This window comes from Schistocerca cancellata, chromosome 1 (assembly GCF_023864275.1).
Source record: "Schistocerca cancellata isolate TAMUIC-IGC-003103 chromosome 1, iqSchCanc2.1, whole genome shotgun sequence".
In the NCBI taxonomy this organism is placed as follows: domain Eukaryota; kingdom Metazoa; phylum Arthropoda; class Insecta; order Orthoptera; family Acrididae; genus Schistocerca; species Schistocerca cancellata.
In genome coordinates, this window is record NC_064626.1 from 682,704,875 (window position 1) to 683,281,590 (window position 576,716).

Below are 576,716 nucleotides of genomic sequence, written 5' to 3' on the forward strand. Positions count from 1 at the left end.
TAATTCATGACTAGAGCTAATGTACTTGCGCTGAAAAGTATGAAAATTACTTCTACATTACTTTATGTAGGCTCATGTATATGCCACGGTAGTTTGAAAGAAAAAGATGACTGCTCCTTCTTTTACACTACTCAGCTGCTGTTTTTACGCAATCCTTCAAGAAAATTTACTTCACATGTACTGATGTCAACTATCTATACACTGATCAAGATCTGTTTAATATAAACATTAGAGTTATGCAGAATTTGCACACTTGAGTCCCAATATTCAGAAAAAATATAGGTGTTGTGGCTAACCAGGTATTCTTGTACATTATTTTTGAATATTTGAGGATTTTCAATTTCCTGTTTGATGTGTAACAGCAGCCTGCTGTGGGCTTTTGCACAAACCTCCATTTTGAACCCTATGTAGGGATGCAGAGTCTATTTGTAAGTTATTTTTACTTTTACTATTGTGATTGTGAATTGGTGAGGGCACTCAGAATTCACTCTTGTTATTAACCACAAACACCATTAGGGAGTATACATATTGACATATATGTCTTAGGATCCCTAGGTGCCTGAAAAGACTTCTGAAAGCTCATAGGTTATCAATTTTGTATAGTATTCTTATTGCATACTTCTGTGTAATAAATACCATTTGGACTTGAAGAAGTACCACCATGTTTGAATTTAGCTGTCCCTTTATTAGTTATTGAAAGAGAGGGGGCAGATTCCTTTACTCTTTAAGCACCTTTAATGATCTTTTTATTGGTAACAAACTATCCAAAAGAAAGAATTTCATGATGGCAAGGTGTTTGAGTTTATCAGTTTGAACAAAATATGTACAACAAACTACTTTAAAAAGCACTATAAACAAAACTATTGCACAAATAGTTAATGATTAACTTGTATTACTGTGCACCGTTTATCTTCATTTTTAGTGACACCGTATTTCTGCCATGTCAATAAAATTAGACCTTGTCCTCATACAACGTCTCTCAGCTCATTTTGAGGGACGTTATCCATGCTCTTTGTCTCCTTGCCCTTCCTAGGGCAGCCTTGTTTACCTTGTTATCCCAACAATAGTAAAGTGGATTTCAAGAAACAAACAACCTGCCAAATTACTCAGAGTAAGATGTTTGGCTTGTTTCTATTGACATGACCACCACAAAGTTTTCTGCAAGAAGTAGTTGGTTAACACAGGTACTTCTTACCCTGATGCAGAGGATATACTGAATTATGATTAGATATCAAGTCATTTGCTTAATTTCTCAAGCAGCAGCCCTAGAGAATATGCATGCAGAACTCCTGTTTCATCATGTACTTGGTTCACATTCTTCTCAACTTGTTCTAGTCACTTGTTTCTCTTCTCAAGTAGCACCACTAAAGAACTATGCAAGAAGGACTTCCTGCATCATCATGTATTTTGTTGACATTCTTCTCTGGATGTTCTTTTTCATGCAAATGTTTCTTCTTTTTGTCTCATTTTTTTCTTTTCATCTCTCCATTTTTTAGCGACAATGGACTGTTATCTGAAAGCCATGTGTGTAAGAACTTCCCTTATAATCAACAAGTGATTAACAATGAGTTCTCCCCATTTCAACTTGTGCCTGTGAAACTTGGATACTACATGAATTCCTGCAAGGGAAATTGTGAATTATGTGGAAAATATGGAGAGATTTATGCTAGATCTAAATATTAGGTATTGCAACAGAGCTGGCAATATTCACTTGTTGATCAAAATCAGTGATGTTCTGCAACGGGTTCGTGTGCTGAAATAGGACACATGGACAAAACCAGTCAACAAGTAGATGATAAGAAAGAGGAACAGTCCACAACCAAGAGCTCCAGGCCACTGGTACAAGGACATTAAAAAAAGTCCTTAACTTCAATTGGCAGAAGAAAGCTAAAAAAAAGATACAAATGACACAAACTTTTGACAAACTATTGCTCAACATGATGAGGCTACATCTCATTAGAGACTGGAAATGTTACTAATCAATAAAAGAAAACTTATGAACAGCCTCTTGAGAATGAATTTGTAGATAATTTATACACTAGATGTGAAGCATCCTGATGTTTATCAGAAATGGATGCTAATAAGTGTAATCATTAAACAAGGTACAATAAACTATGATACATGATCTCTTATTGTGTGTGAGTGTGTGTGGGGAGGGGGGGGGGGGCGGGTATGTATTTGAGGGGGGGGGGGGGGAATCCGCTTCTATCTATCAGAGATACATGCATTGTAGATTGCTTCAACTCCTGATGAATATTGGGCAATATGCACTTATATCTGACAGCGGGTTGATTGTTTTGTGGTTGTACTGGGATTCAGAGAGCAAAATAAAAAGGTCAACAATCAAGCATACATTAAACAAGTCCATAGATAATGAAGAACAACACTGCTAACCCGAAGTACAACTCAACTAATCATGATAAGTACAAAATGGACAGTATGTTACCTCATATTCTGGCAGGCTGTAAATTCATATTTTGCTGTAGATTATAGTCATAAATTTTAGATTTTACTTCTTCGCACATTTTCTCTTTTTTGGTGTTGGTTTCATGAAATACTTGTACTGTCATTGAGTAATATTTTAGTACGAAAAACTACATTGTGTATTTGATTGTTCATTTCTGTTCTTAGATACTAAATTGTCAAAGTGTAAGTAAGTCATATCACCTGTTCCCCAAGATTATGTTTATTTTTGCTGAAGTGTACCAATCTTTTGCTAGACAATATCTTTTTTAAATAAATCTGAACATATTTAATCTGAAAATAAACTTAGCTAATAGACACATGGCTTCTATTGAATAAACAATCCAAAATTTATTTTTGTAAATTTTTGGAAGTAATTCTACTCTATCTGTGTTGACATATGTAGTATTGATGTTCACATCTGCCTATTTCCACTGTTGATTGCCGTGACAATGTAGGTAATTAATTCAAGCCCCAGGATAATCCAAAAGTTCTTTTTTGTTTGTACTTTTTATGTTATGAGATGTCTTTTGCATGAAGCAAAGATACAGGTGCTGGAAGCCGAGTGTTCAGAACACTTGAAAGAAACACAACAAATTTTCACTCGAAGCTAAACTTTAGAAAGCTGGGTCCACACAGATATTCAATACTTACATTTAAGGTTAGCAGAGACTGGAACTGTTATCAAAATAACTAATTAACTTTCATTCATCAGACAATATGTTCATAATTACTGAAATTAATTTATTACACAATCAGCGAAACAATAAATCGAAAGGAAAGACACAACTTTGGGATACAAACAGATCAGTACATAATAATACTGAGGACATTGCAATTGCTAGATCCCTATTAGAAGATGAGATTCAATAATTTGATTCCTAATATTTTGGCACAGTCTGTAATTCTACAGTACTCAAGCAGCGATGAAAATGTAAATAAATAAACATAAAAAATGCATTTGGTAAAAATAAAATGAACATTACAAACAAAGCAATGTCCTCAATGACAATGGCAATATAAAAACATCTAAAACATAAAATAAATATATAAGATAAAATATCATTCTACAAAGTTAATGACACTGTCACAGACGAGTGAAGCATGGCGAGAAATAGGGTTTGGGACACACAGCTGCTCGATGTTTGCCCAGAGTGAACAGTCACCCTGGGTAACCAGCCTGCAAGTCGAGCAGCTATTTGGCCCATGCCTATTGTTACTGACAGACACCTTCAACTTCATCTTTGGCTCAATACTGTGGAAAACTTAACTATCATAAACAAATTCTCATAGTGTAATAAAAAAGTACAATGAAAGTGTTGCAGACCAGGACTTTGGCTTAGCAGATATTACATCTTTAAATATTGCACTTCAATGTCATTAGGTTTATGTCAAGAAGATCTGACATTTTTTAAGTACAACATTAATAGAAATGAAAGTCCCAAGATAGTAAAGTAACATTTTAAAATGGAGTTTCAGAACACACAATATATCATTTTTTATAACTCTTACATTTTCCTTAAAAACAACAGATAAGCGTTACTTTAAAAAACTGGGACAGTTTAAAAATTTGGCTTGCACGTAATATACTACTATCACTACTGTTTGAGAACAACAGCAAAGAGCTAAAAGTGGTGGACTAAATGCTACGGTGCATAAGCAGTCTCTTCCTATGCCCGAGGCTATGCCCAAATGGCCAGCAACAAGAAACGGACATAGCTTTACGAGCAAGCGAAAGAACAATTTCCATGACATAACAGAACAAGTGCCATTATTTTTTATCTACAATCCAAACACACTAAATGCACTTTTAAGTAACTCTAAACTAAAATTATTTTTTGTAAAAATAAATAAATATCATAATTATTGTACTGTTTGCTTCAACTATAAAATGTTTCTTCCCTACAAAAGTCAGTTTTTACACAGCTTTTAAGTTTTTTGTGACTGCACAGCAAAGGACTAGTTAGAAAGCGAGCAGGGAAAGAAGCTGCCAGCCCACCTGGAACAACAGATAGTTGGCGGTTGTTGCAAATGCAGGGGAGCAGCTGGTCAAATGACAGCCTCAGCTGTACTTTTGGGTGAACTGCTAGCCCCTGTTTGCAAGTATTCCCTGGTGGGAAAGCAGCTGTCAACACAATGCAGTCAACATTGACAACAATTGCACAACAACACCAACAGCTAGTAGATGTGTAGAGTTGGGTACTCAACACATGACACTATGGGAAGAATGGCTCTGAGCAGTGAATGATGAGAGCAATTGTTGAGCTACTCTACAACACCGAGGACTAACAGCTATGGTTTAAAAATTAGAATAGCTCTTGGCTGACTGACTCTTCCATGTCTTTTTCCAGTTTCAATTCTGTATGACACAAAAGAACTGTAGCCACTAACACCCATCACAAAAATTTCTTGCCATGGGAGCATATTTGGCAGCTGGGCTTTATTTTGGAAGTAAAGTGTGGAAATCAGACCATTGGCTCAGCTGACATTATGAACCAATTTATTACAACTTACTAATCCATTCAGTATAGTGTCTACTGATTTCTTTCCTTTCCTTTATACCAGCACAAATTTACAAACATTCATTCTTGCACAGTGAAAGCACAGTGCAGTTAGCATAATACATTTTAAAGCTAACAAGAATTTACCCAGCATTTGTCATAAACATATGCTCTCTTCAAATTTTGGTCATAACTCACAGTTAAAAATGTCTCACTGCAGAATATCTGTCTGGCGCTAGCATACTGACATTCTGCAGTGAACTGGACTTGGGTTGGTATTGTTTATTATGAATTGTAGGCCAAAAGCACCTGCTCTCAACAGCAGGAACCTGATTAGTATTCTGCAGGAAATTCGACTCCCATAACTTTGTACAAGTGTACCACCAGTTACGATGGATTATGACTAGGTAAGGGATTACAAATCCCTTCATGTGGTTGCTGCCACAATAAGTGTTCTGTCTCCTCTTTGTGTCTCACCGTTTGTGCATTCCTCTGATTTATGAAGGAAATATCAGTGAAAGTGTGCATGAATTTGATAAATATCAGGTCATACTGTACAACAAATATCTTACAATTTATGGTCTAGTATCACTTTACCGGTTTAAAAATGTACGATGTATCCTTCAAAAATGTTTACATACATACATACATACATACATACATATGTATTTAGTACAAACATCTAAAAATTTTTCTTTATACATTTATATTAATAGTATATGTATTATTTATAGTAAGATGTTACTTTATAACACTGAATATTTTGCTTTCATCTATTTTATTCCAAATAAATGCTTGTGCAAACTGCCACAATAAACAACAAGGAACACCCGTAAATCTGTGCACACCTAACACATCGCGTCACCATTCGGGTGACAGTAGGCCTCACCAATAGTGGAAGCATAGAACCGTGCTTTGGAAAAGCGAATTGAGCTTTGCTCATTATTTATACAATGTAGACTATATATTTTTATACCTGTAAGTGCAAAGAGTGTTGACCACGGATAAGCCTTATGCTCATCCCAGCCACCTTTAAGTACACGTTATCCTCAGAGGTGCATCAACAGAAATGTCTCTCAAGTTCAACAAAGTAGCAGTTACTGCATTTACTTTCACATAAAAGCGTATGGCAGTAATGAGCACAACAGGAAAGAAGACCTGTTGATTTGTCATGTAACTGCCCCTATCGTACTTACAATTACAGAATATTCTTATCATTATGTTGTAATATTCAAAAATCCAAGACTTTAACTACAACTGACACTGATATCACTATGCTGAGGTTAGGATGAGAGAAACAGGGCAGCAATGCTAAAAGTTAGTTTCCTAAAAGGCAGTCATTTTGTTACCATGGGAACAGCAACTAGGCAACTTCTGGAGACAGAAAAAAATAAGTATACATTTCTTTATATTTATACATAATTGTCTAGATTTAGGCAGTAGCCATGTTGAGTTCCCACAGGAACAACATTAGGCAGCTATCTTGTTGCCATGGGAACTGAACTGTGGTAAACATTTTGCCTCATTTTCAGTTGGAAAACAAACACACGGCTATCTAGGCAGCAACCTGGAATCGACCAGGGTTGAAGTCCAGATTGACGAAGGAGAAGCCCTGGAATTCATCTTGGTTAATGGCACGTAGTACATCAGGGTTTACTGGAGTTAAGACAGGCTCCTCCTTCGTGAACTCAGCATCAAAGTTGAGTGCATCCTTTTTGCTTTTCTGCAATACAACATAAAACATTTTATCACACTCTGCAATTAAATTTCTGCTATTTTATGGCAAATGAGATCACAAGGTAAGAATTACTACACGAATTGAATCACAATAATTCAATTAATTCATTTATCCATACTCCAAAGAGTCAATAATTTTGTAGAACCCCCAGGGATGTGGAACAATTGGGGATATACTTGGGTTGATTGAAAAGTAATGCACAACACTTTTCTGTGATGTAATTTTTATTACTAAGGAGGAAAAATGTACAATGTCTGCACACACATTCTGGAAAATGAGATGTAGTTAATTTTTTATGTACAAAAGGACTCAGATGCAGTGGAATTCACACTGAAAGAGTCAGGCTGTATGTGGTAGGTGGCATGAGCCATAGCAAAATCTTTAGGTTGTGTATGTTCTTCATCCCAAACCATCTCAGTCCAACTGATTACCAATTTTCAATGTGTTTGGTATTTATGACAACACCACTGAGCATATGAGACATTGAGCAAATGGTTGTGAATTACCACAGAATTCATATGCAAATCTTGGCAGAGATATTCAGTATTTGAAATTACAAGATGGAATGGCTAGCCAGTGCTTACTTTCAGAAGTAGTACAGCCAGTGGCAGCCATTTATCATGTGCTTATGTGGTAAACATCACACTAAAATTATGTCATTTCTCTTTAAATGTGAGCCTGAAATTGCACTAAAATTATGCCATTTCTCCTCATATATGCACTGATGTGCAAATAAAACCAACGAAAATATGTTTTATAGTGCTCTCTCTGTGAAAACTAGAAACCGGTGTCAAGTGCTGAATGATCAACTCAGAGAAGGGACGCAGCTTTATGTTTTTGACTGTGCATCTTTTGATATGATGTCATCCCCGCTGGCACTAAGGGAGCTAGATTTCTCACAGCACCAGGTCAGTATTTTTCTTTGAAAGCATGTGTAAAGTATTGGGCAAGCAACATGGCCAATTCTGCAGATGATCTGCTAACGAGGCCCTCTTTCAGTAGATCTTTGGAAGAGAAAGTATGAGTTAAAGAACTAGGTACACCTACTCCAAATTTAAAACTAACAAGGGGAGAGTGTGGGACAGGGCTCGCCGATTTTTCTCAAACTATATGAGTAGAAGGACGCAGATGCCCCTTTCAAGTGCCTAGAATATTTTTTCTGAGAGGGCCACAGGAAAAGCTACAACACTCTCAAAAAATTTACAAGTATAAGGCATTTTCATGCAATATTTGACACATCTTTGCTGTGGCATGGTGGTCAAATGCATCGATATAATTTGTCAGCTCAGGTTCTATCCTCCTGCTACCATATTTTTTTAAATATTTTATTTTATTCTATATCTAACAGTGTTAAACTGATAATTATAAAATTTAAATATATTTAAACAGTTCTGTTCATTTTAACTGAAGACATTGAAGAATCTAAATAAATTACTCATCAGATCAAATATAATTCCAACTGATTTGTTTTTTTTTTTTTTGGGGGGGGGGGGGGGGGGGACATCCAACAACACCATACCCGACCTGTGACCCCATCCTATAGCAGAGTCAACTTAGAAATCTTCAATGAGAACCCCCATTTTTTGTTACAGATTATGATTCTATGGCAAAAGCTACATATGTTTTGTCTAAAGCAATTTCTTGATTTTGCCACAGATGGTGCTGTAATTGGAGGAACAGAAATGAATGCACAATCGTAATTTACGACATTCTACTCAATGGCCCTTGAATATTCAATGGAATGTGGGACCCCACTTCCATGCTGTGAGGGTAGGACAGGCCAGTATTTCATAACTTCTAATTGGAAACCCCATTAGCGACATTATATTCCTACAACATATTGAACAGTGGACTACTCAAATAATCATGTAGCCAACTACTACGTGTCATAACAGGCAGTACACTGTGACTGGAGCTCATGTATCATGCACACACAGAACAGATAGTGGCTCTAAGCATTGTAATAGTTGCACAGTGTTTACTGTCTGCACACCTACATATCATTTAGAGAAGAGACGTGCAAGTGGACAATAAACACTGCAGCCACAGAAGAAAAAACTGAAAGGATCCTGATTTATGGAGAATGTAGGAGGAATGTTGAGGCTGCTGTTGCCTTGTATGCTGAGCATTTTCTCGAGAAAGCTTGCTTTTGTTTGTTATTTTACAAGGTTGTGAATGCCTTTATGTCTGATGGCAGCATACAGACCGGCAAAAGGAAATGAAGCAAATGTGTTACAGGATAAGCTAATGAAATAGCTATACCAGTGGCAGTGCACTACAACCCATGGATAAATGCTTGGTAATTACACCACGATTCCAGTATGTCTGTAGGTAGTACTGTCACAATAAGACATTGTCATAAGTACATTGGTGTCCAAAATTAAAGCAACAAACCGCTATTTACCAATCCTATTTCTACTTCATGATATAGTCATACAAACTGTCAACAGATGTCCGTACTATCGTGTTTTGCATGCAATATGGCATTCCGGTCAACAGACAACCACACCAACGATGACAGAAGGGCACCTATCAAGCCATTTAGTGTTTGCTGTGTACACCGCTAGAGATGGTGCAGTATGGCATAGAGGTGACACCTACCAGACAGTCTGTGGTGGAGGGCCATAGGAAAAATGGAAGCAGCCAGTTGCAATCCGATGTGGCCTGATGGCTTAATGTGAATCATTCTGTTGCTTCTTGGATGTGATAACAGTTTATAGAGACCAAAATGCAAAACTGCGTCCCGAAGACTAGGGTAGGACTGACCACATGCTGCATCAGGAAGAGAGGCTGTAATGGCACAGCAGTGCCACCTTAGTATTGAACGGCAACTGGCATCTGACCTCGCAGCATCCACAGGACATGTTGTATCAAGGCAAACAATGTACAGAAGGCTTTGACAGAGTGGCCTTTATCGTAGGAGATCTGCTGTACGTGTACCTCTGACACGCCCTCACAGATGGGAACGTCTAGAGTGGAGTTGTCAGCATGCCACCAGGAGGGTCAAACTGAGGGCCAATGTTCTTTTCACAGATAAGTCCCAGTTTGGTCTGGAGAGTGATTCACAGCAGATTCGCATCTGGAGGGAATGTGGAATGTACAGCACAGGTGGCTGATGTTTTCTTGGGTATGAAATTTACGGACACTTGGCATGGCCGCTTGCTCTCCCAATTTGAATCCCATAGATCACATATGGGATGCACTAGGGAGATGGGCTGTATTTCATCAGCATCCACCAACCGCTTTACAAGACTTGCGAGCAGCTCTGCAGGAAGAATGGGCATTATTGGCTTGACATAAGATTGATGATTTCATCCACAGCATGTACCATTGTTATAGGCCTGTACTGGTACCAGAGGTGGTCACACTTCTTACTGAACACATTAGCCTGTTGTCAAAATGTGTGTACAAATTTGTTAAGTTGAGAAAAATGAAGAACATTTTTGTCTGCTGTTACAGATGTTGCAGCCGTTCATATTCTTTATTCTTTACATTGTTTCTACTTTACTAACACTTGTTTATAATGTTTTGTGGCAAAATAAACACTACCTTGCAAAATTTCCATTTATTCCCTTAATTTTGGACACCAGTGTATCATCCTTACCACGTATCAGAGCATCAAGAAGTTCAAGGTGCTGATTTATGACCCCCACATTCTTTACTGAGGTACTATTTTCTGATGAGTCTACATTCACAAACCATGGTTGTGTTAACCGGCATAATATGCATTAGTGGAGTGTAGACAATCCCCAAAGGTTAAGGCAAGTTGACCATAAACACCCTTGGTTGGTTAATGTATGGTGTGGCATCATGGGGAACAAACTCATTGGTCTGTATTTTATCGATGGCACGTCAAATGGATGCAAATATCAAATGTTTTTGGAACAGGAAATACCAGTGCTACTGCAGGATGCTGCCTGGACATTCAACAACATATGTGGTTTCAGCATGATGGTTGCCCAGTGCCTTATGCAATGAAGCTTGGGAGGTTATAGACTGTGTTTACATTGTTGGGTCAATCAGCAGAGGTGGCCCTATTTATTGGCCCACTAGGTCGCTGGATTTGACATCACTGGTATTCTTTCTATGGGGATATTTAAAAGATAAGGTGTACCAACAAGTACCCACCAGAAGTGAGGACATGGTTAACAACATCAGAAATGCCTATGCTGACATTACTGCAAATATACATGTGTCCTGTGTACAGTCATTTGAAAAGCAGATCACTAAGTGTACTGAAGCTGGCGCTAATATGTTTGAACACTTACTCTAAAAATAGAATAGTGTTCACCTTTAGCCTCAGCCACAGTGGTGCATTGAGAAGTCCCATGTTCAATACATTGGAACAATACAGCATTGCGAATAGGATTTCCAATTAGAAGTTATGAAATACTGGCCTGTCCTACCTATGTAGCATGGGGGTGAGTCCCATGTGCTATTGGATTTTCAAGGACCTTTGAGTAGCATGTCATAAATTAAGATTGTGTATCCACTTCTGTTCCTTTGAGTACATCACCTTCTTTGGTGAAATGAAGAAAATGCTTCAGATAAAATGTATGTAGATTTTGTCATAGAATTGTGATCTGCAATAAAAAATGGGTGTTCCCATTGAGGATTTCAAAGTTACTCCCCACAACCCATGCACGGGGTAGGGTGGAGGTTGAGTGTGGTATCATTGGATGTCCCCCTGTGAGATAAACAAATTGGAATCATAACTTTTTTGATCCAATGTGTAGTTTTTGAGATATTTCATTGTCTTCAGTTAAAATGAACACCCTGCATATCAATTCAGTTACAATTACTGCCTTTGTAAGACAAAAGGTGTTAAAAAAAAAAGTGAGCATGTGAGGACATTTACTATGAAAGTGTGTGAAAAGAGTTCGACGTGCAGGTGTGATATTCACAATGCAATTTTTTTTGCTTTCCATGTTTGTTATTCAGGAACAGTGATGCTATGGGTATAGGGAGTGTGAAATATCTAGAATAAAAGTAAATAATTAATAAAAATACGTAGCAGAAATCACAAACATGTAAACAACATATTTAATATTAGTGCACTAGGTAAAGCTAAAATCACATTAATACTAACTCACGCATATCATGATGACATAGTGAAACACAATCTGTTTATTTTTGTAATATTGTAACATACTAGTAAAATTATGCATGAGCCATCAGCGAGTACAGCCAGTATATATGTATATAAGTACAAGAAACAGTCACAGCCTTTGGAACTTACTTGAGCAGGACTAGGGAAGAGGTTGGGGAAGATTAGAAAGATCCCAGGATTAGATGGACCCACCTGTTGTGAGGATGAGTCTTCATTTGTCCTCACAACACTTGGACACATCTCATTCTGGTGTCTGAGTGAGCTATTCTCCATTTCTAACCCCTCCCAGCCTATCCCTATTTCTTTTACAAGCCATGGACCATTAACTCTGAAAGCTAGGATAGTTTTCTGTGCTTTTATATGCATATTAATGATCTTGTCTTCTGAAGGTCATTTGATACACAGTATACTACACTACTGGCCATTAAAATTGCTACACCATGAAGATGACATGCTACAGACGCAAAATTTAAAAGACAGGAAGAAGATGCTGTGATATGCAAATGATTAGCTTTTCAGAGCATTCACAGAAGGTTGGCACCGGTGGCGACACCTACAACATGCTGACATGAGGAAAGTTTCCAACCGATTTCTCATACACAAACAGCAGTTGACCTGTGTTGCCTGGTGAAACATTGTTGTGATGCCTCGTGTAAGGAGGAGAAATGCATACCATCACGTTTTCGACTTTGATAGAAGTCGGATTGTAGCCTATCACGATTGCGGTTTATTGTATTGCGACATTTCTGCTCGTGTTGGTCGAGATCCAATGACTGTTAGCAGAATATGGAATCGGTGGGTTCAGGAGGGTAATACGGAACGCCGTGCTGGATTCTAACGGCCTCGTATCACTAGCAGTCGAGATGACAGGCATCTTATCCGCATGGCTGTAACGGATCGTGCAGCCACGTCTCGATCCCTGAGTCAACAGATGGGGATGTTTGCAAGACAACAACCATCTGCACAAACAGTTTGACAATGTTTGCAGCAGCATTGACTATCAGCTTGGAGACCATGGCTGTGGTTACCCTTGACGCTGCATCACAGACTGGAGCACCTGCGATGGTGTACTCAACGATGAACCTGGTGCACAAATGGCAAAACGTCATTTTTTTGGATGAATCCAGGTTCTGTTTACAGCATCATGATGGTCGTATCCATATTTGGCGACATCATGGTGAACGCACATTGGAAGTGTGTATTTGTCATCGCCATACTGGCGTGTCACCCGGCATGATGGTATGGGGTGCCATTGGTTACACGTCTCTGTCACCTCTTGTTCGCATTGACGGCACTTTGAACAGTGGATGTTACATTTCAGATGTGTTATGACCCATGGCTCTACCCTTCATTCGATCCCTGTGAAACCCTACATTTCAACAGGATAATGCACGACTGCATGTTGCAGGTCCTGTACGGGCCTTTCTGGATACAGAAAATGCTCGACTGCTGCCCTGGCCAGCACATTCTCCAGATCTCTCACCAACTGAAAATGTCTGGTCAATGGTGGCCAAGCAACTGGCTCGTCACAATACACCAGTCACTACTCTTGGTGAACTGTGGTATTGTGTTGAAGCTGCGTGGGTAGCTGTACCTGTACACACCATCCAAGCTCTGTTTGACTCAATGCCCAGGCATACCAAGGCCATTATTATGGCCAGAGGTGGTTGTTCTGGGTACTGGTTTCTCAGGATCTATGCACCCAAATTGCATGAAAATGTAATCACATGTCAGTTCTAGTATAATATATGTGTCCAATGAATACCCGTTTATCATCTGCATTTCTTCTTGGTGAAGCAGTTTTAATGGCCAGAAGTGTATAATTTGTCACACTGTGCATGGTCAGTTCCATTTAACAAAAGGCAATACTTAATCAGGTGATGAAAAACCTGACAGATGGCCTCAATTGCCAGGGGATGGTGGCATTCGCACAACCACTTAGAAGATGGCACAGCTGCTGACCATGACTTTCTGGGAGGAATAGCAACTGGTGATGAATCCTGGATGCATCAAAAATTGAATCAGTCTTTCAGTATGCAAGCATTCTCCTCAGGCATTGGAGTAGTTCAAAGTTGCACCCTCTGAAGTTACTTAAATGTCTTGTGACTGAGTTTCTGTGCATTATGTCTCAACTGAGCCCTCATATCTGTTATTGGTGATCATTAATATGTTAAGAGAAAATCACAGGTAAAATTCCAACAGTGTGGAAAAAGCTGCAACTAATAATTATATACAGGTAATTTTAAACAGTACACAGGCAACTAAAGGGAAGTTGGCATTGAATTTTCACACTACATTGTCACAAATATGCCAAAGTCAGCAGAATGAAGCTCTTATTTTTCCACAGCATGTTTTCACTTTGAAGAAAAATCAAATTTGGGATATTAACTACAATGTTCATTTCTTTGTTTTGTGCCTTTCTATTGTTCAACACTTCTTCTGCATAGTGAGTGTTTATGTTTTAATAGCATTTCTAAGATTAATTAGAGGTGGCTTATGCATTTTTTGAGGGCACCTTCAGTACCTTAACTGCACACAAAAAGGCAAAAAAATTATCTTCAATCTATTTTATTTACTATTTTTATTTTTTTCCCTGGTCCCTGTGACTGTGTGAGCCAAAGCTACTCAGAAATGGAATGAGTCATAACATAATCACAAAAAGACAATACCAACTTCAAAAAACTAAAATAAAATATCAGTAGTAGTGTATACAAATGCACAACACACTACAGCAAAAGTTTCGAAGCTGCTCCAGAAAACTTATTTACATAATAAACAGTGCATGCCACAAGGGAAGCTTTCCATTTTAGATTTGAAAGTCTGTAGTTTATCACATCAGTTTTTCAGGTCTTCTGAAAGCCCATTGAAAACTGAATCAGCAAAATAGTGCACATCATTCTATACAATGCTTAAGGAAGTGTTGCCCAAGTGGCAGTATATTTTCTTCAGTCAAGTGTTCATTAAGTGGAAGTTGCAATTCATTTTGAACAAGTCCCTTTTATTATCCAAATTAGAACTGAGTAACACTCTGAAAAAATTTCACATACTGAAATTACAGATCATTCTGATAACCATTTTGTCCATTCACATGATACCAAAAACAAAGAAAATTTTATGCTCCCCACCCACCGCCTCAGACTGTATGCCCAGGGACCTCAATACGTGGGAATGAAAATTTGTAATAAATTAAAAGGGAACAAGTTGATGCAGATGAATTTAGGTTCACTTAAAAGAAAGCTATATGAGGTACTGACACTGAAGTGTTATTACTCAGTGGATGAATTCATGCGGGACAAACTGGAAATTTGAGCTGGGTACAATGTGTTATCCTTATAGTGTTGTTATTTATTATAGTGCTATTATTTATTAATGTAAAAATCATTGTAATTGTTTTATAAATGTTTGACATGTCTCCTGTAGGCAAACCAAATGGATTGCAAATGTATGTCATGAGATGAATAAAACACTATTCACAATGCACAGTGCATCCAGGGTCTTAGTTTAGTTTGGCCGGGAGGGGGGGCAACTATGTCAGTTTTGTATTGAATGACAAAAAAGTTTTGAACTTAAACAACTAATGGCTCTGGGTACAATTACTACTAGTCAATATCCATGAAATGTTCTGTCTTTCAGTTATTTTCTCAAGGAGAGAGGTTTGTAGTTGCCTTGTAACCTCTGCCCCCCCTCCCCCAGAATGCCCCTCCCTCCTCTCTTTCCTAAGCTATAAATATTTTTTGTGATGCACACATTTTCCCAAAATATGATACACATGCATATGCATCTCATTACTGATTTATCTCGCATTGTAACCCAGAACTAAAAAACTATCTATGAAGATGCTGTATATTACTATGCAGGCACTACAGTGTTTTTAACTGTAGCTGGAAAGAACAATATTTACATTGAGTAACAGAATAGTGAATATTGATGTTGTAGGGAAGTTCTTGTAGAATGTAAATATTTTTGAATTGAAGGAGACCACTCACCAAACAACAGAAGTATTGAGTTTTCAATAGGCACACACAAAAGAAAGAAAACTTGCTAGCTTTTGGAGTTATCCTTTGATGGGCTAGAGTAAAACACACACACACACACACACACACACACACACACACACACACACACACAGACTTCAAACATTCCTATGCCCCTGCATAGTGCCAACTGAACTACCAGTGCATTGATACTTTTCAGCAGCTGGACTGGTTGTGGTGGAGGTAGTGTTGTATAGGGTGAGTAGAGAGAGAGAGAGAGAGAGAGAGAGAGAGAGAGAGAGAGAGAGAGAGGGGGGGGAGGGAGGGAGGTAAGAGGCAAGAGGCAAGGAGAGGGACTGGGGGGGAGGGGTAGGTAGCAGGTCAAAGGGAGGTGGCTGGTTTGCTAGCTAGGAATGCGGGAGGGACAGATGGCAGGTATATGGGCTGACACAATTGTAGTGGCCAGTGAGAAGCAGCACCTGTTGAAGACAATGAGGAAACATGGATTGGAAGGGAGTAACAGGACAGAAGAAAGGGAAACTGTTGGGTGGAGGCTGCAAGGGACAGTGATTTACCTGAGATTGAGGCCTGGATGATTATGGGAGTACAGGATGTGTTGTACGGATAATTTTCATCTGTGTAGTCCAATGAAGCTGGGATGTATCCAGTTAGCTCAGGTTGTAAAGCAACCATTGAAATTGAGAATGTTATGCTTAGCTGCATGTTGTGCCACCAGGTGGTCAACTTTGCTGTTGACTAGTTTGGTGGTGGCCATTCATCTTGATGGACATGTGGTTGGGAGTCATAACATGAAAATCTGTGCAGTGTTTGCTGCAGAGTTTGTATATGACATGGCTAATTTCACAGGTGGTCCAGCATCTGATGGATAGGATAAGCCTATGACAGGACTAGAATAAGGAGGTGCTATGTGGATGGATTGGGCAGGGCTCGCACCTCAGCCTGCCATAGGGATATGATCTCCCTGTGGCATGGGGTTGAGAGTGGGAGTAGCATAGGGATGGACGAGAATGTGTGTAGGTTGGGTGGGCAACAGAACACCACTGTAGGAGGGCTGGGTAGAATCTTGGGTAGGATGACCCTCATCTAAGGGCAGGACAAGAAATAATGGAAGCCCTGGCAAAGGTTCAGTTGCTCCAGTCCAGGGTGATACCAGGTAATGAGGGGGATGCTCCTTTGTAGTTGATTCTTGTGGGAGGTGGAAGGGTTGGGGGTGTGTGAAGATAATGCATGGGAAATCTGTTTGTGGACTAGACCTGTCTGTGAAGGGCTCTGAGAAGCATACTGGGCAAGGGAGTTCTTGTCACTGTGGATACATCCTCCATGGGTGACTAGGCTCTTTTGGGAGGCATCTTTTGGTGTGGAAAGAATGGCAGCTGTCGAAATGCAGGTACTGTTGGTCATTTTTGGTTGGTTTTTGTGTTTAATGTGGACAGAGATGTGGATGGAGCCATTAGGGAGGTGTATGTTAACATTCAGGAAGGTGGCACATTGGGTAGAGGAGGATCATGGGAGGGGATGGGAGAAAAGGTGTTGAGGTTGTGAAGGAATGTGGGTGGGGTATCTTGAAGATATCATCAATGAAACTGAACCAGGCTAGTGTAGGGAGTTTTGGGAGGCTGGGAAGGTTTCCTGTAGATGAATCACAAACATGTTGGCATAGGAGGGTGCCATATGGGTGCCCATAGCTGTGCTGCTGATTTGTTAGTAAACATTCCTTTCAAAGGAAAAGTAGTTGTGGGTCAACATACAGCTGGTAAGGTGTATAAGGAATGAGGTGGTGGGTTTGGAGTCTGAAGGACATGGGGAAAGGTAGTGTTCAATAGTGTCAAGGCAAGAGTATGAGAGATGTTGGGGTATAGGGAGGTGGCATCAACAATGATGAGTAGGGATCCATGAGGTAAAGGGGTGGGGAGATAGATAGTGAAGGAAGTGGTTAGTATTTTTGATGTGGGAGGCTAAGTTCCAGGCAACTGGTTGGAGGTGTTGGTCAACAAGAGCAGAAATTCTTTCAGTGGGAGCACAATAGCCAGCTGCAATGGGGGTTCAGGATCACTGGGTTTTTGTTGGGTTTGGGTATTTAGGGGAGCATGTAGAAGGTGAGTGTGTGGGGTGTTGTTGGTGTGAGGAGATATATCGTCTCAGCTGAGATGTTCTGGGAAGGGCCTAAGGATTTCAGTAAGGACTGGAGGTTATGTTGGACTCCCAGGAGGGGATCACTCTGGCAGGGTTTGTATGGAGCATCACAGCAGTGGTGGAACCTTTGTCTACAGGGAGGATGATTATGTCAGGATCTGCTGTTAGGTTGCTAACCACCCACCCCCAGTCCCTCTTCCTACCTCTCACCTCCCTTTTCATTTATCCACTCCATTTGACACTACCCCAACCAGAACCAGTCCACCTGCCAAAAAATAGCATTAGCATTGTTAGTGGCAGCATGCCTCTTAATTGCTTCACTGTCTTCCTGTAATCTGACCTGGTAGTTATCTCACACACTCAAGCAGTACTCAAGAAAGGGTCACATTAGTGTTCTATACATGGTCTCTTTTATAGATGAGCTACACTATCTCAAAATTCTGCCAATAAACCGAAGTCGGCCCTTCATGCTCATTCTATTTCATAATGCTCTGCAACATTATGCCTAGATATTTAATTGAAGTGACTGTGTCAAGTGGCACACTACTAATGTTGTATTCCAGAGTTACAAGATTGTTTTTCTTACTCATCTGTATTAACTTACATTTTTCTAGAGGAAGCTGCCCTTCATCACACCAACTGGAAATTCTGTCCACATTTACATGTATCCTTCTACAGTCACCTTCCTGTACACTACAATCTCATCAGCAAACAACCTCAAATTGCTGCTCATGCTGTCCATCACATCACTTATGCATTCTGATTATGCCTTTGTTCATTGAGAAGAATGTACTGTGTCCTATTACTTAGGATGTCTTTGAGCCACTCATATCTGGGAACCTAATCCACATGCTTTTACCTTTATGAACAGTCTTCTGCAGTGGGGCACCAAGTCAAACACATTCTGGAAATCTAGGAATATGGAATCTGCCTGTTACCCTCTATCCATGGATTGCAGATATCATATGAGAAAATTACAAGCTGAGTTTTGCATGATTGGTGCTTTTTAAATGCATGCTGATCTGTGGACAGAAGCTTCTCTGTGTCACAAGGAAATTGATTATGTTCAGACTCAGAATATGTTTAAAATTTTTGCACCAGATTGACATTAAGGATATTGGTATGTAATTTTTTAGGTCCATTCTTGTAAATTCTTATATCTCGGAGTCATCTGCACATTTTAGAGGTGCTTGGGACTTTGCTTTAAGTTGTTTCTCTATGCCAGGGATGTCTACTATTATGTCCTCCATTTAGGAGTCTGTTTGACAGTCAAACTATGGCATGTTTGTATGTTTCTCCTGCATCACTGATTTCTTCATGTCAAATTTAAAACTTCAACATTCCTTTTCCTGTCTTCTACTGTCATACCAGCCTGGCCAATGAGTGACTGGATAGAAGCCCTTTGACCTGTTTAACAAGTATTTGTAGGACCAGATTTTCTTGGTTCGGCAAGATCTCTTGCTAAGGTATGACAAAAAAAGTTGTATATTTCATGCATCAATCTTTTTAGAGATGGCAGTTGTCATTTGTACATTCCTTTTTAAACTAAGAGTGCAACAGTTGTTATTTCCTAAGCATATTTTGTTATTGAACCACAGTGGGTCCGTTCTGCCCTTAATCTAGTTATCTGGCACATATTTATCTAGTATGATTTACAATCAGTTTAAACTTTGCTCATAAGTCTACTGTGTGCATCATATTGGAACTAAATGATGTCCACTTATTTTCTAAGCATGATGGGAACCCCTGCTTGCCTGCTTTTTCTGGCAAAAATACTCTCTTAGCCTTCTTCTTGGATTTATTAGCTTTAGTTACCATATTCACTATGATGACATCGTGATCAATTATCCCTGCCTCTGCCTCTATACTGAAACTCTCGGTAGTTAGCCATCAGCCTCCATTGGTGATGCATCAGGAGAATAGCAAATTACATATTTATCTTTTTCTTCTTGCTTTTATAAGTTAACAGTGAGTGCATCCAGTGTGTGGATGCAGATGGAGTTGGTGACAGTTCGCAAGCAGTTGTAGACACTTAAGGCTGCAGTCAGCCATCTGCAGGCTGATGCCTTGATGTGTCGCAGTGGCAGATAATCTGATGTGTCACATGGTAGACCTCAGGTGTCTGTTGTTTTGCCCATGGTCTGTACTGCCGAGGCACCTCCTAGTGCATCTGACGTGGTAGATCTGCCCTCACAGCAGGATGAATGGCAGGTGGTAACACATTTGAGTTGCAATGTGAAGGCTGACCATCTCTCCCCCCCCACCTCCTGCCCCTTCAGTAGGGCCAGAACAGGCACACTGGAAGAGGAGTTTATTAGTTAATGGGAACTCCTATTTTAGGTGCATTATAGAGTCCCTTAGGCAAACAGCATCCCATACCAAAAAGAAGTTCAATGTGTGCTTTCTCTGTCTGTGAGAGGGCCTTGTACAAGATGTGGGGGGTCCCTGCCTATAATTATCAAGAGTGCAAGGTGTAGTCTGTAAGTTGGGACTCATGTGGAGACCAATGATGCTTGGATTTGGTGGCCATCCTCATTTCGTATGGGTGGCTGGTGAAAGTGTTGAAGACTGCTAGCTTCCCTTGCAGGGTACAAGTAGAGCATACAATTTCCAGATTTGTTCCCCGAGTTTGTCAGGATCCTTTGGTTTGAAGCTGAGTGGAAAGTCTCAACAAAGGCTCCATCAATTCTATGATGATCTTGGCTTCAGCTTTTTGGACCTGCTTTATGGTGTGGAGAATTGTAGGACTCCTCTGGATAGCACAGGGGTGCATTACACAAAGGAAGCAGCCACTTGGATGACGTGGTACTTGTGGAATGCAAAGAGGTCTTTTTAGATTAGGTGGGCTTGAGGTCCTCTCATGAATGCCCACTTGTTGACATGCAGAGAGTGAAATCTTATCTCGTACAAAGTGAAGACAGTTTGGCTTTCAAATTTTAACAATAAATTGTAGATGTATTCATATCAAAGATCCTGAATGTTCTGCCCTCATGGAAAGTTGTCATGCTTAAATTATTCTTGGGACCAAGAGCTGGCTAAAATCTGAAGTAGAAAGTTCCAAAATATTCAGCAAGGAATGGAATGTATATAGAAAAGGCAGGTTACCATAGGAGGATGATTTTTTATTGCAGTCGACACAAACATCGCATCTATCAACGTTAAAACTGAGTCTGACTGTGAAGTCATCTGCATGTGAGTAATAGGCCTAGCTGAATTAAAGTTAATTATCAGACTTTTTTACTGGCCAACAGTTTTCATGATAACAGTTGCTAACAAGGGAACCTCCCCATCGCACCCCCCTCAGATTGAGTTATAAGTTGGCACAGTGGATCGGCCTTGAAAAACTGAACACAGATCAGTCGAGAAAACAGGAAGAAGTTGTGTGGAACTATGAAAAAATACGCAAAATATGCAAACTGAGTAGTCCATGTGCAAGATAGTCAACATCAAGGATAGTATGACGTTAGGAACGCCGTGGTCTCATGGTTAGCGTGAGCAGCTACGGAATGAGAGGTCCAAAGTTCAAGTCCCCTTGAGGGAAAAGTTTAATTTTTTATTTTCAGTTTAGGTGACAAACTCAAGTTTTCATCACTTTTTTGGGAGTGATTATCACATCCACAAGAAAACCTAAATCGGGCAAGGTAGAAGAATCTTTTTACCCATTCGCCAAGTGTACGAGTTAGGTGGGTCGACAACATATTCCTGCCATGTGACGCACATGCCGTCACCAGTGTCGTATAGGATATATCAGATGTGTTTTCCTGTGGAGGAATCGGTTGACCTATGACCTTGCAATCAAATGTTTTTGGTTCCCATTGGAGAGGCACGTCCTTTCGTCTACTAATCGCACGGTTTTGCGGTGCGGTCGCAAAACACAGACACTAAACTTATTACAGTGAACAGTAAACTTATTACAGTGAACAGAGATGTCAATGAACGAACAGACAGATCATAACTATGTGAAAATAAAGATAGTAAAATTTTCACTCGAGGGAAGACTTGAACCAAGGATCTCTCGTTCCGCAGCTGCTCACGCTAACCACGAGACCACAGCACTCTTGTATTGATGTTATCCTTGATGTTGCCTATCTTGCACATGGACTACTCAGTTCGTATATTTTGCTTATTTTTTCATAGTTTCACACAACTTCTTCCAGTTATCTCGATTTATATGTGTTCAGTTTTCAAGGCCTATCCACTGTGCAACTTATAACTAAATCTGAGGGGGGTGCGATGGGGAGGTTCCCTTGTAAGAATGTCTACACTCAGTAGCACAGAAATACCCAGATTGTGCAACGTTAGTTGGAGGTGACTTTACCTAGTATAGACTGGGATGTCTATGGATTCATTACAGATGGCACAGTCAGTCAGTCTTGTGAAGTACATTTGAACACATTTTCTGGAAACTGTCTTGAGCAGCTAGTTTGAGAGCCCACATATAATGTAAATATTTTAGACATTGTAGTTATGAACAGACCTGATCTTATTGCCAATGTCAGTATAGAGACAGGGACTAGTCATCACGATGTCATCATAGTGATAATTGTTACTTAAGTTACTAAATCCTTCAAGAAGGGTAGGAGATTGTTCATGCTAGAAAGAGCAGATAAGCAGCTGTTAGGGTCCCACTTAGACAATGAATGAGCATCATTTAGTTCAAATATGATTAACATAGAGGAATTATGGGCAAAGTTGAAACTTGTAGTACTTCGAGATTTCGGAGGAAATTCTAGAATCACTTGGCCTTCCAATGTTTTGAACATCCGATATTTTAGATATGAGTAGGAGAAATAAATCAGCCAACTGCGCATAATTTATTTGTATGTGCAGATCAAAAAGAACAGCCACGAGGAAAAAGATGGACACCGTAGCCAAATGGCTGCAGACAAGTACTTGCCGTATGGTCCAGAGTTTCGTGTACGGGCAATGAAGAACAGGAAAATTTTATGTAGTATTCCGTGTTCTTTAATGTCTGTAAAAAGACAAGTGAACGGTTGAAAGTAGTTTCCTAAGACACTTATGTGTTGGACTTGAATAAGAATAGAGACTTTTAAATTTTTTTGTGTATCGGTTATGATCAAAGTAAGGCACATGTAAGCTATTTTGTGAATTGTAAATGATTCTAATGTTCAAAGAATGAGTTAGCTTGCCACAGTTATTATTTATGAATGTTGAAAATATATTGTGATTGAACTGAAAAGTGTTCTATGAGTACACAAATTATTTCAAGAATAGAAAAGTAGTTAGCAAATTCCCTTAACCAGCAACATATCTTTGGAGAAAAAGCTGATGGGAGACTGATGCAGCGGATTAACCTGAGAAGAGGATCTGGTATGCATAATGGGCGAGTTAACTGAATTGAGAGATGTGGAGAGTCTTGCACCCCAGCACCACACTGTCTCTGGATGTCATTCGGAGAACATTAGAATGTGGCAACCGTGACAGGACCCAAAGAAAATGGGAATTTTATGACAGAAATGGGAAGAAGATATGAGTTGCCATAGCAACCAGACTCAACAAGATATGAGAACTGTTTCCAATAGTAGCATTGAGTCCAATAAACCAGTGGAAGAAAGTTACGAGTGCAATGCAGTAAAAGACTTGAGAAGTGAAGAAAACTGGAGAGAAGACCTCAATTTTTCAACTAAGAAGATCGGGTATGGAAAGTAAGCAGTCTTCACACACATACATCATGCTGACGCCGATGCAGTAACCAGCCACTGACACTGACTGCTCCAGTTGCTGCTCACCAGTGCTGACTCTATGTCCGCTCATTGTTGACAACGCTGAAACCAACATTTGACGCCGCTGGCAGTGCTGTCCACTGGTGCTCATTATACAATCACTCAGAATTCCATGCCGGGTGAGTGTGAAAAAAACATTATTACTCTAATAAGAAGTGTTACAAAATACTGTGGGGTGAACTTTTACTGTGTAATTGGTATAATTGAAATTAGTCTCAGATGCTCACAAGAGCTGAAGTCTATAGAAGCAGGGACAGTATACAACCAGTAGGAGATACATCAGAACCAGCCATGGCTATGAGAATTACTAAAGAAGGGCCTGACTTGTCTGCATTAGTAAATTTAATTAAATCCCAGAATGAAGCTCTAACTAGATTAGATGCTAAGTTGGAAGCACAGAGTGCAATTTCAAATGCTCAAATTGCCTCTTTGATGAATGAAATAAGTACTACTTTAATTGAAAAGCTAGAAGCATAGGGTGAAGCTTTAGATTCTAAGTTTGATGTATTAAATGATAAAGTGGAGAATTTGCAATTAAATTTATAGAATGAATTAAGTAATTCCTTAACTGTCCAGATGAATCAAATGTTTACTGTCCTGAGCCAAAAGCAGGATGACCAATTTCAGAAATTGACCCAGAAATTAGAATTTGACATTGAAGTAAAGTGTAATAATACAGAGTCTGAATTTAGTGAAAAATATGGATCATTTCAGAGTGTGTGTAATGTTACATTTGAAGCGGTAAAACAAAGGCGCGCATACTTTGAAAGATATTGTGGAAAGACAGGACAAGCTGATCCCTATTGTCCAATTGCAAATTACAGGTGTCAACACTTGAGTTGATGACGTAGAATGGAATATCAGGGAAAAATTAGCCAACTTTGACATTATAAATGTAGGTAGTCTGGCGGAACCTTTCGAGATAATTATAGAGCGAGAAATTATCGAGAGTATAATCTCCGGAAACGTTTCAACTGTTGCTTTTTCCAAACTTAATGATAATAGCAATGTTAGAGATTATTCATGGAAAGAATTCAAACTTGCCCAGAACAGATTAGAACATAGAATAACTTTTTTAATGTCATGCTTCCTAGTAAAATGGTAATTGTTTTGTTGTGGGGAGACTTGCACATAAAATTTAATGAGAAATAATGGTCCATAAGTAATCGAGTGAGGTTAATGTGAGATCCATGGGATTCGGGCGGAGTCACATCTGTCCCCCAGGGACGTTAACGTTCTGTGTTAACGGGCGGAGTGACGACCGCTGGCTCCCGAGTTGTTTTCGGTGTTCTTTCCGAAATTACTTTTCCTGCACCGAATTCCCTTCAAATCTCAAACTATACTAGCATTCTTATACTATCCTATGGTCCTATAGCTCCTCCATCCTTATTTTTACTTAAATGACAAGCAATGGCTGCTGCAAATCACTAATATCAAGGCCTTACTGTTTCTTGTAATCTCAAAGGGGTTACGTATGCTTCTGGTCCACGTTATGTAATCAACTGAATAAATTTTGTTGTTATATCAAGTCAAGACTGAAGAATGTATTAGTGGTCTTATAATATGCTCTCTAAATGCAGTTGGATTCCGATTTAACGTATCGACAGTTACATCCATAACAATTAGTGCTCAGTGTAGATGTAAGTCAACTACATGCTCCGCTCTAGTTAGCATTAAATCCTGACATCAACATAGAGTATTTTATACCTTTTGTGAGACGTAATGTAAAGGGGAGGGTTTGTATTGATTTTGAGAGGGGTGGTTAGTGTAGGTAAAAGCATGAATAATACTACGCACACATTACATCATTCAGACAACCCTCACAGACAAGTGTGACCAATTCTTCACCATTTGCAGATACGTCTGCCTGTGTCTGTAGATGTGCATATGGATATGTGTGTGTGCGCGAGTGTATACCTGTCCTTTTTTCCCCCTAAGGTAAGTCTTTCCGTTCCTGGGACTGAAATGACTCCTTACCCTCTCCCTTACAACCCACATCCTTTTGTCTTTCCCTCTTCTTCCCTCTTTCCTGATGAAGCAACATTGGGTTGTGAAATCTTGAAATTTGTGTGTGTGTTTGTGTGTATTTTACTGTGTCTATCTACCAGCGCTTTCTCGTTTGGTAAGTATAGGACTAATAATGACCCCATATCACATATGTACATAAGTATAGAAAAGCTAGGATAATTCCACATCAAGTATGCATCAGTAGGATACATGAGTAAGGAAAGGGGACAAAGCCACAGGAGAAGTTATAAAAGAGGGTCAGTCTGTTAAATATTCTGACAACGTGTAGGATTGTGGGACTGTTATAGCCCAAGTAAGCATAAAATATATTGAATAACGGATATAGGCATGATGTACACTGGAAGTGTAGAAGTTGTTGCGTAAAGGAGGACTCTAGGATATGAAGTGAGGTATTAAAGAGTGAGTATGAAGTGTGAAATAGATTTTTATTTTACCAGATAGTATTTAATTATGGTGTACATAAAGAAGCATACTGGGGCTATGAACTATGAAGCCTACTCAGGAAGGAGAAGGAGGGTGCACCTGCATTTATTGGGTGAAAAGGGCAGATAGGCAGACCCAAGAGAGGCTGACCTAGACTGTGCAGACAGGGGCACCAAGAAGGGGATTGACCTGTACCATAAATCAGGAAGTTAAAAGTAGCATACCTATCAAAATGGGAGGAGTAATAGCATTCATAGGGTCAACCCATAGGTAAGGTATACATACTGTGTCTAAAAGGAAAAGGGCAGTGTTGTGACAAAAGTCACACATTTTGTAGAAATTATTCTGGTAAGTTTGAATTCTCTATTTTACTAGCAGGGTCAGGTTGTATGTTTAAGAGTGTCTGAAAGAACACTTTTATTTGCCCTGAGTTCCTCCAGACTACAAGAAACTGTAGATAATGAAATGGATAAATAGTAAAGAAAGAAAAAGAGAAACAGTACAGAATGGTAATGTAAAGAGCAACCATAATTAAGGGTCAGTGACACCTGGAGTTTACGACTGGAAATGCAGACTGAGTCCTAACGAATCCTAAATATTAGGAAAACTTATCAGAGTACCATTAAATATTCGAGTTTGATGTCAACTTAGTGTAAGAGTAGAATGAAGAAAAAGTTAGTTAAAGTTTACTATAAATAAGTACAAAGAACTATGTTGCAATGTATACTGGTAAAATTTTATGTGATATAAGTTTACCTAATGATTTTATAAAATATGGAATGTTCGATTTAAGGGGGGGGGGGGGGGGGGGGAATATATAGTGCTTTGAGAAATTTGGAGGAAATTCTAGAATCACTCGACCTTCCTATGTTTCAAACAACCGATATTTTAGATATGAGTAGGAGAAACAAATTAGCCGACTACGCATAGTTTATTTGTGTATGCAGGTTAAAAAGAACAGCCACGAGGAAAAAGATGGACATGGTGGCCAAATGGCTGCAGACAAGTACTTGCTGTACGGTCCACAGAGTTTTGTGCACGAGCAAAGAAGAACAAGAAAAATTTATGTAGTATTCTGTGTTCTTTAATGTCTGTGATGATTGTAAAAAGACTAGTGGACAGTTGAAAGTAGTTTCCTAAGGACACTCATGTGTTGGACTCGAATGAGAATAGAGACTTACATTTTTTCATGTCTCAGTTATGGTCAAAGTGAGACACATGTAAGCTATTTTGTGAAGTGTAAATGATTCTAATGTTCAAAGAATGAGATAGCTTGCCAAAGTTATTGTTTATGAAAGTTGAAAATATATTGTGATTGAATTGAAAAGTATTCTACGAGTACAAAAATTATTTCAAGAATGGAAAAGTAGTTAGTAAATTCCCTTAACCAGCAATATATCTTCAGAGAAGAGGCTTTTGGGAGACTGACGTAGCAGATTAACCTGAAAGAGGATCTGGTACACATAATGGGCAAGTTAACTGAATTGAGAGACTAAGTGTAAATTGTACCATGGATAAGTATATGCCAATTAACTGGATTAAGGATCAAAAAGACTCACCGTGGTTTAATAGCAAAGCTCAGAAAATGCTGAGTAATGCTGTTCTCGGTTCCTAGAGTAATTTGAGTGTGACAAATTTCCTGACTTGGTTTAAACGTGTTGGTGACTTGGTACTCCCTATCTCTCCTGCCTACTCCACTCATAACTGCTATTTAGTAGCAGAAAATTCTTCTTTTAAATATATGTAGTTGTTTTAGGCTTCTTAACAGGCTGTTACTATACACTTAACAATTGTGAGAGTGCACTGATCACTGTTGATAGATAACAATTATTGTGTACTACATGAAAGAATGGTAATTTACTAAAAACATTCTTTCCTATAAGTGCCAAAAAAGACTGACATGTCCAGAATGAAAATATTTGGCCAATTTATGGCAGGAACTAGCAAAAAACTTTTAATTTATTTTAAAAATATAGGTTTTTTGATTTTTTTGTCTTATATGTGTGAGCAGATTATTAAAATGGTTTGCATAGCATTTGACTGCAGAGCTCACATGAAAATTATTTTGTAACTTATACTGAAGTAATGTGCATCACAATGATTTGAGATTGAATTTTTTATTTGCCGTATGACTAATTTCTTGTTGGCTTCTGTCTTGGGATCTGTGGACTATGCTTGTTTAACAGTTATCCTGATGTTTTTCCATCTTGGCAGACTACCAGCAGCACTGGAGGGTGAACATTTGACAATGCCAGGCACTTGTGCTGGTGAGCTGTCAATAAAATTGTTAAACAAATGTTGCCCAAAGATCCTGAGTCAACAGGCAGTGCATCAACAAGTTGACATGGAAACCTAAACAACTTTGAATTATATGTATTAAAATATGAAAGTCACTGTCAAGAACTTTCTAAGACATTCGCTTGTCAACTCTCCACAATATTGCTCACTTTACCCAGAACAAATACTCTGATGAGCAAAACATTAGGACCATCTGCTATGCATTGTATTGTATGGAACTGTGGATCTAGAAATGACGTAGAGGCTTCGTCCCCACCGTAGCCCATAGTGGTACACAATCCCACTACAGGCTACAGCAGTCCACTCACTCCACCGCTGCCCCACACTGAACCAAGGGTTATTGTGCGGTTCGGCCCCCGGTGGACCCCCTCTGGGAATGTCTCACACCAGATAAGTGCAACCCAAATGTTTGCATGGTAGAGTAATTATGGTGTATGCGTACATGGAGAAAGTGTTTGCGCAGCAATTGCCAATGTAGTGTAACTGAGGCAGAATAAGGGGAACCACCTAGGCAGATGGAAAACTGCCTCAAAAACCATCCACAGACTGGCCGGCACACTGGACCTCAGCACTAATCCACCAGGCGAATTCGTGCTGGGGACTGGCACGCCTTCCTGCCCGGAAAGCAGTGCATTAGACCGCACAGCTAATTGGGCGGGCACCATCTGCTTAGTAGCATGTTGGTCTACATCTGGAATGAAATATAGCAGTGATTCTGGAATGCAATACAGCAGTGATTCTGTATTGCACAAATTTGACACATCTTTGGTGCATTTTGAAAGGTATATGAGACCAAATGTCCATGCACAGGTCACACATTTCCCATAAATTATGAGCCAGTGGTTTGTAAGCAGGGACCTGGTACCCGATAGTGTTCCAGATGTGTTCAGTTGGGTTCAGATCAGGTCAATTTGATCGCCAGACATCAATGTGAGTTCACGATAATGCTCCTCAAATCACAGCAGCATGATTTGCTGAAAGACACCACTGCCAATGAGGAAGACATCAAGCATCAAGGGATACATGTGGCCCACAGTAATGTTGATATATGTCTTAGAATATACAGTCCACAACCAGATAACAAAATTCCGAACTACATACAGCTTACTAGGCAAATACCAATCAGGTTTTAGTAAACATTGCAGCAAAACATCTACCTTAGTAAAGGTAACAGCTGATCTGAAGCTTGCCATGGATGCACAAGAGGTGACAATTGTGCTTCTTCAACTTCAGCAAATCCTCTGACACTGTCAACTTTGACACTTTACTAGCCAAACTTAGCAGCTTGGATTTCTGGCCAAGTGCAGTGCCATGGTTTTGCTCATACCTGATGTCTTGCTAGGAATATGTCACGTTGGCACCACCAAGTCACAATGGAAGCAGGTAGTCTCAGGCATCCGCCATGTTGCACAGTGGAGGTAGGTAGTATGAGGCATCCCCCAGGGATCAGTATTAAGTCCCATACTCTTTTCATTGTATGTCAATGATGTGTCATCAGTTTTGTCCTATTGTAAATACCACATGTTCACTCATGACTTCCAGTTGCAAAACCAATAAACCTGAAGATAGCTATCGGGAATCTCAATACTGATCTGTTTGCACTATCAAAATTGGCATAAACATAGTGTTAAAGCTTGAACCATCCAAAACCAAAGTGGTAGTGGTTGGTCATTCTAGGAACATTAGCCTGAAATATCAAGAATCACTAACGTCTTTAATACTGAATAGAACAAATCTCAACTTTTGTCCCTCAGCAAAGAGTCTAAAAAGAATGACAGGTGAAAATCTAAATTGGATTGAGCGTGTAACTGCAATGTGCGAGAAGGTATCAGCACCCTTTCATACCTTACAAAAATATGAAAAACTCTTCTTTCTTGACCTGAAAAAATACTTAGGTGAGCACTTATCCTTCCAATTATTGTAATCAATAATTATCCTGCAAGGTCTTTCTCAGAAATGCTCACAGCACCTGGAACTAGGTATGAATGCCTGTGTTTAATGTATCTGTGATGCTCAACTCTTTGATCATATTTCACTATCAGATGCACAGCAGTACTGGTTGTGAGCAGACAAGGGCAGAAATATCCATACCCTCATTCTTCTCTACTGTCTTAACAATGTACACTATCCCTCACATCTCTCCTCAACCACAACACTTGTGTCTGAGCAATATGGCAAAAACAACTGTTCCCATCAGAGCAAAATCCTTTCTGTTCCACTCCATCCTTCAACCATTTTCTCAAAGTCTTCCCCAGTAGCAGGAACTCGACTCTGGAAAAACCTCCAACAGTATATTAGAGAAGTGAATAACAACTCCATCTTCAGAAGATAGTTAGACATATCTACTGAAGCAACAATAATGACTACCATTGTCTCTGTGCGCACTTGTTACCCCTGTACATCCTTCTTTCCAACCAGATCTTTCTCATTAGACCAGTGTTTTTAGCTGGTGAAGTCTCCTTAAATATCATTTCTCCAAAACTCACTATATCAGAAAACATTTATTTTATACATCTATAAATCCTTTTTATATCTGCCACTATCATTACTATTATTATTACTATTATCACTGTTAGTGGTAGCAGCAGGGGCACAAATACTGCCAGTATAAATTTTATTAGTTCAGTATTATTTACACAAATTGTCACCATGACACAAATCATTTTAATACCCTTTGTCATAGTCAAATTGTTATTTCTTGGGTAACTATTTTGTAAAAAAGAGACTGTATGTGTGCAACCCTGGTCCAATCAGATCAGGTTAAATAAATAAATGTGATCCATGGTTGTTGTAGTGCCTTTTATTATTACCACAGGTCCCTTAGAAGCCAAGTGAATGATTCTGCACCTGCCCCGTTTGCCTGGATGATGGTGTGTTTGGACATGACCATCGACCTAGTGTAACAAGAAATGTAATTCAACTGACCAGGTGACACATTTCCAGTCCTGATGATTGCATGCCCACATTAATCATAATTGACAATGTTGTTGGCTCAACATTGGAATATGCAGGAATCGTCTGCTGTGGAGCCCAGTGTTGAAGAACGGGTTCAGAGCAGTGTGCACTGGAGCACTTGTGCCGGCACCAGCATTGTACTCTGCCATTACATTTGCCACAGACTGCAGTCTATTCCAGCTTTGCTGTTTCTAAAGTGCTCATTCTCAGGTGCTGGGCCATAAGACTATCCTGTATCAAATTCACTTACATCAATGGATTTCCCCATCTGTGTTCAGTATTGTCACTACAATGATTCCCCATTCATCTTTGCTCCAACTAAATACTTTCCACACCATGTCACATCCCCACAGAATCTTTCATGGACAAAAGCATTGTTATGGGCAACCACTCATCATAAACAGAAAGCACAGAAGAGTAACAGGTACATAAAATTGTGGCTACTGTAGCTCAGTCATTGTTGCAGTTTTCATCAGAACACACATAATGAGACTTCTCTCTCATGATGATGTGACATAATAGGGTTCAATAGAGATCTCAAGTGGAGTAGGTAGAAAGGATGTGAGTGGACAGTTCCCACATGTTGAGAGATATGAGTAGCAGTCACGCACCTATGACAACAGTGACTCAGGAAGATGGGAGGAGAAAGATGAGAATGAGGTGTTGTACTATAAGACTGAAACATGGCTGCTGCTTGTGTCAATTTTTAAATTTCATTCCTTATTGTGCATGTACATTTTTGGCATTGATCTCTCTCTACAATTTTTAACTCACACACTTCCTTCCTTTACAACCTAATTCCTCTTCTTTTTCTATAATCTTCAAGTTTGTTATCCTTTTTACAAACCCTCTATATATTCCTTCCACATTTCAGCTTTTTGATTCTTTCCTTAGTAACTCTTCATATTCTTATGGCAGAAGAGGTGGAAGATATGACACAGTGAGAATAATTTGACAAATCACTAAAAGACCAAAGTGGAAACAACTTCCCTAGAGTAGATGACATGTCCTCAGATTTGTCAAGTTCCTTAGGAGGGCCAGAGTAACTGTTGTGTGAGTTTGGTGGACATGTGAATGTACTAGCTGTCCAGATTTCAGGTGAGTAAATGTGGAAATGTTGTTGTTGTTGTTATAGCCTTCAGTCTGAAGACTAATTTGGTGTAGCTCTCTATGCTAATCTATCCTGTGTAACTGTCTTCATCTCTGCTAATCACAATCTACATCCATTTGAAGTTGCTTCTTTGGTCTCCATCTACAATTTTTAATCTGCTCACTTCCTTCCACTACAAAACTGACAATTCTTTGATGCCTCAGGATGTGTCCTATAAATTGATCCCTTCTTTTAGTCAAGTTGTGCCATAAGTTTCCTTTCTTTCCCAATTCAGTTCAGCACTTCCTCATTGGTCATTGGATCATCCATCTAATCTTCAGCATTCTTCTATAGCACCACATTTTAAAAGTCTTTATTCTTTCCTTGTCTGAAATGCTTATTGTCCAAGTCTCACTATGATACAAGGCTATACTTGTACTCATGACAAATAGCCCCAGAAAATAATTTGTAACACTTAAATTCCTATTACATATTAACAAAACAAATTCCTCTTTTTCAGGAATGCTTTTCTTGCTATTGACAGTCTGCACTTTATATTCTCTCTGCTTCAGCTGCCATAGGTTATTTTGCTGCCAAAATATCAAAATTCATCCACTACTTTTAGTGTCTCATTTCCTAATCTAATGCCATTAGCAATAACTGATTTAATGTGACTACATTCCATTACCCTTGTTCTACTTTTATCAGTGTTCATCTTATAACCTCTTTTAAGACTCTGTCCATTCTGTTCAACTGCTCTTTCAAGTCCTTTGCTGTCTGATAGGACTATAATGTAATTGCCAAACCTCAAAGTTTTTATTTCTTCTTCCTGACCTTTAATACCCTATCCAATTTTCTCCTTGTTTTTCTTCAAAACATATCGAATGTACATATTGAATATCACTTGGGACAGGCTACAACCCTGTCTCAGTCCTTCTTGACTATGGGCTCTCTCCTCCATGTCCTTCCACTCATATAACTGTGTTTCTGTAAAAGTTGTACATAACCATTTGCTCCCTGTATTTTAACCTTTCTGATTTAAAAATTTCAAATATTGTAGTTCAGCCAACATTGTCAACAGTGTTCTCTAAAAGTACAAATGCTATAAACTTAGATTTGTTATTCTTAAACCTATCTACTAGCAGGGTGTATATGCTGACAAGGAAACAAAATTCCTGGATTTCCCAGTTAAAAATACACTTTCTCCCAGGTGAAAACACACTTTTACCGCATTAAGTGACAGTATATTTTCCCTGCAAAACTTATCAATCCTTTGAATGGTTATGGTTTTATACACAGGCATTGAATCTCCTGGCACTTTATAAAATGAAACTTAGGGAAAAAGACACGTTTTGGAAATGTCTTTGTTGTGCAGCAATATGTATGCTGTGTATTTTCGTATTACGAAAGTATACATTGGAATTCCACCAAACACCACATGTTACTTTCCGAATAATTGAAATCAAGTTTGCGATATGCTTTTGTAAGCCAGTCATAGCTCATGTCACGTGATCTCGCCAGCCGATGATAGCGGATATTCAGAACATAGGACACGTGATGTAGTCAGCCAACAGCAACATCACTGTTAAGCAGCACAAACACACAAACAGGGAAAGTTAATAGTTTAAATTAATATACACAGTGTTGCTACAAGAAAAGCAAAGCTTTACATATAGTATTGGTCTCTAAGGTTAATAAACTGCATGAGATAGTGGATATTCAGAACATAGGACACGTGATGTAGTCAGCCAACAGCAACATCACTGTTAAGCAGCACGAACACACAAACAGGGAAAGTTAATAGTTTACTTAATATACACAGTGTTGCTACATGAAAAGCAAAGCTTTACATATAGTATTGGTCTCTAAGGTTAATAAACTGCATGAGAAGATAAACTTTTGCATATAATGTTGATCTTTTTTGCGCGTGTTACACTTTAAGATATATCACACAAATGTGCCAGTAAAATTTTTAATAATGACATAAATGTCTGATCTTCAGTGTTCGAAATTCTTCTAAATGGCTCGTCATCAAAGTTGATTTTTAAATGAGAGTCAAACGCTATGTGATTTAAGAAGTTCATGGTACATTCTTGCACATAGTTCAACTTACATAAAAGGATATTTACTTTGAAAGTAACATTTTTCAAACCACCATTTGCAATATTTTCCTGCGACCTGTTAGAAATAGGTTCATTTCAGCAATTTCCAGAGAGTGCAGATAACAGGGGACACCGCGCTTGCACAGCTACCACGATGTAGGAAGCCCGTATGTATGTACGTGTAAAACATTGAAAGATCATGCATTATGTCATAAAAGAAACAAGACATCAGAGGATACTCCAAGGGTATCGGTATTTTGTCAACCATACTAAAAAGTGCACTTTTAAAATGCATACTTAAAGTGCACATTCATATGACCAGATTCCCAATGAAGTAGACCTCGACCTGATATTCAGCTTTTCAGTGTGGTTTTCGGGATGTAAATTTTCTTGGAGCACCAGTGCTGTATTAGATCATGTTTGGTTCTTTATTATGGCATAATACTATACGTGCTAGAAGATGAAAATCTGCACTTGAAATGCAGTGAACAGTTGAAACTATTAGTAGTAACACCGTAGAAACTACTGTGGAATTAAACATTTCGTTTCAAATACAATGACTGCCTCTGCAGAAAAGGTTAATAAAAGTCAAATTTCTTTAGCAAACAGACAAAAATAACTTCACTGTTCTGCAAGGCATTTAATGCTTGACTGTCAGAAAGGTGGAAATAAAATAAAAACTGAAACTAATAACATATTTTAGCTTCCGTAATTATGTGAATGTATTTTAATTCACTTGATAGCTCCTGGCCACACATATCCGTTTTGTTTTCATTTGATGTGAGGGTAAACGAAGGAGAAACAGCAAAATCACTAAATGTAAACACGGGTCACGTGGAGACTACCCACTATAACTCAGACTGCTCTGCGCATCGGCCCCGAATCTACAATATTTGCTAACCGGGTCAATACTAAAAAAAAATCGAATTTCCAAAAATATGTTTATCTTGTAGCGCACATCTTTTTGAAAAGTCTGAAACATAAAACATATGTGTTCGAGGAAATGTAAGGCATGTTGTTTGGTCTTAAGTGCGCCAAAGTGCAGTGCCACGTCTATCCAGACAGCATTCTTGTATCGCACGTCATTGTATTTCACTCTGTGGTATTGAAACGTGTATATTTTGTAATGGATACCATCAAACTATATTCAGCACAGTGGAAATTGAAATGTGTGGTGCCTCTCCTGCTCCCAGTCAGCCGGTTTGACAGCCTGCCAAAAAACCTCGCAATTAATAGTGAATGGGATTATTTGAAATCAGGAGAACAAGAACTCTTCAGAAAATTTGCACTCTTTATTGCCTATTAGCTAATAACTTGCTGTTTTGTGTGACATAAAATTAAATATAGGATACATAAAACCAATAAAGACAAGAGACAAGCAAGAAAGTAAACATTTCTTCAATCCTTAGCTCCTAGCATTTTTTTTCTCTCTAATCTTGCTACAGCTTTACAGGGGGTGTTTTCGTTTCTGCAAAAGAATCTATTACCTCATCAAAGTTCATCAAACATTTTGCTACATGAAAAATCGAAATGTCGTTATCTAATACTGAAAAAGCTGTTAATACAAATAATATCCAAGACTGGAGTGGTTTCTCGATCTGATTAAGTCTATTTTGTCACTCTCTCCTAGATAAAACAAAATAGACCTTTCTGATATTGCACCAATTTTGTAACACATGCCAAGTAAATGAAACTGTTTTGGCACTAATGGTCATTTTTATAACACAACAGAATATAATTCACGAAGTACCAATATCAAATGCCTATTAGGCCCACTAAAAGCAAAAAGCTTTATGTTACCAAATAGTTTCACATTTCATTCATACGCACCAGTTTCTTAAGCATGAGATCGAAAAGTAGTATTACGAAATTTTTTTATAAATTTGGAATTGTCTTGTTCTTCCATAATTTGTGTGATGTCCCCGTTTCTTCTCCTTCCTCATTCTAACAAACATTTTTGTCATCACCAATTCTGTAGCTATTCCTGCCATTGTCAAAATTTGTTCGTCGATTAACTTCACTAACCCTGCCAGAATCACAGGTATAGTTATCCCACGATTATTCTCCGTTTAGGCGTTGTTACATGTTCATAAAACAAGTTTTCCGCATTACTGCCACAATAGAACTTAAGCAGCTGCTAACCGGGGACTGTACAACTGGACCTTACCAGTGTACCAGCAGCGATCTGGCCAAAAAATTTCTCAAAATTTCACTTTCTTGGATACACCGAGAAGATAATGCATAATCATGCTCACCTGTTATTCCTGTTAGTCGTTTATTTCCATTCTTGTAGTCTGAATCTATGGATTTTGCTAGTAATTATAACAATGCTGATCATTCGCAAACCCAATCAACCACATAATCAGACAGCGATTGGCATTCATCTGTTCGGCTTTTCTCCACTCAGCTCATATAGTGCTCTGCCAAATTCTTCTCACAGCGTTATATCTCCCACTTCTTCCTCACCTCTGCCTTCTTCTTTTTCTATAATCCTCAAGTCTGTTATCCTTATATAGACCCTCTATATTCTCCTTCCACATTTTAGCTTTCCTCTCTTTCCTTAGTAGCCCTTCATATACTTAAAAAGGCTGCTTCTCTTGTTCCAAATATGTCTTTAATTTTCTTTTAGGCAGCATATATATTTCCCTAGCTGTGCATTTGTCCCCTAGCCATTCCTGCTAGCTGTTTTGTACTTTGTGTCAGTCTCACTTTTTATTTAGATGGCTGTATTCCCTTGCACCTGCTGTATTTGCTGTATTTTATATTTTCTCCTTTCATTAATTAAATTCACTAACTCTTGTGTTATCCAGGGATTTTTATTAGGTTCTGTCTTGTTAGCTATGTGATCTGCTGCTACCTTCCCTATTCCGTCCCTCAAAGATACCCACTCTTCTTCTGAGATATACTTTTCCCCTGTTTCAGTCCTATGTCACCTAACACTCCCTCTAAAACTTCCAACAACCCCTGTTTCCTTCAATTTATCCAAGTCCAATCTCCGTAATTTCCTACCGTCTTGCAACATCTTATGTTTGGTATGTGATGGTACCAAGATAATAGCAGTACTGTGGTGTGACTCAATTTTTGCCTTAGCCAAGAAACAGAAGTGCAAGTAGCTGCTTTCACTAGTGTTATTGCTTCTGTTTGAATAGAATATGCCAGTAACATGATTTGAGCATGTGGTGATTGGTGAATACATCAGATAGGCATTGTAATTGAATCTTTCACCAGGAAAACCATCAACAATGACAAAGCACTCCATTTGTTCCTGATGTGGGTCACTGTTTATTTCCAATTAGTGTTCTGCAGTAGCCCCATCTGCTGTTCTGTTGGATTTTTCAATCTGTTGGAACTTTACTGCAATCTGCTTGTAGCAACATTTGGATTTTACCACATACACAAATGGGATTCTAACTGGAAATGTTTCATTGCTAACAATGAACTAGCTTCCTTTGCTCCTTCTCTCAATAATTAGTGAATTGTGTAACATAATACCTAAGTTGCATTTATTATTTTGCTCGTTAATTAAAATGAAGATAAATGTAATAGTATGAATGTTATATTATGACATGCAAGAGTTTAAAAAATATCACTCACTATCTTTGGTTTAAAGGGTGGCTTCACTCTCCGTGCTTCAAGTGCTTCCCAGTCCATGTCACGGAAAAAGGGATGAACGCGAATAGCAGCTTCTGTGCCTTGCGCAACCACACACCCCAACCGTTTGGCAGGATTCTTGGTCATGAACTGTGAAACAAATTAAAGTCCACTTACAAATAAACATTCTACTCACATATGATACTGACTTATGCAATATCACAGTGTGTGACGTAAATAAAACCAACTCCATTTGTGCACTTTCTTCTGTTTAGCATATTGTAACACACAGGATGGAATATTCCATTGAGTGTATAATGTCAATACTACAAAAGCAAGCATGAAATAGTTGAAATCTGTGAGATCAGATTGATCAAGCATCTGGCACTCCAGCAAGCTTTCACATGACGTCCATTACTGAGTCAGTAATCCATTGAAGGAAATTAGGGATCGTAAAATGTGAAAAAAAATAATCAATGAATATTTCTAAGAATATGAGTTCTACCTTCTTACAGAGCTAGCCAGTAAAGTTAGAAATGACTAAAGATAATATTAACAATCACTTTATTAGTGCAGTGGATATAAGAGAAATCAAATTGCAAAAATAAATTGTATACATAAATTATAAACAGCATGATTTAAATGGTATAAATGTGCCATAATTAGAATTTAAAAATTCTGTGTTTTGTAATTCAAGAATTATTTTACTGAGTAAAAGCAATGTTCAATGCTCCTACTAAAACAACTTAAGGTTATTTTTAAAGGAATTTTGATACCACCGCTGTTTTAAATGACTAGCAAAGCTGTTGAAACGCCATGTGAATAATACAGGTGTATTGTGGCCTCAGACATGCTTATTTTTATCACAGTTACCAGTTCTATTCAAAAGATACTCATTTGCAAAAAGGACAGAGTCATTTATGAAAATGCCAGAAGTGCTCCTTCCCCCCCCCCCCCCCCCCCAACCCCAACAGAATGAAGTGTGGTCTAAATGACTGAAGTTTATTAAAATTGCAGATAGCTGACCAGCTTGCACTTTAGCTTAGTGTACAAAGTGCGCAACAAGCTTTTGAAAGCTTTGCTTCAAGAGCTCACACTAACAGTTCTATTTTAAGTTGCTTTGTAGCCATATTACTGTAACTTTAATATCAGTAACTGATTTCAGTAATGACTTGATATTGTATCAAATACTTGTAGAAGTGGGAAAGAATCAAAATTCATGAACACAATTTTTTTCTTTATTTATTAACATTTTATTTTGTTGATACCAACTAGCAATCAGACACATATTGCTACATAATAAATCTGCAGCAAATTGAATGTCATAGAAATTTCCAGTCTCTGAAAAGATGTCAATAGTCTTACATTATCAACTATGCTCACAGTTAAGCTCTTATTAATAATCACAGTGAAAATTTTGGCAGAGACAGCCCTACATGGCTGTGCAAGGGGCACACTGCATCTGTATGTCAGCTCCAGGGGACGCCAGAGGCTGAGCGCATAATTGATCGCTAACCCAGTTGTTAATTTGTACTCAGAGCTACTATACTACTTATTTTATTATACTTACAAACATGGACAGCAAATCTGTTTTATTTGAGTGACATGTTTCTAAACACTTGTGAGTTTTGTGTTTAACTGAGCACTCCTTTAAGTTTAATTGAAATTGATGACACTGTCAAGGATTTTGTAAATAGTAAAGCCCAGAAAATAGATTTTCTTTACATATTTTTATTATCTTTAAATTTGAATGAGAAATTATATGTTTCAGTGTTGCTATTCTAGCTTTTCTCATCCGTGTCTGTCCTGCCCCCTACCCCCCGTCCCCCCTCTCCCCTTTCTATCTTATCTGCAAACTGAAGATTGCACACAACATGTTTCCTGAAGCAAAACTGATATCACAATAAAGTTTTGAATCCTCATGCTGGATTAGCTTGTCAACCTAACTTCAACATCAGCTAAGGGTGCCAAGGTGGTGCTTGCAACCTAGCAACAGAAGGGCTAGGATTATTCCTAAATTTTGTCATAGTGTGCTGGGGTGCATCTCCCCCATATTACAATCATGCCTGGAAGGGGCTCTTAACATTTATTGATGCTTACATGTAAGAAACTAAACTGATACTGCTGTGTCTGATCAAACACATAATTAATAATTGCTTCTAAGAAGTGTAAAACATTATTTCTCCACATGAGAAGTTGTTATGCAAGACAAGTACTGGTATGTTAAATTGATTTCAAAGTCATGCATTGGTGTAATTTTTTGAATATCTGTTTCTTGAGTCATTGGTGTCCTCACCGCCTCTCATTACATACTAACTATGTACTGTAATTCCATAACTGCATTACAAGATTTAATACATCCATCATATTATTTCTAACTGTGTACAGCTTTAAATCTGTCTTTAAGTACTTAACCATTTCAGCCATTTGTCTATGGAATAAACTACTCTTATACAAACTATCATTGCAATAAAGAGGAGATCAAAGCTTTTTCTATTCCTTTATCATTATCATAGCTACCTTAATATCAAATTCCAACTGCCTTTCTTCTCACAGAATCTCTATCACACTGCCAACAGTCTTTGAGATTTTCTAATACCTGTCTGTCCTGCAGTTAAAATTTTGACAGGTCATGTATACTGACATATGCAACAACTTGAACACTTTCACTATATAAACTGCAACAGAAGAATCTACACTCAAGTCTGTGTGTCCTTGTTGGAAGGTGAATGTAGTCTGGTGCAAATAATAAGAAGTATTAACTGAATAAAGTATATGATACTGAAAAAAAGAGTGACTAACAGTACTTGTGTGATAACTGGGGGAAAACTGATCTTTCTCTATATTCTAAATGGCCTTTTCTTGTACTTGACTTTTTTATTTCAAAGATTAACTGAAAATTAGATTATATGAAACAATTTTACTATTTCAAGAAGGAAGCAGTAACTATTGCTTCAAAAATTATAGACTCATGGCCTCTCAACTCGTAAGACTGAAGAAGTAAGAATGTTATAGTAGGAGGGAGGAGAAGATTAGTGTTTAACATCCCATTGACGACAAGGTCATTAGAGAGAGAGAGCACAGGCTCAGATTGGGGAAGGATGGAGAAGGAAAGTGACTGTGCCCTTTCTAAGGAACCAGCCCAGCATTTACCTCAAGTGATTTAGGGAAATTAAGAAAAACCTAAATCAGGATGGACAGATGTGGATTTTAACAGTCATCCTCTCAAATGCGAGACCAGTGTGCTAACCACTGGCCTACCTCATTCGGTAAGAATGTTACAGCTGCTGCAACTCAAGATAAAGTCAAATAATCAAGTAAAGCAAAATCCCCACCACAGTCAATATATCAGTACATTAACTTGTCTGTCTGCTAAAATATATATGAGAAGGATACATGATGTACTAAAATGGTCAAATTTTGTATGAAAGTGCATCCTAATCAACACATTGCAATACAAGCAAAATAACAATTTGTAACTAAGGAGAAGGGAATAATCTTAATAATATAAGGATGAACTTATAACTGGTGTTTATCTTATGTCTAATACGTACTCCCTTTAATATCGAAACTGCTTCTTTGCTGAGCCACACGGGATATAAAACATCATCATGCAGAATTGACTCAAAAAGATCATCTTCATTATCTGCTTCAAATGGTGGCTGCCCCGCCATCATTTCATACATCAAAACACCAAGAGCCCACCAGTCCACACTGGGTCCATAATCAAGTTCCTGCAGAATCTGTCAAATATATAAAAAGAATTGTGTTCAAATTGTCCATCTACATTGTTAAACTTGTTTTCTCTTCATATTTATTTATCATTTGTTGAAAAAAGTAAAAAAGAACTCTTAAAATTTGTAATCAGAAAACAGTTAAGTTTCTCATTCGTATTTTCCACTGATCTTCTTTTAAATATTCACTAATGTTCCGTTTGTATCACTAGTTTTATTTCAAACATCCATAATTTGTGCATTTTGTGCATATTATGTGTCTACTAAATTTTTTGTTAGTTAATCTCAGAGTTGTCGTTTAACTGTTTTGATCAGAGAATCCTTTCTTTTTTATTTATGTACTTATTTCAATAGAAATGCAATGCTATTTTAAATATTTGAAGGGCTCAGAGAGATATAGTCATAAGCCACAACTTTCACGAAATTGAGTTTTTCATGTTGCGGCATTCTTAACAATGTCTTCTTCACAATAAGTTGAAAAAGTTCGGTGTTACTGCAACAGATGACAGGCTATGACGGAGTGCAGTTCTATGCTGTGCCATTTGGTGGTAGTTTCAGAAGATACACAGTCACAAGCCATGGCAAAATGGCAGGTGGGTCAGGAACGTCTGAAGCGTCTTCGAGTCTTCAACGCATATTTGACACAGACAGTAGTGGAAGTGAAGAGCTTTACCCTTTGGATCCTGACAGTGATGAATCTTGGCATCCATTGACCAGCAGTTCCAGCTCAGATGATGTTTTGTTAAGGAAATAAAATGGTTTATTTCTGGTGATTAATTTCCTGTGGCTTGTGACTTTGTTTCTCTCAACATTGGCAACGCATTTGACAGCCATCCTGTGTGTTAATGATGAAACTTGATGGGCACATTTATATTACTGCTTAATGGTGCAATAATGTAGTTTCAAAGGCAAAAGATGTGTAAAAAATATTTTATCATTAATATGATTTTAGTGAAATTTAATGTTTTATGTGGCTTATGACTATATCTCACGCAAATTCTTAGACTATTTTGCTCTTCATATTATACCTTGAAATAAATAGAATAAATGAAGAATCACCCGAAAAGCCAAAGCCTTCACGGAAAAGAAAGTAACATATTGATCAGTGGAAGAAAAATAAAGCAAAACGTCGACGAAATGCTGGTCAGCAGTATAAACCCACAAGACTGTTCAGGCTGCTACTATAGGAAGTCCCTGTATTTGTTCAAATAAATGCTTCACAAAACTGCTTGCAGAGGAAGAAAACATTTTCCATTCATTTTGGGACATAAGAAACTTTAATGCCCCGAATACTTACCTGATGAGCTGTAAGGAAATGGAACCGAAAAAGCGGAGGTTTGTTCACTATTTAAATACACATGGTTTAAAATTGTGTACATTTATTTCATTTTGTTATATTTGTCATAATTTCTTTCAAAGCTATCCAAGAAAGACTTCCAAGAAAATACCATCCAGGGATGTTACATTTTCTTATAATGTGAGGGTATGCGGAATAGAAGTCATGATCTGCAAGGAAGCTTTCCTAAGGGTTCATGGCTTACAGATACATGCACGAGGAGTGAGGAATTTGCAACATCAAATGAAGCAGGGATTTGCAGTGCCAAAAGAAGATGGAAGAGGTTTGTATGTTACTCTGTGCTATAAGTTAGGGATGTACTTAAACTGAGTACTATACAAATATTTCTATTAGGAAGAGGATATTAGCTCATCTTTTTTTTCTTTCAGGAAAACATGGAATCTACCCATATAAATTTCAAGACGAAGCTGTACAAAGTGTTAGAGAATTTCTCAATGCCATACCGAAATATAACAGTCATTACAGCAGGCAACAGAACCCCAATAAAGTGTATTTGGATTGTGATCTCACAACTGCTTCCTTATTTCGAGATAAATACTCCGAATACTGCAACGAAAAGCAGGTTCCTGCAGTATCTGAAAGTAAATTCAGAGAAATTTTCATATCTGAATTTAACGTAGGCTTCAAACTACCAAAAAGTGACACCTGTTCAAAATGTGATGGATTTCTAATTGCAATAAATAACCCAGAATTATGCGCAGAAGAAGTCACAGAAAGGAGACAACAATATGAACTGCATCTCAAAAAGGCTGACAGAGGACAAAATATGATTGGGTCTTTAACTGCTCTGGCTAAAAAAAATTCGAAAGAGCATCATGTGATAGCAATGGACATGCAGCAAACATTCCCCACACCTAAACTAACAGTAGGTCCAGCATTTTAAAAGAGGAAAATATGGACATACAACTGTGGTATCCATGACTGTGGATTAAATAAGAATTATATGTTTCTGTGGAGCGGGAAAGATGGAGGACGGTGTTCAGATGAGGTTGGGAGCTGCTTATTGAAGTACTTGGAGATAACTAATCCTCAGACAAAACATCTCCACATAATCATAGACAACTGCAAGGGTCAGACAAAGAATTGGATTATTATTGCTTTCGAAAGGTCCCTTGTTGCTACCAAAAGATTTGATTCTGTCCAGCATTACTTCCCTGTGGTAGGTCACACCATGCTACCTTGCGATTGTGATTTTGGTTGCATTGAACGGTATGCAAGAAACAGACGTCCAATAGTGTACACTCCAGATGAATGGGCAGAAGTAATAAAATGTGAGAGTCCAAAACATTTCATTGTAACTAAAATGGAAAGAGAAGACTTCAGAAGTTTGGAAAGCCTGAAGACATTGACCTCAAAACGTACAGAATCCACGCCTGGAGATCCCCACCATTTCAGTGAAGCTACTCAATTTAAGTGAGTCTGAAGATCCCTTCAAGCTAAGTGTAAAGCACTCTTATTCAGACATAGGAGCTTTCATGTTAGTGGATATTCATGTCAAAAAGAAAGGAAGGCTAGTTGAACCAAATCCATATCAGCTGCCAATAAAGTACAGAAAGCCACTACCAATTAATCAGAAAAAGATTGATGATGTACTGTCTCTTATCCCACATATATATGCAGCAAATCAAGATTTCTTTTGGTCATGTACTGGAAATAACGTGTACAATAATGAGGTAGAGGAACTTCCTTGATGTAACTGTATAAATGAAAAAGTAATTTATACATCTCAGATACCTGATATGTATATATTAATGTGTAAAAATTATATATTCTGCTTGCTGTGTAAGAGTAGTTAAAATAAATCCTTACAAATTCATACTTTATGTTTTAAACAATTTTTTGGGAGATACAGTCATAAGCCACCGTTTACTGCATCTTAATTAGAATCTTTCTAAAATTAATATTTTATAGCATTCAGAGAGTTGACTATTTAACAACATGCTTCGCAAGTATTAAGCAAGTGTTTGCAGTAGAAATAAGGTTTTTATTTTGTATTAAACATTTTCAGACCTCTATGGAACTTTAAACTCGCTGTATCTCAAAACTAGTTTGATGTGGCTTATGACTATATCCCTCCGACCCCTTCATTTGTTAAATTCAAATAGATCTGTAGAGCAAAACTTGAAAGGATTCAGTCATGACTATTAATAATTTCATAGCATAAACTGAACAGTTCTTAATTATTTAGCAGCTCTGTAATAATACAGCAGCAGTTCAGATATACAGGTTGTATCAAAAAGAATCATCCAATTTGGCACATCAGTATTTCTGAAACTAATAAACATATACAATGAATTTAGTGTTTTGATGAACACGACACTCACATAGTATTTTTTCTCACCTTTTCATAGGTGTTCAATATACTCCCCTTGAGATGCAAGACATATGTCATGCGGTATTCAAACTGTCCCCACACTGCAGCAAGCATGTCTTGAGTACAGCTTCCACAGCTGCTATTATGCGATGTATCAGTTCATTCATTGTTGTTGGTAACGTAGTCCATAAACAGAGTCTTTTACAAGCCCATACAAGAAATAATCGCATACAGTCACATCTGGTGACCTTGGAGGCCAGTAATGTAAGGCTGAATAATTTGGTCCAGTGTGACCGATCCATCATTCAGTAATCCTTTGATTTAAAAATCACCTTCATGAAGAAGCTGAATTTGGTATGGTCTCATGAGTAAATGTCGATGCAACACATGCCAAATGAACATCGGGGGCATGTTGAGCTGTCGAGCTGTATGGCGAACAGATTTTTGCAGACTCCTTCTGAAACTATGGTGAATGCATTTGACATCTGTATCAGACACTTGGGGACAGCTCGGTGATTTGCCTTTACACAAACAACCTGTTTCTCGGAATTTTTCATGCAGTCATCTAATGCTCTGTGCTGTAGGAGGATCCACACCATACCTAGTACAAAAGTCACACTGAATAGTTATTACTGACCCGCACTCCACAAAATGCTGCTACCTAGCAGGGACCATGTAAAACTTGAGAATTTTCTCTTTCCAACAGTACCTTGTTCATGCACATATCTCAAATAACATAATAGTTATGATTTTTTTTTAAAAATTGGATGATACTTTTTGATACACCCTGCATTATGGATATGTCCAAGGAACATCTGCTTTCCAACAATCAAAGAGTATAAATACAAATAACACAAATATAGTTTAAAATTAGACTAAATTAAATTGTTTCATTACATGGAATAATAATTACACAAGTGAGCAACCAACAGATATTTGTATCATCTCTCCTGTGTTTTGTTTGTTAATTCAGGAAACATATAACAAGTTGTACCTTACCTCTGGAGCTATATAATCTGGTGTCCCACAAAATGTTGTTGTGGTTGCACCATCTTTAATATTTTCTTTGCACATTCCAAAATCAGCAAGTTTGCAATGACCTTCATGGTCAAGAAGGATGTTGTCTAACTTCAGATCCCTGAAAAGGATGTAACCATTAATTAAAAATTTGAAATGAGAACTTCTAACTCTGTTAATGTTATATGTCCAATATACCCAAAAGGTTCGGCTCCAGTAGAAAACTCCAAAAGTTCATGGCAAATATGACTGAATGGCATAGCAGTATAAAGGTCAGCATGGAGTTAGAGGGTACAGTACTAATTTAGTAGATATCAGCTTACAAATAGGAAATAGCAACCATAAATTTAAAATTTACTGAAAAGACTCCTCTAATAACACATACATATCAGCTTCCTCTCAGCATCCTACAGCCTACAAACTTGCAGTGTTACATCATATGATCCACCATCTTCTTTCTATATCCATGTCCCAATAAGACTATGACTAGGAACTCAACAGTAAAAACAATAGCCACAAATAATGAATCTGATTCTAACATTATTGACAAAATTCGCATAAAAAAGTGAAAAAGCATGCCAGGTTCCTACTGTACCCAGTGAATGAGAGATATAGACCAAAGAGGAAATGCTGCAGTTTACCTTCAGATAGGATAAGCAGCTTTTGAAAAGAAAGGGTTTCTCTGTGCTTCTCTATGTCCGCAGGTAGTAGGTAGATATCTCTTTAATTCAAAAGATGAACAATCAGACATTATGAAAAGTGGGGTTTAAAAAAGATCATCCGCTGAGAGCATAATAATTGCTATATTGTATGGACTGGTATGTAAATTTGCACTAGGCTCTGAGAACACCATAGAATTTAGATATTAAAGAAGTCAGATCCAGCCTTTGCTGAACATTGCATAAATGAAAACCACATACATAATAGATGTAGAAGTCTTACATATAGAAGGAAAGGGTGCAAAGCTCAGTTAGAAATTTTAGGAATTAAGAAACAGATATTTGTGTCCCCACGTTTATTATTGAATGAACAAACTCAGTATAGTTAGTCACCCCTTTCAGACGATATTGCAAGTCTTGCATAGAAGGAAAAACTTTCATATGTCCATTCACATAACAGAAACTTCCATACTTATGCATAGCTCTACTCCGATGTATATCTAGTCGTAATTGCTGTACTAGAGGATTTTGTGAGTGCTGTCCTAATGAATTTTGTAAATCCATATGTCAACAGAGATAAATTTTTCAGTTTATGTCAAAAATCAATAGATTTAAAAATGTTGACATGTTTATTTTGTTTGGTTCTCATCGTTTGGCTCACTTATGTACTAGAAAATGGGTTCATAAGCCAAAACCTAGGCCATACAATAATAACAAAGTTCATGAGACAAAGCCAAAAAGTGTTTTCTTTCATTAATACAATGTAAAAAATACTTAACTGTATGTAATGAGCTGTACATAAGTACAAATGTAGGCCCAGAAATTCTAGTAGCTATCCTCAGGAAGAAATGAAATTCAGACAGACTTGTACTCATTATGTAGTGCTAGTTTTACATACCCAGAGCATAAACATTCTGAAGACAGTTTTCCTGGCATTTTCCAAATGAGAGTTAAATATGACAATAAGATTCTTCAGCATCATTTACAAAAATAGTTAATTAAAAGCTGTGAAAATATCATTTAACACATACATCTTTGGGAAACAAATGCAGTGATATTTCGAACCAAAGTCTGGACTTCATCTATCTGATGACATCTACAATAACAAGTTAAAAAAATATTATCTTGGAAATTACATTGCAAATGCTTTGATGAAATGCAAGGAACAAAGTCACAGCAAATTAACAGCAAGCTTCCAGGTGTTCATCTTGTTTCCATTTCTTGCACAGCCATCTTCTTCAGATGTTGCAAGTGTTGCTATTATGTGTACTTGCTGCCTGGTCTGGTTGGAGTCCAGGCAGCAAGTCCACATAATAACAAAACTAACAGCACCTGAAGGATATGGGTGGGTTGGTCATAGAAATATTGTGCTGAACACCTGGAAGGTCACTATTAATCAATAATGCCAAGAAAACCTGAGAGGTCACCACAGCACCATGGAGGTAGATCATTTTTATGTTTAATCTCACTTTGAATCATCAAATTCTTACCCATGAAATCTGATATTTGAGAATGGGAACAATGAGCCAGCATTTTTCTTTCTGAATGTAAAACCGAGATGTTCTTACCATCAGTGGTATATTTCCAATGGAATTCACTAAAGAAAACTATTTTAACAACCATTACTCCACTTGGTTGTCACAGAAAGACAGAAAGAAAGATACATCCCTCAGGGATAGGTTGGATAAGTATACAATTTGGTCTCATATTTGTGTTGTATGATGATGAAAGAAGGGAGATAGTCAAACCCTATTCTGGCACATAGCCTAGTCGTTTCAAATAGCACCAAGATGGCCACTGAACTTAACAGCCACATCTGACAGATGGATCATTATCAACCATGTTACATGCTCTCACTCCATCAGACACTGCGAAGAGGTTTGGAATTTAATTCAGAGCATTGGCACAAGGTATGGTGATTGGTATTGGGTGTACCAACATGGAACATTCAACCTGTCTACAGTGAATGGTGTACCACTCACAACCACAACATATGGCTTAAGAATAATGGTCATAAAAAGATCCTAACCAAATGATGCAAGGTGTTGAGTGCACCAACAGCACAAGGGGGTGTTTAATCCACAGTGTACGTGTTTGTTGTACGATGACTTGAGACCACTCACTCAGGTCACCATGAGCATGAAGGGGGATATTCATTTTAACATAATTGTTGATCAATTGTTGCTTATCTTCATGGTGAGTACACAGTGGACAGTCACATCTACCAACATGATAACATCTGTGTTCACTGATCTGCATGCATACATTCTTGGTTTGACAAACATTCAACTACCCTGTTCTGCATCAACCAGACCACTAAATTACCCAATCTTAATGCCACAGAAATGTCTGGGACTATTTGGAACAGCAAGTGAAACATAACAAACAACATCCCAGCAATTTGGTGGTTCTACAAGATCAAATCATCAATGAGTGGCTTAAGGTGGAGGTAGCACATATGAAGATACTTGTGGACTTTATCCCTCACTGAATTGAAGTGAGCAGAGGTAGTGTTACCTGGTGACATCTCATGGAGGTGACTAGTTTTTTGGCTGGCATGCTTACATATGTTATATCAACATCAATGATGATGTCCTCCAAGCACAGTTAATATTTTCCCCAATTATGGGAAGCCTTGTCTAATAATAGTTACTGGAAAAAAAAAACACACAACAAGGAAATCAGAAATTTTTGTCCCTGAAATGGGATTACGCAACTTACTTTTGCACCTTTTCATTTTCAATCAAGTGGAGAAACAGAAAGGATAAAGGATGGCTCACAGCCATTGGGTCACATTGAGATTTTGCTTTAAGATGCAAGGCAACCCCCGATGAACCATGGACCTTGCTGTTGGTGGGGAGGCTTGCGTGCCTCAGCGATACAGATGGCCGTACCATAGGTGCAACTACAACGGAGGTGTATCTGTTGAGAGGCCAGACAAAAGTGTGGTTCCTGAAGATGAGCAGCAGCCTTTTCAGTAGTTGCAGGGGCAACAGTCTGGGTGATTGACTGATCTGGCCTTGTAACACTAACCAAAACGGCCTTGCTCTGCTGGTACTGCGAACAGCTGAAAGCAAGGGGAAACTACAGCTGTAATTTTTCCCGAGGGCATGCAGCTTTACTGTATGGTTAAATGATGATGGTGCCCTCTTGGGTAAAATATTCCGGAGGTAAAATAGTCCCCCATTTGGATCTTTGGGCGGGGACTGCTCATGAGGACGTTGTTATCAGGAGATAGAAAACTGGCATTCTACGGATCAGAGCGTGGAATGTCAGATCCCTTAATCGAGCAGGTAGGTTAGAAAATTTAAAAAGGGAAATGGATAGGTTAAAGTTAGATATAGTGGGAATTAGTGAAGTTTGGTGGCAGGAGGAACAAGACTTTTGGTCAGGTGAATACAGGGTAATAAATACAAAATCAAATAGGGGTAAAGCAGGAGTAGGTTTAATAATGAATAAAAAAATAGGAGTGCAGGTAAGCTACTACAAACAGCATAGTGAACGCATTATTGTGGCCAAGATAGACACAAAGTCCACGCCTAGTACAGTAGTACAAGTTTATATGCCATAGAGGGTCTATACAAGGGCGATGTACTTGAGGACAATATTATGGAAATGGAAGAGGATGTAGATGAAGATGAAATGGCAGATATGATACTGCGTGAAGAGTTTGACAGAGCACTGAAAGACCTAAGTCGATACAAGGCTCCGGGAGTAGACAACATTCCATTAGAACTACTGACGGCCTTGGGAGAGCCAGTCCTGACAAAACTACCATCTGGTGAGCAAGATGTATGAGACAGGCAAAATACCCTCAGACTTCAAGAAGAATATAATAATTCCAATCCCAAAGAAAGCAGGTGTTGACAGATGTGAAAATTACTGAACTATCTGTTTAATAAGTCACAGCTGTAAAATACTAACACGAATTCTTTACAGATGAATGGAAAAACTGGTAGAAGCCGACCTGGGAGATGATCAGTTTGGATTCCATAGAAATATTGGAACATGTGAGGCAATACTGACCTTACGACTTATCTTAGAGGAAAGATTAAGGAAAGGCAAACCTAAGTTTCTAGCATTTGTAGACTTAGAGAAAGCTTTTGACAATGTGGACTGGAATACTCTCTTTCAAATTCTAAGTGTGGCAGGGGTAAAATACAGGGAGCGAAAGGCTATTTACAATTTGTACAGAAACCAGATGGCAGTTATAAGAGTCGAGGGGCACGAAAGGGAAGCAATGATTGGGAAGGGAGTGAGACAGGGTTGTTGCCTCTCCCTGATGTTATTCAATCTGTATATTGAGCAATCAGTAAAGGAAACAAAAGAAAAATTCAGAGTAGGTATTAAAATCCAGGGAGAAGAAATAAAAACTTTGAGGTGCGCTGATGACATTGTAATTCTGTCAGAGACAGCAAGGGGCCTGGAAGAGCAGTTGAACGGTATGGATAGTGTCTTGAAAGGAGGATATAAGATGAACATCAACAAAAGCAAAACGAGGATAATGGAATGTAGTCAAATTAAGTCGGGTGATGCTGAGGGAATTAGATTAGGAAATGAGACACTTAAAGCAGTAAACGAGTTTTGCTGTTTGTGGAGCAAAGTAACTGATGATGGTCGAAGTAGAGAGGATATAAAATGTAGACTGGCAATGGCAAGGAAAGCGTTTCTGAACAAGAGAAATTTGTTTACATCGAGTATTGATTTAAGCGTCAGGAAGTCGTTTCTGAAAGTAGTTGTATGGAGTGTAGCCATGTATGGAAGTGAAACATGGACGATAAATAGTTTGGACAAGAAGAGAATAGAAGCTTTTGAAATGTGGTGCTACAGAGGAATGCTGAAGATTACATGGGTAGATCACATAACTAATGAGGAGGTATTGAATAGAATTGGGGAGAAGAGGAGTTTGTGGCACAACTTGACAAGACGAAGGGACCGGTTGGTAGGACATGTTCTGAGGCATCAAGGGATCACAAATTTAGCATTGGAGGGCATCGTGGAGGGTAAAAATCGTAGAGGGAGACTAAGAGATGAATACACTAAGCAGATTCAGAAGGATGTAGGTTGCAGTACTGGGAGATGAAGAAGCACAGGATAGAGTAGCATGGAGAGCTGCATCAAACCAGTCTCAGGACTGAAGACCACAACAACAACATGCAAGGCTAGCCTTATCAGCTTTATTTGCTTTGCCAGGGAGGAGGGAGTGTCACCTGAGATGTGCAATCCAATAATTCCCTTCCTACCAGAACTTATTCCCTCAGCCAAGTTTCAGAGGCCTGTGCAGGACCAATGTTTCTGCAGGAGTATGCAGTGCTACCTGTGGAGGCCACAAAAATTATTTGGTCCCAATATCAAGCAGATCGTGGAATGTCATTCTGAAATCAAGGGCAATGTGGAACGAGGTACTGGCAGAATTAAAGCTGTGAGGATGGTTCGTGAGTTGTGCCTGGGTAGCTCAGATGGTAGAGCACTTGCCCGCTAAAGGTAAAGTTCCCGAGTTCGAGTCTCAGTCCTGCACACAGTTTGAATATGCCAGGAAGTTTCATATCAGCGCACATTCTGTTGTAGAGTGAAAAATCTCTTTCTGGAAACATTCCACAGGCTGTGGCTAAGCCATCTCTCTGTAATATCCTTTCTTCCAGGAGTGCTAGTTCTGGTTCACAGAAGAGCTTCTGTGAAGTTTGGAAGGTAGGAGATGAGGTACTGGCAGAATTAAAGCTGTGAGGATGGGTTGTGATTGTGCTTGGGTAGCTTAAATGGTAGAGCCTTGCCCACAAAAGGCAAAGGTCTCAAGTTCGAGTCTCGACTGGCACACAGTTTTATCTTCCAGGAAGTTTAAAATAAACATAATTTGTCTTCAAGATTAACTGATGAGGAGTAAACTGGCAATTAAAAAACAGTGATTACTGTTTGACTTCTGGTTTTCCATACTCTTAATCAACTTCAGAGAGGAGAGGACTGTTTACATATTTGAATACAGCCACACTTTAATGGAAAGGGGTTTTTAGGTTGACAAAACAAAGCTGAGAACAGAGAAGATGACGGAAGTTTCCCTGCTGTGGGGAAACTTATGAGACCACGGCAGGAGTACTGGAAAGCAGGAACAGATCTTGGAGATGATTGCAGGCAAAGACCATGTTGCACACAAAGGAAGGGAGGATGTCAACAGTGAGTACTGGCCCAGCAAAAATGCAAATGGACTCAGAGCAAGGGAGGAAGAAACAGTAACTTAAGGACTATAAAGTACAGTAAAAGAATTAATGTAATAAATAAAATAAGGTCTGGTAGAAGTGGGGAAGTTTGAACAACATACAGAATGGAACTGAAACAGGAAAGGAGGTGGAAGTGAAGAAAAGTCACAGGTAAATTTAGCTTAACTGTTACAACTGTGGTTAAAATATCTGATGCTTTGTGTTGACATTGCAACCAGTCACTCTCTAATATTTTTTTTAAAGAAAGACTTCTTTTCTTCCAGTAGCTAGGTTTTGAGCCACAGCTGTCTCATCATCAGATGACTGTTATTTACAGGATCTTCATTTTATACCAGGTAAAGCTGGTCCGCAGTGTTTTGGCAATATTATGTAATTTCTGAGGAAGTAACTACAGTACTTTAAAGTTATCCATTGCACTCAAAAGTGGAAAACACAGCACTTAGATGCACTTGGTTTAACATTGTACAAATGTTCACCTTTCAACAGCTTGTACACAAGTGGCATTTTCTGTGCTGGTGTGTACTGAATAATTTTAAAGTGCCACACTTGTAACTTCAGGAACTAAATAACATCACCATGATCACTGCAACTGGCTTGGCCAAATAAATAATTAAATCTTTGTAAATGCCCACCATCTGATGATGAGCCTGCTGTGATTCAAAAGCTAGCTAATGAAAGAATGGAAGCCTTTTTTTGCATTAGTGGCCACAGGAATTACACAAAGCATCTGTGTGCAAGACAGTCAGAAACAGGAAGACAGAAATTAATAAAGATTCACATCAGAGGGACTGCACAAAATATTATGTAGACAGCAAAATATTATTTATTAGCATTACCACCTACAAAAATAAAGATCCAGATCTGTCTTGACTGGGAAGTATCAGGGAACATATGAAAAAAAATTATCTTGTTAATTTTCAACACAATCAGCTTACAGAACAGAATGAATTTGTCACTGTGCAGCAGAGTGTGTGCTGATATGGAACTTCCTGACAGATTAAAACTGTGTTCTGGACTGAGACTCAAACTTCGGATGTTTGCCTTTTGCAGGCAAGTGCTCTTCCAGCTGAACAGCCCAAGTGTGACTCACGACCCAACATCACAGCTTTACTTCCATGAGTACCTGATCTCCTACCTTCCAAACCTCACACAAGTTCTCCTGCAAAACTTGCAGGACTAGCATCCTGGAAGGGTATTGTGGAGAGATGGCTTAGCCACAGCTTGGAGGATGTTTCCAGAATGAGTTTTTTACTCTGCAGCAGTGTATGTGCTGATATGAAACATCCTGGCTGATTAAAACTGTGTGCGGACTAAGACTCGAACTTCGGATCTTTGCCTTTCAAGGGCATGTGCTCTGCGAACTAATATACCCAGGCATGACTCACAACATGTCCTTACAGCTTTACTTCCATCAGTATCTTGTCTCTGACATTTCAGACTTCACAGAAGTTCTCCTGCAAAACTTGTGGGACTTGCGCTGCTGGAAGAGAGGACACTGCGGAGACAAAGGTCCTGAGTTTGAGTCTTGGTGCAGCACACAGCTTTAATCTGCCAGGAAGTTTCATATCAGCATGCATCTCATTCCCTCCTACCTTCCCTAGTGCTATCTCTGTCTGCAGAGGTCCATATTCCAAAGTGACAACTTTGTGAATTCTAATAGATTTTCCTCAGGATTTATTTATGAAGAATAATGTTTCTGTTGGCAATTACATGCTAGTTTCTGGTTGCAGTAGTAATTACAACAAAACTTGTTTCTGACATAAAGTACTGGGAAGAAAGCCACAAAAGTGACAATTATCTGTTTATGAAACAAGAGCGATGCCATTGTCAATGACTTCAGATAACACCCCAAAAAATTGAATAACAGACAGAGCAGCAGAAGTAGTAAACGAAATTCTAGCACTTGTCTCCCTCCTCCCACTTATGATCCCTTTCTGAAACTAGTCCAGGAAAACTGAGGCTGATACATTTAGAAGCCGAGTTTACACTTCAGAGCATTCAAGGTAAATGATTCCAACCTTCTGAGGCCATTTTTCTTATCTTGCTTGGACAAAGAAAATGGTCTCAGCTTCTCTAGCTTGTCATTCTTCTAAATCTTTAGCTCACAAGGAAATTAATTTCATTAAAAGTGTTATGTGGTCCAGTGTGGCCCATTGCCAACAACAACAAAAATTGGTGAGATAATCGCATTTGGTGTGGACAGGCAACTTACACAGCCTAATCTGCAAGTGTTAATTACACTTATCAAAACTCCCAATGGAAACAGTTCTAGGCTATGTTTCTTAGTTACGACATGTTTGTCCATTTTGTGCCAGTTGTCAATAGCACAAGCATTTTAATAAACACAGGTCACCACTAAACATCAACAACTGCAGCATAAGCACAGGTGACACGGCATTCATATTGGGAAGAATGGACAAAGTACTGTAAGTAAATAGCATTTTTGTAGTATGGCAACTCAGTTAAAACAATCATTGCCTGCCAAATACTACTTAAAGAATGGACAATAAGAGTCACTTTGTAGTGAGTGAGTCCAAACACAGTGTCTTTGCATCTCCACAACACGCTCTCGATAGGTGCCCAGGTTGTCAGTTTTCAAGCTAACATTAGAGCTGCAGCTACTCTAAGTGATACAGACATATGCCACCTCCTGGATTCATCAGCATTGTCATTAATGCCACATCAATTAATCGGTCACAGTAACCAGCTAATCTCAATAATAAGACTGGTCACTGTCAATGTACCATGCAGTGGTAAAGACTCTGAACTTGCATTAGGAAGGATAACAGTCCAAATTCCTGCCCAGCTGTCCAAATGGTTTTATATGATCTGAAGGCAAATGCTAGGATGGTTCCTTTGAATAGGAAATGACTGATTCCCTTTGCCATTCTACCTCAATTGGGGCTTGTACTCCTTTTACAATGACCTTGCCATTGACAGAACATTACACCTTAATCTTCCTTCCTCCCTTTTGCTGTCATTACAGCTTACAAAACTGTGTTAAGATACCTCCATATCATTGTGGCCAACCAGGTCAGCATTGTTAAAGCTTTCACAATTTTTGGTGTTAAGTTGCTGAGAGAGGTGGTGTCATTTTGGTGATGACCTCTTTCCAGGCTCTTGTTATCTCTGTCAAGAATTTAAACCTCCTTGTCCTTCATACTCCATACTAAGTGATACAAACAATATAGAATCTCTCATGGAAGCAATCAAATCAAAACTAGACTGGCTTAAATGACATGGAGTTACATGATTCGGTATTAACGGAAAACACTTTGGGAAGCTACCCTTCACAGTAAGTACTATCTCACCCCAAACCAGAGGAACTTCTCTCTAAACTCATTGGTAGTGACTACTTCCCAGACTGACCTGGTCAATGCCTACCATTTGATGAATTATCACTCTGTTTAGTAGTGAGTAACACATCCTTTAGCTTATAACATTGTAAATGATTACTATTCTTTATTATTAGCACTCCTTCATTGTTTAAGTATGATTTTAAACAGCTGACTCAACCTGTTTTTCCATGTGTTATTTATTTGGATGACTTCACTGTCTCTGGAACTGTGCAGTAAGAACACCTCATTAATTTTTATATGTTGCTGTAGAAACTGGGAGAATCCAGCCTTTAGTCTAATGTTCAGAAGTGTCAGTTTTTCAAAATATATGTGACATATTTGAAGAAAATAAGGCATAGACCTTCCTGAGCAACATCCACAGCCTTTGACAAACTGCCTGTGTCAAGAAACTCGAAAGAAATTAATTTTTGCTTAGGAAGGATAAATTATTATGATAAGTTCCTACCACCCTTTGTGCCAATAACTCATCCTCTCACTCAACAACAGAAAAAGGCACCCCATTTAGTTGGGCACCAGCTTGTGACAAGGTATAGGTAACATTAAAACAGCAGCTTCATTTGATGTCCTACACAGCAGATTATATTTCTGGCAAGCCATTGATTTTTGCAGCTCGTGCATTTCAATACAGAGTCAGTACCATTCTATCACAATACAATCCTGACTCTTCAAACAACCATAAGCATATTCCTCCAAGACCTTAACCCAGACAAATAACATTGTTCCCACCACAAATATGGCTATAGAAGCAGTTGTCTCTATATAGATACTGTGCAAAGGAAAATTAAAGAAATCTTTGGAGCAAAGAGAAGCACCACGACAGGTATCTGCAGAGGGGAGCAAGGAGTGCTTGCCATCACCTAAAATATAGGGGTATGCTTTATATTTATTACAAAGTTTTCACACATCTCATGCAATAGTGGTCTGTAATTCTACTGAGCCATGGATTTAGGAATATCACCTCTTTGAGAAGTACTAATTTTGTACTTTTATTGATTGTTTTTGTTGCTATCCAACAGGATTTACTTAACTGCTCTGACAATTTTTTATTTCAGATTTCTTATTTTTGGTGGTGAAAACCTAACACTATTTACTTAGGAAAAAAAAAAAATGTTATGAAAATCTGGTTGAATACCCTGAACCTTAACATAACGAGAGAAGCCTCCGCGAAGGATGTGTCATTAATAACACATTCGGGCGTCTCCTGGGCAACGGCTCTAAGCCGGCAGATTCTCTCACACCAGAAGCATCACAGTAGAGCGACATAATGTCTTGAGAAAAACCAGATAGGTTCTTATCAGAACCGGCTTTGACGATCATCTCTGTGAACATAGAAGGTCTTTCGTCTTGCAAAGAGCAATTGCTGAGCGAGCTCTGTCAAAAAACCAAATGTGATGTACTCTGCATGCAAGAAATGCATAGGGACATCCAACACTGATGCCCCAAGGTTCCAGGGATGAAACTAGAAGCAGAAAGACCGCACGCGCTATACGGGAGTGCCGTGTTCACCAAACTGGACCTCCAAGTGAGGATGGTGGATCACACTGAGGAGGAGATATCGAGGGTGGAATTTGGCAAATACATGGTGACCTCACTGTATAAGCCCCCTAATGTAGACTTCCACTTTGAACCACCAGTAAAAATTGGTAAACAGAAAACGGCTTTCATCATCGGCGATTTCAACAGCCATAGTCACGTATGAGAATATGCACAAGAAGACAAAAACGATGAAGCCGTTCTGGCGTGGGCTGAGTCAAACCCCCTGGCACTTATCCATGACAGCAAACTTCCCACATCTTTCAACAGCGGTAGGTGGTGCCGCGGATACAACCCAGATCTCGTATTCGTCGGCGAAGAAATAGCACAACAGTGCTTTAAGTCCATCTGCGCCCCCATCCCAAAGACACAACATCGCCCAATAATGTGCCAAATGTTGCCAATAGTTATACCACAAAGAGTAAAGTTCAGAAGGAGATATAATTTCAGGAAGGCAGACTGGCCCAAATTCACCAGAATACTAGAAGAGAGAGTCCAGACATATAGCCCAGATCCAGAGAACTATGACAGCTTTGTGGACACCATCAAAACCTGCTCCTGAGCGTCTATTCCAAGGGGATGCAGAACAAGTTACACACCAGGACTCACCCAGGAAACAGTAGCCCTACTGGAAGAGTATCAAATGCTCTTCGAAAGAAACCCTCACCAAAGGAAGAGTTATTACCTCCCGGATATCAGAAGTGAGAAGGGAGAAATGGACCAAAATGATCAAGGAAACTAATTTTGGCAGAGATAGTCAAAAGGCCTGGAAACTCATAAAACGCCTAGCCAATGACCTCACCAAACCAAATCTACACGTGAACGTCACAGCAGACCAAATTGCACACCAGCTTCTCACAAATGGGAAACCACCAAGGTACAACAACCTAAAGACAAAAAAGAGGGGCATAGAACGAAAGCCCCCTCAGGAGACCAAAGAACTATCCAAGCCATTTACCTTGGCGGAACTGGAGAAGGCGATCAGTAAGTGCAAAATGCGCAGAGCAGCCGGCTTTGACGATATATGTGTTGAGCAAATAAAGCATTTTGGACATGTAACAAGGAAATGGCTAGTCGATATGATGAACAACTGCATGAAATCCTGCAAAATTCCAAAAACTTGGAGAAAATCGTGACAAGCAGGATTCAGACAGGGAAAATGCTGTGCGTCACAGGTGCTAAAATTAACGCAACACATAGAGAATGGGTTCAAGAACAGAAGATCACCGGAGCTGTCTTCCTAGACCTATCAGCAGCCTACGACACAGTCAACCACTGACTGCTCCTGGGGAAAATATATGCAATGAGTAGGGACTACAGACTAACCTTACTGATTGGAAACCTACTCCAGAATTGAAGATTCTTCGTGGATTTTCAGGGACAGAGAAGCCGGTGGAGGATAAAGAAGAATGGCCTCCCCCAAGGAAGCGTACTGGCTCCAACTCTTTTTAATATATATGCTAATGACCAGCCCCACCCCCAAGGCACTGAAAGCTTCATATATGCAGATGATTGCACCATTACCACTCAAGCAGACAGCTTTGAAACTGATGAACAGAATCTGTCAGAAGCCCTCGAACAGCTTGCCACCTACTATAAGGGGAACCATCTCAAACCCAACCCAGGGAAAACCCAAACCTGCATCTTCCACCTAAAGAACAGACAATCTGCAAGAAGACTACAACTTAACTGGGAAGGAGTGCCCCTGGAACATTGCAAAACACCAAAATACTTAGGTGTCACCTTGGATAGAGCACTCACCTATAAAAAGCACTGCATGAACACTAAACACAAAGTAGCCGTGAGAAACAACATTGTACACAAACTAAAGGGCACTACATGGGGGGCACAGCCTGGAATAGTGAGAACCGCAGCTCTCGCTTTGTGCTATTCAACAGCAGAGTATGCGTGCCCAGAGTGGTACAATTCTAGCCGTGCCAAGCAAGTGGACATACCGCTTAATGAATCCTGCCGCATCATCACAGGCTGTCTGAGACCAACCCCGACTGATAAATTGTACTGCCTGGCAGGCGTGGCCCCACCAGATATTAGAAGGAAAGTAGCAGCCAGGAAAGAAAAGACAAAGGCATTGACCTCACCAGCCAGCCAGCCCGCCGTCGACTAAAATCTAGAAAAAGCTCCCTGCACACAGCAGAAAACATCGTCGGGACACCGCAGCAAGAGAGGCTGGCAATGTGGTGCGAAGAAAACACGCATCTTGGGGAATGGTTAGTCCCAAATGAAGAACTCCCTCCCAGCCATATAGAAGGATGGATGACATGGAAATCTCTTAATAGGCTGTGCTCTGGTGTCACACGATCCAAAGAGAATATGTGCAAATGGGGCCTCTCAAATGAACCGGCACTGTGTGACTGTGGACACACTCAAACCACCACCCACCTCATGCAGTGTGTGCTGTACCCAAGCACCTGCACCATGAAGGATTTGATGAATGCCAGCACGAAAGTGCTGGACGTGGACAGGTTCTGGTCCAAGACTTCATAAAATAAAAAACTACTTGACCCTGCTTATGTATCTGTATACTTTTATACTCTTTTTTTATTTGTTATATATTTGGTATGTATGTGTTAATTATTCTGATTTTATGTACCATGCTTCTGACATGATTAAATAAATAAATAAATCATAATGAAGATGTAATTTCAAGTAACTGAAACAAGATAGTGGCATACATATTCATATTAATAATATAGAAATATGTAACTATGAAATATGCTTACCATTATGCTATCATTAGTAATTTACTTAGAAATACATTTTGTGCCGTTCCTGTCAAATTTAATTTTTGGGACACTGTAACTTCCTCAAATTCACAGAATCAGTTGCATAGAAAAATAGCACCTTTACAATCTTGCTTGCCTCTTGCATGAATTTCTACAGTTATCTATGAGCACCTGAATGAATATTAAGATTACAAATGGAAACCCAGTTCAAAGTAAAGAAGGGAGAGCTGAAAGATGGAAGAACACTATACAAGCGAAGTGAAGCTGAAGACAATATTATAGAAATGGATGAAGAAATATGTGAAGTTGACATGGAAAATATGATACTGTGAGAAGAATTTCACAAAGCACTGAAAGACCTATGGTGAAACAAGACATCTGGAGTAGATGATGTACCCTCGAAATTACTGAGAGTCTTGGAAGAATATACCAAGACAAAATGATTCCGCCAGGTATGCAAGATATGAGACAGCCGATATATCCTAGGACTTCAAGAAGAAAATAAATATTCAAATTTCAAAGAAGGCAGGTGCTGGTATGTGTGAATTTACCAGATTGCTAGATTAATAAATTATGGTTGCAAAATACTGACACACATTTTCTACAGAAGGATGGAAAACCTGGAAGAAGCTGACCTCAGGAAGTTCAGTTTGAGTTCTGGAGAAATGTAGGAACTGAGTTCCTGAGCAATGTACGAACATGTGAAGCAGTGCTAACCCTATGACTTATCTTAGAAGACAGAGTGAAGAGAAACAAACACACATTTCTAGACTTTATGGATCTAGAGAAAGCTTTCGACAGTCTTGACTAGAATACATTATTTGAAATTCTGAGGGTAGTAGGGATAAAATACAGGGATCAAAGGTTTTCTACAACTTGTACAGAAATGAGACTGTAATTGGCACATGTAAAGGAAGCAGTAGTTGAGAAGGAAGTGAGATAGGGTTGTAGCCTGTCCCTGATATTATTCAGTTTAAGTATTGATCAATCTCTAAAGGAAACCAAGGAGAAATTTGGAATGGAATTAAAGTAAAAGGATAAGAAATACAAACTTTGAGATCTGCAAATAACATTGTAGTTTTGTCAGAGATGGCAAAAGACCTGGAAGATCTGTTGAATGGAATGGATAGTGTCTCAAAAAGATGAATATCAACAAAAGGGCAACAAGGGTAATGGAATGTAGCCGAATTAAATCAACCAGTGCTGAAGGAATTAGATTATGGAATTAAACACTAAAATTAGTTGATGAGTTTTGTTATTTGAGCAACAAAATAACTGACTGTGATTGAAGTGTAGAGGTTATAAAATATAGCCTAGCAATAGCAAGAAAAGCTTTTACAAAAAAACAAAATTTGTTAACATGAAATATAAATCAAAGCTTTAGGAAATCTTTTCTGCAAGTGAGTGCAGTATAGCCTTTATAGAAATGACATGTGGACTATATACTACTTAGACAAGAAGAGAACAGAAGGTTTAGAGATTTGTTACTACAGAATAATGCTGAACATAAGGTGGGCAGATCGAATAACTAACCAGGAGCTATTGAATTGTATCAGGGAGAAAAGAAATTTGTTACACAACTTGACTAAAAAATTGATTGGCAAGTAGGGTACATCCTAAGGCATAAAAGAATTATCAATTTGGTAGTGGAGGAAGGAACGGGGTGGGGGCGCTGACAATTTTGGAGGAGACCAAGGTTTTTTTTCAGTAAGCAGAATCAAATGGCTGCACACTACAGTAGTTATGCAAGTATGAAGAGGCCTGCACAGGGCAGACTATTTTGGAGGACTGCTTCAAACCAGACTTCAGACAGATGACCACAACAATAACAACATCATGTTAGTTAAGTAGGATATAATGGAATATTTAAGGAGCGTTGTAAATAAATAAACCAGCTTACTGCTAAATTTAAATTCTAAGCTATATAAAAATGACAATGACTTTCAAAGAATTTTGCCAATTTATGGAATAAATAAACTATTATTCTGTTTCATACCAAATGTTGCACAGTTTTCGGCTCCACTAAGTATAGTTGCATTCACAAGTGGTCTGCAGCTTGTGTAGAGTCTTCACAAGCAGCGAAACAAAAACAGAAACACGAACCTTGCCTTGTTCCATACCTCCCTGGGAAGCTCCTTGTAATAGCAACTGAAATTTCACATTGTGGTACTGGGATAGTTCTTACCCACAGAAGACCTGATGGAATGGAGATTTCCACAGAACATATATTTAAAACACTAAACTCAGCTCAGAAGAGTCATTCACTGCTTGAGAAAAAGCATTATGAATCATTTATGTGGTCAACAAATTTAATTTGTATCTCTACAAAGCACATTTCAAACTGGTAATTGACAATGACCTCTTGTTTATATTATGTGGCCTGTGCACTGGACTTCCAGATAAAACACCACAAAATTCATGAAGTTGAAATCTCCACTGCTCATACATCAATATGAAACACTGCTATACACATGGGTAACCATATATCAGTGCACATGTCAGAATCCAGGAGATAAATGGGTGAAGCCACAAAGCATAAGGGTTGCCTGTAGAAGAGGAAATGATACCGCGAGCTGGTCAAGTTAAACGTGCCTGACTTAGAGTGGACAAGACACAGACTAGGACAAGCCCAAAGTAACCTATGCAACAGCAAAGTTCAAGGTGGAAACCTTGGCCACAATGATGTTAATAGGCCAAGAACAATGAGAGACATAGTCCACAAAGCAACCAGAGAAAAGAACCATGTGCCAAGTGAGGGTGTTAGTAAATAGTTGATAGTGGAGTATCCAACAACACTGCAGTGATGCTATGCCTTCTTAAATGGTCATCTAAGTCCATATCTTCTGGTAGGCGTTCAACTTCTGTGGAGCCCAATAACAGATCCCTTCCCCTGGAAATAGGCACTTGAGGGAAGAAACACAACAGATAGTGTGTGGTGGGGTGGAATGGAGATACAAGTGAAGACCCAGACCCTTTGACTGCCAGCTGCATGAAGAGAGGGTGTCTGGCGGTGTCCATTGGGATATGGCTGGTGATACATGTGCAACTGATCCTTGTGGATGCAGAAGGTATTGCTGGTGCAATGGTGGGGAGTCACAGTCAGCCTCCAGGGATACCAGCTGCGGCTATACTTTGTCTCCAGAGGCAGTGGAGGAGGTGGTGGTGGAAAGCAAGGCCTGGGCTCATGGCCGAAGGTGATGGAGATGACAGCGTTTGAGCCCCTTCAGTATTTGCACCAAGGTAACTTGCCACCCATCTGTCTCCACTACCACTGCCACCATCCAAGCCTAAGTAATCCAATAGGAGTGGTCCACACAGCTTCACTAGGTGCTTAATGCTGGGAGGGATGGGAGCAGGGTGCAAGGTAAGAAAATGAAGTAGGGTTGCTGATTGCCATCTGTGGAGGAGCTTGGTGAGGCTATGAGGCTTGGTGATTGCAAAATGAGGTGAGGGCTGATGTTGTGGCAGAAGATTTGGTGGGTTTTTTCATTTGCTAATTAAAAGTCCAAACAAAATGATCTGCTTCACTATTTGAGGAAGGATGGAATGGACAGCTGCAAATACGTTGTATGAACTGACCTCACAGAAATCTTTGAAAGCAGACGCCATGAATTGCGCCCCATTATTGGGCAAGCATCCCTTCAGTGGCCAAACCCTGGGTCATGGTGGTGAAGGTGGTATCAGTCTTGGTGGATGCCATGTGTGCAGCACATGGGGACTTCTAGTAAGCATCCACAGTGATCAACCACACTTATTCCAAAAACAAGCCTGCAAAATTAAGATGGACACAGTCCCAGGGATGGCGGGGGGTAGGCCAAGGAGTGAAAGACTGTGGGGTGCTACCTGGTGCTGGGCACAGGCGTTGCTATTGATCCCTGACCAGTAAACATGTTGGTGAGCTAATGCCTTCATGCAGGACATCCGCCAATGTCCCTGGTGCAGAAAGCTCAACACACACTGGCCACATTCTCCTGGGATGACCAGCCAATGTGCATCAGTCTCAGTGTCCAAAAGAATGGCATTGTCTACACCTGAAAGTCTGTGAGAACCCTTGGTCAAAATCAAGGTTCGGGCCAGTGGGTAGAAGTGGCAACACATCGGCATTGGAATGCTGTGCTGTGGGCTTCTGTTGGGTGGTGTAATTGTATGCACTGAGAAACAATGCCTGGATGCATTAGGCTATCCACTCCAGGAGGTTGGAGTGCTGATCAAGTAATGCCCTCAACATCTTGCAATCCAGAATTAGAGATAACTTCATCCCAAAAAGGTGGACATGAAATTTTTTAATGGGTCAATATCTTGGACACATATGCTGTATGTACCCAAACCATCCCAATGCCATAGGCAGATGTGTCGGCCGCCACAACCAATGGGTGACAGAGAGAGAATGGCTGAAGCAACGGTAGGATTACACTATGGGTTTCAATTTGGTAAAAGCCCGATCGCAGGCACAGGTCCAGTTGTAAGACACATCCTTTTTATCAACTGTGGGCTATGTGGGTTAAGAACTTAGAATAATAACTGATTTTGTCCCAAAGCTCCTGTAATTCATGTAAGTTTGTCAGGTGGGGTAAGGAATCTATCCCAGCGACATTCCAATCAGTGGACCTGATTCCGTATTTGATCACCCAATGCCCCAAATTCTCCACCTCTTTCTGAAAGAGACCCTGCACTTCTCCAAACAGCAATGCAGGTCTGCACTATGCAGGGTCATAAAAAGGATATGAAGGGTCTGCAAAGCCTCCTGGCAGAGGGACACTGTAACAGTGAGAGCATCCAAGTAGTTCATGCAATCCAGTGTGTGCTGTGTCAGCTGTTCCAAAGACCTTTGGAAAATTGCAGGGGCTGAGTCAATGCCAAATGGGAGTGGCTTGTACTTACATAATCCAAAAGGTGTATTAATGAAAACTGAGCCATGTGTGATGGCTTTGTGGTCAGGATAGCGCCGCTCTAATTACTGACGGTCGTGCATGGCCTAGTCTTCTGATCATAGATGCTGGGCTGACGATCTTTAACTGGAAGACTATTTAAGCGTGTGCATCACATGTTGGTTGCTCTTGAGTCCCTTAAGTTTGACTCCAGGGTGATGCAAGGATATCCTGTGAGGTGGTGGGTCATGTGGTTGCTGGCAGAGTGAGAGAGCATGTGGCAGTGCAATGAGGAGTATTTTGTCCACTGTGATTGAGTGGAGCCAGTGTGGTCACTAAGTATGAGTCTGAGGGGCCAGTCTGCACTGGAATTCACGAACAGTGGTGACCAATTGTTAGTTAGGTTGGTTTGGTGGCTAAATGGCTGTTTCAAGCATTAGTGGGTCCCACAGTCTGGTTGCAGTAGAAGTACAAACACAGTTACATTATTACATACTATTCTGTCACCTGATTGCACTACTGAGCATGTATGTTATGAAACAGCAGGTTGGTATAAGTTTCATTTGCCCATTTAGAAAAGTCTTATCTTCAGTTGGCTATAATTTAGCACACTGTTCATATTTAAAGAACTATTATGTGCTGTTGTTTTACTGTACTTTAGATATTTTGTGCTTTAAATGGTGTTCTTTTCACTCAACCATTATGTAAAGACTAACAGTATGGATGATCACTGAATTGTTTATAATTCCTGTACAATTAAGTGAGCTGACCCTGTTGCTTCTCGTAAAGTAGGGAGGTTTTTGTGAACTAGCTGCTGAATACTGAATGCATGTGGAATACGAGTAACTGGCTTGAACTGTTTGCTCTGTTGTTGATCCAGAATTGTTTCATAAAGTCAAGTGCTCTTGTTTGCATTGGTAAATAGTTACTTCTATCTTGAAATGTTTGGAAATCATTCACATTGTTAATTTGGTTTCAGAGGGAGCAATCATCTATTGGCTTAATTAACTGACAGCTAAATTAAAAGGTTAAAATTAAGTGTGTTTGTGGTGTTTAATACCAAGGGATAATTCTAATACTTGTAATTGCTTTTCATTGCTGTGTGTGTGTGTGTGTGTGTGTGTGTGTGTGTGTGTGTGTGGGAGGGGTTACATATGTTTAATGCCATCATTAAACATCTAAATTAAATGACTTCTTGTCTATGCCTGGTGCTGATAGGTTTATGTTACAGGTATCTCAAACTATTCCAAGTTGAAGGGCCAAGAGGCAGACTATTGTAAAGAGAAAGACCATAAAGTGCACTGAAAGACCTACCATTTGTAAAACTAAAACCAATTTTGTAGAACATAAACCCCCCGTCCTCAAGTTAAGTACTGTTGTTTATCCCTTGGTTGTCAATGGATTCGCAAGGATAGTATCTGTTGTTTAACTGATTGTGTTGAGTGATTTCTTGAGCCAGCCATTTGTTAAATTGTGAGTTATAATTATTTGTTTTAAGGAAGAAAATTCATACTTGAAGATTCTTGGAATTTCTTGTACATGTTGTTTATTGCTAATATCATTTTACTGTCAGCAGTCAGAGTTGTAAAGTCAGCAATGCTCTTTAATGCTGGTTGTCACATTTGTTTAAAGTTTTCTCAACTGACCATCTTTGTTCAGATGCTTAAAAGTTTTGAAGAGACTAATGATAAATCTTTTTTTACGGTATGTTTTGTAAAGTGGTTTGCCACCTTTTCATCCCCCCCACCACCACTCCTACTATTTCAAAAACAATTTTCTGGGATTCCTCACGTAAGGGTTTAAGGGTTACTGGAGGTTAAGCTTAGGCCAGGTTGATTTTGGAGTAGTATTCGCGTCCAGCAAGTTTGGTGAGGAGGTCTTCCAGTTGGGGGATAAGAAAAGTTTCTATCTGCAATTGGGCATTGGTGATAGCTTTGAAATCTCCATACAATCAAAGAGAATAATTGTGCTTCTTGTGAATGAATAGTTGAGTGGCTCATGTGTTAGATTTCTCTGGCTGTTACCCCTAGCTCCTGCTTCACAGAAGCATGTAAGGTAACCGGAATTGATCTGGTGCAGTAACAACTAGGCATGTCATCCAGCCAGAGGGTGATGTGTGTCTGAACCCTGAGGCATCTCTAAATCCAGTGAAATATAGATGCAAATGCAGTGCAGAGATTGACCAGTTCCTAGGAAGTTATTGTGGTTGATATGACCTCGACTTCATTAGAGATAGAAAACCCTAACAACATAAAGGTGTTAAGGCCAAAAATTTGGTAGCAGAGGGGTGGTTGATGACAAATAATGTAATACTGCATAACACACTTGCAGGCTGCAGTGATCAATCATTGACCACGAAGAGGAATAGAACCATCCCAGTAGGCTCCCAAACACCACGAGGGTGGGGACAGCCCGGGAAAGCCTAGCCATGCATGCATTGCCTGATTTATCAAAGAAATGGTGGCTCCTGTATCTGCCTGTACATGGATGTCCTGTTGAGAAATGCAACATGAGAGAAACAATTTCTGTGTGAAGGTGTCACATGGAGGGGCTAGTGACTACAGAGTGTCCTGGTGCACTCATGGGGCAGGATGGGAGTGGGCCCCCCTTTTCATAGTGTGATCTGGACTGTCTGCTCAGTAGTGAGTGGAGCAACACTGCAGGCAAGAAGAGAGCAGCCCAAGTGACCATTGACAAGAGGCGACCGGAGGTTTGGACGCTGTAGAGATGTTAGACAACAATGAATCACAAAGTTGCTGCAGCATGTCAGTGGAACATGTGGTGGCACAATATCTACTAAAACTTGTGGCCTCAGCATGACTTGTTTGTTAGTAGGCTGTGAAATTTCAAATGAGTATGCGTTACCCAGTTTCAACGCCACTGTGCAGACATCCGTATTATCAGCTGCCAGCCAAACCACAACATCATGAATTAAGGTGTCTGCAAACGAAATCTTGCAGCCTTGATTGGCACATGTGAAATCACATTTGCTGCTAAGACTATGCAAGCCAGTGGCCCAGGAGTAGTATGATTGTCTAGGCTGTTTATGATATCTGTGAAACTTTATCCTGGAGGTAACCACATGATATCTCTGGGAGTAATAATTAGTCAACAGAATGCATAACTCCTGAAAGAAGTGCTTGATGGAGGAGCCAGAGAGAGACACTAATTTTCAGACCAGAAAAAGTGTGTCTTTGACACCCATGACAGAAATAACGACTGCTGCAGTGAACCTTGTGACTTGAAACACCATGAAATGATGCCTCAGTTGATGAAAATATGTGTCTCAGTCCTCCATAGCATCAGTGAAAGGAGAAAGTGACAGAGGACATATGAGGGCATCGACTGCAGATGGTGCTGAGACCTGGAGCAATGTGGAGTTTGTATGCCTGAAACTAAAGTGACTTTTGTAATAAGTCTATCTGTAGCTGCTGCTCTTGTATTAGCTGCTGCTGTTGATCCAGCAGGCAAACCAGTTTAGTGTCTATGTTACCAAACAACTTCCTCTTTTGCCTCATTGCCAATGCTATACACACGAGTAGCTGGATATCAGCGCACACTTCAGAACCGAGGAGAGAAGCAGTTGAAGCCACGAGGTGGAAGGGCCACTTGTGCAGGGGAACATGATACCAAGCAGCAGTTGAGCTAAACACAGCTGACTTATGGCAGATAAGATGCAAACTACAACAAGCCTAAAGCAACCTATGCAACAACAAGGTGCAAAGTGAAAACCTTGGCCACAACAATGTCAGTAGGCCAAGAATGAAGAGAGAGACAATCCAAAATGTGACCAGAGAGAAGAACTAACTGCAAGTCATGGTGTTATTGTATATCTGACAGTACAGTAATAATAGTAACCAATAATATCAGACAACCAAACAGAACTGACTGAACCATTCACTGGGTGGCCGTATTTATACCAGCGACGAGGAACACTATCAGCTGGCATACTCACTTGGCGAGACAGATGGCTTGCTTGTTATGTGAGAGCAGCACTCCAGTGATACTGTGTCCTCTGGTCAGTTAGGTCCATCTCCCTCAGCAGGCAGTCAAGTTCCACAGAACCCAATACCAGAAACATGTTACAAATCTAATGTTCACTATATAATCATCAGTGTTTTCTCTTGGGCTTCCTGTAGGTTCTGACCCTACCTTGCAAGTAATACTCAGTTTCTGTTTATATGATGAAATTGGCTCTACTGTCAGCTTCTTTCCAGTGACTTCAGTGGCTTCTAAAACTATCAAAGATGGGCAGCAAAACTACTTACCATAGTATCACCAGGCACAATTCTACACCACTCCTCCCCTATGGTCACCATTCCTGCTGCACAGAGCAGCCAGCACAAAACTAAGCAGCCAGCACAAAACTTCCAGATCCTGACCACACTTCTTAGCTACACAGGGGACAGATTTAATGTCCTGACCACACTCATCTGATTACGAGGGAGCACTGCGAACAAGGACTGGTAGGCTTTAGGAAAAGGGGCAGTGTTCAGAAAAGTCCCCGGATCAGGGGAGACATACTGGACAGGATGAGAACAAAAGACTCAGTTACAGTTGCAAAATACCAAAAAGAAATTTTCTAGACAACAAATGAAGATCATCATATTAATAAAATGCAACATCATCACAAGTTTAATGGGAAGGTAAGTAATGCATCCACTGACTTTCTATAGTTTAGCTTCTGTATAGCTTTCATTGTAAGTGCAAATACAAGTGGGAGAATTCTAGTGGCTTGTATTGAGATCTGCCTATACTATATTTTGGTTGATTGTGTCAGCTTCATTTTGATTTTTTTATAGGCAGCTTCACCTGATGACATGAAGTACAGCTCACAAAAATCAGTTTATTTTTCACCATTATTTATCACAATCATTTCCCATTTTATTTATCATCTTAATTACAAAGTCTGATTAATTATTCCTCTCCTTGGTGACATTTAAAGAAATGTTTAAATATACATAAAGTTTGAAGCATAATTTTCATTATGTGTCATATTTGTCCATATTTATTGCAGTGTCCAAGATGCCCACAACTTACAAAACTGAACAAAACAAGTAATGAAATAGCCACTATTTTATAATTCGGTGTCCTAGAGTGCATGTTGTATATTCTGCATTTAGGTACAGCTTGAAACAAATTTGCAAATATTTACGTAATTCACAATATCAGTTGAAGAAAAGAAAGCTGTAAGGGAAAACGTCTCCAATAGCTGGTAGTGATGGCAACAGTGTTTCTTGGCTCAGGCAGTATTATAAACAAACTCACATGAAAACCAGTTACAAATATCACCAACTTGAATAGTAATAAAATAACTTGACAAACCTGTAGACAACACCATTTTCATGTAGAAACTGTAGAGCCAATGTAACCTCCGCTGCATAAAATCGCGCACGTGGTTCATCGAATTTTCGGGCCCGCTGAATTTGGAACATCAGATCTCCACCATTAACATACTCCATCACAAAGAACAGTCGATCCTGAAAGTTATGTTCCAATAGATGTTGTCAAAAATAAAAGTTCCTCCATTGCTGAAAGTTCATTTTAAGAAATATAAAGTTAACCCTACATAATTAAGAAATACTGTATCAAAATGATGAATATTTTGCAGAATCCACAATTACTGAAAAAGGCTGTGTGTATTCACACCAATGGAAGTTGATGTTTGGGGAGGGAATGGCTCGAGGAGGGGAATCCTGATTTCGTAAGTTTTGGAGCCACCATTTAAGCGACCTTACTGTGCTCAGGAGAATGCTCTGGGTAATCAACATAGCCCTTTGCTACATTGTGGATTTCTTAAATGAACAGCTGACAGAATGTTACATAAAAGTCTGCACAGAAGTTGCAGTAGCATTTTTATATGAGTTGCTGCTTTCATAAGTGAATCTGTCTATAATGGGCTAGGATATGTTTGTGCCAGAACTAGAATAGGATGTGCTAGCTGAGTGCAAGTGACAGGTCTTGTACCTTGGTCTCTCCCACAAATAAGATCTCTGTAGCAGATGTTGGAAGTAGGAATAGCCATAAGGACAATGCAGGATATTTTTGGTTGGGTCTAGAGCAGTTATCACTTAGGACTTCAGAAGGATTTTGAAGAAGAAATTTCTCATTTCAGAGTATGGCAGTGGATATGGATTAGCTATTCTAATCTGAAATCTAAAACGGAAAAGGGAAGCTGTTACTTTACATCTGGTTATGGAGTTAGTTGGGACATTGGATGTGTGGGATTGTTCATAACTGCAGAAGAGCCATTTGAGGTGGCATGGCTCTAGAGGAGACATGTTTTAGTGCAAAAGAGATGTCAGCCACTGAATTAGAGATACATCAAACCCACCAAATAGCTATTGACAACTCATGTTGCTGAGCACAAAATGGTTGACTTCAATAGCTGCTATACAATTCTTATCAGAAGTAGGATCCTGCAACCCTCCCACCAACATACGAGGCATGTTTTTTAAGTAAGGTCCATTTGAACATATGTACACAATGAAAAGTTATTTCAAAAAAGTAAATTTATTTTCAGAAAGTACATACTTCACTCTATTTTTTGACATAGTTGCCAAGTTTGTTGAAACATGTTTCATACCTCTCAACCAATTTTAAAATACCCTCTTCAAAAAAAACTTGCCGCCTGCTCCGATAACCGAGAGTTCACTGCCGTTTTCACATCGATGTCATCATTGTAATGGTTGCCACTGAGGTGTTGTTTGAGGTGGAGGAACAGACAGTAATCGCTTGATGCTATATCAGGACTGTAGGGTGGGTGGTCAAAAACTTCCCAGCCAAAACTGTCCAATAAATTGTGAGTCTGACCTGTAGTGTGAGGTCTTGCATTGTCTTGGAGAAGGACAATTCCCTCTGTCAGCATGCCACGTCTTTTGTTTTGAATCACTCTGCCTAGCTTTCTCAGGGTTAGCAGTATGCTTCTGCATTGACAGTGGTTCCTCGTTGCATGAAGTCGACCAACAAAACACCATGCCTATCCCAAAATACAGACACCAAGATTTTGCTCTGGGACAGAGTCTGTTTGGCCTTCACCTTTACAGGCGAGTATGTGTGCTTCCATTCCATGCTCTGTTGCTTCGATTTGGGCATGATATGCGAAACCCATCTTTCATCTCCAGTACTATCTGACTCAAGAAGCCATCACCTTCTGCGTGATAATGAGTCAAGAATTTCATCGCACACTCAAATCTTTGTTTTTGTGGTTCTCTGTTAGGAGTTTCAGGACCCAACGGGAGCACAGTTTCCTAAACTTTAGGTGTTCAGAAACAATGTTGTAAAGCACTGATCTTGACACATCAGGAAATTTGTTTGAGAGACCTGTTGTTGTGAAGTGCCTGTTCTCACAAATCCTCATTTCAACTGAAGCCACCAAATCATCTGTAATCAAAGAAGGGTGACCGGAGCGGTCCTCATCATGGACGTTGTCATGGCCATCTTTGAATTCTTGTACCCACTTATGCACTTTGCTTTCACTCATAATAGTATCACCGTACACTTCACAAATCTGTTGATGAACTTCTGCAGCAGACAGGGTCCTTGCTGACAAAAACCATATCACTGAGCCAACCTCACACGCAGCGGGCGAGTTGATAGTCTTAAACATTTTGAAAGCACAGAACAGAACTGTCCAGGTTAGCCACAGAGCGGAAACTGAGCACAGTTGTTCCCGAGGCATGCTGGTGCACAACACACATGCTCACTGGAGTATATGCGCGAACTACTAGTGTCTACAACAAAACATGCCTCATATTTCCATGGAGTAAATCTGAAGATACTTCTGCATTTGTTTATCCAGTAACAAATTTCAGTTGCAGTTAACAAACATTAGCATTATATTAAGTCAAATAATTTTTGGAAGCCAAAAAATGCTGCTTCAATCTGGTTGCTTTGATCCCTGGCTTCCAGCAACACATTTTGGAGCTCAGAATATGTTCTAATATTCTACCACAGATGGATTACAATGATATTGAATGGCAGTTTTGTGGATCTCTTCTGCTACCATTCTTGCAGACTAGTATGACCTGTGATTTCTTCCAATTACTGAGCACAGTTTTTAGTTCAAGAAATGTATGGTATATAGTGATTAAAAGATGGATTAATTCATTGTATACTCTGTATAAAATATACTTGAGATTTCATCAAAGTATGGGGCCTTGTGCCCTGGTCAATTTCAGTGGTTTCCACTGTTCCTTGACAGCACTAACACTAACATCTATATCACACACTTTTGCAGTGATGCAAGAATTAAACTAGGGCAGTACTCCTGGACCTTCCTCTGTAAAATAACATAGTAAAATGGAGTTTAGTATTTATGCTTTTGTTTTGATCCCCACAACTTCAGTTTCTGTATAATCCATGACTGACTGGACACCCAGACACTAACTCTGGTGTCATTAATAGCTTTTACATGTTGTTGTTGTTGTTGTTGTGGTCTTCAGTCCTGAAACTGGTTTGATGCAGCTCTCCATGCTACCCTATCCTGTGCAAGCTTCTTCATCTCCCAGTACTTACTGCAACCCACATCCTTCTGAATCTGCTTAGTGTATTCAACTCTTGGTCTCCATCTACAATTTTTGCCCTCCACACTGCCCTCCAATGCTAAATTTGTGATCCCTTGATGCCTCAGAACATGTCCTACTAACCGGTCCCTCCTTTTTGTCAAGTTGTGCCACATACTCCTCTTCTCCCCAATTCTATTCAATACCTCCTCATTAGTTATGTGATCTACCCATCTAATCTTCAGCATTCTTCTGTAGCACCACATTTTGAAAGCTTCTATTCTCTTCTTGTCCAAACTATTTATCGTCCATGTTTCACTTCCATACATGGCTACACTCCATACAAATACTTTCAGAAACGACTTCCTGACACTTAAATCTATACCTGATGTTAACAAATTTCTCTTCTTCAGAAACGCTTTCCTTGCCATTGCCAGTCTACATTTTATATCCTCGATCATCATCAGTTATTTTGCTCCCCAAATAGCAAAACTCCTTTACTACTTTAAGTGTCTCATTTCCTAATCTAATTCCCTTAGCATCACCCGACTTAATTCGACCACATTCCATTATCCTCGTTTTGCTTTTGTTGATGTTCATCTTATATCCTCCTTTCAAGACACTGTCCATTCCGTTCAACTGCTCTTCCAAGTCCTTTGCTGTCTCTGATAGAATTACAATGTCATTGGCAAACCTCAAAGTTTTTATTTCTTCTCCATGGATTTTAATACCTACTCCAAATTTTTCTTTTGTTTCCTCTACCGCTTGCTGAATATACAGATTGAATAGCATCAGGGAGAGGCTACAACCCTGTCTCACTCCCTTCCCAACCACTGCTTCCCTTTCATGCCCCTTGACTCTTATAACTGCCATCTGGTTTCTGTACAAATTGTAAATAGCCTTTCGCTCCCTGTATTTTACCCCTGCCACCTTTAGAATTTGAAAGAGAGTATTCCAGTCAACATTGTCAAAAGCTTTCTCCAAGTCTACAAATGCTAGAAACGTAGGTTTGCCTTTCCTTAATCTTTCTTCTAAGATAAGTCGTAAGGTCAGTATTGCCTCACGTGTTCCAATATTTCTACGGAATCCAAACTGATCTTCCCCGAGGTCGGCTTCTACTAGTTTTTCCATTCGTCTATAAAGAATTCGCGTTAGTATTTTACAGCTGTGGCTTATTAAAATGATAGTTTGGTAATTTTCACATCTGTCAACACCTGCTTTCTTTGGGATTGGAATTATTATATTCTTCTTGAAGTCTGAGGGTATTTCGCCTGTCTCATACATCTTGCTCACCAGATGGTAGAGTTTTGTTAGGACTGGCTCTCCCAAGGCCATCAGTAGTTCTAATGGAATGTTGTCTGCTCCTGGGGCCTTGTTTTGACTCAGGTCTTTCAGTGCTCTGTCAAACTCTTCATGCAGTATCGTATCTCCCATTTCATCTTCACCTACATCCTCTTCCATTTCCATAATATTGTCCTAAAGTACATCACCCTTGTATAGACCCTCTATATACTCCTTCCACTTCTCTGCTTTCCCTTCTTTGCTTAGAACTGGGTTTCCATCTGAGCTCTTGATATTCATACAAGTGGTTCTCTTTTCTCCAAAGGTCTCTTTAATTTTCCTGTAGGCAGTATCTATCTTACCCCTAGTGAGATAAGCCTCTACATCCTTAAATTTGTCCTCTAGCCATCCCTGCTTAGCCATTTTGCACTTGCTGTCAATCTCATTTTTGAGACGTCTGTATTCCTTTTTGCCTGCTTCATTTACTGCATTTTTATATTTTCTCCTTTCATCAATTAAGTTCAATATTTCTTCTGTTACCCAAGGAGTTCTACTAGCCCTTGTCTTTTTACCTACTTGATCCTCTGCTGCCTTCACTACTTCATCCCTCAGAGCTACCCATTCTTCTTCTACTGTACTTCTTTCCCCCATTTCTGTCAATTGTTTCCTTATGCAGGGAGAGCATAATAGAGCTTTTACATATGATACTCATTTCTTTGGGTTCATGACAAGTCTATTGATAATACATGCCCTGAAACAATAGTCACTGAAGGCTTCATGTGTTGTCCTCCTAATAGCCAAGTGTGTTCCATTTAGCAACTCTCCATCTGTAGCTCTGTGCATTGTTTCAGATCTGTTTTGCGATAGTCAATGTTTATCTAGAAGTGTCTCATAGAAGGCTCCTCTCCTCACGAATGAAGGGGTATACCTCTCCAGTGCTTGTTCAACTATCCTTTGCAAATTGAGCCAAATTTCCTCTGCATGCTCCTGCCCAGAGCTAAAAGTTTCAAGTTCCCTCTTGAGATATAACCCTACTGCCTCTTTATCTACTTTATTGATGTAACTAATTTTACTTGTTTTGATTTCATGCTGCACTTTTGTAATAATTGTTGTTATTAATTGTTGTTATCTGCCTCAGGAATACATATACCACATTCACCATGGACATCTTCAAAGAGGCCAGGTTTATTTGTTGTAAATGCATCTAAAATATTTCCATCATATGTTAGTTTTTGAACTATCTATTTTATGTAGTTATCATAAAAATTATTTGATATTCTTTCAGAGGATGTCTTGTCATGGTTACAATCAATGAAGCTGTAATTATCCCAAATGATTGTTATATGAGTAAAATCTATTCCAGTGATGACACTGTGAATTGGCACTGAGTTTTTCTCCAAAAATTTCAGTTACCTTTGGTGACGAATCTGGTGCTTGATGCAAGAATATAATTATAATTTCACATGCATCTTCAATTTCTACATTGGTGGATCTGGGATGATTATTCCATCAATAATTCACATTAGGCTAGCCACCACTAATTCTCATTATGATTATATTTACTCCAGGTATCTCACTGCAATCAGTTTTGAGTTCTGACTAGCTTTCTGTGCTCAGTATTATGAGAGCTTCATTGCTGTTTTGGAGAGCTTCAAACTATGGGACTTGCTTCAGCAGTTGATCACTAGTACATTAACAGTCTTACCTGAAAGGGGCATTTATTTTAACCTTAAACTAAAACTTTGGGATCTTGTACTGCTGTCATTATCTGAATTGGATAGAGAGTAAATTAATCCAAAGAAAAAATCTTATGTGCATTCTACAGCTACCTGGACAGCACACACTAATTTGTAGGGCACCCCTGAGCCACTTAGAGGGACCACATGGCACGAATTTAATAAGGCACAGGCTAGCTTGTCATAGAACCTTCAGAGTTTCTTGAACAATATCCCAAATGGTTCATAACCAGTATTGATCAATTCTGGGGACAATGCTATAGGTTGTGGGATCTGTAGTTCTGTGAGCAAGACTGGTTTTCTCAACTTTCTCCATCATTCTGCATAATAGTCCAAGTATGACCTTGCAGCCCAGATGACAGGCATTAATCACTTCATTGTGCACCACATTCTGCAGCTAGTTGCACACTGTTTTTCCACTGGTGGCTGGAACAGCTTCTTCAGTATGTTGAATGAAGCACCCAGGCACACACTCTGAGTTCAAAAGCAGATACTTCATATTGATCGCTGCCATTTCCCTAAAAGGTACTGTTATTCCACATTTAATACATTCCTAATAAGGCAATTTAGTGCACAATAAGATCACAATGCTATTGAAAACATAAAGGGATAATGTTACACACAGAAAGGCCACAAACCTTGTCTAAAATTGCATAACATGAGTCTTTGTAAGGTTAAGATTTTAACTGTTTGCTGTGAACTGCTTGTTGGTTTATTCCACTATCAAATGAAAAGTTTGAGGAAGGTAGAGTTTAAACTGTTGGTTAGTATGCTTGTGGCATTAGTGAAAATTAAAGATTTAAACTATTCTTCGTTAGTGGGACATTGTGAGAGGCTAGTGTTCAGTGACAGCAGACCATGTGTCATGAAGATGTTGTATATGGAGGTGGCAAAGTAATGGAAAAGTAACTGTTGAGTGTCAGTGGAAGAAGTGACATGTATTGTAAATACAGGGAGGTGGCTGCAGGCAATCGATGGTGGAGACATTAGTCAATTAGGACAGAAAATCTTTCCATGGGTACATAGTAAGCAGCTACACTTGGAAGTCTGAGATGGGTAGGCTTGACAATTTTTTGGGAATCATGTAGAAGATTTATGTAGAGATTATTTGGGGGTAAGAAAGGAAATTGATTCAGATGCTCTGTTGTGACCTCTGTGACCTGTTTGAAACCTATGCCATTTAGCTCACCCCACAACACCAACTTCTCTGAACACAGCCTTTGATCCCACAATTCTCTTGGCCAAAACTTATGCTAGTCCTTGTCCTAGACGTACCACTACCACTGCTCCCAAACCATTTCTTGCCCTCTTCACTACCTCACCCTACCATCAACATTTAATTTCTCTCTGCTTACTAGCTTAAATTACAGATGTATGCATGTCATCCACAGTTTTCTCAGCAGACTCCGTCTTCTATGACTGCTGGCCCAAGCTCCCCCCCCCCCTCCCCCCCCCCTGCTCTCTCTCTCTCTCTCTCTCTCTCTCTCTCTCTCTCTCTTCCTCTTATCTCCATGCGAACATCTCTTCCTCTTATCTCCATGCGAACATGAAACTGCTCATCCTGCACATGAATTGAGAGGTGCTATTTTCCTACATTCTCGCTGTAATGTTTCTTCCTTCCTAACCCTTGTCTTTGCCTTCCTCATGTCATTCAGTTTCCTGCTCCTCTTACTGTTCCACATGTGCTCCCTCCAAGACAACCACTCACTTGAGTTCACTGCAGCTATGTCAGCGTCGCTGTGTGTGTGTGTGTGTGTGTGTGTGTGTGTGTGTGTGGCGTGCGTGCGCACATGCATGTGCCAGTGACAGAGAGAGATTTTTGTTTATTGCCTATACAACGCTCAACACTTCCTCTATTACATGAAGGGCTGTTTAGCACACACAATGTTTCCTTTTTTTCCTTTTTGTGTGTTTCATTTGGGAGTTTCCATTATTGTACTAATAAAAGGAAAGTATTGCTGAATAGAAACAAAATTGACAGTCACTGGGGTAAATAAAAGAATTTAAGAATATGTGCATTGCACTCTTGCAACATATGACCAGCAAAATTTAACTATCATCTAAATGAATTGGTTTCAAGTAGTGAACTCACCGTAGTCTGAAAACAGGAGTGCAGAGCAGTGAGAAATGGATGTTTTGCTGCAAGAGCTAGGATACGTTTTTCAGTCATTGTACAATCAACATCATCATCCTGAATGATGACGTCTTTCTTGAGCACCTTGACAGCATACACTTCATCAGGACAGCCCTTTCTCTCTGCCAGCATCACTTTACCAAAGCTACCTTTTCCAAGCACTTTTATGAAGTGAAAATCATCCAGTCCTAATCTTCGTGGACCACTTCGTGTTGACTCATTGCCTCCAGAACTGTCAGTAGCTGCAGAATGTCACAGACACATCAAAAGGTTTGGATCCATATTTTCAAAAAGAGTGACATTCACTACAGCAGTGTACATCTTTTAAAAAAACAGACACATATATAAAATATTCACAACTGACATACAGAAAAATAATTTTAATCTTGTGTTTATTTTTATGTTTGTAACAAACAACCAAGCATCACCTCAAAATGAAATGAAAAACATTAAATATAAAGAGATAGTAGTACTCCATCAGTGTGTGTTCATACTAGGTAAAGTTCTTTGGTGACTTGATCCTTACAAGGTCCTTTTGTAATTTCTTAAACATAAATATTCAATATAAACAACAAAAAATGAATATGAACACCTTCCTGTCTCCAAAGCATTACAGGTCATTCAAATTATGTCAGATTTAGCTCTTTCATACTCAATCATAGAGCACTGCTGTTCCACCTGGCTAAACAGTGCTCACATTAAAATAATTGACACACAGCTCAACCAAGCAAAGTACATTATCAAAGGATGTATTCATCCCACAAACATGCACTGGCTCATATCCATAAGGAGATCACAGTCATTGCTGAAAGTGTGGACAAGAATAAAAAACAACCCAGAATTGGCAATTCATTCAGAATTTTTACTATCAGAACCACAGTGACTGAGGTCTACAAAACCATTATGGCACATAGCAATCAGTCTGCAGAACAATTATTTCAATATACAAGACTTCTGGAACAATCAATAGCAAAAGTAAGCTTCCTTGCTGCATCATAAAATAATTAAAACTACCTGGCAGTGAACAACAGGTTTTCATCCATCCACATGACACTGGTGCATACTGAACAGGACCAGAACTGACTGAGCCAGATGTGGAGCACTGTTGCAGCAATAAGGATGGAAGCCCTTTCCTCAGTGTGACTGTGGCAAAAGGAGCACACTGTACATCATATACCGAGCGAGGTGGCGTAGTGGTTAGCACACTGGACTCGCATTCGGGAGGACGACGGTTCAGTCCCGTCTCCGGCCATCCTGATTTAGGTTTTCCGTGATTTCCCTAAATCACTTCAGGCAAATGCCGATTTCCTTCCCCATCCTTCCCTCACCCGAGCTTGCGCTCCGTCTCTAATGACCTCGTTGTCGACGGGACGTTAAACACTAATCTCCTCCTCCTCCTGTACATCATATGACATTTGAATGGTCCCTCAAAGCTTTCAAAGGGACAAAGCAAGACTTTCACAACTTCCCAGAGAAGCTTCTGACTAGATTTCAAACTTGGGCTTACAGCTATGAACTCATTATGAACTTGAGATTCTGTGTATCTGCATAGTAATGCATATTTTTGTTGTGAATTTTTTTTTCTGTTGTCATATGATAAATAATAATAGTATGTCAGACAAGACATCCAAGACTATTCTGTTTTTGATATTTATTACCAGCTTCATTTTCTAGATCTTTTCCATGCAAGATCTGCTCCTCATGAAATTTCCTTAGTATCCACCAATCTGTACACTTCATTATTGTTTATCCACTCTGTTCAGCAGTACCCTTGAGAATTTCTGATAGATCAGTAGTAGTGGTGGTACTCTGCTGTAGTTTCCAGTCTCCATTTTATCCCAGTCACTATGAAGAGGGAGAGTAGTGTTAATGCCCATTCGAATCGGAGTTCCTCTTCTTCTTGTAATTTATTTATAATATTTGTCAGATCAATTATTAGTATCTTGTGAATGTATTTCAAAAATTCTGCAATGCTTCCATCTGCTCCTTGAGCTTTGCTATTCGAGTTTTTATGATGCTTTTATTCTCTTCGGTTGTTGGTGGTTTTGAGTCTAGATTTGGTCCTTTGTTTTTCACTTATTCATTTCATGTTTAAGTACACTGTTTTGTATAGTTTGTGGAGTTTTAGGAGAATTACTGAGTTATTAAGAAGTAATAAATTCTTGTTAAGCTCATTCACTAGCATCCAACTTCATTCCGCAAGCCTCATGCACTAGAATTCTTACAGAGGTGACCAAACGACAAGCAGTAGCATCTATTTTGAGATAACAAGTGTACTTTATAATATAGTGAAAGCTTCAACAATGCATTCATTCCACAATCACCTGCTTTTTGAAAAATATGTTCAGAATGGTGACTTTAAGAGTGGCCCGCATAATGTTCTCTTCCATGCTGATCAGATTATGAGTGCTGTAAAACATGAAAGAGACATTCTACCACCTCTTACCACAGACAGCAATAATGCTGAATGTGAGCACGAATAGTGTTCAGTGTATTTTGACCTCCTTGTCTATATCGGTGTCTAACATCAACAAGACAGTATACTTATTTGCATGACAACACCTCATGTGATTTTACCAGTCTATCCATGTAGGGAATGATTCTGATGAATCTGTTAATAATCCAATGCAAGGCCCAATCAGCTGTGCCATGAAGAAGACTCTCAGTTTTCATCCCATGCCATGCACATCCCACGGGATCTCATCTGCTGCTGATCTCAGGCCAAACGTTCTTGTACATTGCCAACAGAACTTCCATGGAGCACATATATGATCAGGTTCTCAGTCTAAAGTACCAACTTTCAAGCTAGAGCAACCTGTGATGAGGTTCATAATCACCAAATTCATACTATGCATTTACAGAATCATTGATGATACTTCCAAGTTCACAGCCTTACTAAGCAATGTATAGGATTATGCTCACATTATTAGTGACCTTCCAACAAAGGCAAATTCGACACTGCAAAACTGGCATTGCTGCACCCACTCATCAAGAGACCAGACCCACTCATCAAGAGACCAGAGCAACTGCTACAACAAATAAATAATGAGGAAAGATTGGGCAGGAGACCATCTCAGCTGTGGAGAAATCTCTGTGCACTGATCAATCTGATTCTCATGCCAGGCAGAACACCCTGGTTAATTAAATTACCACCTTAGATACAGTCCACAATAATTTCACACAAATACAATATTATGGGAAAAAATTACACAGACTAGTCACATTAATGTGACCACCATATATTTTTGACATCAACTTGCAATAATCACTCACAAACAGCAGATGGCAGCACTATCAATGGAAGGTATATTAAGAATGTCACAGGGACATGGAAAACAGTACAATCATTGTTTTAATGTAGAAACAGAGCAATTTATCTGATTTCCAAAAGCGCATGATCGTTGGCTTTCGGAGCCAAGGGAGGCGGCATTTCCAATATGGCTAAGTCTGTAAACTGTTCGTGTGTTGTAGTGGTTAAAGTATACTTGCATGACAAGATGACACTATTCACAACTGGCACCAAGGTATCTGTGGTGTACCACAGGCCACAGATGACAGAGGTGAACGACGGTTGTGGACACATATATGGGTGAATAGATGTGCAACTGCTGAGAAGCTGACTGCCCAGATGGGGCTATCAACAGCATCTCCTCAACGACCATTCAGCAAATGTTGCTACATTTGGGCATTCACGCATGCTGACTGCTGTTCATCGGTGACAAAGGCTGGCATTTGCATGCCAGTACCACAAGTGGACACCAACTGAATGGTGACAGGTAGCACTTTAGATGAATCAAGTTTTATGCTCCATCGAAGAGATAGCCATTGGCATGTACAATGTGAAATGTCTGAAAGCAAAACCCATGCAACCAGGAGTGAGCATTATGATCTGGGGAATGTTTTTGTTCCATTCCCTGGGTGATCTCATCATTCTAGAAGGAAGAATGGATCAATGCATATTCTTGAGGACCATGTCCACTCCTTCATGCAGTTTGTTTTTCTCACCTTGATGGCATCTACTGGCAGGACAGTGGAACATGTCACACAGCTTGCAGCATAGTGCATTGTTTGAAGAGCACTAGAATGAGATTACCTTCCTTCCCTGACCACCAAATTCTCTGGATTTAAACCCAGTCAAGAACGTTTGGAACCACCTCCACTGGGCTCTAAGTGCCATGGATCCTCATCCGAGAAACCTAGCTGGCCACAGCACTGGAGTCAGCATGGCTTCACATCCCTGTTAGTACCTTCCAGAACCTCATTGACCCTCTTCCTGCATGTCTTGCAATGGTCCATACTGCAAAAGGTGTTTATTCAGACTTTTTACAGGTGGTCACATTACTGTGAGTGGACAGTGTATTTCTGGTTGACAGACTTTTTGCAGTCTGACAGCAATGACAATGCCCGGACACAATGCACAACAATGAATGCAACCAGCAACTTTCAGGTATAGCATACTGGCTGCAACCATGAGGAGATACTAGTCCTGAGCAATCATGTACACTCATGAGTGGGACGTCAAGAGTGACCACCCCAGAAGTGATGACTTTCAGCCAGCCATGACTGCCACACACATGGCCGACAACAACATGCCTCATGATAGTGAGGGGGCATGCCCATGATTGTGTTGGTTTCACTCCTGTTTTGGCGACTAGGCATGCGACTGATCAATGTCATGTAACCACCCAAATGCAAGATTTGGACAGCAATAGGCGCCTAGCAGTTATGGCTTTTCCTTGGCATGATCAATTTTGTATGAAATTTTAGACCATTCTGTCACAGCAACTTCCTTGTTGATTGCCTCAGACACAAGTGAAGCTGCAGCTGGCACAGTACTACAGCACACAGATGTGGGCAAAAACAACTGTTACATTTCTTTTCGCAGAAGCTAGCCAAGTCTTAATGTAAGTGGTCAGTTTATAATTGGGAACTGCTAGCCATGTATGAGGTCATGTGACACTTCAAAGAAGAAGGTGGGCCCTAACAAGTTACATGCACCACAAACTGCTGGCAGATTCAATACACAACCCAGAAAAAGACTGTCTCCCACCGCAGTTCAACTACCTCGATTATACTGGTGTTCAGCACCCCAAGAGCATTGTGGCAGATTACCTATCTCAAGTTAATGCACTGCCAGTTAATATCAACTATGAAGATCTCACTGCAGCTCAACAACAGGATCCAAAAATCTGCAAACTTCTACAATGTTCCTCCATGGAAGTCTGGTGTGACATATCACAACACCAACCCTATCCACACGTTCAGCTAACTGTGAGAAAGCCTATTTTTGATAGCTGCTGAAGCTGGGGGTATGCCCTGCTGCTAAGCCTGTTATGGACCGATCTATCAGGTTTGATGTGAAGCGAGACTGCAAACTGTGAACTGAAACCTACATAGCTTTCCAGGACTGCATGAGTGTTCAACATGCACATCTTTTCACAGAAGCTAACCGAGTCTTAGTGTAAGTGATCAGCTTATAACTGGGAACTGCTAGCCATGTACAAGGCCATGTGACACTTGGCCAGTTAGAACATGTCCACTTCGATCTGGTTGGCCCACTATTGGAGTCAGAAGTTACCACGACTGATTGTGTCATTCACGGCAAGAGTATTCATAAAATTGTGGGCATTGCATTCCAGCTGATCAGTGTCCGTTGTTACCAATCAGAGCCACCAGTTCAAGTCCATATTACTCTGCAAGCTATCTAACTTTTGCAGTGTACAGTGCTGCTGCATCAAAGCCTATCATACGCAGAGCAATGGACATGTCAAATGCCGGCATTGAAAAATCAAGGCAGCACTTATGTGCCATGAAGGCCAGTGGACACTGGGTCCTATTTCTTCCACATTCATAGAAGACAGTTAGGCTTCATTCACAGATGTTTCATGTAACAAGCTACTAACCCTACTGTCAGATTCATCTTCCCGGCACAACCACTAGCCACTAAGGAATTATCAACCCCAGCCCATAGGGTGAAACAACACATTACATGAATAGCAACACTGCTCCTCCAACACTGCACCTCATCATAAAATTTTGTGTACAAAGACCAGCATTGCAGCCACTATATTTCAGCGCACATCGAGTACTGAAATGGGGGGACATAGTACTACATGGGAAGCCAACCACCATTTCCATGGATCACCTTAAACCTGGACTGGATTTTGCAAAAGTGCTGCTTAGACAAAAACCAAAAGACAAGAAGAGGGGGCTGGCAATGCACCACCTCATCTGCCACTGCCACAAGTGACCCTTCTGCCAAGACAACTTGAGAACTTTGACATCGACCGGCAATCTTGCTATGACTGCAACCGTCGACCTCCCCCTACCTTAAACAGTATCAATGCAGGAGGTGCACCATCACTGCACTTCTTTGCCAAGAAATAGAATGGTCATGTTCTTCATTGCAGCTGGGCACAGCATGACTGATCATGCGAAACTACATGAAGAACATGTGAGTGGCTGGGCTCTTTGTTGGCCTTGTCCCATCAGTGCTCCACACTGCATGGGAGGGCTCTGAGGGGACCCCACTGTCAATGATGAAATATCACAAAATTAAAACTCTTTGGCAGTGATATTAGTTAGTCCTTCCTGCGGGAGGAATATCTTCATCAGTTGAGTCATCTTCAGCTAACTGTCTATGTATGCAGTCCATCTGACATTCCATTGTTAATATTAAATTTGTATTAATAGTACTCATTGGCATTTAGATTCAATCTGTAAGCCTCCACACTAGAATTCCTAAAAGTTTTTAAGTACAAGCATTGGATAAAACAATAGAAACACTGCAAAAAATGTATGAGTGAACATAAACATAGATGCTAACCAAGCCCATAGACTGTGCTCGTGTGTGATTGTGAGTGCATTGTCGGAGGTAAGTGAACTTGAATGAGGGCAAATTGTTGATGTTGCATGGTAGGTGCTCCAGTAACCAAGGTAGCCAAAATATTTGTTCAAGAGGCACCATATCAAAAATTTATATGGCATACAGGGAAAGTGGAAAAACATCATCCACTGAGTGACAAAGGGAACAGAATTGCACGTTGAGGGATTGTGATGGATTGTCGCTGAAGAGGATTGTGGCAAAAAATAAGAGGATGGTAGCTGCAAAAGTCACTCGTGAACTCTATCAGCAGCAAAACAATACAAAGGGAGCCCCATGACCAGAGGACTGCACGGTGATCTGGAATTCCAAAACCATTCATCAGTGATGTAAATGTCATAGCAGGAGAATGTCATGCCAAAGCCATAAAACATGATATATGGAGCAATGGAAGAAAGCCATTTGGTCAGATGAGTCTTTCACACTGTTTCCAACTTCTAGCTGAGTTTATGTCCAGGAGGAAATGTGGTGGGGGTTTGGTGGCACTTTGGGCAGTCATATCATTGTATTCCAGGGGCCCCATGTTTACTCTGCGAGGTCTCATTACTGCCAAGAATTATGTGACCATAGGGCTGATCAGGCCCATTGCATGGTACAATGTTTATTCCACAATGATGATGCTGTGCTTCAAGACAATAAGGCCCCTGTTCACACAGCTCACGTTGTCCAGAACTAGTTTTATGAGCAAAAGGATTTAGTGTTGCATCTTCCCTATCCACAACAGTCACCAGATCTGAACATTGTTGAGCCTTTGTGATCTACATTGAAGAGAAGGGAGCACAAGTGCTATCTGCCTCCAACATTGTTACCTGAACTTGACACTGTTTTGGAGGAAGAATAGTATATGATTCCCTTGGAAACCATACAGGACCTGTATTTATCCACTCTGAGATGACTGGAAGTTGTTTTGAATGCCAACAGTTTTCCTACACCATATTAGCCATGGTAATTTGTTGTGCTTTCTGTGTTTCCATGTTTTTTGTCCACTTCCCGACTGCATCAGCTGCTTTGTAAGTAAAAGGACTGATACTATTTTTATATCCATACTTGTATCACCTAAAGGAAAGGAAGAATTAGTGACTTCTGATAATGGAAGTGTAAGGTCATTTACATATGTCAGAAACAACAGAAGACCATAAAAAGAACCCTGTGGTAGATTGTGTGTTGTTGCTTAAAATTCCAAGTGACTATTGTTACGTGATCAACACCATTTTCTGCCAAGAAATGAAGATAACAGCCTTGCAAATTTCTGTTTTTACCATTCCCTAATAATTTAACTTTTGCTTTGGTTGGTTGATTTGGAGGGAGGAGACCAAACAGCAAGGTCATTAGTCCCATTGGATTAGGGAAGTATGGGGTTGGCCCTGCCCTTTCAAAGGAACCATCGCGATATCTGCCTGAAGCAATTTAGGGAAATCATGGAAAACCCAAATCAGGATGGCTGGATGTGGGTTTGAACCATTGTCCTCCCGAAAGCAAGTCCATTGTTAAACTGAGTGAGGTGGCACAGTGGTTAGCACAACCACTGCGCCACGTCACTTGGTTTAACTTTTGCATGAGAGTATCATTGTTCACACAATAAAAACTGAAGTTAGCCATAACATATACGTAATATATTCTGGTTTATTGATTTCAGGATAATAACTATCAAGATTAATACAGCCTGTTCAGCTGAGAGTCATTTTGTATATCCAGAGAGTTTTCTGCTGCACTAAGTTTGTTTGAATTCCATTGGACTTGATTTTTAAAATTTTTTTAAAAATCTGGTAGCAGTAATAGGGGCATCAATCCTTTATTATAGTTTTGTCTCCATTTTATTGAGGTTGAAGACAGCATATTTAAATCTGTCCTGGAAAAAACCATTAAGAAAAGATTCATTACATAAATAACCCATTGAGTTATGTACCTTAAAAGAGCACCATGTGATTATTCTGCTACTTATTTCATGACAAACAAGAGAACTGATAACACTGACAGCTATTTTAGAGATGTCTGATGTAGTTGAATGTTATCAAACTTGTTTGGAATGCTGTTTCCATGTACTTTTCATTTATTGCTCTTGTAGTTTTCAAGTTCTTATTCATTATTATGAGAGTAAATATCATCAAATGTAATGACCAGAGAAACCACTAACTTCAATTTGAACTAAGCCTTCACAGTATTTATGTGTCTATAAAACTGTTACTAGTGGTAGTGTTCCTAGTTCCCAGAACTCTTGTTGTAAACTGTACGAGGGAGGTTAGACTATATGAAGTTGAGAGGGACTCAGTTATAGTTCTAGAACAGTACTGTTCTAAGAAGTTTAAATGAAAACTTCCAGTTAACATACCTCCTTCTGTTTAGAAGCTAAAAATTTTAATAAGGCATCAAGTGTTTTTCATGGATAACTCAAAATTATCTGCTGGAGCCATGTGTATTGTGGATTTTTCTATTAAACTGTAGTGACTGCTACATACTCATACTGCAGTTGGCACATGTGCCAATCACTTGCGCCAATCTCAAATGTTCTGCAACACAGTTTGCGTGAGTGCAAAGAAAGAAGAATGTCGTCCACATGCTGGAATTTTTCCCGCTTGGGACACAGTGATATGCCTGCAGCGACTCACCACATTTATGTTTAGCACAGCAGAGCAACTAGTGATGTTTACTCTTTGTTTGAGATGTTCTGTTACTCTTGTTAGAAACAATGCCTGTACCTACCTTAGTAAAGTGGCTTTGAGAGTCAATAATCTGTTGAAGTTGCATCTCATTTCTGACTGAACAGAAATTTGAATGCAGGATACTCTCATACCACGTGGTCTAAGGAAAGGAGTGCCGGTCCCCGGCACGAATCCTCCCAGTGGATTTGTGTCGAGGTTTGGTGTGCCAGCCAGCCTGTGGATGGTTTAAGGCGGTTTTCCATCTGCCTTGGCGAATGTGGGCTGGTTCCCCTTATTCCACCTCAGTTATACTATGTCAGCGATTGCTGCGCAAAAACTGTCTCCATGTTGCGTACACCATAATTACTCTACCACGCAAACATCATTCGGGGCTACACTCATCTGGAGTGAGACGGATTGCTGTGGCCTGTTGTGGGGTTGTGGACCACTGAGGGCAACGGCGGGATAAAGCCTCTCCGTCATTTCTAGGTCCTCGGTTCAGTACACAAAATACAATACATCCTGTCAGTTAGGACCCTGGATAAGAATTTTTGCCATACAGAGTTAACAAACTGTGACAGAATTATCAATGGTATTGCACCTGGCAGGGTGCCTCCTGACCTTTTGGCCCCAGAATCCCATATTGTGGATAACACTAAATTCTCTTTGATTATAAGCCAGCTCAACCATCAAAATGCTACAGAGGTCCAAGACATAATAACAGCACCTCTGATGGAAAAAGTCTATGACAGATTAAAAGCGCAGCTCATATGTCATATAGTGATTTCATAGGGAAATTGCATGCACCAGGTATTGACTCAAGAAGAAATGGGTGACAGGAAGCCCTCACAATACCTTCATCATGTTTGCAACAAAGTAGACATCAGCAACATTCCAGACAACCTCCTGACATGATTTGAAGCAACAATCTGCCAGCCCAGGTAGAAGCCATCATTGCTATGAAATTGGACATGTCACTGGAGGTGGTTGCAGAACTTCTTGACCACATTCAAGATGCAATCATATAGTGCTCGCAGGTTGGTACAATAACTGTTCCTATCAGTGGTACCCCCCCCCCCCCCCCCCCCCCAATGAACCATGGACCTTGCCTTTGGTGGGGAGGCTTGCGTGCCTCAGCGATACAGACAGCCGTACCGTATGTACAACCACAACGGAGGGGTATCTGTTGAGAGGCCAGACAAACGTGTGGTTCCTGAAGAGGGGCAGCAGCCTTTTCAGTAGTTGCAAGGGCAACAGTCTGGTTGATTGCCTGATCTGGCCTTGTAACAATAACCAAAAGGGCCTTGCTGTGCTGGTACTGCGAACGGCTGAAAGCAAGGGGAAACTACGGCCGTAATTTTTCCCGAGGGCATGCAGATTTACTGTATGATTAAATGATGATGGCGTGCTCTTGGGTAAAATATTCTGGAGGTAAAATAGTCCCCCATTCGGATCTCCGGGTGGGGACTACTCAAGAGGATGTCGTTATCAGGAGAAAGAAAACTGGCGTTCTACGGATCGGAGCGTGGAATGTCAGATCCCTTAATCGGGCAGGTAGGTTAGAAAATTTAAAAAGGGAAATGGATAGGTTAAAGTTAGATATAGTGGGAATTAGTGAAAAAAATAGGAGTGCAGGTAAGCTACTACAAACAGCATAGTGAATGCATTATTGTGGCCAAGATAGATACGAAGCCCACACCTACTACAGTAGTACAAGTTTATATGTCAACTAGCGCTGCAGATGACGAAGAAATTGAAGAAATGTATGATGAAATAAAAGAAATTATTCAGATAGTGAAGGGAGACGAAAATTAAATAGTCATTGGTGACTGGAATTCGAGTGTAGGAAAAGGGAGAGAAGGAAACGTAGTAGGTGAATATGGATTGGGGGTAAGAAATGAAAGAGGAAGCCGCCTGGTAGAATTTTGCACAGAGCACAACTTAATCACAGCTAACACTTGGTTTAAGAATCATGATAGAAGGTTGTATACATGGAAGAACCCTGGAGATACTAAAAGGTATCAGATAGATTATATAATGGTAAGACAGAGATTTAGGAACCAGGTTTTAAATTGTAAGACATTTCCAGGGGCAGATGTGGACTCTGACCAGAATCTATTGGTTATGACCTGTAGATTAAAACTGAAGAAACTGCAAAAAGGTGGGAATTTAAGGAGATGGGACCTGGATAAACCGAAAGAAACAGAGGTTGTACAGAGTTTCAGGGAGAGCATAACAGAAAAATTGACAGGAATGGGGGAAAGAAATACAGTAGAAGAAGAATGGGTAGCTTTGAGGGATGAAATAGTGAAGGCAGCAGATGATCAAGTAGGTAAAAAGATGAGGGCTAGTAGAAATCCTTGGGTAACAGAAGAAATATTGAATTTAATTGATGAAAGGAGAAAATATAAAAATGCAGTAAATGAAGCAGGCAAAAAGGAATACAAATGTCTCAAAAATGAGATCGACAGGAAGTGCAAAATGGCTAAGCAGGGATGGCTAGAGGACAAATGTAAGGATGTAGAGGCGTATCTCACGAGGGGTAACATAGATACAGCCTACAGGAAAATTAAAGAGACCTTTGGAGATAAGAGAACCACTTGTATGAACATCAAGAGCTCAGATGCAAACCCAGTTCTAAGCAAAGAAGGGAAAGCAGAAAGGTGGAAGGAATATATAGAGGGTCTACACAAGGGCAATGCACTTGAGGACAATATTATGGAAATGGAAGAGGATGTAGATGAAGATGAAATGGGAGATACGATACTGCGTGAAGAGTTTTACAGAGCACTGAAAGACCTGAGTCAAAACAAGGCCCCCAGAGTAGACAACATTCCATTGGAACTACTGACGGTCTTGGGAGAGCCAGTCCTGACAAAACTCTACCATCTGGTGAGCAAGATGTATGAAACAGGCGAAATACCCTCAGACATCAAGGAGAATATAATAATTCCAATCCCAAAGAAAGCAGGCGTTGACAAATGTGAAAATTACTGAACAATCAGTTTAATAAGCCACAGCTGCAAAATACTAACACAAATTCTTTACAGACGAATGGAAAAACTAGTAGAAGCCGACCTCGGGGAAGATCAGTTTGCATTCCGTAGAAATACTGGAACACGTGAGGCAATACTGACCTTACGACTTATCTTAGAAGAAAGATTAAGGAAAGGCAAACCTACGTTTATAGCATTTGTAGACTTAGAGAAAGCTTTTGACAATGTTGACTGGAATACTCTCTTTCAAATTCTAAAGGTGGCAGGGGTAAAATACAGGGAGCGAAAGGCTATTTACAATTTGTACAGAAACCAGATGGCAGTTATAAGAGTCGAGGGACATGAAAGGGAAGCAGTGGTTGGGAAGGAAGTAAGACAGGGTTGTAGCCTCTCCCCGATGTTATTCAATCTGTATATTGAGCAAGCAGTAAAGGAAACAAAAGAAAAATTTGGAGTAGGTATTAAAATCCATGGAGAAGAAATAAAAACTTTGAGGTTCGCCGATGACATTGTAATTCTGTCAGAGACAGCAATGGACTTGGCAGAGCAGTTGAACGGAATGGATGGTGTCTTGAAGGGAGGATATAAGATGAACATCAACAAAAACAAAACGAAGATAATGGAATGTAGTCGAATTAAGTCAGGTGATGTTGAGGGTATTAGATTACAAAATGAGACACTTAAAGTAGTAAAGGAGTTTTGCTATTTGGGGAGCAAAATAACTGATGATGGTCGAAGTAGAGAGGATATAAAATGTAGACTGGCAATGGCGAGGAAAGCGTTTTTGACGAAGAGAAATTTGTTAACATCGAGTATAGATTTAAATGTCAGGAAGTCATTTCTGAAAGTATTTGTATGGAGTGTAGCCATTTATGGAAGTGAAACATGGACGGTAAATAGTTTGGACAAGAAGAGAATAGAAGCTTTCGAAATGTGGTGCTACAGAAGAATGCTGAAGATTAGATGGGTAGATCACATAACTAATGAGGAAGTATTGAATAGGATTGGGGAGAAGAGAAGTTTGTGGCACAACTTGACCAGAAGAAAGGATCGGTTGGTAGGACATGTTCTGAGGCATCAAGGGATCACCAATTTAGTATTGGAGGGCAGCGGGGAGGGTAAAAATCGTAGGGGGAGACCAAGAGATGAATACACTAAGCAGATTCAGAAGGATGTAGGTTGCAGTAGGTACTGGGAGATGAAGAAGCTTGCACAGGATAGAGTAGCATGGAGAGCTGCATCAAACCAGTCTCGGGACTGATGACCACAACAACAACAACAACATCAGTGGTACATCCATAACCTCTACTGTGTCATGTGCTGATTACGATGCCCTAGCTGACAAGATGGACTTCTTAAGCACACAGATGGTAGCTTTGCTTTCACAAGGTAATACAAGCTGCCATAGAGGATGTAGTTGATGACATTCAAGGAGTTGCTCCACTTCGCATTCCGTGTCCAAGTGTGGCTCCACAGTTTGTTGGTACCACTGCAGATACGGTTAACAGGCAAAAAAGTGTGCAAGCCCATGTACATTCCCAAATGGGAATGGCGGTTGTTAGTAGGCACCACTGACTGCCACAAACCTCCTGGTACCTGTTTATAATGGAATGAGCCTCAGGAAGGAAATATCTAATATATACATGATCTGATCTGAGTATTTTACCACGAAAGTCACTCTGCTGCTGCAGGCCATGCACGGCAGTCAACTTGGCAGCTGATAACAATATAAAGATCCCAACTTACTGTACATGGCATGATGTTGTAGAAAATTTGCATGGAATTTCATGGCAGCAGAAATGGCTGAGGTGATAATAGACACTGACTTCTTTGCCACATTTTGAACTTTTTCCTGATGTATCTAATGCCTGCCCTGTGGACAGCCTTACGTGTTTGACAGCCACTGTATATCACCATGACACTAGAACAAGTAGCATCAGGCTTATGCAAGTAGCAGATGTAGAGTGCTGCATGATTTTCTGGCCTTAACTAGATCACCGGGAGCACCACAACAGGTGTTGCATGGCACTGTCCACCACACCAAAACTACAGATGGACCACCTGCGTCATGTCACCCTTGCAGATTAGCACCCAGCCAACACGAAGTAGCAAAGGCAGAGTTTGGCCTTGTGTTGAAGGAAGGAATTATATGCCTGCCATTCAGTCCATGGGTGTCTGCATTACATGTAGTCCCTAAAAAAGAAGGAGCCTGGCATCCATACACCAATTACTGAGCACTCAATGCAAGGACTATTCCTGACCACTATCTAGTACCATTATAATGTGACTACAACCATGCCCCTCATGGCTCAACAATATTTTGCATCACTAACTGTATGAAGGTCTACACGCAGATCTCTGTCATGCCAGAGGACATTCCCAAGACAGCCATAATTACACCCTTCAGATTGTTCAAGTTGAAGTTGATGACATTCAGGTTGCAGAACACTGCACAGACCAAGCAGTGGTTTATAGAGTTCATCTTGCATGGGCTACCTTTCTGTTTATAACTAAACAATATGCTGGTCTACTTGGAAACCAGAGAACAGCCTCATAGGTACTTATGTGAGGTTTTTAACCAACTGGAGAAGAGAACAGCCTCATAGGTACTTATGTGAGGTTTTTAACCAACTGGAGAAGTATGACATGCTTTTAAACACTGTGAAATGCATTTTTGGCTAGCCTGAATTTGAATTTCCGAGCCACTGCATATCTTTCTCTGGTTCTGCACCACTACCAGGAATTGTAGAGGGCATTTTACAACTGCCAAAGCCTACCATCATAAAAGAGCTATGCAGATACCTCAGGATGCTAAATTCTTACCAGTGTCACTTACCACATACCACCAAGCAACAGGCGTCATTAAATGTGGTACTGTCAGGTGCAATGGTGTGAGGAAACACTCCTGTGCAATAGAATGAGAGTATGAACGTTACGTTCAAAGCGATGAAACATGGCCTTGCTTAGACTGCCCTACTCACTCGTCCAAAACCTGATGCTCCGCTTGCCTTAGTGGTTGAGGCAAGCCAGTTTGCTGTTGGTGTGGTTTTGCACCAATGGGTAAATGGTGCATGGCAGCCACTGGCTTTTTTTTTGTGTAAATGGATGCCTTCACAGTATAGATAGGTAGTTCACGAACGAACGGGTGCAAAGGAATGGTTCACCAAGATGAACGAAAGGACCAAGGAACGAATTCCAAGGAACGATCGATTCATAGTTCACTTCAGTCGCGGCGGTCTACTAATAGTTCCCGGGAATGATGAACGATCGGTTCATAGTTCACTTCGGTCACGGCGGTCTACTTATAGTTCCCAGGAACAAGGAACGATCGATTCATAGTCCACTAGTTCACCTCAGTCGTGGCAGTCACTTCGGCAGTTCTCATTCCAGCCTCGGTCACGTGCTTGTCTCAGTCTTGGTCTCCCTCGGCCGCACTCGTCGTTCTTCACATGACCACCTGTCTCAGTTCCAATGCTGACTGCTCCTAGTTAGTTCAGTATCCAGTTGTTCATTTCATTCTCTGCGCTCGCCCATTTTACATGTGTTCCAAACTGTTCTTGCATTCAGCATCCACGACCGATAATCAAAAACTATTTTATAGTTATGTAAATTACATAAAACTTACGTTGCATGTAATGGGTACGTCTATTCAGGTAACAAAAGAGCATATCAGCTCACTTCATTATATCGATGAACAGCAGAAGACATACTTATAACAAGGTAAGTTTTTTGTTATTCATATATTTTTTGGTTTCATCAAATTGATTTAGCAACTAACTTTCAATAATTTGCTTAATTTTTAGTGTAAGAAAATTCATATAAAACAATTTTCGTGTATCTTTCATATACAAAACATTACATTTAGGAAGGCTTTAATTATTTTTAAGTTTGTTTGTTTCCAATTTGCATTACCTGCTAGTTTGGTTTCTTTGGAAAAAAAAAAAGTGGGTTGTGGGTCATTTTGGCTCAGTAGGAAAAGCGGTGCCTCTCCATTTGAAAAGACATAGATTGCCATAAAATTGTATTTACCTGTTATCTCAAAAACATTTGTTCAGAAGGAGTTTTCAAACCAAAAACTTTATTACTGTGAACTTAATAATAATTATTATTATTATTGCTGCATTAACTTTAATAATGCAACATAAAAACCTAATTTTTACTAAGCGTGTGATGCAAGTATGATGAGAAAGCCACATTTTATTTTATGCTTCCATAAAGTCTACTTTGCCTATGAACTCAGAGACAATGTGAAGTATATATAGGATGTAAACGGTTATTGTTTACAACGTAGCATAGCTATGTAGTGGAAGTCGAAATGAAGAATTTTATGCAACAGCCACCAACAGGTTTACAAGACTACATGTGCTATAGCCCATGCACGTCATGTGAGATTTTCATGTTCTCTTCTCCAGCTCTCTACACATCGTCATCGATTATTTCGCCATTGTTGCTTGCATTAGCTTTTTACTTCTTCACTGCCTAATTATTACATGTTTGTCGGTTTGTTGTATCTGCTCGTAATGGGCAACACATCGTCCATAATTGGCGAGCAGTCTGTACTCGGGGCCAGTTTTCTGTGCGCCACCCTATATTATTTCCCTGCGATCAGCCACAGAACGCTACAGTTGGCTAAACGAGAGGTTCTGCAGAATCACAGAAATTACTTCTAAAAGTGTGTAATAATTCTGTAATGAATAAAAAGTCTATACTCCAGGGGGGAGGCAAGGCCCCCTCTTGGTGCCCTCCATCCTTCAGTCACCTACACTACTAGTTTTCAGTTTTTCGTAAGAACCATATACCAAGCACAAATGAACAGTGAACGAGTAAAAATGAACGGTTCCCAAAAAGAACGATCAGCAGTGAACTAGTTCCCAAGGATAAACGAGTTTGCCCATCTCTACTTCACGGCAGTGCTGGAGCATGTTTGATAGGGAGCTGTTGCCTATCTACCATTCCATCAAGCACTTCAAGTCACAGGTTGAGGCATAGGGTTTCACAGTTTACACTGATCACAAACTGCTGGTACACACATTCCTTAAGAACAGTGACAAGTTCTCACCAATGCAGTACCCCCAACTCAAGTTTATAAGCCAGCTCACTACAGACTTGTGGCACATTTCTGGATTGACCAACATGTTAGCAGACTGCTTATTCAGAGTCTCTGGTATTTCACAACCATTGAACATGGCAGAGCTAGCAGTCACACAGCAACAAAATTATGAACCACAAGCAATATCATGTGACGACAAAACTTCGCTAAAATTGCAAATGGTCAACATTCCAGGTGAAAACGGCGAGGTCTACAGTGACATACGGTATGGAAGATCATGACCGTACGTACCAACCACATTCTGCCAGACAGTGCTCGATAACCTCCATAACCTGTGTCACTCTAGAGTGTGCATGACAGTTACACCAGTGTCACAGAGGTTTGGCATGGACAGAGATTGCTGTCAGTGGACTAGAGCTTGCCCACACCGCCAGTTATACAAAGTTGCACCACATGTGCACTCTCCAGTGGAGGAACTCCTGGACGTCAGTGTGAATTTTGCTCACATTCACCTAGATGCGGCAGAACAACTGCCTTGACAACTGTCACTATCTAATGGTGGTAATGGTTGACAGGTACACGCATTGCCCAGAAGCAGTTCCTACTGACGACATTTTGGCAGAAACGCTTGCAGGAGCTTTCACATCAACATGGCTTGCCAGATTTGGTTGCCCTCTTCATACAACAACCAACAGGGGGAGGCAATTCTAGTCGGAATTGTTCATGCTAGCTAGCCAAGTTCTGCGGATACTCACAACATTAAGACCATGATTCTACAAAGATAACCGTAATTCCTGCATACTCTATGTCAGATGGTGGACTGCATGAAATCCATCAGAGCTATTAGGCAAGGACAGCACCCAACATTTGTGCATAAGAATCTCGACATGTGCACTCAGATTATGCTTTGCATGGATGCTGTCAAACCACCACTGCAACCACCATACACTGGAGCACACTGTGTTCTGCACAGGAGTTTGCATACCATAGACTTTCTTATTAATGGCAGACAAGCTACAGTTTCAATGAATAGGGTTAAGCCACCTACACATTCTAAGAGGCTCCAACTACATTGCCAAAGATTTTGAAAGAGGAGAAGGAAGAGGCTACAATCTGGCCTCCCACTCCACCACCATCTGAACCACTTTAAGATGAACCAAAATACATCATTCACTCAGGAAGATATGTTCATTTTGCTGTCCGGTACAGAGAAGACATACCATGCTCCACTCTCACCAAGGTGGCTCCTGTAACAACTGCTACATGCTGATAATGCTGTCAGCGCATGCGGTAGTCAATTGTGACAATCTCCAATGTTGCTCTGCACCGTTTGTGTGTGAGTGCAAAGATGGAAGACTGTAATTCCGATACTGAGCATTTTGTCGCTTGGGATGTCTGCAGTGAGGTGTCACACTTATTCTTACAATACCAGAGCAACTCCTGATTTTTACTCTTCGTTTGAGACTTTCTGCTACTCTTGTTGAAAACAACACCTTTATTTATCTTAGTAGTGGTTTTGAGAGTTAATAAATCTCTTGAAGTTCCATCTTGGTTTTGATTGAATTGAAGTTTGAATGCAGAATACTCCCATATACAGTTATATATCCTGTCAAAATTCTCATGATATTCTGCATTGTTCCACAAGCTTTAAGCTATGAGGGTGGTTTGAAAAGTTCTTAGTATTACCACAAGAGGTCAGGCTGGAGCAATGAGTTGTCCATGTGATATTCATTGGACTATTGCCTGTAAACATGTGCCATGTCAGTACTCTTGGAAGAGAGCTGTGGCAGTGATGTGGCTCTGTTGTTGTTCCCACATAGTGGTTCGAAAAGATGGAAAAAATCGAGATTCGAGCAGTGATTAAGTACTTCGTAAAGAAAGGTATGAAAGCAAAGTGCGTTCATGCCAATTTACATAATACATTGGGAGACTCTGCTCCTCCATATTCAGCTGTTGCCAAGTGGACAAATGAATTAAAATTTGGTCAGGAGAGCTTAGATGATGATCCATGCAGTGGTCAGACAAGATGTGCCACTACTCCAGAAATCATTGCGCAAAAGTGCACAAAATGGTCATGGAGGATCGCCAATTGAAAGTGCGTGAAATTGCTCACACTTGCCAGATGTCATCTGAAAGGATATATCACATTTTAACTGAAGAATTAGAAATGAAAAAATTACCTGCAAGATGGGTGTCGCGACTCTTGACATTGGATCAACACACTTGTGCCATCACCATGGCTAAATTACATGAACTAAAGTATGAATTGTTGCCACACCCACCTTATTCACCTGATATGGCTCTGTCATACTTCCATCTCTTCCCAAAACTGAAAATTTTTCTTGGTGGATGAAGAGTCACTTCAAAAGAAGTATTGATAGCTGGAGTTGACAACTATTTTGCAGGTCTAGAGGAAACTCATTTTCAAGATGGGATCAAGGCACTGGAACATCAATGGACCAAGTGCATTACTCTACAATGAGACTGTATAGAAAAACAAAAAAAGTTTCAGTGATGTAAATACTTTTTTTATATTCTGTTCCAAGAACTTTTCAAACATCCTCTTACCAATCACTGCAAAATCTAAAACAGTCAATATTTTTAGATTATTATCACTTTTAAAACTAAAGAGCAACTCTTCCATTTTCCTTGTCTAAACGACAAATTATACCCATAAAATTCATCATTCATATTCAGTAGTCAAATGTATACATTATATCTGCATAACTTGTATTAATGGTTCCTTATAAGAAGATTCTTGGTGAGTTGGTTGATGGGAGTAGCTGTTTTGATATAAGACTAAATGTGATCTATGATTTCAGACTGATATTTGCTTGTTTCTAGTTGCTACCAACCATAGTACTCAATACTGTATGCAAAGAGTATCATTACTGAAGATATCGATGTATTTAAATAACTTCAAACTCAATAACATAAAACATTTCTGTGATCTTTAACTCCACATTTTATGCCTGTTTTCATTTAAGAGTATGTAGATGCAGCAAACACAGTGTCATCAAGTCCACACCATCAGCGAACATTCTAGTGGCACAAGAACTGTTTGCTATCCAGCCTTAGCTTCTGGACTAGTAGTTGAACTGTGGGATCTGCTGCCTGAGCCAATTTGTACGAAGTTGAATATTCATCAGTAAATGTTGGTATTCTTGTCACTAATCATTTATCAGTATTTCAGTGTTCTCCTCATTCCCCTCTCATAGTGTTTTCTTCAGTGCTCTATAAATAGTTAAGGGGGGCCATGAGTAAAATCTCCTTCTGTGATTGTATCAAAAGTATGACCCAACAGCTGGCAGCAAGCAGGAATAGGATCTGTGCAAGTTACAGGAGTAATTTTTGTTTTTGGCCACCCACCCACTTGTTACTTGTTACTTGTTATTTGTTTCTTGCTATTTCTTTTTATTTGTCTAGTACATTAGTGTGTGGACTTTTGACTCAGGACAGACACTACTACTGAGACGAGTGTGTTATTTTGTTTGTGGCATCTAATCCAAACTCCTTCAGGCATAGCTTCCATATCACAAGATGGTTTCTCTAATGCATGTTACACAGTTGCAGAGTGAGCAAATCCAGCAGTTGCTGCAAGCCATGGTGCAGCTAACACAGTAACAGAATCTACAAGCAGCACAGCAGCCTCAGCTGCAACCTACATCAGCCATTCTATCATTCCTCAGTTTCAACAAACAGCATGAGAACTGATCATAATACTTAGTTCAACTGATGAATCATAAGGAGGTACATCAGTTGAAAGGTGCAAAGAGCAAAGCATTTTTTTCTTTTTGTAGTTAAGTTTACAGGCTCATAGTGAAATTGTTTCCTGACAAACAACCGAAACAGTTAGAGTTTGAGACTTCAGGTAGCAAGTTAACCACTTACTATGATGAACAAACACTCACGGCTGCTGCAAGGTTCAAGTTTTTCCACCTTTAATGGGCAGCAGGTCAAACTCATAAACAGTGGATCACTGAATTACAAGCTTTAACTAGGCATTGCAAACTTTTGTGTTGTGTACAATCATACAGTGATGTCATGCTTTGTGACACTATAACTAAAGATATTTGTGATGATAGAATTTGTACTGTTATTCTGAAGCAACCTGGTCCTTCTTTAGATAGAGTGTTACAGTTAATTGAGGCTCAGGACACTTATGATTTAGCTAATTGTGAGATGCAAATATCAAATATTAATGACTTGCATAGTGACAGTTTTAGTAGTGCTGCAAAACCTAAACAGTCCGTTGTGTGTGCAGATTGAATGACTCACTGTGTGATGTTATGTTGTAATAAAACTGGTTATGGTGAGATAAATGTACTAACTGATCTTGGATTGTATGAAATGACCAATTCTCAAATTGAAGATTCAAAACCCAAAAATTCACTAACATATAGCTACACAAAGGTGTATAAATGTCAACATATATAAACATCTAATGTAATTACGACAATTAGTATGGACTTCTTAAAAAAATAAGGGATGACAAGCAATTATTTGAACTTTATTTTTTTGAAATGTATGTTTCAAATATGATTTTACAAAAATAGATCAATGTATGATAGTATTTTCTTTGCTACATGTTGTTAGAGGTAAATATTTGTCGTTGGGCAGTTAGTAATATGAGTTTGCCATGCAAGGATGGAGTTCAAGTTATGTGTGTTGTGTTAGCCTGGTGGTTGATGTTGATTTGAATTATAAAGTGAAATGACTAAAAATATATCTGTTCAACAACAGAAAGTCTTTCAGTGTTCATATTATTTAACAAAATGAAGCCAAACATCCTCTAGACAAGTATAAAAAAGTTGCATTTCAGAAAGGACTATGAGCCTACAACTTATAACTGAGAAAAAGAATAACACATGAGTATTATGAAAACTGTTTATTCAAATTCTACCATTGCTACCTCTCTCTGCAGTGTGTCATTATCTCAGGATGCTAACTGCTGTGAAAATGTGACTTGCCACCCAAATTATTAACTTACTTCAAAATTAATAAATTGACAGTGGGCTACAAGAGGGTGGTGACGGTCAGAATGTACAGACATGAACAGTGCCATCCCATGCAGGCAGAATGATGATAGACATAAGAATATGGAAAAGTGCTTTAGTCATCATAAGTGTGCTCAATGCCCAAGTTGCAACGTTATTTGCTATTTTTGCAAAACGAAAGGTCACGTTCAGTCTGTGCATGAAAAAGTTGCATGGATAGCAAAGTCCCAAGCAAAATGCCACTAAACCAGTTTAAATCATTAATGTTGTCACAGCATGGTTAGCCACAGAACAGTGGCTGTAGTAAATGTTGTGAAATGTCGTACAAGTACAAAACTTAGCAAACAGCAGTCAGGTGATTTTCGTGTGTGAAACAAGTCACAATAATACAAACACAGGTTCATTACTAAATATTTGTCCACTTCACCTGTCACACATTGTAGTAGCTCACAACAACAGGCAGGAGGTGATAGTTCTCTCTTAGATGTGGAATGTAGTCAGACAAGGTGTTTGTTACATTGACAGTAACTAAAAAAGATGTCAAATTGCAACTGGAAACTGGTGCTTCAGTTACACTTTTGAACAAACTTACTTACGAACACTTAGGTTCACCAATACCGAGTCCATCTATGCATGTATTGTCAGCTCATAATGGACAGGAAATTTGTTTTAGGAACTTTCAGTATGACAGCTACTTTTCAAGGTATAATGAAGACATATTCAGTGCTTTCTGCCAAATCTTCACAGAATATTTTTTGGCTTAGATTCTTTTGGCATATTTGGATTGTCAACCCACAAGTCAGTGTTGCAAATTTTAACAGATGTGCCTACAGACAAGCTTCAAGCTCTGTGTAACAAATTTAGTGAACTTTTCAGCGAATGTCTCGGTTGTGCGAACAATTTTTTAACTCATGTATCACTCAAACACAATCCACAACCAAAGTTTTGCCCAGCTAGGCAAGTGTTCATTGCCCTTAAGGAACAGGTCACCAAACAATTACGGCAATGATAAGCTGATGGGATCATAAAGCCCATCAGTGCAAGTCAGTGGTCTTCCCCATCAGTCACACTTCGAAAGCCTCCAAGATGTCTTTGACTGTGTGTTGATTTTAAGTCAACTGTGAACTCTCAGACAGTGAGAAACATGTACCTTTTGCCCCACTCAGAGGAAATGATGGACAGATTAGGTCAGGGTCATTACGTTTCCAAGATATACTTGACAGACACTTACCTTCAGTTGCCTTTGGATGATTACTCAAAGAAATTTTTGGTTATTAACACTCATCTCAGGCTATTTGAATTTAAATGCCTGCACTTTATTAGTGCCTCAGCACCAGTGATTTTTCAACACTTTTAATAACAAGTGACTGCCAAGGTACCTACTTGCCTAAATTACCTGGTGGACATTGTCGTGTGTGGACATTCTGTAGAAGAACATTTAGCCAATCTTGAGTGCCTTTGTCAAGAACTGTCATCAGCAGGCCTCAAGTGCACAAGTTGTGGTGTAAGAATGTCCCATTTACATGGACCAAGGAATAGCAGCTGACTTTTGATCGATTGAAACAGTGCTACTTAGTAATGTGTGTCTCATACATTTTGATCCCGTTAAACCAGTAGTGTTAGTGGTTGATCCTTCTTCTAATTGTCTAGGCACCATTCTGTAGCACTATATCAGATCAATAGATCATCCAGTAGCTTTTGCCCACAAACTTCTTACTAAGAATAAGGCAAATTACAGTCAGACTGAAAAAGCATTGGCGATCATTTATGGTGTAACCAAGTTTCATCATTACCTCCAGGGATGGAAGTTCTACTTGGTCATGGATCATAAGCCACTCACTTCACTTTTCCACCCAACCAAGCCTGTTCTACTACACATGGTGCAAAAATTGCAGTAGGGATTTATTGCTGTCACACTACAACTATGAAATCTTGCAGTGCCCTATGGCTCAACATTCGAATGCTGATTTCTTGTCAAGGTTACTAGTCAACAAGGATGATCAGTTCATTCCCACAGACTTTTATCACGTAGCAAAGAGACAGCTGCAGATGTAGATTTAAGCATTGTGGTGAATTACATGCTTACAGTGTGGCCAAGGAGAGTGAAAGACATTGTTCAGATGGAAGTACATTGATACTTTGCTCACCATAAAATCATGTCAGTACAGTTTGGTGTTTTATTGTTACACACTGAGAATGACCAGGCCCTGGTCATCATCCCATGTACCCATCAGCAGGATTTTTTCAGGTTGTTGCATCAGGGACACAGGTGTATTGTGAGGACAAAGCAGCTTCTTGACACCATTGTTTTTGTCTAGGTATGGATGCCCAGATTGAAGTCATGACATCACACTGCACCACTTGCATGAAGCAACAGGCAGCTCCACCTTGAGGATTTTCTGACTGCCCATGCCCCAGCAGTCCATAGAAACACATCCACACTGATTTTGATTGACCTCTCTGGAACACACGATGCCTTATTCTAGTGAATGCCTTCAGTCATTTTTCCCTTTGTGGTTCTGATGAACTCTACAATAATGGCCAGGACTGTCTGATAACCTACTCCAATTTTTTTGCTTTGAGGGCATGCCAGAAGTATTAGTGTCTGATAATGGGCTGCAGCTCACCTCACAGGAATTTGAACAATTTTGCACAACCAGCAGTACTGAACATGTGACAACAGCACCATTCCACCCTCAATCTAATGGTGAAGTTGAACATTTTGCGTGAACATTCGAGGTGCAGATGGGTGAATTCCGTGGAATTCACTCATGGGAACAGGCCTTGCAACTTTTCCTGTCCATCTACCACATGATGCCTTGAGATGGACCTTCCCTGACTGAACTCCAGCATAGCCACCAGCATCACACCCTGCTTCATCTGCTACACCCACCAACAAGGAGTACTGGTCAGTACAAAGATACCCATTTTCAGATTCAGGATGCAGTACTCTTCAGGAACTTCTGGCCTGGACAGCAATGGCAACAGGGGATTGTTCCTTGTGTCCTTGGACACGACATGTTCTATGTTTCTTCCTCTACAGAGCTGCTGCTCAACAGACTCTGGAATGAGCTTCGCCCTATGGAACTCTGTGATCCTGGCACTGTGTTTCATTTTACAGATTCAGCACACAGCCAGGAGCCAGGGTCATGGCCACCTGCCATGGACCAAATGGCATCTCAGCCCAACAAGCTTCCCATGGAGGTGGATGTGCCCTCATCCCTGATACCATCATCACACCAGCCCGTGTCACCATGGGCAACACCTCTGCACCCTGCCACCCTCCTCTCTGAGGTGGGGCCCTCCAGAGTTCGAGACTCTGGCCCTGGATGTAGGGGTGTGCCATCCCTACAGTTTGCCAGAAATTCCCGTGTCGACTCAGGGCAAATGCCAAGGCATGGACAGGAGCCTGGCACCCACTTCAGTCCTGGTTCTTGTCCATCTGCTGTGCCTGCACCCAGACCTCCCCCTCAATGTCGGTTCGCACCGCAACCCCATGCGACACTAGCCAGTAGATTTGGAGGGGAAGAGTGTGATGTTGTAAGCACAGCACACACCACCAGGCAGCACCAAAGGCATTGATAGGTTAACAACCCACTCCAGAGATGGCGCATAGTGCAGCGATTGCTGCACTAAGATGTCATAGCAGTGGCACCACCTGAGGAGTGATATGCGTCAGTGTCACAGCAGAGAGAGCAGTTCCAAGTCAGTTTAACTATCAAGAAGACCACCTTCTACTTGTGTACTTTGTGTCACATCATCTGCTTCTAGCTCATCCACACTAGCCTGTCTTCAGAGAATATTCTAGTGAGACAAGACCTGTTTACGATCCAGCCTTAGCTTCTGGAATAGTAGTTGAACTTCAGGATCTGCTGCCTGAGCTGATTTGTACAAAGTTGAGTATTCATCAGTAAATTTGTGTATGCTTGTCACTAATCATTATCAGTGTTTCAGTGTTCCCCTTGTTCTCCTGTCATAGTGTTTCCCTCAGTGCACTACAAACAGTTGAGGGTGGACACAAGTAAAATCAAAAGTATGATACAGCAAACAGCAACAATGCCTTTTTTATGGTTTAATATGTGTTAAAACAGATGGGTTAAGAAAATGAGAAGGGCAAACCAAGAAAATGAGAAGGGCTAACCAATAACAATTTCCAGAGTCAGAGAAAGGTTTATTTGGTGAGAACAGTTTTATTACTGCTAACTCCATGAGTAGACAATATAATCACTAATGTCACAAAATAAATGTTATACCAAGAAGTCTGTAGTTTCAAGTGATCTGCAGAACATACTATTTTAATGTTCAAAGTAACCATTAATTTTAAACATAAAAGAAAATGAAACTTTCTGGCAAATAGAAATGGTGTGTCAGTCCTGAGACCTGTGCCTTCCGTGGGCTAGTGCACTACTGACTGAACTATCCAAACATGTATCATTACCCATCTTTACAATCTTACTTGCCCCAGTACCCTTTCTTCTTCTACCTTCAAAACTTTGTTTTCCCACACACCTTATGGGACCAACACTCTTGGAAGAAACGTTACTGCAAATAAGTGGCTTTAGTCACGGCCTGGAATGAATTTGACTCTATAGCAGAGTGTGTGCTGGTTTAAAATTTTCTGCTGGCTCAAAGCTGTGTACCACACAAGGACTCCAAATTGGGATCTTCGCCCTTCCTAGCCAAGTGCTCTACTGACTGAGCAACTCAAACACAAAAACACAACTCACAGACTGCCCTCACGGCCTTACTTCTGCCAGTAATTCTTTCCTACCTTCAAAACTTCACTGAAGTACTCCCTCATACCTTCTACAACTAGCATCCTGGAAGAAAGGATATTATGGAGAAATGTTTTAGCTGCGGCCTAGTGGATTGTTTCGAGAATGAACTTGCACTCTGCAGTGAGGACACACTGATTTTAAACTTTGTGACAAATCAAAACTTTATGCCAAAGCAGGACTTGAACTTGGGACCTTGGATAGTTTGCATAGCTCAAACAGTAGACCAACTGCCCATGAAAGGCAAAAGTTACAGCTTCAAGTCCCAGTCTGGTACACAGTTTTGATCTGCCAGGAATTTTCAAATCAGAGCACACTCTGCTGCAGAGTGGAAATTAATTCCAGACAAATGACATTGTTTTTCACAATCCATTTTTTGTTTTTATTATTTTTATTTAAAAGGGAATGCAAAGAAGAAAAGACTGAAAAATACAGAACTCATAATTTTCTCACCTTGATCAGCTAAGTCTCCATCATTTTTGTCTTCTGATTCCTCTTGTTGCTGGTTGCTGCCTCCTCCACTACTGTATGCATCATCATCACTCCTGGAGCTTGCTGTGGTTGTGTTGGTTGTGGACAGGCTCTTCTCAGATGTTGAACTCATACTCATGTTGCATGAACTACCAGTCTGTGCAGTCAAATAAAGAGATGCTGTTTCTAACAACAGTGGGAAATCAGGTACCGAAAATTGAAATATGAGCAACAGAAAAAGCTTCTTGTTCACCCAGCCCTCATTGACAGGATCAATCAAAAACATAGGATATCTGTAAACAGACACATATTTTTATTGTTTCAAGATTTAGGGTATTTATGTATACATAATGAAGTGTGAACTTGAGAATGTAATTCAAAAAGGCTTTGCCAAACAACATATATTATCATTATTCAGATTTTCCATAAAACTGTGCCCAAGAACAAGTTCCAAACTGGATTCACTTTAATTTATTGTATCTGATGATAAAGTGGATGTATTCTGAAAAAACATCATACTTTTGTATAATTAAAAGTGACTGTCTACAAATATTCTCTTATGTTTTCAGTTGGCATTCAACACAGTCATTGATAGATTTAGGTTTATTGTTTACATTAAAAAATTTCAGGATCATCACATGTGTGCAACACAAATACTATAAACATACTAAGCACATTAGAGAAAAATTTCTTACTGCAGCTGAAGATTTATTTTAGTAATAAACTAGGCATTGAAGTGTTCCATATGATGATAGTGACAAGGATTCATCTCTATGGTCTTGAAAATCTGTTACAAATAACACCACTGAATATTTATGCATATTGTATAAATCTGCAAGCACTGCAATGGGAAAGTAACTAGATACAGAAGTGCCTGCACAAATTTGATAGAAGTGCAAGGGAAACTGCTCAGTCTTTCAAATGAATGTTAGTCACTGATGTCCTGCATAGGAACCAATAATTCTTCTGTAATGATGATTGGGTAGCACACATCATAGTCTGTCACTCTTTCGACACCTATGTCTATGCTCTGCAAGCCGCCATCTATTGTGAGGAGGAATGTACTTCTGGTACTATTATGATTTACCCCCTTTCCTGCCACAGTTGTAAATGGTTTATGGGAAGGATAGCTGACAGTAAGCTTCTATATGAGCCAACATTTAACTGATTGTTGTGTCATCATCATTTTGCAAGATATATGTTGGAGGAAGTAATATACTGTCTTACTTACTATTGTAAGAGTCCAGTTTTGCATCCTATCATGCTATTTGCATCCTATCATGTATCAATTCAGCATCAGTTTGGTGGAAGACAAACATGTGTGTATACTGACCCATAGTGGATGTCCCACAAGAAATTGTCAATATTTAGGGATATGGCAGGAATGATTATTTGAAGTAAAACGTCTAGTAAACTAAATCACATACCTCAAGAGCTATTAGCACTTCATCATCTTTGATACTATGGAGCAAACCTCTTTTACTGCAAGCTCTTTGCTTTTCGTTTTTTGAGAGGTGGTACTATGGACCAAAACAAGAAAAAATGACCAGTTAACATGGGCTCAAAGTGTATATCTTAAGTGCTATGAGATCTATGAGCACTTGTTCATCTTCTTTACTGTGGAACGCATCTCTTTTACTCATAGCTCTTAAGGAATGCATTTCAGAGCCATGTTCACGAGACAATTTTTTTCTTGTTTTGGTCCATACTACCTCCGTCCAAAACATGAAAGCAAAAAGCTTGCAGCAGAAGAGGTTTGTTTCACAGTACTGAATATGAAGAAGTGCTCATAGCTTTTAAGGTACACATTTTAGAACCCATGTTTACTATATTGTTTCGCTTCAAGTGACCATTCCTGTCATATCTGTAAATTCCTCCAAGAACACCCTCCATTTTGCAATTTGCCATGAAACTAACAAAAGTGCTTCTGGGATCTTACTTGCATCTAATTAAAACCTACCAATATCTTATTAGAATTTTCTCATTCTGATCTCATAGGACAAATACTCTCTGTGATTAATGTAGCTGACCTATCCCTTATTCAATTACAGTGCATAATTCATCATTGAGCATTTGGAAAGGTTCATCTAAACTAAATAATACCCCTGTGCTACCCAATTAGCTGTTTCCTCTGTGTAGTACATGTGTGGCTTATTGAGGAGGGCCCTAAAATTCTCTACTCATGCAAAAGATTAAGAAATCTGCAGCAAAGTTCATCATAGAATTTTCTAATACTCTGATATAAGTCCTCCACTTGGCTCCAAATCAGAAAATTATGATTGGTAATGAGTAAAACACTGCTAATCACAAGTTACAAATTCATCATGGATGTGAGGCTATTTGTCTTCACTAATTCATCCAGCTGTCTACAGGAACTGCAGATGGACTCTGGACACAGGTGGTAATAATTATTTGGGCTGATATCAGCTATTGGTGGCAGCTGATTATATCCAGAGCATTACCCTAGTAGCTGCTAGCAGCACAGATGGGACCATCCGGCATACTGACCTTTCTTCCCAATCTGTCAGCTATTTCCCTGATGGACTCCATTACCCATATAGGAGCTTCCAATGATGAACATACTCATTGTTTGCACTTGCCAAGACTCTGCAGGAAAATTGGGCAAAGGCTCAACATGCTAGGCATCTGTGCTGTCTCCAATGTGCTCTCAAGAGTGGGCAGGACTTAGTATCAGTTGCTAATATATGAGAGGATAGCTGTGTGGTCAGTAACAACATTCATCTTCTGCCCAAAGATTCTGTGATCTCATTACAGTCCACCATTCACCTTTTATATGATGATGAACTGACTGGGCCAAGCATATCAGGAAGTGCAGCACCATAGGGTTTTATGGAGATATGACACAACTTTTGCCACAGGTGTTGTCAAATATGTAGTATAAACTCCATAGTAACATAGCACAGGAGAGCATATTTATTAGTATCAACAATGTAGAAGGTAACTGGTTGCATCAACAATGCAGGTATATAAGCATAGCAATTAGCATTGTGTGCCAGCAGCTGTTCTGTACTGGTTTTGGTTCTGACTGCTATTCAGGTCTTTTAGTCGACTGTTGTCTCACCCTGACACCCATTCGATTTAATAGTTGGATCTCTCTCTGTAGCATATCTAGTATCATATTTGTAAGAAAGTTGTCTTAAATAGTTCTTTTGTGGCCTGTCAATATGAAACTGTGTGATGAAGAAAATTTCAATTCTGATTGTATCACCTTGCTTCTGTTCTTAACCAGTCGATGAGTCCTGAATCACCAAGTGATAACTACTACAAATCCTCTTGGTGTAGCATCCTTTGAAAGTGGTCTAGATATTTCAAAAGAGAAGGGGATGTTACAGTACCTCAACAATGCAGGAGACAAGGACAGTACTCATATGTTCTTTCTTCATGTTCCTCAAGTCTTTTCATCTGATTCTACTAACCTGTTATTTCACTGCACTAAAATTCTGCATTATCCCTTATTGCTTATATGATTTCACAATCTTCAAAAACTCTAGTTTTACATTCTTTAAGGGGGGTAGGATGTCAAACGGGATGACTTGGAGCAGGAGAGGCATTACAGGACATTTTAATTTCCACTGTCTATACTTTTACAAAAAAATTTATAAAACTTTTGCAGCGTGACCAGGAAGGATTCAGGATTAGCAGTGGAAGTTCGAAAACTCAACAACAATTTTTTTATATCTGAAATTTTGTCAGTTTTTTTCACTTATTATTGGCTGCATTTGTTTCTATAGGTACACTTTTCTTCATCACTAGGAGAGATTCTTTGATGAATTTTGCACAACATACAAACCATAGTTACAGAGTTACAGGTGTACGAAACTCTAGAATTTTTCAAATCTATTAAAAACTGTGGCAAAAATTGAAATAATTAACTATAAAATTTGAGTTTGTTCTAAACATGAAGTTTAAAATGTAACAGCTTATTCATTTTTTCATAAATTAAATAAATTCTAGAGTTTCATACACCTGTAAGTATGGTTTGTATGCTGTGCAAAATTCATCGAAGAGTCTCTCCTCCTTATGAAGAAAAGTGTACGTATAGCAACAAATTCTGCCACCAGTAACTGAAAAAATGATGAAATTTCACATGTAAGAAAAACTATATTTTGTCATGTTTGTGAACTTCCACTGCTATGAGTGTGAATCCTGAATCCTTCCTGGTCATGCTGATAATGTTTTATAAATTTGTTGATAAAAGTATAGACAGTGGAAATTAAAATGTCCTGTGCTGCCTCTCCTGCTCCAAGTCGTCCTGTTTGACATCCTACCCCCCTTAAGAAACCCATTTTTCTATACAGACATTGGATATGATATTATCCTTATCACTAAACCAGCTATTCAGTCACAAGTAAAAAGTATGATAATTTGTTTTATCATCATTTCTTTAACAACGACATAAATGTTGTTATTCATTAAAAAGGGCAGAGAGAGAGGGGGGGGGGGGATGGGGTAAGTTGGAAGTCATTCATGAACTAGCTATTTGTTAATAACCTATCTTAATACCCCTTAAATTATTTTTAAAATGAATGATATTCACTAGCTTCAGGTAGTTTAATACAGTAATATTTGCAACTTTTCCTGTCATTCATCATTATCCAAATATTTAAAGTCAAAATAGATTTAAAATGAAGCTAATACAGTATTTAGATATTAACCTAAAATTTATATTATAAAACAACAATCTGAACTACGCATTGTAAAATTATTCAAATAAGTCAGACACAAAGGGAAAATACTCCTTCTTAAATCACAGCTGAGCAAAAAGAAAACAAATAAGTATGTACAAAGTTGAAGAATTGTCTTTGCAAAGAAGAATGCAACTAAGTTAAGGGTCATGTATTAAAGACACATAACACAGATTGTGACAGAAGTGAAACAATAGAGTTGGCAGATGCAATTTGAATTATTGGGAAGTTATTACACTCCTGCTGAAGAACAGATAGTTGATTAACCAGTGTACAAGTAACTTTGTAACATGTAGTGAAATGAGGCTGAAAAAAAGATAAATCATGGGAAACACCAAATTAAAGAGGTGAATGAAGAATAAAGTTGAGATCAGAAGAAAATTATGAGGGAAAGAGAGACTAAATGAGCTCTCATTCTGGAGACATAACTATCCTCTTTTATTAATTTTACTTACAAACGTTGCTGTATTTTATAATTCTCATCAATTGCTAGGAAACTCAGAACAAATCTAATGATCCTACTACCATACTGGCCAAAGGGTGATAACAGCAGCAATGTGTAACTACGCCTTAGACATGCGTTCGAGCCAAAATTTCTTTTAAGTTCCACATTTACATGAGTCTCCACTATTTTGAGCACAACTTTTATCACACGTTTTATTCAGAGAGATTTTTCACTCTGCAGTGGTGTGTGTACTGATATGGTACTGAAGAGTCATTGGCAGAAGTAAAGGTCTGAGGATGGGTAATGAGTCGTGCTTGGATAGCTCAGTGGGCAGAGTACTTGCCCATAAAAGGCAAAGGTCCTGGGTTCAAGTCCTGGACTGGTGCACAGTTTTAATCTGCCAGGAAGTTTCACAAATTTTATTAGTTGAAAGAGAGAGAAGAGCTCAACATTTGTAATGTTTCCATATTCTGGAATGTTCAATGTTTGTAAATATTGTAGTATTCTCCACCCAAGAGGCAGTCCTGTTCTGTCTTTATATCAGTGTTATTAATAAATGTTCTTTCAGTGCTAAATGTTGCACTTCATTGAGAACCCTGCCTCCAGATTTGGATTTGATTGTTGTTATGACATGACATGGTTTGGTGGAAATGACAGGTACTTGAAAACATCTACATCATCATGACTTCAATTAGGCAATGCTCATCAAAAATCCATCACTGCTTTCTGTAAATGCTGGTCAGGACCAGACAAAGTGGCTGAAAGGATTCAACCGAGTTGCTGAATGCAAGAGGTGGGAAAGCTTGATGTGTTTGACAAATGGATGAGAGAGCCCATCAGGGGACTGAGAACAATGAAGAGGAGCTTGATATCTGGGACAAATTCCAGGCCGAACTGAAGAAAACATTTGATGACAATCAGCAGCAAGTCCGTTTAGTGGAAAAACAACTGAAAGACTGTGACAAACATCATAGGGAAATGACACAGACTTACATAAAGATTTGTTTGGCCATATGCTATCTTGTTAATCCAGTCTTGACAATAGCTAACAAAATCTAACACTTGGTGAAAGGAATTCCACAAGACATGCATCAGACTCTTCTGGTAAAGAATGTCACAATGACGGAGGAATTCTAGTGGTGCCCGCCCATCGAGGAAATGCAAAATAAAAAGTGTCAGATGACTCTCAAATGTGGTACCTATGACAGCTGTGGGAGACCACTGTGATCTCACCTCTCTCATACAGTAGGTACGAAGAGGATAGATACAGTAGTTTATGGCAGCCAGAAATGTCAGTCTGAATACACAAGCAACAGCAGCCATGACACTTTGGGCACATTGGACACTGCACACTGTTCACTACTGCACAGAAAGAAAATGAGTGTTCCATGGTGATTATGCTACAGATGACAACAGTCACAGCAGTCCTAGTCATACTAGTCAACTCCAGATGATAATGTTGACCTGTGGGATGAAGCCCATTGCCACACCCAGGATGAGGTCATCCCGCAACATGCTTCAGCAGTTTTCCATAGCCATGCAGAGGTACCAACTACTTACCTAGTTGCCAAATTCAGGAAAACTAAGCAAGGTGACCGTCTATGGAGGTGAGGCCACCAAAGATGAAAATCCTCCATGGACGATTTACCAAGATGTTAGGGAATCTCATCAATGTCATCATCAGGGCCAACCTGTCCAAGTGTTGACTATTCTTTCTGAAATGATGAATGCTTTTCATCACCAGCTATAGATGGTCTATGTTCCACTATTTGAAAGTGATTGTCTTGAAGGCAACAAATGGAACATATTAACAACCAACAGAATATGTGTTGCAAGAACAAATATCAGTGATAGAACACAGCCCTTAGAATTTGTCATTTTAACAGAAAGTATTCATGTTTTTCTTGGATGAGACTTCTTGCAGGTGTCAAAAGCAGTCATAGACTGTGGAAGATCAGACTGACACAGCTATTCCAACAAGGACGCATAACAAAACTTGATCTGCATGCTTGTTTGCCACTGAAGACATTGTTATCCGCTGTCATCAATGAGATGAGTTCCAGTTATCAATCTAGATGCTCAGGTAAACTGTGAAGCTTTTGTTAATTGCAGAAAGCTACTCAAGGCTCACAAAAAATTATGTACTAGTAATAATCATAAGCATTGTAGGTGGTCAAGAACTTTGGATCACTAATTATCATGAGTAGCCACAACTCATCCCCAAACATATGTGAGTAGGGACAGCCAAACCAATCCTGGCTGAACAGTTCAATGCCATTAATGAAGAATAATGCTCCACTAACTCTGCAGACAATACAGTGGAGGAAGCTACTATCAAACTGCCAACACAATCTGGCCTGACTGAGGAACAATGTTGGTGAGTGTTAACCATTCAGTGTCACTTTTTTATGCTTTCAAATCTTGGGGGGGGGGGGGGGGGGGGGGGGCAAAAGATAAGACCAAGTGTTCCATGGTAAAACACCATATCAATACTGGGGATCAGCTACCAATTATCCAGCACTCATATAGAGTGTCACCGGCTGAACAACGGATAATTCTGGAAGAAGTGGAAAAGGTGGTGCAGGATGACATTCTTGAAACTTCAGAGAGTCCTTGGTTGTCTCTTGTGGTCCATGTGAACAAGAAGGATATCCCATGGCATTTCTGCATCGAACACTGATGACTGAATAAAACCACAAAAAACATGTCTACCGATTGTTGCTTGTTGATGACACCTCAGCTTCTTAAAGGGGCAAAGCATTTTTCAACTGTGGTCATGCAGACAAGCTACTGGCAAATCAAGGTTGATGAGGCTGACTAGGGAAAGACTGCCTTCATAACACCTGACAGCCTCTATGGGTCAGAGTTGTGCCATTTGGACTATCTGGTGCTCCAACAACCTTCAAGCACATCATGGATAACTTGCTTCAACACCTTAAATATATGACCTGTCTTTGCTACCTGGATGATATAATTTTCTTTTTATGACATCTGAATAACATCCAAGCCAGTTGAGTACCATATTGAATTGTGTTCAGACCACAGGTCTCTGCCTGAATATGAAAAACTGCCTCTTCATCTCTGAAGAAATAAAAAGCTTGGGGCATTTAGTTAATGGTCATGGTGTTTGTCCTCCTCCAGAGAAAATAAGAGCAGTCACATATATTTGGCCACCTCAGCACATATGTGACATGAGAAGTTTTCTCAGAATGTGCTTGTATTATTGGTAATCCATAAAGACTTCCATACCAAGGCATGTCCCTTGCAAGAACTATTGCAGCAGGGCACCAAATTCTCTTGGAACAGGGTACAAAAAAATCGTTCCTTGTTCTTAAGGTGGCACTAACATCTTCTTCAGTCCTAACATCACATGATGGGAATGTCAAGATAGAACTTTACACAAATGCTAGCAGTTCTGGGATAGGTGCAGTTCTAATACAAATTCAGGAAGGTGCTGGAAAGATGACAGTTCATGCTTCCAGAGTATTCTACAAGTCTGAGATGAACTACTCTACAAGGTAAAAAAAGTGCCTTGCACTTGTCTGGGCAATCAACAAGTTGCAGCTGTTTATATTTGGCAAACCATTCACTGCAGTGAGGAATCACTATTCTCCTTGCTGGCTGACTTGCCTGACGGATCCATCACATCAACTGGCAAGATGGGCACTGATGCCTCAGTGTATGATGTCACAGTAGAATACAAAAGCAAACATAAAGACACTAATTGCCTTTTAAGGAATCCTTTGGCAGAACACCGCAACATGAATAAATCACAGATGCCGCTGCATCAAATGACATTGCTGCTGAAAAGGTGCAAGATTCAGCATTGCTGAAAACCTTATAAACCTTGAAGTAGGAGGAACCGAACAAAGGAGGATCCATTTCATACACGGATCATTGTATATGAGGATATGAGGACTATGAGCCGAAAAGGTGGAAATGGTTGCTCATGATTCCAGCTCATGTATGGCCAGCTATCCTGAAGTATTTCCATGATCACCTGTGATTCAGGAAGATTCAAACAGGATCATACACAAGTACCACTGGCCAGGGCTTGACCAATCCATTAGACACTTTGTGAGCCACTGTAAAGAATACCAGTGAGGGAAGAGTGTGTCATAATTACTTCCAGGATATCTGATACCAATTCCACCTGCAGCATCACCATTCCACAGGATTACAATTGACCTCTTGGGGAGGTTCGCAAAGTTGACAAATGGTAATCAAAGAGTAATAGTCTGCACTGACTACCTCACCTGCTATGCTGTCACCAAAGCTGTGCCAGCTGCTGAAGCTCTGAAAATTGCAAGGTGCATTGTAGAAGACATGAAGACATCATTTTGAAGCACAGAGCACCCTGTGTGATGGTCTCTGGTTGTGGAAACGTTTCCTGTTTCCAGTTGAGACCAATAAGGGAGTTAATTTCACATTGAAACATCATCCACAGGAGACAATTGGTCTCCCATGACCTCACAGAACACTTTAATAAGACACCAGCAGACAAGATCTGAATGTACAGTTATGTTCAATAGAGGAGTTGGGATACAGCACTGCCCTTTATGACATGCACATGTAACAAAGGAAACAAGACATTACAGACTAGTTGTAAGGCCCAGCAAGGCATACACTGTTCATGTTTCAACCAGTTGATACTCAAGATCATTATACAGGATGTTACAAAAAGGTACAGCCAAACCTTCAGGAAACATTCCTCACACACAAATAAAGAAAACATTTTATGTGGACATGTGTCCGGAAACGCTTAATTTCCATGTTAGAGCTTATTTTAGTTTCATCAGTATGTACTGTACTTCCTCGATTCACCGCCAGTTGGCCCAATTGAAGGAAGGTAATGTTGACTTCATTGCTTGTGTTGACATGCGACTCATTGCTCTACAGTACTAACATCAAGCACATCAGTATGTAGCATCAACAGGTTAGTGTTCATCACGAACATGTTTACAAATGCGGAGTTGGCAGATGCCCACTTGATGTACGGATTAGCATGGGGCAATAGCCATGGCACGGTACATTTGTATCGAGACAGATTTCCAGAATGAAGGTGTCCCAACAGGAAGACATTCGAAGCAATTGATCAGCATCTTAGGGAGCACGGAACATTCCAGCCTATGACTCGCGACTGGGGAAGACCTAGAACGACGAGGACACCTGCAATGGACGAGGCAATTCTTCATGCAGTTGATGATAACCCTAATGTCAGTGTCAGAGAAGTTGCTACTGTACAAGATAACGTTGACCACATCACTGTATGGAGAGTGCTACGGGAGAACCAGTTGTTTCCGTACCATGTACAGCGTGTGCAGGCACTATCAGCAGCTGATTGGCCTCCACGGGTACACTTCTGTGAATGGTTCATCAAACAATGTGTCAATCATCATTTCAGTGCAAATGTTCTCTTTATGGATGAGGCTTCATTCCAATGTGATCAAATTGTAAATTTTCACAATCAACATGTGTGGGCTGACGAGAATCCGCACGCAATTGTGCAATCACGTCATCAACACAGATTTTCTGTGAACGTTTGGGCAGGCATTGTTGGTGGTGTCTTGATTGGGCCCCATGTTCTTCCACCTACGCTCAATGGAACACGTTATCATGATTTCATATGGGATACTCTACCTGTGCTGCTAGAACATGTGCCTTTACAAGTACGACACAACATGTGGTTCATGCACGATGGAGCTCCTGCACATTTCAGTCGAAGTGTTCGTACGCTTCTCAACAACAGATTCGGTGACTGATGGATTGGTAGAGGCGGACCAATTCCATGGCCTCCACACTCTCCTTACCTCAACCCTCTTGACTTTCATTTATGGGGGCATTTGAAAGCTCTTGTCTATGCAACCCCAGTACCAAATATAGAGACTCTTCATGCTCGTATTGTGGACGGCTGTGATACAATATGCCATTCTCCAGGGCTGCATCAGCACATCAGGAATTTCATGCGATGAAGGGTGGATGCATGTATCCTCGCTAACACAGGACATTTTGAACATTTCCTGTAGCAAAGTGTTTGAAGTCACACTGGTACATTCTGTTTCTGTATGTTTCCATTCAATGATTAATGTGATTTGAAGAGAAGTAATAAAATGAGCTCTAACATGGAAAGTAAGCGTTTCCAGACACATGTCCACATAACATATTTTCTTTCTTTGTGTGTGAGGAATGTTTCCTGAAAGTTTGGCTGTACCTTTTTGTAACACTCTGTATGAAACACCTCATCATCAGAATTGCAGAAGAGAAATGGCTGGCATGCATAAAATCCCTGTATGCCTAGGAGGACTGAGGGCACTATAACACCAAGCAATGCTCAGTGACATTCAGCTTGGAAGACTTGGTATGAGTTTTTACACATGTGCAGAAAGTGGAACTATCAAAAATGTTACTAAAATGCTACTTTGAGCCATATTGTATCCTTTGCCACTTGTACAAGGGCATGCTGAAAAGTAATGCCTCTGGATTTTTTTTATGTGAAAAGGGTTAAAGCTTTTTAAATAAAACAAATTTTATTAACGTTCTATATCTTTAGTCTTCATGTCTACACATTTGCAGGCCTCTGCTGCTAGAGGATTCTTAATTGCAGCTGTCAACATGGCAGTGCATAATGTAAGTATGTTGGTGCATGAGAAACAGCATGCTGTAATCAAGCTTAAATTCGCATAGTTCCTCCATGCGTGGAGCACCCTCTCCTTCAGCTTGACAATGCCAGAATGAGTCCTGCAACATTTGCAGCAATCTGATGGCTTGGATTCACTGTCATCAGTTCATCCTCCATACAGTCCTGACTTGGTCCCATCAAATTTTCAGCTGTTTATAAAACTTAAAAAACACCTTCAAGGGCGTCGTGTTGGTAGTGATGAATTGGTGCAAGCAAAGGTGAAGATGTGGCTCCATCAACAAAGTCAAACATGACATATCAACAAACTGGTCTCTTGTTGGGAAAAATGTGTTCATCACCAGGATGACTATGTTGAGAAATAAATATGTAGACATGAAGAACAAAAATGTAGAATGTTAATAACATTTGTTTTATTTAAAAAGCCTTAAGAGCTTTCACTTAAACAGCTTTGAGGCATTATTTCTCAGTTCACCATAACAGAATGATGAGTATATTTCTATGAAAGAATTGGAATACAAATGTTATTCACCAATACCTCTACGTTTAGAAATAAATGGGAATCATTTCATAACTAAAATGTTACCAATAGATTATGAGAAAGGATTAAGAGCTGGGTGAATAGTTATGCATAAGTGCTCTCATATTTCTTTTTCATTGTTTTCATTGCAAGTAGTGATCTATTTATACCTTATGCAAAGATTTCATAGTCTCAGTTCCTGACTTGAGTCAATCCCCATAAGCTCACTTATGCATATTTGAGAACACACACACATATGCAAAACGCAGATAAATAACACACTGTGTTATAAAATAATATAACAGAAGTAAATATTTTTAAACAGTTACATCCTCAAAATGTCTACCTTTGGCCTTGGAGGTGTCAGCTTGTCAGTAGTGATGCCCATGGCAGCCAAAATTTCTGCCATTTGTTTTGTGTCGATGCCACAGTTGTTCGCAACATTCTTTTGACACCTTTTATGAATGTTCATGTTGCATACTAGAAAGAGAAAGGTGTGTGTTAAAACTATAGTACCGTACACAAACACAGACAGAAATAAATCTGATTAATTATACCAATGCCATTTCATAGGCAAGATTTTTAAATTTGAAGTTTGTGATTCATATAATGGTAAGAGCAAAGGTGACCACTCACCATTCATCATATATTAGAGGAATTAAGTGGTAGACAAGCATTTATTTAAATCTACTGTGTACTAAACAGACAGCTGTTTATGTTTCCTGTAATTTTGAAGTCTGTTTAATGTGAACATTCACTTTAACCAGAATTTACATCCTTCAGTCCAAATATTTTTTTAAAGAATAGGCAAATCTAATAAGGTACTATTTTACTTTTATGCCCACATCTGCTGGAAATTTGTTAAAGAATTTTGCAGCAGAATATGGCACTCATTTCTGAATCCTACACAGGCTTGGGAATTACTTTTACTTCTAGCATTGTGTTCGTCACTTTCACAGCTCATCCTCATTCACTCTTATGGTTGACCACATGTACCACTAGGGAATAAATGTGTTAGCACATGAGTGTAATAATTTGAAGGTTGCTAGGGAGGAAGATGTTTGCCTTTGAGCTTTACATAAAATTCATACTGTGCACTTTTGTTACTTCAGCTGTATTGTCACAGAAGAATATGCTATAGGACAGCACTGAATGAAAGTGTGTTAGTAATTTCATCTGGAGAGTAACACAATGAGAGAGGATTCTAACTGCAAAGCAGACACAACTAGGCTTTCTGGTGGACTTAATAACATGCATGTATCACCTCATTTTCTTGCACATCTGCATGCATTGAAATTTTACAAACTGAGTTTCCTTTATGGTGTGCCTGTTGATATCTATTTCTGGTATCTGTAATCTGTTGTTATTTGTTTGGTATCATATAATATGGATTTCTGTAAAATTTAGGCTTGTTTGTTGTGAACCAGATGCAAACCCGTTCCACTATTCTCCTAGCTGTGTTGGGTATGGATGTCTTTGGGCTCCTTACGAGTACAGTTTTATCATTCACAAACATACCAATTTTTGATTAGTTCTCCAATGTATTTGGTAAATGATCCACGTAGGTGAAAAACAGGTGTGAGTATCAAACTTTGTCAGAACACTATTTCAAATGTTCCTTCACTCCATATTTATTTTCAAATTCCCAACCAGCCATCCAAGCTTTGGTGTTAATTGCTCTCCTTAAATTGATTTAGGTGAATGGTAAGATGGTCAGTTTCATTTCCTACATTTGTGTTATTGGGCTCTGCCTCAAATCACTTTGTCAGCATGGGACATTAAACCTTAACATGTGAGGAGAGAAAACACTAAGCAGCAGAAGACTGCCAGTTTCATCCCAAAATTCAATTGGTCTATCTTTTCAGAGCATATTAATGCAAGATTCATTGTGTTGGAGATGTGACTCATGTATGTAACTCGATATGGTGCTATTGATGTCAAATACATTGTCACACCACAGTGGGGTGTAATGGCAAGGCAACATGTAGTAACTACAGGAAAGTTGCCCACAAAGTAGCATCATTGTCTTCAGTGCCTGAACTCTGAGTAAATTGCTCAGATCATCATTTTGTTCAGAGCAGGAATTGGAAACTGGAAATTTACAATGATGAAGCATGAAGTCATTCTACTTCTCCACTCACTGTCCCATATGTGTCACCAAAAAGAGAGATAGGGTGAAAGAAAACTCCTTCTGATTATTGATGCCTATACTGCAGTGGAATGTTAATGGGTTAAGAAAACTTGTAACTGGATGGATAAAAAATCTACTCACCAAGTGGCGGCAGGAGAATACACACATTAAAAAAAGGTTTTATCTATTCAGTTACATCACATCATCAAAACTTGATTTTTTTATCTATCCAATTAAATTATATTTTCAAAAATTGATTATTTTCATTGTTAAGAAAACATGTGAAAGAAGTAAATCTTTTAACACAAGATAGGCCCTAAACCTTGGCAACTCTTTCTTTAAAGACAACAACATCCACAGGAAGAATGATACAGATGGTGAGGGACTAAGGGTGGAGCAGTAGTATTCACCCACAACACATGCCATTCTGTACTTGTTACCCTTACAGCCCAGCATCAAGCAGCAGCTGGTCAGGTTTATAAAACTTGAAGAATAATTGTCTGCTCCCTATATCTCCTACCCCACAGACTTGTGGATAATGAAGTCATTGAGGACCTCATCCCCTCATCCATGTACAGCCCCTCCCTTTTCTCCTCTTTGAGATTTCAATGTACATGATGTGGAATAGAGCTCAACATACTCTTGTCCTAGGGGTCAAGCAGTGGGTAGGTTGTTCTTGCAAAACAATGTCTGCCTCTTTAGTACAGTGAAAGTGACACACTTCAATCTGCAAAAATATCATTCACAGCCATTGACCTGTTGCTTTGCTCTCCTATATTTGCTGATATGGTCCTTTGGGAAGTGGTAGAGGTCTTGCTCTCGAGTGACCATTTTCCCATTTGGGTCACCTGCCATGTTCAAACTAGCACCTGTCACCAGTACACCATAGTGGATGTTATGCAATGCCATCTGTACATTTTAAAGCAACCTGGCTGATTTGAACACCAGCCCGTCATCAATATGGTAGAAAATGTCACTAGTATCCACATAATTGCTGTTGTGTCTGTCCTGAAGTCTGGTGTGAAATCTGAAGATGGTCACCCCATGGGGAACAAGTAGTGCTATTAGGCATCAGGGACATGGCATAGCACTACAAAAGTTCCATCATAATCCATCTGCTGACATTCTTGCAACCTTTTGCACTGTTTGGGTAAAGTCTCTGTGTATTATCAGAAAGCACAAAAAGCAGCCATGAGAGGAATTCTTACATCTATTACCCATTCCACACTATCAGCAAAGATATAGGAATTGATTAGAAGGATCATAGAGACAGGCAATGCATGCATCACAGTGACCACGCAGGACACCGGTGCTCTAATTGCTACATTAGAGACCGTTGGACAAATAATGAGAAAATACTTCGAACAAATTATATCTAATGCCAATCATGATCCCACATTCCAACACAGAGCACAGCTGTATCTTTTGTATGGAGGAATTAGAGCACATGTCATCTATGGCTTGCAAAAACCACCACAACCAGGAAAGGTACATAACGAGATGTTGAACATTTGAATACTGAGTTGAAGAAGTTGTTCCTCATGCTTTTTAACAAAACTGGTCTGAAGGACAATACCAAAAGGCGTGACAGGAAGTAAGAAACCCATGAAGCATCACATGACCCCAAAAAGTTATTACATTGTAGCATTAACAGTTGCACAGGGAAAACATTGGAATGATGATGAACAACCACTTAGTACGGACTTAGAAAACAAAAATCTTCTCATTTTCTTTCAGTGTGTTTGTTGTAGGTACCACTCAACACTCAACAATCTAATGCATGTGGCAGCAGTCAGGCAAGAGACCTTCTTGTGTAGGCAGCGCTTGACAGAAACATTTTTTTCATATTGAAAATGCCTGTGACACTACTGTCTGACAGCTGTATGAATGGGGCTTCAGGGGTTGTCTTTCCATTGCAATGGGACCCTCTCTTTCAGGACAGTATTTTTGATTCAAGGTTGGCAATGCAGTCTCAGACCTATTTACCCTGGAGAATGGTGTCCCTCAACCAAGTATGTCCAGTTTTATACTTTTTGCAATAGCCATAAAGAGTGTAGTGTCTGCAGTCAGGAGATCTTTTATGAGAATCTCACCTTGTTGCTACACCTGAGACCTCCCAAGACAAGAGCTCCAAAGAATGTAAACATCTTAAAGTTCCCTAATGGCAGAGCCTGGGAAGCTGGCAGATCCTCTCTGTTGTTTTACAGAGCCACTGTTTGGCTGCAGCTCAACTGCGTCTGTACTGTATTGGAGCTGCGCAACCATTCTTTCTATCCCTCTGTTAGTATTTGTTTCACATCTCTATATGAGATTCTCCGTTAATCATTTAGATCAACCATTCTTTCTGAAAACCTTGGACTTCCTTCCCCATATTTTTAGATGCGTGCCAACATTTAGTTGTTATTTACACTGATGGGTCTGGGCAGGGCCACACTGTTGGCTGCTCAGTATTTTCCCTTGACATTGTCTTTAGGATTCAACTTCCAGATTAATTTACAGTCTTTGATGGAGAACTCTACATAGTCTTACAAGTGCTAGAGCAGTTGAGATACAATCTACAATTGACAGAATAAATTTCTTATCTGTTCTGATTTTCTAATTGGCCTACAGACCATCAGGAAACAAAGTCAGCAATCAAAGTGAACTAAAACATACAAGATACCTTTCCTGTACTACAATGGCAAAGGAAGGAAATATCATTCTGCTGGGGAAACCAGGCAAATGAGAAATCTAACACAGCAGGCAGGGATGCTTGCAGCAAATGTAATAGAATACTATGTCCTGCTACTAACTCATGGTTGAGGAGGAGAGTTATGAGTAACTGGTTTGAAGGACAATACCAAAAGGCATGGCAGAAATGGGAGAGGAGTTGAAATTGAAGGTAGCAAAGCAAAAGCTGAAATTCTGAACTCCATTTTCAAATGTTCCTTTACAAAGGAAAATCCAGGATAATTGCTCCAATTTAATTCTTGTACCACTGAAAATATGAATAAAGAAGTATTAGTGTCACTGGTGTTGAGAAACAGCTGAAATTATTAAAATCAAAAGAAGCTCCAGGCCCCAATGGAATCCCTGTCAGATTCTATACTGAATTTGCAGCTGTGTTAGTCCCTCTTCTCACTGTAATCTGTCATAGAGCCCTCAAACAAAAAACTGTACCCAGTTCTTGGAAAAAGGCACAGGTCACACATGTCTACAAGAAGGGTAGTAGAAGTGATCCACAAAACTACCGTCCAATATCCTTGATGTCAATGTGTACTAGAATCTTAGAACATATTCTGAGCTCAAACACAATAAGGTATCTTAAACAGAATGACTTTCTCAATGTCCTCCAGCATGGCTTTCAAAAATATCGATCATGTGGAACCCAAATCTGACATTTCTCACACTGGAAGCTTTGGATCAAGGCAACCAAGTAGATTCTGAAAAGCATTTGGCTCAGTACTGCACCTACACTTATTGTCAAAAGAACAATCAATGGGGTGTCAAGCAAAATTTATGACTGGATTGAGGACTTTTTGGTAGGCAGGATACAGCATGTTACCTCGGATGGAGAGTCATCGTCAGGTGTAAAACGAACTTTGGTGTTGAGACCCTTGCTGTTCATGTTGTATGTTAATGACCAGGCAGACAATGTTAACAGTAAAATCAGGCTTTTTGCAGATGATGCAGTTATCTATAATGAAGTACTATCTGAGAGAAGCTACATAAATATTCAGTCAGATCTTGATAAGATTTCAACATGGTGCGGAGACTGGCAACTTGCTCTAAATGTTCAGAAATGTAAAATTGTGTACTTCACAAAATGAAAAAAATGTAGTATCCTATGACTATAATACTGATGACTCACTGCTGGAATCAGCCAACTCCTACAAATACCCGGGTGTAACACTTTGTAGAGATATGAAATAGAATGATCACATAGGTTCAACCATGGGTAAAGCAGGTGGTGGACTTTGGTTTATTGGTAGAATACTGGGGAAGTGCAATCAGTCCACTAAAGAGATTGTGTACAAATCACTTGAGAAACCCATCCTACAATATTGCTCTAGTATGTGGGACCAGTACCAAACAGGACTGACCAGGGGTATTGAACATATACAGAGAAGGGCAGCATGAATAGTCGCAGGTTTGTTTAAACCATGGAAGAGTATCACAGAGATACTTGAAGGAATTGAAATGACAGAGTCTTGAAGACAGACACTGACTATCCCAAGAAAGTCTATAAACAAAGTTTCAAGAATCGGCTTTAAATGATTACTTTAGGGATATACTACAACCTCATATGTGTCACTTACACAGGGATTGTGAGGATAAGATTAGAATAATTGGTGCATGCACAGAGACATTCAAACAATCATTCTTCCCATGCTCCATATGTAAATTGAACAGGAAGAAACCATAATAACTGTTACAATGGGACATACTTCCCTGCCATGCTCCTCACAGTGGTTTGCAGAGTATAGATGTAGTTGTAGATAATTGCTTAAAATCAATGTAGTTGCTTGTCATATTTATAAACTTTGTCTAGCACTTGTATCAATAAAATATCTAGTCCAGTGTGCATCTATTCCTCCCAATTCCAGCTTGATAACCTCCCAGTATCTTTTCCACCTGGCATTCTAGCCAAGAGGCTAAAACCTCACAAAATACCTTATACATTTAATCTAAGGCAATAATACCTAGTAACTGATTTACTCTGATTTATTATTATTCCTGTGCTCCAACCCTTAGGCACTTCTTTGTTTATCCATATTTCCTTTATAAATTCATTAACAGTAATTCCCATCTTCTTTTCCTCAAATTTTAATAATTCAACCTCTAAGCTGTGTTCTCCTACTGCTTTATAATTATTTAAGTTTTTAATTGCATTCTTCACTACTGCTAAGTCTGGTTGTTTGTCTTCCTGCTCTTCTGCTTCTAATTCTACTTCCAATTGCAGATCTGATTCCTCCTCTTTCTCATTCAACGTTTCCTCTCTGTTCCACCACCCTTTCATTTGGGTAAATCTGTAAAATATCCTTTTATTTCTTTATTGGCTCTCATTTCATCCAACTGCTCTATCTTTCTCCTTTCATACTGCCTTTTTATATATATATATATATATATATATATATATATATATATATATATATATATATATATATATATATATATATATAATAGGGAAACATTCCACGTGGGAAAATATATTTAAAAAGAAAGATGATGAGACTTACCCAACAAAAGCGCTGGCAGGTCGATAGACACACAAATAAACACAAACATACACACAAAACTCTAGCTTTCGCAACCAATGGTTGCCTCGTCAGGAAAGAGGGAAGGAGAAGGAAAGACAAAAGGATTGGGCCCTAAGGGAGAGGGCAAGGAGCCACTCCAATCCCGGGAGCGGAAAGACCCACCTCAGGGGGAAAAAAGGACAGGTCCACACTCGCGCACACACACACACACATCCATCCACACATACACAGACACAAGCAGACATTTGTAAAGGCAAAGAGTTTCAACTCTTTGCCTTTACAAATGTCTGCTTGTGTCTGTGTATGTGTGGATGGATGTGTGTGTGTGTGTGCGCGAGTGTGGACCTGTCCTTTTTTCCCCCTGAGGTGGGTCTTTCCGCTCCCGGGATTGGAGTGGCTCCTTGCCCTCTCCCTTAGGGCCCAATCCTTTTGTCTTTCCTTCTCCTTCCCTCTTTCCTGACGAGGCAACCATTGGTTGCGAAAGCTAGAGTTTTGTGTGTATGTTTGTGTTTATTTGTGTGTCTATCGACCTGCCAGCGCTTTTGTTGGGTAAGTCTCATCATCTTTCTTTTTAAATATATATATATATATATATATATATATATATATATATATATATATATATATATATAAAGAAAGATTATGAGACTTACCAAACAAAAGCGCTGGCAGGTCGATAGACACACAAACAAACACAAACATACACACAAAATCTAGCTTTCGCAACCAACGGTTGCCTCGTCAGGAAAGAGGGAAGGAGAAGGAAAGACAAAAGGATATGGGTTTTAAGGGAGAGGGTATGGAGTCATTCCAATCCCGGAAGCGGAAAGACTTACCTTAGGGGGAAAAAAGGACAGGTATACACTCGCACACACACACACATATCCATCCATACATACAAGACACCAATATATATATATATATATATATATTTGTTCTTTTCCTATCTTCTCTGTAGCCTTCCAATGCTAGTCTTGTTTTCCTTTGTGGCATTATTTGTGTTGCAACATTTCTCACATGGATTACCAGTGAGCACTTCTTGTTAAACCATTTGTCTGTACTTTTGTCGTCTACCCTCCCCTGTACTTCTCCTGTGGTTGATTTCAGTATCTCCTATTTAATGTCCACATCCCTTTCCATTCCTGTGTTCTTTCTTGTCTCAAGAATCTCATCTAATTTATTCTTCTATTCTTCCTGCTTTTCTATAATTTGGAGACTTTCTGTACTGTGTTTCACTTTTACCCTACTCTTTTTTGTGCTCACCTCAACGTTCTTTTTATTCGATGGACAATACTTTGAACAGACTGATGGCGTCGCAATGGGTAGTCCCTTGTCACCCATTGTGGCTAATCTTTTTCTGGAAGACTTCGAGGAGAGAGCACTCTAGTCATCGGATTTGAAACCTACATGTTTTTGGCGATATGCGGATGACACCTTCGTTATTTGGCCTCACGGCACTGCATTGCTGAATGTATTTCTTGAGCATCTTAACTCGCTTCATCCCAACATCAAGTACACTATGCAGATGGAGAAAAACAGCGAACTTCCATTCCTGAACATGTTGGTATGGAGAAAAGAAGATGGCACATTAGGTCACGCAGTGTACCGTAAACCAACACACACAGACTTATACTTACAGGCCACCAGTTGTCACCATCCTTCGCAACGAAGTGGTGTACTTAAGATGTTGGTTCACAGAGCACGAGCCATATCACACTCAGACAGCTTATCCAATGAGCTACTCCATCTGCATACCACTTTCCAACAAAATGGATATTCCGAATGGGAGATTTGCTGTGCCTTACACCCGAAGCGGGTTACCCAACAAGAGGAACTGGAAGAAGGCGAAGAACAAAGGGGAATGGTCATCTTGCCATACATCGGCGGTGTCTCTTCAAAAATAGGAAGATTATTGAAGAGGAATAAAGTTAAATGTGTCTTTCATCCTCCGGCAAAACTCAGAGCTCTCTTGGGCTCATCTAAGGACAGCTTTGGCCTAAGAAGACCTGGTGTTTACGAGATTCCTTGTAGCTGTGGCATGTCGTACATTGGACAAACTTGTCGCACTGTAGAAGAGAGATGTACTGAACACCGACGCTATATTCATCTGAAGCAACCAGAGATGTCTGCAGTGGCTGAGCATTGTCTCAGTACAGGCCATTCTATGAATTATCAACACACCAAAATTCTCGCGTTGACGAATTTGTACTGCGACAGTGTTATTAAGGAAGCAGTGTAGCTCGACAAATCTTGTAAGCAGAGACACGGGCTTTCACCTCAGTACAGCTTGGGATCCAGCAGTAGCCATATTGAAGTCGCATCGAGCAGAGAGGAGTACTATTGCTCATATGTCGGATGAGGATTTGCCAGCAACATAAATATTACGTTGACAATTGGAGGATAGTCACGTGCCTTACGCGAATGCGCATTTTGGCTTGCGGCTTCTGACAGAGGTTGCTGGGGCAGCCGATGGCAGCGCAGAGCAGCAGTGGCAGCCTCCGTGCATGCGCCAAAGTCTTTGGTTCTTCTTCTTGTAGGTGGCGTTGCTGTCCTTACAGCTATCGATTGATATCATCGCTATTGGCCATCAAATTCGGCGCCTTCCATGCATGCGCACTTCCTGCCTAAGAATGGCATAAATAGGGGGCTCTAGTCATGCCTTAGCAGTGTGTTCATCACACCTGAAGATGTCGGGCAGTTGCGCTGATGAAATATTGTGGAGTTTTCACTATGACATCGGATGTCTCGCCCGAGAACCATATATACAACACTTCCATCGGGAAAGTCTCAAGGAACATGGTGTCTGTTCTTTCGGACATGTCCAAAAGATCAGACACCATATCCATATAAGTATACAGTTCTGGCAATACTGGCCATGACCTTCTCCTTCTGTGCAGATGCACACATATTTCCCAAACTCTTATGGGACTTGGTAAGAATGTCTTCCACCAGTAATGAGTGTGTTAGTGTGGGACACTAGGAATGTAGTGTGTGGACATACAAGGTGAGAATGTGGGTCTTGCGGGAGGCATGCATGAGATAGTTCCTGCAGTCGCACTATCCTCTGTGCCCTTGGTGGCTCAGATGGATAGAGCATCTGCCATGTAAGCAGGAGATCCCAGATTCGAGTCCCAGCTGGGGCACACACTTTCACCTGTCCCTGTTGATATATATCAATGCCCATCAGCAGCTGAAGGTTTCTTTGATTCTAATATGTGTAAGGAAGGCTGCAGTTGCATAATGACCTCTATAACCCACACTATACATCAGTTTATGTTTCCCTGATGCATTCACTCCCTGTCCTTTCTGTAGTAGTTCTTGTAGTGCTGCTACTTTCACTCTATATTTATCCATTTAGTCTCTAATTTTTTGCAATTTGCCAGGTCTCACATTCCATCTGGTTATAATAATATCCATTTTCCTTCTCATTAGCCTATTTCCTTGCCTGTTCACTGCCCCATAGTCGTATCCTTCAGAGTCCGATGTGTGGTACCCGCAACAATTCCATTTTATGAGATGGCAGTGTTAGTCTCACACCCAGCCCCCAGTAGCTATGCTACTGCCAGCAAAGCTCTCAATTTTGCTGGACATACAAGCCCTCCCACCCAGCACAGAAGATGGCGGTTTTTTAATGTGTCTCAAAGTAGCTGGTTCATCGTATTTAGCCAGTTATTGAACCACCAATGATTATCTGAATCATAAATTTACAGTTCTGACTGTGTATCGAGTGTTTATTTAAATCACACTGTTCCAGCTTGAGTGTCCACCAGTGGACAGTGGTGGGCAAACAGCTGAGGTGCGGGAAGTCAGGTAGCTGGGCTGCAGCATACACAACCACACTACCCCGGCCTTACACCTGTGGACAGTGGTGGATAAGTTGTTTGTGTATTTGAAGAACCTGTGCAATAGGGATACTTGGTGGGTGGCCTACACTAGCTATGCCTGCCCATGAGCAAGCTGACTGGTGTTCTCCAGCCCTGTGCCCCTGGGGCAGTGTTGGAACAGCCTAATTTAAGTTAAATAATTTTAACATTCATGTACAGAACTGTTAACCAACTTTCACTTCTTCATGTAGTAGTTGGCACTTCCCCTATTTTTTTACAGTTCAGTCAACATCATGTAAATGGGAAAAAGCTTTAGATTTTTTAAGCAAATTTTAATTTTATTAAGTATTGTATAAGGTTTTATTAAAGTGTTGGAAAATGGCACATACACATATGCAAATATGCACATTCTAATGGGTAATTTTTACTTGCCATTTAATATACTGGTAAGCAATTGCTGTTGTGTTGTCATTGCCAGACAGTTTTCTGAGTCTCTAGAATGTGCCCATGAGTGTCTGTCCTCAAAAGATTTCACAGTAAGAAAGACCTAGTTCATCTCACTGCATATAGCATTCAAATCCTGCAAGGGTGTTGATAACCATGCAGCTGAATCTTCTAAAACCAATATCACCATCATTTTGCAATATCTCCTTATTTTTAATTAAGATATCTAATGTAATTGGATAAAAAATCTACTCACTAAGTGGCAGAAGGAGAACACGTGTATAAAAGTACTCAAATATGTAGCTTTTTGAGCCATGGAGCTAGTGGCTCCTTCTTCTGGTGGAAGGGTCGAAGGGGAAAAGGACTGGTGAGGTTAGGAAATGGGGAAGTTTGGAAAAGTCACCCAGAACTACAGGTCAGGAGGACTTACCAGATGGGACCTTCTCATCCTATCCAGTAAGTCTCCCTGACCTGGGGTTCTGGGTGACTTTTCTGAACTCTCGCCATTTCCTAAAGCCTTCCAGTCCTTTTCCTTCACCCCTCTTTCTTCCTCTTTTCCCAGAAGAAGGAGCTACTGGATCTGAAAGCTTGGACATTTCAGTACCTTTGTATGGGTGTTCTCCTGCTGCCACTTGGTGAGTAGATTTTTGATCTGTCCTATTATTTTATATTTTCAAAAACTGATTGTTTTCACTGATAATTTTGATTTCTGATAGTTTACACTATACTCCTCTCCCTTGTTCATCTTGTTTGGTTCTAAAAGCAAAGTAGAAGACTTGAATTGTCTGATCACCTGCCACTACCTTATTTTCATATCTCTGTTCTATATTTTCTGAGACCTAAGTATTCTTCATATAATCTGTACATTTTTTCTTGAGGTTTGATCTCCATTATTTTAAAATGACAAATTCATATTTTCTGGTTGTTTCAGCAAGAATGAGTAACTGAATAGTTCTGACTCCATCAAAGGTGTTATCTACCAATAAATCTTCAAAACAAATGCTTTCTGTGCAGAGTAAGTGTAGATGCCCAGTATGCTTAATAAAGCATAGATACAGTGACTGAACTGAGTGAGTGCAGTGGGGCTTCCTCCCATTGCAATACTTCTTACAAAAGCGATTAATGGGATGGTTGGAGTTTGCTGTTCCCATTCCACACATCTCTCTCGATTACAAAAAGTTTAGAGACGGTATACAACCACGCAGATCTTCATGAAACATCATGCATGTACTGACTTTAAATTACCTCCCAAATGACCACACATATTTAACATTCAGATATTCTTATTTCATCTAAATATTTATATAAAAGATTTGGGTCAAAAAACATATGCTTGTACTTGCATTTATTCCCTATAGATACTTCATTATCTTGTAAAATTATATAAGATGTATAAAAACATGATGTTTACCTTCACACTGCAAGCCTTGCCGAATAAGGCCATAGAGGAGGGAACCACAATGATCACAGAACGTGAATCGCTTGTAGTTGTGTACCATAAATCTGTGAGGGATGTTCACACTGAAGCGCTGTCCTTGCGTTCCTGTTGTCTGCAAGAAAATATGATATTCGTACACTACACTGAAAAACAATTGCCGGTATTTGTTTACTTATTTGAGAGCAGAAAAAGGGAGAAGGAAATATACTACACATTTTATAGGGTAATGAAAGCTGTATTAACCCGTAATGATGATGATGATGATGATGATGTTACAAAATAAACACTTTCTTTCTTTCTTTCTTTTTTTCTTTTTGACAGGTCAGCTAGTATCTCATTACAAATCTGGAGATCCAGTGTTGGACTTCCAGTTGGTTGTTATCAGTTATTTCACTTCTGAGAATGAATTGATGTGAAAAATTGCACAGTGGTTCAGAACCCATATTAAAATGTAGCTCCCACTATAAATGGGCTGGGCAAGGCTGTTAAAAGGCCGGAGAAAGGCGAGAGTGTACAACCTCCAATTGGACCATGCCTAGTAAAGTACTGTGCAATTCAAACCAACCATTAGGTTGACGACAGCTTTAATTTATCCAAAACAGAGTCACTCTGAAGCTCAAATTTTTTACTTGTGGTATAAATATTGATGAAGGCAGCAGCTCCTAAACCTTGTTATATAGATTTTCTTCTGTGAGAACCATTTCTTATAACTCTGTATGGAAAAGACAGCAAAAACTGCATATGACAAGACCACTTTTCAACAATGGGATGACAGATGAATTCCAAAGCAGCTAAAGTATTGGATATGTCAGGGTGATAGTGTGCATTCCATGCATTATTATTTGCAGTGTGGTGGTTTATATACAGTTATGCTACACAGCCAAATGCTCAGTTACATCAGATGTTCTCTAGGGCTTATTAGAGTCCTCTGTTTTGTTGCTGTGTAGTTGGAAGTTGGGTGGTACAGATGTTGAAGCTATTATGTAGTAGAAGAACTCTGTATTTGAAATTAGGTGATGGGACTGATACATACATAAGAGCAACATGAAAATCTTGTTTCTGTGTGCTGTGTGTGTGTGTGTGTGTGTGTGTGTGTGTGTGTGTGTGTGTGTGTGTGAAAATTGATGTACTTGGTATTTGCTAATTCCTTTTGTAGCATACAAATTTATTTATCTACAGAGTATTCATGTTGATGTTAATTCCTGTTTGTGGGTTGTTTTCTGATATTTGCTGTATATTCACTTGAAAAATTCTGCTTATTAGTTATCAGTAGCATTTGTTACAGTGTTTTTAACAATTCTGCTTGTCACTGCACTGTTCATCTGTTTATATGTATTGCGTTTTAGCTATTATGCTTTTGCATTTATTTTTCGTTTCTGTTTTTGCTCTGACTATTATACAGGGTGGGGCAAATAATAGTGGCCATGATGAGTGGATATGACGGGGCACATTAACAGAGGAGGAAAAGTCCTAGAGTTACTTTCAACAGGATGGAGCAACTGCCCATACAGCCAAACGAACCTTGGAACACATTTACATGATCTTCACATCTGTCAGTGTTGTTAGCAGCAGTCAGTCTGGACGCAACCCCAGATGGCCACCCAGGTCACCTGATCTGTCAGTGTGTGATTATTTTGTGTGAAGAGCCCTCAAGTCTAATGTGTACTGCTAAAAACCTCATAGTCTTCAAGATCTGCAGCAGAACATTTCTGATGATATTGCAGCAATTTCAGCAGTCCAGCTTTGATCTGTCTTCAACAACTTACTTACCAGGGTCCAAAAGTCTGAAGACATGAATGGTGGTCACTTTCAACATCTACTGTAGTCAGGTTGGTACTGTATTTCCTTTCCTCTAGTGTGTTTTTCATACCTGGAACTCTGTTCTCAGGGCCACTTTTATTTGTTGCACTCTGTATTTGTGTTACTGACTTTAGGGCCAATTTTAATGTTTTCATGAAATGTTATTGATTACATGTGATATGCTATTGTTCAATTCATTATTTTGGTTGTGAGACATTTTGTGTGTGCTCATTTCATATTATTTTGAGTGCAGATAGGATCTTTTTATTTATATATTATAATACCATTTCTACAGATTCACACACTGGTGATTCCACCACGGATGCAACCATTATAAATATTTACTTGTACAGCACACAGTGATATAATGCTTAACAAGACAATCCATATGTATACACCCAACACAGCACTGGTACACCTTGCTTCAAAACGCATATAAAAACAAACTATGCAATGACTATGTGAAAATAATTTCATGTATAATACTTATATTGGAACTTGGGACAGATGGGTTAATGTGGAACTGCTTTTGATAATAATTTATTTTGTAGGTTCAAATTTGAAAACTTATCTTCAAAGTAGAGAGAGTGAGACAACAGAAACCACGTAAATCCATTTTTGAACTGTATTTGTTGATTGTTCATTATTAAGCTCTGTGGGAAATGAATGGATAGTTTTGGTATCAGTGCACTTAACACCTGCTTTTCAGTTACGTCAGTTTTTTTTTTTTTTAATTCATGGTAGATGCCATTATTGTGTCTGATGTTGTCTTCTGCAGCCAATTGCATTGCTATCACAGATAATACACTACATTTGTGACTGTGGTCACCAACATGAAAAAGTATTCTACATAATAAAGCAGTAAATTTTGTCCTCTTCATAGTGTAAAACATTCCCTGTTTAGTTTGTGTCCTAAGTGAAGACTCAGAAACTTAATACTATTGATTCTCTGTAACTACTTGCCATTATATGTCTTTATAAATGTCTCTTTGTCCTTACAGTTAGAGCAAAACTGAAAGACAATTTTCTTGCTTATGGTGGCTGGAGGGCAGTTGACCATAAACCAGCTAAGGACCATGGAAAGGAGATTATTGTCATATATAGTTCTGTCACATGATTGTATCCTTGCACTAGTACTGAACTTGTGTGTTATTTTTATGTTGCACAACTACTCTGTGCTGTTAAGCCTTTATTCATTTCTTATTGATAGTGACAATACTGTAGGGAAAGATAGATAGCTATTTACCATAATGAAGACACATTAAGTTGCGAACAGGCACAGTCAAAAGACACTTACATAAAGCTTTCGGCCACAGCCTTCATCGGCAAAAGAGTAACACTCACCATTCATACCCACAAGCAAGCACACCGCATGCACACATGTCTGCCAACTCTAGCATGGAGCGGGAGACACTAGAGTTGGCAAACATGTGTGCATGAGGTGTGCTTGCTTGTGGGTATGAATGGCGTGTGTTTCTCTTTTGTTGATGAAGGCTGTGGGCGAAAGCTTTATGTTAGTGTCTTTTAATTGTGCCTGTCTGCAACTAAACGTGTCTTCTTTACAATAAGTAGCTATCTGCCTTTCCCTAGAGTGATGATATTCCTACCTGAAATTCCCATTGTCTTATTGTCAATAGTTGTATATGGTTGTACATAACTAATAGCTGCTTGTTTCAGTGACTAGTTATGAATGCTTTTTTTCAGTGGCTATTTTTATGGAAATTAAGTTCCTTGTTTTCTTAAATGAGAATAATGGCTACAAAGCATATGTTGCACTTAGTCCCTCTCATATTGTGTGATAGTTTACATACTTATCTGCTCCACCACCTACGTTTATATACACTACTGGCCATTAAAATTGCTACACCACGAAGACGGATCGTGCAGTCACGTTTTGATCCCTGAGTCAACAGATGGAGATGTTTGCAAGACAACAACCATCTGCACGAACAATTCGACGATGTTTGCAGCAGCATGGACAATCAGCTCAGAGACTATGGCTGCGGTTACTCTTGACGCTGCATCACAGACAGGAGCACCTGCGATGGTGTACTCGACAACGAACCTGGGTGCACAAATGGCAAAACATCATTTTTTCGGATGAATCGAGGTTCTGTTTACAGCATCATTACGGTCGCATCCATGTTTGGCGAAATCGAGGTGAACGCACATTGGACCATGTATTCGTCATCGCCATACTGGCATATCACCCGGCATGATGGTATGGGGTGCCATTGGTTACACGTCTCGGTCACCTCCTGTTCACATTGACAGCATTTTGAACAGTGGACATTACATTTCAGATGTGTTACAACCCGTGGCTCTACCCTTAATTCGACCTCTATGAAACCCTACATTTCAGTAGGATAATGCACGACTGCATGTTGCAAGTCCTGTATAGGCCATTCTGGATACAGAAAATGTTTGACTGCTGCCCTGGCCAGCACATTCTCCAGATCTCTCACCAATTGAAAACGTCTGGTCAATAGTGGCCAAGCAACTGGCTCATCACAATATGCCAGTGACTACTTTTGATGAACTGTGGTATCGTGTTGAAGCTGCATGGGTAGCTGTACCTGTACACGCCATCCAAGCTTTGTTTGACTCAATGCCCAGGCATATCAAGGCCGTTATTACGGCCAGAGGTGGTTGTTCTGGGTACTGATTTCTTAGTATCTATGCACCCAAACTGTGTGAAAATGTAATCACGTGTAAGTTCTAGTATAACATTTGTGTCCAATGAATACCCGTTTATCATCTGTATTTCTTCTTGGTGTAGCAATTTTAATGTCCAGTAGTGTATAAGTTCTCTCATCACATAATATTCAAAATAACTCAAGTACTATTAATCTCATATAAATTTGTCAGAAAGTAACTGTAAAACATTAAGACAAGTAACAGGCACTTTCACAACAATTATATTACTATATTCAATATACTTTATCATTACTTTTTTGTTAGTGATCAGTAAAGTTTACACTAATGACATATATGTATAAGAGCTTGTGTATATATTCAAAAAATACATTTCAGTGTCTCTTGAAGTGTAGAATTTACTGATGATGGTACTGAAATAACCAGAATAAACATTTTATGTTGAAATAAAGCATTAGAATTTAGTTTCACATTGATAAATTTTAGTTATCTATCTTATTTTATTCAGCAACAAATGTGTAGTATATTTTTATGGGATTGAGAAAGCATTTATTGGTTTCAGGGAAGTGTTTATCAATTAAATTATAACCTTGCCACTGTCTATAAAGATGACAGGAAACAGATAATAATAGAAAAATTTAGTTAACACACATATGATAGGAGCATAGAAGACCACTCACTGAACAGCAGAAGAGTTGAGTCATTAATAGGCACCGAAAAGCAGAAAAGTTGAGCCATTGATAGACACACATGCACCTGTGCCCTGACGTGGTGCTAGCTGGATGCAGAATGCCAGGTACTGTGCACCTATACCCAGCTAACAGGAAAGGCATAGGTAGGGGGGTGTGTGTGTGTGTGTGTGTGTGTGTGTGTGTGTGTGTGTGTGTGTGTGTTTTGTGCACGTATCTGTACTTCAATGTAAGAAAAGATGTACTCCAAAAGGTAGCAAGTTTTCTATCTTTTCGTGTGTGCCTGTTGATGACTCAGCACTCCTACTTTTCAGTGAATGCTCAAAGAAGACCATTCACTGAAAGTGTATTTACATTCAACCAGAACTTTCCTGCCACAATTAACTAATACAGGTATTGTTTAATGGATCCCTGTACAGTATCGCCAGTGTGCTGTCAGCTACAACTGACAAGCCTCTGCATATACAGGCAGCCCAGCATGCAGCTGGCACTCCAGAAAGAGTTACGATGGACTGAGAGCCAGCCTAAGCTAATCAACTTACTAAAATGTCTATCATAAAGCATTTGAGTTGAAGAATTATCAGATAGACATTGAATTATCAATGGGAAAGCATCAGTTAGACAGTATTAGACAATAAGATCACATGTGGTGAAGCATAGTGGTGTTCAAATCCAGGTTAATGTTTATCTTATTTACAAGGAAATTTAGTTTAACTGCATGCTCCATGGCTCTTGCTATTTAGTGGAAATATAAAGCACTACTGGCTCTCAAACAGTTGTTTAGCAATAATGATCCTGCTGAAGATGATATGTTCCTTCCTTTACAAAGCCAAAAAGATAGCTTACCATGCCAGTTACTTAGGGACCTATAGCTTAATAAGGAATCTAAAGCATGATTCAACTTGAGATTTTTCACATACACTTGATAGTGACAAAGTTGAAAGTCATGGTTAGTGCCAGAAAAATTGTTGGACAAACAAAGAAAGTCATAGTAAATGCCCAATAAATCCTAGGTTTAACAGAGGATTGAAGTACAACCCCATGATTTGTGATTTAATGAGCATTAAGTTCATGACATGACTTCTCTAATCAAACATACACTTGCAAATACATTGTACTTACCTCATAGCGATTGGGATCTCGCATACCAGGACACTTTGTGACAACTGACTTATGACAACGTTTGTGTACAACACAGGTGCACACTGAAAATAAAATGAAATACATGTCAGATGCTAAATTACGTATTTTTAATAATAATGATAAAAACAATAATAATAATAATAATAATAATAATAATAATAATAATAATGGAAGTTGTGTTGTAATTAAAAAAGTGTGTACCATATTTACCTTGACACTGATAGCCTTGCTTTCCTATGCCCCTGTAACAATAAGTACAATAAATTACTTGGAAGATAATGACCAAAAATTTTATATTCTGAAATACAATTTAAGCTTTGCTCCTTGTTATAGTTTTGTGGGCTGAAAAATTATTTTTTTCCTTTCAAGGTGCATGTCATTAATCTTTGAATTTATCTCCCAGTTTACACATTTCCATTTCTTCCTTCTGCATATCACGTCTCATTTTACTATCTCAACAGACATCTATCAGTTGTTTTTATCATTCATTCATACATCAGGTTTCATAAATCCTGTCATGAATGAGATCCTTGAGGGACGTAGAATAAGTCAAGTTATACAATGCCAGGCAGTAGAAATCACTGTATCCTTCTTCTGTAAAGTACACTAACAATATGTTTAGATTTTTCAAATTTGACTAATTTTGAATCAACTCATTTTGTAAAGGTCAAAATCATTTTGTCCTCCATACTGTATTGGAGCAACCTGAAATTATAATTCAACATTTATTTTGTATCACTAATCATTTTCATCCCATACCTGTTTTCAAATGCAAACTTTCACCGATGATATACACTACTGGCCATTAAAATTGCTACACCATGAGGATGACATGCTACAGATGTGAAATGTAACCAACAGGATGAAGATGCTGTGATATGCAAATGATTAGCTTTTCAGAGCTTTCACACAAGGTTGGCGCCAGTGGTGACACCTACAACGTGCTGACATGGGGAAAGTTTCCAACCGATTTCTCATATACAAACAGCAGTTGACTGGCGTTGCCTGGTGAAATGTTGTTGTGATGCCTTGTGTAAGGAGGAGAAATGCATACCATCACGTTTCTGACTTTGATTGCGGCTTATCGTATCGCGACATTGATGCTCGCGTTTGTCAAGATCCAATGACTGTTAGCAGTCGGTGGGTTCAGGAGGGTAATATGGAACGCCAGGCTGGATTCCAATGGCCTTGTGTCACTAGTAGTCAAGATGACAGGCATCTTATCTGGATGGCTGTAATGGATCATGCAGCCACATCTCGATCCCTGAGTCAACAGGTGGAGACGTTTCCAAGACAACAACCATCTTCACGAACAGTTTGACGACATTTGCAGCGGCATGGACTATCAGTTCGGAGACCATCGCTGCGGGTACCCTTGACACTGCATCACAGACAGGAGTGCCTGCAATGGTGTACTCAATGATGAACCTGGGTGCATGAATGGCAAAACGTCATTTTTTCGAATGAATCGAGGTTCTGTTTACAGCATCATGATGGTCGCATCCATGTTTGGCGACATCGCGGTGAACGCACATTGGATGCATGTATTCATCATCGCCATACTGGCATATCACCTGGCGTGATGGTATGGGGTGCCATTGGTTACACGTCTCGGTCACCTCTTGTTCGCATTGATGGCACTTTGAACAGTGGATGTTACATTTCAGATGTGTTACGACCCGTGGCTCTATCCTTCATTCGATCCCTATGAAACCCTACATTTCAGCAGGATATTGCACGACTGCATGTTGCAGGTCCTGTACGGGCCATTCTGGATACAGAAAATGTTTGACTGCTGCCCTGGCCAGCACATTCTCCAGATCTCTCACCAATTGAAAATGTCTGGTCAATGGTGGCCGAGCAACTGGCTCGTCACAATACGTCAGTCACTACTCTTGATGAACTGTGGTATCGTGTTGAATTGCATGGGCAGCTGTACCTGTACACATCATCCAAGCTCTGTCTGACTCAATGCCCAGACATATCAAGGACATTGTTACGGCCAGAGGTGGTTGTTCTGGGTACTGATTTCTCAGGATCTATGCACCTAAATTGCGTGAAAATGTAATCACATGTCAGTTCTAGTATAATATATTTGTCCAATGAATACCCATTTATCATCTGCATTTCTTCTTGGTGTAGCAATTTTAATGGACAGTAGTGTATTTACCCCGTATTTAAAACCAATTCATGTTAAATGGAAACTGGATTTTTTCCCCACATACCATGTCAAATTTCTTTGTTTTAAATGTAATAATCAGAACAACTAAGAACACACCAAGAAATATGACTTGTGTATCAGAAAAAAATTCCTATTGCAATGCAACACAAAGTGGATTTAAAGATGATGCACACATGTTTATTTATTTACAAATTACAAACGTAACCAAACTGATGATTTTGTCAGACGTCATACATTTGTGTGCAGTGATCTCAGAGCACTAACTTGGAATGTAGTAATGATAATAATGAAATGCTTAACTTTAACAATGATATTGCCATAGTACTGAACATAATATTTCTAATGCTAGTAGCTTTTTCAGTAGTTTCAGATGTTACAGTCTGGATAATTAACTGATCTGGCCTTGTAACATTAGCCAACATAGCCTCGATATACTGGTACTATGAATGGCTGAAAGCAATGGGAAACTAGCTGAAAGCAAGGGGAAACTACAGTTGTGATTTTCTCCAAGGGCATGCAGCTCTTGAGTATGGTTAAATATCAATGGCATCATCTCTAAATTATTATGAGGTAAAATAGTCTCCCATTCAGACCTCTGGGTGGAGACTACTCAGGAGGTTACTATCATAAGAAAAGAGAGATTGGCATTCTATGGATCATGGCCTGGAATGTTAGATCCATTAATTGAACAGGGAGGTTAGACAATTTAAAAAGGGAAATTGATAGTTTGAAGTTCGATATAGGGGGAAATTAACAAGTGCAGTGGCAGGAAGACGAGGACTTCTGGTCATGTGAGTACTGGGTTATAAGTATAAAATCAAATAGGGGTAATGCAGGACTAGGTCTAATAATGAATAAGAAAAAGGAAGAGTGGATAAGCTACCATGAAGACCTTATTGTAGCCAGCCTAGGGCGAAACCAACACCCATCATAGTAGTAGTAGTTTATATACCTACTTCCTCTGAAGATGAAGAGATTGAAAGAATGTATGATGAGATAAAACCAATTATTCAGACAATTACGGGAGAGGAACATTTTATTGTGATGGGAGACTGGAATTAAATAGTGGGAAAAAGAAGAGAAGAAAAATGGTAGAAGAATATAAGCTGGGGAATATGATGAATGAGGAAGCCATCAGTAGAATTTTGTAAAGAGCATAATTTGGTCATCGCTAACACTTGACTTAAGAATCAGGAATAGACCTTGGTCACTGGAAGGTTTCACATGAATTATGTAATGGTGTGGCAAAGACTTCAAAACTAGATTTTAAACTATTAGGCATTTCCAGGGGCAGATGTAAACATTGACCACAAATGACGGAATGATAATTAAGTTAAAACTTAAGAAATTGCAAAAAAAAAGGTTGGAAATTGAGGAGATGGGATCTGGATAAGATGAACAAATCAGTGTTGAGAGTTTCAGAGAGAACTTTAGACAGCATTTGACTGAAACAGTGGAAGGGAATACAAAAGAATACAAATGAGTAGCTTTGAGAGATGGAACAGTGAAGGTGGCAGAGGATCAAATGGACAAAAAGGCAAGGCCTAGTAGAAATCCTTTGATAATACAGGAAATACTGAATTTAATTGACAAAAGGAGAAAATACATAAATGCAGCAAATGAAGCAGATGAAAGAGGATACAGCTGTCTAAAAAATGAGATTGACAGAAAGTGAAAAATGACTAAGGAGGAATAGCTAGAGGACAAATGCAAAGCTCTAGAAGCATCTATAATGGTGGGAAAGATAGCTAATACCTACGCGAAGATTAAAGATCCCGCTTTGGTGAAAAGAGAAGCAGCTGCACGAATTTCAGCAATCGGTGTGAGATGAGGCAAACTGTTGTACTGACACCATGATGACTTAAATTGTGTAATTTGTCAAAAGCTAGTTCATGAAACCCTGCTGGCAAGAATGGTCTTGGTTTTCCCACGGAGAGACGGCAATAAAGCATAATGTCAGAACCTGGTACATCTTCTAACTTTAGCTTAATTGTTGCCGCTGGATCAGTGAGACAGTTGAAAAGTTCTTGAGCTGTTTTTTGTGCCTCTGTGAAGTCTATTACGCTTTAGTTGTTTGTAACAGCAGAAGCACGGGACAGGCAATCTGCTACGACATTGTTGACTCTGGCTATGTGTCTGATGTCAGTAATGAACTCTGCAATAAACACTAGTTGGTTGCACTGACACAATGAACAGTAGTTGTTATTCTGCCCAAATGCATACATCAATGGCTCATGATCAGTGAAAATAGTGAATTCTCTCTCTTCCAGCTCAGGTCAAAAATATTTTACTGTGCCATATATCGTGAGGATATCACGATTGTATGCACTCAACAAACATTGAGCTGCCAAAGGCTTGTGTGAGTCAAATGCCGAAAGTTGCCGAGCACCTTCATTTAAATGTAGCAGTGTGGCTCTGGTCACTGTCTGGCTTGCATCCACTACTAATGCAAGGGTGAGCAAGGAGCACTGTGTCTGCTATGTTGTGTTTTGCCACTTCAAAGGCTGAATCATATCATCAATCCACTGAATTGGTGAAGATCCCTTGACTTTTGGACCAACCAATGGTGCAATAAGTGGTTCTCGTACTTAAGCAGAGTGTGGCAGATACTGATGGTAGAAAATGAACATATCAAGAAACCGACGTAGCTCATGAGCTCTGCAGTATGGCTTCCACTTTTTCTGGTAAGGGAAATGAGCCTTTTGATGAGATTCTGCGACTGCAAAACACACATTTGGCTGTATTTGACACTACCCCATATTTTTTGGGCTGCTCTAAAACTTGTAACAGATGTTGTTTGCGTTGTTATGCAGTTGAAGAAAAAATTAAAACATAATATAGATACACAAAAGAGCATGACAGTCCTTGCAGTACTGGGTCAATAAAATGTTGTGCAGCATTACTCAAGCTGAATGTCATGTATTTGCTTTCAAATAAACCAAAAGTGGTGACAGGTGCTGTTTGTGGAATGTCTTCCTCTGCAACTGGTATCTGTATATAAGCCTTAGCACAGTCCAAAACAGTAAAAACCATTGTAGTTGTAATAGTGCAGTAGAGACGAGGTATATCAATCTGGTACAGTCCGGGCATTGAGAGCACAGTAATCACCACGTGGGAGCCACATGCTGCTTTTCTTAGACGTAAGGTGTAGTGAAGATGACCAATGACTACTAGAGGGTCGTATAATCTCTTCTCTCAGCATAACAGTAGATTCTGTGTTTACGTCAAGCTGGATTTGTCACTTTGGTTGCCCATTACATGCGACGACAGATCACAGCCACCAGTTCAAGGCTGAACTATTCTCTCAATTAGCCAAGTTCTGCGACACAGTGTACCACCAGACTACTAGTTACCATAGGGCCAGTAGTGGTTTAATTGAGTGCTGGTGTTGCACACTCAAGGCAGCGATCATATGCCATGGATCAGACTGGACTATTGTGTTACCAATGATTTTACTGGGTCTCCGGACAGCGTACATATCTGACTTAGACACTTCACCCGCGGAACTAGTGTTCAGCAACGCACTATAACTTCCTGGAGAATTTGGCGAAGCACCACCACCACCACCACCACAGACACTTGGTCAGGATCATAATGACATTATAGTTAAGCTCAGGAAACATGTCATTCCACTTTGCCCTCTCCAAGTTTCAAGACACAGCTTTCCTGCTACCTACGTTCTTCAGGATTTAGTGTCCTGCACTCACGTCAGGCTCTGTGCAGATGGCATTAGACTTGCTCTACAACAGCCGTACGCTGGCCCATACAAGATGTTGCAATGATACTGCTAAATGGAAAATCATCTACAGTGTCAACTGATAAGAGTGAAACAAGGTTATGTTCTGCATGAGGATCCTGCTTACAACTGCCCATGACCGCAACTTCCTGCTCTAGCACTGACACCATTTACCTTTGTTGCAGAACTGCCTCCAGCTGTTGCAGAACCCCCTTCTATTATCAAAGTACCACCACCAACCTGCACGATGAGATAGGGTTGGCATGTGCACTTCCCTGCGCATTACCTGGATGGTGCTTCGCGTTCACCAAGGGTGCTGTTGTAGCCACAAAGTTCACTTTCTGTAGTGCAGCAAAGTGCCGCATGTGTTGTGCGTGAGCATGGTTTTGTTTATATCATAGCTTCCATGCCAGCCACCAGGGGTGCTGGAATTAGCATTGAATATTTCACAGCCATTATGGAGCATACATATTGTTTTGAGAAATAATAGTTCTGTTTTTATTTTCTAGTCAGTTATTACTCTCTTGTAGTTATGCCGAGTAAAAGTAATGTTCTTCTTGGAAATACATTTATCTATGTAAGATTGTGTATTTATCCAATCTGTTTTCACTAATTCTTGTGTACCACCTTATTCCCTCGGAGGATGCAAATAAAGCAATGTTCTGCAAGGTCAAAGTGATAATTTCTTGCACCTCTGGGCTATTAACAAACCGGTCAGCATTGGTACATCAGTAATGGTCAAAAAGACATAAAATGCAGCAAGTGGAAGGTTATATACAGCTTGTACAGAAACCAGAGTGCAGATATAACACTTAAAAGACATGAAAGGGAAGCAGTAGTTGGAGAAAACTTTGCAGAAAGAGTTAAAGTTCATGCAGAAGAAATAAAAACTGTGTAGTTTGCTGATGACATTGTAATTCTGTTAGATTCAGTACAGGCCTTGTAAGAGTAGTTAAACAGAATAGATACTGTCTTGAAATGAGGTTACAAGATGTGTATCAACAGAAGTAAAACATGGGTGATGGAATGTAATCGAATTACATTAAGTGATACCGAGGAACTTAGGAAATGAGACACTAAAAGTACTGATGACACCTGAAGTAGGGAGGATAAACTGTAGAGTTCTGTGAAGTTTTACAAGGATCAAGGAGGAAGAATGACTGTGTCATTGATCATTTAGACAAAACTAGAGGGAATTTTATAATCAGCAGCATGATTGTTGATTTCCATTTCACCTAGCTACTGAATTTTCATAAATCCCATCTCCCTCAATTGATTTTTTTTCTTTTATCAAACATGGAAGCATCAGCTTCTACAAACTAACAGGGTCACCAAGTTTTGTCTGTTTTTTTCCCCTTTTTTTCCTCCCCCCCCCCCCCCCCCCCCCCCCGCCCTGCCCCCCCTCACTGCCCTGCCCTGCATGGTGAGTAGACATATCATTAAGACAGTTCTAATAATACTTACTACGTAGACAACAAAACTCGCTTTTTGTGCTATCTAAAAATATAAAAATTGGCCAGGTGTAAGATTCTCACTCTGAGGGTGCCATAAAAACTTAATTATCCATATAGACAGTTCATCCATTCAAGGTATCGAGGACCTCAATGATTTTTACCTATTATTGACATGATACAAGCAAGGTATTGGTCTCAGGGATTCCAAGACTCTCAAGAATGTTTTAATTTCATGTTTTATGTCAGATAACAAATGGTAAAAGAAACATTTTTGTGTGTGATATAATTACAAAATAATAATTTTCTGATTCTTTATCTTTTACTTGTACTGTGAAACCTTTCTTCTGGACAAATTTCATGATTCTACATCAAGAGGAAGTACGCTATAGGTTTTAATCAGTGAGTTTGCAAGTATCAAAACTTGTGACAAAAATCGCCATATCTTTCAATTACATAGACTTAGAAACTTCACATATTTACACCATCAAAGGACTGTAGTCCTCAGTATGGGACATAAATTTCTATTCAATATGTCTACCCATTGCTGATGAAAAGAGGTCTTAATACACAGAGGGACAGACAGATAGTTGGATAACAAATGACAAAAAAAGTTTTTTTTCATGTGATATAGTTACAAATTAACAAGTTTGGATTTTTTTCCCTTTACTTATACTGTCAAATCTTTCTTCCTGCCAAACTTCTTGGTTCTAGACCCATGGGAAGTACCCGACAGGTTTCAATGAGTGAGTTTGCGAGTATCAAAATATTTGACATTAATTCACATATCTTTTGATTACATTGACTTAGAAGCTTTTTTACATCACCAAGGGATTGTGATCTTAATATGTGACATAAATTTTAACTTGATACATCTCACAATTTATGAGGAAAAGGGTTCTGAATAGTCAGACAGACAGACAGACAGATGGACAGACAACAAGTGATCCTAGAAGGGTTTGCTTTTTTTTTTTTTTTTTTTTTTTTTTTTTTTTTTTTTTTTTTTTTTTTTTTTACTAGTTGAGATACAGAACTGTAAAAACATAAAATGTTCATTCCTAGAACTGCCAAACAATTAAGTGTTACTCTGATTACTCTGAAAGGAAAAATATTTCTTATACCATAAGTTGTACCATTTCAGTAATAGGTAAGTTGAAACTGCATCTAACAAACCATATAAAATCCCGACAGTGTGAACAGAAAGTGGGCTGCCGAAGAAAAGTTGCCATAAATTTGTGTCCATTTACTTGATGGACACGTCTGCGCATTGCACCACGTCGGCGATTGAAGCCTTGTCGTTCTTTGAACTCCCGAGGCTTTTCTGTAAGAGACAACACACATAAGAAGCTTACATATTTGTGTTGTGCTTATAAAATATCACTCATACAGTTTACACTGAGAAATTTTAAAAATATTATTGTCAATTTTAATGATGAATGTGCTCATACTTTAAAGGCATTACACAGCATAACGAGAGGAGTTTCCCACAAGATAATTTGTAAAATAATTGTGACAGTTGTAAATGGTTTTCTGTATAAGAATATTATAAGTACATCTAATGAGATATTATTTTATAATACAGGGTGATTCAAAAAGAATACCACAACTTTAAAAATGTGTATTTAATGAAAGAAACATAATATAACCTTCTGTTATACATCATTACAAAGAGTATTTAAAAAGGTTATTTTTCACTCAAAAACAAGTTCAGAGATGTTCAATGTGGCCCCCTCCAGACACTCGAGCAATATCAACCCGATACTCCAACTCGTTCCACACTCTCTGTAGCATATCAGGCGTAACAGTTTGGATAGTTGCTGTTATTTCTCGTTTCAAATCATCAATGGTGGCTGGGAGAGGTGGCCAAAACACCATATCCTTAACATACCCCCATAAGAAAAAATCGCAGGGGGTAAGATCAGGGCTTCTTGGAGGCCAGTGATGAAGTGCTCTGTCACGGGCTGCCTGGCGGCCGATCCATCGCCTCGGGTAGTTGACGTTCAGGTAGTTACGGACAGATAAGTGCCAATGTGGTGGCGCTCCATCCTGCTGAAATATGAATTGTTGTGCTTCTTGTTCAAGCTGAGGGAACAGCCAATTCTCTAACATCTCCAGATACTGTAGTCCAGTTACAGTAGCACCTTCGAAGAAAAAGGGACCAAAAACTTTATTGGCTGAAATGGCACAGAAAACGTTCACCTTAGGCGAGTCACGTTCATACTGAGTTGTTTCCCACGGATTCTTAGTGCCCCATATACAGACATTGTGACGGTTGACTTTCCCGTTAGTGTGGAAAGTTGCTTCATCACTAAATACAATCTTTGAAACGAAACAATTGCTGACGCCTAGTCAACAGCGCCTCAAGCGAACAAATGTACAACTAAATGAAACTTTATAGCTCCCTTAATTCGCCAACAGATAGTGCTTAGCTCTGCCTTTTGTCGTTGCAGAGTTCTAAATTCCTAAAGTTGTGGTATTCTTTTTGAATCACCCTGTAGAATAACAGAATCTTCAAAAACATTAAGTTATTTCATGGAAAAACTAGATTAGATGTGTATTTATTCCCACTACTTCCAAGAGTACACAAATTATCATCTTCTATTCATGCAGTAGATGATATAATTACAACATATTTGATCAATGGTTTTAATCTTCACTGTGGATTAATTGTACTCATTCAGCTGCCACATTTGACTGAGTCACTGGAGAGCATTGCCCATTCTAGAGTTATTTGTTTCTAAGGGACAATGGTCAACAGTTTGTCCATGCAGACATGCCTAACCATCTCTCATCACTGTGAGGGTGAGAACAATAGTGACTGCAGTTTTGGTTGATCAGCTGCTGTAGCTTGTGGCACTCCTGCCTCATACACTAAATGGTGGAGGTGTATATTTTGCACTGTGAATGTTAACATAACTGTATGTAATAAGTGATTCTCTAACACATATCATCTTTCATTGCAGCCTGAATGGATCGAATCATTGCACAGTCCTCCTAAATTCATGGTCCTCTGATAACATTTACACTTTACACTTATTTTGTGGATGCTAACATTTTGGTCCTTCCAGGCTGAATTGTGATGGATTTGATGACATAATGTCCAGCAGCAGCCATTCATTGGCAGAACAGCAGGGACAAGTTTCAATGGAGCAGCATGTTCGTACAGCCGGCAGAAGCAACATGGCGCACCTATAGGGTAACTACCTTGGTCTGGCTATCCTGCTTCCAGTTGTTCCCACTTATTTTAACAGCTGTTTCTGCTGTTGCCTGCCACTATTAGCTTTCCATCACGGATGAAGTTTTAAGAAAGAAACTTGTTACTACATGCTCGATGACAAAAGAAAGTCTCATGCAGGTGTTACAGTTTACAAATGAATTCCATGTAACAGGTAAATCAGACACTCTGGGTAATAGTGTCAGCCTAGAACAGTTTCCAAAGATTGTTGAGAAGTATTAGAAAATATGGTAAAAAAAAAACTCCTAGAGAGAGACAGAAAGAGAGAGCAATTCGGATGAATCATGCCAATGCAGGTGATAAGGTTTTTTCAGATATTGGATCTACCTTGAGTACATCAAAATATAGCATCAAGCTGCCCACCATAAAAGTGTCACGACTTACTGGTGATGTAATGCAATTCAGACATTTTTCTGACATGTTTGTGAGTCTTGTCGTAAATAATGATGAATTAGAGGACGCTGCTAAGTATCATCATTTACTTAGTTCATTAACTGTAAGTGTTGGTCTTCCAGAGACTAATTTCAATATAGCTTATGATTTGGTTTGCAATAGATACTTGTAAAATAATACTCAGTTGATTGCATCGGCAAATGCAAAGAATGAAATTACAACTAAATCCAGACCATTATCTGCTTACAGGCATTGATAAATATCAATGGAGACAGTAGAAAATGTGTGCCCCAACCGAGATTAAGCATCTACCATGCAAGCAGGAGATCCTGGGTTCATGTACCGGTTGAGGCACACATTTTCAACTGTCCCTGTTGATATTTATCAACACTTGCAATTAGCTAATGGTCTGAATTTGATTGTAATTTCATGCTTCGAGAGCTGCAAGATCACCAATGGTATCTGTTCTTTTGGACATGTCCAAAAGAACAGATACTATCTTCACATTCAAAGAAACCATTAAGCTATTGTCAATGAGAAAGGCATGTGCAAGTGAGCTTTGTGCACTCCTGAATGGATCTTTAAGCACTGTGCAAGCATTGATGGCATTACAGCACAAGGTCTCTTTGCAAGTCTTCATTACGTCACAGCTCCATATAGCATGAACTGAACAGTCTATAAGAACAGAATTTGAAGCCACTCCATGTTCGAACAGCTTTCTGACATTCAAAGAAACATGTGCTTTTCTCAAAAACAAATACAAATCAGTTGAAATTGTCTCAAGGTTACAGTACCACTATGTCATGGTATATCTGATAATAAACAAGAGAATGCCTCCAATGGCAAGCAGTGGAGTATTTGAGATAGATTTACATCACTACTACTGCTGCAAGCATCATTTGCAACAAGCCTAACATGTTGCACAAGTGCAGCAAATTCAATCAAACTGCATGTAGCAAACACAAAGCCATTGTGATGCACAACACTGTGTGCTACAACTGTCTGAAGAGTGCCCACAGGGATTCTCAATGCACATCCATTAGCTGCCCTATTTGTGGAAAATGACACCACGTGTTACTGCATGCGGCATTACAATGTGCACAATACGGCATAAGGAAGAATTTTCCAACTGATATGCAACACGAGCACTATAAGAAACATCAATCAAGTACATCAAGTTACTGTTCATTGAAGGTCAGCCCGGGCAAACGAATGCTTCTTTTGACAGCAAGAATAAAGTTGCAAGAGAGCTTTGGCAAATGGCAGACTTGTTGTACTCTATTAGATTGAGGGTCACAGTCATGCTTCATACTGAAAGCATGTGTACAATGCCTCAAATTTCAAAGGTGATACAGCCGAGTACCACGTCAAGGAATATGCGCAACACTTTCACAAACAAAACAGCGTCTGTGTACAAGTGGGCTCCTGCATAAGCAACTAATGTTGTCTGTCGAATGTTTAGTTTTGCTGGAGAAAATGACAGAGATGAGTAAGTAGAACTTGCCAAATGGACAATTCATTAATTCAGAGTTGTGGTCTCCTGGCAAGATACACATATTGCTAGGAGCTGAATTTTGTATGTACATTCAAAAGTCAAGGGCTGTCTTCAGAGAAGCTGATCATCCTGTTTTTCAAGAGACAGAACTAGATTAGATTGTATCAGGACAGTATCAAATGGTAAAGGATAGTAATTTGTCATGGCAGTCTGTCACATCATGTTTTGTAAACTGATGTTCAAACATTTGAAGAAATTCTGGGGATAGAAGAATTACTTTGAGGAATAACAATGAAAGGAGAGGAAGAGTGCAATGCATTCTTTGTGGAATGCATGAGGAATGATTCCACAGGAAGATTCACTGTCCTCCTTTGATTTTGTGGAGAGCAAAATCAGTTAGGCGATTCTTTCCACAATGCAGTAAATGCTTCTCTCAGGCTGAACAGAGATGAGTGAGACAACAGAAAGTTAAGGGAAGCTACACTGCATCCATGAGGCAATATGAAGACATTTGTGGGGAACTATGTGTCAGAGAGACTGTGGCCTCAGTTGCCTGAGACTACAGTCGTGTGTGAGTTGCGTTTGCATGAGTGCATATATGTGTGTTTGCTGTCTAATTCTGACAAAGGCTTTACTGGCTGAAAGCTATTATTTGTGACTGTCTTTTTGTTGTGCCTATCTGCAACTCAGCATCTCCACTTTATGGTGAGTAGGAACTTTTATTTCGCAACATTGTTACATTCCATCCTGGATTTTTCATTGTTTGACATAATGTTGACAGTATTATTCACATCAATCACATTTAGAAAAATAGAGTTCATTCTGCATATACATATGTGCACTTTTTGGAACAACCTATACTGACAGTATTTTTTCTTTGTTTTTAGAGTTTCTATATTTACATCTGCAACTACAGATGCTCTGTAAACTACTGTTAATGCATGGTAGAGCATACTTTCCATTGTACCAGTTATTAGGGCTTCTTCCCATTCCAGTCACATATGGAGTGTGGAAGGAATAAATGTTTAAATGCCTTTATGGATGCTACAATTAATTATATCTTCTCTGCACGATTCGTATGAGAGCCTACAGTCATCATTTAAAGCTGGTATTGGAAACTTTGTAAGTAGGCTTTCTCAGTACAGTTTGCATCTATCTTCAAGTATCTGCCAGCTCAATTTCTTCAGGTTCTCTGTGACACTCTCCCATTGGCCAAACAAACCTGTAACCATTTGTGTTGCCCTTCTTTATATATTTTCAATATCCCCCATTAGTCCTATTTGGTATGGGTCCCATACATTAGAGCAGTATTCTAGAATGGGTTGCATAAGTGATTTCTAAGCAATTGCTCCACAGGCAATTTGCTTTTTCTCAGTGTTCTACCAATGAACCGAAATCTGCCAGCTGCTTTACCTATGGCTGAGCGTACATGATCATTCTGTTTCATATTCTGACAAATTGTTGCATCCAGATATCTGTTATGAGTTGACTAAATTCAAATTTTGGCTCATGGATACTGTAATCTTAGGATATTATGTAGTTTTCATTCTGTGAAGTGCACAATTTTACATTCCTTAAGCCACCGTCAGCCCATGAAGAATCAGTGCTGAGCATTTAGTCATCATGCCTGTGCAGATACTGAAGTGGCAAGGTAGGAAGTCTTACATATATGATGCCCCTATTCTTTTCTTTTTCCATTTTCCTAGTGTTAACTTGGGCCATAATGGACCCAGCATTTCTGCATTGTTGTCTGGAACAGTTGCACCTACAGAAGGACAAGGAGAAACAGTAGTATCAGCAGCAACAGGAGTAGGTGCAGGCACTGATAAACCAAAATGTGGACTTCCCTCATCCCCTTGTCTTGCCAGTGGGGGAAGGGTGGCGATGGGGGGAGGGGGCGTGCAAGGCACCTGCTGTGCAGTTTCTCACCCCTGCCACCCCCAACACTGCCAGTTTTGATGAGGCAAAGGAAAGGGGGGGGGGGGGGGGAGAATTATCTGCACCAGTTCTTCTGCACAGCCAGGTAAGGAATACGGTCTATCCAGATGATAAGGTGATTTTGTTTTCCAGCAGTGCAGGTTTATATGAAGTTGTCCAAAATTTGAAGCTCTATACTGAGACTGAGAAACTCCCATTTGACAAGCTTTGTTGGTTGCTTACATGTTGTTGTTGTGGTCTTCAGTCATGAGACTGGTTTGATGCAGCTCTCCATGCTACTCTATCCTGTGCAAGATTCTTCATCTCCCAGTACTTACTGCAACCTACATCCTTCTGAATCTGCTTAGTGTATTCATCTCTTGGTCTCCCTCTACGATTTTTACCCTCCACACTGCCTTCCAATGCTAAATTTGTGATCCCATGATGCCTCAGAACATGTCCTACCAACCGATCCCTTCTTCTAGTCAAGTTGTGCCACAAACTCCTCTTCTCCCCAATTCTGTTCAATACCTCCTCATTAGTTATATGATCTGCCCATCTAATCTTCAGCATCCTTCTGTAGCACCACATTTCAAAAGCTTCTATTCTCTTCTTGTCCAAACTATTTATCATCCATGTTTCACTTCCATACATCGCTACACTCCATACAAATACTTTCAGAAATGACTTCCTGACGCTTAAATCAATACTCGATGTAAACAAATTTCTCTTCTTCAGAAACCCTTTCTTTGCCACTGCCAGTCTACATTTTATATCCTCTCTACTTCGATCATCATCAGTTATTTTGCTCCCCAAATAGCAAAACTCCTTTAGTACTTTAAGTACCTCATTTCCTAATCTAATTCCCTCAGAATCACCTGATTTAATTAGACTACATTCCATTATCCTCATTTTGCTTTTGTTGATGTTCATCTTATATCCTCCTTTCAAGACACTGTCCATTCTGTTCAACTGCTCTTCCAAGTCCCTTGCTGTCTCTGACAGAATTACAATATCATCAGCGAACCTCAAAGTTTTTATTTCTTCTCCATGGATTTTAATGCCTACTCCAAATTTGTCTTTTGTTTTTCTTTTTGCTTGCTCAATATACAGATTGAATAACATCGGGGAGAGGATACAGCCCTGTCTCACTCCCTACCCAACCACTGCTTCCCTTTCATGCCCCTCTACTCTTATAACTGCCATCTGGTTTCTGCACAAATTGTAAATAGCCTTTCACTCCCTGTATTTTACACCTGCCACCTTTAGAATTTGAAAGAGAGTATTCCAGTCAACATTGTCAAAAGCTTTCTCCAAGTCTACAAATGCTAGAAATGTAGCTTTGCCTTTCCTTAATCTTTCTTCTAAGATAAGTCATAAGGTCAGTATTGCCTCACGAGTTCCAACATTTCTACGGAATCCAAACTGATCTTCCCCAAGGTCGGCTTCTACCAGTTTTTCCATTCTTCTGTAAAGAATTCGCGTTAGTATTTTGCAGCTGTGGCTTATTAAACTGATAGTTTGGTAATTTTCACATCTGTCAACACCTACTTTCTTTGGGATTGGAATTATTATATTCTTCTTGAAGTCTGAGGGTATTTCGTCTGTCTCATACATCTTGCTCACCAGATGGTAGAGTTTCGTCAGGACTGGCTCTCCCAAGGCCGTCAGTAGTTCTAATGGAATGTTGTCTACTCCCAGGGCCTTGTTTTGACTCAGATCTTTCAGCACTCTGTCAAACTCTTCAAACAGTATCATATCTCCCATTTCATCTTCATCTACATCCTCTTCCATTTCTATAATATTGTCCTCAAGTACATCACCCTTGTATAGACCCTCTATATACTCCTTCCACCTTTCTGCTTTCCCGTCTTTGTTTAAAACTGGGTTTCCATCTGAGGTCTTGATATTCATACAAGTAGTACTCTTTTCCCCAAAGGTCTCTTTAATTTTCCTGTAGGCAGTATCTATCTTGCCCCTAGTAAGTTAAGCCTCTACATCCTTACATTTGTTCTCTAGCCATCCCTGCTTAGCCATTCTGCACTTCCTGTCGATCTCATTTTTGAGACGTTTGTATTCCTTTTTGCCTGTTTCATTTACTGCATTTTTATATTTTCTCCTTTCATCAATTAAATTCAATATTTCTTCTGTTACCCAAGGATTTCTACTAGCCCTTGTCTTTTTACCTACTTGATCCTGTGCTGCCTTCACTACTTCATCCCTCAGAGCTACCCATTCTTCTTCTACTGTATTTCTTTCCCCCATTCCTGTCAATTGTTCCCGTATGCTCTCCCTGAAACTCTGTACAACCTCTGGTTCTTTCAGTTTATCCAGCTCCCATCTCCTTAAATTCCCACCTTTTTGCAGTTTCTTCAGTTTCAATCTACAGTTCATAACCAATAGATTGTGGTCAGAGTCCACATCTGCCCCTGGAAATGTCTTACAGTTTAAAACCTGGTTCCTAAATCTCACTCTTACCATTATATAATCTATCTGATACCTACTAGTATCTCCAGGATTCTTCCATGTATACAACCTTCTTCTATGATTCTTGAACCAAGTGTTAGCTATGATTAACTTGTGCTCTGTGCAAAATTCTACCAGGTGGCTTCCTCTTTCATTTCTTAACCCCAATCCATATTCACTTACTATGTTTCCTACTCTCCCTTTTCCTACTCTCAAATTCCAGTCACCCATGACTATTAAATTTTCATCTCCCTTTACTACCTGAATAATTTCTTTTATCTCATCATACATTTCATCAATTTCTTCATCCTCTGCAGAGCTAGTTGTACTATTGTAGTAGGCATTGGCTTCGTGTCTATCTTGGCCACAATAATACGTTCACTATGCTGTTTGTAGTAGCTTACCCACACTCCTATTTTTTTTATTCATTATTAAACCTACTCCTGCATTGCCTCTATTTGGTTGCTTACATAGTATTTTCAAAATCATGTGGTGGTGGCACAGTTAAGTTTAACCAGCATACTTGGCAGTCGCATGTAGCCCAGACCACAGATCAGCAACACCTCTTGCACAAGTATCTCTTTGAGTGTCCTAAATGTGCTACCTCGTATCCAGAATTGCTAATTTGGGACCCTGATTATCCAGTTAGCTCCTGATACTGAGTTTCAGACTGGGGCATAGATCTTGTCCTATGCCCAAATTGTCAATCAGCATTAGCTTATAGTGGCATGAAGATATGCCCTATCTGATAATTGTCAGGTGGCACAATTAAGTGTGCACAATAAACAGCCCCTATTGCCCCTGCAGGATATCCCAGGTAGCCTCAAATCCTGCTGAGTCACCATTGTTGCCACCATTGATAATTCCGGTGCATTGGCATCACGTGCTGCTCATCCTCACCTGTGTCGAGCTCAGTAGGTTTGCACTGCTAGTAGCATCTTAATTCCTGCCAACAGAATTTTTTGGGTCTTCAGTGTTGTTCTCCTTCTGCTTAATGGGTGAGCCAGTGGTCCTGCCAGTATTTTTATTTGTTGCATATTCACCAAGACAGTTCTTACATGGATACCATCAGACAGGTCATTCAGCAACTGTTTGTGACAGTTGGTGGGCCATGAGTCAATCATTGGAGAGAGTCAGTAATGGGAAACCCTGATGCTGGATTCTCAGGCTGCCTCTGACATCCTACGTGCATAGCCATTACTTTTCCTCAATAGCAGTTGTTATTTTTTTAATTTTGGACAGGTCAATATTATCTCAGTTGCTTTCCTGAAAACTTTCATGTAATTTTATACACTGTATGTCATATTTCAAGCTAACATTTATGAAAAGGAATTACTTTATAAACTATTTAAGTTTTGATGTTACAATCAATAAGTACTAGTTCTTTTTTAAGAAATATTTGAAAGTATGAATTATTTGCACACTTAAAATTTCTATTATTAATTACACAATCCTGAACTGTTTACTATGTTTATTTCTGGATTCATTTATGAAATAATAGTTGAAATTAATAAAGTATTGAAAACTAGTAGGAATTCATTTGTTAAGAAAAATTGTAAACCCTTTGGAATAGTGTTATTTCCGCAGAGTGTAAGAGTCGTATGCTTGACTTTGATGTGATCAGACTTATTTTTGTATAATAAGTGTGAACAATGTAATTTCAGCTTTGTTAATGTGAAAAATCAAAATACTGTATTATATCCTAACATGTGAGAAAATCAATGGAAAATATATTTACATAAAAAATTCTGCAAAATCAATCTTCCAATTTATTTAGTTCAAATCAACCATGAGAACTTGATATTAAATTTTCAGCTTCAAGAATCAGACCCCTAGATAACAAGAACTGGAGCCATCTCAACATGACAAGCTAAGTAAACTTGAAAGTTTTAAATCTAGCTTAAAATCATTTCTTTTGGACAACTCCTTCTACTCCATGGACGAGTTTTTGTTTCAGAAATCATAAAAAAAATAGCACCTCTAAATTTAGTTGCATGTGTAGAACTAAAAATTTCAGTAATATTAATATTAGAACTATTCATGTGTGCATATACACTCCTGGAAATTGAAATAAGAACACCGTGAATTCATTGTCCCAGGAAGGTGAAACTTTATTGACACATTCCTGGGGTCAGATACATCACATGATCACACTGACAGAACCACAGGCACATAGACACAGGCAACAGAGCATGCACAATGTCGGCACTAGTACAGTGTATATCCACCTTTCGCAGCAATGCAGGCTGCTATTCTCCCATGGAGACGATCGTAGAGATGCTGGATGTAGTCCTGTGGAACGGTTTGCCATGCCATTTCCACCTGGCGCCTCAGATGGACCAGCGTTCGTGCTGGACGTGCAGACCGCGTGAGATGACGCTTCATCCAGTCCCAAACATGCTCAATGGGGGACAGATCCAGAGACCTTGCTGGCCAGGGTAGTTGACTTACACCTTCTAGAGCACGTTGGGTGGCACGGGATACATGCGGACGTGCATTGTCCTGTTGGAACAGCAAGTTCCCTTGCCGGTCTAGGAATGGTAGAACGATGGGTTCGATGACGGTTTGGATGTACCGTGCACTATTCAGTGTCCCCTCGACAATCACCAGTGGTGTACGGCCAGTGTAGGAGATCGCTCCCCACACCATGATGCCGGGTGTTGGCCCTGTGTGCCTCAGTCGTATGCAGTCCGGATTGTGGCGCTCACCTGCACGGCGCCAAACACGCATACGACCATCATTGGCACCAAGGCAGAAGCGACTCTCATCGCTGAAAACGACACGTCTCCATTCGTCCCTCCATTCACGCCTGTCGCGACACCACTGGAGGCGGGCTGCACGATGTTGGGGCGTGAGCGGAAGACGGCCTAACGGTGTGTGGGACCGTAGCCCAGCTTCATGGAGACGGTTGCGAATGGTCCTCGCCGATACCCTAGGAGCAACAGTGTCCCTAATTTGCTGGGAAGTGGCGGTGTGGTCCCCTACGGCACTGCGTAGGATCCTACGGTCTTGGCGTGCATCCGCGCGTCGCTGCGGTCCGGTCCCAGGTCGACGGGCACGTGCACCTTCCGCCGACCACTGGCGACAACATCGATGTACTGTGGAGACCTCATGCCCCACGTGTTGAGCAAATCGGCGGTACGTCTACCCGGCCTCCCGCATGCCCACTATACGCCCTCGCTCAAATTCCGTCAACTGCACATACGGTTCACGTCCACGCTGTCGCGGCATGCTACCAGTGTTAAAGACTGCGATGGAGCTCCGTATGCCACGGCAAACTGGCTGACACTGACGGCGGCGGTGCACAAATGCTGCGCAGCTAGCGCCATTCGACGGCCAACACCGCGGTTCCTGGTGTGTCCGCTGTGCCGTGCGTGTGATCATTGCTTGTACAGCCCTCTCGCAGTGTCCGGAGCAAGTATGGTGGGTCTGACACACCGGTGTCAATGTGTTCTTTTTTCCATTTCCAGGAGTGTATATCTTGTAATCTGACTTGTTCCACATCATATCGATAAAATAATCGGGAAAATGATCTACAGAACTAAACTTTGATAAAACCTTGGGCCAGGTGGAAAATTTCAATGTACATGTTTCTCTTAAGCTGTCAGGGATACCTAAATTCTCTCTCCCATGTCCCATATCTTTCATTATACACAACAAGGTAAAGGCAGAGTTGCAGCTTTGGTAGGTTCAAGGTGTCATTTCTCCTATTTCATCAAGTATGTGAGCCACCCCCCTGGCAGTGAGTCAAAGTCCAACAGCACAGTGCGCTTTTCCAACAATTTTAAACTGACTGTCAACAGGCAACATGTCGTGAATTCATATCCCAAACTGCAGCAGGCAGAATTATTTGTGAAGTTGTCGGGAGGGCCAGTATTTTTCCTGCATCAACTTGCATGATTCCTGCCTGTAGTTGCCATTGGGCATGGTTTCTCAGACTTTCCTGGTCCTCGATGCCTCCAATGGGCTTTACCAGTCAACTCACCTGCCCTGTGGAATCTTGTCTGTGCCTGGAATTTGTGAATGATATTTCGGGCAATTGCTTCAGGACATTCCCTGTCTCATCATTACCTTGATCACATGTAGGTAATGGGCCCTACTTGGGAGGAGAATCTACAAAACCTGCAGTCAGTTTTCTAATATCTTCATTGCAAATTGGGAAAGCACAGTTGTTTCTCCCCAAAGGTGAATTTTTTGGAAAGTAGCTTAATAAAGATGGGCTTGTTCCTATGGATGACCCCATCAAAGCCATTGTCAACTTGCCAGTGTCCAGGACTCTGAAGGAGATCCACTCTTTTCTGGATAAGATTTCATATTATGCTCAGTTCATTTCCTGGGCTGCGCACATCTGCAGCCTTTTAATCAGCTTACCAGAAGGGCATTAAGTTTATCTGGTCTGAAGATGTCAACAGAGTTTGTGATGTAGTTCAATGTGGCACTGGTGCCAACCTGTCCCATTGGAACCTGGCTGGCACTGAACAGCCTACTGCTTATAGCTTGAAGATACTTTCCACTGCACAGCATAAATATTCACACGTGGAAAAGGAATTAAAAATTTTCACATTTTCCTATATGGAGCGAGGTTCCTCCTCATCACCGACACCAAGGTATTGGTTTCCTTATTTGTTCCTCATTCCAAGCTGCTGGATAGAAATGCCAATTGACTGCAGAGGTGGGCCCTGTTTCTCAGTAACTATTGTTATGATGTTCATTACCGCCCAGCATGTCAGTGCTGATGTCCTGTCGCGGCTACCAGGTCATTCTCCAAGGGATCCTCCTGCTTGCAGTGGAGGAGCAACGCTGTTGAGTGACATTCCCTGACACTGATTTCTTGCATACTTCAGATGCTGAATGCCTGCACTGGTGTATGACTCATAGAAAAGCGCTGACACAATGTCATGTCCAGTGACTGATCATGACACTGAAATCTGGGACGGGCTTGCAGGGCCTGTGCACAGAATCAGACTGCACCACTACGCCAGTTTTCTCTTTGGCTTGTCTTGAGGCACCCTTGGAAAAAGGTGCACATTGATTTCAAGAGTCAATTTTTGGGCAACATGTGGTTTTTGGTGGTTGATGCATTGTTCAGTTTCCGGTATGTTGCCGAGCTGTCCACATTGTCGACTGCCACTGTTCATGCACTGTCAGTTATTTGTCATTGTCGGATCCCCTAGAACCCTTGTGTCTGATAATGGTACATAATTTGAGTTACAGGAGTTTGAGCATTTTTGCATCTCCTCGGGAGGTATAAGTAGGGGGAAGCAATATATTCGATACCTCATCCAGAAATGCGCCCTCTCGAAACCTGGCGAGCAAGCTACACCGCGATGCAGAGCGCCTCTCTTGCAGAGTATGCCACTTGAGTTTGCTAAACATCTCCGTAACGCTATCACGGTTACCAAATAACCCTGTGATGAAACGCGCCACTCTTCTTTGGATCTTCTCTATCTCCTCCGTCAACCCAATCTGGTACGGATCCCACACTGATGAGCAATACTCAAGTATAGGTCGAACGAGTGTTTTGTAAGCCACCTCCTTTATTAATGGACTACATTTTCTAAGGACTCTCCCAATGAATCTCAACTTGGTATCCGCCTTACCAACAATTAATTTTATATGATCATTCCACTTCAAATCGTTCCGCACGCATACTCCCAGATATTTTACAGAAGTAACTGCTACCAGTGTTTGCTCCGCTATCATATAATCATACAATAAAGGATCCTTCTTTCTATGTATTCGCAGTACATTACATTTGTCTATGTTAAGGGTCAGTTGCCACTCCCTGTACCAAGTGCCTATCTGCTGCAGATCTTCCTGCATTTCGCTACAATTTTCTAATGCTGCAACTTCTCTGTATACTACAGCATCATCCGCGAAAAGCCGCATGGAACTTCCGACACTATCTACTAGGTCATTTATATATATTGTGAAATTCAATCACTTCTTCATAGCCTGTGCCATATGTGTCCTTCCAATCAACACCAGCTTTTCTGAACTGTGCAGATGGGAACTTTCCCTGCAGTACATCCTACATTCCTGTAACCTTCCTGGCCTCAAACTTCATTAGTCAGTCCTCTCCCATTCTGCCCCTTCTCTGTTCCCATTCCAACACTACACAGCCATCATTCCACCACCACACCCAGTCTTTACTTATTTTTCTCCTTTTCCACTACTCCACCCCCCCCCCCCCCCCACATCTCCCCTGCCCTCAGTCTAACCTGCAGCTCTTCACTGTCCGCCACCCCCACCATACTATCCCTCCCCCTCCCCACTCCAGGCTCCTCCTTACGCCCACCCAGTTGCCACTTCCATCATGCACTAGTGCTGCTGCTCACATTTTGGTTTCAGTTGCCCAAGACTGCAGTCGTGTGTGTGTGTGTGTGTGTGTGTGTGTGTGTGTGTGTATTGTTGATGGAGGCCTTAATGGCCAAAAGCTATAATTGTGGGGGTCTTTTTGTTGTGCCTGTGTGTAACTCAGCATCTCCTCTATATAGTGAGTAGCAACTTTCCTTCTCGTAATATTGTTACATTTCATCCTGGATTTTCCATTGTTTGAATGTAATGTAACCTTCATAACTAACCATAAAAACAATTTGAGAGAAAAGTAAACTAATTTGAAAAGAAATAATAAATTTACATGAAGCTGCAAGTTGGTGCATTCGGTGATAGAAAAAAATTGGTACACCTCTTTGCGCTTATTAAGCTATAGTAGTTCAGCTCACCATATTTTTAATTTAATAATGTACACATTTTTGTTGGAAGATTGTGTGTGGATGTTCATGGAGTCATGCAGGTAAATGTGAAGTTGAGCATTTCACAAAACCTACAAAGTGCTACCTTTTGACAGCATGATTAATGAGTCAATGCTTGCATCACCACATGATATACTGTAAACTCTGGATGAAGGGCAGCTAGCAGATTCCAAATTTTTAGATTGTCAAAAAGCATTTGACACAGTGCCCCACTGCACATTGGTAATGAAGGCATGAGCACATGGAACAGATTCCTACATACATGAGTGGCTTGAAGACTTCTTAAGGAACAGAACCCAGTAAGTAGTTCTTGATGTCAATTATTCATCAGAGACAAGGATACCATCAGCAATGCCCCAGGCGAGTGTGACAGGACTGCTCTTATTTTCTGTATACATACATGATCTGGAAACAGGGTGGACAGCAATCTGTGCCTCTTTGCTGATGATGCTGTGGTGTACAGGAAGGTGGTAGTTTTTGAGTGATTGCAGGAGGATACAAGATGACTTAGACAAAATTTCTGGTTGGTGTAACTCTAAACAAAGAAAAATTTAAATTAATGTAGATAAGTAGAAAACACTGATTGACACAGTCACATTTTTTTTAAATATCTGGGTGTAATATTGCATGAAATGGAACAAGCATGTAAGGATTGTAGTAGGGAAGGCAAATGGTCAACTTCGGTTTATTTCGAGAATTTTAGAAAAGTGTGGTTCATCTGTAAAGGAGACCTCATATAGGACACTAGTGTGGCCTATTCTTCAGTACTGCTTGAGTGTTTGGGTCCTGCACCAGGTCAGATTAAAGGAAGAGGATGGCTCTTATATTTGTTACCGATGGGTTTGGACAACATGCAGGTGTTACAGAGATGCTTCCGGAACTCATGTGGAATCCTTGGAGGGCAGTTAATGTTCTTATTGAGGAATCCTGTTGAGAAAGTTTAGAGAATGGACATTTGAAGCAGAAAGATTGTACTGCCACCAATGGACGTTTTGTGTAATGACCATGAAGATAAGATAAGACAAATTAGGGCTCATACAGAGGGATATAGACAGCCATTTTTCCCACACACTATTTTTAAGTAGAACAGGAAATGAAATGACTGTTAGTGGTACAGAATACTGTTCGCTATGTTCCATATAGTGGCTTGTGGAGTATAGATGTAGATGTAGATATCACAAAAATTATGGCATTAAAAATGCTTGGGAATGTGAAGTGGAATAATCACATAGACTCAACTGCAATCATGGGATCTGATTTATTGGTAGGACATTGGGAAGCTGCAGTTTGCCTGTGGGAGAAATTAGTTACAGGACACATGTAACAGCTCACGCAGAGCCCCTGTGTAAATACAAATAAGTTTGCATTCCAAACTTTGGACAGCTTATACCAACATACCTGTTTGAGTCTTCCATTTCAAATCAACTTTAATATGCAGTCGTCCTTGAGGTTCCAAGTCCACCTGACATAGAAAAATGATTGTAATTACTTACTAATCCACACAGCTATACATTTTTTTTACACAATACATGCTATAAATGTGATATGGGCATATTATTCATGCACTCCTTGAAGAAACTTGGTCCCATGGTTTATTGGAGCCCGCTGAATTCATACAAATGAAAGTTAGTAGTAGCAGCAACTGACATATTTCCCTCACTGTTAAATTTACCACGAAGTTTGCTTTTATGTGCAGAAACAGACAAGTAAATTGGATTAACAACACAAGGAACAAAACTCAGAACTGTATACACAATGCAGAATACAAAAATGCCAGGGTACTTACACTGTGTAATGGACCAAGGTAGGTAGTGGCCTGAAGCAAATGAATATTCTCTGAGTGGCCATCTTTATACAGATGGTTGAGGGACCTCACCTGTTCAATACAGAATGTCAAATCAAAACACCTTTCAGCCATCTAAATTTCCAAATAGTTATTTTATTGAGCAACCAGTTTCAGCAGGTGATGACTGAAGTAATCACTATATCAAAAAACTACGGGTACCAGTCATTGAATGTTGCCCCTATTTTGACTGGACTAGAGGTGGAAATCTTCCTACACATTGGTCAGGTGTCCTGAAGATGGTGTAATATATTGTCACTACTGGTTGCTCAATAAAATAACAATTTGGAAATTTAGACAGCTGTAAGGTGTTTTGAATTGATGTTTTATTCTCAAATGAATATTGGTCCAACATTGTACACTGTCTTGTGACTTTTGTCAATCCATTAATCCCATCAGTCACTGTGCCAAGTGTCTTCCAGGAATGTGTGAATACTACTACTACTACTACTACTACTAATAATAATAATAATAATAATAATAATAACTAAACTATACATCATACCCCCAAAATAATTTAAATTTTAAACTGTATGTTATAAATTTGTAAACACTGTCATACTGTAAAAAATGACCCTGGAAAAAATGATAGTGTATACATCAACTTACCAGGAAACCACTTTTATACAGAATTAAATTCATGCTAAAATAGAAAGGCTAAAGTTTGACTCAGACAATGGATCCCATACATTCTGACAATTTTACCATCTTTTATGCAAATGGACATTTATTTTGTTTCTACCACAACTTCACATTACATACAGTTGAAATATACAATAAATGCACATCATAAATGTAAATAGTAATATCATTTACAGCATGAAATAACATAATTCCATGATCAGACACCATGTCACAGTCACACAGTCGGAAATTAACACTCATGCATGGTGAATCCCCAGTCATATTTAGTAAACTGTCTTTATGATATTTTATATATAACTAAATGATGAAAATTAAGCTGCTGGCATGCTCTTCAGTGGAATATTCTCATTGCACAAGAACCAACATTTATCATTGACAGAGTAGAAGCACACAGGGTAGCTTTGTATTGATATAAAGAAATTACATTTTTGTATGATATTCAAGCATGTAAACTATATACAATTATACATACATCTGCAGCTTAATGAGTAAGGGAGTGAGGCAAGACCAAGTACTAGAGTAATTTAAAAAATAACAGCCTGTAGTTTATTTATGAATGATGAGATTTGGTATAAATGCCAAGATGTTTAAAAGCATGGGGTAATGCTCTGTTCAACTAATTTAGGAGTAACGAGAACAACTCACTGAGTAGTAGAGATACTGATTTGTTGACAGGCATGTAAACAAGACTTTCAGATAAATCTTTTTTTGAGCTGCAGTTCACAAATTAGTACAGCTACCTTGTGCCTGGTGTATACTTACCTGGCTTAATGTAGCTGTACTTTGATACCACATTTTAACTAAAATCAGTTTTTAGTGACAATGCCTACACCCATTTAAATGGTTTTATGTTATGAGTCTGAACTCATTGTCATAATCAAGAACACATATTTACTTATGTTTTTATACAAAACTATATGAAGAAAATGCCATTATAAACAAAGATTGAGAGGTAAAGTCACATTTAAAATAATTTTCTGGGTCATGGATAAACAAAATGTAAAGCATATTGAGTACTTGTTTAAGTTTTGACTTTTGTTTTTCCTGAAAATATGTTGTTTAAATACACAGAAGCCCACACATTTCTGATTGTGTGGTATTGTAAAATATCATTTCCTGACTGTGCCTGTGTGCTTATCCTGTTCATTATTGTGGATTACAGCGCCAATTTGTGGCAGATGGGGGCTTTTGCCCATCCTGGAGATGATGGGCTGAATTTTCCATTATCCCATAGGTAATCCTACCAGTAGGATATGGTTAGCTATGCTTATTTATCCCATAATAATCATCCATCTCTTCATAAGATCACAAAGAGAAAGAGACAGGTGGTTAGAAATGATTGTTTAAAACATATGTTTCCATACTTTTTTGGAGCTGGCCACTGGGATCATGCACGGTATACGAGAATTCACATACTAGAAATGGAAAATATTTGTCAGAAAATGTGAAAATTCTTCTAATAGTATGAGCACATGTGCATCAACACAAACTCAGGTTTTACAATTCTCTACCTCTTGACCAGTTTCATGAGCAGACTTACACCCACTGTAGGAAAGGGTGTCTTATAGGGATGACAGTGTCTCCTAATCAGATAGCTGGGTGGGTACTTCCACAGCACATATGTAATGAAATATTTGTGTCAATGGACCTAATGTTTGAAGCAGCAAGATGAGCAGTAGCCAATTCTCATAAAGAGACAGGAAATCGTAGGTAAATGCTGGATGCACATGACAACAAGAAAATAAAATTCGCTCCCTCACAATCATGCATAATTTGCTAGTCAGTTAACATCTTCACTGGCCAGAGAGTTGATGGTAGAATAAATGTTCATGATGATCTAGTTACTGCTGATGGAATGGCCACTGCTTTCAAAAACAAATTACTTACTGGCTTTTACGACACAATTTATAAAGAAGTAACAACCATGGCTACAATGAAGAAAAGCATTAAAGTAGGAAAAAAGAAATTTATGATTCAGGAAAGGTATGAGCTCACTTATTAGTTATCTCTCAACAAAGCAAGATGAATTTGTTAGATATTCTTAAATATGAACTGTCTGTAGTTCTGTTGCCACTATTCCATGAATGCAGTAACATGTGAAAAGGAAAGAAAGCAGTTCTGCTAACAAAACTTGTTATCACTACTTCAGTAGCTTATTCTCCAGATGACCAGCTCACTGGTGGCAATAGTTTGATGTATCATATGAAATGGCCAACTGGTTCTAATGTACCATCATCCACACCATCATGATAAATGTTGTGAAATGAGACTATGACACATACATTGTTTCAGATAATTATGACACTCCATCTATTAAACACCATAAAGGAGAAAGATGTCTATCTGCTGGTGCTGTTAAACAACTACTCCTGATGCTGACAACAGCTCTTCCTACCCAAAATATTGTTTTAAGAAGCAGTCCAAATAAGGAACAGGTTATTGATTTGCTATGCTCCATCAAATACTGAAGTAATCAAGTGCATGGCTCATGAGGAAGCTGATGTTACACTACTTTCATATGCTCTACATATGGTTTTCCAATGTGGTAAGAACAACATCTGAATAGTTAGTGATGATATAGACATGTTTGTTTTAAAACTGTACTTTTATTGGAGACGGACACTTCCTGTAGTCTTTACTGTGAAGACATTTAATGGGCAGACAACTGACATTAAAGCAAGTGCTACTAATCTGGGTGACAAGTGTAAGAATATACTTGCAGTACATGCTTTAACAGAATGTGATTTTGTCTCTTACCCATTCTGGAAATGCAAGGCTGCTGCATGCACCTTGCAGCAGAGACATGAAGATCTTTGCTTGGAATTACTAGGCGAGATTTACATTGATCATCACCAAATAATGAAAGCTGGGTTTCAACTTTTTTCACTTTTGTACAAAAACAGACTATGTTAATCAGTGACTCAATTACCACAGCAATTGTTTACAACCAAAGGAGAAATCGCTTGTAACTGAAAGTTACTTTCGGCAACAGATGAAGTCCTGCACAAAACCTGATCAGTTGCAACTCATTTATTGGAAATCGGCAGAGCAGTTGTTTCCTCCTACATTATGTCTCTATAATTATGATTGGTAAGTGTAAAACTACTCACACATACCCTTAACTGGAATGAGTTCTGTAGGCCCTCCTGAATTGACGGAATCAATAGCATGTAGGTTATCACATGCGAGCGAAGTAACTGCAGTTGTAAATCTTATAATTTGTCTTGCACAACATTTTGTAAATGTTTATCATCAGAGACCCTCCCCCCGTGAACCATGGACCTTGACATTGGTGGGGAGGCTTGCGTGCCTCAGCGATACAGATAGCCGTACCATAGGTGCAACCACAATGGAGGGGTATCTGTTGAGAGGACAGACAAACGTGTGGTTCCTGAAGAGGGGCAGCAGCCTTTTCAGTAGTTGCAGGGGCAAAAGTCTGGATGATTGACTGATCTGGCCTTGTAACAATAACCAAAACGGCCTTGCTGTGCTGGTACTGCGAACAGCTGAAAGCAAGGGGAAACTACAGCCGTAATTTTTCCCGAGGGCATGCAGCTTTACTGTATGGTTAAATGATGATGGCGTCCTCTTGGGTAAAATATTCCGGAGGTAAAATAGTCCCCCATTCAGATCTCCGGGCAGGGACTACTCAAGAGGATGTCGTTATCAGGAGAAAGAAAACTGGTGTTCTACGGATCAGAGCATGGAATGTCAAATCCCTTAATCGGGCAGGTAGGTTAGAAAATTTAAAAAGGGAAATGGATAGGTTAAAGTTAGATATAGTGGGAATTAGTGAAGTTCGGTGGCAGGAGGAACAAGACTTTTAGTCAGGTGAATACAGGGCTATAAACAAAAAATAGGGGTAATGCAGGAGTAGCTTTAATAATGAATAGGAAAATAGGAGTACAGGTAAGCTACTACAGACAGCATAGTGAATGCATTATTGTGGCCAAGATAGACACGAAGCCCACGCCTACTACAGTAGTACAAGTTTATAGCTCTGCAGATGATGAAGAAATGTATGATGAAATCAAAGAAATTATTCAGATAGTGAAGGGAGACGAAAATTTAATAGTGATGGGTGACTGGAATTTGGTAGTAGGAAAAGGGAGAGAAGGAAACGTAATAGGTGAATATGGATTGGGGCTAAGAAGTGAAAGAGGAAGCCACCTGGTAGAATTTTGCACAGAGTACAAGTTAATCATAGCTAACGCTTGGTTCAAGAATCATAGAAGAAGGTTGTATACATGGAAGTATCCTGGAGATACTAGTAGGTATCAGATAGATTATATAATGGTAAGAGAGAGATTTAGGAACCAGGTTTTAAACTGTAAGACATTTCCAGGGGCAGATGTGGACTCTGACCACAATCTATTGGTTATGAACTGTAGATTGAAACTGAAGAAACTGCAAAAAGGTGGGAATTTAAGGAGATGGGACCTGGATAAACTGAAAGAACCAGAGGTTGTACAGAGTTTCAGGGAGAGCATACGGGAACAATTGACAGGAATGGGGGAAAGAAATACAGTAGAAGAAGAATGGGTAGCTCTGAGGGATGAAGTAGTGAAGGCAGCAGAGGATCAAGTAGGTAAAAAGACAAGGGCTAGTAGAAATCCTTGGGTAACAGAAGAAATATTGAATTTAATTGATGAAAGGAGAAAATATAAAAATGCAGTAAATGAAGCAGGCAAAAAGGAATACAAATGTCTCAAAAATGAGATCGACAGGAAGTGCAAAATGGCTAAGCAGGGATGGCTAGAGGACAAATGTAAGGATGTAGAGGCGTATCTCATGAGGGGTAACATAGATACAGCCTACAGGAAAATTAAAGAGACCTTTGGAGATAAGAGAATCACTTGTATGAACATCAAGAGCTCAGATGCAAACCCAGTTCTAAGCAAAGAAGGGAAAGCAGAAAGGTGGAAGGAATATATAGAGGGTCTACACAAGGGCAATGCACTTGAGTACAATATTATGGAAATGGAAGAGGATGTAGATGAAGTTGAAATGGGAGATACGATACTGCGTGAAGAGTTTGACAGAGCACTGAAAGACCTGAGTCGAAACAAGGCCCCCAGAGTAGACAACACTCCATTGGAACTACTGACGGCCTTGGGAGAGCCAGTCCTGACAAAACTCTACCATCTGGTGAGCAAGATGTATGAAACAGGCAAAATACCCTCAGACTTCAAGGAGAATATAATAATTCCAATCCCAAAGAAAGCAGGCGTTGACAGATTTGAAAATTACTGAACTATCAGTTTAATAAGCCACAGCTGCAAAATACTAACACGAATTCTTTACAGACGAATGGAAAAACTAGTAGAAGCCGACCTTGGGGAAGATCAGTTTGGATTCCGTAGAAATACTGGAACACGTGAGGCAATACTGACCCTACGACTTAGCTTAGAAGAAAGATTAAGGAAAGGCAAACCTACGTTTCTAGCATTTGTAGACTTAGAGAAAGCTTTTGACAATGTTGACTGGAATACTCTCTTTCAAATTCTAAAGGTGGCAGGGGTAAAATACAGGGAGCGAAAAGCTATTTACAATTTGTACAGAAACCAGATGGCAGTTATAAGAGTCAAGGGACATGAAATGGAAGCAGTGGTTGGGAAGGAAGTAAGACAGGGTTGTAGCCTCTCCCCGATGTTATTCAATCTGTATATTGAGCAAGCAGTAAAGGAAACAAAAGAAAAATTCGGAGTAGGTATTAAAATCCATGGAGAAGAAATAAAAACTTTGAGGTTCGCCGGTGACATTGTAATTCTGTCAGAGACAGCAATGGACTTGGAAGAGTTGTTGAACGGAATGGATGGTGTCTTGAAGGGAGGATATAAGATGAACATCAACAAAAACAAAACGAGGATAATGGAATGTAGTCGAATTAAGTCGGGTGATGTTGAGGGTATTAGATTACGAAATGAGACACTTAAAGTAGTAAAGGAGTTTTGCTATTTGGGGAGCAAAATAACTGATGATGGTCGAAGAACAGAGGATATAAAATGTAGACTGGCAATGGCAAGGAAAGCGTTTCTGAAGAAGAGAAATTTGTTAACATTGAATACAGATTTAAGTGTCAGGAAGTCATTTCTGAAAGTATTTGTATGGAGTGTGGCCATGTATGGAGGTGAAACATGGACGATAAATAGTTCGGACAAGAAGATAATAGAAGCTTTCGAAATGTGGTGCTACAGAAGAATGCTGAAGATTAGATGGGCAGATCACATAACTAATGAGGAAAGTATTGAATAAGACTGGGGAGAAGATAAGTTTGTGGCACAACTTGACTAGAAGAAGGGATTGGTTGGTAGGACATGTTCTGAGGCATCAAGGGATCACTAATTTAGTATTGGAGGGCTGCGTGGAGGGTAAAAATCGTAGAGGGAGACCAAGAGATGAATACAATAAGCAGATTCAAAAGGATGTAGGTTGCAGTAGGTACGGGAGATAAAGAAGCTTGCACAGGATAGAGTAGCATGGAGAGCTGCATCAAACCAGTCTCAGGACTGAAGACCACAACAACATCATCAGAGACATGTATGAATATTTTCACAAGCCACTCCATCAGCAATGATGAAAATGATGTTGAATATGATATTGACAATTTGATATGTGACACATTAGAGAAAAATTATGGTTGATACTATACTATAACATAATGTGCAAAAAACATAACATTAAACAAAACACAGTGAAGGCAGTATTTTAATGCATTATTTTTTCCTTGTTGAAAAAGTTTTTCATGGTCGAGATATGACATTACTGTAATCATCTGGTATACAAAAATGAAATGTAGTTGTAAATGTAAAATTATAACCGCATAAAATCTTCAAGCTTATTATTTGTTTATTAAAGGTTAATTGATTATTTTTCTGTATTCTTTGGAACATTTCAAAACCCTGAATGAAATTATGTCATAAAAAAAATTGCTCAAGCACGCCAAAGTGGTACCATCAAAATTAGCATCCCTGACTATCCCTTTATCATATAAAAACAGAGAAATGACTTTACATAAAATATTAAGGTATGGGTCTGAAACTGCCCAACTAATGATGAATCTAATGAACTTTAAAAAAGAAAACAACTAACATTATTTACTAGCTAACTGAAAGTACTACTGAGCATTATTCACTAAGGATGATTATGTTTGAAATATTCCTTCATTAATCAGATTACCAGCGCACTCTAAGGATTCTTCAGCATCTTGAACGAACAATACAGATGTTTGCAAATTGGACTGGGTAAAAAAGTTGCTGTTTTGAATGCTTTTTAATGTAATTTCAAACTAAGTCAGGACCTCAAATTCAAGGTTTTCAGTCACTCTTTTGACAGTATTTCATTATTTATTACTTGACTAATGTGACCAGCTGAGGCAGCAATTTGAAAATAAAGTAAAATCAGAATAAAGCCTATTATGTTTGTCTTGGCAACATCCAGTTATTTCCAATTGCTTTCACCACTTATTACACAACTTGACAAAAAAGTGAAGCACCCACAGGACAATGTCTGATGTTAATATATCTTCACGAACATACACAGCATCAGTGAGTATGTAAATACCTACAGCTGCAATTTTGTGAAAGTAAGACAAGTGTCAGATTGCTCTAATGTTGTTCGAGTTTAATGCTGCTACCAGGTCGGGTAGGGCATAGAAGAGGCATGAACAACAGCATTATAGGTTGTGTAATCACTGTGAAGAACATGGAGTTGCCATATTCTCATGTAAGACACTGTGATCAGCACCTGACAGAGTTTGAAAGGGAGGTCATTTCAGATTTGGCTGATAGGTCAAGTCGTGCAATATCCAGAATTGTGGGGCATTTGGATGTGACAGTGGCCCCATGTTGGACTACATGGGAATGTGAGGACAGGCATGCTTGTCGTCAAGATCCCAGTCAATCGTGTCTGATCACCACAACAGAGGATCACCATTTTCTGCACCAAGCACATTGTAACCCCTTCACATCTGTGTCTGTGATCCAAGAACAAGTAATGGACTCCCTGCAATATTTTGTGTCATCCCCCACCACTGACAGAAACTAGCAGCTGCTGGTCTAGGGAAATACTGTCCCATTGTTGACTGCTGATGAACGGCATTGCATTGTGCTCAACAATGACTCATGGTTCTGCACTACCCTGGATGACCATTGTCAGTGAGTATGGCAGTGACCTGGAGGGAATCCCATTCTTTAAATGTTTTGGAGAGGCACAGTCATGTTACTTCTGGTGTCATGATGTGAAGAGTCATTGGGTATGAGTTCAGGTCATGGATGGTAATGAGTGAGGGGATGCTGATGGCACAACAGTACATCACAGACATCCTATGTCCCCATTTCTCTAATATGACAGTATCCTGGCACAATTTTTCAACAGGTCAATTGCCACTCACACATGGCCCACATCTCTATGAACTGTGTGTGATGTTGAGATACTCCTGTGGCCAGAAAGATCCCAAATTCTATCCACCATAAAATGTGGGTAGGACTAGCTCAGATGTCAACACTGTCCCAGTGCCAGGATCCACAATATCATGGATCAGGTAAACAGTTGTGGGCCATCTAGCAGGAGAGGATAAAATGCCTTTTTACACTTCTCCGACCAAGTCAGTGAATCCATCCAGGCTAGAGGGGGTGCAATGTCACACTGATTAGTCAGCTTATACTGCCAAGTTCTCTATAAATATGGCTCAAATTTCTAATCAGTGAATTAAGCCACCTCAACCCACAGAGTTTCATATCATTCCCTCCTCCCCTTCAGGGTGTTTCACTATTTTTTTCAGGCAGTATATTTTCAGTGATAATCTTTATTCCAGACTCTTGTGAAAAAAATTCAACTTATTTTTCTATACCATTTTTGTATGTGAAAGTCTGATAACTTTTTGTTAACAATCACATGAATCACATTTTAGGACTGTGATTGTTTCTTTATAATTACTGACTTTTTTGTGATGAGTCTGTTCTTCCCTGTATACATACTGAATCTAGTTCAGCAGCGGGCACTGAAAGGAGTGCAGTAGTTAACAACCATCATTCTAAATAAAAAATATAATGAAACTGTAGCCATTATCATCATAGTACATATAGATTCAGTAATACTAAAAACCTCCTTAATATATTCTTCATTAAAATGTGAAAATCTAAGGCAAACACAAAACTATTTAGATGATTAAGTTACTTTTACATGATTTCCAGTCAAACAAAAAGGACAGATTGTCACTCGCCATATAGTGGAGATGTTGAGTCGCAGACAGGCACAACAAAAAAGACTGCTAAACAAGTGAGCTTTTGACGAAAAGGCCTTCTAAACCAGACAAAACATGCATACACGTGATGTTTTTGGGAGTTATGCTTGCATGAATATATATATGTGTGTGCCTTTAGAAGAAGGCCTTTTGGCCAAAAGTTCACTTGTTTAGCAGTCTTTTCGTTGTGCCTGTCTGTGACTCAACATCTGTGCTATACGTTGAGTAGCAATCTGTCCTTTCCTTAATATTGTCATTATTCCATTCTGGATTTCCATTGTTTGATTTTAATGATTTCCACTTAAAATACAAATTTAATGTCCTCCAAATGAGAGCATCAAATGGCAAGATATTTATTGAAGTACATACGAAAAAAAGAAAGGTTGCACTGACATGAAGATTATTTATTTAAAACAAATTAGGTATTTAAGGCATTTCACTTGTATTCAGGGGCACCAAGATTCAAATTCCCTTATGATATAAGTCTTCTGCATTTTCCCTCAGTTGTTTAGTATCTTTAAAGTGGCGACAGCCAGTCTTGTTCACCAGAGGTTGCGCTCCATCTCTAATAACCACATGTTGGATAGAACGTTTAACCATAATCTTACTCCCTCCCTTCTAATATCAAGGTAATTCAAAGTGGAGGACTAGTAGACAAGGATTTCTTTTTGAAGGAGAAGCATCCTTACATTCACTTGAAGTGGTTTAGAGAAATTGTAAACTAAACTCCGCCTGAACAGGCCCTGAAGGCCCAACGGTGCTGACCCGCTGTCATGTTATCCTCAGCCCACAGGTGTCACTGGATGCAGATATGGAGAGGCATGGAATGGGGATTTGAAAGCTGTTCCTGCTGAATATAAGTACAGTGTGTTATTAACAGACATTTCTTCAGGGGCTGTCTGTGACTGTGGCTTGTTGGTTATGACTTTTTGTTAATAATATGTTATCTTCACACACAATATATTATTTTCCCACTTCAGTCCAACAAGTTTCAGAACTACAGCTTTTTAATCAAAGACTATGTTGACATTTTTTGGATTTGTATTTGACTCAGTTTATCACTTCATTTGGTCATGAAATGTTCAACTTATGTATCAATGAGAAACTTCCACATTTACATTTACACTTTAAACAATGTAACATGACTGTACTGTCCTCACATTTACTATACATGTGTAGCCCTTTTTTATTCATGGGAATTCATACATTATATTTTATCCACATAAAATAACCGCTTAGTTTTTTTAACAAATGACATTTATTTTACTTGCATACAGGGTAAGATAAAACAGAAATGAGAGAGTGAAAAGAGTGAAATACTATAAGCAAATGTAGCCATGTTGACTGTGGCACAGATACCTTTCTATAGTCAGCAATGGGCTTGCTCACTCACTGTGGTGAAGTGGGTTAATGATGTCATCACACAACCTCCCCCCCCCTCCACCCACAACCCCCCCCCCCCAAAAAAAAAAAAAAACCTGCCTGGTGTCCCTGTTATAGGGAGGAACTTGCTCTTAATTGTCAGCTGGTTCTCACAAAAATGACTGGTGCAAGCAAGGTTGCTCCTCTGTTCTAATGTTCTACATTTGTTACTTCAGCGTCCTCTTCTAGTGCGAAGGGTTCGTGAAACTATCTGCAGGAATGTCAGCCTCCATTGGAGTGTCGTGTTGCGGTTTGAGTGAGGAGTGCACCCTCACTGGTGAGTGCACGCTCACTGGTGTAGGTGGGTTTTAATTGCTCTATTGAGACTGTCTTGTTTGCCATTCTTTTCAATTCTGACATTGTGACTTCCTCTTGTGATTACCCTGTAGGGTCCAGAGTATGACGAAACTAGAGGTGAGCACACTGTACCATCCCTGAGCCACAAGTGGGACATTTTTTCCAAGTCTTTGTGCACAAACACCCTCCAGTCCCCATGTGTGACACAACTGGTATGCTAAATGTTCTTCATACTGATGCTGAGTTGTTGCAGCAACTGTGTGTATAGCTCAGAGACATTTGGAATATAAATGCTGGCAGGATTAATTCTCCTGAAATCCTCAGCTACTCACAGTAGGCCAGATGTGTAGGAGAACATTGTGCATCCTCCTTGACTGTCATTTTAAATCCAATTAGAACTAGGGGGCAGTGCTTCATGCCATTATGATGAGCTGCACATTCGGGCAGTTTTGAGCATGTGAAGAAACTGTTGAGCCATTCCACTACTGGCTGGATGGTAGCTTGTAGAGCAGAGATGGTTGCACCTACACAGTAATTAAAATTCATTGAAAAGTTGGCTTTAAAATTGCTTCCCACAACTTACAATTATATCTTGCAGAAAGTCAGACCTGGAGAACCATATGAGCTCTAGCATCCTTGGACACAAGTCCCCTCACCCTCACAAGATCCACGGTACTTGGGAGGGTGTGTCTATGAATGCAGAACTATAAAATTTTACTACAAAAACTGAAGAAGACATTGTACTGTGCAAGTAAAAGGGCAGTTGATATATATAAATTGTTAAATTGTAGGTAGAGGACTTTGCTATGTATTTTGATAAATTACTGCAGGGCTGAATATGTAAAATATATTACTGGTAAGTTGTCAAGAGTATACTATTTCTTAAGGTGGCTATTGAATTGTGTAACTGCTGTCTATGTTACAACATTTTGGATTTTTCAAAGCATGAGTTCTCCAATGAGCTCTCACTTGACACCATTGAAATCGCAAATGGTGGTGGTTTTGGGTCAGTGGAATGCACGATACATGGTGTCTGGCTCACAGCTGTCTTTGAAGAACCGATTTGTCACAGTATGTTGTGTCACTGTGGTACCAAATGCTGTTAAAATTGTTGCTGCAGATGCAGTATGATGCATCAGAGCCATATGCCGAACACATTGGTCTTCCCTCTCGGTAGTGCCATGTGGCCATCTGGAGCCCAGTCTTATTGTGACAGTACATTCTCATGACCACTGCTGCCAGCATTCATGTACAGTGGCCAATCCTTTCTGCAGTATCACAGAAGTAACATCCAGCTTCTCATAGCCCTATTACATGAAATCATTCAAACTCAGTGAGGTTTTGATAATGGTATATTTGTCACTTTAATGGCATTCTTGACTAAAACTGGCTCAACACATCCACTCCCAAAAGCAACTAATGCTCAAAACCATTACACTGTGTATTTAAAGCAAACTGATTTGCATCTTCAGAGTGACACTAGTAGTGCTGCTCTATTGCAACTGGGGTGAACTTTGAATAAACATCATCTTTCAGATGTAGGAACATGCCTCCCAACTTCTATTTATGTCACACAACACCTTCTTGGTATTGTGATTTTTTCACATCAATGTATAATATTGTAATTTCAGTAGATCTCCCACAATAATTCTGTATTTATTAATTTATATAGTGTGCTAAGATATCTGTTTCACATTATTTATTGCTGCAATGACCAGTTCCCATTAAGAAGGAAAATAAATCAAATAATACATTAGTCTTAGAACTTAATCTGCACACTGTATTATATTGCATAATACCATTTGTGTTTGTGCCGGCTAAAGTTTATTTCAAAAATTAGCAGAATTAGCAGAAAAGGTACACTTTGAGGGGAGGGGGGGATGCTGCTTCCTTAATTACATTAAATAGCTGTTTTTTCTCTTATTGGTATTATTTTAATTTTTGCATGAATAGCCTAAACTGGTATTAAAAAAAAAAAGAGTTACCTACATCGGTAATAGCAGAAGTTTGTTTACAATACACTACAACATCTCATTCATCTTTAAAGTTGTTTACAATATACTACCACATCTCGTTCAACTTTAAAATGAACATAGAAATGTGCCATGTACATAACAGCTCTTTCCAATACCTGTATATAGATAATAAGATAATTCGTAGAAGGGGTAGTTGATGAGGTATGTTTTGTTTTGAATTGGTATGGATTCCATTTTTTGTTGGTTTACTACATAGTTAGTTAAAGACTTTTGTACCAGAGTGCATAACTCCACCCTAAACCCTTGACAAGGAGGCAACAACCTACATGGAAAATATTTTTGTGCCTTGTGTTCTGGAAGTATAAATCACATTTCAGCTGAAACTGATTTTTAGCGTCAGCTGTAGAAATTGTTAAGGATTAAATTTTCTGGGAAATGCAAACAAGTATTCCAAGATTGATTTCTCACAGAAATATAAATATGTAACATAAATTGTGTTCACATATGATGACTTTACTGGAGACCAAAGAACTTCTATGAAGAAATCAAAACAGTTTTCACAAAACCAATTGTGTGAAACCCAGCCTACACTTTTAGTTCACGAGATCCAGAAGAGATGTATCGCTCAGGTTGATGCTATGTTTCTTAACTTCCAGGAAGCCTTTGATGCAGATCTGCACCATCACCTTGTAACTAAAGGATGCACCTGTGAAATATCTGAAGAAATATGCAAGTGCAGTGAAGATTTTCTATAAAACAGAAGTCAGTATGTCATTCTTAACAGCACACATAGTATTCAAGATATCTTGAGATAGTGATTACAATCTATACAACTGACCAGGCACATAATGCCTGTAGATTTAAAGATTATTTGCAGATCATGTGCAAAGATGTAACGTCCTTAGAAACTTGTTACAAAATGTAGATAGGCCTGCTAATGATCAGTGCTTAGTGCACAGATCACAGCTGGCTCTAAACATAAGTAACTTTAACATACGTAAATCAAAGGTCAGTCACTGGAACAATCACAACCATCAAGTATCTTGTGTTTTCTGTACAGGGCAATTTCAGGTGATGTGGTCATGTGAATTTCGCAATGGGAGAGGCAATGGCTAGGCAGAGGCAACTCAAGATTTATTGGAAGAATCCAATATAAGTTAAATTTATAGTTGAAAGTGGTCAACTACAAAACACTCATTTGACAAACCCTTGATTCCTGTTCATCAGTCTGGAACTCTCACCAATGTGGATTAACGGAAGAAATTTGAAGAAGAGCTGCACAGTCCATAATGGGTTTATTTTACTCAGTATGAGAGTGTCATAGAAAAAAAAGGAGGGATAGAGGGAGGGATGGGGGGGAGAGGGGGGGGGGGGAGAGGGAGAGAGAGAGAGACCAACCAGTAGTGGGAGGTATTATAAGAAAGACACTATGTATCCACAGACAACCTAACTCCCAAGTTTTTGAGGGCTCCAAAGAACGTTACATACACTGTTTGATTTAGTGTATGAAAAGCATTTTCTACTTCTGGTACTAGCATGTAATTTGCTTGTCTGAAATTCTGTACTGCAAGTCTTCGTGAAATTAAGATTTAAATTACTTGTTGTGAACCAACTGCAAAACATTTCAGGTCTTTGGTCTGGAAAGGATAAGTTTTTTTTTTCCTTTACTAGCTTTTTACTTGCAGCTTCATCTGTGTACGCATATGTCACATATATTGCACACATTTCCTCCTCCTCCTCCCTCGATCTGTCCATCTCCTCTCTCCCTCTCTCTGAACACCTTTTCTGCCTCAACAGGATAATTCTGAAACTTACTTACAGATTAAAAATGTGTGCCAGACAGGGAGCGAAAGCCAAAATTGCCTATCAAAGGCAATGCTCTTATCAACTGAGCTACCCTGGGACAACTCATGACCATCTCAACTTTACTTCCACCAATACCTCTCTACTATCTTGCAAACTCCACAGAAGTTCCCTGGAATACCTTGTAGGACTTGCACTCTTGGAATATACAATATTGCAGAAAAATGGCATTGTGTCCAGAATTAACCTTTCATTCTGCAGCATAGAGTGTGCTGTTTTAAATATCTTGTCAAATAAAAACTGTGCTGGGCTTTGACTCAGACCCAAAAACATGCTTGTTGCAGGCTTTGTTCTTACTGAGTGAGCTAACCCAGCCTGACTCACAGCTCGCACTCACAGTTTGACTCCTACCATATAGCTTGATATGCCAAAAAGTTTCAAAAACAGCAAATACTTCAGTGCGGAATAAAAGACCCATTCTCGAAAGGATAATTTTTTTGTTTAACTCTGCCAGGAATCACTTTGTGAACACTCATGTGTTTCTGCCTGGAAAATCCATTATGAAAACCAATCTGAGTGGTGATAAACAAGTTCCACTCAGAAAAATGTGTCAGTATACTGTCACAGTCCACTTCCTGAAAGCTTCAGAAAAGACTGGAAGGCCTGAAATGGGTTGGCAATTGAAAGGTGGTTTGTTTTTCTCCAGGTAAATAGATGGGTGTTACTGCAGAATATTTAAGTCTGTTATTAAATATGCTTTGAGTCACTAACTGTGTACAGTATAGTTTAATGATAATTCTATCTACCCTATAACAGGGAGGGGGGGGGGGGGGGGAGCATCACAAAGGAATTAGCTGAATGAGATGGAAATTGGTAGATGTGGTGTAATGTATGGACCAACAAACGATTATAATTTATTCAAGAGAAAGAGCTTCACAAATTGAGCATGTCAATAACATGTTTGTCCATCTCTGGCCCTTATGCAGGCAGTTGTTTGGTTTCAGCATGTTAGATCATCAAAATCTCAAGGTGGTTGGAGATCCATCCCCATAATGTTACAAATGTTCTCAATTGGGAGACATATAGTGACCTTGCCGACCACGGTAGGGTTTGACAAGAATGAAGACATGTAGAAAATCTTAACATGTGCAGATGGGCATTATCTTGCTGAAATGTAAGCTCAACACGGCTTAACATGGAGGACAACACAACAGGCCGTAGAATATTGTTGACATATTGCTTTGTTGTAAGGGTGCTGCAAATGACAACCAAAGAGGTCTGTTGTGAAATGAAATTGCATCCCAGATCATTACTCCTGGTTGTCAAGCCATTTGGTGGGTGACACTCTGGTTGGTATCCCACCACTGTCCAGGCATCTCCAGACACATCTTTGGCCTGGACTCTTGTCTTCAGTGATGAGTCCCACTTTGAACTTAGCCCCGATGACCTGTGACAGCAGTGGGATACCAACCCGACTTTCTCTCTCCATACAAAAGATTGATGGAAGTGTCTATGTTCCACATCTCCTCCTAAACCACTGATAGCCAATAAGTTTGAGGTGCTATAATTTCTGTCACGGCTATTTTCTGGGAACTAGATTTGTTTATTTATTGTTTAATAATGTTCCAGTTTTTTGCTTGATTTTTGAAGAGTTTTATTTTTGTTCATAGTACATTTGTTCCACCTTTTTCAGTTAGAAATTGAGGGTTTTGCAACACTTGTTGTAATAGAGTTTCATCTCTTGACTACAGTTAAGAATTGGGAACAGCTCTGTATTCCAAGCAAAAGACACTTTAATTCTGGAAATAATCCACTCCACGAGTAATTCATTTTTTGTTTAATTTTACTCTTGTTTAGGGCCAACAAAGTTGACAGTGCACTAGAAACATATTTCAGAATATGTTAAATCAACGCTCAGCACTCCTCCTGTTTCTTTTCTCATAAGACTGCAACCAAATTATTGTTGGTGATTCTGAAACACAATACATTACTTCTATGAGCTATATCTTTGGTAAGCACAACACATCTGCTGACACTGCATCCACCTTCTCACTTTCCTTTACGGTTATTAGAAATGTATACTTGTTATTTGTGAGACATGTGATATTGTGATGGAAGATATTAAATGAATTCCCTAGTAGCTGCTTTGGCTTTTACTATTTTCAGCCTTCAGTTCTGTTTTTTTTTTAACGATTTACCAATACACGGTGTAGCAAACACATTGCCAGGATGGGATGCATACAGCTTTGGTCAGACTGGAGGCTTCTGACAATTAGATGTGTAAAAAGGCTCTTACCATAAAATTCCAGACTAAAATTATGCTGAGTTCGATGGGACTGAGAGTGAGGATACAAGTACCATATCCTTGTGCAAAAATTCTTCTCTCTTGAGCAATTTTCAAAGCTCTGAATTAATACATTTCATCAAAAGCTTCATTCAGGGCTTATCACATCAATTTGTACAGCCATCATTGCTGCCTCTGGATCACGAGGGTCCTGGGTTCGATTCCAGGACGGGTTGGGGATTTTCTCTGCCTGGGGACTGTGTGTGTGTGTGTTGTTGTCATTGTCGTCATCGTCATCATCATCATCATCATCATCATCATCATCATTCATGACAGTGGCTGTACTGGACCGTGTAACAATTGGGACTTTGTACAGGTGCTGATGACAATGCACTTGAGCGCCCCACAAACCGAACATCATCATCACTTTGTACAGGGTAGATCATACTTGGATCATTTCAGCAACTAACAAAGAAGGTTGAGAAGACCAGTCTTGTTCATCAAATTTCAACAAAGCTCAAAATTTGCAACATTGCCCCAGAACCAATCATGGTTCTGAGTCAAGTGGAAGGATTGAACCAGAGACTTTGACAGTTCTGTGACAAGCTAGGCTGTGACTTCCTGGAATTGCACCATAGGGTTCAGAACTGTAGTGTACCCCTAAGTGGGTCAGCCATGCACTGCACATCAGAGGCTGCTACCCGGGTGTGGGACACCCACAAGGGTGTTTTAGATTAGGTGAATACATAAGCTGGTTAAAACCAGAAATTGAGAACAGTAAGATTTTTGGGAAAAATCTAACTGTATATCGAAAGGATAGGCTAATAGCATTCGCAGTAGACAAGAAACTCAAATCTACCAAGATATAAATTTAAACGGTATGCAAGATTGTTTGAGCAGGACTCAGTATCAAGCATAATTTTATGACTGGGTTCTTCTATCAATCACCAAATCACTGCCAGGTGTAACTGGAAACTTTGTAGAAAATCTAATTTCAGTGGTATGTAAGGTCATCAATCATGTATTTATCATCAGAGAAGGCTTTAATCATTCAACAATCAATTGGAAAAATTACAATTTTCTAGTGGGCGAGGAAGGACGTCCTGTGAAACATTAGAAAATAAGTGCTCCAAGAACTACCAAGAACAAATTGTTTGGAAGCCTGCTCGTGATGGAAATATATTGGATCTAATAGCAATAAATAGACCTATTTGAAGATGTTCACACTGAATCTGGGATTAGTGACCACACGGCAATTTCAGCAAATAACAATGATTGGCAAAGTACAAATGACAACTAAAACAAGCAGAAGTATTTGCATTGTTCAGAAAACTAGAGACAGAGGCAGTAGTGTCATATCTCAACAAGAAACTCAAATCATTTAGTTCTGGAGAGGAAGATGTAGAAGAACTGTTGCTCAGGTTTAGAAAAATAGTTGACGATGAATTTCTTAGATAGGTTCCTAGTAGAACATTCCATGATGGGAGGGACCCTCCGTGATATAAAGTTACCATAAATAAACTTCTAAAGAAACAAAGACTATACATGACAGCTGTAAAACAAAGCAAACAGTTATAGATAGAGAGATGCTGAACTAGTCAGGTTTGATTGTCAAGAGAGCAATGTGTTAAGCCTTCAACAACTACTGTAGCACAATATTATCAAAGTCTCTCTAACAAAAACCAAGGAAATTCTGGTCATGTGTAAACACTGTTAGTGGCACCAAAGGTACTGTCCAGACACTTAATTATGAGATAGGAATTGAAATTGAGGGTAGTAAAGCAAAAACAGAAATGCTGGACTCCATTTTGAAATGTTGCTCTACAGAGGAAAATCCATGGGTATGCTTTAATTTCATTTTTGCACCATTGTAAAGAAGACCAATGAAAATATTAATGTCAGTGGTGTTGAGAAACAGAAGAAGTCACCAAAACTAAACAAATCTTCAGGACGAATGGAATTTCTTTTATTTATTTATTTATTTTATTTATTTATTTATTACTTGTCATTAGCCAACATTTGTTGAAATAGACAGTTTTGACATTACATTTGATAGTGAATCTAAAATTGGGAAACTATGTACATTCAGATTACATTACATGAGGATAAAGAGTTGAGATTCCATAACATCATAGTTACTCTCTACTACATTCCACTTCCTTGACATCATAGTTACTCTCACTCTCTACTACATTCTAATTCCTTTACATCATAGATACACTTATCAGCTAACGATTTGTGCAGCTGCTTCTTGAAGGCATCTCCTTGTAGGTCTTTCAGTGATTGTGGTAACTTGTTATATAATTTTAATCCTGTTTGCTGAAAGCTACTTTGGACCTTAGATAGCCTAGTAAAGTCTACATTAAGATTGTTTTTATATCTGGTATCATGTGAATGAACATCTGTTCTGGACGTTAAGGTATGTATTTGTTTTTTTATGGAAAGAAGACACGCTTTTATATACAGAGAAGGTAATGTTAAGATGTTAAGTTCCTTAAAGTGCTTTCGACATGATTCTTGGCTTTTAATACCTGTAATTGCTCTAATTGCTTTCTTCTGCCACATGAACACTGTCTGAGCACCAGTTGAGTTGCCCCATAATTTTATTCCATACTGTAAGTGAGATTCAAAGAACGCATAATAAGAAGATAAAAGTTGTTTTCTGCTAACTAATGTTTTTAGTTTCCTTAACAAAAAGACTACTCTAGAAAGTCTGGTACATAACAGTTCCGTGTGGGTGTTCCATGTTAATTTCGGGTCCAGGTGGATTCCTAGAAGTCTTACAGAGTCAGACTCATTTAATTTTTCCTGTAGATTGTGCAAGAAGAAATACATAGTTTCTGTCTTGCTACTGTTGAGTATCAGCTTGTTACTGTGGAGCCATATGGCAGACTTTTCAAGCATTGCTTTTGTTTGTTTCTTCACTTCCTCCAATTTGTTATCTGAGGTAATCAGGGTTGTGTCGTCAGCATATATTATTGACTTGTGAAGCATGAAAGTAGGCAAGTCATTCATGTATACCAGGAGGAGAAAAGGTCCAAGCACTGAGCCTTGTGGCACGCCTCTTACAACTGGTAGGGCATTTTAGATTCTACACCAAATTTGTGGCTGACATACCTCCTTTTATTAACCACCATCAAGTTCTTAAACAAAGAACTTTGCCCAGTAGTTGGAAGAAAGGAAGGTGACTCCCTCCCAACTACAAGAAGGGTAGCAGAATGATACACAAAAGTACTGCCCAATATCCTCAACTTCCATTTGTTGTAGAATCTTTGAACATGTTCTGCATTCAAAAATAATGAGGTTGCTCAAATAAAAAGAGCTCCTGCAAGCCAACTGGCATTGATTCTGAAAACATAAACATGTGAACCCAACTTCTACTATACTCAAAAGCCATTTTCAAAGTCAAGCATCAAGGCAATCAGGTAGATGCTGTGTTTCTTGATTTCCCTAGCAGACCCATATGTTATCAAAACTATAATTATGTGGGGTATCAAGAGAAATTTGTAACTGGATTGAGGATTTCTTTGTAAGGAGGATGCAGCATGTTATTTTGGATGGAGAGTCATCAACAGATGTAGGAGCAACTTTGGATGTGCCCCAGGCAAGTTTGTTGTGTCCCCTGCCGTTCATGTTGTACATTTATGGGTGACCTTGTAGGAAATATTAATAGTAACCTCAGACTTGATGCAGATGTCTATAATGATGAATTTTCTGAAAAAAAGCTGCACATACTTTCAGTTGGATCTTGACAAGATTTCAAAGAGGTCCAAAGATTGTAAATTTGCTTTAAATGCTCAGCAATGTAAAACTGTTTACTTCACATAACAGAAAAGTATACTATGACTCCAATATCAATGAGTCACAATTGGAATCAGTCAACTTATACAAATATCTGGGTGTAACATTTTTTGGGATATGAAATGGAATGACGACATAGGTTCAGACACAGCTAAAGAATGCGGTGGACTTAAGTTCATTGGTAGAATACTACGGAAATGCAATCAGTCTACAAAGGAAATTGTTTACAAAACACTCACATGACCAATCCTGGAATATTGCTCAAATGTATGGGGCCTGTATTGCATAGGACTAACAAGATACAATGAACGCATACAGATCGGGCCAGCACGAATAGGAGAATGTCACTGAGATTCTGTATACTATGACTCCAATATCAATGAGTCACAATTGGAATCAGTCAACTCATACAAATAAGGAATCTAGGAATATGCCAGAACCTCCTATGTACAACTCCCGTATGGGTCACAAGGACAAAATTAAAGTAATTACAATGGGCACAGAGGCATGTAAGCAATCATTATCTCTGTGGTCCATACTCAACTGGAATATCCATAATAATTGGTACAACTGGAAGTACACTCTGCAATGCACTTCACAGTGGTTTGTGGAGCATGAATGTAGACACAGATGGGCATGCAGAAAAAAAAATAAAAACTAATACTTGTGCACACTATATGGTCAACATGTTTCTGATATAGAGAAGTTGACTCACTGGATAATTATTCTACTGCATGCTCTACAGAGACCGGTTAACCAAACACTGGAAACATATGTACGAGAGCAAGTCAAAAATTATCTACACTTTTTCGATAATGTTTGTTACATTGTGCATGTTGTCTTCTGTCCTTGCACATTACTGTTATACTGTTGTGGTAATGCTGTGACAATTTGATTTTATTTCCATCATTGTTCTTCCTTCTGTTGCAGATGTAGCATGGCAGCTCCATTAGAAGTGTGCATCAAAGAGGAACCATGGGCAGTGATCCAATTCTTCTGGTTCGAGGGTGTCAAAGGGGCAGACATTCATCGCAGACTATCATTGCAATATGGGAGAAGTTCATTATCACATAAAACTGTGTTTCTGTGGATCAAGAAGTTTAAAAGTAGTTGAACAAGTGTAACACATGAAGAGAGAGCAGAATGGCCATCAACACTACAGATGACAACATTCAGCAAGCTCAGGAGACGGTTCTGGCAAATAGGTGAATCACTTTTGATGACGTAACACCCACTTTGAACATCAGCCATGGCTCCTCCCATCACATCATCCATGACGAGCTCAGTTTCCATAAGGTCTGTGCACGGTGGGTACCAAGAAGGCTTACTGACGGCCATAAGCTCACCTGTGTTAGGGTCTGTCAACACTTACTCACTCACTTCAACAATGAAGGTGATGCATTTTTGAGCAGAATTGTCACCGGAGATAAACATGGATGCATCATTACGAGCCTGAGACAAAGCACCAGAGTAGGCAGTGGAAACACCCTGGATTACCAATGAGGAAAAAAATTCAAGACAGGGCCATCCACAGGAAAGGTTATGTTAACCATGTTTTGGGACTCACAGGGGCCCATACTGGCAGAGTTCATGGACAAAGGAAATAAATTTTGACTTGCCCTTGTATATACTAGAATAGTTCATGCTTTTGAGGAGGGTTGGGGGAAGGAGACCCTGTACAATCTCTGCAAAGGAACATCCTATTGCATAATAGGTGTAAAACAAAATATAAAGCCATAAATAGAGACATTTTAAAAAACATGTTTGGCTGTCAAAAGGGCAATGCGTGAAGCCTTCAACAACCACAGTAGCAAATCATTTCAAAAGACCTCACACAACACCTAAAGATATTTTGGTTACATGTAAAGGAGACCATGGCATCACTGTTGATGCCCAGACACTCACACATATACATGAATTGAAATTGAGTAAAGCAAAGCAGAAACAGAAATGTTTAACTCTATTTTAAATGTTTCTTTAAAAAAGAGATTCAGTGAGTACTGCTCCAGTTGACCTCTCCTATACAGTAAGCCCATAAGGCCTGATGGAATCCAAGAAAATATGTGGATCTGTGGCTGAGATAATACCTCTATAAACCACAATATATTGTAAATCCCTCGAAAAATGTGCTCAGTAATTGGAAGAAAGCACAGATTACACCTGTCTATAACAAGAGTGGCAGAAGTGTTCACAACTAGCTTTCTGAGTGTTGACAGATCTTCAAACATATCCTGAACTTGGAGACATAATGAAGTATCTCAAACAGAATGACCTCCTCCATGGATTCTGAAACACTGGTAATGAGAAACAAACAGATGTACTTTTTCTCACATGACATCCTGAGAGCCATGTATCATGGCAATCAGGTGGATGCAGTATTTCTTGAGTTCCAATAAGCATTTGACTCAGTAATGTTCTTAATTAAAGTACTTTTACATAGAGTAACAAACAAATTTGTGACTAAGAGGATGAAGAATGTTATCCTGGATGAAGAGTCATTGACAGATATGGAAGTAACGATGCAAAAATGGTCTTCTTGCTTTAAATATCCAAAAAAGTAAAATTTTTTACAGCACAAAACACAAAAATTTAGTAGCGATGACCACACTAATGAATAAATGTTTTAATCAGTCAACTCAAAGAAGAAGAAGAAGAAGAAGAAGAGGTTTTGGTTCTGAAACCTTTACAGTTTGAAAATAGACATCAAATGTCCCATGAAAGCATACTTATAAATTTTCAAGGACCAGCATTAAGTGAGGAATCTACAAATGTACTACAGCCAATGTGCATCATTCTTGTATGGACTAGGAAGGCTAGATTAGACCATTCATAGTGCTCAGAGAGTCATTAAGCAGTGATTCTTCCTACACTCTGTAGCTGAATGAAGAAGGAAGAAACCCTACTAATTGGTACAATTAGGGGAAGTACCCTCTGCATGGAATTCACAGTGTGTGTATGTAACTGTAGACATACATGTAGATACAATTAATTCACAGAGTATGGATGAAGCTGTAGATGTACCTGTAGATACAGTTAATCTGTATCTGTTTAATACTGTAGGTACTATATACTGGTGTTTATTCTAATTTCCTATCTATATTATAAAGCTGATTAGTACTTCATTAAGATCTACTGTAAAAATATATGGTTGTTTTCTTGTTATGTGTGTATTCACCGGTACCTGGTTTGGTTAACAAAATATATTGCAAAAAATGTAATCTCACTGTAGCAAAGAGGACCAATAAATAAATAGACATTTAAGAATGGCACTGATAAGTCATGAGTAGCTCAGTGGTAGAGGGCCAAACAATGGATCGAGAGCATTTGAGTTTTATCTCTGTTCAGTCCTGCGATTTTTATTTGTCAGTTATTTCTTTCAACTCAGGAAAACCTTGTTAATTTGGAGAATGCTGGTTTGTAACTTGGTTCAGAGTCCATATTAAACAGCAGGTCCCCCTACAGATCTACCAACTTTAAGTCCTGATCAGTCAACAGTCTCACAGAATAAGAATTTTTTTGACACAAATATGTTTAGTAAATTACCAGACAACAATACACAACACATTACAGTATTCACTGATTTTGCACAGATTTTGAGATAAATGGCACTAGCTATGAGTATTATGCACAGTCAGTTCTTAGGGAAACTGTACAAGTTGTCCTCTGAATTTTGCAAACTGCAATGGAATTTAACTCCTGCCTCAAACAAAATGACTTCCTCCGTACAATCAGCATGGATTTCAAAAACATAGGTCATGTGAAATCAAACTTCTACTGACCTCCTGAGAGCCACAGATTAAAACAATCAGGTGAATGCCATGTTTATTGACTTCTGGAAAGCATTCAACTCAGTATCATACCAACACTCACTAATGAAAGTGCAATTATATGGGCTATCACATGAAATTTGAGACTGGCTTCAGGATTTTTTGGTTGGCACAATGCAATATATCATCTTGAGAGGAGCGTCATCAACAGATATAAAAGTATATCACTATCCTAAATGTATACCACTCTCTCTGCACGAAACCACACAATACCATCAAAAACACAAAGTTTCACAAGACTTTTGTTTTTATTCTATCCTTGTGCATATTTGATAGTTTGTTCATTGCAACTCTACTGTGGATGATCTTTCTTTAAAAGGAAAGATTAGGAGTTTTAAAGCCACAACAATGATGAAGTAATGAGAGATGGAATACAGGCGCAGGTTGAACTAGGGTCAGGAAATTGACTGTGTCATGTCAAAGAAACTATCCCAACATTTACCTTTCATAGTTCATGGAAACTATATGAAATTTAAATATAGACAGATATGAAACTTCTTCATCTTTATCTTCCCTCATCCTCAAAACAGTGATTCCTCTTATGTGGTTTGTGTGAGCCGTCCTTCCTTTTTAACCTTCTTCAACCTATCCTCCTCTCCTACCCAAGGGAGGAACTAATAGGTCCAAAAGTTTGGATATTTTCATATTTGCCTATCAGCAATACTAAAAATTTCACCTCCTGAAGCTTGAGTTTGAACCACAGACTGCAATCAACAGAAGCTCCATTTTATATTCCAATGCAGATTAGCTAGTTAGCAATAATATGAACTTTTGCTAATAAATGACATTTTAGTCATTTAAAAATAGAGTAAAAGATGCATTATAGACAGAATGGGAATTAAAAGCAGTTTCTTCATGACTAGATAGAAGGAAACAGCGAGAAACCTAAATCACTGGGGGTTGGACAGGAATTTGAATTCACCACTGTTCAAACATAATATATAATAACAGAACAATGCTTAATTACACTGTTAAAAGCAATAAATGTTAATATTTGCAAATCAAGCACAAATGGAAGTATAATATTTTCTTCCTTCACTTCTTCAATGGACTGAATAAAACTGTCTCAATTCAAACAAATATATGTGATAAAGACTTCTTTTATAGCACTGTACTTATTCACATATTCTGAATAGTTGAAGCACTTTCTGTTATCATGCATTTCAGTTCCAACTAATAATTTACATGCAAATACAAGCAACAGGAAAAATTTGCCAATCACAAAGCAGATCTAAATAAAAGCACATGTAAGCTTCCATCATTTTCCATTTACAAATTAATAACACCCTGAAGCGTAAAAGATTGATACCTTGTACCACACACCCAATAAACAACAAGACCACCACCAATAAAAGCACATACATGACAGCATAAACAGAATGGTCAAGTCTGTGCCATTTCTGAAATACATGATGTTTTCATGCCATTCCACAACACACTTTCCCATGTTTTGAAATAAGTGAAATAAATATTTACCTTTGGTATTCCAGAATTAATGACTTTTTGGTCTCAGCTTGTAAGCAGTAATTTAACAGTATCACTGAAGCTTTCTTTCCCCTCTAAATAGTTATCTTAGGGCAAAGTTCACACGCAGATAAACAGTTTAGTGTAATGAGTTGGCAGATCACTGGCATAGTGTGTTCTTGGGCATCTTCAAATCCTGAAATACTATACCGATCGAGTTGGCTTTGTTTTGTTCAAGAAATTATTTCTAATTTATTGGAAATAATTCTTAAAAGCATTTGCAATTAATTAAAATGATTTGCCAAAGAACATAACTTAATGTTTTCCTTGTTAAAACTACACATTAACATTTGAGCTGAGCTGTATTCGACATACTTTAGGTGGTAAGCCAAGTGAGAAGGGTTTTTTTTACATATATAATTTCATAATATGCATTAAGTACTATGAAAAATATTGCTATTGGAGTACAGATGTGTGTGTTATGATGTGCTATTATTCTTTAAAAACAATTCATAGGTGAACTCCATGTACAGTGCTGTGTACAAAATATGTATTCTCCTCTCTCCTTCTTTCTTTCTTTTTTTTTCTCTTTTTTCTTTTCCTCAATGGAGCTCCCATGGAATCCTCTCTTGACAATACATATATTTTCTTTTTAGGAATAAATTATTGTTGCAAAAGGCTATTTAATGTATGATTTTTGTTTGACTAGACAATCTAAGATGATTTCTCAAAAATTTTAAGTAGCACCCAGATTCATTTTTACAGCACAGTGTTCATAGTTACATTTGTATTTTCCAAATTATGTGTAAGTTTTGAGTTCCAAAGGATAAACATGATAGAATGGCCATGAGTAGATTAGGAGTGGCATGTTGGCATAATTCCTTTGACACATTTCCAAATAAAAATACGATCTTTACAGCAATACCACTAAGTACCGTGCCACAGAGCCTGAAACTGTTTCTCTTGAAGAAGTATTTTTGCAAAATAATCACAATCTTAAAGTTTTTATTTGTAATGTATTTTATTCAGGCATTGCCACTTTGTGAGGATTTATGTACCACACTTCTTCAAATCATGTAACTTTCGAGACTTTTTAACTTGCTTTGCGTATCAAAACAAATGTGAAGTTTCATGATCCTTAAGTGTCTTTAAAAATAAAAATCATTATCTGTACTACTACCAGACCAGGTGTGTTATATATGATAACTTTAAAATAATTACTTTTTCTACTAAGAAAACAATATTGAGGGATTGCAACATCTACTCTTGATGTAACAAATCTTAAATAAAATCATAACATGATAATTTTTTATTATCAAATGTAAATTAAGCAACCACCCTCAGAAATTACTACATAATTTTCATTTCTTGTTATAAAAAACTTGAAAAAGGAAAGTCCCAGGGATCTGCCAAAAACCTCAGCAATATTCTGCCTTGCTTATATGCCTATTGACAATACAGTGAATTGTAAACTTTACTTTTTTCCATTGTTTAAGTTAATTTCATTTGTAGTTAGGTTATTTACCTACTCAAATCAAATGTTTGAGAGATTTTGCTTACTGAAAAAGATTAAAACTATATTTGGGACACAGCCTTGTACTAACATAAAACCTATATTCTTGCAACTTGGAAACTGAACACTGCAAGAAGTTCTTACTCTTAGGCTGACTGATATGCAGTGCACCCAGTCCTTGAATTCTCATTCATACAACTTTATGTCCGTGCGAACAATCACTGTGAAAATGAGATTTTGGACAAAGGCAACTTGTGTTAATATTCTGCAAACTTCATAGTATGAAAATACGTAGTTAACATGTAGATTCATTATATTTAAGATGTTGACTTCCCCATGGATGCTGGTGGCACAGAAGGCCACACCGGAGGCCACATGGTGGCCAATGTGCTAACATATCTGCTTATTACATGAAATGATAACTGCTACTGTATGTTAGGAAGACGGAACATATAAAAAATGGTACCAAGGCTCAGCAGCATACAAAACCCCAGACTAAGACAAGAAGGATTCAAACAAAGAATGGTAATGCTGAAAGTTGGTAGCAAATGAAATTCTGGTAAACAACACAAGGTTGCATCCATTTAATGCTGAATTGGTGAAAGTAACAGAAGGGAAGAAAATGCAACAACAAAATGCAGTTGTAGTAAAAATGTAGCAAGATAAGAAAACTCAAAATTGTAGAGCCAGGATTGAGAATGAAGGAGCATAAAAGTGACAGAGAATGGTTATAAAGGCACTAAAGAGACTAATGTCAGTTACTGAGGGCTGAGTGTGGTCCAAGATCTGACACAATAAAATTCATTCAATATACTGAAATAAACATGTTTCATAGACTCTTTGTGCATTGTATTAAGATTCCACAAAAATACAATATTTAAAGCAAAGTAATATTTGGTAGCAAGTACAGTGTAACACATAGAAGGGATTTATAAAATTTAGGTCAGTTGGGCAAATGTCTGAAAATGAGAAATGTTGCAAAGATTATGATAGCTCTCCATTAGTTTGCTCAATAATTCAGCCACCAAAATTATGAGAGGCTTGTAAGTATTATTTGCCATGAGATTCTGCCTGTAACCTACAGGACAAAATTTGAATAACTGGCACTAAAGCACATCAAATGCTGTAATGGGAGTATCATTGTTTTTCACTAGTTGAGAATAAACTTGACATTGTTAATACTCTGCATATTTACACGTGTCCTACATAAACAAAGAAAACAGCAAATACATGATGTTTTAAGATCCTTAAATAGGGAAAATGATCAAGGAATGTGTGTTAATAGGACATATCTGATCACCTTTCCTTCACAGATGGCATTGTACTGTACTAATTATTAATGAAATATTAAAATAAGTTGATTAGTTTTTACATTTCAAACAGTTGAAAATGAGAGGATGGGCAGCAACAGAAATAAACAGTACATCGAAAATGGTCAAGTATGCTTGTGGTAAACTAAATAGTTTTTAAACTGAAGATTTCAGTGTGTCTGAAACAGAAAGTTTACAATCAGTGTGTATTATTACCAGTTTTGACAATTGCTATTAGAGATAGACTTTTAATGTAAGAACGATTCAAAAACTGTGGGTTGAACAATGGAGAGAGATAAAAAAAACTGTTGAGGTTGTCATGGCCACTTGTTGACATACTACCTGTTGGCTTTTGGCTCAGGATCTTTTTTCTGACATTTGTTTAGTGGTTTTTCTTCCATAAACAGATGGTAACTGAAGATCCTGAGCTAAAAGCTAACAGCTAATAGATCAACAGAGATATGCATAGTGAGAAATAACTGGAAGACAGGAATATGATTGTAGTGAAAGTGACATAGAGGTGCAAGGACATGAAACTAGTCTGCTTAATCGTAGGTGGACCAAGGACATTCTTTGCTTGATTCCAAGAGTTGAGAAAAGACTGAGACGATGGCCTAGTGGATGATGAGTAGAAGATATTGTGTGCTGTCCTTAGGTTAGTTAGGTTTAAGTAGTTCTAAGTTCTAGGGGACTGATGACCATAGATGTTAAGTCCCATAGTGCTCAGAGCCATTTGAACCAAAAACATGTAGGATTGTAGAAGGGTATTACTTAAGACTGCAAACCATGGTAAAATATTGCCTTGTAGTGGATGCCAGATGGCTGATGATAATGATTAGGAATGATTATATTACTGTTGACTGAAGGCAAAACAGAGTTCAGACTAGTTATGTTAAGGAACCACTGATATAGTTACTTTCACTACCTAATAACGACCAACCTACTTTGCCACTGGCTTCCTTCTTCATGCTTCACTTTAATGTAACCTTTGAACTCTGTTCCTGGCACTATTTCGCTCATTACTTATTTATAACATGTGACCTATATTATTCAAATGTGAACCTGAGACTAGAATCAAAATTTAGTCATCAGACCATCACCTGTAGTTTGGTCCACATTATGCCTTTTCGGACACTACACAGTCACCAGCAAATTTTCGATGGCCGACAAGTTGTTATTCCAAAACATCGCTTAAATAGTCTGATTAAAGATAATCATTAGACAAGTTGTATTCGGTCTATCCATCACTACCAAATTGTAGATCCGCATAGCCAATAGATAAGAAAGCTCATTGTGCTCTCCAGCTATTACTGCTGAGTTGTAGGAACACAACCAACAAGGCAGTGTAGCTACGAATTATCATCTTTCTTCCAAAGACTAGGGCTTTTTTGAGTAGGATTGGGCAAGTTATTGAGAAACATTAGATGTGGTACGTGTTCTACTCACCCACCAAGTTTAGGTCACTACTCACCAACCTAAAAGCCAGTTTAAGTCTTTGCAATTCAATCTGTAATACACCTTTTTAACACATAATTGTTGGTTTGGAGAGTTGCTGTAATTGACAAATTCGCTTTTATTAATTTCTGGATCAATGAAAAGAAAAGTGCCACAACTGCAATTACTGTCTGGAAACTGCACTGAACACTAAGCGCACACATTTTGAGGCAACCTGACAACTGCAGAACACTGCCTGACATGTGATCACTACCAATGTCAGCCATAGGTGCTGACCTAGACCTTACTTCAGGGACTCTACAAGTAACAAAAGGCTTTTCCCTGCATAACAATGAAATACGTGCCAGCATTTACTCTTTGCAAATAGCAATGAATATACCTGCTCAAATTATTACTTATTTTTAAGTCTACCACGAGGTATAGGGTGGTAAATATTCTCACCAATGAATCAGGAGAAAAGCAATTATACTTGGTAATTCCAGTTGTTTACCTGTGAGACATGTATTTAACACTGTCTCTTGAAGTGTTAATAAAATTTGCTTAAATTGAAAATGTGGAAGACTTCATTAACCATGACTAGCAGTACCTTAACAGGCCTGGAAAGCCTCCATCCACTTGCTTACAGAATAATGGTGGTCATGACTAGAATTCAGTGTTCAAAACGCAAAGGTCGAACAAGATGAATGCTTGAGATATTTGGCACAGCAAGAGATACCCTAGCACAGCTCAAACCTCGAGCAAAACACGTGTGGCTGGAGTGGAGAATGCTCACTGGTATGTAATGAGAGTCCTCAAGCCTCCTGGTATCTGTCCATGAGCACACCTAATGATAATTGGTCTGTAGTTGAAATACTGTGCATGTCTGCTATTGTCAAGCACTGGCTGGTCCAAATGTATTCCCACTGTTTTATGGTTATGTAGCATCACTCCATTCACATTGTAAATAGTCTCTCACATGACAGTTATGGTGCCAAAAATGCACCCTGGGTGTTTGTCAGATATTTACTTAATATAAAATCAGGGCTAGTTGCTTTATTCTTCATTGTTTTACACTTGTAACTTTCAATTACCTGGCCATACTGAAAGTTCATAAACTTCAAATAATTGTCAATTCTCATAACTTACATTGTCTTGGTGCAAGATGTGTAGCTGAGATCATGGTCTACATCACATTGTCAAAAGGTATCCAGGTAGCTATAGTGTCTGAGTATGCATGAGTTTTATTATACAGGTCTCCAACTTTTACATTTAATGTGTGAGTTGTCACCTTTATTGTACTCTATTTCCAGGACAAAAGACCTGGCTTAAAATGGTTCATTTCCAACAAAATATATTTGTGCAAATGCATCTACCCAATTTCAATCGCATGTACATCACAAAATAACTTTGATTCAATAATTCAGCAAAACCAGTAAGGTAATGCATATGATGAATATTCACCTTCAGCCTTGTTTTAGCAAGAGTGAATCAATATATGATAACATACCATTAAAGCTGTGAGGAATCTATGTTGCATTTTGCATCAAACTTGTACAAGTCAGAATGGTGTACTGTAGTTGCTTGGGGAAAAAAAAGAGAAAAGTCTGCTTAGTATACTCTACTGACTGCTGTTTCACTTTTAACATGAATTACAATTTATACTTTCTACAAAGAGAAGTTGCTGAACTAAAAGGGAAACTAGTACATAGTAATGAAGAGGGTTTACTTGGCAATACCACCATGAAAAATGAAAAAGTAGTACACCATAAGTAATTGAAAACATACATTGAAATCCACAGTATATTGTCTTCAATTGAGTGTGAAACATAAGTACATCTTCTGTGTATTCCGCATTTGCTTTGTTACTCCTGCATCTTTGCAAACATTCTACTTTTCTAATCCACACCTAGTGCAATTTGTTTTCTCTGAACAGCTCTTTTCCAATGCAAATTCTGATTACTGAATCTAACAGCTTAGCACTTGACAGTTTTGCTGAACTTTTAGTACAGCATCTTAAATATAATCCTTTGAAAATGCTGTGAACAGTTCCAATAAACATTAGCTACATGTACTTATGGGCCTCTTTTATACATGGGGCAGTCAAATGAAAGTGAGACCGATGGAAAAAAGTAAGTAAACTGTTTATTACGTCACAAGTAATCATCTTAACTGTTAATACATACATTGCACTGTAAGACAAGACTGTCAATGCCTTAATGGAAAAATGTTCGCAGTTGTGGAACCATGACTGTATCTAGGCATGCACCCCTTCATCAGAAGCAAATCAATGGCCATTAATGTCTTCCTTCAGGGCTCCAAAAATACAGAAATTGTACAGTGATAGATCAGATCTGTGTGGAGGACATGAAAGGTTTTCCAAGCGAAACTTTTGCAGCATAATTGAAACAACCTGGGCAACATGTGGGTGGGTGCATACACTGTCAAGGTTGTTTTGACTATGCTGCAGAATTTTCGCTGGGAAGCCCTTACACATCCTCCATACAGTCTTGATCTCTCCACATTTGATTTCGATATTTTTGGAGCCCTGAAGATACGCATTCACGGCTGTTGGTTTGTTTCAGATGAAGAGGTGCATGCCTCTGTAGGTTCTGTAGGTAACCACAAAAATTTCCATACAGGCATTTACTGTCATGTTTCACAGTGGGGTAAGATTATTAACAGTTATGACTATTAGGGTCTGAAGTATTAACCAGCTTACTTATTTTTTGCCATCTACCTCATTTTTGTTTGATTGCCTCCACATAATTTGTATTTGGAATGTTTCATATTCTTTAATACTAAATGTTACAACTCCTCCAGAAACTGGAATGTTTTTGTTGTGATTGAGTGTTTAGTATGTTAGCTTTTGACACATATAGTTTTACACCAAATGAGCACAGTGATCATCTCCTTTTATTTCTAAAAACCCGTTATGTGTAAGATAATGCTTAGAATTGAACTCTTGACAATATCTAGTACACTCATTTCTGTCCTAAGGGATGGTAATACAATGTCTTGTAATGGGAAATATTAGATAATTTAAATTCTGTACATAGGAGTGGTGAGGGGAAAGTGCAAACGAGTCTTGAAAATAACATATAACTAAATTTTATGTGCAAGTCATGATGGTTGCACACAGTTCTGATAATTACAACAATGAGAGTATTTTCTTCTAAGTGTGGAATAAGGCACAGTCTTAATAGTGTTCCGAACATCTGAAGCCATTCACTAGTAGTGAAATTTATTGTATCTAAACATTTAACCATATTGACCCAAAATATCATGTGCTTATGTCACAATGCTGACTGCACGAACTGCAGATGTATAAGTAAAGGATAAAAAAGAGAAGTTCTCTCTGCACTTATATACACACTACCATTTAATGATTTTTCTAGAATGGTGCCTAAGCACGACATGTATCAGCAAAACCTTTCTTTTTTTTCAAATACCCTATAAAACTCTGTAAAAAATGAAGAACAATATTAATTTATGCCTAGAAAAGTACAATTTACATCTGTAAGATCGTTTGGAGTTCAGTCCTTCCACATTAACAGGGTTTCAAGGGAAATAATTTAAGGTAAACAACACTGGTCTCTACATAAACACTGCCAGTGAACTGTTGCATCAAAATTCACTTTACATATCACCATTCAGCTTTAATTTGCTTCCTATGTGCCCCAAACCTGCTTTTATATTTAAAAACCATTATCATTATTGTTAGTCTAAGGCATTCCAATTAAAAATAGGATCAACTTAAAGGAAACAAAAGGAAAAGAAGCAATAAAACAAAAATGCAAACAAAATCTTTTATTCAAAAATATTGTACAACAGTTCCCACAGCCATGACCTATTTCCGAGGTACAAGCACACACATACATTTCTCTGCAACTAATAAAAGAGGACTAGTTTCTACTGTGAAATGCATAACAAAAGCAAGAAAACTTATCCTGGTCTTTCAGTTAATTGTTAGGTGCATGCTAGGCAGAAAGAAACATTCACTGGTTAAACCATCACAAATCAAGCCATGTTACAGTTTTAATAACAAGGATATATTTACAAGAAATATTTACAAGCTTTACAAAAATGGATAAAACATTTCTCACCTTACAACAAAAATTATGATCACATTTTTAAAAAAATAGTATATAATTATGAAATGATCACAATATTGGAAATACTCAAGCACACAGTCAATTACAACAATGCTGTGACAGTACTCATGTCTCCTATATACACCACTTCCATTACAGGATATTTCAAAGTAGAAAAACAAATACTAATCAGAGTATGAAAGATTTAAAATGCTGGTGTCTGCAGCATGAAGAGCAGTATGAAATATATGACAGCAATTTTGTATTACTCACAATCTCTTCACAAATCAGAATTACTATTTACCCTGCAGTAAATCTCTCTCTTCTGCATCTCATAAAAGTGAAGAAAAATATCTCAAGGATGTATATGAGAAGATTAAAGATAAAGACACATATAAGTTCTTCATTTTTCCTATCCATGAACAACTGTAAACTGAAAGTAGTTATCACCATAAACATATCTACTGTGAAGGATAAGTAAAAATTGTTTAGAGAGCCTCACAACAAAGGCAGAGGGATAATAGTGCACACAGAAAGTATGACACTTCCTCTATAATTCAGATCTTGTTTATCTCCATTATCATTAAATAAATGTGCTTTTACTCAGAATTGTGACTGTACACTGTTTCAGCAGACATACCATCACACCATTTCTCAAAGTAATCAGTATGTTTTCCTCTATGAATAACATGTAATAAGAAAAGACAGTTCATAAAAGGAAAAGTTTCATCTTAGCAAAGAAGACACATTATGAAATGTCTACAATTCCCACTAAAGGAAAAATAGCTAGCACATTCTTTATCTGTATCACATGTTAATCTATTCATTGACTAGATGCTCCTACCAGTTTACCATTCATTATAAAATTCCAGTACTGTTGTGAATACACAAGTTATTTAAGAAAACCAAGTATACCTCTATTAGGGTGGCCAGATGGTGATTTCAACATTGCTTCTCTGAAATGCAGTCATTTAATGTACAACTAACTATTAATAACACACTTACAAGATATGTAACCTTCTGGTTATTGTTATCTGACTGTCCAAATATAGTGTTTTTAATACTATAAAAACCGGACTATTAGGAGCTACTGTTGTTTTTTTCAAATCCAATGGATCTCAAAATGAAAGTCATAATGTAAGTAAGGGAGAAGGAGGGCAAGTTTCTGTGGAAAGGTCAGTTAAATTAGTTTTCATTTGTGAAACATATTCTGGGAATCAACAACACAACCAGTATTTCTCTGAACAATGACTTAGGATGATGCCCATGACACCACAAATGCCACTCAATGTGTCCATCCTTTTCAAAGGTAATCTCCAAAATAAATAATTTTGTGGGTTATTGACAAAAGTAAAGGATGAAGAACTATTATTTAATGTTTTTATTTTTATAGTGAGTAACAATGTGATAACAGAACATCTTTCATAATTTTGTAACCATGGAAACAGCAATTGCAATTCTTTGAGAAAGTAGTTATGGACACTTAATTCACTGGGCTAAGTGAGATTCACTTAATTCACTGGGCTAAGTGAGATTATTCACAACTGTTGTAGTTTACAGCAATCGCTGTCATACTTCACTTTCTTTGGTCTAGTTTTAGCCCTTTAATAGGGTCACAAATCTGGGAGTTACACATTATAATGCAGGCTTATTAGTGATATTTCAAGGAGGTAGTCAAGTATATGAGTTTTTAAGCAATAGGTACAATGACCTATCAACAAAAACTCGCTAGCAACAGCCCTCTACTTGTAGCTCCTTCAGACATATAAACAGTGAGACTCTCAGACAGATCATCTGAAGGAACATTGTAGCATATACTGGAAGTACTTAAAAAGCTACAAGAAACCTATCAGAAGAGTCGGCTCCTGCATACGATTCCAATAACTTACTATTTCATTACCTCACTCAGGTGAGATTTGAATTAAACATGCCTGAAACTTCAGCAAGACATCGCTCTTCTCGGAAGTAATGGGGCTCCGTGAAAATGTACACCTAAAATAATTAAGACGCTAAATTGGTACTGTTACTGACTACATTTAAAACATTAGAACATATAATCTTTTAACATCACGGTTATAAGAATGACTGATTATCATGGAATCTGTTCAGTGATTCACCCCACCTTCACATTATAAAATAGCATTCTTAAAAGATGGCACAACATATAATGAACAAAAACAAAATTTGTATGTGTCTTTTCTATTCTATTTTTTGTCACCTTCACCATAATTGACCACTGCTCATATGTAACTCCTGCAGCAATGCTACTGTGCCAAAATACTTACACCACCTGATCAAAAGTATCTGGACACCTCTATGTAATGTAGAATTGACCAGCAGTTGTCACAAATGGCAGACCTGCCAGTAAAAGAGGGTGCAGTGACAGCAGAATAGGTCAGTCAAAATAGCTCAGGGGCTTCGAACATGGACTGGTAATTGGATGTCACCTCCATAACAAATCCACCAGGGACATTCCAACCCTTCTAAATGTGACTGCTGGTGATTACTGTGAAGTGGGAATGCAAAGGTGCAACCATAACTAACATAAGACCAGGCAGACCTCACATATTGGTCACGAGTTCCAAAGAGCTACCAGCAGTCCAGCTGGCACACTGACTGTGCATAGGCATTTAAAAAGAATACGGGACAATCGCCAATGCTAAGCAATGCTTGAGATGGCGTACAGAGTGACGCCACTAGACAGTGGATGACTGCAAATGAGTTATTTAGACTTATGAATCGTGCTACACCTTGGGGCAGACCGATGGAATGGTTTGGATTTGGCGAATGCCTGGAGAATGTTACCTGTCATCATACGCAGTGCCAACAGTGAAGTGTGGAGGAGGTGGTGTTACAGTATGAGAATGGCTATGGTATGATCCCCTTATCATACTCTACAAAATGCTAAATCTGGAATGATACGAACACAGTTTAGAATATTTTGTTCTATGCAGAGTACAGCAACTGTTTGGAGACTATGATTGTTTGTATTAGCATGAAATGCACCCTGACATAAGCCCTGAGACCCTATATTATCTAATGGAACACCTTTCAGATGAGTTATATTGTTGACTTTGCCCCATACTCCAGTGTCCCAGTTCCTACATTCTCTAGTTTAGGCTTTTGACGAAGAATAGGCTGCGCTATTCCTCCATAGACATCAGACACCTCAGTGAAAGTGCCCTCAGTTGATTTCAAGTCATCAAAGGCAAAGGGTAGACAAACTCCATATTAACGTACACTAATGGGTGTCCAATTAAGTACAATAATGGGTGTCCAATTAATTTTGATCAGATTGTGTGGTTATCGAACATGGCGCAAGTTATTGAACATGGTGTAAACTGTGTGGTTATTGAACAAGCAGCCATCACAACAGTTAAAAACAATGAAAATAAAAGAAAAAATAAATGTGTGTGACATAGTAACTTCTGCACATGTGCAATCTGTTATTTATAAACTGTAGGAAACTTGTATTTCTTTTCAAGATGTCTTCATCTACATCTACATCTACATCTACATCTACATTTATACTCCGCAAGCCACCCAACGGTGTGTGGCGGAGGGCACTTTACGTGCCACTGTCATTACCTCCCTTTCCTGTTCCACTCGCATATGGTTCGCAGGAAGAACGACTGCCGGAAAGCCTCCGTGCGCGCTCGAATCTCTCTAATTTTATATTCGTGATCTCCTCGGGAGGTATAAGTAGGGGGAAGCAATATATTCGATACCTCATCCAGAAACGCACCCTCTCAAAACCTGGACAGCAAGCTACACCACAATGCAGAGCGCCTCTCTTGCAGAGTCTGCTACTTGAGTTTGCTAAACATCTCCGTAACGCTATCACGGTTATCAAATAACCCTGGTACGAAACGCGCCGCTCTTCTTTTTCCTTCCTGAAAATGGGAGATAAAGTCCCCAGAGCTAGGATAACTATTTTCTAATTAAAGTGCTTATGAATGGTAGAGGTACTAGTATATTTGTTTTCTGAAGGTAAGTGATGGTCAGCCACTCATATATATTTATCTAAGGGGACTGTGATCTCTGCACTATATAGATACTTAAATTGAGAGTACAATCTCGATCTGAAGATCATGGTATTATTGGAGTGAATTTCTGGACCTCCCATGACGTACTTCACTATTTTATAGACGTTTTTCCATCTATTATTATAAAGAGTGTTTCAATCTATTTTTTTTTTAGCAGAAAGGGCCAAAGAGTACATTTTATTACAAAGGAAGTCTAAAAAATTAGAATGAGTTCATGCTATCAAGAATCATAGAATCAGCATTCAGGAAGAGTGGGTTTAAATTCCTGCCCATGTACCATGATTTTGTGTGTTTCACTGAATTATTGACCATAACCCAAGAAAAGATGGGAAGTTTACTTTGAAAAGGCCTCAACCAATTTCCATCCCTATCCTTGTTCAATTGCCTCAATGAAGGAGACAATGGAATGAGAGTGCGAGGTAAAGTGAAAAGGTGTGGTGAAGGGCACTTGTTACTTTCTAAACACCTAACATGATCCTATTAATCAATATAAAGAGACAACTATTTTTCAAAGATATTGTCTCTCTGAGATTTCAGAAAACAAGTATTTTTGAAAACTTGGGGTGCAAAAGACTGGCCCCCTATTCCAAATTTCCCATACCAATCTCTTTTTCCTTCCTGAAAATGGGAGATAAAGTCCCCACAGCTAGGATAACTATTTTCTAATTAAAGTGCTTATGAATTGTCGAGGTATTCATATATTTGTTTTCTGAAGGTAAGTGATGGTCAGCCATTCTGTCTACTTACAACTCATTATATTCTATGAAACGACAAAGAAATTGTTGGAAAGTGTGCCTTAAAACTGATTGGTAAGATAAGAATAACACTGGACATTACGTTACAGAGGGATAAACTCAGTAACAATACATTCAGATTTATTGAGCCACAGATTTCAAATATGAACAAGTACAGACATTAAATACAGTGAACAAAATGATTTAAAGCCACAAACAAGAAGAAGAAACAATGAACTTAAATAAGTGGATGATTGTTGAAAATTGATCGACAAGATGTAGGCGTCAAATTTAAATGAAATACAGTAAAATGGAGAATATAATTAGAATTAGCTGTAACTGTGCTGTAGAAGTTATTGGACTAAACAGGTTGTGTCATTAACAATTACGATATCATCACAAGTGCGAGAATTAAGAACATGGAATTTCAACATACATGATTTAGCAAATAAGGTAATGACGTAAAAGCACTCAGAAAATATATGGGGAAAAAAAATAGCATTTTAATATATCAAGATCAACAAAAAATTAACAATATTATGAAAAGGGTAGACTGCTACTCACCATAAAGATGACATGTTAAATTGCAGCCAGGCATGATGAAAAGATTGTTAGATACAAGCCTGGCCAGAGTGGCCGGAGTAGTGGTCATGTATGTGTGAGGTGTGCTAGCTTATATGAATGTGTGTGCGTTTCTCTTTTCTGAACGCTTTGGTGGAATGCTTACATGTAATAAGACTTTTCATCATGCCTGTCTGCAACTCAGTGTGTAATCTTTACACTGAATAGCAGTCTATCCTTGTCATAATAAATTTTGTTGATATTCCAACCTGGATTTCCACTGTTCAACAAAAAATTAGCAAAGCATAAAATTTTGGACCTCTTTGTTTGAAAACAGGCTGAAAGATTTGTTGGAAATGTCATATTTAGGATCTTATCCAGGAAACGAATGCTGCTGGCTTCACCTTCCAAATACTGTTTACAGTCATACGGGCAAAGATGAAAGATATTTGTTTATTTTCACTTCTTATGATCCATAGTATCGTTTTGTGCATTCTCAAATGCCAATGACAATTCAGAAAGCCTTTCAGTTACTGGAAACCACTCACAAACTTTGTGTAGTCACTGTTCAAGTGTTAATGAATTCTTATATCATCATCACAGTACCCATACTACCTCACGTGTCTTATTAACTAGCACATATAAAAGGAACTGCACCACTCACTAAACTTTCATATAAAAGCACATTTCTCTTATTTTGATTATAAGCTGGTAGACCAGGACATGAAATGGGCACTACACATATGCTGCACTACACATTCAGCCAAACTCACCATATGGATGAATAGAAAATCACACTGCGTGCTACCTGGGCTGAGTAAGATTTGGAGGGAAACAAACAGTAGCACTAATGACTGCTGTATTTGTATGGCATGATAAAAAGAGGAAGAAGAGAACAGAAGATTATGAATGTTGAGCTATAAAAGAATGCTGAGGTTCTGGTGGGTAAATTGAATGACTAATGAAAAGACATTGCACTGTATCAAGGAGAAAAGGGAATTCTACATCCACACCTACATCATTACCCAGCAATTCACAATTAAGTGCCTGGAAGAGTGTTCATCAAACCACCTTCAACCTATTTCTCTACCATTCAAATTTCTAATAGCATGCAGGAAAAACCAATACTTAAATCTTTGTTTGGGCTCTGACTTCTTTTATTTATTATGATGGTCAATTCTCCCTATGTAGGTGGGTGCCGAAAAATTATTTCCACATTCTGAGGAGAAAGTTGGTGATTTAAATGTCATAAGCAGCTCCTGCAGCATCGAAAAACACTTTTGTTTTACTGATTGCCATCACAATACATGTATCATATCCATGGCACTCTCCATCCTATTTTGCAATAACATGAAACTAGCTGCCCTTCTTTCAACTTTCTCAGTGTCCTCCAGCAATCCTATCTGATGTGGAACCCACATCACACAACAATATACAGCAGGGGGTGAACAAGTGTAGTGCAAGCAGTCTCCTTAGTAGCTGCCTGTTGCATTTTCTAAGTATTCTGCCAAAAAATTGCAGTGTTTGGTTTGATTTGCTTTCCCCCACAACATTATCTCTGTGATTGTTCCAATTTAAGTTACTCATAATTGTAATCCCTAAGTATATAGTTGAAGTGAATAGATAAAAAATCTACTCACCAAGCTGTGGCAGGAGAACACACATAAAAAAGAAATTAAAGTTTGCAAGTTTTCAGAGCCAGTGGCACTTCCTTATGGAAGAAGGGCTGAAGGGGAAGGAAGACCAATGAGGTTCAGGAAAAGGGGTGGTGTTCGGAAAAGTCACCCAGAACCCTGGATCAGGGGAGACTTACCAGATGGGATGAGAAGGAAGCATTGATTGTTGGGGACTGCATTGCGTGTGAGATTTGAAAACCTTACATCTTAAAATGTGGAAGATAGGGTAATATGCACAAAGGCAGTTACTGCCAAAGCATTACGCACGAGTGAAAAACTAAGTGCATTGTAAGTGATAGAGGTGGGTGGGAGGAGTGGCAAAAAATAGAAAGATAAATGACAGATAAATGGAAACGAAGGAAGGAACAGTTACTGTGAAGACATGCTGAGACCAAAGAAGTTAATGTAAATTAAGGCCAGGTGGGTGGTAAAAACCAAGCACATGTTGTTGTGCCAGTTCTCACCTGCAGAGTTCTGAGCAACTGGTGTTTGGGGACAAAGATGTCATCACTTTATCCTTACCAACAACTACTTAACCTTTGAGGGGCAGACATACAAATACATTAGGAGCACAGCCATGAGAACCAGAATGGCTCATTCCTATGCAAACTTTCCATGGCTCGCTTGGAGGGGGCTTTTACGAATCCATTCGCCTTCAGCCTCTGGTTTGGTTTAGATATGTTGATGACATCTTTGTCATATGGACTCATGATGTGGCTGACCTGTTAAAATTCTTGGAATCTCTAGATACAATCTCCAAATTAAATTTAACGTGGTCCTATTCTGAATCACATGCCACTTTCCTCGATGTTGATCTCATGCTCACTGAATGTCAGCTACACTCTTCTGTTCACATTAAACCCACTACCAAACAACAGTACTTAAATTTTAACAGCTGTCGTCCTTCCCCTATCAAACGGTATCCTCCTATACAGCCTTGGCGTTTGAGGCAAATGTTTTGCTCAGATGCAGACTTTACAGCAATATACCATCACTCTCACCTCAGCATTCACTGGATGTAATTACCCCACCAGCCTAGATCAAAAGCAGATTTCCGAGGTCATCATATCCAACACTGATACTTCTGATCCCCCCAAAAAACAATGTACGAGTACACCATTTGTTATTCAGTATTATACTGGCCTTGATTGTATTAATCAGCTACTTCGACAAGACCATGACTTCCTAAAATCATGCCCTAAAGTGAGGTCTATTCTGTCCAACATTTTGCCCACCACACCCCTGTGACAGCCCTGCTGTAAGACTTGCCTTATGCACCCTCCTACCACCAACTACACCACATATAACCAGCCCTGTAACTGGCAAAACATTTACTATCAAAGGAAGAGACACCTGCGAAACAACACGTCGTATACCAACTGATATGTACACACTGTTTGGCCTTTTATATCGGCATGACCATCACCAAGTCATCAGTTCGGATGAATGGGCAAAGGCAGAGGGTGTATACGGATGAATGGGCAAAGGCAGAGGGTGTATACTAGCAACACACAATGTCCTGATGTGGAGCAGTCTCTAAAACATGGCAGGTGCCTGTTTTATCACACATGCCATCTGGATTCTTCCCCCAGACACCAGTTTCTCAGAACTCCACAGTTGGATCCAGTGCTACAACACGTCCTTGGTTTTTGCCACCCACCTGGCCTATTTTCTGACCTGTCTTTTTCGTCACCTCCCCACCCACCTCTCTATTGCATACAATGCACTTAGCTTTTTGCTCTTTTTTAACTCGTGCATGATGTTTTGGCAGTAACTTTATTCTTGCATATTACCGTATCTTCCACATTCAAGCTCTCAGTTTTTCAAATCTCATCCAGTGCAGTCCCCAACAATCAGTGTTTCCTTCTCATTCCTTCTGATAAGTCTCCTCTGACCCTGGTTTCCGAACACTACCCCCTTTCCTAAATCTCATTAGCCCTTTTACTTCACTCCGTGTCCTCACCCTTCAACCCTCCTTCCAGAAGAAGGCACCACTGGCTTCGAAAACTTGCAAACTTTAGTATCTGCCACCGCTTCCATTATATGTTCAAAACTTTATTATTTTCATAGATTTAAGTATATAGTTGAATTGACAGCCTTTAGATTTTTGTGATTTATTGTGTAGACTAACTGATATTTGGCAGATTACTTTTAATGCTCATATGGATGACTTCACACTTTTCATTGTTTAGAATCAATTGCCACTTTTCACACCAACAGATGTCTTGCCTACAAAATTTTGCAATTGGTTTTGATCACCTGATAACTGTACGAGAAGGTAAATGACAGCATCACCTGCATACAATGTAAAAGGACTGCCCAGATTGTATTCTAAATCATTTATGTAGATCAAGATGTGAGAGTTGTGTTGATATCTGTGTTCCCAATAAACTACACATTTGCCCTGTTGTATTCGTCAAACTCCCAACTTGATGAAATCATCTTAAAATCTCGATTTGATGCCAACGTCTATTAAATCAGTACTACAACAACTTGAAGTTATGGTTGGACTTTATTACACACTGACTATACATCTGACACCAGATTAGCATGTGTCCTTATGTTTGACATCAGTTCAGTTATAACATTAACCAATTAAACAAAATGCTATTGCAAAAAGATTCAATATATGTTAACATTACTGCTATACATTATATCAGAGTCGCTGATATTCCTTGGAGCCGGGCATGGCACAGCAGTCTCTTTGCTGCACTTGTGATGACATCAATCACAGAGCTACAGTTCTCGTCTTCACACGAAGTCCATTAGGAATACCTCAAGCAAATAAATAGAACAACCACAACGGAAGGTGCTCTGTAACAAACCTTCATACATAATAAAGTGAGTTCTAACTACTGAAATGACTTTTCTATTCAACTTTACCAAAAAGAACAACTATGTACACTTGTTCATTTATGTATCAAGCTAGTAGCGGATTTTCCTGTTAATAAATTTTGTTTCCTTTTTTTAAATTCTTACCCATAAAATATCAAGAAGTCTCATACCTTCTCAATGAACAGGAGAGGCCTATAATACTTATTTCAGGAACTTCAGGTACTGCTTCTGTTTTACTCCATAAATTTCCATCAGTTACTACAAACGCGCCCTTTCTGTCAGGAAACCAAGAATTCAGACGCACAAAAGAGACAATAGTCTGTAGGCACGCAATTTGATTATGAGTTGCTTGTGAGGTGTGGTATGAAAAGCCTTCTGGAAATCTAAAATTGTGGAATCAATCTAACATCACTGGTCAATAGCACTCAGTACTTTGTGAGACTACCAAACCAGTTTTGTTGCACAAGAATGATATTTTCTGAGTTCATAATGGCTATTTGTCAATAAAATGACAAAAATGGCACACCTTGACTAACAGAAGGATTTAGCTGATAAGAGACACCTTTAGGTCTCACCAAGGAATAGTTAATTTGGAATCTTACTACTTTTCAGAATGAAGACCACAACAAAAACATAAATCTATGTGCTGTTTGAGGCTTTCACAAAATAGTATATACTGGGCACTATGTTGGGTAGTGTTGTGTAAACAGCACATTCTTTCCATGAGGCACCTGCTCATCATCTTCAGGTGCTACTGATGTATTGCTGCTGTGCTTGCTAATGTATGTGCTGGCTCACTAGAAAGTGCGGGCAACAGGAGGTGGGGCTACATTGCCGTCGTGGATGAATTGTAAAAACATCAACATCCAGAGCACCCTGCTAGAGAAATGGATGTGTTCTTCGCATGTGCGGAGCAGAAAAAGTAGACCCTATGTATGTGGGCAAGCAAGCTGTTAGTGCCCTGCTTAACTGTAGTAGATTCTTCATCTGTATTAACTCATTGCAATTGTTTGCCTGTGATCCATGACACAATAGTGCCACCAGTGCCGATTCCCATGCTTTTTTATTTGAAATCCCATGTCTGTTAACGAAGTCATTAGCTACATGTATTTTGACTGCCTCATTAATCACGGAGTCCCAGTATGTGGAGGTAGAAAAAAGAATCTTCATCTCTCCATAAGTCATGATGTATCTCGTATCATGACAGTGTTCAGTAATAACAGATTTTTATAGCCGATCCAATATAGCGTGAAGGTTATGTTCATAATATATGTCTTTAACAATGCGACACACCTGGCCCATGTAAGATTTCCCACACTGGAACTGGTCTCCTTAGATTTAAGTTATTTTTAAGAGAACCCACCACTATTTGTACTCACAGTCGGAGGGTAGAAGGCACATTTATTTCAATGTTTTTTGAATAGTGTGTCATCTTAAAGAACATGCCACCAATATTAGGTAGAAAAACCCTCTTCTTGGAGTTCTCTGTTTCTTCTGGCAATTCTTAGTGTTTAGTGCACGCTGGTCAAAATGCACTGCCAATCTGATTATTGGAATATCCATTCTGGACAAATGCAGAATGACAAGATTAATCTCTGCAGATAAGCATTCTAAACCTGAGATAGTTCTAGTCCTACGAACAAGAGTTTGTAATAACACATTTCTGCTTTGGGATGATTGATGACAGTATGTAGTTCATAGGTATAGATCGGCCTGCGTAGGTTTGTGAAGCAGATTATGGCCCATGGAACTATATCCCTTTTCAAGGAACCATGAAATCCAGAAATGCGACGTTTCCATGTTTCTTCCCTTTTGGGGGAAGAAAATGCTTGGGTATCATCTACATATCTCCCAAAAATATTTAGGTTTCAAACAACCGACTGAAGCACATTGTTCTTTAAGTCTTCCATAAAAAGGTTAGCTACTATAGGAGACAGGGAGCTACCCATGGCAACACTATAAGTATGTTTAAAATATTGATCATTAAATTAAAAGTAAGTTGAGGAAAGCATGTGTTTGAAAAAATGTAGGATGTCTACTTCCAGCTTAGCTCCTATGAGTTATAATGAATCCATCAGAGGCACTCCAACTATCTGAAATGAAGTTTAAGAGTAAAAGCCCTAATTGCACCACAATTTATGCTCTGTCAAAAATACACAAAGAAGTTTCACTTCACCCCACTGTGAGTAATATAAGAGCCCCAAATACCATTAGAAAAATATATGGCTTCTCTTTTGAGTTCTTTGGTAAGGAAACGTGAGCACTATATTCAAAAATCAAAAAATTTTATGTGGTGACTAAACAATCTGTGCCTCAGACCAACTGGCACAGTAGATAGTGTTTATATGGTCTCTCTGTTCACACAAGTATCTCGGCCAGTTTCACTAAATATAACTCATAGGAGCTAAGCTGGGAAAGGACCTCAACTTTTTATTTAACAAGCAATATTTTGAGCACACTGATTGTGTTTCTATGGGTAGCCCTCTGTCTCCTATAGAAGTGGTTCTCAACAGGCGGTCCGCAGACCCCCAGGGGTCCGCGAGCTATGCCAGAGGGGTCGCAAGATGCTATTAGAATAAAAAATATATTAAATATATTTCGTATGATAATAGATTTTTTGTTTTGGGTGCTTCCTGCATGAGCAGAGCTTTAGCGAACGCTAACTTCTGCGTCTAGCATCTTCCTAGAGCACACACTGGCGCAAAACTAGAATTAGATATAGGCAAATAGTTCTGCTGTATGCCGTTAGACTGCACGATTTGAAGACAAAGATTTTGAGCAATAATCAAAAACTTAACGATAACAATGATGGCTAAATTGAAAAAGTTTTAAGCTCAATATTTTTTCAACAATGACTACGTCAATGTTTTTTCTAAGTACCAAAAATAGAAAACGTTAAAAGGCTCTTAATTTGACTTTTTTAGGTACTTGATACTGTGATATGACAAGGTACCAATCATGCTCAATGAGGGGGTCCTAGAGAAAATTTTGTTGGGAACCCCTGTCCTATAGTATCTAACCATTCTATGGGAGACTTCAAGGGCAAAGTGCTTCATTTGTTGGTTTTGAAACCTAAATGTTTTTGAAGACATGTAGACGATACTTACTCTCTGTGGTATGGCCACATGGAACAGTGCTTTCTTCATTTTTACTAATTCTTAACTCCCCCAGCCAAGCTTCTGCTTCATCATGGAAGTGGAGAGAAACACACACGACCTGTTTTATGGTGTTATGGTTCATAGAAAAGAAGATGGTTCCTTGCACCACAGTATGTTTCATAAACATATGCACATCAATCTGTACATATGAGCTGTTATCATCCAACCCAACCCAGTATTGTACTATGGATTTTTGTACATATGGCTACAGCTGTTTCAGATTCAAAGGTTATCAGCAGAGCTCAGCCATTTCTGCTCTGTGTTTGTCCAGAATGGGTACTCTAAAAAGCAGATTTGCAATGCATTTCGACCAGAATGCAATCGCAAGAGCAGCAAAAAGGATGGCTTTTCTGTTTAATGTTGGTGCCCTGTCCTTTAAGACAGGCAGGTTATTCAAGAAACATCTAATAAAATGTGTCTTCTACCATCTGGTGCCAGTTAAAGAATAGATCAAAGGAGACCAGAACTACATAAAATCCTGTGACACTGGGGAAAATCTTACGATGACCAGATGTGTTGCACCGTTAATGAAAGATGCGGCAAACGTAAGTTTCATGCCAGACTGGGTCAACCACAAAAATCTGCTGTTGCTGAACACTGTCTTAGCACAGGACATAAACTATGGAGAGATTAAGATCTTCTCATCCACCTTTACATACTTGGACCCCGATCATTAAATAAGTGGTCAAAATACGTGTAACTAATAACTTAATTAACAAAGACACAGTATTCAAACTCCCCAGAGTAACAGAACCCGGAGTGGTGGCACTAAAGCATTGTCAGCTGCAGACAAATGATTACAATGAGTCAACACAGATGGGGAATTGTAGCCAGGATGGTTAAGCTGGATGGCAACACTTCCTTCATGTGTGTATATGGCGTCTGTGGCTTGTGGCCGCACTTTTCCAATGCCACAGCATGAAGAACATGGCTGGTTTCTGCAGCATGGGGGGGGGGGGCTGGATATCAATGTCCTCTATGATTTGTTTACAATGACAAGATAGCCCCACCCCAGACACCTGCGCCACTATAGTGAGCCAGCGCATAAATTGGCGAGCACAGCAGCAATGCGTCAGTAGCTCCTGATGGTGGTGAGCAGCTGCCTGGTGGAAATACTATGCAGTTTACACAAGACTTGCAACAGCTGTGAATCAATCAAACATGTGTACAGTTCCCTTGTAAACAGAAGTGTCTCCAGGAATAAAAAAGCAAGAGTCATTTATTCTAAAATATACTCTGCAATTTGCCAAGTATCTCACCACAAGAACTTCTTGTTCAAGAACCTTCTGAAATATTTATGTGAATGAATTCTCTGCTGCAGGTGAAAAATCATCCCACATCTCTCTGTGGATGATAATTACAGCCTCTAACGTAACTGTTGTGATTCATTTTCATCACATACTTTGTTTCTTTGTGCTGATTTTTCTTATAATAAACATATGAATGTCTGCAGCTAATAGCAAAAGTGAGCAGCAAAGTGATTAACCTATAATGCCACTGCAAGGCAAACTGAGTACTACAGTCAGTGGAAAACATCATTAATTACTTTGTTATTCTGATTTAAGTGTAGAGATGCAACCACACCACTCTTGATTGACAATCTGACGTAAGAACGACTTTTCATTGACACTTCATAGACAAGCCTTTAAGCATCCCCTTGACAAAATAATGACAAGTTTACTCCTATTTCTGTTGTCTACATTACCAATATAAAAGAAATATATCAAAATACAAGAAACATCCTGATAGGAGTAGACAACGGAGGTGCCAGCAGGAAGTGTATGGGGATTCAAATGTTACTGCCGTATCACTAGGGCTGCAGTCCAACTACACCAAATGCCATTTCTTGTGTGCCTGGTGCAGTCGTGCTTGGGACAAACGCTATTTGCAGAAAAGCTGACAGAAGACACAAGTCATTAACTCCTGTAATTAAGGTATGTTTGGAATGGTTTTGTCACAACCTATAAATCAGAAAATTTCAGACAACCTGTCGATAATCTGATGCACTTAGATAATTAACAACAACGCTAATGAATAATTAAAATGCACTAAATGCAATCCTACCTGAATTTCTTCATGCAAATGTATTGCTGATATGTGCAATGAAACATGGTAAATGGTTTCACCATGATATTTCATGAAGAAATACAGAGAGGGGAATGGAGGGCTATCAAGTTAATCTGTTGTTGGTGAATCAGTAATGGGCCCTCTTGCAACAGTTTATTGTAGGCTGGCTGATAAGAAACATTCCTCAGGTGTTTTACGTTATTTTCTCGTCTTCCATTGTATGGTAAACACTATGCAACACTTGTTATTATTCCAAAAATGAAGACGAATAAATAAATTTGAGCTTCATTGTGGGGTTGTACAGGAAAAATAGTAAAATGTGTTCAATACACTATAGCTTTCAATTCCTCAAATACTTGTAGAATAGTGGCAGTTGCGTTCTAGAAGGAAGGCAGTTAAGACAATGAACTATGTTATTGAATAGGATGATTAATTTGTACATTTATTTAATGGAGAGTGACAAACTGATGGATCATAAACAAAAACAGAACAAAAGTGATTTAGCACCATCAATGTCCCTGAAATAAGAAGTAAACCACTGTGTACTGTCAATTCTAACATCCAATTGTTAGACATGGAGCATTTGGAATGAGCATGGGGTAAATAACAATAAGAAATGGAAAGAAACTGGTACAGGCTAGAGTTGCAGGTTCCAGAGGCACTTGTAATTAAGTGAAATAGAAGTACACTGAGCATATGATCATATAACGGGAGAACAACTAAATGAATTCTTTGCTGAATATCTTTTGATAAAAAATTGATCAAACTGATGATTGGTAGATGACAACGCTATGGGCAGAGAAAACGAGGATCATTAAAGTTTAGCAACAGTGGCTACCAATGTGCTCTCTTTTCACCAAGTAAGATGGTAAAGAAGCATACTGAAAAATGCACTTACCAAAATTTTATCTTAATATTCAGGCACTGCTATTAAATACATGAAACACAACTCATCCGAAAACTGTTATTAAGTTGGTGCATAAGTTCGTGGGCTTTTATTTTGCATACTGGTATTCTGGTTGCTACAGGTTCATTTACCGACTACCATTTTTTATTTGTAATTCACAGTTGAGTTTATATACAGTCATTTTGTCATTTGGAAACAGTTAGTGGAGTTGTGGATGCAAGAAAATGGAATGCCAAGTGGAGACATCATCAGAACATTTCCAACACTGGTAGATGTAAACTATCCCGAGAAAGTCTATTAACAGCTTTAAATGATTCCTTTAGGGATATACTACAACCCTCTATGTATCACTCACATAGGGGTCATGAAGACAAGATTAGAACAATTACTGCATGTGCAGAGACGAGACATCAAACACTCATTCTTCCTGTGCTTCATTTGTTAATTGAACATGAAGAAACTCTAATAGCTGTTACAATGGGACATACCCTCTGATATGCACCTCATGATGGTTTGCCGAGTATAGATGCAGATGTATTCTTCTGTTTGATTTCAATAGAAGGGTGACAGCAGTTGAGGGAGCCAGAAAAATTCGAGTCATGTATGCAAATAATGCCATTGGACAGATCAGGACAAGAAAATGGTTTTCTCATTTTAAGGAGGATTATTTTGACATCAGTGACTCTCCACTGACTTTCTGGCTTTTATAAAGATCATTTAAATGCATTAATCCACAATGATCGAGGTCACTACTCGAGAACTGACAAATGTGATTAACTGTCGTCATTCCACCATCATCTGACATTTGCATGCAATGTGGAACATTAAAAAATCGGGTGTATGGGTAGTGTGTACTAATCTTAACAATTGATGGCTGGCTAAAAGCATGTCTCTGCTTGCTTGGCATCAATTGGCTCGCGAAGTACACTGACCATTCCGATCCTGTATCATTCCTGGTGATGAGAAATGGTGTTGTTATGCTACCATAAGGAAAAGAAATGAATGGTTGAGTCCCAAGAAAAGCAGCTACTCCCCTTTCAAAGACCTGTGTGCATCTACAAGAGATAATATTATGCATCTGGTGGAACATCAACAGTGTGTACTATGAATTGCTTCCCCAAGGTGTATGCATCACTGCTGAAATTTACTGTCAACACTGAGGTGTCTTGCACACACAACCCAAAAACAATGACCAGGAAGATTGCATGAAGTGATGCTACTCCACGATAATGCCCACATGCATTCTGCTAGACTGACAAAAAACACTATACTGGAACAGGGTTGGGAAGTCATTCTGCACCCAACTTTTTGAGCTGATCTTGTGCCCTCAGATTTTCGCCTTTTCCACTCTATGAAACCATCAAGGAACTTCCTTTCTGGATAAAAATGTGCTCTGAACATGGCTTGATGAGTTCCTCACCTTAAAACCATGTGATTTCAACAGTTGTGGAACCAAAAAGTTAACCCGTCATTGGCAGACTGTTGTAAATTATGAAGGAGAATATATTCTTGATGACTTAAGTCTCTGTTGTATTTATTAAACTTATGGAAAAAATGCTACGAACTTAGGCATCAATCCAAAATTCCTGATTTAAGTATTCATGCGCCTACTGCAGCCTAAGTCATTAGCCTGTGTCCAACTGTATTGTACTATTGTACTGCATAAGTAGCAAGTCTGGTGGTGGTGGTGCGCAAGTGTGCTAAAGTGAAAACCCTTTTGTCGCCCCCCTCCCCCCAAGCTCTTATGTAATGGAAAAATTATAGTGTAGTCATGTGTTTTTTCTTCAAGGAAATGATTTGAAAGTTGATATTATGCAAGTTTTTAACAGGGTCGGACCTGGAAATTTTCTATGGCTACTTACAAGTCACCATTTGTCTTTCAAAATTTTATAAACACTCCATACCCACAGGTCTACCCCCCCCCCCCCCCCCCCACTTTTCCCCATAACCTATCGTATGGGTACCCTTGGTAGGTTCACTGAGACTTGTCAACGTGCCAGGATGCTGAGATGAGTATTCAAAAAGTAAGGCCTGTTAACATTTAAATGTTGGCAGCTTAGGAGGAAAAAAAAAAAATAAATAAATAATAAAAAAATAAATAAAATAATTTGCAGTGTCCCTAATTAATTGTTTATGAAGCCACGGAATTCCTCGTCAGGGTTCAGTAGTTGTTTGACTATGTATGAAAGCACACAAAAATGATTTTGAAAATTGTTGCACACACTATTCGTGAAGTGCGTGCTGTAATTCGATTTTTGTGTGCAAAAAGTTCTACAGTTTCTCAAATTCATCAGGAATTGAGTCTAGTATACTGGTCTACAGTATACTAGAGTGAAGGAAAGTTTAAGTAATAGAATCAAGATAACTGCATAGGCTTCTGTGGCCAGAGTCAGTTGAAATAAAAGTTTTCTGGGTATACTACCGCGTCATAATGTATAAAACTACTGCTGCAGGAGAAAAACCAACGTTTAAGTCACAGATGCAGCGGTCTTCTTTAGGGTGTACTGGTGCATTCCAGCTATGCAGTGTCCCTTACCTTTGTTGTTACTGTTCACTGTGCATGGCATTATGTCATAATTTTAAAAAGATAGTTTGTTTCATTGGTCAATTAAGGAAGAAGGAGAAGGAACTTTATTTTAATAGGTTATTGCTGTGGACGGAGAGCGTAACCTCTGTTATCTATTGGCTCTTGTGTTGTGTGTCATTATTGGTGGTCACTGTCAAATGAGAATTTGGCTCCTATTTACCAAATGCTGGACGTCGCCCGCGCAGCAGCAGTTACTTGCCAGTAGTGCTTGTGCCTCGTGTTGACAGTGCTGGCAGCCAAGATGGGGCAAGCCTGAGTCCATCCTCTCCATTCGTGTTGTTAGGGTGTTTAAGTATTTCAATGGCCTCTCTGATTTTGCGTTTCATCATAACCGGCTGCTTGCCAACGTACAGGCTTCGCTGAATTTTATTTCTGTTCCAAAATCTTGCTGATGTTCTGCAATCGCAGATTTGTTGTGTTACCCAATAAGAATACAGTGCTCATGTTCCCGAATGTGCATTGCCACTGGCCTCTCCGATTTTGCATTTCGTCATAACCGGTTGCTTGGCCAACACAAAGGCTTCACTGAATTTTATTTCTTTTCCACAATCTTGCTGATGCTCTGCCACTGCAGATTTGTTGTGTTGCCCTGGACAAATACAGCACTAGTGTTCCTGAATGCGCATAGCTATTGGCCTGCCAGTCTCGCTGATGTATGCTTCTCCACATTCGCATTCCACCTCGTACACGTCTGCAGTGTGTAATGTATCCGCCTTGTCCTTAGTGGAGCCTAGCATGTCCTGGGTCCTGCGGCCACTATAGAAGACAGGCTGTACTCCAACCTGGTGAAGGTGTTTGCCTATTTGATCAGAAACATTTTTCACATAAGGTAAATGCACTGTTGGCTGCAGTTTTCTATTTCTTGCTTATCTTGTTTACGTGTATTTGTCGAAAAGGCTGTGTGGATTGACTTATGGCTGTAGTCATTGGCTAGAAACGTGCGTAGCCTTTTAAGCTCAGGTGTTATGCTTTGAGCATCGCTCAGACAATGCGCAAAGATTGCCAAAGAACAGCTGATTGAGTTGTTCTGCGCTGGGTGGTGGTAGGATTGGGCATGCAGATACCTGTCTATATGTGTAGGCTTGCTATATACTCTGTGCCCCAGTATGTCCTCCATTGTCCTGTATACTTCAACTTCTAGAAATGGAATTGCACCATTCTTCTCTACTTCGAGTGTGAACTGTTTCTTCCCGCGCATGTTGTTCAAATATTCACGAAACTTGTGTAGCTCTGTTTCACCATGAGGCCATACAGCGAATGTGTCGTCCACATATTTGAACCAACAATGTGGGCATAAAGGAGCTGAACCAAGAGCCGTAGCTTCAAAGGCTTCCATGAATATTTAAGCTGCCAGCGGAGATAGGGGAGACTCCATTGCTACACTGTCTGTCTGTCTGTCTGTCTGTCTGCTCTTAGTATTTTCCTTGCCATTTTAAGTATACTGAAGTCAGGCACAACTCAACCAGGTCGTATATGTCTGGTGAGACATGCTCCTGAAGGATGGCATGTTCATAAATAGTGACTTCACATCAAAGCTGAGTCCGCAGCTCGTGGTCTAGTGGCTAGCGTTGCTGCCTCTGGATCAAGGGACCCCAGGTTCAATTCCCGGCTGGGTTGGGGACTTTCTCTTCCTGGGGACTGGGTGTTTGTGTTGTACTAGTCATTTCATCATCATCATCATCATCATCATCATCATCATCATCATCATCATCATCATGTGTGACAGTGGCTAGATTGGACTGTGAAACAACTTGGACTGTGTCAAAATTGGGACTCTGTATGGATGCTGATGACTGTGCAACTGAGTGCACCACAAACCAAGCATCATCATCATCATCATCATCATCATCAAAGCTGACCATGATAACCGTAGGTACAATTGTTTCTCCTTTAAGGCATTTTGGTAAACAGGAGCCAACTTCTCATTCGATAGTGACCATCAATCATGGCACATAACACAAGAGTCAATAGACAACAGAAGTTATGCTCTCCCTTCACCGCAATAATCTATTAAAATAAAGTTTCCTCTCCTTCTTCCTTAAATGACCAATGAAACGAACTATATTTCTAAAACTATGACGTAATGGCATGCGCAGTGAACAGTAACAACAAAATATAAGGGACCCTGCATAGCTAGAACGCACCAGTAGACCCAGAAGAAGGCCGCTGCAACCATGACCAAAACAATGGTTTTTCTCCAGCAGCAGTAGTTTTATACATGACATGGTACCATACCCAGAAAACTTTAATGTCAATAAAATCAAGACTTTAAACATTGCAATTGATATGTGTTTAATGACGAAAGAAAGACAGGTCCAGTATCCTCATCAATATGACAGGTGTAGTATCGTCACCAATGAAATCATACAGCAACCAAGTGAAAAATTCATCTGATCAATTACTGACTATTGGTGCTCTCGCTGATGAATTTCTTGATGTTGGATGCACCATTTTTTACATGACTGTCATGTGAAAGATAAAAAAAATCATGTGCAAAGAATACCAGTCCTCCATGGCAATGCCTATATAAAGGATAAAATTTGGCATTTCCATTGGGATCTTTCTGAACAGTCGTTCTACAGTCCTGACCTCACTCAGTGCCTATTACTACTTCTCGCACTTGATACAACAGCTTGGTGGAAAAAGGTTTGAAGATGGCAGCTGCTGTTTACTAGTTGAGTTGTCATATGGAGGACTATGCACAAGAGTTGGAAGAAACTAGCATGGCATTATGGAAAGTACTTAGAAGTGAATGATGATTACTTGGAAGAGTGAAACTGGTATATAGGAAACTAAAATCGTCGATGGAAGTTACTTTTTAATATATACTTTTTATGACCAAACAGCTCTTACTTTTGGAACATGACTCACACAAACAGTGAATGCCTGAGCAGAACTTCTACTACTAAGAAGTTGCAAGTGTCGTGGTTAAACATTTTTAGCACAATCTTGACTATGTATTTCTATTACACAATGTATAGCCAGAAATGATCAATAGTAATCAGGCTTCCTTTACAGAACACCAGATAATGTGTCTTCCAATTGACGAAGTACGGTAGTGTCTCATTAGCTAGTTCATCAGTATCCCTTCACATTCAATACGTAAGTTATATATAAAGATGGATAGGTAACAGCTCTTAGAAAGTAGTCCAATTTTATTTGCAGCCTTCACTATGGTTGTTCCTTAATTACTCAATCATTTTATGATTAGGCTTCCTTGCTTGGCTCTTAGTGATCTTCCACATATTTCACAAAAGAACCTACCTACGTTCTGTAAGCGCCATATTTTATTTTTATTTATTTATTTTTCTTCCCCTCCATTGGAGCCCCTTATAGACACACTGCTATCTTCTGGTTAACACAACTCTTGGTTTTTGCTACACATTAGCCACACCGGACATTGCAATGGAATAACAAAAATTTCATATGAACATTATCGCACACATTAGAGACACGTGTCAGAATGATGCTACTGCACATCACTCTGCCATCAACCTTATTAGAAGTTTAACATTCCAGGCAGTTGGAAAAAGATATCATTGTCATATAAAACACAGTTCTCCCAACTGAAATGAAATGTCGTGTGGCTAGGGCCTCCCGCCGGGTAGACGGTTCGCCTGGTGCAAGTCTTTTGAGTTGACGCCACTTCGGCGACTTGAGTATCGATGAGGATGAGATGATGATGACTAGGACAACATAAGACCCAGTACCTGAGCAGAGAAAATCTCTGGCCCAGCCAGGAATAAAACCTGCACCCCTTGGCATGACATTCCATCACGCTTACCACTCAGCTACTGGGGCGGACAGTTCTACCAACTGACAGGTAGTTAAAAAAAGACATGAACAAAGGATTAAGGGCACTAAAACCGAGGTTTGCAGTCTTCTTGGTGAACCTACTCGGACAGTGATTTAGCCCTGGCATTATGGAAAAAGTAAATTTGGTTGGCTGGAATGAGGGCATTTGATCTCACTTCTCTAAAATGTTTGTCTAGTGTCTTATTCAGCATGATACCTTGCTCAGTAAACACTAAAATGTTATTCAAGACACTTTCAGCGTTACACATGGCACATCTCAGTTGGCACAATGGCAATATAAAAACAACCTGTTAATACGCTGAGAGGTTAGTTTTGAATGGCTGTCTTGGTCTGGTATATTCAAAGAAATGGAAACCAAGGGTGCCTATTTGTATGGCCTCTTGACCTTTTCTTGTTGGTCTTGATGTTCACTAATTTTTTTACTTCAAACCTGTGTGGCAATAAAGCAGAATAGTCAGCCAAAAGCAAAGGCATCAGCTTCACTGTGGGCACTTTATACATGAAGACAAATTCCCATATACATCTGAAGACTCAACAAAAAACTGCTGCTATAGGAATGTAGGGAGCATGTCACACCAAAAACTATATTTGTCAATGTGCTCAAGAAGCTGTTGCACTGTAGTACATTTGTAATACAAAATGAATATTAAGCACTTTATAGTACCATTTTATTTATTAAAAATGGAAACAGGATACCTGATGCTGAATGTATCATCTGGGCAAAGATTACTGCAAACAAAACATATCAAACAATACCATTAAAAATAAATGGGTTTATTTGGTACTCAAAAAAGTCCTAAAGGAAAAGATTTTCAATCTCTCTATATATGGAACATTAAAACTGACTACACATGAGTGAAATGATTACCACCTGAGTTTCAATTAACTGAACCAGCTTCCAAAATTATTGTATACCCAAATTATGTTAAATGCATGGCTAAAAGACTTTGAAATAGGGTGTATCCACTTCTGTGGCTCCATACAGGATATACAGCACTTGCCACTACTAAAATTGTGTATTGTTCACTTTCAATCGGTGAAAATGTAATGTATCTTGGAAGCTGACAGTAAACAACACTTTAAGTTGGAGGGAAACAAAAAGGTTTGGAAATATGGCATTACAGTAAAGTAATGAAACATTGGTTTCACAGCACGTCAATATTCTTTAAAGCACAAAAATGGTTTTAATTTTAAAAAGAATTAATACCAAGGACAAAACACCAAGACATTAACTAGGCATAAGAATCTCTTGATAATCACAGAAAATATAAGAAATAAAGCATGTCGATGTCATATTTGATAGACCTGACATTGTATGAGGGTAAACAGCAGTGAGAGGTGGTGTACTGTCGCATTTTGATTTCAAAGAAAATAACAGCAACAACTAATTGAAGAAAGGCAAGAAGCAGCAGAGGAATGCTGGATAACTTCCCAACTGTAAATCAAGGGTTTATAATTACGAAATAATAACTTATTATACCAATACAATATTAACTAGCCATGACAGTGACAAATTATTAGTATCACAATGGAAGACAATATATATAAGAAACAATGGGGGTTACACTGCTGGCTAATTAATTTCATACAAAACAGAGAAATCCTTGGAAACATTTCTGATAGGGAACACTGTACCCAGGGTGCAATATCATTAACAGTTCTGTCTGAACGCATCTGCAACAATACATCAATGAGTATTGAGTCCAATACTTTAAACTCATGCTGTAATAATACAAGTATCGTGGCACAGTAGAGAGAGAATTTAGACGTGCGTATTAAAACTGATGTAATAAGCAATAACTATGTAATTTTCATGGCTGCAGCTGTTCAAGCAAAGCTGTGCATCACTCAGAGCTGCAGCAAGATTCGATCAACAGTGGTTCTCATGCAAGCTACAGAACAGTTCATACCCAGAAGTCTGTTGAATCTCGATTCCTCTGAAGCAGTTCTTCAAAAGGAATACTGCAATTTGCCACAAAATCGTCCGGTGGGATTGCAGCATCGTGGAAAACCGTCAGCCCTAGGCTGACGGCGCCCTGCACGTCGTGCTCGAACCATTCGTTCCACACCGGATCGAAAGTCTTGCATTTCGTTGTCGAGCGACTCAAGTGGCTTTCATCCACATCTATCGACACATAAGGATCTATTGTTGGCTGATCATCTGGTTTCCCAAACGTCACATTATGCCGCTTTTGAAAATCGGTAGGTCTCAACCCGCAAGCCTCGCATATTTGTACCCTTACGGTTCCAGTGAACATTGGCGTCGTCTGACCCACAACTCACACAATACTCTTCAGCAAACCCAACTCCCCACTCACGTAACAAAATCGTACGTCAACCGCATAGGAAAACTCTTAAAATTTCTTCCAAAAACAAGGCTTTCTTGACAGCCATGAAGGTCGATTTTGATAAAAATTCACTGCACTCTAATTAGCAAGCCCACAATGCCTTTCGATACGTCACGACTAACATGGCGACATTTGGCAGATTGGTGATGTACAGTTTATCCTCGAAGTACGGCCGAAAGTCAACATTTTTCACGTTTATAAACCGAAAAGAAAGGTATTTAAATAATTGCTTTACATAATTAAAACGATTTTTTCTACTTTAAGCTACACGTACGAGTCTAAGATACGGTAGCGTGAATACTGTGCTGCTGTCCAGCCAGCTGTGGCTGCAGTGTGTACGCTATCTTTGAGTACTTTTGTGAACTATAAACTTAAGAATCGATTTTAATTTTACTCTGACTACGAAATAAAATTAATATAATGTGAAATACTTTCAAAAGTTTGAGTTTCGAAGTCTGAGTATAATATACATGCGTAGCTGTGAGCGGTATCTTTTTAAGCACCGTATCTCAACCAATTTTTGATGCAGTGTCTGAAGTTCAATGTATCCTGTGAAGATTTGAAATAATAGATACCATTACTCAGAAAACTATACCCGTGTGAAACTGTAATTCATTTCCTTTTTCTTTTGCATAATTTAAGGGAATGCAATACAGCTAGAAAAGTATATTAGAATATTGGTGATCATTCTTGGTAATATTTTACAGGTGGTTTTCTTCGGCGGCTGGTCAACCTCTCAACGTCAGTACCAGTTGTACCAAGAGACTTAAAGAAATTTCAAGCGACGGCTCTAATTTGCGCATCACTGTGGAAGGAGGAGGCTGTTCGGGTTTTCAATACAAATTCGACTTGGATGAAAACATTAATGACGATGATGTGTAAGCTGTTTTGATGGAGATTGGAACTAATCTAAGTATTCCGTTATATTTTTAAGGAAAGAAAGAAAACTCTAAACGAGGAGTTATATTGCCATCTATGTTGCCATAGTGTCTGTTAACAAGAGAATACAGATGGCAGTTTTACTTAGGAATGGTGGTCATTCGCAGAAATTTAAGCGGGAGGGGGGGGGGGGGGGGGGTGCGCCAAGACGCCAAAATTGCCATTTTTTACATAAGTGAGTTGGCCAGATAACATCCCACAAGAACTGGGTGCTACAATTGGCTAAAGTTCAGATATTTGGAAAAGCCATAATTGTGATGGAACCATACATAAAAATTAATAAATGTGGATTAAGCAGCCACAGGAACTCACTTCTAAAAGTGTGCGAATTCTGTAGGAAATAAAAACTGTAGGCTACTCCATATTCCAGGGAGCAAATTTTTCAAAATCTATTGAAGTTTGAATCGGTCAGCGTGCATTGTACACATTACAAAGTAAGACAATTCATTCCCTAATTTATGGCTTAAATAAGTACATATATTAGTGTAATTATGCCTATAAAATTCATTTCCATCCTGTTGCTATCTATGATATGAGAGAACTCTATTCATCAACCTATAGACATCTTGTCGAGTCACATAAACATAATGAAGAGCACTGTAGCTCAGCTTTTAAACTAGCATATGTTGTCAGCTGAACTTGGAGCAGTAGATAGATTTTTTTCCAATGCTGCAACTGAACTGAGCACAATATGAATACACCATAGCTTGAGCAGGTATGCTTGAGAATCAGGTCATGTAACACTGTTGAAGGATATTAATTTATTGACTCAGCATGTTAAGCTCTACAGTTGCCTTGATTTTATTTGCAAAGAGTAGGATACATATTAGTATCATGTTTCTCCCTCCCTTTTATTCTGTGCACATTCATCACTGCACTACAAGTGAAAAAGACACTTGTGTAACACTAAAAAAATAGGTAGGAGGAAGGCATTGGCAAATCATCTCCACAAGGACACTTATCCAGGACAGTAATGTGTACTGTACACGTTACTGGCAATTATTGTATATTTTTCATAATTTCCTTTTTTAGTCTCGCAGCATAGGGCTGCAAGTGAAATGGATTTGTTTATTAAAAAACGCAATGCATGAAGCCTTCAGTGGCCACTGTAGCAGAATGTTATTGAAAGTTCTCATAAAACGCAAAAAAATCTGGTTATACAGAAAGTGGCAACAAAGTTAGTGTCTAGACACTTGTGGATGACACCAGAAGTGCGGCTAAGCAAAAGCAAAAATGTTGAATTCTGTCTCTTGGGGTTGCTTGGTAATTTGGAAGAATGCCTGCAAGAGATACATATAGGAGGAGTGTCTGTATGGAGACAGATACTGAGCCGGCCGGGGTGGCCGAGCGTTTCTAGGCGCCACAGTCTGGAACTGCGCGACCGCTGCGGTCGCAGGTTCAAATCCTGCCTCGGACATGGATGTGTGTGATGTCCTTAGGTTAGTTAGGTTTAATTAGTTCTAAGTTCTAGGAGACTGATGACCTCAGAAGTTGAGTCCCATAGTGTTCAGAGCCATTTGAACCAACAGATACTGATTATGTTTATGGTGATGGCAACTACAATGACAAAATATGATCGATATGGATTTTGTGTACAGCCATTTCAGATGATCAATGTTTGAAATTATTATTTTATTTTTTAAATTAAATAAAATCACGGGGCTAGGTAAATGGATGAGTGAGGGTAAGTGGATGAGTATTTATTGTAAAAAGTAAGACTGTAAAGATAATTACTGCTTGATTCAATCACATCAGTATGTTACAATTTTTGAGGGTGCTGTTGGCAGGAACCTAATAGATCAGGTCAATTGAAGCGTCCGATCCCACTCGTCGGCTTGACCCGTGACGTAAGGCTGTTGTGGTGTGTGACGTCACGACGGTGCGGAATTTAGTTTGTGAGAGTGGCGTGTTTGTAGGTGTCGTTTTGATGTGATCGGTGGTGCTCTCTGGTGGTGTGTTAGGTGATGTTTTTGGTTTAGTTTGCGAGTGTGGCGTTGTGTGTGAATTTTGGTAATTTGCTTTTTTATGTCTTTGGTAGGTATGGATATGACTGACAGGGTCAACAGTTTTTGGTTGTCGGCTATGATGAGGGACAGTGCGTTGTCTCTGATAAAATTTCTTCAACTATTCGGATTTTTGGATGAAGTCATGAAGTGTTCAGTATGTCGTGAAGAAATGAAGCTTACTTAAAGTTCCGGCGTCTCTGACCATGGACGGTTGTATGTGGAGATGTCATAAGGATAACAGGTCAAGGGAAGTGTTCAATCCCAATGTGTGGCTGTGAATGTTGGTATTGGTGTAAGGAGATGTTTTTGAGCTATATAGGCCAAGGGAAGTGTTAGGTCCTAATTTATGGGATCGGGAGCTGCTGTTGAGCTATACAGGGTGTTACAAAAAGGTACGGCCAAACTTTCAGGAAACATTCCTCACACACAAATAAAGAAAAGATGTTATGTGGACATGTGTCCGGAAACGCTTAATTTCCATGTTAGAGCTCATTTTGGTTTCGTCAGTATGTACTGTACTTCCTCGATTCACCGCCAGTTGGCCCAATTGAAGGAAGGTAATGTTGACTTCGGTGCTTGTGTTGACATGCAACTCACTGCTCTACAGTACTAGCATCAAGCACATCAGTACGTAGCATCAACAAGTTAGTGTTCATCACGAACGTGGTTTTGCAGTCAGTGCAATGTTTACACATGCAGAGTTGGCAGATGCCCATTTGATGTATGGATTAGCACGGGGCAATAGCCATGGCGCGGTACGTTTGTATCTAGACAGATTTCCAGAACGAAGGTGTCTCAACAGGAAGACGTTCGAAGCAATTGATCGGCGTCTTAAGGAGCACGGAACATTCCTGCCTATGACTCGTGACTGGGGAAGATCTAGAACGACAAGGACACCTGCAATGGACGAGGCAATTCTTTGTGCAGTTGACAATAACCCTAATGTCAGCATCAGAGAAGTTGCTGCTGTACAAGGTAACGTTGACCACGTCACTGTATGGAGAGTGCTATGGGAGAACCAATTGTTTCCGTACCATGTACAGCGTGTGCAGGCACTATCATCAGCTGATTGGCCTCCACGGGTACACTTCTGCAAATGGTTCATCCAACAATGTGTCAATCCTCATTTCAGTGCAAATGTTCTCTTTACGGATGAGGCTTCATTCCAATATGATCAAATTGTAAATTTTCACAATCAACATGTGTGGGCTGACGAGAGTCCGCATGCAATTGTACAATCACGTCATCAACACAGATTTTCTGTGAATGTTTGGGCAGGCATTGTTGGTAGTGTCTTGATTGGGCCCCATGTTCTTCCACCTATGCTCAATGGAACACGTTATCATGATTTCATATGGGATACTCTACCTGAGCTGCTAGAACATGTGCCTTTACAAGTACGACACAACATGTGGTTCATGCATGATGGAGCTCCTGCACATTCCAGTCGAAGTGTTCGTACGCTTCTCAACAACAGATTCGGTGACCGATGGATTGGTAGAGGCGGACCAATTCCATGGCCTCCACGCTCTCCTGACCTCAACCCTCTTGACTTTCATTTATGGGGGCATTTGAAAGCTCTTGTCTACGCAACCCTGGTACCAAATGTAGAGACTCTTAGTGCTCAAGTCCATAAGCTGAATTATTTCAAGCATTCTTTTCATTATGTCTGTCTGTGACTCAGTGCCTCCCACATATGTTGGGTAGCAATCCACCCTTTGCTTATTGTTGTTAAAGCATGATCTTAGAGTGACTGTAGGTTGTTTCAGAATGACTTGGCAGTTTTATATTTGGCTGTATGCTTTTAATACGGATAAATGCAACTTAAATGTAGTTAAATAAAAGGGTATCAGACAGTGACATAGAGGACCAATTCCTAACATCTTTGCTGAGGGAATATGGAACGGTACAGAATGAGTCCAATCAGTTCTGTTGTTGGTTCCTAAAATACTATCAGCTGTACACTACAAGCAGGACCCCTTGTGCTCTACAAGGGGCACATTAACTTCTCTTATGAGCACAGCCAGCAAACCTATTCCTGTTTATGTTGGAAACTTCACAGGATTATGTGTGGTGTGGTCTGGTCTGTTTTACCAACATTTGTTGGAAAACTGCGACAGCTAGAGGCAGTGACTTGGAACACTATTGCTCTGTTATTGAGTGCCACAGTGGTTGAATGCCCACCAAAGGAGATGGACTTGGATGGCCATTAGGTGGCATTGTGGCCATGGAGCACTGTGCTCACATGGCGAGAGCACCACCGTCTCACTACTTGAGTGCGCAGCCAGTAAGTTTCCACACGGCTGATAGGCAGACCCCCCAGCACAGTTCAGTGCTCACAGTTGATATTGTCGCATCTAATTTGTTTGTACTGGGACTGCTTGAAAACTACTTGCTTGTCACCCTGTTACTCTCTCTGGTTGCGTCTTGGAATTATTGCTCAGCTGTTCTTGGCGTTATTGTTGTCATTATGGCAAAGACTTCGCGTATCACTCATGTCATCTAGTTTGCTTGTCCTTGTCCTGGTCTGTCATCTTGTCTGCAGTCTGTCTTACACATTTCACTCCCCTACTGTTAGTTTGGGTTACTCTTCTCCACCCGGTTCTCCCACCTGGCGGCATCCTCTGTTTCTCCACTTCTTCCGGTGTTTCTCCGCTTCTTCCGGTGTTTCTCCACTTCTTCTGGAGCTCCAGTGTTGCACCGATATCTGGCTACCTATGGATGTAGTGTTGGTGATGAGGAAAAGGGAAATCGTTTAGTAGCATGGCAGCTACACTGGTTTGCCTGCTGCAGCAGCTCCAATTAGAGTTGTTACAATAATAGCTTCAAATGAACTAACTCATTGCACACAAGGCATAGATACATCAGGCTTCAACACTTCCTGCTACTGACACTCCCCTACAGCCCCCGTTGTTTCCACCTATTGATGGTGCTAAGGAGGACTGGGACACTTACTTGTATCACGATCAATATTTTTGTCTTGTGCTGCACCAGAAACTTGCTTCCAAAAGTTGGCCTAACTGTCAGACACTGTCACACTCTCCTTTCAGGAGATACACTTTCTGCTATTATTCCCAAAGATACCATGTGGTTGCCTCCAGGCTCAAGTTCTGACAATACCATAAACAGCCAGGACAGTCATACCACTCATGGTTCATTGACTTGCAAGGTCTCAGCCACAAATGTGATTTCATTTGCTTCGTATGTGGATTCTTTGATTTGTGATGTGGTGGTCCAGCTTGCACGGATTTGGAGGTCTGCACTGCTCTGTTGAAACTAGATAACTCCTGATTGGGGGACATTTTGCACATTGCACACTCGTTCAAAATTGGACAGTCTGCTGACAAACAGCTCATGGCGAGGCGACAAGATGTGGCTGTTGGGGCACCTCCACACGCTTCACTTTCACACTGCAGGAGAGGACAGCCCCAAGTTGCAGCACCAGTGTGATTCCTCCCTGTCTTAAGTATCTGTGGCTTCTGAGTTTCTCGTTGCAGATCTCAGAGACCACTCCCTTCATGCTCATAGCGATTTTTACACTCACTCCCTGGTGGATTGCCCTGATCACTGGGGGTCCTGCACACTTTGTGGCAAAGAGGGCATCTTTGGTCGATGTATCATAGCTGCATAACTTGCCCCGGCCCACGAGCGCATCAGGACACCATACATGCATTGCAGTCAGAAGTCCTGTTGGGTGACAAATTCATGAAGAAGTTACATCTTGCGTACCATGTTTATAACAGGCACATCTGTCTTCACGTGGACATGGGAGCAACGATCTCTTTCATCAAATTGGACAACATATCCATGACTGGGCTCATCCGAGTTGTTTGCGCCCTCACAGCGTTTGGTGGTCTATGGAGACAGTTCTATTGCCCTTGGTGGGCAGTTCTTGGTAACAGCAGCCTACAAATACATTACATGGCTCATTGTGTCATTTTTTGTTGACTACCCATTAGCTGCTAACATTTTTGTCCTTGATGCCTTTGCACTGTTTGGGTTTACTATCTGTGATAAAGTCAGAGTTGTATCCAGTGCAGTCCCCTTTCAGGAACTGGACAATCTTTACTTGGCATTTACATCACTGTTCCACTGGATTTGGGCTGTGCTTTGGATTTTCAGGTGCACATAACCCTTTGACTGGGTGCCACGTTTCAGTTTACCATTTCAGTGGCTTTATATACTGCAGTGAAGTAAGAGTTTCGTTGTCTCCAGTTTCCTGGAGTTGTTGAGCCTGTGAAATCTAGTGTATGGGCCCAACCCCCTTCATCATACTCAAGAAGCCCAATTGTTCTCTTTGATTATGTGGGGATTTCAAGGCTACCATTATTGCTCAATTGCTGGTCAAAACTTGTCCTATACTTCGGACAGAAGAACTTCACAAACTAGTTGGTAGGGAATACTACTCAAAGATCGACCTTACTGATGCTCACCTTCAATAGCCTTTAAATGAGACATCCCAGAACATTGTTGTCTTCAATACGCCCTTTGGATTATCTAAGTAGAAGCGACTTCCATTTGGCATTGCCTCAGCTCCAGCAATTTTTCAAAGGTGTTGGGAACAACTGACACTGCATATTCCATCTTGTGTGAATTATCTGAATGATCCCATTCTGACGGGACCCTCCTGCTTGGAGCATTTACAAAATCTCTGCTCCCTCTTTACAACTGTGCCAGATGCTGGTCTGCATCATTTGGAGAAGTATAGATTTTTTCACCCAGCGGTAGAGTATTTGGGGCATTGGTTAGCCAAAGATGGAATCAGGTCTACCGATCGAAATGTCTCCCTCATCAATTTCCTTACCTGCCAAGGAACTTACCTGAACTGCATGTGGTTTGGCTGAAGGCAGTTTTTACTCCAAATTCCTACTCCAAGCAGCCCACACTGCACAAAAGAGGTTCCCTACAACTGGACCCCTGCATGTGACCAGATCTCTACCCAATTACAAACCGTGCTCAAATCTGCCCCTTGTTCCATGCCATTCTCTCCAGAATGTCCATTGGTTTTGGCAGCCAATGCATGCTGCATTCGCCTGTAGCATTGGGACATTTCTGACGTACAGGAAAAAGGATGGCTCTGAACAGCATACGAATCCAGGTTGTTGACACCTGCACAGAGCAATTTCTCACAGATCGAAAAGGAGGCGTTGGTGATAATGTTTACCATTAAAAAATTTCATGTCTACCTTTTCAGGACAAAGTTCTCTCTAATTACAAATCACAAACTCTTGGTTACATTATTCTAACCCCAATCCAACATCCCAGAGTGAACACCTCTCTACCTCCAGCATTGGGCATTGTTCCAGACTGCATACAATTGTACCAGCTGGCTTAAGCCCTGGCACAACATTCTCATGACAGCACCTTGTTACATCTACCCAGCCCTGTGTTTTGACCAAACATGGGGTCCTCAGCTTCTGCATCAATACTGTACGACACCATATGTGGGCTGGTTTCCCCATCATGACCACACATATCACCACTGCCACACACCACAAACCACCCTGCAGCAGGTCTGGCAATAGGTGATCTGTGGTGGCCAACCTGACTCATCCACTGGTTGGCAACCATGCTGAATCCATGGAAACCCATTTCCCACAGGCTCTCAGTTCTCAATGAGAATTTCTTTTGAAAACTGAGACAGACACAATCAGGTAACCCTTCCAGCCAAATTGTAGAAGTCAGTCCTGTGCTTGCTGCTCCAAGAACATTGGGGAATGTTCCACTTGATGGTGTTGCGTTGCTGATACATATACTGGCAGGGTATCAATAGCGATGTCAAGAGTGTGGTCCATGGCTGAAGGGTGTGCCCAACACTGAGCAGTACCACCACAATCATCTGCACCCTAGCCTGCACCTCACTGTCTCTGGGACTGTATCCACCTCAATTTTGTGGGCCCATTTTTGGGATCAAAGTAGTTGCTCATCGTGGATGCCTATTTAAACTATCCATATGTGGTACAGAAGGTGTCCACATGATCAACGTTGCTCCCACTGCCTTCACACAGGGTTTGGCCATTGAAAGGTTACCTCACACTTTGGTCTCCAATAATGGGCCGCAATTCATGGTGTCTGCTTTGTAAGAGTTCTGTTTAGCCACTGGCATAAAACATGTACTCTGCCATCTGTTTCCTCATTCCTCAAATGGTCGAGTGGAACATCTCATTGAGACCTTTAAACAACAAATGAAGGAAGCTGTCAAATAATCTGCCTCTCCATTATCCCTCACCCTGCGTTTGAGTACCTATTGCACCGCGTCCGATTGACGGTCGTAGCCCTGCCAAGCTGCTTCACAGGTGCCAACTACTGGCCCTGCTTTATACTCTGATGACGCCAACTCCTCCCACTCTCTCCTCATGGCTATCTCAGCATTACGCACCTGATATGGCTGTGTGGACCTTCTCCTGTGAGAGTACTGAGTGTTGGACACTGGTGATGGTAGTAGAGACCCACGGGCGACGCGTTACGTCTGTCCAAACACAGAAGGGTCTCGAGTGTCACCACCAAGACCACCTCCAGCCTTGAGCCCAGGTCATCCACTGCCTTCCATCGCTGCCTGCCAGTGACCAGGAGACCACAGGGGCAGTGCCACTGGTGACTGCCAGTGACTCCCCATGGCTTGACTGGCACAACATTCTGCATCCATAAGGATTGGGATAACCCTCCAGTGCTCTCACCTCCAGTGGTGTCACAATGGACACTGCTGAACATCCTGTCTGGCCGCAACCGGCAATCAGAGCAACTAGGTTTTGACAATACATCTTTCTCCCACCCACACCGCCACCCCCCACAGCACAGTCTGCGGCATTTCCACCCTTATGTGCCTGCTTTTGTTGGGCGTAGGGTTTGGGGGGGGGGGGGGGGGATCTGTTAGTGGGCACTAAGGAGGTTGAATGCTCACCAGAGGAGATGGATTTAGATGGCCATCAGAGGGACCCACAGCTGTCACATCTGTCTTTGTTGTACTAGAACTGCTTGATAACTACCTTGCTTGACACCTGTTTACTCTCTTTGATCATGTATTGGATTTGTCTCTCTGCTGCTCTTGGCCTAGTTGTCATCATTGTGGCAAAGGCTTTGCATAGCACCTTATTGCCATCTAGGTTGTTGTTCTTGTTCTGGTGTCTCGTCTTGTCCACAATTTGTCTGTCTCATTTCACTCGCCTTCTATTAGTTGGGTTACTCTTCCACCTGGGGCATCCTCCATTTCTTTCAGAGCTCCAACACGCACACAGCACCCTTAGATGACAACCAACACCTGTGTGATTTTCTTTATGCGCAATTGCAGAATTGCTTTGCAGGCACACAATGCTGTAAAAGATAATGAAAATTTTGTCCTTGACAGTCTGTCTATAGATGTATGATGCTACAATTATGATCATACATATTGAAAAACAGTAATGACACACTAGCAGAAACTGATTACAGCAAATGTCAATGTGTATTTTAGATCTGAGAATACACTAAATTAACTGAAACTGATAATTACAATTTAAAAATCCTTGTCTGTACTGTTTTGATCATAAAATTCGCCTGGGAGCTTACCATCCTGTGGTGAGTATGTGCTCAGCTACCATGAGACCCAGCCTTTGCAGCATTACTTTCTCTTTGTGTGCTGCAAACCTACACTTTGACTATCTGTTACCTCCTCTGACTTTCTGTCGGATGGTCCTTGTGGTGTAGATCCTTCTTGGACTTGTTCATGAATTTGGCCTTGATTTCTAGTTGCACTCCCGGTGCTATCTTCATCTTCTACGCAAAGCCTTCCTGTTGCCACAGTATCTCATGGTGGGAAGCCATCAAGTACCTGCACAATGGTAGCTCTCTGACCGCACAGGGATTGCACTATTGGTTCATGCACCGCACACTTCCCACATATGCCTTGGAGTATGTGCCTGTCATGACTGGAGCATGGGGACTGCCAACAAAGGATCACTGGCCACGTAGCCATTTCTGTGCCTAGATGGCAACCTTGGGGAGAGCCCCCTTTTGGAGTGGGTTGCACCACAGCTGATAGTTCACACATGAAGCAACTTAAACTGCCTCCCACTGGTGGTAACATGGCCTCAGCAATCTCTTCAAATGGAAAGGCCTCGTATAGTGCAACAAAGTACGATTCCAACATGCTCCCTTCCCTTGCCACACCATGGAAGAAATGCAGGAGTAGACAACAAAGAGCAAAATCTTTCCTCCAACACCTGAACCGGGGGGGCTCTTTGTTAGCCAAAAAGCCTTATTTTTTGGGGAAAACATTGAGGACAAATACGGGGAAGTTGCAGCCGGCTCTGAGAGGAAGAGTGGTTCCCTCCTCATCAAAATGCCATCTCCTTTCCAGTAACAGGCACTGCTCTCTTGTGGAAACTTAGGTTACATACCCATGACTGTTACTCCCCACAAGAGTCTCAGTATGGTCCGGGCCATCATCTTTCACTGTGACCTCCTTCTGCAATGTGATGATGAGCTGCGGGCCAACATAGAGTGACAGGGTGTGCACTTCATCTGTAGTGTCCAAAGGGGACCAAAGGAAAACAGAGATGCTACTGATGCCTTCATCTTGGCTTTTGAGGGTGATACATTGCCTGAGAAGGTCAAGGTGATGGTCTACCAGCGTGATGTGAAACTCTATATTGCTCCTCCTATGTGATGGTTCAGGTATATGAAGGTTGGACTTGTCTTCCCATTGCACTGCTCCCCCTGTCTGTAGGGATTGTGGACATCCGCTGCACGCAAATGTTCCTTGTGCCCCCCATGTGTGCAAACTATAGTGAGCTCCACTCTCCCTGCTCCCCAGACTGCTCCGTTTTTAAGTCTGAGAAGAAAATTCAGGAGTATAAGACCCTAGACAAGCTCACATATCAAGAGGCCAGAAAAAGTATGAGCATCTTAATCCCAGACAGATGTCACAATCGTACGCTACATTTGTAATGTCGTGGCCTTCTCTGCCAATGATGCCTCCTTCTGTTGTACCTCTTACAGTAGGCCACCAGAGCTACTCGCTGATACCTGTGGCCACATTCTCTGACATGAGGATCCCCCTCACTGCCAATGCAGAGCCCTCCTGGTGCTGGTTCACTTACCGATAGACCACCGTAATTTGGCTACTTTGAGTAGGCATCTTACCACACCAACTTAGCAAATATTTTGCGTGCGAAGATGGGTTATATTCATCCATGTACGCTCTCCTTAGGCTTCCATGCTATAGAAAATTTCCCTTAGTAGGATTTCATATAACAATGCAAGTTAGTTTCTTGTTAGTTGGCATTCTTGATATTCACAACAGTCGGTTTACTTTCAGAGGAAGTGATTGTTGTTGTCAGTCAGCTGTTATTTATCTTTAAACTTGCAGTGAGTTGGTGCAATTCCCTACTGTTCGCACCCAGACTTATAAATGACTAAAAGAATACGTGACTCATCTTTAGAAAGAGTTGTGAATGAAATTTTAGATGAAGATTCTGACTCGGGGAGTGAAAGTGAATATGAGGATGGTGTTATGGAGTATGATTCAGATGTGATGTGGATGTTAGAGAAGATGAAGGTAGTGCGCTTCAGGCAGTGACCATCAGGGTGTTATTGTGGCCAGGTCTGGAAGAAGGTATGTAACCACACAGCCTAGAATTCCTCGGAGGTCTGTTGCTAATATAGTAAGAGAGCAGGCAGGAGTAACTCCAGCTGGTGTTTGCCATTCACCTGGAGAAGCCTTGAAGTTACTTCTTACGCCTGACATCATGGATGTTATAGTAAAACATTCAAATGAAGAGGCAGTTAGGAGAAATGTTACTTCGACTAATGAGAGAGAGTTGTATACCTTTATAGGAATCCTGATACTTATGGAGGCAAATAAGGACAATTCTGTCAGTGTACACGATCTTTGGTCAGACCTAATGAGTCGGCCAGTTTAACAGGGTATTATGGCAAGAGAACGTTTCAAGGAACTTATTGCAATCATAAGGTTTGATGACAAAAGTACCCACCAGCTAAGAAGGGAAGCAGACAAGTTCACAGCAATCCGTGATGTTTTCAACAAAGTGAATGATAGGTTTCCACTACTGTATAAACCAGGGGTCCACCTCACCATTGATGAGGTGCTCAGCTTGTTTAGAGGGCGCTGCCCCTTTAAAATATTTATGAAGGATAAACTGGGCAAGTATGGCATCCTTATACAAGATGTCCAGTGCAGTTGACAGATACGTCTTGAATATGGAACCCTATGCAGGTAATGTTCAGAATTTGTCGAAAGAAGAACGGGGTTCAGCAGCTGTCGTCAAACATCTGGTAGCACTTGTGAAAAATACTGGACGAAATATTGCTACAGACCGATAATACACCTCGGTGGATTAGGCGGAAGAGTTATACCAAGACTACAAAGTTACTACAGTAGGAACTCTCCAGTCAAACAGGAAGCATATTCCAGACATAATGAAGAACATGTCAAATCAAGAGCTATATTCATCAATGTTCTTGTTCACAGACCCATCAACACGTAGGCCTCCAGTAACTTTGGTGTCCTACATAGCAAAAACGAAACCAAGTAAAAACTTACTGATGTTGTCAACAATGCACCAAGATAAAGGCACTGTTGGAGGAGAGAAGAATAAAACCGAGATAAATGCATATTATAACTCCACTAAAGGTGGAATTGATACCATTGATCAAATGGCACGTATGCACACCTGCAAGAGGGGAACAAAGAGCTGGCCTCTATCTGTATTTTACTCTCTCATCGACATTTGTGCTATCAATGCAACCACCATATTCATCCAGCAACATCCAAGATGGAACGAAAAGAAACACAACAAACGGAAACTTTATCTTCTGCAAGCTGGGATGGAACTAATGAAATTGCAGGTAGAAGAAAGAAGAGCCAAGGCAAGAGGGTTATCTAACCAAATTGTTCAATCAATGGAGAGTATTCTACAAAAGAAAATCTAAGAAGTGACAACAGAAGCACGTCAGCTTCCTGCAGGGAAAGGTTGGTACCATATTTGTGTAAGAGAAACTAAAACAAAGAAGCAGAAGTACAACAGTCTAAGTAAACCAAAACAGTATTGTGGACAGCGTCATAAACATGTGTGTAACACACATTCAGAAAAAAATTGTAAAGTGTGTCTCTTGCCTTGAAGTTGAGGACTCAGAGTAGACTATTGTATATGAACACATCTGTATTTTGTATTGTAATATGTCAATTTTTTATTCACTCAATCCAATATCTATAACAATTAACAACATTTATAAACCGATGCCTTAGTTAAAATACATAAACCATTTGGAAAGTTGTAATTTTTCGTCAGTAAACTTATTTAATACCTGTGGGCTCGCCGAAACTCCCCCCCCCCCCCCCCCCCCCGCCCCCTGAGGCATTCAAGTTAGAAAAAATAGGCTTGGGTGTCCTAGGGTTAACAGTTTGTCTTCACTTATTCTTTAATGACTTGACTGTGCTGTTGTTATTCTGGGCTTTTATCTGTTTTTTGTTAGTTACACTTACGCTTTCTAGGATTTGGCTTTTGCTGCTTGATGGATGAAGGGACTGATGACCTTGCATTTTAGTCCCTTTCACTCCAAACCAACGAACCAGTCAGGCATAAAATTTTGGACTGGGTAACCTGCAAATGACTGAAGCAGTTTTTCAGCTTGATACTGATGAACATTTTTAGTCACATGGAGAAACCCAGAGTAAAATATTTTTTGTCACATAAGTTCCCACTGTCTACCAGCAGAGCAGAAAGTTGATGGAGGTAGTTGCAATTACATTAGTGTTTTGTAACAGTACAACATACCAAGGAGTCACAAAGTTATTGGCATTAGTCGCTGACTTCATGGTGTTCATGATTGTGGTTGGTCAGCAATCAGAAATGCCTTTCTCAGCTCTCCATTGTCACCTGATTTAACTACAAGTATTTTTTTTATTTTATTTCAATAATATTGGGAAGTCCTGGGTGGAAAACATTTCACATTTTGCAAAGAGTAATGGTAACCACTCACCTTATAATTGAGGAGAGATTGGTCAGTAAATTCACATAGGACTTAAATGATGCTCAGCTTTTACACAATATCCTTCTTAAGGGTTGTGTTGGTTCAAGTGGTGCAGTGAGGTTGAGAGGGGAAGGGAGGCTGATAAGCGGAAGAGGGACAGCAAAGGAACAGAATAGGGACTGCAGCACCAGTGAGCAAGCCTGTGTACCGGTAGGAGAAATCACATGATGCACATGATGAAGTGGAGGATTGATGGTACTGTTACCGACGACTGTGCCGCTAAAGCGGAGTTATTGAACGCGGTTTTCCGAAATTCCTTCACCAGGGAAGATGAATGGAATATTCCAGAATTTGAAACACGAAAAGCTGCTAGCATGAGTTTCTTAGAAGTAGATACCTCAGGGGTTGCGAAGCAACTCAAATCGCTTGATACAGGCAAGTCTTCAGGTCCAGATTGTATACCGATTAGGTTCCTTTCAGATTACGCTGATACAGTAGCTCCCTACTTAGCAATCATATACAACCGCTCGCTCACCGATAGATCTGTACCTACAGATTGGAAAATTGCGCAGGTCGCACCAGTGTTTAAGAAGGGTAGTAGGAGTAATCCATCGAACTACAGACCTATATCATTGACGTCGGTTTGCAGTAGGGTTTTGGAGCATATACTGTATTCAAACATTATGAATCATCTCGAAGGGAACGATCTATTGATACGCAATCAGCATGGTTTCAGAAAACATCGTTCTTGTGCAACGCAGCTAGCTCTTGATTCGCACGAAGTAATGGCCGCTATTGACAGGGGATCTCGGGTTGATTCCGTATTTCTAGATTTCCGGAAAGCTTTTGACACCGTTCCTCACAAGTGACTTCTAATCAAGCTGCGAGCCTATGGGGTATCATCTCAGTTGTGCGACTGGATTCGTGATTTCCTGTCAGGAAGGTCACAGTTTGTAGTAATAGACGGCAAATCATCGAGTAAAACTGAAGTGATATCAGGTGTTCCCCAGGGAAGCGTCCTGGGACCTCTGCTGTTCCTGATCTATATAAATGACTTGGGTGACAATCTGAGCAGTTCTCTTAAGTTGTTCGCAGATGATTCTTTTATTTTATCGTCTAGTTAGGTCATCCGAAGACCAGTATCAGTTGCAAAACAATTTAGAAAAGATTGTTGTATGGTGTGGCAGGTGGCAGTTGACGCTAAATAACGAAAAGTGTGAGGTGATCCACATGAGTTCCAAAAGAAATCCGTTGGAATTCGATTACTCGATAAATAGACAATTCTCAAGGCTGTCAATTCAACTAAGTACCTGGGTGTTAAAATTACGAACAACTTCAGTGGGAAAGACCACATAGATAATATTGTGGGGAAGGCGAGCCAAAGGTTGCGTTTCATTGGCAGGACACTTAGAAGATGCAACAAGTCCACTAAAGAGACAGCTTACACTACACTCATTCGTCCTCTGATAGAATATTGCTGCGCGGTGTGGGATCCTTACCAGGTGGGATTGACGGAGGACATCGAAAGGGTGCAAAAAAGGGCAGCTCGTTTTGTATTATCACGTAATAGGGGGGAGAGTGTGGCAGATATGATACACGAGTTGGGATGGAAGTCATTAAAGCAAAGACGTTTTCATTGTGGCGAGATCTATTTACGAAATTTCAGTCACCAACTTTCTCTTCCGAATGTGAAAATATTTTGTTGAGCCCAGCCTACATAGGTAGGAATGATCATCAAAATAAAATGAGAGAAATCAGAGCTCGAACAGAAAGGTTTAGGTGTTCGTTTTTCCCGCGCGCTGTTCAGGAGTGGAATGGTAGAGAGATAGTACGATTGTGGTTTGATGAACCCTCTGCCAAGCACTTAAATGTGAATTGCAGAGTAGTCACGTAGATGTAGATGTAGATGATTTGTGAGGGACAGAGATCTAACAGTGGAAAAGGGTGACTACAGAGAAAATAATGTAGATGAAGACTAATGGAGTTAAGTGAGAGACATGGCTAATGGAGACTGAGGCCAGATAGGTTATGAGACGAAAGGATGTGTTAGGAGGATAATTCCCAGCTATGTAATTACGAGAAGCTGGTGTTGGAAGAGAGGATCCAGGCAGCATGGATTGTGCAGTGGCTACTGGAGTCAAGCCTGTTTTGACACAGCTTGGCAGTGGCCATTCATTTGGTGGACAACTGGTTGGTGGTTTTATCTGTACAAAGGACTCAGCAGAAATTACAACAGAGTTGGCATACCTGAACACTTCCGGGCTGAGATGCCGTGGTCCATACATAACATGCCGTGAAAGCCTTCATTCTAAGAGTTGGTATATCATGATTTTTATCACAGGTGGCCCAATCTGTGATCAGACTGATAGGTGTATAGAAATGGTCTTGCACTTGGGTCTTTCACAGGCATATCCAGCAAGAGGTTGAACCAAACTTTTCATAGATTGGGTGGGCAGCAGAATATAACTTTCAGAACAGTGAGAAGACTGTTCCTCATTTCAGAACATGACGACGAAATGCAGTTGAAGCCCTGATGAAGTGTGTGGATAAGGTGCTCCAGTCCAGGCTGACGTTAGGTGTTCATGGGGGAAGGGAATGGGGCCTCTCTTTGCACCTGGTTTGCGGTATTGGTCAGAAAATCAGAGTTATTTGTGGTTTTCAATGTCTGCCTGTGTGCTGTTAGCTAGTGTTACAGAATCTCACTGTAGCTGCTTGCATTTGTGATTTTAAGAAGTTTTGTAGCTCAATTTCATGTGTACAAGACAAAACAAGCTCTTTTATTTATTGGTGAGTAGATTTTTCATTTATCCAGTCACATTAAATTTTCAAAAATTGATTATTTTCACTGTTTACGTTACAGATGAGTTGATGTGTTAAATATTTGCCTTTAACCACGTAGGCCAGAAAATGTTTAGGAAAGGTTTGAAATTGTTTTAAGTCTGTTGGAAGTCATTAAGTGCTCTCATTATGAAATACTGGATAAATATTGTTGAAACTGAAATTATTTTCACTTCTAAAATCTCCATGCCTAAGATTTTTTGGTAGGCACAGACTCATTTCCTTGGAAATTTCTTGGTCATAACCCCCTTTTGTTCTTTTGTTTATTCATTGTATTCATTACACTTTGCTTTGTATTGTTGTTGTTGTTGTTGTTGTTGTCGTTGTGGTCTTCAATCCAGAAACTGGTTTGATGCAGCTCTCCATGCTGCTCTATCCTGTGCAAACTTCATCTCCCAGTACCTACTGCAACCTACATCCTTCTGAATCTATTTAGTGTATTCATCTCTTGGTCTCCCTCTACGATTTTTACCCTCCATGCTGCCCTCCAATACTAAATTAGTGATCCCTTGATGCCTCAGAATATGCCCTACCAACCAAACCCTTCTTTTAGTCAAGTTGTGCCACAGATTTCTCTCCAATACTATTCAATACGTCCTCATTAGTTACGTGATCTACCCATGTAATCTTCAGCATTCTTCTGTAGCACCACATTTAAAAAGCTTCTATTCTCTTCTTGTCTAAACTATTTATCGTCCACATTTCACTTTCATACATGGCTACACTCCATACAAATGCTTTCAGAAATGATTTCCTGACACTTAAATCTATACTCAATGTTATCAAATTTCTCTTCTTCAGAAACGCTTTCCTTGACATTGCCAGTCTACATTTTATATCCTCTCTACTTCAACCATCATCAGTTATTTTGCTCCCCAAATAGCAAAACTCATTTACTGCTTTAAGTGTCTCATTTCCTAATCTAATTCCCTCAGCATAACCCGACTTAATTCGACTACATTCCATTATCCTCGTTTTGCTTTTGTTGATGTTCATCTTATACCCTCCTTTCAAGACACTGTCCATTCCGTTCAGCTGCTCTTCCAGGTCCTTTGCCGTCTCTGACAGAATTACAGTATAATCAACGAACCTCAAAGTTTTTATTTCTCCTCCATGGATTTTAATTCCTACTCCGAATTTTTCTTTTGTTTCCTTTACTGATTGCTCAATATACAGATTGAATAACATCGGGGATAGGCTACAACCCTGTCACACACCCTTCCTAACCACTGCTTCCCTTTCATGCCCCTCGACTCTTATAACTGCCATCTGGTTTCTGTACAAATTGTAAATAGTCCTTTGCTCCCTGTATTTTACCCCTGCCACCTTTAGAATTTGAAAGGGAGTATTCCAGTCAACATTGTCAAAAGCTTTCTCTAAGTCTACGAATGCTAGAAACGTAGGTTTGCCTTTCCTTAATCTTTCTTCTAAGATAAGTCGTAGGGTCAGTATTGCCTCACGTGTTCCAACATTTCTACGGAATCCAAACTGATCTTCTCCGAAGTCGGCTTCTACTAGTTTTTTGATTCGTCTGTAGAGAATCTGATAGTTCAGTAAATTTCGCATCTGTCAACACCTGCTTTCTTTGGAATTGGAATTATTATATCTTATTGAAGTTGGAGGGTATTTCGCCTGTCTCATATGTCTTGCTCACTAGATGGTAGAGTTTTGTTAGGCCTGGCTCTCCCAAGGCTGTCAGTAGTTCGTGGAATGTTGTCTACTCCCGGGGCCTTGTTTCGACTTAGGTCTTTCAGTGCTCTGTCAAACTCTTCACGCAGTATCATATCTCCTATTTCATCTTCATCTACATTCTCTTCCATTTCTATAATATTGTCCTCAAGAACATCGCCCTTGTATAGATCCACTATATACTCCTTCCACCTTTCTGCTTTCCCTTCTCTGCTTAGAACTGGGTTTCCATCTGAGCTCTTCATATTCATGGAAGTGGTTCTCTTTTCTCCAAAGGACTCTTTAATTTTCCTGTAGGCATTATCTATCTTACCCCTAGTGATATGCGCCTCCTCCTGATAACGACGTCCTCCTGAGTAGTCCCCACCCGTAGATCGGAATGGGGGACTATTTTACCTCCGGAATATTTTACCCAAGAGGACGCCATAATCATTTAACTATACAGTAAGGCTGCATGCCCTCGGGTAAAATTATGGCTGTAGTTTCTCCTCGCTTTCAGCCGTTCGCAGTACCAACACAGCAAGGCCGTTTTGGTTGGTGTTATGAGGCCAGATCAGTCAATCATCCAGATGTTTCGTATTAAGATATAATAAAAGTTGTTCCCTTGTATTTGTGTGTCTGAATTTGAAATCAGTAGACCTTGATAGGTTAAAAGGACCCAATTTAATCACAAAATTTCAGCACAGAAGTTTATCACGTCTTTTGTTTGATATGCAATTCAAGTTGCCTCATGTACAATTTTTCTACGCAATGTGGGGCGAAGGAATTGCAAGAAGCATCATGAAATTCAATGGCTCTAATTTCCAGCATGGAAATTTCAAATTTGAGCTTTGTTGGACACCTACAGACTTTGAGATGTGGTGAATGTTCAGAGAGCAAAACGTGATGATTTGACGACATTTTTTGGAAAGCTTTGGTAAAAAACAATGCTTGTATGATGTGTTGCATTTAGACTGCAGCTAAGTTCTAACAGCTCAGATTTTTTTATGGTGTGTGCTGCAGCTCGTGAAATTGGAGAAATTGTACGTGATTCATAAACAGACTCGCTCTCTCTCGAAGAGGGTCCACAAGTACAAATGAATACAAGTGATCCTGCTTCGCAGTTTATCATGAAAGCATATCGGCATCAGAAGCCTTTCAACAAACTTCCATGCCCTAGTCACGTGCTTGGCCATTGAGCCTGGAGATCAGCAAACATCATGAAAGCATATCAGCATCAGAAGCCTTCCGACAAACTTCCATGCCCTAGTCACATCCATGGCCATTGTGCCTGGAGATTAGCAAACAGTTCTGAAGTTACAAGAGTGGCTCATCTCCAAAGAAAAACGATTGAATGACATGGTGAAGGCATCCCAAATTCCTGGCAACAGCTTCTTGTCAAGGCCTGAAGAAAGAGCATACATGTGCGAAGAAGAAGATGAACACAAATCAAGCAAATTGAAGGAGAAAATTTACTTGCTGGATCTGTGGGAAGGAAGGCTGTCTGTCAGAAGCTGCCATTCTAAGAACCAGAAAAATAGTGAGTAAAACAGAGATAATGTGGATGCATTCGGTGTTATCGACTGAAGGTCATACGAAAAAGTTCTGCATGGTAAAGTGATTGTGAGTAAGCTGAATATTAATGTAAGCAATGTCTGGATTACTGACAGCGGAGCATCACAGCCCATCACTTTTCAGCGGGAATGGTTCAGTGAAATTCCCAGGTGTCAAAACACTGATATTTCACTTTGTGATAATGCTGGATGTGAAGTGAAGGGAATTGAATGAATTGAAATAAAGAAATTATAAACGGGCATTGGGAAGACAGATGAATTAATGATACGTTACATGCCCCAAAAATATGTTTTCTGTCAGTATTTGTGCGATGAAAGGTTTTGAGATGAGATTTGTAGGTAAGTTTGTAAACATTGCTCATAATGTGTGTTGTTGATTAAGGAATAAAAAAAGAAAATGAGATTTGTAGAATATTTTTTGTGTCAAACGCCCAGTGTGATGTGAATTTATCAACCACGAATGACCTGTAAATGTGGCAAAATAGTGGGTTACAAAACAGATTTTATTGAAGGAATAAATGTGTCTGATGTAGTGTCATTCTTTTGTAAAGTTCATCAATATGAAAAGTCTCACTATTTGCCTTTTAACAAGAAATGGAAGCAAGAAATTCGGAAATGGGCAATTTTATAAATAGCTGTGCATGCAGACTAAAGCAGGTTGAATAACTCAATGGTGCATAGTATTTTGTAACATTCATGAGTTACACATCTTATTTTTGTCAAAATCTGTTTCTTGACAAACAAAACTGACAATTTTGAGTGTTTCAAGGAAACTGAGATGATGATGATGTCAAAAAGGCTATCCAGAACATTGAAGACCCAGAGGATCAATTGAGGGATGGAGTACTTGAACAAGAAGATGAAGAGCTATCTCATGGAGCATGGGATAACACTCGAGACAATGGCACCATATACTCATCAACAAAACGGGATGTCAGTGTGCGAAAACGGCCATTGTTGAGTCTGCGAGGTCCATGCTTTAGGGATGAGCATTCCAAAAATTTTGTGGACGGAGGCAGTTCATACTACTGTTTATATACTGAATCAGATTTCAATCAGAAAGGGAAGAAGTGCAACACCATATGAATTACAGCCAGGCAGAAAACCCTAAATTTCACACATGAGGACTTTCGAAGCAGAAATATTTGCTCATGTTTCTACTGTGGAAAATCCAGGATGGAATGCAACAATAGGATAGTTGCTACTCGCCATACAGCGGAGATGCAGATGGGCACAACAAAAAGACTGTCAGAAAGTGAGCTTTTAGCCCACAAGGCCTTCATCGAAAATAGACAACACACACACAACCACAGTCTCTGGCAGCTGACAGTCTGGCTTCAGTTGCCAGAGACCGTTGTTGTGTGTGTGTTGTCTATTTTCGATGAAGGCCTTGTTGGCCAAAAGCTCACTTTCTGACAGTCTTTTTGTTGTGTCTATCTGCAACTCAACACCTTCGCTGTATGGTGAGTAGCAACTATCCTTTTCATAATATTGTTCATGTTCCTAAATTGTTTCACAAGAAGTTGGATCTGAAGACCAAGAAAATGATCACTGTTGGGTATGGGAGACTGTTGCAATTACAAAATCATTGAATCTCAATAATCTTGACCATTCATAACTCTGTTTCAAAGCAGGATTTTTTCATTTTGGTCCCTATTTTGGACTTCAGCACCAAAGAATCTGAAGGCAAAGATGGAGAACAAGATGTTAAGCCACCATCTGACGATGAAAGAAAGGTACAAGGAGAGGAGGATCAGGATCCCAAACCACCACTCGAACATTGGCAGCAGTCTTGGAGATTAAGAAACCAAAAGTGGCCTCAACGTAAAGCTCAGTTTGTCTCCCAAGCCTTTAGTCAACACTTTGGACTGGACTACAGTGAAACCGTCTCATAAGTAATGAGATATGACACAGTACACAGTTTGTTCACAATTTCGGCTGAAGGTGCTGCTCAGTATGGTGCTGGATGAGAATGAATATTTATACAAGCTTAAAAAGTGAATGTGTGGTTTAAAGCAGGCTTCTGGTTGTTTGAATCGAACATTTTGTAAATTCTTGAAGAAGTTCAATTTCAGAGACATGGCCCAGATAAAAGTATTGTCCCTGGGTAAGTTGGAAATGATGTGGTCTTCTTGGCTTTATTTGTAGACAGTGAGCTGTTGATTGGAAAAAGCAAAGAATCCCTCAAGGCCAGTGTAGAAGAAACAGTGAAAATGTCTATAATAACTGTTTCTGAAGTGAAAGTGTTTTAGGGAATGGAAATTGAGCACAGTAGACAAGGAAAACAGGTTGTTTGTTTGGCAAACAATCTGTGCTTCACGAATCCTGAAATGTTTAGACTTTGAAAATTCAAATCCTGCATCCATTCCAGTGGATACAAATGTGAAATTGCACTCAGCAGATGAAAACGTGTCAGTTATAGTGAAATTTTTAGTCAGGGAAGCAGTTGGTTCACTATTATTTCTTGCAATTGTTAGTTGATCAGATCTGGCTTTTTTTAGTGAATGCAGAGAGTAAAATCTTGAACAATTATGATGAATCATTGTCAAGCTGTCGTACACATATTGAAGTATGTGCAAGGCACAAAAGACTTTGGTATATTCTTCAGAAAGAGCAAAGATGATATGATTCTGTTCAGATATAGAGACTCAGATTATGCGGGAGATGTAGAAACAAGGCAGCTGACTTCCAGTTTTGATTATCAGATGGACCGATAATGTGATCTTCATACCATCAAAGAATGGTGAGCTTAAGCAGAATAAGTGGCAACCGGCATGACTGTAAAACTGTGTGGCTGCAAAATCTGCTAAGTGATTTTGGAAATCAGTGTGATCAAGCATCAAAACTCTATATGGATAATCAAGAGTGCAGTAAGACTCAACAAAAATCTTGAATTTCATAAAAGATTGAAGTATGCTAATACCCATTATTTCATAAGAGAAAAGTCTATTCCAAGGAAACAACAGTATGCGGACATTTTCACCAAACCATTAAGCAGAGATAGGTTTATGATGATGTACTCAAGCTTGAACATTTTCAGAAAGATGCTCTGACAGTGGTAGTGTTGAAATTAAATGTTATTTTCACTTTTAAAATCTCCCCGCCTAAGATAATGATGGCACCACTTCGCATTTCTTTTGATGTTCCTTGGGCGTTGCCCTTTCTGTTTACTCATTGTGTGTCCACAAGTCAATACTTTCTTTTGTACCAAGGCCTGTATTCCTGTGTCTGAATTTGGATTCCACAAACTGTAATAATTATATGGCTAGTTTGCGCTCCAATTTAAGCAACATTAGTTTTTCACACATCCAAATGTTTGACTTCATATCTCCTGAACTATGTGTTGTACAATGACGTAATTTTGCAGGTACATTCAGTGGTATATGTGGATACTGTCTGCCAACTGTGTTACAAATAAAGTTAGTAAAACATTATGCCAGATGCTGCCATTTTACTGCATGAGCAGCAAAATTTAGTAGCAATAGACTTTTCCTTTCATCATTTTGTGGGGGGTGTCAGTGAGAAAAAGTTTCAGAAAAGTTTGAAGTTAAGTGTAAAGTTAATTGGAAGTCACTAAGTGCTCTCATTCTCAAATACTGGATGAATAAATTCCAGACATTTGCACACTGTCAGTTATGTTGCCTCAAGACAAACAAACGATTTCAAACTGTAATACTTGCCTTATTGTGTTAAACTTTTAATATAAGATTATAGCTTTTAATGTGTAGATTATGACAGCATTTAAAATTTTTAAATTCAGCCAGTAACTATACGAAATATTGAAAAATTATTTTTTTTTTCTTTCATGTGGAAACCATGAGAGGGGCAACCTGCAAAAGGATCTGGGTGCTGTGTATCAGGTTCCAGGATAGTGGATTAGTAATATAGGTATGGTGGACATAGAGGAATTATGGGTAAAGTTTAAGCCAGTTGTACATCACACACTAGAAAAAGTATGCATCGAATAAAGGCCTTGTCAGACAGGACGTGGCCTGGCCGTGCGGTGGACAGCTGAGAGGTTCAACAGCAAGCGAGGTCTCACAAGCTGGCCGCTGCAGCTGCAACTGCTGTTGCTCAGCCAGTCACTTTGTGAAGGTGGCTGAAACTGTATTAGAATTTTGCACATGTAGTGAGACTGTTGTGGCAATAGTTTGGCAGCTTGACACACATGCAGTATTTCTGCACAAGTGATCCAGTCTGTTTGCTTAGTGTGATTTTATTTTACGTATTTGTTATAAGTCGCAAATTTTGTGCAGAAATGAGGGCCAGCTGCTTCTATTATTACCACCACGAAATGGTAGCTATGACAAACAGAGGATGGGTTTGTAACATCAACAGGGAGGGAGAAAGCTGAGGGGAATATCATAACTTGTGTATTTAACCAGTTTCCTGATGTTTTACATATATCAAAAGAATATTTTTGAGGAGAAGCTATTATTATATAGCACAGTTCCCATTTGAATATGAACTTCTATTTGCCTATGTAGCCCTCTAGTTTTCACCATTCATCCTGTGAAATTTATGTGAATAAGTCTTGCCAATTTTATTTTCTATATTAGCAGATGTTATCTTTCCACATACTTGGAAAATAGACGGATCCAAGTATGGACAGTCACACTTTATTTCAGGTAGAACATATGTGATTTTCAAGACTGTGAAGTAATTGTACACGGAAATGTGGAATGTTCTGCACACCTACACTGGACCAGCTGAAGCTGTCATAGCCACAGAGACATGCACTCTAACATCTTATAACTCAATTAACTTTGGAGCAAGCAGTGTTGCATTTTCAGTAAGGGTCAGCTTCGTAGACTGCTAGCAGTATCATATTTGAAACTTGAACCCATTTAGAGGAAAGAGATCAAAGTCGCAATGCTGTGAATGGCACCCCTTTCCCGACATGTCACACCAACAAATTATGGCTCAAATCTTTTGTGTTTGAGAGGATATTCATTTCACATTCACTCCATCTTTAGATGTTTACTTTTTTTCTTCAGTACTTTATCCATCCTCAGCAACCAGTTGTGCAAAATAAATTTCATGCAGGCAGTGCCCTTCTTCAAAAGATTAGATTCATCATATTATTAGCAAGTGTCAAAACTGAACAGCTGTTTAGCTTCAGTTCTTGCGTGATGTCCGCATTTGTTGTTTGGTTTCCTTGTACAATATTTGTAGAAGCACTATTATTCATATGATGACAGCAATAATCTGCATACACCTGTTTATTTTTGACTTGTTAATAATGTGATTAATTCTAAGCCTCTGTAGAAGAGCACTTGGAGCCTGAAAAAGGTCAAGAGATAAAATTCCTATTGTGTGTCTGGTTCCTGATCTTTTCAACAAATTTATTTAAGTGTCATTGTTTCTTTAGTTATGACATACTACAATAACTGTATTAAAAACTTCCATTGCAAAATTCTACAATGCTGTTAGTAAAGAAATAATGTTTATTGCATGCAAATAAATGTAAGTATCTGAAGATGGGGTGCTAACCATCTTCAGATGCCATCATGGAAAAATAAACACTTATGAAAGCAACTGGTTGCAGCTAATTCATTATAAATCACCTTCTGTTTCAAAAGTTGCTTGTTCTAATACGTCCAGAATGATCAAGGATTATTTACTAATGTTAATATGAGAGAGAATAGAAAAATAAAATATGGCAATCCCAGTTGACATTTATACCACGATTAAAATGACTTTGTGATTGACAGATTGCAGTGGGGAGGGAGGGGGGCAGTGTTGGTGTGCAGCCAGCCATGCCTCACAAGGCACTGAGCACATACCCACAAAACAGATAACACAGCAAGCACTAGGCTCTCGAGGAAGAAATAAAATTAGTTGGTGGTTGGCCTGTATCACTCGGCTTATTGAAAAATCAATCATAAAGTAATTTTGCTATTTTTGACCACAGCAGTTCATTAGGAATAATTTTCAAATATTTGTCCAAAATCACTTTTGAAGATTGATGGAATAGGCATGGGTTCTTTCTGTAACACAAAATTAAGCCATCGTTTCTTTGTTCATTTTAAAAAGTTTAGTGTCATTCACATGAACTTAATATATATCTGTTGTGTTATATAGAAGCCAAAGTGGAAAAATTCCAACAACAAAATAGCGAATACATAGATGGAGTACCTCCCTCCCCCAAGAAATTTCTTCCATGGCCTGCCAGTTGCCCACTCGTGTTATGGAGTAACAAGGATAGTGTCTTTGCTCTGGGTTCAGACATGGAGAAAGTAATTGATATTTTTCCAAAAATATGGGCACAAGCTTTCTGAATAAATGGAACCCACACTAATCTTAACAAAAAACGCATGTTTGTTTAGTCTGATAAATGGCAGAGGTATAATACCACTGACAGACTCATTCCAAAAAATGTCTATTATTTGTAGTGAATAGCAACATATTTTAAATGTAGATATACCCAACAGCAATAATACAATACTTTTACTGCAGCTGGATTTGTGAAGGTGCCTTCTCATAGAATTGGAATTCTAGTGCACATAGCTTGCCTTAGGTATATACATATATATGGAAAGAAAAATTACAAGGACCATATTAGGTCCACTAATAGCATAAATCTGGAAACCAGTCAGAAATAATGATAAAAAGACTTAGGGCAGAGAAAATACAGCAGAAACAGCTGATTTTATTTGGAGGTCTGTTTAAAATGTCATATTTGGAGTAAGAAGATCGCCATCTGAACTAGAGGCAAAGAATTTTTTGGAAATACATAAGAACTTACTTGTAGAACGGTTTCAATGTAAAGAGCCAAAGATAACACAAAAAGTGAACCAAGAAGAGGGTGGGAAAAGACATTTAAAGGTTGTAGAGTGTCTTTTTATGAGAATAGACAGTGATATTTTTTAGGGTCCTTAGAAGGCCCAGATGGAAAATCAGTGGAAGTTTCTCAAATGAGCCTACTCCCTCCAGCACACGTTTAATACACAGCCTTATAATTTAAATCTGAGAGAATATAATGCAGACTGGGGTAGTGACATGGCCAGTTTTCTTCAGTGTTAAAATCACACTATGGATGAGCAGGTGTAACACTGATATATAAAGTAAAGTACTATCTGGTATACAGACAGAGGGGAAAGCACCAGCATAATTAAGCAAGACTCCAAATGCAACTTGCACAGTTCTTGCAAGGCATAATAAGAGAAAGCATTACATTGAATTCATCTACACAATGTAATATAAAATGAGGGCACTTGTAGGAACACAAGCTCAGAAACTCCTAAATAAAATTTGTCACAGATGCTCAACTTATATTACTGTTCTTTATCTTTGCCTTTAAACTTGTGAAAGCTATTTATGTCATTCCACATGTAGCACTGATTTTTATTTAAATTAATTGTATTCTTGGGCCTTGTCAGTGAATGACTCCCATTCTTTGCATGATTTAAAAGATGGAATGAGCTGTTCCAAATGCACAAGGCAGATTTTAATTCAGTATGCTCAGTAATTATAGCTTTTCATACAGCTTTAAGGAAGAGGGCAAGGTGAAAGATAAATGAAAAACTTGAAACATATGTTGCTTTTTGAGAAACAGGAATCTGTGCTGTATTAGAGCAAAGAATTTAATGCGCAAAACTCAGCATTTTTAATATATTTGTGCATATGACTTTATTCCCTCAACTTCTCTAAATCACATAGTGCTTCTTTTTAATGCCTTATTTGCAGTGTAATTGAAAAGGATGGTGTGAAAGTTGTAATTGATGAGACATCACTGGAATATATACGTGGGTCAACCATTGAATTCCATGAGGAACTTATAAGATCTGCTTTCCGGATAGTGGATAATCCAAAGGCTGAACAAGGATGTTCTTGTGGAGCATCTTTTTCCATAAAGGTAGACTGATTGATTGTAGGCTGATTGTTTAGTCAATAAAAGCACTGCAGTTAAATTTAAATGCTTTATTATAAATACATTTCCAGCACAATGTTTTACAGTGAATGTACATAAACAGTAGAAAATTGTAAATAAATATACTTTGTACAGCTCACTTGCTTTGGTAATAAAGAGGAAAACATAGCAATTCATGCTGTTCAGATTATTTAACAACGAAAAGGTTCATGGTCACATTATCCCTCAACAGCTTTCCCATCAAATATTCATTCTACCATAACTAAATAAAAAAATTGAAAATTTATGTTTTCAGTAATCACAAGACCAAAACTTGGCAACATTATATATGTGAAGATTAAACCTCCATACTATTGGTTTGTATATTTTCACACTTTGAAACAGTGTAAAATAACAGTACTTTACAGCCCTGGAATAACAGGAAGAAACTTGTGAATTGTTCTGATCCTAGAACGAATCTGGTGCACAGCACAAAACATATACCTTAGTCAACTTCACTATCTCACTTGCCAGGTACAGTAAGTGTTTTTCTTGACCCATGTTGTCGGAAGACTTCATCCGTACTTACTTCTGCTTTCCTTTCCGACCCAGCTAAAACGAAAAAAAGTGGGATTGTAAGATATAATAAGACAAACATCTATTGAGGGGGATTGATTGATACACGGGATAGACAACATGACTGCATATCTTGATCAACTCAGTGCTCTCAAAATCCATTGTCTCACAAGAGAATCAAGGTGGTAAGCATAACACACTGACCATAATGTTTTGACTTCTTACTCTCTGTGACCATAGAGTATATTTTTTCTTCCTTTTGTAATTAACCCTTTTGCTGCTGTGGGCATGTATACACATCCTGCTATGCCATTCTTCAGGTGTTGTGGATGTGTGCATGCACACTGCTTGGTTTTCCTACATTGTTACAGATGCCTCAATGCATTCTGGGCAGACCTCACTGCTGCCGATGAGTTACTTAAACATCTCGGTGAATAAGGTGGTTTTTTAACCAATAATTGAGAACGATAAGAGAGCATTCTGTTCTCAATTTTAAATAAAACTTTGATATCTTCCCCTGTAATTTATGAGCTAAAATGAACTATATGCAAAATTTACGCAGCATGTTTATAACTCTGCAAACTGTTCAAAATTTTGTTCAATGTTTTACTTAATTTGATGCAGTGTAGTATGTACGGTGGAAAATGAAAAGAAATTTAGTTCTTTATCGAGTGAAGATATCAGACTAATATGTGCAAAAATCAATTTTTTCCACTTTTCATAACATTGGGTAAGTATTTCATATCGGTCAGAATGCTGTCTTGCAGCACAGCCATAACAAGAGCCACCTCAGCACTGATAGCAAAGAGCATGTTGGTATCAGTGAAAGGATACTCGTAAATAGTATATTAACAAACTCTTAGGCCTTCAACATAATGTACAAAGATGAAGTGTTACATTGTTCAAGACTGACTGGTTGGTTTAAAACAAAGGGGGGTGGGGGGAACCAAACTTCTAGGTCTCTAGGTCATCGGTCCCTCATTCCGATTAAAATAATCCACAAGGGTGGGAGTAAAATAATCGAGACATACAAAACACAGCTGGAAGAAAGGAGAAAACCACAAGAATGACACAAGGGCAACACAATAAAATGGACAAGAGAGAGACAAGAAACATGTAGAAGAGATCAAAACAAGAGCAGATTACCATGGCTGACTGACCATAAGAATAAAAAGGAGAAGCCAGTCACTCTGCAACACATTAAAACCTCCACCTTAAAAGCATTAGGGCAGAGGAAACAGAGGAACAAATGACATGCACCGAAACTTAGATCAAATGATAATACCCATCCTCACGAATAAAACTTAAAACTAAAGCTGCTATTGAGGCATTGTTGCCCAACATCGAAGGTAGGGTGCTGGGAATGTTAAAAGATCATTGCAGAGGGGCTAAGTGGGCAGTCCAGCAAGAGGTGGACAACCGTCATTTGTGAGCAACAGCAACACTGAGGTGGGTCCTCGCAATGGAGGAAGTAACCAATGTGTTAGCCACGTATGACCAATATGGAGCTGGCAGAGGACAACTGATTCCCTGTGAGGACCCATGGAAGACTTCCACACATTCGTAGTCTCCTTAATGACATGCAGTTTGTTGTGCATACTGTTATGCCATCCTGTCTCCCAAAGTTGAAAAACCCTGCAGCGTAAGACAGAACACAGGTCAGTTTGGAGATGCCCATCTCTAGAAACAGTTTCCGCATAGCCTGTCGGCAAGTTTGTTGCCTGGGATTCTGACGTGTCCTGGGGTCCACACAAACACCACTAAACGACGGAACCGTTCCAAGGTGTAAATGGACTCCTGGATGGTAGCTACCAAAGGATGACGAGGGTAGCGCTCGTCGATAGCTTGTAGGAGTCAGTACACAGGAGAAATGACTTGCCTGGGCCTGGGCGGATGTGCTCAAGAGCACGAGATATGGCCGCCAGCTCTGCAGTGAAAACATTGCAGCCATCTGGAAAGGAGTGCTTTTTCTATATGTCCTCCACGAACATAGGCAAAGCCAACATGACCATCAGCCATCGAGCCATTGGAGTAAACCACTTTATGGCCACAGTACACGTCGAGAATCGAGAGGAAGTGACAGCAGGGAGTCGCAGGGTTTACAGAATGCTTAGGGCTATGTGAAAAGTCCAGGCGAAGCCTGTATAGGTGGTAAAGGCAAGGACTTCAGTTCAGAGAGAAGGGACTGGACGTGAACCACAATCATAAGCCCTGACCTGGACCGCCAATGCGGAAGATGAACCGCCACGGTTGGGAAAAGGAGACAGTAATTTGGATGGGCAGGAGAACTACACACGTGTGCAACGTAACTGGTGAGCAGTTGTGCACGCCTAACCTTCAATGGAGGGACTCTGGCCTCCACGAGGACGCTGGTCACCAGACTGGTTCTAAAAGCTCCTGTCGCTAGGCGATTGCCACAGCGGTGCAGTGGGTCGAGTAAACACAACACTGAGGGTGCCGCCGAACCATAAACGAGACTCCCATAGTCAAGTCGGGATTGAACAAGGGCTCTGTAGAGCTGCAGCAGCATAGAGCGATCTGCACACCAGTTGGTGTTGCTCAGGCAGCGGAGAGCATTGAGGTGCTGCCAGCACTTCCGCTTAAGCTGACAAAGGTGAGGTAGCCAAGTCAATCAGGCATCGAAAACCAGTCCTAAGAATCGATATGTCTCCACTACAGTGTGTGGATCATCATTAAGGTAAAGTTCTGGTACTGGATGAACAGTGCGATGCTGACAGAAATGCATGACACGTCACTTCGCGGTTGAAAACTGGAAGCCGTGGGCTAGATCCCATGACTTTGCCTTGTGAATGGCTCCCTGTTGGTACCACTCAGCCACACCAGTAATGGAGCAGTACGAAATGCAGAAGTCATCTGCTTACAGAGAGGGTGAGATCGACATTGGTCATTGGTTGACATTTGACAGTGAATGGGGTGTTTGAGTACTGAAAACCATCTTCATTTTTCTGCCATGAGGTAATCTGGGTAGGTGTTACACCTCAAATTTAATGGGATGAACCAGTCTGGGAACTACAAGAAAGTTACTTTTATGGAATCCACCATTTTTTGTACTGATAGTGATCAAGAAGAAATTCGAGCTGTTGTGTGCTTTATATTTCCTTACACAATCTTTTAAAGCATCAGATGTTCTACGTAAGGTGCTGGATGCATGGTATATACAACAAATGATAGATCACACGTTTTTGGACCACAAAATGATCTTACAGTAGCACTCTTTATTTATAAAAAATCTTTAAAAATACCATACACACATCTTTTCAGTTACAAAGAAAAAGCTGAATCTTGATGATGGGTACCTCAGTCAGTAAGATCATTGGCCATCTAAGTAAGGCAAAGTTTGAACTTTGAGTTGTGATGAAGCAAGCAGGGATATTTTTATTTCCCCTCTTGTTTTGCCATCTGTCTCCGTAACATTCATTTTTTTCATTTTTGAATTAATTACCATTAACATAGTTGAATACAAAATGCATTTTCATAAAAGAGAAAAGCTGACACTCAGTTTAAAAGAATATAACACTAGATCCAATTTTGTGATTAGTTTTGTGTATGTAATTGATTTTCTATTTTATTTCGACTATCTTTCATTATAGGTCGAAATCAGTAACTTAAAGTCTATTGTTGATTTATAAACATTTTGAGGAACAACTAATAGTGTTTTTAAAGTAGGTATTTGGTTCTATTCGAAAACATGTTAGCTAAGCCAGCCCTTGATTAATTCCAAAATAATTAACAGTTTTGTCGAAAGTATTGTTTGCATAACTATGTTAATTTCATGATTTAAACAAATAATTATATTTAACCCCTGTAGTAGAAGAAACTATTACAAAGAAGGAAGTTAATTTAATGAGTTAAGTTTTAATTGTAATTTCTGTAAATTAGACTTCGAACAATGTGTAGTTTCAGCACCTGTTGTTGTGAGGATATATAAGGGCCAGTTTTTGGTCATGAGACAGTCGGTCCACGGCCGATTTCCAGCAAGAAGCTGTGTTGGTTAGAACAACAACAATGCATCAAATTAACTGTGAAATAAGTGTAACACAATTAGGCCGTGTGTTAAAAAACGAAAGTTAAATAATAGTGCACTGGCCATATAACTGTGAAATATTGGAGGGTTGTGGGGGGGGGAAAAAAAAAAAAACCACACAACTGTGGAATGCAAATGTGCACCTGTTGGCTACAGCATTTTAAGTAGTCCATGCTTGGCTTCCACACCCCGTTTTTCAGCTAGTGTAGCAACCAAGGACAAAGAAGAACAAAAAGCGGGCGAACTATCACAGAGTCCTGGTGTGTTTGATGTGGTATGCAGATTTGTATATACAACATTACAATTTTATTTAGTGAGCCCAATATGTCCTATTTGTTTCTGAAGACTATCTAAACTTGATTGGTTCTATATAATAAACGTGAAATAAAAGCAGCTGTACAACTGTGTCACATCTGAAATACAAAAAATGTGCCATGCTCCCTAAAATGCATTACTAGCAACAACACTACATAGTGATTCACATATGTGAAGTGCATGCAGCAAAATTCATTTCTGCTCAAAATGTTTAGAGATTTTTTTAGATCAACAGGAGGAATTAATTGCATCTGAAACACCTCAGAAAGAGGAATTCAATGATAGAATGATTTGTAATGTCTGCAATGAAATTTTCACATAAAATGGAGTAGTAGTTTTCTCATTACTGTTCCCTGATGATTCTAGTTGTCTTTTGCAGTTGTGACAGTGCATTGCCAAAAAAAATTTTTTTTTTGTGTATGGGGACTATGGTAGCAATGTCAAACAGCAAGCTGAAATGAATCCTAATCAGCAGTTCACATCATGACAAATGAAAAAAATTTGTAAAAATCTGTTATCAAGAAGTTACTGGAAAAGAAAATTGCTTTGGATTACAGACCCCCAGAATGGATCTTCATTTTTTTAGAGACAGCAGCTATTTCTTACAGATCATATGTGCACATAATTAATGCGCTGTGTGTTACTGGGTGTTTGGGACAACTCAGTGACTTTATAATTAGACAATATTTTATTGAAAAACTGACTTTTGCCAGTTTCCGCACAGACATTTTGCCACAAGTTTTTGAACATGCATCCCTGATCAAAGTACATGGTTAAACCACCATTATTGTCTCTTACTTTTTATCTGTAGTGTACAAGAAAAATATCCTTGCAAATAATTTAATTACTATTTTTAGAGAGCTTCCATGCAGTACTGCCCTTTTTTGTGGGGAAATGTGCAACAGAAGTGTGACATGATGCTGCTGGTTCCTTCTGGTGCATGGTTTCCTTGAGTATGAATTGTATATTTTGTAACAATTTCCTTGTTACTGAGATTTAATGGTGACAGTCTTACTACGTACTGATTACACCCCATCTACTAATATTGTTCAAGTGCTTGGGACCCACAACAAGTATGATTCATAGAGATACAGAAAGTGTACAAAAAAGGGACACATGAATAGTCACAAGTTTTTCTAACTGGCAGTAGAGCATCAAGAAAGTTTTGAAAAAATAATCTCAATTGGTAAATACTTGAAGACACACCATCTATCCCCATAAAAGCTTTCATACAAAGTCTGATTAACTAGTATTACATGAGGATCCTACACTAGGGTGTCAATTCCATTTTCATTAAAACAAGACATTCTCAAAACTTTAGAGAAACCTGGGAAAGTAAGGATAAAACTGGACACAAATTGTATTGGCAAAATTTTGTTAACACAAAAGTTTATCTTGGCATCATGCACTCAGATGATCCCAAATGACTTTTTACAATTACTGTGCTGCACTGTCACCATACTTTTCACTTTTATATATTTTGTCAAGAAGTGTTACTTTGGACAGTCACATGTAATGTTTCTTTGTCTTAGCATGATTCAAAATGTCAGACCTTCCACCATGTCCAAGTGCAAAGTTTGATTTGCATAATGTGCATTTTAAAATTTCTCCACTGTCAGTGATAAAAGTAAACTCGCTTTTTATGTTTCTGTTAAAATTACATTTTCATTTTGATATAATGAAAAATGAACATGAATAGATACTACAAACAGTTAAAATATAAACAGTAAACAAACAAAGATTGCAGAGTAAGTTGTACAAATGGTGCTTCCTAGCATGTATACTTGCGCAATACACAGTACATCGCAAACCAAAAGTCCAGTAGCGTAAAATACTTCAGCCAAGTGGAATCATAAAAAGAGTGGAACATCTGAGTGTCCCCCAAGAAAACTTTTGAGACAATGGAACATTTTGGGGAGAAGAAAAAAAAAGTATGGGATGAATGGGCACCTTAATATACACATATATTACAGTGTCCTACATCTTGCCCTCACAGTAAATGTGGAGACAAGATTACACTAATACCAGCATGAACAGAGGCATTTAAGCAGTCATTCTTCCCACAGTCAATATACAAATGGAATGAGGGGAAGCCCTAATGCTGTCAGAACTACCCTCTGCTAAGAAACTCAAGTGGTTTGCATACTAGGGATGTAGATGTAGATTGATGACAGGACAAATTTCTTATTATGTTATGCACAAGACACAATTGTTTTCTCTTGTTTCGGTTTCAGTTTTCAAACACATACATTTTTAGTCATTTAGGAAGACAGCAGCATTAAACATTGATAGCAGAGACTTTTCTTTTAAAACTACCCACACACAAAAACAACAAAGATGTTAACAACATCTGGGCCTATAAGTGACTTGACACCATGCAAAAACATTGGTTGGTGGATAACTATTTAAAATTTATCACCTTTGCACTTTGCTGTCCTAGTTGGAATTTGAGTTGATCAATTTCATCTCGTTGTACGGCAAGGCACTCATTCATGTTGGCAAGATGCTCAGACATTATGCTTAGCTGCATTTCATAATTTCTTGTAGTTGTATGCAACTCCTCTTGTAATCTTGCAAGTGATTCCTGACTTTCCTGAAGGGCAGCCTCTGCCTCCTTGCGTCCTGTGACACAGTGCTCCAAACGTCGTTGGAGAGCACGACACTGTGAATAATATGAAAACATTAAACTTTCTTCTGTTATCTACAGCGAAGATAAAATATTCATCACCACCACAGAAAAATAGAGAAAGTAACATGAATGTATGGCTTGTAGCTATACGGAAGATCCTACTAAAACTATATAAATTGTACGTTTAATTAACATTACCAATCTATGCACATATTTATTGCTCAGTAATGGCATTGTAAAATTGCATCAATTAAAAAAAAAAAAAAAAAAAAAATGCGAAGTTTTCACTGTTATCATCTTCAATCTATTTATCGCACTTGTTAGTGAGAGTAAAATTGCAGTACATCACTGCCCAAGAAACATTGTTACACTTTCAAAACAGGAGAGGAAGGGAAAAAAAGGGGCTACAAGAGAAACAAAATACATAAAGTATTTGTAGTGGTAAGGAAATCAACTTAGCAAATGTAATGCCTTGTATGAAGACAGTAAGGCTACTGCTGTTTGAAATTAACCCAATGTTATTACTGTCAGTCTCTGAATAGATTTGGTGAATCTCATTTAATGTGTTTTTTCTTTAATTTTATGAATCTACTTAATTGTGTAATTCTGTTAAATGAAAGCTTTTTAATGTTGTCTTCCCTTGTATCCCAGTATCAGGACCAATGGTGAGGGCACCCTATCCATATTCTTACAGAAGCTCAACACCTCCCCCTTGCACCTCTCATCTTGTCCCCCTCATCTCAATAAGCCACTTTCCTTGGCGTTGACATCCATCACAAGGTTGGCTACATCAATACCTCCGTCTACATCAAACATACCAACACTACCCCCAATTCAACAGCTGTCACCCCTTCCAGTTACCTACTACCTCCCAATATCCACTCTCGAACCACAAATGAACACCCCTCTCTTGACACACTACCCTCCAGGACAGTAGCAACTGAATCATATTCTCCACCAGGGTTTCAACTACCTCTTGTCATGCCCTGAAATGAGAAATAACCCCACTCCTTCCACAGCAGAATTCTGCTACCTGCCCAACTCCCATAATATACTCATCTGTCCCTATTCCAACTCTGCTCTCAACCATTGCCCCATGACTCTTATCCTTGCAATAGACCTAGATGCAAGACATGTCCCACACGTCCTCCCACTACCACCTACTCCAGTGCTGTCATAGGCATCTCCTAGCCAGTCAAACACAGGGCCACCTGTCAAAGCAGCCTTGTGATATACCAACTCAGCAGAAATTACTGTGCCACATTCTATGTGGGCATGATAACTAACAAGCTGCTGCTCACATGAATAGCCACTGCTGACCAGGAGAGTATGTACCAACCATTGCTGAGCATGTCTTCCAACAAGATGTGTTAGACTTTAACAAATGATTAAATGCTCCACAATCTGTGCCATCTGGATTTTCCTCCCATCAACAATAGCTTTTCTGAATTGAACAGATGGGAACTTTTCCTGCAACTCTTCATTCCCATAACCGCCCTGGCCTCAGCCTCTGCTAGTCCTGTCATCCTCCTGCATAGTCCTTTTCCTTCTCCACTTTTCTTCCCTCTTCTCCCCCCTCCCTACGAAGCACATAACACCAAATTATCCTGTTCTCACTACACCCTTGCACACTCCCACAGGCAGCAATGTATAGCAGTATTTTCATTGTGGCTGCCTACAGTTAACTATGAGGTGCATAGCAATCTGTCCTTTTCACTTTGTGCTTTGTACTACATACTTTGATGTAGCAAATGCTGCTCTAGCACAATGTGCTTTTCAAAAAAAAATTTTAATTGAGTTTCAAAGTTTTACATCTGTTGAATAGCATGTAAGAGTAATGGTGTTAGCAGAATGGGCAAAGGTGCCAGATTATAAGTGTGCCTGTACTGCGTTTGAGTCATGTTTTTTTCATAAAAGAACAACAACAATCATAATGCTACATCCATGGTGCTATACAATAAAAGAATCAAGATATGAACATCTATTTATTGAAACATATCACAAATTCAGTGGATGCAGGTGCTTGAGGATTGGTTCTGTCGTACAGAATTCTAGAAACTCTTTAAATTTTGAAGAATTCTTGAGAAGTGCACATCAAACTAGAGCAGTATTTGTTACATGTACATGCAGAAGATGAGCAAAATCAGTAACCCACTGGATGCATGATTCCCTTGTAAGTGTAAAATGTTTTCAAATATAGAGATATTTTGGATTTGGAGCTTGTTGAAAAGGGAAATCGCTGTGTTAAAAAGTACATGTACTGCATATTGTTGAGTCTGTAGTGTTATTTTGCACACTAAGTATGCAAAATAATTAAAAATCAAGCTCTGTGTCAAACAAAATAAAACTAAGCATTTGTCCATTTCAGTCAGAACCAAGTTTCCCACTACTTAACACAAAGAATCATTAAAGGAAGACCCTAACATGATTGAATGTTACTGGAAGCTTAAAAGTATTCTGGTTCATGCCAATTTGATGTTTAAATCTGTGTGGGACAACAGTATCAACATACAGAGAAGGATGAAATTCAAAATTTTAACTTATTTCCAAAAAACATTATGTACACTGTGTCATATTAAGTGCCACTGTAAACAGATGTATTGTTTTTCTAAATACAAAGTTTGGATCAAATGCAAATCATTTGCTTATTCAATGGAAGAGAAAATGCAACTTTATTCAATTGAAAACAATAAAATTTGTGTTTATGAATAGTATTCAAACTGTGTTTAGATTATTTACAAAAAGAAATAACATAGAACTATTGTTTCCATATTTATGTGGAGCAGATGTTCTGTGACATAAGCCAAAAATGTAACCATTTAAAGATGCATATGAATATGCATAATAACCTTTTTTGACAGCACTATCTATCTAGCTTTTAAATAAAATCATTCTACTTTTGCCTGTTAAAACAATCTTTACTGTGATTGCAATTTCGACATGTTGTCGTTTTCAAGCATTGTGGGTTGTTGTAACGACACTGAATAATATAAGGCTGTGACATGCCTTGTAAGAGCAGTTGCATGAGGTGTTCCTTATACTACATACATTGCAGAGCTGGAAATTTACCCATCATACAAAAAAAAAAAAAAAAAAAAAAAAAAAAAAAAAAAAAAAAAAAAAAAAAAAAAGGCAGGAAAATGACTTTAAATGTAAAATCTAGTATGTGCCATTGACATTACAGGGCACCATATCAACATGCAAGTTACGTGACAGAACAATCAAACTTAAAGAAAAACGGATTTACTATTCTCTGATTTTCAGCTTGCAGCTATGAGAATGATGCACAAGTGGAATCATTAAGCAGAAGAGGATCATACAAAATGATGAAGTATTGTACCACAAAAGAGATTCCAGTGCCTTGACCAATGCAAAACCGCATTTCGGTTAACCAATGCAATCAACATTTATTTTCTTCATAATCGCTAATGTTTCCATAAACTATCTTTGAGTGGCCAAACTGGACAAGGCCAGATCTTCCTGAATCTGAGTAAATGCTGCAAAAGCTTTTTAGTTTTTATCATGGAATATTCTAAAGAAATTTCTTCTGGCTACACAATGTAAATTACCTCAGAAGCAAATGTAGCCCCCATAGAACGTGCTTCCTGGGTTTCTGCAACAAGTTCATTGATACGTTGGGTGAAATATTGCTTCACTTCTGCTTCACGTGCTTCTGCTTCAGCTGTCAGTGAAAATGGTGCCTCTAGACGTCCCAGCTGTCACAGACAGAATAAATTAAAGTAATGAGCACATAAAACATCAAAATGAAACTATTTTATGAGAAACAAAACTTTAATTTTCTTAAAAAATCTTTCTTATTCTTTACCACAGAATCAAAGTCCTAATGATGAAATAGTGAAATAATGGCAGAAGTAATTAAATCTTTCTTATAAAAACTTTCCTTTAGAAGAATCTTTAAAAATTACAGCATGAACAGAGCCACTTAAGAATTCTTCCTATGTGCAATACGTGGAAGGAATGGGAAGAATCCCTAATAATCTGCCACGCATAACAAACATTTATGACCAGTTAAATTTGCTATCTATGTACTCCTCATAGACAGGCAAAACTTCAATTTTTCACTTTCATGTACCTTTCAGGCTACACAGAAGCTCTTCAGCAAGGCTGCTTGACTAACTTGCACTTCTGGGAGAGAGGACAAGATACAACGAGGAGTTACAATTAACCATGGCCAAAGGTATAGCTTTCCTACAACACCAACTCACTTAACTCTATGTTTCGGAACTGCACTTGGTCTCAATACTTCTGGTCTATACTGCGCATCCTCCACATATGGCTGCCTCTGTGGTTACTTATTTTCTACTCTCTGCTCCACCTAAAATTCTCTTACATATCTCAACCTGTTACTTAACTTTTATTCATAGATTTACGTACCCTTGTTTCTCCGATGAGTCAACTTTTTATGTATCTGACAAACTGAATCAACAGTTATAAAGTTTCTCATCGGGGGATGAGAAGCCCCTCAGTTACACATGAGATTGAAAGGGCAGTCCCAAGGTCGACATGTGGTGCAGACTTATAACTGAATCGCTGGTCCATTATTTTTCAGTGAATTTTCATTAACAGTGATCTTTTCCTGGACATGTTACTAGTGTACACTGCCCCACAATTGAAATGCCTGGAAACTGATGTCATATTCCAGTTGGATGCTGCAACACTGCATTGGTCTCTAAATGTCCATCACTTTTTGGATGAAATTTTTTCGGATAGGTGGACTGGACAAGATGGTTCCAATGACTAGTGGCACTTTAATCTGACCTCAAACCACTAGACACGTCTATGGGTTTTGTAACAGATTTGGTATACTGAACCAAGGTTAATGGCGTACAACACTTAAAACACATTCACAATGCATTTGAACATCTCACCACAGAGTTCCAGGAGCATATATGGAGAAACATTTAATACCGACTGGGCATTTTTCATACCAGCAGGAATGCACAACTGACATACAGGAATGATAAAATAAAACTTTTTGAGTTATCTTGTCACATGCTGAAAACCAGTTGTTATTATCTGGCGTAGTTATAAATATACTTTATGTACACCATGTATATTTAGTGTGATTTAAACTGACTATTAAAGTAGTTTTGACATCAGAATATTGTACTGCACACGTAATAATGTACTGCTGCTATGAACATTCTCTAATTGTCCTCTATGGCAACTGTGAAATGTGTTTCCAGAACCAAAAATTTATTCACTCAATGTTATACCTCATGTGAGAATTATTTAAAATATTTGGTCAAGCTGACACAGCATATCAAATGAATTAAGGCCACACTCAGAAAGCAGCAGATGACAAATTGACAAGTCTGGAGTACACCAACACCAAGGAGGATGTGCTTCAACATTCAATGAGCACGTCTTAAAATCTCATTTCACATACTTAAGCACAGTTGCACTGTCCAGTCCTCAGATGAAATTCAGTCAGGTACCAAGCTGCAAAAGTGCCAAAAAACTCAAACAAATGTCCACTGTCTAACCCAGCTTTTAACTTGAAAAACTGCACATTGCCTTTTATAATATCAGCTGTTTCCCAGCACTGACAGTGTTGTTTTGTTGCAAGTCTGACTTTTGATATATTCCTTGTATCAGACTGATCTATTTTTCAACAAAATCTTGAGCAAATTGAGTGCCAGATTCCACCTCCACTTAAACTGAAGCCACTGTTCTTGTTTGTTTAATTATCTAACATACCAGATAACGTTCATTTCCAGTTCGACAGTAAAGCATTGTTTAGTAATACCAATTTAGTTGGCTCTTTGACCAGCATTTAACACTGAAATTCTTGACAACTTCCACCTAAACTGTTTCAGAGTGCTGCTCACATATCAGTTTGCCACAGGGAAAGAACAATAAATTAAACGATCAAGATCAGTGTACTCAATTGTCGGAAATCTTATCACGTTTGATACAAGGACTGCCTCGGAGACAAACTTCCAATATGACAATGTCAGCCTCAGGAAGAATTTCCTGTTTATAAAAGTGACATAGTGCTTACCTAGTTCACCAATTATTGTAGTGCAGACAAAAAATAGCTGAATCTATGTACAAAACACCTGAAGACAACGTCTAGTAATGCTGTCAAAATATTGTGTAAAACGATACTGTTATCTGACCTCTAAACTCCAATACATTGATATTATCAGTACTGCCAAGAAATTATGGGAGATCACATGGATTATTGAATGGGTTTGCACAAGTATGTTTATTTAGGAGGAACATGAAAACTATCAGTCACTTTTATGTAATATTACAAGTAAATTGCATCTGATTATTGACTGCAAAGATCCCACAAATGACAAAGGTTTCTCGCGCTGCTACTTGTTCTTCTGAAGATTTAAGTTATATTCTACAGTAAACAAAATTTTCACTTCTAGCAAAACTATTTATGAAATAAGGAAAAATGTTTTTCTTTCTGTTTAATACTAATACATGCACAATACAGAATGTAAAACATTATCTGCTAGAGAGAATAAATTTTCTGGCATATGGCCAGATCTCTGTGTCCAGTGGGAATGTTTGACACAGAGATCCAAATGAACACCCAAGAATTATCACATCAATGTCAGGAGAAACTGGAAACACATTACCAGGTTGTTAATGGTTACTGGAGTAGGGCCATGAGATGCAGCCGTGTCAGAGGATAATTCCAATGTTTCTTCACTTCGTGGAGTTGTACTCCCACTTATTGACTGCAACTGTCCCTCAAGATCACGTATTTTCTGGGGAAAGGGAAAAAATTAATTGTATTTGTTGTAGTTTACATTCATAGCAATCACTGTTAATATAATAACAGGAACATTGATATTAAAGCTACTCATCATAGTTTTTCTGGGATTCTTGCACATATTATTAAATCACTTTCATTTAGTGACACATTTAGAAATCTTACTGCCATCAAAATGAATCTGAAGAAATATTATAAAAAGGACTGCAGTTTGTGTGTGTGTGTGTGTGTGTGTGTGTGTGTGTGTGTATTTTTGAAAAAAGGTCTTGTTGGCCAAAAGCTAACTTTCAGACAGTTTTCTTGTTGTGCCTTTCTGTGACTCCGCATCTCTGCTATATGGTGAGTAGCAACTGCCCTTTTCATTATATTGTTACATTCCATCCTGGATTTTCCATAGTTTGGTAATTATGAATGCATAATATATGTATCATTATCTTTCCACATTTAATTGGCATTTGGAGTGACATCTTGTGGCAATAGTGGTATTTACGAGCTGGTCAGCTACAGAGGTGGTGGTATCGGGCAGGAAAAGCAGTAAAGTATACAGCCGCTATAAATCCAGAGGGCAGCAAAGCTTGACCAGAATCTATTCATCATAATACATGTTAATAAGTTCCCCACTGCATTTTTCCTTTCTGTATGTCACGGCTAATCTCAGAAACTACAGTAGGGAGTTTAATACTATTTTCATTAATAGACAGACTGATCTACAAAGAAGGTTTTTGTACACAATTTATTATGATACGCCAATGTTACCTGTCTGTAGGATGCTACCCATGGGAAACCTGGCCTGATATACTACTATATGAATAAAAATATCTTCTCTATTATTTTCAAGGTATAGCAATGGAGTCTCAAAAATACTGGCTGCAAGACAGCTGTTTTAAGTGCACTGGTGGAAAAGAAAATCACAACCAAATAAATAAAAAAAATTAATGTAGAGTAATGCAATTTTGGGAATATATTTGTCTAGTGAACATATTTAAGTGATTAACATTGCAACATACACAGGTTAATGTAAGCAAAAGGTAAGCCACTGCAAATGTGAAATGCTTGTACATTTGTAACTGGTGTAACCACCAAAATTTTGAATGGAAGCATGCAGACATTGTGTTGTACAGGTGCTGGATGTCAGTTTGTGGGATGGAGTTCCATGCCTGTTGCACTTGATTGGTTAATAACAGGACAATTAATGCTGGTTGTGGATGACACTAGAGTTTTCGTCTGATGATGTCCCATCAATTGGAGATAGTTCTGGTGATTGAATAGGCCAAGGCAACATTTCAAAACACTGTAGAGAATGTTGGATTACAACAGCGATATGTGGACAAGTATTTCTGTTGGAAAACACCCTTTGGAATGCTGTTCATGAATGACAGCAAAACAGGTTGAATCAACAGACTGACATACAAATTTGCAGTGATGGTGTGTGGGATAACCATGACAATGAATCTGCTGTCATATGAAGTTTCACCCAAGACCATAACTCAAGGTCTAGGTCCCATGTGTCTACGCCACTGACAGGCTGGTTGCAGGCACTCACCTGGCTCCTTCTGAACCAATACACAGCCACCATTGTCACTGAGGTAGAACCAGCTTTCATCAGAAAGCACAACGGACTTCCACCCTGCCCTCCAATTAACTTTTGCTTGCCATCACTAAAGTTTCAAATGGCGGAGGTTTTGGGTCAGCGGACTGCACACTACAGGGCATCCGGCTCTGAGCTGTCCTTGAAGTAATTGATTTCTAACTGTTTGTTGCATCACTGTGGTGCCAACTGCTATTCAAAATGCTGCTGCAGATGCAGTATGATATGCCAGAGCCCCAAATAAGATGGTCTTCCCTCTAAGTAGTACCATGTGGCTGTCCAGAGCCCAGTCTTCTTGTGACCGTACATTCTCATGACCACCACTGCCAACAATTATGTACAGTGCCTACATTCCTGCCAAGCCTTTCTGCAATATCGCAGAAGGAACATCCAGCTTCTCATAGCGCTATTACATGACCTTGTTCAAAATCAGTGTTGATAATGGTGGCTGTCACCTTCAATGCATTCTTCACTAACCTCAACTCACAATGTCCAATCTCAAAGGTAACTAACACTCACGACTGTTACTGCATGTATTTAAAGCAAACCTGATTTTCATCCTCAAAGTGGCAGTACTGGCACCACTCTTCTGCAAGAAGTGCAAAAATTTGAATAGACATCATCTTTCAGATTTAGAAAGACGCCAATGAACCTTTGTTTATGTCACATAACTCCTTTATGGTTCTGCATTTTTTTTTTTTTCTCTGTCAGTGTATGTGAATTTGGAATACTGTACCATGATGAGACATGACCATATCTCTTGCCACATGTATCTTTAAAAAGCATGGGAGGGCTCAGTCCAGTACACCAAACAAGTGTACTTGGTTGCTTGTTGTACTGAAAGGATTCACAGTTTCATTGCCCATATTCTTTGATCTTATCACTCTTATGGAGTAGGCGTCATTGCTGGAACCCAGGATCGTAACTATCATGGGCACAGAATGACCTGGAAGAGGCAGCAGCCAGTCTCTGAGATTTTTCTCCAAACAAATTGTTTTCTTCAGTTCTGGCCATTGCTAAGCTACTGTACTACTTTCGTCTTCAAAATAATTACCCCCCCCCCCCCCCCGCTCTCTCTCTCTCTCTCTCTCTCTCTCTCTCTCTCTCTCTTTCTCTCTCTCTCTCTCTCTCTCTCTCTCTCTCTCTTTCTCTCTCTCTCTCTCTCTCTCGTGTGTGTGTGTGTGTGTGTGTGTGTGTGTGTGTGTGATGAACAAATGCAAGAATGATTATTGGAGGAGAATAATTTCCAATTCAATAGTTCAATTTGGGGTGATTCATATTCAAACTGTAAAATGGTATAAAAACCAACGATCCCTATGCAACCCAGTTTTGTTGAAATATTTGGAGCACAGTTTGTATGAGCCATAATTTATGTAAATTAAGGGGGGGGGGTGGATTACTGATGTCAGCTTCATTGGAACATTATGTGGAAGCATCGGCGACGAGTTTCCCAGCTGCGGATTATGCATGGTGTCTGTTCTTTCTGGCATATCTGAAAGAACAGAAAACACGCATTCATACAAATCATTTATTTAGTTGTTTGAAGCTATTTTTGACTTGTTCTGTGGGCTATCTATCCCAGAAGAGTGATACGCATTGTCACATTTTTTTATATTTTCCGAAAGTATGGCAAAATCATCAGCAAATAACACACAGTATATATTTTAACATTTTCACTTAAATGATGGATGACTTTATATACTCTTAATTCATTCCAGATTCTTGTATTGTCTCAAGTAAAGAGCTGAAAAGAATATTGCCATCTTGCATTACACCTATATTAATTTTGAGTAGTTTAGATATTTCAGCCACAAGTTTTACTTTAGAAACTGGGTCTACTGGGATTTCAAAGTTGAAATTTGCTTATTTACATTTAACTTCACTGGCTCACTTAACCTCCTTCCGTGCACCCTTTTCAAGAAACAGCTGGTATTTGTTGATGCCTGACTAAATAATAAGAACAGTCAAAACAGATGAATCAGTATGCCAGATCAATGGAAGACAAAATAAGTTAAAAGCCAACAATGTGTGGGGGAAAAAAATTAGAATGCGTTTTGTGTGGTAATAGGTCACATGAATCTTGAAGAAACTGGAAGTCAGTGAAGTGTCAATTCTTTATAATGCCTTTCCTGCAACAGTTATGAGCCTTGATTGAGTCAAAGTAATTTTGTCCCTTGCATCTAAACAACAAGGAAAAACATTTTCTTCAGAACCAGGTTAATCATGATCTGCTGTTCAAAATTTGCCCATTTTTTTATCATTTGAATTATGTTGCTTCTTCACTTGTTCACTATGGATACTGGATGGCTGATGAAGGACTGTGGGGTTTTCAAGGATGAATCTTATTCCTATTTACATGTTAAGTAAATCGCGCATAAATATGGCAAAGCTGTTTGCTGTCTGCAATGCTTTCAGTGGATATATGCATAGGATGGGGGTGTATGTTGCAAAAGGGGCAGAGGAGCCCAGTATTATGGCACTTTTGAATTTATTACTAGAAAACTACTATGGTACTTCGACAAAGGTTATACGATGTACTTGGAGTGCTATTATACAGACAAAGGCAGTACGCACTTGTGTGCCCAGCAGGAAAGATGTTCCTCGATGCATGGTTGTAAAGCTGAGAATCAAAAAAGGACATGATTTTTGCAAGAAGGGAACATCTACTCTGCCTCTGGTTTCCAATGTCCCTCACAGATTCAGCAACAGAGGTAACTGTTTGGTAGTGAGGAGGCCACTGACTACAGAAAAACCTCAATTTTATTATTCACAAAGTAAAAGGGGATAAACCAAACGATTGCTTATTAATCTTTCAAGAGAAAGTAGTTCAAGCTGTGGAAAAATGGTTCTTTCAGTTGCTTCTGAGGAGCATCACAAAACATTTGCGTCGTATAAGGAGACACACAAAGTGGATGAAAGAAAAAATTGCACCCTCACCCAGTTTCTTGTACAGTTATGAGTCAGGGAATTCTTTTGCAGCATGATGAGGCAATGGATGTCAAGAGGTTAATTGTTCTCCAGTTCCTGGACTAAGCAGACTTACTGGGCAATATTTTGCTGGAAAGGACCTACTACTAGGGGAAAGGGGGTACTCACACCCAATAGTGTGTTAAAATTTGTTCCGATGTCAGAAGGAAAAAATGTGCAGAAAAGAAATGTCCTAATAATGTCCACACTGTAATGTTGACAGAATTTCAAAACATACCATACTCAGAAAAATTATGTTTAAGAATGGTGTGCGTAAGACGTATGTACAGACCATTATAATTAGATGACTAAGATGGGCAAAGACAGGTCAATGGCTGAGAACAGGCCATGGCCTGGACTCCCACATCCATTATATATATTCCCATACAGATCATTATTTGCAATTTTGAATACATTTAATGTCTTTCATAATGGCTGTAGTCACTGCAGTGGCTGTTCTTTTGGACATGCATGCATGTCCAAAGGAACTCTGCATTGTAATCAGAATAACACAGCCACCGCAATATCTTATTTCTCTGCAGACACTGGGCAAGCAACTTTCAAGTACAGCTTCTGACCTGTATAGGAATATACATAATGGATGTACAAGTCCAGGTCGTAGACACATGGTTGACGACATATGGAAGTTTGGGTCTTGTAGAGAGTTGTGCACGGATAGCCAAATGATAAGGCAACCACTCACAATAAGTGCAAAATCTAGGTTCAAGTTCCGGTCTGGCACAAATTTTCATTGTCGTCATGCACTGCTACAGCTGATGGTTGTCATTATTCACAATTGTGAATAAATTTAATGTCTTATCTTTGACAAGTTCCACAACGAATTGACGTTTGTTTATTAAAAGGCCTTGCCATCTATTCTAGTACAGACTAGGTACTTTGGGGAGAATGGTTCTCCACATTATAGCTAATGATGGCAATACTGATGATTGTACTGTCAAGTGTCATAGCGCAAGTTCTGATCTGAAGAGATTGCTGGGGCCTTGTGACGGCAGCCTGAGAAACCTGTGTTACTTCTTCACAGACAGTCTGCAATCTTCTCACCCATTCTGACTGGGGCCTCTCTCCACAGGAGCCACTCAGCCATGACAGCAACCACTTGGTGAGGTGAGTGTTGCCCAGAGTCCTGGGCAGGGATGAAAAGAAGTTAAGAAATATAGAAAATAATGTTAAAGTCATGAGACTTCGGCAAGATAAGACCTAGGTTAATGGTTCAAATGGCTCTGAGCACTATGGGACGTAACATCTGATGTCATCAGTCACCTATAACTTAGAACTACTTAAAGCTAACTAACCTAAGGACATCACACACATCCATGCCCAAGGCAGGATTCGAACCTGTGGCCGTAGCAGTCACATGGTTCCGGACCTGAAGCGCCTAGAACCGCTCGGCCACCACGGCCAGCCTAAGACCTTGGTGAAAGCCAGGTTTTCATCAGGAAAGTGGGAAAAAAATAGAGTGAGCAAAGGAATAGAATATAAGGAGGTCAGAATTGAAGTACAGGAAAGAAGGAATACTACAAGGACTTGGGAATATATATTCACCATGCACATACCCAAAAAAGAATCTTGAGCCACTTGGAGGGCTGACGTGATTTAACCTAACATTGGGCTTAGGAATGTCATGTTTTCACTTTCCTGCATATCTTCTTAATTAATAACTTCAGGTGAAATGTTGTGCATAGATTAAAGCTCATGTACAATCCAGACCTTTTGGGAAATTAATATTCTGATCCTACCCTGCTTGACAGAAAGTACCACTGACCTTAAAAACCCAGCAGTTTCTATTTGCATTTTGTTTAGGCACAATGTATTGCAGAACTTCAGCATCCGAATACAGGTTAATGGAGCTGGAAGAGGGGATGAACTTGCCAATGCCAGTGATTATGTGCCTGATAAAATTTTGCTTGGCAAACTAAGCTGCTATAAAACTTCCTGGCAGATTAAAACTGTGAGCCCGACCAAGACTTGAACTTGGGACCTTTGCCTTTCGCAGGCAAGTGCTCTACCATCTGAGCTACCGAAGCACGACACACGCCCGGTACTCACAGCTTTACTTCTGCCAGTATCTCGTCTCCTACCTTCCAAACTTTACAGAAGCTCTCCTGCGAACCTTGCAGAACTCCTGAAAGAAAGGAGTTCTAGTTCTGCAAGGTTCGCAGGAGAGCTTCTGTAAAGTTTGGAAGGTAGGAGACGAGATACTGGCAGAAGTAAAGCTGTGAGTACTGGGTGTGAGTCGTGCTTCAGTAGCTCAGACGGTAGAGCACTTGCCCGCGAAAGGCAAAGGTCCCGAGTTCGAGTCTCGGTCGGGCACACAGTTTTAATCTGCCAGGAAGTTTCATATCAGCGCACACTCCGCTGCAGAGTGAAAATCTCATTCTGTAAGCTGCTATAGCTATGATGCCATTTCTCTTACTTGGATAAAGTCTTTACTTCATAACGGAAAGCAGATCTTGTTGACAGATTGTGTCCAGGCATAAAACTAACCTAAGAATGAGGGAACATAACATTTAGGGTATGAAGGATGGGTGCTGTGTCCCTTGTTCTTAACCTACACAAACAACCTTTGATGACTTTATAGGAGAGATCATAAACTGAAATGTTCAGTGATGACAGGCACACTAATCAAGAAAGAAACCTCACAATTAGTGGCCAAAGAAATTCTTTGCCAAAAGATACGAAAAGTCCGAGATAAAGACATACTGGAAGGTGGAGAGATGAAATCAGAAAACATGGAATGTTGATGCATTTAACTCAACATCATCATGTGTGTAAGAGTGTAGAGGGAGGCCATTATTTAGCAGTGGATGCCAGATGGCTGACCTTTATGAATTAGGCTCAGTGTACTTCTCGATTTTTGTCTTTTGGTGTGCAGTATATTATCCTAGTACCTTCTTAAATGCTTTCCTCTCTCTATTTGTGCATTAAAATCATCCAACAGTAACAACATTTAATTTTGGAGTGCTGGATATTTATTTTTCCAGCAGATGCTACAATGCTTGTGTTTAATTTGGAATCCTGTGATTGTCTTCATTTACTTGTAACAAAATCTTTTTGATGTAGATCTGATACCTGTTGCTGGATGGACACTCCTGTGATAAAAGTCATGGGATACCTCTTAATATCTTGTCAGACCACCTCTTGGGCAACACAGTGTAGCAACTCGACAAGGTATGGACTCAAGAAGTTGTTTGAAGTCACCTACAGAAATACTGAGCCATGCTACCTCTGTAGCCATCCATAATTGTGAAAGTGTTGCCTGTGCAGGATTTTGTGCATGACTGACCTCTTGATTATGTTCCATAAATGTTTAATGGGATCCATGTTGAGCTATTTGGACGGCCAAAACATTTGCTCGAATTGTCCAGAATATTCTTCAAAACAGTTACAACTACAGCCCTGTGACATGGCACATTGTCATCCACAAAAATTCCATTGTTGTTTGGGAACATGAAGACCGTGAATGGTATCCAAGCAGCCAAGCATAACCCCTTTCCATCAATGATCTGTTCAGTTGGATGAGAGGACCCAGTCCATTCCATGTAAACACTGTCCACATCATTATGAAACAACCAACAACTTGTACAGTGCCTTGCTGACAACCTAGGTCCAAGGCTTCTTGGAGTCTCATCACCCCCTTGCCTTCTTCTCCTTTGTAACCCTACGTAGGCACATATGCAGGATGCTTCCATTTGCAGCCATCATGGGGATCCAGGATGATAGTGCTAGCCCCCAACTGACAGCAACAACAGTTCAAAAATTTTGAAAGGTGGGTGCTTATATGATTCTTCCATAGTCATTGTACTCACCAGATATTTCACCAGAGAACTTTCAGTTTAAAGTGTCTTGACTACCTTTTAGCCATTGTAAACATTCACTAACTAAGCAACTGTCATTATCATTTAGAAGGAACTTCTCCAGTCCCAAAAGGTAAATTTATATGAAAGCCACAATTGAAATAGCGTATACCAAGGAAAATTTACTGTAAACTAAGGTCCACTCTTCTAATTAGATAATTACAATGATGATAAAACCTTATATAATTCTCACAGCCCCCCCCCCCCCCCACCTCCCCCAAACATATTATATGGTTTAGTTTCAACAAACCTACCTTAGAATGTTTCAGCTGAAGAAGTTGAAATTCCAGTTTCCAGTGCTCTCTGTCCTGTTCCAATTGTGTAGCTCGCTGAGTGACTGAAGCCAGTTGCTCTTTTAAGGACTCTCCACTTTCTATGCTTGAACGGGATTGCTCTCTTTCTAAAAGTGCTTCTTCATAAGGGACTGTGGGAATGTCATCCTAAAAGTAATTTGTTTTTGTATATATTAGTCAGTTCCTCTTCATTTAAAACACACACACACACACACACACACACACACACACTGGAAGACAAACTCCAGAAATAAGTTGAAGTGGAAGGCAAATCAGAAACATTAATCTTTCCTTTCATATAAAATCAGAAGCTAAGTGAACATAAATAATGCCAAAATATTTCGTGTAGTGTCAATTTCATAACACATGCACATTCACAGGGTCATTAAAGTAAAACATTTAATCAGAGAAACTGCAAGAGCCAGAAACAGTGAACAATGATGGCTCCAAAGTAAAGTTAACAAATCCCACATCTGGAATGTATTTCAATGTGAAAGTAGTTAAATGAGAAACACACATGTACTCATCTAGAACACTTCTACTCAGCTAGTGTGAAAGATCAAAGTCAGTCTGGAAGACCCTCAACATCTATATAGTGGAAGACAACTTGAATCTTTGAACAGAGCCATTCAAAGTCAACAAGACAAAGCTTTCTTTTTGACCTTGAAAGCCGCATTACATGCAACAACTGTTCAATGAGGACAGCAACAGGAGAATGGAATTTTGCAAAGATTACACTTGGTTGGGGAAATGATTATCCTAATTTGTATGACAATATCCTGTGGTTTGATGAAGTGTATCTCATGTTGGAGTTCTGTGTACCATTCATCAGAATTGTCATTATTGGTCAAATTTAGACACAAAAGTAATGGTTGAAAAAATGCAACCAAGACCAAACAACCATCTGGTATGAAATGACATCAATAAGATTTATTGGCCCATACATGCTACCCAACATCATGAATGATGCACGATACTTTGAGTGTTTCCAAACAACTTTGAGTGTTTCCAAACATACAAATGGCCTGTGATTCAAGGAGGAGAAAACGGAAGGGAAATGTAAGATGGAGCTCTGTCCCACAACACAATTCCAGTGAGAATGGCTTGATGACAGTTTCCCTGGCAGATGAATTCACCACTAGGTTGGTTGGTTGGTTTGGGGAAGGAGACCAGACAGCGTGGTCATCGGTCTCATCGGATTAGGGAAGGATGGGGAAGGAAGTCGGCCGTGCCCTTTCATAGGAACCATCCCGGCATTTGCCTGGAGTGATTTAGGGAAATCACGGAAAACCTAAATCAGGATGGCCGAATTCACCACTAGGAATTGACAGAGTGGCCTGCACGCAGCCCTGTTCTAACCTCACATGATCCTTCCTCTGGAGTTGGGCTAAGGAACAAGTGTATGAGTTAAAACCAAATGTTATCATTAGTCTTCAACCAAATTTCCATGAGGTACTTGCATATGTCCCAGTTGAGATGCTAAGAAAAGCTGTGGATTCTGTTCCTAAAAGATTCAATAATTGTATGGAAAGCGCAGGTGCATATGTTGAAATGTAACTTAATAACCAAATTGTAAACTACAATAATGTATTCAATGTAAATAAAACTATGGTAAGTTGTATACTTTTGGAAATATTAATTGTTAAAAATAGGAAAATTTAACAAGAATTTTACCACTAGAAGGCACTAATGTAAGTAACAAAAGTTATTGCTTTGGCAGAAAAATAAAAAGTTGAAAATTAATTCCAGTGATAAAAGCCTGCTTGTAAAAGTATGCTATAATATTCGCCTCTTAATAGTCACACTGTGTTTCAAACATGTCATCCTAAGTTCGCCGTGTGGGCAGCTTTTGACATACAGCAGTCTCATCCACACCCCTTCCCGGAATAGTGCAGTTGTGGGGGAAGCCGGACACTGCACAGAACTGGTTGTGCTCTTAGAGTGCGAGCGTGCTCTGGGACACAAATCTTGGCCAGGTCTAAACTAAAAGAAACAACTAGTTTCTTCATAAGCTTGTGACTATTCAATAACTAAAGCACAATGCATTCACATCTAACTAATAACAATCAGTGTGTAACACATTGACAAACATAAAAGACACCATTGTTATGGTGGAAGACAAGTAAAGATGATAATTTTTCGTGTGTGTGGGGTGCGATGTTGCAAACTTTGGTACAATATTCCTAATGGAATATTTGGACAGAGATTTTTTTGTCATTGTAGGTATCAAAAAGCAAATTGCCTTTGAAAAACTGTAAATTATAAGGAGATGGTATGGCTACCTAGGACATACCTCCACGACCCAAAATTCTGGAATCTGTCCCTCGTTTCTATGTTGTGAGGGATCCACTTGCTCCTCCATGAGGAAGGAACTAATAGTTGTGAAAAATAGGATAGTTTTTCTACTTTTAAGTGTGTGTATCAGCCACAATGGTCACACATTCTGTCTCCTCGTAATTTTAAACTGTGTGTCGAATTGGAGAATTTTTTGAAACATGTAACAGCATTCTTCACTAAGCTGGTTCAGACTTAATTTTATCATTTCTGTTATGGATTCCTGTATTTTTTTGTGTGTGGGGTGAGAAGTTGCAACCTTTGGTACATTTCCTAAAGGAATATCTGGACAGAGATTTTTTTTGTCAATTTCGGTGTTATTTTCTGGTGACTTATTTTTCGAGTACTGCATATTATTTATTTCTCTTATTTTTGTATTATAATGAAATGAAAATACACCTGTCATTACATTATTTTTCTGATATTACACATCACATTTGTTTAAATTATTGAGAAAACAAAAGATTATGTTAAACCTATTAAAACTAATCAAGTGTAGAAAGAATAATGAAACATGTTATGTTCAGCTGCATGTTGTGGCACAGGATAGTCCACTTTGCTTCTGGTCGCAGTTTGATAGTGGATACATCTCACATACCTTGCTTACATTGGTTTCACAAGATGTCAGTACACTGCAATGTAAATTCTATGATCAACATCTGCATAGCTACTCCACAAGCCACAGATGGCGCATGGCGGAGTGTACTCTACACCACTACTAATCATTTCCTTTCCTGTTCCACTCACAAATAGAGGGAGGGAAAAACAACTGTCTATATGCCTCCATGTGAGCCCTAATTTCTCTAATATTATCTTCGTGTTCCTTATGCGCTATGTTTGTTGGCAGCAGTAGAATCATTCATTGTTCACCTTCAAATGCCTAAAAATAAAACTAAACTCCATCTGAACAGGCATCGGAAGGCCCAATGGTGCCAACCTACTGCCGTGTTATCCTTTCATCCAAAGGCGTCACTGGATGCGGATATGTCGTGGCATGTGGTCAGCACACCACTCTTCACTCGTCCTCAGCTTTCATGACTGGAGTTGCTACTTCCCAGTCAAGAAGCTCCTCAATTGGCTTCACAAGGGCTGAGTGCATCCCCTTGGCAACACTGGTTGGCAGACTTGAATGACCACCCACCCAAGTACTAGTCAAGCCCGACAGCACTTAACTTTGGTGATATGATGGAAACTGGTGTTACCACTGTAGCAAGGCCACAGATTCTCTAAATTTTTTTCAAAAGTGTTTCTCGAAAAGAACGTCACCTTCCCTCCAGGAATTCCCCGTTTGAGTTCCTGAAGCATCTCCGTAACGCATATGTGTTGTTCGAACTTACCACTAACAAATCTAGCAGCCAGCCTCTCAATTGCTTCAATGTCTTCCTGCAATCCGATCTGGTATGGATCCCAGACACTCTAGCAATACGCAAGAATAGGTCGCACCAGTATCCTATATGTGGTCTCCTTCACATGTGAACCGCATTTTTCTAAAATTCTCCCAATGAATCAAAGCTGACCATTCGCCTTCCCTACCACAGTTCTCAAATGCTCCGAGTTGTTTCACAAGAGTGATGCTTTCTAAAACCATGTTGATTCGTGGACATAAGCTTCTCAGTATCAAGAAAGTTTATTATATCGAACTAAGAATTTTTTCTAGGATTCTGCAGCAAACTGAAGTTAGGGATATTGGTCTGTAATTCTGTGGGTGTGTTCTTTTACCCTTCTTTATATACTGGAGTCAACTGCACTTTTTTCCAGTCGCTTGGGACTGTGCTGGGTGAGAGATTCACAATAAATGCAAGCTACCTAGGGGGCCAATGTCATAGAGTACTCCTTGCAAAACTGAATTGGGATTCCATCTGGACCATTGCCAGAGAATACTCTGTAAAACTGAATTGGGATTCCAACAGGACCATTGTCAGAGAATACTCTGTAAAACTGAACTAGGATTCCATCTGGACCTGGTGATTTATTTGCTTTCAGTTGTTTGTCTATACCACAGATGCTTATGCTTATTATTATGTCATCCATACGGAAGTATGTCTGATGATGGTCAGATGACAGTATGTTTGTACAATTCTCTTGTGTGAATGATTTCTTGAGCATGAAATTTTAAACTTCAGCTTTCGTTTTGCTAACTTCAACCAGCACACCAGACTGGTCACCAAGCGATCGAATGGAAGCCTTAGACCCACTTAGCGATTTTACACAGGGCCAGAATTTTCTTGGGTTCTTTGACAGATCTTTTGCTAAGGTGTGACTGTGGTGGTAGTTGTATGCTTCATGCACAGATCTTCCCACAGATGCACGAATATCTACTAACCTTCAAGTGTCATTTGTGCATTCTCTTTTGAACTGAGGATGCAACAGCCTCTGCTTCCTCAGCATCTACCAAATTTTGTTGTTAAACCATGGTGGGTGTTTTCCATCCTTTATCCACTTATGAGGCACGTAAGTCTCCAGACTACGAGTTACAATCTGCCTGACATTTGCCCATAATCCCTTTACATCCATCTTACTGGAACTAAGTGCTGTCAATTCACTCTCTAAGTGATGTACTTACAATTGCTTATTTTGTCTACCTAGCAGAAACAATCTCATAGCCTTCTTGACAGTTTTATTAACTTTCATAACCAGAAGTTGTCATAATGACATCATGATCACTAATCCCCATTTCTATACTGTTCTACACTGACACTGTCGATAAGGCCCGACCTATCTGTACCTATAAGATTTAAGATATTTCCACTGCGTGTGAGCTGCCAAGCTAGCTGCTCAAGACAGTTTTCAGAAAACACGTTCAAAAATATTTTGCATGACTGTCTGTCTGAGTGTCTGTCTGTACCCCCCTGCATTGAATCCATAGATATTCCAGTCTATAATCGGTAGATTAGTCACCTCCAACTAGTATTGTACGATTTGGGTATTTCTGCACTACTGACCATAGACTTTCTTTAAAAGTGGCCAGCAAAAGCATCCAACAATTAATTTGGTTTCACCTAGACGTGTTATACACAACCAGGTAACTTCACGGTCACACTCGACTTTGACCTCAATAGAGAGAATGTTTTTGTGAACTGCAATGAACACTCCCCCTCCTATGGGCTCAACTCTTTCTTTCTGATATATTCCACGACTCGCTAAATATCTCAGAGCTTTCTATTCTGGTTTCAGCCAGCTGTTGGTCCCGAGAATAACTTAAGCTCAAGAATTCCTGGAGGACAATAAATTCAGGAACTTAATTACAAATACTTCAACAGTTTACTGATAAAATTTTGACAGAAGGAGTGTCTCTACTATGAAAGCCATGTAACTTTCCTTACTGTTTATTGGCTAGTGAGTGTTCATCAGAGCACCCTAAACTACTGTCTAGCCTAAAAAAGCCCTCATGTGCACTCCCCAAGTACTCTGTTACAAGCAGCTGCTTCCTCTGTGTAGTGCACCACTGACTCATCAAGGGGAGTCCTACAACTCCCCACATGATAATGCAGGTCTAGAGATCTGCAACCAAGACTGTCACAGAGTCGATGAAGCCTTTGGTTCAGACCCTCCACTTAGCTCCAAAACAAAGGATCCGGATTAACTCTGGGGACAGTACTGCAAATTGTGAGCTCTGCTTGCCCCCTGCATGTGAGGCCAGCAGTCATCACCTCCGTCACCCACCTGTATGAACTGAGGATGGCCTCAGAACCCATGTGACAGGTGTTGATGGTGCCAACATTAGCCACAACTTGCAGATGACTGCACCCTGCACACTTGATAGCCGCAGTCAAGGTAGCCTCAACATCTTGGATGAGGCCCCACCAGACATACTGGATGCACATTGGCTTTCTTTCCAGCCATTAGTGCTATCTATCTAATGGGCTCCAAAACACGCCTAACGGAGGTCCCGATAACTAGTAAACCCCTCCTCCCATGTGCCTGCTCAGATCGTGCTGAAGGAGCAGCCACCTGTCCTCTCTTCACAGTGAATGGGCACTCAGATGAGGTTTAATCATGGCTGCTTTCCTTCTGATTTGTATCATCTACAGCTAATAAATTCAGTCACTTGTGATTGCAACAATTTAGGTGATGGAGATATTAATCATTTAATTTTTGCTTGTCCCAAGTTCCAGCAGTGTGGAGAACAATTCCTCGCAGAATTAAGAAAGCTAAGAATATCATTCCCTAAAAGCATTGCTGGTCTTTTTACCACAGAATGATAAGGCACTTCTTAGGTGTCCGATAAAATTGGGTTTTAGTTAGTAATTTTAAAATTTGACTGTGGACCTACAGAGAAGGTGCAATCACAATTTTAATGAGTGATTAACAAAATTGTTTGCATCTCAAAGAGTTATGACTATGTGAATCTGTCTGTAACCATTTTTTGTAAAGAAAAAAATATTTTTTACTTCCATAATCAGAAATTAAGAAGCTTTTCTTATATTCTCTAACAGTGAAGGAATATTATTTTGTCATTTTAAAGTAATTTGTACATTTGTTTGTTTTTATAAATCAGTTTGTTTTGTAATGTTTGATGACTGATTAGTGCTGAAGGCATAAGTGTGTCATTGCTGGCTTAAAGCCAAGTAAATAAAGGAAAAGATTTTTGATGCCCGGTAACCAAAACCTAATTACTTTATTCCAATACTGGTGCTGAACAAAGTTTCACTGTCACTATTTGTCTGTGTAGGAAACGACAAGGAGACCAAAATTCAGGGGTAAATTCCAAATATATCTACAGTCTCTCACAGATAGAGCACACCCAAATATTGCCTAAAATCATATTGAACTGGAGCAACTAAATTGCAACCTCAGTCCAAGTTCCTTCTAGCTCTTAAGTATGACATCTTCACCAAAATCCATCCCACTGCGTATCACTGTAAGCAGTACAGAGTTCATTGAACCCTCTGCGAGGCACTTTATTGTGAATAGCAGAGTAATCACGTAGATGTAGATGTAGAGTGAGAGTGCAGGAGCTTACAACAGTTCATTACTACCAGCAACACATCATCATAACATGCCTGTGCTTAATATTCAAAGGATTCTACCATAATCTAAGAGAGAAATTAAAAATTAAAATAACTTTTCCTCACTTCATCGGTGTATGCTTCAGTATATTACTGTTAACATTGTTAAGGTCTCAGAATGTTTAACAGAATATACTACGCAAAATACATGATCTTAAGAAAAAAAGTAAGTGGCACTAAATAATGAAAACAAAGCTAAAAATCAGTCAGTATATGAAAATGTATGTCAAAATTAAAGTCACAAGTCTCAATTTCATAAGAGGAATATTTTGGTCAAAATCAGAGCTTTCACGAAAAACTGATGGTGTTAAATGCAGAAAGATGGAAATTTTATCTAACCTCAGTTACATGTAAAAATGATATATATGTGACACCAATAAGTTACCTCTATTAGTTTTCAAGTTTTTACAAAAAACCAAATTTGGAATGAAAACATCCGTATTCTTAGTAGATTAAGTATCATTTGTATTTATAATAGAAAATTCTTATTACAGCACTTGATTACATTAATGTAATAATACAGCTGCACCAAGTTTCAAGACTGTTTTGTAAATAACTAAGCTTACAAGGAATCTCAAAAAGTTTTCAGGTCATGTCGTTCTATTGGTTCCATTCTAACCAGCAAAGTTTAAATGCAGTCGAGGTAAAACTTTTTGAGTAACTAAAGTACACTTTATATAACAACTAAAAAATTTATAAAAAAAATTAAGAAGAATGTAAATTGTTAAATGACAGAGCTATTAATTAATGTGTGTCTGAGAAAGGGGGCATTTAAATACCACTACCTGTGCCTAGGGCAACTGATAGCAGATGTTCTTTGGGGGTCCTCTGCACCATAATTACAGCCAGAGAGGCAGGTGGAGGGAGACACTTTGTACCGAGATACCAATCTGTCTGCATCAGTCAAACATCTGTGTGCACTGTGTCTTGGATGATGTCAGAGCTAGGCAGACTTGAATGCATTTTCCGTAAAAGTAGGAAATGAACTCACAAGGACTGTACGCTGTCCTGGATCACTTAGCTTTCACGGAAGTAACTGTTTGTGTGTAGCCTTGCAATATTGACCAAACCATGTGGCAAGTGGCCAGATCATTTGCCACTTTTAATACATGCTATTAACTTTTAGTCATTAGAAGTAAGGGTGATAGACCATTTTACTTGGAACTTCCCATAGAGGTTGCCTTTGAACTGCTGTTCCCAGTAGGTATATTAGATAGGATACAAATACTTATCTTCTGTGCATGTGAACTATTACTAAATATATCCATCAGTTAAAACTCCAAACTTTTATTTATAGTCATAGTTCCTGATCTTGCTGAGTAAATAACAAGTAGGAAATGTTTTTTTCAGTTAGCACAAAGAGTAATGTGAACTTGGGCATTGGAAATTATGGTTAGTATGCTCTCCATCGGTTTCGAGCTAATGGCAAAAATAGTTTTCAGGCTCCTCTAAATGGCAAAGGTAGGTGCAAAGCATGCACAGACAATTTAAGTGTCTTTTCATAATGGCATAATGAAGTAACGACCATTTAGAATATTTACCCACTGCCCCACACCACGTTTTCCCACCACTGTTTTGGCTGCTCGCCCAACCCAAGCTCTAAATTGTCTTGGTTCTGTCTTTCTGCCAATTCTACTTCTAACTCCTCATCATACAGGTCATAACTGTGTAAAACAGAAGTGCAAGATCTGTCCATGAACTCATCTACCACACTTCGCTCCAACCATGTTAAAAGCATAGCTTACAGCATCACAGACAGGGCCAACTTGATTCTATTGTGAATTATGCCCACACAACATGGTGCCCAGAAGCACCATTTGCCCACCAGGATGGTTACTGCAAAATTATGGGAAATGTCAAGGTTGATCACCCTGTCGCAGGTAGCATATATCAAGTTTATCCCTAGTTATACTTTACAAGTCTCATATATATCTTATTTTTATCAGTACTGTATTTCTTCCTTCCTTCCTTCCTTCCTTCCTTCCTCCTCACTTACTTCAGTTCTTGCCATCTTGTATTTTACTCTCCTTACTCTTTTTATTCTTCATTTAAGGTTTACCTTTACCTCCTCATATCAACTTACTATTCTACAATGGCTCTCCAGCCTCAACAGCCTCCCTCTTTGTCAATAATTTTAATCAGAAGTAGTTTATTAATGTCTTCAAACTTTCTTCCCTAATTCTTATGTCATTCTGAATTATGAGGAACTTATCCCTTTCTTTTGCATTTTTTAATATTTGCTTTCAATGTCCTTTCCTTTTGTCCTCCTCCTTATCATCTTCAGACAAAGTAAGTCTGGAAGTTGGAGACTTTTTTTCTGGTCTTTGTATCACATCTCACTATTTTACATTTCTGCCCCAGGAATTTTAGATCTTTATTCTTTTTATGATTTTATTTTACCATCACAATGTAATAAAGAGAATAAAATTGTCAGATGCAGAGACTCTTCTGCTAACCACCTACTGAAGAAGAGCCATTATTGTGATCTATAAAAATGGGAGGAACAATGATGGAAATATAGGTTTTGTTTCACTCATATAAACTGTAAAACTCACTGCAAAGCTTAGTCATCTCACCAACTTAAGTGGTAGATCTTAATCAAGCAGGTGGAACCAGGTAGTAGAAAGCTTCAAAAGTTCAACAGCAAATTGCATAAACAATACAAGCCCAAACCAAAGTAAATTTACACCTGTAATTCAAGCATCATAAACGTATGATTTCTAGGGTGCCTTGTTGTTGTGGTCTTCAATCCAGAGACTGGTTTGATGCAGCTCTCCATGCTACTCTATCCTGTGCAAGCGTCTTCATCTCCAAGTACCTACTGCAACATACATCCTTCTGAATCTGTTTAGTGTAGTCATCTCTTGGTCTCCCTCTATGATTTTTACCCTCCACACTGCCCTCCAATATTAAATTGGTGATCCCTTGATGCCTCAGAATATGCCCTACCAACCAATCCCTTCTTCTAGTCAAGTTATGCCACATATTTCTCTTCTCTCCAATTCTATTCAATACCTCCTCATTAGTTATGTGATCTTACCCATCTAATCTTCAGCATTCTTCTGTAGCACCACATTTCAAAACCTTCTATTCTCTTCTTGCCTAAACTATTTATCGTCCATGTTTCACTTCCATACATGGCTACACTCCATACAAATACTTTCAGAAACGACTTCCTGACACTTAAATCTATACTCTATGTTAACAAATTTCTCTTCTTTAGAAACGATTTCCTGGCCATTGCCAATCTACATTTTATATCCTCTCTACTTCGACCATCACCAGTTATTTTGCTCCCCAAATAGCAAAACTCATTTACTGCTTTAAGTGTCATTTCCTAATATAATCCCCACAGCATCACCAGATTTAATTCGACTACATGCAGTAAGTACTGGGAGATGAAGAAGCTTGCACAGGATAGGGTAGCATGGAGAGATGCATCAAACCAATCTCAGGACTGAAGACCATAACAACAAAAACATTCCATTATTCTCGTTTTGCTTTGGTTGATGTTCATCTTATATCCTCCTTTCAAGACACTGTCCATTCCGTTCAGGTGCTCTTCCAGGTCCTTTGCTGTCTGACAGAATTATAATGTCATCGGCGTACCTCAAAGTTTTTATTTCTTTTCTATGGATTTTAATTCCTAGTCCAAATTTTTCTTTTGTTTCCTTTACTGCTTGCTCAATATACAGATTGAATAACATCGGAGATAGGCTACAACTCTGTCTCACTCCCTTCCCAAACACTGCTTCCCTTTCATGTCCCTCGACTCTTGTAACTGCCATCTGGTTTCTGTACAAATTGTAAATAGCCTTTCACTCCCTGTACTTTACCCCTGCCACCCTCAGGATTTGAAAGAGAGTATTATAGTCAACATTGTCAAAAGCTTTCTCTAAGTTTACAAATGCTAGAAACATAGGTTTGCCTTTCCATAATCTATTTTCTAAGATTAGTCGCAGGGTCAGTATTGCCTCACGCGTTCCAACATTTCTACGGAATCCAAACTGTTCCTCTCCGAGGTCAGCTTCTACCAGTTTTTCTATTCTCCTGTAAAGAATTAGTCTTTGTATTTTGCAGCCGTGGCTTATTAAACTGATAGTTTGGTAATTTTCACATCTGTCAACATCTGCTTTCTTTGGGATTGGAATTATTATATTCTTCTTAAAGTCTGAGGGTAATTCGCCTGTCCCATACATCTTGTTCACCAGATGGTAGAGTTTTATCAGGACTGGCTCTCCCAAGGCTGTCAGCAGTTCTAATGGAATGTTGTCTACTCCTGGGGCCTTGTTTCGACTTAGGTCTTTCAGTGCTCTGTCAAACTCTTCATGCAGTATCATATCTCCCATTTCATCTTCATCTACATGCTCTTCCATTTCTATAATATTGTCCTGAAGAACATCACCCTTCTATAGACCCTCTATATACTCCTTCCACCTTTCCGCTTTCCCTTCTTTGCTTAGAGCTGGGTTTCCATCTGAGCTCTTGATTAAATTTCCTGTAGGCAGTATCTATCTTAACCCTAGTGATATGCACCTCTACATCCTTACATTTGTCCTCTAGCAATCCCTGCTTAGCCATTTTGCAGTTCCTGTCGATCTCTTTTTTGAAACGTTTGTATTTCTTTTTGCTTGCTTCATTTACTGCATTTTTATATTTTCTCCTTTCATCAATTAAATTCAATATTTCCTCAGTTACCCAAGGATTTCTACTAGTCCTCGTCTTATTACCTACTTGATCCTCTGCTGCCTTCACTACTTCGTCCCTCAAAGCTACCCATTCTTCTTCTACTGTTTTTCTTTACCCTGTTCCTGTCAATCGTTCCCTAATGCTCTCTCTGAAACACTTAACAACATCTGGTCCTACAGTTTATCCAGGTCCCATCTCCTTAAATTCCCACCTTTTTGCAGTTTCTTCAGTTTCAATCTCCAGGTAATAACCAATAGAGTGTGGTCAGAGTCCACATCTGCGCCTGGAGATGTCTTACAATTTAAAACCTGGTTCCTAAATCTCTGCCTTAGCATCATATAATCTATCTGAAACCTTCCAGTGTCTCCACGCCTCTTCCACATATACAACCTTCTGTCATGATTCTTAAACCAGTTGTTAGCTATGATTAAGTTATGCTACTTTTACTACTGTGGTAGGTGTGGGCTTCGCCTCTGTCCTGGCCACAATAATGCGTTCACTATGCTGTTTGTAGTCGCTTACCCACGCTACTATTTTTTTACTCATTATTTCCTGCATTACCCCTATTTGATTTTGTATTTATAACCCTGTATTCACCTGACCAAAAGTCTTATTCCTCCTGCCACCAAACTTCACTAATTCCCACTATATCTAACTTTAACCTATCCATTTCCCTTTTTAAATTTCTAACCTACCTGACCGATAAAGGGATTTGACATTCCACGCTCCAACCCGTAGAACCCCAGTTTTCTTTCTCCTGATAGCAACGTCCTCCTGAGTCGTCCCCGCCCGGAGATCCGAATGGGGGACTATTTTACCTCTGGAGGAGACCATCATCATTTAACCATACAGTAAAGCTGCACCCCCTCAGTAAAAATTACGGCTCTAGTTTACCCTTGCTTTCAGCCATTCGCAGTACCAGCACAACAAGGCATTTTGGTTAGTGTTACAAGGCCAGATCAGTCAATCATCCAGACTGTTGCCCCTGCAACTACTGAAAAGGCTGCTGCCCATCTTCAGGAACCACACGTTTGTCTGGCCTCTCAACAGGGTGCCTTAATATGATGGAAATATGTTTGCCATGACAAAACTAGGGTGGATGCTGGGGAGTAGTCATTGTCTTCATAAAGAAAGATACAGGAACTGCAATAAATTGGGGGAAAAAAACTGATTCAGGATCCAGGCTTCATTCAGTTATTTTATTGATCCTAATAAAAAAAGCTATGATATAACGAAAAGGTTAGTTGCTACTTACCATATAGCAGAGATGATGAGTCACAGATAGGCACAAAAAACTGTCAGAAAATGAGCTTTTGGCCAACAAGGCCTTCATTGGAAATAGACAAAAAACACTGGAGACGCAATTGGGTGGTGGGGGTAAGGAAGAGGCTGGGGTACAGAAGGGGAGAGATAGCAGGGTAGGGGTGATTGACGGTGAAGTGCTTCTTGCGGGAGCATGCAGAGACGAGGTGGAGAGATGGTGAGGCAGCTAGGTGCAGTGAGGAGGTTAGACAGTGGGCCTCAACCTTGATAGTCTTAGTCCTTACCCTCTAGCCCCTTCCCTGTTCTCATTCTAGCACTACACAGTCCTCTATTGTACCAATGCACTGCACCCACAGAGTTTTTACCTGCCTCCTTTACCGCTGAGCCCCCCCTCTCCCTCCACCCCCACTCCCACTCCCCTGTCTAACCTCCCGACTGCACCTAGCTGCCCTACCCTCTCTCCACCTATGTCAACCCTGTATGCTCCCACAAGCAGCACTTTACCATCCTTCACCCATAACCTGCTATCCTTCCCCCTCCCTGCCCTAGCCTCCCCCTTACCCCCACCACCTCGTGGCATCTCTCATCATGTACTGCTGCTCACAGTGTGGCCTCAGCAGCCAGAGACTGCAGTCATGCATGCGAGAGTTGCATATGCTTGTACGTATTTGTGTGTGTGGGGGGGGGGGGGGGGGGGGTGGAGTGCACAGGGAGGGAGAGTGCCTATCTGCAACTCGGCACCTCCGCTATATGGTGAGTAGCAACTATCCTTTTCATAATATTGATACATTCCATCCTGAATTTTCCATTGTTGAAGCTATAATGTAACATTTATTTCACTTCCCTATCCTGACTTTGCTCTTGCTGTAATAACATTAATTCTTTTTCAGTAAAGGTCACAGATATTCTCTATTTTGTTATTCTCTGAAGGATGAAGCATAGTTTAATCTTCAGGCTAACATAACAACAGGCTAATGTGACAATAGACTGTGAATATACTTCTGCCATGATACCAACACCACCACCACCACAACAACAACAACATGGCAGGGATCTTAACTCCATCACTTTTGGTAATAAATGAATCAACCATCTTCAACTAAACTTATCCTGGTAACTGACTAGTTGCAGGTTCTACCTGCCACAGCCAACAATCCCTGCTATGCTGCCGTGCTACTCTCGTGTTGCTCCTGGAGAACAATCTACTGCACCCATCTGCGCAATGGGCAGGTGAAAGGCCTTCCTGACATCACACCTGCACTGGCTACTCTCACCTGTAGTGGCACCTGGAAAACCAACTGGGCCAAGGTCTAGACAATTCCCCTACATGTTATACAGCCACACTGATGATTCAAAATGTTCCTTTACAACAGTTCACACCCAAAGCTTCCATGGAAACTTAAAATAATGATGTAAAATAAATACGATAGACAAATTGCAACTCTAGCTTTATAATAGTTGTCTAATTAAAGTGAGTTAAGATAAGAGATAGGCAGTCAGTGATTCACACAATAACTGCTGTCATTTTTATTATTAACTTTTACTAACCTGATCTAGATAATTCATGTACGATGCTGCACGTCTTTTGAAGGCTGACACGGCAGGATGCATCTTAGCGTGAAGTGAGAAAGCTGATGCAGGAGAGAGTGCCATGCCCTTCCACAGTTCAGTGCGACTGTCAGACAATACACCTGAAAGCTACTAACACACAACAGGACTGAATACATAAAGGAAATAACATACCAAACAAAAAGCAAAGTAAAAGATATTTTAATATTGCCTATTTTGAGGCTGTAAGGTAGTGATTGTTATATTTGAAAAGTAATAATTGGCAGAATTCAACTGTTTTTTGACCTACACACAATTCTACAACATGTTTCGAGAGACAGTGCTCTCGTCACGAGTATCTCTAATTCAGTCCATGAAGTTAAAACATTAAAAAGCCTACCAACACATTTGCAATGCTCATAAAATAAATAGAATAAAAGCACAATGGACTGTGGGATCTTGTCCTACGTTACTTCTGCCCATAGTCATTCCACCTCAGACCATGTCGTATCCTACACATCTCACGAAGTGTTGACTTAACATTCTGGCAACCCACAAGTGATCACCACCTGGTGTTTGGTACTCTATGAGATTTGACAACTATCGACAGAAGTCAAAGATTTTAAAGTAAATTGAGGATTTGTTGGTAACCTTTTAGTGTTTTAAAGTGAGGAGTGAGTTTGACAGTCTGACGATGAGAGCACTGTCTCTCGAAAAGCACTGTCAAATTGTATGTAGGATATAAAATGGACGACTGCTACCAATTATTATTTTTAAAAGACATTGTCAAACACTTGTTCTACAAGCAAATTTACTTTAAATTTTTTTGGGAGGTGGGTAGATTTTCTTTATTTAGTGGCAAGTCTTTTTCATACTATGTGGCTGGCACTGTACGTTGTTGCAAAACATATTTATGTTTGTTTTATCAGATCTATCTAAAACTAGCAGTCAGTGTACTATTCCTGAAAGTCAGATAAACTACGACTTTTCGGGTAGGTTAACTATCACCTCTCCCTGATGGCTTTTCATGTTCCTCCTGACTAACACGGCCAACAAGAAACATTTTTTGTCTACCATTTGTTCTCCATTTCATAAGAAATGACCCTTGGCTTCGAGTTCCTTGACACACAATCACATATTGAGCATCAACATGGTGCACCTTTCCTAAATCAACTCCTTTTGTCATTTGAAATGTAAACATCCTATTTTGATTGGAAAGGAAGTGACAACATGGGGAAATATTTATGCGAAAGTGAACCATATGGACTGTTTTTGGGAACACTACTCAGACCGCATTTTCAAGAACGATCTCCCGTGCACAGTTTAAAGATACAACAGTTCTCGATTTACTGCCAGATTTTCATTGCTTTCCAGTTACTCATTTTGTTGTAATAATGGAAACTATTCATACGTTTCACTATAAGGTAAATTGCAACAATCTACAAAATGAAAACTGGAAATCCTAGGCCGGTTGTCGCTTTTCACAGTTATGTTTTCATAAACATATTGCTACATAATGGAAAAATATCAAGTGTGTGTGTAATGTTGTTTTTGCGTTCTCATGTGTTGCAGCCTTGAGGATGCTAATCTGCCAGGTCTGAGCCGTATTTATATTTGAACAGTTGCCTTGCTTATGTCCCCATTTCTTGTCAGAAGCACATGTTTACTACGAGATCAAAAATGATGATGCCTTAGTGCAGTTCTGTTTCACAGTCAGTAAAGAGAGCCCCTGATTACCTCAGTACTACCGAAAGTATGGTAATTAGCTGAAAGAGAACACTCAGGAATTTCAAGTTCTGTATCACCAGATGGAGTTCTGGTTGACTACAAAAATCTGCATCGGAATATTTTTCACAGGAGTCATAAAGAGGAAGATCCAACCTTACACGTGAAAAAGCAATTTGGAAAAATTGAGGAATGAAGTGTAAGACTTTCATTATTTGAATGGAATAACCCTTTGGCATGTTGTTCGGAAATGGGTCAGAGATACAAAAAGTTCAATAAACAGCTTGTGCTGATGGAAACTACTCTAATAGCAGGGAAAAAATGCATGTTATTGTGAGAAATTACAGACACTGGTGAAACATTGAATAGACTGTTTACTACACTCATGAGACTTGCTGTGACACAAACCATTCCACAAAGTTTGGATAGTAGGAACAAAAAATGACGTACACATAAAATAGTAGATAGAACTATTGCAAAGAAAGTTTTCAGGTGTGGAAATGTGGAATATAAACATGGCCAGTTCCAGAAATAATTACGTGTTACATTGGAAACAAAGATGGGTTTGTGCAAAATAGTGGCCTGTGTTTTATTTGAAAATGCAGTAGTGATTACTGTTCTGAGTACAATGCCAGACATGATTAAGGCTGGTTCAGAAGAATTCTCAGAAAGTTATCCAATAGATCTACAACTGTTAGACATCAGGTTCCATGTCAGAAATGATAAATCCATATTGCGAAATCCATCTATGAAATGAAGATTTTATTATTGAATGACTTGAAAATAACAAAAAAGATCTTTCACCTCATGTCAAACTGCAGTAGAATTTATGTGACAAACACATATGCGCTTCAGTTCACCATAGAATTCCTTTTGGAGAGAGTGTTGTGCCCAATGTACAAAGAAATTGAACTTCTGTGGTTGCCTGTGGCATACTGCAAACTCAGTGCTGTTGAACTAATTTGGGCCTTTATCAAGAACAAGATAAAACAAGACCATTCAGATAAACAACATTCTGCTCTACAAAGAATTTCCCAGACTGACTGGAGGAATTCAGTGAATTGTATAAACAAAATCAAAAGAGCTAATTGTCTGGACACAGCAACAGAACCATTGCTGATTTAAGTAGGCAAGCAGAGTAGCAGCAAGACCTAAGGATGTAGTGAAAGATATTAAAATTGTGTTTTCCCCCATTAATTCTTTATTCTATCCTGTAAAATCTCTTCCATTTCACTGCAGCACAAGGTGGAATTTTCATATACTGTTATAAATGCACAATACATTTCATATTTGTTTCCTGAGACTGCTTGGTTATCTAGTGTTTATTAGCAAATTCTCATTTTACCACCAGATTCTTGTCATCTACATAACATAGGCACATGTTAACTCCATCAAATCAGGAACTACTACTAAGACATTTCATCTGTAACAATATTTGGCACTAAACAAATTTGTATACTTATGATTTCTACATGTCACAGGTATTCAACTACACAACAAGATTTCCTCGTATGTACTACAGTCCAAAACCAATAAAGCTTCTTCATTGATTAAACTTTTAATTTGCATTTTGTATGCTCTAACCTTTCCACTTGCAGCAACCATAGCTGTCAAGGAAGCAGCAAGGCATTCATCAGTAGTCTTCAACCTATCCGTGATGGAGGGGCATAGTTCTCTTTCCACCTGAGTCTTGCTTGCATAAGCACGCGACAGTTCTGAAACACATTTTCTTGCCATGCTAAATTAAGTTTTTTAATATGCAACAATAGACACTACCAAATTTATAATATCATTTAAAAACACTTTTCCTAAATTTCAGAAATGACAGCTGATAACTCACCTTTAATAGATTCATGAACATTCTTCAGTATTTCTGTGACTTCTAAGAGAAACCTTCTCTGTGATGAGGGAGGATGTTGACAGCTTCTTTTATCTGAAAGTTTGGTAAACATATTTGCCAGTTTGTCATCTTGTCATTACAATCTGTTCTTTTTTTTTTAATTATTATTTTAATTTTCTTTATTCACAAGCAAAGTATGAAAGGGGAAAATGAAAATGACGATGGGTCACAATGTAACATACTGTAGCTTTACTGGGAATGATACTGATGGTGGTACCAGTTGACCTTCATTCCTCTACGGTCACTCAATGTATGCCATACATTTCAACAGGAACTGATTGAAATACACAAAAAGTTCTTGGGAAGAAACAGTGACATTAATGACCAGTAAACAATCACCTCCAGATAAATAATAAAATTACAGAACATTAACATATTTATATCCATACCTGCAAATTAATTCTTTTCTTTTTTCCTCTTACTCCAACATATTATAAAATGGCAACTTTTACATTGTACATCATGCGTTTCCAGTTCTTCATGGCCTTTTTTAATGGACAATTATGTTACAATTTTCAGCAGTTTTCTGCTGTCCTTGCACACATCACACAGACAGTTTCAAGCCCTTTGATGTTTAATATTTTACACTTTCCCTCATTTACTTTTGTACCTGATGCTATGCTGTTTCCAGTGTGTGTGTGTGTGTCACAAGAACAACAACATAGGGATAAGCTCTTAGAGTGAAGTTTACTTTTGAAATCGTCAGACCTGTTAATTTTTCATTCAGTCTCCTGTGACGCATTTCCAGTGACAGCGCCAAAAGCAACATGGAAAGTAAACTACCTTGTGGTGCATCTCTTTGTATATTGATGGCTGTCTTTGCTGTGATTCCTTTTATCATATTCAGGATTACTTGTACATCCCTTTCTTTGAGACCTGCTTCAGTAATTGTTCTAGAGAGTGGCAATTAAGTCAGTTCAAAGCTTTACAGAAGTGAACAAAGAGCATAGCACATTTTATTTTAGTTACTTGCAGCCACTTACAACATCTCGATAGTCTCTGATTGATATAATGATAGACTCTCCAGGGAGGTAGGATTGATGCTGCTTTATCATTTTCACAGGTAGAGGCATCATTCTATTGTTAACTCCTCTGAAAATTTTTCTACAACCAAAATTTAATAAAGTTGTTGGATGTAAGTTACCTATTTTGTTCTGACCTCCTCCCTTTGACACAAGAACATTTTTTCCTACTTTCAACTCTGTGGTAACAGCCCCCTCTCATTATTTCAGTTAAAATCCAATGATGTTCCAGAATTAGGGATGAAATTTCTTTGGGAGACCATATGGTACGGATGAATTGATGGATGGCGAAGACTTCGCCAGAAGATGATGAGTATGTCACTCGTCGAAATGTCGCAGTTTGAAGACACCGCCACCCAGCTGGAAGCCCGAGAACTCTTTGCCAGCTGTATACGCCGGGAAAGCATACATTCACAATAAGAAAGTTGGATCCTGAGAAATTGGAATGTGAAATTGGCACATGAAATGAACGAAACGCGCCGCTATTGCATTTCCTGCAAGAGTGACCTGCACGTTGCTCGTAATCGTGACTTAACTGACATATTCGGATGCAACAAACATTGTACTTATGTATAGCTATATACACTGTTAGCACGTGGCCTGGGAAACACACAGATGTCCACTCAACCAGAATGAAAACAAGGACACGGTTTACTTGTACATGCATTATTAAACTTTGACAGTACTACAATGGACATAACGGTAACGAAATACTGATAACCACCATCAGAGTAAACAAAATTAATGGCTGTCAAAGGGATACATGCTACTTGTACGTAGCTGTACATCAATTACACAATGGTACATGATTGTCACACATCTGAACCATTGCAGATGGTGCAATGCATACATAAACATACAGTAGTATCTACGAAACAAACCTAGGTCTTCTCTGTAATACACAAAATGTATGCCGGTGTGCAATCACATGTCTCACAACTAAAACGCTACGACGTATATATGTATCTGTTCCCGAAAGAACAAATACCACTGATGACCGTGCAGCTTCTCTAGAATGAAATGATAATTAAATCAACACTCTAGCTGCAAACAGACGTTGATATACATCATTTGGGACATGTTGAAAATGTGTGACCCGACAGGACTCGAACCCAGGATCTCCTGCTTACATGGAAGACGCTCTATCCACCTGAGTCACTGAGGGCACAGAGGATAGTGCGCCTGCAGGGACTTATCTCTTGCATGTTCCCCATATTCCCAACATGTCCACACCACAACATTCGTAGTGCACCTAATAGATGTTTGCCCATCACACTCAATACTTGTGGCAGATTAATTTACCAAGTCCCATACGAGCTGGGGCATAGCAAGTGCGTTTGCACAAGAACGTCAATGGCCGAGTAGCCATATTTTAGCTATATATGAAGGTAGTATCTGTTCCCAAAAGAACAGATACAGACATGCTGATGACCGTGCAGCTTCTCTAGAATGTAAGCAGGAGATCCCAGGTTCAAGTCCCAGTCGGGTCACACATTTTCAACATGTCCCAAACGATGTATATCAACGCCTGTTTGTAGCTAGGGTGTCAATTTAATTATCATTTCAGTTCTTCCGTCAGTCAATGTAAGGTACATCTCAGGAACCGCTTGTATTGTCGCCCATTAAGATTGCCATCAATAAAACACCACACCATACATTGAGACTCCACTGACGTTGATGTTCAACCCGGCGAATCCATTGAGAGTTTTCTGATGACCAGTAGTGCATATTGTGTAAGTTGGTGTTCCCATTGCTTGTAAACTTGGCCTCAATGGTAAACACATAAAGTAATGGCCTTGCCACAGAATCCACTGATAATATTTTCAGGTTACTGTGATCATTGTTGCCCTGGACATCTTGATGTAGCGGCATGTGATAACGGAGGTATCTATGCCTGTGGCGAAAGTGTATTACGTTTGTTCAAGGGATTCCCATCCATCTCTCCATTTCATCGATGCTTGTATGAGGGTTTATTGCAGCGACTGCCAAACAGCTACCTCTGCTGCTTCATGTGTTACCTTTGCTCCGGATCTGCATGCATGAAGACAATTTCCCTGTTGCATGAAGCCTTCTAACAATATTCACGAAGGTATGGCAGGTCAAATGACGTCTGCTGGATGTACACCTATGCTGCTCTTGTGCCTGTACAGTAATATCACGTCAACCATTTCCTCATTTGTGAATACCATGTCAAATGCCTAGAAGGGATGGCCAGGTCAACCGTTGCCATGCACCTGTACGTACTTCCACACAGAACAACCTGGTTCGCACTGGGCCATTTCCACAGAGCGCTTACTGCAGCCCATTCCTGTACTCAACTGCAGAGTTGAAGGGTTGACCTGGGTGGTGTAATGGCATGGCATACACTGGCCGGTACTGTTCAGTAGTCTATGTGTAGATAAATACAACATGCACAACACTAATATGTACAAATCAGTACTGGTTGCATGAATCCCTATTACTACTTTCGGCCCTCGTGATAACAGTGAAAGTAAGAATACGTACGTCAATCACATCGTGCTTACAAGCAATATGTGGGTCACAATCGTGTTGCGGGAAGTGCAATAGCAGTACGTTTTGTTCATTTCATTCATCAACTTCGCATTCTGGTTTCGCACGATGTAACTGACATATTGCGATGCAAACAACACCATTATTATTGTGGTTTCTTATGTTGTTATTGCACATGGAATAGTGTGGGGTGTCATCAGTTGGTGGGTTGGTTTGGGGGAGGGGACCAAAGTGAGGTCATCGGTCTCATTGGATTAAGAAAGGATGGGGAAGGATGTCAGCTGTACCCTTTCAAAGGAACCATTCTAGCATTTGCCTGAAGTGATTTAGAAAACCGCAGAGAACCTAAATCAGGGTGGCCAGATGTGGGTTTGAACTTTGTCCTCCCAAATGCGAATCCAATGTGCTAACCACTGAGCCACCTTGCTCAGTTATGGGATGTCAACTTAAAAGAAAGGATAAGTTTGTGTTGAAACCAATATTTGCACACAGTTTAGAAATTCTCATAGTATTTACTACTGTGAGCCCCTGCTGCCAAGCAAGTCCGCTATTGCTGAACATTGTATTTCTACTGGACATTCAATGGAGTATGAGAAAACAATGATTTTGTCCAAAGCAACGTCTTTCTGGGACTCCATTATTAAAGAGTCCGTAGAAATACGACTGGCGGAAAATCTGGTAAACCATGACAGCGGCTACCAGCTGGACAGTGCATGGAATCCCATCATCTCCACGATTTGCTCAAATCGAAGACGACAGATTGCGTCGACCGCCGTGGCAAACAGCAACGCAGAGGGCGACTGAGTTCCGCTATTCCACCAGCGAGGGCACTGCCGGCGGGCAGTGTGGTTCAACTATCAAGTTTTCGACGCATGCGCAGAATAGTTACAGTACGCTATATATTGCGGAACGGACGACGTTTTCGCCAGTCTGCGACGGCTCAGCTGAAGATGACTGGCAGGTGCCCAGTTGAAATATCGTGCGAAGTATTGGACGACGACCGGCTGCAAGCCCAAAATTTGTTTGAACAGTAGTAGCCTGTCTCTGTCTCCCCCTCTCCCTCAGGATGCTCAATAGCATGATTATCAGTGCACTTGCTGAATATAAATATAATTCTACATAATGTAAAATGTAGAAATTTATTCTTCATAATCTTACAGTGATGTTCCAGGTTTTAGAGAACATCTGGCAGTTCCAGTGCTTAGGAGAACAAGGAAGGCCTCATTCCAGTGCCCGTGTTCTAGGTGTTGAAATCATTTCACAGTATTCCATTTCATCCTTTGAAAATGGATAGTATTGAAGAGTAGGTTTATGAATGACAAAAAGCAGTTAAAGTGAACACGGTACTATGAGGAAGGACTTAAAACTGAGTTTGTGAAGGACCAATGTATCTTTATAAAAGAGCAAGTTTACTATTAAAATGGTTAAAATCACAACATGCATATGTGACTAGTTACTCACAAAAGAATATAAATAACATTTGTTAAAAGGCTTGGTGTTGCATATGCTTTAATAAAGCTCAATGTAAAATATGGTAAAGCTCACAAGAGATGAAAGATAAAATATCACTGCAGATTAATGTGACTGGCTCATTAGTTGTTGAAAATGGGACGAGCTAATGATTGCTGTACTCTGGAGTTGCCCCTCCACTCCTGTCCCACCCAAACAGCTTACAGCAGAGGTCTGACTCACACAACATTTTAAAATTTGTGGAATATTAATGTTGTCAGAAAACTTATGGCAAACTCTCAGAAAATTTGGGGCTGCTCTCTTGCTAGCAAACAAAATGCACATGGTTATAATAGGGTTAACAAACCATTACATTTCATGCACTGATGCAGTCTGGTGGTAACTGTGACTCATGGCATAACAACTTATTCTGCATCTCATGAGCACAACTGCCTGGCTGTGGCTGGGAAGATATGAACTGTAGTCCAAAAGTAGGCTTCAATGGTTGCCATTCATTTGTTACTTGCGAACACCTTTCTTCTCATTGACTCATAGTTATTTATGCAGTGTAAAGACAACATGCTGAGTTGCAGCAGGCACCCGATAGCTAAATGTGTAACAGTCTTTTTCTCTGTGCCTGTCTGCAAGTCAACTTTCCATCTTTACAGTGAGTAGTAATCTAACCTTTCCATAATTGTTGATATTCCAACCTGGACTTTCTGTTGTTTGATGCATATTTTTTGTACTCAGCAATGAAGTATCTCGTCTGCTACATCACTGATTCTGATTCTCTCTATCTCTAGCACCCAACAAAGATACTTCTACAGTTTGATACTTTGCCAACATAATAATGTATATAACATTCTCACTAGTGCTGTCGGACACTACTTTGCCAACATAATAAAGTATATAACATTCTCACTAGTGCTGTCGGACACTATCATAAAAAACCACATAAATTTCATTGAGCCATTTGCTCATCATTTTCAGGTGTGTGTGTGTGGGGGGGGGGGGGGGGGGGGGGCAAGCAAATTTATTAGTTTGCTGAATAGTGCAAGTGCCAGGAGGGATGGACTTTAATGTCATCACAGAGCACACTGACTTCCAGAGTCCAATGCTGAAGAAATGAGCAATGGAACCCACACCCTGTGGTGTAGGAAGCCCAGCCACAAGTTCCAGACACTACTGTACTGGCTCAGGCAAGTTATTGGAACTTGACCTACTTCTTTCGGCTCCAAGATTCAATAGGCATGCTCTTGATAGATTTGTTTCTCTGTGGCCAATGATGTTTTAGTGCCACCAACCACTGATCTGCCATAAATCACTGATCTGAAATCACATGTTTCTGTCATTTAGTCATTCATTATACTTATTTCTACCATTTCTTTGACGACAAGGGTCCAAACAGGTCAAGGTTAAAGACACAAATATGTAAGATTTTGTCTGTGTGGGATATCATACAAAGGCCATATATGTCATAGTGTTAAAGATAGATGTGATGAACACAGATGTCTTATCAGATTACATCAGCCAGAAAATCTGCTGTTACTGGCCACTCTATTACAATCTTCAAGTCCAATTCTAAATCAATTCAAGCAACTAAAGAGGACCATCGGCAATGGAACACAGTGACTCCTCCACTACAGCAGAAGGGAGAGCAGCAGTCAGAGACATACCAAAGTCGAAGGAAATAGAGTGGAAGCCATTTCATCAGAAATCTACACTCGTGCACATAGAGTCAATGGTACAGGCACCACTACCACCACCACCTCTTCTTCTTCTTCTTCTTCTTCTTCTATCACTTGTTTCAGATTCACCTCTATGACAATGAGAAGGAGATGGCAAAGGAGAGGGATAAACCACTCAAAGATGGCACACACATTTCAATGGAGTCTGAATGGTTAAGTGACTCATGCACAAGAGTTAAAGATCTTTATTTAGTTGAGGCACTAGTCCTCAACCTGATTTCATGAGTACAATAACAAATGAACTACTAAAGTTAGATGGTTGCACTGGCTTAAAGAACTTCTTCATTTCTGTATATGGTATGAGGTTTGTTACTTAAATTTCCTCAATTTTCTTCTCTTTATTGACCTTAGAATATAACCAGCCCCTGACTGTTTTTTCCCTTGCAATTAATGCACTTGGTGGGAATGATCATATCTTCTTTGATTCATAGGGGGTTTCCACCTTCTGCAAGTTGCATCATCTTTACATACTAAGGTAGTATGAGTAAAGCACCTTCATTAATTTGTGATAAATGTCTTACTTTAAGTTCAATGAAGCCTGCTGTAAGATATTGAGATGATGCTGTAAGATATTCAGATAACACTGGCATACTGAAAGTTAACAGAAATGTGGTAGTTCTCTGTAGGACACCATCAACAAATTTCAAGATATCATCTCGATCTGGCTCTTTCTGTACTTCTGCTGCATTTATGTCAGTTACAACTTGGTATCTGAGAAGTGGTGAGTGCAGCTTGACTGATTGCGTATGCTTCAAGTTTTACTTTCCAATAATTTTGTTGCCGAGCTGCCTTTGTCATGATGAGAGGAGTGCAATGTCTTAGTTGCTTGATGAAATGAAATGTACTGCCACATCCTCTCTAAAAGCTTCGCCTTTGTAGAATGATGGTACTTTATCAAATAATTCACCTGCAAATTTTATTTTGATACATGCATTCTGTATTATGGGGCATGTACTGTCACTATTTCTAAGAGAAGTGTGGAATCGAGAACCTTCGTTCCTTTGTTCGTGTGTTTTTCTTCCTAACTGTGTGTCAATTCTGCTAATAGTGTTTTGAATTAGAAGGCTGAGAATTATGATGTCCCCTTTAAGAGCTAGAGATTTATACAAGTCCACTGAGGCATAATTCAATGACACTGATAATTACAAGACCTAAGCCAAACTATTACCAGCCAGGCCTATACAGAGAGAGTAATAGTGAAGAGGCTGCATTTGCAGGACATAAAGGGAAGAGTGCTGCATAGAGTAGGGGGACCAGAGCTCAATCAAAATATACTTGCAAAAGAATAGGCCCACAAGAGGAAGGATGTCTGATAATTAACTATAATTAACAACTTAACAAGTTGTTGTTCACATGTCAGTCAACTGTTCAATGCCTTCACTATGGCAATAGCATGTGGTTGTGTTCATTCACTTCACTGTTTGTATTGCGTCCTAGATTTTCCAGCATTGTATTACATTATTACATTTAATTTACAAGTCCTTGATTATGCAACAGTACCGTTTGCATTACAAATATTATCATGACTCTGACAAGAAACTACTGTACAAAGATGCCCTAGTTTAAGCTTTGTTTCAGAACAAGATTACCGAAATACCTGTGACAAGGTATTCGAATTTTAAGTAAATTTTATTTTTCTGTGTGCTAAACACAACACATGTTCTTAAGAGTTTGTAGAGTGTCATTATTTTAATAAAAAGTTCAATGCACATACAAAAAAGAACAATGTTCACAACAACTTCTTATCTATAATACAAGAATACAAACAGTAAAATACTTTAGATGAGCTAAATGAAATGTTATCTTAATAACAAAAATGGCTCTGAGCACTATGGGACTTAACTTCTGAGGTCATCAGTCCCCTAGAACTTAGAACTACTTAAACCTAACTAACCTAAGGACACCACATACATCCATGCCCGAGGCAGGATTCGAACCTGCGACCGTAGCGGTCACACAATTCCAGACTGTAGCGCCTAGAACCGCTCGGCCACTCTGGCCGGCTCTTAATAATAGTTCAAGTGTACTCAAATAAGAAATGTCTGCTCAAAATTTACTTACTCTGGGATGACAGTAGCTGCAGGTATGTGGCCAGCTTAATGAAGTTAATGACGAATGCTGTAGTGTATCGAAACACTTCCCGGCTACAAACCTGGACTGCCTCCAAACAGCTCGGGTTTAAGGTATCCTCTTCCAAGCTGGAAAGTAGTAGTTGTCTATTTTAACATGCATCTTCCCAGGATTACTCTGAAAACAAGCATTTTATACTGATAATTAATGCCTAAGTTTTGAACAAAAATTGTGAAAACTTTAAGAAAAGCTTGGATTGCCTTTCACCTTCAGTAAACCTACTCTCCCTCTCCAACTTGTTTTGAATACGTTCTGAATAGCCATTACAGGAACTTGATATCCCTTAACAAAAAATTTCAAGTGTAACTTTAGAGGTGTGTCAATGAAATCTGTGACAAAACCTAACATTTTAAATGTAACATTTGTGCTATTTAAACTAAGACTGAATGGTCTCATCTGTTTACTGGTGAGTCTTCTTGGTTATATGGCTGTGGTCCAGGAAACTTTTCTGTTCCTGAAATTTTGTCCAGGGCTTGCCGGACATTTTCACAGGTGCTCCTAGTGACACTGAATATTGCTTGTCTGACGAGTCAAATGTTAGAGAGCAACTTAAATACTGTATAAACTGGATGTGGTAGAGTTTACACTTAATCACTAGAGATAATTCTTGTCAGAGATAAAACTTAACTATTGATTGTCACATGTCAAGGATAAAAACTTTTCTCTTGATGCTGCAAAGCCACTCTCCATGTATCACTAAGTTTTATGGCTGCTTCTTTTCTGTTAAAATTATCGCTATGCTTATATAGTTTGGTGGCTTCTTTGCATGGCCATGAATAATAGCTTGTCATTGTAGATAAAATTTTGGTAGCAGAAAACTTTACTTCATGAATTCTAACAATGTATCAAAGGGTGACAACAACAAAATGCAGCGATGGAAGAACACAGTTTCTCTCCCCTTTATCAAAAAAAGTAACTGATCAGACCAGGGAGATTTTATATAAACATGATATCAGACTGGTTTTTAGAACAACTATGAAAATAATGGTATGTCAAGCACTCTGATCTGCAAAGAATAAACGCCCTCCTCTATTGGCAAGTGGGGTACGTAAGATTCCATGTACTTGTGGAAAGATCTAGATTCGAACTACCAAGAGAAGTGTGAATACGAGACTGAAAGAAAATAAAAGCTTTTGCCGACTAGGGAAAACAGAAAAAAATCAGCTGTAGCAGAGCATGCTTTACAGTCAGGAAATCATGAAGTGAAGTTTTCTGGAACGAAAATTTTGTCTACAATGATGATCTATTATCCGCAGCTATATAGAGAAAACATTGAAAGCATAGGGTAATTTTAGCAGTAAAAAATAAGCCACAAAACTTAGTAACATATGGACAGTGACTCTGCAGAATCGATAGGTAAGTTTTCATCATTGACAGGTGCAATCTAAAGTTAAGTTTGAGCTTCACTGATCACATGTAAACTTGGCAAGCTCATTTCAGACAGTATTTATGTTGCTCTCTGATGTCCAACTCATCAGTCGGCAAGACACAGCATTGCCAGGAGCACCTCCGAAGTAGTCCACAGCAGTTCCGGACAAAATGTCAGGAACTGAAAAATTTCCTGGATCACTGCCATACAACCCAGAAAACTAACCATTAACTAAGACATCTGGCCATGAAAGGCTTCATAGTAGGCTCATTTATGTTTTTCTTGATCCAATGAAGCCTGCTGATGAAAAAAATACTTGTGCCATAATAATCTCATGCATGTGGAAATGTTTGTGTTAAGAAATTTCTGCAAATATCATAGACAGCAACAATATGAATATATCACAGTGTTAGGAGAATGTAGCAACAAATTCCAGCCAAGATAAATGACCAGAAGATAAAAGAATGTAATATATATTGTGAGTGGCTCAGTCAAAGAAAACAATACACTTTTGATAACATCTTAAGAAAAACTTTACAAGGTGTCCCAGGAGGAATGGTCAATATCCAGGGATATGACAGGAATGATCTTTCGAAGTAAAAAAGCTCTCATAAACATGGGCTCTAAAATGCATACCTTAAGATCAATGAGCAGTACTTCATCTTTGAATTGTGAAACAAATCCCTTCCTCTGCAAGCTCTTAGTTTTACATATTTTGGGAGGAGGTAGTATAAACCAAAACAGGAAAATATTGTCTAGTAAATATGGGCTCCTAAATGCCTAACTTAAGAAAGTTATGAGTATTTACTTTGTCTTCCATACAGTGAAACAAATTGTTTGCATGCACGCACTGTCCTGGCAATTTCATTTCAGTTACTTTTGGAGTGCTGCAGCTTGGAATACTTGATAAGGTCACGGCTGGGTATACTATCACTTGGGTGGGTAGAGAGACTACACCTTCATTTGCATTGGAGAATTATGTTTTCCCAGCAGAATAGGCAATTGTCCATACACTCTGTATTTGGACCTATTCACTTTACTTAGCTGTTGTCATTTTAATAAGCAGTACACCATTCCAAAGCAATTTCACTGAATTTGGAACACAGTTATACATTCTAGGGTTTTCTGGATATAAAGGTGATGCTGTCTATTCCATTTTTTAAATATCAGACTGATTCTTCTGGAGAACTACACTGTCAATAACTTTTTAGTCATTGGAAGGATCTTGGTTGTGAACAAAATCCATGTTCATTCTGAAAGCAGATAGGAAAATCCATACAGAATCAGGGAAAGTCCAACTTATTTGAGGAACCCTAATTGCAAGGTGAGGCAGGTGTCCCAGAGATCATCCGCTAATGACCATTTCACTTCAACAACCATCCATCCCATCAGCACACGCCACACCATCAAGTTTAAAGGAGATTAGAGTTTAATGTTGTGCTAAAAAATGAGATCATTAGAGACAAAGCACAAGTTCTTATTTGACAAGGATGGGGAAGGTTGGTTGGTTGACGAGTTGAAGGGACCAAACAGCAAGGTCATCAGTCCCTTGTTTTAAATGTGGCCCATTCAGACAGTTTGAAAGACAGAACAGAGAAGGAAGCTGAAAATCACGGCAAAGAGATGCAAGGCGGAGCCCAACCGGTAAACCCGCCCGAAGGCGGGAATCAGGTGGATGACGTCCATTGTCTGGGAACAGGTTAGAATAGGAAGGACGAGCAGAGAGGAACGGACAGCGATTGCATAAGAAACCAGAAGCTGTGACTGCCGAACAGAAAGGAAAGGAGGGGGGGGGAGGATATCAGCTCCAACCAGGAGACTATCAACAGGGCTAGTAGGGAACGCACCGCTGGCCAAACGGATACCACGATGGTGGACTGGATCCAGGAGGTGCAGTGTGGAAGGAGTAGCCAAACCATACACTTGACAACCATAGTCCAAGTGAGACAGCACTAAAGCCCGATTAAGGCAGAGGACGGACGGAGCGGTCCACACCCCAAGAGGTGTGGGCAAGGAAGCGAAGGACATTGAGTTTACGGAAACATTCTACCTTCAGAAGTCTGATATGAGGCAGCCAAGTGAGCTTATTGTCAAAAAGAAGATCCAGGAAATGAAACTGTGGGACCACAGGTAATCGTTGTGCATTGAGACAGAGCTCCAGATCAGGGTGTATCGTAGTACGGCGACAGAAGTGGACCACCTGCAATTTTAAAGGAGAGAATTGAAACCCATGTGAGAGGGTCCATGCAGGGGCACGCCATATAGCTGCCACTTTGCAGAGGCCATTGAAGAGGAACTAACCCAAATGCAGAAATCATCCACATACACAGAAGGAGCGATCAAAGGACCGACGGAGGCCATAAAGTCCATCTATGGCAATGACGAAAATAAGTACACTCAATACGGAACCCTGTGGGATACCATTCTCCTGGGTCCATGGAGAAAAGACAATACCAACCTGAACACTGAACGACCAATGGAACAGGAACTGATGGATAAAAATCTGGAGTGTGCCCCGAAGACCCCACTGATGAAGTGTAAGAAAGATGTGATGGCGCCAAGCCATGTCATAGGCCTTGCGAAGGTCGAAAAATACTGCAACCAAATGGCAGCGGTGGGAAAAAGCCTGCCGAACTGTGGATTCCAAGCGAAGTAAATGATCGATCAGAAACCGTCCCTCTCGGAAGCCACTCTGGTAAGGGGACAACAGATCCCAAGATTCGAGGACCCAGTTGAGCTGACGGGCTACCATCCGTTCCAGTAACTTGCAAACAACATTTGTCAGACTAATTGGCCAATAGCTTTCGACCAACAGGGGGTTCTTACCAGGTTTAAGGACAGGAACCACGATGCTATCCCTCCACTGAGAAGGGAAGTCACCCTGGAGCCAAATACAGTTAAACACCGGAGAATATGTTGCCATTGTGGAGCACTGAGATGTTGAAGCAGTTGGTTACGAATGGAGACTGGGCCAGGGGCCGTATCATGAGGAGAATAAAGTGCAGAAAGAAATTCCCATTCAGTAAAACGTTCATTGTAAGATTCTGACTGACAAGGGATAAAACATAAGGTGGAAGCTTCGGCTCGCTGTTTCCGGTGAAGGAAAGCAGCCGGATAGGAAGCTGATGCTGATGCCATTGCAAAATGGGTCGCAAGATGTTCCGCGAGAATCAACGGGTCCGTACAAAGGCCATCTGGGAAGTGAAGGCCTGGGAGGTTGGACTGCCGATGGCAACCTTGTAGAGGGCGAAGTGTAGTCCATACCCGTGACATAGGGTAGTAGAACCAAGGGGAGAAACAAAGCTTTCCCAACACATCCGTTTGCTCTGTTTGATTAAGTAACGGGATTTAGTGCGAAGGCGTTTAAAGGTAATAAGGTTGATAATGGATGGGTGCCTCTTAAGGTGTTGCAAAGCTCGACAGTGACCACAGATGGCAATGGCAATGGCCATACTCCACCACACGGGATTTGTCAGTGGCGAAATAGTCCTAATGAGTGCAGTACAGCAAGGCTAGCAGCGCAAACAATCGCGTCAGACACGTCACGTAGGATGTCATCAATACAACTCTACAATGTTGTTGTTGTTGTTGTTGTTGTTGTTGTTGTTGTTGTGGTCTTCAGTCCTGAGACTGGTTTGATGCAGCTCTCCATGCTACTCTATCCTGTGTAAGCTTCTTCATCTCCCAGTATCTACTGCAACCTACATCCTTCTGAATCTGCTTAGTGTATTCATCTCTTGGTCTCCCCCTACGATTTTTACCCTCCACGCTGCCCTCCAATACTAAATTGGTGATCCCTTGATGCCACAGAACATGTCCTACCAACCGATCCCTTCTTCTAGTCAAGTTGTGCCACAAACTTCTCTTCTCCCCAATCCTATTCAATACTTCCTCATTAGTTATGTGATCTACCCATCTAATCTTCAGCATTCTTCTGTAGCACCACATTTCGAAAGCTTCTATTCTCTTCTTGTCCAAACTATTTACCGTCCATGTTTCACTTCCATACATGGCTACATTCCATACAAATACTTTCAGAAATGACTTCCTGAAACTTAAATCTATACTCGATGTTATCAAATTTCTCTTCTTCAGAAACGCTTTCCTTGCCATTGCCAGTCTACATTTTATATCCTCTGTACTTCGACCATCATCAGTTATTTAGCTCCCCAAATAGCAAAACTCCTTTACTACTTGAAGTGTCTCATTTCCTAATTTAATTCCCTCAGCATCACCCGACTTAATTCGACTAGATTCCATTATCCTTGTTTTGCATTTGTTGATGTTCATCTTATATCCTCCTTTCAAGACACTGTCCATTCCGTTCAAATGCTCTTCCAGGTCCTTTGCTGTCTCCGACAGAATTACAACGTCATCAGAAAACCTCAAAGTTTTTATTTCCTCTCCATGGATTTTAATTCCTACTCCAAATTTTTCTTTTGTTTCCTTTACTGCTTGCTCAATATAAAGATTGAGTAACATCAGGGATAGGCTACAACCCTGTCCCTTCCCGACCACTGCTCCCCTTTCATGTCCCTCGACCCTTATAACTGCCATCTGGTTTCTGTACAAATTGTAAATAGCCTTTCGCTCCCTGTATTTTACCCCTGCCACCTTTAGAATTAGAAAGAGAGTGTTCCAGTCAACATTGTCAAAAGCTTTCTCTAAGTCTACAAATGTTAGAAATGTAGGTTTGCCTTTCCTTAATCTTTCTTCTAAGATAAGTCGTAAGGTCAGTATTGCCTCACGTGTTCCAGTGTTTCTACGGAATCCAAACTGATCTTCCCCGAGGTCGGCTTCTACTAGTTTTTCCATTCGCCTGTAAAGAATTCGTGTTAGTATTATGCAGCTGTGGCTTATTAAACTGATTGTTCGGTAATTTTCACATCTGTCAACACCTACTTTCTTTGGGATTGGAATTATTACATTCTTCTTGAAGTCTGAGGGTATTTCGCCTGTTTCATACATCTTGCTCACCAGATTGTAGAGTTTTGTCAGGACTGGCTCTCCCAAGGCCGTCACTAGTTCCAATGGAATGTTGTCTACTCCAGGGGCCTTGTTTCGACTCAGGTCTTTCAGTGCTCTGTCAAACTCTTCATCCAGTATCGTATCTCCCATTTCATCTTCATCTACATCCTCTTCAATTTCCATAATATTGTCCTCAAGTACATCACCCTTCTATAGACCCTCTATATACTCCTTCCACCTTTCTGCTTTCCCTTCTTTGCTTAGAACTGGGTTTCCATCTGAGCTCTTGATGTTCAAACAAGTGGTTCTCTTATCTCCAAAGTTCTCCTTAATTTTCCTGTAGGCAGTATCTATCTTACCCCTAGTGAGATCAGCCTCTACATCCTTACATTTGTCCTCTAGACATCCCTGCTTAGCCATTTTGCACTTCCTATCGATCTCATTTTTGAGACGTTTGTATTCCTTTTTGCCTGCTTCATTTACTGCATTTTTATATTTTCTCCTTTCATCAATTAAATGCAATATTTCTCCTGTTACCCAAGGATTTTTACTAGCCCTTGTCTTTTACCTACTTGATCCTCTGCTGCCTTCACTACTTCATCCCTCAAAGCTACCCATTCTTCTTCTACTGTATTTCTTTCCCCCATTCCTGTCAATTGTTCCCTTATGCTCTCCCTGAAACTCTGTACAACCTCTGGTTCTTTCAGTTTATCCAGGTCCCATCTCCTTAAATTCCCACCTTTTTGAATTTTCTTCAGTTTTAATCTACAGGTCATAACCAATAGATTGTTGTCATATTCCACATCTGCTCCTGGAAATGTCTTACAATTTAAAAACTGGTTCCTGAATCTCTGTCTTACCATTATATAATCTATCTGATACCTTTTAGTATCTCCAGGGTTCTTCCATGTATACAACCTTCTATCATGATTCTTAAACCAAGTGTTAGCTATGATTAAGTTGTGCTCTGTGCAAAATCCTACCAGGCGGCTTCCTCTTTCATTTCTTAGCCCCAATCCATATTCACCTACTAAGTTTCCTTCTCTCTCTTTTCCTACACTCGAATTCCAGTCACCCATGACTATTAAATTTTTGTCTCCCTTCACTATCTGAATAATTTCTTTTATTTCATCATACATTTCTTCAATTTCTTCATCATCTGCAGAGCTAGTTGGCATATAAACTTGTACTACTGTAGTAGGTGTGGGCTTCGTATCTATCTTGGCCACAATAATGCGTTCACTATGCTGTTTGTAGTAGCTTACCCGCATTCCTACTTTCCTATTCATTATTAAACCTACTCCTGCATTACCCCTATTTGACTTTGTGTTTATAACCCTGTAGTCACCTGACCAGAAGTCTTGTTCCTCCTGCCACCGAACTTCACTAATTCCCACTATATCTAACTTTAACCTATCCATTTCCCTTTTTAAATTTTCTAACCTACCTGCCCGATTAAGGGATCTGACATTCCACGCTCCGATCCGTAGAATGCCAGTTTTCTTTCTCCTGATGACATCCTCTTGAGTAGTCCCCGCCCGGAGATCCGAATGGGGGACTATTTTACCTCCGGAATATTTTACCCAAGAGGACACCATCATCATCTAATCATACAGTAAAGCTGCATGCCTTCGGGAAAAATTACGGCCGTAGTTTCCCCTTGCTTTCAGCCGTTTGCAGTACCAGCACAGCAAGGCCGTTTTGGTTATTGTTACAAGGCCAGATCAGTCAATCATCCAGACTGTTGCCCTTGCAACTACTGAAAAGGTTGCTGCCCCTCTTCAGGAACCACACGTTTGTCTGGCCTCTCAACAGGTACCCCTCCATTGTGGTTGTACCTACGGTACGGCTATCTGTATTGCTGAGGCACGCAAGCCTCCCCCCCCCCTCCCCCCCCCCCCAACAGCAAGGTCCATGGTTCATGGGGGGGAAGGGAGAAAAAATGATCTGTGCAGTATAAAGAGGCCAATCGGCGCGTAGGAAAGACCAACGAGGTAACCTGTACATCAGGGAGCTGGAAGGGAGCGAGAGAATCAACGGGAAATGGTCACTATCACAAAGGTCATCGTGTGGCAACCAGTGTAATGAAGGGAGGAGGGAGGGAGAAGAAAGAGAAAGATCAATGGCAGAAAAGGTACCATGACCAGCACTGAAATGAATAGGGGAGCCATCATTAAGAAGGCACAAGTCATGATCTGCAAGAAACTGGTTTATGAGAAGACCCCGACTAGATAGAAATGCACTGCCCCACAAGGGATGATGAGCATTAAAATCCCCGAGAAGGAGGAAGAGAGGAGGAAGTTGCTGAAGAAGAGCAGTTCAGGCAGCAGTTGTAAGAATCCTATAAGGAGGGAGATAAAGATTGCAAACCATGACCTCAGAGTCGAAGTGGACCCTAACAGCAACCACTTCCAATGTAGTTTGAAGAGGAATCCACACGCTAGCAACATCCGTATGGACCAACATACAAACGCCACCAGAGGCCCGCAGGGGGTCGACCCGCTTTCGACAGAAAACACAGAACCCACAGTTGGTTGTGAGTGATCATCACTAAAATGGGATTCCTGTAGAACCACAAAATCTGTAGAGTAAGACGAAATAAGGGATTTCTACTCCGGAAGGTGACGGTAATATCCATTACAATTCCACTGGATAACCACAGAAAGATGATACAAATGGGGGTTGAACAGGCTGGGTCACCACCCATCACCGACAAGGAGGGGGCGACATCCATGAACAACAGGTCAGAATCAGGGTGCGATGGGACCTGTGGTGAGACCACAGGCTCCTTGTCCCGGGACTTATATTTCTTCTTCTTTTCTGTTTGAGACTGAAGGGGGGGGGGGGGGGGGGGGAATAAATCATGCATTTCAACGGAAGCATACTGACTCTCTTAACTTATCCAAGAAATCCCGAGCAAAGCTACATCAGAATGACAGACAGCGACTCTAAATCCACTACTCCCAAATATGAGTCCACTGCATTCCCTTTCTTTGTCCTTGAGTCTTTTTTAAGGTTAGAGCCATCCTTGCGACCCAGGTAATTAAAACACATTTCCTTTCCCCTCTGATGATATTCACCATCAAACCATACAGGGAGCTAACTAGTCCCAGGTCAGGAAACCTGGTATCACTAGACCCATACCGAGCAAAGATGTCTAAATTCCCTGAGGTCTTGTCATTTGGTGTGACCTGATGCTTTAAAAAAAATGATATGGACACAGCAAATGTTTCACTCCAACAGCTACTACACCTGCTCTGTACAATGGCATTGCCAGCCATAAAAATGAAGTGGGGTCCCACTGAAAATACACACGTGGGGAAGGAGTGCAGTCTCACAATAACACTACCCGGTGAGTGTACCGCGTTCAAAGATTTTGTGGTCAGCACATCCATGCATCAAGCCTCCCCACATTGAGACACCTGGCCCATCAAAAATGACCCTGTTGGAGAATGTTCCTGGGTTCATTGTGTGTTCCCACCCCTCGCCATATGAGAGTATGTCCACTGTCACTGCTCAGACTGAATCTGCTCTCATCTAAGGAGGTCACACAACCCCACTCCTCACTGGTCCAGTCCCTACGATCTTGGCACCATCAGAAACTGAGTTGCCAATGTGCAATTGCACCTGCTGCTTGACATGGGTACCTTCTTGCCTGCTGCCCAATATCACAGTCATGTGCTGTTGTAGTTGATGATGGTTGACCTGCTTCTCTCCTTCTGGCAGCAGTGTCTGTGGTTTTGAATGCTCTCTATGCAAGTGAAACAATGCTATGAGTAATAGCAAACACCTACACACTGACCTCAAGCCACATGGTGTCCAGTTTTCCGTGCACGACTGAGAGACTCAGGGTAGTATACTTCCACAACATACTTTAATTACATACGGCAGTGATGTAACAAATTTATTTCTGGTATATCACAAGACTTGCAGTTTAGAACTGGATTTAGCTATATCATTTGTTGAGATGTTACAAGTTCACTGTCGGGAAGGGGGGGCATTTTTAAGCGTCTAGAATTTAAAGTCGCAAAGTTTCCTTCATGTCTATTTCAATGAAAAGATGGAACATAATATCACCTCACAGTACGACACAACTAAAGAAACTTTTGAACCAGTTCCAATTCACATCTTTATTACTGTTATTTTGAGTACTGTCACAAAGTTGCATTTCTTTTTCTTTCAAGTGGTCCTTCGGTACTGAAGATATTTGTGTAGTCAGTCAAGTTTTTAAGGCAACTAAAGTTTAATATGAACAGCACTCACGAGTAATGTGTTAGACACGTTGCTGTCAGCTGTCTTCACTTCTGCTATTTATATGTACATTATGTTATCGATATCAGAGTTACATAATTTCATCTTCAGACATCCGTATTGTTGTCGAATGAATATACTCTTGTTGCAAGTGAAAAAAAAACAGAATGCATCCTGTAACACAGTCACAGACTATTTTGAAAACCGATATCCTCCAAAATCAAATGGTGATCAGAATATCAAACAAAACAAACGGAAGACTACTTATCATGAAGGGACATGGGCAATGGCACGGTTAAATCACTTATTACAAATTCTATAGTAAAAATCTAAGAAAAGTCATCACAGCATCAAAATGTATGTACTTTCACAAGAAAAAGACAAGCTCCTCCAGAAATAATGTAAAAACTATTTAGAACACAGTAAAAACTGAGACAGAAAAAACAAATCAAGAAAATGAAGAAATTTCTTCGAAGGAGTTATCTGAAGTGAGCAAAGATAGCCCTAAAATTTCAGAAACTTTTGGTAATTTTTTCTGCTAGTAATAGATAATTTAGACTTGAACACTTATTTAGCAGATAGCCTACAGTTCATAAGAAAAGTCTTCCAAAACAAGTTTCAAAATTCAACAACTTCCAACATCTCCAAAAGAAGTTTTAAATGTCATGAACTTGCTTAAAAATAAATGTTTAAGTGGTTATGGTAAAATAATGAATTGATTTCCACCTGAACTTTAGTAGTATATTGAGTTTATGTAACGACTCTTTCATAGTAGTGCTTTCCTATGGAGACAAACATGCTGTTGTCAACCTACTTCACAAAAAAAGGAGACAAAATGTTACTAAAGATTTATTGACCCATCTTGTTACTGTCAGTATCTGCAAAATTTTTTGAGAAGATAATGTAAAACAAACTTTATATACATTTAGTACCTGAAAACACAGTCAGCAGCAAATAGTTTGGATTTCAAAAAGGACTGTCAACAGGACAGGCTATACAGTAAAACCCCTATTTCACATTTTCATGCGTTCCAGGCTTAAAAAACAGAAACTTGAGGAAAATGTTAAAGCCAGCCACCCGAACTATGAGCAAAAACACATGTAATTGGCTTATATGATTAAAAATCGCAATCCTTCCCAATATTTTGTAAAAAATCTGTCTAACTGACAGAAATTAAATATACAATACACTATTTGTACAACAATTTGTGGTAATGAATTTCATCAGTTCTTAAAAAAATCACAGATGTGTAACAGCAAATAAAAACCCATTAACAAATTGAAATTTGTATCTGGGTACAAGGTAATCAAGTTGTTTTCCAACATTCTACAACAACAAATTATACATTCAAAACATGTATTTTTGAGTGATCATCCTTTGACCTCACCCAGATAAAAAAAGCAAAAACTGATGAACATGTTGAATTCAACCAAAAACATCACAGCAGCTTAATGGTTATACCATAAGCATAAATGCGGACATTTGCTTTATGACATACTTTGTCACCATTGCTGTTGTTGTTTAATGCTTTTCTTATGAGCCGCACTTCACTTCATATGCTCCACTGTTAAAGTGTTATTTTAGGCTTGACAAGAGAAACAAAGACATGAAAAAATGAGTTTACTTCCCCAATTGACATCACAAGCTTAGAAGTCGGTTCTGTGAATTTCTGTACGCTGCGTAAAATGTAAATCTGAAAAGAAGCTCAGGTCTTACAGTTTCACTTCATGCTAACAATCACTGCTGCCAATCTCTACGATACCAGTGTGTGGTGCAAAGTATATACAAGAGTAGTTTATGTAGTTGTTGCAACTGCATCATGTCAGCTTGAACATGAAAGTCTTTAAAATATGCTATTGCAAAACCCTTGTTCTATTTCTGAGTGACATCTCTGTCATAGCACATCATCTGCACGGAAACTATATGTTTTCAGCACTTCACAAAATACTTTCACCCCTACTTGCATTCCCGTCACTGAAGAGCCGCTACATCTCTCCACACGTCCAGTATGTGAGCTCATTTTATGTGTATTAGTGTGGTGTGGTGGTTGCGCAGGCTATTGTGTGACTTAACAAATCGTCAGCCAACAAAAGTTCACTATCTGGAAATGGGCGACATTTCCCCAATCATGACTGAGCATACTCTTCGAGGCTCAGTGTTTCAATTTAAAAGGTTGATGACTGATATTATTGCTAAATACAGTACATGGGAAATACATGCAAAAAGATGAGACTGAGTTATAAATGGAACAAGAAAACGTGGTGGTTGGCCACTTGATCACATATTAGCTCTGTTCAGAACACTTTGCGTCGACTGTCTTCTTTTTCCATAACCGTTGCAACCTAGAACTTTTAGCATTGATCTTATGGGTTTTCCACAGGGACTACGGATTTTAAATCAGAGTTCCACTATATTTACCTCATCGGATGGTACACTTCAACAGATAAAAAAAAATTACAATCACTGGGAATATTTTATGCCTCGGTTCAGATTATTGCTTGTATAAACCACAATACAAGATTCTGGTCATATGTAAAGTACACCAGTGGCAAAACACAATCAATGCCTTCAATGTGCAACAGCAATGGTAATATTAAAAATGATAGTGCCAGAACAGCAGAATTACTAAATATGGTTTATTGAAATTCCTTCAGCAAAGAAGACAGGGTAAACATCCCATAATTTGATTCAAGAACAGCTGTCAACACGAGCAACTCAGAAGCAGATATCCTCGGTGTAACAAAACAATCCGAATCACTTAATAAAGGATTGTTTTCCAGTCTAGACGGTATAGCAACTAAGTTCCTTTCAGACTAGGCTAATAAAATAGTTCCATAATTAGCAATCATATACAACCACTCACTTGACAAAAGATCCATGCCTAAAGATTGGGAAGCTGAGGTGGTCACACCAATACACAAGCAAAGATTATTCTATATTCTATAATTGGGCAGGTAGGTTCGAAAATTTAAAAAGGGAAATGGGTAGGTTAAAGATAGATATAGTGGGAACTAGTGAAGTTTGGTGGCAGGAGGAACAAGACTTTTGGTCAGGTGAATACAGGGTTATAAATACAAAATCAAATAGGGGTAATGCAGCAGTAGGTTTAATAATAAATAAAAAAAATAGAGTAGGTAAGCTACTACAAACAGCATAGTGAACGCATTATTGTGGCCAAGATAGACACGAAGCTCATGCCTACTACAGTAGTACAAGTTTATGTGCCAACTAGCTCAGCAGATAATGAAGAAATTGAAGAAATGTATGATGATATAAAAGAAATTATTCAGGTAGTGAAGGGAGATGAAAATTTAATAGTCATGTGTGAATGGAATTTGAGAGTAGTAAAAGGGAGAGAATGAAATATAGTAGGTAAATACGGATTGGGGCTAAGAAATGAAAGAAGAAGCCGTCTGGTGGAATTTTGCACAGAGCATAAGTTAATTATAGCTAACACTTGGTTCAAGGATCATAAAAGAAGGTTGTATACATGGAAGAACCCTGGAGATACTAGAAGGTATCAGATAGATTATATAATGGTAAGACAGAGATTTAGGAACCAGGATTTAAATTGTAAGACATTTCCAAGGGCAGATGTGGACTCTGACCACAATCTATTGGTTATGAACTGTAGATTAAAACTGAAGAAGTTGCAAAAAGGTGGGAATTTAAGAGGATGGGACCTGGATAAACTGAAAGAACCAGAGGTTGTACAGAGTTTCAGGGAGAGCATAAGGGAACAATTGACAGGAATGGGGGAAAGAAATACAGTAGAAGAAGAATGGGTAGCTCTGAGGGATGAAGTAGTGAAGGCAGCAGAGGATAGAGTAGGTAAAAAGACAAGGGCTACTGGAAATCCTTGGGTAACAGAAGAAATATTGAACTTAATTGATGAAAGGAGAAAATATAAAAATGCAGTAAATGAAGCCGGCAAAAAGGAATACAAACGTCTCAAAAATGAGATCGACAGGAGGTGCAAAATGGCTAAGCAGGGATGGCTAGAGGACAAATGTAAGGATGTAGAGGCTTATCTCACTAGGGGTAAGATAGATACAGCCTACAGGAAAATTAAAGAGACCTTTGGAGAAAAGAGAGCCACTTGTATGAATATCAAGAGCTCAGATGGAAACCCCGTTCTAAGCAAAGAAGGGAAAGCAGAAAGGTCTATACAAGGGCGATGTACTTGAGGACAATATTATGGAAATGGAAGAGGATGTAGATGAAGATGAAGATGAAATAGGAGATACGATACTGCGTGAAGAGTTTGACAGAGCACTGAAAGACCTGAGTCTAAACAAGGCCCTGGGAGTAGACAGCATTCCATTAGAACTACTGACGGCCTTGGGAGAGCCAGTCCTGACAAAGCTCTACTATCTGGTGAGCAAGATGTACGAGACAGGTGAAATACCCTCAGTTTTCAAGAAGAATATAATAACTCCAATCCCAAAGAAAGAAGGTGTTGACAGATGTGAAAATTACCAAACTATCAGTTTAATAGTCACAGCTGCAAAATACTAATGGTAATTCTACACAGATGAATGGAAAAACTGGTAGAAGCCGACCTCGGGGAAGATCAGTTTGGATTCCGTAGAAATACTGGAACACGTGAGGCAATACTGACCTTACGACTTATCTTAGAAGAAAGATTAAGGAAAGGCAAACCTACATTTCTAGGATTTGTAGACTTAGAGAAAGCTTTTGACAATGTTCACTGGAACACTCTCTTTCTAATTCTAAAGGTGGCAGGGGTAAAATACACGGAGCGAAAGGCTATTTACAATTTGTACAGAAACCAGATGGCAGTTATAAGGGTCGAGGGACATGAAAGGGGAGCAGTGGTCGGGAAGGGAAAGGGTTGTAGCCTATCCCTGACGTTATTCAATCTTTATATTGAGCAAGTAGTAAAGAAAACAAAAGAAAAATTTGGAGTAGGAATTAAAATCCATGGAGAAGAAATAAAAACTTTGAGGTTTTCCGATGACATTGTAATTCTGTCGGAGACAGCAAAGGACCTGGAAGAGCACTTGAACAGAATGGACAGTGTCTTGAAATGAGAATATAAGATGAACATCAACAAATTCAAAACGAGGATAATGGAATCTAGTCGAATTAAGTCGGGTGATGCTGAGGGAATTAAATTAGGAAATGAGACACTTAATGTAGTAAAGGAGTTTTGTTATTTGGGGAGCAAAATAACTGATGATGGTCGAAGTACAGAGGATATAAAATGTAGACTGGCAATGGCAAGGAAAGCGTTTCTGAAGAAGAGAAATTTGTTAACATCGAGTATAGATTTAAGTTTCAGGAAGTTGTTTCTGAAAGTATTTGTATAGAGTGTAGCCATGTATGGAAGTGAAACATGGACGATAAATAGTTTGGACATGAAGAGAATAGAAGCTTTCGAAATGTGGTGCTACAGAAGAATGCTGAAGATTAGATGGGTAAGATCACATAACTAATGAGGAGGTATTGAATAGAATTGAGGAGAAAAGGAGTTTGTGGCACAACTTGACAAGAAGAAGGGACCAGTTGGTAGGACATGTTCTGAGGCATCAAGGGATCAAAAATTTAGCATTGGAGGGCAGCGTGGAGGGTAAAAATCATAGAGGGAGACCAAGAGACGCATACACTGGGCAGATTCAGAAGGATGTAGGTTGCAGTAAGTACTGGGAGATGAAGAAGCTTGCACAGGATAGAGTAGCATGGAGAGCTGCATCAAATCAGTCTCAGGACTGAAGACAACAACAACAACAACAACAACAACAATCAGCACAGCTGATTCATGGTTTTATCTTAACTGAATAACAAACAGAAACGTTTATCAGTTGCATGTCAATCGCATAACAATACACAATCAGAATTTCAAACACATAGACATGGTATATCATAATGTTCAATTTTGGGTCCTCTGATATACATATATGATCTTCCACGTTAAGTTTCAAAAGAAAGGTAGGTGTGTGTGTGTGTGTGTGTGTGTGTGTGTGTGTGTGTGTGTGTGTGTGTGTGTTTTTCTGCAAACACAGGTTTTAAATTCTTTTGCACAGCACTTCCCTGCTGCATTTGTGTCTGAAAAATGAGAATGTGCATCTGTCAAAATATTGGCGGTTGTTGAAGATATCACCTGGCTGCATCCCTGTAAGATATCTGAGCATTTTATACCTCAGGAGAAACTCAGGTTTCACACAGTTATGTAATCATTTACTGAAGAAATTCAAGTTACAGGAATAACATTTTCAGAATACAGAAAAGTGTTACAAGAATTATAACTGGTGTTAAATCAAAAGTATCGTGTAGAGACCTTTCTTAAGCAGTGGGTATTTTGTCAACCACTTCACATTGTATACATTCATTAAGGGAAAATGGAATGCCTTATCCAAATAAAGTAAAATTAGGTTCTGTATAAGGTACAGTACCTTAGAAACTATGCAAGCCAAAGTTTTGAAATTTTAAGGCTCAGAGATACATTCATTGGTTAAGTAAAACTAGGTTCTGTACAAGGTACAGTACATCAGAAAATATGCAAGCCAAAGTTTTGAAATTTTTAAGGATCAGAGATACATTTCTTGGGTAACAGCTGAAGTTACAGGAATTTAATATTACCTTTTTGATGGGAAGATACAATCTTTTTTGTAAGCTGGATTTTTCTTTTAAAATAAAGTCCTATTTTCCTGATTAAATGTTATGAACATCTCTATCCATATTAAAAATAACATCAGGTGATGCAAAATATATTTCTGTACATCCTGAAAATTTCAGTGTTCTACACTGAATACAAACAAAGGAAATGCACTTTTATTATTGAAAAAATAAACTTATAGAGAAATATGTCCAAAGTTGAGACATCAAAAACATGCCTACTGCATAGCTTGGATCATCAGATTCCTCTTCATCTTTCAACTAATTTCTAATTGGCACCTTTTTTTTAGTTTGTCTTTCATACCTATTGTTCATCTTTAGCTTGTTTTCTGCATTTTACAGCTTCGCACTATCCAAATTTCTCATCATCTCAACAGTGCAACAGCCTACACCTAATACAAGAGATTTACTAATGCTGCATTGATTGAACATAGCAAGGGCATCATACAACCTGAAGTGTATAGGGTATAAGCCCATATATACATTTTTGGGTAAGCAAGTCCAAATGACATTGTTCACACACTTGTTTGTATTCTGTGTACTGCCATACAAACACTCTCTGAGTGATCAGTGCTTGCCAAGTCTTTAAATATTGGCTTTACTGTCTCCCTAACTGCAATAGGCAGACTATTTTTTTTTACCAGTTACTAAACCTTCATTATATTTACATCAGCTTTCCACATCTGCTGGACACAGTCCATGTTGAGGTTCACCATTCTTGGTCACTGTCGGAAAATACATGGCCCACACAGCTTTCTTCATTGCCTCTACACAAAGAGTATTTTGTCTAACTGCTAAACCATAATAATGCTCAAGTCTCTTTATAGCTGCCAATGTCAGTCTATCCTTGCCAACAAGTAGCTTCCCATCAATAAGACAAGTTTTCACTAATGACGACTTCAGTTTTGGAAGACGGGTCCTCACTCTCTTCAGCATATGCCATAATGAGAAATTTAGGAGATTGCTCAAAGGAATTAATTGGATAGATGTTTACAGCATCCAAGACACAAGTGGAAAATACAAAACATTCATTAATAAAGTTAGCAACTTATTTGAAAATTGTTTTCTCCTGAAGGTAACTCAAATTAAGCAGAAGTCTAATAAGAAACCATGGAAATGGCTCTGAGCACTAAGAAACCATGGATCACACAAGGGATAAAGATACCATGTGAGACAAAAAAGAAACTATCTGATATGTAGGGACACCTTTGATACTAGCATTATAGCTCATTACAAAAATTGCTGCAAAATATTGAAGACAGTTATCCAGAAATCTAAACACCTGAATTATGAGAAGAAGATAAATACATCCAGCAATAAAATAAAAACAATATCAGATATAGTTAAGTCAGAGACAGGTAGGACCAGAAATGAGGAGGAACAAATAGCTCTAAAAATAAATGAAACCCTGGTAACAAATGCATGTTGTGTTGTAAACCATTTAAACATGTATTTTGTCTCTGTTACTGATAGCATGGGGTTGTCAGGTTCAGCAAATAATGCAATGGAATATCTGAGACCAGTGCACACAAGCAATCTCAGTAAAATGTAACTGACAGTTACTTCACCCAAAGAAATAAAATCCATCATAAAGTCTTTGAAATCAAAGCATTCCAGTGGTTATGATAACATATCAACAAAGTTAATAAAAGAGTGTTCATGTGAGCTTTGTCATATCTTAAGTTATTCGTGTAATCAATCATTTATCACAGGAATATTCCCGGACTGGCTTAAATATGCTGAAGTTATACCTCTCCAGAAGAAAGGGGACAAAGAAATGCCGTCAAATTACCGACCACTCTCACTTTTGCCAGCTTTTTCAAAAATCTTTGAAAAGGTTATGTTCAAGTGTCTACTTAAGCACCTTAAAGAAAATAACATACTGTCAAAGTCACAGTTTGGGTTTCTTAAGGATTCTGATATTGAGAAGGCTATTTACACTTACAGTGAAAATGTCCTTAATTCATTAGACAACAAATTAGAGGTAACTGGCATATTCTGTGACCTGTCAAAGGCTTTTGACTGTGTGAATCACAGCATTCTATTAAGTAAATTAAAATATTATGGCATCACTGGTAGTGCTGCAAAGTGGTTTCAGTTATATCTTACTAATAGAAAACAAAGGTTGTCATTACGTAACACTTCAGCGGTAAGCAATCAGACATCATCTGACAGGGAAGAAATTACATGTGGTGTTCCCCAAGGTTTCATACTAGGTCCACGACCTTTTCTTGTGTATATTAATGACCTGTCATCTGTTACATTACCAGATGCCAAGTTTGTCTTATTTGCAGATGATACAAACATTGCAATAAATAGTAAATCTAATATAAATTTAGAAAGGGTATCTAATCAAATTTTTAGTGACATTAATAAGTGGTTCACAGCCAATTCACTGTTATTAAACTTTTAAAACATCCACTATAAGCAGTTCAGAACTTCCAAGAGATTTCCTTCTAGTGTGTGTATAAAATATGACGACATGGAAATGGGAGAAGTTGAGAGAGTAAAATTCTTGGGATTACAACTCGATAATAAATTTAGTTGGGCACGACATACTAATGAATTGCTAAAGCGCCTAAGCACTTCTGTGTTTGCAATAAGAATGATGTCAGACATAGGAGATATAAATATAAAAAGAAAGACATGTTTTGCTTATTTTCACTCCATTATTTCACATGGTATCATATTTTGGGGTAACTCCACAAACCGAGAAAAAATTTTTAGAGTACAGAAGCATATAATAAGAGTAATGAGTAGTGTAAATCCAAGAACATTTTGTCAAAATCTATTCAAAGAATTGGGCATAATAACAACAGCTTCTCAGTATATTTATTCCTTAATTAAGTTTGTTGTAAATAATGCATCTCTTTTTCCAACTAACTGCATAGTACACAGTATCAATATTAGGAATAAGAACAATATACATAAAGATTTAAAATCACTTATTCTTGCCCAGAAAGGAGTCCAGTATTCAGCAACGCGTATTTTCAATAGGTTACCAGCAACCATTAAGAGTTTAGTTTCAGACAAGGCACAATTTAAACATAATTTAAAAGAATTTTTGGTGGTCAACTCCTTCTATTCCATCCATGAATTTCTCAACAAGTGCAGTAGACCATTTTAATGAAAATTTATTATACTTCAATTTTTGACAATACTTGGTTGTAATAGCCAAGTAACTAGCTACTGTGTTAATGATGGATTTCATGAAAGCAGATGTAAGAATTAAACCTGTAAATATTAGAAGTTTAATTTTAATTCATGTACATAATTTTACTGTTTATTGACTGAGGATCATTAAAATTAACGAAACTCAAGTTTTTCAAATTACATTTTTGTAATGTGTTTATCTGACATGTTCCACACCCAGGAGGATCCCCTCTTCTGTGCATCTATGGAATGAATAATTAATCTAATCTAACCACACACTCAATTTTCTTTACTTCTACCCCATCTTCATTATGGGCTTTGCAGTCTCCACTGTCTAATCTATGTACTATACATCATAACATAGCTGAGAGTGTTGAAAACGTTTCTTCACTCCTACCACTCCCCTGGCTCCTCTTGTACCACTAAAATTTGCTGTACAATTGTCTAAATGAAGTTGCTTTTGTCTTTCTGGACACATACAAAATTTGGACATAATGGCAACATCAATCATTTTGTCTGTCTCCACACTCAGGGCTGAGATGACACTGTTTTCTGAAGTGTAGTCTTGCTTTTGCCAAGTGCCATTAAATCCTGTACTTAAACCCCTTTCAATGTCACAGTTTACAATGTCTCATACTGCTTCTCCTGTACTGCAAATTTCATACATTCAATGGAAACATCTTTAGCTGCACACCCTAATATATATAATCATAATCACTTAATTTTGATGGGGAAGGACTGAGTTGACATGGTCATTACCTCAAACTGCATATCCTCTGCTATTTTTCACTTACCCGAGGGAACGTAGGCTGTACAATTCAATATTGGAACTGTACAATTTGCTGTTATTGTCAGTTGTTATAATAAAAAAACAACAACACACACTATATTTGCAAATTAACTGTAGCTCTGAAGCTACCCCTATGTGTATATTTATTTCTAATTTCATACCTCTCCTTTTACATTGTTTGCGTAACTCTGGTTCTCCAAAACACTGGACAAAATATAAATATCAATTATTTCCAATTTTTCACTGCTCTTATTCACAGTATTATATTTATTCTTTACAGTGTTCAGTTTCTTTTGGGAAGAACTTTCTTTGGGTGTAGATGTATTGAGTTACTGGGCACTGGTGAAACAATAGTTGATAAATTTGTTTCTTCGCTGTTTTTACACTTTTTTCTATAATCAATGTGGTGCTTGAATACTCTTATTTTGCCTAGGCATTTTATAATGATAATTCTACTACTATTAGCAAAACTTACCACTTTCTTACAGTAATAACACATTATAACCACAAATCATGTATATAAACACAAGTATACAGAAAGAGATAAGAGAATGTAGAATCCCATGAAGCCAAGCAATACCAATAAAGATTCCCCTTTCAATGTCAGATTTTGTACCAATAGCAGTAAATTTGAAAGGACTCACTAGCAGAAAATTTCTCGCTTTGACAGCTCAAGCTACAAACATACCAACATCTAACAGACAAATCCTTCTGCAAGTGATTATTTAAAATATAAAATAAAATACTTCCAATGGTGCTATAAACAAGAGTTAAACACAATTTCACACACAAAATTCTAGAGATGCTGGAAAAAACAAACTGACGAAGTATGAAACTGATTGCTACTCACCATAAAGATCAATCTGAGTTGCCAACAGGCACAATGAAATGAATGTTACACAAAACTATAATGTCTAACATTTTTTTCATTATGGCTGTCTGCAACACAATTGGGTCATCTTTATGGTGAGCAGTAATCTGCCCTTTTCCTAATACTGTTAAAATAAGAGAATGAAGTGATGTAAGGTAGTTATGCTAAACAGCCTCTACCTAAACGTGATGGTGGTCAACATGTTGGTAGCCGCAGGATTTAGTGTGCTGATTCTTTTAGTTTTTCATGCTATTAATAATATATTTGGGATTCATTTTGTTAAAATATATAAAATCTGATCACTTATAATATAAAATCTCACTTATGGAGCACTGATGACCTGCATATATCACTGTCATTCAAACAATAACCTCACCACCAAAGGCATGTGACATAATTAAGAAACACACAACATAATTAACAACATATTCTTTCGTTTAAACTGCAATCTTTAAAAATAATTCACTGACATTAGGAATACAAGAACTAACTGAGGTTGATGCAATAACCTAATAACTTAAAAATAGAAGAGAACAATACATGAATCAGCTACTCAACGTAAACACAATAACCGCCTCCTTTTCAATCTACACAAGAGATAGAACATTACACAGAATCTATTCACCTCATCAACACATAAAAAACAGGTGCAGTGGTCGTTGCCCTTCTATGAGGGTATACGACACATTCCATTAAACATGTTACATGAAGTAAACATTACAAAAACAGCTAAATAATGCTTGACAGAGAAATGAAAGACAAAATGGGGACAAGGAGAGAAATGGTATTGCAGGAATACAGTTGTAAGTACTTGCAATATGGAATAAGTAGCAAACCAAGATGTGAAGGTCTAGTGAAAACAAGAACACCAGTGATAAAGAAGCATTTTCATAGAAAAATGAAAATGCTGTGTGGGCTCTTCAGTAAGTAGGTAATAAAACAAGTGAGGTATATCATCTGGAGTGTATACGGTGTTGAACATAAATCTGTTAAGATCAGTACTTAGAAATGTTTCAAATGTGGAAGACAGGAGTATTGAATTGGAAGGCAAAAACAAGGCATAGTATAGAAAAAAAATTGTCTGGGTGCAGAACATGCTACAGTGAAGGCAAAATGAAAATCTATAGAACTCCAGCATTGAACACTGGTGGGTCCCCTCATCTGAAAGGGGGTGGGAATGCATAAAATGGCGAAGCCATGTTAGGAGTGGGAAGAGGATGAACACCAAGGCTAAGTTGATGGTTTCATCATCCATTTATTGTTTCTTAAACCGAACCACAACTACTCCCCTCTTCTTCAGTCCCATCCCCCCTTCATTTCTACTTGTGGAGTCATGTCAATAGTCTTGTGTACAAGATTACTGTCAAGAATGCAGGGCAAAGTCGTGCCTGCAAAGAAGGTGGACAATATCATTTCAAACAACTTCTGCAAATTTATCTCCTTGAGCAAGAAGTACACACTGTACAAAATTTAATCATCCCCTCAAAAAAGCACTCTGGTCTTTTTAGTAAATGATGCAAAACTGTTATCCTGCAGTCATGTAAGCCTGTAGAGACATGACATAATGAGCTACTGTGTCTGAATTTGCCTATGACTACACTGCGTGTGAAGTTATCTGATCTATTGGCATATCAACACATACCGTCCACCGTGTATACAAGGAATGATGTACCATTTGAAGCCATGTAACATGGTGTCAGAACATTCCCTGTAAAGAGATCCTAGATGACAGGGACCAGAGATGAAAGTACACCTTCATTCTAACAATCGGTTTGAAACCCAACAGGAACTGTTACTATCAGTGAATGTCAGCCCATTTCAAACAGTTTCCAAGCAAACATTGCAAAGGGAAATGCATTTAATGGTCCTTTGGAGTTAGGTACCTCACTAAAGATCATCACTGAAGGCAACACTAAGCCATTCATTTTCAACTGGCCAAACACACAAATTGGACAACAGCTGATTGGAATGGGTAGCGGGATCATACTAGTCATGATTTTGTCTCTTTTCAAATGACGCAATGTGTCACTCCTGAGACATAGTGGTGGTAAAACTGTCCACTGTGCATTATAATAACACTCCTCTGCAATAATTTAATTAATTATAACAATGAAGGCCAGAAATAATCAAGTGTAATCATACCTAGATCTAGAAAGTCTTCTCAGAATAAGTTTGGTGAAGACAGCTGCACGATCACAACATATTTGAATTTTAATTCAGTTTACTGATCTGAATTCACATGAGCCAGAGGTCAGTACAGCCTGTCATGGTCACATAGCAGGGCTGTGTTGGCTACAAAAACGCAAATCAATGGCAACATGGATTCAACCCACCCTGTTGGGAATGTTCGAAATCTGGGACAGAACTATTAACTGTCCTAAACAAATATACATGTAGTTTGCGAAAGCAGACATGCCTTTGGTATGACCTGTTTGAGGTGTCCAGGGGAGTGCAGGACAGAGGAAAAGCTGTGCACGATAAAGTAATGCATTGTTATTGTCAGGAGATAAGAGAAATTCTGTCAAAGTGTATCTCCCATGGAGCAATCAATGTATGTTGTTACAATATTAAAAGCATTAACAAATCTTAAAGTATATAGTGTGGTGTCACGGAGGCCCAGGCTGGGCAGCAGTAGGGGTAACGTGCCATTGTTAGGTAGAACGCAATTGGCAGTTATGGCATTACAAGCTCTTTTTTATGCATATTAAGTCCACAATGTCTCTGCAAGTAAAATCAGGTAAGAAATGAAATTGTTTGGTTTTGTCAAAGAATATTTTTATTTGTTACAACTTCTGCAGACTTAGACGATGTCAGACAATGCACAAAGCTTTTGCCAGGTATAATGTCATCACTACAATTCATGTAAGTTGGATGCTTTGACTATTTAAGTATTTGTTGCCTCAGTGTTGCAATTTCATTGTCACAGATGACCGATTTGGTTGTGAAAGGGGGGGGGGGGGGGGATCATTTAATAATTTTGGTTTTGAGAGAATATTGGATTAGTAAGTGCCAGCAACTTCTACACTATCCTGGTTTTATAGTAGGAAGGCAGCTGAGCTGTGTAAATATGTGCATGCGTAACTTTTGAGTATCAGCGTCATCAGGTCAAGAATAAGAAGTTACAGCAAGTCATCAAATTCTGATCAAAGCATATATATATATATATATATATATATATATATATATCCTTCGTGGAATGTTTCCTTCTATTATAACTATATATATATATATATATATATATATATATATATATATATATATATATATATGAATATAATAGAGGGAAACATTCCACGTGGGAAAAATATATTTAAAAAGAAAGATGATGAGACTTACCAAACAAAAGCGCTGGCAGGTCGACAGACACACAAACAAACACAAACATACACACAAAAATCTAGCTTTCGCAACCAACGGTTGCCTCGTCAGGAAAGAGGGAAGGAGAAGGAAAGACAAAAGGATATGGGTTTTAAGGGAGAGGGTAAGGAGTCATTCCAATCCCGGGAGCGGAAAGACTTACCTTAGGGGGAAAAAAGGACAGGTATACACTCGCACACACACACATATCCATCCGCATATACACAGACACAAGCAGACATTTGTAAAGGCAAAGAGTTAGGGCAGAGATGTCAGTCGGGACGGAAGTACAGAGGCAAAGATGATGTTGATGTTGAAAGACAGGTGAGGTATGAGCGGCGGCAGATTGAAATTAGAAATTAGAAATTAGCGGAGTGAGACCTGGCGGATAGCGAGAAGAGAGGATATGCTGAAGGGCAAGTTCCCATCTCCGGAGTTCAGACAGGTTGGTGTTAGTGGGAAGTATCCAGATAACCCGGACGGTGTAACACTGTGCCAAGATGTGCTGGCCGTGCACCAAGGCATGTTTAGCCACAGGGTGATCCTCATTACCAACAAACACTGTCTGCCTGTGTCCATTCATGCGAATGGACAGTTTGTTGCTGGTCATTCCCACATAGAACGCTTCACAGTGTAGGCAGGTCAGTTGGTAAATCACGTGGGTGCTTTCACACGTGGCTCTGCCTTTGATCGTGTACACCTTCCGGGTTACAGGACTGGAATAGGTGGTGGTGGGAGGGTGCATGGGACAGGTTTTACACCGGGGGCGGTTACAGGGGTAGGAGCCAGAGGGTAGGGAAGGTGGTTTGGGGATTTCATGGGGATGAACTAAGAGGTTACGAAGGTTAGGTGGACGGCGGAAAGACACTCTTGGTGGAGTGGGGAGGATTTCATGAAGGATGGATCTCATTTCAGGGCAGGATTTGAGGAAGTCGTATCCCTGCTGGAGAGTCACATTCAGAATCTGATCCAGTCCCGGAAAGTATCCTGTCACAAGTGGGGCACTTTTGGGGTTCTTCTGTGGAAGGTTCCGGGTTTGAGGAGATGAGGAAGTGGCTCTGGTTATTTGCTTCTGTACCAGGTCGGGAGGGTAGTTACGGGAAGCAAAAGCTGTTATCAGGTTGTTGGTGTAATGATTCAAGGATTCCGGACTGGAGCAGATTCGTTTGCCACGAAGACCTAGGCTGTAGGGAAGGGACCGTTTGATGTGGAATGGGTGGCAGCTGTCATAATGGAGGTACTGTTGCTTGTTGGTGGGTTTGATGTGGACGGACGTGTGAAGCTGGCCATTGGACAGGTGGAGGTCAACGTCAGGAAAGTGGCATGGGATTTAGAGTAGGACCAGGTGAATCTGATGGAACCAAAGGAGTTGAGGTTGGAGAGGAAATTCTGGAGTTCTTCTTCACTGTGAGTCCAGATCATGAAAATGTCATCAATAAATCTGTACCAAACTTTGGGTTGGCAGGCCTGGGTAACCAAGAAGGCTTCCTCTAAGCGACCCATGAATAGGTTGGCGTACGAGGGGGCCATCCTGGTACCCATGGCTGTTCCCTTTAATTGTTGGTATGTCTGGCCTTCAAAAGTGAAGAAGTTGTGGGTCAGGATGAAGCTGGCTAAGGTAATGAGGAAAGAGGTTTTAGGTAGGGCGGCAGGTGATCGGCGTGAGAGGAAGTGCTCCATCGCAGCGAGGCCGACTGACATCTCTGCCCTAACTCTTTGCCTTTACAAATGTCTGCTTGTGTCTGTGTATATGCGGATGGATATGTGTGTGTGTGCGAGTGTATACCTGTCCTTTTTTCCCCCTAAGGTAAGTCTTTCCGCTCCCGGGATTGGAATGACTCCTTACCCTCTCCCTTAAAACCCATATCCTTTTGTCTTTCCTTCTCCTTCCCTCTTTCCTGACGAGGCAACCGTTGGTTGCGAAAGCTAGATTTTTGTGTGTATGTTTGTGTTTGTTTGTGTGTCTGTCGACCTGCCAGCGCTTTTGTTTGGTAAGTCTCATCATCTTTCTTTTTAATATATATATATATATATATATATATATATATATATATATATATATATATATATATATATATATATATATATATATATATATATAAGCTAGATTTTTGTGTGTATGTTTGTGTTTGTTTGTGTGTCTGTCGACCTGCCAGCGCTTTTGTTTGGTAAGTCTCATCATCTTTCTTTTTATATATATATATATATATATATATATATATATATATATATATATATATATATATAATAATAGAAGGAAACATTCCACAAAGGAAAAATATATCTAAAAACAAAGTAGATGTGACTTAACAAATGAAAGTGCTGGCAGGTCACAGACACACAAACGAACACAAACATACACACAAAATTCAAGCTTTCGCAACAAACTGTTGCCTCATCAGGAAAGAGGGAAGGAGAGGGAAAGACGAAAGGATGTGAGTTTTAAGGGAGAGAGTAAGGAGTCATTCCAGTCCCGGGAGCGGAAAGACTTACCTTAGGGGGAAAAAAGGAGGGGTACACACTCGCACACACACACATATACAGACACAAGCAGACATTACCAAACCACCTTCCCTACCCTCTGGCTCCTACCCCTGTAACCGCCCCCGGTGTAAAACCTGTCCCATGCACCCTCCCACCACCACCTATTCCAGTCCTGTAACCCGGAAGGTGTACACAATCAAAGGCAGAGCCACATGTGAAAGCACCCACGTGATTTACCAACTGACCTGCCTACACTGTGAAGCGTTCTATGTGGGAATGACCAGCAACAAACTGTCCATTCGCATGAATGGACACAGGCAGACAGTGTTTGTTGGTAATGAGGATCACCCTGTGGCTAAACATGCCTTGGTGCACGGCCAGCACATCTTGGCACAGTGTTACACCGTCCGGGTTATCTGGATACTTCCCACTAACACCAACCTGTCAGAACTCCGGAGATGGGAACTTGCCCTTCAGCATATCCTCTCTTCTCGCTATCCGCCAGGCCTCAATCTCCGCTAATTTCTAATTTCAATCTACCGCCGCTCATACCTCACCTGTCTTTCAACATCATCTTTGCCTCTGTACTTCCGTCCCGACTGACATCTCTGCCCAAACTCTTTGCCTTTACAAATGTCTGCTTGTGTCTGTGTATATGCGGATGGATATGTGTGTGTTTGCGCGAGAGTGTATACCTGTCCTTTTTTCCCCCTAAGGTAAGTCTTTCCGCTCCCGGGATTGGAATGACTCCTTACCCTCTCCCTTAAAACCCATATCCTTCTGTCTTTCCTTCTCCTTCCCTCTTTCCTGACGAGGCAACCGTTGGTTGCGAAAGCTAGAATTTTGTGTGTATGTTTGTGTGTCTATCGACCTGCCAGCGCTTTTGTTTGGTAAGTCTCATCATCTTTCTTTTTAAATATATTTTTCCCACGTGGAATGTTTCCCTCTATTATATATATATATATACCTAAAAACAAAGATGATGTGACTTACCAAATGAAAGTGCTGGCAGGTCGACAGACACACAAACGAACACAAACATACACACAAAATTCTAGCTTTCGCAACCAACGGTTGCCTCGTCAGGAAAGAGGGAAGGAGAGGGAAAGACGAAAGGATTTGGGTTTCAAGGGAGAGGGCAAGGAGTCACCCCAATCCCGGGAGCGGAAAGACCCACCTCAGGGGGAAAAAAGGACAGGCACACACTCGCGCGCACACACACACACACACACACACACACACACACACATGTCCATCCACACCCATACAGGCACAAGCAGACATTTGTAAAGGCCTCAATGATAAAGTCAGGCCTTTACAAATGTCTGCCCGTGCCCGCACATGCGTGGATGGACATGTGTGCGTGTGTGCGCGAGCGTACACCTGTCCCTTCCCCCCCCCCCCCCCCCCCCCCCCAAGGCAAGTCCCTCCGCTCCCGGGACCGGAACGACCCCCCACCCTCCCCCCCAAAACCCAAATCCCTTCGTCCCTCCCTCTCCCTCCCCCCCTCCCGACGAGGCAACCGTTGGCCGCGAAAGCTAGAACCCTGTGTGTTTGTGTGTCTATCGACCTGCCAGCGCCCCTGTTTGGCAAGTCTCACCATCTTTCTTTTTATATATATATATATATATATATATATATATATATATATATATATATATATATATATATATATATATATGGTTATAATAGAAGGAAACATTCCACGAAGGAAAAATATACCTAAAAACAAAGACGATGTGACTTACCAAATGAAAGTGCTGGCAGGTCGACAGACACACAAACGAACACAAACATACACACAAAATTCAAGCTTTCGCAACAAACTGTTGCCTCATCAGGAAAGAGGGAAGGAGAGGGAAAGACGAAAGGATGTGGGTTTTAAGGGAGAGGGTAAGGAGTCATTCCAGTCCCGGGAGTGGAAAGACTTACCTTAAGGGGAAAAAAGGACGGGTATACACTCGCACACACACACATATCCATCCACACATATACAGACACAAGCAGACATATTTAAAGACAAAGAGTTTGGGCAACTCTTTGTCTTTAAATATGTCTGCTTGTGTCTGTATATGTGTGGATGGATATGTGTGTGTGTGCGAGTGTATACCCGTCCTTTTTTCCCCTTAAGGTAAGTCTTTCCACTCCCGGGACTGGAATGACTCCTTACCCTCTCCCTTAAAACCCACATCCTATCGTCTTTCCCTCTCCTTCCCTCTTTCCTGATGAGGCAACAGTTTGTTGCGAAAGCTTGAATTTTGTGTGTATGTTTGTGTTCGTTTGTGTGTCTGTCGACCTGCCAGCACTTTCATTTGGTAAGTCACATCGTCTTTTAATAGAAGGAAACATTCCATGAAGGAAAAATATACCTAAAAACAAAGATGATGTGACCTACCAAATGAAAGCGCCGGCAGGTCGACAGACACACAAACGAACACAAACATACACACAAAATTCAAGCCCTCGCAACAAACTGCCGCCCCCTCAGGAAAGAGGGAAGGAGAGGGAAAGACGAAAGGATGTGGGTTTTAAGGGAGAGGGTAAGGAGTCATTCTAGTCCCGGGAGCGGATAGACCTACCTTATGGGGAAAAAAGGACGGGTATACACTCGCACACACACACATATCCATCCACACATATACAGACACAAGCAGACATATTTAAAGACAAAGAGTTTGGGCAGAGATGTCAGTCAAGGCGGAAGTGCAGAGGCAAAGATGTTGTTGAATGACAGGTGAGGTATGAGTGGCGGCAACTTGAAATTAGCGGAGATTGAGGCCTGGTGGATAACGGGAAGAGAGGATATATTGAAGAGCAAGTTCCCATCTCCGGAGTTCGGATAGGTTGGTGTTAGTAGGAAGTATCCAGATAACCCGGACGGTGTAACACTGCGCCAAGATGTGCTGGTCGTGCACCAAGGCATGTTTAGCCACAGGGTGATCCTCATTACCAACAAACACTGTCTGCCTGTGTTCGTTCATGCGAAGGAAGTTCATTTGAGGAAGTCGTATTCCTGCTGGAGAGCCACATTCAGAGTCTCATCCAGTCCCGGAAAGTATCCTGTCACAAGTGGGGCACTTTTGGGGTTCTTCTGTGGGCGGTCCTGGGTTTGAAAGGATGAGGAAGTGGCTCTGGTTATTTGCTTCTGTACCAGGTCGGGAGGGTAGTTGCGGGATGCGAAAGCTGTTTGCTGGTTGTTGGTGTAATGGTTCAGGGATTTCGGACTGGAGCAGATTCGTTTGCCACGAAGACCTAGGTAGTAGGGAAGGGACCGTTTGATGTGGAATGGGTGGCAGCTGTCATAATGGAGGTACTGTTGCTTGTTGGTGGGTTTGATGTGGACGGACGTGTGAAGCTGGCCATTGGACAGATGGAGGTCAACGTCAAGGAAAGTGGCATGGGATTTAGAGTAGGACCAGGTGAATCTGATGGAACCAAAGGAGTTGAGGTTGGAGAGGAAATTCTGGAGTTCTTCTTCACTGTGAGTCCAGATCATGAAGATGTCATCAATAAATCTGTACCCAACTTTGGGTTTGCAGGCCTGGGTAACCAAGAAGGCTTCCTCTAAGCGACCCATGAATAGGTTGGCGTACGAGGGGGCCATCCTGGTACCCATGGCTGTTCCCTTTAATTGTTGGTAGGTCTGGCATTCAAAAGTGAAGAAGTTGTGGGTCAGGATGAAGCTGGCTAAGGTAATGAGGAAAGAGGTTTTAGGTAGGGTGGCAGGTGATCGGCGTGAAAGGAACTGCTCCATCGCAGCAAGGCCCTGGACGTGCGGAATATTTGTGTATAAGGAAGTGGCATCAATGGTTACAAGGATGGTTTCCGGGGGTAACAGACTGGGTAAGGATTCCAGGCGTTCGAGAAAGTGGTTGGTGTCTTTGATGAAGGATGGGAGACTGCATGTAATGGAATCCTTACCCAGTCAGTTTTGGAAAGTTTGTCTTGTATGTTTATTTACCTGAATGATTTGCTTTTCTGTGCGTTCTGAATGTGTTTTTCAATAAATAAAATACATTTTTCTCTGTTTATGTGTCAGAATTTTATTACATAAGAAGCACAACTGAAGTTAATTTGGAAAACAACTTCAGTCGTCCTTTTTTAAACCGCAATTTCAGCATAAAGGGAGTACAAGATCATGCTTTTGTAATGACAGTTTTATGCAATTTCAATGTATGTAACATATCATGCAATAATGTAATGCAGTATTTGCTACAGTTTTTTGTTGTTTCTGAAAACATACATCTAGGGACTCAAGTTTTTGCAAAATCTTGATTCATATATAGCACCCTAATAATCTGTACATGTAAGAGGAAAAATGTCACTGTGTCTGATGGGTACATTTAATCCACACTTATTTACTAGTATTAATAAATTGATGCAAATACAACATGTACACGTGCATTAAAGGCTATAAAAGCAATTCTTATAATTTCAATTTGTAATTTTAGTGTGACATTTTTAATTTATTTTAATTAGGAGTTACAAATTTTAGATGTGTGTTAATGCCCATAAAAGTGGTGGACATTTGCTGCAGTTTAATGACTGATTTTTTTTTCCCATCACACTTAATGAGGTAGTTTTCCACCAAATCATATATTTATAGGGCTCTGATTCTCACCACAAAACCAGATGGGTCTTGCTGCTTAACATTAGACTGTACCTGGCCAGAGAGTTTACGTTAACTGTACACAATCACTTTTCTCCATTTTAAGTAAGATGGCAGTACTATACACAGTCAGATATGTTTAATGTGTGGCCCTTGGATACTAAACATAAGTTACCAAGTTGGAAGTTGAATCTGTAATTTTATCATTTTATGGTAGTGTAACATTGTATTTCCCACAATTCTGATGGTGCTCACATTTGTCAAATGAAATATGTCACTAAAGGGAAATTGTATGTGGCCTGTGGATGCCCCATAATTTTAATTAGTAATGACTGCTGCTGCCCCAGCAAGCAATGCCTGCACTTCCTAGTGGTTTTTTTTCTCTCTTTCTTTTTTTACATCATCATTAGCAAACACTTTCCACTTATAACTTTGGACATTTCCAAATCACATTTCTCTATCATAAACCTTGTTGTATAATTACCTTCAGAATGGTCAGATCATCAACATTTAAGTCTTAATCTTCTGAAGCCATATGGAGGTCATTATAGTCCAATTATAATTACTTGACAGTTGACACATGTCACTTGCAGCTACAGTGTTGTCACAATGGCTGCCAGCTACTGCTCGGTTATAGGCAACACACAAATACGGTGGGTCACTTCACAAATGCTGTTATGCATAACACACAGTTCTGTTGGAAGTGGCTGACACAAGGTATGACAGAAATGCAAGATTCTCAGTCAAGATGCTATCCTCACCATTCCACTGCGATTAAAACTAATCTCTACGAGCAAACTGAAGACAGAAAAATTTCAGTTTCAGTGCTAAAAGCAAATTGTAATTTCTCGCGATCATTGGTTACCTGAAACTATCCTCACACTGGCTACACGACTGATCAGCAGTCCTGGTTGGCACAAGCAACACAGGCAGATTACAAAAGATAACAGCGAGAGAGGAAGAAAGTAAGAGCAAATAAAAAGGTCTACACAATGATGAAAATGATGTGGCAAAATATTAGAAATAAAAAAAAATTGCATTTAAACCAATTAATTGAATAAAAATAACAGTCTTTTGATTAGATGTAGAAATAGAAAAGTTTCAGTGCATTTGAAACTATGACATTCTTTCGAATTTATACACTAACCACTGTGCTATGTTGATGTTGTTGTATTTATGACTTCGATAATCGAGTTGCAATGATGAATTGCAGCCTTCTAAAATTCGCTTTTATGCAATGTCGTGCAAAACTTTCTAATGGAAGCCAATCTCTGTGATTATAATAACTGTGTATGGGACAATGAATCACTTCTTGTGTGGAAGAGTCCACTAAAAGAAAGCTGGACAAGGAATTGGAAGTGAACTGACCAACTGTCATTGTAGTTTGGCAGCTGCAAATGGCTAGGGAATGATGTTTATTGCTCTGATTGGAGGAAATGAGCTACAACATGTTAAGTGTCAAATATCAAGTAATTTTAACTGGACTGTGCTGGCTATGTCTGGTGATCATTGCACCCTCGTTACTACAGCAGATATCTCAGTGCAGAACAGCAACTCAGAGGGCAATAGTGTGTGGCATGTAAACTAACTCATCAGGCACCTGCAATATACTGTACTCCTCTTCCCTTTGGAAGAAGATAGCAAAGGCATTTCATTCAATACATAAACAGTGGTTGTGGCAGAGGTGACAGTTAAGGACATGGAAAGTATTATCAATGTTAGCTTAATATTTGAATATAATAGAAAGAAACATTCCACATGGGAAAAATATATTAAAAAAGATGCTGTGACTTCCCAAACGGGAAAGCACTGGTAGATAGACACAATAAAAAACACATGAACACACACACACAAATATCAAGCTTCGCAACCCATGGTTGCTTCATCAGGAAAGAGGGAAGGAGAGGGAAAGACGAAAGAATGTAAGTTTTAAGGGAGAGGGTAAGGAGTCATTCCAATCCCGGGAGCGGAAAGACTTACCTTATGGGGAAAAAGGGACAGGTATACACTCATGCACACACACACATATATCCATCCGCACATATACAGACACAAGCAGACATATGTAAAGGCAAAGAGTTTGGGCAGAGATGTCGGTCAAGGCGGAAGTACAGAGGCAAAGATGTTGATGAGTGACAAGTGATGTACGAGGGGCGGCAACTTGAAATTAGCAGAGTTTGAGGCCAGGTGGGTAACGGGAAGAGAGGATATATTGAAGGGCAAGTTCCCATCTCCGGAGTTCTGATAGGTTGGTGTCAGTTGGAAGTATCCAGATAACCCGGACGGTGTAACACTGTGCCAAGATGTGCTGGCCGTGCACCAAGGCATGTTTAGCCACAGGGTGATCCTCATTACCAATAAACACTGTCTGCCTGTGTTCGTTCATGCGAATGGACAGTTTGTTGCTGGTCAATCCCACATAGAAGGCTTCACAGTGTAGGCAGGTCAGTTGGTAAATCACGTGGGTGCTTTCACATGTGGCTCTGCCTTTGATCGTGTACACCTTCCTGGTTACAGGATTGGAGTAGATGGTGGTGGGAGGGTGTATGGGACAGGTTTTACACCGGGAGGGGGGGGGGGGGGGGGGGGGGGGGGGGGTTTACAAGGGTAGGAGCGAGAGGGTAGGGAAGGTGGTTTGCGGACTTCATAGGGATGAACCAAGAGGTTACAAAGGTTAGGTGGACAGTGGAAAGACATTCTTGGTGGATTTGGGAGGATTTCATGAAGGATGGATCTCATTTCAGGGCAGAATTTGAGGAAGTCGTATCCCTGCTGGAGAGCCACATTCAGAGTCTGATCCAGTCCCGGAAAGTATCCTGTCACAAGTGGGGCACTTCTGGGGTTCTTCTGTGGGATGTTCTGGGTATGAGAGGATGAAGAAGTGGCTCTGGTTATTTGCTTCTGTACCAGGTCGGGAGGGTAGTTGCGGGATGCGAAAACTGTTTTCAGGTTGTTGGTGTAATGGTTGAGGGATTCGGGATTGGAGCAGATTTGTTTGCCACGAGGACCTAAGCTGTAGGGAAGGGGACCGTTTGATATGGAATGGGTGGCAGCTGTCATAATGGAGGTACTGTTGCTTGTTGGTGGGTTTGATGTGGGCGGATGTGTGAAGCTGGCCATTGGACAGATAGAGGTCAATGTCGAGGAAAGTGGCATGGGATTTGGAGTAGGACCAGGTGAATCTGATGGAACCAAAGGAGTTGAGGTTGGAGAGGAAATTCTGGAGTTCTTCTTCACTGTGAGTCCAGATCATGAAAATGTCATCAATAAATCTGTACCAAACTTTGGGTTGGCAGGCCTGGGTAACCAAGAAGGCTTCCTCTAAGCGACCCATGAATAGGTTGGCATATGAGGGGGCCATCCTGGTACCCATGGCTGTTCCCTTTAATTGTTGGTATGTCTGGTTTTCAAAAGTGAAGAAGTTGTGGGTCAGGATGAAGCTGGCTAAGGTAATGAGGAAAGAGGTTTTAGGTAGGGTGGCAGGTGATCGGCGTGAAAGGAAGTGCTCCATCGCAGCGAGGCCCTGGACGTGCGGGATATTTGTGTATAGGGATCAATGGTTACAAGGATGGTTTCTGTGGGTAACAGATTGGGTAAGGATTCCAGGCATACAAGAAAGTGGTTGGTGTCTTTGATGAAGGGTGGGAGACTGCATGTAATGGGTTGAAGGTGTTGATCTACATAGGCAGAGATATGTTCTATGGGGGCTTGGTAACCAGCTACAATGGGGCATCCGGGATGTTTGGGTTTGTGAATTTTAGGAAGTAGGCAGAAGGTAGCGGTGCGGAGTGTCAGTGGGGTCAGGAGGTCGATGGAGTCGGGTGAAAGGTTTTGAAGGGGGCCTAAGGTTCTGAGGATTCCTTGAAGCTCTGCCTGGACATCAGGAATAGGATTACCTTGGCAAACTTTGTATGTAGTGTTGTCTGAAAGCTGACACAGTCCCTCAGCCACATACTCCCGATGATCAAGTACCACGGTCGTTGGAACCCTTGTCAGCCGGAAGAATAATGATGGATTGGTCAGCTTTCAGATCACGGATAACCTGGGCATCAGCTGTGGTGATGTTGGGAGTAGGATTAAGGTTTTTCAAGAAAGACTGAAAGGCAAGGCTGGAAGTGAGAAATTACTGGAAGGTTTGGAGAGGGTAATTTTGAGGAAGAGGAGGTGGGTCCCGGTGTGATGGAGGACGGAACTGTTCCAGGCCGAGTACAATTTGGATAGTGTCTTGGGGAGTTGGAGCATTGGGAGTAGGATTAGGATTATTTTTCTTCGTGGCAAAATGATATTTCCAGCAGAGACTACGAGTGTAGGATAGTAAATCTTTGACGAGGGCTGTTAGGTTGAAGCTGGGAGTGGGGCTGAAGGTGAGGCCTTTGGATAGGACAGAGGTTTGGGATTGGGAGAGAGGTTTGGAGGAAAGGTTAACTACTGTGTTGTGGTTCCAGATTGTGTTGACTAGAATTTAGAGGTTTTGGGGGGAGTGGAGCTGGAAGTGGGAGATTGAGTAGATGGGAGAGACTGGGTCTGTGTGCAATGAGAGGAGGCTGAGGTTTGTTGGAAAGGTTGTGGAGGGTGGGCGAGTTGCCTTTACGGAGGTGGGAAACCAGGAGATTTGAATAGTTTTTTGAGGTGGAGGGCGGTATGCTGTTCTAATTTGCGGTTGGCCTGTAGGAGGATGCTCTAAACAGCCAGTGTGGATGTGGGAGAGGAAAGATTGAGGACTTTGATTAGGGATAGGAGTTGATGTGTGTGTTCACTGGCTGAGTTGATGTGTAGGTGAAGGATTAGGTGGGTGAGAGCTATGGATTGTTCAGTTTGGAACTGGTATAGGGACTGATGGAAAGAAGGGTTACAGCCAGAGATGAGAACTTTAAGTGTGAGGCCTTTGGGGGTAATGCCAAATGTCAGACAAGCCTGAGTGAATAAAATAAGGGAGCGTAATCTGGCTAGGGCAAAGGCATGTTTGCGGAGGGATGTAAATAAAACTTAATGGGGTCATTGTGGGGATGTTGTGAGGGTGACATGGTATTAGAAGGTGGAAAGTGTAACATGAGGCTAAAGTGAAAATAAGAATATATGGGGAGAAATAAAGATGAAGTAGAAAGCAACTGGAGTTGTGGTGTGAAAAAAGTCGAAAAAGTGTTGGTTTAAGCTGAGCTATGTTGATCCTGTGGTGAACTTAGGTTGGTAAACAACGATGTGTAAAAAGGTTAGGTAGTTGTTTTGTCTCCAAAACACTTTAAAGGGTTGAGAAATACAGGAAAATTTTGACAAAACTGCGTGTAAATGTATCAAAAGGACTGGTTATGTGGTGGCAGATTATGAAGATGAGGCTAACAATTGTCTGACGAAGAAATAAGATATATATGAAAAAAGTCTTAAAATTTGTGAATACTTTTCTCAAAAAAGAAATAGAATTCTATATGTATAGATAGTAAAGAACAATTTTCCTGTTATTTAACAAAAAGAAAAAAAACAGTGAAGATGCTCTAACTCCAGCAATACATGGCTCTGTAGAAAATAAATAAATACAAAAGTGATTTGTAAGCAAACATGAGTGAACTCCAACCTCAAGACAAATATTTATGCTTAAGGCATGACAGAAGATTAAAATTTAATGTCCTGTCAATAGTGTGGTCATTAGAGATTGAGCAGAAGTTTGGATTACGAAAGGAGCCATTCCAGCATTCAAAAAGAGCTACATCTACATCTATACTCCGCAAGCCACCCAACGGTGTGTAACGGAGGGCACTTTACCTCCCTTTCCTGTTCCAGTCGTGTATGGTTCGCAGGAAGAACGACTGTCTGAAAGCCTCTGTGCGCGCTCTAATCTCTCTAATTTTACATTCGTGATCTCCTCGGGAGGTATAAGTAGGGGGAAGCAATATATTCGATACCACATCCAGAAACGCACCGTCTCGAAACCTGGCGAGCAAGCTACACCGCGATGCAGAGCGCCTCTCTTGCAGAGTCTGCAACTTGAGTTTGTTAAACATCTCCGTAACGCTATCACGGTTACCAAATAACCCTGTGACGAAACGCGCCACTCTTCTTTGGATCTTCTCTATCTCCTCCATCAACCCGATCTGGTACGGATCCCACACTGATGAGCAATACTCAAGTATAGGTCGAACGAGTGTTTTGTAAGCCACCTCCTTTGTTGATGGACTACATTTTCTAAGGACTCTCCCAATGAATCTCAACCTGGTACCCGCCTTACCAACAATTAATTTTATATGATCATTCCACTTCAAATCGTTCCGCACGCATACTCCCAGATATTTTACAGAAGTAACTGCTACCAGTGTTTGTTCCACTATCATATAATCATACAATAAAGGATCCTTCTTTCTATGTATTCGCAATACATTACATTTGTCTATGTTAAGGGTCAGTTGCCACTCCCTGCACCAAGTGCCTATCCGCTGCAGATCTTCCTGCATTTCGCTACAATTTTTCTAATGCTGCAACTTCTCTGTATACTACAGCATCATCCGCGAAAAGCCGCATGGAACTTCCGACACTATCTACTAGGTCATTTTATATATATTGTGAAAAGCAATGGTCCCATAACACTCCCCTGTGGCACGCCAGAGGTTACTTTAACGTCTGTAGACGTCTCTCCGTTGATAACAACATGCTGTGTTCTGTTTTGCTAAAAACTCTTCAATCCAGCCACACAGCTGGTCTGATATTCCGTAGGCTCTTACTTTGTTTATCAGGCGACAGTGCGGAACTGTATCGAACGCCTTCCGGAAGTCAAGAAAAATAGCATCTACCTGGGAGCCTGTATCTAATATTTTCTGGGTCTCATAAACAAATAAAGCGAGTTGGGTCTCACACGATCGCTGTTTCCGGAATCCATGTTGATTCCTACATAGTAGATTCTGAGTTTCCAAAAACGACATGATACTCAAGCAAAAAACATGTTCTAAAATTCTACAACAGATCGACGTCAGAGATATAGGTCTATAGTTTTGTGCATCTGCTCGACGACCCTTCTTGAAGACTGGGACTACCTGTGCTCTTTTCCAATCATTTGGAACCTTCCGTTCCTCTAGAGACTTGCGGTACACGGCGGTTAGAAGGGGGGCAAGTTCTTTCGCGTACTCTGTGTAGAATCGAATTGGTATCCCGTCAGGTCCAGTGGACTTTACTCTGTTGAGTGATTCCAGTTGCTTTTCTATTCCTTGGACACTTATTTCGATGTCAGCCATTTTTTCGTTTGTGCGAGGACTTAGAGAAGGAACTGCAGTGTGGTCTTCCTCCGTGAAACAGCTTTGGAAAAAGGTGTTTAGTATTTCAGCTTTACGCTTGTCATCCTCTGTTTCAATGCCATCATCATCCCAGAGTGTCTGGACATGCTGTTTCGAGCCACTTACTGATTTAACGTAAGACCAGAACTTGCTAGGATTTTCTGTCAAGTTGGTACCTAGTATTTTTACTTTCGAATTCACTGAATGCTTCACGCGTAGCCCTCCTTACGCTAATTTTGACATCGTTTAGTTTCTGTTTGTCTGAGAGGTTTTGGCTGCGTTTAAACTTGGAGTGAAGCTCTCTTTGCTTTCGCAGTAGTTTCCTAACTTTGTTGTTGTATCATGGTGGGTTTTTTCCCATCCCTCACAGTTTTTACTCGGCACGTACCTGTCTAAAAACGCATTTTACAATTGCCTTGAACTTTTTCCATAAACACTCAACATTGTCAGTGTTGGAACAGAAATTTTCGTTTTTGATCTGTTAGGTAGTCTGAAATCTGCCTTCTATTACTCTTGCTAAACAGATAAACCTTCCTCCCTTTTTTTTTATATTCCTATTAACTTCCATATTTCAGGGGATGCTGCAATGGCCTTATGATCACTGATTCCCTGTTCTATTTTGGGAAATGGTGGAAAACCTAAATCTGGATAGCCAGATGGGGATTTTGAACCATCATCTCCCTGAATACAAGTTGAATGTGCTACCTACTGCACCACCTCACTCACTAATATTTAGTTTTAGTTTGGCCCATTATAAGTAGTCATTTGGAGTTTTGACTCTTCAGTGTTTGATCCATTGTTGCTGGCAACACTAAGTTACCTATCCAGTCTTGCGTCCCACATTCATCCTGCAGGAAATTTTTTTTACAAAAATCCCAGCTCCAGAGTTTGATACCTTTTTTTCTTAAAAAATTAATTTATGTTAACCCTGCTACAGCTGTATATGGTATGATACAGCAGTTACTATGTAAGCACTCCTCTTCTGAAGCAAACTACACATTAAAAGTAAAGTAGAAAACAAAGCCCTGGCAAAAAGCAAAGCCGTGATGACAGGTTGTGAGACATCCCTGTGAAGCTTGGCTGGTGTGAAAGTTTCCCACGCATGAAAGGTTCCAACTTCAAGCGCACATATATCACGCACTTTTAACCGGCTGGCAATTTAAAGATTCTATGTTAATATACATATAAAACTACAACCCTAAACTAATCCTGTCATCCCAATTATTGCTGGTAGTGCTCTGATGACTAACTGCAGAGCCAATGTGAGTGTGTGATAGTCTTCAACATAGGACAGCAAAACATGTCTTGTCTAATTCCTTGTTACTATGTCATACCACAAGCTCTTACCCAATCAAGACAGATGAAAATCCACTAAAATGAATTGAAATTACTTTGTGCTCTGAGAGGAAGAGACTATGTGCTGGCACTAGGTTTCACCCTCTCCTTTCTCTCTACATCTCATCATCACAAATGCTACACGACACTACACTACACTACGGCACACACGCTTACTCGCACATGCACGCGTGCAGTTTTCATACTTCGCGAAAGAATGACGCTGCAGGTGCGAAGGCTATTGCTCGACTGTGTGTAACTCATAAGAAACAGAACTACAAATTAGGGTATCATGAATGGTCAAAATATTGTTTGACCCTTCGTGAGAGTGTCATGAAGATGGTGAAGAAACTGAACTGCCAGAGTCTTAAAGACAGACACAAAATATCCTGAGAAAGCCTACTTAGATAGTTTCAAGAACTATCTTTAAATGTTGACTCTACGAGTTACTACAATCTGCTAAGTATAATTCCCTCAGGGATTTGTGAGGGTGAGATTAGATCAATTACAGTGCACTCACAGGAATTTAAATGTTATTCTTCATGTGCTCCACATAGAAATGGAACACAAAGCAGCTCTAATAACTCGTACAATGGGAGATACCCTCTGCTGTGCACTTGACATTAGTTTGCAAAATGTGGATGTAAATGTAGAGTATGCCCGAATCATTCTACAATTTTTTACATTAACAGACAAACAACAAAATCAAAATCATACCTTAATTTCAAATATGGCTGCAGTTTCTGCAAATAGCTGGTATATGCTGACAAATGGGTGCTTAGCTTTCCTAGACACGGTAGTGTTTCAAGTGAGACTAGTGGTTCCATTTCCAAACTAGCTTGAAATTCTCTATAACCTTGTTCAATAGCACGCAAGTAGTGTGCATTGTTTCGCAAATGGGAAGACAACTGCAAAAGTAAAAATAATTTAAATGTTTCAGACACAATATTTCATTAAATGCAAATTAATATTGCTAAAAATACATAGAGTATTCAAACATTACAAATATAATCTTAACCTTAATATGTCTGGCATCATTAATTTAAGTGTCAGACATGATCTTTTCAAATGCCATAAAGACATGAGCAGAAAGGACGGTTAAGAGTTTAACATCCTTTCAACAAAGTCAGTAGATATAGGGAAAATTAATAATGGAAAAGGACAGGAAAGGATATTGGCTGCTGTGTTTAGGAAACATCCTGTCACTCATGACAAGTGAATATGGTATCCCTGAGAAACCTAAATCAAGGTGACTTGATGAGGATTACAACACAGATTAATTACAAGTTGGACAAACCAACTTTCAGAGGCATATACCTATGAGCTGTAGTCAAAAACTTGCTTAGAATAGGAGATACAGTGTGCTGTGTGTTCATGCTCTCCACTGTGAATCATTGTGGCATCCTCTGTGGGGACTGCTACATCTACATTTGCTTTCAAGTTATGTAAGCCATATGGGGCACTACATTTTACAACCACAGTCTAATTACTAAATATATGACTGATCAAGCTAGCAAATAATTTAATAACTACAGTAATTTGGAAAGTTATGCTGGAAACTTAACTGTCCAGGTAAAGAGGACAGCAGGTTAGAGTTCAACATATCACTTGCCATGCTGCAATCATTAGTGACAGAGCTCTGGCTCATTTGGGAAAGGATGGGGCAAGAAACTTTCTGTGGTCTTGTAATTTCCTCAGCCATGAATATCTTTAACTCAGGGGGTTATAAGTGGATTTGACACACACTCCTCCTCCTCCTCCTAAAAAAAAAAAAAAAAACACGTCACACTGAAATAGGACTTAAGTTTCTGCTAATCAAGCAAAAACTACATTGGTAAATTTAATCATCAGAAACATCTCAAATTAAGAAGCAACTTGGAAATACTATTTCAGAACACTAAAAGTAAACTACCAGCAAGATGGAGCACCATATCAATGAATAAAGAGAATATTGTTTGAAGGGCAGGAAGAAGTATTAATCCCACTTTTAAAACAGTTGAAGAAAATAATTCACTAGAAATAAAGAAATAGTGGGAAAGGCATTTAGACTATCAAAGAGAATGTTGTGTATTAACCAGCTAGCACAACTTAATCAACAACTTTACAATTATAATCTTAAGATTGCCTCCTACCTTCAAAATCATGCCACATAAGTCTCAAGCACTGAATATATTTTTAAAATTTAATATTAGCTGAGCTACGTAAAAATGCCTAAATGTTGCTTGCTGCTTATTAACTGTGAATGTAGATCAGTCTATATGAAGCACAAGTGCCATAAACAGAATATTTGTGTGCTTAGATATGGTTGTGTTAGAGCTGCCGAAGTTTGTCTACTTTGTATTGTCAGGTTTGAAAGTACTCATTCTAGTATTTTAAAAGCAACTGTGTGAACTGAAGTTTGATTGATTGAATACTTCTAGCAAGCCATCCTCAAACAGGACACGTTAACTAACGTCAACGTGGAGTTATACAAGGTTTGTGACATCACTTCCTGTAATTTCACATCAAAGACCAATTGCCTTGATTGAAACACGAAATAAGTTCTGCAATATTTTGGGTTCAAACGGCTCTGAGCACTATGGGACTTAACATCTGAGGTCATCAGTCCCCTAGAACTTAGAATTACTTAAACCTACCTAACCTAAGGACATCACACACATCCATGCCCGAGGCAGGATTCGAACCTGCAACCGTAGCGAATATTTTGGGACTGTGCTACAAAAAGCTGAAGCAACAAGTGGCAAAGGTGCACTCTATGACACAAGCAGAGCTTGTGTGTTCAGTTGAAGCTCATATTTGGCAGATTTTGTATTATTACTTAAATCCTACGAATATATGTTGTTTCTAAGTACCAGCACATTGATGCTTTATTGAAAATGCGTTACTGGTAGGATTTATTACAGTCAGTTTCTGTCTCTATTTTCACCTTTACATTTTCTAAAAGGCTGCGGGACTTTCTTATTAAAATAGAAGAAATATTTTATGTTAATATTATATTAATGTAAATACACATTATGTAAATATACATGCGCTCTCTCTCCGGAGTGAGTTCATCCAATTTTGTGACGTTCTATCAGCTGGTTTCTTTAATCACTAGACAAGAAACTTTCCTTTTTGTCTTTAACATGTTAGTGAATACTGGAGTTTTTATTTTACAGACAGAACATCGCACGTAGCATACAGCCAAGGGAGGAATCTTGCACTTTATTAGAGCTACAGTAGGCATTTTATGCACATCCATTCTCTTAGATAAACTGTGTAGTATGCAAGCCAGATACAACTATTAGGTCTACAACTTTGCTTCCGCGTTTTGCAATAGACGGCAGTAGCGACAAGTGGAGTCCAGGTGGTTGGTCATAGGTACAATACAGTAGGCTTAGGCATCTGTAAACATAATGCCATAAAAATATTAGTCGATTTGTGATTGCATCATAAAGTTATTCTCGATTAAGTACATCAACTTACGTGCTCATTTATTGCCATTTGCAGGAAGTTTTAATTTTCTGCTTTAACATGAAGAAATATGTGGCTGTGGCTCTTAAAATGCTGGGTACGACCAATGGTGAAGGAACTTTTAGTGCAAGAACGTGCAGAGAATGTTTAAAATGTCTTAAGAATGGTGATTTTGATGCCTAAGACTGGCATGGCAGTGGAAGATAGAATGTTTCTGTAGCTACTGAAACAGACGAAGACAGTCACAGGACATCATTACCGAAAGCAATTGATGCATTTGAGCCCAGCACTGAAACACAAACAGCCACAATACAGCGATAGAGATGTAAAGGTAATTTTGCAGGAGGCCAGTGCTCGACGCCATGTCGTAAAACGCATCAAAATATACATGGAAATGTTGAAATGAGAAGTCCTACCCTGCCCGCAGATTTCTCCATACATTGCTCTCTCTAACTACCACCTTTTTCGGTCAGTGGTATACAGTCTGGCTGACCAGCACTTCCGATCATATGAACATGTAAAAATTAAACAGATTCATGGATCCCCACAAAAGACGACCAGTTCCTCCCCCCACGGGATTTGTATGCTATCCAAAAGATGGGAGAATGTAGTGGCCAGTGATGGGCAATACTATGAGTCATAATTTTTTGTACTTTTTCACAATAAAGCCCCAAACTTCGAGAAAAAAATGGCAGAAGAAAAGTTGTAGATGTAGTAACAGCTGCCACTGGAGAGTGCCACTGCCACGTATTGTGTTAACTAGCACATTGCATATGCTGTGGATGCTGGTCTCTTGCGAGGTTAGATTTCCTGTCCACGTCACATTAGCTGTCTCGTCCCCCGTGAGGACAGCAAAAAAAGGCCTATACCATTGTCAAAATTCAGAATCCTATTAGTTCATGACCAATAATACTTTCCTTTTCACTAGAATCAGATGATGTGTCACTCTAATATCTGTGACAAGTTCATGTAAAATGCTGCCCTCTCCTCTGTTGTTGGATTTGAGTCTGGACCCTTCATCAAAACTCACCATGATGTCTGTAGTCCTCCTAGCTGGATCGGAATTGCAGAAAGACATTTACAGCTGTGTCAAAATCTATCCTGAATGCCTTTTGTAGAGCCTAAGACCTTCTGATAATCTTGACTGTTGGATTTCCCATTCATAATATACATGTCACAGAGTAGATCCATTATTTTGTTGTTTTAGTATTCTACAAAAGCAGAATTCAACATTTCAGATCAGTATAGCCAATATGAAAGTGAAACAGAGGCATTGGGCTATCTTAAATGGGAACCTTTGGAAGAAAGGCAACGCTGTTGAGACTCGGGTAGATAATTTTGGAGACTGGTATGCAACAAGACTGTGCAATAGCTTTTATCATCCCTATTGTATGACTTACATACTGACAAGGGAGCAACATAAGTCCTGCTGCATGAAATGCAAGATATATACCTTTATGCTAAACTGAACAAACAAAAGGAATGACAGACTGCCAGAAATGGCTGCACATGTTCTATACACAAACATTATGTAATTACTAAAATAGTATCTTAGAAAATCATCCATGAGCAATGGAATTAGAGATGGCTGACTAGTAGTATACAGACACCAAATTAGTAGCCATCTTAATCAGTAACAACTCATCCACCAACCATAACTCACCAAGTACAGTCCGATGCAATCTCAAGGCATGCCCGTCTTGCTCGATGACATCCAAGGTGTACTCAATAGGACTGACTTTGGGCTGCCCAATGGTAGTTACTTTCCCACACTGGATTGGTAAGCAATTTTCTTCACTGTGACCCTTCTACCCACAGCTGCTTTTCGTAATAGCCAACACTGACTGCTGTCATCATCAGAATGTTATCACCCCCTGGTAAATGACTGGTGGCAACAGTTCTATGCAGATCAAGGTATCGTGCAACAACCTTCACATGTGGCACATGAGAAAAACTTGTGACTACTCAGTCCTGGAGATAGTGTCCTATGTTTCAAGCACCTTCAGTTTGGCTACAATCAGATATCCTGATAGGGTGAAGTGGGGTAAGTGTAACCGCGTTTTGACATAGTTCAACTTTGACACCAAATTGCCAACTTGTTTTTGAAGATATGATTTTGAAATTTCTCATGCTTACAGTTTGACTTATTGACTTTTAAACAATATACATTTTGTTTTTGAAAAAAATTATATGGTCAAATAATTGTTTTCAAAATTTTGTGTTGTGAGGTTACACTTGCCGCATGGTTCGGGGCAAGTGTAACCCCGCATTGTTGTACCCATACAGAACATTGTAAAAGAGGCTTGGGGTAAGTGCCCAGATTACCCAATTTTTACTGAATTTGAGGATTTTTAAATTATTAAGATATCTTAAATTTTACTCAAGATATGAACTTTTTTGCACATGCCTCTTTGTATATTATGAAATACACAGAAAATGTTAGCTAAACTAAAAAATAAGTGTTAGCCTAAACCATAAAACACTGAAACAGAATGCTTCATAGATGATTTATTTTTGATTTAGGCCAGTAATTTATTAGTTTCAATTCTACAAAAGTAATATTTTTTCTTTAGTAGGCAATTTAACAACAATAATAAAATATCTAGTATCAAGAGAAAAGAAAAATTCCCTTTGTAAGTTCACTTTCTATTATTTTTCATGGTAATTGAACTAAAGTTGTTGGCAATTTGTGTTTAATGCTAAACTGCCCTAATTCAACTTATTATATCCACACTTAGGCCTTAACTATTATTTAGTCACTGAATGTTGTATGAATCAAATGTAACACCAAATGTCAGGTCTCCCCTGTGACCCAAAGTAGGCTCAAGCACCACTGAAATGACATCAGAGGATGGAATTTCAGTCTCATCTCTTCTATCAGGCCAGTAGAATGTGGTGCCATGCTTTGTCTATTTTTGCATCTGAGGAAAATCACTTCTGGATCTCCTATATCACTAATTTTGGTAACTTGGCCAATAAAATGAACTTTCTTACATTTTGTTGCAAAAGCTACCAGAACATAGTTTCCAACTGTAATTTTATCTTTGGCTTCAAAAAAGTTTGCTTCTTCTTCTTCTTCTTCTTCTTCTTCTTCTTCTTCTTCTTCTTCTTCTTCACATTTTACATTTCTTTCTTGAGATTGTCCAGTGTTGTTATGGTCCCATTTTCTCCATCACTACTTATTAAAGATAGGCCTCCTTCAGTTTCACTTTCTTCACTTGATACAACTTGCAGTCTTTTTTTCTTGTTACCCACATGAGCAATCAGGGATTTTTTTTCCACACCATTCCGAGATGACATTTCGGATTTGGAAGATTTACTTTTCATTACCAAGACCTTTTTTATGCCAATAATGCTTCTTTGTTTTGCTTTCTCCTTATTATTCTTGTTTCCTTTAAAATCTTTTTCTTTATAAATGGCATCTTGAAAAGTGATAACTTCAGCTCCCGGTGCAATCCATTTCTTCTTTGTTTTACCTTTGGGACTACACTGTCTGAATGTTTCCAATAATAAGCTTTCAAATGACAAATCAGAAGTTCCAGAACATAATGAAACATTGGTTAGCTCGGGAATGGTTGAGAAAGAACTCTGATACTGGGAGAACTGCAGGGCTCAGTAGATGTAGGTCTATAAAATTCTGGAGGTTGTTCAGCTGGAAGCTGAGTACTTTCTGTTAGAACGTAGCTTCCACACAGTCTATGGCTGCATTATCGTGAGCTGGCTATGCATTTGTTCCTGCAAAAGATTTGGTATGAGCTACATATCTTTTATACGCCTCCGGATCATATTTAGTTTTATCAATTACTTCTCTACTGTAGGGGAATATTCCTGCTTTTTGAAAACCACTTTTCAGCAATTCAGCTGGTGTTTCATTCCATAGAGCAGTGAGGAGACTGGAAAAGTCACGTTTGCTAATTTTTACCCCTTGATGATGTCTTTAGTGATGAGTTAACTTTTGGTCCCAAGTTGATTTCACACTCTTAAACACTGCTACATCCATTGGCTGCAGGATGAATTATCATTCTCAACATTGTTGTCAGTCAAACAGTGCTTCACATACTGTACTGTAATTGAAATGGTGGCATTCTTTACAGTTCTGTGTCATATTTTATAAAAGGAAACATGGTTTAAAAATATAGTAAAATTAAATAAAAAATAAAATATTCCCACACAAAGTCAGTAGACCTACAAATCCAGCACATCAGGTATTCTGGTATCCATATGTACAGGAACGCCAGTTTAGTTGATCTGGTGTGATAGCAAAAACAAGATTATGGCTTAAATAAATAAATATGTTCCAGTAAGTTTGTTTGCGGCGAGTGTAACCCCCCCCCCCCCCCCCCCCCCCCCCGTTACACTTGCCCCAGCCGATTGGTTACACTTGCCCCACATGGGAAAAAGTTGGGGTAAGTGTAACCATGCCTGGCATATCAAGAGCTTTATCAGTAGAGTAAAACAAATCTCATATTTGAAATTATCATGCAAAAGTTAGTGTGTAACCAAAAAATTGTGCAGTTATCTTTAAAACTGCAAAAATGACAGACCACCAAATTCTGAGCATGTCACTCTCTCGCAGAGTGAAAATGTAGATGTCAATTCAAGTCCAAAAATTAATTACCAATTTATGTCAGATTTGACAACTTATGGTTAAATATAAAAAAGAAAGGAGTAAATTAACATGTGTGATAGGTCAGAGGTAAAAATACAGCTTCTTTTAGGCACCATAAGCCGTGGTTACACTAACCCCATGGTTACACTTACCCCACTTCACCCTACCTTATTTTTAGCCCACTATGTGATCAACTGCCACAGTGACAGACAGTACAATGTTTGACAGTATGCCAGTCATGTGACACACTGAAATATCCATTCACCATGGCACATCTGTCTCTTTACATCACAGCGTCTCTCTCTAGAGGGACCTCTCACATGCTCAGTATTTACTGTGCAGTAATACTGTGTCAATATAGTGCAGACAAGGGCAAAACGAAGAATGGCACAATACTACTGCTCAATATTTGTTCCTGGGGTGTGTCAGAGCTCTACCTTCATAGCATACATGTCAGAGTTCAACAATGTGGAACTCTTATTTATTGTGACCTAGTAGTTTCCCCACAAAACACAAGCAAAAATTATGCAGAATGAACAAAATGGGTATGAAAAGGTTCCAGTAAAAATTCAATGGGCCAGCAGCTCAACCATGTCAACATAGGTTTGCAAACAACAACAACAGCAACAACAATTTACAAATTAAACAAATGAACTATGTAACTTACTGTGTATACGAAATTACATGACTATAATAATTATATGTGAACGAACATGGAATACAAAGAAAGTAATTCCAATTTTTTAAAGCAAACCTTTGAATTAACTGGACTTAATTTCTCATGTGATGCTTGAAGCCGCTGCTCGGTGTATGTGTGAAAGTCTGACAGAGCTGAACACAATTCACGAACATGAAGCCCAGCTTGTGATATCACATGCTGAATGTAGATATGCCGCTTACGGTCATGGGTTGGCACATTTAGCTCATTCAATTCACTATTGGCTGGAACATTAAAACATGTGATGGTCCTAAAAAACAGAAGTATACTCACTTAGCAGTAACAGTCTAAGATAATAATATTTAAGGTTTAAAAGCAAACACACTGCATGTTTTCGCTCATATTATATTGTCGCAGAAGAAGCTGAGTAACACTGTGGTGTAGTGGTTATGATACAAAACTGCTGCATGGAGGGTCGTGAGTTCAAATCTCACCTGGACAGTACAATTTTAATTTTTATATTCAGTTCGAGTATATTATAGAAGTATCCACAACTGTCAAGAATCACTGTATTGGAATGTTCTGTAGCTGTATATATACGGTACGTGTTCTGGCCAGAGGCAGTTAGCTCCATGCTCTTGTATGTGCAAGTGCTGAATAAACCTTCGTTAAGTGAAGTTAGTGTTCATCATTCATCTAATTACACCTTCTTCTATGTGACAATATTGTTCTACCAAGGACAGAATAATCCATTAACATAACTGGCATGATTGGAAAGTGTTGCTGCATGAATACCTTGGCTGAACACTGCCAAACATACTAAAAACCTGTGAAACATGTTTACTAAAATTTCATCCATATGCGAGCTGATTTTCAGTACAGAGGAAAGAATGGTGTCAGCACAAAATGGCTATTGGTAGTGTGTAATTTAATTAAACTTTTCAGATAGAGAATGCAATACAGCATGATCAGGGACATGCACAGGCAGCTTACAACCATATTTCAGACGAGCAAGGTTGAATGATTCACACGAAGGGCACAGGAGAACTATACCAGCAGATGACAGACAGTTGGCTTTAGAGTAACAGGTGGGAAAAACCACTAACTTGGCAGTACTGACACAGTGACAACACACAAATGCAAGTCCAAACAGAGTACAAAACTGAGCAATATGAGTATATATTCCACAAAATGTGCAGCAAAGAGGAAAAAGTACAATCCATAACATTTTGCACATGACTTCCTGATTTCTATAACTGAGTAGTACATTGCTCAAAAGACTAATAAGCAAAGGACTTTCCACAACTAACCAAAAAACCAAAATGATGGGTTTTCAAAAACAACCGTCTTAGGGTTGATGATCATTCACTAAAAATCGGTAGAAATAATGGACTAATCAGGAAGTGGGAGAAAAAGCTGAAAATCTGGTGTTTCTCGCCTAAATCAGGAGAGTTGTCAGGTATGTACTATCATGGGAAAACAGCAGTTGTCAACAGTGGGTGTGTGTCTGGTTTCAGAACATACGCATGATGAAGGCAGGATCAATGAAATCAGCCCTCTCGTCTAAAGAGGAAGCAAGAAGAGCAGAAACATTGGGACAGCAGGGCTGTGAGGCATACCTTGGGGATCCTCCCTCTTCACTGAGAAACCAGTGGCAAGTTTCTGTAATGAAAGCCAACACTTGACATTATAAAAGGATAGCTACATCAAGCTGCACAAGGAGTATCGAAAATGCAAAGTCCTGATTGGTCACTTTTGAGCAACACTCTGTTGGTAAGGTTTCCAGCTCACCTGTGTTCCTGTTCTCCTTGCTTACGTCTTGAAGCATTCTCGGAATACCCATTTGATGGCATGCCACATCACCAGAATTGTAGGGTAAAAAACAATGCAGTCATTGAAAATAAAATCCTGTTAAGGTCAGCGAGATGTGCAGCCTTTAAGAGTATGTATCACTTAACAGTCATAGCAGTTCACTTGACAAAAAAGACAAATGTCTGCTGTCTTCTTGACCGCTACAACTGCCTTGGAGAGCTTAGCTCCTTACACGTGGCTGATTACAGCCATCTTCCCCGCGCTGCTGAAAGCGAAAGACTTGCTGTATACTGTGCAATACACCTAGAATTCAGATGTCTTGTGGGCCTCGATGCCCTCAAACTTTCAGCCATTCAGCACTGAATTTCACTTTACTTGGTTTCACCATGATATACTACAAGAACAATGCGAGAGTTGCCGCATGACTGAGGATGGAAAGTTGTTTGCTGACAACACTACTGCAACAATCAGAAGGTGGAGTGCCTTCAAAGGTGAGATGCCACACAAAAACAGATTTTTTTCAATGAGCCACGGATATTTCCAGAGGATTCTCGGATTTCTGCAGCCCCCCACCTATTTATTTGTGAAGGCCTGACCTTGAGATTGTGCCTGCAAAATGCAAAAATAAAATATTCACAGCATCCCCCATTCCTCAAATGGTCTGAGTTATTGAAATTAGATTTTGGCAATGATAGCACGGAAATATCTGAGTATTTTTCTAGATGATATGCATGTGAAATTTTCTTACCTACCGTGTTATATGAGTAACTTGAGACTTATATAATGGAATGACAATTTTTTAAGTCTTTGATAGCTGCTGTAATAAGAATTACTGTGGCTTTGCAACATAAGTTAAGAAATTACACATTTGGTTTTATACCAAAAATGTGATTTTTCATAAACTTTTGACCTGAAGGACCATATTTCCTCATTTAATAAACCACTGTTTCAGGATTCTGTCACAACTGTAAGTACATTAGGATCTTAACCAGGTGAAACTGTGCAAATACCGCTTTCTTTGGTCAAAGGAAGTAAATTTTAATACAGAAACAAGCTGTTACTCGAAATTCACCACTTCTGAGTGAGTGGTTTTCAAGAGACAAATATAATGAAGGGGCTGGACCAATGACCATATCGAAAAACATACAACTGTACCATGAAATATTTTGTTTGTGAAAACTGACATACGCACACTACACAAACAAGAATGTAAAAAATAGGACACAAAGACAAGGTTGAAAAATTTCTGTACAGTATTCCAATGGTGGAGCACTGTTTTGTTATAAAAACTAAGCTACAAAATTTGAAATAGTTTCAGAAAAAAATTCTTCATTTGTATGACCCTATTGTCCGTAGCTGCTTTATAACATCTGAAGTTATTTTAAATAAGTCTTAGCAGCTACGTACGAGAAACAATAGTGCCAAATGAGGTTTCCTGATGTGAGCAAAAATCGTAAGTACTAACATCAACAACTTTTGTAACAGTTTTTAGATGGAGAAAGCAAGTCAAATGGTATATGTGTTTCATTAAGACCACTGATGTTATTTCAATAAAACTAAACAAATCTGGTGACAAAAGTATGTATCTCCTTGGATTTGTAAGAGGGATTTTAAAATACCTTCAAATATTTCAGTGGTCAGAAAAAAAGTAGGCTTCTTGAAAGAAGTGTATAAAGTGGAGAAGAGTTGATCCGATGGGCAGGGCCTGTATATTAGTGGGAAAAGATGGGCTTCAGGTGGCCAAGCCCATTCTGTTACAGATACCTGCAAAAATGGCCTGCAATTTTGGCCCATTGTGAAAATCCCTGATGTGACCAGCTATTCATGAGTCACAGAGAGCACGGTGATGAAATGAGCACACACACACACACACACACACACACACACACACACACACAAAAATCACTCTGACACAACTCTCGCACAAACGATCGCAATCTCTGGCCGTTGTGTCCTACAGCCACAGAGAATTAAATCGAAGTTAATCACTACTCCTCTCCACCATCTCCTGCCTGCCTCTCGTCGGCCACTGCTAAGGGGAGTGATAGGAAGGGGAGAAGCAGTAAGAATGATGGAGTAGGGAAGCAGTGCACGTACTCATCTGCACCCAGCCAACAACAATGCATGACATCTCCACAAACAACCCTTTCATGTACTGAAACAAAAACGAGAGACTTCCAGTTTTCTCCTTCAAATTTCAATGATATTTCCCTGACAGATTTGATATTCCCTGATTTTCAGAACAGCAATGCTCAATAAATCTCACTTCTTGTTTACAGGGTGCCAACGGGTCGGAGTAGGGGAGTACAGGGCGAAGGGGAGAGGTGGAGTGGGGGTGATGGGAGAGGGGGTGGGGGGAGAGGGGGAGAGGGTGTGAGGGGAGAGGGTGTGAGGGGAGAGGGTGTGAGGGGAGAGGTGTGAGGGAGAGGGTGTGAGGGGAGAGGGGTGTGAGGGGAGAGGGTGTGAGGGGAGAGGGTGAGGGGAGAGGGTGTGAGGGGAGAGGGTGTGAGAGTGGAGGGGAGAGGGGTGTGAGGGGAGAGGGTGTGAGGGGAGAGGGTGTGAGGGGAGAGGGTGTGAGGGGAGAGGGTGTGAGGGGAGAGGGTGTGAGGGGGAGAGGGTGTGAGGGAGAGGGTGTGAGGGGAGAGGGTGTGAGGGGAGAGGGTGTGAGGGGAGAAGCTACAGGCAGAGGCGGTCGGGGAAGGGGGACAAAAGCTGGAGATACGGGGGGCGGAGAAGAGCGCGAGGTCGGGGAGGGGGACAAGGGCGCGAGGTCAGGGAGGGGAACAAGGGCGGGAGAGAAGGGCGGGTGATTGTGGGGGGGAGGGAGGGGAACAAGGGCGGGAGAGAAGGGCGGGTGATTGTGGGGGGGAGAGAAGGGCGGGAGATTGTGGGGGGGGAGAGAAGGGCGGGAGATTGTGGGGGGAGAGAAGGGCGGGAGATTGTGGGGGGGAGAGAAGGGCGGGAGATTGTGGGGGGGAGAGAGAGGGCGGGAGATTGGGGGGGGAGATTGTGGGGGGGGAGAGAGGGGCGGGAGATTGTGGGGGGGAGAGAGGGGCGGGAGATTGTGGGGGGGGCGGGGGAGAGAGGGGCGGGAGATTGTGGGGGGGGGGGAGAGAAGGGCGGGAGACTGTGTGGGGGGGGGGGGGAGAGAAGGGCGGGAGACTGTGTGGGGGGGAGGGGAGAAGGGCGGGAGACTGTGTGGGGGGGAGGGGAGAAGGGCGGGAGACTGTGGGGAGAGAGAAGGGCGGGAGACTGTGTGGGGGGGAGGGAGAAGGGCGGGAGACTGTGGGGAGAGAGAAGGGCGGGTGACTGTGGGGAGAGAGAAGGGCGGGAGACTGTGGGGAGAGAGAATGGCGGGAGACTGTGGGGAGAGAGAAGGGCGGGAGACTGTGGGGAGAGAGAAGGGGAGGGAGACTGTGGGGAGAGAGAAGGGGAGGGAGACTGTGGGGGGGGAGAGAAGGGCGGGAGACTGTGGGGGGGAGAGAAGGGCGGGAGACTGTGTGGGGGGGGGAGAGAAAGGCGGGAGACTGTGTGGGGGGGGAGGGGAGAAGAGCGGGAGACTGTGGGGAGAGAGAAGGGCGGGAGACTGTGGGGTGAGAGAAGGGGCGGGAGACTGTGGGGAGAGAGAAGGGCGGGAGACTGTGGGGGAGAGAGAACGGGGCGGGAGACTGTGGGGGGGGGGGAGAGAAGGGCGGGAGACTGTGGGGGGGAGGGAGAAGGGCGGGAGGACTGTGGGGGGGGAGAAGGGCGGGAGACTGTGGGGGGGGGAGAAGGGCGGGAGACTGTGGGGGGGGAGAAGGGCGGGAGACTGTGGGGGGGAGAAGGGCGGGAGACTGTGGGGGGGGAGAAGGGCGGGAGACTGTGGGGGGGAGAAGTGCGGGAGACTGTGGGGGGGAGAAGTGCGGGAGACTGAGGGGGGGAGAAGGGCGGGAGACTGTGGGGGGGAGAAGGGCGGGAGACTGTGGGGGGGGGAGAGAAGGGCGGGAGACTGTGGGGGGGGGAGAGAAGGGCGGGAGACTGTGGGGGGGGGGGGGGAGAGAAGGGCGGGAGACTGTGGGGGGGGGGAGAGAAGGGCGGGAGACTTTGGGGGGGAGAGAAGGGGGGAGAGAAGGGGGGGGAGAGAAGGGCGGGGAGACTGTGGGGGGGGAGAGAAGGGCGGGAGGACTGTGGGGGGGGAGAGAAGGGCGGGAGACTGTGGGGGGGAGAGAAGGGCGGGAGACTGTGGGGGGGGAGAGAAGGGCGGGAGACTGTGGGGGGGGGGAGAGAAGGGCGGGAGACTGTGGGGGGGAGAGAAGGGCGGGAGACTGTGGGGGGGAGAGAAGGGCGGGAGACTGTGGGGGGGGGGGAGAGAAGGGGGGAGACCTGTGGGGGGGAGAGAAGGGCGGGAGACTGTGGGGGGGGGGGGGAGAAGGGCGGGAGACTGTGGGGGGGAGAGAGGACTGGAGACTGTGGGGGGGAGAGAGGACTGGAGACTGTGGGGGGGGGGGCGAGAGGAAGGGCGGGAGACTGTGGGGGGGAGAGAAGGGCGGGAGACTGTGGGGGGAGAGAAGGGCGGGAGACTGTGGGGGGGAGAGAAGGGCGGGAGACTGTGGGGGGGGAGAGAAGGGCGGGAGACTGTGGGGGGGGAGAGAAGGGCAGGAGACTGTGGGGGGGGGGGGGGGGGAGAATGGGGGGAGAGAAGGGCGGGAGACTGTGTGTGTGGGGGGGAGAGAAAGGGCGGGAGACTGTGGGGGGGGAGAGAAGGGGGGGAGAGAAGGGCGGGAGACTGTGGGGGGGGGGGGGAGAGAGAGGGCGGGAGACTGTGGGGAGAGAGAAGGGCGGGAGACTGTGGGGGGAGAGAAGGGCGGGAGACTGTGGGGGGGGAGAGAGAAGGGCGGGAGACTGTGGGGGGGGAGAGAGGACTGGAGACTGAGGGGGGGGAGAGAAGGCGGGAGACTGTGGGGGGGAGAGAAGGGCGGGAGACTGTGGGGGGGAGAGAAGGGCGGGAGACCTGTGGGGGGGGAGAGAAGGGCGGGAGACTGTGGGGGGGGGGAGAGAAGGGCAGGAGACTGTGGGGGGGGGAGAGAAGGCAGGAGACTGTGGGGGGGGGAGAAGGGGGGGAGAGAAGGGCGGGAGACTGTGTGTGGGGGGGGGAGAGAAGGGCGGGAGACTGTGGGGGGGGAGAGAAGGGGGGGAGAGAAGGGCGGGAGACTGTGGGGGGGGGAGAGAAGGGCGGGAGACTGTGGGGGGGGGGGAGAGAAGGGCGGGAGACTGTGGGGGGGGGGAGAGAGGGCATGGAGGACTGTGGGGGGAGAGAAGGGCGGAGACTGTGGGGGGGAGAGAAGGGCGGGAGACTGTGGGGGGGAGAGAAGGGCGGGAGACTGTTGGGGGGAGAGAAGGGCGGGAAATTGGGGGGGAGGTCCGGGGAAATTGGGGGGGGGGAGAGGAGGGCGGGAGACTGTGGGGGGGGGAGAGAAGGGCGGGAGACTGTGGGGGGGGGGGGGGGGGGGAGAGAAGGGCGGGAGACTGTGGGGGGGGGGAGAGAAGGGCGGGAGACTGTGGGGGGGGAGAGAAGGGCGGGAGACTGTGGGGGGGGGGAGAGAAGGGCGGGAGACCGTGGGGGGGGGGAGAGAAGGGCGGGAGACTGTGGGGGGGAGAGAAGGGGGGGAGACTGTGGGGGGGGAGAGAAGGGGGGGAGACTGTGGGGGGGAGAGAAGGGCGGGAGACTGTGGGGGGGGGAAGAAGGGCGGGAGACTGTGGGGGGGGGGGGAGAAGGGCGGGAGTTTTTGGGGGGGGAGAGAAGGGGGGAGAGAAGGGCGGGAGACTGTGGGGGGGGAGAGAAGGGCGGGAGACTGTGGGGGGGGGGGGAGAGAAGGGCGGGAGACTGTGGGGGGGGAGAGAAGGGCGGGAGACTGTGGGGGGGAGAGAAGGGCGGGAGACTGCTGGGGGGGGGAGAGAAGGGGGGAGACTGTGGGGGGGAGAGAAGGGCGGGAGACTGTGGGGGGGGGGGAGAAGGGCGGGAGACTGTGGGGGGGAGAGAGGACTGGAGACTGTGGGGGGGGGGGGGGAGAAGGGCGGGAGACTGTGGGGGGGGGGGGGGGGAGAGAAGGGCGGGAGACTGTGGGGGGGAGAGAAGGGCGGGAGACTGTGGGGGGGAGGAGAAGGGCGGGAGACCTGTGGGGGGGAGAGAAGGGCGGGAGACTGTGGGGGGGGGGGAGAGAAGGGCAGGAGACTGTGGGGGGGGGGGGGGAGAAGGGGGGGGAGGAGAAGGGCGGGAGACTGTGTGTGGGGGGGAGAGAAGGGCGGGAGACTGTGGGGGGGGGAGAGAAGGGGGGGAGAGAAGGGCGGGAGACTGTGGGGGGGGGAGAGAAGGGCGGGAGACTGTGGGGGGGGGAGAGAAGGGCGGGAGACTGTGGGGGGGGGGGAGAAGGGCAGGAGACTGTGGGGGGGAGGAGAAGGGCAGGAGACTGTGGGGGGGAGAGAAAGGGCGGGAGACTGTGGGGGGGAGAGAAGGGCGGGAGACTGTGGGGGGGGGAGAGAAGGGCGGGAGACTGTGGGGGGGGATAGAAGGGGGCGGGAGACTGTGGGGGGGGGGGAGAAGGGCGGGAGACTGTGGGGGGGGGCGAGAGAAGGGCAGGAGACTGTGTGGGTGGGTGAGAAGGGCGGGAGACTGTGGGGGGGAGAGAAGGGCGGGAGACCCCGGGGGGGAGAGAAGGGAGGGTGACTTTGGGGGGGAGAGAAGGGGCGGGTGACTTTGGGGGGGAGAGAAGGGCGGGAGACTGTGGGGGGAGAGAAGGGCGGGAAATTGGGGGGGAGGTCGGGAAATTGGGGGGGGGGGGAGAGGAGGGCGGGAAATTGGGGGGGAGGTCGGGAAATTGGGGGGGAGAGGAGGGGCGGGAATTGGGGGGGGGGGGAGGGCGGGAGATTGGGGAGGGAGAGGAGGGCGGGAGATTGGGGGAGGGAGAGGAGGGCGGGAGATTGGGGGAGGGAGGAGGAGGGGCGGGAGATTGGGGGAGGGAGAGGAGGGGCGGGAGATTGGGGGAGGGAGAGGAGGGCGGGAGATTGGGGGAGGGAGAGGAGGGCGGGAGATTGGGGAGGGAGAGGAGGGCGGGAGATTTGGGGGAGGGGGAGAAGGGCGGGAGATTGGGGGAGGGAGAAGGGCGGGAGATTGGGGGAGGGAGAAGGGCGGGAGATTGGGGGAGGTGAGAAGGGCGGGAGATTGGGGGAGGGAGAAGGGCGGGAGATTGGGGGAGGGAGAGAGAAGGGCGGGAGATTGGAGAGGGAAGGGCGGGAGATTGGGGGAGGGAGAAGGGCGGGAGATTGGGGGGAGGGGAGAAGGGCGGGAGATTGGGGAGGGAGGGGGGAGATGGGAGAAAGGGCGGGAGGATTGTGGGGGAGGGAGAAGGGCGGGAGATTGGGGGGAGGGAGAAGGGCGGGAGATTTGGGGGAGGGGAGAAGGGCGGGAGATTGGGGGAGGGGAGAAGGGCGGGAGATTGGGGGAGGGAGAAGGGCGGGAGATTGGGGGAGGGAGAAGCAACTAACAGCATATTAAAATTAAGCACTTAAGGGCTAAACGTCAGTGTAAGTAAATACTAGATGCAAATGCTTGCCACTGGCAGCTCACACCAAACCAAGTACGTGGGATATGGCAGCAGAAACTATCAGCTGCAAATTCCAAGCTGCCTAGCTGGACTCTAAACTTCATCGAATTAGCAATATTAATGTTATATGTATTAAAACTTAGTAATGGCCTGTATCACCCTCACTAGCTGTTCAAAATGCTCACCCATATTCTCAGTACTGTGTATCATGGGGCAATTTATCCCTATCTTAACCTACTGCATAAAAAATATGAGGTTGTGCTGCAGATGTACACCTTAACAGAGCACTGCCGCTATGAAAATGAAGGTGGAGGTTTATACATGGACTGAGCTATAACAATTCTTTCCATGAAGTCCAAATACTTCAACCATCTATCCTTTGCACCTCTAATCTTTTTTTGTCTCACAGAAAACTTAGATAATTAAATGTAATGATATACATGAATGCAGCACTAGGTCCTAAGGTAACTACTTCAGACAAAGATTTTTGTAATTACAATCTGTAATATTAAAATCTGTATTATATCATATCATTTGATGACTCCACGCAAAGTAACTATTCCTACGTACACTCCATCTTTAGCTATGAATTCATTTATAAGCCTCCCATACACATACATGGACATATTCTTCAAATAACAGAAAAGGGCTGTTAGAATAAAAACTGAAAGTAGTAACTGAGCTCCCTGTAACGATTTGCTTAAACAATGGGTGACTGTAACTGTACCATGTCAGTTTATTTACCAACCTGTTAAGCACATCAGAAAGAACATCAGCAATTATTTCACAAACAGCAGCATCCATAATCATGGAACAAGAGCCATACCAAATTTACATTTAGCAGGAGTAAATGAACAAAAAACACAAAAGAGTTTTATCTACAAGGGAATAAAATGGCACAAAAAAATAGCCCAAGCACATTAAGGAGACAACTAAAACCCAATTAAAACATGCCTCTTAAATAATTCATACTATGAAGACAAGGATTATGTAGATAAGACAGTATGAGGAATGGCAAAAATATTATTTAATAATAAACAACTGTCATTCTACAATAAATTGTCACAACTATGCGATTCGTCTGCAGACTGTGAAGCAATCATTAAAGAGAAGTATATTGTGTGGGGGAACCTTGTTCAGCAACTGGGAGATCCAGCTGTCTCTTGGTCAGTCATGTGGTGGCCATTCATGCAGACAGTCTGTTTGTTAGCTGTCATGTCCTCATAGAAAGCAGCATAGTGGCTGCAGCTAGCCCTGCCTTTGATGAGGTAGAAGATGCCTGTGGCAGGACTAGAGCAAGTGGTAGTATGAGGAAGTATGAGAAAAGTCTTTCATCTACGTCTGTTGCAGGAATGAGCCATGAGGCAAGAGGTTGGGAGCAAGTGTGGAGGAAGTATGGGCAAGAATACTGCATATGTTCAGTGGGTTGCAGAACAATACTGTAGAAGGGGTGAGGAGGCTAATGGGGGAAGATATTCCTGATTTCAAGACATGGCAAGAGGTAGTCAAAAATGAATGGAGGAGAGGGTGTTTAGATTCTGGCGGAATGTCAATAACATGTCTTAACACTCTGGCCAGATCGTGAAGATGTCATCAATGAATGTAGACCACGTGAGCTGTTCGGGACTCTGGGTGATTAGAGAGCATTCCTCTAGATGGCACTTGTTTAGGCCAGCATATGAAGGTGCCATCTGGGTACCACAGATTTGTTTGTAGGTGGTGCCTTCAAAGGAGAAGTAACTGTGAACATGATGTGCTTAACTTTAATGACTGCTTCACAGACTAGATTCATCCTACCAACACCAGATTTAGTGAACTGTGTAGGTGGAAATGGAAACTCTCTCTACAACACATCCTTCATTCCCATGAACCCCCCCCCCCCCTCAACCTTCACTAGTCCCTGACCACCACCTACATGCTCCCTTCCCCCCCTTCCCACTCCAGTTCTACAAATACCTTCTACCCCCACCAACATATCTGCCTATTTCCCATTATCTACTTCTCTTCTCTCCCCTCTACTTCCCACCCCAATTCTTCGAGCACGGCCTCATAACACTACATATATCTGCCCTATCCTGTTCCCTCACGTCCCTGGACACTCCCACATGCAGCACATCACCTTTCTCCAGCTCTATCCTGCTACCCCTCCAATCCCCATGCAGTTTCCTACCTCCACCTCCCACCCCAGCGGATTGCTGCTCACATCGGATGTAATAACAGTTAGGCCCCAGCACCAGAATACAGTGTCCATGTGTGTGCAAGTTATGCTTGTGTGAATGTGAGCTTGAGCGTGTGTTGGGGCACGCGCACAGTGCAGTGTGCATGTTTTGTGGGCAGTAATGAGTAGTAAAGTACATTTTAGTAAGATAATATTACTATTTACATAAATAATAATTGTTTTAAGTGTTTTGTTTTTCATTTAAGATGATAAGTTTGATATCATTTTGTAAATGATCTACAGACAAATAATAAACTAACCAAGGACCTGTTGTTAATTTATTTGGAATACAAAATGTAAACATTCCTGTCAGATGAATGCGACACCAAACCAGTGGAGTAGCTCTGTCCTGCAATTCTGCAGTTATATATTTAGCAACTGGCAAAAATTCTTTAACAAGTGAATAACCTAAAATTAGCATGCAGTTTGCATTTTCTGCGATTCTTCACTTCCCTCTTAAAAAATAGTGGAAGAAGAAAACCAGTGGTGGGGAGTGAGAGGTGAAGAATGTGATACCAAATCTGAAATGACTATTTTTTCCACTACAAATATTTAAAAGTAGGTGACAACTGATCATGCTACTTTTTATTTTAACAATTTATGTTGTCTGATGAAACTAACTTGAGTCTATAAATGGCAGGCGGTTGCTGATGATGTCCTGTGAATGTTGCAGCCTCCTCTCTAGAGATTGGCTATGTTGCCTCAGTTCACACAGCTCTGCAGTGGTTTGTTCAAGCGCTTTTCCCTGAGCCTCCACCCCACGATTCAATGCTGCCTTTTCACCTTCCAGCAATTCAATAACAGCCTGTATGGCAGGAAAAATATTTATTTCATGTTGCCTTCTGTTTATTTTTCTTAAAGTAAAAAATAAATTTAACACACAACGAATACATTCTTATTAACATTTATGGAATATTCTGTTGATGCTTGGAGGAACAATGACATATTTAAGATTTAAACACACATTATTTATGTTCCACAATACTGTGGAACATCAATGCTATGTACTTACATGTTTAATACATTCTTATTAACCACACGCTAGGGCATTCTTTAGTATGTACTCAGTTCAAACCTTGTAGATAACATTCACATGCTGTCTATGGATAATGAATTAGCACCTCTTAAAGAAACTTATTTCCAGAAAGCGTAGTGAACATGGCTAATTAAAAATACTACTTCAAGAAGAGCTAGAAAAATAATGCCATAAATACAACCTTCATCATCCAATATTTTAACTTTATTATTCTTTGCTCTTGTACAGTAAACTGAATCACTCTCCTGAATCCATTTGCACTCCATTATATACCACTGATATTTTAAATTTCTTTTTAAATGGCAACTCTTTTCCACACACCAGAAATTCATCATGTTGCTTGTAATCATCCACCCCGTACCATACCAACACCAATATGCATTTGAGTCCATATGTTTTCATCTATTTTCACTTTTTCAGTATAAACTTTCAACTTCACAAGAAGTTAAACTAAGGCCCAGGCAGTCCAGCAGCTGGACATACTCTATGTGAACATATGCTTCAGTGAAAGTAGGCATAACACAATAAGGCATGGGTGAGGTGAAGTAGTGTCACTTTTAGCACCCCTCTTACAAAGGGTATTGATAACAAGTCAGACATGCAGCACCAAGCTATGACAACTGCCATCTGTGTAACCAGTGTATCACTTGGACCACGTTTCTTGCACAGACACCCATATACTACTGTTCCATGCTGAAGTACACAGTCTATAATGTGCTGCTGAGATTACAATGACCCTGCTTCGTTTCTGGACTGTCTTGGTTTCATTGTTGGTATACATTCAGTGCATGGCTTACAGCAACTGCTCTGTTAATGGTTTACATTTTGCATCAGTCATGGACAGGAAAGTGGCAACAAGGACTTGCCCTATTGTGCAATCTGCAACACTGAGATTTGGCAATTACAGTTGTCACTGCAGAGGCAGCAGCACTACTGGGAAAAACAAAACCTGCAACAAGAAAAAAATTCTGCTATCCTGCAGCTTATCTCAACAGTAACAATGAAAATCAACCAGTGGTAACACCTATGTTCCCATCGCCGTTCATCTGTTTCGGCGACACTTCAGAGAGCTGTAGTGTATAGGCTTTTTGAACTGCACTGTCCAGCCTATAGCATTTCCAATAGGTAACAAACTGCCTTACTCTTGTCTTGTAGCAGTCATTTACACAACGTGATGCAAAAGTTACGAACACTCTCAATCCTTAAATGTCTTTCAGTGACCTATGTGCTCTGTTAACTGAATACTATGGTCGGCATATGCACCTTTTTGCAACTAGGCTACAATTCAGTCAGTGACATACAATACGAACTGTCTTAAGCAGCATGGGCTGTCAACTTGTAGGGTCTCGCATGCCAGTGCAATTTTTCGGCCTTATCAGGACAAGTGCAGAGGGCGAGCACACTAGTCATTTGGAGCTCCAATGTTAGGCAGATAATGGAACCCCTCATGGAAATAGCATTCTGGGCAGGAAAGAATGCCAGTGTGCACTCAGTATAAGGGAGTGGGGGGGGGGGTCTTGTCCATGGCACGGAGGTGCCCCTGCAGTCGGCTATCAGGTGCACTAGGTGCAACTGGCTTCAAACAGTGTCACATGTAATCACAAATGATGCCTGCAGTTTAGCTTTTGGCGCCATACTCGGCTCCTTTTGCTGGAGAGGTGATTTGGTAACGGCAGCTAGCATCGCACATGGGGTGCAGGCTAGGCTCACTATTTGTAGCATAATATCCAAGGGTGATAACAGTCCTCTGGTTTGGAGCAGAGTGGAAGGTCTAAACCAGAGACTCTGCAACAGTATCGTATGCAAATTTCTTGACCTCCATTACTGGGTGCAGTAATGTAGGGTTACCTTTAATAGATCAGGTGTGCACCCCACGCAGGAAGCTGCTACGAGGTAAGCAGAGTACATGTGGTGTGCAACATAGTTTTTCGTAGATCAGAGAAAGCCCTCTCCCACTAGAACTGGAGATGAATTGCCTGGCAAAATTGAAGTTACAACAACCATAATATTCTCAGAGAAGGCTCATCCTTGCAGTTCTGATATAGAAAAGGTTAGTACATTGAGGTGAGAAAAGTCATAGGATACCAATATCACGGTGGACCTCTTTTTGCCCGGCACAGTGCAGCAACTCAGCATGGTATGGACTCAACAATTCGTTGGAAGTCCCCTGCAGAAATGTTGAGCCATGCTGCCTCCATAGTTGAGGAAATGTTGCTGGTGCTACATTTTGTGCACAAACTGACCTTTTGATTATCTTCCATAAATGTCCAATGCGATTCACTTTAGGCAATCTGGATGTTCAAATCATTCGCTCAAATTGTCCAGAATGTTCTTCAATCTGGTGGCATAGCACACTGTCATCCATAAAAATTCCATTGTCATCTGGAAATATGAAGTCCATGAATTGCTGCAATCAGTCTCCAAGCAGCCAAACATAACCAATTCCAGTCAATGATTGGTTCTGTTGGCCCAGAAAACCCAGTCCATTGCATGTAAATGGAGCCCACTGGCCCAGAAAACCCAGTCCATTGCATGTAAATGGAGCCCACACCATTATGGAGCCACCACCAGCTTGCACAGCACCTTGATGAAAACTTGGGTCAATGGCTTTGTGGGGTCTGCACCACATCCAATCCTACCATCAGCTATTACCAACCGAAATCGGGAGTCATCTGACCGGGCCACACTTTTCCAGTTGTCCAGAGTCCAACAAAAAAGTCACAAACCAAGGAGAGGCACTGCAAGTGATATCATGCCATTAACAAAGGCACTCGCATCGGTTGTTTGCTGTCATAGTCCATTAACACTAAATTTCACAACACTGTCCAAACGGATACCAAGCAGTGTTGCTTGTCCGTTAGTACTGAGGACTCTACACAAGCACCACTGCTCTCAGTTGTTAAGTGAAGACCGTCAGCCACTGCGTCATCTGTGGTGAGATGTAATGCCCGAGATTTTGTATTCTCAGCACACTCTTGACATTGTGGATCTCTGAATACTGCATTCCCTAATGGTTTCTGAAATGAAGTGTCCCATGCATCTAGCTCCAACTACCATCCTGCATTCAAAGCCTATTAATTCCCACTGTGTGGCCATAATCACATAAGAAACTACTTCACACGAATAACCTGAGTATGAATGACAGCTCTACTAGTGCACTGCCCTTTTATACCATGTGCAGGTGATACTACTGCCATCTGTTACTGAATGTTACAATGCTCAGGTACCATTAGGAACAGAAAGTTGGTTGAAACTGGAAATAAATAGCAATGAAGCATAAATTAAGATGGGAACCTTTATTGTAAGAATAGGTTAGCTGCTCATGGTGGCGGCATATTTATTGCAGTAAATAACGCGATAATTTCTAGTGAGGATATCATGGATTCCAAATGTGAATTAATCTGAGTGAAGTCATGCATCAAAGGTCAGTCAAAAATGGTAATCTGATCCTTTTAGAGACCGCCTCAGTCAAGTGCTGTAGTGGTAGAGTACTTCAGAGAGAAGTTGAAGAATGTCAGTAATTCTTCTTACCATGCTGCTGATATGAGGGGAGGACTTCAACGTGACAGGTAGAGATTGGGAGTAAAGCTATCAAAACTGGTCCCAGAATATGTGACATTATTCTACATGTCTTGTCCGAAAAGTACTTCGAGCCAATAGGCAGAGAAACAACTCGTGAAGGTAATTTCTCAGACCACCTAGCAACAAACACGGCTGAACTTATCAAATCAATTAACACATACGAAGGTATCAGTGACTGTGATAGCAACTGTGACAATGTATTTTACAAAGATGGTTGGTTGGTTTAAAAGAGGGGGGGGGGGGGGGGGGGCAGAAGGGATGAAACTGCCAGGTCATCAGCCCCTTGCTCCCGGTAAAATAATTACACAAGAGAAAGAAGAAAAGAAAGGACACATACGGCACAATAACAGGAGAAAAGAAGAACCAGAAGGATGACAGAAGGACAACCAACACTACTATGGACAAAACACAAAAAGAAAACCACAGAGAGAAACAAGAAACAGGTAGAAGGGATAAAAACAAGAGAGCAGATGACCTCGGTGGCCAACCATGAGAATAAAAAGGAAAAGCCAGCCACTCTGCAACACATAAAAACATCCACCCTCAAAGCATTAGAGTGGAAAACATAAAGGGACAAAGGACATGCACTAAAACTTACATAGATTGATAAAACCCACTGTCATGTATAAAGCGTAACACTAAATTAGCTGATGAGGTGTTGTCAGATAAAATTAATGGCAGCGAGTCTGGTAACTGAAGATTCCGTCGCAGCACCAAGATAGGGCCACTGTCAGCCGGGCGCCGCACCAACACTGAGATGGGCATCAGGGTGCAGGAGGTAGCCATGTGTCACCCAAGTGTGACCAAGCAGAGCCGGTAGACCCTGTGAGAGGCCTGCATGGAGGACTGCCACACATTCGTAGTCTCCTTAATGGCATGAAGTTTGTTGTGTGTGCTAAGCTTATGCCATTTTGTCTCCCAAAGCTGCAAAAGCTTGCAGCATAGTACTGAATGCAGGTCAGTTGCAGAGAAGCCGAACTCCATAAGGACTATCCGCGTAGCCTGTTTGGCCACCCTGTCAGCAAGTTCATTGCTTGGCATTCTGACATGATCTGGGGTCCAGACAAACACCACTGGACGACTGGACCATTTCAGGTCATAGATGAACTCCTGGATGGTCACTACCGAAGGATGACGAGGGTAGCACTGGTCGACAGCTTGTAGGCTGCTCAAGGAGTCGGTACACAGAAGAAACGATTCCCCAGGGCATAAACGAATGTGTTCAAGAGCAAGAGATACAGCCACCAGCTCGGCAGCTAAATCACTGCATCCATCAGGCATGGAATGCTGCTCAACATGTCCTCCATGGACATACGTGAAGCCAACATGAGCATCAGCCACCGAGCCGCCAGTGTAAACCACTTCGTGGCCCCGGTACATGTCAAGAATCGAGAGGAAGTGGCAGCGGAGAGCCACGGGGTTAACTGAGTCCTCAGGGCCATGTGAAAGGTCCAGGCGAAGCCACAGCCTACGAGTACACCATGGAGGTGTACGTGAATGGACCTCAAGTATAGGTGGTACATGCAAGGACTCCAGTTCAGAAAGAAGGGATCGGACACAAACTGCAATTGGAAACCCTGACCTGGGCCGCCGGCGCGAGAGATGCACTGCCGTGGGTGGGAAAATGAGATGGTGATCAGGATGCACATGAGAACTACGAACTTGTGAAATGTAACTGGCCAGCAGTTGCGCATGCCTAACTTGTAATCGAGGGACTCCGGCCTCCACAAGGACGCTTGTCACCGGACTGATCCTAAAAGCTCCTGTGACTAGGTGAACGCCACTGTGGTGCACTGGGTCAAGCAAACGCAATGCTGAGGGTGCCACTGAACCATAAACCAGACTCCTATAGTCAAGGCGGGATTGAGGTGTTGCTCAGGCAGCAGTGACCATTGAGGAGCTGCCAGCACTCCCACTTAAGCTGACAAAGATGAGGAAGCCATGTCAATCAGGCATCAAAAACCAGTCCTAAAAATCGATATGACTCCAGTACAATGAGTGGATTGTCATTAAGGTAAAGTTATGGTTCTGGATGAACAGTACAATGACTTTGCGGCTGAAAACTGGAAGCCGTGGGCTAGAGCCCACGACTGCACCTTGTGGATGGCTCCCTGTAGGCACCACTCAGCAACACCAGTACTAGTGGAGCAGTATGAAATGCATAAGTTGTCTGCATACAGAGAAGATGAGACAGACGGCCCTACAGCTGCTGCTAGACCACTGATGGCCACTAAAAATAGAGATACATACCCTGCGGGACCCCATTCTCCTGGATATGGGGGGAGGGGGGGGGGGGGGGGGGGGGGAGAGGAGTATGGGAGGCACCAACCTGGACATGGAAAGTATGAAGCAACAGGAAATTTTGGATAAAAGTCAGGAGCGGCCCTTGGAGACCTCACTCGTATAATGTGGTAAGTATATGATGTCGCCAGGTCATGTCATATGCTTTTCGTAAATCAAAAAAGATGCAACCATGTGTTGGCGTCAGGAAAAGACTATTCGGATGGCAGACTCGAGGGACACCACATTATCAGTGGTAGAGTGAGCCTGGCGGAAGCCGCCCTGACATGGAGCCAGCAGGCCACGTTGTAACGCCGGAAATGCATATCCTCCTATTTCCATCTATTGTACATAATTTTTTTCCGTATTTTGTTACCTCAAGATATGACATTTCTGTGTCTTTATATATTGTAATTGTTTTACTATTTGTATATATATATATATATATATATATATATATATATATATATATATATTTTTTTTTTTATGCATTTATGTCAATGTATAATTGGTTTGTTTTGTAAATATTATTTGTATTTTTACGCTGGGTCTTGCCTAGGGAAAACTATGCTCTCCAACGATTACATCGATAGGTCGTGTGGAGGACCAAAGTGTTTAGGATCTTTGGTAGTGTTAACTCTGCCGCGTGGAGTGCGGGCAGAGCAGAGAGAGAGAGTCTGGCTGGAGTAGCGCAGTGGAGCAGGTGTGTTGTGTGACGCTCCCGCGAGTTGCCGCGCTTTCGGGGTTTGGCAGCACGTAATTGCGCTCGACTTGCTATGTTAGTTTCTGACATGGTGTCGCGGACGGGAAGCGTTAGCTGGCACACATCAAGAGCCCGTTTCGGCTGGAGACCGTGTCGAGAAGAAGGCGCGCCAACATCCAGCTTCTGCAACAGCGACGGCCGACAATGAGTGACTGTCGCCACATCCTCGATCGACGACTTCAAACCTTCAATCAACCAACAAGGAAGACTGGTAGAACGTAGTTTTAGAACTGTATGGCAGACCTCAGCTTTTCAAACTGTTAAATTTTTCTAACTAAATTACAGCAACGTAGCATGAACCTTTGTTGCTCATTGTCCCAGTTGCGTTACCAAGCAGGGTCCCTTCCTTTTCCGGAATGAACCCGAGTGTCGTTGAAATTTGAACGCCAGCATTAAAGTAATATCATTCGATTTCACTGCTTTAATTTCAATGTTCAGTTAAGGTATTCATAGCTGGCTACAATATTTAGATTACACAAGCACAAATTAAGAGTGTGAGTTTTGTTACCGTATTTTAGCTTACCTGTGACTGCAGCTCAGCTTGGTACGTACTAAATTTTGCTATAGTTAATTGTTCAGAATCATTTAATTCAAGTTCAAAGTTAAATCTCTTATTTCTAAATTGCGTAGATTCAAGTAGCTTTTTAAATGATTGTTGAGGTACCCCAAGACTAACCGTATTTTACTGAATTTCGATGTGCTTCAAAAACAAAGCTCACTATTAATTTCAGTCACTAAATTAACTTTCAATTTTCCGGTTTTATTAATTCTTTTGCTAAATTAAGTCAGAGTGAAGCGAAATTTATTACTCCTGACAAACTTTCAGTTTTCACACTACACGTGTCAACCTTCAGTTGCCAACCTTCTAGTGCTAATTGTATGTGCAATAACGTTTCTTTTTCAGTTACTATAGTAATTGTCCATAGGACTGGTGACCGTAATTTACCCCGAATCTCAAATATCTAATTACCACTAGTTAATTGTTAACGTAACAGCTACACATTTACTTTCTTTATCAACTTTACCCCTTTTCAAAATTAATTTCCACCAGTTTCATTTGCATTTTTCCTTTCATTTAGATGTAACCCTTTCCTCCCTCTTTACCGACAGATTAACTTCGGTGACGATTGCTTTTCCCAAATTTCCATTAGGTACATGCGGTTTAATTTTTCACTGTCATTAAGGTCGGTAAGTGAGAGGGAGGTTACACGTGGCGACCTGGTGACAGGACAATCTTCAGATTTGAGGTTGTTCTGGACACGAATTTTGTATGGTGCAAATCTCGTAACAAAGTATTGGTTACGAACAGGTCGTTACATCAGCGAGATTAAGTAGTGGGAGGAATCCTAATTAGATTTGAGATTTGTCATTTATATTGAAAATTATTAAAATGAGTGAAGGCAACAATTACCAAAATTTGGTAGACTTGGATACGGAACAATCGGTCGAACAGTGGGAAACGCGCACCGCGGTACCCATTGTTCAGGGGCAGGCGGCTAGCATGAAAGACGCGACCGCCGTAACGCAACAAAGAGCAGAAATGGAATTCCAAACTTTAGAAAATGTTTCGGAATCTGAAGTGAAAATCAAATCTGAACCTCTTGATGACGAATACGGGGGGACAATTAAAGAGGAAGCCACTACGGAAGTAAAACTGGTAGTTTCCGGGAATTTAACTGATTTATTGAATGTTTTGATTAACGAAATCAAGAGTCAATTGGCAGAAATTAAAGCTCAGGCTGCCAGGCAAGAAGCTCAGGCTGCCAAGGAAGAAGCTCAGTCTGAAAAAATTGAGCGGAAGCTAGACAATCAGAACAAAGCTATTAATGTTGTTAACAACAATGTTGGAGTTGTTAACACAAAAGTTGATAAAATCAAAGAAGATATTGTTGTGATTAATACCGAAATCGGTAACCTTAAACAGGAAATGATAGGCGTTCAGGCGGAAATTGCGAGCATAAATACTCGTTTTTATTCCGAAATTAACAGAATCGAGAAAAGTGTAGGAGAAGCAGTTGCTCTGATCATAGAGAATAAGGTGACGGAACAAATTCAATTAGTAAAAAAAAAGAGGATCAAAAGAAGGTGGAAACTTTAAAGGCTTTAGTATCCGAATTAGATACCAAAGTGAGGAAGCAGGCTAATACCTGCGAAGAGAAAAAGAGGGAAGTGGAAACGCTTGCGACAACCACTTGCCAAGTAATTACGAGAGTTTCGGAATTAGAAAAGAAACTTTACGAAAAACAGAGCTATATGCCAATCTGTGCACACAGTTCGGAATTGTTGACGAAAGAGGAGCAGTTCGACCACTTGAAAAAAGGCGGTATACACGCGACGGATTTTATTAAAAACTGTGAAAGAGTTTTACCCAGATCATGGACTAATGAGAGAAAAATTAATGCGGTTATTGACGTGTTGGCTGGTGATGCCAAGCGTTGGGGCTTAAACCTCAACATTACGAACCTGACTTTTGACAAATTTAAAAATTTGTTTCTGGCTGAATACTGGTCAGAGTAAAAACAACAAAGTGTCTGGCGCGAAATTGTCGTATTGAGGCCTTTCGATGCGAATTCGTGCGGCTCGATGAAGGAGTTTTGTGAGGGCTGGATCCGCAAGTTGGAATATTTGCGTGATCGCCGCACAGAATCCGAAATAGTCTAGGAACTCTACAAGAAGCTTCCAGCTGATACAAAACGCTACGTAGGAAGCGATTACAGGACAATCAATGATTTCCTGGAAAGAGTTGAGGACGAGGACAATTGGCGCAATAATCGCGACAGTGGTAGAGGCCGTGGTAACAACAACGGGTACCACAGCAACCACAACAATGATAACTATGGGAATAATGCATACCGCAATCTTGGCAGCAATAACAATAGTGGTTCGGGCCGTAATGACAATCGGTACAATGCAAATAATAACAGGAATGAGAGAAACCACTATCATACTAGCGTGATACGGGCTTCGCCGAATAGTAATAACGCCAGAGGGTGTGATAAGCCGCCTCAGCAGCATCTGGGGAGCAGATCTGCTGGAACGAGACAGGGAAATCATTAGCCGCGCCGGTGAGGGGCCGACCGGGCGTGGCGAACTTTCGGCGTCCCAATAACAGGAGAAAACCTAAGTGTCGTCGTTATGAAAATTCCGTATGGAAAATCAATGGCGGGAGAGTGTGCCAGTGTTAAGAGAAAGGAGTACGCCCACAAGTAGTAGATCAGCTGCAGACACGGCAGCAGAAAATATATTCACTGTCAGTGAGAACAATTTAAGCAGTGTTCCGGAAATCGATTATAAAGTGGCAGCTGTAACACCCACAGCGGAACTGGAGATTGAGTTTAAGAACGATTCGCAAGTGTTGAGAGAAGATCAGATGTCGGATTAAACGTCCGTCATAGAGCGAGGGGACGCAGAGAGGGATGAGTTCTGGTTAAGGCAGTTCGATCGCTTATACGACGAACTAAGAGATTATAGGGGCCTGTATGGGAGAAGTGTTTATGGGGAGCGCGTGCAGGATTTTCCGCGTCTCGTCCCGCAGGAAGATAGTGTTTGTGAAATGATAGAAAGTTCTGGCCCTAAACGGCAGACTTTACCAGAAATAGTTGATGTTAATGGGGAGCACGAGCAAGATTCGTCGTGTTTCATACCGCAAGAGTTGGAGTTGAAGTAGTAACGGAAAGTTCTGGCCCTGACCAGCAGACTTTTCCGAAAGTTATAGTGTTAGAAGTGGCCGACCCATCCGACGCGAAACTCCAGTTTAAACATTGCGAAAGTATTGAGGAGAAATATTACGAGAATTTTAGTGATAGCCGGACGCGATTGGTAGAAAAGCACGTAGATTACAGCGTGTATGAGGTTAGAGCTGACGTTATACGGTCAGACGGTAGCAGTGTGGGTTGCGCAGATCCAGAGGATGTAATTGCAGATACTACTGGGCACATTCCTCCAGGTAGATTGGCAGGTGAGATCAATCTGACCAAAGAGGAATCAACGAAGGTGACAATTAGTGAATTGATAGCAAAGCAACACTCACTAGTTGACGAGTTACAGGAAAAGGTTTCGGTATTGGTGGCGGAGCTACAGACTAAGCCTCAGGACAAACGTGTTGAAATTAAAGCTGTATGTGAAGAGAGGCTGAAAAAGCCGCCAGATAAGCCGGATTTAGGATCAAAGCCAGATGGTTTTTTCTGGAATGACCTGGATATAGACGAGGATTTACTGTGGGAAAATAAAGAAACAGTCGAGGACAAGTGTAGACAGATAGTAGTGTCTGTTAATACGCACGACCTACAACTAAAAATGTTGATTGACACCGGTGCAGAATTGAGTGCTGTATCTGGGAAAATATTTTAGTTACTGAAAGACAGAACTGACATCGTAGTTATGCCAGTAACAGGAGTGAAAATTATCGGTGCTACTGGGAAGGCCAGTAAACCGGTCACAAAACAGATTTTTGTCAACTTCGAAATATGTGGGGCACGATTTGAACAAGAGTTTGTCGTCATGCCAGACTTAACTACAGAAGTAATTATCGGATTAGATTGGCTATTAAAGTACAGTGCAGTGATTAATTGTGAAAGCAAAACTTTGACATGTACGTCACAAGATAAAACAATAGTAGTTAGCTTTGACGAGGCAGGAGATGGTGTGCATAGGCAATACCAGCCTATACACATTGTTAACTGGCCGGATGCCACTGACGTAGGTATGAATTTGAACTAATGTAATGTGAGGAATCTCGGCATTGACAATAGTGTAGAAAGTGAATTGGAAAGTATTGTAGACGGTGTGTCAAACGTAACACACGAACAAAGACGAGGCCGACTTTGCCGTACCTATTGCCATCACAACCATAGGGCATGGGGCAAATATGTAGCAGTATTTGAGAGAATTATGAACACCTTGAGACATGAATCTACGGGATTTTCTCCAGAGGAAATCCTGTTGGATGACAGAAGTAAAAGTTTAGTGGAAGAGATAATCAAATTCCCTCCCCGGATTGACATTAGCATTGGTGTGAAAAAAGATCGTTTGCATGAAGTAATGAAGCTAAAAGCCGATGCTTGCATACGTCATGACGCTAAAGCGCGTTTTGCTAAGTTTACAATCGGAGACTTAGTACTTGTAAAAGCTCACGAGAAATCGAGCAAGATAGACAATGAAATCTCTAAATTTAAGTTTGTTTATAATGGACCACATAAAGTCATCGGTATACCTCACACAAATGCTTATTGCTTAGAGTATCCAAGCTCTGGAAAACTATTAGGTATACGGAACATTGTAGACTTGAAATTGTACCAACCTAGGATTGATTAATACCACAGAATGGGTAATTTGTACAGTATGTAAATATAGAGTGTAAGATTTAAACGATTTGCTAGATTGCCATGCTTTTGCCTGACCAAGAGGACATTAAAGAAGTTGTAATTAATATGTAATTAATTCTGATTAAATGATTTAAGAGTAACAGATCCTTAATCAATTGAAAAATCCAAGTTGCTATTTTAAGTTTTCAGCTGAGTCACAGTAGATTAAGGAATGTAAATATGATTTTGTAACTAGCTGTAAGATTTCATAAATATGTGATTTACTAGTCATTGCCGATGTACTTAGACGCTGTTTTAAGTTTCAGGCTAGTACAAGCGTATGATGGACAGTGTTGAGTTATCCACTGTGATAGTGTTAATGGACTCCTTGAGATTACTCGGGAGTGAGTTTTTCCGAAAGAATTCAGTGAAACGGACGTTCTGGAAGTGCGGTTACAAGGGCGAGTGAGATCAAGCGTGCCACACAGGCGGGCGCAACAATACTGGCAAGGCGGAGTCGCTGTCGGCTCTTGTGCCGCTGTCGGCGTTCTTTGTACTTGCGAGTACGGAAGGTGGAGTTGTTTTTCTTACTAGACAGCTGATGTGAAAGAATTCTGCTGTCAATATTTATGTTTTTGTCGATCTGCTGTATATTATTTTCTTGTTTAGCGTTAAGTGGACTCTCATGGCGAGAGTATTAATTATGAAAAGGTTATATAAAATGTGTATTCTATGTTATTAATTATTAATTTGCGTATTTTGATATACCTGATTTTTATGACCATGTACTCTGATTAATTTTGTAAATAGTATTCCATTTCTTGATTCTGTTAAGAATTTTGACGATTTTAGAATAGCTAAACCATTTTCCATGTTTTCTATGAATTTTAATGTGTTGTCGACCTGTTTTCTTTTGTGTAAGATGACACAGTGGAATAAGATTAGGAGTGTCTCCACTCAATTATTATGGTCTAAAAATTGGTTTATGGTTAATTAGCCTAATGCTAAATTTTCTCGATGTTTTGAGCATATGAATTGGTTTGTTTTGTAAAATTATTTGTATTTTTACGCTGGATCTTGCCTAGGGAAAACTATGCTCTCCAACGATTACATCGATAGGTCGTGTGGAGGACCAAAGTGTTTAGGATCTTTGGTAGTGTTGACTCTGCCGCGTGGAGTGCGGGCAGAGCAGAGAGAGAGAGTCTGGCTGGAGTAGCGCAGTGGAGCAGGTGTGTTGTGTGACGCTCCCGCGAGTTGCCGCGCTTTCGGGGTTTGGCAGCACGTAATTGCGCTCGACTTGCTATGTTAGTTTCTGACATGGTGTCGCGGACGGGAAGCGTTAGCTGGCACACATCAAGAGCCCGTTTCGGCTGGAGACCGTGTCGAGAAGAAGGCGCGCCAACATCCAGCTTCTGCAACAGCGACGGCCGACAATGAGTGACTGTCGCCACATCCTCGATCGACGACTTCAAACCTTCAATCAACCAACAAGGAAGACTGGTAGAACGTAGTTTTAGAACTGTATGGCAGACCTCAGCTTTTCAAACTGTTAAATTTTTCTAACTAAATTACAGCAACGTAGCATGAACCTTTGTTGCTCATTGTCCCAGTTGCGTTACCAAGCAGGGTCCCTTCCTTTTCCGGAATGAACCCGAGTGTCGTTGAAATTTGAACGCCAGCATTAAAGTAATATCATTCGATTTCACTGCTTTAATTTCAATGTTCAGTTAAGGTATTCATAGCTGGCTACAATATTTAGATTACACAAGCACAAATTAAGAGTGTGAGTTTTGTTGCCGTATTTTAGCTTACCTGTGACTGCAGCTCAGCTTGGTACGTACTAAATTTTGCTATAGTTAATTGTTCAGAATCATTTAATTCAAGTTCAAAGTTAAATCTCTTATTTCTAAATTGCGTAGATTCAAGTAGCTTTTTAAATGATTGTTGAGGTACCCCAAGACTAACCGTATTTTACTGAATTTCGATGTGCTTCAAAAACAAAGCTCACTATTAATTTCAGTCACTAAATTAACTTTCAATTTTCCGGTTTTATTAATTCTTTTGCTAAATTAAGTCAGAGTGAAGCGAAATTTATTAATTCTGACAAACTTTCAGATTTCACACTACACGTGTCAACCTTCAGTTGCCAACCTTCTAGTGCTAATTGAATGTGCAATAACGTTTCTTTTTCAGTTACTATAGTAATTGTCCATAGGACTGGTGACCGTAATTTACCCCAAATCTCAAATATCTAATTACCACTAGTTAATTGTTAACGTAACAGCTACACATTTACTTTCTTTATCAACTTTACCCCTTTTCAAAATTAATTTCCACCAGTTTCATTTGCATTTTTCCTTTCATTTAGATGTAACCCTTTCCTCCCTCTTTACCGACAGATTAACTTCGGTGACGATTGCTTTTCCCAAATTTCCATTAGGTACACGCGGTTTAATTTTTCAGTGTCATTAAGGTCGGTAAGTGAGGGGGCGGTTACAACGTGACCCCAGGACCCAACCCAACCGCCTTTACACCGTATGTTCCAGCAGCTTACAAAGAAAGATGGCGAGACTGATGGGCCGGTAGCTATCAACATCAAGCGGGTTTTTACCGCGTTTGAGCACCAGAATGGTGGTGCTCTCCCGCCATTGCAATGGAAAGATGCCATCACACCAGATCCAGTTGAAGATGGCGAGGAGATGTCGCTTGTAGTCAGATAAGAAGTGTTTAATCATCTGGCTGAGGATCTGATCAGGACCAGGAGCTTTGTCGGGGTAGTGTGCAAGGGCACTGAGGAGCTCCCACTCTATAAATGGGGCATTATAGGACTCACTGTGGCGTGTAGTGAATTAGAGGACATTCCCTTCCAGCCGCTGTTTGAGTGTGCGAAAGGCTGGAGGGGGGGGGGGGAGGGGGGGGGGGGGGGGGGAATTCTCCGACGCAGAGGCTCAAGCAAAGTGCTTGGCAATCACATTTGCGTCGGCAGATAACACACCATTTATGGTAACACTGGGGACACCAGTTGGGGTCTGGTATCCGAAAACAAGTTTGATCTTTGCCCAGACTTGGGAAGGTGACGTATGGCATCCAATGGTCGAGACATATCTCTCCCAACACTCCTGCTTCTGTCGTATGATAAGTTGGCGAATGCAGGCATGGAGCCGTTTAGAGACTTTGAGGTGCTCCAGGGAAGAGTACCGCTTATGCTGCTGTACAACTCACCGACGGTCATTAATTGTTTCAGGGACTTCCAGCAACCACCAAAGGACTGCCTTTCGCCGGGGGCACCATAAAGAGCGAGGGGTCGTGTTTTCTGCCACATTGTTGCAGTCACCTGCTCAACCATCACATCGATGTTACCATAGGGGGAGATTCAAGTGGCAGCAGAGGTGAAAGTTTCCCAGTCTGCCTTGATTAAAGCCCATCTGGGCAGGTGTCCATGAGCCTAACACTGGGGCAGTGACAGGAAGATGGGGAAGGGGTCACTACCGCACAGGTCGTCATGTGCTCTCCAGTGGATAGATGGGAGAAGTCCTGGGCTGCAAATTGATAAACCAATGGCCGAGTAACTACCATGAGCCGCACTGAAATGTGTGGCGGCCCCAGTATTTAAAAGGAAGAGGTCGAATAGCAAAAGTGAAGTTTCGACATCTCTGCCTCGGCCACTAAGCGCAGTGCCACCCCCAAGGGGTTATGGGCATTAAAATCTCCCCCAATTGCTCCCGAAGTAGGTGGTACAGGAGCAATAGGGAGGGAAGTGTCCCCCACCATCAGGTGTAGTCTTGTGGTTCTGAGAGGCGACAAGAATGCGAGTAACTGAAGGGGGCAACAACTGTTCTCATAGCATCAGCGTAAGAGGTGGTCTTAGCCACAGGATGTAGGCGCTCAAATTTCCTCTTAGCCTCAGTGTAGGTCAGTCAGCCCAATGTTTTATATTCCATGATTTTCCTCTCTTTCTGTAAAATGCAGTCTGGCGAGCAAAGTGAATGATGCTCTCCACAGTTGACACGGATGAGAGGCGGGCCACATGGAGTATCGGGATGTGATGGACGTTCACAACCTCAACACGTGATGTTGGAATTACTGTGGGATGACATATGTTTGAACTTCCAGCACTTAAAGCACTGCATTGGGAGAGAGGGATATACTGCTTGATGTCACAGCTGTAGACCATCACCTTGACCTTCTCGGGCAGTGTGTCACCCTCGAAGGCCAAGATGAAGGCACAGGTGGCAACCTGATTATTCCTCCGACCCCAATGGACGTGCCAGACGAAATGAATGCCTCTCTGCTCTAAATTGGCGTGCAGCTTGTCGTCGGGCTGCAAAAGATGGTCCCTGTGGAATATAATACCTTGGACCATATTTAAGCTCTTATGGGGACTGATGGTAACGGAAACATCCCCCAACTTGTCACAAGCAAGTAACGCCCGTGACTGGGCAGAGGATGCTGTTTTTATCAAGACTGACTCCAAGCACATTTTGGACAAAGTGCTCCACCTCCCCCAAAATTGTCCTCCAAATGCTCCACAAAAAACTGAGGCTTCATGGAAATGAAGGATTCCCTTTCAACTCTCGTACATATGAGGTACCGGGGTGAATAAGCTTCACTACCACCCTTAGCCTAGCATTCCTCCCATGGTGTGGCCGAGGAGGGGAAAGATTTGGGGTCATATTTCTTAGCGTTGAAGTTAGACTTAACCCACTTAGAGACTGCTGGCGGCGGACGACCAGGAAGAGATGACTTACTATGCTTCATGGCGTCTCATCCGCCCTGATGCCACCCACTCCGACTGGGGTCCTCCCCACTTATGCCACCCTGCCTCAGCAAGGGCCACCTGGCAGGATGGCCATTGCCAGGAGTCCCGATGCCCCAGGGGGATGGGCATCTACCCCTTGGCATACGTGGGGAGTTAACAGTGCAGGCATCAACAGAGCTGATCCGTGTGTGGTCAGGGGGCTACAACCAACAGGGTTCATGGCGACCCCACCACAATAGACAGGCTACCATGCTGGATATGAGGTGCTACGAAGTCCATGGTCATCGTCGGCACAGAAAGCGACACTGCATAGTGCATGGTGGAAAACGCACCCAGGAAGGTGTCCTCGCCCAAGAGATGGGGAATGAGCGGGACTGCAATGCGATGACAAGAAAGTGGGCTATGGATCTCAATGCACGATGCACCATGTAAGGTGCCCTTCCCCAATTGGCTCGCTCTTCGGGAAAATTTAGAAACCTGGAGATCAAACCCAACAGGGGATCATCAAATAAAGACCAAAATGTGAGAGACTCCTTTTAGTCACCTCTTACGACAGGCAGGAATACCTCGGGGCCTATTCAGTAAGAATAGCAGGGTACAAATTGCAGAGCATCTTAGTAGTCGGTATCAAATATTCAGCAATAAGGATGAAGATGTGGAGCACAAGTAGAAACAATTCAAAAGCACTGTTCAATATGCTTTAGACAAGTACAATTCGAGTAAGATTTTAAGGGATGGGAAAGACTAACAGTGGTTTAATAGCCATATTAGAAAACATGCAACGTAATTAAAGGGAGCTTCAAAGATTCAAGAGAAGTGAAAACCTAACTGACAAACAAAAGCTGAACGAAGTGAAAATGAGCATAAGCACAACAATGAGAAAAGCATTCAGTGACTTGAGTTAACAATTTTGTCAACATCTGAGTAAAAATCCTCAAGAGGTTTCGGTCTTAAGTAAAAATGAGTAAGCAGTTCGAAATCCTCTACTCATTCACTCAATGACCACACTGGCACCGTAATGGAAGATAACACAGAAAAGGCAAAATACTGAATTCAGTCCAGAAACTGTTTCCTGCAGAAGACTGTAACACAGCCCCTCCTTCCAAGCATCGCACAAACGCTGAAATGTCAGATACTGAAATAACCGACTGTGGAACACAAAGCATAGCTACAAAGCATAGTAGTGGAATGGTATCAGGATACTTTTAAGATTCTATAAAGATTATGTGAAAGAACTGGCTCCCATTTTAGCAGCCATTTATGATAAATTACTGTGGCAAAGAAGGGTACTTATCAACTGGAAAGAAGTGCACGTCATTCCCATTTTCAACAAGGACTGCATGACAGATGCATGTAACTGTAGGCCTATACTGTCGATATCAATCTGTTGTAGAATTATGGAACCTGTTTTATGCTCGAGAATTATGATGTTTTTGGAGTACAGAAATCTCTTCTATAAAAAATCAACATGGATTCCACAAACCATGAGATCCACAGCACTGTAGACAATGGTGCTCAGGTTGCTGCCATGTTGCTTGACTTCAGGAAGGCATTTGACACCATCCCACACTGTCAGTTAGTGAAATAAATATGATCTTACTGAGTATTGGACCAGATATGTGACTGTTTTCAAGACTTCATTGCAGACAGAACTCAACACATTGCTCGTAAAAGAACAAAATCGACTGGTGTAAAGGTAATTTCCAGAGCATCCCAAGGAAGTGAGATAGAACCATTGCTCTTTACAGTGTATATACATGATCTAGTAGGAACCATTACAAAATGCTTAAGAACATTTTCAGATGATGCCTTTGTCTATAAGAAAGTAACAATGTCAGAAGACAATATCTGTTAACAGAATGACATGCTGAGGATTGTTGCATGGCGCAGGCTCTGGCAGTTGGCCCTGAAGGTAAACACAAATAACTTATTGCGCATATATAGGAAAAGAAATCTGCTACTGTAGAACTACACTATTGATGACAAACTGCTAGAAAAAGTACCTACTATAAAATATTTAGGAGGAGCAACTTTAAGTGGAATGACTACATAAAACAAATAGCAAGAAAGACGGATGCCAGACAGATTCATAGGAAGAATCTTACACAAATGTAACTCATCCACAATTAAACTGGCTTATAATGCCCTTGTTTGACTGGCTGTTGAGTACTGTTCATCAATGTGGGTTCCTTACCAGGTAGGACTGATGGAAGGAATGCAGAAGATCAAACGAAGAGCAATGTGAGAGCATTACAGAGACACTCGACAAACTCCGGTGGCAGACATTACAAGAGGATCATTGTGCATCACAAAAAGGTTTTGGTATTGAAATTTTGAGAGAGCACTTTCTGGGAAGAGTTAGACAAGAGATAACTTCCTTCCACTTACATCTCACAAAGTGACCACGACGAGAGAATTCGAGAACTCAGGGCTCGTACAGAGGCTTACCCACAACCATTCTTCCCATGCGCCATTCGCAAGTCAAACAGGGTAGGGAGGATCAGTTAGTGGTACCAGAAGTACTCTCCACGATACACTGTTAGGTGGCTTGTGGGGTATGACATAGATGTAGATATCACCATGTCAGAACTGCAAAGTTTCCTGTGCAGACAAATCCGTGATGTGATTTTGTACTTACCACTTGACAGAAAAGTCAAGGCTAAAGGATAAGGCACAACCATTTCTAGTCTTTGTGAAGTTCTTAAGATTATTAAATCTTTTGAGGCTGCTTCTAACATTCAGCATACTTCCACTAACAAAAATCACTTGACAAAAGCAGCTAGCTGGCATCACAAGCAACAGCCAGCTGATGATTTTTATTCATTATCTTCTTTTTACACCCCCAACAGAACTTCCCAACTAAATCCACAGTCGTCTGGAGTGCCTGCTTCCCATGAGAAACTTAAGTATTAGGTCTACAACTTTGCTTCCACTGTTTTGCAACAGACGGCAGTAGCGGCAAGTGGGGTTCAGGTAGTTGGTCATAGGTGTAATACAATAAGCTTAGGCATCTGTAAACACAATGCCATAAAAATATTAGTCAACTTGTGATTGCATCTTAAGGTTATTCTCAATTAAGTACGTCAACTTACGTACCCATTTCTCACCATTTGCAGGAAGTTTTAATTTTCTGCTTTAACATGAAGAAATATGTGGTTGTGGCTCTTAAAATGCTGGGTAAGACTAATGGTGAGGGAACTATTAACCGAAGAACATCCAGAGAATGTTTTCAACGCCTTAAGAACAGTGATTTTGATGTCTAAGACCGGCATGGCGGTGGATGACAGAACGTTTTCGTAGCTACTGAAACAGACGAAGACAGTCACAGCACATCATTACTGAAAGCAATTGATGCGTTCGAGGCCAACACTGAAACACAAATGGCCACAATACAGTGAGACACGTAAAGGTAATTTTGCAGTAGGTCAGCGTTCGACCCCATGTCACAAAACCCGTCAAAATATACATGGGAACATTGAAATGAGAAGTCCAATCCCTCCCGCCGTATTCTCCATCCGTTGCTCTCTCTGTCTACCACCTTTTTCGATCAGTGGCATACCTTTTTCGATCAGTGGCATACAGTCTGGCTGACCAGCACTTCCGATCATATGAACAAGTGCAAAATTGAATCGATTCATAGATCCCCACAAAAGACACCCAGTTCTTCTGCCACGGGATTCATATGCTACCAGGAAGAGGGGAGAATGTAGTGGCCAGCAATGGGCAATACTACGAATCATAATTTTTTTCACAACAAAGACCCGAACTTTGAGAAAAAAAGGTGGAAGTAAAGTTGTCGGTCTAGTACATCAATCTTGATGATCATCCATTCCTCACCACTGAGTAACCCTTTTTTTTAGTACTGAACAGGCAGGTCAGAAATTTCTTCACCCTCGACACTGGAATATTTCCCAGGCAAGGCAACGGAGTGCCAGTCATGCCCCAGCTGCAGCATCCTTCAGTCACAAAGCTGTTGCCTGCAAACTGTTCACCGTGTGGCAAACTTGATTCCTGGCAGCTGTGTGTAAACAAGCTGCTTGCCAGCATCCTGTACCAACACAGACCGATGACAGCACGTGCTCCACACAGTCACAGCAGCTGACTCCGCAGTGTCACCACCACTGCAGAAGCTTACATTGGTTCTTAATACACTCCTGGAAATTGAAATAAGAACACCGTGAATTCATTGTCCCAGGAAGGGGAAACTTTATTGACACATTCCTAGGGTCAGATACATCACATGATCACACTGACAGAACCACAGGCACATAGACACAGGCAACAGAGCATGCACAATGTCGGCACTAGTACAGTGTATATCCACCTTTCGCAGCAATGCAGGCTGCTATTCTCCCATGGAGACGATCGTAGAGATGCTGGATGTAGTCCTGTGGAATGGCTTGCCATGCCATTTCCACCTGGCGCCTCAGTTGGACCAGCGTTCGTGCTGGACGTGCAGACCGCGTGAGACGACGCTTCATCCAGTCCCAAACATGCTCAATGGGGGACAGGTCCGGAGATCTTGCTGGCCAGGGTAGTTGACTTACACCTTCTAGAGCACGTTGGGTGGCACGGGATACATGCGGACGTGCATTGTCCTGTTGGAACAGCAAGTTCCCTTGCCGGTCTAGGAATGGTAGAACAATGGGTTCGATGACGGTTTGGATGTACCGTGCACTATTCAGTGTCCCCTCGACGATCACCAGTGGTGTACGGCCAGTGTAGGAGATCGCTCCCCACACCATGATGCCGGGTGTTGGCCCTGTGTGCCTCGGTCGTATGCAGTCCTGATTGTGGCGCTCACCTGCACGGCGCCAAACACGCATACGACCATCATTGGCACCAAGGCAGAAGCGACTCTCATCGCTGAAGACGACACATCTCCATTCGTCCCTCCATTCAAGCCTGTCGCGACACCACTGGAGGCGGGCTGCAGGATGTTGGGGCGTGAGCGGAAGACGGCCTAACGGTGTGCGGGACCGTAGCCCAGCTTCATGGAGACGGTTGCGAATGGTCCTCGCCGATACCCCAGGAGCAACAGTGTCCCTAATTTGCTGGGAAGTGGCGGTGCGGTCCCCTACGGCACTGCGTAGGATCCTACGGTCTTGGCGTGCATCCGTGCGTCGCTGCGGTCCGGTCCCAGGTCGACGGGCATGTGCACCTTCCGCCGACCACTGGCGACAACATCGATGTACTGTGGAGACCTCACGCCCCACGTGTTGAGCAATTCGGCGGTACGTCCACCCGGCCTCCCGCATGCCCACTATACGCCCTCGCTCAAAGTCCGTCAACTGCACATACGGTTCACGTCCACGCTGTCGCGGCATGCTACCAGTGTTAAAGACTGCGATGGAGCTCCGTATGCCACGGCAAACTGGCTGACACTGACGGCAGCGGTGCACAAATGCTGCGCAGCTAGCGCCATTCGACGGCCAAACCGCGGTTCCTGGTGTGTCCGCTGTGCCGTGCGTGTGATCATTGCTTGTACAGCCCTCTCGCAGTGTCCGGAGCAAGTATGGTGGGTCTGACACACCGGTGTCAATGTGTTCTTTTTTCCATTTCCAGGAGTGTATTTTCAAACAGTCAGTGGGGTTCAAGCTGGACACTGGAGCTGCCTTGATAATCAGATGACAACATATATCAGCAATTCAACTCACTTTTGCTCCAAATGGCTGAGCAATAAGTAATATCAGACTGCCAAAGGGCAACTCATTTCCTCAGAGAACTGTCACTTACAGCTAAGTACAACAACATTGGGCACATACTAAAATTCTTAGCAGTGAAACCATCGAATGCTCTTAAAATTTACAGCTTAGATGTGTTTACAGCATTTGGTTTCAAAACAGTGGATCACATAAATTTAGTACCAGAAACAGTACTATTTTCTGATCAGATTTTCTTTGCAATACATATTTTACAAAGAGATTTTCAAACCATCACTAGGATGTGCAAAAAAAATGGTACTGCTCATTTCTCTATGAAATCGTCAGCAGAGCCAAAAGTTTGTTGAGCTCACCTGTGACCAATTGCTGTGAAAAGATAATGTTCATGGCAAGCTTGTATGAATTCAGGAACTAGGCATTTCATTTCACCAGTCTAAACCAGTCAATTGGTGATGCCTATGACTGTCATTAAAAAACCTAATGGGTCTTTATGCATTTGTGGCACTTTAATGGCAACTATCAGTGCTCACTCCAACATTTATTTCTATACAATGCATCGCCCAGAGGAACTGTTAAAGAAACTAGCCAGGTTTCTTGCAAAACTACCAACATTCTCAACTAGGCAGCATAGCTTTTTCACCCCCAGTATTAAAAACCTGGAGCACATCCTTAGTATTATGCCCTCATGCAACCATATTGTGCAATAATAAATATGCCAGTTTCTGTTAACCTTAAACAATTACAGTCTCTTCATAGTAAGATCACCTATTATGCAAAGTCTATTTCTCCAGCAGCACAAATCACAAACCTGCTCCAACATCTGCACAAAGAGTACATTGAATTTGTGTGGTCTATTTCCTAACAACAGGCTTTTCAATACCTTAACGATTGTCTCAAAACAGCGGAATGCCTGATGCCACATATACTGAGCATGCCATCTATGCTTGTGATGGATGCATCCCAGTAAGAGAGTGTGGCAATTTTGTCCCATAGTTTGTAAGACAGCTCTGGAAAATAAATTGCCTATGTGACACAACTGTGGCACACTATACTATACTCAAGTTGAGGAAGAGGCTTAAATCAATAATTTATGGTGTCAAGAAGTTTCATGTATACTTGTATGACAGCAAACTCCACCTGTTAACTAACCACAAACATTTAATATACATTTTTAGGCACTGGTCTAAGCTCCCGGAAAAGACAGTACAGCATCTGCAATGGTGGGCATGGTTTATAAGCAAATATAACTACATTAAATTCACTTCTGCCACAACACGTTCATGCAGTTGGCATGTTGCCTTCCCACTGGCCCCGAAACAGAGTTCAACCACTGCAAAACAGTTTGTTTTGTGCTTTATCAGCACCTGCAGCAATGCTGGACGAATTCCAATTGACAGCTTGCGAGGTAACCACAGCGTCACCCATGACCCAGTTCTGCATCAAGTTTTATCAACTGTGCTGTCGGGATGGCTGAACCCTGTATTTCACAACTATTTTGCAATGCAACACAGGCTTAATGCCACAAACAGTGTCCCAACGTTGACCACAGCTGACTCTGAATGCACACCACCTCTCCAGCCAGCATCCTCCAACTAACTCATGTCTTGCACTGTGGGATGATGCACATGAAGGCGTTAACCTGGTGGCACATGTAATGGCCCAGTATTGACGCTGATACTGATTATGCAAACAACTCCTGTCATGCCTGCACACTGAATCGGGCAACCCGGCAGAATATTTCTTTTCATGGGCATACCCATATCACCCATTAGGCAGGGTCACATTGATTTTGCCATTTCAATTCAGGGATCTATGTGGTTGCTGATGGTGGATACATCCCAAATTCCCATTTGTGGTATGATATCATCAATGACCACTCACACCATCATTTGTGCCCTCTCTACAATATTTTCATTTAAGGGTGCCTTCCTTCAAATTGCAAAACACAGGTAAGTAAGAGAATGTCTCACACGCAACTATTTCACAAATTAAAAGGGTTGGTACAGTGGTAGACAGCCATCAGTCATAGTATATATTCCAACTAGCTCAAATAAAAAAACAATGTTGTATCACGTGGGCACAGATACAGAGGGGTAAGAGAGGGTCATGGGGATGGAGGAAAAGGGGGTTAGTTCTACTTTCCTAAGTTAAACAGGTAAAAAGATTACCAAGTCATATTTCTTCTTGTTCCATGACTGTTTCTTAGCCTTAGGAATGAAAGTGATCGTATAACGAATTTAAACAAAAAGTTTACACAAATAAAAACTTGCTTGTTTATTAAACACATCATGCATTAAATATCATTCAGAGCTCGAAAACTGAAAGCAATGGGTAGAAGGAACATCAGATGACCTTTGCAAGGTGGGAAAACAGACAGGGTGAGAACAGGTGATAAAGCAATACATCTGATGGATGATTATAAATGAGAAATGTAGTCTGCAGCAAATCTATTACAAGAGTAAATTTACAATTATGTGAATTTGTCCATACCTGACTGCACACAGTACCAATATGTTCAAAAAAGCTGGGTGAAAAATGGGACCTTTTTTCAGGGGGTTATATCTCAGGTTCTACTGATCACAGAGAGAAGGTGGTCGAGTGTTTTGGATAGCTTTTAGCCTAGCAGCCATCTGTACACATCAGAAGACTGGGGATACTGTAGCTACACTACAGTACAGGGTCAAAATTTAAACACTGCACACTTCCTCCAGCCCAGGCAAATTGGGCAAATCAGTTTGTTCTTTTGCATTAGGTGTGGTCTAGGATGGACTTTAGGCAGCTCATAAATGCAGCACTTGCTCATGAGCAGTTCCTGATAAAACTCCAAAAAACCATAATGTTTGGATACAGTAAGTACCAATTGTGAGGATGGCCATCTCTATAATTTCTATTCATGTAGATTGCCAAAATTTTTAAAATATTTTCTCAAGATGATATTCTCGGGGAACTTGGAAACTTTTTCAATATCATTATCCATTACCGAGATCCAGAGGTTCAAAGTTACCGTACTTATGCATGTAATATCTGGTCTGAAGTGTAAATGTAGTTTTAACTTACTTACTGAACCCATGGCAATGGTTCTAGGGACATCACAAGGGTTCTGAAGCCACCAAACTGTTAAGTAAGCATCTTTTCCACCAATAAAACTTAATGAAATGCTGTCTGTATATAATGGGAACTCGATGCATATACAAATAAGCTGAAAGTGGTACTGCAATGGGAAAAAAGGACTAAGAAGGATCTTAAGATTTCTGAAAAGAACTTAAAATTACTGCCAAAAATATGTAATATTGAAATTCCAGTAAAATACTTACAATAATCATTTACTCTTTTAAGACACAAGTCACAAGTGCGGATTTTCAATGAGCTGCAAATGATGAGCATAGTGGCTAGAGAAAATGTAAAGCAAACAGTTTCATTTTAACCTTCTATTATGCATACTTATTTGTTGTTTATATTGGTTGAAGTATATAAATGTATCTACATATATAAATAAAATACCAAAAACTTTACTAATCTGTAGAATTAGTTTATATTAAACAGCAAATCCTGCAATAGCAGAGAAAGAAGATAACTGCAGACAAATGCTCCTGTCGGAACACAAAAAGTGCAAATATGTTCCTCTTTAAAAGACTAACAGGAAATGGGGAATCAGCTGCCCCATTTCTCATTCCACATTCCTCACCAAAAATTTTAGCATGTGAACATATCTGCCCTTTTTTGCACTGAAAAAGGTAGCAGAGATGGTGACGGTGGAAGAGAGAGGAGACACTGCCAGTATGAGAGAAACAGACATTAGGCAGTGATGATGGGGGAGACATAGTGGCATTTAAAAAAGAGAGAGAGATGGATGAATGGATGAGGACAGTAACAGTGGGAGTCAGAGAGAGATAGAGATAGAGATAGAGACAGAGAGAGAGAGAGAGAGAGAGAGAGAAGCAGTGGGAGCAAAAGATAGAGGAGACAGTGAAAATGAAAAATACATATGAGTGCAGGCCATAGAGGAGGGTGCATTTTGGACCAAAATTTTAAACAAGTGGGTATAGAGGAAAAAATAAGTTGGATGCCCCAGAATTTTTGATTTGTTGAGGTATGGTAGAGACAGTGGCAGTGGGAAAGAAAGACAGAAAGAGACTTGTAAGTGAGAGAGGAGACGGTGGCGGTGGGATATACTGTAAATCAATGGAAGTAAAAGAAGACAGTGGAAGAGAGAGATATCTAGGCAGTGGCACTGAGATGGAGATGCCGAGTAAGAAGGCTTAGGTACAATATGCTCTTCATAATCTTCTACACATACTACCATAACTTTCATCTTCAGCCCTAATCCAAATGCACTCACTTTGAGACTTAACAACTTTCTTCCTAGCTCATCGTGTTACTATTAATTAATATATTGCTTCAGCCTTGTCATTTCATGATCCTATCATTCAAAGAAATCTACACCATCAGTTAAACACTATTTCTAAACCTTTGAACTACATTACACTACACTATACATCTGCATTTCAGTGGTTTATATTTTGTGGTTCAGAAATAGTTACATCATAATCTTTTCTCAAAATTGAAAATAAACTTCAGTTTATTTCAGCATAGAATTTACACAACATAAGAGGGCAATAAAAAAATCTCTTTTTCCGTTTACTGGTGATCTACTGACTAACAAATATTTGTAAAGACTAAACACCAGCTCCAGCTGCACAATATTTGACCATAGGTTTTCATAAAATATTGTACATTCAACAAGTTTCTGAAGAATAAGTGGCACTTTAATTTCAGAAGCATATAATAATATACAAACATACGAGTCTGCAACACAGAAACTGCAAATTCCTGGTGCCTAAAAGTTGCCGTTTAGTAATTTTACACTTCCATAGTTGTGCAACACCCTGCTGTCGTACAATAATCAGGAACAGAACAATTTGCAGTTATTTACCTATCAGCAACACCTGTTTAACTCCTGACAATAATTTGGGTTGGAGAATAAGAAAGAATACACGGGAGAATGGGCTCAACAGGAAGTAGAAGGGCCCTGGTCAGTGATTCCCAATCTGGGGTCGATTACCCTTGTGAGACAAAATGACATCTCCTGAGGGCTAACAACAACAACAAAAACAAGATTAGTAGTAGTAGTAGTAGTAGTAGTAGTAGTAACAACAACAACAACAATGGCCACCTCTGGACATTTCCATGACTTGCAATCTTCAATTATATGTATTCATCCCACTTGCAAACATTTTCTAACACAAATTATCCACTATTAATTTGATCAGTGTGTTGTATTTTCTCATTTCTCAGGATTTCATTTGGCCACCTAGCAGCCACTCGCCTCCACTTCATTTCCATTACAATCATAAATAAATGTAGATTTTCCCAGCATGTACTAGTGATGAAAAGCTTTTGGCTTTCCAGTTGGATGGCAGTACTGAGACATTGTGATGTTTCAACGAGTCTCACACTGTAGAACTCATTGAAATTTGTGGTATTGTGGATAAGCAAGTGCCTTAGCTGCTTATCAACAGTTTGCTAGTTAGATGGAGAGAGAGGGACTACCCCTACTCTTCTTCCATTCAGCCCCAAGGCCGAGCCAAGCGCACTCTTTGTGTTCTTGTTGCTGACATGGATTACACAACTGTATAACATAAAATTTTGATAGTGATGTAATTATAAATTTTGTTAGTAGTATGCTGTAGAAGTATGTAAAAGTGAGGAATACAGAGTTTGAACATCAGGTAAGCAGTTGCCCCAGAAACCACTATTTGCTGAAATTTTACATTTGGCAGAGTTAAGAGATACTGGGTTGAAATTTTTATAATATGTGTAATTTAATGTAAAACATGATGTTGAAATTTTCAAGTTTTTAATGGCAATGTAAATTTTGGACTAAAAAGTTAGAAAAATAGATTATCCACTATGATACATAAGCTAGAATAAAGAGATTACAGCACCATTTTAGGTATAGAAAATGATTGCAACACTCCAAATGTCAGAAAATTTGAATTGATTTAACAATCATACAGTAATGACAGAATGGACAGTTCTGATGGTAAAGACCACCTAAAGTACCATTTTTAAAATAATCTTACCAGCTATATTAAGATATAAAAATAAACTTAAAATGAAATCTTCCTTACACATTGATCTACGATAGCAAAAATTAGTGTTGATATAATCCCAACCGGCAAAGTTATTAGTAATTTAGTATACCAAGAGAGCACTTTTAGAGCACTGAGGCACGTGCATAGGCATTTTAGAGATGGTAGTTCCATTTTGTGGTCTTCTCCTGATTGCATAGAGAATACATAAGCAACTCTGGAGCTGCCTCGTGGGTTTCATTGCTCAAAAACTTGTCAACAATGTATGTCTTTATCAGATACCAAGCCACTGCCGAGTTTCATGATGGAGTGCATTGTGCTGTTTATGGAACTGTTAGAAATTCAGCTTTTTCATGAACTGCAAATAATTAAATGTGTCTATCATTTCAGTCTAGCATGGTTTGTGCATCAGGCTTGTCCTAAATGCATGTGATGAGCAGAGTATTGAAATCTACCACTTGTAAGCAAGCTAAACTGTAGACTGAATTATTTGAACACTTTGTTGCTGAAAATGAATTTATACAAAATGGAACTTTGAGGAGCAATTTTCTGTCATAACTTCCTCACTCCCTTCAAAATAGGGTGTAGGAATTTGTACTCCAGGCACAGCTAGCTACAAAGTGGACAAGGAGACTGCAAGTAACATATTTAGGATTATTTTATGGTTGCTCATTTTAGTAATTTACAAGCCCTGTGGGGTGCTTAAGCATCCATTACGAGAAACGATGCACCAAGTAAAATTAAAAATCCACTGCCCTAAATCACCTCAAAACTTTCACCAAGTTGGAAACCCTGAGAGCTTTCCATAAAAAATAATTGCATCTTAACTGCAGTCTCTTCTCTGAGCTACTGCAGTTCTCACTGAGTACTAGACAAAATAACCCCAGCAACCAGTACACCAAAAGATCTACAAACTTCAACTTTTACATCTGTTAAAATATTTTTCTTTAAGTACATGATAGAGCAATAGAGCCACAACAATCTACCATAAATTGACAAATGCATTAAACTATTTTGTATGTTTTAAAATAATACAAATTCACAAGAAGTATCAAGTCGAAACTGCAAGAAACAGAGCGAGCGATTAAGATAGTTCGCACATGACCAATAAACACCCATAAAACAAGCACAATGATCACCTTATATTTGTGTTCCGCATCTGTATTCACTTCATGGTGTTGTTTCAATTCAGCTTCTAAAGCATCCAATTTAGATCTCAGCTCAGATACATCTCGCTGATGAGCTTCATCCTTATCATGTAGCTGCAAAAATTAAAAACGTAGGAATGAAAAAATATTTCTACATTTCCATATAAAATTTTAGATAGCATCTTACAATAAAATAGGATTTAAAACAACAACAAAGTACAAAGATTATAGTAAATATGCTGATTCCTTAGAAACACAATACAAAAATTGGGAATGTCAAACCAACGGCACACGCATTAACATCATGGACTGAATAGGACAAGTAGCACTCTGTACATGTATATTGTGAAGTATCAGGGCAGTGGGTGATAGGGGGTGTGCAAGTGCGAGCGGGTTAGAGCGGAGGGAGAGTGTATAAGCGGACAAGAAAAAAAAAAAAATTCCCGGATTTTTCCCAGATTACAAGGTTAAAAATACACTTTCTCCTGGATGAAAATATACTTTTCCCATGTTAAGTGACAGTACACTTTTCCTCGGAACTGTAAAACTTATCAATCCTCTGAATGGTCATGGTTTTATACACCGGCATAGAATTTCCGGTCCTAAAAATATGGAACTCAATAAAAACAATAAAACATGTTATGGAAAGATCTTTGATGTGCAGCAACATGTACACTGCATATTTTCATGATGTAGTCAAACAATAGCAATATCGCTGTTAAGTAGCACGTATACAAACATAGGGAAAGTTAATCATTTAAATTAATATACGTAGTTTTGCTACAAGAAAAATAAATGTTTCACTTATAACATTGGTCTCAAAGATTAATAAGCTGCAAGAGAAACTAAGCTTTCCACATACAATGTTGATCTTTTTTGATACTAAAATGTAGACTTTCACAGTTGGAAATATCATGTCCGTTATGTCCGTGGTAGGTTGATGAATTCTGTGTCAATTCCCAAAGTTTCGTCTCCGACTGCAGGAGACATCTTCAAGGGGCTCCGTAGCTCTATTGACGGGGACAGGTGAGAGGGGGGGCCGGGGGGAAAGGGGAGATGGGGGCAAGGGGGAGATGGGGGCAAGGGGGAGATGGGGGGCAAGGGGGAGATGGGGGCAAGGGGGAGATGGGGGCAAGGGGGAGATGGGGGCAAGGGGCAGATGGGGGCAAGGGGGAGATGGGGGCAAGGGGGAGATGGGGGCAAGGGGGAGATGGGGGCAAGGGGGAGATGGGGGCAAGGGGGAGATGGGGGCAAGGGGGAGATGGGGGCAAGGGGGAGATGGGGGCAAGGGGGAGATGGGGGCAAGGGGGAGATGGGGGCAAGGGGGAGATGGGGGCAAGGGGGAGATGGGGGCAAGGGGGAGATGGGGGCAAGGGGGAGATGGGGGCAAGGGGGAGATGGGGGCAAGGGGGAGATGGGGGCAAGGGGGAGATGGGGGCAAGGGGGAGATGGGGGCAAGGGGGAGATGGGGGCAAGGGGGAGATGGGGGCAAGGGGGAGATGGGGGCAAGGGGGAGATGGGGGCAAGGGGGAGATGGGGGCAAGGGGGAGATGGGGGCAAGGGGGAGATGGGGGCAAGGGGGAGATGGGGGCAAGGGGGAGATGGGGGCAAGGGGGAGATGGGGGCAAGGGGGAGATGGGGGCAAGGGGGAGATGGGGGCAAGGGGGAGATGGGGGCAAGGGGGAGATGGGGGCAAGGGGGAGATGGGGGCAAGGGGGAGATGGGGGCAAGGGGGAGATGGGGGCAAGGGGGAGATGGGGGCAAGGGGGAGATGGGGGCAAGGGGGAGATGGGGGCAAGGGGGAGATGGGGGCAAGGGGGAGATGGGGGCAAGGGGGAGATGGGGGCAAGGGGGAGATGGGGGCAAGGGGGAGATGGGGGCAAGGGGGGAGGGCGTAAGGGGGGAGGGCGTAAGGGGGGAGGGCGTAAGGGGGGAGGGCGTAAGGGGGGAGGGCGTAAGGAGGGAGGGCGTAAGGAGGGAGGGGTAAGGAGGGGTTGGAGGTGGAGGGGATGGAGGTGGAGTGGATGGAGGTGGAGTGGATGGAGGTGGAGTGGATGGAGGTGGAGTGGATGGAGGTGGAGTGGATGGAGGTGGAGTGGAGGGTGGGGGAGTGTGCGGGAGGGGGAGAGACCCTTTTATTGCAGAATACTATACATGATTGTATACTGGCTGATCATGAAACACCTAAGCTTTATCATTCCCTTGTCCGTAATGTCTGCTTTTGAATGTGATATCAGCTGCACATGAGCATGTTTGGCATCTTGTAATAACAAGACAAATAACTGGAAAACACCCCACACATCATGGAAAACTGGACTATGAATGATATGTGTTACACTAAATTATCTGTCAGACAGACACTACAGTTGCTCCACTAGTCGTAATAGGTATTCAGAGAAATGTCTTACACATAGTGTGTTATAAACAAGGGACAATTCTTTGAACAACACCACACAACTCTTTATGCAGCAATGAGGTGTACCAGGAGACTTTTGTTACACAACTAGAACTGTCCAGATACTCAGTACAAGTTGGTTCTTCAATAGACCCTACGCAGAATTATTCGTAAGGATGTGAAGTAAATTATAAATCTGATACAAAAGTTCACTTGTAAGTTAATATCAAACATATCACAATCATGTATGTAAAGCACATAGGTAATTCTTCGGGCTACTGTAGCCATGCATCATCAAACAAAATGCAATTTACAAAACTTACTTAGCATAAATTTCATCATTGCAATAAAGAGTTGTAAAATCAAACATCCTTGGGAGCACCAGGCAAAATTACACCATCTGGTGCACAATAAATGTGAGATAGGCGAAATAGTGAAATACCACCAGACATTACAAATAACTGAACAATTTCAATTCCAAAAAGCCATGTGCTGACAGGTGTGAATACTTCTGAACGATTAGTTTAATAATTCACGATTGCAGAATCAATAAACTGGTAAAGTAGAACTTGTGGAAGCTTAGTTTGGATTCCGGAGAAATGTAAGAAAGCATATGGCTAAACCTACAACTTATCTTTGAAGAATGGGAAACCAATATTTATAGCATCTGAATCACTTATTTCTGACAGAGGGCAAATCGTGATTTATCAGTTATTCAGCAGATTGGAAAAACATTCCACATCACTTGTTTAATACCTCAATGACTATTTACTCTGTATTCCATGAAACAGTTCATTTTCTGGACAGTGTGTAACTAATATTACATTGTTTAAAGATATTTGTGGTTGCTATGGTGATCGTTGTTGCCTAGCTTCTCCCCATACAGCAATAAATTAGGAACCAAATATACTGTAAGGGGGTGATTTCATTTCAAATCATACAGGTCATGTCATCTCGTGGTCATGAATTTCTCTGGAAAACATATGTATTAGACCTCTATATTGTAAGTGTTAAAAAAATAAACTATTTTCATTTTATCTTAATTTCTGTAAATGGTTCGTCCCTTTGATGAATGTATATTTTGAAATAACTCTTAAAACAGTAGAGAACAAAAAAAATTTAAGTAATAAACCAAAAGTACTGTAGACCTGGCAGATGTTCTGCATTAAAGCTCCCTATTAGTGAGTTGAAATTTAGTTGACACCTGCACACTTATGGGTTTCTGTTAACTAACAAATTTAAGATGAAAATTTTTCCACTTAAAAAATTTTTTTTTCTAATTTGGAAAGCCACAGAATTTTTATCTTTTCTGTCATATTAGCAGATACTACTCATGTAATCATAAACACTATCTTCTCTTCCAGCTATCTGTATTGTGCAAATATTTATTACTAAAAATGTAAGAAATTGCAGTTCTTACAAATTATTTATTCAAAAACCCCCTTCTGAAAACTTTTGAGAATTACATAAAATATTGTTTGGTTACTCTGTTAGTACTCACTGCAAACACAGTGGGCAATATTTTTTTGTGTGCATGTTAAAAATTCTTCAACATTCTGCATATTTTGCATCACTGAATTTCTAGTGTAAAATATGCAAGTTGGCAACTGTTTCCAGTGCTCTTCTGTTTGTAACAAATGAGTGAGAACTTGCACATAAACCATTCTGCATCAAATTTTGTGTTTGGTTTGAACTTTTTGTTGGATACAGTGTCACTGAGGAAATACAGCATGAAAGAATGAGGTGTGTGGACTATGAAAAACACACAAGGTGGTGGTGTTTAAGGAAAGTGAAAAACACTCCACAGTTTTTGCAAATCTGTCAGAGGTATTGTAGAAATATCTTGGTCTTCAGGTAACAGTATTAGCATCACATCCACTGTGCAGAAATTGCTACACTCACTGCAAGAAGAAATTTAGTGACAACCCACCTGAATGATCATCAGCCAAATGTGAAACTGAAGAACACAGTGCAGATGTTTATATTCCCAGGTTTGAAGTTCTTGATTCTTTGAGTGTTAGAATATCCACTGTAGCTCCTACTGTATCCAGTCTTACACTTCCAGGAAAGGTAAGAAGTACAAGAAGAAAACCGTTAGTAGTTGTTGTTGTTGTGGTCTTCAGTCCTGAGACTGGTTTGATGCACCTCTCCATGCTACTCTACCCTGTGCAAGCCGCTTCATCTCCCAGTACCTACTGCAACCTACATCCTTTTGAATCTGCTTAGTGTATTCATCTCTTGGTCTCCCTCTACGATTTTTACCCTCCACGCTGACCTCCAATACTAAATTGGTGATCCCTTGATGCCTCAGAACATGTGTTCTTCTAGTCAAGTTGTGCCACAAATTTCTCTTCTCCCCAATCCTATTCAATACCTCCTCATTAGTTATGTGATCTACCCATCTAATCTTCAGCATTCTTCTGTAGCACCACATTTCAAAAGCTATTCTCTTCTTGTCCAAACTATTTACCGTCCATGTTTCACTTCCATACATGGCCACAGTCCATACAAATACTTTCAGAAATGACTTCCTGACACTTAAATCTATACTCTATGTTAACAAATTTCTCTTCTTCAGAAATGCTTTCCTTGCCATTTCCAGTCTACATTTTATATCCTCTCTACTTCGACCATCATCAGTTATTTTGCTCCCCAAAGAGCAAAACTCCTTTACTACTTTAAGTGTCTCATTTCCTAACCTAATTCCCTCAGCATCACCCGACTTAATTCGACCACATTCCATTATCCTCGTTTTGCTTTTGTTGATGTTCATCTTATATCCTCCTTTCAAGACATTGTCCATTCCGTTCAACTGCTCTTCCAAGTCCTTTGCTGTCTCTGACAGAATTACAATGTCATCGGCAAACCTTAAAGTTTTTATTTCTTCTCCCTGGATTTTAATACCTACTCCAAATTTTTCTTTTGTTTCCTTTACTGCTTGCTCAATATAAAGATTGAATAACATCAGGGATAGGCTACAACCCTGTCTCACTCCCTTCCCAACCACTGCTTCCCTTTCATGTCCCTCGACTCTTATAACTGCCATCTGCTTTCTGTACAAATTGTAAATAGCCTTTCACTCCCTGTATTTTATCCCTGCCATCTTCAGAATTTGAAAGAGAGTATTCCAGTCAAGAAAACAGTATGTAAAACAAAAGTGGAACAAATTGGAACAAGTTTTACACAAGCAGCGTCATCAAAACTTTGTAAAGTGTGTAATGTAGATGGACTTTGTGCAGAACCTGAAGACAGTGGCATGTGCACGAAATGTTATGTGTAGTTTCAAAACCTAAATACTGCCGTCTCAGCAGCCACCTATGGTGAGAAGGTACAGTTGCTGACACTTAAGCCAGATAACTACTCTAAGCAGCAAATATACAGGGGGGTCAGAAATTCCCGTTACAAACTTCTAGGACATGTAGAGTGTAGTGAGTACAGAACATTTTGAATAGGAACCCTTGTCCAGAAATTTATCATTTCTGTTCTATGACAGTTTCAATGCAGACGATTATCTCATCCTCACCCACATGAGGAATGTACTTAAGCACAACCCAGTACAATTGATGAAATCCATTTGAAAAGAAAACTGACTCATTCCATTATTACTTACGCATTTGCATTGCAACTTTCACCTTATGGTTTCCATTAAACAACAACAACAAGAACCCAGCATCTACAGCACCACGTGCAACATACCGATGCCTTACAACAGCGGATCGATGTGGCGACCACCAATGTTGTTACACAAATTGTACCTCCGAAGCATGTTCAGTACACTCTCTCCATCGCACCTGGTGTCTCTTCTACGTCTTGTGCAGTGGCTAGAACTCGTACCAGCAGATCTTCCTCTGTCTCTACAGGTGTCTCATAAATAAGGCTCTTCATATGACCCCACAAGAAGTAGTCCATAGGGGTTAAATCCGGCGATCGTGGCAGCCCCGCGGTTGGACTACCAAGACCTATCCATCTTTCACCATACTGTCTGAGAGATGTCTCCGGACAGCCAGTGAAAAGTGAGGTGGTGCTCCATCATGCTGAAACCACATTTCCTGATGGACATTCAAAGGCACAGCTTCCAATAACAGGTCCAGTACGTGTCGTAGGCAGACTAAGTATGCGGGACCTGTGAGCTTGGATGGAAGGAGGTATGGTTCAGTCACATGACCGTCCAGAATACCCGCCCACATGTTAATTCCAAACCTGTCTTGAAATCCCTGAACATGTGTGGCATGAGGGTTTTTGTCCGCCCAGACATGGCTATTTCAAACATTCAGAACACACTCCCTTGTGAACCTACATTCGTCTGTGAAGAGAACTCGATTTGGAAACAGCAGCGCGTCGATGCAACGGTGCAGGAACCATGTGCAGAAGGCAACGTGTTGTGGAAAGTCTGCTGGACCCATAGCGGGTACCCTTCATAAGTGGTACGGATGTAATTGTTGCTCATGCAGGACGTCCAAGACAATACTGTGACTAACAGCCATTGCATGCGCAATTGTTCACGAACTCATTGACGGGCTATCTTCAAAGCGACGCAGTACACCACCTTCAAATTTGGTAGTGCAGCGTCACCGTGGATCACCACAGTCCTGCCTCCTCATGGTGAAGGTACCCGTTTCTCGTAGATGTGTAACTTGGGCAAACAGTTTGTGCGATGGAGTGTGACAGTGTGGAAAACGTTCGTGATACAGCCGACTAGCAGCTCTTCCGTTACCTCCAGCTTCACCATACAAAAGGAGCATGTCTGTGTATTCCACAAAACGTGTACTGCACCATGTTTCCTCTATTGGTGATGCACAGGTATTGACTCAGTCTCACAGCAAAGCAGACAATAAATGACATCTGGGGATCATTTGACACAGTACACGTCATCGTGTCTACCCTGTTGCATACCAGGACAAGGAACTCTGAGACGTTTCTCTTGCCCTAAGCAGACATTGACGAGGTACACATCTGAATTGAAACTGTTGTAGAATGGAAACGATATGATTCCGGACATGGGTTCCTATTCAAAATGATCTGTTCTCACTACCCTCCATAATGGGAATTTCTGACCACCCTGTAGAAATAAATACCCACTTCCTCACATTATTTGATTTCGAAAGCTCATAAAATAAAGAACAAGGATGGTATTTGGGCTTATCCAGAATTGTACTATGGGCATCTGTTAGACGATGATGTGCTTACTGTTGATCTGTAATATTATCTGAGTGATGACAAAGACTGCAGCAGGCAAAGTCCTAACCAGGCTGACCTTACTTGGCAAAAAAAATTGAAAGAGTAAAAAAACGTATGACAAGATCAGCAAGAGGAGCATATCTCCTAATGAAAAAGGAGAATCTGAATTTAAAATCTGGTATCACAAAATCCTACTCCGTATGACAAAAATGGGTAAAATGTCAGCCAGTGAAGGGAGTATGCACATGTATTTACTGCACTAATTTGAAACTTGTTTGTTTCGCCATAAGCAGAGTCACAGTAAAGAAGTACACAAATATGGACCTGATGCTTTTGTGTATATCTCAAGAGATGCAAGATAAATGTTGGTTGCAGGAGTGTGCAATGTGTTCTGGTCCTGAAGTGATGGCTGCTGAAGCATTACACCTTCAGGACATTGACAATGACATAACATATGCATTACAGGAGGGAGGAGAGTTGGTGAAGAAGACAGTAGAGCCAGAGATGTTTGTTACAGAGGTTACGCATTGGTCACGAAAGGAATAGCTCATCATCATACCCAAAGGAGTCAGAGATAGGCCACAGAAGAAGTAAAATAAGCCACATCCCAGAAAACTGATACATTAGTTCTTCATTTTGACTTTGCTGAGAACAGATCTGTTGCTTTGCAGAACAAAATTCAAAGTTAGCATTGGCACACATCACAGGTATCAATATTTACTTCCTTGGAACATCACACTGTTTTGGTATTGGCAGAGATGATCTTATTCATGACGGTGCACATGCATGCTACGCTTTCAGCATGATAATTGATGACATAGCACCTAGAGCCCATGCCTTTCCTAAACATGTTTATGAGACTGATGGTGCAGCATCTCATTTTAAAAACTACTTTCAGCTTTATGAGGTTGGTCAACATTATAGTACAGGAATTAAGGCAAAAAATTGATATTTTCAGCAACAGGTAAAGGAAAAAATACATGTGATGGGGTATGAGGTCTCTCTAAACATCTTGCAACAAGATTTAATCTCCAGCACAAAACTTTTAACGCTATTAGAGATATCAACATTACTAACAAACATGAAACAATTAATTCTAAATAAAAGTATATTAAGGGAATTTCATTTAAAAAAGAGAGAAGAGTGGTCTGCTACGAAACCTGTAGCAGGAATTCAATTACATCACTACTGGGTTGCATCCCAGAGTGACAAATACAATGCAAGAACGGTTCTCCATGAAATGCAGCCTGTTACTGTGTGTGAAATGCAGACACCACAGTACACATTAGAAAACTTTGTAGTGAGCCACTTCATTTCTTGTGTGTATGACAATCAGTGGTGAGTGGGGCAGATAATAATTGTATCTCATGAGCTGCAAGATATAACCGCCTCCTTTACAACACTTCATGGTCCTACTAATGCTTTCAAATGGCCATCATTAAAAGATCAGTGTGCAGTTCCCATTTCCCATGTACTGCTCTTGTTGTATCATCCTTGTCTGTGTGCAAATTCAGCTCAGCTATACAAATTAAATTAGGAGCAGATGAAAAACAAATTAATTCTTTTCAACAGTGCTGTGTTGATTATAGACGATTTTAATTCCGGGAAAGCCATGAAGAAGTAAAATCATGACAGAACGCAATAATAATTTGCGAATATCATCATAAAAAGAAAAATGGGTATAAATATTCTAAATCTCATTTTTGTTATAAAATGCTTTTGAGCAAAATTATAAATTGTTTTCCCACTCACTTACAATATTGTAATTATTTTGATTCAGAAATATCAGTTTTGAATGGCATTTAGTTAAAATCAGCAATCAATTTAAATACCTGTATTTAAGTGTCCATGATTTTTTGACCTTGAGAATAAAGTTAAGTCTACCTAAAAAATTTCTCACATTTTGTACAGACAAGTACTGCCCACTCTGATTGTACATTCCTTAAGTACGATGACCAACTAATGTACCATGAAATTTTTGGAACATTTACAATGGGGTATTGGAGAAAATAATTTCTAAATAACCAAAAAATTTCAGATCTCTATGTGCAAATATTTTGACAGTTTAAGAATTTCATGCATTAAAGTCATAGCTGACAGCAGTCTTTCCACTATCATGTCTCAAGACAATTAACATCCTGTGACAATTCACATTTTCAAAACAATTTTGAAATTCACAAAAAGTTACAAATTTACACAGTTTATTTAAAAAATGATAAAGCTCCTCAGAAGTGTGTATGTATCAGTCTTGTCTCAATGGGGACAAGGTATTTATTGGAAATAAATTCAAATCTCTATCATTTTTGGTTTCTTTATTACAATTTTTCAGTTTTCCCTTTCGTTACAACATTTTCACAAATACTCTAATTTAGAGAGGTCTGTAGCATTTTAACATATCATCAGAAAATCAAAATATTGTAGTTTTGCTGAGAAATCACGTGGAACTTCAACATATTTTTTCGGCGAACTTTGAAATAGTGATGTGACACATTCACTCTTGACCTGTATGATTTGAGATGAAATCACCCTAAGGCACTTATTTAAATCACACGAAAGAAAGAACATATATTAATGAATGACTGTATTTCAACTGCAATAAATGCAATACAAAATAAATATGTCTGCTCTGAGTATACTATTACTGTACATTATCATGTTATGAAGTACATTTAAATGATAACCAAATAACTTAACTGTTTCTCAATGCTCCTAAACATAAACCACTTAATATGTTTAATATTAACTTTATACCTCCCAAGTGTTCAGAAAACTTCCTTAAGCTTGTACACATATGAATACATAGTATGTTACAAAAGATGGTTGTCTCCTGCTGCTTTTCAGTCAACTTCATCCATTTCTGTGGTAGGCCACATTTCCAGTGGATTAGAGCAGACTTGACATTGTGGATCTGTAATATACTTCAGTAGTTCTCAATATTATTTTCTTTTTGTTGTTTATGATAACTTTCCCATCATCTGCTTCTGCTTAAGGAAGCCCAGTATGACTTGGCTTTCACTAGTTTAAACTTATGGACCTCAAGTCCTCCGATATAAGGCTCAGCAACTTGCCCTTTATTTTCTGAACTGTACTCACAGTACAGGAACTGCTGGGGAGCAAATGATACTTGGTTCTGTTTTCTAGTACCTTCTCCAGTACTTCAGCTCATATGACAGACTTCTTGTATAAAGGAATCCACCATGTTTTAAAATCCACTATTTTGCTTGCTTTTGTTGCATAAACTTTAAAAGTGACAAAGGTGGCTGCCAAGTGGCATACACTGATGTAGAACAGATAGTCTCACACAACTTTTTCACAAACCAAAGTCACAGTCATATGATAGATAAGAGTGCCTTCTAATGGGAAAATAGTGGTAGCTTTTTCAGACCTGCCACTGTGTGCTGAAAAGAATAAGTAACTATGAATGTTATTTTGGTCTTCACATGCACCACTGAACAAGTGAAGTTCTCTCTCTTTTCTTTTTACGAAGCTCTCAATGTAATGGAATGGAAAGGTGCACATTTCATTAGAACCATTCATATTTTGGCCCTCATGATGACAATAAGACTTCATCTGTTTGTTGCTGAGTATCTCAAAATTAAAACCCACTGCTGCCTGAAAAAAAAAAAAAATGACCTTGCACTGGCAAATGTGGAAGCGGGAGGTTCTGCATATAATCAAATGGCAAAGTCAATCAGTCATCACACTCTTTGCAAATTTTAACCACTTTTTTCATTGCATTGTAAAACTTAGAAGTTCTTTTTATATGGACAATCATTCATTATTATAGATCAATGAAAGCCCTTCTGGTATACAAAATATAGGAAAATACAACAGTACAGCATACTAAAAGGAAATCAAGTTTAGTTTCTTTGTTTTCTTGACTTTTGAACATTATTTGAAACTTAAAACTCTGGGCTGTTCATTTTAATATTATCTGTGGAATAGTAAGTCAAAGTTAAAAACGAAACTACCAACTGGTTCAGCACGATTCCAGGCCTGCCCCATTCCTATTTCTCAAACATGAAAACTACTTGAGTTGTCCCTTATTAGAAGCAAATAGATTGCAGGCAATGAAAATCTCTTAACTGCATCTGTCTGCGAAAACCCGTCACTCCATTAATTTATAACTACATTACCAAAAAGAGATTTGGAAGTGCATGGATTTCTCTAATTTGTCAATAAGTAGGCTTCTACTAATGGTTACACTCGTAGCAACTTTATCTGTATCACTTTATATATTTTTTAAGAATTTTTTTGCTTCTCCTGTAAAATTTAGCAAAATGAAGTTATGAGGTTTTTGTTGCCTACCATCAAAATGCACATTCCAATCTGCTCTTTACAAATGGCAAAGAAATGATGGTATCCCATTTTATTTCCAATTGATGCACCTCTGTCTCAATAAACTGAAACTGACAAACTCAATTTTCAGTTTTTAAGTAATTATCTCCTTTTAGTAATAAGCGATTTATTTGTAGATTTATACAAATCTTTTGACAGTGTTGACTGGATTACACTCTTTGATATTTCTGTGCCAGCTTCCTGTTTAGCATCTGTATTGGTGCTGGCTGAGTATCTATGACACTTTCACGCTTACTAAATGAATCCATAACTAAACACACTGTTTTCTTCTTTGGATCTTCTCTACTTCCTCTGTTGATACTATCTGGTAAGGATCCCAAATTAATATGAAATACTTCAGTAATGATTGAACGAAGATTTTGTCAGCTAGTTCCTTCATGGGATAAAAAGTTCTCAGAAAATTTGTAGTTTCATTTTTGGATAAAATCTCAAGCTTTTGATGGGTACCTCCTCCGCCACCCCCCTCCCCCCACTTCCCCACCCCCTGGGGGATATGTGGGATTGTCGTGAAACTTGCAAGCCTCCCATTTTTATGCCCAACGGACAACATATGATTGGCTGGTTTATGTAGTGGTGAAATCAAGGAAATGGCACGTACTGAGGAAGCACCTTCTATGTCCATAGATTATACTTGTGCACCCTATATATGTTAATTTCATTATTTAAACAAATTATTCAGCCTAAACCTTGTAGTAGAAGAAACTGTTAAAAAGACAGAATTTTTCGATATTGTAATTCCTGTAAATTAATCTTCTGTCGGGCGCGGTGTATCAAATTGATCACACCGTTTATTCACGTGATCATTTATTAAATTCTGTTCACAAAACATATTATAAGTGCCAAATATATTTAAAGAAAGACAAAGATGACATATGAGCACAACTGCAGTAGAAATATTCATCATTCAGATTTCTTATCGTCAATGTTGGGCTTTAGTAACAAATGATAAAAACGTCACTTTTTCATTTGCTTCTTTATTATATTTCACTAATAAAACACATTACAAATGACAATTATCTTTACAGAAAGGCTATTATGACACTGGAGCAGAACAACAATGATATTACAACTCATTCATTTGTTTCATCATCACTTTTTGACTGTGGTAACAAATGCGGAATTTTTCCGCATTCAGAGTAAAAAGGTTCAATGTGTATCAAACAGATAGGCTTCTGACACATTTTGCAACAATATTTTGTCAGTCTTTTTTTTCTGTGCAGGTATTACACCTTTTCCTCTTGATCCCAGTCCCTTGTTCTTCGTTTCTGCTTGTGTCTTCTGCTTCTTCTTCACACGCTGGCCTATACTGTTGCAGCCACAGTTGAAGATCTCTGTGAATTCCTGAGCTGTACAAGCATCTACGAACGAAGTGAGGTAGAACTAACACATGTGAGAGTTACTTCAGGAATCCTTTTCTTCAGATAAAATTCTCGTTGTTGCCATAGTAAATTACTTGTGAATTGATTCCACTCATATTCACTCATATTGATCATTGCAAAAAATATGACTACAGCACACATTTCTTGCTACATTGTATGAAGCGGTCAACTTATCTGTAGTGTCGACTCCACCTGTGGTGCTATAGTAAAATGTTACAATGGATGGCTTCTGTTTATCTCCAGTGTCAGCATCTACTGAATTATCTTCATGCAAACTTGATGCCAAGATAACACACTTCCCCTTTTTAGGAACGTAGGAAACTAGAGTACAGCCTTTCTTGAAGCCAAAAAGTGAACTATGGACAGCCCTGACTTTACTGGTAGCAAACTCCAGAGGAATCTCAAGCTTGTTTTTCTTCATCGTCCCAACAAAAGAAAGATTTTTTCTTCTTAGCTCTTTTATCAAACCAATACTAGTAAACCAATTGTCTGCTGTCACATTTCGACCCGACTGATAAATTGGTTCACATAGTTGCAGAACAACATCTGAAGGTTTGTTGCTAACTTGGTACAATCCTTCTGGCTGCAGCCCAGCATATATTTCCAGATTATAGAGATAAAATACTTGGTAATCCACAAGAGCATATATCTTAATTCCATATTTGTTTGGTTTGCTAGGTATGTATTGGCGAAAACTGCACCTTCCATGGAATCCTTCAAGTTTCTCATCTACTGTAACGTTTTCACCGACGGTGTAGGATTTCTGGCAATTCTGTACAAACAGAGAAAATATTTCCCAAATCACTGTTATCTTGTCTAATTTTCTCCTTTCATCGCGAGTCACACGATTTTCAAATCTAAGGCACCGCATGATGAATTTGAAACGTTTTACGTTCATAACAAGATGAAATTTTTCAATTCCATCCCCATCACTTCCCCACAGATCTTCTAAGCTTTGTCTGTTACTTTTGTTAACACCAGCCAAAACAGAAGACCAATGAAAGCTTTTAATTCAATAATACCTATAGGTTTTACGTCTCTCTCTCTCTCGCTGAAAAGAAGCTTTGGTGCTCTCAATATACTGATTGGTATACAGAACTATAATTGACAAAATGTCGTCATCTATGAGGCAATTCCAACATTCCAAAAGCGTTCTCAATGCTTTCACCACATCTACAGGACCAGGTAACTTTCGAATAATATTGTGGGCCCTGAAATGTACTCTCTGCGATGGTGGAACTTTATTCCATTTTGTCTCTTTGTCCCTTCCAGTATAATAATGCTGGCTTTCTTCAAGTACTTCCTCATCATTTTCATTGTCGTTTTCCTCTGTTTCTGAATCTTCCTGCCAAACTTCAACTGCGTCATCACAATCTGTGTCTACTTCATCTTCAAAATCCTCTTGAACTTCATCATTATCCTCATTGAACAACATTTTTTGTATTTCTGCAACATGATTTGGGTCAAGGAGGTTGTAAATCTTACTGTAGCCTGCCATGATCAAGTGTCTCACACCTAAAATGATAAAATTCCTACAAAATAACACAGTCAGGCGCAGTGTGTCAATTTGATACCTGATACTCAAACATTCTTAACCGACGATTAAACGGTCCAAGAAGAAAATAAGTGCATTACACATTTATATTAACATTGTACTACTTACTAAGTTATGTTGATAAACAAAGAAATGAATTGTTGAAATGCAACACGAACGGGCGCAATGTATCAAACTGATCAATCAGCACATATATCGACAACAGAGCAGTTGTATCAACACTGAAGCACACAACAATGACAAGTGTTCGGAAAAGGCTAGCTACTAGCAAGTAGGCGTCAGTGCTGCCACTCATTGACAAATAATTTACAGTAAACTTCGAGGTGTGTCAATTTGAACAGCCACGCCCGACAGAAGGTTAAACTTCAAACAATTTGTAGTTTCAGCACCTATTATTGCAATGATTTATAAGGACTTCGAATTTTGGTCACGAGACAGTCAGTCCATGGCCAAGTTTTAGACACGGAACTTGCGTTTGTTAGAATCTCAACAATTCTTCAAATTAACTGTGGAATAAGTGTTACACAATTAGGCCATGTGTTAAAACACTGACAGTGTCTGCTCCATACGCACATGATTATTCTTCAAGAACGGAGAACTTTGCGGTTAGGTTTTAACTGCTCATAGATGTTCAACAGTAAACTATTGTAGCAGTATGTGGAGGTTCACCCGCTAACTACTGATGAGACTTATTGAAAGTTATAACAATAGTGCACTGGCAATATAACTGTGTATTATTAGGGGGATGTGAAAAGTGAAATTAAAGTATTGTGAAATGCAACTGTGCATCTGTCGGCTACGTTATTTACCGTAGTCAGTGTCCAAATTACAAACCCCAATTTTCAGCCAGCGTAGAAACGCAGTACATTGACACCCAGGACAACAAACAAAGAAATAAAAAGCAGGTGGAACCGCTACAATTTCCTTAATTTTCCTGGGTGGGTGAAACACTGGTCTGACTCCTCCACTGTTCACAATTACACCTATCTTACAAGTTGTTGCACCACAGAATGGTCTTCCTGTCTTTGTTGAATGGCATCGCATCTAGGGTTTTCTAGAAACATTGACTTAATATTGCAGACTGCATACCTGTTTCTTTTGAGTTCCATTGTGACATGACCCATCTCTAAGCCAAGGTGTTCCTTGTCCAGAATAGTCCTGGCTCTATGATATAGAGAGTTCAACATAGCTCTCTTCTGACCTGAACAATGAAAGCTATGCCCATTGAGAAACAGGCCTGTGTATGTTAGTTTTCAATACACAGAATGGCCAAGTCATCCATCTGCTTGCCAGTCCGTCAACACATCTAAGAAAGACAGATTTCTATCCTCCTCCATTCCCGTCACAAATCTTATGTTTGAGTGCACGATGTTCATATGGTCAATCATTGGAAATCTGATTACAGTAGCAATGGAAATTTGCCTCTGTGATTAAAACTTCAATAGAGACAACAGTTATGCACATGGCAATGTTTGGAACTGTGCACTTGACAAAGAAAGAGCACAGAAGAAATTTCTCATAATTTACTACCCGATGTGAGAGACGGCACTGCGAGTGACACTGGATAGAGTGCACAAACAGTCTATGAATACACAGGGTGCCAAACGAGAACACGCCATTTCTGTGATGTTGCCATGACGTAATCTAGCCAACCAGATGCTATCCTTTGGGCATAAAAGTGGGAACCTCGCCAGTCTCTCAACAGTCAGACATAGCCCCTGGTGTCGGTGATGAAGGTAGTCACTGAAAGCTTGGGACTTTAACTGAATCTGACGCACTGAGTTCACTGAAAACTTTCTATCCAAGAACTCTGACCAAAAGACTTCTTAGCCATACATCTTTCATGGATGGAATACACCTATTGAGTGATCTTTCAATCTCATCCTTGAGATCAGTCTCTCCCAACAAAAGTGGCTTTTCCACTTTAAACATCCCTGTACACATACTCCAAGAGATTTAATGAATGTGAAATACTTTGTAGGTCTTTCTGCATTTCACTACACTTTTCTAGCATTGCAAGTCCCCCACATACACCAGCACCATCTGCAAACAGTCTCATGGTACTTCTGACATTATCTGTTACATCACTTAAATATACTATGAACTGTAATGGTTCTGTAACAGCCCCTTGAGGTATCCTGTGAAGTTACTTTTACATCCGAATATTTCTCTTAATTAGGAATGAGATTCTGTGTACTATCTGCTATGGACCCTCCAATACGTTCAGAAAACTAGTCTGATATTCCATACACTTTTATTTTGTTCATTAAGAGACAGTGTGAAACTTATCAAATGCCTTCCAGAAGTCAAGGAACATGCTATTAACTTGTATGTCAGTATCTATTGCCTTCTGGGTCTCGTGGGGAAACAAAGCAAGCCAAGTTTCACATGATTGTTAGTTTGCAGAGTATTTGTTGAGACTTCAAGACAAAAAATGTCTTTCTATAATTCTGTGGATCTGTTCAACAACCTTTCTACAAAATGGGAATAGCCTGTGCATTTTTCCAATCACTTTGGATGCTTCGTTCTTTCAGCGACCTAAGATAAACTGTGAAGAGGAGAAAATGCTTTGGCATACTTTATGTAGAATCTTACAGATATTTCATCAGGTCCCTTTTCTTTCCTCTGTCGGGCAATTTTAAGTGATTTCCAATCCTATATTTACTTATTTAGTTGCCCGGCATTTTAGTGTTCATATGATGACTGAAAACAGGAACTTCAGTACATTCCTAAGGAAAACAATTTTGGGAAAACAAATTTAGTCTTTCTGTTTTTCCACTGTCATCCTCTGCTTTGATGCCACTACAGTCTAAGAGTGTCTGAACGAATTGCTTTGATCCATTTACTATTTTAAGGTAAGACCAAATATTTTTAGGACTTTCTGACAGATCAGTACACACAAGTTTACTTTCTAATTCACTGACTGCTTCATGCCTGGCTCTTCTTACACTACTTTCACCTTCCTTCAATTTTTCTTTGTCTGTCAGACTTTGCTCCATTTAAATCTGCTGTGACACTATCTCTGCTTTCTAACATGGCTGTCACACTATAACTTTTGAGTCTCCTATTTCTCAAAGATTCACTCAACACATGCCTGTTCAGGGTGTACAGTACAATACCTCAACTTTCTTCCCAACATCTTGTGCCCTACATATAAATCTCTGATGTTGACTCCTCAGGTAATCTGAAATCTGTTTCCTGTTATACCTATTAAGGAGAAACAGCTTCCTACCTTCCTTTTTAGTCTTGTCGACATCTGTAGTCAGTGATTTCCCAAATTATTGTTGTATTCACGTGTAAAGGACCCTACTCATTGTTTTATATATACTGTACTCTGCAACTCGCATGAAACTCAAGAACATTTTTCTGACTAAAAACTGACTGGTTATGCAACTGATTTCAGCTTATCCTACCAGAAAACAAAGTTCCTCAGAGTGATTTATTATTATATCCTCCTCCGTTGCCAGAATACCTTACAAAAATATCTGACAATGGTAGCCCCAGATAGGAATATCAACAATGCACGAAAAGACAGATTGATACTTACCATAAAGATGACATATTAAGTTGCAGACAGGCACAATTAGAAGACAATTACACATAAGCTTTCAGCCATAGCCTTCATCAGAAAAAGAGAAACACACCATTCATTTATACAAGCATGCACCTCACAGACATGAGCGCCAACTCCGGCAGCTCAGGCCAAAATACAACTATCATGTGGAATGAAAGCAGCAATTGGAGGGGGGGGTGGTAGGGGGGAGGGAAGGGGGTAGCAGTGTACGAGTGGGGGAAGTGAGGAGTGCTGTCAGGTAGAGTGTGCAGGGACTAGAATACCAACAGGCCCAGTATTGGAAAGGGGGGGGGGGGGCAGGGAAGTGTGGAAAACAGAGCAAGAAAGGAGAGGAGTGAAGAAAGATGGGTGGGTGAGTTGGCAGAGGGTGGCAAACAAATATGATAGGAGATGATAATGGAGAGGATGTGACAGGACAGAGGCAGTGGAAACTGTTGAGTGGAGAGTGTGGGGCCATTACGTTACTGTAGGTTGATGTCATGATAATTAGAGGAGCAGAGAATGTGTTGTAAGGATAACTCCCATCATTGCAGTTCAGAAATGCTGATGGTGGAGGGGAGGATCCAGATAGCTTTGAGAGTGAAGCACCCACTGAAATCAAACATGTTATGTTCAGCTCCATGTTGTGCCTCAAGTGGTCTACTTTGCTCTGGGCCACAGTTTGGTAGTGGCCATTCATCCTGGTGGACAGCTGGTTGGTTGTCACACCAATATAAAAAGCTGTTCAGTGATTGCAACAGAGCTGGTAAATGACATGGCTGCTTTTTTGCAGGTGGCCTGACCCCTGATGGGGTAGGATAAACTTGCGACAGGACTGGAATAAGAAGCAGCAAGGGGTTGGGAGTGGCACAGGGATGGACTAGGATGTTGAGGACAATGGATGAGCGACAGAACACCACTTTAGGAAGGGTGGGAAAGATCTTTGGTAGGATGCTGCTCATTTCAGGACATAATAATAGCTAATCAAAGTCCTGCCGAAGGATGTGATTGAGTTGTTGCAGTCCAGGACGGTACCGGGTGTGAAGAAAGCAATCCTTTGTGGCTGGTTCTTGAGGTGGTGAGAGGATTGGGCATGTGAAGAGTTGAGAAGGACCACGTAAGGAGGACAGGAGGGAAGGTGTTGAGGTTGTGAAGAAATGAAGATAGGGTGTCTTGGCCCCAAATCCAGATCGTGAAGATACCATCAATGAACCTGAATCAGGCTAGGGATTTGGGATTTTGGGAGGCTAGGAAGGTCTCCTCTAGATGGCCCATAAACAGACTGCCATAGAACGATGCCACATGGGTGCCTATGGCTGTGCCGCAGATTTGTCTGTACACCTTCCCTTCAAAGGAGTAGTAGTAGTGAGTTAGGACGAAGTTAGTAACGTGAATGAGGTAGTGAGTCTGAAGTCTGAAGGATTTGGTACAGGTAGTGTTCAACAGCAGTAAGCCATGGGCATGAGGGATGATGATGTAAACAGAGGTGGCATCAACAGTGATGAGTGGGGATCCAAAAGGTACAGGTGTGTGTGGTTGGTGGAGAGAGTGTGAAGGAAGTGGTTGGTGTCTTTGACATGGGAGGCTAGATTACAGGCAATTGTTTGGAGGTTTTGGTCAATGAGGGCCGAAATTCTTTCTGTGGGGCACAATAACCAGCAACAATTTTTGGCTTTGTGGATTTTGGGAAGCATGTAGAAGATAGGTGTGTAAGGTGTCATAGGGGTGAGAAGGGAAATGGAGACAAGTGAGAAGTTCTAGGAATGGCCTAAGGGTTTAAGCATGGATTGCAGATTGTGTTGGACTTTTGGGTGGGATCAATCTGACAGTGTTTATGGGAGTCAGATAATTGGTGGAGCCCTTCCAACGTGTAGTCACAATGATTTATAACAACAGTGGCAGAACATTTGTCTATAGATAGGATGATTATGGCACGATTAGTTTTCAGTTGCCTACGGCTACTCTTTCTTCTGCTGAAAGGTTGGTGTTCTGAGGAAGGAATAGAGGGATGGATGGTGAGGCTGTTGGAGGTAAGGAATTTGTGGAAGGTGATCAGTTGGTAGTCAAGTGGGAGGGGGGAGTTCAAGGTTGAATGGTTGTATAAACCGGAAGAGGCAGGGTTCAATGTTGGAATTAGGTTGGCTATGGTTGGAGGGATTGGCAGCAAATAAGTGTTTTCATTGCAGGGATCGCGAAGGAGAGCAGATTCCCAGCTGCCTGCCAGAATGAATGGCCACCACCAAACTGTGGCCAAGAGTAATGTAAATACCCTGTGGCACAACATGCAGATGAACATATCATGCTCGATTTCAATGGCTGCTTCACTTCCTTAGCTACCTGGATCCTCCCCTTCACCACAAGCTTTTCTGAACTGCGCAGATGGGAGTTATCCTTTCAACACGTTTTCCACTCCCATAATTATCCCAGCCTCAACCTGTGGTAACATACTGTCCCAACACCCTCCACCCCCTCTGTCCTATCACCACCTCTCCATTCTTATCTCCCATCCTCTTTGTTTGCCATCCTCTGCTAATGCACCTGTCATCTTTCATCTTTCCTTGCTCTTCTGCTTTATCATTCCATTTTCCCCACCTCCTGCCCCACAGCTTCCTGATGCTCCACCCATTGGCATTCTAGACCCTGCACACGCCATCAGACACCATTGTTCTCTTCCCCCACCTGTACACTGCTGCTTCCATCCCACATGATAGTTGCATTCTGGCCTGAGCTGTGGGCATTGGTGGTCTTGTGTGTGTGAGGCATGCTTGTGTGTTTCTCTTTTTCTGACAAAGGCTGTGGCCAAAAGCTTATGTGTAAGTGTCTTAATTGTGCCTTCCTGCAACTTAGTATGTCATCTTTATGGTAAATAGCAATCTATCTTTTACTGCACTGTTGTTACAAAAATTCCTACAATCTGTATTACAAATTATAAGTACCTTACAGAATTATACACTTTCTAATACATACTTCATATGCAACTATGGTGATCACATAATAAAAAAATAAAAAGCAAAAAATTCATCTAGTTAAGATTTTTGCACCCTCTTGGTATGCCAATTTAATGAAAACTATCAGCAATACTACTAGACTATATTACCACTACTTTTACAACAACATTATCACAGTACAAGTGTTAGAAACAGTAAACTCACCATTGATACAAGTCTAGCATTTTCTTCTATTTTTAGCTGAAATTCTTCATCAATAATGTGATTATCATGGTCCAACGGTTTCTCTGTTTCTGAACTTTTCAATTTGCCTCTCTTCACACGAGACTAAAAAACATAAAAAGTCTTTTAAAATTAAGGTCTTTAGGAAGGGAAGACAAAAACAAGCACACACAAAGTGGCATTCTATTATACAAGTACCTCAGAACTCAGTAAGGGGAGGGCAAGATATATTTGACACTAGTGCCACGTTTTGGTCTCACTACCTAAGAGTTCTTGTTTATTAATAAACATGTCAGAAATTTATAAAAATAATGGAAGTGATGCTGAAAACTTTAGAAGATAGTGTCAGGAAAACAGTGCAAGAAATCAATGGATGAATTGATCACATGTGAGATGATCATAGAAATGGATGACACGAAGAAATTTAACTATGTAAATACAGTATTGCAGAAAGCAGTATAGTAAACTGAACAGTGCACTATGAAGGATAAGACATGCAAGGCATGAGTGTTCACTCCAAGTTTTACATACTCACCATATCATTCTATGACAAATATTGTTAAAATTAGTAAATCAACAAATATTCACAAATGGATAAAAGTTAAAACATTAATTTAGGTTTGGTTTCAAAACATTATGCTAAGATACAAATACAGGAACAGAATAAATCAAAAACAACGGAACACTGATGTGAGGCTGACTAACAATTTTTTATTAAAAAAAATTCCAGAAGACATTTTTAACTCTTTTGAAGTGAATCTGAAGTTTCAGCAATATCACAGATCTCAAATGATGCTACTGGCATCAAAGATGTCACAGGTTTCCCCTCAAGATCCTCTCAATAAAACCGCAGCCCAGGGCAGCAGCCTGAAGCCATCTATCATGGCCAACACAGCTTCCTACTGTTACTGGACAGTGGCCAATAACCCCGTGTCAGCACAAAACACATGCTGTTCCTATTCCTCACGAAACTATGTCTGTCCAGGTACAACACGGAATATAACACTAACCTCACAGTTGTTAGATGCAATCTGAGTGCTGCTGCTGCATTTCTTCTTGCTATCAACTTGATAAAAAGTCTGCTCACATTAATTACTGCTCAAAAAATACGCAAACACTTGAAAAAAGTTAGTAAATCCCAACCAACATACTATATGGATGTCTCAGATAGGGTCACACACTGCATGTTGTACCTAATTATGGAAACCAGGCAGGGTTCATATGGTAGCCCCTATCTCTGTATCTGTTTATGAGGTTACCATAGACTTTAATTTTGATGGCTTCCTTGCTGCCCCAAAATCGACTGGCCCAATTTAGTAGTCCAATCCATTCAAAAGTGAACATTTTCCTTCTGTCCCAGCTGTATTCACTGACTGGCAATTTATCTTCTTGCATATACAGATACAATTCAAGGTGAGTGCAAGCTGTAGTGCACTGGGCAGAAACAGAGTTGCATTCTGTAGTGCTGAATGGAACACATCTAGAATGTTCACCTTGGACAGAAGGAATCTGGCTACCAGGCTTATCCTTGAATTCTGCTGCTTTGCTGTCTTAAAAATTACTTAGAAATCAAACCAAGGGTTCAGTTTAAATGGAGACCGCATCATTTACCTCTAAATTTTCCACTGCATAATTTCAAGCCTAGTAAATTGTAAATAGAAAAAGTAAATACCAATTTCGAGTTGGTTTTGCAGTAGCCAACAGACTAAGAGGAAATATCATGGACTTCAAAGCTGTCCACAAAAGAATATGCTGGATAAGAATGAAAGGAAAGTTTTACAACCTAACAATGGTCTCATATAATGCACCTACAAAAGGTAAAGATGATAATGAAAAAGACAGTTTCCACGAAGACCTAGAATCAATATATGAATCATATGATTTAGAAATTTTCCTAGGTAATGCCAATGCCAAAGCAGGAAAAACAGGTCTTTCTGAGACCCTACAATGGCCCCCATAGTCTACATGATTCCTCCAACACCAATGGAATGAGACTAGTCAATCTGGCAACTTCAAAAAACCTAAGGATCGTGTATACCTACTTTCCTCAAAAAAACATTTATAAGATAACCTGTAAAATACCTGTCCAAAAAACACAGAACCAAACAGACACATATTAGTGGGGGCTAGACACTAAAGTGTTATTGAAAATATAAAATCTCAAAGAGGTGCAGAAATAGGATCAGACCACTATATTGTGCTGACAGCTTTTTGTGAAAGGACAGAATGCATAAACTGCAGGAGAAGAGATGCAGATCAGAAAATAAACACAGATTTACTGAAACATGACCACATTAAGGACAGATAAGCAAGCCAAATTCTAATCAGGTTTCCTGACATGGAAGAAGAGGGAGATAATGTAGACAAGTTACAGTCGAAGCTCAAGATCAAAGACAAACAGGCAGCAGAAGAAGTGCTGAAACCATTGGAGAGAAGGAGTAGTAGTAGAGGATGGTTTAACGGTAAGTGTAGACATGCAGTAAAAAAGAGACTGCAGACAAACAAACAAGATGAAAGATTAAGGTCGGGATAATTGAAGGCAGCTAGGGAAGCAAGGAAAGTCCTCCAAACAGAGACGCAAGAGTATATAAACAACAAGATAACGCTGATAGGAAAGGAGCAAACAGTACACAATACAAGAGACTTTCCAAGGACAATCAGGTGCTTCAGGAAAAGATATAACATGAGGATTGACATGATCAAGGGCCAAGTAGGCCAACCGATAACAGATGAAATGAAAGCAATGGAGACTACAAAAACTATTTGGAAAATCTCCTGAGTGTGGATGACGCTGTCAACAGCACTGTGACAGCAGCATTACAGGAAGAAGAATTACATGGAGGAGAGAAACACCAATAGTGGAGAATGAAATGCCAAGCAGGGAAGCCGTAGGAGAATCCATAAAAATGCTCAAGAGAGGAAAGGCACCAGGAATAGATGGCATACCTGCAAAGATGCTGATAGAGGGAAGATATATCCTACAAGAGAGAGTATACCATCTAATGCGTTTAATTCAGAGAGGAGAGAGCATCCTAGCACAATGGAAGTAGTCTGTTATCTTCCCAATATTAGAGAGAGGAGACAACATGAGATGTAGGAACTATAGAGGAATTACCTTACTATTCACAACTTATAGGATCCTGAGTATATTGTTGCTGAGGCTGCTAACACCACACACTGAGGAAGTACTTGTATTCTAACAAGCAGAGTTTAGGAAGGGAAAATTAACAGTAGACAAACTACATATAATAAGGCTAAAGATGTAAAGATCTGGGAATTTTGCAGAGATTTTCACTGTCTTTTTGTGGGCTTCAAAGAAGCATGTGACAGTGTGAACAGGCAAACAATATGGAAAGCACTGGAAATGGTGCACATTCCTAGAAAACTAATAATAATAGCACAAGCATGTATACAAGGAACAACATGCATGGTGGAAGTGAATGAAAAAATGTCAAAAAAATGCAATGTGAAAAGAGTGCAACAGGGTGACTGCCTCTACTGCCTCCTGTTTATTTGGTTCTTGAAAGAGCACCAACAAAGGTGACGAGCCTGGAGACAGGAATACAACTGGATAGAAGAATCAATGCTCTTGCTTATTTGGATGATGTAGTTTTAATAGCACAAAACGAGCAAAATTTAGTTCATATGGCAAGAGCATTCATGGAAGAGTCAACAAGAGCAGGCCTGAACATGAATATGGATAAGAGCAAATACCTTGTGAACAGGGAGAACAATTAAAACCTTTAGATGTACACAGTAAAATCTCTGAACGTGCAAAAGATTTTAAATATCTTGGAGCTGTACTCAGTGAAAGAAATGAGATAGAACAGGAAATAATGGCAAGAACCCAGGCAGGTAACAGGTCAAGGTTTGCACTCGGAAAGCTGTTTAAGTCTTGGCTTCTATCGAACACACTAAGATTTGGATCTATATGATAGTAAAATATCCTGTCATCATATATGGAGCAGAGACCTGGACTATGACACAAAAGACAGATAAACTCCTGACATTTGAGTATGCTGTTCCGAGACAGGTTTTCAGACCAATGAAGGATGGATACGAGTGGAAAAAAAAAAGAAAAAAACCATGAATTGCAGGGATTGTGCAAGTCACAGGACATAGAAACTGTGATAAGAGAGAGGAGACTGAGGTGATATGGGCAAATAACTTGGCGAGAAGCGACTGCCACCAGGCAGGTGGTGGAAGAAGACACCAGACACAACAGACTGAGGGAACACGACAGCTGAGATGGTTGGTTGGGGTTTAAGGGACCAAACAGCAAGGTCATCAGTCCCTTGTTTCAAATGTGGTCCATTCCGATAGTGTGACATCTCAGACATATCAGAACAATAAAAGGGAAAAGGCTAAAAAATGTAAAAGGGCAGTCATGTTGTCAATGGTAAAAACAAAATGAGGTAATCCAGCAAGAGAGCGAACCCAACGCTATGCTGAAGCAGCAGAGGCAAGATCACCTGCGACTTAAAAGGTGCAACCGCTAGAATGTAGAAGTACGTATGGGAAAAAGAGACTAAAAAAAAAAAAAAAAAAAAAGAGAGAGAGAAGAAGAAGAGTAAAAGGGGAAGAAAAGAGGATATCAGTCAGGGAGGGGAGTCGGGAATCTCCAAACACAGCTTACAGTGGGAGATACCCCAACACTCACCACCCTGCCCCAACACCAGAGAGAGATTAAAGACCTTAAAACTGAGAATAAAAATCACTTTCCCAGAGGAAACCTAAAACCAGCGAGACCATCCAGGAATCGACAGCCAACATCAAAGGTAAAGTGCGGGGGAGTCTGTACCCAGCACGCAGAACCAAATGAAGGGGACATTCAACCAAAATGAGGGCAACTGACTGGAACGCTCCACAACCACAAAGCGGGAGTGGCTCATCACGCAAAAGAAAACCATGGGTCAGCCTGGTATGGCCAATGCGGAGACGACACAGTGTGGTTGAGTCCTTTCAGGAGAAGCAAAAGGAAGAACGCCACAGGCCTGGTGTAACCTTAATTGCACTTAGTTTATTAGACAGGGAAGTAGCCTCTCAAGAGTTGGCCCATGATTGTGCGAAGTGGGATTTGATGTGAAGCCGTAAATCCGCTGCAGGAGGGGTTACAGAAAGTGGGGGGTAAGTTACTGCTCCCCCAGCCAAACGATCAGCGAGCTCATTACCCAGGATACCCACATGGCCAGGGACCCAAAGGAAGTCAACGGAACAAGCAGCATTGTGAATATCAGCGAGATGGTCACGGATGGCAGAGACCAAGGGATGGCGCGAAAAACACCGGTCAATAGCAAGAAGGCCACTCATTGAGTCCGTACATAACAAAACGCGGTTGTGTTGGGACTGTTTAATAAAGGTAGGGGCCTGGGAAATTGCCATCAATTCCGCAGTAAACACCCCACATGTAGGTGGCGGCAGATGATTTTCCGTGCCAACAGAGGACGTGAAGGCATACCCCACATGATCAGCATATTTAGAGCCATCAGTGTAAGAAACAACAGCAGAGCCCAACCGATAAACCCGCCCAAGGGCGGGAATCAGGTGGGCGACGTCCATGGTCTTTGAACAGGATAGAATAGGAAGGATGAGTGGGAGAGGAACGGACAGCGAGTGCATAATACACCAGAAGCTGGGACTGACAAACAGAAAGAGGGGGGATCCCAGCTTCAACCAGGAGACTATCAACAGGGGTAGTAGGGAAGGCACCAGTGGCCAAACGGATACCCCAATGGTGGACTGGATCCAGTATGTGCAGTGTGGAAGGAGCAGCCAAACCATGAACTTGACAACCATAGTCGAAGCGAGACAGAACTCGAGCACAATAAAGACGGAGGAGGAGGGAACGGTCCGCACCCCAAGAGGAGTGGGCAAGGAAGCAAAGGACATTGAGTTTACGGAAACATCCTACCTTCAGAAGTCTGATATGGGGCAGCCAAGTGAGCTTATTGTCAAAAAGAAGACCCAGGAAATGAAACTGTGGGACCACAGGCATCGAGATGGAGCTCTGGATCAGGGTGGATCGTAGTACGGCGACAGAAGTGGACCACCCGCGATTTTAAAGGAGAGAATTGAAACCCGAGTGAGAGGGTCCATGCACAGGCACGCCGTATAGCACCCTGGAGCTGCCGATCTGCAGAGGCCTTCGAAGAGGAACTAACCCAAGTGCAGAAATCATCCACATACAGAGCAGGGGTGACCAAAGGACCGACGGAGGCCACAACTCCATCTATAGCAATGAGGAAAAGGAGTACACTCAAGACAGAACCCTGTGGGATGTCCGTCTCCTGGGTCCGTGGAGTACTAAAAACAGTACCAACCCGAACCCTGAATGACCGATGGAACAGGAACTGGCGGATAAAAATCGGGAGTGAGCCCCGAAGACCCCACTGATGAAGTGTAAGTAAGATGTGATGGCGCCAGGCCGTGTCATTGGCCTTGCGTAGGTCAAAAATATTTCAACAAAATGGCGGCGCTAGGAAAAAGCCTGCCGAACTGCAGATTCCAAGCGAAGTAAATGATCGATTGGAGACCGTCCCTCTCGGAAGCCACACTGGTAAGGGGACAATAGATCCTGAGATTCAAGGACCCAATTGAGCCGACAGGCTACCATCCGTTCAAGTAACTTACAAACAATATTGGTCAGACTAATTGGCCGATAGCTGTCAACAAATAGGGGGTTCTTGCCAGGCTTAAGGACAGGAACCACGATGCCATCCCTCCACTGAGAAGGGAAGTCACCCTGGGGCCAAATACGGTTAAAAACCCAGAGAAGATGTTGCCGTTGTGGAGTGCTGAGATGTGGAAGCAGTTGGTTATGAATGGAGTCTAGGCCAAGGGCCGTATCATGAGAAGAAGAAAGTGCGGAAAGAAATTCCCATTCAGTAAAATGTTCATTGTAAGATACTGACTAACAAGGGGTAAAACATAAGGTGGAAGCTTTGGCCCGCTGTTTCCGGTGAAGGTAAGCAGCCGGATAGGAAGCTGATGCTGATGCCATTGCAAAATGGGTTGCAAGATGTTCCGCGAGAATCAATGGGCCCATACAAAGGCCATCTGGGAGGTGAAGGCCTGGGAGGGTGGACTGCCGATGGCAACCTTGGACAGAGCGAAATGTAGCCCACACCCGTGACATAGGGACAGTAGAACCGAGGGAAGAAACAAATCGTTCCCAACATATCTGCTTGCTCTGTTTGATTAAATAATGGGCCTTAGTGCAAGGGCACTTAAAGGTAATAAGGCTGGCAACGGATGGGTGCCTCTTAAAGTGTTGCAAAGTTCGACGGCGATCACGGATGGCAATGGCAATGGCCGTACTCCACCATGGGACTTGCCAGCCACGAAATGGTCCAGATGAGCGCGGTACAGCAAGGCTAGCAGCGCGAACAATCGCGTCAGACAAGTCACGTAGGGCGTCATCAATACAACCCAACAAAGAGGGAGAAAACACGACCTGTGCAGTGTATAAAGGCCAATCGGAGCATTGGAAAGACCAAACAGGTAACCAGTCCATCGGGGAGCAGGAAGGGGGAGAGAGGGGGGGGGGGGGGGGGGGAGAGAGAGAGAGAGAGAGAGAGAGAGAGAGAGAGAGAGAGAATTAACGGGAAATGGTCACTATCATAAAGGTCGTCATGTGGCGACCAGTGTAATGAAGGGAGGAGGGAGGGAGAAGAAAGAGAAAGATCAATGGCAGAAAAGGCACCATGACCGCTTCTGAAATGAGTAGGGGAGCCATCATTAAGAAGGCACAAGTCGTGGTCTGTAATAAACTGATCTAAGAGAAGACCTCGTCTAGATGGAAATGCAGTGTCCCATAAGGGATGATGAGCATGAGAAGGAGGAAGGGAGGAGGAAGTTGGTGAAGGAGGGCAGTTAAGGCAGCAGGTGTAAGAGTCCTGTCAGGAGGGAGAAAGATTGCAAACCGTGACCTCAGAGTCCAGGTGGACCCTAACAGCAACCGCTTCCAATGTAGTCTGAAGGGGAATCCACGTGCTAGCAATGTCTGAACGGACCAACGTACAAACGCCACCAGAAACTCGCAGGGGTCCGACCCTTTTCGACAGAAAACACGGAACCCACAGAGGGTCGGCGAGTGATCATCAGTAAAATGAGATTCCTGTAGAACCACCACAAGTTGAGGAGTAAGATGAAATAAGGGATTTCAGTTCCGGAAGGTGATGGTAGTATCCATTACAATTCCATTGGATAACCACAGAACAATGATTTAAATGGGGGTTGAACAGGCTAAAGCCAGTCATACCACCAGCTAAAAACCCATCACCGACAAGGAGGGGGCGACATCCATGAACAACAGGTCAGAATGTGGTGGTGAAGCCGGGGACGGGACCTCTAGTGACACCAGAGGCTCTTTGTCCCGGGACTTATGTTTCTTCTTCTTTTCTGTGTGGCATAAAGGAGCCAGCTGCAGCAAGATTGGGAACAGAAACAGATCGGGTGACCTGGGGGCCGACAGACCGCGTTTCTCGCGGTCTTCGTGTGGCAGCAGACCTTTGGCCTGGAAGGCGCCGGGAAGGGGCACCCCAGGAGGGGCGCCCTTGACCGGCAGACGCCAAAGGATTGGGACACTTCTCCAGCTGAGGAGGGGGAGCAGTGCCCAGAGGAGTAGGTGTGGGAGCCGCAGGGGAGGGGGGGAGGAGAGGGGTCTGGGATTGGGGTAAGGAAGGGGGTGAGGATGTAACTAAAGCACAACTAGACATCATGGACACAGGGTGAAGACGTGTATACTTCTTACGAGCCTCTGTGTAGGTTAAACGTTCAAGGGACGTATACTCCTGTATTTTATTTTCCTTCTTATATACTGGGCAATCTGGTGAACGTGGAGAATGATTGCCATGACAATTAACACACACAGGAGGGGGAACACAGGGAGTCCCCTCATGGAGTGGACGTTCACAGTCACCACAGAGAGGGGCCTCCGAACAGCGGGAAGACGTGTCCAAAACGCAAGCACTTAAAACACCTCATAGGAGGTGGGATGTACGGCTTCACATCACATCGATAAACCATAATCTTTACTTTCTCAGGGACGGTATCCCTTTCAAAGGCCAGGATAAAGGCACCAGTATCAATGCGATTGTCCTTAGGACCCTTCTGAACACACCGAACAAAGTGAACACCCCGCCGTCCGAGATTGTCCTGAAGTTCCTCATCATCAGTTGAAGGATGAGGTCCCTGTGAAAAATCACACCTTGAACCATATTGAGAGACTGGTGGGGGGGTAATGGACACAGGAATTGTGCCAAGATGGGTACAGGCACGATCGGCTGCAGACTGGGCAGCTGAAGCAGTTTTCATCAGCAACAAACCCAACCGCATCTTGCTCAGGGAGTCCACTTCGCCAAACTCGTCTTCAATGTGTACCACAAAGAATAAAGGTTTGGTATTGGTGAAAGTATCCCCATCAGTCCTGGTGCAAACCAGATAGCGGGGGAAAGGTTTCGCCCCTAGTCTACAGGCCTGACCCTCTTCCCAGGGGGTAGCCATGGAAGGGAAGGCCGAAGGGGCAAGAGAAGCAGCACGAGAAGAACCAGTTACAGGCAGAGAGACGGCCGCAGAAGAACGGCCAGAGTTCTGGACCCATATGCTTTTCATTTGCATAGCGTCCGCCCTGATACCACCCACTCCGATCAGGGGCTCTCCTCACGGGTGCCACCCAGCCATAGCAAGGGCCGTCTGGCACAGCGGCCATTGTTTGCCGGGAGTTCCGATGCTCCAGAACAACAAGCAACTACTCCAAGGCTTGCATGAGGAGGTCACAGCTCAGGTATCAGGTATCCCTGTGTGTTCAGGGGGCTCAACCAAAAGGGTACATAGCGACCCCACCAGACGGGCTGGCTACCGTGTTGTTTATGCACCCTGGCATCAGACAACAACGTGAAAGAAAAGGTGGAATATACTAGGAGGGCACACGTCGGAGACACTAGGTAAGGTGCTCTTCCCCAAATGGCTCACACTACGGAAGAGAAATTTAGTAATGGAGGTCAAACCCCAGAGGGGGACCAGGGAGTGCCAAAAGGAGGAGGTGATTATGCAACAAAGCTAAATTGCAAAACCAACAGAACCAGGAGGATAGCAGGGGCCAACATAAGCAAGGACACCAAGAGAGGGAGAGTAGAGGGAGAGGAGAGGGCGAGGGGGAAGGAGAAAGGAGGGGAAGGGGAAGGAAATGCAGCCCTGGAAAGAAGGAAGGCTGCAATAGCTTGGGGCCCCGTGCTCGCCACATACGTATCCACAAAAGAGTTGTGGACCCCCTGGGGAGAGCTGAGATGGACTGATGAGATCAGAGAGGATATGTGTAAGATGGGATTAGCTAAGGAAGACTACAGCGATCAAGGAAGATGGAGGAGGGTGATTCGTGAGGCCAACCTAGTACGTAGGGAATAATAATTTATTCTTTAACTGAGCTTATGTAATATTATATAATATTACAGTCAGTAATTAGTGTGGGCAGGGATATGAAATATCACTTCCACGTCTCAAGTGTCACTTTCTTTCCATCCCCACTCACAATTCCCAGGATGAAATATCATTAGGAGGGTCACCAATCAACTTGGAAATAACAAAAACTTGATTCAATACTAATATTACTGTTTCCCCCCCCCCCCCCAGCTCCACTCATTGGGGTACTAGGGCTGTCTTAACTCTCTCACCCTCCCAAGATCTTTTTTTCATAGATAGTGATCCATGTGTTTCTAGATTTTGTTGACTTTTTTCCCTGTTGTGATTTTAGGTTACCATTTTCCAAAGGACTTCTTATTCTCACTCTATTTGTTTTCTTAAACTAACCCTCCCCCCCCCCTCCCCCCCCCAAACATCTCTAGAAGTGCTAGTGGTGTCTTACACTAAAAATATATTTTTTAGGTGCTAAGTTAGATGAACTAAGTTATATCGATAATCCTCCAGGTGTTCCAGAATTGTGCTTACATGTTACCACTTTCCCAACCCCAACATCACAAATAGGTATGCTAGCAGTGTCTTAACCCTTTTGTCTTTTGGTAAACATAATAAACAAAGCAAGGTGGTGCAGTGGTTAGCACACTGGACTCTCATCCATGGGGACAACAGTTCAAACCTGCATCTGGTCATCCTGATTAGGTTTTCTGTGATTTCCCTAAATCGCTTCAGGAAAATGCCGGGACCAACACAGTGACTCCACCCCTTCACTACTGACTTTTCCTTGCTACAGAGCTTGTAGTTTCTTAGCACAGGTGACTCACAAGGAACCACTCGAGTGTGAAGTCTCAAAAGGCGAATGATATTAACAGAATTTGATGCCCCACATATTGTCTACTATGCTACCACAATAATGGTAATGACACGTAACTCACAACAGCGTTACAGTGCTAGCAGTATTGATAAAAAGCAACACAGTGACAATGATGAACAAAGAAAGCATTGCATTATATCAACAACAATAAATACCGTCAAACGGGGTGATTTTGGATGGTTTTGTAGTTATTTTGATTGTAACTTTTGTATAAATTATTAGATTAAATTGATTGTTATGGAAGTGGTAGAGTATATGTGCAACGAATAAAATATCTCACAACTAGAAAGTGTATGTGTAGGTATATTTATCTGAGGCAGTTAAATTAAGTGTCCAAAGTCACCCCATGGATTGGGTGATTTCAGACACATGTGCTTTTTAAATCTCTGTCCGAAGTTACAGTATATAGAGGGCGAATTCGGACAGTTGCTGCCTTTTTTTCAAATTCTACATGCTTTTTATTTGGTTTTGGTGACACTTTAAGGGAGCCCTTTGTTACAAATAAGTGATATGGAATGATATAATGAATTTTATATATTACAGATAAGTTTTTATTTTACAAGAATTTAAATAAACAGTCTCTTTGTTCACTTCTGCATGAGCTCATTTAATATTTTCGCTTAAGCGAATGGAAAGATCTTCTGACTGTCATTTGAGGAATAAATGCACCCATTCTTCTCCTGGCAAGATATTACGAAATTTCTTCGCTTTTTGGCTAGATTTATCACGGTAGCCTTTAACTAAATATCTAATATCCAATTTAGTGAAGGGAAATCCCCAATGTGCAGCCCTCAAGATACCCTGCTTCAACATTTCTTCTTCTTCTTCTTCTTCTTCTTCTTCTTCTTCATTTAGCACTGGCTGTCCTCCCATTTTTTTCGGATGTGCTTCCTGCACTTTATTTTGAAGGGTCGATTTAGGTATACCATACAAATCACATGCTTTTCTGTACGATAATTTACCACTCTGAATATCACGAACAGCTTTATCTAAAAGTTCCAAGTCATAATTACACCGTGTTGTAGCACCTCTCCTGCTCTTATATGTTCTTGGTATTGTCTGAAATCACCCCACACAGTACACAGTTTTACAAAAACCATCGTTATTTTATAACCTTGCACGAGAAACTCGACAAACTTGTACAGAAATTGTCTCAATGCAGTTAGCTACTGAGCGTGTCAACAATTACGGTTACAATAACTTCCCGCTCGGTGCAACAATAGAAAGTTTCCACTTTACGATAATGCATGTATTTTTAACACTGAGACTGTTCATCACTTATTCACCTAGGGAAACAATTGACGCAAAGTAAAAGTTGTGGAAAGCGATAAATGCAATCCTGCACTTAAAATAACTGGTGCACGGACGTTAAAATAAGTAACTCTTTGTTTCTATGCAGTAGCAAAGAGCAAATAAGCCATACTGTCCGAATTCACCCCGGTGTACAAAATCACACTGTTTGACGGTCCCTAAGTTGACAATTCTTCAGAAAGCAACTCAAGAAATTTCATAGTGTGAGAAAGAAATGGCAGATCAAATATTACCATCTCTGCAAAACGAGTTGGTGCAACATGTGGTGTTGTACACGTTCGACTGTGTGGACAATGTACATGAAGATTACAATAATGATGATATGTGTTTAACGAGATGCACTTGTTACAAAAACTGGTGCTTGCACGTTTCAAGGATGCTCAATACAATTTACAGGATGTGCACGATAGTGACCTACAACATTACACACATCCAATTGTGCGCAACATAGATTACAGTGATTTCAAGGGCAGCATTGAACTGTTGCATAACTTCCAACAGTGCTGCAGAACTGGAAGACTTAAGATAACAAAATTTCCAACCATGTGTCAACTTGATGATGCACTGAAAATTACTGAATCAGCCAGAAAATTTGTAGACGAGATAAACAAACTCATCCCATCGTTCAGTACAGAATTTGCTTTCCACTCCGACCAATTGGGATTTTAAGAGTAAATTCATACGAAAGGAACCCTGGAAACTAGAGGTATCAAGAGACCTGTATTAAGATCAACCACATCAATACCTTAACACATTCATATACAATTATGCAGACTATTAATCCAAATGGTAAACTGGCTGTAAAGTTATTTATTGTGCTGTGTGTATGGAACGGGGGCAGCTGCCAAAGTGGAGGTATTGCTGGTGTTTGGTAAGTCTGATATGACAGAGGTACTGATGTAGTCATCTTTGAGGTGGCAGTCAGCATGAGAAAGGTGGCTTGCTGGGTCGAGTAGATCCAGGTGAATCTAAATGGATAAAATGATGATGATGAGGTTCTGGACGAATGTGAATAGCATGTCCTGACCCTCGATCCAGATAACGAAAATGTTATCAGTGAATCTGAAGCAGGTGAGGGGTTTGGGATAGGCTGGTGCCATGCAAGTGCCTATCACTCGAACCCCAGATTTGTTTCTAGGTAATGCCTAGAAGTAAGTGTGGTTGGTTGGTTGGTTGGTTGGTTGGTTTAAAGGCGGGAGACGGGAACAAACTACAAGGTCATCGGTCCCTTGTTCCTGATAAAGCAATGCCACAAGTGTGAGAATAAAATGGACGAAACATATAACACAAAACAGAAGAAAGGAAAAGCCACAAAGGAAGGCAACGAACACTAAAAGGAACAAAAGAGGATAAGAAAACAACAGAGAGATGCTAGAAACAGAAGGTAAAACATGAAAGCAGATTACAGTGGCTGGCCAACCACGAAAATGGAGGTCAAACCCTACAGGGGACCATCATGTAAAGGCCGAAACTTGTTAAACTCCTTTTAGAGGCCTAGTACGACAGGCAGGAATACCTCAGGCCTTTTCTAACTCCCGGACCCACATGGGGAACTAAGTGTGGGTGATGATATAGTTGGTGACTAGGAAGGAGGTTGCTGATCTGGAATCCATCAGGCATTGGGTAATGTAGTGTTCAATGGTGGTGAGGCCATGGGCATTAGGGATGTGGGATGTTAATGTAAAGGGAGGTAGCATCATTAGTGACAAGCAGGACACTATGTGGTAAAGGAACAGGAACTGTGGAGAGTTGGTGGAGGAAATGCTTAGTATCTTTTATATCGGAGGTAAGTTGCAGGTAACAGGCTGAAGGTATTGGTCTACAAGAACAGAGATTCTCTCAATGGATGCACAGTAACCGCCAAAATAGGACATATAGAATTGTTGTGTTTATGGACTTTAGGAAGCATGTAGAGTGTAGGAACATGGGGAGCTTTAGTGGTGAGGAGAGGGGTGGGCTCTGGGGAAAGGTTCTGGGTGGATCTAAGGGTTTGAGGAGAGACTGGAGATCCTACTAGATTTCTGGAATGGGGTCACTGGCAGGGTGTGTAGGCAGATGAATCTGACAGCTGGCCAGCGTCCTTCTGGCAAGTAGTCCTTGCAATTCAAAACAGTGGTGGAGTCTTTGTCAGCAGGTAGGATTATAAGGTTGGGATCAGTTTTTAGGTGGTGGTTTGCGGTTCTTTCTGTAGGTGTAAAGTTAGTTTGCATGTTGAGGGATTTGGGGAATGATGGTGAGGCATGGTCTGAGGTTAAGAAATTCTGGAAAGTTGACGGGGTGATCTGGGGGCAGTGGAGGTGGATCACGGTTGGATGGAAGAGTGAACAGAGTCAGGCAGGATTCAACATTGGTCTCAGAGTCTGATATTGTTTTGTTTTGTTTTTAAAGAGCAAATACAACTGGAGTCATATGTGCCCAAATCTAAACTATACAATACGAAGACAGAGAGAAGTTAAAAAACAACTATACGTCAACCCCAACTGACATAAGAGAAAACAGCTAAAAACAGGGGCGTGGAGAAAGGGCTAAAGAAGACACCATACAGAAATGGAGGTCCAAAACTAAAAATTAAATGGCCTTCACCATACTGCTTTGACAGATAAAAAGTAAAATGCGGCCAACAGCCCTTGCGTCATTTGCTAAAATGGCCGATAACTCAGACAGGAAACCCAAGCAGGAATGTAAACAGTTAAAAAATAGGCATTTCGTCAGGAAGTGGTGTACAGTTAAAACTTGGGCGACTTGGGTGCAATGTGTACAAAGTGGCTGGGGAGCGCCACTTATCGAATGACAAGGGCTAAAAAGGCAGTGCCCATAGGACTGAGAGGATGTCGTCCAAGCCACTGGGAGAGGCTTAATAATCTGGAACTTATTCCCATGAAGAGAGGACAAATGGCAATGCCAAAGTGACACCACCGCCTGACAGACGGCAACACAGAGATCACTGGAGGGAACATAGGAACTAGTGGGCTGAGGTACGACAACTGCTCCACCAAGAATAAGCAAGTGACAGTTTTCATAGGCCCATTGCACTAAGGGATGGGCAGTGTACAACATACAAACCCTGAAGGGCACAGAGAATCTAAGCAGAGGACACAATTAAAAAGTCTGTGTCAGTGGATGTACTCCATGGCCTGATACAGGGCGAAGAGCTCAGCTGTAAATACTGAGCAGTGTGCCAGAAGCTGACATCGAAAGACTTGGGCACCAATGACAAAGGCACACCCGACGCCACAGTCAGTCCGAGAGCCATCAGTGTACACAAAGGAAATATCACGAAATTCCATGCGAAGGTCATGAAACTGAAGGTGATAGAGCAAGGCTCGAGTAGTGTCCTTAGGAAGCAAATGAAGGCCGAGGTCAACATGGGCCACTTCATGAAGCCAAGGTGGTGAAGGATTCCCACCCACGAGCAAAGTTGCAGGTAGTGTGAAGTTAAGCTGCCAGAGCAAGTGCCGAAAGCGGACTTCAGGAGGCAACGGAGAAGAAGGATGCGCCCTATACTGGCAATCAAAGGAATCATTGAAGAAGGAGGCATAGGATGGGTGGCCATGCACGGCAGACAAACGGCATGCATACCTGCTGAGGAGAAAGTCACGGCGGCAGTGGTAGTTCAACAGCTTCAGCATACAGCAGAACGGCACCCTCGAAATCCACACTGTGCAATGGTTAGTAAATTGCAAGACTCGAGCCACCATACCAGCAAGGCGTAAATCATGCATTTCATCACCTTGCAAACACAGTTGGTGAGAGAGATGGGACGTTAGTTGGAAGGGAGGTTTTTGTCCTTACTGGGCTTAGGTATGGGTATGATGGTGGCTTCACACCAACGTCCAGGAAATGTGCCCTCTGCCCAGATGCAGGTGTACGTATTAAGCAGAAAGTGCTTGCCCACAAGAGAAAAGTGCTGCAACATATGAATGTGGACAGTATGTGGCCCTGGGGCAGACTACGGGGATGAACTGAGAGCATGATCTAGCTTCCTCATGGTAAAAGCAGCATTGTAGCACTCACGATTCTGAGAAGAGAAGGGTATCACCCAAGCCGCCTCCGCTCGTTTCCAGTGGAGGAAGGCAGGGTGGTAGTGGAAGAGCTCGAAATTTTGACAAAATGGTGACCCAAGGTGTTGGAGACAGCAATAGGGGCCATAATGACATCATCTGCCACTGTCATGCCAAAAATTGGCGAGTGGATCTCGGTTCTAGAGAGCCGTCGGAGGATGGCCCACACGACAGAGGAAGGGGTGGAACTGTTAAAAAAACTAGTGAATGAAATCCAGCTAGCTGTTTTACTATCCCAAAGATGGCAACGACACTTTGCACATCTGTTTATAATGAATGCAGTTTGCCATCGTAGGATAATGGTTAAAAATGTGGAGAGCATGTTTCTGCACACGACTGTGTCACGACATGCCTCTGTCCACCAAGGGACTGGGACATGGAGTGGTAAAGAGGAAGTTTGAGGAATGGAATGTTCTTCAGCAGTAAGCATGTTTGTGAGATATTCCACCTGATCATCACAACTGGGGAAATCTTTTTCTTTGAAGGTCGCCAGGGAGGGGAAAAGCTGCCAGTAAGCCTTAGTAAGCTGCCATTTGTGTGGGCACCCAGGTGGGGTAGGAGTCAGGAAATGGATAGCACATGGGAAATGGTCACTCAAGTAGGTGTCAGGAAGAAGGGACGACTCAAGACAATGGGCAAGCTGGGCAGTGCAGAAGGATAGGTCCAAATGGGAATAGGTATGCAAGGAGTCTGAAAGTAATGTGGATGCTCCAGTGTTAAAGCAGAAGGGGTTGAATTGATTAAGATCAGCAAAGAGGACACCTCTCTGACAGGTTCTGGGGGAACCGCAAAGGGGATGATGTGCAGTAGTCATCGAGTAACAGAAATGAGGAGGTTGCTGCCCAATAAGCTGAAGGAAGTCTGCCCTGGTGACATCAAATGATGGAGGGACATAAATGGTACAGAGGGAAAAATACAGGTGAGGAAGAAAAAGGCGAACTGTAACAGCTTGAAGACAGGTAGTCAGGGAGATGGGTCGACTATAAACGTCATCTAGTATGAGCAGCATGGCACCCTCATGAGATGGAATGCCAACCTCAGGGCGAAGGTCAAAACGAACCAGGAAGAAATGTTAAGGCTCAGAGCAGTCACGAGGATGCAATTTCATTTCCTGAAGGCAGAGTACAAAGGGACACTGTGATGCTAAAAGCAGCTGTAAATATTCTTTGTGGGACCGAAGGCCACAAACATTCCTTTGGAGGAGAGTCATGATGAATAAGAAATGAAGAGATGTCATCTCAGCAGCTGCCGAGTGGCAGGCTGCAAAGACTCTCTGCTGCAGGACACTGAAGCAGGAGGATCCTGTTCCATGAGGTCCACAGAAGCATCACTTTACTTGTGCTGTTGTTCTGTGGAGTCCAATGCAGAAAAACAGTTGATGGTGCACACCAGCGACACGGAGGCTGCCCTGGCTAAGCTGTCATGTGGTGACACTGTCGAAGAGGATGTTCGAATCAGTGAAAGAGAAGACCGTTTGCCTTTGGTGGACTTCTTGGAGCCTTTCCGGTTAGCACAAGAAGACTAGGGTGTCGTTTGGCTGGAGGGATGCAGGAAGTCTTCATGGGAGTATGCCTTCTGTTGTTTCCAGCCTACCAATTGTGTAGCTGGTGGCTTCGCCCATTGAGGCAAGAGTTTGATGGCTTGTTGCACAGCTGGATGGGAGTGATGGCGATGCTACCTTGACACTGGGCGATTTCACAACCTCAGAGCTGAATTTGAGGTTGCATGTCTGCGTGGCCGTGTCCTTCATGGAGCAAGGGGTGATGACAACAGAACTATAGGTGCCAGACAGGAGAACACAAGGATTGCGGCTAGCCAATAACTTGTGAGCAACTGGGTAAGGCACTTTTTCCTTTACCCATGTCTCCTGGACAGCCGACTCATCAAGATACATGGACTAATCCCAAGAGGCAGCAGCATGGCCACCATTGCAGTTGATACAGCGGAGAGAAGGAGGTGGACTATCACCCTCAAGTGCATCCCTACCACAGGTTACACATCTGGCTGGGTGTTGACAAGATGTTCGAATGTGGTTGAAATGATGACACTGGTAGCAGTGCTTCAGGTTCAGTACGTACAGTCGGACTATGATAATTTCATAGCCTGCTTTGATCCTGGATAGAAGCACCACTATCAAAGGTGAGAAAAAGAGTGCAGGTGGGCACTAAGGAGGAATCTACCTCTTTCATCACCCAGTGGACAGCAATGACACCCTGATCAGAGAGGTAAGACTGGATTTCAGCCTCGGTCAGACCACCAAGCAGCGTAGAGTTCTATGGGCGTCAGAGTTCTATGGGCCCGACACAAACAGGATAGCTGTGGAGATGCGAGGTGGAAAGCACTTGTTGTGCTTGAGAATCAAAAGTAGTCTCCAAAAGCAAAGTGCCATTCCGTAAACAAGAGCAGGATTTCCCAGGGCCAGCAATGGCATCAACACCTTTCTGAATAATAAATGGATTTACCATTGGGACTGACTGTCTTCAGTGGGCGAAACCATGAGGAACCGTGGTGCAGCTGGAAGGGTCTTTGAATCATTAGCTCTATTCCATTTACGTTTTGTAGATGTTGATTGTAAAGATGACTGGCTCATTGGGAGAAAATCCCCCATGATTGCCAACATCTCTGATGGCACACTCCTTCCAACTGGGGGACCCCTTCACAAGGGGGCGCACCTGCCTTAGGTGATTGTTCACACCTCCCGAACACCTGACAGAAGGACCAATTGGCAATTTGGGAAAGTAGCAGCTCAGGCAATCAGCCCTCCCTGGGCCTGGCCTGTACCAGGAGGTACGTGCAAACCCTACCTGTCAACCCAGGGCTGGGAATTATGCCTGATCCAGTTGCCCACTGCGTGTAAGATGGTCAGGGAATTGGCAAATGGCGACTGCGTGAGAAACAAGGAGTTGGCTCCGTTGGATGTGCAGAGGGGGAATCCCTGCTTCTGTGAGGAGACTATTAAATTAACAGGCCTAGTGCGAAAAGCACCAATAGCCAGATGCACCCCTGACGATAAACTGGGTCAAGGTGTTTCAAAGTGGAAGGAGCTGCTGAGCCATAAATCTGACCACCATAATCAAGTCTAGACAAAACCAGAACATGGTAAAGATGGAGAAGAGTCTAACGGTCTGCACCCCAAGATGTGTGGGCCAGAAGGCAGAAAGCATTAAGCTACCGCATGCATGTAGTCTTTAGGTGACAAATGTGGGGCAGCCATTCCCGCTTGTTATCAAAAATAAGGCCCAAGAAATGGGACTGTGTTGCAGCAACAAGGAGCTGGTTGCCTAAATAAAGTTCTGAATCAGGGTGTACTGTGGGTCGACGACAAAAATGCATAACCCGCGTTTTGGAAGGAGGGAAACTCTAAGCCATGGGCTGTGGCCCATGTAGAGGCCCGTCGGATGGTGCCTTGGAGTGAGAGCTGTTTTTGGTGACAAAATCTCTTACAAGCTCTTCCGGGTTCTAGTTGGCACTTCACTCAGCACCCCTCAGATTCAGGAGAATGGTATCCCACAGGGTTCTGTGCTAAGTGTCACACTCTTCCTCACTGTCGTAAATGGGTCTGTGGCCTCTCGTTACCCCGGCGTTGTATGTTGACAGTTTTTGCATCTGGTGCAGCTCCCACTCAATGGCGCCAGAGATGCCATGAGCGGTACTGAAGTGGGTATGGGAACCATCGTTGAGGATATACAAATCAAAGTCTGTGATAAGTTGGTCAATTAGGATACCCCGAGCCGTTGATGTAACACTCCCCCACAGTGGATGGTGGGCACTGAAATCCCCAAGGAGGAGAAACGGGGGGCCAGGAGTTGCTGAAGTAAGATAGATAGTGCAACATAAGCAAGTGGCCTACCTGGAGGGAGGTAGACATTGCAAATGGTGATTGCCAGAGTCATTTGCACTCTAACCACTATCACTTCCAAGGTGGTACGTAGGGGGATCCAGTCACTAAGGACATCGGAGTGAAGCAAAGTGCAGACCCACCAGATGCTATCCCAGGGCCAGCACGGTTCCGACAGAACACCTGATAACGGAAATGCGTTTCTTGGAGAACAAAACAGAAAGCAGAATAAGAGGAGACAAGAACATTGCATTTCTGGTAGGTGACAATAGCAGCCGTTGCAGTTCCATTTGATGATCATGTGGCATGAGTTCAAGGTAGGCATGAAGGAGCCGAGGAGGAGGTCAGGTCACTTGGTCAGTAGTTGGCACCAACAAGGATGGGGTGGCATCCATAAATAAGATGTCAGACTCAGGTTCTGAGAGGGGAGTTGGCATCTCTGGGGACACTGGGGACACCTTTGCTTGGGATTTATGTTTCTTCTTCTTCTCTTTCTGAGGTGGAGGAGGACAGGACACGGGGAGTACAGGTGTCTGCAAGATTGGGAGCCTAAAGAGAGCGGGGGGCCTTGGGGCCCACAGATGGTGCGTCTCGTGGCCAAGTGGTGATAACAGTCTTCTGGCCTGAGAGACACCGGGGAGAGGGTTCCCAGAAGGGAGTTCAATCAGCAGCAGATGCCAGAGAAGGGGGGCACTTCTTCGGCTGATGGGGGGATGGGGGGGGCTCTCTGACGGGAGGTCATGGGAACAGCAGGGGAGGTGGAGGGGAGAGTGGGGTGGGACTGGGGTAAGGACAAGGGGGGCGGAGGAGGGGGAGGGGAAGGGGGAGGGGGAAGGGGAGGGGGAGGGGGAAAGGAAGTAACAGAGGCAAAAGTTGAAGATGGCAACACCAGATGGAGTCTCTCATACTTTTGGTGAGCCTGAGTGGAAGACAGGTGATCCAGGGACTTATATTCTTGTGTCTTCTTTTCTCTCTTGTAAGCCAGGCAATCCGGTGAGCGAAGGAGTGGCGGTCAGCACAATTAACACACTCAGGCGGCGGAACACAAGGGGGTTCCCTCATGGACGTGGTGGCAAAAGTCACCACACAAAGGGTCCACCGTACAGTGGGAAGACATATGCCCAAAATGCAAGCACCAAAAGCACTGCAAAGGTGAAGGGATGTACGGCTTCACATCCGTAGCACATAACCTTGACCACCTCTGGTAGGGTATCCCCCTCGAAAGCCAGGATGAAGGCGCCGTTATTGGTGCAGTAGTCTTTGTGACCCTTCTGCACACGTTGAACAAAATTAACACCACACTGCACCAGATTCATCTACATCTACATGGATACTCTGCAAATCACATTTCAGTGCCTGGCATAGAGTTCATTGAACCACCTTCACAATTCTCTATTATTCCAATCTCGTATAACACACAGAAAGAATGAACACCTATATCTTTCCGTACGAGCTCTGATTTCCCTTATTTTATCGTGGTGATCTTTCCACCCTACGTAGGTTGGTGTCAACAAAATATTTTCGCATTCAGAGGAGAAAGTTGGTGATTGGAATTTCGTGAAAAGATTCTGTTGCAACAAAAAATGCCTTTCTTTTAATGATTTCCAGCCCAAATCCCGTATCATTTCTGCGACACTCGCTCCCATATTTCGCGATAATACAAAACGTGTTGCTCTTCTTCGAACTTTTTCGATGTACTCCGTCAGTCCTACCTGGTAAGGATCCCACACCGTGCAGCAGTATTCTAAAAGAGAATGGACAAGCGTAGTGTAGGCAGTCTCCTTAGTAGGTCTGTTACATTTTCTAAGTGTCCTGCCAATAAAACGCAGCCTTTGGTTAGCCTTCCCCACAACATTTTCTAGGCGTTCTTTCCAGTTTAAGTTGTTTGTAATTGTAATACCTAGGTATTTAGTTGAATTTACGGCATTTAGATTAGACTGATTTATCATGTAACCGAAATTTAACAAGTTCCTTTTAGCACTGATGTGGATGACCTCTCACTTTTCGTTATTTAGGGTCAACTGCCACTTTTAACACCATTCAGATATTTTTTCTAAATCGTTTTGCAGTTTATTTTGATCTTCTGATGACTTTATTAGTCGATAAATGACAGCATCATCTGCAAACAACTGAAAACGGCTGCTCAGATTGTCTCCCAAATCGTTTATATAGATAAGGAACAGCAAAGGGCCTATAACACTACCTTGAAGGTCCTCACCAGTTTGGAGGGTGAGGTCCCTATGAAAAATGTCTCCCTGGACCATATTCAGAGATTGGTGAGGAGTGATAGACACTGGGACGTTGCCAAGACAATCACAGGCATGAAGAGCTGCGGATCGGGTGGCAAAAGAAGCTTTGATCAACAGGGAGCCTGACCGCATCTTACTTACCGACTCCACTTCACCAAACTTGTCCTAGATATTTTCCATGAAAAACAATGGCTTTCTGGCGGTGAATGTGTCCCCATCCGTCCTAGTACAGACGAGGTAATAGGGAAAAGGTTTCATACCAAGACAGCAAGCCTGGCCCTCCTCCCATGGAGCAGCCAGGGAAGGGAAGGCTGCCGGGTCATACGAAACAGCATTTAAGGATCCTTCACCACTCGAAGGGACGTCTGTGTGAGAACAGCCAGATTTTTGCAGCCTGATACACTTCATGCACCAAGCATATGCCCTGATATCACCCCCTCTGACCAGGGGCTCTGTCCATGGGCGCCACCCAGCCACAGCAACGGCCATCTGGCACGGCGGCCGTTGCCAGGAGTTCCGATGCTCCAAGAAGACAAGCAACCACTCCTTGGCATACGTGGGGAGGGAACAGCTCAGGTGTCTGTAGTGTGATCCCTGTGTTGTCAGGGGACTCAGCCATATGGGTACATAACAGCCCCACCACATGGACTGGCTACACGTGCTGGTGACCTAGCAGGATGGAAGAGGGCTACAGTGGGGAAGGGAGAGGAATCTACACCGTAGATGCTAGAGAGGGAGTTCTTCCCCATATGGCTCACACTAAAAACAGGAAATTTTGAAGTGGAGGTCACACCTCAAGTCGGGACCGAAACACGAAAGAACCGGCAAAAGGAACAAAATTGCAACTAATACAGGAAACCAGGGGAATAGCCAGGTCAACATAAAGCAGGAGGTGGCAATGGGGAAGTAGTGGGGATAGGGAGGGAGGGGGCAGGAAGAAGGAAAAGCAGCTAGGGAATGCAGAATGAGCTGCAATAGCTCGGGGCCCCGCGTGCACCACACACGAACTCACGAAAGAACCGGTGAGCCTCTTGGGGGTGAGGAAGAGTGTAATATTCACATGGAGCTCTGTGGAATGACTTTCTTTTGGACCAATAGGGAGCTAAGTGATGCACCAAATCTAGCCCAGAACAATCAGTGGGATAAAAACCAACGGACAATAACCAGTATGGAGTTTCGAAAGACCTGAATCATGGAGGCTAAGTAAAATATGAATGCACCCAGAGGTGTAGGTTGCCTTTTGTAGTTTGAATTGATTGTAACAAGTTTCTGAATTCAGAAAATGTCTTTCGGAATATTGATTCCAATGTAACCAAATTGTAACTGAGGACCATCCCTCCCAGCAATTGCACTGATAAGGAGAGAAATTCAAGAACCCAGCACAATCACCAGGCTACCACCCTCAAAGGCAGTTTACGGAGCATGTTGGTGAGGCAGTTTGGTCAATAGCTGTTGATGGACATGGGGTTTCTGCCTGTGTTAAGAACTGGACGATAACACTATCTCTCCGCTGTGAAGGGGAAACACCTTTGAGTCAAACACAGTTTAAGATCTTCAGGAGAAGGAGTCTGAATAATAGTTAGATGTTGGCTCATCAGATCATGAATCGAAACAAGTCCTGGGGCTGTTATCGTGTGATGAAACAAGAGCCTGAAACAGTTCACAAGCACTGAAACACAGTGTGCGATGGGGGTAAAGGTTAGGGAATTGTCTTCTGCTTGTCGTCTGTGCATTTGAAAGATAACTGGGTACGAAGACGATGCCAACACTGACACAAGAGGGGTCACAAGGCATTCAGCAAGAACTGACTCTTCCAAACAAATACTGCCATACAGGAAGAGATCCTGAACAGTTGTTGATCTCTGACGGCATGGAAGATTACAGAGTTTGACCCACGCATGGGATGGAGAGTTATACATTCCCAAGGAGAAGACAGCACTCCCAACATTTGTTCTTACTCCATTTACTTAGAGTGCTATAGAATAAAGCTGCTTAAAAGTGAGGAGATATACAATGCAGGGTCTCTGATGATTCCAAATAGCTCTTGCAATGGCTTTCTTCCACCATGGCACCAGTCAGCAGCAGAAGTGATTTTTCTAAAACAAAAATAGCAGTTCCAGCAGCATGAAATATCATGTTGAGAACACCTTCCACAATCTCAATGCAATCTGACAGATGGGCTGAAGGTAACAGCAGAGGTATACACCTGCTAGCTGGTTCTTCCAAGAGCCTGAGACCCACAGTTCATGGCTCCTTCAACCACTGGCTGGCGTCGGGTCTCTGATACGCTGATTTATGGGTAGAGGGTTCTTGAGAAGGAGCCCTGTGACAGGTAGATGCAAGAGGAAGATGCTGCTTCACTGGCCAGGTGTGGAGAGTAGTTCCTAAAGATGATGCGACTACCACGAGAGGTGGACCTACAACCCCCACATGCAAGTTTATTAGTGCAGCTACCGGATGTCAACATCAAGGGAGTAAACACACCAGGTACTGCTGACGATCTGGTTAATGTAGTGCCAAAAGGGTGATATCACAGACTGGATAAAAGGATCATATTTTTTCCCATATTCAAAATATAAGAGATGATCTGTAACTTTCATTTCCTGAATTTGCATTCCTCAATTAGGTCTGCACACATCAGGGATTGGCGAGGGTGGTTGTAATTGACACACACAGATGGTAGCACTCAGGGTGTATTTTTGTGAAGTAACTGGTCACAGTCTCCACAAATTGGGCCTATGTACTATGGGGGACATATGTCTGAAGTAGTGGCACTTAAAGCAGGGCATAGGAGTGGGAAATAAAGTTTCACATTGCAGTTGGAAAACATGATTGTGCCACTCTCAGGAAGCGAATACCCCTCAAAAGTGTGGATTAATGTACTATTGTCTACCTTGTCTGGCAGGCCTTGATTTACACGACGTATGAAGTGCATCCCTGGTCTCTCAAATTGTTCATATAGTTCTTTGTTCATCCGCAGTATTAGGTCACAGTGAAAAATTAAGCATTGTACAATACTGAGGTTCTTATGGGGTATGGTGATAACAGGTATATCACCAAGATGTTTAAAGAAGAGTAACACCCAGGATTTGGTAAGATTAGCCACCTTAAGATGGAACCACTTAATAATTTGCAAAGGGACAAAGGTTCGCAAAATATATTTTTCAATATTCTTCATAAAGAACAATGGTTTAGTAGAGTGAAAGGACCTTCCACCTGTTCAGGTGCAAACCAGGAACTGAGGGGAATAACTGCCTACAAGCCACTAGGTTTTGTTTTCCTCCCATGATGTGGCCAAGGAAGGAAAGATCCTAGAGACGTAATGATTGGCACTGAATTGTGATCTGTCTGAAGAGACTGCTGAGGCCTTGCAGCCACTGGCTGATACCTGGTCGTTTCATGAGGGCAAATATCTGTCATGATGATGCTCACCCCGAACAAGAACTCTCTCCCTCCATAGGTGCTAAGGAAAGACGATCTGGCATGATGGCCAGTGCCCGGAATCCCAGTGCCCCCGAACAAACAAGAATCTATTCCTCAGGATGCATGGGGAAGTGAGAGCTAACTGTGCAATCCCTGTGTCACCATGCGCTACCCCCACTGAATGAGTGCCTGATGTGTCTCCTACATCAACTGGCCACCATGCTGACAATTAGGTGATCTCCTTGCAAGGCCTGCAAACAATTTTGAATAGATGAATCACGGAAGCATTGAAACTGTCACTAGTGAGTTGCCCATCACATAGTGATGCTAAGAACAAGTTAAGAGTTATAGTATGTGGCATCCCTTACCACTAGTAATCATCACACTTTATGTACAGTCTGCATACATAATACACATCAAAGTACACCAAAATTTCCCTAACACAAATGACTGAAAACAAGTTCTACACAACCTGCATACCCGCAAACACATACAGGTTTAGACTCAACGGATGCAGGGTATGAAGTAACAGCCTTTAGCAAACTAAAAAAAACTGGAAGTAAACAAAACAATAATCATAATAAAGGCAGTCTCCCCAAAATTACACCTCTGTCAATTACCAATCTGCTGCTGGGTAGCATTCAACACTGTTGCTCCACCCACTGCACTGAAACATTCTTGTATCCTAATTGGCGTGTCATCAACGAAACAGTCAAGACACTGCCGTTCAAGCCTATCCCACACCTTGATGAATTTCTGTGCAGGAGGAGAGATTCGATGACTATGTCCTGCAAGTTTCAACTTGTCTAAAGAATGTTCAATTGGGTCCATGTCAGAAGATGCTGAAGGAAACTCCATTCAGTTTATTTCTGCCTCCTGGAGGAAAGTGTTCACAACATGGGAATGATTAATGCCCTGAAAGATAACCCATCACCAATATATTGACTGCAGGGCTGGGCAACAGGTTACAAGATCCTGTCTATATACTCCCCAGACTAGCAGTTAGTGCCATCCCACATCTGTAGATGATACAGATCCAAAACATAACTCATCTTCCTGCTGAACCGATGGGACTGCATACTGGAGATGTAAATTGGTACTAGGGGTCAACTGAAAGTTGTGCTTGCAGCTTTGAGCTGCAACATAATTGTGTTGCATTTGTGTGATGACATGTTAGCACGGCATATTCGAGTTGGGTTGTGTTTGTAGATGGCGCATTGTAGTATTTAATTGTGCTCTCTTGTGTTGGATGTTTATGTTTTGAAGCTGTCTGTTAGGTATGTTAGTAAGTCATTTAAGACTGTGAGTTACATGTGTCAGGTTGTTATTAGAAGTGTTTGTGCCAGTTTGCTAGTAAATTACTTTAGTTTTGCATAGTGTGACTGATGGATTTGTGTTTGTTTTTGGAATTATTAGTACTGTATGTTTCTTATGGTGATAGATGTAATATTATTTTCCTTTTTTAAGAGTCGTGGATGTGATACAGAAATTTATGGTAGGTCACTGGTTGTTACAATGTGTGAAGATATCTTGTCTACAACCAAGTTCCTAAGGTTACTTGGACCGATTGTGGATGGTTTTGTTTAGTTACTCAGGTGTGCAGTTATCTATAAAAGCTGCATAAACATTCAATAAGATCTTGATGAGATTTAAACGTGATGGAGGGATTGGAATATGGAAATGAAGTTCTATGCTTCTTGACAGAGCAGAGAGGAACGATGCGGGAACTTGCTCTAAATGTTCAGAAATGTAAAATTTTGCATTTTACAAAACAAAAAAACACAGTGTCCCATGACTATAATATTAATGAGTTCTTGCTGGAATTAGCCAAATCATACAAATACCTGGGCATTACATTTTGTAGGGATATGAAATAGGATCAGTCATGGGTAAAGCAGGTGGTAGATTTCAGGTTACTGGTAGAATACTGGGGAAGTACAATCAGTCTGTAAAAGAAATTGCTTACAAATCGCTCATGTAATCGGTTCTAGAATATTGCACAAGTGTGTGGGACCCATACCAGATTGTAAAAACAGGGGATATTGAACATATTGATATTGAACATATTTAGAGAAGGGTAGTATGAATGGTCACAAGTTTGTTTATTCTGTGCGAGTGTGTTACGGAGATACTGAAGGAACTGAACTGAATGGCTCCTGAAGATAGACATAAGCTATCCCGAGAAAGTCTATCATCAAAGTTTCAAGAACGGGCTTTTAGGTTACTCTTGGGATATAGAACCACCCACTACATATCGCTCCCATAGGGATCACGAAGATACTGTTAGAATACTTACTGCACACGCAGAGGGATTCAAACAATCATTTTCTCACACTCGAAATGTGAATGGAACATGAAAAAATTCTAATAACTGCTACAAAAGAATGCACCCTCTGCCACGCACTTCACAATAGCTTGTAGAGTATAGGTGTGTGTGTGTGTGTGTGTGTGTGTGTGTGTGTGTGTGTGTGTGTGTGTGTGTGTGTGTGTGTGTGAGGGTAATTGAAGGTTTGGACAATAGATCTGCTATTTTGAGTGTGTTCGTTTTTTGTACTGCAGGCTTTGTTTTAGCTGCCTCATAGGTCAAGTAAGACTGGTGGTATCAGGTGTTGGAAATGTATGTGGGTTCATGGTATTAGAGACTTTGCATGAGCCATGTAGGTCAAGTGAAATTCGAAGACCTGGGTTTGAGTTGTATGTGGTTTACTGGTATTGTGGTCTTTGTTTGAGCTGTATATGTGAAGCGAATTTTATGGAATCTATTATTTCTATTTGGACATTTTGTGGTTGTGATGAATGTTGAGAATTTTGTGCACTTGATTTTGGATTAATATTTGTTTTGGGATGGTATCCTTATTCTTATTGTCACATACTTGGGCTGTCCAACCCCAAACCCCTCACTTTCCATGATTGTTCCAATACTTTTATGTAAATAATCTATGTTTGGGATCGTAATGAGTGCTCTCATGGCCACCATACTGTATATGACTGAAATGGATGCACCTGCAATCACGATAACGTCACGGGTCAACACAGATGTGTGGCATCACAATTTGCGGTTTGCCAGTACCAGTATGTGTCCACATTATTCTACATCTATCAAAGACATAAGTCCCACACTAGTTGGTGTTCAGAACTTAATGCCATTGATACCAGTTCCACTTGACGAGTTCCCTTGTTCACCATATTTGCAAACCACAGGGCTCAAAATGGCCATTCCAGATGCCATGAAAAAGGTAACAAGCAGTTCTGTTGTATTCTTCTCAGGGCACCTATGAGCCATAATTTTAGGTATGGGTCATCAGCTGATGATGTTCACTGCAAAGCAGACCTGCGATATTCTGTGCCTCATGATAGAGAGGTATACAATTTGGTGGACGACTTTCAACTGCAAAGTAAGGATAATGCACACACCATCTAAGTAGTTGCACTGTCACATTCACAACTGGAGGTACATCATGCTCTACTGAGATGTGCTATAAATACAGGTTTACTTTTACCCCTGTCACACAGGTGGTTGCACACAGTACTTTCCTGTGGTCAAAAAGAGTAGGCCTCACCACAGGAAAGATTTCTGATAGAAATTAAACCCCCCTCCCCTCCCCGCCTTGCATTTTCCAATATGGTGTGGACATAAACATTACGCTTTGCTACCTGTCAATTTGTTACCACAATCTGTACCTGGTTTTCACATTCATTGGCTTCGCCAACTCTCAACCAAATTGTCTGCTTTCAGCCTAACATATCCCCTCGGGCTGTGCTATGGATCAGTCCATCACCACACACAAGATTTCATGGGAGCATCCAGTACCACAATTTAAGCAAGTTCTGAACATTTTATCATCATTCATAATTTACATTGTGATTTTATTTAATTATGAAGGAAACTGAGTTAAATGCAGAGCAAATGGCAACAAAAGATTACATACAAAATCAGAACTAGCAGGATCAGTCACAAAGCAGCATGCCACCGTAATGACTTGCTTTCAATATGGAATGAATATCACCACTGACAAACAAACTTTGAGCTATGCTGCAGATCAGTCTGACAAAAAGATTGGGGGAGCAGGGGCAGCACTATCACACTCATTGCATTCTGTGAGTGGATGCCAACAATAGGTTTCAAGATCGTCACAGTTCCATTCTCAATCCAGACAATATCATATACTTATGTTAGCTTTTTTCCCCATTTATCGACAACAAACACATCCAGGCAGCAAAATCTTAATGGCACCCCAAGGTATTGACATAATACGAGAGGAGTAACACACATGCTCCTGTTCTGTCACAGGATATGCAAGACATCATCAGGTATGAATTCCACACATTACATGGCAGTCTCTCTCGGAAGTTTTCTTGTTCAACCTCATACAAGTACTTCCAACTATGGCAGTATACATTTCATGCTCATCTCCTATACATGCCATTAAGTGCCCAGATAACCCATCATGAATGGCAAATGGTAATAGCTTATTTCTGGCACTTAAGATTCTGTTTGTTACACAAAACAAGTTGTTTTCACTCGAAAAGATAAACTCCAAATGTACAATATGAACTTCATAACAGGTTTCCCTACCAAACTTCTATGAGCATGTGTTTTAACAAGCTGCATTATCAGCATCTTATACTGATACTTTTCTAATTAAGAAACCAGTCTCATTTAGCCAAGGCATGAAAGTAATGCGCCTTATCCCCAAACATTTACTAAAGTAACAATACATACAAACCTGCAGTGAATCTAATTCATCCTGAAGAACAGTGACCCTCTTCGTTAGCTGCTGGTTGCGAAAAGTTAAACTGTCCATTTCTTGGTCAACTTTACGGAGACTCTGTTCCTTTTCCTTTATAATATCGCGCAGTTCCGCATTTCGTGTCTGTTCTTCCAAAACTGCTTTCTTCAGAACGGCAGCTTGTGCACGAAGCTAGTAAAAAGAACCAACCATTTATTCAGTGTCCGATGCCCACTAAAATTACTGACTGTACGCAAGTAACTTCTAACTTCGGTACAGTTTACACACCTTAGAATATTCGGCAGCCACTTTGGTATATTTAGTCTGCAAATCTCCTGCTACACCTTCCATTGTTTACAAAAGTGTACAGAACACTGTCATATGAAAATACAATATCAAACTCAAGTAGCGGGCTCCTGGGGTTAGTTTCAACTGTCATACGCTCTACGTAAAGCGCCTTATTGTATAAATGCACCATCCGTTAACTCAGACGCTATATTTATATAACAGGAAAGTTATGCTAGTTTCACTCTAACTTTCATTTCAATCATGACGCGAACAATTACCTACTAAATTAACTTAAACCTCTATCGCTTACATGCCGACACCTCCCCCTGTCTGTGATTAATTGCATCTTTGACAATTGCGACTGAAGGACAGTGTACCATACTGTTATCCAAACAAAATAATTGACAAATCAGCGCATAATGTGAGTACTGTCCCAGAGACTTCAAAAAGTTCACACTGGCATTTGTATTACGAAATTACCCGACAGTGAGCTACTGCCCGCGCACTGTGCACAGTAAAAGATTTATATTTCGGACTGAGAGTTGCTGGTAATTGATTATTGTTGCTGTAGTGAAGACTTTTATTGTTTTTGTCTTCCCGTCATTACAAAGTGTCCACATTTGTATTTACACCAATTAAACGTCTATTATCGTGTAGCTAAAGGATTCATAGCTAAAATAAATTTGATTTCCAGATGTATTTCAAGGTGAGATGTGATACCGTAATACGACAAACCTGAAATAAATTTGATTTCCAGATGTATTTCAAGGTGATATGTGATACCGTAATACGACAAACGTGACTCATCTGGAAATGACCATTTTAACGAAAAATCATGCCCAGTATTTGGAAGAAAGCGCAGAACTCGCCCGTCTACAACAAGGGTAGCAGAAGTGATCCACAAAACTACCGAACAATATCTTGTTCTTCGCTCAAACGTAATGAACGGAATGGCCTCTACCATACCAGACACGCTGGATTCCGTAAACATCAGTCATGTGAAAACCAACTAGCGCTTTTCGCACATAACATCTCGAAACATAAGGATTTAGACAGTAAGGTAGATGGGGTATTTCTTGACTTCCGAGAAGCATTTGGATCATTGCCACACCTACACTTATTATCCAGACAACTATCGTATGGTGTATCAAGTGAAATTTGAGGCTGGATTGAGGATTTCTTGGGAGAGAGGACGCAACAAGTTATCTTGGCTGGAGAGTTACTGGCAGATGTAGATGTACTTCAGCTATGCCCCAGGGAAGAGTATTGGGACCCTTCCTATTCATATTGTATATTAATAACCAGGCAGACAATATTAACAGTAGCTTCTGACTTTTCGTAGATCGTGCACCCATAACGAAACACTGCCTACAACATCCTACACAGATAATGAGTCAGATTTTGACAAGATTTCAAAATGGTACACACACGAAAACATAACTCACATAGTGTATGGGTGTGTGTGTGTGTGTGTGTGTGTGTGTGTGTGTGTGTCTATTTTCGACAAAAGGCAACAGTATTTTTCTCGTGGCTATCTGTCACTCAGCATCTCCACTGTATGGCGAATAGCAACTATTCTTTTTACAAGATTGTTACATTCCAGCCTGGATTTTTCATTGCTTCATGAACTAACTTTAAGTGATGAATCTAGAAATATACTACAACCTCTAGATATTGTTCCCATAGAGATCACCAAGTCAAGACTAATCTTATTAAAGTAAGTACCGTGGTGTTTAAGCAATCATTCTTCCTATGATCCCATAGATGATGGAATGGAAAGAAGCGCAAATATGTGGTACAGAAGCACCATCAGCCACGGATTTCATAGTTGTTTGCAAGTATGGATGTAGATGTGGATTCATGGCTGGTGAGGAAATTGCCATATATTACTATTCCCCAACTGACATATATCTGTGTTAATAAGTCAAGTATTTCAGAAAAACTAGTTGGAAACAGGTAACCGAAGGAATATGACTGAGTATATAATCAACAATCAAATCACTTTCTACAAAGTACATGACTATGTGAGGATTTTTTTCGAATATGAGTGGAAAATTCTACATTCGGTATTATTTCCCTCTACATAAAATAAATAGATACTGAGAATAACAAACGTCCGTTAGTTTAATAATGTGTCATTGTCTTTGCAACACACATTTTGTATGGGCAAGGTCAGTGGTGTTCAGACTATTAATATTGTCTATTTGTTGCTGCAGTTTTATGGTATACCTGTACTATCTGATTACCTGGTGCTACGAAAGCTTCATGGAACTCAACAGTTGTTAAAACGACATTGTAGAAAATTAGACTGTGACTTTCACTGAATCTCACCACTGAAGCTCAAAATAAATTTAAATGTTCTGTTTTAATGGTAAACTGATGATACATTCTGGAGAGATGGAGATGTTGCTGCAGGTATTTACCACTCACTGAACCATTTCTTCCTCATTGTTCTTCAAATGGTTCAAATAGCTCTGAGCACCATGTGACTTAACTTCTGAGGTCATCAGTCACCTAGAACTTAGAACTAATTAAACCTAACTAACCTAAGGACACCACACACATCCATGCCCTAGGCAGGATTCGAACCTGCGACCGTAGCAGTCGCTCGGCTCCAGACTGTAGCGCCTAGAACCGCAAGGCCACTCCGGCCGGCTCATTGTTCTCTCCGGGTGCATCAATTGTGTGGTACAACTTGCGATCGACTCACATACAACTGCGTGTTCTGTGTGTGACTTAGAGCGCTATCTACTTGTAATCGTTAACAGCAAACGTCTCCATACCACAGTCAGCAGAGGACTTCCAAAGCATGTGTGATCAATCATGTTCCTCGTTGGGAAACCCTTTTCAACACTCTCCTCTAGATGAACGAAGATGTATTTGAAGTACTCCATTTCTCTGCCACATCTTGGACATAAAGCGACTTTTCAGTTTCATAACTGAAGTGATTTTAACTTAGTGACAGGTGTTTGTGTGGTTCTGCAAATCCTATGTATATACACTCCTGGAAATGGAAAAAAGAACACATTGACACCGGTGTGTCAGACCCACCATACTTGCTCCGGACACTGCGAGAGGGCTGTACAAGCAATGATCACACGCACGGCACAGTGGACACACCAGGAACCGCGGTGTTGGTCGTCGAATGGCGCTAGCTGCGCAGCATTTGTGCACCACCGCCGTCAGTGTCAGCCAGTTTGCCGTGGCATACGGAGCTCCATCGCAGTCTTTAACACTGGTAGCATGCCACGACAGCATGGACGTGAACTGTATGTGCAGTTGACGGACTTTGAGCGAGGGCGTATAGTGGGCATGCGGGAGGCCGGGTGGACGTACCGCCGAATTGCTCAACACGTGGGGCGTGAGGTCTCCACAGTACATCGATGTTGTCGCCAGTGGTCGGCGGAAGGTGCACGTGCCCGTCGACCTGGGACCGGACCGCAGCGACGCACGGATGCACGCCAAGACCGTAGGATCCTACGCAGTGCCGTAGGGGACCGCACTGCCACTTCCCAGCAAATTAGGGACACTGTTGCTCCTGGGGTATCGGCGAGGACCATTCGCAACCGTCTCCATGAAGCTGGGCTACGGTCCCGCACACCATTAGGCCGTCCTCCGCTCACGCCCCAACATCGTGCAGCCCGCCTCCAGTGGTGTCGCGACAGGCGTGAATGGAGGGACGAATGGAGACGTGTCGTCTTCAGCAATGAGAGTCGCTTCTGCCTTGGTGCCAATGATGGTCGTATGCGTGTTTGGCGCCGTGCAGGTGAGCGCCACAATCAGGACTGCATACGACCGAGGCACACAGGGAACGATCTCCTACACTGGCCGTACACCACTGGTGATCGTCGAGGGGACACTGAATAGTGCACGGTACATCCAAACCGTCATCGAACCCATCGTTCTACCATTCCTAGACCGGCAAGGGAACTTGCTGTTCCAACAGGACAATGCACGTCCGCATGTATCCCGTGCCACCCAACGTGCTCTAGAAGGTGTAAGTCAACTACCCTGGCCACCAAGATCTCCGGATCTGTCCCCCATTGAGCATGTTTGGGACTGGATGAAGCGTCGTCTCACGCGGTCTGCACGTCCAGCACGAACGCTGGTCCAACTGAGGCGCCAGGTGGAAATGGCATGGCAAGCCGTTCCACAGGACTACATCCAGCATCTCTACGATCGTCTCCATGGGAGAATAGCAGCCTGCATTGCTGCGAAAGGTGGATATACACTGTACTAGTGCCGACATTGTGCATGCTCTGTTGCCTGTGTCTATGTGCCTGTGGTTCTGTCAGTGTGATCATGTGATGTATCTGACCCCAGGAATGTGTCAATAAAGTTTCCCCTTCCTGGGACAATGAATTCACGGTGTTCTTATTTCAATTTCCAGGAGTGTATTTGCTTGATATTTGTCTTGTTTACTGAGTTAGTGCAGCATGGCAAGTAATTTTACGTGTCAAACAATGCTGCTATGCGCTTGTCTGTTTCCTCATAAGAGGGATTTTCTGTTGCTGACGATAATTTTATAGGACTGATGCGAGTGTAGTACAATTTATGAACCGCAATTGGATGCAAAGAGTGAGCGCTATACGCCTCTACAAAGCTATATTGGGCATGTATCACAAAGAATCGATGTCTTCTTTGGTGTGCAAGGTAGTTGTTTAATCATCTTACAGTTTGTCACCAGAGTTCATTGGAGACAAACTTGCAGGGAGAATGCGTGTCATATGTTGCAAGATAATTTTCTGCATTAGACTATTAAGAGCTTCGCATTCCACACAACTAATAGGTCGGAACCATACAGCTCTAGCATTATAGTGTGTTTAAATGCAGAACCGTCGAATGAGTTTATGTTCCACGATCATTTCTCTCTTTCTGATACTTTATTGATATGGACACCAGACACTGGAAAATACTTCAGAATTGTTAGTGCAAGTGATTTACATAAAATGCTTCAAACTCCATCCATATTGAGCCCCATCATGCATAAACCACACATTTCTTTTTAACCATCTGTTATGTCATCATAACACTGTCATATCTACTACACACCAACAAGGGGTGCTTACCTCCTTGCCAAGCATGCATCTGGAGAGATATTGTACAGTTTGATGGGTGCTGTGAGTAAGATGGGTATGAACAGTCTTCGCTGAACAGCAGTTACAGACTCAGCTCACTTTGTTCCTTCACAAGACATGGAATGTAGTGGGTGTAGTATCCTTCTACTTCTGGTCAGCTGCAAATTAAATCAGCTACAATGTCACAGGGAGGGTTGTTCAAAGACAATGCGGGGAGATCTTTCAATCTCCAACTTTATCCTACAAATGTGAGACTACTCCATGACTCGCATACACATAGGGAAAGATGACCAATCATAATCTTAGTTTCCACACTATAATGGAAGTGCTAGAAATATGTAGATAACCTAGTTGTATCGGAGTAGGACGCTGCCTGGTATACTTTGGTGAATATGTCCAACAATTAACTATGAAAGGATGTACTTCATTCAGTCTACATTCGCAATCTAATGTATGGTACTCGCAAAGTAGTGGAGGGGTGATTTAGCGATGATATAGAAATTGGGAAGCATGCTGCTATGTGGTTGGTTGATCTTGAAATTACAGAGAAATTGGTGAAATTGCTAAAATTGATCACACTATCAACTGTGGTACTTGTTACATTACATTGTCCCATATTGACGATGTCTTTTCCACCCCATCCATCCACAGGTATGCTGTTGATTGCCACATAATGATTGACTGACACCATTTTTTTTTTTAAATGAACATTGTCCTGGAAGAACCAACACTTTCTGAGGATGGCTAGTACTGAAACAGTGATTGTGTGCGAGGCTGCAATATGAAGGACCAATGCTCAGGGTCTCTTCAAAAACAGAACACTGACACATCTGCCACCATGTCACTGTGGAACATGAGTTTAAATGTAGAGGTCATCAGTCACCTTTGGATAGCTGTTTGGAAATGCTCCACAATGCCACAAACTCTTCCAGTTTCCATATGTTGTGATGTCCTCCACATTTTTGTCTTTTATTTCAAACATCATGAGTGTTGTGAGAGCAGCGTAATTTACAGCATGTGATGTCCAGCTTTCTGTGAGAGCCAATGGATCGAAATATGTTAATGTCAATTTAGCACATGATACAGACTTCGAAGTACTGGTGAAAAAACAAAATATATGGCGGAGTACAAAGCTATAGTCATATACTGCTTGGATATGATACAGTGGAAAAACAATGCATCAAACTGCTTATGAAAGAGCTACACGGGAATCCTGTCTTGTGATAGACAGTCTGTGAGATATGATCCTCCTATAGTACAGGGGACAAAACTTTACACTGATCTCTGCAAGCGACTTTGATCGCTGACCACCTGCTCCAATGGACCAGTATCTGTATACTTAATAGGTTGCCACATATGCTCGATGTCAGCACACAGACGATATTTGTTTTTAGTGTATCAAAAGAGGGGAACACGGTAATACCTTGTTGAGTTCTCTACCAGGTGGTGTAAGTGAAATTTTTATAGTTTGTAGTTTTTCTCTGTTGGATGGTATGGAATAATGAGGTGGGAGAGAATGTTTGTGTGACAGACATGAATGCACCTTGAGAGATACAGATTCGGACTGCAGTACCTATAATCTGTTTGGAAACGCTCCATATTGCAGTAGCAAAATCCTCGTCCCTCTTCCAGTCCCCTTATGACATGAAGTCTTCCCAAGTTTACCAATGAGAACACTACCCCAACTGCTCATTCTGTCTTTTCTACTACCTTGTATTGCAGGAGAAAGTTTTGTTGGCGCTGGCCCTACACAATGTACACGGTTAGCAGAGATATGACAATATGTTTCCATTTCCACAGAGTGGTCAAAACACAGTTGTGTCGCATTAATTCATCTCACCCTGTTTCTCCACAGGATGCAGAAATTGATAGATATAGCGCTCTCTGACTTTTCTCAGTTCCGATTTGAATTGGAACGATCACATGGACGAAACTACAGGAGACTGAGGAACAGTTTGCAAAATGCAGAGAGACTGTCTAAAACCACGCTGGAATCTTTTTCTATGGGGTGTTTAGCAGATAGATTCGAAGAAGATGATTCATTTCAAGTTATAAGAGCACCACAAATATGAAACACCAATGGCTGTAACCATTAAAAGACATCCCCATAGGATACAACGCAAATGAGTGGTAGAATGGAGAGACTTGTTTCCAAATTGTTGACAGAATTTCTACCAGAAAGCATGAAAAGTTCCAGCCGGCCAGTTGGTCAGTTTTTGCCTGCAGCTTTAGGGGTAAGTCCTGGAGGCGGCAACCTCTGGGTAGCTGAATAGCAAACTAATACTCAATACACATTGGGCTGTCTTCACGATAGCATGTGTTGCATGTATTCTACTTGGGAAATAGATCAATTCAGTATCGATCAGTGTCAAGTGTTGCCACTGGACATATTGTTAACATACGAATTCTTACCACTTCTGACATCCCTGGATGCCTTTCATGGCCAGGGGTGGTGCACTCTGGCATAAACACACATCCAAACAGTGGATGCGGTTGCGTGGTGTCTCTGACCTCTGAGTGTTGTTGCTGGTGATGTATGAGGGGATTGGTATACTGGGTGTGACGATCAGGACAAGAGCAAGTGGGATGTGCAAGTGTTTCAGTGATCTCCAACATCTAACCAAGACAACTATTGCTACTACGGACTGCATTGTGGTTTAAGTGTGTTGTGCTTAGTGCTTGTCAATACTTTGCATTGGACTCTGCCTTGCAGTGGTATTTGTTGTCGTCTTTATCTTACCATGTGGTAGTCTCTTCCTCCTTCTTCTTCCAAATGAAGCAGAGAGAATCAACTGAGGAATTATATAATGCTTTAAAAACCCAATCGTAAGTCAAATTCCCGATTGACAGAGATTTCTGACATCTAACCATGAGAACTAGTGCTATTACGGATTGGATATTGGTTTAAGTGTGTCGTGTTTCATGCTTCTCGATATATCACATGGGACTCTGTCTTGCAGTGATATTTGTTGTTGTCTCTATCCTATCACACAGTAGGCCCTTCCTCCTCCTTGATGTAGCTGAGAGAAGCCATTTAGGAATTATACAGGGTGAGTCACCTAACGTTACCGCTGGATATATATCGTAAACCACATCAAATACTGACGAATCGATTCCACAGACCGAACGTGAGGAGAGGGGCTAGTGTAATTGGTTAATACAAACCATAAAAAAATGCACGGAAGTATGTTTTTTAACACAAACCTACGTTTTTTTAAAAATAGAACCACGTTAGTTTTGTTAGCACATCTGAACATACAAACAAATACGTAATCAGTGGCGTTTGTTGCATTGTAAAATGTTAATTACATCCGGAGATATTGTAACCTAAAGTTGACGCTTGAGTACCACTCCTCCGCTGTTCGATCGTTTGTATCGGAGAGCACCGAATTACGTAGGGATCCAAAGGGAACGGTGATGGACCTTAGGTACAGAAGAGACTGGAACAGCACATTACGTCCACATGCTAACACCTTATTATTGGTCTTTTTCACTGACGCACATGTACATTACCATGAGGGGTGAGGTACACGTACACATGTGGTTTCCGTTTTCAATTACGGAGTGGAATAGAGTGTGCCCCGACATGTCAGGCCAATAAATGTTCAATGTGGTGGCCATCATTTGCTGCATACAATTGCAATCTCTGGCATAATGAATGTCGTACACGTCGCAGGACATCTGGTGTAATGTCGCCGCAGGCTGCCACAATACGTTGTTTCATATCCTCTGGGGTTGTAGGCACATCACGGTACACATTCTCCTTTAACGTACCCCACAGAAAGAAGTCCAGAGGTGTAAGATCAGGAGAACGGGCTGGCCAATTTATGCGTCCTCCACGTACTATGAAACGCCCGTCGAACATCCTGTCAAGGGTCAGCCTAGTGTTAATTGCGGAATGTGCAGGTGCACCATCATGCTGATACCACATACGTCGAGGCGTTTCCAGTGGGACATTTTCGAGCAACGTTGGCAGATCATTCTGTAGAAACGCGATGTATGTTGCAGCTGTTTGGGCCCCTGCAATGAAGTGAGGACCAATGAGGTGGTCGCCAATGATTCCGCACCATACATTTACAGTTCACGGTCGCTGTTGCTCTACCTGTCTGAGCCAGCGAGGATTGTCCTCGGACCAGTAATGCATGTTCCGTAGATTCACTGCCCTGTGGTTTGTGAAACCCGCTTCATCGGTAAACAGATAGAACTGCAACGCATTCTCTGTTAATGCCCATTGACAGAATTGCACTCGATGATTAAAGTCATGACCATGTAATTTCTGATGTAGCGACACATGAAACGGGTGAAAGCGGTGATGATGCAGTATGCACATGACACTACTTTGACTCAGTCCACCGGCTCTCGCAATGTCCCGTGTACTCATGTGTGGGTTTATGGCAACAGCAGCTAACACACCAACTGCACCCGCTTCTCCTGTGACGGGCTTGTTACAGGCCTGTTACGGGCCCGTTTGCGTGCTACGACCATACCTGTTGCATACAGTTGGCGGTAGATGTTTTGCAATGTGCGGCACGTTGGATGCTCTCTGTCCGGGTACCGTCCTGCATACACCCTGCAGGCTTCAGCTGCATTTCGTCGACACTCGCCATAGATGAGTATCATCTCCGCCTTTTCAGAGTTCGAATACACCATGGTCACAGTTCCTACAACGCTACACTATCACAGACGTCTGGTAACACGGTGTACTACAGTTGGTCTGCGTGGGGAGACGAATGCAGAACAACAATAGCAGCAAGCGCTACATGCGGACACTGCGACAGCTAGACCAAACCACAACAGTGCACTACAGCCACACTCGTAAACACGGTCGTCATCGTAAACATGTCCCTGCAGATGCTGCTCGCAGACCGTGGCCCATGTTTGTTACAACACGTAACTGAACGTCGGAGGTTTCAAGCGTCAACTTTAGGTTACAATATCTCCGGATGTAATTAACATTTTACAATGCAACAAACGGCACTGATTACGTATTTGTTTATATGTTCAGATGTGCTAACAAAACTAACGTGGTTCCATTTAAAAAAACGTAGGTTTGTGTTAAAAAACATACTTCCGTGCATTTTTGTATGGTTTGTATTAAACAATTACACTAGCCCCTCTCCTCACGTTCGGTCTGTGAAATCGGTTCGTCAGTATTTGATGTGGTTTACGATATATATCCAGCGGTAACGTTAGGTGACTCACCCTGTATAGTGCTTTAAAACCCAGTCACAACATCCAATTCCCGACTGATCAATTTATTATTTCAGATTGTGGTATTGCGAGTACACACACCAGTCCAGCCAGTCACTCAAAATTGTTTAAGGACATGCCATGCAGTTGACGTGAAATTCGAAATTTTCAGCTATCTCCAATGTAATGGACTTCCTACCAAATGACCTAACTGTGCTGGTATCTACCAACAGGATGCAAGGAAAAAAATTCAGTAGGATTTGTAAACCAGGCAGTTGCAGGGCCAAATTCCACCCAATATACCGATCATAGTATCCACCAATAGGATACAAGGAAGAACTGCCTGCATAAAGGGTATCTATTTAATTAATTACTCAATCAATCTGATAGAGTGAGGGAATGTTTCCAAGAGATCCAAAGCTTACAGTTTACCATGTGTCCACTACTTTGTTCAGAGCAAAAGCGGGGTTAGCGTGCAGACAACAAATGTCTTTGGTCCATCGGCTATAGGTTCCCATAGCAGTGGAAGAGTGAGAACAAAGGGATGTACCCACTACCAACACCCTGTGTGCATGAGTAGTGAGGGGGGTGGGGAGAGGGATGGGAGGGAGGAGGGGTGGGGTAAATATCTTGGTCTGTGTGTGTTTGCTTACGTTGCTTCACACAGATAGGAAGAGAGAGAGAGAGAGAGAGCATGTATTTCGACAGGAATTTCTTAGTAACAAATATCAAAGGGTTGCTGCCACCTGAAGTTTTTCTTCAAAGGATTAGCCCGGAAGCTGACAGTAGTCACAGGGCCTCTGCATGTGGGAATACATGAGGCAGGAGGCACGTGGTGCGACCTGGCGGACGGTGCATGCTTTGTTATCGAAAGAATTTTAACAGTGTGCAGTGAGTTATGTGCAGTGAGTTGGGTTGACGGTATTCCTTGTGCAACAGGAATAAAGAAGCACAGCAATTTCGTAATTATTCCATACTACCTTTTCACCCTCAAAACGTTTAAATAAACAGTTTAAATAAACAGTATCCACACATTGCCTTACCTACCAGAAATCGTTTAAACAATATTCCATACACTGCAGTCGATTTCCTGCTAAATATCCAATCAACTGTGTTTTTTCCCTCCTATTTCCAGATGGGGGAGGAGCAGGAGAATAAGGGATGTGAGGGGAGGAGTTAATTAATTGATCAAGTTAATTAATAAGTCATCAAATTGATATAGTGGTAGTTGGCTATTCGAATAACTCAGGCCTGAAAGTGTGCTTGTATTGGCGAGGGTGAGGGGAAGGGGTGGGGGAAGAAGAAGGTTAAGGGGAAGGGTCTGGTGGTTTCTCAGAAGGATGGATCGTCTGCAAGGGTTCACAAACCACTTAGCAGAACAATACGTTCAGGGGACGTGGAGGGGTCACAAATCAATCAGCTGTCACAATTTAATTAATTTAATATTAATTTGATATCAAAAGTGCTGAAAGACAATAGATAATGGACATGTCAATCGAAAGAGAACAACAGGTTAAAGGCTGACATGGATCAGAGCAATAGGTTTGACCATAAATGTATGTTTGCCCCTGATGTAGGCAAGCCACACTAACATAATGACCTCAGACTGCCATAGCCCTGCTACTAGGACTGTGTCAAAAGGTTTTCAGGACTCTAGAAATACAGAATCTGCCTGTTACCCTTCATCCATAGTTCACACAGTATATCATGAGAAAAGTGCAAGCTGAGTTTCACATGAGCTGTGCTTTCTGAAACCTCGATGATTCACTGGTACAAACATTTTGGTATCAACTAAATTTACTAAATTATGTTTAATTTCATATCACTTTGTAAAGTTATGTCTAGATTTTTAATCGACGTGACTATGCAAAGCATCATAATACTAATGGCATATATGAACACTATGGGTTTGTTTTCCCTACTCATCTGCATTAATTTACATTTTTCTACATTTAGAGAAAACTACCATTCATCACACCAACTAGAGATTTTCTATTATCTCACAGTCACTCAACAATTACGCTTTCCCATACAACACAGCATCATTAGCAAAAAGCCACAGATTGCTGTTAATCCTGTGCATGAGATCATTTATGAGTATAGAGATAATGACACAGGATTATATTTTTCATATAAGTGTAAGAATCTTTTCATTCTACTGTAGGTTTTTATGCCAGTTGAAACCCATATTTTATCCCCAGATTGTTTTGATTTACATTTGTTTACTGGAAAGGCTTTGTCAAAATAATTCTTATATGTACCATGAAAGTTATTGAACATTTCATTTGTATCTGTCTCATTGTTCCTCAGGTTAGGAAATAGCAGAGGTGTGCAATGTTACATTCACTTAAGTCTCTGCATTCACACATTTTGACACGTGGCTTTGCTGCTGAAAATAACTCCAGTGTTAACAACAGCGCCCCATGATCGCTGTAATCCATATTTAGTACTTCGATGTTATATGGGTAGTAGGTTTCTTGGATAAATATTTGTTCTAGGGTAGCTTCATTGCTTAAAGACACTCTTCATGGTGTATTTGCAGTGGGAATTAGGCTGAAACTATTTGTCATGTAATGTAGTTCATCTCTGTTGTTTCACTGTTTCAAAAAATCAGTCTTGGAGTCGACACATGCTATCTTACTTTTGTTTAGTTCTGGAGTATTTAAGAACATTTTCAGATGTGATGGTACAGTGTGTTAGCCAGATGGTAGAGTATAGTGCTGTATCTGTACACAATTTTGAATGGGATGATCCAGCAAAAGTGTTTGTGGATTGCTGCAGTACAGCTAAATGAGTATCCTACAGCCAGTTGGGAACCTATTGCAATCTGAAGTTTCCATCAGACTTACTGTTTGAATATACTGAATCTACTATGATTGTTACTATTACAACCATCAGTATGTTACTATGCCAACTGAGCTAAAGTGACCCACATGTCTGTAGGAACATTTCTAGCATATTTTCCTGTACAAGCACTCTTACAGTTCACCAGAAATGAGAGATGTGATATGTGGTTTCTGGTGTGTGTGGTGTTAAATATGAAATTTCCATCACATCAACATGTGCCTACAGCGAAAGCTGGCCTTAGTTTAAATGTTACACTGGTACCCATCAAAAAAGTTTGTGAGTCATTATGGTAAACTTGGTTGAAAATTGCACAGTTAGATGGGAACCTATTGCACTCTGAATTTTCATGGGATTTACTGTTCGAATTCATTGAATGTATTACTATTACTACTACTACTAAGCTGTTAGTATGGTGGTATACCAACAGAGCCAAACTGACCCTCACATCGGTGTGAACTATTGTAGTACATTTTCCTGTAAAGCACCCCAAGATTTCATCAGAAACGAGAGGTGTGATGTATAGTTTCCAGTGCATGTGGAGTTAGAGACTTTGGTGCTGCTCCTGTGAAGCCTCAAACCTTAGAAAACTAATAAGTATACTCTGAAAACCCATATACAACACATTGTGAAGAATGTCTTATATCGCTGCTAGTCGATCTTTGTTGCTGATCCAATTGTATATGGAGCAATAGGGGAACTAATAGGTGCCTCCATCAAGTAACTTTCAGTGATCAAGTTTGGTGAACCTGTGCGACCTGTACTCTGCAATATGGATCACTATGGGGAGACACAATCTGTGGTGGACATACCTTAGCTGCTCTCGGGTTATGTTGTCAAGTATGAGTTGAAACATAAAGTTCCCGACTTCTGCTTGGTTGAATACCGGGTGCACTGTGGTCTGGTGTCTGTCAATGGCGGCTGTTTTTTGTGATGAAAAGTGATATGGAGGTAATGAACTATTACTCTCGAATGATATTGCTGTTTCGTTACATATACTTAACGTCACTGATGATCATATTATAGGAAAGATTTGAATATACCATAATTTCCAAATCGTAATCGGAGGTGAACTTCGTAAGAAGGTGACGTTACATATTTCTGGAAACCTATAAATAGCTTGTGACAAACAGAATCAATGTTGTATTTGCTGTCCAAGATTGTAATTTTATCCTCTTAAAGTTTGCGTCCATAATGTGTGAGACCTGCTAGCTGGATGAGTGTTTAAGGATTGTTGGATGGCGTTAAACCAACATCAGCTCGTTTGCATTGCCTGTGCTCGCGCTCCTACATTGTGTGCGTATGTCTGATTCTCAAGAGAGAGAGGAAAAAAATTGCCTACCAGTTCAAAATTGCACTGCTCGTTAGAAATATGTGTGAAACGTCCAGATGCCAAATTGTGTTGGTTTCAGGTCTATGGCAGAAATGCGAACACTTTAACGACTTTAACGCGATAATTCAATGGATATTACTACCAGATGTCAGAATTACACCTGTTTGGCAGAATAAAAGAGAGCGAAATGTCATTGAATTAATGCGTGCAACCAAAGATCTGTATGGCTAGTCTGCCGCCCAGTTTCGGAATGTTGTAAAACGGTCTATGCCCTTTCTGGATACACAATAACAACGGCATGTATTCTATCTCTTTCGACATATCAAGAACTTGTCTAATTCATGTAACACAGAATCGTGACACTGTACTGGGTGGGAAAAGAGATGGACCAACACAGGAAAATTGAGTGTTGTCGGTATAATATTAATTATAAAAGCACAAGACTACATTTGAAAAGAAGGTTACAATTTATTGAAATGGAAATTTTGTTGATTTTGGTACGTTATTCGTTAGTTTCACTGCAAAGCTCACGTTAAAATTCAATGACTTTCCTTATGTATCACCTGTCACCCTTAAGAAATCCTGAACATGCTTCTAATGTTAAGCATTTTACGTGGGAAATCTCCGATTTACGTGGAAAACTGATAATTTTGTAAGATATTCATCGAACTCAACCCAAGATTCGTTGATTTCGGCACAATAATCGATGCTTCCAAATCTGTTTTGATGTCTTCCTAACTGATATTAAGTGGGGCGCTGTTCTGTACATCGATGTCAAGTGGGGAGGGGGGGAGGGGGGGATGTTCTGTACTGTCACCACTTCCCACTGTGGCTGGTGTGTGGCGTGAGTAGAGAGCTGTCCACGTCCCAGTCAGGGCCTCCTCGCTCGGCGGCGAGTTGTGTGATTAGTTCAACTGTAGTCTTTTTGCGAAGGCTCTCCATTTTCTCCCTTGATTTCGAGCTAGACAACTGGATCTCGAGGTATAGCGCTTACACTCCGTTCGCGAGATGGAGGGAACATTCTGTGATGTGTCGTTGGCAATGCTACAGTCATCTGCCGTCAGTTGGCGCTGCACTCTGTTGTGAAGGTGATACAGCTTTCCTATTGATATGTCGTGTACAAATATTAGTATTGACAACTATTCTGATAGAGAATATCATACTTTCCCATCACATTGATTTCCTATGTTTTTGGTAGGTACGATTCGACTTGTAAATAAGAATATGCCCGTTTCATTCTAGAGCATATAAGTTCGAGTTTGACAGCTCTATGGTAGCTGGTTATGTTACTGTCAGTAAATAGCAGCTATCCATTCCCCACACATTTTTGTGGTAATTTTACAAGCATGGTGTCTCAACCTATACTTCTTTGCCTTCAGACGCACTGGACAAGCGTCCACTGCCAGGAGGGCGAATGTGCATCTCTAGATTGTCCCATTTCCATGCAGAATGTGTATCTCTAGATTGTCCAATTTCCATGCAGAATGTGTGTGTGGGTTATCAGTTGTTTTCAGCTTAGGTGAATGTCGACTCCCTGTCATTTGGCCTAAAGTACAAGAGTGGTTCCAGCATTTTCCATGTTTCCTGTCATTTTAACTCGAGTCATGCAGGCTGTGGCTACAGTACAATCACAACAGCACACTGGCGTTAGGAATCGGAACTTGTATACTCCATTCCGCATTACGTTATAGAACAGGTGTTATGAACGTGATTTCTCACTAAATGGAGTTGTCATCAGTGCATGTTGGCGAGATTTCAGGGCGAGTTGGTTCTAGTGCGGGTACCGCAGGTAGGTTGGTGGTGAAATTCTCAACTAGTCTGGTGATCATGAACATTGTGGCCAAAGAATAGGGACTTCTTCTTGAGAAGGCATTTGTTTAAATAAAGACGCAAATGTTCCTACAATACAGCATTCAGTTTGGACTTTAAGTTAGAGGGACAAGTCAGGGGTTTGGAATAGCGGTCCTTTCCCTCCCCCGATGTTTGTTTAAATAAAGACGCAAGTGGAGAGATTCAAATTCAGAGATAAGAGAAGCAATGAACATACACCTCTGAGTGAATAGTACCTTGGGAAAATATGACACGTAGGTAAGCAGACAGGCCAGGACCAGCGCAAAAGTATCGAAGTGTTGTGTCTTCCCTGCTATAAATAGTGAAAGTAAAACTCATAATACAACGAATTGTGAAATATTCATGTAGACTGGTTAACTGATAGTAAAAGAGCATTTAAGTAACTCAAAATAAGTTAGTATTTGTGAAATTACTACAGTTACAGTCCACATTGTTACATTTCGGAATCTCAGAACAGAAAGACAGATACTAATAGTCAGGCTTTTCCTAGTCACTCTCTAAAGAATTCGAAAGCTGTGACTGCTTTTATTGCTGAGATAAGGCAAATATAAACATAGGCTCTTTACACAATTTTTTTTTCTTTTTGCATGTGTCTGTTAGAAAGAGATATCACAATCCCCCGTCGATGACTACAGTATGATTCACTGTTTTGTTGTGAGAAGTGAGTCATCCTTTCCACATTGGGAAGAAAAGTTAATATGTCTTTTTCCTTGTTCAATAAAAATAGAGTTTCACTAAGCGAATTTTTTCGATCATTGTGTAGTCCTTGGCACGAATTCGTCTTTTACAAGTATCACATGACATATAAATGACACGAAGTTCTGGGTGTGAGCATCGATTGCAAACACTTCTCGGCTGCTCATGCGATGCAAAGTGGTGTGTGAGTCCATTGGAGTAGTTACATCAGACGCAAATTGTAATGTCAGAAGCCAGTTGTTGCATTAGACATGCTTGTGTGACATCAGCAGGAGGCTCCAGGCTGGTTGATTTGATCATGTGGGAACATTTGCAATGTACAGACACAGTGTTGTCTACCTGGTTCTCACCCCAGTGTCTGCTCATATGCATGTAGCAGTGCCAAGGCTCTGTGATCCGTGAAACATTTGTACACTGGTTTAAGCCTTTTAAAGGGAAGCAGTTCTAAGTGCATAGAGAATTAAAATATATAGAAAAATACATACACATCATATAAAAATTTTAGATTCAGTTCTCTACAATAGTTTACAACATAAGGTTATAATATACAATTATTAATCTTTTTGTCATATTCTGTCAACGGGAAGGACATGGACATTGTTCATACCATAGGAACCACATGACTTTATGCAAATTCAGACAAAACTGAAAGTTCAGTCTCGGTTTGGTTTACACATTTCTTATCTACAAAGGTTAAAAGTTGTTGAGTTAACAAGAATATTACATGTCCATAAGTTTTGTTTTCTTGTAAGTATCTTAAAGTGTACATTTAAATGGTCAATAATGTGCACTGCATACAAGTCCGGCGAAATTACATTTTGCTGCTGGCATGTGGTGGCTTAGTTCAGACATGACAGTCGGATGCACCACACTGTGTTTACATGATGTGGAGTGTTCTCTGCAGGGACTGGTGTTGGAGATGCATTTTGAGTTCCTATGCATTAGGAATCCTCTTGAAGGGAGCGTCTTCATTTCGTTCCTGAGGTAAGTGTACATCTTATATGTGGCAGGAATGTCGTTCACTGGTCCTTATATGCATTTAAGGCCCCACCAGCGATCAGCTTTAGACATGATACACTCATGCTTTACTCCAACACATGACTCGTCACTGTTTATCACAGTCCCACCACTAGATTATTTTTCACTGTAAAAAAAGCTCTAAGTACCTCCATATATAATCTGTTACCTACTGTAGGCTTTTAAAATTACAGATATTTCTGTCCAACCCATTTTATCTGCTAATGTTATTCTGATAACTAGTCACATGTGGTTATGAAGTTCTCCTAAAATATTTTTAGATTTTTTTAAAACATGCTTTAGAATCTGGGTTTAACATTCACATATCTTACAATTAGTAGTTCAGGTAGTTACAAATACACAATAGCTAGGTTGGAGTAAAGTCACTAAAACACCACTACCTAAAATACAAGAGTACAAAAAGCAAAATACCTACAGTTTAAAATGCTTCAATTACAGAATGAACAAATGTTCATTAAAAATGGCAGAGGAAAAGAACTGTAATTACAAGTTTCTTATCAGCAGTACACTACCGAACATGTTCTTCGCTGAGTTTTGTGTAAGTGTCCTACTGAGTTTTACTTTGTGTATCGTACAGTACTTCAAGTACATGCATGTGATTGTGTTATTTTTAGTTGATGTATGACACATAATGCGACATATCTGTAGAAATACTTCCATTTCTTGGAAGGACATCATTCTCTGGTATCTTACTATTTGCTCTGCTTTTTATCAGTTCATCACCATCCTTTGCCTTTTTCAAAGTATGTTCATAGTATTAAAAGGCGATAAGCATATGAAGCACTCAGCAATGTGAGCAATGTGTAAGTCTGTGATACACCTTCGCACACAGAGGAAACAGTCTTATACTAATAAAAGTGAAAAAACTTGACTTTGCAACACATTAGTGTCCACCTGCGGTTTTTTTCCATTTGAGCTGTGAAGATTTCCGATGAGTTTTGATTAAAACACAATTCCCTACTTCATAATTTTGTGTGTTTATGTGAAACTGCAATTTTATAAGATGTGCCTGACAAGTGAATGCTATTAACACAGATCGTACCTTTTCTTCGTATTCTTCTTGTCGCAGAAATTTTGGAAGAGGGTCTACCCACTCAGTGCTTTCCCTGAGATTCAAAATCAGGTTTGCAGGGGTGTAATGTGTGCCATAAATAGGAAGATGAATTAATACCTGCTCAAAAAATGAAGATACTGCATCTAGCATGTGTGTTTGTTATAGGTATAAGTGCATATGAAGCTTTTCAGTTCATGAGACACAGATTTGCAGGTATTTGGTTGCGGGTTGCAGCATGATATTAAATCTCTTGTATACCATTATCTTGCAGAAATTGTCTCCGTATACTGCCAGTGTGTGTAAGCAGTGACTTGGGTTTTTCTACTGGGGGAATATAACCACATGACATTCTTTTGATTATTAGTGCAGCTCTAGCGTACTTTCCAGCACGTAGCTTTACAGAATTGGAAGAAATGCCATAACACAGGAATAACGTATTTCATACCTCCACAGGTGGTCGAATATTGACTAACAATATAAACGGCTTTATTTCAATGTTTTACTAGGCAAACTAGAGTGCAGTTCAGTCTTACTAGTTTTGTTGATGGAGTCTGCTTTCTGAAAGATGTCGCAATTGCTTACTAATCGATATATTTTTCGTTGTGTATTGGAAAAGTAGCAAAATAGATTAAGTTTCCTTACACACTTTGTGGAACCGTAACATCCTCACACCTGATGGGTATACTAAATAAGTGTATCTACACTTTCAAATGGAATGCATACACATGAAGCGTCTGTATCTACATAACAAAACATCACTGTGTAATGTGTAATATTGTTTCCAATTGTCTTTGTGTTTCTGTTTTAACTGTGTTCTCATCTTGTGCCAATGTGAATCTACTTCCTGTAGTTCTTTCATGTTTCTGCTCATGTCAATTTAATATTGTCTGTAATGTTTATCTTTCATGAGTAACATGCGAAAGTCTGTTACTTGTCCTAGTATATCTGCATTTTTTGTTAGACCTATTGGCAGTCTAGATATTGGCTCATTTACAGTGTTTTGTTTTCCTGTTGTATGAATTACTTCAGATTAATATTCTTATAAATCCGATGCCCAACAAGTCAACTGTAATCGACACGAAAAAAATTCAAAGCTTAGTGGTCAATACATACCTCTATGTTTTTTCCATACATGTAGTAATTGGGGTTTTTGAATGTCGATACAAATGCTATTGTGCTATGAAATGTTATCAACATACAGCATTGTACCTTCTAACAGTCATGGACCTAGTACTGTGTCTAAAGCAGTGATGAACATTCCACACCTAATCTTAAGTCCGAAAGATAGCATCCAAAACTGATCATTTCTACTGCCAAATATAAAGGAGTATACTTTCTAGATTCTGGTTTCTAGCCTGCCAATATGAACTTTTTAAATCAATACTTGTAAGGTATTTGACCCTATGGAATTTTTATAACCTCTCATCACCATTCTCAGGTCTTGTGCTTTCAGGTAAAATTATTTTGTTTATGGCTCGTGTATCTAACACAAGACGAATATTTCCATTGGGCTTGGTTACCGTTAATACTGGATTACAGTATGGTGATATAGAGGGTTTAACTATCTTCCATTCTAGCATTCGCTTGATCTCATCTGTCACTGTTGCTAGCTTTGACCAGGAGGTCGTATACTCATATGTGTTGTGGCAAAATACATCATGGGAGAAAAATTCCGTATGGTAAGCATAGATTTTAATAACACCTGGTTTTCGTTTCAATAGCTATGAATATTGTAGTAGTAAATGATATAACTTATCTTTCACTCTATCGACTGAAAAGGTTATTTAAAATTAGATATTTCATCTTTTGCTACAATATGGATAACATTAAGACTTTCATCATTGCCTAAGAATTGTGTAAGATAGCTTGGGCAGTATTTGCCATGTCTAGAATTACTTCAATCCTGAAATCACTGAGCGTCAAGAAACATTTTCTGGAGGAAAAATCAATTATTGTGCCTTACTCTCCCTGAAAAGCTACACCTATCAGGCAATCAGTAACTAAATGACCAGATATTAGGAACATGCATTCTATCGCTCCATTATACAGCAAAATTGTCACAAAAATCTGCAGCTTAACCTCATGTGACTTAACGTCAACTGCAGTATTTGCAGTTCTGGACAGAGAAATATGGAACAGGGCCTAGTTCCCTCATCCTTTTACACAAATTGTCTGATACAGCACATATTCCTGTACCTGCATCTATGACAACTGTGGTTAGTACTCTACTCACTATAGCGTTTGTTGTGGCCTGTATCACTTCATTCATTGCGCCACAAGATTTCGTATTTCCTTCTGTTAATTAATCTTGAAGATCCGTGTATTCATCGTTATACCTTAGCTCTGCAGTAGTCAGGAGCACACTGACCAGTCCACATGGACGAATTTGTTTCTTCCTTGTAATCTCGTTGGACCTAGGCGTCACATGACCCATGTACCTTCCTACAATCAGTAGTACTGCACTACTCCTTTGTTTCGTTTGGTTGGAGCATGGGTGGTGGAATGGTCAACAACTGGGGACTTACACACTCATTTGCAGTGTTGGCTTTAGGGGTAATAGTAAAAGCTAAGCCACTATAGGCATTCTCTTTTATTTTGGTATTACTTTCTATTAGTTACATTATTCTGTTGGATTTATGTTCGTTATTTACTTTATTTATATATTTTTTTTTGCAGAATGAATGCCTATGAAAGAGAGTCTGCAAAAATTAGAAAGTTGCTTGCTGAGGACTTGACAGAGAGTGATCATGAAGGTGACTGATGATAAATGTGAAGAAAGTGTAGATGAAGTAGAAGAGCAAGCTGATACAGTACAGAAAGTATCTGATGTAGAAGACGATATTGACAATATCACAAACGGTCTGGTGTATGTTGGAAAAAATCACATAACGAAATGGAATAAAATGGAATAAACGTGTACTTCCAAAAAATATTAGAACGAGTTCTGAAAATATAATAACGCCTCTTCCTGATCTAAAGCCAACTGTAAAACATCTGAAAACTTCAACTGAACTTTGGAAGCACTTTTTTACTGACTGTATTATCGACACAATAGTATAAAACATGAAAGTGTTTATTGAGATCCAGAGAAGTAAATTTTCCAGAGGCAGGGACTGCAACGCCACGACTGCAAGCGAAAGTCAAGCTTCAATAGGTTTATTGTATATAGCAGGAATGATAAAGGCTACGCATCTAAATACAGCTGGTCTATGGAAGAGTGATGGCGCAGAAATAGGAATATTCAGGCTCACCATGTCACTGTCTAGATTCCACTCCCTTTTCAGGTATCTGTTGTTGGACAACAAGTAAACAAGAGAGGACTGACTGAAATATGACAAGTTAACTCTAACAAGAAAAATATTTGATATATTTGTCTGGAATTGCAAAACACCATACACTCCTTTCGAATACCTCACAGTCGATGAAAAGGCACTGGGAGGCGGTTGTTGGTTTATGTAACATACAGGTACCCAGTAATCTGAACAAATACAGAATAAAAATATTTGTGATGCTGTAATGTACATTACTATGGCTATGAAAGTGTATGTTGAAACACAAGCACAGGGGCCATATAGTGTAAGTAGTACTACAGCTGCTGTAGTTCAGAGGCCATGTACCTCTATCAAAGGAACTAGCAGGATAACTGGTTTAGCAGCCTTCAGTTTGTTGAAATACTGTAAAACGATTTTTGGCAAATTTTATTAGTAATCATACAAAAAACAAAAACGAATTCCCATCTCAGCCTACGAAGCCAAGTAAGTGTCAAGAGAGTTCAAATGTTTTCCTTCAGAAAATCTTGTACTATTATATCATACATTCCTAAGAAAGGCAAAAATGTTGTATCTGTATCCAGTCCCCCTGTGATGATAATGTTCATGAAAAGATAGGCAAAGCAGAAATGATAGTTACACACAACAAGATGAAATGTGGTGCAGACATGTGTGACAATTTGTGTACTGTCTACAACTACACATACGCCAATGGTCTACAGTCACATTTTGTACCATATTTAACGTTGGAAGTTTCAGTCCTTTAGTGATTCATGCTCCTAACAACCCAGAAAGCTGCACTCAATAAAGAGGTTTTCCCAGTTTTTCCGTGCCTGTTGTATCACAAGATTGTTTCAGAACATGTGAGGGTCTGGGCTGCCATGACTAAATACTGTCTAAAATTCCATCAAGGATTTGTGAAATTTTCCAGACTGAACCGAAGTGAAGGCTCACTGAGCATTGTAACAAACAGGGAGGGCATTGTGCATACTGTAAAAGCTCTAACAGGAGAAAGAACAAACCTCCCAGGTACAGCTGCTACAAATATAATAGATATCTATGTTTGGAACAAGTATGTGTTACAGGTGAAGAGCTGTAGTAACCAATGTGTGGAAGTCATCCGGTTTACAATATTATTATACATCTTTTTCGTATCTACAAATAAGTATTTTAACATATTCAGAAACTTATAATTTCAATGGAACTGGACAGAATTCATAGCTTTATAAAAGGTACGAGGGTTGAATGAAAAGTAATGCCTCCACCTTCGTTAATTGGATTTGGATGGGAATATTTTAATAAATCAAAAGCAGAAATAATCCTTAGAATGTGATCGTTATTTACCAATATTCACTTTCCACATAATCACCAGACAATTGGATACATTTCTGCTAGCCGTCAACAAGTTTTCTGAAGCCATCACAGAAGAAGTCGACACTGTTTTCACAAACACAGTCTCACAGTTCTCTCAACGTCTGCTTCATCAGAAGCATAAAGATGCCCCCTCAGATCGTCTTTAATTATCGGGAACAGATGGATGTCAGATGGTGCTAAATCTGGACTGTATGGAGGATTCCGTATGGTGGTGAGATTCAGTCTCTTAAGTTCTTCTGTGGTGGAACGTGATATGTGTGCTTTGGCATTGTCATGCTGCAGGAAAGCATTTCCCTTTTCCTTTTGGACTGTTGTTAGCCATTGTTTCAGAGTTCGCAGCGTTGTGATGTAGTGCTCTGAATTTATGTTGTTCCACTATCAAGGAAATCAACATGGATAACACTATCTGCATCCCAGAACACTGTGGCCATAATTTTTTCCGCTGAGGACTCCATCTTGAATTTTTTTCTGGGGCGAGTCTTTGCGTCGATATTCCATAGACTGACATTTCGTTTCCGGGTCATAATGGTGTACCCACGTTTTGTCTCCACACTTATTGTACTATGAAGGAAATGTGCTCTGATGTAATTAAAATAAAAACCGTAATATTGCAGACTGGTACTCACTAGATCAAGCAGCAAAGCACAATAATGTATTTTCTCTTATTTTGAATGCCCTCATTCTGGTTCCAGATTATTACTGGTTTTTCTTCATATTTTCGTTTCATTTCATCTTTATCTCGGTCTAGTTGTATAAAGTTGAGATTTTCGTTTATTTTACGTTCAAGTAGTAGTACTTTGAGCAATTGCACAACCACAAAAAAAGGCAAACCATTAGTCCAATGAAAACAATGAAAATTACATATAGTATGTTTTATTTAATAATTATCCAGTCATGGTCGTGCATTGGCATTGGCATTCCCCAGCTCAAATATTTTTAAAATGTTGTTAACAGAATGAAGATTGTTATCATAGATTGGTGTTGGGAGCAGAACAACAGAGGATGTGGACTGACTCAATTTTAGGATATGGAATTTGTGTATCACCATTTGGTACTCACTCTATGCTGAATGATTGATCTGTAAAAATTTGGACTACTTTTCTGAATGGTTCTGTACATAGGAGTACAGTATGTGCACATGGATGTTGCATATTAGTAATCTCAATGGCAGATAGGTACCACCTCAAAGTGTTGTATCTTCTCTGCTAGAAATATTGAAAAATAAAACTTATAATTCAATGAACTGAGAAATAAATGTGTGAGCTGGTTAACTGATAATAAAACAACATTTACATAACTCAAAATAAGTTAATATATTGTAAATTACAACAGATACAATGCACGATACATACATTTCGGAAATTGAAAGCAGAAATACAAGAGTGAACAGCCAGGATTATTTTAGCCAATTTAAAAAAACTTCTTTAATTACACAGATATCACAAGTGCGAACATCGACCTTTTGGTCGAAATTTTTACATAAATATTTTACACAAAATATAGCTTTTTAGAGAGGGGTATTACAAGATATCCGACCTCTGTTGTGGATAAATACTCAATGGAAAAACTGCCCAGGTCCTCATGGCACATTTGCAATTTTCCACAGAGACATAGCACAATAATGATATAAAGACTAGAAAGAGAGAAATGCACTAAATCCACTCTTATACAATAAGTGAGCATAGCGAAAATACATAAACTCTCGATCTTAACAGACAACGATTACATCAAAACCTTTTTTGAAAAACCTTGACAGGATGTGACGGGATATGGTGTGACGGTCTATTGACAGCCTGTATGAATAACGCCATTTGAAATGCATTGTCGAATGTTTGGAAATGAGGTGATGTGCTGTGATTATCTACATCTACATCTACATACATACTCTGCAACCCACGACACAGTGCATGGCGTGGGGTATGCTGTAAGACTGTTCAGTGTGAATGGGCTTTTAAAGGCTAAAGACTAATTCACATTGGCCGTTGTGTCATGTTACATCACTTCAGGGTGTAGTCGCACTGTCCATCACCTCACAGCTTTCCAATTTGCTTCACCCAGTATCCAATGATGAAAGTGAGGTTATGAGTACGGCTCGTTTTTTCTTAACTTTAGGGTGAGGTTTACATCAATTTATGCACAATCACAGGTATTTTAGTGGAGATACCTATTTTTATTGTGCATGTAAAGTCATATTTACACCTTTTTTAATAATAGGTCATATTTTGGCCAACTTTTGTCATAATAGGTCTTTTTCGACCAACGTTTTGCAAAAATTCATATATTTATCGCATTTTTAAGGACAAAATAATAAAAACCTGATAATGTTGTTCACACAACAATATTTCAGGTGATATTGTCACAAATAAACACAGCAATTACTACAAAGCTTTATTTATCAGCAATGTAGGTGACGAGCAACATAATACTCTAGGCGTTTCGCTGATGTATGACATTAACAGGGTCGACAAACAGTCTCCAAGCCAATAAAGGCAGCTTCCGATATAATAAACATCACACATGCTGCCACACATGGATTCAAACTGAGTATTGTTCAACATGCCAAAACTAAAAGTCTTCAACAGCATGAAACTGCGAAGTATTGTTTGTGATTTTGGAGAGAAGTACTGAGGCGTTATATATTATTTTGTAAACTATGTGAAGGTAAAGTTAGTGAAAAAAACGATCTAATGTGCAACAACATTATACTAGCGCTAAACGCTGCAGCTGTGTAAAGAGAAGTGCTGAAAATGACAGCAAACTATCGCTGTTATTGCAATAGGCCAGGCGTTTTTCAGCTGTGCTATCATTCTTCAAGGACCTGTGTCAGGTGATGGTGCCTTGCAAGATCCTATTGCACCTGAAAAGTCCATGCTCCAGACAGTCTTTCGAAAAGTGCCCAACACATCTAGTACCACGTGAATCTACATTCAGAAAGAACTGTTTATCCATATGCTACCAGGCAGTGCTCGACAAAATATGAATTAGAGTTTCTGTACAATATGTCCAGGGATTCATAGCTGTCGTGGGCGTTATGTTGCAGTTGCTGTTGTTGGTGTTCTAGAACCTGACAAGTCCAGAGAAATATTGACCATAGCTTGTGAAGCTCTTGAGAGGGATGGGATGAGAATGGGATGATAGGATGAGAAGTTCCGCCTTATGCAAGACACCTTTTTTCTTTTGTTTCACCCATACATGTTTCACCACTTTTGTGCTATCATCAGTGGGTTCTATTTTTATTTTTAACTGTAAATTTATTATTAACATATTAACATTTGCGTCGTTTACAACATTATGTAAAAGTTGCATTTATAACTTAATTGGCGAAAAGTAACATACCTTACATTATGTTATTGTCCTCTTGTTTTAGTAGCTGTTATGCTACACAATATACAATATGTCATCTGCAAACAGCAAAACGTAATTTATTTTCTGTTTGTTGTGCATTTACGAACGGAAATAAGACTGTATCACGTTTTCTTTCTGTAACTTATAGTTTTGAAGTTGTGGTACGTTTTCTTGTGTTGTTGGCGAAGTAAATAGGCTTACTTCTTTGCCTGTGCTCGCGTGGCAATGCAGTTTTTCGATTACTCACAACATAGGGCGGAGTTTTCGCTGCCATTACGCGTTGTTGTGGCTGTGTGGCGTTCATTTGTTTCGTAGCGTGTTCTGCTGGATGAGGCGCGCGAGTTTGAATTGTATTTGGTGTTAGTGGTGTGTGGTTTATGTGGGTTTGCGTGTTTGGGATGGGTACTGGGGCAGAGAGAGAGAGAGAGAGAGAGAGAGAGAAAGAGAGAGAGAGAGAGAGAGGATTTGTTTGTGTGTGCGTGTGTGTGTGTGTGTTTTACTTGTATAGTTCTTCTATTGTGGTGAAGAGAGTTTTGTTGCACAGTGATGTGTATTCATTGAGTACTTTCTTTCCTTGGGCTATTGATTTTTGGATGTGGTAGTTTTCTTCTATAGTTAATTTTTGGTATAGGCTGCTGCTAGTTTTTAGGATGTGAAGGTCAGTTTCAATGTTTGTTGGGTGGTGGTTGTGTGCTACCAGGTGGTCTGCAAGTGTTGAGTGTGTGCTATTGCTTTTCAGTGCTCTGAGGTGTTCATTATATCTGGTTCTGAAGGTTCTGCGTGTTTGGCCCACATATACAGATTGACAGCAGTTGCAAGTAAGTTGGTAGAAGCCAGACTGGCTGTATTTGTCAGTGTTCGTGGTAATACTTCCGAGTCTGCTCTGTATTGTGTTGTTGGTTCTGTATGCTATGTTGAGTCCTTGTTTCTTTAGTATATTACCCACCCTGTGTGTGACTTTGTTGTTGTAAGTCATTATGTGCAATTTGTTGCTTACTGTCTGCTGATTTGTTGTGTGATGAGTTGTGTTTGTATGTGTGTGTGTTTCATGGTTATGTGCTGTTTGTTTTTGTATTTTGTGGTTTGTTTTGTCTACTCTCTTTGCGTCATATCCATTATCCTGTGCAATTTGTTTTATTGTGTTCAGTTCTTGTGCGTAGTGATGCTTATTCATGGGTATTTTGTTCAGCCTGTGAAGTAAATATCTGAAGCTGGTTTCTTTGTGGGTTATGGGGTGATTGGATTGGTTATGAATAATGATGCTGGTGAGTGTGGGTTTTCTGTAGATTGTGAATTCATGTTTGTTGTTTCTCTTGTATATAGAGAGATCTAAGAAATTAAGTTTTTCATCTGTTTGTGTTTCTATGGTGAATTGTATTTGTGGGTGGATGGTGTTTATGTTGTCATGAAGTTCTTTTATGCAGGACAGTGGTTCATCTATTAAGCAAATTATGTCATCTACGTATCTGTACCAATATATTATTTTGTACTGTTTTGGTATTACTATTTTGTCAAAGATTTGTTTTTCTATCTGGTTGAGGAAAATGTCAGCTAGGAGGCCACTGATTGGGGATCCCATGGGTAGTCCATCTTGTTGAGAGTAAAATCTGTTGTTGAATGTGAAGTAGTTCTGTTCTGTGATGAGCCTGAGTATGGCTAATATTTCTTGTATGTTTGTTGTGGGTATGTTTCCTTGCAGTTGGAGGTTTCTTTCTAGTATGTTGATGGTTTCTTCTGTTGGGATGTGTGTGTACATTGAAATTATATCAAATGAAACCAATGTTACTCTGTTTGGTATGTTTTCATTTTTTATTTTTTCTGTTAAGTCACTTGAGTTCTTTAGACTTCTGTTGTCAGTGTATTTCTATATTGTCTGTATCAGAGTGTGTGTGTGTTTGGCTAAGTGGTATGTTGGTGCTTTGGTGAAGTTAATTAATGGACGTATGGGTATTCCGGGTTTGTGAACTTTAGGCAATGATTTTAGGGTGGGCGTCTTGGGATTTTTCTGTATAATTTTTTAAATCTGTGTTTCTGTGAAAATTGTTTCTATGTTTCTCAGGGTTTTCTGTAACTTACTTTGGTATCGGTTTCTTGGGTCACTTGTTAATTCTGTGATGTTGTTGCTTTGGATGAATTCTAATGTTTTGTGAATGTATTCCTGTTTGTTTATGATTACTATTGAATTACCTTTGTCAGATTTTGTGATGATGGCATTTCCTTGTGTTAATTTATTCTGTAGTTTTCTGTAGGTTTTTTCTTCAGGAGTCCTAGTGTTTTCTTTTATGGTGGTTTTATTCTCTTTGATTATATTTCTTATTTCCTCAGCAACTAGTTCTCTTGTTAGGTTTGCATTAAATTCAGGTGTGTTTAGTTTTTCTTGTTGCTTTATGATGTTTTCAGTTTCTGTTATGATATTTTCTACTGTCCTATGTGACACCATTGTGTTAATGTTATGTTTGGGATCCTTTTCAAGTAGGCTGCTTTCTTGTTCAGATAATTTTATGTCTGTTAGATTAATCACTCTTTTGTGAAAGGTGTGTTTGTTGTATTGGTGGTGGGATTGGTGGGTGTTTGTGTGATTTAACATTTTTGTGAGTTTCTTTTGTTGGATTGTCTGTTTTCTGCCTATTAGCCTATTATGGTCTCAGTGTATGTTCTAACCCTGTATATTAGTTCATCAAAAAATGGTGGGTATGTTATGTGATTAGCTAATTCTAAGTCTAATCTGTATAATTCAATATTCAGAGTCTGTTTTTTTTAATACAAATACCGGATTTCTTGCTTTATCCATATGATTTCTGCCTTACGTTTTGTCTGTTGTGCTGCTGGTGACATGTTGTTTACAGTTATTCTTACATAATTAGGTACAATTTTAGAAGCCAAACATAGTTTATTGAACTTAATGTTGAGTATGGTTTTTTGAAGTCTGATGGTTGTGTTCTGATATTTGTTGAAGAGCTGCGATGGAAATACCTGGCTTGGTGTAGAAATAATCATCTTGTGGTGCAGTTCTGCTGGTTTGTTTGGCAACGCTGTGAAGCCCCTGTCTCTGGATGGTGTGAACAGTGTCAATGTTTTGCTACTACTAACAGATGACGCTTCATGCATGGCAAAAACAGCCAAGTGGCGTCAGGTTCTTAACCCAGTGTGGTGTATATCACTTGCCTTGCAGATACATTACATAAGATTGCAGAAGAGGTGCTATCAAATTACTCTCATGTGGGTAAGTTAATTTCCTGAGGCAAGACAAGTCATGAGAAACCTCTACTGCGGGTGCTGAAATTCAAGGAACAAGCACCTCCATTGCCATTCTCTCCTCAGTCAGTTCTTATACGATCAGGTTCTTGGCTTATTGCTGCTTAGTATTTCTGCACCAACTACCCAAAATAAACACACTCTTTTGTGAGTTTGATAGCAATGAATCAAGCGTTAACAAAACTGTGAAAGAGGTCTTTACTAATACCATGTCTGGAAACTTGGCAAATGTCAACACCAACTTTTCAGTGGAATCAAGAGCTACTACATCACTGGCAACTGCTGTTACCGAGATGGGTTGAGTTAGTAGTTATGTGTCATGTGTTCTCCAGTGGAATCCTGCAAATTCTACAATGTCCACAATTAGTGACAGCCTTTCTGGCAATGTCAGAACATTCCAAGACAATGAATCAAGTCTGGTCTAAAGTGACCTTATCGGCTTCAAATCAGCTCCTGTGACATCCTGTGATGTGGAGAGAAGTTCTTCCAGATAAAAAAACTGCCCGCAGTGACCACTATAGACCTTTGAAAATGGAAATCTTGAAAATGAAGCTTGTGATCCAGTGCATTTCTGTAGAAACTGAAAATTGATAGGCCACACTAACTCATTTGGAAAACATTAAGGAAGTTATGTGTAAAAGTAAAAAAAGGGTTTCATTGTTTGTATAGGTGTTATTGTTGTCACTGTACTTGTGTTTTTTTCAAACACATGAAAACATTGGAAAAACAAGTATTTTACTCACAGTTTGTTGAAAAGTGAAATTTGTATTACATCAAAAATACAAAAGTCACCAGGAATTTTTGTAAATAAGCGTATATAATGCAATTCTTCATATCTGAAGTCATATTTATTGAGTTTTAGATCATAAATGAAAGCATATTTTGCTTTTTGTTAGGTCATTAAAATCTGGGGCCTAGTTATGGATTACAATCCATGATGCAAAAAGTCAGACAACAGTATCAGAATTGAGGAACCAAAGTTGATAAAGTATATTAGTAGTGTATTAATGGCCAAAGCAAATTTCATAATGTATGTTCTTGATCGGTTTTATGTGACAGGGTGCTGAGAGGTGAAAAAAGATTTTAAAACTACGACTTTTTTGCTAGCAGGGATGTAGACACACAAACAAATTCAAACAATATTTATATGGGAATAAATAAAGCCTCTTTACCTTACCCATTATGAAGAGCTTCTTCCAGAACTAATAATGTCATAAACAACTGTATTTTTCTCGTTCTTTAGAGCTGAGTTTTACCCTTAAAATTTTACATAAGGAAAATTTCTTCGTCTACTAGCCTCTTATTTAGAGGATGTCCCAAAAAATACACTGACAAACTTTAGGGACAGTTTTCTTATACAGAAATAAATAAAAAAGTCTGGTAAAATTGGGCTGTAAATGGCATACCTGAGGACGTATGAGCACTTGCAAGGCTTTGGTCTCCATATTTTTGGACAAAACAAGAAAAGCAGTCTGGTAGACACTGGGTGTAAAATGCATAGTTTAAGAGATGTGGGCACTTCTTGATCTTCACTAGTGTGAAACACTTCTCTTCACGTTTTCATAGCTCTTAAGGTAGGCATTTTACAGCCCTCACTTACCAGCCTTTTTCTTAGTTTGGTCCATGTTATCTCCTCCCAAAATAAGAAAAGCAAAGAGCTTGCAGTGGAAGAAATGTTTTCCATAGTATCAAAGATGAACAAGTGCTCGTTTATGTTAAGGTATGTGCTTTAGAGCGCTTGTTTACTAGATATTTTTCCCTTGATTTGGTGCAAGAAACCTGTCCCGAAAATTTGTTACTTTTTTTGGAACTCTCTCTATATACAGTATGAGAGTCAGCTCTGTTTTCCGATATCAGACTTCGCTTGTGGAAGAACACTGAATGGAAAAGATATCCAAGTCGTCATGGAACATTTGAAATGGGCCACAAAAACAATACACAACGATAAAAGTAACGATTTAGAAGATAAAGAAGCACAAAATCCACTACTACAAAATACAGTAAGTGTATAAGTGAGCGCCGCAAAAATAGGTTATCTTCCTATGTCAGCAGACGGTGACACAGTCAAAACTTTCTTCAAGGGAAACGTTGACGTAACATACGATCTGTTGGTGAGCTGAGTGAATGTCGCCATTTGAAACACATTACGAAATATTTTGATATGTGATGATAGGAAGGCCATTGTGAATTGATCTTTAAAGACCTACACCAGTTCACACTAACAGTCACGCCACGTCGAATCAGTCTGCTTAGCCGAGTAGCGCACGGTGAAAGTGAGATTATGAGTTATCATCCGTGACACAAGTACAGTTTCGGAACTGAGCAGCTAAAGGCCAGATCACACTGGCCTTCATGTCACTTCACATCATGTCCTGTCAACACATGCTGCAATGCATTTCAAATGGCAGCATCAACATCGGACGTCACAACACGTCACGTCCGGTCATAGCAACATCAGCGTTCCTTGGACAGAAAGTTATGATGGCTGTCTCATTGTCTGTTCTTGATACTTGAATCCGAATCTCATTTCTTTCCTATACACAGCCATACACTCATCGTTGGCTCATCTTCGTACCTCGTTTCGTTGTGGTTTTCGTGGATGATATGAGTTGTCTTTCAAAGTCTTTGTTGTATGTTATTTTTGTTATTTGTTACAAATTGTTTTATTTTGTTTCTTTTGTGAAAAAATGTATTTTTGTAATGAATGACGAAAGATTAATTGAAGCAGCGAGGCAGCAGTCTGAATTGTATGGCATGAGTGTACTAAATTACTTGCCCTCAACTGCATTTAAACAGTGTTATTAATACAAAGTGGTACTGTATTTATTATTTTACAAAGGAATGAATCGCAATATGGCTGCAACTTGAAGTGAAACAAGTAGTAAATAGCTCTCTGGATTTTCTGTGAAATAGTTTTACTAGCATCAGTGGTCAATATTTATGTGATTTTACTAGCTAACCCAAGTACAAATAAGGCACTTGAACTATTGAAAGCCATATACGAGATGAAAAGAAAACCTATAAATCTTGAAGGGAAAGATCTTGATGGAGATACGACAATTCAACAAAAATTTGCACTGATTTGACAACTAAACGTAAGAAAATCAATTTTTCACACGGTCTGATATAAAAAGCATATACCGTTTCCTCAACCTCTGTTTAGAATGTGTGAAATTCTCCTTCTGTACTACCTAACGACTTTTTTCTGACATTCTTTTCTTGCGTTTTCTCACACTTAAGTCAAGCTATCCCTGCAAGCTTCAAATCATTTGAGTCCTTTGTGTATCAGTTTCGTACAAATATAGATTCCACCATTCACATACAGTATATAAGCTGCTGTGTTGTTTTGTAAGTAGGCTGTTTAGGTTTTTATATTGGTAACCCCACGTAGCGCTCTGTATGAAAATCACTGGCTGTGCTGTGTGCAGTCTGTGGCTGGTTTGCATTGTTGTTTGCTATTGTAGTGTTGGGCAGCTGGATGTTAACAGCGCATAGCGTTACAGTTGGAGGTGATCCACCAGCAGTGGTGGATGTGGGGAGAGAGATGGGGGAGTTTTGAGAGCGGATGATCTGGACGTGTGTCCATCAGAGACAGTAAATTTGTAAGACTGGATGTCATGAACTGATATACATATTACGATTTTTGAACACTATTAAGGTAAATACATTGTTTGTTCTCTATCAAAATCTTTCATTTGCTAACTATGCCCATCAGTAGTTAGTGCCTTCAGTAGTTAGAATCTTTTATTTAGCTGTATTGCAGTAGTTCGAGTAACGAAGATTTTTATGAGGTAAGTGATTCATGAAAGGTATAGGTTATTGTTAGTCAGGACCATTCTTTTGTAGCGATTATTGAAAGTCAGATTGCGTTGCGCTAAAAATATTGTGTGTCAGTTTAGTGATGATCAGAATAAGTAAAGAGAGAAATGTCTGAGTACGTTCAGTTTTGCTCAGCTGTTTGAAGATCAAATAACGTAAGGGGTTTACCAGCCTAATCATTCTTAAATTTTTCTAAGGGGACGTTTCATATGTCGACCCTTAGGGCAGGATACCTCACTGGAATCTTCTGATTTTTTCGTGTAGTTTGTGCAATTAGTGCAGCTATTGATTATTGCTAGCGCGTAATTGTAGAGAGAATCTTCTTTGTAGTTGTAGTTTTTCATTGTTGTACAGTAAAACAGTTGTGGCATGCATGTAGATTTGCACCAAGCATTTCGCAGCTCCGCTTGCGATTAACTAGATATTATTTTCAGTGCTATGTTAAAGTTTTTTTTTATTTTGCTCTTCAAATTGTGCTTTTCTGTGTTATCGTGTGAAATATTGTGACAATAATGGCGTGTGAAAAACGTAACACTAGGCTCCAAAGTAAACTGAGAAATAATAGTGATGACGAGTGTAGCTTATCAGCACCACAGTGTAATGAATTAACAGACATTCAAAGTAGTAATTTGGTAATTGTGCATAGGGAAATGGAGCGGGCTGCAAATAATGGTGTAGACAGTAAAACAATTAGTGAACAGGGAAGCAGTATCGATCGATCAGTCGGCAACAGCTCGCCTCAGGATTCCGAAATGACAGGACACAGTCTAGCAAATACTGTAGATTCAGGTTTTGCATCCTCACCGTTTTCTCAAATAAGTCAAGACACATTTTCTGCTTTTCAAAATGCGAATATAGCTGGTGAAAATGCACTGCCATAAAGCAAAGAGAAACACATTCCAGACACTAATACACTATTATTGCAATTAATGCAACAAATGGAACAAAATCAGAGACAAACACAGCAAAAGCTTCAAACGTTAGACACAATGGAACAAAATCTTCGAAAGTTAGACACAATGGAACAAAATCTTCTAAAGTTAGACACCACACTTGAACAAACATGTGAAGATTTAACTCCAGAGTTACTTAAAATCGAATATAAATGTCGAAAAGTCTGTAATGACCTAAAAACACAAATTTGTGAGCATTTTCAGCCTATTTTTTCGCAGCATGAAAATGCATTACAGAATCACGAAGCAGCCATAAAAGAACTGCAAACTATTGTTCATGAAAATCACGACACTTTGCAAGCTAAAGTTGACTCAGTTGCATCTACCGATTCGGTTATGCAACTTGCAAAAACTCAGGAAAACTTAAAGGACACAGTAGATAAGATTTCAACACAAACGGACACTCTGAAACTTGGTTCAGAAAAACACACTGAGGAAATCAGTTCATTATCGGAGAAAGTAGCCGAACTTTCGGATCAGTTCACTAACTTATCTACAAAGGGAGATGATGATCTCAATGACACAAGACCTGTAGCCTTCACTGACACAGAAGAGTATGAACACATTTGAAAATTCAAACAAAATCAAAATCGAACCAATACGCAACACCAAAGAGAAATCCGGGAAGTACAAGACTCTTCGATGGTCATTGTGCATCTGCACAGTCGCAACAGATGGCTGCTGGCCGTCTCTACAAGGACTGAAGTGGGTCTGCACCTTTGATAGCCAACCAATACCATAATTTCTACAAGGACTGCAGTGGGTCTGCACCTCTGATGGCCCACCAATACCATAATCTCTACCAGGACTACAGTGGGTCTGCTCTGTGATGACCTACTTACCAATATTCTTCAAAAATTCGACTGACTCTGCTGTGGGTTTGCTCTGTTGTGGTCCATTATCTGTCTGCATATCAAGAGTCAGCATTATCTTTCTCTTGCAAGGACAACACTACTTCTTCTAGACTGCATGAAAATCCATTACTTCCATGGGCATTTTCTTTTACTGCTCATAATTCAAAAAAAAAAAAACACTGCAATTTTACTGTGATGAATGATCAGGACTGTCTTTATGGACTGTGAGAAACTTTTAGCTTTTGACCAACATTGTATCAATAAGTGTGTGCATTTGATTTCTTTGTTATTGTAATTATGAAAAATTCTTCAAATCTGTATTGGCCACTGCCCAGAACAATTTGTAAAATTTTTTGTGGGGAGCATGGGGGCTATGTAAGTAGGCTGTTTAGGTCTTGAAAGTCTCTTCGGGTTTGCTGCTTAGGTTTTTATATTGGTAACGCCATGTAGCGCTCTGTATGAAAATCACTGGCTGTGCTGTGTGCAGTCTGTGGCTGGTTTGCTTTGTTGTTTGCTATTGTAGTGTTGGGCAGCCGGATGTTAACAGCGCATAGCGTTGCGCAGTTGGAGGTGAGCCGCCAGCAGTGGTGGATGTGGGGAGAGAGATGGGGGAGTTTTGAGAGCGGATGATCTGGACGTGTGTCCATCAGAGACAGTAAATTTGTAAGACTGGATGTTATGAACTGATATACATATTACGATTTTTGAACACTGTTAAGGTAAATACATTGTTTGTTCTCTATCAAAATCTTTCATTTGCTAACTGTACCTATCAGTAGTTAGTGCCTTCAGTAGTTAGAATTTAGTTTAGCTGGCAGTAGTGGCGCTCGCTGTATTGCAGTAGTTCGAGTATCGAAGATTTTTGTGAGGTAAGTGATTTGTGAAAGGTATAGGTTAATGTTAGTCAGAACCATTCTTTTGTAGCGATTATTGAAAGTCAGATTGTGTTGCGCTAAAAATATTGTGTGTCAGTTTAAGCGCAGTCATGTATAATTTTTCTAATGGGACGTCGCAGTTTAAGTGGACTTTGTATGTAAAAACCGTTGAGAATCATTTTGTGAAGACCACACACCAGTAGAAAAACAGTTGAGTACAGATATGCAAGTTGAGATCACGTGAGTCGAATTGACTTGACATGGTGTGATGTGGCGGACAGTGTAAATGAACCCAGACATGAAGGTGCCATGAACTGGCAGTGCCATGATGGCCAGTGTGAATTGGCCGTAACAACGATAAAATTTATTAGTGACCAAAACAAACTTCATAATGTATATTCGTGTTCAATTTTGTATGGTAAAAAGCTGAGAAGCGAAACAACGTTCCAAAAACCGACATTTATTTGCTACCGAAAAAATAAACACATCATACAATATTTAGAAGGGAATAAATAGACCCTGTTCACTTCACCCATTATTTGTTTTACATAACTGATAACACCATCTGCAACTCTGTTTTGCCCTTCATTAGAGCTGACTTTTTCACTGACAATGTTATTTAATGCAAATTGCTTCATCAACGTACACTGTTATTTGTATACAGTGTGGGAGTCATTGTAGAACCTAGACAATTTTTCGTTTTCCGATATCTGTCCTCGCTTGTGGAAGAACACCCAATGAAAATATAAGCAACTCATCTTGTAATATTTGCAGTTTGTCGCAAAAACAAAGCACAATAATAAAATAAACACTAAGGAGGCACAAATTCACAAAATCAACTAATACAAAAAAAGTGACTGTGCCGAAAGTAAGTTCACTTCCGTTGTTAACAGACGAAGACACAGTCAACGCTTTCTTCTCAAGAAACCTTGATGTAATGTGAGATGACTTGATGGTCTTTTGAAAGACTGTGTCAATGCAGCCATTTGAAATGCATTGCAGAATGTTTAGGTGTGGTGTGGCATGACGTGGTGGCTAGTGTGCACTTGCCTTGAACCAGCCTCCAGCGTCTGTGGTTGGGGATTAACGTGCAGATTTTCGTTACCTATAGACTCCAGCTTTACACCCTACCAAACACACGTGATCTTTGAAATAATGTATGTTTAAGAGAAAATGGTGCCTATCCAATTTTGAATGTATCAAGACAATTGCAATACAGTCAGGTAACATTTGTAATATTGAACTGATGTAAAAAAATTTATTATTTATAGTGAAACATTACAAATGCAATTATGTCACAACAGGTTATGGCGCTGTACATATAAAATGTTTCAAAATATTGCATTTCATGTTCTGTTAATAACATTGTATATTCTAATACAGGTAATAGTTTGAGAATGAACGAAAAAGTTCGAAAGTAGTCGCTAGTAAAAATATTATTTGTAACTCTGACAGAAGCCTTAATTAATAAATTGTAAATATACTGAACTGCGGATCCCAATACCAACACAATGATGGAGTTATGTAAAAAACATGTTCTATACATCTATTTACGCGGTGTTTATAGAGGCTCGAATTTCTTACATGGGCATTGCCGCACCGCTGCCCTTATGTGCAAGTTCCAGATGCTTTGACCCAAAGACAAACACCCTCTTGTTCATTTATTTTCCGATGATTCCGCATCCTCAAAACAAAAGCCATGTTACTAGTAAAATAAGAAGTTCCAATGTCCCTATTGAACACCTCACAAACTTGAAATGTACGAAATGCAATAACATCTCTGTTATTGAAAGCCTCCAATCCAGAAACACCTTTAACGGTACTACCATCATACCGTACAATAGCAACTTTTATCCAGCCATTACCATGCTGTGCAGCTGTACTTTTGGTAACAGTAAAGTTCAAAACACCCCCACATAATGTAGACGGGCCCTGAAGAATCACTTGATCTCCAAGCCCTGACGTTGTAGTAATTTCAACATCATCTATTGCCTTATAAACTGGAAGGCGCGAACGCCTAAATCTCCTCCTACAGTGGGGCATGCTCTCTGTGTAGTCTTCGATGCTGCTGCACGCGCGGCTGCACGACGACTGACTCCGTCTTACTGATAGCGCCACTTATATAGCAGCGCGACAGGAAGTCCTTATCACTTCCGCTCAACTTGAATTTAGTGCTCGCGGTGACTTGTTAAAACTAGAGTCGCTCGTGCCCCACCACCCGCCTCTCGGCGTACATTTCAAGTTTGTAAGGTGTTCAATAGGGACATTGGAACTTCTTATTTTATAGTAACATGGCTTTTGTTTTGAGGACTAGGAATCATCGGAAAATAAATGAACAAGAGGGTGTTTGTCTTTGGGTCAAAGGATCCGGAACTTGTTATGAAATAAAACTTGTTGGTGATATTGTTTATTATTATAAGCATTGAATAAAGTGTGTGACCTTGAACCCTTTTCTTTAAAAAAAATACACATTGATCTTGCCAAAAGCCGAGAACCGATTCTTCTTGGTGTTGTAGCACTCAGAGGCACTCTGGGATGCTCTCTGTGTGAGGCACCTCTGGGTAACTCTGTGGGCTGTCGCTAGATGGCACTCACTGAAGCTGGAAAGGCAATGTAGGCGACTTTCAAGATTGTGACAAGTGAAATTATTTCTATGGGAGTTGCACATCTTTTAGCCAGTTTACTTAAGAGAACGTATAGAAGAAAAACAGACCAACAAACATTGTTAACTGAAATGGGCATGTCAGACGGATTGTCCGGGGACATGCAATATGTCAATGAGGGAGCTATCAGTTGATGACGACTTTACATTCGAAAATTATTTTGAATGGGTCAAAACAATTCTGAAATATTTTTGAGCTAAAATTCTGGGTGTATACCAATTTTAATAGATTTGTGCTGGATGCTGTGTCAGTCTACAGCAGCTTAAAAATCAAAACGTAATATCTTTTCACTGGAGCCACTGCAATAAACACATTGCATTCCAAAGAACATTATTTCTAATTTTTTATGTGGAATACTGCAACCTATCTACAATAAACTGAATGTACATCAGAAAGTAAAGTGTTTTTCTCAACAATACTGTTTTGTTTTTATTTTTGGTTAGTCAAGATTGATAGGTTACAGGTGCTGTACATATAACACTACTTAAACTTGTAACCGAACTTTGTACTACTTTACAGAAAAGTTATAGCGCAAATATGAACACTGTTGTATTTTCATAGGATTTTAATAAAGGTCAAATGTAGATATAAATCTCTAAAGCTGCATTCCACTATAACATTTATAGTCACTGATTAAAGCAACAAACTGTTATCTTTACACAGTAAAAAAAATCTTTACAGTGCTGACTGTACTGAAGTATAGTAATATGAACCTCAGGTACTTCACATTCTCAGTCACAATATGTTTAAGCCTGACTCACTGTCATCAACACTGGCGCCAACAGAGTTCGTCCAATGTGTGTATTGATGAAATACCAATGGAACCAACATTGGTCCCAGTATTAGAACAGTTCTGTTGCTTGTGAATATTTCTACCAAACATCAAAGGCTGTTGGGATCTATATCGATACACTGGCCAAACATTGGAGCTAGTGTTGTTTGTTTAGGTTGTTGTTTGGAAACCTGTGTTTGTTGCTGATACATCCAGGCTGGATATCTGAAGACATGGTGTCTCAATAACAGTGAAATAACATGCAAATTTTTGAGTTGGCACTTTACCAGCAGGAAATAGATTTGTGGAATCAAGGACATACCCAAGATTTCGTCAAAGGGGGAGACTGTTTTGTTAAAGAGGAGTTAAAAATGCTCATGTTTTTATTCAATCTGAAAACTAATTTATTTCTCTTTTAATTTTAGGTACATAATGCCCTTTTGGGTGATCTTTATACAAATATTGTTTGCTCTCTAACCTTGGGCAACAAAAAATTTTCTTATATGTACAATCTTACTCTCCTGGGGGTTTCATCTACGGTCTGGGGTACCAAGCGTTCCCCCTGCAGTCCGCGCCCGCTCACCACGACCTGTTGGAGCTTTGCCGCTCCGTTTTTCGTCTGCTGCGGCTCTGGATGTTGCCTCTGCGGTCCGCGCCCACCAGTCCCACGTCTGGGTGTTCCATCTTCGGTCTGGTGCGCCTGGCACTCCTTCAGGGGCTCGTTTTCCATCTCCATGTCTCTGGTTCTTCTGTTTGTATAGTGTTGCAGCTGGCCCGTTGCTCCTTTACCAATTCCAGAGCCGAATGGTGGTTTGAATAACATGCAATATTAATGGGCTCACACCTCTTTTGATAATAGCTATCTTTCTCCTACTCCAGTCTTGCATTTAAATTTCCGAAATATCTGAAATCTAGTATCAATTCCTTCAGCACATCAAAGCATCCCAAGTTCCCCTATTCAGCCTCAAATTACATATCTTTCCTTTCATTAAAATTCTTCCTTATGTGGTCAAGAATTTCTTTTTAAATTATTATTTCAACAGTGAACTTGAGATTATGATAACAAAATTTATTTATAAACTAGAACAGAATACACAAATACTATGACCTACAGTTTTGGGACTCTAATATTGATTCACTCATTGATTTCAACTAGGCTTGTAATGTATGTGATATCACAAATGAGTTTGTGTCTATCCATAATAATATGGTTATGCAGTCTTTAATGCTGATAAACTCCTCTGCAATATAAAACACAGGTTATCGTTTATATAATGTTTATTTACAAAAAAGTTATAGCTGTGAAAGTTAGACTCATATTTTTTGTATGAGTATTATAAGTAAGTGATTTGGTTTTTGAAAAGTTGCAATAGATGATACTCCAATAATTATTTTTGTTGGTGTCTGAAAATTTGAATGAACTGTGTTTTCACACTAGAAAATATGGATGACAGACAGAAAGATATGTAATTTTCTAAGAGGAATTGGTTACTTGTTTCAAGTTATAACATCAAACTATAATAGGAGGCTTTTGTATGCAAAGTAAAAAATTGCAAATTACTCTAAGAAGCATGATCTTGGTATTCTTTTGTACACAGATAATCATTTTGCAAAGTTTGGATCTATATAATGAATAGATGACAACTAATCTAGGAGAAAACCAGTTTATCTAGATGGTGTCTTAAGTACAAATTTCACGAACTTACAATCACCTGACAACTGCATTGTATATTCAGCTGGCTAGATGTGTTAGTTGTAGTGTATCTGATCGATGAGTTAGATTTCCCATGTTTGAACCACATAACACACAGTTTATATCAAATTCAGACACAAATTTAAGCTTTTGCCATATATTATTTATATAAATCTTCTTTAGAACGTTTTTATCTTAACTCTGGTTAATTGAATTCATAATTTTTCTACTTTGCATATATATTTTGTACAGTAGAGAGTGTATTAAACCATACTAAGAGAGAAATTAAACTGAATTTTCCAAACTATGTTTTCATCATCGAATAGATCATCTGAGACTGGAGTATTTGTATGCATGTTTTACAGTTATTGTCCACAATCTCCTTTTATGTGTTTTATTCTTTTGCAAAGACTAAATCTAATTACTCACATTAAAAACATCAAATGCAAAGGCTGCAGTCTGTTCATCTGACATACTTCTATTGACTCTGTACAGATGTTGGCTCCAATGTGTGGGAGTTGTCCCATAACTGCTGGTCAATGTTGGCACCAATGAGAGCACTAGTGTATGGATGGAGGGCTAAAATCTGTTTTGTCACTTCAAACAATGGTGTCTCACTTTATTAAAAAATAAATGATGATAAGGAATTACTTAATGTTAGAAAGAAAGTCCTACAGCATGGTTAAAGAACATTTTCCACATAGCACTGTAGTTATTTACTTAGTTGAAGACGAAGCCCATTATTTTAGTATGAAGCTTTTCACTTACATAAGCAAGTGAAACAAACTAACCAGAGCAGAATGAGAATGATCTCCCTAGTGGCAGTTGCTGGAGCTCATAGGTGATGGTGGGGGAAGTGACAGAATGCAAGATCCTTAAACACCTGTTAACTTTCGTAACTTGTGCTTAAGTTGGCATGATAGTATGTAAGTTGGGTGTTTCCACATGTGAGCTGACATACACATGTGGTTGTAGGGGAATGACTTTTAAGTAATTCAAGACTGTGAAAACCAAGTTTATGTTCTGGTGAGTTCAGGACCCCTCACACATTCACTAATATTGTCAAACCGTCAATATATTACCCATTTGAGGGTGCGCATTGACACATTGTCGATACTAGAAATATTGATGAGCAGTATTGATGGCCCTCAAAACATTCTCAGTATTGTCAATCTGTAGTGAATGTGTGAAGTCAAGTATTGAGAGTCTGGCAATATTCTCCATTCAGATGTTGACAGAGCTTCATGAACCAGCCACAAACTTAGTGTGCACTGTTTATGTTTCCAATTCGCCTTTGTGTGTATCATACCTCAGATTCAACTTTTCAAGCAGTCTTTTAACACAAAATAATTTTAATAGGCCTATGCAAGGTTAATCGTTCCATATTAGAATGGTTAGCTGAGGATTCTTATTTTATTAATCTTAAAACATAGCACATAGCACAGGTTGCAAATATGACATGCGATGTAGTGAAAATGCCATAATATTTCGTTGGCGAAGCTGACCGACAATTTAGGTGTGCGAACACACTGCTCAGGCTGAGAGCAAACTTTTCTATTTATAACACGCGGTCATGAACGCGCCAAATTTCGGTGACCAACAGCGCAGATATGCAGACTGGTAACGAGAGAGACAGTTACGTCATAATGAATGCGTGCGCAGAGGCTGTCAGTCATACTGTGCACTGCCATCGGCCACCCCAGAGCCCTCCGCCGGGAGGTGTCTGCCGAAATACATGTCTGCACTGGCGTGTACCTGTCCTCTCCTCTAGCATCCGAATATCTATGTCGCCACCTCAGTGTCGTTCCTTGTATAACCAACCATTCTTCTTAGTGTTCGTTGTGATTTTAACACAGCCAACGCTGAATCCGATACCATGCTGAGTTCTTATAAGTAAATATGTCGAGTTGCGAATTTCCAGTGCTTCTCTAATAATGCTGTCACCGTAGAAAGAGGTAGACGACAGACTATTGGTATTTCAATATTCCATACAATGTCCTGTACTCAGACAATGTTCAGCCATGGCAGCTTTCTCTAGATGATCCAGACGTGTGTATCGACGATGTTTGACACGTTTGTCCTCTATGGTGTAACAAGTTTATCCAATGTATGATATCCCACAGCTACAGGAAGCCTTCCTATTTTCGAAGAAACACCGCCAACGTATGGCAAGACACCCATTTCTCTTTGTTTTTCACTTTCGTCCTGCTCCTCACTTTGTCTAGCACACACTAGATGTAAGGCATGGCGAATCTCCCGTTCAGAATATCCAGTCTCTAAAAATGTTGTAACGGGTAGCTTAGCTTACCAGGTAAGCTGTCAGAATCTGATATGGCTCATGCTCTGTGAACCAACGTCCTAAAGACGCCACTTCATTGAGCAGGATAGTGACAGCTGGTGGCCTTAAGCATAAGTCCATGTGTGTAGGTTTACGATACACAATTTAGACAAGGTGCCATCCTCTTTGCTCTGCACCAATATGTCCAGGAATGGTAGTTCGCTGTTTTTCTCCATATCCGTCGTAAATTTGATGCCCAAATGAAGAGAATTTAGGAGTTGCAAAAATGAATCCAGCGGCGCAATGACAGAGCCAGATGACAAAGGTGCAATCCAAAAGCCAATGTATTTTTCAGCTCTCGCCTAGAATCTTGCATAAACACAGATTCATACATACAGGCCACCCCAGCTGTCATCATCTTGAACAATAAAGTGTATTGCTTAGGACACTGGTCCACAGAGCACAAGCTGTATCGGACTTTGACGGATTATCTGATAAGCTAAGCCACGTCCTTACGGTATTTTTAGAGAATACATATTTTGAACGGGACATTCGCCATGCCTTATGCCCTGCACGTGCTAGGCAAAGTGAGGAGCTGGGAGAAAGCAAAGAACAAAGAGGGATCATCTTCTTGCCATATGTTCGCTATATTTCATCGAAAATAGGAAGATTATTGGAGAAATACAGAAGTTAAATGTGTGTTTCGTCCACCACCGAAGCTAAGAGCGCTTTTAGGCTCCATGAAAAATGGTCTTGGTTTATAAAGCCCTGGTGTCTATAAGATTTCTTTCTAGCTGCAGAAAATCATACATTGGATAAACTTGTTACACTGTGAAGAACAGACATGTTGTACATCATAGACACACACTTTTGTACTAGCCGGAGAAATCTACAGTGGCTGAGTATTGTCTCAGTACATTACATTGTATGGCATACAGGAACACAAAAAATGTGTCGTTGACCTCTTTGTACTGGGACAGCGTTATTAAAGAAGCAGTGTAAATTTGCAGTTCGACTTATTTGCTTCACAGGGACACAGGATAGGAACTCAGTATGGCATGGGACCCTGCGCTGGCCGTGTTAAGATCACAGCGAACATGAAGAAGAACTGTTCGTCGAACAAGGGATGAGACTGTGGTGGCGACATAGATATTCGGTTGACAACAGGAGGATGGGCATATGCTAGTGCGGACATGTGTTTCGGCATGCACCTTCCGACAGAGGGCGCTGGGGCGTCCGACGGCAGTGTACAGTATGACTGACAGCCTCCTTGCGTGCATTCATCGTCCGACAAGTGGCTCTCACTACTGATCTGCATATCTCCGCTATTGATCACCGATATTTGGCGCATTCACGCCTGCACAGTTTCTTCTCTGTCATAAATGGAAAACTTCAGTTACAGCTCGAGCAATGTGTTCACAGCACCCAAAGATATGAGTCAGTTGCGCCGACGAAATCTTGTGGAATTTTCACATCTGATGTCTCACCTGAGGACCATACTTACAACCAGTCCCTTGGGAAAGCCTCAAACAACATAGCACAGTATGAAATTTTCACTCTGCAGTGGAGTGTGCGCTGACGTGAAACTTCCTGGCAGATTAAAACTGTATGTTGGACCGAGACTCGAACTCGAGACCTTTCCTTCTCGTGCACAAGTGCTCTACCAACAGAACTACCCAACCATAGCTCACGACACGTCCTCACAGTGGTAGAGCACTTGCCCACGAAAGGGAGAGGTCCCGAGTTCGATTGTTGATCCAACTCACAGTTTTAATCTGCCACGAAGTTTCATGTCAGTACAAACTCCGCTGCAGAGTGAAAATTTCTTTTTGAAAACATCCCCCATGCTGTGGCAAAACCACGTCTCCACAATATCCTTTCTTCCGGGAGTGCAAGCTCTGCAAGTTTCACAGGAGAGCTTCTGTGAAGTTCAGAAGGTAGGAGATGAGGTACTGGCGGAAGTAAACAGAGCACCGATTAGTGAATCACATAGGAGCTTGGAAAAATGCTTCCACCTGGAAAAACACGTTTTTATCTGCAGTGACTAATAAAAGGTCATGCAAAATGCATGTCAGTTTCACTAAATCATTACAAAATGTAAAAAAAAAGGTTTACATTAATTGCCTGAACATATTCTTGCCAGCCAGATATATTTCTTCACAGGTTTCCATATAATTTCACTAGTTGTGTATGCTGATATTACGGAACTAAAATTCAAGCAGCAAATGACCTATTAATTTCTCGCCAACAGCTATTGATCCATAATAACGTACTTCCTTCTTTATTTTATTACATATCGACGTTAATAATTTGTCCTTACATGCAGGACTGATTCGAAAATAGTTTATGAAGTCTTTTTGAAACGTAATTCCAATTTCAGTCACTAAACCAACATGCGGCAAGTCGCTCCTATTTTTCGCCATTTTCTAACCAATGTTCTCTTTTTCTGTGTTTTCTGTTGTTACAGCTAATATAATTGCGTACACGCTTTCTTTACAGTGTTCGACATTTTTACCCTGCAAAATCGCGCTGCCAACTGAAAATATTGCGTTACGAAATGAAAATATTACGTGGGAAGATCTTACAAACTATATTGTCAATAAAGCCGGGTTCGCATATGCAATTTATGTGAGGCCACAGCTTTCTGTAGTGCACTGTGAGCTACCGTTCGCATTGGACGCAACAAATTATACTTTTCACAACTTCCAACATGGCGACAACTGAAATTATATGGAGGGGTATTAACATTATAGTGCAGCTCGCGGCATTAGAGCTGTGACAAGGTTAGAGCTGTGACAAGGATAGATTTGGAGACAGATTTGGCGCAGGGATAAATCAGGGGCGACAAACTCATATACAACATAAATAACACTCAAAGACAAAAATGCTGTCTGCAGTGTTTGCCAAACCATCCAACAACTGGCAGTGCATGTCATCTGCAGACTCGCCACTCTTCCAAGATATTAGAATGTTATTGTATTCGTTGATATGCGCATTTCGAATAAGTAATTCCTAGTTTAGCAGCTGTCACGTCACATTCGGGGGCTATTTCCCACTTATGATCCATAATTTATACAGTGCTTCATCTCACAAATCAGGAATTTTATACAAATGGCTTTTTTGATTACATATTAAGAGTATTTATTTAGTGATCGAAAAATCTTTCACGATTGTGGGATAGCCCTACAACACTGGTTTGCAAGTACTGTGTGCATGCATGTCCACACACACACGGAGACACACACACTGATACAGGAAATTAAACATAGGTTGTTTTTCTTGTAAAGTCAGGTTCATACAGGGATCTAATGTGGCGCCACAGCTTGTGCCTTTTTGTAGTGGCATCATGAGCAACTGTTCACACAGGATGCCATAAATTCTATGGAGTTGCACAGATTTCAGCACAGTTTCAATTGAAATCATATGGGTGGGTATGAACGTTATAAGGGCCAGTTGAACAATCTCAGATTAAATCCAGGAATAACTAACTCAGGAATAGGCTAATCATGGCTTAACTTGGAACGCGCATTGTATGACACTATTTTATTCCCTGGTTTGTTATTCCTGGAATAGCATTCCCAACCAGCTAAGTCGGTAACAACTTAAGAGCATAATGTGTATTTTCGTGAACGTCATTTCTTATTTACTTTAGTTGTTGTCTACAAATATAGTATGTCTAACATGAGCGATGAGCATTCCAGATTGCAAAATTACTCGTTTGAGGATATGTTGCCACTGGTAGATATTGTAGACGAGTTCAAGGGGGTAGTAGAAAAAACGATAACTTCTGCAGTTTCATTGAGTCAAAACATAAGTGCAAGAGATTTAACTAAGTTTTTAACGTACTTGCATGTATAACAGTATAAAGATCTATCGCACAGTAAGTTAAAGGATCAGGTATTTCTTGTTTCACCAGTAGGGGATCTTTCTAGATTTTCGAATAAAGTATGAGAAAAAAAATGCAACAGTTTCCATTCATAAATTTCATGCATATCAAAAGGCCAGCTACTACAGACATACGATTTTTTTCTTCAAGAAAGAAACACATCAATATTATGCCTAGAAAAGGTAGCAGAGGCTACAGGTCAGTGGCGCCCCATACCTGGTATGTAAGTTCCAAGTTGTGCACAATGAAATTTATGATTTGGTAAAGTAGTCAAGGGAAGGACGCCACAGTCCAAGCAGGGATGTAATACAAAAGCAATTGTGAAACGCAGTCTGCTTTGTGAAATAGTTGGTCTTTTCAGGTCTCCAACTGGGACAATACAGACATACTGAGACTTGTTTGACTGACAATCCTGAGAGGTGTTACTGGCTAGCTTGCTGTTTTATTTGTGTCTTAGAATGTTTAATTCATTACAGTAGCCAGTGGTTCCTACACTAAGTACCTTTTCTGAATTATTGAACAATGTGTATCCAATTTTGCAGTTATTGGGCATGTATAAACGTTGTTTCTGTGATTTCGTTATTAATAATTATGTTGAGCAAGTATATGAAGAATAAGATGCCAACATTCATAAAATCTACTATAATCTTTTTTATAATCCTGGGGTAGAAATGTACCTATGGTGCATATCCAAACTGGAGACTGTTGTTTTTGTATGTCACCCTATATGATAAATGAAGCAGTAACTACTTCATACATAATTTCAGCTTGTGCAATCATCTATAGCAGCCACATGTAATCTGGGAGGGGAGGGGAACTAACTGGATGTGTGACACCTTCACTGTGTTCTCCCCACTTTTCGACAATCATCTCTTCTTAGAACTGCCAGTTTTGTTTTCAGAATAAAAGTACCTGCAGATGGTGCTGCTTCTGGAGTAGCATGACGAGAACATTGAAGGGAGGAAGAATTGTATTGGCTTAAAAAAAAGAGCATAATGTTCAAAATTAGGATCAGAAAATACAAATTAAACAAATGATTTCAGAATAAAAGTACATTATTCCATATATATGTGTTTATTTTATTTTCACTAATTATATCAGAGAACTGAAATAATTAACAAAACTGTCTCTTATCCATCTTGTCCAGTGTCATACACATCGTCTTAATAATCCTGCTGGCTGTACCCTTGTCAATAGCAATGAAGTCTCCAATGGGCAGAAAAAAATCACCAGAGGTAAAATATTTGAGAGTCCATAGTAGACTGTGTCATTGATGGAAAAAAGTCATTTCTGAAAGAAAGAAAAATAATGACATATGACAATTTGACAAATCAAGAGAAATTTGAAAATTCAATAGATTTGCTGTTAGCTGAATGACAAGTACCTATGTTCTTATGAACACAGACAACAATTACTTTACGATAAATATGAATGTGGTTGTGTGGATAATACTAATAACTGAGAAGCACAGCAGCTATATTTTATAGCTTTAGTTTTTCAGAATGGCTTTCCTATTAATTTTACTGTGTTAAACTGAGCTTGAGCAAGCACAAATAATTTATATATTTAAGAGAATAATTCCACTAAAATATGGAAAGTTATTGTCCCAATGGGAGATAAGAATGAAAAACATCTTCTGCTATAGATGTGGCTGAGTGAACACTGGACATTAGTATACTATCAAACTTTTCTTTACATTAAACAGTCATAATAAGCCGTCAGTTTCAGAAAAATGATGCTTCATAAAAGTGCAATATAAGAATTTCAGTTTAAGTTACCTTCAGCTAGCTACAGTCTGAAATAGAGGAGGACGCTGAAAATAATTTGATATTCAAGGAAAGATAAAAACCATAACATTCCAGGCACTGCTTCCACATACTACAACTATGTAGATTTATTAAGTAGTTCCTGTTCTGCTCCTATAACATATATATATAGCTATTATTTTATGATAAATATGGAGGGTTTTATGTGGATAATACTGATAACTGCGAAACACAACGACTATGTTCTGTATCTGAGAAGACATCGCCATTTTTTTAAACACTAACTTCCCTGTACATCTTACTGTGTTAAACTTAGCTTGAATAAGCACAGATAGTTCACAGTCTTCAGTCAATAATGGTAGGTGTTAAACAATGTTGTTGCTCTGAAGGATTAATCAGCCTGTACATTTTCACTAAAAGGCGAAAGTTATTCTGACGCTGGTGTGGTGTTTACAAAAAGGACCATTCCTAATACCGTGGAACATTTTGTGATATTGAAGTAATGTGGCTGAATGAAACTGGAACATTACCATTTTATCAAAAACTTTTGCTATATGAAAAATCAATGTTTTCGTCTAAAACTGAAACAGCTGTTAATACAGATAGTACCCATAACTAAGGAAGTGCTTTCCACTACTGCAGGAAGTGTAACACACGCCAGACAAATAAGACTATTTTGGTATGAGTCGTTGTGTGAATGATTTACATAAATAACACAACAGAATCAACGAAGTACTGAAATTAGATGCTTATTATAACAAAGAAACAGTATTATTTTTGAAATCAGAGAACTAGTCTCACCTGTCCGTAAATTGCTCCAGTTTCTCGCGTAGAAGACTGAAAAGACAAAGTACAACATCCTTTAACAAACGAAATTATAAACTCGGAATCGGCGTCTTATCACTGTTTTCTCCTTCCTCATTCTCATGACCAGGTCAGACAAAAATCTGTCACTATTCCTGCCATATTGGAAACTTATTTCCCGTTAAGCTCGCTAATCAGCGAAAAATATCCCGCGTTAAATTCTCTGGTTAGGTGTTATTCCGGGTTCCCACAACGCGTGCCTCGCGCTATTCTGGGAATAGAGCTTAACCGGCTGCTAACCGGAGATTGTACAGTCTGTACAGTTGTTTATGAGTGGAAACTATTGCACATTTTTTTCACATACTTCATGAGGGCTTAATTATAAAGAAAGGACTAATATTAATGAATAAATGCAATAATTTTAGTAGCTGTGTGACCGGTTATGAAGTCTCGTAACCGGTTGGCGCTGACTAGTATTAGCACGCAATCTGACTGCATAAAATAAAAATAAAGAATGACAAGGAATTTCCATTAACACAATTGATTAATTAAGTCCCCTGAAACTATAAAAGCTACGAAACAATAAAGCACAAGTGCAACTGTTCTGTGTGTGGTAGTGTGACTCAACGTACATGTATCTGGCTCCGTTCTTTCCCAATACGACAAAATATTTTAAACACCATTTACAATGAACTAATTGAAACCCCCCCCCCCATGAACCATGGACCTTGCCGTTGGTGGGGAGGCTTGCGTGCCTCAGTGATACAGATAGCCATACCGTAGGTACAACAACAACGGAGGGGTATCTGTTGAGAGGCCAGACAAACGTGTGGTTCCTGAAGAGGGGCAGCAGCCTTTTCATTAGTTGCAAGGGCAACAGTCCGGATGATTGACTGATCTGGCCTTGTAACAATAACCAAAACGGCCTTGCTGTGCTGGTACTGCGAACGGCTGAAAGCAAGGGGAAACTATGGCCGTAATTTTTCCCGAGGGCATGCAGCTTTACTGTATGATTAAATGATGATGGCATCCTCTTGGGTAAAATATTCCAGAGGTAAAATAGTCCCCCATTCGGATCTCCGGGCGGGGACTACTCAAGAGGATGTCGTTATCAGGAGAAAGAAAACTGACGTTCTACGGATCGGAGTGTGGAATGTCAGATCCCTTAATCGGGCAGGTAGGTTAGAAAATTTGAAAATGGAAATGGATAGGTTAAAGTTAGATATAGTGGGAATTAGTGAAGTTCGGTGGCAGGAGGAACAAGACTTCTGGTCAGGTGACTACAGGGTTATAAACACAAAGTCAAATAGGGGTAATGCAGGAGTAGGTTTAATAATGAATAGGAAAATAGGAACACGGGTAAGCTACTACAAACAGCATAGTGAACGCATTATTGTGGCCAAGATAGATACGAAGCCCACACCTACTACAGTAGTACAAGTTTATATGCCAACTAGCTCTGCAGATGACGAAGAAATTGAAGAAATGTATGATGAAATAAAAGAAATTATTCAGATAGTGAAGGGAGACGAAAATTTAATAGTCATGGGTGACTGGAATTCGAGTGTAGGAAAAGGGAGAGAAGAAAACGTAGTAGGTGAATATGGATTAGGGCTAAGAAATGAAAGAGGAAGCCGCCTGGTAGAGTTTTGCACAGAGCACAACTTAATCATAGCTAACACTTGGTTTAAGAATCATGATAGAAGGTTGTATACAGGGAAGAACCCAGGAGATACTAAAAGGTATCAGATAGATTATATAATGGTAAGACAGAGATTTAGGAACCAGGTTTTAAATTGTAAGACATTTCCAGGGGCAGATGTGGACTCTGATCACAATCTGTTGGTTATGACCTGTAGATTAAAACTGAAGAAACTGCAAAAAGATGGGAATTTAAGGAGATGGGACCTGGATAAACTGAAAGAACCAGAGGTTGTATAGAGTTTCAGGGAGAGCATCAGAGAAAAATTGACGGGAATGGGAGAAAGAAATATAGTAGAAGAAGAATGGGTAGCTTTGAGGGATGAAGTAGTGAAGGCAGCAGAGGATCAAGTAGGTAAAAAGAAGAGGGCTAGTAGAAATCCTTGGGTAACAGAAGAAATATTGAATTTAATTGATGAAAGGAGAAAATATAAAAATGCAGTAAATGAAGCAGGCAAAAAGGAATACAAACGTCTCAAAAATGAGATCGACAGGAAGTGCAAAATGGCTAAGCAGGAATGGCTCGAGGACAAATGTAAGGATGTAGAGGCTTATCTCACTAGGGGTAAGATAGATACCGCCTACAGGAAAATTAAAGACACCTTTGGAGAAAAGAGAACCACTTGCATGAACATCAAGAGCTCAGATGGAAACCCAGTCCTAAGCAAAGAAGGGAAAGCAGAAAGGTGGAAGGAGTATATAGAGGGTCTATACAAGGGCGATGTACTTGAGGACAATATTATGGAAATGGAAGAGGATGTAGAGGAAGATGAAATGGGAGATGCGATACTGCGTGAAGAGTTTGACAGAGCACTGAAAGACCTGAGTCGAAACAAGGCCCCCGGAGTAGACAACATTCCATTGGAACTACTGACGGCCTTGGGAGAACCAGTCCTGACAAAACTCTACCATCTGGTGAGCAAGATGTATGAAACAGGCGAAATACCCTCAGACTTCAAGAAGAATATAATAATTCCAATCCCAAAGAAAGCAGGTGTTGACAGATGTGAGAATTACCGAACAATCAGTTTAATAAGCCACAGCTGCAAAATACTAACACGAATTCTTTACAGACGAATGGAAAAACTAGTAGAAGCCGACCTCGGGGAAGATCAGTTTGGATTCCGTAGAAATACTGGAACACGTGAGGCAATACTGACCTTACGACTTATCTTAGAAGAAAGATTAAGGAAAGGCAAACCTACGTTTCTAGCATTTGTAGACTTAGAGAAAGCTTTTGACAATGTTGACTGGAATACTCTCTTTCAAATTCTAAAGGTGGCAGGGGTAAAATACAGGGAGCGAAAGGCTATTTACAATTTGTACAGAAACCAGATGGCAGTTATAAGAGTCGAGGGACATGAAAGGGAAGCAGTGGTTGGGAAGGGAGTAAGACAGGGTTGTAGCCTCTCCCCGATGTTATTCAATCTGTATATTGAGCAAGCAGTAAAGGAAACAAAAGATAAATTCGGAGTAGGCATTAAAATCCATGGCGAAGAAATAAAAACTTTGAGGTTCGCCGATGACATTGTAATTCTGTCGGAGACAGCAAAGGACTTGGAAGAGCAGTTGAACGGAATGGATGGTGTCTTGAAGGGAGGATATAAGATGAACATCAACAAAAGCAAAACGAGGATAGTGGAATGTAGTCGAATTAAGTCGGGTGATGCTGAGGGAATTAGATTAGGAAATGAGACACTTAAATTAGTAAAGGAGTTTTGCTATTTGGGGAGCAAAATAACTGATGATGGTCGAAGTAGAGAGGATATAAAATGTAGACTGGCAATGGCAAGGAAAGCGTTTCTGAAGAATAGAAATTTGTTAACATCGAATATAGATTTAAGTGTCAGGAAGTCATTTCTGAAAGTATTTGTATGGAGTGTAGCTATGCATGGAAGTGAAACATGGACAGTAAATAGTTTGGACAAGAAGAGAATAGAAGCTTTCGAAATGTGGTGCTACAGAAGAATGCTGAAGATTAGATGGGTAGATCACATAACTAATGAGGAGGTACTGAATAGGATTGAGGAGAAGAGGAGTTTGTGGCACAACTTGACCAGAAGAAGGGATCGGTTGGTAGGACATATTCTGAGGCATCAAGGGATCACCAATTTAGTATTGGAGGGCAGCGTGGAGGGTAAAAATCGTAGGGGGAGACCAAGTGATGAATACACTAAGCAGATTCAGAAGGATATAGGTTGCAGTAGGTACTGGGAGATGAAGAAGCTTGCACAGGATAGAGTAGCATGGAGAGCTGCATCAAACCAGTTTCAGGACTGAAGACCACAACAACAACAATTGAAAGCCCAGAAATACTATAATTGCACATAGAAACCAGAATTACTAGTCTAATAAATGAACACAAGCCAGATGCTTTGTTGACTGTATCTGTGAACAAGAGGGATTGTCATTAAAGAAAACTGTAATACCTTTTTACCTCTGACGAAACTATTCCATTACACCAGCATCATAAATCAAAAGCCCATCTCCTTTCTCAAATATATTCTGACAATTGCAACTTCTTCCATCTATACTTTACACCAACTGAACAGCGTCTACTCTCTCGCTCAACAGAATAACAACTGCCCTCGACATCCTCTGAACTACTACTGCCAATGGAGGCGGCGGAATAATAATCTTTGGCGCAATCTCTGGCGCTGTGACTCAGTGTAGCCACCTTTCAGTACTTTACTCAGAAACCAAGAAAGATCTCTAACTGGTCAAACAACAAATACCTTATCCGCCAACTAAGTTTACGATGGATCATTATACAGTACTGTTATTCATGCAAGTACCCTATAAACTTAGTTAAATGTTTTACAGTAATGTTGTCATTGAATGAGAGTGCAGAATTTTTCATGGTTTCTGCTACACTCTTGAACTCGTCTTCATTACCTACCAGCCACAATACATCCTCAAACAAATTTATTTTGCGATCTGGAATACTTATTGCTTACATTAGTGACACTATTTCTGCAGATGACTAAAGTAAATATATAATGACGTACGCGAAAATACCCAGTGCGCTCTTAAGTTGTTGCCTGCTTAACTGGGCGGTAACACAGTTCCGGGAATAAATAAGCAGGGAATAAAATGGTGTCGTTCAATGCGTGCTCCAAGTTTGCCCATACCGAGTCGAGCTTACGATGCGACCGTTCGCTGTTCTTACTGGTTCCGCCCCCTTTGTTTTGTCTCTTCTGGTTGGTTGGTTGATTCAGGGAAGGGGACCAAAGCTCTGGCTCTGAGCACTATGGGACTCAACTGCTGAGGTCATTAGTCCCCTAGAACTTAGAACTAGTTAAACCTAACTAACCTAAGGACATCACAAACATCCATGCCCGAGGCAGGATTCGAACCTGCGACCGTAGCGGTCTTGCGGTTCCAGACTGCAGCGCCTTTAACCGCACGGCCACTTCGGCCGGCTCCCATCGGATTAGGGAAGGATGAGGAAGGAAGCCGGCCATGCCCTTTCAAAGGAACCGTCCCGGAATTTACCTGAAGCTATTTAGGGAAATCACGGAAAACCTACATCAGGATGGCCGGACGCGGGTTTGATCCGTCGTCCTTCGTAATGCGAGTCCATTGTGATAACCACTGCGTCACCTCACTCGGTATCTCTTCTGGGAAATCCAGACTGCCACTTCCGCAGCTTGCAGATCGTGTGCTTTGTCGCCGACCTCAGGCCGCAAGGCGTTCGAGTGCTTGTCGTTCTTTACGAGCGCGCAGGCGCGCAAAATTGTCTGTGTCGCGACACTGTTCACGTTGCTCATCGACGATATTTAGGCGGCGATTCTGGGCTAGCCAGACTCTGATGATAGTTAAGGATTACGAGTGCCAGGGCCCCTTTCACGTGGGACCAGTCTGCGTACTCAGAGGCAAAGACCAGACAGTATAGAACCTCTCCAACTCATAAGCACAGCTCCGACCCATCCCATTCCGCCGTGGAATCCGCCGGGATTTCCGGCGGAAAATTCCGATCCTACAAACCAGCCCATTCCCTTTCACCACAGTGCACGCACACATCAGTTATACGCCGCAATCACACACGGAAGAATGACGGGGAAAGCATGACCTGAAACAAAAAGGAAGGCTTCCCAAGACGAGACTCAAGTCCCTGGGGTCCCAGCATTTCTGACGACTCTACTGCAGCAAAACGCAAAGTAGCAGAAGTCCCACTACATTCTGATCATGACGATGAAGACACCAGCACCCATCAGGACACCGATGTGGAAGACTTATCTGTTCCCAACATCCTGATGTCCAACAGGTATGAGGCACTACCCCAAGAAGCGACGGATGACGCTCCTGCACCACAGCACAAACAAACACCAACCAAACCACACGTTCCTCCGATCGTAGTGTATGATACCAAAGTCTACATAAAGATCCTCCAAATAATTAGACCTCAGATTAGAAGAAATTTAAAAAACAAAATCAGCGAAAGATAACATTACTTACTATGTTAGTGAACCAGATGACTTGAGAACCATGTGTAATCTACTCAAGGAGAAACAAATCCTACACTACACACATGAGCTCAATCCAAAAAAGTTACTAAAAGTAGTTATGTACAGGTTACTTATCAACATGGAGCCCTAACTCATTCACGATTGCCTCATAGCACTGAACTTACCAGTGTCAAAAGTTGCCCAAATGTCTGAACGTGTCAGAGATGGCTCAGGCAGACGCCTCAAACCAGAATTTATGGTAGAACTAGAAAATTCAGAAGCAGAGAAGCGTATCTATGACTTGCACTCCCTACTCATCTAAAAGTTGCCTTGAAATTCTATAGAGCACCGAAAGGTCCGTCCCAGTGCCACAACTGCCAGCAGTTTTATCATGACTCTAGATACTGTAACCTCCCGCCCTGCTGCGTCAAGTGTGGCGTAGACCACAAGACCGCGGAATGTAAGATACCGTCGAAAACCACACCTCCGTAGGTATCCCAAGTATTTAGAAATCAGGAACAAATGGGATGCAAGAGAAGCGAGCAGGGCAACCATTACTCAACAGACACCAGAATCCGGATTGGACCCTTCACAGTTCCCTGGACTACGAAACAGATCAAGACCAGTTCCAAATCCCGCCTCCTCTATTACACAGAGGCAAGAACAACAACAAAAACCACACCATCCAACGCCATCTCATCCACAGGACTACGGACGACATCAAACCACTAGTTTCACATATCAACATCAACAATTGGAGTTCTAGTGTATCCGTCATTACCTCTGCTTTACCCTGGGGGTCGTACACAAGACAGTTTGGTCCATGGAGTGGCTTTACTGAGGTCGTCTGGCTCTTTCTGGCCTTAGTAATTCGCCCGAACGTTTCTGGGATTGTCTTCGCGTCTTAGAGGGTTTCACTCCAGCGTTAGTTTCGATATTCTCTCAGTTGGTTTCTGATGTGTCTGCCAAGCCGTTCTGTCCTCCAATGATCAGCTTGGTCCCTATATTGCTGCCAACGTCACCAGAAGTATTTTTTGTCGGCGAGGAGGTCTTGAAGGTATTGTGGGAGCGCTGATTTAGCTGTGTCGGGTAATGGTTGTGATTGATTTCTGCAACCTTCAGTGAAGGTGTCTGTAAACGGTTTGATAGCTGTGTCAATGTCTTTTTTGGAATTCAGCAGCGGATTTTCGGGGTTTTAGTTCTCTACGAATGTGTTGAAACGTTCCCAGTTGTGTGTCGTTTTAATAGACCCTCAAGCATTGTTGTGGTCCGCTGCTGAATTCCAAAAAAGACATTGACACAGCTATCAAACCGTTTACAGACACCTTCACTGAAGGTTGCAAGAAATCAATCACAACCATTACCTGACACAGCTAAATCAGCGCTCCCACAATACCTTCAAGGCCTCCTCGCCGACAAAAAATACTTCTGGTGACGTTGGTAGCAATATAGGGACCAAGCTGATCATTGGAGGACAGAACGGCTTGGCAGACACATCAGAAACCAACTGAAAGAATATCGAAACTAACGCTGGAGTGAAACCCACTAACACGCGAAGACAATCCCAGAAACGTTCGGGCGAATTACTAAGGCCAGAAAGAGCCAGACGACCTCAGTAAAGCCACTCCATGGACCAAACTGTCTTGTGTACGACCTACAGGGTAAAGCAGAGGTAATGACGGATACACTAGAACTCCAATTCACTACACCGACGATCCAGAAGCAGATGACCACAAGGAAATGGTGCTATGCTGTGTGTCCCGAAGCCTATGTGCTCCTGCAGCAACCCAGTTTTCTCCAATCACCTCAGAGACTGTATATGCCTACATAAGGCGCCTCCAAAATAAAAAATCCTTGGGACTGGACAGAATCTCTCCACTCCAGCTGAAACACTTGCCTCCAAACTCAACAGATTTCCCCACAAAAATTTGTAATGCGTGCCTAAGACATCTATACTTTCCTAAACCATGGAAGGTGGCTAGAGTAATTACCAGGAAAAGATCAACTCTTCCAACAGAACTTCCGTCCGAATTCCCTGCTCAACGGTCCATGAAAAATTCTCGAACCAATAATTCTATCCGACCTTAAGTAGTTCCTGTTCACTGACAACATTATCATGCCACAACAGTTTGGCTTCAGAGAGCAACACAGCACCGTCAAACGAACGATGGGGCTTGTGGAGCATATCTGTTCAGTTGGACAGATAAAACACAATTCAGGAGTTATCGTCTTAGATATACAGAAAGTATTTGATAAGGTATGGCACATGACCTTATCTACAAACTGTTTAACTATAACTGACCACCCCACATCATTAAAATCATTCACTCCTTCCTATGTAACAGAGAATTCTTTGTTGCCATGTACAACAGCACCAGCCAACAAAGACAATTTGCTGCAGTGATACCACAAGCCTTCATCAAGGGACCCACAATCTACTCACTATATACAAACGACATTCCGCAGAAAATGGGAGGACAACCAGCCCTCATCACAGATGACACTGCTATCTTCAGGAGCAGCTCCAACCTTGGGTACATAGCAAAATAACTTCAGGAGCATCTGGAAGCTATCAACCACTGGGCACTGCTGTGGAAGATAATGATCAACACAGCAAAAACATAGACCATTATATTTATTTGCAAAACCATACCACTGAACGTTACACTGCTGCTAAATGACATCATCATCCCATGGCAAACAGGCAACAGATACTTAGGCATAATCCTAGACAACATACTGACATTCAGAAAACATGTGGAACACATATGCAACAAGGGACAAGGCCCTGTACATCAATTATACCCCCTCATCAAAGGCTATGGTCTATCAGTGAAAACCAAAGTAAAACTATTCAACATATTCATACTGTCAGTAATCACATATGGATCCAAAATCTGGACACAGACAGCGGATACCCACATGAAGAAACTCCAGACACTCATGTTTACCAACAACGTAACATCTGGAAAATCCCTGAAGTTATCCTGCAAATCTTAGACAACCAGGCACCACTTTCTACGAGTTCATCACAACCAAGAAACCAAACTTCAACTCAAGGAAAGGGACTTTATTGTCGTGGGCTTTGGAAATATAGGGGTCAAGAATCCATCAGACAGCTCAATCAGTGCTCAATTAACTCATGGTTAGCCTATTCCTCAGTTGGCTATCCCTGGATTGGACCCGAAATTATATAATTGGCCCATAGTGTAGATATGTAACAAGAGTTAAATACGAGGAAGATGAAACCCAAATGCTGGATCTGAAAAAAGATTTTGCACAGGGATAAATCAGGGGAAAGAAACGCATTTATAGAAGAAATAACACTCATAGACGAAAATTCTGCCTGCATTGCCAAACTAACCAACACCTGACATGTAAATATCATCTGCAGACTCGCCACTCTTCCAAGATTTTAGAATTTCATTGTACTGATTGTTATAGGCATGTCGAATAACTAATTTTTAGTTTAACAGCTGCCACGTCATACTCTGGAGCTGTTTCCTGCAATTAATCCACAATTTATACAATGCTTGGTCTCACAAATTACGAAATTTATACGACACTCTTTTTTTTTATTTAGTCATTTGTGGGATATGTCATTGGCTTGCGTGCACACACAGACACACACATACACACACACACACACACACACAAAACGTAGGTTGTTTTCTCGTAGTTCTAGAAGCTGCGAAAGTGTACCTGCCGGCCATTGTTTTCACTTTTTCAGAAATAAAATAAAAAAACATATGAAAATCGAATGGAATACAGCAGCAATTACTGCACAATAACTTCGATAGAATGCTTGTGCTTTGAAATACTGACGTTGAGGAGCAGTGGTGGCAGGAAAGCGGCATAACGAAGTGCACTGAGCTGAACTTTTTGTGGCGTGACGAAAGTTCCGTGTCTTAAGTTGCGCCACTACAATCTGGGGCTCAACACACGCAACTGCTGTATGCCGCTAGCTGTAGCGACACTTAAGTTGCGTGTGAAACCTGGCTTGTGTAATTCTACTGTGTGGACATTTTCTTTCTTTGATTGGCAGTGATATCTTTACTATTTACTAAATGTACTTTGATTTGACACTTGCCAGCGTATACAGTGCCCACGTTATTTACGTGTGTTGAAGTTTATGTAATTTTAATTTTTTGGTGGCACGGAAACATATTCAGCCCAATGGCAAATGATGTTACGAATACTCTCAACAACTTGAACTTGGAGAAATGTGACAGTGCCGGTAAAGGAGATGACGAAGATATTGTGAATCCTTGGAACGTAGTTAGCAAATCGGAAACTGGCGTCGATTATGACAAATTAATTAGTAAGTTGATATTACTGAGAATTAATTTAGCCATGTGTTCTGTGATCTCGTAAGAGCGGTTGTTTTCATGTTTTGCTGTAGTTTTTCATATGATTGAAGTTTTAAGAAAGATGTTTTTGCTTTGAAGGAAGATTTGGAAGTTCAAAAATAGATGATGAACTGATAGCACGCTTCGAAAAGATTACCGGCAGACCAGCTCATCATTTTTTACGGCGAGGAATCTTTTTCTCACACCGTGACATGCATCAATTACTCAATCTCTATGAGGCTGGTAAGCCGTTTTATTTGTACACCGGCAGGGGTCCATCCTCCAAGGCAATGCATCTAGGTCACCTAGTACCGTTCATCTTCACCAAGTAAGAGAACAATACTTATCATATACAAACAGCCTCAGCTGGAGCATGTAACTCCAACATCCCTTGATGCCCTGTGTCCTAGTCCCCACTACCTGCAATAACATCACGCTTTTAAACCTAAGTAGTTTGATAAAATATTAAGCAGAGCATTGAGTTCAATATTCGGGCATGATGCCATTATTTATGGAAGATTGCAGTTTTAAAATGGTCTACTTTCATCGTACATTGCTTTTCACAAATAAAGTTAACTTTAAGAAAAATGGTGCTACATTAGTGTATACAGATTGGAAGCTGTTGTCAGGTGTTGAATGAAATGAGAACGCCTTTCGTTGTAGCAGACGATATATAAAAATTTTAAATTTAGTAATGTCCTCATGAGTGGTTATTGTAATGGATGTGCATTCTCACATCAACTTTAATAATGCTTATTCAATTTAGGTGGCTGCAAGATGTCTTTAATGTGCCACTTGTCATTCAACTTACTGATGACGAAAAATTTCTGTGGAAGGACTTGAAATTGGAAGAAGCAATAAGTTTGGCCTTTGAAAATGCTAAAGATATAATTGCATGTGGATTTGATGAAAAGAACACATTCATATTTTCTGACTTGACTTTTGTTGGGTGAGTAAAACTTTTAAATTAAACCAGTTAGCTTTGAACATTAGTTTATTTTTTAGTGAGTTAAACTTATTTTGTTTCTTGTTCCTCGTTACAATGTTTCCATGTGTTAGAGAGGAAGCTTGTGAATCACTGCTATGTCCCCCCTCCCTTTTGAATCCTAATTGATGTTGACATTTTATTGCAGACAATGCCCAGAGTTCTACCAGAATGTTGTTCGTATTGAGAAATCTGTAACGTTCAATCAGGTGAAGGGAATTTTTGGTTTTGGGGACAGTGATGTTATCGGCAAAATAAGTTTTCCGGCTTTTCAAGCTGCTCCAGCATTTTCAACATCTTTTCCATTTATATTTGGGAAATCTAAGCTACCATGCCTCATACCCTGTGCAATAGATCAGGTACGTTCCACAAGTAAGGTATCCTCACAGTCACACACAATGTTAATTTTACATATTGCTGTTGAAGAAATGATACTATGTGACTGATATGGCCAGTTTTCCGGATTGTAATTTTGTATACTTGACCTAATACCTGTTGCTGCAAAAGGACAAGGAATTTAAATTTTTTTACAATAGAAAGACTGTCACAAGTCAAACAAGGTCAAACTATTGGTAGATGGTGGTGTTGTCTGTTGGAAGTTTGTATAGCCAGAATAATGTAGCTAAATGCAGTATGATGATCAGTCAACAACAATAAGTACAGTGCTGGCAGCTGTCAGTCACCCACAAAAATAACTCTCCACTTTCATAAGCTACTTTCAAATGAGCTAAGGTTATTTCTCTGTAAAAAGAATCATCTTGTGAGACATTGTTGATTTCCATCAACTGAAGCCTTGATGCAAAAACTGCTTTCCATCGTGGAATGATACATAACAAGCAGTAGCTCTTTGCTGTGGCTGCATACTCTTTGCATTTACGGGGCAAGGCAATAGACTTAAATGGTATTGTTTCTTCAATAATGATATGCTGATGTTAAATAAATTCAAAATTTACAGTTATATTCATTATTAATAACTCTTCATTTTAATCTGTGTAATAATTTTGACCTTTTGTAATGGAGATTTTGTATTTCAACTTCATTGAATGAAGTGTGACAATAAAATTAGATAACAGCATCTGATATTGTACCCAGCCGTGTTCATGGGGTATGTACATGGGCAGTGAATAGTCTCTGCACTAACACTGCAACATTAAGATGTTCCGGCATATGTCAAGATCAGCTGATGAATGTCTCTGTAGAGTTCCTTCATTCCTAGAAGATCCTACATGAGTTTCTGGAGCTTTTGTTAGCAGTTCTGCACTAAGAAACATGGTTATGATATCCGAGATGGAAACAAAAGAAGTAGAAATTACGTAATGGAACTGATAATTATTTGGTGATGTACAAGGTGTGTGAGAAAAGTCATGAGACTGACAACACGGCAAGTAATCTGGCAAAGCTGTTTTTTACGTGCGTAGACCGATGTGTTCATCCCTTCCAGGTACTCAATCAAAGTTTCAGCTCCGTGCAGCCATCACGCATTTTTTGAGAGCGCTATCAGCGAAGTTGTGGTTTTGTCATGTGTTACGAAAATGGAATAGCAGAATTTAGAGCAACCTTATGCCATCAAGTTTTGTGTTTACCTAGGGGAATCACTGAGTGTGAACTTGGAGAGTTGAAAGAGGCCCATGGGGAACATTTTTTGTCAAGAGCACAAGTTTGTGATGGCAGAAATAATTTTTGGAAGGCCGAGAGCACGTTGAATATGAGCTTCAAAAACTGACAAAAATGTCAAATGTGTGATGCTCTTGTGAGAGCAGACTCTATTTGTTTCACCAGGACAAACTCTCAACCAAGTGTTTTACCAAGATGTATCTGAAAGACTCAGGAAAAGGGTGAATTGAGTGAGACCGGACATTGTAGGCAAGTGGATGTGGTAGCATTCAATGCCCCACGTCACATGGCCACTTCCATCAGGGATTTTTTTGTCCGCAGCTCATAGTGTAGTGGCTAGCATTGTTACCTCTGGATCCCACAAACCAATCATCATCATCAGGGATCTTTGACCTCAAAAGGCATTCCTGTTGTTCCACAGCCCTCCTTTCCATTTGATATGAGACCTTGTAACTTTTTCCTTTTCCTGAAATTGAAAAATGTGTTAAAATGATATCACTTCGGGACTCTGTGGAACATTCAAAAGAATGTGACCAACATGTTATGGGCCGTACCTGTTGAAGCCTTTCAGCACCATTACGATGACTGGGAATGACGACTCCGGCAGTATACAGCTGGCGGGGAGAATTAATTTTAAGGGGACAATATTGTTGTTAAAAAAACGGAAACTTTTATAGACAAAAAATCAGGCTCACTACTTTTCTCACACGCATTTTATTGAGAAAAAATACAACCCAGGAGCTGTAGTAGGACATACAGCGATCTATGAACTTGGTGTTTGATGATTTTTGATGTTGTTAGAGAATGTCATAGGGAAGTATCCAACAGGTTATAACTTCATAACTGGAAGTATATAAGGACAGATAATATTTTGACATTCTTTCTACCCTTACAAAATTATCCATTAATTCACTTAATAATAGATTCTGTTCAGTTGCAAATGAAGAATTTAATTTTCAGCCCACTTTTCTCCAGTGAAATTTTTTTGGTCCTAAATGATTTTTTTTTTGCTAAATGGAAAAACCAAAATATTTCTGGAGCTTATCAGCACTGTAATTCACATCATTGTCAAAAGAATTGGTCATAGTGAAATTGTTTGTCATATATTCACTTTAGAGAAACCACACTTGCTCACCTACCAGGTGCTTCCTGTGCATACCCCACCCTTCGTATAGGAAGTGCTCACTGCCTAGGTATTACATGGTACTACTCAATGCTGTGTTCAGGTGGACAAATTTATCTGTCTTTGGAAACTAGAACTACTGTGCCCTTCCACAGCTATATTTTGGAATACTGGATAAAGATTTCAATAATTTATTAAACTGAATATTATAAATGTTTGTAATGAAAACTCTGTGACTCATGACACTTTCTCCATTCTTATAAATACCAAATATATATAGGTAATAAAAAAGTTGCCATTTTAAAAATTGAAATGCTTGGATAAATATCTTGTACATGCAAAACTCAAGTGGTAACTGAATTTTTTGAAATTCAAACTAAAAAAGTTGGTGATTTTCTTGCCTGTGCCACAGAGGCTAAAAAGTGATCGCTTGTCTTTACCTTGCAAGCCTGTGATACGTGAAATCATTCTCAGAGACATTTTTGAGGGAAAGATGATATACATAGACATGGGTCTCATCATATCAGCCTTTGAAAATTTCAGTGTACTTGGCCTTGATGTTAATCAGTTGCAAACTTGGATTCAGCATGGACTGGTCAAGGAACACTTAGATCAAGTAGATACATCTTGAATCCTTGGTTTGAGTTACTTTCAGAGAAAACACGCATAGTTTTTTTTAATTTGAATTTTAAAAATAGCTGTATTTTTTCTTGTTGAAGAGCCGAGTATATGTTTGTGTTCCATGTGCTTTTCATCAAGCAAGGCGGATGGTAAATTGTTAGCTGAAAATGTTTGTTCCACAATGAAGTTGAATTATGACCACAGGAAAAGAATGCAATTTGTTATACTTACATTTTCCTTACCATTATGTATGAAAATATGACACTGTGTCCGTTTTGAAGCCAAAGCACTGTATTTGTTTTTCAGAATTCTTTCAAAACTTTATATTAGTTTGTCAGCTGAAACATCTTCCTTGTGGCATTACAAAAATTGACAGTAATTTGTAGTACTTGTTCCATTTTGTGTTATTTTGACCACATATGATCTTCTGAATCGAAAATGTAAATAGTCATTACAATGAATCATGAAGCACAGAACAGATGAAAATATTTGAAAGATACAAACATGTATCGGTTAGAGCCCAAAAGTTGTGAACAATGTGACTGAACAGTTCGTGTATAATAGAATCATGTTGTTGAACTTTTAACAGATTCGATTTGATTGACAAGTTTCTGACGATAGCGTCTTCCAAGAGACATGAAAATGAAGAGGTCTTCAGTGCTCTGGAGCTAGTTATTAAACTGACATATGTAAATAATCTGGCTGAGAGAGGCGTCAAGCTCAAAGAGTACAATAAACAATTTACAGAAAATAAAAAGAAGTGGCCCTATGCTCTTCCTGTGGTTTCTGAGTATTGCCGTAAAGTTCCAAGGCATAAAAAGAGAATATTTCAATGAATAAGAATTTTTAAAAGGAAAATATGATTTTTCTTGTTATATTTACCTCATAAGCTGTGTACATAATAGGTTTATAGATGGTATTATTAAAGTTAATGTATCACTACTAATAATTAAGTTGAAAGTGATAAACAGATTTTTGAATAAAAGTAAAGGGTCAGTGAAATGTACAATTTCAGTTGTGCGCTTCTTTTTTTTGGGGCAGTGGGGGGTTATTCTCGAGGTTTTTGTTTGTGTTATTTTTCAGTTTTGTGTGTTTTGAAGTGGTAACGTACTTCTTATTGTTGTATATTGAGCTTGTCCTCACCCTATACCCCCTAGTTGCCATGATTGTCCCATTTGTTTGCGGGAGTGAAATGTTTTGTGTCATTGATATCTTTGTTCATGGGTCCGTGTAGTGACGTTACGGGTGTCATATTATTTGTGCTGGAAACAGGCACGTCCACCATCTAGATAACTTCATGGGTCAAAGCAGACAGGTGGAATCAGACACTTCCATATTGCCAAAGTAAATTAGGTTTGATGTGATTTTGCATTTTTTTCCAAATTTAGGTGCTGAGGGGCACCTTTGCCTACTGAGCAATGGATTCAGATTTGAAAAATAAGAACCCCCTTATGTATCATGTTTAATTTTTCTAAAAAAATCATAAAAATCACTTCACTTTGTAAATAGTACAATTTTGTAAAAAATAGTTATTTTAATAAATACTACATGTTTTAAAAAATATTTATCTTAATAGTCATCTTAAAACCAGTAGGTAAATCAAGCAGTAATCCAGAATGAAATTTTCACTTCGCTGCAGAGTGAAAATTTTGTTCTGAAAACATCCCCCCGGCTGTGGCTAAGCCATGTCTCTGCATATCCTTTCTTCCAGTAGTGCTAGTCCTGCAATTTTCGCAGGAGAATTTCTGTGAAGTTTGGAAGGTAGGAGATGAGGTACTGGCGTAAGTAAAATTGTGAGGACAGGTCGTGAGTCGTGCTTGGGTAGCTCAGTTGGTAGAGCACTTACCCGCGCAAGGCAAAGGTCCCAAGTTTGAGTCTCAATCTGACACACAGTTTTAATCTGCCAGGAAGTTTCAAATCAAACAGTGAAGTTCTAAAACTCTATGAATTTTAAAAAATTAATTAAAGACCTTGTCTTGTGTTAAGTATCAGTTTTACAGTGCATCAAAACAATGAAGACCTAAGCAGATTCATCTTTTTACTGTCTAAAGAAATAAATATATTTAATCTACACTGACAGAAAAAAATTTGCTACATCAAAAAATAATTAATGTTGAGGAATGTAATTTTGGGAATACGTTTGTCTGTGTAACATATTGACGTCATTAACAGTGCAAGATCACAGGTTAGTTTAAGCGTGAGATAATCCATTGTAAATCTGAACTGCTGGTACATTAATAAACTGGTGTAACCACCAGAATGTTGAACGCAAGCTTGTAAACATGCATGCATTGTGTCGTACAGGTGCTGGATGTCAGTTTGTGGAAAGGAGTTCTGTGTCTGTTTCACATGATCTGTCAATAAAGGGATGGTTGATGCTGATTGTGGATGACATAGGAGTTGTTATCCGATGACGTCCAATATGTGCTCGATTGGAGACAGATCTCATGATAGAGCAGGCCAAGACAACAGATCGACACACTGTACAGCATGTTAGACTACAGCAGCAGTATGTGAGTGAGCATTATCCTGTTGAAAAACAGGAATAATGCTGTTCATGAGTATCAGCACAATATGTTGAATCAACAGACTGACACACAGATTTGCATTCAGGCTGCATGGGATCAACAAGAGAGTGCTCCCGCTGGCATACAAATTGCACCCGACACCATAACTCCAGGTGTAGGTCTAGTGTGCCTAGAATGCAGACAGTTCGGTTGCAGGCCCTCAACTGCCCTCCTCCTAACCAACACACCACCATCACTGGCAGCGAGGCAGAACCAGCTTTCATCAGAAAACCTTGTCCTCCAGTGACTCTCGCTTGACATCACTGAAGTCACAAATTGCAGTGAGTTGGGGTCAGTGGAATGCTCTTTGTTTATGTCGCACGCCTCAGTGTTTTTGCGATTTTTTCTGTCAGTTCAATTTTTATATACGATATGTAATTATAAAAAGACCATGAATTTCTGTGTGTGGTTGCTGAATGATGCACGAAAAGAATCAAAGTTGAGATTCTGAGAACGGAGTGAAACTGAAGAACAGAGGGTAAACAAAATTTGTGAAAAAAAGCAACTAGTCAGTACTGAACGAGGAGTGATGGAATGAGACTGACCAAAGTGAATAGTGAAAGTTCGCTTTTTAGTAGTCATTCATAATTCCTTTCCTGTTCGTTTAGATCCATTCCTTCAAGAGCGAACAACCTCTACAGTTGTGCAGTTTCTGTACACTGAAGCAGTGTTCAAACACTGCATACTCTGTGCTGTGTGAGGCTTTGTTTCCTGTGGTTTTCTGTAATGAATTAAGGTAATGTTGGGATGTGCTTTGACAAATGCCAGTTTTGGTTTTCATCCCCATCCTTTCTATGTCAGGATCTGTGCTATGTCTGTGACAACCACTGCACTTCTCATTCATGGCTACAGCATAACTGTTAATTGTCATTTAGAATGTCTCACAGAAAGTCTCTCGAAAGAAAATAACACAGTGGAAAATAACCAACAGTAATGAACACAGTAGAACCAACATTTTATTGGCAGTCACTTACAGTGTTGGTTTACACAAAGTCTTCCTGGCCTAATACACTTCTTTCGAGAGGCCTACTTTTTTCTGAGGCTACTTCTGAAATCAGTGAAGGTTTTTTTAAATGTCTTGTGACTCCAAGCAAGTGCGTATTTTTGTCAGAAAAACAGTTCATTACAAAAGATGTTGATGTTAGTACTTCAGATTTTTGATCACGTCAGGAAACACTTGTACCAGGACTGCAAAGACAGATCGCCAATTTACATCTCAACTTACCCTTGAGATCTCAAAATTTGTCAGGAAAGAATGCTAAAATTTATCTGGAAATCATGGAAATATCAGGGAATTTCACTTGGAGAAACTTGGGGCAACTCTGTTAAAAATGTAGGTTGGAAAATTCCAATACCATAATGTGTGAGCAATTGACTGTATAAAAATCACTATTACATTATTTAAATATGTGTTATTAAAGTTGTGTGTAATAATATCGAAATTGGAAGTGATATTTGCAAATCTGCATTTCAGTGATACAGATTGAAATGATTACAGGATCCATACTTCCGAATGACTCGTGATGTTGCTCCTCGCTTGGGATATAACAAACCTGCTCTTTTGCACTCAGTATTCTTCCCAGCTTTGCAAGGTGCTCAGACAAAAATGTCTGCAAGTGATAGTAATACATCAATTTTCCTCACAGACACCCCAAAAATGATCAAGAATAAGGTGAGTTCTGCATTATGTTCTTTGCCAATGGCAAAATTATTACATAAAATTAAAATGCATGTTAGGCTTTCCTGATTGATTGTGATGTAACTGATGGGAGATTAATAACTAAAATGTGTATTTGTACTTTGCTATTCTGTTACATAAAAGCTAAATCTTTTTGAATTTGCTACTATTATGAATTAAATTTAAACAGAGAACTCAAGTAATAGAAAAATGTCATGTTCATTAGGACATGGCTCCAGATAGAAAACACTGGAACAGTATTCTCACACTCGTGAAATTAAGACTGATCTTGCCCTTGGAAGGCCATGTGAATATTTTTAACTGTTGTGACAACCATCATAGATTCAACTTGATGAAAAACTCCACAGTTAATTACCATCAAAGCGTATTTTTAAAGGCAACCATTCCTTCAACACCTCACATTTCATGTGTATCACATTCTGAACTATGGTCTACTTGTATTTATTCACCTTCATCCCAGAACATATCTGGTCTAGGTGCATTTCGGACAATGTAAAAGTGTTTGTCCACCATGATAAGTACTGGTGCTTTTAATCAATCCTTTACTTACTTCGGATGAGTGTGGCGAGGAACTGTATGCCACCCAGTGGTGATTCCTCATTAACCTTCTGTAACTCTCTGCAATGTATTGTCGGACCCACAATATACAGTATTTCATTTCATCGCTTACTAATGAAAGTGATGATGCCATTGGGAGGGACCAGCACAAAGCAGAACTAAATCACAATTTGAGTCAATCAAATCAGTTCTTAACCAATCAGATTGGTTCTTAACCATGGGTATATTCATTCTCCACTCATTGCCACAGTTTCTGAATATTTCCTTGTAGTTTACTTAAAGCAACAAAAAATTCACTGTCTTTTTCTTCTCTCTCATCTTACATTTGATATTGAAGTTGCTGAAGCAGACATCACATTTGTGCTATGAAATTTGTATGTTCTCTATCCCCAAGTAGCTGTCCAGTACCTGTACACTGCAGACCAGCAACTCCATAGTATAAAGACACTCTCCTCCAGAAACAAAGGCAGAAGAAGGGGTTTATTGCACTGGTCTCTAAAAAAAAAAAAAAACACTGCAGCGTCATAGACATGAGCTGACATAAGATGCAGTTAAGGGTGGTTTTGTGAACCAGTTGGTGGAGGAGTGATGGAGAAAAAGCTATACATGGTGAAATACACCATTTGATCATGGCATAACTCGTATCACCCATTCTTAAGAGGAGTTTGTACTGTTTTCAAGGTTGTTGCCTCATCTACACATGCAGCTAACAAATAGGTGTTGAGAGGAAATTTGTAACTTTATTTTTGTCATATCTGTTCTATTTAGCAATGGTTGTTTGTCGTGGTGTAAATGATACAAGTATTGCACATAGATATGTCTAAAAAGAACTCAACAAATAATTTGTAACTTTCCTTATTTACACTAGCCAGAAATATTAATTACTTTTGTTATGGATATGGCAGTCCATATGCAATAGACATAAAATTCATTTTGTTTCTACAGGTGAACAAACATGCCTTTTCTGGAGGTCAGGCCACTGTTGAAGAACATCGTGAGAAAGGTGGAAACTGCGACATAGATATATCTTACCAGTATTTACGTTTCTTCCTTGATGATGATGAAAAATTAAAAAAAATAAGAGAGGTGAGTATCACTGTTCTAGGGATGGGAGTGAAAAATTTAAGCAATTAATAAAAAGTTGTTTACAGGAAAATATTATGAAGCCAGTATTAAGTAAGAGATAACTAAACAAAAGAAACTAGAATCTCACCATACTCATATCTGAGTTATGAATTAAGATTGATAGTTCGTGTCCATTTGTCATTGCAAGCATTGGAGATCTACATATTCTGCAAGCCACCAATGGTGTATTGTGGAACGTGCTTTGTACTACTACTACTACTACTACTACTACTACTACTACAAATACAACTACAACTACACATTCCATTTGCTGTTCCACTCATAAACAGAATGAGGGAACAACAACCAATGTGTGTTTTTACCAGATAGGACTGACAGAGGAGAGAGAGAAGATCCAGTGAAGAGCGGTACTTTTTGTCACAAGGTCATTTAATTCACGTGTGAGTGTTACACAGATGATCAACAGACTGCAGTGGCAGGCACTACAAGAGAGACATTTTGCATGATGGAGAGGTTTACTACTGAAATTTTGAGAGAGCTCTTTCTGGGAAGAGTTGGGCGACATATTGCTTAGTTCCATATACATCTTTGGAAATGAACACTACGAGAAAATTTGAGAAATTAGAGCTAGTACAAAGGCTTACCAACAATCGTTCTTGCCATATGCCATCCTTGAGTGGGACAGGGAAAGGGGGATCAGTTAGTGGTACCAGAAGTACCCTCCACCACGCACTGTTAGATGACTTGTGGAGTATGATGTAGATGTATGTTTCCATATGGATCCTAATTTCTCTTATCTTGTTTTCATGATCCTTATGCAAAATGTTTGTTGACAACAGTAGAATCATTCTGCAGTCAGCTGCAAACACTGGTTCTCTATATTTTCTGAATACTGTTTCTCGAAAAGATCACCCCCCCCTCTGTCCAGGAATTCCCATTTGAGTTCTCAGGGCATTTCCATGAAACTCTTGCTTAGATCGAACCTACTTGTAATGAATCTAGTAACATGCTTCTGAATTGCTGATGTTTCTTCCTTTCATCCAACCTGGTGAGGATCCCAAACACTCCAGCAGTTCTCAAGAATGGGCTGCACTAGTGTTTTATACATGGTTTCCTTTATGCATGAGTTACACTTTCCTAGATTTCTCTCAGTAAAAATGAAGTTGATCATTCACCTTCTCTACTACCTACCTTACATGTTCATTCCATTTTATATTGCTTTGCAATATTATGCCCAAACGTTTAATCGATGTGACTGTGCCACGCAGCAAATGTCGTTGTTGTAGCCTTCAGCCCAAAGATTGGTTTGATGCATCTCTCCATGCTACTCTTCATGTGCAACCCTCATCATATCCAAATAACTACTGCAACCCACATCCATTTGAACCTACTTACTTTTTCAACCTTTGGTCTCCTTGTACGATTTTTACCACCCACACTTCCGTTGATGTCTCAGAATGTGTCAGGTTATGCCAAGTTTTCTTTTCACCCCAATTCTATTCGTTACTTCCTACTTAGTTACCTGATCTACCCACCTATTCTTCTGCATTAATGTGTATTGAAGTTCTGGTAGAATGTAAATAATTTAGGAGTAAAGGTGACCTCTCTCAGAGTGTGTCTGTCTGGCACGTTATAGGCACGCAGGTGTGTGCACCTCTGTGTGTGCACCTCTGTGTGTGTGTGTGTGTGTGTGTGTGTGTGTGTGTGTGTGTGTGTGTGTGTGTGTGTGTGTGTGTTTGTTTGTGTGTGTTCCCTTCCTCACATTTGACAAAGAATTTAATCTGAAAGCTAGGAAGTTTTCTTTCTCATTTGTGTGTGCCTGTTGACAACTCAATGCTTCTGCTGTTCATTGAGTGATCTCCTTTACTTTTAAATTGTGTATGAACTCCAACATTCTTCTGTAGCAACACATTTTAGAAGCTTCTACCTGTACTCTCTTCCTTTCTGGTCTTCTAATCATCCATGTTTCACTTCTGTGCAAGGCTGAACTCCAGGCAAATACCTCCAGAAAACATTTCCTAACATTTAAATTTGTATTCTGTGGTAACGGATTCCTCTTTTTCAGAAATGCTTTTCTTGTTATTATCAGTCTGCATTTTGTATCCTGTCTACTGTGGCCATAATCAGTTAATTTATTACCCAAATATCAATACTTACTGACTGCTTTTAGTGTCTAATTTCATAATATAATTCCCCCAGCATCATTTGATTTAATTTGACGACATTCCATTACTCTTGTTTTGCTTTTGGTGGTGTTCATCTTATATTCCCATTCATTTAATTCAACTACATTCCATTACTTGCTTTTGGTGCCATTCATCTTATATTCCCATTCAAGTCTTCATCCATTCCATTCAACTGTTCCTCCAAGTCCTTTCCAGTCCCTGATAAAATTGCAGTGTTGTTGGCAAATCTCAAAGCTTTTCTTTCATCTCACTGAACTTTTAATTCCTTCTCCAATTATTTATTTGACCTCCTTTACTGCTTTCAAAGTGTTCCGGCTGAATAACATGGAAATGTTTACAACTGTGTCTCATTCCCTTCTCAACCACTGCTTCCCTTTCATGCCCTCAACTCTTATAACTGTCATCTGGTTTCTGTATAATTTGTAAATAACCTTTCACACCCTGTATCTTACTCCCTGCTACCTTCAGAATTTCAAATAGTGTATTCCAGTCAGTGGTGTTCAAAGCTTTCTTTCAGTCTATGAATGCTGTTAATGTAGGTGTACATTTCCTTAACCTATCTTCAGCCATACAATTAAATAAATAAACCTATTTTCTAAGAGAAGTTGTAATGTTAGTGTTGCCTCGCATGTTTTTATGTTCCTCAAGAATCCAAACTGATCTTCCTGGAGGTTGGCTTTTACCAGTTTTTCCATTCTTCTGTAAAGGATTTGTTGCCGTATTTTGCGGCCATGACTTATTAAACTGATTGTACAATAATATTCACACCTGCCAGCACTGGCTTTTTTTGGAATTGAAATTATTACATTCTTTTTGAAATCTGAGTGTATTCCTCATGTCTTATACATCCTGCATACCAGGTGGAAGAGTTTTGTCATGACTGGCACTTCCAAGGATCTCAATAGTTCTGAGGAAATATTGTCTACTCTGGGGATCTTGTTCCCACTTAGATCTTTCAGTGCTCTCTCAAATTCTTCTTGCAATATCATATCCCCCATCTCAGTTTCATCTGCATCCTCTTGCTTTCCTATAGTACTGCCTTCAAGTTCATTTTCCTTGTACAGCCCGTCTATATATCCCTTTCAGCTTTACCTTCTTTTTTTAATACTGGTTTTTCATCTTAGCTTTTGATAATCGTACCACTGTTTCTCTTTTCTCCTAAGGCCTCTTAATTTTTCTAAGGGAGGTATCCATTCTTCTACTAGTTGTACATGCATTTGTATGCTTGAGTTTGTCGTCTAGCCATTCCTACTTAGCCATTTTGCGTTTTCGATCTATCTTTAGATATCTGTGTTCCCTGTTTCCTGCTGCATTTATAATTCTCTCCTTTCATCAGTTAAATTCAGTATCTCCTATCCAAGTTTTTGTATTAGGTCTTATCATTCTATCTGTTTGATCCCCTTTGCCTTCACTATTTCATCTCTAATCCTACCTTTGAAACTCTCAGCAACCTCAGGTTTTTGAAGTTTCCTCAGTTTTAATCTAGTGTCGATAACCAATAATGTCTTATAGTGTAAAATCTGGAATCAGAATCTCTGCCTTACCATCTGAGTCCTTCCATTGTCTCCTGGTCCCTTCCAACATATGCAGTGTGTTTTGAAACGATTCGTTCACTTTAATATAGGAGGTAGATAACAGCAAACAAATATATTTAGTTATGGTACATATGGTCCCTGATGGCAGTTTCTGGCACTAGGGACGATTTACACAGAAGATAGCTTAGCAAGCTAATTGCAGCAGTGGTATTCACAGGAACTGCTCGAATGTGTGACCGTTGGCCTGTACGCACCTAGTACATTATCAGACCATTGATTGTCATGTCCGTTTGAAGATTCATGGTATGTCCACAATAGTACCAGCAATGATGGTAATTCTAGCAACGAGAACTACTTTTGTTTCCACAGTGATTTCATACACCAGCTACTTCATATGGTCCCAGAGGAAGAAATCCAGACAAGTGAGATCAAATGAACTGGGTTGCCAGGCTACAGGGCCAGATCAGCCGATCCATCGATTCCCAAAGGTATCTCTTAGATGATTCTTCACAACAAAGCTACAAAGCTGAAATGGGCTGGTGCTTCATCATGCAGGAAGTGCATCCTGTGTCTGTGTCTTTCCAAGGAGACCTCAGAGCCAACCATCCATACGCAGAGCAGTTTTGAGTGTCAGCGACACCAAAACAACAGCTTATGTCAGCAGCACTAACAAAATGTCCCCTAACATTACAAGTTGACTTCAAAGATGATAAGTTCCTCATTGAAGTATATTTATTTTCATGTTCTGTACCTCTTGCATTAATTTGAATGAATTGTTTTGGAACACTATGTATAGCCTTCCTTCATGATTCTTAAACCAAGTGTTAGTGATGATTAAACTATCCTCTGTGCAGAATTCTAACAGGCAGCTTCTGCTTTTAATTCCTTCCCCCCTCCCCCCCCTCCCCCCCTCCCTCCAGCCCATTTTTTCATTTCTTCCTTTCCTACTGTTGAATTCCAGTTTCTCACCACATTTGAATTTTCCTCTACCTCAGCTATTAGAATAATGTCTATTATCTCATCATACATCAGCTGCATTGAGTTACGACCAATCTGCCATCTATCACACAAAATAGATATTCTATGTAAGTTGTCCTTTATCCTCCTCCGGTCACTCAATGACAACATGTTTCCATACACTAAAGTATCATTAGCAAACAGTTGCAGATTGCTTCTCACTTTATCCACCAGATCCTGTATGTTTTTAGAGAGCAAGACCAGTCCTTCCACACTTCCCTGGGGCATTCCTGATTATATCCTTGTGTCTGATGGTCACCCACTACCCAGGACAAAATACTGGGTTATATTACTTAAGAAGTCTTCGAGCCATGTACGTATCTAATAAATTATTCTGTATGCTTTGACCTTCATTAACAGTCTGCAGTGGGGTGCCGTGTCAAATGCTTTCCAGAAATAAAGGAATATGCAATCTGACTATAGCCCTTCATTCATGGTTTGCAGGATATCATGCTGAAAATGGGAAATCTTTCTAAATCTGTACTGATTTGTTGATAGAAGCTTTTCTTTCTTAAGGAAAAGTATTATATTCAGACTTAGAATATGCTAAAAAAATTCCTGCAGTCGGGGTGGAGGGAGGGAGGGGGGGTGGCATGAGGGAGGCTGTGAAAATCTCCCAAGATTTCTGGCTGCTAACTGTTTTCATGTGACTGCTACTCGAATTTGGTGGTCCCTATATACTGGAAAAGATTTCAGATACTGTGTTCAACAAATAGTCACATGTGCTGGGGTGTGTGTGTGTGTGTGTGTGTGTGTGTGTGTGTGTGTGTGTGTGTGTGCACTGAAGTCTGTGGGATATCTGACCAGAGTTATGTTCTGATCACAAGAGGGTGGTATGGTGCTAAGTCACTGGACTTGTTTTTGGGAGAACAATGGTTCAAATCTCTACATTTGTGAGGGTTTCCTCTGGTTTCTCTAAATTGATTGTGGCAAATACTGGGATTGTTCCTATGAAAAGAACCTGATTGATTTTCTTCCCCATCCTTCCACAAAATGGGCTTGCGCTCTGTGTCTAATGACCTCCTCATAGATCGTATATTAGAACCTAATCTCCCTCTCCTTTGGGTAGAGAACTAAAGAATATTATGCAATTGTATGAGCAGTGTACTACGGAGAAGTGAAGCTGGTGTTTGGAGGGCCAAATACACTAGTACACCAACCCCCTTTTACCTGCTTGTGTTCTTGCCCTACACTTCAGTGTTATTGACCATAGCTCTGATATTGAATGTTTCCATATTAATGTTTTGTTGTGTGAATTATAAGGTATATTGTAGTAAAATGCACTATTATTCTCATTTGTTAAATTACAAAGCTATTTCAGTTTTCATTGTGTAAATATTTTTGTATTATTAGCTGTACATGTTAGTTTTAACCTGGAAACAAAGGAGAAAATATGGGTTTGCACTCCCTGCCACTGACAAACATGCCAGTACAGCCAGTGTACATGCAGAAGCTGTTCTGCCTTGTAGTGCTACATTTTGGACATGTTAGAGGAAGGGCAAAGATGGCAGGAAAGGAATCAGAAAGAGGGAACTTCGGGGAAATGAAAGAATAAGAAACATAAAGTTAATGTAGTTTATTTTTGCTTAATTGTCCTAAAGAAGTAAGTGCTAGGAGAAACTCATTATGTAACTTGTCATTTGAAACAATGAAAAGCCTTTCAATAAAAATTTTCTCAGCTGTCTTCATTCAGAAAGTAATTTTCTTGCAAATTTTTGCCATGGCTTACACACATAATTCAGTCTTCGACAGTAACATCATTAATAACTTCCTAAAGTAAATTCTGCAAATCTTTAATTTCGAAGGGACTAGTTCTGAACATGGTTTTTTTTATTTCACTAGCACCCATATATTTTCTGTTGGGTTGTATTGCCAGTGGCCTATTTCTACTGCTATGTTATCAATTTTAAAGTGATTGTAAAGGTGCTTGTAGCATCTGATATCATACAATATCTCTTTTTTTTCATGTGGTCATTTATGTTCTAGCCAGTGCTCAGTGTTTTCTTTATTTGAGTGTGAATTAGGAATTTTATTTTTTGTGATGCAACCGGTATTAGCTTCATTTCTTGATCACAGCACAGTTATGTGTTATTCTGCACATATACTCTGTACAGTTTGGTGCACAGTCCCCAGATACGTTAACTATTGCAGTCTGCGGTACCATTAAGATTTTCTCTCTTCTGTCTTTAAGATTACAAATTAATTTGTACATCACGTATATGACTCCCTCAGTGTGACTTTTAACTGTGTCACCTTAACTCGTAAACAAGGAAAGCCATAATATACTATGAAGATCACAGCTCTCATCATAAAAGAGTATTTCCTTATGGAAAATGTGTAAATGAGTAATTGGTAGCAACAAAGTTACATAACCATGCCAGCGGCTGTGTGAATGAATCACAGTATTGCCACATGACCCCTGTCAGTAATGGGTGTTTCTTTAGAGGTCTTGCTTCTTACTATACTACCTACCTGGCATGCCTGGCACTGTAGCAACAGTGTACTCTTAGACTCATGGATAAAGCTGGACAGTGCCAAAGGCTTCCAATTGAAGGATAAACATGGAGGGAATCCCAGGGCTGGGAGAAGTAACATTCCCTTCCCACCAATAGTTTTGCTGCTCCCTAGTATAGACTGGTTACTGTCTTCTGTTGCTATTGCTGCTGCTGGAACCAGAAATATATTATTGTTATATGACTCTTCTACTGAGCTGTGATCTGGATGTTGTCAATATTTTTGTTAGATCAGAGGCTGCCCAAAAAAAGAAAATCCTCTTCAATGCAAGATTCACTTTTAGAAAGAGAAAATTTAAAAATTGCATAATTTGTAAAACACACAATGGCTCTGTATTGGAATAGTAATTAGTTACTTTAAACCCGGCTGTTCAAGGTGTGTTTATTGTTGATCGTTACATTATTCTTGGAGTGTGAATAATTTGTGGCAAATTCAAGATTTTTCACATTTCACTGGCAGAGACCTCTGTGTACTGGATGTTGTAACTGACCAAGCCAAGTTCCTCAATCTCAACTGCAGGCTGAAAATATTTAATATTGTCCCAGTTAAGTAAAGCTGTTTTTTTTTGGTCACTCCCTATTGTAGAAGAGTACACTTCAACTGAAAAGTGAGATAAATATCTGTTGAGAACATGCTGTCAAAAAACAATCATTAGGTGTGAAGTTCTCAATTGAACATCAGGATGCCATCACACTGTACTAGGGATGCAAATTAAGCTTGGAAATTTAAATTGTGAGCAGGTTTTCAGTATATTACGTTCCACAGGTTCACCAATGTTTGATTTTATTAGGACATGTGTGGGAAAAGTAATGAAACTGATCTGTAAAATTTTTATTTGTTTCAGACAACAGTTTTGTTCCCAAGTAATTTTCTTTAGCAGCTATACACTAGTGGAGTCATCGTTCCCTGCCTTGGTAGCAGTGCTGAAAAGCTTCAATTGGAAGATTGTTTAACATGTTGGTCACATTCTTTTGAATATTCTCCTGAGTCCCAAAATGACGTCCTTTTATGACATTTTTCAATTTTGGGAACAGAAAAGAGTCACAAGGACTCAGCTCAGGTGAATAGGGGGTCTTTGGAACAGCAGGAAAGCTTTTTGGAGTCAAAAATTCTGTGATGGAGGTATTGGTGTGACATGGGGCGTTGGCAAGATGCAGCATCCACTTGTTTGCAATGTCCGGTCCCACTCAGTTCACCCTTTTCCTGAGCCCTTCAGGGACATCTTTGTAAAACATTTGGTTGACAGTTTGTCGTGGAAGAACAATTCCTTATGCATGCACATGTTTGCCGTTTTTGTCAGTTTTTGAAGTTGAGGGTCGCCCTGAGTGAGGATCATTTACAATATGTTCTCGGCCTTCCAAAAATAATTTGTGCCAGCAAAAAAACTTGTGCTCATCATAAGGAATGCTCCCCATAGGGCTGTTTCAACTTTTAAAGATCAAACTCGTAGATTCCCCAACTTGGCACAATGTTGCTCTAAATACTGCTGTTCCATTTTACTAACAAACAACAACGATTTCGCTGATCGTGCTATCAAAAATCACATGTTGGCTCTATGGAGCTGAAACTCGGACTGAGTATCTGGAAGGGATGAACACACCTGCCTACACAAGTAGAACAACACAGCATTACTAGATTGGTCACAGTGTTTCAGTCTCATTACTTTTCTTACACACCTTATATATTGGTCATTAAGGAAACTGTGTAGTATCTCTGCAGTGTGAGACCACAGATCAAAAGTGTCACGAGCCAAACTTCAAAGTACTACCAGTAAGAGAACAGCCTTCACCAGACCCCATAGTTTTACGCAAATATCCATTTGTAGTCTATGCTAGGGCCAGCATTGTTCAGGGAAGTCTAGTGGTGCCAACAAACAACTAGTGCCCTCGAGCAATGGATTTTCAGTTTTAGATTTCACTAATACAACAATCTTGGGGAAACCCTCCACTGCAGCCCACTGTGGCACCCATTCCTTAGGCAGCTGTGGTCTAAATAAGTCAAGCATACAAAAAGCAAAACCAATCTTCGATTGGCATACATCCCAGAATGACATTCTCAATGTCCGGTGAGATGCACCAATTCTGCTAACTGTTCGTAAGGCTCGATCCAGGCAATATATTCAAAGCATTCAAGGCAACTGGGGCAAAAGTTGAAACCTTATGTTGTAACAAATTGTCCAAAATAATGATGCTGCTGGCTCTCCCTCCAAAGTTTGAGCCACCTCCCCCCACCCCCCCTCCCCCAATCCACTAACCTCGTCCTCCCCCCTCCCCTCCCCTCCCCTCACCTACTCTCCTCACCCTGGTCCAGCTGCACTGCTGGAGAGTATTGTGTATGCTCTACAGCTCTGAGGTTTTCTCCTAAAGCTAACAAAGCTCTCCATCTCATTTATATGCCTTTTGATGACTCAGTGCCTCTACTATGTGGTGCCTTGTTACCTTTATTCCCTTAAACATGTTAAATACCACATTCCAGTTAACTGTATAAGATAAAGTTAACAGTGCAAATTCATATAGAAAATAGTGAAATGTGGTTTCAGGTTATTGATAGACATACATGAAGCAGGTATGAATTTGTACAGATATTTCTAATTCATAATTATTTTTGCTGGTTTTGGTTGATTAAGTTATTGTGGAACTGGTCACATTGAGTGATGGAAAGAACTGAGTGACTGAAAAGTTAGCCATCAGATATGGCTCAGAAGGATAATGTGGCTATCCACACAATCTATCTGAGTAAGCGTAGCTTCATAAGTGTTTCTCAGAATTGATACATTCATTATTTCCTTGAAGCTAAATATACATGTTTGAACTAAGAGCTGTGTGTTACATGTTAATTTAACAATAATTGCATAATAAAATACCAAAATAATTCATGCCTAATCTGTGTTAAATGTGTTGCATTTTCATGTTTGTTAGCAGTTCTTTGTATTGATTTTAGGATTATACAAGTGGAGCCATGTTGACTGGCGAACTGAAGAAGGAACTGATAGATGTGCTTCAGACTCTTGTAGCAGAACATCAGGCACGCAGAGCACAGATTACAGATGAAGTTGTTCATCGGTTCATGGCATTACATCCTCTTGTTACTAAAAGTGCAACGTGATACTTGCCTGATTTATGTTGACAGTTATATTTATTTTATATTTATGTTGTTCATTGCATCAGTACTACTTTTAAATTTACCTGTGATATTTACTTTACATGTTTTAGACACAATGTGGGTACATGTGATGTATGATATATGGTATTTTGTGTGCAATTTTTTTTCTCATTTACAAATGTCTGTAAGAAAACTTAACCAAAAAGTTGTGCTTGTTTTGTGCAGATTCAGTACAGTTGTTACCTACCTGCATTTACAATGCTGATGTCTTTCAGTTGTTGCAGTTCTGAAGCTTGGAAGCGTGAGAGCCATACTAAGTATAATGTAGTGTGAGATGAATGCTGTAACTCATTTTGCGCTGTTGACCAGCTTACTATATCCAGTAATGGAACGCTGTTTCACATTTATGATAAAGCTATACAAACACATTACTGATGATCTTAGCACTGCATACCTTTGTAATAATTGTGATAAATAGGTGAAAAAGGTTATGTTAAACTTTCTCTTTCTTTTCTCCTTCGGAGAAATAGCAAAGAAAAGATAATTATGCAGTCAAATTTTGCTCGTTATTGTCCGTACTTCTTGGAGATTTATCCTCACATCTTGGAAATTAATGTTTGTTTATGGTTTCTTCAGATTCATTGTCAATTTTTTTTCCTTTTGGGGCCTCCAACACCACAACCTGAGTTTTCTAGAAGCAAAAACCGAAATATAGTGGCAGTAACCACTATTCACCTACTAAGGGACATACTGAGCAGAGACAAATGCGTTGTGTGTTAGTTCGAAACAAGAACTTTACAAAAAAGTTAAGCATTACTTGCTGTTGCTCAACTCCATTTTTTGAGAAGTGTGATCTATCCTCATGTATGTATTAAAACTTATATTTTGTTGAATAGTCATGTAATCTGCAAATAGTATATACCCATAACAATACTTGAAAGCAATAAGGATTATTTGACTGCAAGTTGAAAGGATGTTATGGTAGACCACTGGGCAGTACAAAAATTTCACTTTCCACATCATTTCCTTTGTTTTCCAAAATGATTTGATATGTGTACAGATGATGATGATGCAGTTTAAATTATGTTATAGCAAGTACATCAAATTAATTATCTTTGTTGATTATGCACAGAAAGATCAGTTCTGAAGCATTACTGATGCTAGACATTGCTACCATAAAACATTAAATAAGAGAGTTTAACATTCAGATACATGACTATTTACCAACGTTATGACTATTCCAAGATCTCTTAAACTCTCCTTGTTTTTATTTATTTTGTTGTAAGTGATTAAGGAGATAGGAGACTTAAGAACATGCTTGCTATTTCAGTTTGGTGATGCTCCATAGCAGCCTGTATCAGGCTTATGAAAAGTATTTGTTGAAACAAGTGTTATTGAGATGAAATAAGTCACAAAATTGTATTCTGTGGAATACATGATTCCTGGTTAATGTAAACTTCTGTCAATACTGCCCACATCCCTAATTTGCAAGTTGCAGAAGCTTTTGAATTTTATACAAAAGCACATTTTAAAATTAAATGTAATTTGAAAGTAAATGTGTATTATTTCTTTACTCTAATTAAATGTACTTTCCCTCTCTGGACATACGGACGCCTATTCTGCTCTCAATCTACATCGCTAGATGTAAAATAAGTTGGAGAACTGGTGAAGTTATTATCATTGTTCATATTTTTATATATTCTCTGCTGTCATATGTACCTTGTTCTAAAAGTCTCTTGCATTGTGATAAGTTTCACTTGTCACTTGGTAATTTACGGGTTGACACAGACAAAATGTTAACAGATTAGACCTCAGAGTTACAACACAAACTTGTTAAAACTTTTAAGTATAGCAAGAACATTACACAAAAACATTCAAAAGCCCATCACTTCATGTTTCACTGAAATAGTGCAAACATGTAAAATTTTCATTGCAGCCATTCACAGACTAACTTGGTTGCTGCCACACACACACACACACACACACACACACACACACACCAATGATTCATGTTGTGTCCTTTCAATACTATCATGAACTGTTGTGGCTAATGAAAAAGCATCCCAATTTAGGTATGCGCACTGGCATGGAATAATATTTCCTATGGAGTCAATCACCCACCAGTGAAACTGGATAAACTGTAGCAGCCTCTCTTGAAACTTCAGTAGAATAATTTAGGAAATAGATGAAATAGTCTAGAAGTAGTTAAAATGTCTGTGCCTTATTTTTTTACTTGACAAATCAAAAACTAGGCACATTGTAATCATTTAAGCCCCTCTATTTTATAAAGTGCTTTAAATTTGGATCACTGTCTTTGGATGGTAATTAATCTATAATACCTGTGGAAAATATCTGAAAAATGCAAAACTAATGCCAATTTGACTTTAGAGTATGATAGTTTTTCTGTTATTTTCTCGTAGCATTGAAGGCAATTTCAGAATTACACCACTCGTAGCAGAAAAACTCAGCAACTTCAAAATTAAAGTGGGGGGGAAAACATGAACAGATTTGTCAACATTATTGACAGACAAACTGCCTATTGGCTTCTGTCTCGGGTTCTTCGGCCGACGTTCATCTAATGATTTTTCTGACGTTTCGCCAGCACGAGTGGCTGGCATTGTCAAAGCTTCACCCTCCATTGCCGGCAATGGAGGGTGAAGCTTTGACAATGCCAGCCACTCGTGCTGGCGAAACGTCAGAAAAATCATTAGATGAACGTCGGCCGAAGAACCCGAGACAGAAGCCAATAGGCAGTTTGTCAACAAGTGGCCACGAAAGCCTTAACAATTTTGTATTATTGACAGAATCCAACAAAATGTAAAACACACAACTTTAAAAGGTTGCTCTATTGATTTGTATACGTAACCTAGTTAGTTATAAGAAAATGTATTTCAGACATAGCCCAATGGACCAGGCTCGATTTCGTCAGGAAAGACCAGTGTAGCCTGACCTTATGGGCCGAGGTGATGGATTTGTTAATTGGCAGCAACACACAAATGTCTGGTTAGTATGTAGTGGTATCAGGAGGCAACGGTTCGTCTAACCACATCATGTGTAAAAAGCCTCATTGAGCTTCCTGTGTTTTCCACTAGATCATTTTGTATTTATTGTTAACAGTAACTGTCCTATCACACTTCCTTGTGATACTCCTGAAATTACCTTCAGACCTGTCAGTTTTGTCGCCTTAAGTGTGATATGCTGAGTTTTGTCTGTAAGGAAGTCTAGAATCCAGTCATGAATCTGGTCCAATTCTTGGTAAATGTGTATTTTTTTCAGTGAACAGCAGTGCAGGACTGTATCAGATTTCTTCATGAAGTCAAGGAACACAGTGTGACTTAAGTAGCAATGCCTACAGAAGCTGTGGAATTCACAGAGGAACAGAATGAGCTGAGTTTCACAATCTCTCAGTTTGTAGAATCCATGTTGATTTTTATAGAGGAGATTTTCATTCTCCAAATACATTGTAATACTTGAGTGTAAAACATGTTCCATAATTCTATAACATTGACATCAGCACTATGGGCCTATAATTATTTACATTTCTCGTAAGATCCTTCTTGGAAATGGGAATCACCTACGCTTTTTTCCAGAGCTAAGTACCCTTTGTTGCTCGAGTCATCTACAATAAACTGCTGGTAGAAGGGGAGCAAGTTCTCTCGCGTAATCTGTGTAGGATCTTATGGGCATCTTATCTGGTCCAGATGCCTTCCACTACTAAGCAATTGTAGTTGTTTGTATATTTTGCGATCACTTATTTCAGTATCTGTCATTTTGAGTCATTGAGAGCAGGGGTTATATTATGATATTATGTGGTGAAACAGTTTTGGGAGACCAAATTCAGTATTTTGGCCTCGTCTCTTGTCATCTTCCATTTTGGTGCCTGTATGGTCACTGAGTGACTGAATAGATGATTTTGATCCACTTACTGATTTTACATAAGTCCAAAACTTCTTAGGGTTTTTGTCAGATCAAGTGGCAAATTTTTACTTTCGAAGTTGACACTCCTCATTGCTCTCTTTACTCTTATTTATACTTCGTTCAGCTTTTTTCTACATTTTTGACTTCTCTTGATTCTGTGATGAATTTGTCTTTGCTTACATAGCAGACATGATCATTAAACCATGGTGAGTCTTTCCCATCCATTAAAACCTTTCTCAGCAAATACTTGTCAAAGAAATATTGAACTGTGTTTTTGATTTCATCCATTTATGCTCCACATCTTTGTCCTCAGCATTGAATATTTGATATTGACTTGGACACTTGGAAATTTGTATCTTGCAAAAATATTTTCCAACATTTCTTAACAGTCATAACACCATAATCATTAATGCTGTCACAGCCTTATGATCTCTGATGTCCCCTCTATATTAACTGATTTAAAGTTTCAGGTCTCTCTGCTGCTAGGAGGTCTAAGATGTTACTGTCGTGAGTTGATTATTTACCAGCTAAAAGTAATTTTCAGACAAAACCAGAATAACATCACGTTAATCCCTGTCTTGGGCACCATTTGTGATTGCATGACTCTCCGATTCTATAGCTGGCAGATTGAAGTCTCCCCTATTATATAGTAGCATGAACAGGAAACTTAGTTCGTAAATTCTGCAATAAAGTGCTCTACCACTACAGCTCTTGACACCAGATGTCTGTAAAAGCACCTGATTACCATTTCTGACCCATCTTTGATGCTTATATTCACCCAGAGTAATTCACATACAGAATCCAAGATAACATCAATAGACATTATTGATGTTTTTACTGAAATAAATATGCTATTACAATTGGCATCTAACTATCATTATGGAATGTATTTCATTGTGTATTTAGGATTTTGTTGCTATTTTCTTCCAGTTTCAACCAAGTTCCTGTTCCTAATACTATCTCGGCATTATTACCTTTAATAAATGACACTAATTCTGGGATGTTATCACAGATGCTCCTGCATTTTTGTACATGCGGGGGTGGGGGAAAGGGGGGAGAGGATGTTCCTGTACCCTAAGAAAACCCCATGTACGTTCCACACACAGTTTGCTACTCCAGTAACCCCTTCCTGTGGGTAGTGCACATCAGGCCATTTGTAGGGGGTCGCTACAGTTTTCTCCCTGATAGCAGAGGACAAGAAATTCGCATCTGACATGGCTGCAAAATTGTCAGAGCCTTTGATTTAGACCTACTACTCTGCTCCAAACCAGAGGACCATCGAGTGTAGTGCTACAAATGGCCTAGCCTGCACAACCATGTTCGATCCTAGCTACTTTCACTAAGTTAGCAACAACCGAAGGAATCCGGGATGGCATCAGAAACCAAATGGTGGGCATCACTCATACCAATATCAATTACAATTTGTAGCTGGTTGCACCCAGTGCATTTGCTATCCACCAGAAGAGCCACCTCAGTGTCACACAGGTCCTCCTAGCAAATTGGCATTCGTTCCCAATCTTTTTGCTGTTTCCCTGAGGTGCTCCCAGTGACTAGCATACCTGCCCTTTGCACTTGTCCAGACTTGGTAGGAAAGTCATCCACTGGCCCAACAGGAGAGGTATCCTGTACTAGCTCAGATGTGTTATCAGTATTGGGTAGCATCTTATACCTGTTAAAGTGAAAGGATCCAGCCTTGTGGTCAGTTCCCACTTTACACGTTGCCCAGAGAGATGCGGACCCACCACTGCCCACCATCCACTCTTGAGTGGAGACAGGTAAGTCAGATGTTGCTTATTAAACACACTGTGATAATAAGGCTACCATGGTATTCCAATGGCACCAAAGGTGCCTCAGGTTTCATCACTGGTGCCCCAGTGTCACTGCAGCTTTGAGCAGCAACCCAAAGCCTGACGAATGTGGCCAACGCAGCTTGCAGCTATTTCCAGACAGTGACTAACTCTCCTTCTGTCCATCATTACAAGCACATTCTCTTCCCATATCAATCTGTAAAATACTGTATAAATGTAAAAAAAAAATATACAGTTAAAGCACTTAGGACATACTGAGAAAGAACAGACTGTCTGAAGCAAGACAGAAAATTACCTGACTGACAATACTGAAGAAGGGATGCACACAAAATATAAATGAGGCGAATGCTCTCCAATGCTCTAAATTTACACTAAGGTCTCAAAATCAGCAAGCTCGTAAAACAAAAATAAATTACACTACTGAAAATAGACTGATCAACCGTTGCTTCTCACCGAAAAGTTATCTCACGTACATTCCAATGCATGAGAAAAAATTTGCAAGCTCTTAGGAAATGTAAATAAACACTAGTGAATCCAGACAAACACACAGATAATTTTCACTTTTTTACTGAAGCTCGTGGGAAAAACACTAAAGTGACTAAACATTTTAAACAAAACAAAATGCTGCTGATACTGGTCTTTGCTACCTCTCGAGTGGCTGGACTATGCTGGTGTTTGCTGAATGTGTTAGATTTGAACTATTTAATGGATAGTCAATTATACTGAGAATCTGTAACTTTTTTAATGAAGTTTGTGGAAATTAAATGGAGTTTTATGAGATGCAAATTAATTATTAACAAGTGACAGTTAAACTATGGACAGATTCACCAACCAGACATTGTTACTAAGAAAATACATTGATGAATCAAATTATCTTTAGAGTGACCATTAAATTTCATCTAACTGCAAAAATTAAAAAGTGCATACTGTATATAAATGGTGTGAATGTGATGATTTATAATCTTGCAATAACTGTTATGAGAGATTGAAATTCATAGAGGAACTATTGTTATTGTGTTGACCTAAAAAACAAGAAATATTGAAAGAAACTTTTTTATCAAACTTGTTTCAGTATGCAAATCTTGATAATGATATCGAAGGTAAGCAACAGTATGAACAAGTGAGAACAGCATCACATTTACTTAGTGCTGAAAATGAACTGTGGTAGATATCCCTACTCCGAATTTAGTCCAAGCTGTCTTTGGTGGAAATGCTTGGTCAAAAACTGAAGTAAAACATACATAATAAATTTTACATCAAACAGGAGGGAGCACAAGCTACCTGACTGACAGGTGTCACCAATTCCCACAAGAGCGCTGCCTCCCTCTGAAAATCTTAGTCACCACTGTAAATATCTTTCATCCATCACAATTTAGATTTGTACCCTGAAAAACACAACTGTATGATATACTAAGGGCACTCTATGCTGTAAGTCATAGGCCCAAATGTATCAGTCAGAAATTTTCACCTGGTTTGAAAAGGTATTCTGTCCTCAGGTTGCCAAATTCTTAAATTCAGCAAGGTGACAACAGCATTGTTAATGTAGAAATAGAATTGCAAATTCCGCAACCGAGTATGGCTGCACAACAATGTACCACATTGATAATGTGGGGGCTATCTTGGTTTCATTCATGTTACATAGTTGGTTGTACCAAACAATTTGTGAGTAGTTTTATGTGGTTACCACATACACCTAAATAAAGTTTGAGTTTGGATTATTCTTTACACCAACCACCAAAACGTGTATCTTGCAACACACTGATACTTTAAATGGTCTTTAAATATGTCTGCTTGTGTCTGTATATGTGTGGATGGATATGTGTGTGTGTGTGTGTGTGTGTGTGTGTGTGTGTGTGTGTGTGTGTGTGTGAGTGTATACCCGTCTTTTTTTCCCCCTAAGGTAAGTCTTTCCGCTCCCGGGACTGGAATGACTCCTTACCCTCTCCCTTAAAACCCACATCCTTTCGTCTTTCCCTCTCCTTCCCTCTTTCCTGATGAGGCAACAGTTTGTTGCGAAAGCTTGAATTTTGTGTGTATGTTTGTGTTCGTATGTGTCTGTCGACCTGCCAGCACTTTCATTTGGTAAGTCACATCATCTTTGTTTTTAGGTATATTTTTCCCTCGTGGAATGTTTCCTTCTATTACACTGATACTTTAGTTTGATTACATTAGTCGATGTTAAGAAATAGAAAGCATGGAAATATTACATAAAATCTGTTAAAATCAAGGGTGTGAGAGTAACACACAAATCCATGAACATCCTCCACCAAAAGCAGAAAACATTTTACAAAAGTATATTTCTGAATATCCTGAATTTTTAAATTATTAACATAAAATAGTATTCTTCAAAATTATGAAGTGAGAATCTGGTAAAAAATGTACAGTGTATGCTACAATTGCCTCTACACATATGTGGCACACTTTCAGGCACTCGAGGTGGGTGTAAAAAGGTTTTTCACATTTCCTTGACACTTTGATGATGCATTTGGTGGATAAACCAAATGACTTAGGTGGCCCCACAGATAACGCTACAAAGAAAGAGACCAGGGGAATGTGCATGTCTTGAAAGTAGTACTTCCCTTACGTATCCGTCTGTTGTCAAAGATACAATCCAATGCATCTCAAACAATGTAACTGAAATGTGTGGGAGCTTCATCATTTAATAAACCATTTGCTTCCTCTGATTTTCATGGTGCCACCCTGTACCAAGTAAAGAAGGCTGTTATGAAAAGTCTTTACAGCCATAACCTGTAACGTGCTGGGAAAAGGCAGTAACCTATCGTTTCAGTACACATATCAATCTTAAATAGTACTTGTGTCTAGCCTAAAACATCCAAATGACACAAACAGTGGGCTGGCGGTATGAGCAAACAAAAGGTGAACTGTACACTTTGAAAATGAGGTACATACCTGTATGACCTGTCCATGAAGTACAGAATACACCATGTGATACTGTAAGATGCATCACATGCTGTGGTGATGTTTCTTGTGCTTATAACTGGATCTTCCAACAAAATATAAACTCTGTTTTTCTCATCAGGCATACAAACAAACCTTGGGCTACCTTGATTCCAGTCTATATAGCCAGGGAATCTGTATTAACAATGTGGTAAGAAAGAGCAGTAAAGATTACATAAGTCGTATAGTTTCTGTCTGGAAATGGATACAGATTATACACTCCTGGAAATTGAAATAAGAACACCGTGAATTCATTGTCCCAGGAAGGGGAAACTTTATTGACACATTCCTGGGGTCAGATACATCACATGATCACACTGACAGAACCACAGGCACATAGACACAGGCAACAGAGCATGCACAATGTCGGCACTAGTACAGTGTATATCCACCTTTCGCAGCAATGCAGGCTGCTATTCTCCCATGGAGACGATCGTAGAGATGCTGGATGTAGTCCTGTGGAACGGCTAGCCATGCCATTTCCACCTAGCGCCTCAGTTGGACCAGCGTTCCTGCTGGACGTGCAGACCGCGTGAGACGACGCTTCATCCAGTCCCAAACATGCTCAATGGGGGACAGATCCGGATATCTTGCTGGCCAGGGTAGTTGACTTACACCTTCTAGAGCACGTTGGGTGGCACGGGATACATGCGGACGTGCATTGTCCTGTTGGAACAGCAAGTTCCCTTGCCGGTCTAGGAATGGTAGAACGATGGGTTCGATGACGGTTTGGATGTACCGTGCACTATTCAGTGTCCCCTCAACGATCACCAGTGGTGTACGGCCAGTGTAGTAGATCGCTCCCCACACCATGATGCTGGGTGTTGGCCCTGTGTGCCTCGGTCGTATGCAGTCCTGATTGTGGCGCTCATCTGCACGGCGCCAAACACGCATACGACCATCATTGGCATCAAGGCAGAAGCGACTCTCATCGCTGAAGACGACACGTCTCCATTCGTCCCTCCATTCATGCCTGTCGCGACACCACTGGAGGCGGGCTGCACAATGTTGGGGCGTGAGCGGAAGACGGCCTAACGGTGTGCGGGACCGTAGCCCAGCTTCATGGAGACGGTTGCGAATGGTCCTCGCCGATACCCCAGGAGCAACAGTGTCTCTAATTTGCTGGGAAGTGGCGGTGCGGTCCCCTACGGCACTGCGTAGGATCCTACGGTCTTGGCGTGCATCCGTGCGTCGCTGCGGTCCGGTCCCAGGTCGACGGGCACGTGCACCTTCCGCCGACCACTGGCGACAACATCGATGTAGTGTGGAGACCTCACGCCCCACGTGTTGAGCAATTCGGCGGTACTTCCACCCGGCCTCCCGCATGCCCACTCTACGCCCTCGCTCACTGTCCGTCAACTGCACATACGGTTCACGTCCACGCTGTCGCGGCATGCTACCAGTGTTAAAGACTGCGATGGAGCTCCGTATGCCACGGCAAACTGGCTGACACTGACGGCGGTGGTGCACAAATGCTGCGCAGCTAGCGCCATTCGACGGCCAACACCGCGGTTCCTGGTGTGTCCGCTGTGCCGTGCGTGTGATCATTGCTTGTACAGCCCTCTCGCAGTGTCCGGAGCAAGTATGGTGGGTCTGACACACCGGTGTCAATGTGTTCTTTTTTCCATTTCCAGGAGTGTAGATACAACTGTGCAGCCTTGCAGTCCTTACCATTCATGTGGCACTACATCCAAAGTAGTTATGTGACTTTCATATGCTCTGTTTTTATGATGGTGCGTCACATTGTCTTCTTCTTCTTCTTCTTTTTCACCTGGGAATTATGGGTAGTACTAGTAGTGCAAATAAAATATTTCAATTGTGTAATGATGTCATTTTTCATATCTAAAAAGAAATTGATTTTAAGTATTGGTTATAAACTTCAGCTGGTGCATTTCACCTTGAATGCATTGATCGTAAACTTTCATTATAACTCAAAAATAAATGAAATTTTTGTATTTATATCAAAATTCTTGCTTTTTGAGTCTGGATGTTCCCTCCTAAGTATTTCTGAAACACCCTGTAAATGGTGTCTTGAGTTGGGAAAACTATTTTTTGGTGTTTATTTCTTGCTTCTCCTCATTTCAGGAATGTTACTCAATGGCACTTTATGAGTTGTTATTTTCAGTGATGTTTGTTAGAATTATCACAGTCATTCTGACATTTTTGTAATTTTTTATTTTTAGCATCAATCTAAGAATCAGAATAAGCAAGAAAGGATAGAAAGCTGCTCAGCACATAGAAGAGGCGTTGAGAGGCAGGCTCAATGAAAAAGACTGCCAAAATATTAAGCTTTTGGGTAATTTCCTTCTTCTGAAATAGAAAAGAAGTACTTTGTCCTCACGTTTAATATTTTAGCAGTCTTTTTTCATTGTGATTATCTGAAATTCAGCACCATCTCTATGTGGTGAGTAGCAATCTATTCTTTCCATATTGTTGTTGTTCCATTCAGGACTTTCCATTGTTAGATCTAAAAATAATGATACAAATATTCTCTGTGAATGGTATATAGTTTTGCTTTTGTGGATAATTTAGTTGGATACTTGCTACATTTAACAATGCTAGTATGTAATTTTTGTTCATATAATTAAAAAAGTGAACATAATAATTGTGTCAGTATTATAAAATTTTATTTTAGTGCACCTATTTGCTAATGACATGTATACCTTTTAGGTATCGTAGTAATCTACCTTCAAAAACTGGATGACTATCAAATCTCTCAGATATGTGCATCTCATGTAAAATTAAGAATAGAATAGAAGTTTATTGTCTTGTAACATATAATTTGCCATCCTTTGGCAAAACACAAAAACTGGTCTACAATTTTCCTTATAATACCAGTAATATAATAGATGGTACTGAATAATTACTTAATTAAGCAATTCATAATTTTTCTTCAGAAATAACAAATGTTTAAAAATTAACAGTCCTAAGTACTTGCTCTCTCCTGCTCAAATTTTCAAGTTGTCATTTATGAATTATTCTACTGAATAATAACATTTCTGCACTAGTTTCTCATATAAGGATTTTTTCAGTGTTTCTAAATTTATGCTGAGCAATTCCCTTCTTTTCACTTTGTTATAAATTTTCATACCCATATAATGTGGATTCTGAGCATAAAGTTTTAAACGGTGGGTGGGCAGCATAAAATTATTTTGGTTTCTGGTGTTGTAATCATGTTGAAAATGATTTAAGGTATAACAAATCAAACACACTGCCTCAATTACATAAAAAATGATAATTTTAGAATTCTCCTACCCCATCCCTCTCACATTTGGATGAATTTATGTTGATACCCATGCTTTGATGCAAACTGTTGACTTTCCAGCTCTGAGCACTTCACTTTTTTCCATTCATGCAGCTTATTTACATTCTTCTTGCCCTTGACCACATACCTAGTGGCTTTATCTACCTTCAAGGGTGAATGTTTTTCCAGGCTGGTGAAGTGGATCATGATCAGACTTACTGAAATCTAGAGCCAACCTAGTTGGGTGAGTGGTTGGATCTTTCTGCGTAAGTTGTGATTTTGGTCTTGGCATGTTTGGTGGTTACCTAAAATCACAGTCCATACAGATGTAGCATTTCCTTTTTTGATGTTACATAATTTTGCTTGGTTTTGTTAAGCTGTTGTGGGGTTTAGCTACCAGATGCTATTGCCCTCTTATTTCATGATTTCAGGCATACCCTAAGATGTAATTCCTGGCATCACTAGATAGAAAAACAGGACAGAACAAGGACTGGCGTCAGAAGGTTCTTTAAATGTTAGGACTTCTTCACTCTCTGTAGTACAATGACACTTTTATTTTCTTTAGCAAGTGCACCAGAGTCTTTGCAATCCCTGCAAAGTCAGACACAAACCACTGATAATTACTTGCCAAGTCTAGGAAAGACTGCAATTCTTTTGTCAAATTCAGTGTTGGAGGTTCACACATAGTAGTTGGGTATTTGGCTAGGTTTTGTCTTGATTGATGATATGTCCCAAATATCAAGTTCCTTCAAACATGAAAGGAAGAAACAAACATTGGAGTTTTATATCCCATTGACAGCATAGTCATTAGAGAAGGAAGACAAGCTCAGATTATGAAAGGATGGGGAAGGAAGTTAGCGATACTCTTTCAGATAACTATCCTGGCATTTGCTGGGCAATTTAGGGAAATCATGAAAATCTAAATCTGGGTGGATAGGGATTTGAACCATCATCCTCTCAAATGCAAATCCAATGTCCTAACCACTGTATCGCCTCACTTGGACCCTTCAAGAATAGAGTATGAGGCATGGGGCCCTTAACCATTGATTGCATAGCTGTATAATATGTTCTTCAATATATTTAAAGAAAGCAAAAGTTAAATGAATACACCATGCATTGTACCAGCTTTAGTAAGCATGAAACTAGCAGTTGTTGGAACACTGCTGGTGCATTTTTTAGCTCAGTGCTCATCCTAAGGTACTGAAGTGTCCTGAGAAGGCTGTTAAATGCAAATATGTGGAAATCCTCTGGTGGTATCGTAAGTTGGTGATAACAACTTCATAAATCCCTGGTAAAATTCAGATGTGCCCCAAACTTTTTAAAATCTCTTTATTTTGACAGTGGGTAAACATCAGCTACAGTGCGTCAGTAGACATGTCTGTTATCACAATGGAACACACAGGTCTTAGCTGGCTCCGCATTTTATATAGGTGCAAATGTCATAGGTGAAGTCCACTGACATGTAATGTACTCTGTAAAATCATCATGTAGCTGTTATGTAATGCTTTGTTTCACTACACATTTAACATAATGTGAAATGTGATAAAGTTCCCAGTAAATATGCCACTTGCTTACACTTGGAATTAAGTGATGCAGGACTGAACAGTTTGGAATACCCATTCATACCTTTTCTCTGTCATCCTGTTGCAAGTGTGATGACTTGTCCTTCAGTGTAGTGGCATTAGTATGTTTTTCCAACTAAGGGTCTCAAGAGTCTACCTCTCTCTATGCTTCATCTTTCACTGCTTCTTCTAAACTGACCACTACAGTACCAGATGATAGCTTTAGCTCTTCTATGGTAGAGTCATTAAGACTTATAAGTACCACAGAACTGTAGTCTCTACTTCTGTGTGACACAATCCATCATACAAAACAGTGCATGATTACCATCTTCATTACCTGCCAAGGGCCCTACAACACACAATATGTTGTTTAACATTCCAGTTCCAATATCTATAAAATACATCCCCCTCATTTCTTGGAGATAAGAATGGCGTGCGTTGAATGTACAGGAACATCTATGCATTTATTGGGCTTCTCATGAGAGTGGGAAGTGGGTCAAGGCACTTCTCTAAGAAAAGAGCCTTTGCCCTGAAATTGTAAAGTAACACTGAAGCCTTGTGTGAAGCTTCTTGGAAGTACTATTTGCCAAAACAAAGAGTGTTATTAGTTCCTTTTTCCCACTGCTTTATATCTACAGTTGTTCTCAACACAATAATAAGTGCAGTATGTCACTGCAGACTGTATCTTGGGGATAAAACTAAAATTCATGATGAGAGAAAATACATTGTGGAATCCACAAGGACCAGTGCTGGATTTGGTCCTGTTCTTAAATTATGTGTATGAATGGTGTCCCGATAAATTTAAAGTATAATTCAAATACTGTTGATGACAAAAGGATACTAATCAACTGTCCAAACTCAGCTTTGCCAAGCACAAATGCTAGCTGATAAGGCCTACTGATGCTTCTCAACAAACAGTTTAAAATCTTGATCACCCACATTTACAGACTCTTGATAAAGCTTCCAGTTCATAGACAGTTTTGCTAATTATGCTCCTATTGTAGACTTGCAACCATTACATGAAGGGCTTATTTCAATAGTGGTACAAGTCCATTTTTGTTCATATTGAGATGCAGAGTCCTAAAGCTAAATGAGCACTGAAAAATCTGCCATTGAGATACCAGAAAATTCAAGCATATGGCTTCTTGCTAGAGATGAACCTTTCTTTCTGTTTGTTTGGCTCATTAATTTCAGGAGCATTATAGACAGAAAAGTGGAGGTAATGGACTTGTACCACTATTGAAATAAGCCCCTCACATGTTGATTGCAGCAGACAATTAAGCATCTGGAGGAATAAAAAAAGTTGTGATGGGCGTATAGTCACATCAGAGCAAACTATATCTACATGTATATCTATACTCTGCAAACCACTGTGAGGTTCTTGGCAGATGGTACATTCCATTGCACCAGTTATCAGGATTTCTTCCTGTTGCTTTCATGTATGGAACACGGGAAGAATGTTTGAATGCCTCTGTGCATGCAGTAATTATGTTAATCTTATCCTCATGACACCTGTGTGAGCAGTATGTGTGTGTGTGTGTGGGGGGGGGGGGGGTGTAGTATATCCCTAGAGTAATCATTTCAAGCCGGTTCGTGAAACTTCGTTAATAGACATTTTTTAATGATTCTTATCTTATACCAACAACTCATGTTGATTTAATGTTTTAATCAGATCTCCAGAATACAGCCGAAGTGAAGTGTTTGGATGATTGGCATCATCATGGGAATTTTCTACAGTACACTATTCTCACTGTCCTGTTGATAATTGTTTAACTGAACTTCCTTCTCAAGACACTGATAACTTTCGTATAAAACTAGCCCTCCCAGTCACTTCTGACTATCTGTAAATGAAAACTATACCTAAAAAGCGCACCAATGTTTATCTTTATGGCCACACTCAAAAAGACTTCCCATCTTCTCCTAGTTCATGGAAAACGGCCTAGCCGGCTGTTGTGGCCGAGCGGTTCTAGGTGCTTCAGTCGCAGGTTGGAATCCTGCCTTGGGCATGGATGTGTGTGATGTCCCTAGGTTAGTTAGGTTTAAGTAGTTCTAAGTCTAGGGGACTGATGACCTCAGCTGTTAAGTCCCATAGTGCTCAGAGCCATTTGAACCTCAGATGTTAAGTTCCATAGTGCTCAGAGCCATTTGAACCATTTGATTTGAAAATGGCCTCTAAGAATTTGTGTAAACAGTCATGTGAAAATGATGAGAGCTAAACCCTACGCCTTGTAATAGGAAAGGTCCATTCTTCTGTTTATGGGAGGTACACCCTCTGGGGATCGTACCTATCCCAGTCACGGCACGGCACAGCGTTGTCACTCGCGCGCAGCTGTGGAAGCGTTATCTCATGATAAGAAACGGCAGCGCGCAAGGGCACCGCCCACGTTTATGTCGCCCCATCAGCCGGCGACAGACACAGAAACCTTGTTAAAAGTCACTTACGTAGTGAACATAACACGTTTTTATGAGCTGTCTGAACACACATGCGGCTCCGCAGAATTTCCTTGCAGATAAAAGTGAATCTACTGTACCTCTGTAACAAAAGTGTCGGCTTCGTCAAAAATTTAGATGTAGATGTCGATAGATGTAAATATAGAAGCTAACCTAGCGTCTTCCTTATCCCGGGAAAATGTAATTCTTATCGATTATTTGCTGACGGCGGTACTGCATACATACTAATCGTTAACAAAACATCTGTTCCTCCTCCAGTCAGTTACGCAGCTGTAATCCGTCGCGCATTAAATCCATACAGTGCGTGAAATATTTCCAGAGGAATTTCACCTCTTTCGCCATACTATAGACCTCTAAAATCTATTGCAGGTATTCGATATTGTCTAAAGCGGGTGATTAGGTTTGGCAGAGTAGGCGTTCGTGAAGTCACTCCAGATCAGAACCTGATGTGAGGCACTGGCCGAGAATGTCCAACAGCAACAGTTAGGATGTGATGATGGAGGTGACGACTGTCACAACGCGATTGATTGAAGGACTTATGAGAAGATGAAGTCCATCGATAAAACTGCTTCCACAAATAGTGTCAATTTTAGGATATTTTGCCTCTGACTTAGTTGCTTGTCAACAGGACTTTTTTGGGAGGGAGGGAGAGAGAGAGAGAGAGAGAGAGAGAGAGAGAGAGTTTTCGGGGAAGAGTTGTTAATTTGTCACGGTATTTTCGTTCAGCTGGACAGCATGACAGAAATAGCAGGAGATAAGTAAGTCATCAAGCGTAACATAGGCGCATAATTTCATTTATAGATCTTGAGAGAGCTCATTCAGGACATGTTAAAACCTTTTAATAAACTGAACGAGCGTAAAAACAGAGAAACGAGGACGCTTGGAGGTAGACTTTCTTTCGTCTTCTAAACAGAATACGAAGAGCTCTTTGAAATTTTATGCTACGGCGTGACTTTAGTTTAGTGTAACGCTGAAAAACGGCTCTTGTTATCATACAAATTGTCTGTCAGTCATAGATGCCTATTTTGAATATCGTTTTCATTTTAGAAATTTGTGCGCTTATCCAGTTTTGATGTTTGCTGTGCACGTTAAATTAAGTTCTCACAATCGGTCTTTTTTCAGGTAAAGTCGAGGTATTGTTCAGCACAGAAACCAGAACGTCGAGTGTGTAGGTAATCGAGTGCTCAACGTTTAAGCATACTTAACACAAGCATGGCGTGAGCTTGTGTGAAGCTACTCTCGCTCGATAAAACACAGTTGCAGAAGACGACCTTGCGTCTATGAGATTTTTGGCAAGTCTCAGATGGCATGTGCAACATAGAGTGAATGTATAGTCTTGGTAGTTATAAATTCCATATTTCAATCCAGGAAGTCAAAACTTTGATAATGAGGAGCAGTGAAATTCTTTAAACTCACTTCGTCTAGTTTCGTTATACCATAGCTACATACTTTCGGGGAGTATCTGAAAGCATTCGAATCATTCGTCGGGGAAATAGAAGTATTTGGACTTTCTGAACGAGCTACACCGCAGGAAGCAATGAACACGAAAGAAAACTAACCCTTGCCTCCAATTTACAATGATGAAAAGCACCCTACTCGTGTAACCTGAAAAAAAAAAGGAACATAGAGGAGGTTCGAAACATACTACCTGCGGTGAGAGGTCTGTAGCAGGAAGCGAGGAGGTGCCCTGGTTGAGGCATTGGACACGATTTCGAGAGAAGTTGGGTTCATATCCCCATCCGGTCATCCATATTTAGATATTTCGTTTTTCCTCCAAATCGATTTACACGAATTTCATTAGGTTTCCTTTGAAAGGGACTTAATAACCTTTTTTTTCCCAGTACCAGCTGTTGATTCATCTACAATTACTTCCTCGTGAACGGGACGTTAAATTCTTATTTTATTCCTTCTTCGTAGTCCTACGGGCCGGCAAAATAAATGTGCGTTGTTCCCAGTATGAAGTTCAATACGGGAGGCGTTATGGTAACGGCCTACTTCTTATTATTTGGACTAGATACAATAGTTTGAATCCCTCCAAAAAACAACGATTGCTTCTCGCAAATTAAAAAATAACCGAATAGATAACGTATTCTCGGTTATTTTGAGTGTGAAATCAGAACAAGACCTGCCATTTCTACGACTGGGTCTACCTTGTTCGTCAGTGGCAAGTAATATTAAACGTTGGAAAAGCACTGGACTCGTCTTTTATGTGGAGTGGTTAATCTGTGACTGACCCAATTTTGTTCGCAGTGACACTATGAAGGAAATGTACGTACAGTGTAGAGATAAATATAGCGTAACTATGTCTGCGCAGCTGAAGGTTACGTCGCCACCCCTAAGCATGGCTAAGAACTGAATAACAGCTAAAAATAGATACACGTAGCCTTTGATCTTGGTGTAAGCAACCTTTAAGTAACGTTCGACTCGGTGTGTCAGTTAAAACAGAAACACTAGCTGTAAATCTGTAATCTATTTGCATATATTGTACAAGCAATTGTACTGAAACTGTAAATATTTGGGTTAAATAAGTGGGAAAGAATATTTTTTCTCTGTACTCGAGATTTAGGGCCAATCAGCACCTCAATGCTTCTTGTATCAGCGGCAAGTACTCTGCATTTTTTATTGTACTTCCATGCACCTGGGTGCGCTGGATACATTTCAAGAACTAAAAACTATTTCCGTATTGTGTTACCAAATAAGTTACAAAGTAAAATTGCACAATGATTGCGGATACGTCCTCGGAAGGAGTAGAACTCGCATCTCCGTCCACCCGGCAAGATACGGACAACTGCATGTTTTCATTGCTTTCCAGAACCACGCAAGGCGACACTTGCAACGTCGGTACTGTCGACTCTTATATATCTGGTAACATTTCGTCGTTAATGACTAGAGCGGTAACATAAAAGTTCATCTTTCCTTCCTACATTTTCCGGCAAGACAGCTTCAGTCCACTGTATGCCTACCCCGATTCACATTGTCCTCGGTTTCTCTGAAACGCAGCGGACGAATGAATGCCTGTGAAACTCAGTTAAAACCACCGTGGCGCTGAAGAAAGGTGGCAGCGTTTGAGGTAAATAATCACTCCTGGGCTCCAGTCGACTGCAAATGAGTTGTGCAGCCGTCGAGCGCTGGTGTTCAGAGGTTCCGCGGTGGCGTGCCGCGGCCGGTGTGGGTGGGTGGGTGCATCCATCCTATTAGGGTCGGCTCGGCAGCCCCTCAGCGGCGGCTGCGCTAATCGCGTTACCCGCCCAACACCTTACCGCGCCGGCCCCACAGTCTTGTTCGTCTTCTTCGTGCTTATCCCCGCAACAAAAGTTCTCAACCAAACCGCCAACAGCAAAGAAGAGTCCTCATGTTTATTTGGTGGAAATCCCTGCATCGAGAAGTAGACGTCGATATCCACCATCGAAATAAAAGCTCCACAGGAACGGATGCCGCCAAGAAACGCGCCTTTAATTGCTCTGGAAACTATGACGAGGAGCAGGAGGAAAGTTACTTACTAAATGGTGATCAACCAAGTTGGGCAAGATAAAAGGTTCGGTGTATGAAAAGTCAGATTTGGTTTGGCGTAAACTGGGTTTTTGCAGAAAGCACGAGGGTATGCAAAAGTTTTAGAACTCGAGTATTACACGTCTGTGGCCATAAACAAAAAATTAGTAGTTTACACTGGGACCATGTCCTTAATGTAAAACTGTCCTCAACCTGAAAGTTGCTTTGAACACGGCAATGCTTTAACAGGCATAGTCATGTCAGCGGTAGTATGACCTTACCTTTCCTCTACCCGTGGACCTATTGAGCTATAGAGCGACCTACACTCTAGCGTCGTCTCCAAAAAATGTGAAACGTGGCATTTTCCCATGTACAAATCATTGCTAGACCTGAAATTAGTGACAACTGCCAATTAACACTCGGACCAAGAAGCCACCATGAGAACCATATATGGAGTAACTAAATGGGTCAAGATTCAGAAAGAAGCACGGCAAGGCTGATTATTGTCACCTTGTTTATTCAATCTGTACGCAGAGCACATTATGAGGAAAGCCAGGTTAGATAAAGAGGAAACCAGAATTAAAATAGCTGGAATAATGTAACCTTAGATATGCAGATGATACCATACTGATAGCAGAAAGTGAAGAAGAGTTGAAGATCTTCTTAATAAAGGTGAAAGAAGAAGCAACAGAATTACGGTAGCTACATCTATCGCTTCTTGGCATATAGGAGGAGAAACAATTGAGGTAGTTTCTGTGTTCATTTATCTCGACTCCCAGATTTCTGCTGATGGTAACTGCAGCAATGAAATCAAGGGATGCTTGTTACTCTTAGAGACATAACTTTATCGACAAAGATCTATATACTAAGATCAGTGGTCTTTTCATTTGTGATGGACAGATGTGAGAGCTGGATGATAAGAATGGCTGAACGCCGTAGAATAGACAGCTATGAATTTTGGTGTTGGAGGAAAAGTGGTGTTCCATGAAACGTTAAGAGAACTAGTAGGTCAGTATTAAAGCAAATAAAACGAAATTGCTCCCTGGAGGATCTGATACTGAAACAAGAACTGACCTACTTTGGGCACAGAATGCCTGGTCAGATACTTGGTAACAGATAAAGCAGTATGGGTTCTTGTGTTGTCATGGAGTCCTGAGAACGCCACAAATCAGGGCGGCGACATCGAACTGCTTGTAAAGAGTTTGGTCCACTGTTTCACCTGGAGGAACATACTCATCGTGAACTAATCCTTTACTGTCAAAGAATGCGATCAAAGTTGTTTTTGTTAGCGAAGGTTGCCGTTCGAGTTTTTTCGAGGCTGGTGATCCAGGATTCCGACATTCAGCACTTTGACGCTTCGTGTGGGGGTCATACTAGTAGCACCAACTTTCATCCGCACCAGTTATCTTTGACAGAAATATGGGGTCACGAGTGGCTCTGTGCAGTAATTCAGCATAAATTCTTTGTCTTTCCACTTTCTGTTCAGCTGGTAGTGTGTGAGGCATGAGTTTTGCATTAAGTTTCCTTTTCCCTAAATCTTCTCATAAAATCTTATGACACACCAGCATCCAAGTTAAGTTCTTCTCATATCGCACACACAGCTACATGACGGTCTTCTTGCAATAACTGCCTTACACGCTCCACGTTTGCATCGGTATGTGCTGTAGATGGGCGACCAGCTCTGGGATCGTCTTGCACTAAATCTCTGCCTTCACGAAACCCTTTGTGCCACTCGAAAACAAGACTTCTTGAGAGCGCCTCACCTGCATATGCTTGCTTAATCATTCTCCACATTTCACTAACGGTTTCCCCTAGCTTAACGCAGAACTTAATGTTCACTCTTTGCTCACAGTCGCCGGGCGGTTCTAGGCGCTACAGTCTGGAACCGCGCGACTGCTACGGTCGCAGGTTCGAATCCTGCCTCGGGCATGGATGTGTGTGATGTCCTTAGGTTAGTTAGGTTTAAGTAGTTCTAAGTTCTAGGGGACTGATGACCACAGCAGTTAAGTCCCATAGTGTTCAGAGCCATTTGAACCATTTTTGCTCACAGTAACATCCATTGTTAATGCGCCAAGAACCTAAATAGTGTGTTGCTGTGCACAGCCCTGCCAGGTAGTGAGTTTGCGCGGAAAAATGGCCAAGGTCCTAACGAGGACGCGCACGTAGCAGGTAATATAAAAAATCATTTTTCCTTTTCAATATTGCAAACGCTCTCAAATGCAACATATGTCATACAGTATCTAACAAGTACACAATTTGATTAAAAGTATCCGGACACCCCCCCCCCCCAAAAAAAAAAAACATACGTTTTTCACATCAGGCTCATTGTGCTGTCACCTACTGCCAGGTACTCCATATCAGCGACCTCAGTAGTCGTTAGACATCGTGAGAGAGCAGACTGGGGCGCTCTGCGGAACTCAACGGACTTCGAACGTGTTCAGGTGATTGGGTGTCACTTGTGTCATACGTCTGTATGCGAGATTTCCACACTACTAAACATCCCTAGGTCCATTGCTTCCTATATAATAGTGAAGTGGAAACGTGAAGGCACACGTACAGCACAAAAGTGCACAGACCGACCTCGTCTGTTGACTGACAGAAACCGCCGACAGTTGAAGAGATTCGTAATGTGTAATAGGCAGACATCTATCCAGACCATCCAGGAATTCCAAAATTCATCAGGATCCACTGCAAGTACTATGACAGTTAGCCGCGAGGTGAGAAAACTTGTATTTCATGGTCGAGCGGCTGCTCATAAGCCACACATCACGCCGGTAAATGCCAAACGACGTCTCCTTTGGTGTAAGGAGCATAAACATTGGACGATTGAACAGTGTAAAAACGTTGTGTCGAGTGACGAATCACGGTACACAATTTGGTGATCCGATGGCAGGGTGTGGGTATGGCGAATGCCCAGTAAAACTCATCTGCCAGCGTGTGTAGTACCAATAATAAAATTAGGATGGTGTGGTCGTGTTTTTCGTGGAGGGTGCTTGCACCCCTTGTTGCTTTGCGTGGCACTATCACAGCACAGGCCTACATTGATGTTTTATGCACCTTCTTGCTTCCCACTGTTGAAGAGCAATTCGGGGATGGCGATTGCATCTTTCAACACGATCGAACACTTCATAATGCACGGCCTGTGGCGGAGTGGTTACACGACAGTAACATCCCTGTAATGGACTGGCCTGCACAGAGTCCTGACCTGAATCCTATAGAACACCTTTGGGATGTTTTGGAACGCCGATTTCGCGCCAGCCTCATCGACCGACATCGATATCTCATCTCCGTGCAACACTCCGTGAAGAATGGGCTGCCATTCCGCAAGAAACCTTCCAGCACCTAACTGAACGTATGCCTGCGAGAATGGAAGCTGTCATCAAGGCTAAGGGTGGGCCAACACCATACTGAATTTCAGCATTACCGGATGGAGGGCACCACTAACTTGTAAGTCATTTTCAGCCAGATGTCTTCATGCTTTTGATTGCATAGTGTATAACGGTAAGGGAGAAATTTAGATACCTTAGTTTAAACTGCAAGACATTTCCATAGGAGAAAGTGGGCTCTGGTCATAATTTACTGGTTACTAACTGTAGATTAAGACTGAAGAAATAAGGGGAAGGTAAGAAATTAAGGAGACGGGTCATGGATAAAATGAAAGAATCATTGGTTGTTGAAAGTTTCAAAGCAATGACTGACTGGTACATAACGAAGGAAGACGACAGAAGACGAATGAGTAATTTGAGACATGAAATAATATAGGCAGTAGAGCATCAAAAAGGCGAAAAAGACAAGGCTCAGTAGAAATCCTTGGATTACCCATGAGATATTGAATTTTAATGAGGGAAGGAGACATAAGAAAACACACCCAATGATTCAGAGAAAAGGCAATACAGAATTCTAAGAAATTACACTGACAGGAAGTGCATTATGGCGAGGTGGAATTGTCTAGAGCAGAAATGCAAAGCTATAGAAGCACGGATGACTGTGAGAATGATAGATGCTGTTTATAGGAAAATTAAAATAAAAAATGTTTTGGAGAAAAGAGAAGCATGAATATTAAGAGCACAAGTGATAAGCCAGTACTAAGCACAGAAGAGAATATCGGAAAGAGGAAGGAACATATAAGAGGGGCTGCACGAAGGAAACAGCCTGAAGGACAGTGTTATGAAAGAGAAGAGGAAGCAGATGAATATCAGATGAGAAATACGATATTTCGAGAAGTAAACCTACCCAAAAAATACACTTGTATTTTGACCGGCTTTGAATTTAATACCGAATTTCTGGATGAATACCGTTGAAATGGTAATACGGTAACAGACATTTAAAAAATTCAAATAAAAGTTCTATGGTTTTTAATGTGCGTGACAGTTGTGCACCAAGATTTACCGGAAAGTCGTTTTTTTCGAAATCTCCTCCCCTCACCACTTTGTTATTCATTTCGACTTTTGACTAATAACAAAACGTATAGTATTGGTAATACCTAACTTATTCAAAGATGATGAAGTGGTACTGCAAAGATGCTTTTATCAGAAATAAGCTAGAAATATCTATATCACAGTACGCGCGCCCGATATGTGTCCACCTCAGTGCCAGTTGTCACGCTGGATTGTTTAATAAGTCTTTCCCAGATAAATACACTCCTGCAAATAGAAAAAAGAACACATTGACACCGGTGTGTCAGACCCACCATACTTGCTCCGGACACTGCGAGAGGGCTGTACAAGCAATGATCACACGCACGGCACAGCGGACACACCAGGAACCGCGGTGTTGGCCGTCGAATGGCGCTAGCTGCGCAGCATTTGTGCACCGCCGCCGTCAGTGTCTGCCAGTTTGCCGTGGCATACGGAGCTCCATCGCAGTCTTTAACACTGGTAGCATGCCGCGACAGCGTGGACGTGAACCGTATGTGCAGTTGACGGACTTTGAGCGAGGGCGTATAGTGGGCATGCGGGAGGCCGGGTGGACGTACCGCCGAATTGCTCAACACGTGGGGCGTGAGGTCTCCACAGTACATCGATGTTGTCGCCAGTGGTCGGCGGAAGGTGCACGTGCCCGTCGACCTGGGACCGGACCGCAGCGACGCACGGATCCACGCCAAGACCGTAGGATCCTACGCAGTGCCGTAGGGGACCGCACCGCCACTTCCCAGCAAATTAGGGACACTGTTGCTCCTGGGGTATCGGCGAGGACCATTCGCAACCGCCTCCATGAAGCTGGGCTACGGTCCCGCACACCGTTAGGCCGTCTTCCGCTCACGCCCCAACATCGTGCAGCCCGCCTCCAGTGGTGTCGCGACAGGCGTGAATGGAGGGACGAATGGAGACGTGTCGTCTTCAGCGATGAGAGTCACTTCTGTCTTGGTGCCAATGATGGTCGTATGCGTGTTTGGCGCCGTGCAGGTGAGCGCCACAATCAGGACTGCATACGACCGAGGCACACAGGGCCAACACCTGGCATCATGGTGTGGGGAGCGATCTCCTACACTGGCCGTACACCACTGGTGATCGTCGAGGGGACACTGAATAGTGCACGGTACATCCAAACCGTCATCGAACCCATCGTTCTACCATTCCTAGACCGGCAAGGGAACTTGCTGCTCCAACAGGACAATGCACGTTCGCATGTATCCCGTGCCACCCAACGTGCTCTAGAAGGTGTAAGTCAACTACCCTGGCCAGCAAGATCTCCGGATCTGTCCCCCATTGAGCATGTTTGGGACTGGATGAAGCGTCGTCTCACGCGGTCTGCACGTCCAGCACGAACGCTGGTCCAACTGAGGCGCCAGGTGGAAATGGCATGGCAAGCCGTTCCACAGGACTCCATCCAGCATCTCTACGATCGTCTCCATGGGAGAATAGCAGCCTGCATTGCTGCGAATGGTAGATATACACTGTACTAGTGCCGACATTGTGCATGCTCTGTTGCCTGTGTCTATGTGCCTGTGGTTCTGTCAGTGTGATCATGTGATGTATCTGACCCCAGGAATGTGTCAATAAAGTTTCCCCTTCCTGGGACAATGAATTCACGGTGTTCTTATTTCAATTTCCAGGAGTGTATATCCTAATATATATTCTACATATATTGCTCTAATACATATTTTCTTTTAATTTTATGGAACATAAAATATCTTGTGTTGTATATGTGTTTTCTTTTTACGTTTCGTGTATTTATTTCACGTTGTCCTATCATAAAATTGCAACTGACCTATGTGCTTAGTGCGCAAAATCAAAGTATCGCACGAGAACCAAACTTGGTAGCATTAATGTCCAGAGTATGGGGTGCATGATTTCCATGCGTCACAGCGCCACCGGCCAGTTCTAACTATGGCCACCGGGTGCTGTGACCAGTCATCGCGATTGGCAAAAATTCTTTTTTTTTTTCGAAATCCTTTCCCCCACTACTTTGTTATTCACTTCGACATTCCACACCTCACCGTTCGTGCTGCACTTGACGTGCCAACATGAGCTCGGGCACAAGGATCATGGCATTATTGGTGAAGCTCTATTATCAAAACAACAGTAATGCTGCAGATGCACTTCGAGAATATCGCCAGCTGAAAGGATTACGGAAGGGTCCTCTTTCTCCACCTATTGTGTGGAGCATGATGAAGTTCGAATCGTCCAGAGAACTGGGCGTCGCTCCTGGAAGAGGCCGACGACCGGTTGCACCCCATGTGGTTGATGAAATCGCTGCTGCTATGTGAGTCAACGCTGCACGCAATTCCCGATCGTCAGGCAGCGCGCGTGTTGTCACGACAGTTGAACGTCCCGTGGTCCACTGTACGGAAGATGCTTCGAACCATTCTCAGATGGTATCCGTACAAGATCCATATCGTACAGCAGCTTGCTCCACAGGACGCACTACGACGTGTTGACTTCGCTCTCCACTTCATAACTAGGATTGAAGTTGACGAGGGCTGGCCCTGGACCATCCTATCGACAGACGAAGCTCTTTTTTTTCTCTGACGGGTTAAGTGGGGGGATCTTCACCTTCAGTCACAGTGCATGAAGTTCCTCTGTGCGGTGAACGTGTGACCGTCTGGTGTGGCTTCACGGCTACATTCATCACTGGCCCATTCTTTTTTGAACAGGTTGGCGCTCAAGGACCAAAGACGTGCAGTGTGACTGGACAGCGATACTGCGATATACTTCGCCAGAGTGTCATACCCGTCCTACGGGAGAGAGAGAGAGAGAGAGAGGCGCATTGAACTCAACAGTTTTCATGCAAGATTGGGTCCCACCACGCATCGCTCGTGAAGTTCACCTGCTTCTGCGAAACACATTTGGAAACGATCTAATTATCAGTCGATCGTTTCCAAATGCTTGGTCGGCACGATCACCTGATCTCACTCCCTGTGATTTCTGGTTGTGTGGCTTTATGAAGGACAGGGCTTACGAGGGGAACATTCACACATGTGCTGGTCTGAAGCGCAGTATATCAAGAGAGGTAACCAACATACCTACGGAGATGCTTTGTTCTGCTGTGTAGAATGCAATCCTGTGCTTTCAGACCCTGCTGGACATTAATGGGCGCCATATTTACCCCTTTTGTAGCAGTAATGGTGTCGGTATGTAACGGTATGATGTACCGTCGCACCACATTAAAAGCGTTTCAATTGAATTGATTCTGCATTATTTCTCTTCCTAATCTCCTTGACATTAATGATACCAAATTTGGTACTCGACGGTAATTAGTTTTCGTGTTATAACGTGTTAAATAGGGAACGTTTAATTATAACCGCCCGGTACATTCGGCATTTTTTGTTTTTTCCCCGAACGATTCTGTGTTTCCTCATTATAACTACACATTTACAGTAACATACAAACAGTTTTAATTATAACATAGTTAAATCTGAAAAGTTTACAACTTGAAAGCAAAAAAATACACCAAATGTAAAAGAAAAACAAATACAATTAAAAGAAAAAAATATAAAGTACAATACGTGTAGAATATACATTTAGAATATATTTATCTGGGAAACACTAAACAACTCAATATGACAATTATTGGCACTGAAGCAGACACATATCAGGCATGTGTACAGCGATATAGAGATATTTCTAGATTATTTTTGACAAATGTGTCTTTGGAATACCACTCATCATATTTGACTGAATTTGGTATTAGTCAAATGTCGAAATGAAAAACAAAATAATGGGGGGGGGGGAGGGGATTTCAAAAAAATTACTTTTTCAAACCGCTGTAGCACGATTCTGGCTTTGTGAAACGGACAGTGAGCCTTCTGGAAATGCCACGGCCGTCGGGGAAGACTTCAAGCGTGAAGAGGTGCAAGTGGTTCACAATAACGCTCATGTAGTCTACAGCTGTCATTGTCCTTTCGATTACTGCCTACATAGTGTAGCTGAGGCGGAATAAGGGGAACCAGCCCGCATTCTTCGAGGCAGATGGAAAACCGCCTAAAAACATCCACAGACTGACCGGCTCACCGGACCTCGACACAAGTCCGCCGGGCGGATTCGTGCTGGGGACCAGGCGCTCCTTCCCAATCCGGATACTCCCTTAGATTTGTACAAAATTCTCTACCAGACAATACTTACTGATGGAGAACAGCAACTGCTGTTGTAAGTTCTTCTACTCTGCTGACTTCTTACGATTATGTCATTCAGATTCTTGTGCACAGCTGGTAAAAGCAAGCAACAGTTACTTGAGGTTAAGTGGACAATTCTTCTAACTAGCATTAATGTAGTTCTGTGTTTCTCTTTCGGTATGCACTCCGTTTTTGTTCTTCTTTCTCTGGAAACAAATTAGAAACATTATCGACTCCAACAAGCTGTAATCCACACAAGTTGAAGAATTAAGAATTTTGCGTGCTGTATAGTTCCAATCTCTTTTACCCAAGCAGGAACATAATATATCATTATTTTTGTTTTGTGTTTAAAATTACCATTTGATTGTCTGACAAAAGTTATCAGTTGTATGGAGGTTGATAGGTGGATATTTGGGTAAGAATTTAAATAGATGACGGGGTTATCCATGGTGAGATGACGAGCTATGTAAATAGTGGTGTCCATTTTGACACGACTTTATGATGTGTGTTGCTTTGAGGGACTCTTGTTGTCCAGTGGCATTTCGAAATGTTTCATCATTCGTAGATCATACGGGCAGCATCAGAAACTCCACTGAAAGCTGAGCGCATCGCACGTTGTTCTATAATGGAAACACAGGATTTGAAAGCCATCAAAGCCTTGACCCTTAGTGTGAATTTCTGCACTGAGTCAGTTTGTGGTAGGTTCATATCGATAACACTAAGTCTCGTCCCCAGTGATGATTTTTTTTTTCTCAGAAAACAACTGTCCGCGTTTTGCATTTCAATCAAATTGCGGCATACGTTCACGTGTCATTTTTTTCTATTCTATAGTTAGCGTGTGGGGGTCAAACTCTACACACACTTTTCTCTTCTTCAAAACATTCTGATTCTGGAGAATGTCTGCAACACTTGATTTAGAGATGTTACGCCATTGCGATTTGTGACACAACAACGTCGACACAGTACGGTCGCACATCCATTGCTTAACACCGCCTGCTCACAACTGACTGGTCGAATGCACATCTGATGTTTACATTTGGTAGTTCAAGCTGCCACCGTAGTTACTGCGCTAACGCCGCTATTATACCAGATAAAGAATCAGGCTCGGAGCGTTTTGGACAAACGGTGTACATCTTAGTGTCGGTGGCGTTAAAAACTGCTTGAATCGCTAAAATTGAACAAATCTCCAGGGCCCGATGGAATCGCTATCAATTTCTGTACAGAATTTGGATCTGAGTTAGCCCCTCTTTTAACCACAATATACTGTAGATCATCCGAACAAGAAACTTTGGCCAGTGATTGAAAGACAGCACAGGTCATACCAGACTACAACAGGAGTTGCATGAGTGATCGACAATACTAACGTGCGATATTTTTGACATCCGACTGTTGTATAATTCTACAACCTATTCTAACCTCAAGCGTAATTAGGTATCTCGAACAGAATGACATCCTCCGTATGCCAGCCAGCATGGATCCCGAAAATATCGGTCATTTGAAACCCAACGTGGCTTATCTCACACGACATCGTGAAAATTGTAAATCAAGGCAGTCAAGTAAATGCAGTACTTCTCGACTTTCGGAAAACATTTGACTCAGTATCACACATACGCTTGTTATCGAAAGTACTATCATATGAGGTATTAAGCGACATTTATGACTGAGCTGAGGTTTCCTTAGTAGCGAAGATACAGCATATTATCTTTGATGGAGAGTCACCGACAGATGTAGAAGTAACTTCAGGTCTGCCCCATTGAAGAGCGTCGGGACACCTACACTTCATTCTATATATTAATGACCGGGCTGACAATATTACTAATAACTTCAGACTTCTCGTAGATGATGCACTTATCTGTAATGAAGTACCATATAATCTGAAAAAAACTTGCACAAACATTCTGTCTGATTTTGATAAGGAACCAAAATTACGCAAATATTGGCAATTTTCTTTGACTGTTCAAAAACGTAAAATTTTGCACTTCACAAGACACACACACACAAACACACGCACACACACACACACACACACACACACACACACACACACACACGCACGCACGCACTCACACACACACACACACACACACACACACACACACACACACACACACGCACACGCACACACAAACTCAAACGTAATACAGTAGAATCCCTCTAATCCGTCACCTTCGGAACTGGGACCATGGTCGGGACGAAAAAAGGTCGGATTATCCGAAAAATATAAAATGACATTTAGTACAAAAAATATACGATTTAAGAACTAAAAGACGTCTACAGTAATATAAAAAGATGTTTTTTACACAGTGTTAAACAATATAATAACTAAAAAATGTCTACACACACTATAATATGTATTGGCTTTAAAAGGACAAACGACAAACAAATTACAGTACTGTACTGTACTTAATAACTAGTAAACGATATATACTGTAAACTAAAAAATGTTTATAGCACTGTATATAAAAAGAAATTTTTTACAAAGAAATAAATCACTGTATGTATACACTAAGAAATGACTATACTGTATGCATTGTTTTTGCAGTAAAAACGAAAACAAATTACTTGGAAAAGAAGTCAGTGGTACTTTTTGTTTAGCAGATGTTATTCTAGATTTAGCTGTAGTGCCCCTCCATTTTTTATCCACAAAAGTCCATTGAAGTTGAAGTTGGATTCTGCTCGATGTAATGAAGGGCGATGTCAAAAGCGTTTTTTGCATCGTTGTGTGAAATCCGGGTGGAGGGTTCGTCTTCGCCGTCCGAGTCCTCATTCACAGTTTCCTGGCTAACAGCGGCAACAATCTGGTCGTCATTGAGCTCATCAAAAGCGTCAGTCTTTGTCACATTCGTTGATCCCCTCTTCAACTTCATTGGAAGGGATGTTCCGCTCCAGAGTTTGTAGATCTTTAACGATTTCCAGTGCGTCGTTGTTTTGCTCATCTTCGGTATGCTTATTTTCAGTCATAACTTGTGGCCAAAGCCTACGCCACGATTTCCGCAGTGTGTCAGGTTTCAGTTCATCCCATGCTACAGCGGTTGTGTAGATAGCAAATTTGATGTTCAGGGATTTCAGTGCCTCAAATAAGTTATGACTTCATTCAGATTTTTCCAAGCTTGAGCTGATATACTTTCTGCGATATCGCCTTTTTAGCCATTCGCTACCGCCCTGATCCTTTGGTTTGATGCGTGAGGTCACTTTGGAGGCAGAAAGAGAGTTTTATGTCCCCTTTCACCAAATCTTCCTCAGATGGATGTGATGGTGCGTTATCCAGCAGCAGTAGAGAACGAACAGGCAGATTTTTTTGCTTGAAGTCTTTTTCGACCGATGGCACAAACTCGTTGAAAAACCAGGATTTAAAAGGTTGGAGTCCATCCAAGAAGATTTTTGATTGCGATAATAAACCAGCAAGGAAGATAAGTTTATATTTTTGAATGCCCTTGGCTTCTTAGATTTGCCAATGACGAACAAGGGGAGCTTGTGGGTACCATCTGCGTTGCTACAAGGAATGACTGTTATTCTATCTTTTGTTAAGTGTCGTTACTACCACGGATTCATTTGAAGCTGCGAGTATTTTTGTTGGCAACATTTTAAAGTTCAGCACTGTCTCGTCGATGTTATACACTTGGCAGGGTAACAGTTCATTTTCTTCTACAATTTCTTGAAACTTAACAGAAAACTCCTTAGCAGCTGCGGCGTCGGCACATAGTTTTTCACCGGAAATAGAAACAAATCGGACACTATGACGAGTTTTCCAACGTTCAATCCAGCCTTCACTGGTAGCAAATTTACTTTCGGCTTCCAGTTTTTTGTGCAAAACTATCGCTTTTTCTTTGAGAATTGGCCCGGATATTGAAGTTCCTTTCCTTCTTTCTTGACAAAACCACATCTACAATGCGTTATCAAGCAGTTCAAGTTTAGGCCTTTTTTTTAATGTTTTGCGATTCTACAGTGTTTTCACCATCAATCGTAACTGTATATGATTCAATGTCTTTCCGATACTTCCTCCAAACCTTAATTGTCGTAACACCTACATTCCGTTCCTTTGCAATTTTTTGGAGCGATTCTCCTTCGTCAAGTCTTTGTAGCACTGCTAATTTTTCATTTAGTGAAAGAGTTACGTGTTTACGTTTGAATCCAGACATGTTGAAAAACAGAAAACTGTACACACAATGAATCTACAGTAATAAGTACTGTAGAGAACACGGAATAAAGCAAACAACGACGTTTTTTAATCCCAACAAAAGATAAAACTGCACAATAACGTACAGTATAACAATATGCACAGCGATAGACACAGCTATAATGGCCCTACAGGCGTCCAGTCAGTGACAAGTCGGCACAGGCTCGCGACCCTGAGCGTGGTCGGACTAACCGGAGTGACGGACCACCCAAGGTCGGATTAGAGGGGTTCTACTGTACTTTGTGATTACAATACCGAGGAGTCACAACTGGAACAACGATTTCATAATAGGCAGAGTCGTAGAAAAGCAGGTGTCAGACTTTGTTCGGTTCATTTGCTGGATATTAGGGGCACGCTCTCAGTCGACAAAGGAGATTGCTTACAAAACGCTCTTGGGACACATCTGTGGGATCTGTATCAAAAAGACTAACAATTAGTATTTAACGAGTGCGAAGAAGGGCGGCACGAGTTGTTACGAATTGTTAGATCCATGTGAGAGAGACATGGAAATGTTGCAAAAGCTTAAATAGCAGGCGCTTAAAAATAGACCCAAAATACCTTGTGAAGAGCGTACTTACAGAGTTTCAAGAACCAGCTTTAAGTGACAAATACGCAACAACCTACAACATACCGCTCCTGATAGGGTTTGCGAAGACAACAATAGACTAATTATAGAGCGCATAAAAGCGTTTGGGCATTCTTCTCGCGCTCGATGCGTGAATTGAACGGAAAAAACTTCTAAGAAGTGGTCCAACTGGAATTACCCTCTGCCACACACTTCATAGCGGTTTGCAGCGTGTATATGTAAATGTCGAAGCGTGCGATTCTGTAATGAGTATTGTACGCCCCTGTAACGCCCCGTCCCTCCAGCTGCTGCTGTCGTGAACTAGAACTGCCTCTCTAATGTCTGTGTCGATGGCGCGTTGAACTCTGACCTTCCTTCCTTTCTCCGTTGTTCAACTGTGAAGCGAAGCGACCAATTAGAGAACCCTCCTTTGGGAACAACTTTTCACAGTTTGAGAAGCGGGAACTCATCACCATAATTTTATGCGTACTCGGAAATATCAGATCGACTATCAGTTTCTCTGTCGGATTATTAATAATTTATGTTTTCATTTGACGATGGGATGGACTGTTGGTTTCCCTTACTCAGGAATTTTGTAGGAATTGAATTTGAAGACTGCACGCACACCTAAAATCCGCACCTGTTTCAGTCACTTGAAACTAATCCTATTTCAATATTAGTGAGACAAGAACGCAGCGAATGGATGCCCTGAATATTTAATACACAGCTCCCTTTATTGTACCTTCTAGTAATATGAAAGTAAGAAATTAGTATACGTGTTCTCCTGAGGCTTACCAAGGCCGGGCAACCTGGGCAAAGTCCCGGAGCCCCCGATGGTAAGGGGGAGACCGAAGACATTGGAAGAAAGATAAAAAATAAAGTAAAAGTAAAATGTGACGTGTATCACCTTCAGTGATTTAGGAAATGACGGGAAACCTAAGTATGGATGTGAGTTGTTTTTGTGTGGAGAGAAGGAAAAGAAGAAGAGATGAAGTAGTGAACCGACTAGAAATTTATTAATTTTCTTTATGTAATTGACGGAAAGTAAATCTTTTTCTACAAGAGAAGGAAAGAGGTATATGAATGCTAAAATATTTTTTTGAATTAGCAAAATCCCCTGTAGAGGCTAATTTATAGCTTCCTATATACACTTTAGTTTTAGTGACACAATGCCTCTTGTGCACAATCAATGGCTGGTGGCAATGTGATGATGATGATGAAGTCTCATACTCCTTGGCGGAGCGTAGCGGACGATGCGGGAGAACCGCATCGCCGTACTAGGCAAGGTCCTAGCGAAGGTGGTTTACCACTGCCTTCCTCCGACCGTAATGGGGATGAGTGATGATGATGAAGACGACACAACAACACCCAGTCATCTCGAGGCATATGAAAATCCCTGACCCCGCCGGGAATCGAACCCGGGACCCCGTGCTCGGGAAGCGAGAACGCTACCGCGAGACCACGAGCTGCGGACGGTGGCAATGTATGTACGCTAATTTTATGGAGAGGATTAAGAATGTAGCTTTTCTCATTACGAAATTTTCTAACCATTCGAAATATCTAAAACAGTGTAGTATAATAATGTTCGACTAACTTTTTTTCACAACGTGCATGCTAGGTGGCTGTACGAAAACAAGTTCACGCGCTTTAATTGGCATAAATAACATTTTTAAACATCTTTTCCTAAAGATCTTTTAAGACATTTCCTTGAATTATTTCCTCTCCCTCTCCCTCTTGCCTCCTTGTCTTCCTTAAGACTTCAGTGCTGTCTGTTAGGAAATTATGTTCCCTCTCTACTTTTGCTAATACGAAGGTATTGACAACAACACTTCATCGTGCTGACAAAATCTAAACCGCTGACGCCTGGAAAACAGATAGGTTTCGTCCGCTGCATGTAAACGTAGTGAATCTCATTAAATGAAACTGTACAACTAAAAATCATGTTGAACAGATGTAGTACATTCAACAATTGAGTGTCATAGCAAAAGCATACCAACTGCTAACACAGAAATAAGTACCCATACGACGATGTGGTCCCAGTAATGAACGAATGGAATTCAGTTTTTGAAAAAAAAAATCATGTAAGAACTCGTACCAATCATTGTTGTCAGTGACTAGTAGCAGGGGGCAAGACCAGATTGAGATATCTGTCATAATAAAATATCAGATTTTAGAAACAAAAATGTCGGATTATTACCAAGCGCGTAAGAACTACCGTAATAAAAGCCTGTATTACTGTATTCTTGAAAGGCAGGTGGAACCAACAGACAGAATGACTAGCTGAAGGTATCGTACCTAAGGTAAACGAGAACTATATGCTGAATAGACAGAAATACGCCTCATTGTTATTTGTTTTTTAAGGCAAGGAATGAGCAAAAGATTTGGTTTCAGGCTTAATCAAACAGAAGCAGTTTTGCTTCGTTTTGTACTAATTTCGTTTATGTGGTTAATCAATTTCTGCAGATAATTGCTGTTGATCAATGTTTCGTATTAGGTTTCGCGAACCTGATGAGCTCACATGGTCCTGGGTGCTCCGAAAACCTAAATGTGACCAATGAGCCAATGAGATAGCTTTCCTTTGTGGTTTCTACAATTTGTGACCAATTCTGGATTAATCTTTTGTGCTAAATGTGCCTGTGGTCCTGAACTAAATCAACGTAACAGTTGTAAGGGGTAGCACATGATAGACGACGAAGCAAAGACGTGGCTTCCTTAGATTCACACATAGTTTGAAAGCCTCTATTGCCTGTTATTTGACTTGAGTGCTTAGCAAGTTATGACTCTATGAAAATATTCCCGTTTGTATGAAATTTACCCATGAAATAACAGAACGTGATATGTGTACAATTAATGAAGTATGGCCGGCCTCTGTGACCGAGCGGCTCTAGGCGCTTCAGTCTAGAACCGCGCTACCAGTACGGTCGCAGGTTCGAATCCTGCCTCGGGCATGGATGTGTGTGATGTCCTTAGGTTAGTTAGGTTTAAGTAGTTCTAAGTTCTATTGGGCCTGATGACCTCAGAAGTTAAGTTCAAATGGTTCAAATGGCTCTGAGCACTATGGGACTCAACTGCTGTGGTCATAAGTCCCCTAGAACTTAGAACTACTTAAACCTAACTAACCTAAGGACAGCACACAACACCCAGCCATCACGAGGCAGAGAAAATCCCTGACCCCGCCGGGAATCGAACCCGGGAACCCGGGCGTGGGAAGCGAGAACGCTACCGCACGACCACGAGATGCGGGCAGAAGTTAAGTCCCATGGTGCTCAGAGCCTTTTGAACCAATGAAGAATGAGGTAGAAGCAAGTTTTATAGCCCAACGGAACATGTAAAGGAGCCTTTAACATTAATTAAAGAAAGACAAATTGCAACCGAGATTTTTACCCATCCTAATATAACCATCAGCGCTAATGTCTCTCTAGTTGTAGAAGGGACGTGTGGTGTGCAAACATGACTGCATACGGTACACCGGTATATCCTGAAACTAACGACAAGAAAATTACTCATAGCAATGTACTGTGTCCAAGCATTCGTTGCTGGAGAAGTGTAAGTTCTGTCCAAACCACACTAATCTTGTTTGCTTGAAAACTTCATGTAAAAGAAGAAAATGCTGACTACTAAAGACAGTTAACAGCATTATTTATTCTTTTTAAATGTGTTGTACATGGAAATGGCACTAACATGAACAAAGATAAGTGGGCACATGTGCATATGAGCATATTGATCGTAGGATTGTAAAATAACGCGTGGGAGATTTTAAATTAATTTCCGTTATTATTCAGGAAATAGGCACTAGAGCGCGTAAACAAGATATTCAAATCTCTCCAAACAGACCTCATGGGTGCACGGTACTACAAATTAACAAAAAGTAATAAATTACCCCATATCCTTTCCAATCGTTGTACTACTGTTTATAGATTGAGAAAATAATGTGAAAGAATACCTGTATCATCGAATGACTCATTTTAAAATAGATATAGATTCTCACAATTTCAAACAAAGATGCGATGCCAACGATGACTTAACGTTTCTCACATGAATACACCATGTCAAAAGCACGTCACACAGAAACACTCGATACGTCATGTAATATTGAATTCTGTCAATGCTAAGGAAGCAAGCAACGATCTCACCAAAAATGCTGGGCGTTGCAGCTTACAAATTCCAACTTCAATAATGAAATAGACAAAAGTCTGAAGCCCGCATCTCGTGGTCGTGCGGTAGCGTTCTCGCTTCCCACGCCCGGGTTCCCGGGTTCGATTCCCGGCGGGGTCAGGGATTTTCTCTGCCTCGTGATGGCTGGGTGTTGTGTGATGTCCTTAGGTTAGTTAGGTTTAAGTAGTTCTAAGTTCTAGGGGACTGATGACCTAAGATGTTAAGTCCCATAGTGCTCAGAGCCATTTGAACCATTTTTTGAGAAGTCTGAACTTTACAAATTGTTAGCAGGCAGCGTGATGTTAACCGAGTCCGGCTCAGACCAAGTGAATAGAAAGATTGCTTTGTCTGGACACATTTTTCCCTACGAAATTGAAACCTGGAGCACAGTAACCTGAATTATTACATGAACACCTGCTTCTCCCTATTCAACCAAATACAAGAAAAGGTAGACTATAACAGCGTCTTTCAGCCACACGAGTAGTTCACAGTTCTAGGTTCCCTATAGCTCAGCCTTCCACCGTAACGTTTCGCGCGTTTAATTCAATACACTATTTGAACACAGGCAGCGCCTCTCGCCCCAATACGAAAGACGTTTGTAATGGACAGCTTCCAAGGTGATAAAGTAAGGTGTGCCTGACATAAACTGACCACCGATGACAGGTAGGTACATGTCTGAATCTTGCTTATCGTGGAACAGGTTCAGGATATTTTGTAAATAAAACGGTTGTTGTGGTCTTCAGTCCTGAGACTGGTTTGATGCAGCTCTCCATGCTACTCTACCCTGTGCAAGCTTCTTCATTCCCCAGAACCTACTGCAGCCTACGTCCTTCTGAATCTGCTTAGTGTATTCATCTCTTGGTCTCCCTCTACGATTTTTACCCTCCACGCTGCCCTCCAGTACTAAATCGGTGGTCTCTTGATGCCTCAGAACATGTCCTACCAACTGATCCCAACTAATAAAAGAATATCTGTTAGTTAGAAAATATCTTAGTCCATCTTTAAAATCACAAAGTTGAGGATAATTAAACTGTAGTGCAAATACACTCTGGAAATGGAAAAAAGAACACATTGACACCGGTGTGTCAGACCCACCATACTTGCTCCGGACACTGCGAGAGGGCTGTACAAGCAATGATCACACGCACGGCACAGCGGACACACCAGGAACCGCGGTGTTGGCCGTCGAATGGCGCTAGCTGCGCAGCATTTGTGCACCGTCGCCGTCAGTGTCAGCCAGTTTGCCGTGGCATACGGAGCTCCATCGCAGTCTTTAACACTGGTAGCATGCCGCGACAGCGTGGACGTGAACCGTATGTGCAGTTGACGGACTTTGAGCGAGGGCGTATAGTGGGCATGCGGGAGGCCGGGTGGACGTACCGCCGAATTGCTCAACACGTGGGGCGTGAGGTCTCCACAGTACATCGATGTTGTCGCCAGTGGTCGGCGGAAGGTGCACGTGCCCGTCGACCTGGGACCGGACCGCAGCGACGCACGGATGCACGCCAAGACCGTAGGTTCCTACGCAGTGCCGTAGGGGACCGCACCGCCACTTCCCAGCAAATTAGGGACACTGTTGCTCCTGGGGTATCGGCGAGGACCATTCGCAACCGTCTCCATGAAGCTGGGCTACGGTCCCGCACACCGTTAGGCCGTCTTCCGCTCACGCCCCAACATCGTGCAGCCCGCCTCCAGTGGTGTCGCGACAGGCGTGAATGGAGGGACGAATGGAGACGTGTCGTCTTCAGCGATGAGAGTCGCTTCTGCCTTGGTGCCGATGATGGTCGTATGCGTGTTTGGCGCCGTGCAGGTGAGCGCTACAATCAGGACTGCATACGACCGAGGCACACAGGGCCAACACCCGGCATCATGGTGTGGGGAGCGATCTCCTACACTGGCCGTACACCACTGGTGATCGTCGAGGGGACACTGAATAGTGCACGGTACATCCAAACTGTCATCGAACCCATCGTTCTACCATTCCTAGACCGGCAAGGGAACTTGCTGTTCCAACAGGACAATGCACGTCCGCATGCATCCCGTGCCACCCAACGTGCTCTAGGAGGTGTAAGTCAACTACCCTGGCCAGCAAGATCTCCGGATCTGTCCCCCATTGAGCATGTTTGGGACTGGATGAAGCGTCGTCTCACGCGGTCTGCACGACCAGCACGAACGCTGGTCCAACTGAGGCGCCAGGTGGAAATGGCATGGCAAGCCGTTCCACAGGACTACATCCAGCATCTCTACGATCGTCTCCATGGGAGAATAGCAGCCTGCATTGCTGCGAAAGGTGGATATACACTGTACTGGTGCCGACATTGTGCATGCTCTGTTGCCTGTGTCTATGTGCCTGTGGTTCTGTCAGTGTGATCATGTGATGTATCTGACCCCAGGAATGTGTCAATAAAGTTTCCCCTTCCTGGGACAATGAATTCACGGTGTTCTTATTTCAATTTCCAGGAGTGTATTACACTGAAGTGACATACGTCATGGAACAGCGATATGCACATGTACAGATGGCGGTGGTATCGCGTACACAAGGTATAAAAGGGCAGTGCATTGGTAGAGGGGTCATTTGTACCTAGGTGATTCATGTGGAAAGGTTTCTGTTGTGATTATGGCCTTACGATAGGAATTAACAGCCTTTGAACGCGGAATGCTAGTTTGAGCTAGACGAATGGGACATTCCACTTTAAAAATCGTTAGGGAATTCAAGATTCTAAGATCCACAGCGTCAAGAACGTGCCGAGAATACCAAATTTTAGGCATTACTTCTCACCACGGACAACGCAGTGGCCGGAGGCCTTCTCTTAACGATCGAGAGCAGCGGCGTTTGCGAAAGAATTCTCTGCGTTAATAGACAAGCAGCATTTCTTAAAATAAGGGCAGAAATCAACGTGGGACGTACGACGAACGCATCCTTTAGGACAGTGCGGCGAACTCTGATGTTAATGGACTATGGCAGCAGACGAACGAGGCGAGTGGCTTTGCTAACAGCAAGGCATCTCCTGCAGCGCCTCTCCTGGGCAGGTGACCGTATCGGTTGGACTCTCGACGATTGGATAACAGTGGCCTGGTCAGATGAGCCCCAATTTCAGTTGGTGAGAGCTGGCGGTAGAGTCAGATAGCGGCGCAGACACCACGAAGCCGTTGGCCCAAATTGTCAACAAGGCACTGCGCAAGTTGGCTGAGCCATGCTGGCTCGTGTCGATGTCTGCTTCGCGGCCTACTGGCGTGACTTCACCGTTCCGGCGCCCCGCGAGGTGGACTGCGCGGGGTTGCGAGTTTTGCAGTGACCTTTGATCTCTGGTCTCTCTGGGGAGAGGGAGAGAGGAAGAGGCTGCCGTTCGCGCACGAGGCGGTGCCCATGTTCAAATAGTGTGTTGCCTTGTAGGCACAAACCGTTATGGTAGAAGGTTGATCTACGGGGAACCTAGAAAGCTCGGGGTTTGGAAAGGTGGTTTTCTGGTGCATTCAATTCATGGGCTAAATGATCAGCCTACCGAATTCCTGGCGGCATGTGTTACATTAACGTAGACGCCGTGCGCCTCCTGGAAGAGTCTACAGTTTCTTCATGCATTCGGCGAGACGCTCAATCGCATCGTTGCTGATGCCACGAGTTGTTTTGGCGTGGGCTGCTTCTGCTTTCCTCTTGCGGTACATTGCTCTCCGGCATTTTATTAATGTTACTGTGAATGTATCTGTTTCGTTATAGCCTTAAGGTTTCCCGTTTGTGATTAAGGTCTTTGTCACTCTAATCAAATAATTCGTAAACATTCCTCTACAAGTCGTGATCAGCGCTCTTCATAGTGACCTCATAGAGTGTATAAGGTTATTTCACTGGGCTAAAGGTTTCGGGGCACGTCACAGTTGTTTCATATTGTAGCCGAGAGGTCTGAGGCGCTGCAGTCATGGACTGTGCGGCTGATACCAGCGGAGGTTCGAATCCTCCCTCGGGCATTGGTGTGTGTGTTTGTCCTCAGGATAATTTAGGTTAAGTAGTGTGTAAGCTTAGGGATTGATGACCTTAGCAATTAAGTCCCATAAGATTTCACACACATTTGAACATTTTTTTTGTTTCATATTCTCCCCTCCCGGGGTGCGAATATCATATGAGTTTCTGCTCATTTGTACTTCATCCTGGTTATGCACCTCATGTACATTCATGTTTTAATATGTATTGGTTTTAGTTATAGTTTAGATGCGCGGCCTGGACAGTCCCCCAAGGTGTTTATTGAGGCCGTTAATAAGGTGAAATTGGTTAGTTGCTCGCCACTGCCCAGTCTGATGCTGAGGTAAGGTCCTCTTTGGTTTTGTGATGTGAAAATATCACACGATTCTTATAACAGTACAGTGAAAAATAATGTTAGTATGTCAAAAGATTCACATAAAACCACAGTAAAAAATAATGTTAATATATTGCAGCAGAATATCAAGGGATTAAAAAACAAATTAGATGAGCTCCTTGTTTGTATTGAAGATTTAGAAACTGAGGGTGGAATAGATGTACTATGCCTGTCTGAACATCATATAGTGACAGGTATGGAAATGGTAAATGTAGGTGGATATAAGCTTTTAGCACATGTAAAGAGAGACACTATGGAGAGAGGAGGAGTTGCCATATATGTTAAAACCAGTCATAGTGTGAAAAATTTGGAAACTAAAAAAATTTGTGTAGAGCAACAGATAGAAGCATGTGCATGTGAGCTTAAACTAAATAAAGGCACTTTTATAATTGTACCCATGTATAGGTCCCCATTGCGAAATATTCAACTATTTTTGAAAAACTTGGATTCTTTGTTGTACTACCTGTCAGACAAAGGAAAGAAGATTATTGTTTGTGGGGATTTCAACGTAGATTTTCTGAAAGAATCAGATAGAAAGCTTGACCTTGAAGTATTACTTGGCACTTTCAGTTTGACATTCTACTTGGGTGGTACAGGAAAGCAGCACACTGATAGATAACGTTTTCATAGACCAAGATAAATTCAATCAAATAAAAACTTTTCCTGTTAAGAATGGTCTGTCTGATCACGATGCACAGCTAGTTACAGTATATGATATAGCTCCATACAGTAATGCAAAACAGTCCTCCAAAAAAGTGCGTTCCATTAACGATTTAACACTTCAAAATTTTAGGGAAAGCTTGCAATAGTTAGACTGGGAAGAGGTGTACAGGGAACATGATGCTAATTTAAAATTTATCCTATTTCATGATACCTTTGTAAGTATATTTGAAAACAGTTTCCCTAAGAAAACAGTGAAATATAATTGTAAGAAACCATGCAAAAAGCCATGGTTATTAAAGGGATAAAGATATCTTGTAAACAGAAAAGGGAAATGTATCTTATATCTAGGAGGAGTAATGATCTGGAAACAATGAAACATTATAAAAACTACTGCACTGTATTAAGAAAAGTTATTAAAAAGTCCAGAAGTATCTGCATTATATCTGATATTAGCATATCTGTTAATAAAATTAAAACAATTTGGAATTTTGTGAAAAGGAAAACTGGGCAACCGAGAGCACAGGAAGACTGTATTTCTACCAAACAAAATGAAGTAGAAGTAGAAGTCAGAAGTAGAAAACATTTTTAATAATCATTTTTTAAGTGTTGTAGAGAAAATAGGTTCCAGCTATTCATTAGAAAATGCAAGACAGTATACAGAAGAGGCAATACCTACGCCCCTTGATAAAACTGAAATTCAACCCACCTCTCCTACTGAAATTAGGAAAATAATAAATTCACTCAAAAGTAAAAGTTCACATGGAATTGATGGCATTTCCAACAGAATACTAAAAGCTTGTTCCCAACAAATAAGTAGGATTCTCAGCCACATATGTAGTAGCTCACTGAAACAGAGAATTTTTCCAGATAGACTGAAATATGCTATTGTTTAACCATTGCATAAAAAATGGGATAGATCTGATGCTAACAACTACCGCCCAATCTCACTTCTGACAGCTTTATCCAAAATTCTTGAAAAAGTAATGTATTCAAGAGTAGCATCACATATTTGTAGAAACGAAGTACTAACAAAATGACAATTTGGTTTTCAGAAAAACTAAAAAAAAATTGCTATATATGCTTTCACTGATCAAATATTAAATGCAATGAATAACCGAGCATCACTCATTGGGATATTTTGTGATCTCTCAAAGATTTTTGATTGTGTGAATCATGAAATTCTTCTAGATAAGCCTAAGTATTGTGGTATGAGTGGGACAATGCACAAATGGTTTAATTCATACTTAACTGGAAGAATGCACAAGGTTGAAATTAACAGCACAGATAGTCTACAAAAACCAGCAGAGTCCTCTAACTGGGGAGGTATCAAGAATGGTGTCCCATGGGGTTCAGCCTTGGGTCCCTTATTGTTCTTAATGTATATTAATGACTTGCCACTCTATATTCATGAATATGCAAAGTTAGTTCTAAAAGTATAGTAATTACACCCAAGAAGCAAGAATCAACTGAGGAAATTGCAAATAATGTCTTTCAGAAAATTATCAAGTGGTTCTCTGCAAATGGATTCTCACTAAATTTTGAGAAAACACAGTTTATACAATTCTGTACAGCAAATGGTAAAACACTATTGATAAATACAGACTGTGAACGGAAGTCTGTTGCTAAGGTAGAATAATCAAAATTTCTGGGTGTGTGCATTGATGAGAAATTGAATTGGAAGAAACACATCGATGATCTGCTGAAACGGTGAGGTTCAGCTACTTACGCTATTAGGGTTATTGCAAATTTTGGTGATAAACATATAAGTAAATTAGCCTACTATGCCTATTTTCATTCACTGCTTTCATTTGGCATCATATTTTGGGGCAATTCGTCATTAAGAGAGAAAGTATTCATTGCACAAAAGCGTGTAATCAGAATAATAGCTGGAGCCCACCTAAGATCACCTTGCAGACATTTATTTAAGGAACTCGGGATATTCACAGTACCTTCGCAATACATATATTCACTTATGAAATTTGTCATTAATAACCCATCCCAATTCAAAAGTAACAGCGTAGTGGATAGCTACAACACTAGAAGAAAGGATGATATTCACTATTCTGGATTAAATCTCACTTTGACACAGAAAGGGGTGAGTTATTCTACCACAAAAATCTTTGGTCGTTTTCCAAATAGTATTAAAAGTCTGACAGATAGCCAACCAACATTTAAAAGCAAATTAAGAGAATTTCTGAATGACAACTCCTTCTACACAGTAGATGAATTCTTAAATATGAAATAGTAACTGTAAAAAAAAAAAAAAACATTAAAAATTAATTATTTTGTGGAAAGAAAAGTTATGTTAAAGTGATTCGTTCCACATCATTACGAAATGTCGTATTCATGATCTATGGAACAAGGATTAATCTATGAATGTATGTTCATATGCGACTGCATCGGTCCTGGTCCTTACATTCATGCCTCAACTATTACTCAGGGCAAGTAACTATTTTCAGTTTAATTAATTGGTGTTCAAATTATATTGAATTTGGTTTGGCTCTTTTAGAGCTTTCACTGTACGAATTTGTTTAGTACATAATTTAATGGATACTGAGATTATAATTTAGTGGGCAGTTTGTTTCTAAAAATTTGTCATGTAACTGCATCTAACAGAAGAGGCTTAGGTGTCTATTTATACTGAACGTCTTTTAGTGAAGGGCTATCATGCCTGTATTACTGTCTGATTCGCACCCGTCTTGCTCAGGCGATTCCTTCGTTACGCAGTTTCCTACCTGGCAGCACTTCCCGCCTTGGTTGCCGGGCATGTCTATGGCGGGGGGGAGGGGGACCCGGTGCTGGAGTGGCTGTGTACTGCCGCGTGCGTCCGCTCGGCGCGGAGCGGCGCGACTCCGGCATGCTGTTCTCCGGGCAGCGCGAAGCCTGACACCGTCACTTAGCTCAGCTGGAACCTCTCATGCAGCTTCGTCAGCTTCCTAGGTTGGTTGGTTGGTTGGTTGGTTTGGGGAAGGAGACCAGACAGCGTGGTCATCGGTCTCATCAGATTAGGGAAGGAAGGCGGCCGTGCCCTTTCAGAGGAACCATCCCCGCATTTGCCTGGAGTGATTTAGGGAAATCACGGAAAACCTGAATCAGGATGGCCGGACGCGGGATTGAACCGTCGTCCTCCCGAATGCGAGTCCAGTGTCTAACCACTGCGCCACCCCGCTCGGTGTCAGCTTCCTAAGTTGAGTTTGCCTTTCCTTCTGTTGTGACCTTTCGCCGTTTGTTCCTCAGTGCCTGACGTTCTGTTATTCTGTCTAGCGCCATGATTGTTAGTGCCAGTGCAATCCTGTGACATTAAGGACTAAACTGCCCTTGACTCAAACATTTGTTGTTCAGTTGTATATACTCTTTTACAAGAGACCTTTCTTAAAGATTGTTATTCTGAAATTGTTTCGCGGCTCACCGCTAATTTGATATTACTTTAAATACAATTGTTGCTTTTTTTAGCAGTTTACTTTTGTTAAATTCACAAGTTATTCAGTACTGAATATTTGTCCAACGCCATATATGTCCACTCTGTAGCTGCACTAATTGTCATTCAATACTGCCTCATCTAAGGATTCTAAATTTTTGGTGTTTCCTTAAAAAAAAAGTTTAACACAGTATTTCAACTTGTGATGTCGTTAACTATCTTATAATTGTTCGAATTCTTCGGGCAAATTACCCCCTCTTCAACTGTGATTATCAATTTAAAAAAATTAATTCAAATTGTGAGGAATGATGAATAATGTCACAACCGGGGCTTAACCTTCCACGAATATTTCCAGTGGAAAAAAATAAATCAGTTCCTGTGGAATCCATTGGTAGTGCCTCCATAGTGGTGTAGGCTGTCTTTACATGGAACAAACTCGGTTCACTGGTCCAACTTTTAGCCTATTCATTGGAAAAGGTTATGTTCGGCTACTTGCACACTATTTGTAGCCAGTCAACGATGGAATTTTTATCAATGACAATGCGCCATGTCACTGCGCCACGATTGTTCGCGATTGGCTTGAAGAACATTCTGGACAATCCGAGTAATGATCTGGCCACCTAAATCGACCAACGTGAATCCCACCGAACGTTTATGAGACATAATCGAGGAGTCAGTTCGAGCGCAAAATCTTGCACTGGCAACATCCGCAATTATGGACGGCTATAGAGGCAGTATATTTCTGCAGGGGACTTCCAACGACTTGTTGAGCCTATTCCACGTCGAGTTGTTGCACTACGCAGGGCAGAAAGAGGTCCGGCACGATAATGGGACGTATCCCATGAATTTTTAAACCTCAGTGTATAGTGATGATTAAAGTGTCATTAAAAAGTCGCCATTTCAGACACTCAGATAACGGAAAAGGCACATCTTGGGTGGGTGATAAGCACCAGAACATATTCCTGTGTATCATTTGTAGGCTGCAGCTATGCTGTTTCCTGAAAACATTTATATGAATGGAATGTAAGTACTTTAACATTTATGGTCTATATTGGGTTAATTGCGAATTTGTCAACGAAATTGCTTAATATCTTGAATCTAGTAGCATATTAACGGATTTTCGCCATTTTGTGGAGCACAAAAATGCATATTAGCTT

At 40.4% G+C, this 576,716-nt stretch overlaps 4 protein-coding genes across 5 annotated transcripts; 2 read left to right on the plus strand and 2 right to left on the minus strand.

Annotated features, from left to right (window-relative positions):
- Positions 1-3,190: 3,190 nt before the first annotated feature.
- LOC126184229 (calcium-independent protein kinase C) lies at positions 3,191-224,345 on the minus strand. Of its 2 annotated transcripts, none has more exons than XM_049926602.1 (14): positions 223,988-224,345; positions 164,135-164,198; positions 147,649-147,796; positions 139,317-139,348; positions 139,086-139,168; positions 132,793-132,931; positions 120,089-120,222; positions 107,417-107,591; positions 79,582-79,865; positions 71,294-71,448; positions 46,576-46,714; positions 41,726-41,914; positions 38,175-38,321; positions 3,191-6,687 (listed from the first exon to the last, which is right to left on the minus strand). In XM_049926602.1, the coding sequence occupies exons 1-14, from the start codon at positions 224,333-224,335 to the stop codon at positions 6,520-6,522; spliced, it is 2,205 nt and encodes a 734-aa protein (XP_049782559.1). In that variant the 5' UTR covers positions 224,336-224,345; the 3' UTR covers positions 3,191-6,519. The 2 variants fall into 2 exon arrangements, with proteins under 2 accessions (XP_049782559.1, XP_049782566.1); XM_049926609.1 differs by lacking the exon at positions 223,988-224,345 and adding an exon at positions 191,355-191,410.
- A 183-nt stretch (positions 224,346-224,528) lies between these two features.
- Positions 224,529-253,290, plus strand: LOC126184257 (iron-sulfur cluster assembly 2 homolog, mitochondrial). The gene is made up of 3 exons (XM_049926628.1): positions 224,529-224,639; positions 225,133-225,303; positions 253,110-253,290. The coding sequence occupies exons 1-3, from the start codon at positions 224,548-224,550 to the stop codon at positions 253,285-253,287; spliced, it is 441 nt and encodes a 146-aa protein (XP_049782585.1). The 5' UTR covers positions 224,529-224,547; the 3' UTR covers positions 253,288-253,290.
- LOC126184219 (protein phosphatase 1 regulatory subunit 21) lies at positions 253,280-448,839 on the minus strand. Its single transcript, XM_049926590.1, has 16 exons — positions 448,457-448,839; positions 448,166-448,360; positions 417,252-417,374; positions 395,672-395,794; positions 365,676-365,859; positions 353,541-353,728; positions 345,442-345,632; positions 303,574-303,710; positions 294,723-294,815; positions 294,467-294,597; positions 291,158-291,307; positions 276,276-276,461; positions 267,455-267,586; positions 264,407-264,553; positions 260,628-260,870; positions 253,280-253,884 (listed from the first exon to the last, which is right to left on the minus strand). The coding sequence occupies exons 1-16, from the start codon at positions 448,517-448,519 to the stop codon at positions 253,858-253,860; spliced, it is 2,313 nt and encodes a 770-aa protein (XP_049782547.1). The 5' UTR covers positions 448,520-448,839; the 3' UTR covers positions 253,280-253,857.
- A 60,503-nt stretch (positions 448,840-509,342) lies between these two features.
- On the plus strand, positions 509,343-531,807 carry LOC126184247 (tryptophan--tRNA ligase, cytoplasmic). Its single transcript, XM_049926619.1, has 7 exons — positions 509,343-509,616; positions 509,744-509,972; positions 510,411-510,593; positions 510,778-510,988; positions 518,053-518,226; positions 519,757-519,897; positions 530,090-531,807. The coding sequence occupies exons 1-7, from the start codon at positions 509,472-509,474 to the stop codon at positions 530,252-530,254; spliced, it is 1,248 nt and encodes a 415-aa protein (XP_049782576.1). The 5' UTR covers positions 509,343-509,471; the 3' UTR covers positions 530,255-531,807.
- The last annotated feature ends 44,909 nt before the right edge of the window (positions 531,808-576,716 follow it).

Bases quoted from the DNA above. Each gene is read 5' to 3' on its own strand.
- LOC126184219 (XM_049926590.1), bottom strand. From the start codon at position 448,519: ATGGAAGGTGTAGCAGGAGATTTGCAGACTAAATATACCAAAGTGGCT. The intron at 448,361-448,456 runs GTGTGTAAACTG...TCTTTTTACTAG, and splicing joins TGGCTGCCGAATATTCTAAG to CTTCGTGCACAAGCTGCCGT. The intron at 395,795-417,251 runs GTGAGTTTACTG...TAATTTTTGCAG, and splicing joins ATGCTAGACTTGTATCAATG to CTACATGATAAGGATGAAGC.
- LOC126184257 (XM_049926628.1), top strand. From the start codon at position 224,548: ATGGCGACATTTGGCAGATTGGTGATGTACAGTTTATCCTCGAAGTAC. The intron at 224,640-225,132 runs GTATTTAAATAA...AATATTTTACAG, and splicing joins TTTATAAACCGAAAAGAAAG to GTGGTTTTCTTCGGCGGCTG. The intron at 225,304-253,109 runs GTAAGCTGTTTT...CCTTATTTGCAG, and splicing joins AACATTAATGACGATGATGT to TGTAATTGAAAAGGATGGTG.
- LOC126184229 (XM_049926602.1), bottom strand. From the start codon at position 224,335: ATGTTCACTGGAACCGTAAGGGTACAAATATGCGAGGCTTGCGGGTTG. The intron at 164,199-223,987 runs GTATGAACTGTT...TTTCTATGTCAG, and splicing joins GAGATTCAACAGACTTCTGG to GTGGACTTGGAACCTCAAGG. The intron at 120,223-132,792 runs GTAAACATCATG...TTCTCTTTCTAG, and splicing joins GCAAGGCTTGCAGTGTGAAG to TATGCAACATGAACATTCAT.
- LOC126184247 (XM_049926619.1), top strand. From the start codon at position 509,472: ATGGCAAATGATGTTACGAATACTCTCAACAACTTGAACTTGGAGAAA. The intron at 509,973-510,410 runs GTAAGAGAACAA...TATTCAATTTAG, and splicing joins GTACCGTTCATCTTCACCAA to GTGGCTGCAAGATGTCTTTA. The intron at 510,989-518,052 runs GTACGTTCCACA...AAATGATTACAG, and splicing joins TACCCTGTGCAATAGATCAG to GATCCATACTTCCGAATGAC.